The following is a 576,716-nucleotide window of genomic DNA, read 5'->3' on the forward strand; positions in this document are numbered from 1 at the left end:
CTCCCAACTCTGGACCCAACACAGGAGGTTCCACCAGAGGGGAAGGTCTCTGAGCTGTTCCCCGACCCACATGGTGGATCAGCAGAAACTGCGGGGATTGTTCTTACTCTTTTTTTCCCATGCTGGCCAGTGATGAGGTTATCTGAGTGAATGGCAGATTTGAGCCACAAAAGTGGCCAAACTGAGGGCTACTGTGAATCTCTGAGGCGAGCAAAATCCACCAATAAGCGCAGGACCCACCAAGGTAGAGGAGGAACTTTATCACACCATCTACCTGTTTATATGTAAATCTAGTGTTGTCTCATTCACAACAATTTTCCTAGTACCAGACTGAACTGAATGTTGATGAAGGATTGTGAGAACTTCAGGAAAAAAAACAAATAGAAAAAGAAAAATGGGGGAGGGGGTGTAGGAGAAGAACGTTATCTTGAAGTAGACTTCAAAGGTTTGCTCTACATATTTGGGAGGCAAAAAAGATACCCTGACATCCCTCACCTAAGAAGTAAATGGAAAGAGAATTTCCTTCATGAAAGTGGGATTTCAGTCAGGCTTGGTTGAAAATGCTGCAGAGAACTTTGTGTGAGACAAACTTCTTTAGACAAGAGAGTAACTTGTTAGTTAAGTTTAGTCTCCAGAAAGCATGTTATGATTTTGTTTTATATGTAATCATGTGTTTCCAATATTCTTACTCACTATCATGTGAATTTCTATTCTTTGAAATTCAAAACTTATTCTTGTTTTGATCATACATATATCTAAGTGCAGTTGTATTAAGCAATTGATGCTCCTGAGTTGAAACTTACAAGCTGGTGTATACTGTTGCTCTGGGAATAGAAGTCCTGGTATATCTGTGAGTGTCCACTGGATAAGAAGCTGGACAGTGCAGGGAATGCTCCAAGAATTTGTGGGTTGGTGTATGCCTATTGTACAGAGAGAGAGAGGAGCCTGCGGAGGCCTGGAAGGTAGTGCTTGTGCTGTCAGAGGCTCTTGGTTTCAGGAAGCTAATCCACAGAAGGCAGAGACAAGACTGCTTCATGCTCTGCACAGATGGTGAGGTGCCTCACAATCCTGGGTACTCCTGGAGAGCATCACTGATGGGAGAGAGGGATGCTACAGAGGAATGTAGCATAATATACCTAATTATGTAACATTGTCCCACTGGTGAGATTTTTTTTTCCTAACCTCAACTGGCGATGAAGCTTACAGGGTTGAGTGCCCTTGCATTTTACCTGCAGATGCATATGGATGTCATACTTAAACATCTAATCCTTTCTTGAATCTTGCCTCAGTAACAGCCTGAAACAGGAAACTTCACAGGTTAATTTTTCTGTGTGCTAAGAAAATAGTTTGATTTTAAGGTTTGCTTCCTTTTTATTTCACCAAATGTTTCCTTGTTCTTGTACATTATTATGGATAAGGACAAAACCTTCCCTGTAACATTCATTTTGCAGTCACTTGTCTTACCTCTTCTCTTATCTCTTATCTCTCCTAGCTATGTAGTTCTAGACTAACAAAAAGGGGCATCTAAAGTTAGGTTCTTAAATCCATATTTAGGCACCTACAGTTGGTCTGGTTTATGGGATATGCTATAGAGGGAGACAAGGAGGCAACCAAGGAAAGAACCCTGTGGGATGCACTTTTAAAGGGGAAGAGTAGTGGAAGATTGACCAAATGATACATGAAGATTGAGGGACAGGAGAACCATTAGAAGGTGCAGTCATGAAGACCAGAGAATGCTAGGATTTCAAGAAGTAGGGAGTGCTTGATGGTGTCAAAGGCTCAGAGGTCAAGAAGGATGAGGATGGTGTAGAAGTCATGGGATTTGGTCAGAAGTTGTCATCTGAGGCTTTGGTGAGAGGATATTTAATGAATGCCACTAAGCCTAGTACGTATTATTTGGACAACTCGCCATTAACCTTTTCCCATGCTGAGGCCTGGCCACTTAGTCCTATCTTATCCTCATAAAAGGTATTAATAGACAGTTATCAGGCGAGAACAAGAGGAAAAGTGGCTAAAAATATACGGTGAATCATGGAAAATTCCAACTCTTAAAACTCACAATGTATTCCTATTGCCATAGCAACTACATTTGGTAAAGACAGAGAGATTAGTGCAGGCTAAGTTATTCTGGAAGTACTACTAGCTTCCAGTGTGGTTTCCACATGAAGACTGATGAAGAATGACTCTGAAAATTCCCATTGCCTCTTCCTCCTACTCCATGACCACTTTCTTGAAGTGAAGACCATCAGAGTCAGATTTTCAAAGTTATTTCAGTGCCTAGGGCTAAAGATGCATATTAGTAGGGTTTTCAAAAGCACCTGTCTGCATCTTTAGGCACTGAAATAGGTTTGAAAATCTTGCCTCAGTCTTCATTTTCCAATAAATAAAATATAATTCCATCCAGTGTGAGAATGAATATTACTCACAGTAAGTTCATTTTGCCATAGTCCTTCTTCTCCATCCCATGGAAAATTCCAAGCAATCAGTGTTATAACATCGTCTACTAAGGAGACAAAAATAACCCAACAGTATAATGCAGAGGACAGCAGGGCAGAATCCACCCTCTTGCCTTTCAGTAAATTTTAAAGCCAACAACTTCCAACCCTGATAAAAATGTCCATAAAATGAGAGGGGAGGGTGTGGAAAGGAAGAAATCCCAGTGAGTAACAGTCCCTTTCTCAGACTGAATGGGATTGGATTTCACTTATCTGGAGATCAGGGCTTAGGTTCTTGTATTCAGGTATGTGTAATTTATTCTTCCTCTTTTACCATCCACAAGAAAAATGTTGAGGAAAATATCAGAAAGCCAGTGTATATAGCAAGCAGTCCCATCAGATACGAAAAACTTAACTAAGAGGCAGTTTGCAAAATATTAGGAGCTAAGTTTGCCTTTGCCATTTATGTCCGCTTGGTAAAGTGTAATGTAAGTGTAAGACACATGATGTAGTGGTATTTCAGTTTTTCAGTGCGATTCCCTCAGACTTCTCAGCCCAGGAGGTGGAAATACCTCACTAGAGTGGCCTCTCTCTGGCAGAGGTAGAGTCTTGCAAGCCAAGTTGTACATGCCTTTAGCTAATGACTGATAGGGTAGCAAGAGCTATACCCTACTTCAGTCTTGGAAAAAGACAAACAAGCACTTTGTTCTTCTAAAGGGCTGCATATGATGGAAGTAAAACTTAGTGTCTCTCTTTACATCCACAGAATGTATTCTCTTCTTAAAAGGAGAGGCAGGATTAGGTTAGAGGACCAGGATGACCACTGGCTCACTCATGTGGAAGTCCAAAATGACTTAAGGAGGAGCTCCTAATGCCAGGGTTAAATTGGAGTTAAACTATTGAGCTTACTTCTTCAATGGGCTGAGCCTGGGGTTTAGCAATTACTTTCATAGTCAACAGATGAAGAGAAAAAGCTTTCATGCTTGTCCCCACACACACTGGAACACAGAAAGCAGATATCACTGAGAGATAATAGCTTTTATGCTGAGGTGAAAAAATGGTACCACAAAAATAGAGCTGCAGACAGGTGCAGGGCTAGACCTAGACTTAGCACTTCTGAGACATAGCCCTGGTCTACACTAGGCGTTGAGGTTGAATTTAGCAGCGTTAAATCAATGTAACCCTGCACCCGTCCACATGACGAAGCCCTTTTTTTCGACTTAAAGGGCTCTTAAAATCGATTTCCTTACTCCACCCCCGACAAGGGGATTAGTGCTGAAATTGGTTTTGCTGGGTCGAATTTGGGGTACTGTGGATGCAATTAGATGATATTGGCCTCCGGGAGCTATCCCAGAGTGCTCCATTATGAACGCTCTGGACAGCACTCTCAACTCAGATGCACTGACCAGGTAGATAGGAAAAGGCCTGCGAACTTTTGAATTTCAATTTCCTGTTTGGCCAGTGTGGCAAGCTGCAGGTGACCATGCAGAGCTCATCAGCAGAGGTGACCATGATGGAGTCCCAGAATCGCAAAAGAGCTCCAGCATGGACCGAACGGGAGGTACAGGATCTGATCGCTGTATGGGGAGAGGAATCCGTGCTATTAGAACTACATTCCAGTTTTTGAAATGCCAAAACATTTGTGAAAATCTCCCAGGGCATGAAGGACAGAGACCATAACAGGGACCTGAAGCAGTGCCGTGTGAAACTTAAGGAGCTGAGGCACGCCTACCAGAAAACCAGAGAGGCCAACGGCCACTCCAGGTCAAGGCCCCAAACATGCTGCTTCTCTGATGAGCTGCATGCCATTTTAGGGGGTTCAGCCACCACTACCCCAGCCGTGTTGTTTGACTCCTTCAGTGGAGATGGAGGCAACACGGAAGCAGGTTTTGGGGACAAGGAAGACGATGATGATAAGGTTATAGATAGCTCACAGCAAACAAGCGGAGAAACCGGTTTTCCCGACAGCAAGGAACTGTTTCTCACCCTGGACCTGGAGCCAGTACCCCCCGAACCCACGCAAGGCTGCCTCCCGGACCCACCAGGTGGAGAAGGGACCTCTGGTGAGTGTACCTTTTAAAATACTATGCAAGGTTTAAAAGCCAGCATGTTTAATGATTAATTTGCTCTGGCATTCATGGCTCTCCTGGATGTACTCCCAAAGCCTTTGCAAAAGGTTTCTAGGGAGGGCAGCCTTATTCCATCCACCATGGTAGGACACTTTACCACTCCAGGCCAGTAGCACGTACTCAGGAATCATTGTAGAACAAAGCATTGCAGTGTATGTTTGCTGGCGTTCAAACAACATCCGTTCTTTATCTCTCTGTATTATTCTCAGGAGAGTAACATCATTCATGATCACCTGGTTGAAACAGGGTGCTTTTCTTAAGGGGACATTCAGAGGTGCCTGTTCCTGCTGGGCTGTTTGCCTGTGGCTGAACAGAAATGTTCCCCACTGTTAGCCACATGGTGGGGGGAGGCAAAATGCGACCTTGTAATGAAAGCACATGTGCTATGTATGTAATGTTAACAGCAAGGTTTACCATGAAAGAGTGTACCTATTGTTCTATAAAATGTGTGTTTTCAAATACAACTGTCCCTTTTTTTTTCTCCACCAGCCGCATGTGTTTCAAGGATCACAGGATCTTCTCCTTCCCAGAGGGTAGCGAAGATTAGAAGGCGAAAAAAACGCACTTGCGATGAAATGTTCTCTGAGCTCATGCTGTCCTCCCACACTGACAAAGCACAGACGAATGCATGGAGGCAGACAATGTCAGAGTGCAGGAAAGCACAAAATGACCGGGAGGAGAGGTGGCGGGCTGAAGAGAGTAAGTGGCAGGCTGAAGAGAGGGCTGAAGCTGAAAGGTGGTGGCAGCGTGATGAGAGGAGGCAGGATTCAATGCTGAGGCTGCGGGAGGATCAAACTAATATGCTCCAGTGTATGGTTGAGCTGCAGGAAAGGCAGCAGGACCACAGACCACCGCTACAGCCCCTGTGTAACCAACCGCCCTCCTCCCCAACTTCCATAGCCTCCTCACCCAGATGCCCAAGAACGCAGTGGGGGGGCCTCTGGCCACCCAGCCACTCCACCCCAGAGGATTGCCCAAGTAACAGAAGGCTGGCATTCAATAAGTTTTAAACTTTTAAAGTACTGTGTGGCCTTGTCCTTCCCTCCTCCACCACCCCTCCTGGGCTACCTTGGTAATTATCCCCCTATTTGTGTGATGAATTAATAAAGAATGCATGAATGTGAAGCAACAATGACTTAATTGCCTCTGCAAGCAGTGATCAAAGGGAGGTGGGGAGGGTGGTTAGCTTACAGGGAAGTAGAGTGAACCAAGGGGCGGGGGGTTTCATCAAGAAGAAACAATCAGAACTTTCACACCATAGCCTGGCCAGTCATGAAACTGGTTTTCAAAGCTTCTCTGATGCGCACCGCACCCTCCTGTGCTCTTCTAACCGCCCTGGTGTCTGGCTGTGCGTAACCAGCAACCAGGTGATTTGCCTCAACCTCCCACCCCACCATAAATGTTTCCCCCTTACTCTCACAGATATTGTGGAGCGCACAGCAAGCACTAATAACAGTGGGAATAGGTCTAACTGAGTCAGTAAACTGCACCAGCGCACTTTTAAACATCCAAATGCACATTCAGCCACCATTCTGCACTTGCTCAGCCTGTAGCTGAACAGCTCCTGACTACTCTCCAGGCTGCCTATGTATGGCTTCATGAACCATGGCATTAAGGGGTAGGCTGGGTCCCTAAGGATAACTATAGGCATTTCAACATCCCCAATGGTTATTTTCTGGTCTGGGAAGAAAGTCCCGCCCTGCAGCTTTTGAAACAGACCAGAGTTCCTGAAGATGCGAGCATCATGTACCTTTCCCGGCCATCCCATGTTGATGTTGGTGAAATGTCCCTTGTGATCCACCTGTGCTTGCAGCACTAATTAAAAGTACCCCTTGCGGTTTATATACTCACTGGCTTGGTGCTCCGGTGCCAAGATAGGGATATGGGTTCCATCTATGGCCCCACCACAGTTAGGGAATCCCATTCCAGCAAAGCCATCCACTATGACCTGCACATTTCCCAGGGTCACTACCCTTGATATCAGCAGATCTTTGATTGCGTTGGCTACTTGCATCACAGCAGCCCCCACAGTAGATTTGCCCACTCCAAATTGATTCCCAACTGACCGGTAGCAGTCTGGTGTTGCAAGCTTCCACAGGGCTATTGCCACTCGCTTCTCAACTGTGAGGACTGCTCTCATCTTGGTATTCTTGCACCTCAGGGCAGGGGAAAGCAAGTCACAAAGTTCCATGAAAGTGCCCTTACGCATGCGAAAGTTTCTCAGCCACTGGGAATCGTCCCAGACTTGCAATGCTATGCGGTCCCACCAGTCTGTGCTTGTTTCCCAGGCCCAGAATTGGCGTTCCACTGCATGAACCTGCCCCATTAGCACCATGAGACCCACATTGCCAGGGCACGTGCTTTGAGAGAAGTCTGTGTCCACGTCCTCATCACTCTCGTAACCGTGCTGATGTAGCCTACTTGCCCGGTTTCGCTTTGCCAGGTTCTGGTGCTGCATATACTGCTGGATAATGCGTGTGGTGTTTAATGTGCTCCTAATTGCCAAAGTGATCTGAGCGGGCTCCATGCTTGCCGTGGTATGGTGTCTGCACAGAAAAAAGGCGCGGAACGATTGTCTGCTGTTGCCCTGATGGAGGGAGGGGCGACTGACGACATGGCTTAAAGGGTTGGCTTACAGGGAATTAAAATCAACAAAGTGGGTGGTTTTGCGAGAAACTGAATGGCCCCCTCAAAGATAGAACTCAAAACCTCAAGGATAGAACTCAAAACTGGGTTTAGCAGGCCGTTGATTTCACAGAGGGAGGAGAAAATGAATACAAAACAAATCTGGTCTATTTCTTGTTTTGAGCCACTTCATCTATCTTTATACATCTTGCTGACAGCAGACTGTGCAGTACAACTGCTAGCCATTGTCACCTCCTGGGTGCTCGGCAGAAGACGGTGCAGTATGACTGCTGGCCATCATCTTCTGCTGGCTGCTGATTAAAAGACAGTGCACTGCTGGTAGGACTCAATCGCCATGAGACGAAACAAGGGAAATGACCTGGCTGAGTCACTCCCATGTTTGCCCAGGCGCCCGGTTAAAAGAGCACCCAGGACTACGTCGACGACGGCTACCACTCATACTGGACTGTCTTCTGCCAAAAGGCAATAAACTGTTGCCGTGTAGCAATGCAGTACCACGTCCGCCAGCACCCAGGAGACATACGGTGACGGTTAGCTGAGCGGCTCCATGCTTGCTATGGTATGGCATCTGCACAGGTAACTCAAGAAAAAAGGCACAAAACGATTGTCTGCCCTTGCTTTTACGGAGGGAGGGAGGGAACGGGGGCCTGACGATCAGTACCCAGAACCACCCGCAACAATGTTTTCGTCCCATTAGGCACTGGGATTTCTACTCAGAATTCAAATGGGCGGTGGAGACTGCGGGAACTGTGGGATAGCTAAAGCTAAGGAAGTCGACAGTTGCCTCAGTACTGTGGATACAGTCCGCTGACTACATGCACTTAGAGCATTTGTGTGGGGACACACACGCTCGACTGTATAAAAACGCTTTCTACAAAACCAACTTCTATAAATTTGATAGTTTCTATAATTTCGTAGTGTAGACATACCCATAGGGTGTTTGGACTTAAAGCCCTTAAAGCACACTGAGGCCACCATCCAATTCTCCACACAAACCTGTCTTGGGCGATAGAGTCTTGTATTCCTGATTCTACATCATATCTTCCTTCCAAGAGGCATGGGCAAATCCTAAACTTCTCAGTGCCTTGACTTCCCATCTACAAAATGGGGTAATCATAGTACCTTACCTCACAGTGGTTTTGAAGCCTAATTCAATAATGTCTGAGAGAACTAAGAATTGAATTTGTATTTAATAAAACACAAAAACTGCACCAGAAATAAATCTAACATGATAGAATACCAGAATGGAATCAAATCTATTGCAGTAAGACAGAGAGCCAGAGCCATTATCCCTCTGGTGAACACAACCCTGAAACAAAACTGTAGGGTCAACTGAAGGATTCTTCCTGCCAATGGGAGTCTGCACATCTGGTGTAGGATCTAGAGGCTGCTCTCATAGATTCTTTTGACATCAGGAACTTGTGTGGTGTCACCAGACAGGTGCATAACCTTATCTTTATATTACCACATAGGCAGAGAGAGGCTGTAAGGATGAGGAGTCTGATTTTCAGAGGTGTTCACATCTCTCACTGATTTCAGATTCCAGGAGTTTTGGGTATTCATCACTTTTGAAAATTAGGCCCAAGACGTATGACAAGTGGGTCCCATTAATAAGACAGAAAATCTTGGAGAATGAAGGTGATATTGCAGAGTTTAAGTGATCTCCCCATGCTATCTTATTAGATTGCCACTGTGGAAACTCCCTCAGAAATGGAGACAGCAACCTAGAGATTAAAGATTCCAGCAGTTCTCAATGGGAAGTGGATTCAAATACGAACTCTCTCAAAGAAAAATTATTTCCATCTCTTCTATTTGGTAGTCACCCACTAATTTTGCAGGATGCAGATATGTCAGGCAAAATGCACAACCCAGCAATCCCTCCTACAGTAAGCAATGTAGGGGCAGTCTAGGTACAGCAGATGCTGGTTTTTCATTAAACTAAACTTAACCCTTCACTTGAAAGGCATTTGTGGCTTTCCGATGAACCTCAAGCAAGGGGCAGTACTCTTGCACTAGTACTCTTGCTCTATCCCAAGAGTAGACTCAGGGGGCTGATTGTGACTCAGGGTCACAATCTGCCTCTTGGTTTCCCTTTGCTTTGGGGAGAAAGTAGCCTGTGCAAGTCTCTACCTGGCACAGCATACTTCCTCTGGTGCACTATGGGAGAATAGCCAAGATTCCAGTTATTCCCCACCCATTGAGCTGGGGTGGACGGAAAGATCTACATCTGCAGAGACTATGCATCCCTCAGTACTGCTACACCCAGTGTGGGTAGCCTGTGCAGGGGAATAAAGGGATACCCTTTTACTGCACTGCATGACTGCACAACAGGGCTACAATCTGGCACCAAATTAAATATGCCTTCCTAAATTACAAGTAAAGCCCCTTAAAGACCTTCATCACTATGCCTACAAGACATTTAGTTCTGCATGGTCTGTACAGGCACACTAAGGGCATGGCTACACTTGCAGATGTAGAGTGCTTTGAGTTAAACCTGCCTTCAGAGAGCACAGTAGGGAAAGTGCTGCAGTCTGTCCACATTGACAGGAACAAATGCACTGGCGTGGCCACATTTGCGACACTTGCAGTGGCATTGGGAGCGGTGCATTATGGGTGGCTATCCCACAGAGCACCTCTTCCCATTCTGGCACTATGGCTTGTGGGAAGGGGGCAGGGGATGCGGGGCATTCTGGGTCCTGTACCAATGCCCCTGATGCATCGGTTCGCATCCCAGCAATCCCTGTGCTTCTGTCCACATTTGGCATCATCTTTCAACATTTTTTGTACTGCGCACTCTGTCTTCCCTTTCAGTCTGTGGGAATGGAGCCCAAACTTCTGAGGAGTATGCTGACAAGTCTCGCCAGCATGTCACATTTGGCAGTCGAGTTATTTCTTATGATCCAAAGTGACAGTGAGGGCTCCGACGATGATATCGACTCGAGTAACACATATGACACGAGTTTGCTTGTGGCATTCACGGATATTCTCACCACCATGGAACGCCACTTTTGGGCTCGGGAAACAAGCACTGAGTGGTGGGATCACATCATCACACAAGTCTGGGATGATGAGCAGTGGCTGCAGAACTTTCGGATGAGAAAAGCCACTTTCATGGGACTGTGTGAGGAGCTCACCCTCACCATACAGCGCAAGGACACGAGGTTGAGACGGTGGAGAAGCAGATGGCTATTGCAATCTGGAAGCTGGCAACTCCAGACAGCTACTGATCAGTTGCTAACCAGTATGGAGTGGGGAAGTCAACCGTTGGAATCGTATTGATGCAAGTTTGCAGGGCCATTAATCGCATCCTGCTTAGAAGAACCGTGACTCCGGGTAACATGCATGACATTGTGGATGGCTTTGCACAAATGGGTTTCCCTAACTGCGGAGGGGTGATAGATGGCACACATATTCCAATTCTGGCACCAGCCCACCTAGCCTCTGAGTACATTAATCGGAAGGGGTATTTCTCTATGGGTCTCCAGATGTTTGTGGATCACTGTGGGAGTTTCATTGACATTAACGGAGGCTGGACCGGAAAGGTGCATGTGCAGGTGAACACTGGCCTATTCAGGAAGCTGCAAGCTGGGACTTTTTTCCCAGACCAGAAGATCACCATAGGGGAAGTCGAAATGCCCATTGTGATCCTCGGACCCCGCTTATCCTTTAATGCCATGGCTCATGAAACCCTACACAGGGAGCCTTGACAGCAGCAAGGAACAGTTCAACAACAGACTGAGCCCATGCAGAATGACTGTGGAGTGTGCTTTTGGCCATTTAAAGGGCTGCTGGCGCTCTCTGTACAGGAAGCTGGACCTGGCCGATGACAGCATCCCCACGGTTATATCCACGTGCTGTACCTTCCATAACATTTGTGAAGGGAAGGGTGAACGATTCACTCAGGCATGGAACTCGGAGGTTCAGCACCTGGAGGCTGAATTTGAACAGCCAGAGAGCAGGGCTATTAGAGGGGTGCAGCGTGGGGCTGCAAGGATTAGGGATGCCCTGAGGGAGCAATTTGAGGCTGAAAGCCACCAGTAATGTCTGGTGCCCTGCACAGGAGTGAAGTGCAGTGGTTCCAATGTTAGCAGGAATCTATGTTTGCTACTGACTTGCAGTGACTGTTTCTTTCCTGTGCTAAGGTATCTTTTACTTTATGCAATAATAAAGAATGTTTTCAAAGCCAAAAAATCCATTTATTGAAAAGAAAATTCATTTATTGAAGAGAAACACAACTGCTTGGGAAAAAGAAAGGGCAAGGGGGTGGAGTGGGGAACGGTACAATCACAGATTTGCATATGTCCTGTTATCATACTCAGCCTTCCTGTCTGGAGTGCAGTGCAATGAGTGCTGCACTTCAGGATGGCTATACTGCATGGTGATGGGGGTTGAGTGCAGTGGGTAAGGGTCGTAGTTTTCAGGGCTGGGTGGTGAAGCTACAGGTGTTGGACAGAGCCAGTGACGGTAAGAATCCGGATGTTGGGGAAAGTGGGTTGGAGGTGACATTGGGGCACAAGGGAAAGAGTTTTGGGACAAGGGCTGCAGGTGGGAGTTGGGCACGGTAGTGCTCCGCCTGCATGGCTACGAGTGCCTGGATCGAGTCCACTTGGAGCTCCATTATGCTTATCAGCCGATCCGTGCTTTGCTGCCGGAGCACTGTGCTTTTGTGCCACCGCTCCTCATTCTGCTGGCGGATCTTCCTTTCACTGTCCCTGCACTTTTTGATTTTCATTACTTGAATGCTGCATTACTTCATGCAACATGTCTTCCTTGCTTCTACGTGGCCTCTTTCTGATTCTTTGGAGTCTTTCAGACTGTGATAACATGGACGGCTGAGATCTCAAGGTTGCATCTGACAGGCAAAATGCAACGCTTAACAGAGGCAGCATTGTTCACACCAGACAGAGCAATGATTCCCTCATACTTAAGGGCAAGCACAGTTTACACAATAGCATAATTTGCCCATCCCAAAGCGAGCACACATAACCCACGGGAGTCCCAAAATGGTGAGTAAGCACAGAGTCAAGCATGACTGATTGTTTCACAGCTGTACTGTCCTCTGGGTTTCTGTGCCTTGGGAAGAGCCAACAGTGGCAGTGGGCCCCTATACTGAACACTGTCCCCACATTTTCCACAGGAGTTCATCCTGGAAGATATCTCGCTGCTGAGGGTGACCTGGGAAGCAGGGGAGGGTCTTCTACTGCAATGTGGATTCCGCCCTGGCCCATATGCAGCTTGCCTGTGTGCAGCAACCTCACGGCACAGTGGCGTGGACAAGTTAGCCTTACTGGGATGAGGACAAGAGTGGCTTTCCTGAAAAACCTGCGCAAGCGCATTGCCCAAGTTCTGGATGAGACCTTTGAAGAGATCACTGAGGCCGATTACCACAACGTGAGAGAACACATCAACGCCCTATTCCACATCTAGGCATGCATGAAGCCCTAACCCTTCTTGTCCCAAGAGCCCGCACCGAATTACTTCCTTCCCAAAATAAAAGCCACTTACCGGGAATCTCCTCTGGTGTTTGTCCTTCCCCAAGCACAGGCCGCCGTGACCGGCTACCTTCCTCCTGGCTTGAGAACAGCTCCTGGTTGCATGCATCTAGGGATTCCGGGGTGTCTTCCTCCACCTCAGCACCCCCGCTCCCGCTTTGCTGCTCCTCCTCCTCCTCCCGCCTTGTTGAACTGGGTTCTGAAGTGTCCATGGTGGTACTTGGAGTGGAGGTGGGGTTGGCCCCAAGTATCGCGTCCAGCTCTTTGTAGAAATGGCAGGTCGCAGGGGAAGCTCCAGAGCGGCTGTTTGCCTCTTGGGCTTTGCGGTAGGCATTCTGCAGCTCCTTCACTTTAATCCTGCACTGCAGTGCATCCTGGTCATGGCCCCTTTCCATCACGTCCCTCGATATCTGCCCAAAGGTATTGTAATTCCTTTCGCTGGAGCGCAGGTGGGACTGGACAGCTTCCTCCCACCAAAGACTGATGAGGTCCAGCACCTCACCATTGCTCCATACTGGGGGTTGTCTGGTGCGTTGAGTCATAGTCACCTGGAAAGATTCACTGAGAGCACTCCACGCCTGGCTGGGCAAACAGGAAGGGGCTGGGCAAACAGGAAGGGGATTTTTAAAATTCCCAGACAATTTAAAGGGCAGGTCTGATGGTTGGTCACCTGAGGGCAGGGCACTAGAGTTCAAAGTGATGACCAGAGTGGCTAGAACAGGCATTGTGGGACACTTCTGGAGGCTGATGAGAGTGCACTAACCAAGCAGGGCATCCACACTGGCGCTGCAGCGCTCCAGCGGGTGCGCACAAAACGTTATTCCACTTGCCAAGGTGGAGTAACAGCAGCGCTGTAGCCATGGAGGCAGAGCACTCTACGTGCCTTGCCAGTGTGGATGGGTAGTGAGCTAGTGTGCCCGGAGCTCCTTTAATGCACTGTAACTCGCAAGTGTAGCCAAGCCCTTAGTTGTAAAACAAAAGAAAGTTTTTTCAAGAGAGTGACTGAGTAGTTAGGTTTGCCATCCTTCCTAGATTTCCTGGGGTTGTTCCAATACTGATGGGGAAACCACAAGAAAAGTAATTTCTTGAAACTACTATTTTAAGTTTATTAACATCACCAAAATTATGTTTCATGAACATGGTGAAGTATAGACACAAAGCTTTATCTAGCTGGAAAAATTAAAAATGATGTAACAACGCTACCAGAAAGTTGCTTGAAATGGAAGAACTGGAGATGTGAGAGTAGGTCAGTCACTTCAAAATTTGCATTTGGGTCAGATTTCAATATGGCATAATTTAGGAGCCACTAAAATAAACCCTAAGTATTAGTGACTATTCTTGATTTTTTTCTAAAAAGGTAATAATCCAAGAGCTGGTTCAGGGATCTTTTACCTGGAGGGCCCTTTTTGCAAAAGAGAGAATGAAAACATCAAGCATGTTATATGCTGTGGTGATTTACCACTGTTGTGGCATGAAAACATTCCAGGTGTGTCTACACTGCAATTAGACACCCATGGCTGGCCCATGCCAGCTGACTTGGGATCACGGGGCTCGGGCTAAAATGCTGCTTAATTGTGGTGTAGACATTAGGGCTTGGGCTGCAGCCTGAGCTCTGAAACCTTCCCACCTCTCACTAAAAAAGACAGTCTCAGATTATTATAAATTAATGGACTTTCTCTTTCTTTACCATGGTGCTGGGTTTTCAATGGATCTTCACAGAACTAGTAATGTATTCCTTCTACTGACCATTACATGAAGTGCAATCATTACATCTTGAGTCATTATTAATGTTGGGCCAATGAGACTTCTAATGTGATTAATTGCTTGAAGTGCTGACATTTCATGGACAGAACCCAGGGGAGAGCTTTTCGTCACAATAATTGCATCTGGTAAATTGTAACCTGCCGAGGACCTTGAAAGTTTGGATGTTAGAAATAATTCACTCGGCCTTATTCCATTAGACTCATTTGGAAGCTCATTTAACTGGCCAAAAAATTAGCATAAAAATCTATCTGAAGTGACAGGTAAGGAAAGGGAATTCCAAATGAAGCGGTATAGCAAGGTGGAGTGGCCTTCCTCTGAGGCTGACAGGAGAGACCATCCCTGCCCCCTGGTGGGCGGGGCCAGGCCTGGCACCTCATCCACTGGAAGCAGAGGGGTGGAACAGGAAGTATAAGAGGTGGGGCCTCCAGTTTAGTTGAAGGAGAGTCAGATGCTTCTGCCTTGCTGCTGGCTCCTGAACCAGGGACTGAGCTGTACCAACCCCTCACTCTGGAGGAATATGCTGAGGAGCTGCTAGAACTGCCAGTGGCAGAGTACACCGAGGGCCTGTGAGTGATGAAGCTCTACAAACAGGTAGAGGGAGGAAGTAGACCAGGGAAACCAGACATTAGTCTGATTGTGCTGCTGAAATCATGGTCAGCATGTTTTGGCAGGATCCCTACTGACCCACTGATGGGTTTCCTTACCATTGTTAGGGCCCTGGGCTGGAACCCGGTGGAGTAGGGTGGGCCTAGGTTCCCTTTCCCCTTGCTGCTAACCCCACCTCTGGGGTGACAGCCAACTCACCTTAGAGCGGATGGCCTGTGTTTAGATGCTGTCTGTCCCAGCTAGAGGGCTGGCTACAGATTGCTATTGCTCTGTCCCACCCCAAGGGTTGAGCCTGGCTGTACTTGCTGTCTGCCCCAGCCGGAGGGCTGGGCTGAAGACTGCCAATTGCCCTGTCCTGAGGGGCTAGGGGCCTAGACTCTCTACTGACTTACTGTGCCTATCACCTGTTGATCAGCTCTCTGCCATTAAGTGGTGTAGTGAGGCAGAGTGGCCTCCCTCTGATGCTGACAGGGAAGTTCCACTCAAAGCCATTATGCTGGGAAATAGGTGTCAATTTCTTTCTCCTTATCTGTCCCTAAATGCTGAGAGAACTGTGAGCCATGGCAGGATTCTAATTTTGCTAAGAGACATAGCACAAGGTGAATCATCCAACAGAGCCTAATCTTTGCCTTCAGAAACTAGATTTCAGAGTAGCAGCCGTGTTAGTCTGTATTCGCAAAAAGAAAAGGAGTACTCGTGGCACCTTAGAGACTAACAAATTTGAGCATAAGCTTTCGTGAGCTACAAGTCACTTCAGCGGATGCATTCAGTGGAATATTGGCTCTGTACTGTCTGGTTTCAGAGTAGCAGCCGTGTTAGTCTGTATTCGCAAAAAGAAAAGGAGGACTTGTGGCACCTTAGAGACTAACAAATTTATTTGAGCCTAAGCTTTTGTGAGCTACAGCTCACTTCATAGGATGCACGAAAGCTTAGGCTCAAATAAATTTGTTAGTCTCTAAGGTGCCACAAGTCCTCCTTTTCTTTTTGCGAATACAGACTAACACGGCTGCTACTCTGAAACCAGACAGTACAGAGCCAATATTCCACTGAATGCATCCGCTGAAGTGACTTGTAGCTCACGAAAGCTTATGCTCTAATTTGTTAGTCTCTAAGGTGCCACAAGTACTTCTTTTCTTCTTTCAGAAACTAGGTCTTTGTTCTAGAATGCACCTGATTCACAGATTGGAGGAGAGACTGCAAAACAATTCTCCAATTCTGCTCAGATGTTATAGGAGTTGCTTCAGGTTTTGGAGGTGTTAGGAAAAGGGAGGTACTCCTGCTCTGATTGTAATGCCAGCTAACATCTGTATTTCAGGTTATCATTTTAGTACTCGCATTTCTAAACTGCATTTTCTATTAAATCAAATAGGTGGGGTCAGTGTATTACAAATTATTCTAATTTCAATTTTACCTGAAAGACAAATGTCTGATTAAAACATATCTTTTGTTAAATTCCCCATGTTTAATTTAAAACAATTTCTCAACAATGTTTTACGTCTTTGGACATAAGTATACATTTTCCCTTTTGCAGTGTTTGTCTCGTTTTTAATACAGTTCATGTTACTAAAAGATTGGTACAATTTTGAAAGACTAATCTGTCAATTCTTTGGAGTTCTGAAGTCTGGTGGACAAGTTTAAAACATTTCTTAATTTAAATTACATTTTACACATACAGAGTCTGTGACGTGAAATGTTTTAATTCTGTGCTGTTTAAGGTTTATTTTCCATTGTTCATACTGCAACAAACACCAGGAGAGAAACATGTTTGGGAAAAGAAAAGGTGAAATAAATTAATCATATTACAAGCATTAGTAATATCAGGCATAGTTTTAAGTGTTCATAAAAGATAGAAAATGTTTAGATTAGATAAAAAAAAGTCATGATTTATTAACAACAAAAGACAATATTGTATTTTTGACAATACTTCCATACTCCAAGGAATATTGTTTTGCAAAGTTTAATTATGTTCCTTTCATGTCAATATTGACCATCAAATGCACTGTAGCTAAAATTAAAACTCTTACAGCATACCTTCTTTCCTTTTCAGATAGCACATGGAGGGTGTCATTGATTTTATGACAAGTTTCATAGTAGCAGCCGTGTTAGTCTGTATTCACAAAAAGAAAAGGAGTACTTGTGGCACCTTAGAGACTAACAAATTTGTTAGTCTTACAGTGTGTATGATAAAACCCATTGTTTCATGTTCTCTGTGTGTGTATATAAATCTCCCCACTGTATTTTCCACCAAATGCATCCGATGAAGTGAGCTGTAGCTCACGAAAGCTTATGCTCCAATAAATTTGTTAGTCTCTAAGGTGCCACCGGTACTTCTTTTTTTTTAATTGATTTTATGGATCACTTAATGAAGCCTAAAGACCTCTCAGAAGGGAACCAGTGTATGCTGGGTTTTAAAAGCCCAGAAATTTAAGACCTACAATAGTCTTTCCTCAGACTTGGTTGTTCAGGCCACAGTGCTATCCTGTGGGGCAGAGAACCATACAAAATGAGCAAGAGAAGGTTTCTTGCATCTTTAAACCAGAGGATAGGTATTTTACTATGTAAACATGAATTTTAAAACTGGGGTTGAATTATCTGAATCTCAGTGTCCTATGATGCTGTCATTTCTCACTGTAATTAACTAAATAGATACAGAATTATTAATGCCCTATGATGCAACTGGTCTCAATCAAACAGTTAGGAGGAACAACGTCCACTATCCCCCTTTAGTTTGGGCAAACGTAACTTCCCGTACCTGGAGATGGACTGCTATTGTAAATTTATCAATGCAAACAAAGACGATAAATCAGATTTTCATTGAGTTAGAGAGTGCAATCAGGTTTTGCATCTTTAAATACATTGGCTTAAAAAAATACCTTTAGTTAAACCAGACTTATGTTATAATACCTCACAGGCCTCATCTGGGCATTGAGCAGTTTACCTCAATCATTTTCCTGATTGGCATGCTCTGGGTTGATTCCAATACAGTTTTGGACTAAGATGATATTTTGTTTAGGAGCAAAGCAGTAACAGATTTCATCACTTGTTCTGACCAAAAGGAAGCAAAAGATCAGTGACTGGAATAATGTCTACTTTTTCTCTATCTTCTTCTTTGGGGGAATTGAAGGGTTTTCCCTCCTATTATATGCCCCATGTTATGAGTTTATTAAAGCTCCAATGTCTTATTAAAATTATCTAGGGAGTATTTGATTTCTTGGAGAGAAGTGACCCTTGGAGACAGTCAACAACAGCAGTATAACGCCAAGGGAATATAGTTGCAGACAAAGCCTCAGGAAATGCTCAAACATACTCAACAGGTTTCCCTTGAGACATACAGTCAGTGACAGTCATGCTAGCATTTTTCTTGGCCCATTTAATTTGTGAATTTTTTTTTTAATTTTTTGAATGACGCTTTAAACTGAAGAAGTGAATGATCACAGCAAGGTACACTGTGTAGTGCACACTAGGCAGTATGCAAACATCTCCCACCCAGTTTTGCAAATGCCTTAGTCCTGACCTGCAGCTGCTCTACTATTCGAGCCCTGGACCTCCACACAGCTCTGATAATACACCTGAATCCTAAAATGATCATATTTTCAAAATAAAAATCCATATCCTGCCAGCACTTCAACATAGATTGGCGAGAAGACATTAACAAAAGGTTCGTCTATACTGGGGGGGGGGGAACTAAACAAACAAACATGGCAGCAAGTCTGAGAGCCTGGGTCAATTGACTCAAGCTCGCGCTATGAGGCTACAAATAACAGTGTAGATGTTTCTGTCTGGGCTATGGCCCAGGCTCTGAAACCCAGTGAAGGAGACAGGTCTCAGAGCTTGGGCTCCAGTCTGAGTGGGAACATCTACACTGCTATTTTTAGCTCGTAGGACGAGCCTGAGTCAATTGACCCAGGCATTCAGACTTGCTGCTGCAGGGTTTATTTATTTTTGCAGTGTAGACATACCATAAGACACTCCCAGGAGATTAGATTTAAAAGTCTTGTAACTATTTTATTGGGGTATGGAAATGATATTGTAACTAACTATCTCTCCTGTTAATCACCAAATGGTTAGGCCTTGTATTTCTGAAGAGGAGACATGAGCTAAACAAAGAAATTAGATGTAAGGTTCTTACTATTCATAATTGGCCCGACTGAAAACCGGACTCAGATTAAAGAATTTTGGGGCCCTGTGCACTATGGAAATTGCCTCCTTTCCCAAAGTGTCTCTGTCCCAAATATATGCTACCCCACACAGACCCCAGAATGCCCCCCTTACCCCACAAATACCCCAATAACCCTCCATCAGCTCCACTGATCCTGACATCCACCGCATATCTCTCAACAGCTGCAACACACATCCTGTTTACTGCAGCCCCCAGCATCTCAGTCCCATTTGTTATAGCTTACATGTTGGCCCCCAACATCTCCCACTTACCCTATAGCCCAACAACTTGCCCCCAGGACCTTCCTGACTACTCACCAGCACTCTCCCAGCTTAGTGGTCTGCTCCTGTCCCAGGCAAGAGCAGCTCCTTTGGATCCTGGCTGCCCAGCTCTACTCACTCCCGTCATTCACCCTGTTCTCATACTGCCCTGTGCCACTCCGTTTTGGGCTGGCCATCTCTCCACCATGACAGAAGGGTGCCCAGGCCAAATTTGAGTGAGTGGTGTTGTGACCTAGGACACAAGGTTGCAGTGCCACTCAGTTTTTTTTTTTTCTCCAGTGGTTGGAAGTCCCCTGAAATGGGGGCCCCTGTGCAAGTGCACCAAGTGCATACTGGTCAATCCAGGACTGCTCAAGACAGGTCCTTAAATGTCTTCTTCTGAATAACTGATCTAAATATTTTCTTTGATTGCTTAGCTCAATTATAAACTGTTAGGTTATCAATAATGTACCAAACTAGAACCCAACTGCCTTTAAACTAATTCTTTTGCTCAATTATAAACAGTTTAAAGTATTTATGAGATACTAAAATGGGCTTACAATAAATTTGGGAAACCATATACTTTGGTCTGAATTTACCAAATGAAGAATGCCTCTGGAGGTGACCCACTCTGAAAGGTGTAATCTCTGCTAAAAGCTCTCCATGGAGAGACATACAGCAGAGATTGTAACTGAAGTAGCTAGTATATTACTTGTGTTCTGTCATTTGTGATCTTATTTTGCTCAATGTTTCTTTTCCTTTAATAACAAAATAGCCATGGTTAATAATTGTGATTATTTTGTTTAGTTTTCTCAAGGTGTCCCCTAAGGTATATAAAAGAACCATTGCGATTAAAACAGGAAAAGTCAGACCCCTGAGTTGGGAGTAAGAGAAACAATTAGTAAGAGCTGATCTAATGTTTCTTGTTTCTTTTGAACTAAATATTTTTAAAATAAAATTACTTGGCATCCAACAATTTAAATGACCTTTTTCTATGCCACACATCATACCTATAGTTAAATTCAGTCCAGCTTCTCTTGTGTAGACAAGTCCACCCTCTTTCCTGGCTCTCTCCTTCTCCTCATGTTACCAGATTCTTCTCCTCTTCCCAACCTCTCGTCACACACACTTCCCACACACTTATCCCTTTTCTCCACCCCCCGTTTCTCTTTACTCCATGGTTAGGGCCCAACCAAATTCATGGTCTATTTTGGTCAATTTCACGGTCATAGGATTTTAAAAATCATAAATTTCATGATTTCAGCTATTTAAATCTGAAATTTCACGGTGTTGTAATTGTAGGGGTCTTGACCCAAAAAGGAGTGGTGGGGGAGGTGTAGGGGGGATTGCAGTACGGCTACCTTTACTTCTGCACTACTGATGGCAGCGGTGCTGCCTTCAGAGCTGGAGAGTGGTGGCTGCTGACCTGGAGCCCAGCTCTGAAGGCAGAGCCACGGCCAGCTCCAGTGCAGAAGTAAAGAGTGACATGGTATGGTATTGCTACCCTTACTTCTACGCTGTTGCTGGCAGGGCGCTACCTTCAGAGCTGGGCACCTGGCCAACAGCTGCCGCTCTCCAACTGCCCAGTTCTGAAGGCAGCACAGAAAGGGTGGCAATACCGCAAGCACTCTAAAATAACTTTGTGACCCCCCCCCCCCCCGCAACTCCCTTTTAGGTCAGGACCCTCAATTTGAGAAATGATGGTATCCTGTGTGAAATCTGTAGATTATATGGAAAAAGCACACAAAAGACCAGATTTCACGGTCCATGACACATTCTTTTTTCATGTCTGTGAATTTGGTAGGGCCCTACACATGGTACTTCCCAGTCCATTAAATTAGGGGAGGGGACTTGTGTTGGAATGTAGGAGGGGAAAATGCTGCTGCACCAAACAGGAGCTAGATTGGGGGTGGAGGGAAAGGAAGAGAATGGTATGGTACAGGAAGCCTTAGGTGAGCAGGAGCAACAGCAGGGTGGCACACTTTAGGCAAAGGTGGAGACACCTTTTCATGTTTATCTTCCCCCACGTACAGCAGGCAAAGCCGGGAAGTATGCCGCCAGAGAGGAAGGAAGTTGTAAAAAATAAGAGAAGAGAAGGCTACCAACTGTACCAAATTCTGTAGGGTGTGTCTGAAGTGACCATTCACACACTCCCCAGAATACAGGACATTCTGGTACTTGCGGGAATGGTGTTATACCCCCTCGCCCCAGTGTGCAAGGTCATGCCATATGACGAATGCCATTTTGAACAGCATGGTGCCCACCCATGCCAGCGTGACTTCATGTGCACCGTGGGTGCACCGTGCTGGTGGGGACAGAGCAGCATGCCCTTCAAAATGCCATCCCTCATCCATGATACTGGACAAAATCATCACTGGCTTAAAATCGGCTGAATGGCCTCTCTGGAATGGCCTGTCTGTAACATTGAATGTGGATACCTGTTCCACAGAGACAAAGCTAAGAGGCCACTTTTTTCAGATAATGATTTGTGATCTAACAGTTTTTTAACACCAAGACTCCAGAAGTGAAAGGCTAGGAGACAAATGTCACTAGATGCTTCTGTCCCCTACAGAACAGCTATTCACATAGAAAGATAATGAATGGAAGACTGACTACAGTTCAGAATTACTTCTAAACCAGCATTAAAATGTCACAATTTCATTGTTCTCCTATTCACCTCAGGGTTCTCTCTCTCATCCCAGCAGTTGGTAGGTTTAGGATATTTGTTTTTTCACCTCAGCAATAAATTTAACACCACCATTACCGGAGGATAATGTTTTGTGCATTTCATAAAGCTTTTGTATTTTCAGCTTCATATGCCAAGAGCACAAATGCATATGTTGTGCTTTAATTTATTCTCTTAATTATCTGAGGCTTCAAAAAAGCTGTCTGGTCATCCTTCAGCAGTAATAAGTCTGCAAGTTTGAGCACTTCCTTTGAGAAAGCTGGAAAGGCCAAACTAATATCAGATAAGTACAGAAGACCAAGAACTGGGTGAGAAATTTTCATGACACTTCCATACTCTTGTGTTCTGACAGGTGACCTACCAGTTTCTAGTGAAATCCAACATCACAGTTGGTACTAATTAGCCCTATTGCTGACAAACCCTACAGAGGCCAGGGACTTAATGGACCCCAGAGACCAAACTCCCATCTTGATCCTCTAGGTGGCCTCTGCAGACTAGTGGAAAGGTGCATTGGCAAGGGTTGGAGTAGGGGAAGCTTGCCCTGGCACCTATTGTGCTGTACATAAAGAACTATAGTCACATGGGCTGTGAAGCTGTAGTCTTTGATCAGCACCAATTTCACTTTAAATGGAACAATCCCCAAAATATTTGGTATTAACTTTTTAGTTACAAATTCAAATGAGGCAGCATTATCTGTTGGTCTGAACCTGAGACTCATGTTTCTAGTTTTAGGCCAATTATGCTGGGACCTTGATTTTTTTTTATTGATTTCTGAACCTCTATTTTCCTATCAATAGGAGAGTAGGGAAGATTAATTAGGTAATACTTGAAAGCCCTGGGGCCCTATCAGTCAATTTGCCTTCACCAGCTAAACTGCCCTGTCCGGTTTCTCCTTCTTATGCAAGCTTTTGTCTGGCTTCTTTCCAGTTATATAAAACACTCCTCCTCTCACAGCATCTTTCTTGTAGCCCAGCCTAGAGGTCCTCAGAGGACCCTTTCCCAGCTGGTCTTTTAGCTCCCTAGGGGTTTGTCTACACAGCAAAAGCTGTGCACAAACTAGCCAGCTGGAGCTAGTGTGAGTTCAGCGAGCTCAGGTAACAAAAGCAGTGGAGATAGTGCAGCAAAGGCTTAAGAATCAGCTAGCAAGCCAAGTACGTACCAATGGGCCATGCCAGGATTGTACTAACTGTGCTGAATCATAGACTTTAAGGTCAGAAGGGACCATTATGATCATCTAGTCTGACCCCCTGCACAACACAGGCCACAGAATCTCACCCACCCACTCCTGTAACAAACCCCTAACTTATGTCTGAGCTACCGAAGTCCTCAAATCATGGTTTAAAGACTCAAGGTGCAGAGATTCCTCCAACAAGTGACCCGTGACCCGTGCTGCAGAGGAAGGCGAAAACTCCCCAGGGCCTCTGCCAATCTGCCCTGGAGGAAAATTCCTTCCCAACCCCAAATATGGCGATCAGCTGAACCCTGAGCATGTGGGCAAGACTCACCAGCCAGACACCCAGGAAAGAATTCTCTGTAGTAACTCAGATCGGGACGGCAAGTTTGTAGAAATTTTGCTGGTGCCCAGAACGCCCAGAATCCACCCTCCTGCCCCCCCCAAGCTCCGTCCCCCGGAAACTCTGCCCCCACCTGCCTAAGGCTCTAGGAGGGAGTTTGGGTTGGGGGAAGAGGGCTGGAATGCAGGCCCTGGGCTGGGGCAGGGGATGGGGGTGAGAGGGACAGGCTCTGGGATGGAATTTGGGTGTAGCCTCTGGGCTGGAGCAAGGGATGGGAGTGCAGGAGGGGATGCAGGCTCTGGGAGGGAGTTTGGGGCTGGGGCTGGGGGTGTAGGAGAGGGTGAGGTGTGCAGGTTCTGGGAGGGAGTTTGGGGGAAGGCTCTGGGAGGGAGTATGGAGGGCTGGGGTGCAGACTCTGAGAGGGATTTTGGGCGCTGGATGCAGGCTCTGGGGGTGGAGGTGCTGGAGGGGGTGAGGTTTACAGGCTCTGGGAGGGAGTTTGGGTATGGAAGGGGATGTGGAGGGAGGGGGTGCAGTCTCTGGAACAGAGTTTGGTGTAGGCTCTGGGCTGGGGCAAGGGATGGAGTGCGGGGTGCAGGATCTGGGAGGGAGTTTGGGTGCTGGGTGCAGGCTCTGGTAGGGGGTGGGGGTGCAGGAGGGGGTGAAGGGTGTAGGCTCTGGGACAGAGTTTGGGTGCAGACTCTGGAAGGGAGTTTCGGGATGGGAGGGGATGCGGGCTCTGGGAAGGTGGTTGGGGGCAGGAGTTGGTGTGTGGGGAAAGGGAGTGCGTGCAGCACTTACCTGGGGCTCCTAGGCAGGGTAGGCTGGGGGGCCTCTGCGCGCTGCTACCCCCAGGCACTGCCCCACAGCTTCCTATTGGCCACAGGGGTGCTTGGGGTGGGAGCAGCACGCATAGACGTAGACACAGACCCTTCCCCTCCACCCAGTGGCTGCAGGGAGGGGCCGGCAGCCACATGTAGTTCACAGGCAGGAAACTGCTCAGCTCCACTGCGCTGCCCTGTCGGTGGTGGGTGGGGGCCCCAGGCCATTTTAAATCGCCTGTGGGATGCAAGGGGGGAGTGCCTGGGGGCGGAAGGCGGGGCCGAGGGAGAGACCTGGCCTCAAACATTGCTGGAGCCGGGCCCCAGGCCAGGAATATTCCTGGTGCCCAGGCAGCACGGGCCCATAGAACTCGCCACCCGTGACTCAGATCCCATCCCATCACAGGCCATTGGGCATATCTACTGCTAGTAGTCGAAGATCAATTAATTGCCAAAATTAGGCTATCCCATCATATCATCCCCTCCACAAACTTATCAAGCTTTGTCTTGAAGCCAGATATGTCGTTTGTCCCTACCGCTTCCCTTGGAAGGCTGTTCCAGAACTTCGCTCCTCTGATGGTTAGAAACCTTTGTCTAATTTCAAGTCTAAACTTCCTGATGGCCAGTTTATATCCATAAGTTCTTGTGTCCCCATTGGTATTGAGCTTAAATAATTCTTCTCCCTCCATGGTATTTATTCCTCTGATATATTTATAGATAGCAATCATATCTCCTCTCAGCCTTCTTTTAGTTAGGCTAAACAAGTGAAGCTCATTGAGTCTCCTTTCATAAGACAGGTTTTCCATTCCTCGGATCATCCTAGTAGCTATGGTGTTCTATCTTCACTGCTATTGCTAGTTGTGCTAGACATCTCATCCTGATCCCTTGAGTCTACCTCTCCACATGGAGCCATAGACCTTTTAGATGCTGTGACTGGTCAGATGACAATCACCTGTCAGCCTATTGTCAAAGGGGAAAACTTCAGTTTGGCCATATGATCCTTTTTGGGACCTACAAGTCCCAGAATGCCTTTTCTTAGAAGGACTGAGTCTTGGAAAAAGACTGGCTGATGCCTAGCCATACCTACCTGTAAAGGGGACAGACAGACTGCCCTTTTACACTTGCAAATATCCTTTATCCTAAAAGTGGAACACTCAGCCTAACAGTAACAAAGACAGACACTGACACAGCTTTGGCCCTAATACCTGATGGAAAATGTGTGTGAGGGAGAGCTTAAAGCTCCATGAAAGCGGGATGTGTGGCTATTGTGCGGCTATTCTGTGGCTATTGTGCACCTGCTCCATGCCAGAAATTGTGGACAAGTGGAAATTATCTGCTAGCTGAATAGCTGAGGGCTGTACAAGATGAGAACCAAAATTGTATAGGGCAAAGCAGTGACTTTCCTGAAAGTAACAAAAGAACCCCTTGATCAGGCAAAGGCTAAAATGATAGTGCTTAAGTCCACCCTCCAGAATGTTATTCACCACCTAATGTCATCACCCATGTGGAGGATTGTACACCCCTGGTTTGTTGCTAGAATTCAGCAGGAGGGATTCAGTTCTCCCAGTTACTGCAAGAGTAACAGCAGCACAGGACATGTGGAGGAAAGGGGACAGGTTGGGTTTCTTCACCTGTCAATCTCTAAAACCTGGACTTAGCTCCAGAAGCTCATACATTCCATTCCAGGGGCAGCTACATGAGGTCCTTCCTTAGCCCTGGCCTAATCAAAGGGTTTCTTTGTCACTTTATGGAAACACACTACTTTGTCCTACAAGATTTTGGTTCCCACCTCCTGGGCATGGGGCCTGCACACTTAGGAGGAAGTGATTCTTGTTTGTAAAATTAATTGAGATACAGTCTTATATACATGTAAGATATTAAATCCCAGACAAAAACTAAATTAATATGGAGTTAATGTTGAGAGTTCATGTCAGTTGCTTAAAGGTAACAAACATTACAGGGATATTGCAATTATTCCAAAATCAGGAATCACAAACCCAAGAAATTCAGAGTTAAGGTTACACTTAAATCCAAACATGTTAAAGTAAGAAATCCACAGATAAGCAACCCGAACAATCTTACTGCTGCCCTGTAGTGATGCCATGGCAATCATTGAATGATCCATCCTGTCATCCACTCCCAGCTTCTGGCAATCAGAGGCTAGTGAGACCCAGAGCATGTTGTTGCATCCCTGACCATTTTGGCTAATAGCCATTGATGGACCTTTTTCTATGAACTTATCTAATTCTTTTTTGAACTACATTATATTTTTGGCTTTCACAACATCTCCTGGCAATCAGTTCCAGAGGTTGACTTGTGGAAGAAGTACTTCCTTTTTGTTTGGTTTAAACATGCTGCCTATTAATTTCATTGGGTAACCCTGTGTTTTTTTGTGTTATGTGAAGGGTAAATAGCACTTCCTTACTCACTTTCTCCATACAATTGATGATTTTATAGACCTCTATCATATCCCCCCTCAACTGTCTCTTTTCCAAGCTGAAAAGTCCCACTCTCTTTAATCTCTCCCCTTTGGAAGCTGTTCTGTACCCTTAATAATTTTATTGCCCTTCTCCATACTTTTTTCAATTCTAATATACCTTTTTTGAGATGGGGCAAACAATGCACGCAGTATGCAAGGTGTGGGCATACTATAGATTATATAGTGGCATTATGATAGTTATTGTCTTATTTTCTATGTCTTTTCTAACAATTCCTGACATTGTTAGCAGAGCTGTAACTAGGCATTTTAGCGCCCTAGGCAAGCAAGCATATTTGCACCCCCTACCAGGTTTTTTAGATGATATGAGTTAGGTTATTATAATGATAATGCATTTATTTTTGTGTATCAGTACAGTCCGTAGACAATAAAAGCTACTGTAGGCTTCCTTTAGGTGCCCATTAATTTTCACACAATCCTTTAACATCCCCATAGTATCCTCCTATATAAACTTTTAAGTAAACTCATTAATAAGTACCGAGGAAAAAAAAAGGAACTGAAAATCATCGTAACATAAATATGGAGACTGCAATGACTTAATAGCATGAAACATTCAGAAAGACATAGAATTGCATTTCTGTTTATATAAAAAAAGTGATACTGGTGGTTTTCCTCACCCCACAGTGAGACTGTGGCTAGAATAAACCACCATCTCTCTCAATGACACATGGGAGAATAAAAGGGACTCAAGAGAACACAAAGAATGAATTTACCACAGAGATAGATTATCTAGCAATTGAATTACCACCATAGCATCTGCCTCTGTATAAGCAGAAGCCACCCTTTCTCTCTCCTTTAGAGGGAGACAGCCATTTTGGGCTGTGGCGGGCAGGGGGAGTTGTAAGATTTCTATTTTTTACCTTTTGCATTGTGATGTTTTTCTAAGAAGAGTGATTATTGTTTACTTCCTGGTACAATATTATGGTTGGCTTTTACCTAATTATTTCTCCTGCTGAATCCTGCCAAGCAAATTGTGATTAAGGATTATAGCCAGTGGCAGATTAGCCCAGGGGCCCCGGCCAATTGGGGTTCCCAGTGCCCCAACCTGCTCTGCTTGCCTGGTGCTCCTGCTGGGGAGCAAGGTCAGGGCACAGGGGCTTGTCCTGCTCTCCCTGTCCACCCGGCACTCCTGCCAGGGAGCGGGTTTGGGGTGCAGGAATGCCGGGAGAGTGTGTGTGGCGGGGGGAGGGTGGGACTGCTGGCAGAAGGGGTGGGAGGGGCCCCCACTTGCTCTGACCCAGGGCCCCCCAAACCCATAATTTGCCTCTGATTATAACAGCATGGCTTGTTTGTATAAGGCCAGTGTGGAAAGTATCATTCAACTGGGGAAGCTATGTTGAGACAGCTGATAGGAGATATGACATATCCTGCACCTTGGCAGGGGGTTAGACAAGATGATCCTTGACGTCCCTTCTAACCCTGTGGTTCTATGACTTTTTTGACTTCTGGCCAGGTGAGGCCTCACACACCTAAGTATGGAGACAGAAGAAAGTATATGGCTGTGTGATTGTGAAATCAGACTGTGTGCTTCAGTGTGAGACAATGCCAATGCCCTAGTTATAGTGGCTAGATGGGCATATCACTGAGATGATGGATGGCCCTAGTCTCATAGAGAAGGGTGTCAGGAACAGACTAGCTGGATCACAGCCCAGAATGCTACAAGCACAGGTCAAAGTGGACATACTTCTTCACCAGTGTGTATCTCACCAGCAGCCCCAATCCCAGTCTGAACCCAGTGCAGATTTCTGTATTGGTCTCTTCACCTGTACAGTAAATGGCCTGTATTTGTATCTGTCTGGGCACAACTGAAAATTGTCCCTAGCCCAAAATTAGAGGCCTTTTAAAAGAAAAGGCAAAGTGTGTTCAGCATCCTGGGCCAGTCTGCCCTGACAGTATCAATTCCCTGATGTGTGAGTGCACCTTACTGGCCAGTTAATGGAGCATTATAACAATGGCTCCGAAGGAGGCTCATTATTCTCTTCTTTTAATAACAATTGAATCAGGCTGGGTGCAGCAACAAGTAAGGGTAGGTAACAATACCAGGAAAACACAGTTAAAGGAGGGAGGGTATGTTTTATCCTTACTGAGTGTTGACTAAAAAGGCATGTTTTACTTTTGCAGTGTTTACTTTCTGTAGCTATGTCTACACTGCATTTTTGATGGTCAGGGGTGTGGGAAAAAAACACATCCCTGACCAACAAAAGTTTTACCAATGAAAAGCACCGGTGTGAACAGTGCTTTCTCATGCTGACAAAGCTACTGCTGTTCATTGGGGGTGGTTTTATTTTGCTGGCAGGAGAGCTTTCTCCTGCCAGCAAAGAGCAGCTACATGGGAGACCTTACAGTGGCACAGCTGTGTCTCTGTTTGACATGCACTACTTAGTTTCTATGGTTGCTTCCCCAGATGTAAATCACAAGCAGCCCAGGATATCTTCATTTTTCTTGTCTGAACATTTTTCTTCCTCCTAAGCATGGAAACCCCCGCTCACCTTATTTTTGCAAACAGGGCAGGTGGCTCAACCTACTGGTATCTGTTATCCCCTAAGCCTCTCCTTTTGGCGGGTCTTTGCCCTCTGCCAACATCTGGCAGCATCTCACCCCTGGGCTGAACCCCAACTCCTACCTCCTGCCTCCAATTTTGCTTCTCAGTCCCTCCCCTGCTCCTGCCTCCAGCTGTTTGACCCATCCCCATGCAGTCAGTTTCCATGCCCTGCTCAGACACTGCCCATTCCTGATTTGTTCCCTTTGTCCCCCTTTAACTTTTTCAATCCCCAGCGAAGACAGCAGCTTCAGTAGATGTTACTGAGCAATGAGCATGCTCAATAGGAGCCAAGTAGCATTCAGCGCCTTGCCCACCTACTGCCTTTGCAGGGTTCTAGTGCTGGGGAGCCTGCTTTGGCTGGGATCACTAGGCCTGCGATCCTGTGGGGGGGCCCCAAGAACCCTGGGCTCTAGCTAGATGCTGCTGGGCCCAATCCTGAGGGAAGGAGAGGGGGCTCACACCGCCCCATTTTTGCGCTTCTAGTGGCTCTGCACCTTGGGCCATTGTCCTGCCCTAGTTACACCCTTGTCTGTTCGGTTTTTTTGACTGCCTCTGGACATTGAGTGGATGTTTTCAGAGAACTATCCAATATTTACTCCAAGATCTCTTTTTTGAGTGATAAGAGCTAATTTAGATTCCATCCTTTTGTATGTATCGTTGGGATTATGTTTTCCAACGTGCATTACTTTGCATTTGTCATCACTGAATTTCAAATGCAATGTTGTTCAGTTCTGTGAGATCCCTTTGTAACTCTTCACAGTCTGCTTTGGACTTAACTATTGTGACGGGGCAAGGCCAGATAGCTATAGAAAAGTAGTCTTATTGGGATCCGGGAAGTGGGCGGGCAAAGCCCGTCCACTGCTAAAGGATCCCCCGCAGCCTAAAAGGGGAATCCACAGGACCTAGATACCCAAAAAATTCCGGGGGACAACTAATAAAATAACAGGGACAGGAGTGTGGTCAAAGGGTCAAACAAAGGGAACCGGACGTGGACACCGAGCAGAGAACCCCGGACAGCGCCCACTGCTCCTCAAAGGCGTCAAGGGAGTCAGAGGACGCCGCCCAGAGGAACTCTGCCCAGATACGTGAACGGACCGAGGATCGGAAATAGGCCCCACAGTCACAGGAGACTCCATTGGCCAACCTCCTCACTCTGGTTTTGTAGATGGCCATTTTAGCTAGGGCCAGGAGGAGGTTGACCAGGAGATCCTGTGACTTTGTGGGGCCACGGATAGGGAGTGCATAAATGAGAAGATGAGGGGAGAAGTGCAACCAAAAACGTAATAAAATATTGGTGAGGAGCCGGAATAGGGGCTGCAGCCTGGCACACTCCAGGTATATATGTGCCAGGGTATCCCTCACGCCGCAAAAGGGGCAGGTGTCTGGGATTGAAGTAAACTGCGCCAAGTACACGCCCGTGCTCACGGCTCCGTGAAGGAGCCGCCAACGGACATCCCCAGCGGGCCTTAGGACTAAGATGGAATATAGGCTGGCCCACCGGGGCTCCTCACCCTCCAAAGGTGGCAGGAGGTCCCGCCATTTTGTATCAGGGCGGGACACGAGGGTGCGGGCGTGAAGGATGTGCAGCACGAGCGTGTAGAGATGTTTTCTTAGCGCGGTTTGAAAGCAGACCGGCTGCATCTCGTGAAGCCGGCTTCTAGTGAACGGGTCGGTTGGGTCCACGGGGCAGGGGTCCAATTAAAAGGTCCGGCGGGCCTGGGGTAACGGGTGGGCGGGGCGTACCCTTGTGCAGGACCCGGTCGAGATGAACCCGAGCAGCGGGCAGCAAAGCGGCCTTCACCTCCTGAACTATGCGTCGGGGAGTACAAGATCTGGAAAGCCCCATGTGCTGAGCGAGCGTCAGGGGATCCAGCCAGTCTCCCCGGACATAGTCCAGGAGGTCTCCAACTCTTGTGACCTCTGCCAGGATCAACCTCTGGCGCACCGAGCGGGACTGCGCAACATGCACACGGAGCTGGGGGTTGTGTAGCAGGGCCTCCATGAGGAGATCTGCCCCCTCGGTGGCCGCCACGGACCTGGTCGTTGTAAAGAGTTTCCAGGTCCGGAGGAGGTCCTGGTAGAAGACCGGCAGCCCAGAGAGGTCTCGCGGAAGACCTCTCGGATGGAGATAAAGGAGCTGCCGGTCGTATCGGATCCCTCGGAAGCGACGCAGGAAGGCGTGCGCCAGTATGCTCCACGCCGGACTACCTGCACCATAAAGGAGCCTCTGCAGGGTCTGGAGGCGGAAGACATGGACCTGAGTAAGCAGACATTTTAGGCCCTGCCCTCCCTCCTCTAGAGGTAGATGGAGAACCCCGGCAAGGACCCAGTGCAGTCCTGACCAAAAGAACTCCGGAATCGATGTCCGCAGGTTGGCCAGGAGACCCGGGGTTGGGACCAGGGTGTTGAGCCGGTACCAAAGAATGGACAGGACTAGTTGATTAAGCACTAACGCTCTCCCTCGAAGGGAGAGGCACCGGAGTAGTCCTGTCCATTTCCGGAGCCGCTCTATCATCCCGCCCTCTAAATTCTGCCAGTTCTCCGGCGGAGAGGGATGCGTGGCAGAAAGGTAAACGCCCAGATAGAGCAGCGGACCCGTGCTCCACCGGATGGCTTGAAGCGCGGGTGGGCGGGGGCTCGCCTGCCGCCAGTCCCCTACCACCAAGCCAGAGCTCTTGACCCAGTTGACCCGCGCAGAGGAGGCTGCTGAATAGATGGCCTGGCAAGCCTCCACTCGCACCAAGTTGCCCGGGTCCTGGACCATGAGGAGCACGTCATCAGCGTACGCCGACAGGACCAGCCGCAGCTCCGGCTCCCTCAGCACCAACCCTGTCAACCTTCTTCGGAGGAGACAGAGGAAGGGCTCGATCGCCAGAGCGTACAGCTGGCCTGAGAGGGGGCACCCCTGCCGTACTCCTCGCCCGAAGTTGACCGGTTCGGTCAGGGTCCAGTTGAGCCTTACCAGACACTCTGCGGAAGCGTACAGCACCCGGAGAAAGTTCACAAACCTGGGTCCGAAGCCAAACGCCTGCAGAATGCTCAGGAGATACCCGTGATCCATCCTGTCGAACGCCTTCTCCTGATCTAAGGACAAGCGGGCGAACGACAGACCATCCCTACACCCAAGTTCCAATAGGTCCCGGACCAGATATAGGTTGTCGAAGATGCTGCGGCCCGGGACGGTGTAGGTCTGGTCTGGGTGGACCACGTCCGCCAGCACGGACCCTAGCCTCAGGGAGATGGCTTTTGCCATGATTTTGTAGTCCGTGCTGAGGAGCGAGACGGGACGCCAATTTCGTAAATCGCGGAGGTCCCCCTTCTTCGGCAATAAGGCGAGCACGGCTCGCCTGCACGAAAGAGGGAGGACCCCTCTCTGCAAAGACTCGGCCCAGACAGTGACTAGGTCTGGGCCCAGGATGTCCCAGAACACGCGGTAGAACTCCACGGTCAGCCCGTCCATGCCCGGAGATTTATTGGTGGGCGTGCGACGGAGGGCTTCCGAGAACTCGGCCAGAGTGAGAGGCAGCTCTAGCCGGTCTCGGTCACCCACGCTGACCGTCGGGAGCTCCTCCCACAGCACTCTGCAAGCGTTAGGATCGGTCGGCTCCGGGAAGAATAGGCTTGCGAAGAAGGCTCTCGCCCTCTCGCACATCTCCACCGGATCCGTGAGGGGGGTGCCATCTTCTGCCAGTAGGCAGATGATATGTTTCTTAGCCCCCCTCTTTTTTTCCAGGGCGTAGAAGAAGCGGGAGCCGCAATCCATCTCCCGAAGGAGACGGATGCGGGATCGAACAAAGGCACCCCGGGCCCGATGGTCCTCGAGGGTCCGGAGCTCCTCCCGCTTCTCCCGGCACGCTCCGCAGAGGGGTGGATCCTCGGGGCTGGCAGCCAGACACCTCTCCAGCTCTAAGACCTCCCGTTCCAACTGCTCTATCGCTGCATCCCTCCGTCGGCTGGTGCCCCGGGTGTAGTCACGGCAGAAGAGCCGGGCGTGCACCTTCACTACGTCCCACCACCGCCGTGCCGAGGGAAAGGCACGCCGCTGCCCTCGCCAGGCCAGCCAGAACTCCCGGAAGGACGCCACGAAGCCCGCATCCTCCAGCAAGCTCTTGTTAAAATGCCAATAGGCCGGCCCCAGCCTCTCCGCGCAGAGGGAGGCTGTCACGGTGGCTATGTGATGGTCAGAAAATGGGTCCGGCCGGATGTTGGAGGAGTGGGCTCGTGTAAGATGAAAGCGTGATAAATAAATGCGGTCCAACCGGGAGTGGCGCGACCGATGGGCCTCCACCCGGACAAAGGTGAACGTGGAAGTGTCATCCGGGTGGTGGTCGCGCCAGACGTCCACCAGGGAGTGGTGTTCGACTATCTCCTGGAGGACGGCGACGGCGGCCGGGCTCCGCTCGGTTCCCGAGCGGTCCCGTTCCTCAAGGGTGATGTTAAAGTCCCCTCCCAGGACCAGGCACTCCTGAGGATCCAAGGCGCCGAGGAAGGCGGATGCCTGCTGATAGAATTGCAGCCGCTCCGGGCTCGCTGCTGGGGCATAGATGTTGACGAGGTTGACTACGAGCCCCTCCATGTGGACGTGGAGGTGCAGCAGGCGACCCGGCACAGCCTCGGCGACCCCCAGCACCTCGGGCCGTAGTTCGGGGGAGAACAGGGTCGCCACTCCACCCGTATGAACTGTGAGGTGGCTAAAGTAGACCCTGTCCCCCCAATCCAGCCGCCAGCTGTCTTCGGCGGTCGGATCCGTATGGGTCTCCTGCAGGAAAACCACAGAGTACCTCCCCTCTCGAAGGAAGGAGAGCACCTGGGACCTGCGGAGACCCATCTTACAGCCACGGGTGTTCAATGTTGCGATGGTAAAGGGTGCCATGAAGAGGGCTGGGGGGGATCCTCGCCGGCAGGGATGCTCGTGGCTCCCGGCGGGCCGCGCAGCAGTCCGTGACCCACCCCGTAGGGGAGTAAGGAGTCACGGAAGTGGCGGACCCGCTGGTAGGCCACGGCGCCCTGTCTCCTGGTCCTTTTCCCCTCCCCCATGAGGGCCCTTGCGGCCCGGAGGATTTGATTAAAGTCCCCCCATCGCTGGAGGGCAAGCTGGACTTTGTTGCGGGAGCCACGGACGTCTTCTAGGAACTCCCGCAACTCCTCTCGCAGCGCATGGGGGGCTGGGGTTATGGTCTGGTTGGTTCCCGATGGGGCCCTTGGTACAGCCCCCTGGCCCAGCGAGATGGGCAGACAGGGTGCGGACCCCCGACGGGGCTCTTGATGGGTTGACCTGAATGCTGGGGCGATAGGGGGCGGCGGAGGGAGGATAGCAGCCCCTGGTGGGTCGGGACAGGCAAACAGAAAGGCCATTCCCTGGGAGTCATCTGTTGGAAAGGGGGAGGAGTCTGTCCCAGGGGCAATAATATCTCGGGAGGTGGGCGGGAGAAGGGCAGGGGCAGGGGTAGAGGTGAGAATCTGGATCGGGAGAGGGCTCTCACCGATGCCGGGCGCAAGCTCTCTGGTGGATTTGGCAGCCACGGCATCAGGAGGTGGACTTTCTTCTGTAGGGTCCTCTCCCGGAAAGGAGGTCGAATGCTCCTCACCAGCGAGGGATGCCCCTGGTGGCTCAGGTTCCAGCCGCGTGGCACAGGCCGTCGCCTCAACTGGCTCGGCGGCTCTCAGCGGGGTGCCCTCTGCAGCCGGGTTGATGGAGGAGTCCAGGGGCTCCTCGGAGGTGGGAGCAGAAGCAACAGTTAGGGGGAGGGAACATGGGGAAAGGGGGGCTGGAATGAAGTCGCCCAGATCGAGGCCCGCTGGCATAGGATCGTCCTCCCCCTGGGTGACCGGGGTCAGACCCAGGGCCTCGATCTCCTCATATATAGAGGGGAAATTGTTTTCCGCTACCCCGGGATTCTCCCCGCCGGCACCTGACGCGACGGTTGCTTCGGGGCACACTGGGGTTTCAGATGGTGCCTCGGGGGTCTTGGAGGGGAGGGACTCCCGTGGACGGGAGATGCCGCCTTCCAGTGCTGCCACGTCTTCCCCAGCCGGCTCTGGTGGATGGAACACACCCGTGGGTAGAGCGGAAGGCTCGGCATCGGTGCCCCCCTTTCTGGTCTTCCGGGGGGCCTCCGCATCAGATGGGAGGAGCGGAGCTCGAGCCTTCCGCTTGCCCCGCTTCCCCTGGACTAGGGCCCAGCCCTCCATGGCATCATGCGGGAGCTGGCTAGCAGGGCTTGTATCAGAGGGCAGAGGCGATGGCTCAGGGACTCGAGGGGGTAACGGTGGGGCAGCACAAGGGAGGGAAGATTCCCCTTGGGGCGGGCCCTCTCCCATGCTTGGTGGTGTCCCTGCCGCACCCTCCTCCACAGACCCCGCCAGATTGCAAACAGCGGGGGCGGGGTTCTCCCGCTCGTTTGGGCATAGTGGGGGAGGTGCCCCTTGGGCCCGAGCGGGAGCAATGGTGGACTGGGAAGGAGGAGGGGCGGTTTCGGGCGCCGGGCAGCCAGGGGCGTTGGCGATGACGGGGCCGGTGCCCTGCCGGGGCTCGGGGATCCTGGATGGCCCTTCTTCCCGGGCCAGGGGGCAGTCCCTCCGGACGTGCCCCATCGCCCAGCAGAGGTAGCACCGGCCTCCCCCGTGGAATAATGCACCCTGTAAGGGGTCCCCTGGTAGGGGACTAGGAAGGACCCCTCGAGTGCCTCTCCGTCGCGCGCCGCCGGCGGCAGTTGAAGCTGCACTTGCCGGCGGAACGAGAGGACGTGACGGAGGGCGGGGTCTTTGCAGCCCAACGGGAGAGGGCTGATGACAGAGATGGGCTTTCCCAAGGTAGAAAGGGCGGGTAACAGGGCGGCATTGGGGAGAAAGGGAGGGACGGAGGTCAGGACCAGGCGGACGCTCAGGTCTTCTAGCGGCTCTAAAGGGACGAACACGCCCCCCACCGCCAGGCCCTTCTCCACCGCCTCCTGGGCGGCGGCCTCCGATGCTAAGAAGAAGACGACCTTGCCATACATTTTGGAGGCCGCCACAATGGCCGTGGGCCCCACCACCCTCGCCAACGCCTGCACATAGGTTTCCACGTGGGGTGAGGCGGGCACCAGGAGGCAACGGACGCCGTGCTTCCTGGTCATTGTGGGAAAGGGGCCCCGGCCGCTATAGATGGTAGCGGAGGCGGTGGGCTGGAGAAATGACGTAGCGGCAGGCGAAGGGGCTGCCGCCACCTGGGCGTATGCTCTGGGGGCCTGGGGAGGGACACCTGCAGAGCTCGTGGAGGGAACAGCGGGGAGGGGCGCCCCAGCTGGGGATGGGGCCGGGGCATTGGGGGCAGCCCCTGCCATGGAGGGCCTGGTCTTTTTATCGGGGCCCTTCCCCTTCTTCTTCCCCTGGCCCTTCCCGCCGGCTGGGGGGACTCCCCCCAAATCTGAGGGGGTGAGAGACGTGGCAGCAGTGGAGGTCACCCTGGTGCCCGTCGCTGCTGGTGCCCCAGCGGGCGCGATGGCAGATGGTTTGGCAGCGGAGGTAGAAGCTTGGGGGGGTGACAGAGGGGCAGGCGGGGGCGGGGGAGCTCGGGCTACTGGAGAGGTCTCACCCGTCTCATCCCCCGCCATCATGAGCAAGGAGGAAAGGGGGGACACCAAAAGGAGGAGGGGAGAGGGGAAGCAGGTCGACCACTCCTCCCCGCTAGGCTGCAGGCAGGGGAGGAAGGCGCCAAAAGGAATGGGCTGGACGGGGGGCAATCAGGGGTTAGGGCTCAGTCACCGACACAAGGTGGAAATTCCGGCTCCTCTTGGTGCACTACGGAGGGGGGGGATTCAACAACATTGAGGGTGCAGTGAAGAGGGTTGCAACTAAAAAGGGGAATTGCATAAGCGCATGGGAGGGGGCATGGGCACACGGAGCGAGGGGCTAAGCGGTCTGGGGGTAGAACAGGAAAACCAAGGGGCTAGCTTCAGAGGCTGGGGCGGGGCAAACAAACAAAGGCTGCAGAAGGAAATGGGCGGGGCAGGCAAACAAACTGAAGCTAGTAAGGGGGGCTGGAGCAAAAGAGGAGGCAAAGCAAGTGGCAAATGGGGCAGGTAGTAAAGGGCAAAGCTGGGGGGTAGGCAGTCCGGGGGGGGGCACATGTGCCCATGTGCACTTGCACAAGTCTTTTTTTTTTAGCTGGCTGCTGCTTCTGGCCCAAAGGGTGGAAATAGGGCATGGCAAGCCAAGCAAGCAGCTGAGTCCAGAGGCAGGAGCTGAGGCCGATGGTATACAGCCAGTGGGGGTGGTGGAGGGGGCAGCGGTGGTGGTAATAGTGGTGGGGGTTGAGGGGGACACACAGATGGATCGGGGGGCAGCTCCACGCCACACCCCCCGTGTCCCTACAAACACAGTCAAAACCCCCACCACAAGATCACAGTTTGAAAATTACTCAGTCTTAGGGCCCCCTCCACGGTGGTCTGCAAAGTCTCTAGGTGCTGCCCCACTGGCAGATGATCCTCTTCTCCTCCTCGGGCGTCAGCAGCTCCAGGCAGCGGCCTCTGCAGCAGCAGCAGCTCCAGGAACTCCAGGTGGTCGTCCAGGCAGGCAGAATGGACCCCTCTCAGGTGGTGGTGGTGGTGGTATCCACAACAGCAGTGGCTGGGGTCCCTCACTCCTCCTCTCTGAGGAGTGGGCTAGCAGCCCCCTCCCCACCCCAGGGCTGCAGTTGGAGCAGTAGCAGTACCCAAGAGTGGGGGGTCCAGCATCCAAGTAGCAGAGAATGGGGGGTGTCTGTCCCAGCCAGGGGAGCAGTTGGAGCAGCAGGGAGAGCTTAGGGCCTAGCAGCAGCAGGAGTAGCAGCTTCCCACCTCCCTCCAAGCTAGAAGGTTATGGAAGAGCAGTCTTATTGGGATCCGGGAAGTGGGCGGGCGAAGCCCGTCCACTGCTAAAGGATCCCCACCAGCCTAAAAGGGGGATCCACAGGACCTAGATGCCCAAAAAATTCCAGGGGACAACTAATAAAATAATAGGGACAGGAGTGCGGTCAAAGGGTCAAAAGAAGGGAACCGGACGGGGACACCGAGCAGAGAACCCCGGACAGAGCCCACTGCTCCTCAAAGGCGTCAAGGGAGTCAGAGGACGCCGCCCAGAGGATCTCTGCCCGGATACGTGAACGGACCGAGGATCGGAAATAGGCCCTACAGTCACAGGAGACTCCGTCGGCCAACCTCCTCACTCTGGTTTTGTAGATGGCCATTTTAGCTAGGGCCAGGAGGAGGTTGACCAGGAGATCCCGTGACTTTGTGGGGCCACGGATAGGGAGTGCATAAATGAGAAGGTGAGGGGAGAAGTGCAACCAAAAACGTAATAAGATATTGGTGAGGAGCCGGAATAGGGGCTGCAGCCTGGCACACTCCAAGTAGACATGTGCCAGGGTATCCCTCACGCCGCAAAAGGGGCAGGTGTCTGGGATTGTGGTGAACCGCGCCAAGTACACGCCCGTGCTCACGGCTCCGTGAAGGAGCCGCCAACTGACATCCCCGGCGGGCTTTGGGACTAAGATGGAATATAGGCTGGCCCACCGGGGCTCTTCACCCTCCAAAGGTGGCAGGAGGTCCCGCCATTTTGTATCGGGGCGGGACACGAGGGTGCGGGCGTGAAGGGTGTGAAGCACGAGTGTGTAGAGATGTTTTCTTGGCGCGGTTTGAAAACAGATCGGCTGCATCTCGTGCAGCCGGCTTCTAGTGAAGGGGTGAAGGGATCGGTTGGGTCCACGGGGCAGGGGTCCAATTAATAGGTCCGGCGGGCCTGGGGTAGTGGATGGGCGGGGCGTGCCCTCGTGCAGGACCCGGTCGAGATAAACCCGAGCAGCGGGCGGCAAAGCGGCCTTCACCTCCTGAAGTATGCGTCGGGGAGTGCAAGGTCTGGAAAGCCCCATGCGCTGAGCGAAGGTTAGGGGATCCAGCCAGTCTCCCCGGTCATAGTCCAGGAGGTCTCTGACTCTTGTGACCTCTGCCAGGACCAACCTCTGGCGCACCGAGCGGGACTCCGCCACCTGCAAACGGAGCTGGGGGTTGTGTAGCAGGGGCTCCGTGAGGAGATCTGCCCTCTCGGTGGCCGCCACGGACCTGCTTGTTGTAAAGAGTTTCCAGGTCCGGAGGAGGTCCTGGTAGAAGACCGGCAGCCCGGAGAGGTCTCGCGGAAGACCTCTCGGATGAAGATAAAGGAGCTGCCGGTCGTATCGGAGCCCTCGGAAGCGGCGCAGGAAGGCGTGCGCCAGTATGCTCCACGCCGGACTACCTGCACCATAAAGGAGCCTCTGCAGGGTCTGGAGGCGGAAGACATGGACCTGAGTAAGCAGACATTTGAGGCCCTGCCCTCCCTCCTCCATAGGTAGATGGAGAACCCCTGCAGGGACCCAGTGCAGTCCTGACCAAAAGAACTCCAGAATCGATGTCCGCAGGTTGGTCAGGAAAGCCGGGGCCGGGACCAGGGTGTTGAGCCGGTACCAAAGCATGGACAGGACTAGTTGATTAAGCACTAACGCTCTGCCTCGAAGGGAGAGGCACCAGAGTAGTCCTGTCCATTTCCGGAGCCGCTCTATCACCCCGCCCTCTAAATTCTGCCAGTTCTCCGGCGGAGAGGGATGCGTGGCAGAAAGGTAAACGCCCAGATAGAGCAGCGGACCCGTGCTCCACCGGATGGCTTGAAGCGCGGGTGGGCGGGGGCTCGCCTGCCGCCAGTCCCCTACCACCAAGCCAGAGCTCTTGACCCAGTTGACCCGCGCAGAGGAGGCTGCTGAATAGATGGCCTGGCAAGCCTCCACTCGCACCAAGTTGCCCGGGTCCTGGACCATGAGGAGCACGTCATCAGCGTACGCCGACAGGACTAGCCGCAGCTCCGGCTCCCTCAGCACCAACCCTGTCAACCTCCTTCGGAGGAGACAGAGGAAGGGCTCGATCGCCAGAGCGTTTAGCTGGCCTGAGAGGGGGCACCCCTGCCGTACTCCTCGCCCGAAGTTGACCGGTTCGGTCAGGGTCCAGTTGAGCCTTACCAGACACTCTGCGGAAGCGTACAGCACCCGGAGAAAGTTCACAAACCTGGGTCCGAAGCCAAACGCCTGCAGAGTGCTCGGGAGATACCCGTGATCCATCCTGTCGAACGCCTTCTCCTGATCTAAGGACAAGCGGGCGAACGACAGACCATCCCTACACCCAAGTTCCAATAGGTCCCGGACCAGATATAGGTTGTCGAAGATGCTGCGGCCCGGGACGGTGTAGGTCTGGTCTGGGTGGACCACGTCCGCCAGCACGGACCCTAGCCTCAGGGAGATGGCTTTTGCCACGATTTTGTAGTCCGTGCTGAGGAGCGAGACGGGACGCCAATTTCGTAAATCGCGGAGGTCCCCCTTCTTCGGCAATAAGGCGAGCACGGCTCGCCTGCACGAAAGAGGGAGGACCCCGCTCTGCAAAGACTCGGCCCAGACGGTGACTAGGTCTGGGCCCAGGATGTCCCAGAACACGCGGTAGAACTCCACGGTCAGCCCGTCCATGCCCGGAGATTTATTGGTGGGCGTGCGACGGAGGGCTTCCGAGAACTCGGCCAGAGTGAGAGGCAGCTCTAGCCGGTCTCGGTCGCCCACGCTGACCGTCGGGAGCTCCTCCCACAGCACTCTGCAAGCGTTAGGATCGGTCGGCTCCGGGGAGAATAGGCTTGCGTAGAAGGCTCTCGCCCTCTCGCACATCTCCACTGGATCCGTGAGGGGGGTGCCATCTTCTGCCAGTAGGCAGATGATATGTTTCTTAGCCCCCCTCTTTTTTTCCAGGGCGTAGAAGAAGCGGGAGCCGCAATCCATCTCCCGAAGGAGACGGATGCGGGATCGAACAAAGGCACCCCGGGCCCGATGGTCCTCGAGGGTCCGGAGCTCCTCCCGCTTCTCCCGGCACGCTCCGCAGAGGGGTGGATCCTCGGGGCTGGCGGCCAGACACCTCTGCAGCTCTAAGACCTCCCATTCCAACTGCTCTATCGCTGCATCCCTCCGTTGGCTGGTGCCCCGGGTGTAGTCACGGCAGAAGAGCGGGGCGCGCACCTTCCCTACGTCCCACCACCGCCGTGCCGAGGGAAAGGCACGCCGCTGCCCTCGCCAGGGCAGCCAGAACTCCCGGAAAGACGCCACGAAGCCCGCATCCTCCAGCAAGCTGTTGTTAAAATGCCAATAGGCCGGCCCCGGCCTCTCCGCGCAGAGGGAGGCTGTCACGGTGGCTATGTGATGGTCAGAAAATGGGGCCGGCCGGATGCTGGAGGAGTGGGCGCGTGAAAGATGAAAGCGTGATAAATAAATGCGGTCCAACCGGGAGTGGCGCGACCGATGGGCCTCCACCCGGACAAAGGTGAATGTGGAAGTGTCATCCAGGTGGTGGTCGCGCCAGACGTCCACCAGGGAGTGATGTTCGACTATCTCCTGGAGGACGGCGACGGCGGCCGGGCTCTGCTCGGTCCCCGAGCGGTCCCGTTCCTCAAGGGTGATGTTAAAGTCCCCTCCCAGGACCAGGCACTCCTGAGGATCCAAGGTGCCGAGGAAGGTGGATGTCTGCTGATAGAATTGCAGCCGCTCCGGGCTCGCTGCTGGGGCATACATGTTGATGAGGTTGACTACGAGCCCCTCCATGCGGACCCGGAGGTGCAGCAGGCGACCCGGCACAGCCTCGGCGACCCCCAGCACCTCGGGCCGTAGGTCGGGGGAGAACAGGGTCACCACTCCACCCGTATGAACTGTGAGGTGGCTAAAGTAGACCCTGTCCCCCCAATCCAGCCGCCAGCTGTCATCGGCGGTCGGATCCGTATGGGTCTCCTGCAGGAAAACCACAGAGTACCTCCCCTCCCGAAGGAAGGAGAGCACCTGGGACCTGCGGAGACCCATCCTACAGCCGCGGGTGTTCAATGTTGCGATGGTAAAGGGTGCCATGAGGAGGCCTGGGGGGGATCCTCGCCGGCAGGGATGCTCGTGGCTCCCGGCGGGCCGCGCAGCAGTCCGTGACCCACCCCGTAGGTGAGTAAGGAATCACGGAAGTGGCGGACCCGCTGGTAGGCCGCGGCGCCCTGTCTCCCGGTCCTTTTCCCCTCCCCCATGAGGGCCCTTGCGGCCCGGAGGATTTGATTAAAGTCCCCCCATCGCTGGAGGGCAAGCTGGACTTTGTTGCGGGAGCCACGGAGGTCTTCTAGGAACTCCCGCAACTCCTCTCGCAGCGCATGGGGGGCTGGGGTTATGGTCTGGTTGGTCCCCGATGGGGCCCTTGGTACAGCCCCCTGTCCCAGCGAGACGGGCAGACAGGGTGCGGACCCCCGACGGGGCTCCTGATGGGTTGACCTGAATGCTGGGGCGATAGGGGGCGGCGGAGGGAGGATAGCAGCCCCTGGTGGGTCGGGACGGGCAAACACAAAGGCCATTCCCTGGGAGTCATCTGTTGGAAAGGGGAGGGAGACAGTCCCAGGGGTGGCAATAATATCTCGGGAGGTGGGCGGGAGAAGGGCAGGGGCAGGGGTAGAGGTGAGAGTCTGGGTCGGGAGAGGGCTCTCACTGATGCCGGGCGCAAGCTCTCTGGTGGATTTGGCAGCCACGGCATCAGGAGGTGGACTTTCTTCTGTAGGGTCCTCTCCCGGAAAGGAGGTCGAATGCTCCTCACCAGCGAGGGATGCCCCTGGTGGCTCAGGTTCCAGCTGCGTGGCACTGGCCGTCGCCGCAACTGGCTCGGCGGCGCTCAGCGGGGTGCCCTCTGCAGCCGGGTTTATGGAGGAGTCCAGGGGCTCCTCGGAGGTGGGAGCAGAAGCAACGGTTAGGGGGAGGGAGTATGGGGAAAGGGGGGCTGGAATGAAGTCGCCCAGATCGAGGCCCGCTGGCATAGGATCGTCCTCCCCCTGGGTGACCGGGGTCAGACCGAGGGCCTCGATCTCCTCATATATAGAGGGGAAATTGTTTTCCGCTACCCCGGGATTCTCCCCGCCGGCACCTGACGCGACGGTTACTTCGGGGCACACTGGGGTTTCAGATGGTGCCTCGGGGGTGTTGGAGGGGAGGGACTCCCGTGGAGGGGAGATACCGCCTTCCAGTGCTGCCACGTCTTCCCCAGCCGGCTCTGGTGGGTGGAACACACCCGTGGGTAGAGCGGAAGGCTCGGCATCGGTGGCCCCCTTCCTGGTCTTCCGGGGGGCCTCCGCGTCACATGGGAGGAGCGGAGCTCGAGCCTTCCGCTTGCCCCACTTCCCCTTGACTAGGGCCCAGCCCTCCATGGCATCATCCGGGGGCTGGCTAGCAGGGGTTGTGTCAGGGGGCAGAGGCGATGGCTCAGGGACTCGAGGGGGTAACGGTGGGGCAGCACAAGGGAGGGAAGATTCCCCTTGGGGCGGGCCCTCTCCCATGCTTGGCGGTGCCCCTGCCGCACTCTCCTCCACAGGCCCCGCCAGATTGAAAGCATTGGGGGCGGGGTTCTCCCACTCTTCTGGGCATAGTTGGGGAGGTGCCCCTTGGGCCCGAGCGGGAGCAATGGTGGACTGGGAAGGAGGAGGGGCGGTTTCAGGTGCCGGGCAGCCAGGGGCGTTGGCGATGACGGGGCCGGTGCCCTGCCGAGACTCGGGGGTCCTGGATGCCCCTTCTTCCCGGGCCAGGGGGCAGTCCCTCCGGACGTGCCCCATCGCCCGGCAGAGGTAGCACCGGGCCTCCCCCGTGGAATAATGCACCCTGTAATGGGTCCCCTGGTAGGGGACTAGGAAGGACCCCTCGAGTGCCTCTCCGTCGCACGCCGCCGGCGGCAGTTGAAGCTGCACTTGCCGGCGGAAGGAGAGGACGTGACGGAGGGCGGGGTCTTTGCACCCCAACGGGAGAGGGCTGATGGCAGAGATGGGCTTCCCCAAGTTAGAAAGGGTGGGTAACAGGGCGGCATTGGGGAGAAATGGAGGGACGGAGGTCAGGACCAGGCGGACGCCCAGGTCCTCTAGCGGCTCTAAAGGGACGAACACGCCCCCCACCACCAGGCCCTTCTCCACCGCCTCCTGGGCGGCGGCCTCCGATGCTAGGAAGAAGACGACCTTGCCATACATTTTGGAGGCCGCCACAATGGCCGTGGGCCCCACCACCCTCGCCAATGCCCGCACATAGGTCTCCACGTGGGGTGAGGCGGGCACCAGGAGGCAACGGACGCCGTGCTTCCTGGTCATGGTGGGAAAGGGGCCCCGGCCGCTATAGATGGTAGCGGAGGCGGTGGGCTGGAGAAATGACGTAGCGGCAGGCGAAGGGGCTGCTGCCACCTGGGCGTATGGTCTGGGGGCCAGGGGAGGGTCACCTGCAGAGCTGGTGGAGGGAACAGCGGGGAGGGGCGCCCCAGCTGGAGATGGGGCCGGGGCATCGGGGACAGCCCCTGCCATGGAGGGCCTGGTCTTTTTAGCGGGGCCCTTCCCCTTCTTCTTCCCCTGGCCCTTCCCGCCGGCTGGGGGGACTCCCCCCAAATCTGAGGGGGGGAGAGATGTGGCAGCAGTGGAGGTCACCCCGGTGCCCGTCGCTGCTGGTGCCCCAGCGGGGGCGATGGCAGATGGTTTGGCAGCGGAGGTAGAAGCTTGAGGGGGTGACGGAGGGGTAGGTGGGGGAGGGGGAGCTTGGGCTGCTGGAGAGGTCTCACCCGTCTCATCCCCCGCCATCATGAACAAGGAGGAAAGGGGGACACCAAAAGGAGGAGGGGAGAGGGGAAGCAGGTCGACCACTCCTCCCCGCTAGGCTGCAGGCAGGGGAGGAGGGCGCCAAAAGGGGTGGGCTGGACTGGGGGCAATCAGGGGTTAGGGGTCAGTCACCGACACAAGGTGGAAATTCCGGCTCCTCTTGGTGCATTACGGGGGGGGGGATTCAACAACATTGAGGGTGCAGTGAAGAGGGTTGCAACTAAAAAGGGGAATTGCACAAGCGCATGGGAGGGGGCATGGGCACACGGAGCGAGGGGCTAAGCGGTCTGGGGGTAGAACAGGGAAACCAAGGGGCTAACTTCAGAGGCTGGGGCGGGGCAAACAAACAAAGGCTGCAGAAGGAAATGGGCGGGGCAGGCAAACAAACTGAAGCTAGTAAGGGGGGCTGGAGCAAAAGAGGAGGCAAAGCAAGTGGCAAATGGGGCAGGTAGTAAAGGGCAAAGCTAGGGGTTAGGCAGTCCCGGGGGGCACATGTGCCCATGTGCACTTGCACAAGTCTTTTTTTTTAGCTGGCTGCTGCTTCTGGCCCAAAGGGTGGAAATAGGGCGTGGCAAGCCAAGCAAGCAGCTGAGTCCAGAGGCAGGAGCTGAGGCCGATGGTATACAGCCAGTGGGGGTGGTGGAGGGGGCAGCGGTGGTGGTAATAGTGGTGGGGGTTGAGGGGGACACACAGATGGATCGGGGGGCAGCTCCACGCCACACCCCCCGTGTCCCTACAAACACAGTCAAAACCCCCACCACAAGATCACAGTTTGAAAATTACTCAGTCTTAGGGCCCCCTCCACGGTGGTCTGCAAAGTCTCTAGGTGCTGCCCCACTGGCAGATGATCCTCTTCTTCTCCTCCTCGGGCTTCAGCAGCTCCAGGCAGCGGCCTCTGCAGCAGCAGCAGCTCCAGGAACTCCAGGTGGTCGTCCAGGCAGGCAGAATGGACCCCTCTCAGGTGGTGGAGGTGGTGGTATCCACAACAGCAGTGGCTGGGGTCCCTCACTCCTCCTCTCTGAGGAGTGGGCTAGCAGCCCCCTCCCCACCCCAGGGCTGCAGTTGGAGCAGTAGCAGTACCCAAGAGTGGGGGGTCCAGCAGCCAAGTAGCAGAGAATGGGGGGTGTCTGTCCCAGCCAGGGGAGCAGTTGGAGCAGCAGGGAGAGCTTAGGGCCTAGCAGCAGCAGGAGTAGCAGTTTCCCACCTCCCTCCAAGCTAGAAGGCTATGGAAGAGCAGTGGGAGGGAGAGAGAGGTTAGCTCCAGGCTAAACAAATCCCTGGTACCAGGATCAGTGAAACGGCAGCTGCTCCAGGTCAATTAAGACACCTGGGGCCAATTAAGAACTTTCCAGAAGGCAGGGAGAAGGCTGATTGGGACACCTGAAGCCAGTCAGGGGCTGGCTGAAACTAGTTAAAAGCCTCCCAGTTAATCAGGTGGGTGTACATGTCAGGAGCTGTGGGAAGAAGTTGTGTGGTTGGAGAGGCTGAGTAGTACACAACATATCAGGCATAAGGAAGGAGGCCCTGAGGTAAGGGTGAAGTGGAGCTTGAGGAAGTGAGGGCTGCTGTGGGGGAAGTAGCCCAGGGAATTGTACATGTCCTGTTTCTAAAAGGTCAGCTACCATAGCTGACACTATTAGGGTCCCTGGGCTGGAGCCTGGAGTAGAGGGTAGGCCCGGACTTCCCCCCTCTTTGCCCCTGATTAATCACTGAGACTAGGAGACAACAGAGACTGTGCAAGGAAGGATAACTTCTCCTCACCTCCCTTGCTGGCTTATGATGAAAATGGCTCAGTAGACTGTGACCCTTGTCTCTAGAGAGAGAAGGGTTATGTGGAGGGTCACAGTGAGCCTCTGTGGCTAGCAAAATCTGCCAGGAAATGTGGGACCCACAGAGGCAAGGACAGAGCTTTGTCACACTATCTTGAGTTATTTTGTATTGTCTGCATATTTTACCATCTCACTGTTTACCCCTTTTTCCAGATCATTATATCTTTATATCAGGAAAAGGTTTTATTAAATGGGAAAAGGTGATTGTTTTTTTTTCCTTCCCCATTCTGAACAGATGAGCCAGAATGAATGAGCATCTTCTATAAAGCTGAAAGTCACTATTAAAGGAAATAACACTCATTGTTCTTAAGGATTCCTGTGGAGCAAGGGCAGTGCTTTTTCACAGGGAGAGGAAACATGACCCAGTGTAATGAGAGAGAAAAAGATAGCAATGAGGGCAACTTCAATGAAATTGACATAGAAAAGGTGAACATGTGGAGCTCCCATCTAGGAGTGGGAAATGCACAATTGAGAGACAGAGGATAACCTCAGTCCTACAAGATGTAGAGAATCTGATGTGTATGTTGCTGTGCGTGAACCCCAGCAATATGGGGATCTGGTTCAAGTAAATTTGCTGCTGTGAATTACTGTCCACCCCAAGTCTCCCAGGGGGCTAGTATAAAAGCACACGATACGCTGTGTGAGTGTGCACCACATTCCCACTCTATATATTACATTATATTATAAAATATATGCAATATTATATATAATAAACATCTTGCTCTATATATTAATTTTTTGCCCTCTCTTACCCTCACACAGCAATGTGGGGATCTGGTAGTTTATATATATATATATATATATATATATAGACAATTGTTTCCTTTAAAAATTAAACATTTTATTTTAAAGAGAAAAATCATTAAAATTATTAATACCTTAGGTAACCCTGTAAATGAAAATAATCTAATTTAATTTTCACTATTGTGTTCAGTTTTAGCATTTCACTCATTTTGAAGCATTGTACACTGAAAATAGACTCTAACAAATTTATTTGAGCATAAGCTTTTGTGAGCTACAGCTCACTGAATGCATCCAATGAAGTGAGCTGTAGCTCACGAAAGCTTATGCTCAAACAAATTTGTTAGTAGCAGCCATGTTAGTTTGCCACATGTACTCCTTTTCTTTTTGTGGATACAGACTAACACGGCTGCTACTCTGAAACCTGAAAATAGACTAGTAGTGCAGTAAGTTTCACTTTTCTGTTCTTAGACGCTAGCACAAACCTGCAAACACAGGGTATTACAAGGGTTGTAAACACAGCAGAAAGTGTTCAAATAATTTTATATATGTATGTATTCATATTCTCAGTAGAATTAAAAAAATTCCCATTGCTACTTCCTATTGGACCTGGGTTCTATAAATTCTTGGTTTTACAAAACTTGAAATTTACATCACTCTCTACCTAAACATGTCCTTTTAAAATATTAATTAGCCAAAAGCTAATGTCAACTGCTTGTGGCTGGCTAGTTCCCATTTCTGATGTGTGAAAATAAAGGCAAGGTTTTAAGATAGATTTGTCATGCTGTCTGGAGTTGCTCAAGACTGCGAGTGCCGACCTCAGGGCAGACTGTCAAAAACAGGGCAGACACCACAAACTGGTGGTATGTTCTATAATTACATTTAACCAATCCAGTAACTAATATGAACTCCTGGATCAGTCCAGTCTTACCATGGAGTTACCGACAGTTCACTTAGGCTCTTCTGTCTTGCCCCTCAAGCAAGCTGGACTCAGTGATAAATGGTCACTTACACAAACATTCACAAAATATTCCACTGAATGCATCCGCTGAAGTGAGTTGTAGCTCACGAAAGCTTATGCTCAAATTTGTTAGTCTCTAAGGTGCCACAAGTACTCCTTTTCTTTTTGTGGATACAGATTAACACGACTGCTACTCTGAAACCTGACAAAATATTCAGGTTGCTTCCATTCCCAAGAGACCAGTCACTTCCCTTAGATCAGTTTGTATATTAGATCTCACCAGAGACAACATCTGTAGCCAATTCTGTAATAAACTATCTAAAGGTTTATTAACTAGGAAAATGAAAGTTATTTACAGTGCTTAATTTGTAATGAAAAAGGTGCTGTGGCTCAAGCAATTAGGTGCTGGGGCTCAAACATTTTTTTTTTTAAACTTTCATAACTGACACGGCAAGCCCAGAGGTGCCAGGACTCAGCTCTGGCAAGCCCTAACACAAATTAAGCACTGGTTATTTACAGGCTAACACAAGCAAACATATCACGCAAATGAGTTGTAGTGATCGGCCAATTCAACATGTCTTTTGGGGCAAACCCAGGGTTAACTCTGAGGGATCTCTCGCTTCAGTTTAGAGCCTCTGGCTGAGTGAGAATGCAAACAGCAAAAAGAAGATCATTTTTCCTTGTGAGGCATTTTTATCTTCTTCCCTCAGAAACCTAGCTGATAGGCAAAAAAGAAAAGGAGTACTTGTGGCACCTTAGAGACTAACAAATTTATTTGAGCATAAGCTTTCGTGAGCTACAGATCACTTCATCAGATGCATTTGTAGTCTCTAAGGTGCCACAAGTACTCTTTCTTTTTTGCGAATACAGACTAACATGGCTGCTACTCTGAAAGTTAGCTGATAGGAACTGTTTCCAGGGAGGTCCTTTCATCATAGAGGGTGGGGAGGAGGAATGTACGCAAGTCTTTGACCCTTGATCTCCCATGATGGCTCATTTGTGTTTAATGAACAGGATTTAACATCATCTTATTATAGGTCATCATTTGCATTACACAAGGCTTTTTCCCTGGTTGATGAGTTGGTCACAAAGGTTTACAATGCAAATGATTGCTATCACTTTTAACATAGGGTATAGTTGAGTGAGAACAATACATGTAACATCCTACAATCATTTTAATAAATACTAAACACATTCGTATCAACTTAACATCCAATATTTATTTTGATCATGCTAATATACAGGTAAGCAAGACTGGTTTCCAGCTATGCATTTTTAAGTGTTCAGTGAGGCCTGGGGCCTTGCCATGAGTTGGCATCTGGTCTGCCATCACCACACTAAGTGTATTTTAAAACTCCCTCTGACCTCATGTACACATCTTGGTTGCTTATGCAATGAGTATCTGTGTAAGAAGCCTTCACTCACTTTGCCTGCTGTTAATCCAAGTTTATATATCCATTCAGAGTTTTGTGCCTCAGTCCAGCTTCCCGTTATCTACATCTTCAGTCCGCTTGCAAAAAACTTAGCTGGGAGACCTGCTTATAAAGCAACATTGTTTTTTAGTAGAGGGCTCAGACAGCCTAGCAGACCTAGTGACAGCAACATGTGAGAGTTTCAGGCTATTATAAAAATTGCATCTCAAATATCTGTGTGTACAAATGCTGCCTTGACGTTATGGAAACAGAAAAGTCCGTGAAGCAGAGCCCTAGCTGGTCTAAAATTAATTATGTCAGCTGCTGCCTAGAACTGTATCTCAGGGCTACTGGCAGCTCTCTGCATGTTGCTAAGGAAAAGGAATGGAGAGAGCCACAGGTAAAAGGAGAAGGTAACACTAGAAATGTGTTGTGGTTTTTTTTTTTTTTCCTCCTGCTTCATTAGTTCTGCGCAGTTTCTCATCTCCTTCCTTCTTGCCCTGCAGCTGGCCTTGACCTTTCTGCAACTCAGACCAACTCACAGGTCCCTACAATCTGGATAAAAAGAAAAGGAGTACTTGTGGCACCTTAGAGACTAACAAATTTATTTGAGCATAAGCTTTCGTGGGCTAAAACCCACTTCTTCAGATGAATTACTGTAATCACTCAATTACAGACCTAAGTCACAATACTACAACAAAAAAAACTTCAAAAACAGACTCCAATGAGAAACTGCTGAATTGGAATTAATTTGCAAACTGGACACTATTAAATTAGGCTAGAATAAAGACTGGGAGTGGATGGGTCATTACACAAAGTAAAATTATCTTCCCCATGCTTATTTTTTCCCTTCTGTTACTCACACCTTCTTGTCAACTGTTGGAAGTGGGCCATCCTGATTATCACTACCAAATTTTTTTTTCTCCTGCTGTTAATAGCTCACCTTAACTGATCACTCTCGTTATAGTGGGTATGGCAACACCCATTTTTTCATGGGGTGTGTGGGTGTGTGTATATATATATATATACACACATACACACAATCTTCCTATTGTATTTTCTACTTGTAACGATGCTGGTTCTGGCAGGACCCAACTGAGAGTGCCAATTCAGGACAAATTGCTTCAAGAAGGGCAGTTACAGCCCAATGCTGGGGTTTTTCCACCTCTAAGGCAAACCAAACCAGCCAAACAGAGCAGACTTTGGTCTCACCCCACTGGGTAACCACAAGTCACATAAGCAATTCCCTTAGGCACTCCAGTTTTCCAGTATCTCCACCAATGCCACTCGTTATGGGGACGAATGGTTATGAAAACCAATATCCCAGGACAAGAAAAAAGGTTCTCTCGATCCCCAAGGACCAAGCCCCAGATCCAGGACAATATACAAATCAGATCTTACCCACAAATCACACTGTTGCCAATCCTTTAGAATCTAAAATCTAAAGGAAAAGGAGTACCCGTGGCACCTTAGAGACTAACAAATTTATTAGAGCATAAGCTTTCGTGAGCTACAGCTCACTTCATTGGATGCATTCCGATGAAGTGAGCTGTAGCTCACGAAAGCTTATGCTCTAATAAATTTGTTAGTCTCTAAGGTGCCACGGGTACTCCTTTTCTTTTTGCGAATACAGACTAACACGGCTGCTACTCTGAAACCTAAAATCTAAAGGTTTATTCATAAAAGGAAAAAGATATAGATGAGAGCTAGAATTGGTTAAATGGAATCAATTACATACAGTAATGGCAAAGTTCTTGGTTCAGGCTTGCAGCAGTGATAGAATAAATTGCAGGTTCAAATCAAGTCTCTGGAGAACATCCACAGCTGGGATGGGTCTTTCAGTCCTTGGTTCAAAGCTTCAATGTAGCAAAGTTCCTCCAGAGGTATGAAGCAGGATTGAAGACCAGATGGAGGAGCTGCAGCAGCTTTTAATAGTCTCTTGCCATGTGGTCTTTGTGTGTTCCAAAGACAAGCCGTCCATGGCCTGGAAAAACCTCAGAGTTCTGTCCATAGGCATGTCCCTGCATAACTTGCTGAGTCACAAGGCGTGTCTGCCTTCTCTCAATGGGTCAGTTGTATACCTAGCTGATGGTCCTTAATGGACCATCAAGCAGGCTAGGCAGAGCTGACACCAACTTGTCTGAGGCATCACCCAAAAGCATAGCATAAGTTTGAAATACAGACAGTACAGAATACAGAAAGAAAAGGAGTACTTGTGGCACCTCTCCGGTCACTCGATTACAGACCTGAGGGTGGCTATCCTTCAACAAAAAAACTTCAAAAACAGACTCCAATGAGAGACTGCTGAATTGGAATTAATTTGCAAACTGGATACAATTAACTTAGGCTTGAATAGAGACTGGGAATGGATGAGTCATTACACAAAGTAAAACTATTTCCCCATGTTATTTCTCCTCCCCACCCCACCCCCCACTGTTCCTCAGATATTCTTGTTAACTGCTGGAAATAGCCTACCTTGCTTGTCACCATGAAAGGTTTTCCTCCTTTCCCCGCCCTGCTGCTGGTGATGGCTTATCTTAAGTGATCACTCTCCTTACAGTGTGTATGATAAAACCCATTGTTTTATGTTCTCTGTGTGTGTGTATATCAATCTCCCCTCTGTATTTTCCACCAAATGCATCCAATGAAGTGAGCTGTAGCTCACGAAAGCTTATGCTCAAATAAATTTGTTAGTCTCTAAGGTGCCACAAGTACTCCTTTTCTTTTAGCGAATATAGACTAACACGGCTGCTACTCTGAAACCAGACAGTACAGAGCCAATATTCATAACTTCAACTATAAAAATGATACACATATACAGATAGCATAATCATAACCAGCAAACCATAACCTTGCCTTAGACACCTCATTTGATCCCTTTTATATAAGATTTGGTGCCACTACAGGACCTTGGTTGCAACAATGATCTATACGGTCCCAGGTTATGTCAATAACGTCATGCCTCTGCATGCATCTGATGCATGCATCTGATGAAATGGGTTTTAGCCCACGAAAGCTTATGCTCAAATAAATTTGTTAGTCTCTAAGGTGCCACAAGTACTGCTTGTTCTTTTTGCTGATACAAACTAACACGGCTACTACTCTGAAAGCTATAATCTGGATAGCAGCTAAACATTCTGAATCATCTCCATTATATTACAACAATGCTATTTGCCAAAGGATCCAGAGAGCAAAGCTGAGTTTCACAATAAGCGGAAGTGGCTGTCGGGATGAGCGACAACTGAAAAATAATGTTAATGAATTTTGTTTTTATATGGAAATAGAATTGTCTTAGGGGACAGACTTAGCCTACTGCCAATCTCATGAACACAGACAATGATGGGTGCTTCAAAGCTCTCTCTCAAATTTTTTAATACAATTTGCTCTTCTCTCCACTGGGGATGGGGGGAAATTCTCACTTTTTGGGGAAGGGGGTACTATAAATTTTTACTCCTGGGGGAATTCTGTACCCCAAAAAATTAAAAATTATGTGCACAATATTTTAAAATTTTGCAAAATCCTGCATATTTTAATTGTGAAAATAACACAATATAATCCGATTAGTTTAAATTATTCTGGTAATTTATTTCAAAATACCTGTCAGCAAGTATGTCTGTAACAACATAGACACAAAAAAGATTTCCCCAGGAGTAGAGAGTTAAAGAAATCTCTACAACAAACCAATTCCTGTTTCTCTGTAACGCTTTCGTTGGGCACCTCATTCTGATGATACACATCAGCTGGGCATATCTGGGATGAAAACTCTGTCCCTCAGGTCTTTTAGTTGATGCTCATTTTTTTGCCCTGCCTTTGTAGGGTTATCATATAGAGGATGAAATGGAGGATATTGCCGGGTGGAAGGGGAGTTGTAGGGAGGGACAGTTGGGGGATGCTGGTGGAGTGAGTGTACTGGGCGAGGATATTTGGGGATGCTTGAGGGGGCGGTACAGAGGCCCTCCGGCCCAGACACCTGCTACCCCTCCTCTGCAGAGCCCAGCCATTGGGTGCCTCTGGCCCAGATACCTATACCTCCTCCCTCCCCAAGCCCTGTTGCAGGGCCAGATACCTGGACCCCCTCACTCCCCGAGCCCAGGGAGAAAGGGAGAAAGAGCGTGATGCAGGTCAGACTGGGCTTGTATGGAGTTTCCTGTGGTGATTTCAGTGTTGGACTCTCAGGGCTGACAGTGTGCAGGGCCTCCATCCCTGCCAGACTCGGCTGGGTCCTCCGTTCACTGCAGGGGCACGGCCCACACGCCACCTCCTTCCTTCAGGGAATGCCAGCAACCCACCCCCTCTCTCCAGCAGTGTCCTCTATTTTCGATCTGGGAGCCAGGCTCTGCCAGGTCCAACTGCCCTTAGTGGGGGCCAGCAGCTCTGCAACACCAATTCTGCAGGAAAAAATTAAATTCTGTGCAGAACATTAATTCTGCACAAGTTCTGCATAGTGTAGTGCAGAATTCCCGCAGGAGTATGTAAATGTAAATCTGTGCTTATCTGATATATCTTATGGGATGAGAAATGTGTACTGTGAGTGCACTGGAGAGCTGGGTGGTTTGTACAGAACTGGGATCCATTTAGTTGTAATTCTCCACATTCTAGCATGAAATGGAGATATTGTAGAAGTGCTATGAGGGCCTCAAATTTCCCGTTAAGGAAATTGCTGGAAAATAATATTGGCTAGCACTGGGAAAACAGACATAAAGAGCAGTTTAAAACATTGTTCACTAATCTATCCATTTTAAAATACTGTGAGTTACTTGAGTCAGGTGTATTGTCAATAGGTGCATCTTCCAGAGAAGTAGGTCAAGTCTTATGCAAGAAGGGCAAGCAATTGCATAGAAGGCAGAAAGAAATGATGGCAAGCTTGAAGAGGAGATATTACCAGCTGAGTTTTAGTTTTGTTTATCTTCGGTTCAACAACCCTATACACCATTTATACAAGACAGAAAGTTCTACATGTAGAAATTAGTACTAGTTTATTTTTAAAAACCTTGGTCTTCAGCAGCAAACTAGAATCTAATATATGACGTTGAAGGTGCAGAGATATTACTTCTGTGTAGAATATAAAAGGAGTAAAGACATGGATATCTTGAACAGGGTGATAAACAGATCAATACCACATGAAAGTGTTATTGATGAGTACAGAATTCATGTGGTGAGGCATATTTCTATTATTACTTCATAATTAGGAGAATTTTAAACTGAAAAATGGAGACAACTTTTAGTATAAACTGTTTTAAAAGGACGGCCCAAAGAAAGTGGAGATTTAGACCCCAAACTGAGACCAGATCAGTCATTTAAGGAAGAAGTTAGTGAGGAGGACATCTTGCTAAGAGAAGCAAGACTGACTGACTGTTCCAACAGCACTGAGAAAATAAATGACAGGTTTCAGAGTAGCAGCCATGTTAGTCTGTATTCGCAAAAAGAAAAGGAGTACTTGTGGCACCTTAGAGACTAACAAATTTATTTGAGCATAAGCTTTCATAGCTTATTTATGCTCAAATAAATTTGTTAGTCTCTAAGGTGCCAAAAGTACTCCTTTTCTTTTTGAGAAAATAAATGATCATTAACATATAGATCAGTCAGCTAGGAATTGAAAATGTTAGCAAATGAGAAGAGGTATTTTATTTCATTTGGGAGGCTATTCAGAAAAGATATAGGACAATTTAGTGTGATGCATATAATTGCTTCTGAAGAGAACAAACAACAGCTGATGTATAATACTGAAATCCCACAGAAATCATACTAGAGCTTAGGAGGGAACTTAACAGTTTGAGACAGTTACGGGGAAAAAAGTTTGGTTATTGTTCTCCATTTACATGAGGTAAACATGGGCATTAGATGCCCATAAAGGTAGTAAAATGACAGCTCCCTGGTGAGGTATATTTGGCTTGTAGCCGGGATTTGTAAAAGAAGAGAAGTTTACCTTCAGGATAGCACAGTTGTACAACTCTTAATAGCTTTTTCACAAGCTTGCATAGAAAAAGCCTACGAGGTTTCAAACAATGAATACAGACCCCAATCTTTTTTGTAATGTACTTTCAGCATGTCTGCAGGGGAGAATCTAAGACTGAGAACTTGTTTGATTGAGTGGGGACATTCTGCAGGATAGCTGCACAGTCATTGTCCGCAGCAAAGCTCACAAGTCCCTTCCACTTCTAAAGCACCGTAGAGGTTGGGGAGGACATCTTGGTGAATAACTTCACAACATATCTTGCTGGTGTGCCCTTAGCCTTTTTGAAAAATACTGTTCTCTGGCCTCTAGTTACCCAGTTCAGAGTAATGTTGCATGGAGAGTCAGGACAACCTAAAGGGAATGAAGAGGCCATTATTATCCAGTTTGCCCCCAGATGCTGCCCCCCAACCTCTCCGACACCATGTAAGTACCACCAAGGCACAGCCTGAACTGTGAACCCAAACTGTGAACATAATTCCCAACCCTCACCCAACAGCCCCCAAGACAACTGCAAACATGAACAGCATACTGTCCACCCAAAATTCCCAGTCTAGCCACCAACACACACCACTTGCCATTTCTGAGGTCTCCCCAAGACTGGGAAGAAGCTCATGGAGAGGAAATCAAATACATACATACAAAAAAAAAAAAGCTATAATTGCTGGAGCTGGAGGTTGTTTGGAGTCAGAGAGGGAAAAAGACAGGCAGTTATCCAGAGCGTCAAAGTGGACAGAGACAGCACTGCAGAGAAAGACAGGGACATGCAGAGGCAACTCCTGGAGAAAATACAGAAGCAGAATGCTCTGCTGGAGTGTATGCTGCTAGCAGGCCCACAGACAAGCCAGTGTCTTCAACCAGGACCCAGTCATGTTCTACTGCCCCTGGAATGATATAGGGTATTGCAAACACCAGCATATATTCCCTGCTGTACCCCTGTCATAAATATAAAGGAAAGGGTAACCACTTTCCTGTATACAGTGCTATGAAATCCCTCCTGGCCAGAGGCAAAACCTTTTCACCTGTAAAGGATTAAGAAGCTAAGGTAACCTCGCTGGCACCTGACCCAAAATGACCAATGAGGGGACAAGATTCTTTCAAATCTGGGGGGTGGGGGGAAAGGCTTTTGTTTGTCTGTCTGTGTGATACCTTTGCCGGGAACAGATCAAGGATGCAAGCCTTCCAACTCCTGTAAAGTTAGTAGTAATCTAGCTAGAAAATGCATTAGATTTTTTTATTTTTTGGCTTGTGATATTCGCTGTGCTGGAGGGAATGTGTATTCCTGTTTTTGTGTCTTTTTGTAACTTAAGGTTTGCCTAGAGGGATTCTCTATGTTTTGAATCTGATTACCTGTAAAGTATTTACCATCCTGATTTTACAGAGGTGATTCTTTTACCTTTTCTTTAAATAAAATTCTTCTTTTAAGAACCTGATTGATTTTTTCATTGTTCTTAAGATCCAAGGGTTTGGGTCTGTGTTCACCTGTACCAATTGGTGAGGATATTATTATCAAGCCTTCCCCAGGAAAGGGGGTGTAGGGCTGGGGGGGGATATTTTTGGGGAAGACGTCTCCAAGTGGGCTCTTTCCCTGTTCTTTGTTTAAAACGCTTGGTGATGGCAGCATATAGTTCAAGGACAAGGCAAAGTTTGTACCTTGGGGAAGCTTTTAAACTAAGCTGGTAAGAATAAACGTAGGGGGTCTTTCATGCAGGTCCCCACATCTGTACTCTAGAGTTCAGAGTGGGGAAGGAACCTTGACAACCCCTACAGCCATGCTCCCAGATGCCATTTCCCTCCCCAGCCTCAGCTCATCCAGGATCCCAGCTTTTTCCACCCATCAAATGCCCCTGACAGCATTGAGCCCCAACACTCAGGGCCAGAAGGCAAAAGAACAAGAGCAAGATGTACACTCACCAGTGAATTGGAGTCCCCTCCTCGAAATAGTTATATACTGCTCTCCACTGCACTGTTTCATTTTAAAGCCGTTTTATTATAAATTAGAAATACTGTACATTCATAAAGTATCTGCAATGCACGATACATAAAAAAACCTAATTTTTGCATGGAGCGGCAGCGAACCAGCGGAGCAGCGGGGACAGCAGAGCAGCTCACAGCAGGAGTTTGCCTGGGACTGGTAAGTATCCGAGTGTGTGTGTTTGCTTGCTGAGGAAGTATCCGAGCGTGTGTTTGCTGGGAGGGAGCCTGAGTGAGTGTCTGATTGGCTGCTAGCCTGCAGGGGGCGGGCATTAGGGTGTCTGTGTGTTTGCGTCAGGGAAGCCTGGCTGTTTAAAAATAGCCAGAGCCTCGCGAACCAGCTGAGCGGCAGCGGAGCAGCGGGGACAGCAGAGCAGCTCACAGCAGGAGTTTGCCTGGGAGTTCGCCTGGAGTGAGCCCAGTGAGGCTTACATCTTGCCAACGTCTCTGAGGAAGCTCATAGTAGGTAGGTGATATGGAAGGGGGGGATTCAGCTGTTGTGACCTGCACTGGATGTGCCATGTTTGTCTTTCTTCCACAGGACAGAAGCGACTTTGTCTGTACAAAGTGCAAGCTGGTCTCCATATTGGAAGAGAAGATTGAAGGTCTGGAGCAACAGGTAACGACCCTGCGTTGTATACGAGAGACTGAGGATTTTCTGGACCAAACTCAGGATAGCCTTCTAGGGGCACAAAGCTCTAAAGATGTAGAGCAGGTTGCACAGAGGAGCCAAGAGGCCAGTGAAGAAGCTTGGCAACATGTGACCTCCAGAAGAGGTAAGCGGAATGTCCGGGTTCCAGTAACACAGACACAGGTAACTAACCGCTTTCATGTTCTCTCCACAGGTACCAATGCGGAGAGTGGACCAGATGATATGTCTGGGGGGAGAAAGCGGAAGGAGACTCCGCTGGTTGGGAGGCATGAGATGCGATGTCCTGAGGTTGGGGGTTCCACGACCACCACTCCCAAGAGGAGAAGGCGGGTGGTGGTGGTCGGGGACTCTCTCCTCCGGGGGACTGAGTCATCTATCTGCCGCCCTGACCGGGAAAACCGAGAAGTCTGCTGCTTGCCAGGGGCTAAGATTCGTGATGTGACGGAGAGACTGCCGAGACTCATCAAGCCCTCGGATCGCTACCCCTTCCTGCTTCTCCACGTGGGCACCAATGATACTGCCAAGAATGACCTTGAGCGGATCACTGCGGACTACGTGGCTCTGGGAAGAAGGATAAAGGAGTTGGAGGCGCAAGTGGTGTTCTCGTCCATCCTCCCCGTGGAAGGAAAAGGCCTGGGTAGGGACCGTCGAATCGTGGAGGTCAACGAATGGCTACGCAGGTGGTGTCGGAGAGAAGGCTTTGGATTCTTTGACCATGGGATGGTGTTCCATGAAGGAGGAGTGCTGGGCAGAGACGGGCTCCATCTTACGAAGAGAGGGAAGAACATCTTTGCCAGCAGGCTGGCTAACCTAGTGAGGAGGGCTTTAAACTAGGTTCACCGGGGGAAGGAGACCAAAGCCCTGAGGTAAGTGGGAAAGCGGGATACCGGGAGGAAGCACAGGCAGGAAGGTCTGTGAGGGGAGGGCTCCTGCCTCATACTGGGAATGAGGGGCGATCAACAGGTTATCTCAAGTGCTTATATACAAATGCACAAAGCCTTGGAAACAAGCAGGGAGAACTGGAGGTCCTGGTGATGTCAAGGAATTATGACGTGATTGGAATAACAGAGACTTGGTGGGATAACTCACATGACTGGAGTACAGTCATGGATGGTTATAAACTCTTCAGGAAGGACAGGCAGGGCAGAAAAGGTGGGGGGAGTAGCACTGTATGTAAGGGAGCAGTATGACTGCTCAGAGCTCCGGTACGAAACTGTGGAAAAACCTGAGTGTCTCTGGATTAAGTTTAGAAGTGTGTGCAACAAGAGTGATGTCATGGTGGGAGTCTGCTATAGACCACCGGACCAGGGGGATGAGGTGGATGAGGCTTTCTTCCGGCAACTCACGGAAGCTACTAGATCGCATGCCCTGATTCTCATGGGTGACTTTAATTTTCCTGATATCTGCTGGGAGAGCAATACAGCGGTGCATAGACAATCCAGGAAGTTTTTGGAAAGCGTAGGGGACAATTTCCTGGTGCAAGTGCTAGGGGAGCCAACTAGGGGGAGCGCTTTTCTTGACCTGCTGCTCACAAACCGGGTAGAATTAGTGGGGGAAGCAAAAGTGGATGGGAATCTGGGAGGCAGTGACCATGAGTTGGTTGAGTTCAGGATCCTGACGCAGGGAAGAAAGGTAAGCAGCAGGATACGGACCCTGGACTTCAGGAAAGCAGACTTTGACTCCCTCAGGGAACAGATGGCCAGGATCCCCTGGGGGACTAACATGAAAGGGAAGGGAGTCCAGGAGAGCTGGCTGTATTTCAAGGAATCCCTGTTGAGGTTACAGGGACAAACCATCCCGATGAGTCGAAAGAATAGTAAATATGGCAGGCGACCAGCTTGGCTTAATGGTGAAATCCTAGCGGATCTTAAACATAAAAAAGAAGCTTACAAGAAGTGGAAGGTTGGACATATGACCAGGGAAGAGTATAAAAATATTGCTCGGGCATGTAGGAAAGATATCAGGAGGGCCAAATCGCACCTGGAGCTGCAGCTAGCAAGAGATGTCAAGAGTAACAAGAAGGGTTTCTTCAGGTATGTTGGCAACAAGAAGAAAGCCAAGGAAAGTGTGGGCCCCTTACTGAATGAGGGAGGCAAGCTAGTGACAGAGGATGTGGAAAAAGCTAATGTACTCAATGCTTTTTTTGCCTCTGTTTTCACTAACAAGGTCAGCTCCCAGACTGCTGTGCTGGGCAACACAAAATGGGGAAGAGATGGCCAGCCCTCTGTAGAGATAGAGGTGGTTAGGGACTATTTAGAAAAGCTGGACGTGCACAAGTCCATGGGGCCGGACGAATTGCATCCGAGAGTGCTGAAGGAATTGGCGGCTGTGATTGCAGAGCCCTTGGCCATTATCTTTGAAAACTCGTGGCGAACGGGGGAAGTCCCGGATGACTGGAAAAAGGCTAATGTAGTGCCCATCTTTAAAAAAGGGAAGAAGGAGGATCCTGGGAACTACAGACCGGTCAGCCTCACCTCAGTCCCTGGAAAAATCATGGAGCAGGTCCTCAAAGAATCAATCCTGAAGCACTTAGAGGAGAGGAAAGTGATCAGGAACAGTCAGCATGGATTCACCAAGGGAAGGTCATGCCTGACTAATCTAATCGCCTTTTATGATGAGATTACTGGTTCTGTGGATGAAGGGAAAGCAGTGGATGTATTGTTTCTTGACTTTAGCAAAGCTTTTGACACGGTCTCCCACAGCATTCTTGTCAGCAAGTTAAGGAAGTATGGGCTGGATGAATGCACTATAAGGTGGGTAGAAAGCTGGCTAGATTGTCGGGCTCAACGGGTAGTGATCAATGGCTCCATGTCTAGTTGGCAGCCGGTGTCAAGTGGAGTGCCCCAGGGGTCGGTCCTGGGGCCCGTTTTGTTCAATATCTTCATAAATGATCTGGAGGATGGTGTGGATTGCACTCTCAGCAAATTTGCGGATGATACTAAACTGGGAGGAGTGGTAGATATGCTGGAGGGGAGGGATAGGATACAGAAGGACCTAGACAAATTGGAGGATTGGGCCAAAAGAAATCTAATGAGGTTCAATAAGGATAAATGCAGGGTCCTGCACTTAGGATGGAAGAATCCAATGCACCGCTACAGACTAGGGACCGAATGGCTCGGCAGCAGTTCTGCGGAAAAGGACCTAGGGGTGACAGTGGACGAGAAGCTGGATATGAGTCAGCAGTGTGCCCTTGTTGCCAAGAAGGCCAATGGCATTTTGGGTTGTATAAGTAGGGGCATAGCGAGCAGATCGAGGGACGTGATCGTTCCCCTCTATTCGACACTGGTGAGGCCTCATCTGGAGTACTGTGTCCAGTTTTGGGCCCCACACTACAGGAAGGATGTGGATAAATTGGAAAGAGTACAACGAAGGGCAACAAAAATGATTAGGGGTCTAGAGCACATGACTTATGAGGAGAGGCTGAGGGAGCTGGGATTGTTTAGTCTGCAGAAGAGAAGAATGAGGGGGGATTTGATAGCTGCTTTCAACTACCTGAAAGGGGGTTTCAAAGAGGATGGCTCTAGACTGTTCTCAATGGTAGCAGATGACAGAACGAGGAGTAATGGTCTCAAGTTGCAATGGGGGAGGTTTAGATTGGATATTAGGAAAACTTTTTCACTAAGAGGGTGGTGAACACTGGAATGCGTTACCTAGGGAGGTGGTAGAATCTCCTTCCTTAGAGGTTTTTAAGGTCAGGCTTGACAAAGCCCTGGCTGGGATGATTTAACTGGGACTTGGTCCTGCTTTGAGCAGGGGGTTGGACTAGATGACCTTCTGGGGTCCCTTCCAACCCTGATATTCTATGATTCTATGATTCTATGATTCATGTCATGGGTTTTTAAAAGAGCAAAAAAGCAGACACATAAAATGAGTGCCACGCCGTGCCACGTCTCGTGCCTATAATAGACACTGCAATGCTCACAGTCCATAAGCAGTTAGAGTCTGTTCCTTGCGATTCCTCACTGATTCTCTGAGCTACTTCTGACCTTTGCCTACTTGAAGGCATCTATTGTGGAGCTGCGCTCTTCTGTCCTCACCCTCTGTGGAATTTTGTCTTCACAAAAAGCTGTTTCCAGTCTGTTGCTAAGGAGCATTCTCTAGATGTCTGGAGCTGCTTGAAACCCCTTCATCTTTGCTACCCTCTCCCTTCGGTTCCAGTCCTAGGGTCTGAACTCCCAGCTGCAGCTCAGTTCTCCCTGGGCATAAGCATTAATGGGTAAAAAGCACTTCTTCAGATGCCCAAATAAATCTGCTTATGTCCAAATAAATCTGTTAGTCTTTATGGTGCCACCAGACTCCTTGTTGTTTTTGTGGATACAGACTAACACAGCTACCCCCTGATACTCAGTTCTCCCAGGTGGCCCTACACTCCACCCAGTCTGGTTCTCCCTATCTAAATCAATCCTTAATTAGCGGTCTGTCCTCTAAGTACCACAGACTCACATTAATCCTTTATTTGCCAGTGCAGGGCATAAACCTCCATAAACTGCTTTTTACATAGTAATAAATGACTTCTGACATAATGGGTTTACTGACATAATGGGTATTTAGAAGGAAGGATAAATTTCCATCTTCAAACAGAGAAAATTTTTTGTTGGCTAGTTTGTAGATCTCCTAATTGAAGATGAATTTGTCTTTATTTACTGCCTGGTGTAAAATACAGTTTTGCAGAAGTAAACAGATGTGGATGGAATTAAATTTCCTATGGCCTGTTGGGACAATTGAGGATATTAATTTTTAGCTGATGGCAAAAACTCATTAAGAGGAGTTCAGTTGAATTTTGAGAAGTCTTGTTGCTACTGAATTCTGAAAGGTTTCTGAGCTATGAATGGAAAATGAGGAAAGCTAATTAAGTTTTTGACTGTGTTTAAAGTCCAATAATATTCTGAAAAGTCTGCATCCGTGTAACACGCTGCTGTAACCACTGTGTTACCTCTCTGCCTCAGCAAGAGTGAGCTTTGGCGGAGATGGGACTATGTGTCAGCTCCCTGCCACGCCTGTTTGTCTTCCTCACCAGCAAACTCCTCCAGACTATACCAGTCTTAATTTACCTAGCAGGCATCAGCAGTGAACTCCAGCCCCTGAGATCCTCAGAAATGTCTCTCTGCAATGCATAGTTCTTATCATTGTATATTCACAGAAGATAGTAAGTTTGTTGCTCCTTTAAAGAGTTGATACACTGCAGCTCATTAATTTAACTGGTGTTTGACAAACACTCTTATCTCAATCACAGCACTGAAGTGATTTATAGAAAAAGTAACACAAGTTTATCAAAGAAAAAGTCATAGGTTTTAGTGATACCAGGGTACAAAGAGTAAGGATAGAAATGGTTACAAACAAAAGTAAAATTTTGCTTCTAAGATGAAAACTTAACTTCAGCAAATTACTATCTTTGCCTAAGCATGTTTCTCATCTATATTCCAGAGACTTCAATCCTCTGATTTGAAGGAGCCACTTTTCTTAGATCTACAAGAGCCCTGGTCTCTTGTATCTGCCCAGTAATGGATAACTATGGAGTTATCGCCCCTTCCTTTTATTGTCCAGAAAACCTTTGAAATGTAAGCCCAGACAAAGTTTCTGTCGTAGACGCTATGCTGTCTTCTCCATCACTTGATAACTTTGTTAACCTTAGAAGTAAATTTACCTTCATTGTCTCTGCCTGATGACCCAGCTGGTTGAATAAGCAAATACACATTCCTTTGTCTAGGACAGTTTGTGATTATCCATTGCTTGCCAAACACAAACACAATTTTAGTGCATATTTTTATCTCATTGCACACACCCCATATGTACACCATACAATGGTTTTCAGGACCAGCCAGTTACCTGTTTATATAGGATATTTTACATGACACCTTTTAGATACAGATTATGACAACTGTGTGTGGTCAGAATGTCAGGCCTGACAAGAGTTGCTGACACAGAGTAGCGAACCACCCATGGTCTGTGTCACAATCTGAAAACATACTGTTGAAAATTTCAGAGTAGCAGCCGTGTTAGTCTGTATTCGCAAAAAGAAAAGGAGTACTTGTGGCACCTTAGACTAACAAATTTATTTGAGCATAAATTTTCGTGAGCTACAGCTCACTTCATCGGATGCATTTGGTGGAAAATACAGAGGGGAGATTGATATACACACACAGAGAACATGAAACAATGGGTTTTATCATACACACTGTAAGGAGAGTGATCACTTAAGATGAGCCATCACCAGCAGCGGGGGGGGGGAGGGGGGAAAGGAGGAAAACCTATTTCCAGCAGTTAACAAGAATATCTGAGGAACAGTGGGGGGTGGGGTGGGGTGGGAGAAATAACATGGGGAAATAGTTTTACTTTGTGTAATGACTCATCCATTCCCAGTCTCTATTCAAGCCTAAGTTAATTGTATCCAGTTTGCAAATTAATTCCAATTCAGCAGTCTCTCGTTGGAGTCTGTTTTTGAAGTTTTTTTGTTGAAGGATAGCCACCCTCAGGTCTGTAATCGAGCGACCGGAGAGATTGAAGTGTTGTCCGAGTGGTTTTTGAATGTTATAATTCTTGACGTCTGATTTGTGTCCATTTATTCTTTTATGTAGAGACTGTCCAGTTTGACCAATGTACATGGCAGAGGGGCATTGCTGGCACATGATGGCATATATCACATTGGTAGATGCACAGGTGAACGAGCCTCTGATAGTGTGGCTGATGTGATTAGGCCCTATGATGGTGTCCCCTGAATAGATATGTGGACAGAGTTGGCAACGGGCTTTGTTGCAAGGATAGGTTCCTGGGTTAGTGGTTCTGTTGTGTGGTGTGTGGTTGCTGGTGAGTATTTGCTTCAGATTGGGGGGCTGTCTGTAAGCAAGGACTGGCCTGTCTCCCAAGATCTGTGAGAGTGATGGGTCGTCCTTCAAGATAGGTTGTAGATCCTTGATGATGCATTGGAGTGGTTTTAGTTGGGGGCTGAAGGTGATGGCTAGTGGCGTTCTGTTGTTTTCTTTGTTGGGCCTGTCCTGGAGTAGCTGACTTCTGGGTACGCTTCTGGCTCTGTCAATCTGTTTCTTCACTTCAGCAGGTGGGTATTGTAGTTGTAAGAATGCATGATAGAGATCTTGTAGGTGTTTGTCTCTGTCTGAGAGGTTGGAGCAAATGCGGTTATATCATAGAGCTTGGCTGTAGACAATGGATCGTGTGGTATGATCTGGATGAAAGCTAGAGGCATGTAGGTAGGAATAGCGGTCAGTAGGTTTCCGATATAGGGTGGTGTTTATGTGACCATCGTGTATTAGCACCGTAGTGTCCAGGAAGTGGATCTCTTGTGTGGACTGGTCCAGGCTGAGGTTGATGGTGGGATGGAAATTGTTGAAATCATGGTGGAATTCCTCAAGGGCTTCTTTTCAATGGGTCCAGATGATGAAGATGTCATCAATGTAGTGCAAGTAGAGTAGGGGCATTAGGAGACGAGAGCTGAGGAAGAGTTGTTCTAAGTCAGCCATAAAAATGTTGGCATACTGTGGGGCCATGCGGGTACCCATCACAGTGCCGCTGATTTGAAGGTATACATTGTCCCCAAATGTGAAATAGTTATGGGTGAGGACAAAGTTCAGCCACCAGGTTAGCTGTGACATTATCGGGGATACTGTTCCTGACAGCTTGGAGTCCATCTTTGTGTGGAATGTTGAAAGCTGTTGAAAATGAGCTTCAAGATTGTTGAGATGAGTCAAGACCAACAATTTTACATCTTCATATACTAATTCATTTTCTCTAGGAATCCACTCATGCTTAAAAATACTTCTACACTACCACTTTCACACGAGTTTCTCGGAGGATATTTTTTTCTTCTTGAATGCCGTATGTTTTTTCTGAAATCACAATATATTTATTTTAGACGTTGAAGAAATTTTCAAATTATTTAGTTTTATCAAATAGTCTGCCAAGTGCCAAAATAGTCAACCATTATGCACTTTAAAAAGTGTTCATTTAATTGATTGTCACCATTTAGAAGTTTATTTATATTTCACCATTTATACTTCAGCTAAATGAAGGGATACATAACCCTGTGACAACCTGTTGCTGTTTTGTATGAAATAGAACAGAATCATGGTTCAGTGAGATTTCCTGTATTGAATAAATGAGAAATTCCTGATATATCAGGAGCATATTATATCATCCTTTGCATGATTCCTGAATTAGGTATGTTGGCTACCTCTCCTCTCTCTAGAATTCAAAAAAATATTGAAATATTAGGATCATCACCTATATGAATGGGTACCTAATTTCTGAGATTCCTAAATGTAAGAGGAGAAACTGTAGTCTGTACTGCAGAATCCCTGCAATAATCTGTAGAAGCAACTGCTAAAGTGCCTACTATATAACTACATGAAATGCCATATTAAACAACAATGGCACGTTTTTCTTGCCAAAAGATAATTTTTCACTCCAAGGACATCATTGAAAAAAAGCTGACTAGAAATATTAGTTAAGCTTCTATAGCCCCTTTTTGAAGGAATGAGCAGAGGAGCAAATGTAGGAGGTGAAATAACATTCATAGTGGATATCTTTCAGCTGCTTCTCCTACAATATATTTCAAAAATCTAAGGAATTCTCTAGTGGGAGCTACATACCATGCAGTCAGCCTTTTCACGACACTGAAAAAGGCAATGCCACTGCTACTATAAACTTTACTGATTTTCTTATGGCTGTTCCTCTCTGCGATCGGCTATTTCCCCTTTACTAAGCTACTGGGATGATGATTTAAACAGTTTGAGAGTCACCTATCATTACTTATAAACTGCTTTACAAACAATTGATTCTTCAAGTCTAATTGCACAATGCAAGCTGGGAAACTTGAGGCAAAGGCCACTGCCCAAAATACTTATTGTTTACATACTTTTAAGTTACTGTTCATGTTTCCCTCCCCACTCACAATTGGTTGTCCAAGGTCAGTGATGTCTCAAAAACCACAGGTGCATTTAGGTGAGTTCACGCCTGCCCCTGAAGTAGAGGGGTCGTGGTTGAGTGACGCCTTCATCTCTGCTGGTCACTGTCTGTGATAGTATTCAACAGCAGTTATCATTCAAACCATGGGTACACAGGCTAGCTTCCTGGTGCCTTCTCCAAACTTTTCCCTCCTGCAGCCTATTCTCATTTCCTCTAGTTCCATGCACATCGCTACAATAACATTTTGTTGTGTAGATGAGGCTTAGGGGAGAGCTCTGTTGCTATGGTCCCTGCTCCTGCTCTTGTGCTGTAGGCAGGACCCAGGGGGCCTGGCCAGCCACCTCCAGGTCCATAAGCCCGCCGCCTTGCTGCTGCGGCCTCCAGCTGCCGCCAACTGGGACACCACCGCCATGGCCTCCTCTCTTCCTCTGTGCCACAGGAGGTGAGTCACCTCTGGTCGAAGTCAGTCACCCAGTGAATGGCCTCTGCCACCACCTCCCCCTCCCCAGCTTTGCCCCCTCCTTTGGCTGTCCTAGTCTGTCCCCTGCCCCTCACTCACTGCCTGGCTCTCCTGCCATGTGCTAGCGGAGCTTAGTGCTTGCCCCACTTGTCCTGAGCCAGGTTTTGGAGTCTGAACTGGGTGAGGGAGACCTTGCCTAGTCAGTGTTGGCTGTTGACTTTGGAAAGAAAGAGGCACATGTGTCATTATTCTCTCCCCCTTCTTCCCCCCGCTCCCGGCTTTGCCCTGATTAAACCCTGTTGCAAACATTTGAGTATTTTCCTTTCCAGGCCTCAGGAGGAAAATCTTTCACTGTTCCTGCCTCTTTTGGGGTGTGCCGTGTTTAATTTGTGCCAACAGTGCATCTCTTTCATTATGAATGAAGCAATGCCCCACTTCCCTCCCTCTGAAACGAGTTGGGCTTGTTTTGGGCTTATTTTGAAAGGTAGTGCTGCTTTTTTTTTTTTCCCCATGTGTGACTTGGCAACAGATAGATGGGAACCTATAGGAGTGGTGGATGAAGAGAGTTCAGCAAGGCTAGATTACAGGAGCATCAGTACTATAGTTATTTTAAGTATTTTTCTTGTTTAAATATTTTTTTGTTATTTAAAACTTGCTCTGGTTATCACTAAAATACCAGAAAGCAGAGTGGAGTTGGAGAAGCTTGTGCTATAGAATGGCTTCTGAAGACAGTGCTGGGTTTACAATGGTGGCAGTGGTGCCATGGAGCCAGGCCCATGCTCAGAAGGGGCCCCGGCCTGCTTCGCTTTCTGGCTATCCCCTGCCCACCACTTGCTTGTCTCGGCCTGCAGGGCGCTCTGCATTTGTGGGTTGGGGACTCTGGCCATAGGGAGTCAGGGAGTGGGGCGGGGGGGGGGCAGTGTTGCAGAGGTGCTGAATTTTTGATTTCCCCATGGGTGCTTGACCCCAGGTCTGTCCCAAGCCCTGCCCCCACTCCACCCTTTCCCCCCCATGCCCTACCACCCACCTCTTCCTGCCCCATTCAGCACCTTCCCCAGAGTGCCTCTGCCTCTTCCTGCCCCTGCCCCTCCTCCTCCCCCTCATGCCTCCTGCCCGCTGCTGAACAGCTGATCAGCGGCGGGCCAGAGGCGCTGGGGACGAGGGGGAGGATCTGATCGGTGGGGTTGCCGGTGAGCATGCACTATTTTTTTTTTCTGTGTGTGCTCCAGCCCTGGAGCACCCACGGAATCAGCACCTATGGGGTGTTGGGCAGGGAAGGGGGCTGTGGGGCATGGCATGGGCCTGCCCATGAGGGGAAGGGAGATGCTGGCAGCACAGGGCTGGGTGGGCCTCTGTGCATCTGGCAACTGCCAGTTTGTAAATAGTGCCCTCGCACTGGGCTGGGCAGAGCGGAGCCACTCCTGCCATGCCGTGCCCCATTGCCCCTGGCTGGCCCCTTGCTCTGGGGACTGACCTCCCTGCGCCATGCTCCATTGCTCCTATGGGGGTGCACAAATATATTTGGCGCCAGGCCCACAAAATGTTAATCTGGCCCTACCTGAAGAGAGAAAACTTGTGTAATGTTCTAATACATAAATTCAGACATTTTCTCAGTGTACTGAATTTCAGCAGCCTCACCCTTGCAGCCTGGTCCTGCAGACTGTGAGAGGGGCTTCAGCTTTCCATTCTTTACTGAAACTTTCATAAGAAAGGTTTCAGAGTTGTAGCCATGTTAGTCTGTATTCACAAAAAGAAAAAAAAAGAGTACTTGTGTGCACCTTGTTGCATCCAATGAAGTGAGCTGTAGCTCACGAAAGCTTATGCTCAAATAAACATGTTAGTCTCTAAGGTGCCACAAATACTCCTTTTCTTTTCATAAGAAAGAGACAGACACCATTAAGGTGAGCGATCTGATCTGTCTCTCAGTTTAGGTGATGATGCCAGAATAATGGCCTCATAACTACATCATTTACTTCATTACTGTAACAATGCAGAGCCAAAAAAGACAGGGCTTTCTGTTAGGTTTACATGGTTTGAACTTTATGTATCTTTTCTATTGCATGGTAGAGTTCAATTTGCAAAATGTTGTTGTGGTTTTCCATTAGGTAGTAAAATTAGATTTCATTAGTAATTCTGCCAGTTGCCAAACCAAACTACAAACTAGATGATACAAACATGGCAAAGATTTAATATTTTTAGTAGTGGAAAGGAGGAGCAGATGTAGTATGTATGGATGTTTGGTGCCTGCTGTAACATCAGTTGTTTGATCTCACTGGAGATTCTGTTGATGGGTATCCTCATCACAAAACCACCACATCTAGCACAAATTAGCCCCTTTGTTAGAAATCGCTGCGCAAACTCTAAGGAATTTGATGCTGGAAGACCAGATGCCAGCTCATGCCAAGGCCCTTAGGTCTCACTGAACACTGACAAATGAATAGCTGGAGACTAGTCTGGCTCACCTATGTTAGTACTGTTAAAATAGATTTATAGAGATGTGTTCAGTGTTTGGATTTTATGAAATGCTTGTGAGTTGCTGCATGCATTAATCTCACTTATAATATCTGTATCTCATATTATAAGGTAAAATTTAAGTGTTTACTTTGTAACTATCAAAGTGTTTGCTATGACACTGGAAACCACCATAGTCAGGAGAGGAGCATTACCAACTGTAAGATACTAATTTAAAAATGTTTTTAAAGCTAATGTTAAATTATATAATAAACAGGTTAAGGAAAGATTGTCTATACATCTGGGCATAGTGCTTAGATTATCCACAGTATAAAGTTTGTTTTAAAAGTCATAAGATACATATAGTGCATAATCAACAATAACCCAAATTAAGGTGAATAAATTTAAGAATACCATTTAGATATTAGAATCCGAATACTCGGGTACATCACTCATGAAAAGTTCTACAGAGAGTTGGTTGTAGAAAGCAAATATAGGAATGAGTGTAGATTGTCCCTCAGTAATTGAGCTTTTAGGGTAGGTTCTTCATTTAGAAAATACAATCCACCAGGGAAGTATTTCTGTTACTTTCCTGACTGCATTTCTCTTCGGCATGCCAATTCATCCCTCCTGATATTGCTGATGACCAGTGATGTGTTCTATGTAGATGGCCCTTGACATCTGATGCATCTGACACCATGAGTTGCTGCATCAACTACTACAAAAGGTGTCATTTCCTGCCCATCAAAAGAAGGCCTATAGATACCAAATTGCACATTGTGGAACATCAATTGCACATTGTGGAACATGGACAAAAGATCACGTTGATTGCTCTCCCCACATCCGTGAAGAGGGGACATGCACAAAGCCTCATTCCATCACTGTTTGAACTGTGGGAGAAGGGAATAAAAATCCTTGACCAGAAGGATTTGTATCTATGCTGCTTGGATTTTGGAGAGGGCAATATTTTTCAGCATAAGCAAGAGATAACACGTACTGCTTAGCTTGTGTTAGCCCTAAAAGACATATAGAGCTTGCACATTGTAGCCACTTCTATTTCTTTTTGGAACCTAAGACTGTAACTCAGCAGTGTGTCTGTTTATCTGTTTTAATCTTGCAAAAGCCCATTTCTTTTTCCTAGTTAATAAACCTTTAGTTAATTTAATATAAGATTGGCTACAAGCATTTTCTTTGAGACAATGGTCTAAGGTACAATTGTCCTGGGGTAAGTGACTGGTCCTGTGGGATTGGGAGTAACCCGAATATTGTTGTGATTTTTGGGTTAAAGTACCATCTATCACAAAGGCAGACTTGCCTAGGTGGCAAGATAGTTGAGTCCAAGGGGACTGTCTGTGACTACGTTAAGGCTGTTATAGTACTTGAGGAGTTCACTCTTGATACTTGATTCGTGAAATCTAATTATAGAACACACAACCAGTTTGGGGTTTGTGTCCTGGTTTGTAACAGTCTGCCCTGAAGTTGGCACTCTTGTTCATGAGCTACTACAAACAGCTTAACAGAATTAATATGTTTTGAAGCATGAAATACCTTTATGATGGGGTGGACCAGGCCCTTTGATGGCCCCTATCTCATTCTGCCCCAGAAAAGGAGCAGTGAAAGTGAGTTCTCCAGGCCTGCCTAGAAAGGCTGCAGGGAAGCAGCCAATCAGAGTCCAGCAGGCTCAGTTAGAAGAAGCTGCAGGGCCAGAACAGACCAATTGCTGGCAGGAACCAGAGGAGCAAGGCAGGTGCTCCTTGCTGGAGCTCAAGGGAGAACCAGAAGATGGGTTCTGGCGACATTGGCATTCCACGAGGAAGAACTTCAGCCCTGAGGTAAGGGTGAAGAGAAAGGGGCTATGTGGGAAATGGCCCAAGGAATAACAGTAGCAATGATTAAAGGAGCAGCATGTGGCTGTTATTTGTAGGGTCCCTGGGTTTGGACCTGGAATAGTGGATGGATTTGGGTCCTCCCACTGGAAGAGTGGCCAAAGCCACGAGCAGGGGACAAGTTTCATTTAGAACAGGGATGGGCAAACTTTTTGGCCTGAAGTGGGTGGGGAAATTTCATGCAGGGCCATGAACGTAGGGCAGGGGTGCAGGAGGGGTTCGGAGTGCAGGCTCCAGCCTGATGTCACTTACCTGGAGCAGCTCCAGGATGGCAGCAGCATGCAGCAGGGCCAACACAGGCTCCCCGCCTGCTCTAGCCTGGCCCCACGCTGTGCTGTTCCCAGAAGTGGCTGGCACCACGGCTCTGAGGCCCCTGGTGGAGGGGGGGGAGAAGAGGGCTCCTCTTCCCCATTCCCAACCAATGGGAGCTGCGGGGGGCGGTGCTTGCAAGCGAGGGCAGCGCACAGAGCCCTCTGCCTCCCCCTCCCCCAGGGCCCGCAGGGACCTGATGTCTGTCACTTCTGGGAGCGGTGTGGGGCCCGCAGTGCCTCAGGGGTGGCAATCCCACGGGCCAGATCCAAAGCCCTGATGGGCCAGATCCTGCCCGCAGTTTGCACACCCCTGATTTAGAAGCCTAAGCACAAATCTAGACTTTAAAGGCAAAGAGCCCCCAAAGAGAAAGCCCTGGGAGCACTGCTCGGTGACAGGGCAGAAATACTGACTTAAAGTTAGCCCAGAAGGGGCTGAGGACAGAGCACAGAGACAGGGCTAAAGACACTACCCACCAAGGGCACTGTGATAGGCCCTGTTGGACCTTTGATAACTAGCCCAGAGACAGGGCTGAGGACACTACTAAAGGGTACAGGGAGAGGCTCTGTTGGACCTTTTTACCCAGGAAGGGGTTTATGCGTTCATGCATATTGAGTGTGTGTCACTTGGTTGGAGGGCTAAGCCACTGAAGACCCACTTGATGAGGGTAACTACCGACAGGGGCAATTTGAGCAGAGAAAGGGAGAGTGCAGGTTCACACCCACCTGACAGGAAGCACTCATGAGAGGTGAGTGTCCCTCTTCACAACCTTATAACTGTAGAGCTGATTGTGCCAGTTAAGGAGGGGTAAGGAGCTTCTGTGTAAGAGGGAAGCTTACATTTCCATTGCTTCTGCTGTACCTTCACTAGGGTATAAATAGAGGGCCTGACTGTCAGTTATTTTCATTCCTGCACTTATGGCAAATATTGAGGGGAGGAGATGAGAAGTGTGGGCAAAGATGGATTTTAGTTGCGTTTGTGCCTCTCTGTTCTGAGGTCATGCAGGGGGCTGCCTGGCCCTAGCTGTAAGTTAGAATGGCATTGAGGCTATTCTAACTTGGTATGCTTTCTGTGGTACCCATGCAGTAGAGAATAGCCATAGTGCAGTGCATGCTGGCCATATCCCTGATCTGTCTCTAGTGCTGGGAGCAGGGCTGGTGAAGAATTCATATGCTGGGTCTGCAGTGGAAATGGTGGCCCTATGCAGATGAAGCATTCTTGTGGGGTGCACTTCTGCCTCTTTATGCTGCCAAAGTGGTCCCAGTGTAAATGAGACTTGTCCCCAGCAAGTGCAGATCTCCAGGCAGTCAATTCACATCTTTCACTAGCACTACATTCATTTTAAGAAGTCTTTAAAATAAAGATATGAAAATGTTTAGAGAGGCAGTGTGGTCTAATGGATTAAGCACATCTGAGAGACAGGAGCCAGGGACTTGTAATCCATTGACTAGCTTTGTGTCTCTTATTTCCAGTTAAGTGAGAAGTCTTTTTTGCAGTATTTTGGTACTACATTATTAGTCAATGATATGTTTTAGTTTCTAACAGAATTAATATATTCATATATTCATAGATACTAAGGTCAGAAGGGACCAGTATGATCATCTAGTCTGACCTCCTGCACAATGCAGGCCACAGAGTCTCACACACCCACTCCCGCGATAAACCTCTCACCTATGTCACAGCTATTGAAATCCTCAAATCGTGGTTTAAAGACTTCAAGGAGCAGAGAATCCTCCAGCAAGTGACCCGTGCCCCATGCTACAGAGGAAGGTGAAAAACCTCTTCCAATCTGCCCTTGAGGAAAATTCCTTCCTGAACCCAAATATGGCAATCAACTAAACCCTGAGCATATGGGCAAGATTCACCAGCCAGATACTACAGAAAATTCTTTCCTGGGTAACTCAGATCCTACCCCATCTAACATCCCATCACAACCTGAAGTCATAATAAAATATCTAACAATTAAATGTCTGATTTTTCAAATTTTAGACATACACAATTGCTTGCCGAATTTACACACACATTTATTACCAGTACTACTCATTATATGTACACATTAACCTGGTCATTTGCATTTAATATTATCTAGCTTAGTGTACAGTCTCAGTCATTGTAAGAACAACTTGTGTACATACTGTATAGTCACTGCAAGAAAGCATCAGTAAATCACCCCTGTGCTCTAGGCTGAGACTTTTTTACTATAACTGATAACCTCCATGCCACCCTCTATGCATGGAATTCTCTCCCTCCCCAGTCCAGCAAAATTACTTTATCTCAATTCAGTTTCCTCCTGAAGACTCAATTTCATGACCCCAAAAGCATCAAAATAATGTTGCTCATTTTTGACCTGAGCGGTATTGTATTAATTTAGATGGAATATAACCTGACTACTCAAAAACAGAGGCCCAGCACCCAGTCTTATCAGCCACTGTGAGACCAGGCCAGCATTAGGCCATTTAAGGCATTGCTTTTAGCTACCTCTTTTTGGTCACAGGCTTACAGCAGTGTTGTAAAAATATGCAATCTTGGCTGGCTAAGCCAGATCTTATTAGACAGAAGGAAAAAGGAGAGAATAGGAAAATGAAGGAATAAGGTGGGGAAGGAAAAGGACACATGGGAATAGGGGAGAGAGACAAAGTCTCACATCCCAGATGGCATTCAGGATTCGGACAGAATTGGAAAGGTGTCATCTGTTTCCTTCTCTCTGGCCTAGTCTAGTCAGGATCTCTCTTGGGATCAGGATGAAGAAGGTTCAAGGTCCCAGGAGATGGTTGGGGTGATACCCATGATGGTGAAGCTTGCTCCAGTAGCCAGGCTTTCTTGAATGACCCATGTAGGGAGTGATAAATGAAATAGCCCATCTGCTCATTATTTGGTCTATCAATTAGGCCTAATATCCAACACACCAATTTTGGTTCATTAATTTGGAGGAGATGGTATGATGGGATAACGTGATTTTGGTAATTAATTGATCTTTAAATATTCATGGTAAATAGGCCTAATGGCCTGTGATGGGATATTAGATGGGTGGGATCTGAGTTACCCAGGAAAGAATTTTCTGTAGTATCTGGCTAGTAAATCTTGCCCATATGCTCAGGGTTTAGCTGATCGCCATATTGGGGGTTGGGAAGGAATTTTCCTTCAGGGCAGATTGGAAGAGGCCCTGGAGGTTTTTCGCCTCTCTCTGTAGCATGAGGCACGGGTCACTTGCTGGAGGATTCTCTGCTCCTTGAAGTCTTTAAACCATGATTTGAGGACTTCAATAGCTCAGACATAGGGGAGGTTTTTCATAGGAGTGGGTGGGTGAGATTCTGTGGCCTGCGTTGTGCAGGAGGTCAGACTAGATGATCATAATGGTCCCTTCTGACCTTAGTATCTATGAATCTATCTATGAATTTCTGATCCCACATTTTCTTGTTTACAACCATGATCTTAGCACAGTCCTTGAGTTATATTAGTAGTCCTTTTAGTTTGAACTAACTCAGTCTTTCTGCCTCTGTTGTACCTCTTTCCATCACCATTTTTATTATAGGTTAGTATGTCATTTTATGACCTTTCAAGTACTTTTTACAGTTGAGCTCACAATTAGGCACAGATGTGATGGGGTCCCCCACACAAGGCTGAAGGGGATCGGGGGCAATTAACAGCCTAGGCTACACCGGAAGAGGAGCCAGGCCTAATTAGACACAAGGCTCAACTGGACAGGAACAGGTGGAGCCTGTGTAAAGATCAGGAGCTGAGATTAGAAGGGTATGGCAAAGAGAAATTGCAGTAATTCTAAGGGGGAAAGAAGGTAAAGTGGGAAGTAGCCCAGGGATACAGCAGTAAGGTTCAGGATTGCTCAGATCTTGACTGCTTGTTGTAGGTCCCTGGGCTGGAAGTCAGTGTAGGGCAGACTTGGGTTTCCCTACCAGCCGCTATGGAAGTGGCACTGTTAAGGGTTTGTGAAAGAGGAAGAACTGCCTGGGCCAGTGGGTCCTGAGACACTTTGATACCCTGGAAAGGGAAGACTGCACTGACTTGGCTGGAGGGTAAAGCCACAAAGTGGGAGCAGTTGAGGCCCCGAGAGAGTGATAGAGTGAAACTACTGAAAGGGATGTTGGCCTGGCAGAGCTAATCCCCACAGATCACCAAAAGGAGGCACTCCAGTGGTGCATAGGGCACTGTCGGACAAGGCCCAATAATTACAACAGTGGCTAGGAAAAATTTGGGGCTCTGTTACTTTCTTTTTCTGTCTCATGAAAATAAACCCTCGGAGGTCAGCAAAGAAAGGGAAAATGTTTCTTCCACTGACACCCATACACACACTGTAGAGAGAAGGTGGGTGAGGTAATATCGTTTATTGGACTAGCTTGTTTCTTTCACCAATAGAAGCTGGTCCAATAAAAGATGTTACCTCACCCACCTTCTAATATCCTGAGTCCAACATGTCTACACCACTGCAAATCCACATACATACTAGGTTTCAGAGTAACAGCCATGTTAGTCTGTATTCGCAAAAAAGAAAAGGAGTACTTGTGGCACCTTAGAGACTAACAAATTTATTTGAGCATAAGCTTTCCTGAGCTACAGCTCGCTTCATCGGATGCATTCAGTGGAAAATACAGTGGGGAGATTTATATACACACACACACAGAGAACATGAAACAATGGGTTTTGTCATACACACTGGAAGGAGAGTGATCACTTAAGATGAGCTATTACCAGCAGGAAGGGGAGGGGGAGGAGAAAAACCTTTTGTGGTGAAAAAGTAAAACTATTTCCCCATGTTATTTCTCCCCCCAACCCATCCCCCACTCTTCCTCAGACATTCTTGTTAACTGCTGGAAATGGCCCACCTTGATTATCACCACAAAAGGTTTTCCTCCTTCCCCCGCTCCTTCCTGCTGGTAATAGCTCATTTTAAGTGATCACTCTCCTTCCAGTGTGTATGACAAAACCCATTGTTTCATGTTCTCTGTGTGTGTGTGTGTGTATATAAATTTCCCCACTGTATTTTCCACCGAATGCATCCGATGAAGTGAGCTGTAGCTCACGAAAGCTTATGCTCAAATAAATTTGTTAGTCACTAAGGTGCCACAAGTACTCCTTTTCTTTTTTACACATACTAGAACAAATCTGATTTGTTCCATCAGAGGGCAGTGGTGTACTGTAAACAACGCACATCCTTCCCATGCATTAGTCACCCATGCACCTTTTCTAGCTTCTTGCTTTCACACAGAGCTTGTAAGTAAGGTGACTTATGTTGTGAGTATTTCTCTCATCACCCTTGTGCTCTCCTTTTTATGGATAATTTAAAATTAGGGGCTCATTAAGGTTGAGCCAGGTTCCTCTACAAATATGGGTGACTGACTTAAGGTCACAAAATTTCTTGCTTAATTCTTAATTTTTTAATGCTTACTTTCATATAAGCAGGGTAGAACAGCAGCAATAAGAGTGCAAGCTTCACCCTGCAGTACTTGGCTAATTCTCATCTTCCTGATATCAGGAGTTAACTCTTCACCTTTCTACACAAAAATATGGCAGCACTTCCAGGAATATTATAAAGATCTTCTTCACTGGCAAATGATTTACTGTCACCTGTCATATCTGCATGTCATATGACTAGTGACCACTGAAAATAACCATCCTCATGCATATGAAATAGTAAGAAAAGCACATCTTCGATCACTGGATATTAAAAAAAACCTGAGTTAACTTGCATGCTGTGTGGTCTCACCCTAAGAAGGTTTTCTGTATAGCAGACAAGGTGGCTTCATGTTCTGATCATGTCTCCTCTTTCTCTCATTCACTTTCTCAACATTAAAGAATCAGAAGATCCTAAATTTATACAGTCTAGCAAAGGCTACAGAGTGAGAGGGAATAGTCCAAAAGTATTTGCAAAGAAAGCATAAAATTCCTTCATATACATCCTCTCCAATTCCACAACAGATTCACACTCCTTGCCTTCAAGACTCTAAACACTGCTGCCTATATATCTCTCTGCATGCTCTTTCTCCCAGTCCTCTCTAACTGTTCCCTTTTTGTTTCTCCCACATTGAGTTGTGTGCCATGTTTCACACTCCCCCCCCCCGTGCTTACAATAGCTTTCCACTTTGCGTGTATCAAGTACCCTCCCTATGGTCCTTAAAACCCACAACTTTCATTAGGGCTTCCAGTGTTGATACCCTTTCCCCCAACTGCATCTTCATTTATTCCTGAGCTGAAACTGTTTTCCAATGAATCATACCTGAACTACACTAAGGAGAAGAGATAATGTCTTTTTTGTTTGTAAAACATCATGTTCACTTACATGCTTGAGTGTTAAAGAATAATAAGTGAAAGTGAGTTATTAAGAGTAACTAAATTTGAAAGGACAACAAGCAGTAGCCTGAAGCTAAAGAAGGAAACACATAAGATACCCTTAGAGAAAATTCTTAACAGATGCATAGAAGCTGTAGCTAACATTTTGGTCTTCTGAAGAACATAGTACCAAGTGTTCTATGGGGTTTTTATATAATGAGAAACTGAGTGAAATTGTTCTTGGAGCAGTTTGCCAGTGACGCATACTGATGGTGACCATCTTGCTGAGGTGTGTTGGTAAATTTAGTGCCACAACTGCTCCAAATTATGGAAACATTTTACCACATAATTGTTTGGTCTAGAGCCAGAAAAACAGCAAAATGTCTATTGCCATTCTCTGTGCTACAGAGGCTCAACTTTTTATGATTTGTGGGTTTCTGTTAAAGGAACACCAGATTAAAAACTCTACTTCGTTCTGAATGTTTTTACCAATTGTTACAAGTAACACTTAAGATCACTATAAAGGAGATATCTTAAACCAAAAATATATTCTTTTTTGAGTTAGTTTCCTCTTGCTTTTGATTGCATTTTGTGTATAATCGTTATAGTTTGCCCTGTATGCGCCGTTCCCCTTTTGCTTGTGTAGGGTACCCTATCACAGGGTAGAGAAACATGATTCCCACCCCCTTTTTTTTTTAAATAAAGTGTTAAAACCACACATCTGACAAGGAGGTTGAGGACTGTCTGAAATTACAGGTTTCAGAGTAGCAGCCGTGTTAGTCTGTATTCGCAAAAAGAAAAGGAGTACTTGTGGCACCTTAGAGACTAACAAATTTATTAGAGCATAAGCTTTCGTGAGCTACAGCTCACTTCATCGGATGCATTTGGTGGAAAAAACAGAGGAGAGATTTATATACACACACACACAGAGAACATGAAACAATGGGTTTATCATACACACTGTAAGGAGAGTGATCACTTAAGATAAGCCATCACCAACAGCAGGGGGGGGAAGGAGGAAAACCTTTCATGGTGACAAGCAGGTAGGCTAATTCCAGCAGTTAACAAGAATATCAGAGGAACAGTGGGGGGTGGGGTGGGAGGGAGAAATACCATGGGGAAATAGTTTTACTTTGTGTAATGACTCATCCATTCCCAGTCTCTATTCAAGCCTAAGTTAATTGTATCCAGTTTGCAAATTAATTCCAATTCAGCAGTCTCTCGTTGGAGTCTGTTTTTGAAGCTTTTTTGTTGAAGGATAGCCACTCTCAGGTCTGTGATCGAGTGACCAGAGAGATTGAAGTGTTCTCCAACTGGTTTTTGAATGTTATAATTCTTGACGTCTGATTTGTGTCCATTCAGTCTTTTACGTAGAGACTGTCCAGTTTGGCCAATGTACATGGCAGAGGGGCATTGCTGGCACATGATGGCATATATCACATTGGTAGATGCGCAGGTGAACGAGCCTCTGATAGTGTGGCTGATGTGATTAGGTCCTATGATGGTATCCCCTGAATAGATATGTGGACAGAGTTGGCAACGGGCTTTGTTGCAAGGATAGGTTCCTGGGTTAGTGGTTCTGTTGTGTGGTGTGTGGTTGCTGGTGAGTATTTGCTTCAGATTGGGGGGCTATCTGTAAGCAAGGACTGGTCTGTCTCCCAAGATCTGAGAGAGCGATGGCTCGTCCTTCAGGATAGGTTGTAGATCCTTGATGATGCGCTGGAGAGGTTTTAGTTGGGGGCTGAAGGTGATGGCTAGTGGCGTTCTGTTGTTTTCTTTGTTGGGCCTGTCCTGTAGTAGGTGACTTCTGGGTACTCTTCTGGCTCTGTCAATCTGTTTCTTCACTTCAGCAGGTGGGTACTGTAGTTGTAGGAATGCATGATAGAGATCTTGTAGGTGTTTGTCTTTGTCTGAGGGGTTGGAGCAAATGCGGTTATATCGTAGTGCTTGGCTGTAGACAATGGATCGAGTGGTATGATCTGGATGAAAGCTAGAGGCATGTAGGTAGGAATAGCGGTCAGTAGGTTTCCGATATAGGGTGGTGTTTATGTGACCATCGCTTATTAGCACCGTAGTGTCCAGGAAGTGGATCTCTTGTGTGGACTGGTCCAGGCTGAGGTTGATGGTGGGATGGAAATTGTTGAAATCATGGTGGAATTCCTCAAGAGCTTCTTTTCCATGGGTCCAGATGATGAAGATGTCATCAATGTAGCGCAAGTAGAGTAGGGGCATTAGGGAACGAGAGCTGAGGAAGCGTTGTTCTAAGTCAGCCATAAAAATGTTGGCATACTGTGGGGCCATGCGGGTACCCATCACAGTGCCGCTGATTTGAAGGTATATCTACCAGCTATCTACCAGCTATCTTCGAGACACCACCGATTTCCTGAGGAAACTACAGTCCATTGGTGATCTTCCTAAAAACACCATCCTAGCCACTATGGATGTAGAAGCCCTCTACACCAACATTCCACACAAAGATGGACTACAAGCTGTCAGAAACAGTATCCCCGATACTGTCATGGCTAACCTGGTGGCAGAACTTTGTGACTTTGTCCTCACCCATAACTATTTCACATTTGGTGACAATGTATACCTTCAAATCAGCGGCACTGCGATGGGTACCCGCATGGCCCCACAGTATGCCAACATTTTTATGGCTGACTTAGAACAACGCTTCCTCAGCTCTCGTCCCCTAATGCCCCTACTCTACTTGCGCTACATTGATGACATCTTCATCATCTGGACCCATGGAAAAGAAGCTCTTGAGGAATTCCACCATGATTTCAACAATTTCCATCCCACCATCAACCTCAGCCTGGACCAGTCCACACAAGAGATCCACTTCCTGGACATTACGGTGCTAATAAGCGATGGTCACATAAACACCACCCTATATCAGAAACCTACTGACCGCTATTCCTACCTACATGCCTCTAGCTTTCATCCAGATCATACCGCTCGATCCATTGTCTACAGCCAAGCGCTACGATATAACCGCATTTGCTCCAACCCCTCAGATAGAGACAAACACCTACAAGATCTCTATCATGCATTCCTACAACTACAATACCCACCTGCTGAAGTGAAGAAACAGATTGACAGAGCCAGAAGAGTACCCAGAAGTCACCTACTACAGGACAGGCCCAACAAAGAAAACAACAGAATGCCACTAGCCATCACCTTCAGCCCCCAACTAAAACCTCTCCAACGCATCATCAAGGATCTACAACCTATCCTGAAGGACGAGCCATCGCTCTCTCAGATCTTGGGAGACAGACCAGTCCTTGCTTACAGACAGCCCCCCAATCTGAAGCAAATACTCACCAGCAACCACACACCACACAACAGAACCACTAACCCAGGAACCTATCCTTGCAACAAAGCCCGTTGCCAACTCTGTCCACATATCTATTCAGGGGATACCATCATAGGGCCTAATCACATCAGCCACACTATCAGAGGCTCGTTCACCTGCGCATCTACCAATGTGATATATGCCATCATGTGCCAGCAATGCCCCTCTGCCATGTACATTGGCCAAACTGGACAGTCTCTACGTAAAAGAATGAATGGACACAAATCAGACGTCAAGAATTATAACATTCAAAACCAGTTGGAGAACACTTCTATCTCTCTGGTCACTCGATCACAGACCTAAGAGTGGCTATACTTCAACAAAAAAGCTTCAAAAACAGACTCCAACGAGAGACTGCTGAATTGGAATTAATTTGCAAACTGGATACAATTAACTTAGGCTTGAATAGAGACTGGGAATGGATGAGTCATTACACAAAGTAAAACTATTTCCCCATGGTATTTCTCCCTCCCACCCCACCCCCCACTGTTCCTCTGATATTCTTGTTAACTGCTGGAATTAGCCTACCTGCTTGTCACCATGAAAGGTTTTCCTCCTTCCCCCCCCTGCTGTTGGTGATGGCTTATCTTAAGTGATCACTCTCCTTACAGTGTGTATGATAAACCCATTGTTTCATGTTCTCTGTGTGTGTGTGTATATAAATCTCTCCTCTGTTTTTTTCCACCAAATGCATCCGATGAAGTGAGCTGTAGCTCACGAAAGCTTATGCTCTAATAAATTTGTTAGTCTCTAAGGTGCCACAAGTACTCCTTTTCTTTTTCTGAAATTACATTGAACTTACAACATGAAATCATGTTGACAGTTCCCTTTAAGGGCATTCAGAATTGAAATACTCAGTAGAGAGGAGACTATGGTTTTGGCTTTTGGTCGGTTTTTGATCTTGCAAAATGAAAAGCATGCAGTGGTTTGGAGCTTGGTCCTTTCATATCAGACCCCTCAAAGTTTGGTAGGTTATTTTAAATGAATGGTTTGGTTTTGGCCTCTCTTCATTTATGTTTTCCATAATACTCTACTGCAGTTTCACTGGGAGAAAGGTGTGTGTATATAAGAACAGAATTTATTTAAGATGGAAAAACTGACATTAAAACAATGTTAAAGTTGCAAAGTCAAGCACTCAAAAGATAAAAATGCCAGATTAAGGGTGAAAAAAACCCCTTTCTGACTGTCCCTCCAACCACGATCCACACCCCACCCAGCAGTCCTCAGGCTGCTCCAATAGACTGATTTTCCAGTGGTTACCCCAATACTACCTGCTGTCCCTAATTCCTCCTAAGCCCTTCTGATTTTAAGTTGTGTGTGGAAGAGGCTCCTGCCTCCCCAACACTTGGCTCTTGTGTGTGTGTGGCAACCCTACAGGGGAAAATAGGTCAATGTCAAGAAGCGTCATGGAGTTGCACGAAACTTGACACTTATGGACGTGCAGGACAAAACAACTGAAACAAACTGCAGATGTGAACAGGAGTAAACAGACACTATATATTGTAGATATTGTGGTCTTCTTTCTGGGAAGGTCCAGGGAATTGGGCTGGGAATTATAGGATAGATACAAAAATCCAGACTCTTCAATGCTTGCTGAGAATGCTGTGTGCAGGTAGACACAGTACACTCAAGTTCATGGAGCAGGATGGTTGTTGTGGATGTACTACATATTGTAGGTAAAGCTTACATTTTGCACATCTTTTTTTTCTTGCATTCAGATGGAATGTTCCATGCTTGGTTATAGGCTTGTGTTCCTGTGGTGGGGTGGCTGCTCCACACAGGCAGAAGAAGGGTTAAAGCAGCCTTGGGGAGGCTGTGCAGCACCCAGCCAATTAGAGGGCTTATTGAGCCAGCCAATAGGGTGAAGGTTCAGTGGAGCAGCCAATCAGGGCCAGGTTGGCCTATATAAGAAGGGCTGCTGAGCAGAACAGAGGTAGTCTCTCCCTGGAGACTAAGGGAGGAGGACTGGCTGCTCTGTAGGAGGGTTGAAAGGGACCACACCATGGACAGAGCAGTGTTGGGTGGGGTCACGGGAGCAAGAGGGAGCTCCAGCTGCCTGATGGCTGCCAGACTGAGGCCCTGATTCAAGGGCAGAGAAGGTGCTAGGGCTGTAGGGAAACAGATGGTGGAATAGGAGGAGGGGCAGTACATGGCTGCTGACTATAGGGTCCGTGGGCTGGGACCCAGAACAGTGAGTGGGCCTAGGTCCCCTGCTTTGGCTCCCCCCTCCAGCTTGAGGGGAGTGGCCAGTGCATAGATTGTAGTTTGCTAAGGAGGCAAGTGGCTGGACTGAGGACTGTCTGGTCCCCTGGAATGGGGGAGAGAACAATGTAGGGCACAGGTGGAGAGCTGTATCCAGAAGAGGATGCTGCGGTCTGGAAAATAATGTGGGTCCTATAGATGGAGATGAGAGTGACGATGGGTGAGACACCATTAGATGAGGGCGCTCTGGTGAAGTGAGAGCTAATTCCCAGGATGGCCAGCAGGAGGCACTACAGTGATGAGTCCCACTGCATTGCAGTCCTACAAAGCAGCAAAGAGGCTGATGTAAAGAATGATTATTTGGTAGTCAGCCAAGCTACTGAATCAGCATATTGGGAAGTGTGCTACATTGCACATGCTAGAAAGGAGAATGGATAATGCTTTAAAGCACTAAACTATACCATTAAATGATTTATCAGGGTGTATTTCCTGCAGGCACAGCAGTGCAGGAAAGCAGACCATATTTGCAGGATCAGAGTTATCGGACCTATGAATTTCTGCACAGTCACAACAGGTGAGGATGGAGTTTAGAAGGAATAGCGTCTTCTTGCTTGTAGAGAGCATTACAATTCACCTCCAATCAGCAGGTGGAGGCCAAGTATTTCCACAAAGCTCGGCTTTGAAGTTTGTACCTTTTGGGGGTTCTCACAATTTGAAAAACCTTCTTTGTAGTGAACATTAACATACGCATTTCAGAGCAATGCAAAACAGAAAGCACTCTGCCAGGGCACTTGTGGAGTGCCAGGGCTTTCTGAGAAATCTGTGCGGTCTGTTAAATACACATGTTTTCTGCTTTGCTCCCCACAATTAATCAACAGTTACCTGCAGGGCTCAGTATTTCAATGATGTGCCTGTGGCTGACCAAATGTATAAAATATTTGGCTAGTCATTGGGCCAGAGACAGAATGAAAATGATTCTATAGCCTGGTGATTAGGACTCTCACCTGGGAAGGGGGCCACTTGGGTTCCATTCTCTGTTCCAGTGACTATTTCATGTGTATATAAAGTAAAAGCTTCAACAGGAGAGAGTGAGAGGCACTCATCCCAGAATACCCTACTAGGTAGGGCATCCTCTTGGTAGTAGGAAGACCTACATGCAAATTCCTGCTCTAGAACTGGGATTTGAACCAGATTTCCCACCCCCTCAGTAAACACCCTAACCATTAGGCAACAATGGGAGCACCACTTCCTGCACTGTTTTGTGAATCTAGCTCTTCATTTCCTTTGCTTTTGTTGTAAAAGATTCACAGTATCCCAAACAAAACTTTTTTTCCCCTTTTTCAAGACTGCTGGAGAGCCAAAACAATCTGTTATTCACACAGCTCTATTAATAACTTATCTCTATCTGTTTCTCCATCTGTATTATGGGGATAACGATACCTTATTAGGTTACTGTGGACTATTTTTTTCTTTGAGGATCCTGAGAACCACAAGAAAGTTACTAAAGAATGCAAAGTACTAATACTTATTATTACATGAGTTAGTGTAGCAGTTCAACAGTCTGTCAGGCCTCCAGCTATAGCCCATACCTGATGCTTCAGAAGAAAATGAAATCTAGAGTGTTATAAATGGAGATGGAGAAGGGTAAGAAATATCTTTGCTTGTCTTAACTAAGATGTAGCCGTCTTTTGAGCTGGAAGCCTTATAGCTAATGGATGATCTTGTTGCCTTGCCTTTATGTTGATACCCACTGAGGAGCCTTCATTTTGGGTACTCTTTAGACCTTATCTGTTTCACATAGGATAAATAATGTCTTGCATTTATTTTTAGCTTTGGTTTGAAACACAATGGTCCCTTCTGGCCTTGGAATCTATGAATCTGAGCCATTTCCTTTCCCTGAACCCCCTTCCCCTCCCACCCCCAAGGAGAGAGGCACCTGGCCTTCTTAACTAAAATATTTATGAGGAGGAAAGCTCCCTTGATGGGAAAGATTGTTTTCTTGTAACACTGAAAGAGGGAAGGTTTGAAGGGATAACACTTGTGCCTCTTTGCTTCTTGCAGAAGGAGCACGTGGCTATAAGGGATGCTGTCACAGGTAACGGGAGCTGAGAGGATTCTTGCGTTTTAAGGATTGGGTGGGTTAAGAGTATTCAGGCACATACAGCTGGACTGAACAAAGTACTATGGAATATACAGAGCTTGAATTAGCTCTGGTTTGTGCTGGCTTCTGGTGCAGTAAGCTGTAGGGAGGGCTCACAGAGGCAGAAAGTCCATCCAGAAGGGGTGTGCATTTGTGCCAGGCTGGGCAGCCAGCTGGGAGATGTGGTGATTCAGTGCACCCTTTTAACAGCCTCCACTGTCTGGGCTTCTTTGGAGTTCCCCATGGGGAGGTAGCAATGGCACAAACACAACTAGTGAAAGGGAATAGTACCTGCTGTGTGGTATGCTGATGATTAGCCTCCAGAGCAAGGGACCTGATGATCTCTCACCTCTGTGATTTAATACTAGATTTGACTCTGACGATGGTACTGGGGATTTAACCTTCCCCATTCCTGCTGAAGGCCCCAGTGCTGCTGTTTGGCCCTTCTACAAAGCATGGATATAGGTCCTGGCAAAAGAATAGTCTGGGACTTGGGAAGGAGGAGGAGAAGGCCACAGCTATAGTCATTAAGGAAAATGATGAATACTTACATACCCTTTTGCTACTGAAAACTGGAGGAGTTTCAGATCATTAACACAAGAGCTCACAGGGATGGAGAGACTAAGGCTTGTCTACACTATCACGTGAGGTCAATCTAACATACGCAACTTCTGCTACGTGAATAGTGTAGCTGAAGTCAGCGTACTTAGATCTACTTGCCACAGTGTCTTCACTGAGGTAAGTCAACAGCTGACATTCTTCCATTGACTCAGCTTGCACTTCTCGTTCTGGTGGAGTACCGGAGTTGACGGGAGAGTGCTCAGCAGTCAACTTGTCATGTCTATACTAGATGCGATAAATCGAACCCCGCTGGACTGATTGCTGCCCGCCGATCTGGTGGGTAGTGTAGACAAGCCCAAAGCGGTAAATATATCTAGGGTGTCTATAAAATTAACAAGAGGGAATATGATAATAGTCTACAGATACTTCAGGGATGTAAATACCAAACATGGAATAGAGCTATATCTAGGATGGTATCAGGGAGCAACTGGATGAAGCTCAGGATACCTTTCCTGATCAATAAGATCTATTATGTTGTAGGATAGACTCCCAAAAGAAGTGGTAGCCCCTATATGTGGGACTTCTAATGCTATAGTAGACTGGACAAATCACTAGAAAATGTACAACGGAACAATCCAGCACTGTCAGGAAGATGGACTGCATCACTTAATTGCTCTTTTCTCATTCCCCAAAATTGCAAACTACTAATCTGGAGGCAGACTGTTAAACAAACCACAGTTACATGCTTGTGTAGTTATTCAGTTTGCCTATACAATCATGGTAAATGTGTATGCAAATTAGCTCCTCAATTGTGTCTAGCTTATCTCCAAAAATATAGCCTCTTCTTGCACATAGTAGGCTCTATCATTGCTATGGAAACTAATTTAAGGCTGGAAAGAAGACTGGTCTGCTGGGGTACCAATCCTAAAATGTTTGACTTGCCTTAGATGACACTCTTTATAAAAAGGATCATTTATCTGCAATGTGCCTCAACCCCAAACTCTGCTATTCTGTACAGCCTTTACCTCACTATCCTTCTAGTCTTGTGACTTTTCGTCATTCCATGTATTGAAATTTGAAACAAGTGTTTGAAAACCAACCTAGTACAAAAACAACTAATTGACCTGACATTCTGGGCTTCCTGTGTGTTTCACTCAAGTTATGCTTTTAAATAATTAATCAAGAGAAAGATAATATAAATGTAAAATATTAATCATGCTTTCCTGCAGAGTTAAGTTGGAAGGTTTTGTGGAAGTTGCAGATCTGTTCCATTCACTTCTCAGAGATGAGGTAGACTTTGATCATATTATGTGGCATACATATAACGATCTCAACATAACTACAAAGAGTTCACAATTTTCCATCTTGTAATATGCCAGTATGTCTTGTCCACTGTAATGTATTATAACATTCTATTTGTAATGATGCCTTTTGACTAGGTCATCTGCAGGGACTGAACCTGAAACATACTAATCTAAAAACATAAGCATCTTTCACTTAAGCTAAAAGGCAATTCCGTGATCTTGGAGGCAGTAACCGACTTGTAAATCTCTAATATGATTCAGCCCCAATGGCTCATAGTGATAAACTTCAGCAAACATTTCCCCACTTTCCAGTGTTAATCTCTGGCTTCTAGAGACTGCATTTACTAGGGGAGGGAGTGGGGAATCTCTTAATATATTTTCCCATTTTAAAAAAGCTCTATCCAAGAAAGACAGCCTTGGCACCTGTCAAACAAATCTATATGAAGAGTACTTTGCTAGAATGTTTGTAGTTTGTGCCTGAGAAATATGGAGTCTGCCATATTATAGTATAGCCAAGTGTTCAACTTCAGTGACTTGAAACAGAAGTTGGAGGTTTAAGACCATTTTTAGGGAAACATTTATATCTTCCTTCTGGGAAACTCTTTGAAAATACCTGCTATCAGTGCAGTCTAGCCCAAAGTAGCTAAAATGGTCCTCTTTAGAAGTATTTTTGTGAACCTCAGGAATAAGTTCTCTGGCAGGAATGATAAGAAGTGTCTAGTGAGAAGATGAACTCTATCACTTGAAAGTAGATTACCCAACCCTCCCTGCCATTTGGCTGTATAATTCTGACAAGGGCATTTTGAATGCTCCTGCTCTGCCACATTACGTATAATGAAATCTATAGTTAGAAGATAGTCATCAACTTAAAAATCACAATTCTTACTGGGAAAATTTTACTTACTTTGTTACAGCTAACCCCAAAGTTTCTTAGAACTGGAAAAAAAGCTAGAGAACTTTAAAAACTTTTCTCCGTTTATTCAGTTAGTATACTCAGAGAAACTGACTGTACATAAAATGCATAATTTGTTTGCTGCTTTTCCTGTCTCATGCACCTGCTAGCTCTTCTTCAAGACCTTCAAGAGTGTGGATACAACAGGAGGGCTGGTGCTGATTCTGAGTTTGGGGCCAGAAAGATGTCTAACTTTCTCCTGCATGCCCCTCCCGCCCTCCCCCTTTCTCATGCAAGGTCTCTCAAAGCTCAGTTCTCTCAATTTTTCAGCATCTATATGACGTCGTCGGAGAGCTAATGAGACAGCATGGGCTGAAATATTTGCGTTATACAGATGACACCCAGTTCTAGATTGCATTTACATTAACTGAATACAATAATATCAACAAGCTTTCTGATTAGTTTTCTGAGATCAGCACCTAGAAAAAGAGTAGTAAGCTGTATTCAGATAAGACTGAACTGAAGTTAGTGGAAAGAAGCACCTTGCTGCAACTTTCCTCCTTCATAACGATCAGACTATCAGTTATGGACCAGTTATGGACACAGCTATGGGTTACTCTTATTTTGCACTGTTCATCCCAGTAGCTACAGCAATGAAAAATGCTGACCATCATCTGAGGCTGGCCAGGAGATTGCACCTGATCCTATCTAATGCAGAGCTGGCCACAGTGATTCATGCATTTGTAGGATCTAGTCTGGACTATTGCAACTCTTCATGTACAAGAATGAATCTCCAATCCTGAAAAAGCTCCGACAAGCTCAGAATGCAGCAGCCCTACTCAGCAACACTGTTTACTTAGAACACATCACCCTGTTCTCTGCATTGACTTCCCCAAAGAAAAGAGAGTCCAGTGGGACTGGCCCTGGCCACCTGAGATTGGCTGTCTTTCTCTGTGACCACAACCTCCCATGCCAGCTGCATTTCACTGGAATGATGCTGTTGTTCACCAGTGTGGGAAGCTTGTGATTGTGGAAGACAGCCATTTCACAGAAGCGTCACCAAGACCATGGAGCTTGTTGCCAGAAGAAATAATAGCCATTAACCTCATACATTAGGCTCTTAATGTAAAACCCACCTCTTCGCCCAAGCTTTCCCACAATAGTATCCTTGTTATCACAGCTTAATTCATTTAAACAAAGTAAATCCTCATAAGCCTGTTCCTTGATAGCAGGGAAGGAAGAGAGAACCTTCCATTTCTTCAAATATGAGAGGTGCTCATACTAGAGTGAGGGCCATACAATTACCTGGATGGATGGATAATATAGCCAGCTCTCCCAAAGGAACACAACAATCCACATCCTCTGCTATCTCTGACTGGGATCTCCCAGCTGACTATTTTCACTTGACATTGGAACAGCAGGGTAAGATCAATAAAATGCAATAAGGAGAAAGTGCACCCTTTTGCTAGGGATGAGTTGAACATGGGCAGATTGTCACCTGATCTTATTTGACCTTAGTTGAGATGGGAGTAACGTCTCCCTGCTCACGTCGACCGTGATCATGGGAAACTGAGTAGAGCTATTCGCCTGTTACGGCCCACTGCAAGCAAATGTCAGAGAGGAATCCTGGCTCTGTTACCCCTACTCACTGGCCAGGTGCTCAGGAAAGAGTAAGCTGCTCCATGAAAAAGTCTGAACAACTTTCTCCCTCTGTGATTGGGTATACCAGGCCTTTGTGGCCCCTGGCTGAAGGCCTCGCTGCTCTTCTGCACCTCAACCCCAATAAATAGTTTTCTGAGAGGAAAAGAGCAGAAAGTATTAGTCCTGAGCCAATGAAGAACTGGAGAGAGAGACTGATAGTCTGCAGCAGGTGCAGGGAGCTGAAGAAAATGGTGGCACTGTTCCTGGACACTAGGGGTGCTCAAAGAAGTGATTGCAACCCACCATACTATCAGATGTGAGATGCAAGACCCCCCCAGTGTCAAGGGGGGTTAATGACTCGGAGCGATGCTCATGCCCAGCTTGAGCATGAGATGTCAGATGGAGCAGAAGCAACAACTCCAGGAGTGCCTTGGCAGGGAACCAGGTGTGACCATATTCACACCCTACACACTACTGTATATTTGTACAAAGATTACTATCTTGTGAGATATCGTTTGAAAACTAATAACATGCTGGTCAATAATATCATGCTGAAAAGTCTGTAGCAACATTATATGTAAAGTTAGGAATTCCCCTTCTATGATGTTAGTAGCACACGTTCAAACCCATGTAGCCCCAGTTAAACAGGAGTGACTAAGCAGGTCTACCTGAAACAAAGGCATGTATGTTTACCTCAATTTACATATAAGAGGTAAACAAGGTCCTTGAGACAGCAAGAGAGACAAAGCAAACCTTCTTTTCAGAATACACAAGGAAAGAGAGAGAGCATTGGGGCACCTTCCCCGCATGGCCCCCCCCCCAAGACTCCATGTTGCCATTGAAATGGAAATCTTGGTGACACCTGATCACCAAGCTTATGTCCCCACAAGAAAGTGGGGTAAGGATTTGAGCACCCCAGAAGATGGTGGTGTAATGGCCTGGATTCACCACCCTGTGAAGGACTTAATATCAACAGCCACCAATATTCAAGGCTGTGTCAACTGTAGTAGCTGCAGTGATGGCAGTAGCCAACAACCCAACAAACCCAACCACTAATAGACTGGTGACAATTAGAAGATAAGGTAGCTGTAGCTGATAAGGTCAAGGAGGAAGTTATGGCACAAGTCAATGTTCTAGTGGGCCGAAAGGCAGTAGCCTTCCAGGAGCTAGTGGAAATATGCTTTCCAAGGGGCTGGACCATGGCTCAAGCCATAAAGTGAGAGCAAGAGTTTACCTTCCACCTTTATCGTCAATCAGGTTATGAACATCAGTGCTACTGGTTACAGATGGAGCTGAGAGCTTTGTGAAAAAGTCCTTCAACCGTCCCAGGTTATCAAGACCCAAGATAAGAATTGAATTACTAGAAAGTGAGAAGTAACCCTCAAGAGGGAATTGAGGTCCAGGGAATGTCAGGCATAACACAAACAGGCTGAGGCAGTACCTCAAAACCTTGGAAAGGGAAGCCACCAGGCTGGGCGGGGAGGGAGGTATGCCCAAGAAGGAACTGAAGTGTAAGAGGAAGAGCTGATGCTCATCTCAGAGACGAGCATTGCAAGGCCCCAATCAAAGTGTCACTGAAAGGAAGACTAGCCTAGAAGCAAAGGAGAACAACAAAAATGATTCTCCAACAGGTAACGTACGCATCATGTGATGTGTGTTGAAGAGGCTCGAAATGGGCTTTTATAAGCATTCTACTGAAGGCCATCAGGGAAAATAGATGTGATAGGATTTCTAATTATTACTAAAGAGGGAGATGGATTGGATGAAAAATGACCTTGTGACTGAAGGTTGTGCATGCAAGTGTATCCTGGAAGGCTATTCCCAAAGAGACAGAGAAGCAGCCTTGCACAGATTTACCATTGGCAAGAGCACAGTGCTGGAAGCCCCACTATTCAGCTGCACCCCGCCCCAGGAAATAATTCTCTGAGGGGAAAAGAGGAGCCAATGTTAGACCTCCAGGCTTGCCTAGAGAGGCATCCCAGGAGCAGCCATTTTGAGAACCATTGAGATCTGGCCCTCCAGTAGCTAGAAGGGCTGAGGACCAGCAACATCCAATTATGACTCAGCAGGTCAAAATAAAAGGAGCTGCCTGCTGCCAGCAAGACAGTTCCTGGCTGGAGCCATTGGAGTGAGGAAGGATGCACCCTAGACCGCAACCGAAGCAGCAAGAAGCCATTTTATTTATATCTGGCCCTGAAGGGCCACAAACTTGTGTTTTGACTTTATTCCTCAAAAGGGGATTGAACTGTGTGACCTAGCCAGAGGGGTGAGCCACAGAAGACCCCAGAGGCTGACAGATAGCGTATAGGGAGTACAGGGTGCAGAAGAAAATGGCAGCACTGTGCCTGTTCACTGGGGGTCCTCAAAGAAGTGAGTGCCATCTACCAAATCCTCCCAGATCAGGAAAGGCATCATGACTGAATCACTGTTGGTTCTCTGGTCTACTCCTGGGCTAGGCAGTGCCCCTTACTCAGGGTAGGCTGATACTCCATTTTGGGCTAGATCATAACACTATCCCAAATTTGAAGATTACCTAAAAGTAGCAGAGATCACTGCTGTTCATTGGCTTTGTAACTGGACCTAAATGTCAGAAATACAGTAGGTGTTTTTTAATGAAGTTGACTTTTGTCGTAACAGCTTGATTTATGCCAAGGGAAGTACATGAAGAATGCCTTATTTTAAGAACAACTGGCTTACAGTTGCAGTGAAGGGTTGAAACCTGAGCACTTGCTTGAATGAGCCAGCTCCTCAATCTGCTGCCCAGCCTGTCTTTCTACCCATCCACCCCATTCCAATAGCCGTCATCCATAAAAATGTAAATGTTCAAAAGTGGAATGGGGAGCAGGGCATGTGAGGGTGGGCTTAAAGTTGCCCCATTTGATAATATAATGGTGTGGATTGTGGGTGATGCAGATTGTATATGTGGTGGCATGTGGGTGGACTATAGATAGATAGATAGATTTTGCTAAGTGTGGGTGTGATTATAGGTACTTACTGTATGTATTTGAGTGCAGGTACAACTTAAGCCCTACTCCTGCTGCCATTGAAATCAGTGGTAAAACTCTCACTGACTTAATACTGCAGGATCAAAGCAATTGTGACCCCTTCCTGCACGTCCTGAGTGTCATCAGTGTATTTGCACACTTATTAGATATATCAATATTCTCTAATTTTTTTTACACCATAGACCATGTGAGTTTGAGACATTAAGCAGCCCCAGTTATCTTCCCCACTGTAATATACTACATTTCACATGGGGTCCAGGAAGGAGCATAAGAGAAGTGTAAGGAAACACTAATAAATATTACTAGTATAACAGACAGTACAGGCTCCAGCTAGTGTTATAGACTAGCCTGGTACAGGGCTGATGTTGTCTGAATCCCACTTGTCTGCCAAGACTCCTTAATTCTAGTACCTTTTAATAACTGCTCCTGCATCAGCATTATATATACATTTGGTCCTTAGATACCAACTCCCACAGAAGTTTTTCAATTAGAGCCTATTTTCATCAAAATAACTTGGTCATTTTTCTTTCAAAGATAATTGGCTGCATGTAGGCTGCAAAATGTCACATTACCATACAAAGCCCCTTTAGTAAGGAGCCATTGAGTCTTCTTGGAAACACATTCAGTTTAGAAACAATTCTTGTGTTTTAGCTGTCTTCTGTATTTAATAACATTTTAAACTTTCTTTGGAGGGTGTGAAAGTGCTTTGCCAGCATTCAGGTATTTAGCCTAACAACTGCCCTAGCACATAAGTTTATTATCTCCACTTTGCAGTTAGGGAAACTTGAGCTACAGATAACTTGACTTCTCCGAAGTCATACAGCCAATCTGTGGCAGAGCTCGGGAAACAACCTTCCTCTAAAGTTTGTGATTAGTTCAAAAGACCATCCTTCCACCACTAATTTCTCATCCTTTTTCTTGAAAGGAGGAACATGGAAATAGAATATCTCTTCCTTTCAAGTTCACTTGTTTCTGCCCTTTAGACATTACTTGATGCTAGAATCTTTTTTGTCACATCATAACGATCACCACAACTGACATTGTTGCCATCATATATGATTATAGAGCAGGAAGCAGATGAACTGCTGAACAAGATATACTAGTTTAATGAAAATCGGAACAGTGATAAAGAAGAAGGGAGCAAATAATATAAGGGAATATCTGAGACAGAGAGGCAGAACTGCTTCTAGAAAAGGAGTACTTATGGCACCTTAGAGACTAACAAATTTATTAGAGCATAAGCTTTCGTGAGCTACAGCTCACTTCATCGGATGCATCCGATGAAGTGAGCTGTAGCTCACGAAAGCTTATGCTCTAATAAATTTGTTAGTCTCTAAGGTGCCATAAGTACTCCTTTTCTTTTTGCGAATACAGACTAACACGGCTGCTACTCTGAGAACTGCTTCTGAGTCTGAAAACCTTTCAGGGTTTTCTGAGAGGCATCAGCAGTCTTGTAGTCCAAACTCTAAATTGAAATTAATCCTTCTTAACTATACACACATTAATTAGAGCTCTTATTACAAAAATGTGACACTGTCATCCACTTAAAACTAGAAAAGCCAAAACCCCAGAAAATGTAATGAAGACGACAATCCTCCCTTGACAGAGAGATGGCCTGGATGTGAGTACACGTGTAACTATTATGATATTTTGAAAATGTCCTTCAGATTTCTACTGTGGGAACCACTAAAATGCAGACATGTTCCCTGCAGTCCTACTGCTTAGGAAAATCTTAAAGAAGTCTATGATGGACATTCTGTGGCCGGGGCAAGAGTCTTTGCATGGAACCTTCATCTGATGGATGAAAGTGCATTAAATTAATAATTTGGAGCTGAACGGGAGATTAAGACCAGAATTTTCCAACTTGGATGCCTAATGTTGGTCTCTGAAATTAATATTTAGACTCCTTTGGCATCTCTGCAAATCAAGGGGTTTTTTTGTTTAGGAACCCTAATATAGATTTAAGACTAACACAAGGCACCTCGGTTTGGAAATGTTGGCCTAAAATATATTTTTTGCTTTTATGTTATTTTCTCATTTGTGTTAGTGGAGCAGTTCCTCACAGGCAGAACCATCATTGGTGACAGGTCTGGTAAACTGAGCCCTCTCGTAGGAGCAACAATTAAGTTTGGTCCAAATAACTGAAGGGACTAAATAACCTTTCATGCTACCCCTCACACCTGACTGCTTCTTTGGGGAATGTATGAAAACTATGCGTGGGGTGCTGAGACCCTGCCTGCTGCACTCAGTGAGCCTCTAAACCCTCTGCAGAAAAATCTATAATAGTTACGTTAGCATCCATTCATCTGGGTATCCCTTGTCCCTGCAAGGGCCTCTAAAGAGGTGTTAAAAGAATTGAGATTCCAGGTATATGCATGACATACCAGAGTAATATGTCATAAAGTGAATGTCCTGCAGCAATCCAAGGGGGCAGCCTTCTCAAAATGTGTTGGTGTAAGAACAAAAGAAACGGATTAAAAGAAATCTCTCCCTTTGTGTCAAAACCCACCAGTCTGAATGTTCATTGGGGCCAGAAGTTTTTCCCATGGTCAGTATCACTCATCTTATTCCAGTCCCTCCATAAGAACAACTTCTACCATAAGAAGGGTATCAAGTAAGACCCTATTTTTACAAGATAATTTGTTGAGTCATGCTGCGTACATATGCCTCTGCTTGGTAACGTCAGTTTTACTGTTGTGGCCGCTTTCTTTCCTAGACCATTCCACCCCACTGTCTTCTTGATTCTTTGTTATTCCATGTGTAAAATTGGCTTGTAAGCGCTCTGGTGCAACTTATCTGTACTATGAGATGTCCAGCCCATTTGGGGCACTATAGAATAACGTCAGCTCTGCTCAGCAGCCTGAAAAAGTTCACTGGGGATATAAGCCCTTCTTAGGATCCTTGTTTGTCTAGGCCCAGCACCCTGAAGTTGATTTGGATAAGAAATCCTTCCAATGAGGAATAAAATATGAAATACTTCAAACCAGAGAGCCAGATTTTTAGCCCCTGCTAGGTCCTTTCCACTGTCATAGAGGCATAAAGGGACCACCACCTCTAACTGGACAGCTGAGGATTCCTCTGACACGGGGGTATGGCATTGCATAGTAGGCTTCACACCACCTGTTCCCATCTCTGACACAGGCACATGTTGAAAGTGAGAGTGGATGGAGCTGGAGCACAATGCACTCAGCCAATCCTGGGTTGGCAGAATAGTCCTTAGGGCACCGCACAGAGATGCCCCCAGGTTAGTTTAACTTGTGCAGAGGATTGGTTTGACCCCCAGCCAGTCCCAGGATTAAAAAAAGGAGAAAGGGGTTTAGTTGCCTGTGTTTCCTATGCCCAGCTGCCCCAAGTAGGAGCTCTGCACAGCTGAGGATTCAGGCCAGTGTTTTTAATTACAAGAATTAGACACTTACTCTGCAGGGACAAAAACTGATAAAATTGCCAAGACTCTCATTCATCATACTTGAATGTAAATGGCTCCCCCTCTGGGCTCAGGAGGAAAATTTGCCACCGTGGTACATTATGGGACCTTTATATCTCTCTCTGACATGAGAACTCCTACCAGGACGGAAGACAGTTTCAAAAGTGGCTTTTGATACTGGCTACTTCAATTCTGAGATGTTTTAAAGGCTGATAAAATAAATATCACAGCTGCTACCAGACGGACAGAGACCTCTGCTTTCCATTTTTCTCTCAGAATATAGCCAAGGTACTTTCTGTAGCATTTCTGCAGTGATCTGATCCCTACTCCTGAGTTCCTCTTCTTTAGATCTGGGATAAAAGCTGAGAGAAAGGAGTTGAATTGTATTACAGTACCACATTATACTAAAGGAAAGAGGGTGGAGGAGACAGAATAAATGTTTGGTAGGAAATGGAGGAGATGATATGCGCAACATTAGTTTCTTGGCCTGACTAGACTCATTAACAAATTGTAATTACATAGGGAAAAGGTGAATATGCTCTCTAGAACTTAATGTGTATTAAATTGTTATCGAGAGGCTGCAACAGAGTTTGGGTCCTCATTACGCTAGGTGATAAAGGACAGTTTCTGTCCGGAAGAACTTAGAATACACAGAGAGAGTGGGAGAAGGGAAGTTTTAACCTCATTTTTTACCCAGATGGGGATCAATTTAAACTAATGTTAAGGTGGATGCATAAATAACAATTCTCTCCATGACTATCCCATCATCCATTTAAAGATTGCAAAGTGATTTACAAACACTAATTAATCTTTACAATGCCATTGGGAAGGAAGGAAGTAGTCTCATCCTATTTCATAGATAGGTAAACTGAGCTACAGAGATGGTATGTGACCTGTTTAAGGTCAGATTAATGGCAGAGGTGGGAACGGAATCCAGGAATCAGTAGACAACAGTATTGGTGTTAACAACTTTGACAGCTCCCACCCCTGCAGTCTAGAGGACTTTCCCTCATAGTGGGTGAACCTCCATGTCCTTGTCCTTCCACCTTTTAATCTTTCCTCATTTATAGTCCAGTCTATTTACCAGCTTTCATTGCTTTAAAATATGCCCCCAACCTTGCCCAGTCAACAGCTACATTGGCAACATCCAGGGTTCCAAGGACTGCACCCAGTGTGCATTAAAACATAGCAGATTATCACCCTGCCTTTTTTCATCATCCTCATGGCAGTTCTTGCTGCAGATACAGCATAGCCAGCTTTTGGGAAAGGCTATCAATCCTTCATCTTCTGGTTGGCCTGGCTATTTGAACTGGTGGCTATGTATGTTTCCCTGCATTCATTTCAAAGGATATAAACTCAAGAAGTTTGTGTAACAGCCTGTCTAGGATTCTTCAGCCTCCTCTCCCCTCACCTCGGTTCATTATTCTTGGCCATGGATTTAGGATCAAATGGATTTCTTTATAGGTCATGCCCTGCTAATTTGCGCATTTGTGTGTGTTCCCATTGAATTGTTTATAAGATGTCCAGTGTGAAAGCTTTCCTCTTTTCTGCCATTTCACAAATTGGCAGGCAGTATGTGTACTGACATGTCTCTTTTTTATAAAATTGAAGGTGTTTTTTTTTTAAATAAAGCAGATGGCAGTATCCTTTGTCTTGATTATAAAGCTGCAGTTTGCAGAGACTATAGTTCCAAGTGTGCAATGAATGCTTCATCCTCATCCAAGAGATGGCTCCTTAGATCACAATGGAGCATCTCTAATCTCCATCCTCTGTTCCTCTGCATTAAACATGAGGTGCTGCACACTACACTGCGCTTGTAGGCTGCCTATGGGCATGATTGTATTAGAAGAAATGAAAGCACTACTTAATATTTAATGACCTCCTAAGTGCACATTGGCAACAACCTTCATCATCCCTTATCTGTCATTAGTTCTTGTGGTGATCACTTACGATACTTTGGCAAGTCTTTTGGCTGAGCTCAAAGATTTGCACTTATAAAACCTATTCTGCCCATTATTTTAACAAGCAGTCTTTTTTTATAAATACAGAGATAAATTCATATAGAGATTTTTATAAATACAGAGATTCATATAGAAACAAAGACAATATAACCAAAACCCAGAAATGATGGCGGGGGGGATTGGTGGAGTCACGTTCCTCTCCTGATTTCTGACAAGTTTATATGCCCTGTTCTGAACCCCACTGCATACCACCAGAACCTTTAAATTGTGCCCCCCATTATCAACAGTTACATGTCATCTCTGGCAAAACCCATGCAGCAAGTCTTGTGCCAATCACTGTGGCCCAGATTTTTTTAAAAACATATTTAGGCGTCTAACTTGTTTTGACAATGTGTGGAAGATGCACTTGGGCCATCTCACTTATCAATGTGTATTTCTTGGTTTGTTCACGCTGAGCTTCACCAAACAGGTTTCAAATAAAGCGGCTATCAATCTTGTATCAATCTGTGTGTATGTGTATTTTATACATATAGTGATTTCATCAACATGGATGGACAAATCACACATGTTAGTCTAAGTGTCTTTAATCATTCAATAGCTGTGGAAGTCCATAAGGGAACCAGAGTATCCTTGCCAAAGGGTACAGCCTGGAAGTATGTGGTCTCCACCTTTCAACTGGCCGTAGCGACAATGAAGGGAGTTACAAAAGTTCCACTTATAGTTATTAGCAGCAATCTGATTACTCCATGTCTGAAGTGAGTAAGTTTTACCTAAAGATGGCATGGAAAGTCAAAACCAGAGGGCTGGACTGCTGGATGTGTTACAAGATAAGTATGAGCTATATTTGAGCTTGTTCTTGCCACATACTGCACCACCTGGAGGTGATATCAAGGTTCCTTAGGGGAACTGTCCAGCTGACATGCCTTGAGCAGAGAAGTGGCTTGGTGAATTAAACACATCTTTAAACAGGGATCGATGTGGCATGTCTTGCACCTTAAGGATCAGATTCTGCAAGGTGCCTTGATGTCAGGAGGGTTGATGTTGGACAGGACCAGCAGGTAGACCAGGTTGGTCACTCTCCTGGCACCATTTATTATACACATGAATGCCTGCTAGTCCTGTGTGAGAAGAGCTAAGCCACACCAGGGAGCAATACTCTAGTAGAGAATGGCACAAAGCAAGCCCAGCATTTCGTAATGTCTGTGCATTGGCTCCCTAGGTAGATCAAGATAGCTTGCTGATCAGGTTGTTTCCTGTCTTTATTTTCAGTGATGTCTTAGTAAGATATTCTTTGAAAGTCAAAATAAGGTCCAGTGTAACACCTATGAAGACAGGTTTTGGGTCGTGGTCCAATCTATATTCATTCAGGAAGAAGTTGAGCTGTTTGTTGTCCTTTGTGCAGTATAGATAGCAGCTGGAAACTAGGTTTAAGTCTCCATTATTTACAATAGTGGGCCATCAGTTTTATGTCAGCATTCAGGATTTCTTCTGTGACTGAAATCCTGGTCCCATACTGCCAGACAGATGTAATCTTGATAAACAAAATGCCTGGCAGTGGTGTTGGGAAGGTCATTTCTGAAGAGGTTGAAAAGTGTCAGTGCTAGAACTGAGCCCTGAGGTAGACCATTGTTTTGGTATCTCCAGGACTGGCAGACTCTCAGCAACAGATCCAGTCTTGACAACCCACTCTGACTAATGACAATTGACTAATGACTAATTGACTAATTGACTAATGACAATTTATACAGCAGGCCTATATGCCAGATTGTATCATTTGCAGCAGAGAGATCTAGGAATACTGTGCCTGTTTTCTGCCTGGCTTCAAAGCCATTCTTGAGGTAGATGGTCAATTCCAGCTCTTGATCCTGGTAATGAGATTTGGTTAGAAATCTACTTGATCTACACTCTGGATAGTATCAATGGTGGGAGCAATTCTGTGAAGGGTGAGCCTTTCAAGTAATTTGTTGCAAGTCAGTAGTCTTTCCCCAACTCTGGTAAGGCTACTACTTTTGCTCTGCACCTGATCCTAGGTATTTATTCTACTGGATGACGCGAGATAGAAAGTCTTGCTGTAAAAATCACTAGTTACTAGTCAGAGCTACAGTGACCTCAGTATAACATTTCAAGTGCAGGTGTGGAGCCTGCAATTCAGCACTGGCCTCCAGGTATTGTAGACACATTCCTTACTACTATGATACAAGACCAACCCCCTGAGAACTGTGTGATAGAGGGAGGAGATCAGTGATGGCTCTTCATTACTACAACAGTCCTTACAGTGGGCACCCAGACAACTGCAACATCTAAATCACACTTATGTCAGCAGCTTGACATATTTAAGAATAGGAAACAGCAAGAAGCATGCTGTCCTATTCTCCATAGGTCTGGCATCTTATTAAGAGACTATTATTTAGAGACGGTGAAGGACCTCATGTCTAGAGGGATGCTGGTGTAGTGTTGGTTCTGCCAAAAACCTGTTTTTTGCTGGAAAATTGAGTTTTCAACAAAACAAAGTTACTTCTAGCAAAAAACTCTTTCTGTGAAAAATGCTGACTTTTTGTTGAAAAACTGGACACCGAAAACCCAAAAATTTAGGTTAGGAAATTTGTGGTGGCTCATGGGAGTAGTACTTTTGGTTGTCTGATGTCCCCATTCTCCTCTATGGGCTGGGCTCCCAACCAGACTACATCTTCAATGATGCATTGCAGCCATGAAGACTCCAAAGATACACTGCAGATGTTCAGCAAGAGGAGAGACTATAGTGTATCATGGGAGGTGTAGTCCAACGAGGTAGACCAGCCCTTAGAGGAGAAGGGGGGCATGAGTCACCACAATGGTTTAGTACAGCATTTCCCAAACTTTTTTGGCCATGGAACACTTTTTAGCCTATCACGGAACACTTATAATATTATTTTGTTGTCGTTTGGTTTTCAAATAAAAAATTGCGTTATTTATGCTCAAATATATTTTACTTTATAAAACAAAGCAAAAATACAAATTTAAAATAACTCGAACTAACAATTTCTAACTGGAAAGCGTGTATAAAAATCAAGTGCAAGAGTCAAAATTAAATTCTAGATTCTTTCACAGAACAACTATTCACATCGTGTGGAACACCAGTGTTCCGCGGAAGACAGTTTGGGAAATACTGGTTTAGTAGAAGGTGATTTAATGTTGCACTGAGCGAAAACAAAATATTTTGTTTCAGTTCCACAAACTGAAATGAAAGATTTCAGTTTGGGAATGTTGACATGTCTAGTTTTGCTTTTAAAATTTGCCAAAAAAAAGTAAAAAATTTCCATTTCCATTGAAAATGTCAATGAAATATTTTTAAAAAATCTTCATAGAAATTTTCCACAGGGAAATGATTTGCCACCCATCTCTAGGGCTGGAAATTACTGTGGAAACTCCCCTACACACAAGCAGGGAGAAGAAAAGGTCTCCCCTCCAAAGAGTGGTTTTGCAGCACATGCAAAGAATTTGTGGAGCATGTTTGGGGGTAACAGGCAAGGCTTAAAGTGGGTCATAGAGTTGGCCAAAAAAGGAGAGGAAGAGAGAATTTAGATATGGTTTAGAGGAGAATCAGGTTCTAGTGATGCATTCCAGTCTGAAATGTGGCTCGCTGACTGATAGAAAGGGAGCACAGTGACTATCTCCACTTTAGGGTCTTTTCTGATTAGTTTCCTGCTCTTTTCAGAACAAAAAGCTACTTGCATTTAGGCCCTCATGTATGCAATGTGGGGGAGAGGAGGTTGTGCTCTGGGAGTGGGGTTTAGGTGCATCTTCTACAAAAGCAATCTGTTATTTTTTTGCTTTCTGATTTCAGAAATTTCGGGTGTGATGATCCTGTTACATGCTATCAAGGCTGAATCCCCACTCTGTCACTTGGAGTACAGAAGGTGGGGGCCTGCAAGGATTTTAAAAATTAATACTTGCCACTCCAGGCTTGTATTAAACTCCCAAGGTTACAGCTTTTCTCTGACCTTGGCTTGGTAAACCCTGCCACCACCCAAATGCAAAAAAACCTCCTTGAGCCCAGGAAGGAGCAGTTGGGAATTCCTCCCTGTTGGGTATGCTCAAGCCCGGGGGAAGAGCTGATAAAGAAAACAAAGGAAATTAGCTGTTGCTACCAGCTAACCAAAAAACATGCCCTAACTTCTTAGGACTCCAAAAATCCAATCCTGTTCTTAAAAAAGGTTAATTTTATTAAAAACAAAAAGGAAGAAAACACATCTGGAATTTAGGCTTTTGCTAGATTTTAAAAGAGCAATTCCAAAAATTAAGCACCCAAAATAGCTTTCTTGGGGGTTAGCTTAAAGGTTACAAGCAAAAAAAAGCATCTGGGGTTAGCACAGAGGAGTTCCACAAGCCAAAATACAGAAATAAATCTGATCGCGTCTATTTAAACATTTCCTGTCCAATAATTTCTTCTAGGTACGGAAGATGAATTTTTATACCTGGTTCAACTCTTACACAGCATTCCTGCTTATAGTATTGCTGCTCCATGTCTCCTTCTCCAGAGAACAACAAAGGGGACTTTTTTCCCCATTTTAAAAAGTTCTAGCCTCCCATTGGCTCTTTTGGTCAGGTGCCCACTCCTTTTCCTTTACCTGGGGCACTTTTTAACCCTTTACAGGTAAAGCAAGTAGAGAACAGCTACCAAGAAGGATTTTACAGCTAACTGGCTGGCTGAGTGTCCATCAAAGGGAACTATCGCTCCCCCTACACTTCATTTATCACATATGCCAATTAATGAGCCTTATTATACTCATAAGAACATAATAGGCAACAGGTTTAAAACAAACAAAAAGAAGTATTTCTTCACCCAACACAAAGTCAATCTATGGGCATAGTAGATCAGACCACAGGTCTATCTAGCCCAGTATCCTGTCTTCCAACAGTGGCCCAGGTGCCCCAGAGGGGTTGAACAGAACAGGTAATCATTAAAAGAAAAAGAGTACTTGTGGCACCTTAGAAACTAACAAATTTATTTGAGAATGGTCTCTAAGAATGGTCTTCTTTTTGCAGATACAGACTAACACGGCTGCTACTCTGAAACAGGTAATCATTAAGTGATCCATCCCCTGTTGCCCATTCCCAGCTTCTGGGAAACAGAGGCTAGGGACACCATTCCTGCCCATCCTGGCTAATAGCCATTGATGTATCTATCCTCCATTAATTTATCTAGTACTTTTTTGAATCCTGTTATAGTCTTGGCCTTGACAACATCCTTTGGCAAGGAGTTCCACAGACTGACTGTGTGTTGTGTGAAGAAATACTTCCTTTTTTTTGTTTTAAACCTGCTGCCTATTAATTTCATTTGGTGACCCCCAGTTCTTGTGTTATGAGAAGGAGTAAATAACACTTCCTCATTTACTTTTTCCACTGGTCATGATTTTATAGAGCTCTGTCATATCCCCCCTTAGTTATCTTTTTTCCAAGCTGAAAAGTCTGTTTTATTAATCTCTTCTCATACTGAAGCCGTTCCATACCCCTAATAATTTTTGTTGCCCTTTTCTGAACCTTTTCCAATTCCAATATATCTTTTTTGAGATGGGGCGACCACATCTGCATGCAGTATTCAAGATCTGGGTGTACCATGGATTTATAGAAAGGCAATATGATATTTTCTGTCTTATTATCTATCCCTCTTTCTTAATGATTTCCGACATTCTGTTGGTTTTTTTGACTGCCGCTGCACATTGAATGGATGTTTTAAAAGAACTATCCACAATGACTCGAAGATCTTTCTTGAGTGGTAAGAGCTAATTTAGACCCCATCATTTTATATATATAGTTGGGATTATGTTTTCCAATGTGCATTATTTTGCAAAGTAATTTCATCTGCCATTTTGTTGCCCAGTCACCCACTTTTGAGAGATCCTTTTGTAGCTCCTCACAGTCTGCCTGGGACTTAACTATCTTGAGAAGTTTTGTATCCCTTTTTCCAGATCATTTATGAATATGTTGAATAGTACTGGTCACAGTACAGCCCTCTGGGGGACACCACTATTTATCTCTCTCCATTCTGAAAACTGACCATTTATTCCTACCCTTTGTTTCCTATCTTTTAACTAGCTACCAATCCATGAGAGCACCTTCCCTCTTATCTCATGACAGCTTACTTTGTTTAAGAAACCTTGTCAAAGGCTTTCTGAAAATCTAAGTACACTGTATACCTTGTCCACATGCTTGTTGACCCCCTTAAAGAATTCTAATAGATTGGTGAGGCATCATTTCCCTTTACAAAAAACATGTTGACTCTTCCCCAACAAATTATGTTCATCTATGTGTCTGACAATTTTGTTCTTTTCTATAGTTTCAACCAGTTTGCCCAGGACTAAAGTCAGGTTTACGGCCTGTAATTGCCGGGATCACCTCTGGAGCCCTTTTTAAAAATTGACATCATATTAGCTATCCTCCAGACATTTGGTACAGAAGCTGATTTAAATGATAGGTTACAAACTACAGTTAATAGTTCTGCAATTTCACATTTGAGTTCCTTCAGAATGCTTGGGTGAAAAGCATCTGGTACTGGTGACTTATTACTGTTTAGTTTATCAATTTGTTCCAAAACCTCCTCTAATGACACCTCATCTGGGACAGTTCCTCAGATTTGTCACCTAAAAAGAATGGCTCAGGTTTGGGAATCTCCCTCACATCCTCAGTTATGATGACTGATGCAAAGAATTCATTTAGTTTCTCTTCAGTGGCCTTATCGTCTGTGAGTGGTCCTTTAGCATCTCGATCATCCAGTGGCCCCACTGGTTGTTTAGCAGGCTTCCTGCTTCTGATGTATTTAAATTTTTTTTTGCTATTACTATTTGAGTCTTTGGCTAGCTGTTCTTCAAATTCTTTTTTGGCCTTCCTAATTATATTTTTACACTTCATTTGCCAGAGTTTATGCTCCTTTCTATTTTCCTCACTAAGATTTAAATTCCACTTTTTAAAAGATGCCTTTTTGTCTCTCACTGCTTGTTTTACTATGTTGTTTAGCCACGGTGGCACTTCTTTGGTTCTCTTACTATATTTTTTAATTTGGGGTATACATTTAAGTTGAGCCTCTATTATTGTGTCTTCAAAAAGTTTCCATGCAGTTTGCAGAGATTTCACTTTGTGGGCTATATTTTTTAATTTCTGTTTAATTAACTTCCTCATTTCTGTATGGTCCCCCTTTCTGAAATTAAATGCTACAGTGTTGGGCTGCTGTGGTGTTTTCTCTGTCACACGGATGTTAAATTTAATTATATTATTATAACTGTTACCAAGCAGTCTAGCTATATTCACCTCTTGGACCAGATCCTGTGCTCCACTTAGGACTAAACCAAGAATTGCCTCTCTTCTTGTGCGTTCCAGGACTAGCTGCTCCAAGAAGCAGTCATTTAAGGTATCAAGAAACTTTATCTTTGCATTCCATCTTGAGGCGACAGGTACCCAGTCAATATGAGGATAGTTGAAATACCCTATTATTATTGATTTTTTAAATTTTCATAGCCTCTCTAATCTCCCTGCGCATTTCACAATCACTATCAACATCCTGGTCAGGTGGTCGGTAGTATATCCCTACTGCTATATTCTTATTATTAGAGCATGGAATTACTATCCATAGAGATTCTATGGTACAGTTTGGTTCATTTAAGATTTTCATCACCCAGACTCAATGAGCTTCTATACATCCAATGCCATTACCCCACACTCAGTCACTGTCAAACTCACAATTTCCTATTAGTGTCCATTCTGTAGCTGTTCTCTAGTACTAAAATCTCTGCTCTGTCCCATCAAAGGAAGAAATAACTTTAACATCTATTTATGCCAGCTGTCTGAGCCCTAAGATGTTTGTTACAAATGAATGAAATTCCATCATCACACAATGGCAGACCTCTTACTTCTTCAAGTCTAAGTTAAGCCCTTGCAAGAAAGGTCCCATGTTTGCACTGTGTGCTAGTACACCTAGGTCCAGTCTAGATTTATTATAGAAGAGATTGGGCCTAGGTCCAGTTCTGTTCAATAGCTTCATAAATGATTTAGATAATGGCATAGAGAGTACACTTATAAAGTTTGTGGATGATACCAAGCTGGGAGGGGTTGCAAGTTCTCTGGAGGATAGGATTAAAATTCAAAATGATCTGGACAAACTGGAGAAATGGTCTGAAATAAACAGTCTGAAATTCAATAAGGACGAAGGCAAAGTACTCCACTTAGGAAGAAATAGTCAATTGTACACATACAAAATGGGAAATAACTGCCTAGGAAGGAGTGCTGCGGAAAGGGATCTGTGCGTCATAGGGGATCACAAGCTAAATATGAATCAAGAGTGTAACACTGTTGCAAAAAAAGCAAACATCATTCTGGGATGCATTAGCAGGAGTGTTGTAAACCAGACAGGAGAAGTAATTCTTCCACTCTACTCTGCTCTCATAAGGCTTCATCTGAAGTATTGTGTCCAATTCTGGGCACCACAGCTCATTTCAGAAAAGATGTGGACAAATTGGAGAAAGTCCAGAGAAGAGTCACAAAAATTATTAAAGGTCTAGAAAATATGACCTCTGAGGATATGGGCTTAAATTGCAGCAATTAGGTTGGACATCAGGAAAAACTTCCTAATGGTCAGGGAAGCTAAGCTCTGGAAAAAATTGCCTAGGGAAGTTGTGGAATCTCCATCATTGGAAGTTTTTAAGGACAGGTTAGACAAACACCTGTCAGGAATAGTCAATTTATTATGTAGTCCTACCTTAAGTGCAGGGGACTGGACTAGGTGACCTTTTGAGATTCCTTCCAGTCCTACACTTCGATGATTCTATGACATGGAATAATCTCTGTCAATTTCCTGTGTGAAGGTGGTGCTGCTCTGTATTCCCAGCATGATCTTTCCTCTGGACAGGCACTCCCTGCTGCCCTAAAGAAACATATTGCAGAACTAGTGGACTTTCAAAAATTCCTGCAGTGAAAGCTGCTTTCTGCTAATGAGGACTAATAACTTCTTGTAAGGGTAATATGAGGGAGACAGGAGTGCGTGGTTTAATGTTGCACTGATCCAAAACAAAATATTTTGGATCCATTGCATATCTGTGAGAGCCACTGTCCCAACTGCCACAATTTTCTTACTGGTCTCTGTTTCAAGGATGCCATGGGATCCCTGCTCCTTTTTCTTCCCATTGCTGGGTCCCCAGTCTTTTCTCTGGTTGCAATTCACTTTCCACTGAGGGCAATACTTTCTTAAATGCCCTACTTCTCTACACATAACACATCTATCTCCTGTCCACACTTGGGCAATGACTGTCTTTGGTTTCTCCCTTGGTCTGCCTCCATCCTCCTCAAAACAAACTTTTATAGCATAGTTCATGTGCTGTAAGCCCTTTTCACTTCCCCAGCTTGCACATAGGGAGAGCATATTGTTGGTTGGGCATCAGACCTCTAGGCCCCTGAATAACCTTTTTTTTACCCAATGCCTGTGTCCACTGGATGATTCTTTTCTCAAACTCTCCAACAGACTCTGCTGTCTTCTACTGTCCCTCCATTATGAATCCGCCTCTGCAGCTCCAGTTGCACTCCCACACTTTTCATTGCTGTTCCAGGAGCTGTAGGCGGAAAGCCCAGATCTGTTTTCCTGCCTGACTGCTTCTTGCAACTGGACAGAACCTCTGATGTCTGTAACTATTCCTCCATATACCAACTTGGGAGAGTAAACATCACAATGCCGAAGAAGCTTTCTGAATATTTTGGCTCCATCTTTTCGTTTATCCCTCCTTTCTTGAAGGGGAGATCAGTAGAACCCAAACAAGCTCCCATGTCTGCTCTCTGCCTTATGATCCCTAATTGAGCTGTGTTCTCTTTTTTAAGCCCCTCCCTGTGAGCCTGTCTCCTGCTCCAGGTTTCTCAGTTTGTCTGACTTGGGCCTTCAGTAGCCCACTAACACATTCCTGCCTTGGATGGAGGTTTGTGTGCCCCATTAAACACTTTCATTTCCAGTTGGCTAAGAAACTGTCCCATCCTGACGATGATGAGCTGGCCTCAGTTATTCACACCTTTTGTTACCTCTCAGCTGGACTATGGCAATGCAGTATTTCTGGGAATGAAGTGCCTAAGAAACTAACTAGTACGGATGCTGCAGCACATCTCCTCAGTGACATGTGCTACATGTTCTCTGCTCTCTATGCTGGCTCCCCATAGAACACCAAATCAAGTTCAAAGTCTTGGTCCTTATCTTCAAGGTGCACAAAGGCCTAGGCCCAGGATAACTACAAGACCATGTAAAGTTCTGGAATGAAGAACCTGGTGAACAGTTTTACTCCTCTTGCAAATGTGACTCTCCATGAAACTCTTTGTAATGAGGTAAAGCTTATTTGTGCAGGAGACAGATCTCTTGGAGGCCAGCCTAAGGCTGTGGAATGAACTCCCCTGAGAACTGAGCACAGTCACAAACCTCATCAGCTTCTGCTCCAAGTGCCAAGTGCATTTCTGTGACCTTGCCTTCTCTAACAAACTCAGAGTAACATGTGTATTTCTGTTTAAAATATACCCAAAACAAAACACTCCACTGCACACACTTCTCCTGTGGGGAGAATGAACAAGCAATGCATGACAGATGTGTAATCACATTACTTAATGCACTACTGGAAGGTAAAGACATACTACAGTAATGAACATGGTATAAAAACCTATAAAATAGAATACCTGCAGAGGGTTATATAATTTTCATCAAAAAACACTGATGGGGGTGGGCCGCAAAGTCTAAAATGTGAGTATGGCAGGACCAGACACAGTGATGCCTCTAGTTTTCTTAAGCTTATGGCATTAAAATATTAGAACTAGAGATAGGAAAGCTATACATCTAGTCTCCAGGCACCCAATGAAGGAGTATTTTCCACAGCATTGCAGATTGTTATGCTATATAATATGAGATATAAAGCTGAGATACAGGTCTACAGTTAGATTCAATTTTCCCTGTCCCTATCACCTGCTCAAACCCATCATAAAGGAGAGATGTGACTTCTGTTCATGCATCCCAATGCCTGCAGCAAGATCAAAGTGTGCTTTAGCTGGGGAATACATTGTACTCTCATGATCTTTCTGATTCCATCTTTTTTACTTTTGATTGGTAACTCACAGTATGCGCACTCATAAATCCCTCAGCATGTAATAAAACTACTGAGATGAAGCCCTCACAGGACTTGGTTCAGATAAGACTCCAAGAGTTTGGAAGCTTTTTTAAAATCTCCTTCAGTTATCAGGCTTGTGAGAACAGCTGTTTTTTTTAACTGAGTTTTCTGGTATCTGCTCATTCTAGCTAGGATGGAGATACTACAGGAATAGCCTTTCTCCGGGTATATTAGCACTTCTGATTCTGGTTGAAAGCAAAAAGTACAAAGGCAGAGCAAAAATCAAAGCAAAGATGAAATTATTATTTATTTGTATTACAGTAGGTCTTAGAGGCTCCAAACAGATTGCAGCCTCCTTGTGTTGTGCAAATAAGCAGTAAGAATCAGTCCCTGCCTTGAAGAGCTTACAGTATAATAAACAAGACAAAGAATAGAGAAAATTGAAGTGTGATCCCCATTTTACAGATGGCAAACTGTGGCACAGAGAGATTAAGTGACTGACCCAAACTCACACAAGAAGTCTGTGGCAGAGCTGGGAGTAGAACATTGATCTCCCAAGATTCTGTCCAGTGCCTTAACCACAATATCATTCTTTCTCAGCTAAACTTTTACAAATTGCAGAAAAGAGAATGCAGATTATTCTTGTCTTATTCCATAACCATTTCTTTTGGGATAGACGGCATAATAAAATGTAGCTACTCAGATTTGCACCTGCAAAAGAATTGCAGAGGCAAAATATAAAAATATTGGAATAATTTGTGCCTGCTAAGGGGAAGCCACCCTTCTACAGATTTACTTCAAAATCAACCTGAGATGGGGTGCTAGAGAGTAGGAAAAGCTAGATAAGGTAAAAACTGGGCGAGTAGTTCAGAGCTGCAGCAACATACAACTTTATTTTCCTCTAGCACAGTTTGTACAAACAATATCCCAAAATGTTTTGAAGCTTGAACAAAATAGTAGTGGGAGAAAGAAATTAAGAAGTTTGGAAAAGAGATTTTCAGAGAAGAATTGAATTGACAATAGTTGGTGAGGCTTTTATTTATTAATATTTCAGGTTGTTTACAATAAAACATTTCAATTGGTATCATGACATATAAGTACATACTGTGACAGGGTCGGGCTAGATGGCTATAGGAGAGTAATAGAAGGCAGATATATTAGCCCCAGGCTAAGTAGGTCCCTTTTCCCTGTGTAAGGTAACAGGGAAAGTTCCAGAACAATCATAGATTCATAGATACTAAGGTCAGAAGGGACCACTCTGATCATCTAGTCCGACCTCCTGCACAGCGCAGGCCACAGAATGTCACCCACCACTCCTATGAAAAACCTCACCCATGTCTGAGCTATTGAAGTCCTCAAATCATGGTTCAAAACTTCAAGGAGCAGAGAAGCCTCCCTCCAGTCAACCATGCCCCATGCTACAGAGGAAGGCAAAAAAACCTCCAGGGCCTCTCCAATCTGCCCTGGAGGAAAACTCCCTCCCGACCCCAAACATGGCAATCAGCCAAACCCTGAGCACATGGGCAAGATTCACCAGCCAGATACCCAGGAAAGAGTTTTCTATAGTAAATCAGATCCCATCCATCTAATATCCCATCTCAGGGGATTTGGCCTATTTACCCTGAATATTTAAAGATCAATTACTTACCAAAATCCCATTATCCCATCATACCATCTCCTCCATAAACTTATCGAGTAGAATCTTAAAACCAGATAGATCTTTTGCCCCCACTGCTTCCCTTGGAAGGTTATTCCAAAACTTCACTCCTCTGATGGTTAAAAACCTTCGTCTGATTTCAAGTCTAAACTTCCTGGTGGCCAGTTTATACCCATTTGTTCTTGTGTCCACATTGGTGCTGAGCTTAAATAATTCCTCTCCCTCTCCTATATTTATCCCTCTGATATATTTATAGAGAGCAATCATATCTCCCCTCAACCTTCTTTTAGTTAGGCTAAACAAGCCAAGCTCCTTAAGTCTCCTTTCATAAGACAAGTTTTCCATTCCTCGGATCATCCTAGTAGCCCTTCTCTGTACCAGCTCCAGTTTGAATTCATCCTTTTTAAACATGGGAGACCAGAACTGCACACAGTATTCTAGGTGAGGTCTCACCAGTGCCTTGTATAACGGTACTAAAACCTCCTTATCCCTACTGGAAATGCCTCTCCTGATGCATCCCAAAACCGCATTAGCTTTTTTCACAGCCATATCACATTGGCAGCTCATAGTCATCCTATGATCAACCAATACTCCAAGGTCCTTCTCCTCTTCCGTTACTTCTAATTGATGCGTCCCCAACTTATAACTAAAATTCTTGTTATTAATCCCTAAATGCATAACCTTACACTTCTCACTATTAAATTTCATCCTATTACTATTACTCCAGTTTACAAGGTCATCCAGATCCTCCTGTATAATATCCCGATCCTTCTCCGAATTGGCAATACCTCCCAGCTTTGTATCATCTGCAAACTTTATTAGCACACTCCCACTTTTTGTGCCAAGGTCAGTAACAAAAAGATTAAATAAGATTGGTCCCAAAACCGATCCCTGAGGAACTCCACTGGTAACCTCCCTCCAACCTGACAGTTCGCCTTTCAGTAGGACCCGTTGCAGTCTCCCCTTTAACCAATTCCTTATCCACCTTCTGATGTTCATATTGATCCCCATCTTCTCCAATTTAACTAATAATTCCCCATGTGGCACGGTATCAAATGCCTTACTGAAATCTAGGTAAATTAGATCCACTGCATTTCCTTTATCTAAAAAATCTGTTACTTTTTCAAAAAAGGAGATTAGATTGGTTTGGCACGATCTACCTTTTGTAAAACCATGTTGTATTTTGTCCCATTTACCATTGACTTCAATGTCCTTAACTAATTTCTCCTTCAAAATTTTTTCCAGGACCTTGCATACTACAGATGTCAAACTAACTGGCCTGTAGTTACCCGGATCACTTTTTTTTCCTTTCTTAAAAATAGGAACTATATTAGCAATTCTCCAATCATTCGGTACTATTCCTGAGTTTACAGATTCATTAAAAATTCTTGCTAATGGGCTTGCAATTTCAGGTGCCAATTCCTTTAATATTCTTGGATGAAGATTATCTGGGCCCCCCGATTTAGTCCCATTAAGCTGTTTCAGTTTCGCTTCTACCTCTGATATGGTAATATCTACCTCTATATCCTCCTTCCCATTTGTCATGCTACCATTATCCCCAAGATCCTCTTTAGCCTTATTAAAGACTGAGGCAAAGTATTTGTTTAGATATTGGGCCATGCCTAGATTATCTTTAACCTCCGCTCCATCCTCAGTGTTAAGCGGCCCCACTTCTTCTTTCTTAGTTTTCTTCTTATTTATATGGCTATAGAACCTTTTACTATTGGTTTTAATTCCCTTTGCAAGGTAGAGTAGGAACTTTGTCACAATACCTTATTACAAAACTAACAAGATTTAACAAAGCCTGTTGTATTTTAACCCTGCATTACCCTTTCCCCTTAAAAAAGGACTTTAAACATAAATCTAACTTGATAAATGTATATTTAGCCATTCAATTTAACCTTTATAAACCTTTATTGGAGAGCTGGCTGTCTTCTGGGGATAGAGGGGGTAGGGGAAAGGCAAAGAGACGCAGAAAACAAGAATTATGGAAAATTAGAGCGGGGGAGGCGATATAATTCAATTATTGTCCGATATGAATGCCCTTCTTGATGATCTATTGTTCCTATAAGTACAAGAGTATCATGCCCATATCAAAGTATCCCAATTATTTCAGTATTTGTTACATTGTTTTTTTGTGCAAAGTATACTTTACTTTTATCTATTTTTTATGAGTTTCTGTGGCACTGTTTTCACAAAAACCATGGATTTTGGTTTATTCTTTTTTGCTATAAAGAGCAAAATTATGAACAGCTTCCTTATTCCCAGTTTAAATATTTGTAACAGATCAACTCCTAATACAAGTCTTTAAGTCCTGTTTGAGTTCTGTGTCTAGGGTTTATTTTATTTCTTTCAGCATTGATTTAAAAATATTTTTACCATCCAGCATTCCCATATCATGTGTGTGAAAGAGAGCTTGGCTGTTTTCCATTTCATACAGACATGTAGGGCAATATATGATTTTTTATATATAGAGACTGGAATTATAGAATCTGTGAACTAGACAGTATTGAACTTGTACTCTTTGGTTAGTAATGGAGCCAACATTTATTAACTGCATTATCTCAATCCATTCTTTTGCTGTTATTTCATATTTACAGTCTGCACTCCATGACTTAATAGCTTTATGTGGTTTGCCTTTTAAAAACATATTCATAAAATGATATGTTCAGTTAGACAATTTTGACTGCTGCAACTTCAAGCCCTTGTATGAAATTTTCTAGTGCAGATAGCTTTGTTGGTTCCTTTCCTTTTTTGAAAGTATTTTTTACAGCAAAGTAAATAATCTGTATAATCTCATAATCCTAAACTAATAAACTCATATAGTGCATTCTTATCTTTAAAAAATATCACTTACAAAAATGATTAGGGGTATGGAACGGCTGTCATGTGAGGAGAGATTAATAAGACTGGGACTTTTCATCTTGGGAAAGAGATGAATGGGGGCGATATGATTAAGGTCTATAAAATCATGACTGGTGTGAAGAAAGTGAATAAGGAAGTGTTATACTCCTTCACATAACACATGAACTAGAGGTCACCAAATGAAATTAATTGGCAGCAGATTTAAAACAAACAAAAGGAAGTATTTCTTCACACAATGCACAGTCAGTCTGTGGAACTCTTTGCCAGAGGATGTTGTGACGGTCAAGACTATAACAGGGTTCCAAAAAGAACTAGATAAATTCATGGAGGATAGATCCATCAATGGCTATTAGCCAGGATGGGCAGGGATGGTGTCCCTAGCCTCTGTATGGCAGAAACTGTGAATGAGCGACAGGGAGTGGATCACTTGATGATTACCAGTTCTGTTCATTCCCTCTGGGGCACCTGGCATTGGCCACTGTCGGAAGACCAGGATACTGGGCGAGATGGACCTTTGGTCTGATCCTGTTTGGCCGTTCTTTTGTTCTTATGCCTAGTTCATAATTTATTCCTCATTGGGTTAACACAGCAGTTAAAGTCGCTTACCACTATTACTTGTGAATTCTGGACTGCTGCAGTCATTCAAAACTATTATTGAAGAAGGAGGTATCCTCATTTGGGGCATAATTGTTACATATTGTAACAGGTTTATCATCTATACGCCCTGCAGTAAAATTCCTATACTTTCTGGATCTGTTTGAATCCTTCTAGATTCCCATGCTATTTGTTTACTTATTAGTATACATGCACCTCTCTTATGGGAGCTTAAAGATATTCCATATACGTGGGATACACGTTCCCTTTTATGTTTGATTCATTCTGTTTGATTTAAGATAAGTTTCCTGAAGCATTGACACTGATACCTTCTTTTTTAAAGCAGATAATATCTTTTTTCATTTTATTGGCTGGTTTAGTTCCTATCATTCCAGGAGCACCAGATTATTCCTGATTCTTTTTTACCCATTTCTCAGAATATCCAGCATTCTTTTTCACGTGCCTTTACCACCTTCTCCCATCTCTAACCCCCAGATATCTGTATCTATTATTTGTTTATCAACTCCCCTGCAGTTGTATTCAATTTTCTCCCCAATTTTAACATATAACCTTAAACCATACATTTTAAACATTCTAATTTTAATTTCCCCCCATACTTTGTACAACAGTTTATGCCATCCTTAATAATAATTACACATTTTCTTAACATTAACTCCTGTACCATTATTTGTTGAAAATTACTTAACAGTAATCCTAATAAACTTAAAAGACTCATTCTATAAATATCTGCCACTAAGATTAGTATTTTTCTTACAACACATAACAACTGTATTTTATTACATTCAAAAGTTATCCCAGTTCCCCTTCCCTTATACTTAGTGAGCCTTCAATTGATCTGTACTTAACTTGAGTCTAATCAGTTGCTACTTCTTGATCTACCACGTTTTGGTTCTAGCACTGAGGTGAAGAACTTTGGGCTTCCCCTTGTGTGTAGAAAGTGTGGGTTTGACACACCTGATATATTTTTTAGTATTGCTGAGAATATCAGTGCAAATTGAATTTTTTTCCCTATGGAGCTGCTGTGGACTTCAGCCTTTTTCCTGTGTACATCTCTAGAGTAATCTTTGAAGAAGGATACTTGGTTGTCCTCCATTCTTATTCCTTTCAACTTCTCGGCTGCATCAAGAATCAAAACTTGGTCTCTGAAGTTGTGTAGCTGTACTATGACTGGACATGGTCTAGTCAAATTTCTGTTGTAGTCAAATTTCTGTATGCTGATCTGATGTGCCCTCTCAGTCTTAATTTTAGTTGCTTTGACTGTAAGATTAAAAAACTTTGAGTCATGTTTCAAAGATTATGGGTAAAGACAGGTCTCGGGCAATAAACAAAAATTCACAGAAGCCCATGACCTGTCCCAGACTGTTACTAAAAATACTGATGGGGTGGGGTGGGGGAGCACAGAAGGCTGCCCCAGCCCTGCCGCTGCTCCTCCGGCAGGGGCTGACCACTGCTGCTCCAGCCCCCAGCTGCTGCTCCAGCCCCGGAACACCCATTTGCGCCTCTTCCTAGAGAATGAGGAGAGCTTGTCTCTCATTATTTCAGCAAGCAAAGGGTGTGAGGGAGCCAGGGCACATGTGAAAACACTGCCTTTCACTATGTATACATTATAAGTAAGGCAGATGGGCCTCTCATTCATCCCTCCAACACTACTGACTCCATACTTATGTTGGTGGGGGAGAGGCCCTCATTCTGTTCTCATCTTTGATACTGCCTTCCCCCGCCATCATAGAATCATAGACTATCAGGGTTGGAAGGGACCTCAGGAGGTCATCTAGTCCAACCCCCTGCTCAAAGCAGGACCAATCCCCAACTAAATCATCCCAGCTAGGGCTTTATCAAGCCTAACCTTAAAAACCTCTAAGGAAGGAGATTCAACCACCTCTCTAGGTATCCCATTCCAGTGCTTCACCACCCTCCTAGTGAAAAAGTTTTTCCTAACATCCAATCTAAACCTCCCCATTGCAACTTGAGACCATTACTCCTTGTTCTGTCATCTGGTACCACTGAGAACAGTTTAGATCCATCCTCTTTGGAAATCCCTTTCAAGTAGTTGAAAGCAGCTATCAAACCCCCCTCATTCTTCTCTTCTGCAGACTAAACAATCCCAGTTCCCTCAGCCTCTCATCATAAGTCATGTGCTCCAGCACCCTGATCATTTTTGTTGCCCTCTGCTGGACTCTTTCCAATTTTTCCACATCCTTCTTGTAGTGTGGGGCCCAAAACTGGACACAGTACTGCAGATGGGGCCTCACCAATGCCAAATAGAGGGGAACAATCATGTCCCTCGATCTGCTGGCAATACTCCTAATTATACAGCCCAAAATGCCATTGGCCTTCTTGGCAACAAGGGCACACTGTTGACTCATATCCAGCTTCTTGTCCACCGTAACCCTAGGTCCTGTTCTGCAGAACTGCTGCCTAGCTGCTCGGTCCCTAGTGTGTAGCAGTGCATGGGATTCTTCCGTCCTAAGTGCAGGACTCTGCACTTGTCCTTGTTAAACCTCATCAGATTTCTTTTGGCCCAATTCTCTAATTTGTCTAGGTCCCTCTGTATCCTATCCTTACCCTCCAGTGTATCTACCACTCCTCCCAGTTTAGTGTCATCTGCAAACTTGCTGAGGGAACAATCCACGCCATCTTCCAGATCATTAATGAAGATATTGAAAAAACCCGACCCCAGGACCGACCCTTGGGGCACACTGGCTGCCAACTAGACATGGAGCTATTTATCACTACTCACTAAGCCCGACGATCTAGCCAGCTTTCTGTCCACCTTATAGTCCATTCATCCAGCCCATGCTTCTTTAACTTGCTGGCAAGAATACAGTGGGAGACCGTATCAAAAGCTTTACTAAATTCAAGGAATAACACATCCACTACTTTCCCCTCATCCACAGAGCCAGTTATCTCGACTTGTTCTCACCTGCCTTCTGCTCTTCTGGGTTCCCCCAGATTGTAAGCTAGGGTATGGGGTCTAGTTGGAGTCTTTGATGCCAATGTTGCTGGTAATTAAGGAAGAGGAGAGTGGGAGCTCACTGAATCTATTTTCCTTACTCCAGCATGAGAGTCATGTGACCCCACATAGAAGGAGAATTGGTAAGGCTGGGTACAGAAAGTCAATTCCAGAGAGCAGGAGCTGCAGAGGACAAGGAAATTCATGAAAACAATAGCAAGGTCATTTGAAGGGAGAAGGGTAGTGTGAGGCCCCAGAGAAGATAAAACACTGAAATATATTTTAGGTTGAAATTAAACAAGCCCTATAATGTTACCAGAGAACTACAGGGCTCCCTTATCCTTATCGGTTAATGAAATACACTGAAATCAGGGTGGTTATATTTTTGTACATTGTTATGTATAATATAATGGTGAAGCTTTGTTTAACTAAGAGCCTCTGTGAATGCTGACTGGGGAAAGAGTTCTTGAAATATAAGTGGATTTGGAAGAAGAAGCACTCAGTTCTAATGGTTTGTATTATTATGGAATCAATTTCTTGTTAACCACATTTGGCAAAGACTACTGAAAGGTATCCAGGAGGCTAGCATGAAAAGGCTTAGCACTAATCAGCAATCACTGCAGTAGGGATTAGACATTATTCTGCCCTCAAGTTACAGATGTGTGGGTCTGTAGCAAAATCTGCTGTCTAGGAAGATGTTTGTTAATCACGAAAATGAAAACACAGCCCTACAATGCACATAGTGTCCTTTGTACTAACTTCTCTGTGCCCAGTCAGTGCAGCTGATGGGAGGAACTTGCTTTAGTCAGCGGGTCACAGTTTTACATTAGAGTTGAAAGTGGTTCAGTTATGTAGGCCCAATATGCCTGGGAAGCTCAAACATGAAGCACATATTAAGCATGCAGTAAAAACCAAACTCCCGATCCACATCTTATACCACCTGAGAATCAGGTCTACCAGCCAGATCCTAGGCCCTTCCCCTAGTGTAGCCATTTATACCAGTGCAAACTGGGTATATAATGCTATCAAATCAGAGTAGTAGTTGTGACACAGAGGCTCATAGGTGCTGCACCCACTGGCATAATGTGGTTTCCATTATATACAGGGTTTATAGTTTGGTTCAATGGCTCTCAGCACCCCAACTATAAAAATTGTTCCAGCACCCCTGAAGAGGGTCCTTGGCAAAGGGCCTCCGGCTCTTAAACCTAACAAACTCAGTGCACCCTATACGTCTTGCAGGGTATTTATCCATAAAGATTAGCATGTAAGGTATCTACAGAAAGCTTGTAACTTGTCAAGATTTGTAATCATTGCAAGATGGTATATGGCTAATATTTAAGGAATAATGTATTTATAGCGAAAGTATGCTTTATGGGCTTGGAGTCAAAGTTAGTCACCAGGGGAAAATGGGTCTATCTAAACTGCAATTACAAAATCTGCGAGGTGGGAGGGTCCCAGAGCTTGGTCTGCCGCCTGATCCCAAATGTCTACACCACAGTTAAACAGCCCCTTAGTCCAAGTCCAGTGAGCCTGAGTCAGCTGGCATAGGAAAGCCACAGGTGTCTAACTGCAGCGTAGACACACCCAGTTTGTCTCAGTGATGGCCTATTCAAATATGAGGAAGTTGTCACCCCACCCTGCTTAGCAAGTAATGTAATGCAAAGCACAGTTGTCTAGCCTAGCTCCATTTCAAGACTATCAATGGAAAACCATCAAAGGGAACTGCAAACAATTGAAACCACTTGGATGTAAAAGAGGAATATTATATCAGACAGAAGTTCTCCCTTTCTGTGAAGAAAGATAAAAGACTGATTCAGTATATGGGGGAAGTGGGGAAGACCTTCTGCATCCTTTCACAGAGGAAACATCTTGGGGAGCAGGGATGTTCTCATGAAAAATTGGATCCTGGTTTTTGTGAAGCCAGCCAGTTCTCCTACAGACTGAACTTTTAGGGGAAGATCTACTTTATTAGATAAGAAAGGTAACTATTAAATGTAGACCCAGATTTATGTTTTATGATATTGTTTTGTATTGTAACCATTTGTTTCCACCACTCTCTCTTGTGTCTATTTAACTCTCAATTCTTAAATAAACCTATTTTGTTTTATTATAAATGCTCACAAAGTGCTGTGTGATTTTACAGGTGCAATGATTTAAGGTAAACTGGGGTACCTTGCTCCTTTGGAAACAGAGGATCTGAGATTTCTGTGAATAGCCACTGTCAGGCTGGATGTCACTGGGGAACGATTCAAAAGGACTCGGGGACTAATGTGAACCTATTGTTAACCTGCAAGGCAAAGACAGGGCTGGCATAGTCCAGAGGAGAGTGCTTGGGTGACTGAACGGCTGGCGGTGTTATTGAGTTTATACCCAGTTACCACAAGCAACACTCTCTCACACTGGTGGCAGGAGGTAACAAGGTGAGTCACAGTTCTGATTGTCCCAAGAACTGTCACAGTAATGTTTTACACCCACTATGTAAATGACTACATGAGGTGCAAGGCTGGGGAGAATTAGCCCAGCCCTCAGCAAGATTCTCAGAGTGGTGAATACTTTTTAAGAGCTCAACATTTAAAAAGAAAGCCGTTTACTTTTCATCAATTTCTCTGTCACATCTGCTAGTTATACAGAAGATGGACTGGATTCAGTCCTTGTTTGCACCAGCTTCTGCCAGCTAAACCCTGGAAGTATAGCTTAGGTAGCAAAGTCTCGCATCAGAAGAGGAAGCAGCAATGGTGTAAAATGCATGGAACCTCTCCTGTCAGGGGGCTGTAGTAAGAAGTTGCAAAGCAAAAAATGCTCAATAGTCACTGAGAACGGGTAGTGGCCAGTCCAACCAAAAGCTGCACTTCAGTACGACTCCTTGGTAGCCTCTACTGGCTGGGTTCATAAAATCAGTGGGAATTAAAGCCTCCATCTTCCAGTGAAAACTCCATGGGAACTCAAGACGCAATGCAACCATTTGCTTTCCCTTGGGGTGAATCCTCACTAGGTTACAAGGGGCTTTGTTGGCACAAGGAATTCTTTCTTGAACATGGGTGACAGGAATCGTACACAGTATTCCAAATGAGGTCTTACCAGTGCCATGTACAAAGGCCCTAATAAGTCTCTATCTCTACTAGAAATGCCTCGCCTAACACATTGTAGGATTGCATTTGTTGTTTTCACTGCCACATCACCTTGGTGGCTCAGAGTCAATAAGATTGGTGCCAAGACAGATCCCTGAAATCCGCTAGTAAACTCCTTTCAGTCCGATAATTCACCTTTCAGCACAACTCATTCCTTATCCACCTTAAATGCTTGTACCCATCTCCATGTTCCCTAATTTAATGAATAATTGTTAAGACAGCTGGACAGATTTGAGTGCAGTTGCATGATGGTGTTGCTTGTGATGAAAGGGGGTAGGGCTCAACAGCCCCGTGGCTCACTGCTTGTTTATATCTTATATTTCTAATGCTCATGCTTCAGGGTTTCAGCCAGCCACCAGCAGGGATGAAGAAGGGATCTCCCTTCATAATACAAATACATAATACAAGCTGATACAAACATATAAACAAGATTATCATACTTGGCAAATTGTAACATTTTCACAGATACCTCACAGGACATATCTAATCAAATTCCTTGCAATTTTATAATATTGGTGACAACCCACCAATAAATATAAATATCCCACATATTCCAAACAGTGTCACAACACCCTTCTTGCCTATTTTATAAGTATACAATTACTCTGTCTGTATCAAAGTGTCTCAATGATTTCCATATTTCTACTGTATTGTTTTCTGGTGGAAAGTATACTATTATTGTATACTTTTTTTTGTGAATTTATCTGGCACTGTTCTCACAAAATTTGTTAAATTGTGAATTAGCTCCTTGATCTCTTGGGACAGCTTACAATACTACTGCTTTAGATTTAGTGAAGGTGTGATTCTTGGGATAAGACTTCGTCATTTCCCTAAAGCTCATTATACCGTCATGATATTTTATAATATTTTAAAATTACATTTATATTGTTATGATACATTTACAATTGTGTCCAGCTTTCATAAACCCCACAATGTGTTTTTTTCCCTTTATGAAATAATATAGCCTGGATAATTTACTTTGACTTCATTTGGTGACACCAAGAGGTTCTGTCTGTGATCAGTAAGAAGCTCTTCCAGGGATGACAGAATGGAAAAACAAAGAGGAGCCTGCCTTTGATTGTACTATTTGAGCTGCTGTTGATGCCTGCTATAACTAAGGGGAAGAGATCAAGAGATGGTTGAGCATGCATGAAAGGAAAAAGGGAGTGAGAGCAGAGCAAACATCTCGATTGACTCAGTTTCTGGTTAGAGGAAAAGGCTGTTGTCACTGCTTTGATGGAGGCAGCACTCATTCATGCAGCTGCAGATAAGTGAAAGGCAGTCCCAGGTGTTCTGTTAGGACTCTGGGAAAGAGCAAAGTTTTCCCTGAGACTCCCAGAGACTCACTGCATCTGTCAGTGGAAACTATCCCAAAAGTAGTAGGGGCCAATGATCTTGTTGGGAGCAGGATGTGAGGCCAAATGGACCAGAGAAAACAAAGAATGAGCAAAAGGTGTTTCAGGAGCTGTTACAGGAAAGCTGTGGTATGGAGGAGGCAAGACCTGCTTCTTTCTCAGTGACTTTTTGCTGATTGCAAGGAGAAGTCTACTGGACCTGCTGGTAACATGTGTCTCACCAAGCCCTGCTCACCTGTTCCACTTTACTCCACTTGGTGAATGGAGCTAATGACGTTTATTGGTCTATACGTCTTTATGTGAAATTAGTTGGTATAAATTCATTTCTAACCGACTAGTATCAAGATCACAGCTGCTAATAAAAGGTTCAGGAATGAGTGGATCAGGGAGACTGAACTCTTCTTCCTTCTGCAGAAGTGGTCCATGCAGATCAAGGTTGAAGAACAATAAGAAGACATTATGGAAGGAAGCCTCCGTGTTGGTACCCACATAGTACGTGTTCTCTTGATAAAAAGCATACTTCAGTCTGCAAAGCTGTCAAGCCATTAATTTCCACCACCATTATCTCCACCTATGTAAAATATATCACGTCTTTTGTTCAGTCTTGTGTAACAAAGACAGTGTCTGCAGAACAATGTGTACTGGTTACAGAAAAACTGTCCTCTGATACAGAGATAATGTGGAAGGCACAATGGGGGAGTGATCCTTTAGTGATCCTTGCATACCTGAAAGATAACACCCAAGTGCCAAGGTCAGTTTCTTTTTCTCTCTGTTAGGTCTTCATACCAAAGAGTCTTTATACAATTGCATCTACTTATTGATGAAATAACTTAAATCTGGAAAACCGGCAGAAGAGCAGCAAAGATATTAGCAGGTGAAAGTCACTTCTGATTTAAATTTATAAACCAATTGCCTGTCAAACTTCCTTTGGCATATTTAAACTAATCTAGTCACACAAAATCACTTTTTTATTTTTCCACCAGTCCTTCGTCTCTTCTGACTCCTTGACCTTATTTTTCCGGCTCTGCAAGGTCCTGCTGGTCAAAATGTCAGATTTGCTGAAGTCTTGGTTGTAATTATTGTTCCTGCTGGCTTATGTCTTTATACTGTTCCACCTCCATTCTTTGCCAGACGTGGAACATCTTGATCATTAGTCCATATGTGCCCATTGCATCTCTTTCTAATTGCTGTATACATCTACCACAGACACTCTCTATTAGAGGTTCCCTTTAAAAATATTCTTGAGGTAGGAGAGCTCTTTAACTTCTTGTATAGGATGAACTTTCACATGGGAACAAACGTGAAGAGACCATTTATAGAAGAAGCAGTTTAGTGTGCCTGTGTGCTCTTGCTGCTGTTACAGAATATATTTCTCCTTTCCACTGTAGTAGATGGGAGGGAATGTAATTACCCATACTGGGATTTGGCAGGGCACTGGGCCTGACACTCTTATTTTTACAAAGAGTGCAGCTATATTTCTAATAAGCAAACGTGGTCAGGACCTCAGTTTTGGGTTTCAGTTGACAGATAGCAGCCCCCAGCAGCAAGCATCCCACTATCACTGTGCTTGAGCATTGAATAAGATGGAAGAGTGCAACCAACTAAATTTTCAGTACAGTTTCCTTGGAGGATTACCCAATCCAATGTTAATTATTTTAGGAGGACTGACATGATCACTGCCAAAGCTGAGTGTTTCTTCTAGCAGTCTGTTCCCTGGAAAACAGGAGAGACAGTATTTTGTGCTGTTTCTCCTAAAATAAATAAGCAGGGCTCTCTCTTAAAATAGAGTTCTTTGTTTCTTAAGCACAACCTGTGGCTTGTGAGAAGGACTTTGGATTTGGGCTCTGCCACAGAAATAGTGAAAAAAATCATGGGTCAGACAACAGCAAGGAAATACTGTGTTAAATCTGCCACAATTTTCCCTAGAAGGGACATGAAATCTATCTTCTCCCAGCCTACCAGAACAAGAAACTGATTCTGTAATTTTAAACCATAATCAGCTTCTACATTTTACTGGTGTCTTATGAAGAAACAAATTTGATTCTTTCTGTATCAGGTAGGCTCCTATAGTTTCACTGTGGGTAACTTCTGAATAGGTCATAAGAACAGAATGTTTCAATAACCTCAGGGCAGGGGTATTTCATTGTGGCTAGTGTAACAACTGGATAAAATACAGCGAGAGTCAGCGATGTCTTGGTTCAAGCAGTCTTTTAGAAGGGGGGAAAAGGGAAGCAGTCCCTTCTTTCTGTGTTGCTGCTTGAATCTTCAGAAAGTTTGTGGATGGAATTGTGTCTAGTTGGGGGAGGGTGCTATTTTTCTCTGCCATACACGTTTTTTTTCAAGGAAAGGCCCATTTGTCATAGGCAGCAATTGACTCTTCAGCTAAGGGACTCCAGGTACATTATAAAGTAATCTTCACATCCCTCTGAGGTAGGTGATTTTATTCCCCTTTTACAGATGAGGAAATGAAGGTACAGAAAGTTTTAGGACAAATATTTTCAGAAGTTGTCTCTGTTTTTTTTTTTTTTTGGTGTCCTACTCAATGCAACTAGAGCCTGATCATCAGGGTGTTGAGCACTTCCCGCTTATTGACTTCATTTGGAGTTATGGCTGTTCAGCACCACTTAGAACCTGGCCCTAGATATCTGAAGTTAGATACCCACAATTAATGGATACCTGAAAATGTTGGCCAAGTCACTTAGGTTTAAACAACAGAGCTAGTCAATGCTAGAACCCAGGAGTCCTAACTTCCATTCTGATGCGTTAGCCACTAAACTACACTGGAGACAGATGTAGAGTTCTTCCTTTGTACAATGCTTTCATGTCAGAGAGCTTCATGTGTAACAGAAGTGTTACATATCCATGATCAAACCTGAGATGTTCTTATGAGGGTGATATATGGCTGCTGAAAATATTATGTGCCAAAAGTTAGTTACAAATCAGCATGGCTAAAAAAAGAGTGATAATATGGGTGGGACAATATTTACATTGGTCTGTTCTGGGAGTATCAAAGACTCTGATTCCCACTTATCTAGGCTCTCTTGATGTCTAGTTCTTGGGCTTGAAACACCACTTATAAACAGGGCATTTATCTGAGTTCTACTCTGCCTATCCCCAGGGGCTGCTCCAGGAACACAGAAGGGCTGCTTGATCCTGCTACTCCCCACCACTCTCCCACATTCCCCACTGCCTGGCTCCTGCTCACAGCTACAGCCCAGAAATTACCTATATGCCCATTTCATTTTGTTTCACTTTCTCCTGCTATTTTAATTGTTCTGTTATACAAGCTGTCTGCTACATTTATTATTGCTGCCACATTATCTGTCATATATCAGTGGTCTTCAAACTGGGGTGCACACACCCCAGGGGGTGCGCAAGATGATCCCAGGGGGTGCACAGCAGCAGGAGTGCTGCCGGACGGCACTCCACTGTTTTTTTCTTCGGCGACAGCTCTGCATGTCCACAGCTGGTGTTCTCCTCCAGCGGCGCGTCTGCGGCAGGTCTTCCAGTCCTGTTCCGTCGGTGGCGCGTCTGCGGCAGGTTTTTCGGTCTTTGCCCTGGGGGTGCGCGAGCCAAAAAGTTTGGAGACCACCGATAAATAATGACTCTAAACTGTTGTTTAGTCTGCCTTGGTGCTTCTTTCATTACTGAAGTTTTCTACTAATTTATTTCTCACCATGTGTCCTGTACTTTCAGAACTCTACCCTGTATCCTCTTCCTTACTTGAGTCTCTCTATACTCCATTCCTATACCAACTTCTCCTTCCTCTAACTCCACTTCTTCTTACCCCCACATGAGCCCTACTACCTTCTTTTCTCATTGTTATGGCACCAGTCTTTCTCCCACCATTGCTCATTCTCAGTGTTCTTCTTACTTCTCCATTTCTTCTGTCTCAGTCTTACTTTAGTGACCTCTCTCCCATCCTAATGCTCCTTCAGACCTTCCTTTTTCTGTTGCCTATCTACAGGCAGCCACGATTCATTCTCATTCTTCCCATCTCATGCTTCTACAATTTGTGCTCCTTCTTTAAAACTCTACAAGCCGTGATCTCTTTATCTCCTGTTACCTCATTATTCTCACAGAAATCCCCCACTCCAATTCAGCTTCTGTTAATGCTATCTCAATGATCTTCTCTCTCTTTCTCTCCACTTGACCTAAAGCTATAGCAGAGTCAAGTTCCCTTTCTCTCTCTCCTTCTCATTCACCTCCCCTCGACTCAACTGCCACACACCTTGCTTCTCCGAAGTTGCTTCCATCAAATATTTCTGCTCTCTTTTCTTTTGTGTGACCATCATTATTACTGACCAGGCTCCTCATTGTCTTATATAACTTTGAGATATGTCTTCTTTTCATCTCAAATTCTACCTTTATCCAGGGTGACTTCAACTTACACAATAGCCCACTTGAATTCTCAGCCCCTCAACTTCCTCATTTAACAGTCATCTTTTTAATTTACTCCCTCTGTCTGTTGATCTGGTCTTAACCAAGAATTGCTCTTTCAAACTCCATGGTCACTTTATTATGTCACCCTTCCTTAATAGTGCTTATTCCCCTCTCTCATCCATCTGATCACCTACTCCTTTAATGACCTTCAGTTTTTTAACCTATGATTCACTGTAGCTCTTAGGCCCTGCTGTCCCTTCTGAACACTCCCTTTTCTCTATGATCTTCATCTTTAATGCCAGCCTCTCCTCCACTATTGAATCCATTGCTTTTTGAATGAGTGAAAGCTAAAACCAAGGAAATAAGAGCAAGGAAATGACTTAAGCCCATCATAAATCTTATACTAACCATGAACCAAATAAGGACATTTTACTTACCGAGCATGAAGAACTGCAAATATTGCCACAACACAGCAACTCTGACCAATGAATTGCTTATTTTTTAAAAAAAAAACTAGCTTTTTAGTCTCAAGGCCATGTCTGCCCTAGGAAAAAATGTGTCTAACATGTTAACTTACCCCTATTTGAAATCCAAGGGTGGACCAGGCAAGTTGTAATTTTAATGTTAGCTCATCCTGTAATTCCAAACCACTTCTTGTGCCTTCTCTAGGTGCCAAAAGCCTCAGTTGCCTCCTGCTTAGCGACCAAAATCTCCCTCACTGTTTATTTTGGTTTGTCATCAAACCAGTTTATTATCTATTCCAATTTGCTAACATTTCTTTTTAATTATGTAGGATTTTTCAATAAATGATCAGAAGGAAATCAACTGAAAATCAGATCTGTATGGTGGAATTTCCCCACACCTCCCCCATTCTCCAGTCCTAGTAAATAAAAATAGTGTAGCACTCTGCCATTATCTCATTTAAAATTTGTTTCTGCTTACAGTTCAAGGCTACACTAAATTACCACTAGAGCAACAGCCCATTATGTAAATTCATTTCAGGCTTTTCCAATAGAACTAGTTGTATTTTAGTGGTCCCTGATTGCCTGTTTGCACAAAATTACAACAAAACCCCAAACAGTAAATTACAATGGAACACAACTTTTATATGTTGGGCTTACAGTAGTTGAAAGCTTAAGGTTCAATCGCATTCAATTATCATTTTATAAAAGGCCATATTTCAGATTTAAAATTTATGATTAATCTTGAAATGGCAAGATGCGATTAATTGAAAACATTTGTGCCACATATTATAATTAACATTAAGTGCAGTTGGAAGTAAGAAATTGTTTAATAACAAATTAACATTAAACAAACAACTTTGCACAGAGTTGCAAGAAGGGTTCGGAGACTGAAAATCTTTTCCCATGAGTGGGACTTTAAGAAGTGGTACTGATTGTTTGCATGATTTTTAATCATTCTTTGCTATGGTTCTCCTTCTTGATTCCCTGTCTCTTCACGCAATCAGCTGCCTGTGTTTATATCTCATCCATGCTTTCTCTGACCCAGCAATATGGGCAGGGTCATTGATTTCATTTTGCTTTGTATATCTTTTCTGGCAATGGGTACTTCTCCTTTTCTTCTTTCTGCCTTACCACACATCAACACTGATAATGTCTGACTGTGAACCATCTGGTACCCACTGGAAACCAAAATCCCTGTCTAGTTACCATGGCTACAACTATGGTCCAGACAGAGCTGCTGAGATGCTGTCCCATGTGATGTGAATAATGACACCTAACGCGTAGCCCTTAATGTTTTGTGCAACTCTGTTTGCATGCCACTTGCCTCTTTAATAGCAAATGTTTCTCAGAGTCACGCTTATACTAAGAGCTCTAATAAGATGAGATTTCCGCCAGTGGTTTACGACTAGTTCTTGGAAAGCTGTCTGGAGTAGGTGCCATATGCCTCAATCCTAGTCCTATGAGGTTGCCAAGCAAGAGCCTTACCCTCCATGCCACCACACTATAAAGGCAAATGAGGGAACTGCAGTGAGTACCCCTCTCCCTCATGACAGAGTCTACATCCACTGTCTCAGCTGGGTCAGATGACAAGCAGCAGACACTGATTGGGCATAAAGCTTCCTGTTCCTATCCCACCCTTTATCCAAGTAACTAGTTGCTAGGCCTGATGATGATGACCAGATCCCCTGAGACCAAGTTCCAGCCTTCTTGCCTGGTTCCTGCTCCTTGTTCCTCATTCCTTGACCTAATTTCACTGACTGACTCCAGCTTGACCCTTGGTGTGACTTCTGACTTTGATTCTGTCTTAATCCTTGGTATGGCTACCAGCTCCGACCCTGGCACTGACCCTTGGTGTGGGACCTGACGCTGGATTGACCCTTGATTGAGCTTTGGACTCTAAATCTGGCTTTGACCTTTGGTGTGACTTCCAACTGTGACCATGGCTCTGACCAGTTGCTCAGAGCGCCATGTTATGGGCCCTGAGAGTCTGTGAAATACAGCAGTGGAACATAGTGCTAAAAAGGAATCTTAAAGATGAGTTTTTTAACATTACATCATAAATGTGTTTATTTCGCCTGACTGTCTAGGCTAGAGTAATGGCTATCCAAGCCTCTTTTAATTGCCTGAATCTTAGAGCTGGGTCTGCACACAATCTTGCACTAATGTAATAAAATTTGTTTCCTAAAACTGATTTTGTTATTTCAGTGCAAGTCTTTCTCTGGATGCTCTTATTTCAGAATATGGTGAGGTGTGCTACCACTTAAGGGACAGCCTGGTTCTCAGGGCCAAGAAAGCATAGAAGTAATCAAGGAGTAACCTGTCTCATGCCGAGGCTATGGAAAGGAAAAGGAAGATGACTAAGAGAGAGAAGGGGTCAGAAGTTATGCTGCCTGCTGTGGGGTTGCAGGCCCCTCAGGCTCCAGGACACTAGCCTGACCTGGGCCTTGGACACTGAGGCATTGCAGTGCTCAGCATCATGATGCCTAACTTCCAGGATCTTAAAAAAATCACAGAAACAACACTGCAATCCACAAAGCCTTAGTTAGGTGCCTTGACTCCCTACATAATGAATGGGAAGAGACAGGCCCTTAAAATGTTATCTACAAAAGCCAGCACGCTAGGCTGAGCTAGCCAGTAGGAGATATAAATGGGACAGTGTGTTCTAAGTCCCTCTCCTCTCACGGAGATAGGCACCTAATTTCAGGCTGCAAGGAAGCACCTATATTTGCTTAGTGATTCATGAACAGGACTCTGTCTCCTGGAGTCAGGCCATATCTATGCTACAAACTTTGGTCAAAATGAATTACATCAGTGTAAAGCCATACAGCTAGTATATTGCTCATGCAGGTCGTACTTGGCTACTTGCACCAGCGTTGTGTGTACTCAGCAGAATGGGCTTAGCTATGGGCTGGTCTACACTGGGAAGTTACATTAGCATAGCTACATCTCCCTACCCCCAGTGTAGACAGTGCTAGGGAAGTGGATTACCTGTGTTGATGGGAGAACTACTCCCATTGGCATAAGTGGTGTTTACACTGAAATGCTACAGCATTGCAGATGTGCTGCTGTAACATTTTAAGTGTGGATGTACCCTATCTCAAGTTAACTACAGTTAAGAAATAAAAAACAAACCCCCAAATCTTTATTCTAGTCTAGACATGCCCTGACTGTTAGGATTTCTCTCTCTTTATTCATTACTTATAAGTCAGTTACCTTTGTCCTATAATCATTTAAATGATCTAAATAGTTATTGGAACAATTCACCCCATCATCCCCAGCCCTTCAATAAATCTCATTTCCCTACATAGCTATAGGGCCAAATCCCCTGGTGTAAATAAGCAAAGATCCTTTGAAGTCAATGTAGTGACACCAATTTGCCACCAGCTTAGGCTCTGGAGCATAATTCTTATAATTACTGATTAAAGTTAATAATTAGTTTAACATTTTTACAAAGGTTTTCACTTTTCTTTTAATGTGTTTTAAAATGCTGAGAAATATTATCTTCACACAGCTAAATTGTAAAAGAAAGTTTTTTGTTATAGAATCCTAATTGTGTTATAATTATTTTGGTTAGGAGTGTGATTTTTTTTTAAACTAAAATGATTATACTCTGATATAAATCCTAGTGTGGATGCAGTTGTATCAGTATAAAGGTGCCTTATACTGCTATAGCTTATTCCCCTTCCTGTACAGGAATAAGCTATACTGCTAGGAACTTTTTATATCTGTACAATTGCATCCACTGCGGGGGGTGTACAACTTTATCAGTTTAAATGGTACAACTTTTCTGTGTGGACAAACCCTTACTTGTGGGATTATAGGAGAGACGCAACAGTATGCAAAGGAAATGTGAATTTTCATGAACTTGAAAAACAAATAATGAGCTCCACTTTGCTAAGATTACAACCTCCCTAAATACCACTCACAAGGACTCTTTGAAGGAAATAGGATAAGGAGTGGGAGTGGCTTGTTTTCTGAAATACCATTTTAAAAAAATCAACATACACAAATTACTCTGTTTAAGTCACAAGGAATGTAGAACCTATACCAAGCCAAATAACTCATATCCATGTAGCACACACCCTTACAATTATTACATCATGCTTTCCTACTGTGAGCAAGAGCTTGAAGTAATAGTGACTGTGTTGCAGTCAATGTTGCAACAATCCAGGCACCAGCAAATGAGTCTTCAAACAGAATGTTAGGCTTTGGTTATTTGACTTTGCCTGATCTGCGTCACACCCTTACTGATTGGAAATGTCATTCCTTAATCAGCGTATAAATATTAACTCTTGCCTACATATGCTTACTTCTTAGATAAGATTGATGAATCACCCAGGGCAATAATACATACAGACTTTGGTCACAAACAGCAAACCAAAAGCACATTTAATAGAGAGGGAGCGCCACATCTCAAGTTTACATTCAGACCTGCCAAATATCAGACATTTTGTGTGACACATAATACTTTTGGGCAGAGGACAGCACTTTGAAGAATTTGTTGCTACAGTTCAGTTTCCCTTGGTTGCAGGAAGCTCAGGTTCAGCTTTAACCACCTGTTCTTCATCCATGAGCTGATCTTATCCAGGCACCTAAAAAAAATAAATGGGGTTTGGATGTGGTTAGTTTAAATGCTTGAGCATAAACTAATCTTTAGCATAAACTAATCTCTAGCTATCAGGAATTAAGAGGAAACTTTCTCTGGGAGCAGGCTATCCCATAAATGGCTCTTGCATCTGATAGGCAATTCCCATGTTTCCTGGAAAAAATATTTCTATGTTGCAGGAGGGAGAGCTAATCCCTTGAAGACCCGGCTCACAACTCCTGTTCCAAATCCCCTCCTTCCCACAGAGGGAATGCATAATGCTGTACACCAAGCCACCAGAATATACTTCTCTTGCCCTGGCAGCTGTGCCCTTTTCCTAAGGACATGATTGGTGAAAATATGAGTTCAGGTATGTGCCTGTACTAAGTATCAGATGTAAATAGGAGAGGGAAGTTAAGTATGCTAATAAAAGTTCCCATTCATGCTCATTATCATAAACCTGCAAAAACTATATTATTTCCTAAATTATGAAAAGGAGCAATGATGCCAAAGCTTCATCTCATCTCCTGTGCATTGTAGTCATGGAAGGTACCCTGCACCAGCACAGTTGTTGAAGTGTAAGCCTTCAGCTGTCGTGTAGGTTTAACTTTTCAGAGAGCAGACCCTGAACCATACCCAAGTGTACCCATGACTGTTGAAAAGTCACTGGCTCTCTGACTGTCACACTCCAACCTTCCCACCTGGTATTCAGCCTTTACGATGAATTGTGGAAATGGGTTCCCAGACTTTTCTATGTTGATACCCATACTAGTTTTACTGAGGATAAGGAACGGAGGCTAAACAGCAAACTCTGCACTGGCAGATTGTATACCAGTGCCCACACCCTGTGTAGCATTACCCAGCCCCAATGTAGAGATGACCCATGCCTCAGCTTCAAGGGATGGTTAAGGCGGGGGTGGGAAATAAGAGACTCTGGAATGTTCAAAAATGTTCAAAATCACAGTTTTAGAGATGTTTTCACTGAAAACCCCAGGTGATGTAGACAGAGAGATTGAACCCAGGTAAGAGATCTAAGGGGTTTTGTCTCTGCAATCACATCAGCCAATTCCCTCAGCACCCTAGGATGCATTAGATCTGGACCCATGGACTTGTGCATGTCCAGCTTTTCTAAATAGTCCTTAACCTGTTCTTTCACCACTGAGGGCTGCTCACTTCCTCTCCATACTGTGTTGCCCAGGACAGCAATCTGGGAGCTGACCTTGTCTGTGAAGACAGAGGCAAAAAAAGCATTGAGTACTTCAGCTTTTTCCATATCATTTGTCACTAGATTGCCTCCCCCATTCATTAAGGGGCCCACCCTTTCCCTGACCACCTTCTTGTTGCTAACATACCTGTAGAAACCCTTCTTGTTACCCTTCACATCCCTTGCTAGTTGCAACTCCAGTTGTGTTTTGGCCTTCCTGATTACACCCCTGCATGGGCGAGCAATATTTTTATACTCCTTTCTAGTCATCTGACCAAGTTTCCACTTCTTGTAAGCTTCCTTTTTGTGTTTAAGCTCACTGAAGATTTCATTGTTAAGCCAAGCTAGTCACCTGCCATATTTGCTATTCTTTCTGCACATCAGGATGGTTTGTTCCTGTGCCCTCAGTAAGGCTTCTTTAAAATAAAGCCAGCTTTCCTGGACTCCTTTCCCCCTCATATTAGCCTCCCATAGGATTTTGCCTATCAGTTCCCTAAGGGAATCAAAGTCTGCTTTTCTGAAGTCCAGGGTCCGTATTTTGCTACTCTTCTTTCTTCCTTTTGTGAGGATCCTGAACTCAACCATCTCATGGTTATTGCTGCCCAGGTTGCCACCCACTTCTACTTCCCCAACTAATTCTTCCCTGTTTGTAAGCAGCAGGTCAAGAGGAGAATGGCCCCTGGTTGGTTCCTCCAGTAGTTGCACCTGGATGTTGTCCCCAACATTCTCCAAAAACTTCCTGGATTCTCTGTGCACTGCTGTATTGCTCTCCCAGTAGATGTCTGGATGATTGAAGTCCCCCATTAGAACCAAGTCCAGAACCAAGTTCTGGAAACTTCAGTTAATTGTCCGAAGAAAGCCTTATCTACCTCATCCTTCTGGTCTGGTAGTCTATAGCACACGCCCACCATGACATCACCCTTATTGCTCTCGCATCTAAACTTAACCCAAAGACTCTCAACAGGCTTTTCTCCAGTTTCATACTGGAGCTCTGAGCAATCATACCGTGCTTTTACATACAGTGCAACTCCTCCACCTTTCCTCCCCTGCCTGTCCTTCCTCAACAGTTTATACCCATCCATGATAGTGCTCCTGTCATGTGAGCTACCCCAAGTCTCTGTTATTCCAGTCATTGGTTCAGTGCTGACCCATAAGGAAACCACACCCTATTGAATGGGTGGCACTCTATAGGGCATTCTAGGTTTTCCTTGAAGGTGTCCTATCAAAATACTGGCACCTGTTAGCTTGTGAGATCTGATGGAATCACAGCAGAAGGCAGTATGGCTGCAGGCTATAGATAACAAGGAAATACTAATCAGATGAAATAACAAATTACTGGAAGTATTTGTTTGATTAAATTATACCAGGTTGGTTCAAGAAATGTATGGCAGCTTTACAACTGAATACATGTTGCCTATGTCCAATGAAACCGGAAGCTGGTGCCACCATGGTATGGGTCTGAAGAAAAGGCTGAATGAGAATTGGCATGACTACTGCAAAAGCTACAGATATAAGACACAGAGCAAATGGAACTGTTAACAGTGAGAAAAAATCCCCAGGAACCCAGTGTGTGTGAGAGGTCAGTGAACTTTACAAAAAGGATGTAGCTCATCTCAGCTCTAAAAAGGAAAGGTGAAAAAAAACTCAGGACATCTGGCAAAAGGCTTCAGTACATATAACCAAAAAACCAGCACACTAACAGAGCCATAAAACTCATCTGCTCTAGCAATTGGATCACTCTCCCATGTGATTTTTTTTTGATACTTGGTTTCTCTCTTCTATTTTATGGAAACTTCAGTTTGTTCTACAAAGTATTTTTGTATTGTTCTACAGGCCAGTCAGTCTCACCTCAGCCCCTGGAAAAATCATGGAGCAGGTTCTCAAGGAATCAATTTTGAAGCACTTAGAGGAGAGGAAAGTGATCAGGAACAGTCAGTATGGATTCACCAAGGGCAAGTCATGTCTTACTAACCTAATTGCCTTCTATGACGAGACAACTGGCTCTGTGGATGAAGGGAAAGCAATGGATGTGTTATTCCTTGACTTTAGCAAAGCTTTTGATACAGTCTCCCACAGTATTCTTGCCAGCAAGTTAAAGAAGTATGGGCTGGATAAATGGACTACAAGGTGGATAAAAAGCTGGCTAGATCATTGGGCTCAACGGGTAGTGATCAATGGCTCCATGTCTAGTTGGCAGCTGGTATCAAGCGGAGTGCCCTAAGGGTCGGTCTTGGGGCTGGTTTTGTTCAATATCTTTATTAATGATTTGGAGGATGGCATGGACTGCACGCTCAGCAAGTTTGCAGATGACATTAAACTGGGAGGAGTGGTAGATATGCTGGAGGGTAGGGATAGGATACAGAGGGACCTAGACAAATTAGAGGATTGGGCCAAAAGAAATCTGATGAGGTTCAACAAGGACAAGTGCAGAGTCCTGCACTTAGGACAGAAGAATCTCATGCACTGCTACAGACTAGGGACCAAATGGCTAGGCAGCAGTTCTGCAGAAAGGGACCTACGGGTCACAGTCGACGAGAAGCTGGATATGAGTCAGCAGTGTGCCCCTGTTGCCAGGAAGGCTAATGGCATTTTGGGCTGTATAAGAAGGGGCATTGCCAGCAGATTGAGGGTCATGATTGTTCCCCTCTATTGGCAAGGCCTCATCTGGAATACTCTGTCCAGTTTTGGGCCCCATACTACAAGAAGGATGTGGAAAAATTGGAAAGAGTCCAGCAGAGGGCAACAAAAATGATTAGGGTGCTGGAGCATATGACTTATGATGAGAGGCTGAGGGAAGTGGGATTGTTTAGTCTGCAGAAGAGAAGAATGAGGGGGGTTTGATAGCTGCTTTCAACTACTTGAAAGGGGTTTCCAAAGAGGATGGATCTAAACTGTTCTCAGTGGTACCAGATGACAGAACAAGGAGTAATGGTCTCAAGTTGCAGTGGGGGAGGTTTAGGTTGGATGTTAGGAAAAACTTTTTCACTAGGAGGGTGGTGAAGCACTGGAATGCGTTATCTAGGCGGTGGTGGAAACTCCTTCCTATGAGGTTTTTAAGGTCAGGCTTGACAAAGCACTAGCTGGGATGATTTAGTTGGGGATTGGTCCTGGTTTGAGCAGGGGGTTGGACTACATGACCTCCTGACGTCTCTTCCAATCCTGATATTCTATGATTCTATGAAAGTGTGGCAAATAAAATAATTACCATTGTGCAGGTAATTGGTATAAATGTTGGAATTAGTCTTATTAACCAAGCCACATTATTTAAATGTTTTATAATAGTAGTAAGACATATGAAAAAGTGAGGGATAGGAATATGGTAGTTGCACTTTTAGAGGTCATTAAAGCCCTTCAACTTCAGTTTTGTGCCTTGGAATATACCCCAAAATATGTGGATATCTTTATAACTACATACCAGGTTTTTGTGCTATTGCTCTCCCTGAGGTGTATTATTGTCCAATATAGCTACACATTTAGTCATGTACTATTTCTGTCAAATCAACTTGTGCTAGATATAAAATTTAGCAGCTGTGGGAATGAAGTTGAAGTCCACAGAGTTTTTACAACAATCTAAAAGTGATTTTGAAAATAGATATGGATCCAAACTGGGAAACAATGGATTAGAATATAGGGTTGGGAATTAGGATTTCTAGATCAATCTTACAAGAGCTGATTGAGATGCTCAGCATGTAGTCATCTACCTGGACAAAGCACACTGCTATATCTAAGGACAGAATTTGGACCACTCCAAACCAGCATTAGCCGCTTTCTCATTTCCTTGTCTTTTCTGCAGATATGAGACTGGAGTGACTTTACAAAACAAAGTGGAATTAAAGTTTCTTATCACTTGATCACTAAATGACTACTAAAAATTTCTAGTAATAATACCTGCCCAGTCATATCAATAGAGATTTTGAAACATTTTTACATATTTTTAAATATTGATTTGAAATGTTTGTCCTTGTGGAACTTAAATATTCTGATGAAGAATGTTTTAATGCAAGCCATCTGAGGTAGGAAAATTTTCAGTGATTTTTTTTACGTTCAACATGCCAGCCCTACCATTTCAGTAGCAGAGGTTTCAAAAGGCATCCTTCTCTGTATTGATGTTTGGACAGTGAGTTCAGCTGGATGCAGAGAGCATGGGGGGCAGAGAAAAGTACTGGCAGGTAAAGAAATGACCAATGTCTTCAGTTTGGATTGGAACTTAGATTGGTACAATGTTCCTAGGTCTACAAGGTGTTCTGCCAGTTTAATGAGAGCAAAGCTCATTTCTTCCAAGAAATGCTGCTGGGCAGCTTTTAGATTTAGTAGCTACCTCCAGTAAACCACCCTTTTCTCCCTTTCCTGTGCCTCTTAATTTCTTTTTTCTCTTCTGTGTTACACAAGGTATTATATAACCCTGTAACTATACTACTACTCATTATTTAATTCCATAATTGTATCATTACAACTTTAAAGAGATGTAGTATACTAGTATGAAAGACACTATATAAAATTAATATTATTATGACAGAGTTGGAGTCATCCTGGTTGGGGCCAGAGTGGATTAGGACGATATGCACTTAGGCAGTGTCTTTAGGGGAGCATTTGTCTGTTCAAAACCTGCTGCATAAATTTACCTACCCTCAACCCTAAAGGTTGCCATCTTGCCAATAAAATACCTCAGGAGGCTATGGCCTTGACATGAGTTACATATCAGTAAATTGGCATAAAGTGGCATAGTTTAGACTCTGAAAAGGCAAAAAGGGAAGTTTGAAGCAGAAAACAAACAAAACAAGCCATCAGCAGAAGACTGTAGAAAGGTATAAAATATAGCTACAACTCCACTCCTTGATCTCTCACCATGTCTGCAGCAATATACACCATCTTACTGTCATGGAACTTATATTACCATATCATCTCTGAATTTGGCTCATAGGACATACCGGCTAAACTGCAGTATATTAGCTCTGCTATGGATACCATTACCAGGTAAATTAATTTAAGCACAGTTAGTGGTAATGCAAGTATCATTTTTGTTTGCATTATCTAACATGGGTTCAGATAGATTGTATTTGGCCCCTGGTGTGTTCAGGTGTGCCGGGGAAGGAGAAGAGTGCAGAAAGACTCACCGCCATCTGGAATCCCCTGTGCAAGAGCTGATCATAGATACAGTCTCTCTGCACCCTGTTATTGCCTTTGATAAGTCATCCTAAGGGGAGGGGGGCATACAGTGGCTAGCAGAGTGATCATGCAGGGGAACATACACTGCATCCCCTGAACAGATGGCGAAGGGAATACGCTACTTCTGGGTTCCTGGGCACTCTGGAAGGCACTGTACAATATCTCCCTGATCCATAATGCTTCCAATTGCTCCTGCTGGTGCAGAGCAATTCCATCCCACCTCCAATGCAGGGATATGACTAAAAGCCACAAAAGAGCTCATAAGATCTAGTGCTATTATTCATGCAGATATTTAATTAATGTTCATAGGAGTTCTGTTAATGGATTGGCTGCAGGATCAGGCTCTCTCATTTTGAGATCCCTTGAGACAGGAATACTCATTTTCCTGTTTGTGCAGGCTCTCAGCATGCTGCTAGCACGCCATAAATAACAATAACTTAACAAAGCTTTATATATTTTTCCTGGAGAGAGTGCTGGTTCCATGAGGATTCTGGGTATCAGGACAGAAACCATGAAACAGCCCTTGTATTCGATGGGGAGCCAATGCACAGAGTGGAGAACCAGAGTAAAGAGTTCACAACAATCTGTGTTGCTAAGCAGACGGTCTGATGTATTTTGAACCAATTGGAGCTTTTTCTCTGCCTGACTGATAAGAGCGGAACAAAATTCTGAGCAGCTACTGATGAAAGAGGGTGATTTACTTTAATAATTATCTAGGCAGATAGCCGCAGTGAGGGCTCCCACTCTGCCTCTTCCTAGGGACAGGAATAGGGATAGCATATGGTTCCGATACCTGAATCAGGGATCCAAAATGTAGAAAGACCAGCTGCTGACCTGGCTGCAGGATAGGGGCCTACTCTGTTTTATGATGTTAGAAGTGAGGGCAGTGTTCCTTTTCTGTGGGGTGCCTGATTTTTGTAGGGAGATTAACTTTAAGATGTGTAGCAGTTCTGATGCTACTACCTTGATGGTCACATCCTTTCCTTTGTGCTAGAAGGAGCGCCCCATCATCTCAGGCATTGGCACCCTGACAGCAGGATTGTCTGGCTATGTAGACTCCCTCCTCAGGCCCTTCGTTACCAGCACTCCCAGGTATCTTCGAGACACCACCGATTTCCTGAGGAAACTACAGTCCATTGGTGATCTTCCTAAAAACACCATCCTAGCCACTATGGATGTAGAAGCCCTCTACACCAACATTCCACACAAAGATGGACTACAAGCCGTCAGGAACAGTATCCCCGATACTGTCACGGCTAACCTGGTGGCAGAACTTTGTGACTTTGTCCTGACCCATAACTATTTCACATTTGGTGACAATGTATACCTTCAAATCAGCGGCACTGCGATGGGTACCCGCATGGCCCCACAGTATGCCAACATTTTTATGGCTGACTTAGAACAACGCTTCCTCAGCTCTCGTTCCCTAATGCCCCTACTCTACTTGCGCTACATTGATGACATCTTCATCATCTGGACCCATGGAAAAGAAGCTCTTGAGGAATTCCACCATGATTTCAACAATTTCCATCCCACCATCAACCTCAGCCTGGACCAGTCCACACAAGAGATCCACTTCCTGGACACTACGGTGCTAATAAGCGATGGTCACATAAACACCACCCTATATCGGAAACCTACTGACCGCTATTCCTACCTACATGCCTCTAGCTTTCATCCAGATCATACCACTCGATCCATTGTCTACGGCCAAGCGCTACGATATAACCGCATTTGCTCCAACCCCTCAGACAGAGACAAACACCTACAAGATCTCTATCATGCATTCCTACAACTACAGTACCCACCTGCTGAAGTGAAGAAACAGATTGACAGAGCCAGAAGAGTACCCAGAAGTCACCTACTACAGGACAGGCCCAACAAAGAAAACAACAGAACGCCACTAGCCATCACCTTCAGCCCCCAACTAAAACCCCTCCAACGCATCATCAAGGATCTACAACCTATCCTGAAGGACGAGCCATCGCTCTCTCAGATCTTGGGAGACAGACCAGTCCTTGCTTACAGACAGCCCCCCAATCTGAAGCAAATACTCACCAGCAACCACACACCACACAACAGAACCACTAACCCAGGAACCTATCCTTGCAACAAAGCCCGTTGCCAACTCTGTCCACATATCTATTCAGGGGATACCATCATAGGGCCTAATCACATCAGCCACACTATCAGAGGCTCGTTCACCTGCGCATCTACCAATGTGATATATGCCATCATGTGCCAGCAATGCCCCTCTGCCATGTACATTGGCCAAACTGGACAGTCTCTACGTAAAAGAATGAATGGACACAAATCAGACGTCAAGAATTATAACATTCAAAAACCAGTTGGAGAACACTTCAGTCTCTCTGGTCACTCAATCACAGACCTAAGAGTGGCTATACTTCAACAAAAAAGCTTCAAAAACAGACTCCAACGAGAGACTGCTGAATTGGAATTAATTTGCAAACTGGATACAATTAACTTAGGCTTGAATAGAGACTGGGAATGGATGAGTCATTACACAAAGTAAAACTATTTCCCCATGGTATTTCTCCCTCCCACCCCACCCCCCACTGTTCCTCTGATATTCTTGTTAACTGCTGGAATTAGCCTACCTGCTTGTCACCATGAAAGGTTTTCCTCCTTCCCCCCCCTGCTGTTGGTGATGGCTTATCTTAAGTGATCACTCTCCTTACAGTGTGTATGATAAACCCATTGTTTCATGTTCTCTGTGTGTGTGTATATAAATCTCTCCTCTGTTTTTTCCACCAAATGCATCCGATGAAGTGAGCTGTAGCTCACGAAAGCTTATGCTCTAATAAATTTGTTAGTCTCTAAGGTGCCACAAGTACTCCTTTTCTTTTTGCGAATACAGACTAACACGGCTGCTACTCTGAAACCGAGGAATTAATTGAAATTGAAGTACCTGCATGGAACTTTTAAAGCTTTTGTCCAGGATATAGTATCTGGTTTTTCTTGTTCCTTTGTGGGAAGTTGATCTTTTTCTTTGTGCAGCTGTTAATGAAAGGAAGAACAGGTCATACAAGTTTCACTTAGGACAGTCTTCTACTGAAACATGTGATTGTGGGATGGACTGAGAAGAAAATTAATTCCTGATCACTTTGAGCATATCCACATGGTCTAATCACACTCCATCAAGCAGCCAATTTTGTACTAGTCAATTTTTGACTTGCCTTGGTTTGTTGGATTTTGTTCCAATATTGTGCCAAATATTGATAAATACAATAACAACTACTAATAGCTTGAGAGAGATTTTAGAGCTGTTCTGGCTGTTTTTGAAGCAATAGTAATTAGTTATACAGAAACAAGATACAAAATAACTGAGTTTAATAAAAGAGTAATGAAATTGCATGTGCTGGACTTTGGTTTGTTTCCAAAAAACTTTATATCCAAAACTCTCCAGCACGATATCATGTGAAAACATCTTCATCCAGTGAAACAGAAAACAATAGTACAAACTGTCATTAGCAGATTATCTTTGAAAGGTATGATCAAGTATGACCTGTGAAGGCAATGTAAGGGAAGAGGGCACTCAGGGGCTGTTATATGTATAACTGAGAATAGGTGAATTGTCCACCCAAACTATGGATAAAGTGGTCTTTCCCATATTATTGCTTTATATTGTAAAATAGATAATTTTGTTCTCACTTGTAAATTTGTTTTCTCAATAGGAAAGCCATTGGTCAGGAAAGGACTACTGGGATGACCACACTTGTGCGCACACATGGAGGCAGCTCACTGTGAGAGTTTTCCTGACACAGCCTCTTTTTTGAGTCTCCTTTCTCTGTCTGGGCAGATTTTTAAAATAACAGGAAATGTCCAGGTTTTTTGCAGAGCAGAGAACTGCAGCTCAGAAAGAGTCCCAATTGGTCTGTTTCCTGAGTGGTCCCTCCCCTGCATCTACAGTTGATTGGTCCATTCTCCTGCAAGCCACAGCTGCCAGATCCCACCCACTCAGGCCCTGGCTCTTAACCCGGTGGTGGTGGTGGATCCAGCAGAGAGGCGCTGATTAACGGCTGTCGCTGCGTCCTGGGCTTGTGCCAGCTGTTCTTGCACTGTGACAGAGAGTGACACTGCCCTCCACCTCCAGGGAGTACCCCTGCTGTATGTACTTCTCCATCACCCCCAACTGTATCCCCCCAGCTCTGCCTCCTGTCCCCTCCATGTCCTCTTTTTGGGAGCCTGAAATATGGTAACTCTAGGTGAGGGGTTTTGGTGCCCAACTGCAATATAAACCTAAGAACTGCCTTATAAGTAGATAAAGTCAAACACTTAAAGTCCTCAAACAATTAATAAATATATTTACAAAAAATGGGAAAAATCCAATATGGGTTTCCTGTTATGAGAAGACAAATATATAGGTAAGAATAATATTGTCTATTCTTACACACAATTCTTTAACCTTGGAATGGACTTTTGGGAATTAACAAGCAGTCCAAACCCAGAGGGGAAAACACAAGAAGCCAAGCTTTTACACATAGATTCTAAATAAGTGAGATGATTTTCAGAAGTACTGAACTTCCAACAGCTCTCATGGTGTGTGCATGTATTTTGTGACAAAACTCTGTCCTTGCCTCTGTGGGTCCCGCGTTTCCTGGTAGATTTCGCTAGCCTCAAAGGCTCACTGTGACCCTCCACGTTAACCCTTCTTTCTCTAGAGACAAGGGTCACAGTCTACCGAGCCATTTTCATCATAAGTCAGCGAGGGAGGTGAGGAGAAGTTATCCTTCCTTGCACAGTCTCTGTTGTCTCCCAGTCTCAGTGATTAATCAGGGGGCAAAGGTGGGGGAGGGGGAGCCTGGGCCCACACTCTACTCCGGGCTCCAGCCCAGGGACCCTAATAGTATCAGCTATGGTAGCTGACCTTTTAGAAGCATGACGTACAATTCCCTGGGCTACTTCCCCCACAGCAGCCCTCATTTCCTCAAGCTCCATTTCACCTTTACCTCAGGGCCTCCTTCCTTGTGCCTGATATGGTGTGTACTACTCAGCCTCTCCAACCGCGCAACTTCTTCCCACAGCTCCTGACATGCACTCCCACCTGAGTGACTGGGAGGCTTTTAACTAGTTTCAGCCAGCCCCTGATTGGCTTCAAGTGTCCCAATCAACCTAGCCTTCTCCCTGCCTTCTGGAAAGTTCTTAATTGGCCCCAAGTGTCTTAATTGACCTGGAGCAGCTTCCATTTTACTTATCCTGGTACCAGAGATTTGTTTAGCCTGGAGCTAACCTCTCTCTCTCCCACGACTCTCCCATAGCCTTCTAGCTTGGAGGGAGGTGGGAAGCTGCTACTCCTGCTGCTAGGCCCTAAGCTCTCCCTGCTGCTCCAGCTGCTCCCCTGGCTGGGCCAGACACCATGCCCCCGTTCTCTGCTATCTGTTTGCTGGACCCCACACTCTTGAGTGCTGCTACTGCTGCAACTGCAGCCCCGAGGCGGGGGGTGGGGGCTGCTAGCCCACTCCCCAGAGAGGAGGAGTGAGGGACCCCAGCCACTGCTGTTGTGGACACCACCACCTGAGAGGGGTCCTTTCTGCCTGCCTGGACCACCACCTGGAGTTCCTGGAGCTGCTGCTGCTGCAGAGGCCGCTGCCTGGAGCTGCTGAAGCCCGAGGAGGAGAAGAAGAGGATCATCTACCAGTGGGGAGCACCTAGAGACTCTGCAGACCACCGTGGTGGGGTCCCTAAGACTGAGTAATTTTCAAACTGTGCTCTTGTGGTGGGGGTCCTGACTGTGTTTGTAGAGACACAGGGGGTGTGGTGTGGAGCTGCCCCCTGATCCATCTGTGTGTCCCCCCAACCCCCACCACTACTACCACCACCGCTGCCCCCTCCACCACCCCCACTGGCTGTATACCATCTGCCTCAGCTCCTGCCTCTGGACTCAGCTGCTTGCTTGGCTTGCCACGCCCTATTTCCACCCTTTGGGCCAGAAGCAGCAGCCAGCCTAAACAGACATTGTGCAAGCGCACGTGGGTGCACGTGCCCCCCCCCGGACTGCCCACCCCCAGCTTTGTCCTTGCAACTTCCCCATTTGCTACTTGCAGCTTTGCCCCTCCCCTTTTGCCCCAGCCCCTGCTCACTACCTTCAGTTTGTTTGCCTGCTCCACCCATTTCCTCCTGCAGCCTTTGTTTGTTTGCCCTGCCCCAGCCTCTGAGGCTAGCCCGTTGGTTTCCCTGCCCTACCTCCAGCCTGCTTAGCCCCTTGCTCCGTGTGCCCATGTCCCCTCCCATGCGCTTGTGCAACTCCCCATTTTAGTTTGAACCCTCTTCACTGCACCCCCAATGTTGTTGTATCCCCCCCCCCCCCCCAGTGCACCAAGAGGAGCCAGAATTCCACCCTGTGTCGGTGACTGAACCCTAACCCCTGATTGCCCCCCGTCCAACCCACCCCTTTTGGCGCCCTCCTCCCCTGCCTCCAGCCTAGCGGGGAAGAGTGGTCGACCTGCTTCCCCTTTCCCCTCCTCCTTCTGGTGTCTCTCCTTCCCTCCCTGCTCATGATGGAGGGGGATGAGACGGGTGGGGCTCCTCCAGCAGCCCCAACTACCCTCTCCCACCTGCCCCTCTGTCACTGCCCCTAGCCTCTACCTCTGCCACCAAACCATCTGCCACCGCCCCCGCTGGGGCACCAGCAGTGACGGGCACCGGGGTGACCTCTACTGCTGCCACGTCTCTCACCCCCTCAGATTTGGGGGGAGTCCCCCCAGCTGGTGGGAAGGGCCAGGGGAAGAAGAAGGGGAAAGGCCCCACTAAAAAGACCAGGCCCTCCATGGCAGGGGCTGCCCCCAATGCCCCGGCCCCATCTCCAGCTGGGGCGCCCCTCCCCGCTGTTCCCTCCACCAGCTCTATGGGTGTCCTTCCCCCGGCCCCCAGAGCGTACGCCCAGGTGGCAGCAGCCCCCCCGCCTGCCGCTACGTCATCTCTCCAGCCCACCGCCCCCGCTACCATCTATAGCGGCTGGGGCCCCTTTCCCACAATGACCAGGAAGCACGGCGTCCGTTGCCTCCTGGTGCCCGCCTCACCCCATGTGGAGACCTATGTGCGGGCGTTGGCGAGGGTGGTGGGGCCCACGGCCATTGTGGCGGCCTCCAAAATGTATGGCAAGGTCGTCTTCTTCTTAACATCGGAGGCCGCTGCCCAGGAGGCGGTGGAGAAGGGCCTGGTGGTGGGGGAAGTTTTTGTCCCCTTGGAGCCGCTAGAGGACCTGGGCGTCTGCCTGGTCCTGACCTCTGTCCCTCCCTTTCTTCCCAATGCCGCCCTGTTACCCACCCTCTCTACCCTGGGGAAGCCCATCTCTGTCATCAGCCCTCTCCCGTTGGGCTGCAAAGACCCTGCCCTCCGTCACGTCCTCTCGTTCCGCCGGCAAGTGCAGCTTCAACTGCCGCCGGCGGCGCGTGACGGAGAGGCGCTGGAGGGTTCGTTCCTAGCCCCCACCAGGGGGCCTGTTACCGGGTGCATTATTCCACGGGGGAGGCCCAGTGCTACCTCTGCCAGGCGATGGGGCACGTCTGGAGGGACTGCTCCCTGGCCCGGCAAGGAGAGCCCTGGCAGGGCACCGGCCCCATCATCGCCGGCACCCCTGGTTGCCTGGTGCCCGAAACCACCCCTCCTCCTTCCCAGTCCACCATTGCTTCCGCTCGGGCCCAAGGGGCACCTCCCCAACTATGCCCAGATGAGCGGGAGAGCCCCGCCCCCGCTGCTTGCAATCTGGCGGGGCCTGTGGAAGAGGGTGCGGCAGAGACATGGCAATGGCAATCTTCCATCCCTTGTGCTGCCCCACCGTTACCCCCTCGAGTCCCTGAGCCATCGCTTCTGCCCCCTGACACAACGCCTGCTAGCCAGCCCCCAGATGATGCCATGGAGGGCTGGGCCCTAGTCCAGGGGAAGCGGGGCAAGCGGAAGGCTCGAGCTCCGCTCCTCCCATCTGATGCGGAGGCCCCCCGGAAGACCAGGAAGGGGGGCACCGATGCTGAGCCTTCCGCTTTACCCACGGGTGTGTTCCATCCACCAGAGCCGGCTGGGGAAGACGTGGCAGCACTGGAAGGTGGTATCTCCCCTCCACGGGAGTCCCTCTCCTCCAAGGCCCCTGAGGCTCCATCTGAAACCTCAGTGTGCCCCGAGGCAACAGTCGCGTCAGGTGGCAGCGGGGAGAATCCTGGGGTGGCGGAAACTGATCTCCCATCAATATATGAGGAGATCGAGGCCCTGGGTCTGACCCCGGTCACCCAGGGGGAGGACGACCCTATGCCAGCGGGCCTCGATATAGGCGACTTCACTCCAGCCCCCCTTTCCCCATGCTCCCTCCCCCTAACCGTTGCTTCCGCTCCCACCTCCAAGGGGCCCCTGGACTCCTCCATCAACCCGGCTGCAGATGGCACCCCACTGAGGGCTGCCGAACCTGTTGAGGCGACGGCCAATGCCACGTGGCCGGGACCTGAGCCACCAGGGGCACCCGTCGTTGATGAGGAGCATTCAACTTCCTTCCCGGGAGAGGGCCCTACAGGACAGAGTTCATCCCCTGATGCCGTGGCTGCCAAATCCACCATAGAGCCTGCGCCCGGCATCACTGAGAGCCCTCTCCCCACCCAAAATCTCACCTCTAAACTTGGCCCTGCCCCTGTCCCTATCCCGTCCAAATCCCGAGATGTTATTGCCGCCCCTGGGGCTGTCTCCTTCCTCTTGCCAACAGATGACCCCCAGGGAGCGGCCTTTGTGTTTACCCGTCCCGACATACCAGGGGCTGCTGTCTTCCCTCCGCCATCCCCTATGACCCCAGCATTTAAGCCAACTTATCAGGAGCCCCGTCGGGGGTCCGCACCCTGTCTGCCCGTCTCGGTGGGCCATGGGGCTGTAGCAAGAGCCCCATCTGGGAGTAACCAGACTGTAACCCCAGCACCCCATGCGCTGTGAGAGGAGTTGCGGGAGTTTCTAGAAGACATCCGTGGCTCCAGCAACAAAGGACAGCTTGCCCTCCAGCGATGGGGGGATTTTAATCAAATCCTCCGGGCCGCAAGGGCCCTCTTGGGGGAGGGTAAAAGGACCGGGAGGCAGGGCGCCGCGGCCTACCAGCAGGTCCACCTCTTCTGTGACTCCTTACTCACCTATGGGGTGGGTCACGGACTGCTGCGCGGCCCATCAGGAGCCGCGAGCGTCCTTGCCGGCGAGCATCTCCCCCAGCCATCCTCATGGCACCCTTTACCATCGCAACATTGAACACCTGTGGCTGTAGGATGGGTGTCCGCAGGTCCCAGGTGCTCTCCTTCCTTCAGGAGGGGAGGTACTCTGTGGTTTTCCTGCAGGAGACCCATACGGATCCGACTGCCGAAGACAGCTGGCGGCTGGACTGGGGGGACAGGATCTACTTTAGCCACCTCACAGTTCGTACGGCTGGGGGTCGCCGAGGCTGTGCCGAGCTGCCTGCTGCACCTCCGGGTCCGCATGGAGGGGCTCGTAGTCAACCTCGTCAACATCTATGCCCCAGCAGCGAGCCCGGAGCGGCTACAATTCTATCAGCAGGCGTCCGCCTTCCTCGGCACCTTGAATCCTCATGAGTGCCTGGTCCTGGGAGGGGACTTTAACATCACCCTCGAGGAGCGGGATCGCTCGGGGACTGAGCAGAGCCCGGCCGCCGTCGCCGTCCTCCAGGAGATAGTCGAACACCACTCCCTGGTGGACGTCTGGCGCGACCACCACCCGGATGACACTTCCATGTTCACCTTTGTCCGGGTGGAGGCCCATCGGTCGCACCACCCCGATTGGACCGCATTTATTTATCACGCTTTCATCTTTCACGAGCCCACTCCTCCAGCATCTGGCCGGCCCCTTTTTCTGACCATCATATAGCCACCATGACAGCCTCCCTCTGCGCGGAGAGGCCGGGGTCGGCCTATTGGCATTTTAACAACAGCTTGCTGGAGGATGCGGGCTTCGTGGCGTCCTTCTGGGAGTTCTGGCTGGCCTGGTGAGGGCAGCGGCATGCCTTTCCCTCGGCGCGGCGGTGGTGGGACCTAGGGAAGGTGCACGCCCGGCTCTTCTGCCGTGACTACACCCGGGGCGCCAGCCGACGGAGGATGCGGCGATAGAGCAATTGGAATGGGAGGTCTGAGAGCTGGAGAGGTGTCTGGCCGCCAGCCCCGAGGATCCACCCCTCTGTGGAGCGTGCCGGGAGAAGCAAGAGGAGCTCCGGACCCTCGAGGACCATCGAGCCCGGGGTGCCTGTGTTCAATCCCGCATCCGTCTCCTTCGGGAGATGGATCGCAGCTCCCGCTTCTTCTACGCCCTGGAGAAAAAGAGGGGGGTTAAAAAACATGTCATCTGCCTACTGGCAGAAGATGGCACCCCCCTCACAGATCCGGTGGAGATGTGCAGGAAGGTGAGAGCCTTCTACGCAAGCCTTTTCTCCCCAGATCCGACCGATCCTAACGCTTGCAGAGTGCTGTGGGAGGAGCTCCCTACGGTCAGCGTGGGCGACCGAGACCAGCTAGAGCTGCCTCTCACTCTGGCCGAGTTCTCGGAAGTCCTCCGTCACATGCCCACCAATAAGTCTCCGGGCATGGATGGGCTGATCGTGGAGTTCTACCACGTGTTCTGGGACGTCTTGGGCCCAGACCTAGTCACCGTCTGGGCTGAGTCTTTGCAGAGCGGGGTCCTCCCTCTTTCGTGCAGGCGAGCCGTGCTCGCCTTATTGCCGAAGAAGGGGGACCTCCGCGATTTACGAAATTGGCGTCCCGTCTCGCTCCTCAGCATGGACTACAAAGTCGTGGCAAAAGCCATCTCGCTGCAGCTAGGGTCCGTGCTGGCGGACATGGTCCACCCAGACCAGACCTACACTGTCCCAGGCCGCAGCATCTTCGACAACCTATATCTGGTCCGGGACCTATTGGAACTTGGGTGTAGGGATGGTCTGTCGTTCTCCCTCCTATCCTTAGATCAGGAGAAGGCATTTGACAGGGTGGATCACGGGTATCTCCTGAGCACTCTGCAAGCGTTTGGCTTCGGACCCAGGTTTGTGAACTTTCTCCGGGTGCTGTACGCTTCCGCAGAGTGTTTGGTCAGGCTCAACTGGACCCTGACCGAACCGGTCAGCTTCGGGCGAGGAGTACGGCAGGGGTGCCCCCTCTCGGGCCAGCTGTACGCTCTGGCGATCGAGCCCTTCCTCTGTCTCCTCCGAAGGAGGTTGACAGGGTAGGTGCTGTGGGAGCCGGAGCTGCGGCTGGTCCTGTCGATGTATGCTGATGACGTGCTCCTCGTGGTCCAGGACCCGGGCGACTTGGCGCGGGTGGAGGCTTGCCAGGCCATCTATTCGGCAGCCTCCTCCGCGCAGGTCAACTGGGTCAAGAGCTCTGGCTTGGTGGTAGGGGACTGGCAGCAGGCGAGCTCCCTCCCACCCGCGCTTCAGGGCATCCGGTGGAGCACGGGTCTGCTGCTCTATCTGGGCGTTTACCTTTCTGCCACGCATCCCTCTCCGCCGGAGAACTGGCAGAATTTAGAGGGCAGGGTGATAGAGCGGCTCCGGAAATGGACAGGACTACTCCGGTGCCTCTCCCTTCGAGGGAGAGCGCTGGTGCTTAATCAACTAGTCCTGTCCATGCTCTGGTACCGGCTCAACACCCTGGTCCCGGCCCCGGGTTTCCTGGCCAACCTGCGGACATCGATTCTGAAGTTCTTTTGGTCAGGACTGCACTGGGTCCCTGCAGGGGTTCTCCATCTACCTCTGGAGGAGGGAGGGAAGGGCCTAAAATGTCTGCTCACTCAGGTCCATGTCTTCCGCCTCCAGACCCTGCAGAGGCTCCTTTATGATGCAGGTAGTTCGGCGTGGAGCATACTGGTGCACGCCTTCCTGCGCCGCTTCCGAGGGCTCCGATACGACCGGCAGCTCCTTTATCTTCATCCGAGAGGTCTTCCGTGAGACCTCTCCGGGCTGCCGGTCTTCTACCAGGACCTCCTCCGGACCTGGAAACTCTTTACAACAACCAGATCCGTGGCGGCCACCAAGGGGGCAGATCTCCTCGCGGAGCCCCTGCTACACAACCCCCAGCTTCATGTGCAGGTGGCAGAGTCCCGCTCGGTGTGCCAGAGGTTGATCCTGGCAGAGGTCACAAGAGTCGGAGACCTCCTGGACTATGACCGGGGAGACTGGCTGTATTCCCTGACGCTCGCTCAGCGCATGGGGCTTTCCAGATCTTGTACTCCCCGGTGCATACTTCAGGAGGTGAAGGCCGCTTTGCCGCCCGCTGCTCGGGTTCATCTTGACCAGGTCCTGCACGAGGGCACGCCCCGCCCACCCGTTACCCCAGGCCCGCCGGACCTTTTAATTGGACCCCTGCCCGTGGACCCAATCAACCCCTTCACCCCTTCACTAGAAGCCGGCTGCACGAGATGCAGCCGGTCTGCTTTCAAACCGCGCCAGGAAAACATCTCTACACGCTCGTGCTCCACACCCTTCACGCCCGCACCCTCGTGTCCCGCCCCGATACAAAATGGCAGGACCTCCTGCCACCTTTGTAGGGTGAGGAGCCCCGGTGGGCTAGCCTATATTCCACCTTAGTCCCAAGGCCCGCCGGGGATGTCAGTTGGCGGCTCCTTCACGGAGCCGTGAGCACGGGCGTGTACTTGGCGCGGTTCACTTCAATCCCAGACACCTGCCCCTTTTGCGGCATGAGGGATACCCTGGCACATGTATACCTGGAGTGTGCCAGGCTGCAGCCCCTATTCCGGCTCCTCACCAATATTTTATTACGTTTTTGGTTGCACTTCTCCTCTCACCTTCTCATTTATGCACTCCCTATCCATGGCCCCACAAAGTCACGGGATCTCCTGGTCAACCTCCTCCTGGCCCTAGCTAAAATGGCCATGTACAAAACCAGAGTGAGGAGGTTGGCCGATGGAGTATCCTGTGACTGTGGGGCCTATTTCCAATCCTCGGTCCATTCACATACCCGGGCAGAGTTCCTCTGGGCGGCGTCCTCTGACTCCCTTGACGCCTTTGAGGAGCAGTGGGCGCTGTCCGGGGTTCTCTCTTCGGTGTCCCTGTCCGGTTCCCTTTGTTTGACCCTTTGACCGCACTCCTGTCCCTGTTATTTTATTAGTTGTCTCCCGGAATTTTTTGGGTATCTAGGTCCTGTGGATCCCCCTTTTAGGCTGGGGGGGATCCTTTAGCGGTGGACGGGCTTTGCCCGCCCACTTCCCGGATTCCAGGAAGACTACTCTTCCATAGACATCTGGCCTTGCCCCGTCAGAATATATAAACATAAATTATGTTAAAAGAACATTATTAAAGCGGAAAAGTCAAGCACTCAGAAGTTAGGAAATGGCAACATTAAGGTTGCCATCTTAATTCAGCCCTCTTATGTGTATGGATGATGAGATACTTTAATTACATGATGACACACTATTTTTCCTTCCCCAGCCAGTTTCTCCCTAGATCCTAATCTCAATCTGCCCCCACCCCAACTCCCAGTTCCTTCCCACTCCAGTCCCAGGGTATGTCTACACTATGAAATTAGGTCAATTTTATAGAAGTCGATTTTTAGAAATTGATTTTATACAGTCAGTTGCGTATGTCCACACTAAGCGCATTAAGTCAGTGGAGTGCATCCTCACTAGCGCGGCTAGCATCGACTTACAGAGCAGTGCACTGTGGGTAGCTATCCCAGAGTTCCTGCAGTTTCCGCCACCAATTGGAATTCTGGGTTAAGCTCCCAATTCCTGATGGGGCAAAAACATTGTTGCGGGTGGTTTTGGCTACATGTCGTCAGTCGCCCCTCCCTCCGTGAAAGCAATGGCAGACAATCATTTTGTACCTTTTTTCTGTGCAGATGCCATACCACGGCAAGCATGGAGCCTGCTCAGCTCAGCTTGCTGTCACTGCTGCTGTTGTGTCCTGGGTGCTGCTGTCAGCAAATGGTGCAGTACAACTGCTAACCATCATCATCTACTGCTTCCGCTGCAACTCTGCTCTCCTGGTGCCATGAATCCACCTCACAGGTCCTCTCATTATTCTGTATAAATATCTATTCTCGTGGCATCCACTGCTTCTGCTGCAACTCTGCTCTCCTGCTGTCCTGCAGACGCCATACCATGGCAAGCATGGAGCTCTCTCAGCTCACCGCTGCTGTTGTGAGCATTGTAAACACCTTGCGCGTTATCCTGAAGTATATGCAAAACCGGGCTAAGAGACGCCAGCACAAGGACGATTTTGATGAGGACATGGACACAGACATTCCTGAAAGCCTGGGCTGTGGCAACTGGGACATCATGGTGGCAATGGGGCTGGTTGATACAGTGGAATGCCAATTCTGTACCCAGCAAACAAGCACAGAGTGGTGGGACTGCATAGTCTTGCAGGAATGGGATGATTCACAGTGGCTGTGAAACTTTTGCATCTGTAAGGCCACTTTCCTGTAACTCTGAGTTGCTTTTCCCTGCCCTGAAATGCAGGAATACCAAGATGCGAGCTGCCCTGACAGTTGAGAAGCGATAGCCCTGTGGAAGCTTGCTACATCTGACTGCTACTGCAGTCGGGAATCAATTTGGAGTGGGCAAATCTACAGTGGGAGCTGCTGTGATCTAAGTAGCTAATGCAATCATTGACGTTTCGTTATCAAGGGTAGTGACTCTGGGAAGTGTGCAAGTCATAGTGGATGGCTTTGCTGCAATGAGTTTCCCTAACTGTGATGGGGTGATAGACGGAACGCATATCCCTATCTTGGCACCGGATCACCTTGCCAACCAGTACGCAAACCACAAGGGGTACTTCTCAATGGTGCTGCAAGCACTAGTGGATCACAAGGTATGTTTCACCGATATCAGTGTGGGATGGCCAGGAAAGGTGCATGACGCTCGCATCTTTAGGAACTCCGGGCTGTTTGAGCTGCTGCAAGAAGGGACTTACTTCCTAGACCAGAAAATTACCATTGGGGATGTTGAAATGCCTATAGTTATCCTTGGGGATCCAGCCTACCCCTTGCTACTATGGCTTATGAAGCCATACACAGGCAGCCTGGACAGTAGTAAGGAGCAGTTCAACTATAGGTTGAGCAAGTGCAGAATGGTGGTAGAATGTGCCTTTGGATGTTTAAAAGCTCACTGGCACTGTTTGCTGACTAGGTCAGACCTCAGCGCAATCAACATTCCCATTGTTATTGCTGCTTGCTGTGTGCTCCATAATATCTGTGAGAGTAAGGGGGAGATGTTTCTGGCAGGGTGGGAGGTTGAGGCAAATCGCCTGGCATCCGATTTTAAGCAGCCAGACACCAGGGCGATTAGAAGAGCACAGCAAGGCACGCTGTGCATCAGAGAGGCTTTGAAAAACAGTCTCATGACTGGCCAGGCTTCGGTATGACAGTTGTGTGTATTTCTCCTTGATGCAAACCCACCCACTTTGTTGATTTTAATTTCCTGTAAGCCAACTACCTTCCCCGCTTTGAAATAAAGTAACTATTGTTTTGAAACCATGCATTCTTTCTTTATTAATTAAAAAAAAGGGAGATAACTGACAAGGTAGCCCGGCTGGGGTGGGGTGGGGGAGGAGAGAAGGACAAGGCCACATTGCTTATTGTAGCCACACTATAAATCAAACTGTTTGAATGACAGCCTTCTATTGCTTGGGCCATCCTTTGGAATGGAGTGGCTAGGTGCCCAGAGCCTCCCCCCAGCCTCGTGTTCTTGGGCATCTGGGTGGTGAGGAGGATATGGAACTTGGGGAGGGTGTCAGGCTGTTGTACAATGGATGCAGCGGGGGGTCTGTGCTCTTGTTGGCTTTCCTGCAGCTGCACCAACACTTCATCATGTCTCTTTGCTCCACCAGTAGCTTTAGCATCACCTCCTGCCTCCGCTTTTCGCTCTCCTGCCTCTGCTCTTCGTGCTCACTTAATGCTTTCCTAGCCTCTAACACTAAATGCCTCCATGCATTCAGCTGTGCCCTATTAGTGCAGGAGGACTGCATGAGCAGTTTTTTTTGCCTTCTAATCTGCAATAACCTCAGGGACGGAGATGATAGGGGAACCTAGAAACATTTGCACCTGGGGGGCGATAAAAAGGGAGAATAAAATTTAAGATGATATATTTCAGAGAACAAAAGGGAGACTCTTTCTCAGTGAATCAAGCAATTCACAGCAGACAGCACTTGTGCTTTAGGTACAAGATGGCATTTTGTCTTTTATATTGAACGCCTGCCGGTATGGTGACACATCACACATGGCTGGGTAACAGAATTCAGTTTCCATGCAGCCATAGTAAGGCAAAGGGTATGCGGAGTTGGCTTCTTACGCATAACATGTGGGAATGGTTTCAAACTGCAGCACCATCCTTTCCCATAGCAAGCAATGGGTTGGGTTTCACATTTAAAAGGATGGGCTGCGGTTTTCGGTTGGATGTGCAGCACACACCTCCCCCCAACCCACTGCGTGGCTATTCTCTGTGATGATCCCTTTTAGCCAAGCGCAAACAGCCCAGCATGAACGGAGTCCTTTTACTGTTGCCTTACAAAAATTCCCCTATTTCAACCAGGTGACCATGAATGATATCACTCTTCTGAGGCTAACACAGAAAGTTATAGACCGAATGTTGCTTGAATGTGACCAAAACCCAGGACCATTTGCTGCCATGCTTTGTGCTGCAATGATTCCAGACTACTTGCTACTGGCTTGGCGTGGTAAAGTGTCCTACCGTGGAGAATGAAATAAGGCAGCCCTCCCCAGAAACCTTCTGCAAAGGCTTTCAGAGTACCTCCAGGAGAGCTTCATGGAGATGTCCTTGGAGGATTGCCGCTCCATCCCCAGACATGTGAACAGACTTTTCCAGTAGCTGTACTAGCAACGAATGCATCTCAATTCTTCAGGGAAAATCAAACATTAAACACTATTGCTTTTAAACCCTGTACTGTAATTACAAATGTGCACTCACCAGAGGTGCCTTCTCCAGCTTCAGGGTTGGGGATCCCGCCTGGGGAAGGTATTGGTTCCAGGGTAATGGTTGTTGGGGAGAATGGATTCACCACTTTCCTGCTGCGCATTCTCCTCCTCCTCCTCTTCCTCATCCACAAAATCCTCCTCCCTGTTGCGTGAGACTCCCCCCTTGCAGGTGTTCACTGACAGTGGTGTGGTAGTGGTCGGGTCCCTCCCTAGAATGCCATGCAGCGGATCATAGAAGCAGCATGTATGGGGCTCTAACCCGGAGCGACTGTTTGCCTCCTTTGTCTTTTGGTAGGCTTGCCTGAGCTCCTTGGCTTTCACGCTGCACTGCTGTGTGTCCCTGTTGTAGCCTCTCTCCAACATGCCCTTGAGATTTTGGTAAATATATGTGCATTTCTTCTTTTTGATCAGAGTTTTGCCTGCACAGATGCTTCTCCTCATACAGCAATCAGATCCAGTGTCTCCCTTTTGGTCCATGCTGGAGCTCGTTTGTGATTCTGTGGGGACTGCATGGTCACCTGTGCTGATGAGGTCACCACGCTGACTGAACAGGAAATGACATTAAAAAGTTCCTGGGACTTTTCCTGTGTATCTGGCTAGTGCATCGGAGTTCAAAGTGCTGTCCAGAGTGGTCACAATGGTGCACTCTGGGATAGCACCGACAATTTGCGTCCGCACTACCACAAATTCGACCCAGCAAAGTCGATTTTAGCACTACCCCCCGCGCCAGGAAGGAGTACAGAAGTCGATTTTAAGAGCCCTTTAAGTTGTTGGAACAGGGTTGGTTGTGTGGACACATTCATTTTAAAATTGACCTAACGCGGCTAAATTTGACCTAACCCCGTAGTGTAGACCAGGCCCCAGTCTTTCTCTCCACTTCCCCAAATCCTCGTCCCAATCTACTCCCTCTGCCTCCAGAGCTACCTCATTGTATTCAAATCAGGTAGTTTCCACCTCCATGCTGCCTCACTTCAGTTCTCAGTTCTGCAGCTGAGCCCTCAGCAGCCCAGAGCTGTAATTACAGGGAAAGTCCTGCTCATCCTTGGGCTGGAATATGTCCAGTGTGGATGGAACCATTGGGAATTTAGCTGTGAAGCGCCAAAAAGTCTCTACTGATTATGTGCAAACTGCTACTTTTCCCACCCAAAAGCTTATAACTTTTAAAATACAAAGGTAGGCAGATTTTCACAGGACCAGCAAAAGACACATCTGACACACAAGCTAGCCCCTACCAAATTTCCAGTCCCTGTTCCAAAACATGGTGGCATTAGAGTTTCTCAAAGGAAACATAATTTTTGAACATGGACAAAACATATGTTTTCCCTACTCTTGTTCTCAGAAATGGTTGGACCATTGTGGCTGACATTTTCTAGAATAATTCAGGCCCATCAAGACACCAAGGATGGTAAATTTCAGTCCAAATGGTTAAAGTTTGGCAGAGTTACAAACAACCAAAAATAGAGTCTTATGCTGGGAAGTGTTAGGCAACTTTAATAATGGACAGTGCTACCAGTCCCACCTATAATAATTTCATATTGACTAACTGGCTACTTTTAATCTTATAAAACCATTACTGTCTATAAAGGATGGTCTGTGTATTTTTATGATGTCTGTATATTTTGTTAGAATTATTTTATTTATATGGCTATATTATATGTAACTGGATTTTCTTAAAATTATTTTTTTAAATTTATATTGAAGCGCCAGACATTTACATTTTCAAGTATACCAATTCAAACTTATGGAACAGACCATTTCTGCTCAGTTGAAGTTCACAGGAAAGGTGGTTTGGTAGTGGAGTTTTCTCTGCTTCATTCACTCAGAAAAGAGACCACCAAACAGCTGTATCTTGCATTTAAATACAGACAGCTCATATGTATGGAGTATCCATGAGATAATTTATTCGACAACCTGTCCACCTAATTTTAATAATAATTTTGTACCACCCTCTTCCTTGACCCACAGATCTCTTCTTACTATAAAACCATTGCATAGTAAGGCACAAAACTCCATGACACAACAAAAAGTGGTCAAAACTCAAATGAAAAACACTGCAAGAGTGGAAGTGCCAAGAGAGAACAGGTCTACACATATTTATAAAGACACTTTACTAAAATGTTTTGGATACAGATAACATTTCTTGTGCAATATTTGTTATTTTTTGTCCTGCTTTGAACTGGAAACTGCAAGTGCTTTGATAAACGGGACAGAAAAGTTTGTTTAGTTTCACAGCAGCTCTTTTAAGTGCTTCTGTATCCTCTGCTGAAGTGATATTTTATATCTTGTATGAGCAGTACTCCTCAGTGAATCACAAAAGATTATCTATTTTTTCCCAGAGGTGGAAGCTCAAGTAATTTCTTTGCTTATACTGATGCAGATGTACCAAAAAGCATTTCTAAAGAGCGGTTTAAAACAACTTCAGAAATGCACCAGAAAAACATAAAATGCATGTTTTGCTGATCCATTGCACTCTTTGCTGTACATACATGTGGATATTATTTTAAATGTTTTTAAAAAAATTTCTGTGATGTTACTAATTTATGTTTAAATTAATTTGGTTGATTGGGATTTATTGATTTCTAACAGGTTTGAGATCAGGTCTTAAATCAGTGGAAATTTTATTGCAAATTCTAATGCTTTAAAAAGGACATATAGAAATAATCTTTGAAAGGCTCTTTAAAGTTTCTAAAGGATTCTTTAGAATTTTAAAAACTTATTTTACAGATGCTGAATAATTGACATTTTAACAATCACTTTAAAAACATGCAAAACAAAAAAGCTTCGTATAACACTGAGGGTTTCTTTTATTTCCCCAATTGTGTCATTGACAGTATTCCTATATGAAAGTTAAGTGGCTATGAATGAAAATGTTTTACCTAACAGCCCCCCAAGAGATTAGTATCTATCTTTAATATTTTTTTCTGTGTGCTAAGAGGTCTGGATTTCTGGAATGGGAAGACAAATAAGTGAGGGCAGATCTTTGGATTTCTTTCCCAGTCTTTGTTTCCACAATTGTATACAGTCTTTATTTAAAATGGATAAAGACATCAAAAACAGCACAGATTCTGCACTTTCAGAACTCTTGGACAGACACAACTTTTTTGCATGCTTCTTAAATCACACCAAATCCAGATGTGAGGTCCTGTTTTCACCCTGCCTTTCTCCAGCCCTGTAGGGGAGATTAGGACTCAAGATTTGGAGAAAGGGGGCCAAATTCTGCATTCTTACTTTTCTGCAGCCAGCCTAGGAAAAGTCATAGTTGCTCCTCCATAATTCTGGGCCTTTTCTCAGGGCTCCTTTAAATTATGCTAGTTTATAGTGGTCCTCTAGGGGCTGCTACCCCAGAACGTAACAGGTAGAGTGCAATGAGCTCTGGCCCACCCCCAACATACTGCACATCACAAAAGCCAGGTGGGTACTGGATTAGTGCTGTTATGACAGCAACAGAACTCCTCTATAGCAGTATTTTGCAAGGTACATTTACAGTCCTGCCAACTTCAAATGTTGAAGAATCATCTGTCAGGCCCCCCAGAATCAGGAGATTTAAAAAAAGAACGCCAAATGTATTATTTTTATTTGCTTTCTGACTTGTGAACTGTGCAGATTCGTGGTTTTCAAGCTTATCTTCACAACCATGAGGGCTTGAATGAAAGCTGACATTCTGGTGTAGTGACTTGACTCCAGGGGCTTGAGCTTTAAGTAAAACATCAAATATTGTGAACCTTGCAATGAAATTTGAGAATTGGCTGTACTGCATTTAAGACCCTTTTTTGATTCTGTTCTAGTACAAAGGGGCCACAAGATAAAGGTGAATCAGAGCCAGCAAACTTTGGGGGGAAGAAAAAATTGTTCGCTGGCATAAGTTTCAATGGGAAATAATTTTATTTTGTGAAGGGCTACTAGGGGCTTCTGGTGTGTCTCTGTGTGGTTTTGAACTTTGTCCCAAATCCTATCAATCACTAGCCTACCTTGTCTCTCTAATGTCCTGGGATAGACACGGCTACAACAACACTGCTTACAGAGATTCTACGCAGGAGTGATTGGATTTCACATCATGGAATTTCTGTTTATTCAAGACACAGATAGTGAAAAAGGATGAGTGTATAGTAAATGAAGTTGTTACAGGACACCAACTCATTTGCTTCAAGAGCTGAAAAGTGTGAAGGAGAAGGCTGTGGGAAGAGAGAGAATGGTTTTGTAGTTATGGTACTGAACTGAATTCTATTCCTGGCTTCACTACACACTTCCTATGTGACACAGAGCAAGTAATTTAAAACAGAATTTTCAGAGGAGTCCACTAATTGTGTGCGCTGCCTCCTCATTTTCAGGAGGTCCAGGTTGAGAAACATAGGGCCTATTTTTGCCAGAAGTGCTCAGCACCTGTAGCTTCAAGTGACTTCCAAGGGAGGACTATTTGTGCTGAATGCATTGCCATGATAGTGGGATGTATCCACATGGAACTCAATCACTTGAGCTTGCACCAACTGAAGCATATCCTTAAAAGTTCCTGACACCTATGGATTACTTCCCAGTTGAGGAGTTCTTGGGGTGATAAGGGAGCCTCTACACTTAGTAACAGGTTTCAGAGTGGTAGCCGTGTTAGTCTGTATCAGCAAGAAAACCTGAGGAGTACTTGTAGTACCTTGGAGACAAGTAGTCCTCGTTTTTCTACACTTAGTAATTGCTTTTCATAGTAAAAGGTACTTATTTGTGGTCCTTTTATGCTGGTTTAGGAAACTTGCCTCTGGATTCACACAGCTGCTGCCTTTAAGCATTTGTAAAAGGGCAGTTATAGCTACACAAGTGTGAAAGTGTGGATCCTCCATTTTCTCTCTTTCCTCTGTCACTCGCCTGGTTTTCACCCTCTCTGGTACTAAACCAACCAGGTAAGAACAGAAACCACTAGCACAGCTTGCCAAGCAGCTGGCAGAGCTATTTCACATGGCCAGTCCTGAAGTGCAGGTAAAAATATACCAAAGGCACAAATGGATCACAACATGAAAACAGGAGTATTGAATTGCTAGAGCACAAACTGTAGCACTTTGGCCAAAGTACTTACATCATATTTTATCTGCCATCCCATGTCCAGCAACATCTACAATGCATGCAAAGCCAGTTCCAGTGCTGTATGGTTTTCTTTAAGGCAGTATGCTTGAAGGCATGAAAACCAGCAGTAGTATCATTATGGCATTAAGCAAATATTTGCGATTCATTTAATTTCACACAGTATGTACAATTGTATGGCCCACAGGCATCCTAATACAATATTCTGTTTATTTCAGCCCTGACTTTTCTTCAGTTTGTCACCACTTTGTTTGAGAAAGTCATATTAAAGATATTTGAATGCTCTGACATGTACCTTGGTGGCTGGAAAGGTATATCTATCCTTATAATAGATAACAATGTTTCACCGCTTCAAGTTCAGCCAGAGGGACCATATAGGAAAATAAAGTTGCTGCATCTCTCTCCAGCTTTCAGATAACTCTCTGGAACAATTTTTGTCTTTCCCTTTTGGGAATCTTACTCAAGGTGAGATCATCTGAGGCTAGAGCTGCCTGAAGCTAAGGGCTATTATTACATTTGTCCTTTGAAATGTTTGGAACCCACAATTCCCTGGATCACCTGAACGTTACCTTGTATTCCCCTATCTATTTGCTTATATCTACTTTTTTACTTTCTTCATATATTTTGATTATACGTTCTTTTGTGGCAGGGATTGTTTTGTTATGTTGTGTACGGTGTCTAAAACTACGGGGGGGCCTCAATCCTTGTCTAAGGCGTGCAGGTTTTACTGCAATACAAATCTTTACTAACCATAAGGGTAAGGGAGTAGTAGCAGCAGCTCAATACCGGAGAGCCACTGGCGCTCTGCTTACCATATCAGTGTCTGAGCCAGTCTGCAATAACACCATGTTGGAGTGCAAAACTAGGGAAAAATGGATACTTTATCATTCGACATTCCTAGGCCTCAGTAGAAGGTTGCTATAGATACTGATTTTATCTTTTTTCTCCCTTTGATATTGGGTCAGCAGCTGTACCGAAAAGGCCACTGGTCTTTGCCCGCATTACCAAACAATTGCCTCAATGTTTCAAGTCAGAAGTAAAAGACCAAGGATTACATTTTGCAAGACTGATGGGTGCATCAGAGAGCATTCACTAATACAAAGAGAAAAGGCTATGGCTGACGCTGGAGATGCATGACATATGAACGTAATAGTTGCCTTACTGGGTCAGACCATGGTCCATCTTACCCAGTATCCTGTCTCTGACGGTGGGGCGTACCAGATCTTGAGAGGGAATATAAAGAGCAGGGCAATTATGGAATGATCCACCCCAGTTTTCCGCTCCTGGCTTCTGATAGCTGGAGATTTAGGGTTGCTCCCAGCATGGGGTTGCATCCCTGACCATCTTGGCTAATAGCAATTGATGGGCCTGTCTACCAGGAACTTATCCAATTCTTTTTTGAAACCAGTTATACTTTTGGCAATCACAACATCCCATGGCAATGAGTTCCACATGTTAACTGTGCATTGTGTGAAAAAGTACCTCCTCTTGTTTGTATTCAATTGTTGCCTATTAATTTCATTGGACCTGCTTTTTGTATTGCGTGAAAGCATAAATAACACTTTTCTTGCACTATTCATAATTTTATAGACTTTTATCATATCCCCCCTTAGTCATTTCTTTTTTTAACTCGAACAGCCCTAATCTTTTCAGTCTCTTCTCCTATGGAAGTCAGTAACCTTGATCATCTTTGTTTTCCTTCTCTGAACCTTCTCCAGTTCCACTATATCATTTTTGAGATGGGGTGACTAGAACTGGAGATAGTATTCAAGGAAATGGGCACATCATGGATTTATATAGTGGCATTATGATATTTTCTATCGTTTTCCTAGTAGTTTCTACTGTACTGTTAGCCTTTTTGACAGGCACTGTGCATTGAGCAAAAGTTTTCAGAGTGCTACCCATGATGACCCCACAATCTCTTTTTTGAGTGATAACTAATCTATCTAATAAGTAGCTAATTTAGACCTTGTCATTGTATGTGTATAATTGGGATTATTTTTTCCAATGTGCATTACTTTGCATTTATCAATGCTGAATTTCATCTGCCATTTTGTTGCCCAGTCAACCAGTTTTGTGAGATCCCTCTGTAACTTGTCATAGTCTGCTTTGGACTTAACTATTTTGAGTAATTTTGTATTGTCTGCAACTTTCACTTCACTATTTACTGCCTTTTCCAGATCATTAATGAATATGTTGAACAGTACAAGTTCTAGTACAGATTCTTGGGGAACCCTACTGTTCACCTCTCTCCATTGTGAAAACTGAACAGTTATTCCTACCCTTTGTCTCCTATCTTTCAACCAGTTACTGATCCATGAGAGGACCTTCCCTCTTACCCCATAGTTACTTAGTTTCCTTAGAAGCCTTAGGTGCAGGACCTTATCAAATGCTTTCTGAAACTCCAAGTAGAATATATCCACTGGATCACTCTTATCCCCATGCTTGTTGACTCCTTCAAATAATTCTAATAGACTGGGGGAGACGGGATTTCCCTTTACAAAAGCTGTGTTGACTCTTACCCAACAATTGTGTTTATCTACGTGTCTGATAATTCTGTTCTTTACTACAGTTTTTACCAATTTGCCCAATACTGAAGTCAGTCTCAAGGGCCTGTAATTGCTAGGATCTCCTCTGGAGCCCTTTTTAAAATTTGGCATTACATTATCTACTTTCCAGTTGTCTGATACAGTGGCTGATTTCAGTGATAAATTCATAATAAGTTAGTTAGGACAAGGCATCTATGGAGAGATACATGAAACAGGAGATTGACCTGCACTAGGTGCTTAGAGTCTTACTATTCTGGAACAACATGGAGCTATACAATAGGCTTACAGACAGTATATGTCCCTTGCTAATCCCTGCTCTTGCCCAGTATCCTGCATTACAAAATACAGAAACTGAGTCATACTGGAATTCCCTCTTCATATACACTTCCTCCCTGTTTCTGCCATTTAATCTCCACCAGGAAAAAGTGAATATATGCATTATGTATTGCAGAATACTTTGAAAAAGTGATGTGTATATCTTTCAATAAGTTTTGATGTGGGAATATTTATCAAATTTTGGATTTATTTTATTAAAGTGCATTCTACTGCCATGCTGCATTTGCTCAGGGTGTAACTGAATGTTCATCTACCTCTATCTGCCTTTCCAAATTTCCATTTTGTGGCCAGCAAAGCAGCGTATGCAGGGTCTACCAGTCTAGCAGCTCAAACAAGCATTTCTCTGATGTCTGTGCACCACTCCTAATGCTTTCCAGCACTTATTATGAAGGCCCAGAAAATCATTTACCATCACTGGAGAGTTGCCTTGCATTTTTAAAACTCCATTATGGACATCTCTTAACAGGCAACTTCTCTTACCAGGATATGAATGTTCTAACTGGTCTTGCTGTTGTAAAAACGGCAGCACCTACTGACCCGTGAGAACATCCATTGGAGAACTATGTAAGTTTACAGCATATGGGGGTGTGTGACCCTTCTTCTCACACTGCCTATTGTTGGGGCTACAGATTTTTGTGGTGATGGAAAAGTTACAGATACCATGATTTCTCTGTGACTTTTTGTCTCTGTCCATGATTTTAATAAAGCATTTGGGTGGCGGGCAGAGCCTGGGAGGGGTGCTGAAGGGGGAAGCTGAAGACCAAGCCCACCCCACAACAGAAGCTCCTGTCCTGTGGGGCTGGGCCTGGCTCCCTGCTCCAGGAGTTGTGACCTAGTGTATGGGATCATAGAGCCTCTCAGGTTTGGCCTCGTTGTCCCTCCATCATGACAGGGTGGTGGCCAGGCCAAATTTGAGTGAGTGGTGTTGTGATATGGCAAAGAGCTGCTGCTGCCCAGTGTGACATGTTCACTCTCAACCTCTGGGCCCAGCCTCGGGGGACATAGAAGCCACTGCTTCCCAGGGTGAGCATGGGGCGGTCTTGCTCTCAACCTCCAGGCTCAGCCCCAGGGGACTCAGGAGCTCCTGCTGCCCAAGGTCAGTGCAATGTGGGCTCAATCTCCAGCCCCTCTCCCAGGGCCTCCCACTGCTGCGGGCAGGACCTGGCCCCCCACATAACCCCATGACTTTACACAGTTTCCCTCTAAATCTGTGACTTTGACTAAATTTACTCTGCTTCATGATTTTTGTTTAAAAATGCCATAAGTCTGTAGCCCAATCTACTGTAGTAAGAATGTACTGCTCCAAGAAGCAGTAATGAGAACTCTAGAATATATTTCTTGAGGGCACTGCACCTCCATTAATGCACATAGCATGAGGGTGGATGTAGGAAAAAACAAGGAGGTCTTTAAACTGGTGCAACATGACATTATCAAGCAGTGGTGTAGCAATGGGTGTAAAATAATGAGTTGCTATACTGCTCGATCAACTTCTCTAGTGCAGATAAGGCCTTTGTTCAATTTTATTGGGGATGAAGGAGAAGGAAGGAGAGTGCAGAATTGATAACTTCCCCAATGAATCCAACTGTTAAGACCTCTGAGCAAGCTGACAGCTGAATACATGCTAGAAATTCGACTTCTTCTACAATGATTTGTGCACTGTGGGAAGACTATTTGAACCAACTGTGTTACCATACTAGTGTAATGTGTCCATGCAATTATTTAATTGATCAAGGGAACACCAACTGTAGTTTACCTTTACTTTAATCTGAGTAATATGCGACTGTCACAAAAAATTGACAATAAGAACCTGCCACAGTTTGTTAGACCAATGGTCAATCTAGCCCATTATCCAATAGTATCTGGAACCAGAGCTTCAGGGGGACTGTACAGAACAGGGTAGTTGGAGCGGTCCACCTGTCTTCCCCCTCCTGCTTCTGGCAGTCAGAGGTTTAGGGTTGTCCCAAACAGGGGGTTGCATCCGTGACTATTTTGGCTAATAGCCAGATTAATGTATCTAGTTCTTTTTGAATACAGTTATATTTTTGACCAGGACATCATCCCATGGCAATGAGTTCCACGAGTTAATTATGCATTGTGCAAAGAAGTATTTCCTTGTGTTTGTATTCAGCCTGCTGTTTCTTAATGTCATCAGGAAACCCCTGGTTTTTGTATTGTGTGAAAGGATAAATTACACTTCTCTATTAGCTTTTTTCACACCATTCATGATATTATAAACCTCTATCATATCCCCCAGAGCTGACTATCAAATCTGTGAATGAACAGCATGTCCCATCAACTGAAGGGAAAATTAGTTGTTTTTGTTCCAGATAGAATCCCAGAAAGTAATTTTTTTGTCATTCTGATCCCTCTAACGCTCAATTTCTATTGTAGAAACTAATCCAGGATCCTAACTTTCCAATAAAGAGGTAATTGCAAGCGACTGGTGGGCCAGAAACTGTTGCTGAACGTGCAACTAAGGTTATTTTGGGGAAGGGAGAGAACACATCCACCTCCTGCCGGCAAACTAAACCTATCTGAAAAAAAAAAAATGCAGGTTTCCCCGGAGATACATTCCAAAGAATAGGTGATGGACTGCCCTTGCCCGCACTGCTCCTGCTGCCTGGGACGGCGCTAGGGTGGCCAACCGTCCAGGGACTGTCCTGAACCCTCAAGGACTGAGATGAATCTTTAATTAAAGATTCTATCGCGTGAGGAAAGCTTCAGGAACAGGGCCAAGCAGAAGTGACAACCCTACCGGCACCAGGCACACACCTTCCCCGCCTCCCTCTTGCTCTACCGGGCTCCCGTCAAAACCGCAGCACCTGGGAGCTCTGCGGGCCGTGCGAAACGACTCAGCCTCGCCCTCGGGCCTGTGTCCGCGACAGTCACCTCCCAGCGGCAGGGGGCCCCGCCCGGCAGGCTGAGGCCGCTACCAGACCCGCGCTCAGCGGGCTCTGCTCCGGCAGCTGCCCCCCTCCGCCCTGTCCGCGGGGCGAGAGCCCTGGCGCGCGGCGCGGGGGAGAAGGGGAGAGGCCCGGAGTGCCGGTGCCCAGTCAAGCCGTGCCCAAGGCACAGCCGCGCGGGGGTCCAGCCCGTCTCCGTCGGGCAGCCTCGGCCGCGCTGTAGGAGCCAGCGCCGAGCAGCATCGCTCCGCCAAGCACGGCTCGCGGAGCCTGGGCCAGTCGCAAGAGCGTCATGGATGGCGCATGCGCACTGGCAGCGGGTAGTGCCGTCTGCCCCGCTTACGCGAATCCCTCCCCTACCCTAGAAGCGCCGTTCGCCAATTGAGCGCTCCCAGGCTGCCGGGCTCCGGTGCGCGCACCCGCTCAGCACTCTTACTCCCCGGGGCGCGCTCCCGCTCCGCGCTGTGTTTCTCGCGCCCGCTCGCTCAGTCAGTCGGAGGCTCCGTTAAGCGACCGCAGGTTCCTGTTTCCGTATTTTTTTTTACCCCCCCCCCCCCCCCCCCCCCCGCATCCGCGCGCCAACACGTCCTCCAAGCCGGCACCCGCAGCAGGAGGGGAGGCGGCGGGCGGTGCTGCTGCTACTCGGGTAAGAGGTTGCGGGGGTCCGGGTGTGGAGCCGATTCGGGGCTGCTCCAGCTGCCGCTCCCCATCCCTCCCCGGGCCTGGGCTGCGGAGGCTCGAACGCTGCTCAGCGACTGCCGCCGGTGGGGGAAGGGGAGAGCGCCCCCCCCCCTCCCCCGCCGGGTGCCAGGCTCCCCGCGTGGTGCCGCGGGCCGGGGCCTGAGCCGCTCGGGAGTAGGGGGCTGCTGAACCCCTGTGTGTGTGTGTGTGTGTGTGTGCGTGCGCGTGGGCGGGGCCGGGGCCGCTGGCCAGACCCCGGGGAGCCGCGTGCGAGTCCCGAGCTCCCGCAGCCCAGCAGCGAGTCGCAGGGAGAGCGCGGAGCGGGGTGCGCGGGCGGAGGCGGCGCTCCGGGGGCCGGGCTGCCGCGGGGCTCGGGGCGGGGAGCGCTGCTCTTGTCCTGCGAGCTGCTGCCGCCGCCGCCGTCGGCAAACTTCACTCACCCGGCGGATGCCCCGGCCCGACAGTCAGTCTTTGCAGGATGAAATGAGGAGCAGAAAATGCTGGTGGTGGGAGTGGATCTCCGATGAGCCCCCTTCACGGGAAGGGCCCCGGGGAGCCCAGAGGAGTGACTGCCCCACGAATCCGCTCCGAAGTCGGTTACTGCCGGGCGCTTGCCCACACGAGGATCTTTAACCATCTTCCACCTCGTATTAATTTACAGGAGTTTGAATTGTAGTGTAGACAAGGCACTGGTGCTTGTTCCTAGGCATGTTTAATTCTAGGGATGCTACCGCCAGTTGTTTGTTTATGGCAGCACCCGCTGTGTGCTAGTTGCTTTCCAAACACTCAGAAAGGATGGGCCTTTTTTAAAAAAATAAAACCATAATGTAAGGACAGACCAGTAAACAGAGGTTAGGGGAAAGGGGACAAGGGCAGTCATATTACCTACAATTTATTACACCAGTCATCTTACTTGTTGCCTTGTGCTCTCTGTTTGTTTGTTTATATCACCTTTGTTGTCTCATTATTTAGATAACATATAGCACTTGAGTGCAGAGGGCCAGACTTATGCTATATGTTGTAGGATTGAGCCTTAGACTGTAAGCTCCTTGAGACAGAGACTGAATTTGGGTTTGTCTGCACTATGGAGATTATACTGACACATAACTATGTCAGTATAGCATTATAGTGTTGACACAATTTACACTGACAGAGGGATTTTTCTATCGTTGTAGGAACATCACCACCCTAAACAACGTGAGCTATGTCAAGCACTCTTCTGTTAATATAGTACGTCAACATTGGGAATTATATTGGCATAACTATATCAGGGATATGGTTTTTTTTACACCCCCAACTGACTATGCCTATATAACTCTCATGTGTAGACCAAGCCATACAAGAGTGGGGCCATGGTTTGCCCATGCTACCCTGTTGGTGCTACTCCAATACAGATATTATATAATAATACATTATGTCTGGGAACATACGTGTGTTCTGCTTATATTAGAATTTACAATCATGTTTAGTTGGCATGTTATAGTAGTATTTTTAATAATTTTCTATCAATTTCTAGCATTGTCTAACGGTCAAGGGGATACTTCAAAATGGCCATTTAGAAGTGAGGTAGTTCTTGGGTTTCACAATATTATCAGGTCAATTTTTTGAAAATCATCCTTATCTTAAGTAATGAAAAACTCAAAGTTGTAAACTGTATGGGCAACTATAAAGGCAGTTGATATTTGCTGGTTCCCTGTGTGGCCACTAAAAACAGATTTTACAGTAATTTTTTTACATGTATTAAAGTTCACAATCAACAATATTTATATTGATCACTACAATTTGAATGACAGACTTTTATTTTTAATAATCTGTATTTGCTTGGATGCTGCAGCTGTACAAACTTGTACACTGCCAAAGTTGTATGAGCGCTTGCCTAAAATAATTTAAAGATGAAATCATTCTGCATTGTGCAGCAAAGCAGTGTTTTGCTAAGTTCCGCCCCCCCGCAATAGACAAAACAAACCAACCAGTTTTTCCATGTGTAAAGTGTAATTAGTTATTCATATTTCTGAGCAAGCTGTTCAATAAAGAGGATAAAGTAAGAAGCAGACACTGGAATGCTGAATTGCACAAGTTCAGTATCTCAGATGTAGACAACTGGAGATGTGTATCTGACAACTGAAGAATGTAAAAAGAAAAGGAGTACTTGTGGCACCTGAGAGACTAACAAATTTATTAGAGCATAAGCTTTCATGAGCTACAGCTCACAAAAGCTTATGCTCTAATAAATTTGTTAGTCTCTCAGGTGCCACAAGTACTCCTTTTCTTTTTGCGAATACAGACTAACACGGCTGCTACTCTGAAACCTGAAGAATGTAGGTGGTCTTAAAGTTGTAACTGCTTTTTCTCTTGTTGCTTGATTTGTTTAGAATCTTGTCTGAGTAAATTAGCTAAGCAACTGAAAGGAAACTCTATGACTACAAGAACAAGGTATTACTACAAGGTGTAAAACATCTTTATACTTTCTCAAGAACAAATGGATTAATTAATAAAATCAGAAAGGATACTAAGATCCATAGGGTTTTACTAGTTTCTGTAATCTAATTTTAATTGTTTATGATCACTGTATTAAGGTGCAAACAGAGATTAGTTTGAGTGTATAATGGAATTTTGTTGAAGATAGTAAATACCCATCTGATTAAGAAAAGTTTTCATCTGTTCAGACCTATTGTAGCGGTATACATGAGTGCCCTGCTTACCCATTGTGTTTTAGATTGAATGAATTTCAAAGTTTTGTTTGTGGATTTTGGCTATTCATTTTGTGATCAGTCTTTTCAGCATAATTTCAGGGATTCAGTGATATCTTCTGAAAGAAAGAGTTGAATTTGAGTACTTAAATCTTTTGTATAGTCAGAGTTTAAAATAAAAAGTAATTACAATATTGTTAGGCTGGTCTGGAGGGGGAGCTAGTGTCAAAGCAAAATATAACTTAATTTATGCTAGAATCGTTCAAAAGCCTGCAGATCTATTTCCAGTTTGACCATGGGATATACCAATACCATAAAGAAAAAAAATGTAGATTTATGGTAGACCATTCAAAAAACTGCAGATCTTTCCAGTTTCATCACAGGATGGACCAATAATACAATAAAGAAATATAGATAATGCATATTATAGCTGAATGTTTATAATGTATCTATACTAATGTATACTATGCATCATATAAAAAAAAGTGATGCATCTGCATTATATGTAGCCAAACCGGACAGTCTCTACGCAAAAGAATAAATGGATACAAATCTGACATCAGGAATCATAACATTCAAAAACTGGTAGGAGAACACTTCAGCCTCTCTGGCCATTCAGTAGAAGATTTAAGGGTGGGAATTTTGCAACAGAAAAGCTTCAAAAACAGACTCCAACCAGAAACTGCTGAGCTTAAATTAATATGCAAACAAGATACCATTAACTTGGGTTTGAACAGAGACTGGGCGTGGCTGGGTCATTACACATATTGAATCTATTTCCTTAAGTTAAGTATCCTCACACCTTCTTGTCAACTGTCTAAATGGGCCATCTTGATTATCACTACAAAAGTTTGTTTTTCTCTTGCTGATAATAGCTCATCTTAACTAATTAGCCTCTCTCACAGTTTGTATGGCAACTTCCAACTTATCTGTGTGTGTGTGTGTGTGTGTGTGTGTGTGTGTGTGTGTGTGTGTGTGTATATAAATATAATCTTACTATATGTTCCATTCTATGCATCTGATGAAGTGGACTGTAGCCCATGAAAGCTTATACTCTAATAAATTTGTTAGTCTCTAAGGTGCCACAAGTACTCCTGTTCTATATGCATTATATACACGTACATACTGTATGTGCTTGTGCGCAAACACACACACAAACTCATCTACTAACAGAACATGAAGATTACAAAGTCAAGCACTCACAGGTTACAAAATGCCAGAGTTAAGATTGGCTGTACAGCCTTAATTCAGACCTCTTGTGCATATGCACTATGATACAATCTTTAGTTACATGACCACGTACTGTTTTTCCACAGGACCCCTGCCTCATTCAGTGCACAGGATAAATCTGCTCTGTGGATAAATCAAAGTTGAGTAGGAAAGTAAGCTCTTGTCTTGTAGGATCCCGTCTTCATTTGTTGCACAATTTGGAACACGTATAACAAATGAGGCAAGGGTTTGTAAGAAGAGGAAAAAATGGTGTCTCATGGTTAAAGCAGATGAATGTTGACCTGGAGAATTGGATTCTATCCCTTCCTTTGCTACAGAGTTTCAGTGTAATGCTAAGCAAGTCACTTAAACTAGACTTTTTACAGGTGGTTACTAATTGTGTTTCTCTCATTTTCTGGGTGCCTGACTTGAGATCCTGGAGTCTGACTTGCAGAAGTGCTGACCAGTCACAGCTGCAGTTGAAGTCAATGGAAACTGTGCTTCGAACATGTATTGTGCTAAATCTTAAAAAATCAGATTGGGAACCCAAATTTAGTGGATACTTTTGATCTTGGTCTCTTTGTGCCTCAGTTCCTCAGCTGTAAAAAGGGGATAATAATAGCCCTTCACTTCAAAGGGGTGTTGTGAAAATGAATTCATTAATGTTCATGAAACACTCAGATACTGTAATGATAAGCATCATAGAAAAGCCCATGAGGAATCTGATAAATTTGTTTTTAGGGCAGGGTTTGAATAGTATGCGATAAAGAAGGTATGGAGTCACACACAGAACAGTGAGGAAAAAACAAAAGATCAAATAGTTAAGCAAGCACCATTCATCCTATGCACTGAATGGGATAGGGTTGTGTGGATAAAATGTTGTGTGATGTAGTTAACTGTTTCACAATGCATATGCACTAGGGGGTTGAATTAAAGTTTCACAGGCAATATTAATTTTCTGGTGTTTCCTAACTTGATCTTGTAACCTTAAAAATGTTTGTATTATCTAATTTCCTAGTTTTTTAAAGAAACAAATTGAAAAAACAAGAATTTCATTATTTGGTGGCATATAGACACCAACACGAGTCATCAGCAGGGTTGGAACCTTTAGATCAACCACATAGACCTCTGCCACTTGTGCTAATGGAATAAATGACAGCAATATTAGCCTGTCATCTATTTGGACTAGTGCCAAAGGGGGATGAGACATGCCAGTAGGTTTAACAGTTGTTTGCTGACAGCAGAGGAATGGTGAGATGCAAGAATCTTGGGTCCCATTCAAAGTTATGGAGAGGAGTGTGTTCTAGTGCAGTGGTTCTCAAACTGGGGCCGTCGCTTGTTCAGGGAAAGACCCTGGCAGGCCGGTCCACTTTGTTTACCTGCTTCGTCCGCAGGTTAGCTGGATCGTGGCTCTCACTGACCGCAGTTCACCGCTCCAGGCCACTGGGGGATGCAGGAAGGGCGGCCAGCACATCCCTCAGCCCGTGCCGCTTCCCACAGCCCCCATTGGCCTGGAGCAGCGAACTGCGGCCAGTGGGAGACGTGATCAACCGAACCTGCGGACATGGCAGGTAAACCAGCCCGGCCTGCCAAGGCCTTTTCCTGAACAAGTGGCGGCCCTAGTTTGAGAACCACTGTTCTAGTGAACATAGTTTTCTGTTTGTTTCCCCCCTCCAAACTGTGACCCCTTCTGAGCTATCCCTTATGTTCTCTCCTTCCTGTCTCTTCCCCACTTTGGCTACTCATCCCAATCCTATTCTTCTCACCTAACCAGTCCCAGTCTCTGCTCCTCAGGTTTTCATCTCAGCCTGTCTCCTTGACCAGGGAGTTCTAGTCTAGCCTCTTCAGACACCCAGTCCCAGTGTCCCGCTCCAATCCCAGTCTCCTTGCCTAGCTAGTTCCAGTTCCCTCCCTCCTGGGCTTTCATCCAGTCTGTTTCGCTCCTGAATCCTGGTTGCCAGTTGCCCATTCCCTTTGGATCCCAGTGCCAATCTTTCTCCCAGGCTCTTTGACCAATCTCATTGTCCTGTACCCTCCCCCCAGCTCCTTGTCCCAATCTCTTCACCCAGCCAGCCCCGGTTCTCCCCCGACACCACAACTCATCATCATGTCACTGGTTCTCAGCCAATTCTCTTTGCCCAGCTAGTCCTAGTTCCCCTCCCCCATTCCACTTACTGACTCCCAGTCTTTTCCCTACACCATTTCCTTTTCTGGCTCCTAGACCCTGGCCCCCCCCCCAGTCCTAGTTTCCTACTTCTATTTCTTCCCCTCTCCCCCCTTAGCAGATATGTTTCGTCCCCACTGTGTTCATATTAGACAGCTTCCTCCTCTACGCTTCATTGAGGGCAATACACAGGAGAGAGGTGGCTCTGCTTTCATTTCAGCTGCCTGCACCAGGACCCAGCACAGCCTGCAGCCTCCCAGAGCTGAAATTGCAGGGGAAGTCCTACTCAGTCCCCTGCAGTCCAGCGCTGGAGCAAGCTCAGTGCAGATGGATTCAAGGAATTTATCTGCTAAAATTATATAGTCTCTATTGTGCAAATTGTGATTTATTTATTTATTTATTTTCCAAAAGCCAAATTCGGGCAGATTTTCACAGGAATGGCAAAAATCACATCCTTGATACATAGGCCGCCACTCCTTTGACAAATTTCAGGTCCCTGATCCAATGCATTGGGGTGCTAGAGCTGCTCAAGGAAAAGGTTGCCATTTTTTTTCAGCCTGGGCAAAACAATGCATTTTTCCCTAGCCTTGTTCTTGAAAACATCTGAACTGTGTTTGCTGATTTTTTCCAAAACAGTTCAGCCCTGGGTGTACACTTGGAATGGAAAACTTCAGCCTGAATGGCTGAAGTTCGGCAAAGTTATATTCAACTGAAAACTGTTTTATAATAAGGAGTGTCTGCTAACCTTAATAATAAGTGGTGCTTCCAGTCTCGCTTTATAATTAAGGATAAGATTATGTCACGGAATTCACAGATTCTGTGACTTTCGGAGACCTCTGTGACATTTTCAGCTTCAGCTCCAGGGTGGCAGGGCTGGAGTTCTCAGCAGGTATGGGGGACTCAGAACTCTCAACCAGTATGTGGGGGAGGGACAATGTACATGTACATTGGCCAAACTACATTGGCCAAACTGGACAGTCTCTACGTAAAAGAACGAATGGACACAAATCAGACGTCAAGAATTATAACATTCAAAAACCAGTTGGAGAACACTTCAATCTCTCTGGTCACTCGATTACAGACCTAAGAGTGGCTATCCTTCAACAAAAAAGCTTCAAAAACAGACTCCAATGAGAGACTGCTGAATTGGAATTAATTTGCAAACTGGATACAATTAACTTAGGCTTGAATAGAGACTGGGAATGGATGAGTCATTACACAAAGTAAAACTATTTCCCCATGGTATTTCTCCCTCCCACCCCACCCCCCACTGTTCCTCTGATATTCTTGTTAACTGCTGGAATTAGCCTACCTTGCTTGTCACCATGAAAGGTTTTCCTCCTTTCCCCCCCCCCCCCCCCGCTGCTGGTGATGGCTTATTTTAAGTGATCACTCTCCTTACAGTGTGTATGATAAACCCATCGTTTCTTGTTCTCTGTGTGTGTATATAAATCTCTCCTCTGTTTTTTCCACCAAATGCATCCGATGAAGTGAGCTTATGCTCTAATAAATTTGTTAGTCTCTAAGGTGCCACAAGTACTGCTTTTCATTTTTCTTTACAGTATAAGAGCTTGCTAGAGGTTCAAAATGTTTCTTGAAATGTCTCTCAAAATTCCAGTCACGTTTTCCTAGTTCATCTGAAATGAAGTTCTCAAATTTAAGCTCTAGTTGAACTGTTAAAATTCTTCTCTAATTTATAATCCTACACAGCCTAAGTGGGAATCTGGGGACAGATTTAGGAGTAGAGTTCCATCCTTGAAAATATTAGTGGTATAACTGTACTGATGAATGGCTGAATAAATCTACCTTGATTAAGGAAGATGGAATCATTTTAGTTATGGAGCTTTTCGTTCCATGGAGGCTAAACTAGCTCTTAATAGGAAGGTGGTTGTGAAGGTCAGATTGAGGCACATTGAAGGGACAGTGTGGAGAAACAGGCAAAGTAACTGCCAATATGTATCCATTTTGGGGCTAAACACAGGATGGCAGTCTCCAGGGCTTTCAGTCTGGCTCTTTTTAATCAACATTACATCAATTTGGACTAGCCCATTTACATCTTTTTTTTTTTTTCTTTATATGTGGTCTTTCATTCTAATGTCCTGATAGTTGTACACTGATTAAAAAAGGTATTAGTCTCTCACCATTAAGTAGGACAGAAATGACTAATTTGTAAAGAGCCCCACGTAAAAGAAGCATCAGATTATATACCCAGCAAAATAGACAGAAGACAAACAAATATTTATATATTTAGTTACCTTTTGATACCCATAGTACATTTACCTGCAAAAAACCCCAGCACCATGTCCAGTTATTTTCAATATTAACATTTGATAGATATGCCCTGTCTGTGAAATGTATAATCAGAGATTTCACTCAATTTAATAGAATCACTAGAAACATCATGTCATAGGTGTTGTAATGATGCTCACTCTGTAATATGGTAACACTGTATTAAATAAATCTGGTGACTATGGTACATCTACACAGCAATTAAACACTTGTGACTGGCCTGGGTCAACTGACTTGGGCTGGGGCTGCAGGGCTGTAAAACTGCTATGTAGATGCTTGGGCTGGATTTTGTCTGAGAACCTGAGCGCCAGCCCAAGCTTGAATGCCCAAACGTTGCAATTAAACAGCAGTATCACTTGAGTCAGCTGACATGAGCCAGCTGCTGGTGTTTAATTGTAGTGTAGACACACAATAGATTCCTGTATGTCTCTCTAAACAAAAGCTTATTGTTGTAATGATTGTTTTGTTTCTGATTTTTACATGGCAAGGATTAATAAACCTGTTAATACTTTCTTAATTAAATAGTTAAAAGCATCAGAGGAAAAAGAGAGTAAGCAGAGATTGCCTAATAGCTAGTCAAGGTGAAGGATAAGTGAGCAAGCATAATTGTTTAAGGAAAAACCTTCATATGCTCAGAGCCAACTAACAGTGGATTCTCCTTAATCTCAGCACTTATTTAGTCCTTTTATAATAGTGACAATGACTCAAAGGGTATGTCTACACTACGAAATTAGGTCGAATTTGTAGACGTTAGTTTTGTAGAAAGCGTTTTTATACAGTCAATTGTGTGTCCCCCCCACACAAATGCTCTAAGTGTATGGAGTCAGCGGAATGTGTTCACAGTACCAAGGCAACCGTCAACTTCCGGAATGTTGCACTGTGGGTAGGTATCCCACAGTTCCCACAGTCACCGCCCCCATTTGAATTCTGGGTAGAAATCCCAGTGCCTGATGGCGCTAAAACATTGTCGTGGGTGGTTCTGGGTACATATCGTCAGGCCCCCCTTCCCTCCCTCTTTCCATGAAAGCAAGGGCAGACAGTCGTTTTGCGCCTTTTTTCTTGAGTTACCTGTGCAGACGCTATACCACGGCAAGCATGGAGCCCGCTTAGCTAATCATCACCGTATGTCTCCTGGGTGTGGCAGACGCGGTACTGCATTGCTACACAGCAGCAGTTTATTGCCTTTTGGCAGCAGACAGTGCAGTATGACTGGTAGCTGTCGTCGACTTAGTCCTGGGTGCTCTTTTAACCGACCTTGATGAGGTCAAGGGCGCCTGGGCAAACATGGGAGCGACTCAGCCAGGTCATTTCCCTTTTAAGTTTAGTCTCATGGCGATTGAGTCCTACTGGTAGTGCACTGTCTTTTTTAATCAGCAGCCAGAAGAAGATGATGGCGATCAGTCATACTGCACCGTCTTCTGCTGAGCACCCAGGAGATGACAATGGCTAGCGGTCGTACTGCACAGTCTTTTGCCAGCAAGATGTATAAAGATAAGTGAAGTGGCTCAAAACAAGAAATAGACCAGATTTGTTTTGTATTCATTTTCTCCTCCCTCCCTCCCTCTGTGAAATCAATGGCCTGCTAAACCCAGTTTTGAGTTCTGTCCTTGAGGAGGCCATTCAGTTTCTCGCAAGGCCACCCCCTTTGTTGATTTTAATTCCCTGTAAGCCGACCCTGTACGCTGTGTTGTCAGTCACCCCTCCCTCCGTCAGGGCAACGGCAGACAATTGTTCTGCGCCTTTTTTCTGTGCAGATGCCATATCATGGCAAGCATGGAGCCCGCTCAGATCACTTTGGCAATTAGGAGCACACTAAACACCACAAGCATTATCCAGCAGTATATGCAGCACCAGAACCTGGCAAAGCGATACCGGCTGAGTAGGCGATCTCAGCGCGGTGATGAGGACATGGACACGGACTTCTCTCAAAGCACGTGCCCTGGCAATGTGGGCATCATGGTGCTAATGGGGCAGGTTCATGTGGTGGAACGCCGATTCTGGGCCCGGGAAACAAGCACAGACTGGTGGGACTGCATAGTGTTGCACGTCTGGGACGATTCCTCCTGCCCTGAGGCGCAAGAATACCAAGATGAGAGCAGCCCTCACAGTTGAGAAGCGAGCTTGCAAAGCCAGAAAGCTACCAGTCGGTCGGGAATCAATTTGGAGTGGGCAAATCTACTGTGGGGGCTGCTGTGATGCAAGTAGCCAACACGATCAAAGATCTGCTGATATCAAGGGTAGTGACCCTGGGAAATGTGCAGGTCATAGTGGATGGCTTTGTTACAATGGGATTCCTTAACTGTGGTGGGGCTGTAGACGGAACCCATATCCCTATCTTGGCACCAGAGCACCAAGCCGGCGAGTACATAAACTGCAATGGGTACTTTTCAATAGTGTGCAAGCACTGGTGGATCACAAGGGATGTTTCACCAACATCAACGTGGGATGACCGTGAAAGGTACATAACACTCGCATCTTCAGGAACTCTGATCTGTTTCAAAAGCTACAGGAAGGGACTTCCTTCCCAGACCAGAAAATAACCATTGGGGATGCTGAAATGCCTATAGTTATCCTTGGGGACCCAGCCAACCCCTTAATGAAGCCATACACAGGTAGCCTGGACAGTAGTCAGGAGCTGTTCATCTACAGGCTGAGCAAGTGCATAATGGTGGTTGAATGTGCATTTGGATGTTTAAATGCACGCGGGTGCAGTTCACTGACTCGGTTAGACCTCAGCGAAACCAATATTCCCACTGTTATTACTGCTTGCTGTGTGCTCCACAATATCTGTGAGAGTAAGGGCGAGACATTTATGGCGGTGTGGGAGGTTGAGGCAAATCGCCTGGCTGCTGGTTACGCACAGCCAGACATCAGGGCCGTTAGAAGAATGCAGGAGGGCGTGGTGCACATCAGAGTAGTTTTGAAAACCAGTTTCATGACTGGCCAGGCTACGGTGTGAAAGTTCTGTTTGTTTGTTTCTCCTTGATGAAACCCCCCGCCCCTTGGTTCACTCTACTTCCCTGTAAATTAATCACCCTCCCCTCCTCCCTTCAATCACTGCTTGCAGAGGCAATGAAGTCATTGTTGCTTCACATTCATGCATTCTTTATTAATTCATCACACAAATAGGGAGATAATTACCAAGGTAGCCTAGGAGGGGTGGTGGAGGAGGGAAGGACAGGCCACACGGCACTTTAAAAGTTTACAATTTTAAAACTTATTGAATGCCAGCCTTCTGTTGCTTGGGAAATCCTCTGGGGTGGAGTGTCTGGGTGGCCGGAGGCCCCCCCCACCGCGTTCTTGGGCATCTGGGTGAGGAGGCTATGGAACTTGGGGAGGAGGGTGGTTGGTTATACAGGGGCTGTAGTGGTGGTCTGTGGTCCTGCAGCTCAACCATACACTGGAGCATATTAGTTTGATCCTCCTGCAGCCTCAGTATTGAATCCTGCCTTCTCTCATCATGCTGCCGCCATCTTTCAGCTTCAGTCCTCTCTTCAGCCCGCCACTTACTCCCTTCAGCCTGCCACCTCTCCTCCCGGTCATTTTGTGCTTTCCTGCACTCTGACATTGTCGGCCTCCACGCATTCGTCTGTGCTCTGTCAGTGTGGGAGGATAGCATGAGCTCAGATAACATTTCATCGCGAGTGTGTTTTTTTCGACTTCTAATCTTCGCTAGCCTCTGGGAAGCAGAAGATCCTGTGATCCTTGAAACACATGCAGCTGGTGGAGGAAAAAAAAAAGGGACAGTGATATTTAAAAAGACACCTTTTATAGAACAATAGGTACACTCTCTTTCACGGTAAACCTTGCTGTTAACATTACATACATAGCGCATGTGCTTTCATTCCAAGGTCGCATTTTGCTTCCCCCCAGTGCGTGGCTAGCCCCTCCCCCCCTCCCTGTGATTGCCTGTGGCTGAACAGAAATGTTCCCCGCTGTTAAACAGCCCAGCAGGAACGGGCACCTCTGAATGTCCCCTTAAGAAAAGCACTCTATTTCAACCAGGTGACCATGAATGATATATCTCTCCTGAGGATAACACAGAGATAAAGAACGGATGTTGTTTGAACGCCAGCAAACATACACTGCAATACTTTCTTCTATAATGATTCCCAGGTACGTGCTACTGGCCTGGAGTGATAACATGTCCTACCATGGTGGGTGGAATAAGGCTGCCCTCCCCAGAAACCTTTTGCAAAGGCTTTGGGAGTATATCCAGGAGAACCGCGAATGCTTGGGCGAATTAATCATTAAACATGCTTGCTTTTAAACCATGTATAGTATTTTAAAAGGTACGCTCACCAGAGGTCCCTTCTCTGCTGGCGGGTCCGGGAGGCAGCCTTGGGTGAGTTCGGGGGTATTGGCTCCAAGTTTAGGGTGAGAAACAGTTCCTAGCTGTCGGGAAAACCGGTTTCTCCACTTGCTTGCTGTGAGCTATCTACAACCTCATCATCATCTTCCTCATCCCCAAAACCTGCTTCCGTGTTGCCTCCATCTCTATTGAAGGAGTCAAACAACATGGCTGGGGTAGTGGTGGCTGAACCCCCTAAAATGGCATGCAGCTCATCATAGAAGCGGCATGTTTTGAGCTCTGACCCGGAGCGGCCGTTTGTCTCTGTTTTTCTGGTCGGTTTGCCTCAGCTCCTTAAGTTTCACTCGGCACTGCTTTAGGTCCCTGTTATGGCCTCTGTACTTCATGACCTGGTAGATTTTGACACATGTTTTGGCATTTCAAAAACTGGAACGTAGTTCTGATAGCACGGATTCCTCTCCCCATACAGTGATCAGATCCCGTACCTCCCGTTCGGTCCATGCTGGAGCTTTTTTGCGATTCTGGGACTCCATCATGGTCACCTCTGCTGATGAGCCATGCTGGCCAAACAGGAAATTAAAATTCAAAAGTTTGCGGGCCTTTTCCTATCTACCTGGCCAGTGCATCTGAGTTGAGAGTGCTGTCCAGAGTGGTCACAATGGAGCACTCTGGGATAGCTTCCGGAGGCCAATACCGTCTAATTGTGTCCACAGTACCCCAAATTCGACCGAGGAAGGCCGATTTCAACGCTAATCCCCTTGTCGGAGGCAGAGTAAGGAAATCGATTTTAAGAGCCCTTTAAGTTGGGGAAAAAAAGGGCTTCGTCATGTGGACGAGTGCAGGGTTAAATCGATTTAACACTGCTAAATTCGACCTCAGCTCCTAGTGTAGACCAAGGCAAAGAGAGAGAGTCACAATCAGATTCTTTAGATCTGATGATTTGCTTCAGTACTGGAAACAATCAATACAGCACATGCAACCATTAGGGCTTCTGTTTTCTGTAGTGCATAAGCTATGCAAAATAGGTGTGTATAGTGGTGTGTATGTGTGGGCAATAGTCATGAAGGCCTTTTCTGGTGTGCTGAATGTTATACCTAGAGCCCTAAAAATTCATGACCATGAAAAACATATCACGGACCATGAAATCTAGTGCTCCCCCCATCCCCAATGAAATCTGGTCTTTTTTTTGTATTCTTATCCTATATTATACAGATTTAATGGGGGGGAAACCAGTGTTTCTCAAATTGGGGGTCCTGACCCAAAAGGGAGTTGGGGGGGGCAGGGGTGGTCACAGTATTGCTACCCTTACTTTTTCGCTGCCTTCAGAGCTGGGCGGGCAGAGAGTGGCAGCTGCTGACTGAGGGCCCAGCTCTGCAGGCAAAAGTGCAGAAGTAAGGGTGGCAATACCATACCATGCCATCCTTACTTCTGTGGTGGTGCTGGTGGCGGCTCGGCATTCAGAGCTGGGCTCCTGGCCAGCAGCTGCTGCTCTCTGGCCACCCAACTCTGAAGGCAGCACTATTGCCAGCAGCAGCAGAGAAGTAAGGATGGCAATATTGGGACCACCTCCACAATAACCTTGTGACCCTCCCGCCCCACCCCACAACTCCTTTTTGGGTCAGGACCCTTACAATTACAACAATGTGAAATTTCAGATTTAAATAGCTGAAATCATGAAATTTATGATTTTAAAAATCCTGTCACCATGAAATTGACCAAAATGGACCATGAATTTGGTATGACCTTAGAAATACCTTTTCAGATGTTTCTTTTTTCCTGTATTTGTTTTTCTTCTGGAGTTGAGAAGCTTCCCTGCTCATGAATGCTGAAAGATGGAAATTTTCCACCTACTGGCCAGAGATATCCGAAAGATGAAAATAGGGTCCCCAATGATGAGGGCTAGGGGCAGTGCTCTATTGAGAAGCAAACCACGAGAGCTGTTGGGAGGTGGGTGAATGCTGGAATTTTTGCCAGGGTACTCTTCTTGATCCTTGCATGAGGATTTTCTTTCATGTCGCCTCTGGTTAACAGGTGTCTGAAACTTGAAGTTGCCCCTCTGTCTAGGCTCTAGAAGGGAGGAAGAATTTTGTTTTTCTGCCTCCACAGTTTCCTGGCTACTGAGTGGAGGAAGTGTATCTCTACCCTACGCTTGTGGTTGCTACAAAAAGAGTGTGAGGTCTTTGCCAGGCCTCATCCCCTTTAGATTGTGTTTTGGTTTCTGTTTCTGTCATGAATAACTGTTGCAGCTGTTCATAGCTCTCTCGGGCAGCAGCAATGTGGAATTGACATGCAACAGAAAGCCGTAAAGCTGTTCACCAGACTCTGACTGGCAGCACTAAAGTTGACCAAACTTGTTAATTTCATTTTACTGTTGTTTGGCAAAGCAATGAAAAGAAGCAGAGACATCAGTGCTGTGTGACTATAGACTCTGAAAGAAGATACTATATTGATTTATACTTGGTTTTTGTTTGAAAGAAATTAAAAAAAAAAAAAGCTCAAGTGCTGCAGAAATTGATAGTGTAGGTGCCTCTTATTTGTCAGAGCAACAGAGTGTCTTCTTATCTGAGGTAAGTTTAAAGTGTAATTTTGAAGTTCTGTGTACACACTTTTTTTTTGTTGTTGAGTGGATGGGAGGCTATAGTATAGCAAAAAATCTGTATGGCATTAAATTTGGTGTTGATTTCATACCGGCCAAAGTATGAGTTGTTTTAATGTATTTTTACTTAAGATTTTTAGTAGCTCTGTGGGATTGTCTTCTCTGAACCTCCCTCCCCAAAATTCTTTGACTTTAGGAGGAGAAAGCAAGCTGGGATTTGACATTGTAATAATAAGTGCAGCTACTAGTAAGGTGTTTAATTTTAATTTTTTTTTAAATTTTATTTCCTTTTTTATCAAACTGATTAGAACCCAGAAAGAGAGCTCAAATGTTGCAGTTTTAAAATAATCCTTTGTAGTCTAAAGGTTATAAACCATTGGTATTATGTAAACAAAAATTAAAAGGCAAAGGAAATTCTTAGGCTCAAGCCCCTTACTTCCTTTTGGTTTTGGTTTGTTTTACCATATGTGTTCTTCGTGAGTTGTATTGTTCAGTTCTTTCTTTCATTGTTGGAGATGAAGGATTGGTAATGTTAGAATTTTTCTTTTTTTGTGAATTGGAGGGAATTGATGAGTTTCCTTTTAGCCATGGCAGGGATCAAAATTTTTTGTTCTTAGATTATTGGTCCAAGTTCCTTGTTCACACGTTGGTTCTCTCTCCTCTGGACTGTTGTAATATCCTTCTCCTGGCCTTGATAACTCCAAAGCTGCGCCTTTGCTCATTTAACCCTCCTTGTCATATTCCCCCAATTGGTTCTTTCCTCATCAAACACATGTTCCTTGCTTTTAGGAGCACTGTAGAGCTTCACCATGCCTCAATAAGAATACATTTAATTCAGCATCGGTCCAAAAAACTGAACTACTCAATCTAAGCCTAAAAATAGAAACTTACATCTAACTAACCACTACCTTAACTATAAATAAGAGTAAGATTTTGTCATGGAGGTCACTGATCCTGTGACTTTCAGAGACCTCTGTGACATTTTCCACTTCAGTCCCCTCTCCTGCAGGCAGTGGAGGACCACAGTTGTCAGCCCCTCCTCCACCATTATTTTTAGGAAAAATCAGACAGATCACAGGCCTCGGTGAATTTTTGTTGTCTGCGACCTGTCCATGTATTTTACTAAAAATAACTACTACAAAATCTTAACCTTCACTATAAACTATCTAGAATCTTAATTAGAAGACTACTCTAAGTAAAAACCCATGTATTTTGCAAGCAACGAGGGAAGAATTTGCAATATCAAGGCTGTAATTTTTCCAAAAATCCATCGTGCAAGTAGAGGAAAAAAAGCATTCCCACTTGAAAAAAAAAAAATTGCAGGAGGGATCTCACATCACCATGAAGGCTAACTAACATCTCATGAAGTGAGCTGTAGCTCACGAAAGCTTATGCTCAAATAAATTTGTTAGTCTCTAAGGTGCCACAAGTCCTCCTTAACTTTTGGACCAGGGGATACTTACTCAGGAGATAAGGATGCTATATTCCACTGGAAAAAGGGAATCTCTAACTAGCAGATCCTGAGATATCAGCTGCTAAAATCATGATGTAGCAGTTGGGAGTCAGAGAAAGAGGGAAGCAAGATAGTAATCATATTTTAAGGCTCTATACCCTGCAACCTACTATGGACAGAAATACTTTAGCAGACCAGCAAAAATATAGCTCAACATCTCCCAAGTTAAGTGGTCCCAACTTGGAATCCCATACTCTGCCACTTCTTCATTCACCTATTAGACGTTCATTCTTTTCCTGTGACTCAGTCTCTTTATGTTCTTCCTTCAGTTTTCATTTCATACAAATCAACAAGGTGTTAACTTACACTCCAATATAGTGACCCTCACATTTTTTTTTTGTCTAAATGATGACTAAAACTCAAATTGTATCTTTGGAAAACTAAAAGAAAAGCATTTAATCATTGCTGTTTTTGAACACAGAATGTATACAGTTTTTAAAAAGGTAAATGTATAATATTTTAAAACATTAAATAAGATTAATGTTAAATAATGACAGAATAAGGAGAAAGGGATGCCAAAGACAAAAACAAAAAATCAACATAACACAAAATGTGGATGAACTTTGAAAGCGTGGATCGTTCAATAGGAGATAAAAGTAGAGCAACAGAGGAGTATCAGTACCAGAGCAGAGAACATCTGTAGAAAATCAACCAAAAGAAGAGGGTTTTAAAGGAATGATTCAGAGATGGAGAACTCCAAATAGGGACAGGGAGGTTTTTCTAGGCACAGCACCAGGATGAAAAAGAAACCACAAAGGGAGTATATCAAGTTGAGAACAGTTGGCAACAGAAATGTAGACATGGTGAAGCTCTACAGTGCTCCTAAAAGCAAGGAACATGTATTTGATGAGGAAAGAACCAATTGGGGGATATGACAAGGAGGGTTAAATGAGCAAAGGCGCAGCTTTGACATTATCAAGGCCAGGAGAAGGATATTACAACAGTCCAGAGGAGGGAGAACCAACTTGTGAACAAGGAACTTGGACCAATAATCTAAGAACAAGAAATTTTGATCCCTGCCATGACTGAAAGGAAACTCATCACCATCACCTTGGAGCTTGCCTGTTCGGAGCGAGCAGTGGGTACATTGACATTAGTCTAGAATGTTCTGCTTGAGTTGTGTGTCAAGAGCTTGTTTGCTGTTACCAGTATTAAAAAAGAGGCACAAGATCTCCAGTGACTTGGTACCTCACTCAAGAAAATCCTCAGTACTGAAGCCTTCTAAAGGGAAGAGATCTTGGAAGTTATTGAAAGGAGGAACTCCCTGAAACGCTCTACAGATAAAGACAGAGTCTTTATTCCAGAACCAATGCCTGGTCTGTTGAGACCGACCCATGTAGTGTCCAGTACAGCTCTTTTGGGCTATCTCCTGGTACCTCAGGGCCAAGAGCTATTATGAGTATTAGCGAAGCTAGAGGAGTATGTAGTTGCTAGTGAGCTACTTAACTTCTTGGTCCCGGTTTCTCCAGCAGCGCAGGAAGGATTTCAGTTGATATTGGTGCCATGGGGTCCTGCCCCAGCTCCTGCAAAGCATGCAGTGCCAATTCCACCTATACTTTGCTTACCTCAGAAGCAAGAGGAAGCCAGCTATGATTTCTTTGGTGTCACCATCTCTGGGTTCTGGCTATCTGTCTCCAGAAGATTGAGAATATTTGTCATCTTCTGATTCTGAAGTTGGGTCCTGTGTGTTCCAGCCTAGACAACATGGGCTGTGGGTGAAGGCGCTGTTGGGGGAGGCTAGCCCCCAGCCCCTCCCCCTCTGCCCAAGGCCCCAGCTCTTCCCTTTCTTGCATGCCCCCCACTGGTACCCGGAGCACCCGCCCCCGTGGCCGCCAAGCCCCCCCCATGCGGTGAGTGCAGTGGGAGTACCCCCAGCGCTGGGCGGGTGGCGTGGCCGAAGTTCCCCCAGCCCCTTGTGCACACCGGCCCCAGCCTCTCTGTCACAGAAGAGTCGGAAGGGAACTGGAAGTAGGCAAGAGGGGGCCTGGGGACGGAGCATGGGTGAGGCCATGCCAGTCTGTTTGGGGAGGCACAGCCTTCCCTTGCCTATGTTACCTGCTGCCCGTGCTAGACAGGACATGCATCCTCTGTTGGAGACTTATGTCCCAGGGTTTCCACAGCAGCCTCAGCCGTGGCCATCAGACAAGAGGCAGTGGCCTTTTTGGACCCTGTGGGGTTTCCTACAGCTGTCAGATCATCCCCTCATCCATCTCAGTCTCTACTTTTGGGTGGGCATTTGGAGCATCAGTACTGGAGATACCTTCTGCTCATCGGTACTGTGACTGGTGCCAAACAGATGGAAGCCACTTCAGTGGTTCCTTTAGCAGAGTATATAGAGTAAACTCTGTTTGTGTCCTTGTGCTTCCTGTTCCTCATCACTAGATAAAGTGGTAGATGCAGTGAGCAACTCTTCCCCTCCAGATGAATATATAGCTCCCTAGGACTTGTTAAAAGAGTAGCCACAGTCCTGGATATCCAAGCAGAGGAGGTACGTGAGAGATCCCATGAGCTGGTGGATATTTTGGCTTCAGCAGGAGCCACCAACAAGGCTCTATCAATCAATGAAGCTATTATAGAGCTGGTCCTGGCATTGTGACAGATCTGTCTTCTCTCTCTCCCACAGCAAGAAGGGCAGGGAGCAGATAGTATGTCCCCTCTTAGAGATTTGAGCACCTGGACACCCATCCTCCACTGTGCTCCTTAATAGTTGGGGCAACTGAAGAGTAGGAGAGGCAGGAACACCAGGTGTTGATGCGAAAAAGAAAGGAATTGAAGCTTGACCTTTTTGGTTGACCTTTGTTTTACAGGGGGTATGCAGCTTAGGTACAAGAACATATTCTGGACATTTGCAGAGTGGCGACTTAGTCCTCAGGACACGTTTGCCACCCATTATTTTATCACCCATAAGTCCATGAATGATACCAGATTCATGCGTGCTGTTTTATAGTTACTGTTCAAACAGATTCTGAGTCCATATCCAGACCGAACTACTTGTGAGTCACCTACAGTGGAATGGACATGTGCAGTCATTTTGAAGAAGAAAAAATGGTACCTAACCTTTCTGTAACTGCTATTCTTTGAAATGTGTTGCACAGGTCTATTCCATGACCTGCCCCCCTTCCCCTCTCTGTTGAGTAAGAAGGAACTGAGGGGGGTTGGGGGCGGCTCATGTCTGCATGCAGTGGCATGTGGCAGTAGAGGGCACTTGAGGCACATTGGGCACCACTGAGGGAAAAACCTGATACTCATGCACTGGGTGTGCACTCACCTACAGTGGAATGGATATGTGCAACACATCTTGAAGACCAGCAGTTACTGAAGGGTTAGCAATGTTTTTTTTCCCCCATAAGAGTCTCTGGAAAGGAAGTCTAAGAAAAGGTTGAGATTCATCAGGTTAACTCTACTTCCTGTACAAATCTGTGACACTACCAGGTTTTCTGATGTGTGTCTCCCCTGCTTTACTTTAGTTGACCGCAACTTGTGGCTCATGGTCTTGGAGACTGCCCCTGAAAATGGAATAAATCTTGTTTTAGACTCCCTTTGATAGCGTACTGCTTTTCAGTGAATCTCTTGAAAAGGCTTTTGAGAATTCTTTAGACTTGAACAGGATCATGCTAAACCAAACTTCTTTCAGGGACTCAGGAAGAAGCTTCAGGTCCCTTTTGACTTTCTTGCTTCACTGGAACCAGAAAATGCTTCCTGAACACAGCTAAAGAGGTGATCCTTGCAGAGATGACTACTCCAGATAATGAAGCCCATACTTCAGAGGAGTACTGAGGAACTCTTTCTTCTCCTAGATTAGTAACACTTAAGAATAATCCTGGAAGAAACTTCATAGATACTGACTGCCTCTTCAGATTCTTAAAAGCAGCAAGTAGTGCTGGACAATATGGTAATACTCTTCACCTTAGGATCATTGTTCCAATTTCAGGAAATGGTAGTTTCTTTAGTTTCATGTCAAGAAAAAAATGAGGTTTTGCTCCATGCAGGATCTGTTCAAGCTAAGTCAAGTAGTGTTCAAAACCGTTTTCTTCATGGTGTTCCTGACCCTTATGATTTAAGAAAGAGCACTAGGATATTTTACTCCACCAGCCTCAAGGAGGCCTGTTCCTGCATACTGATGCTTGGAAGTGAGAGGGGACCACTGCCAATATTACTCAATGCCCTTTTGGACTGTCTTCCACATCTTGTTTTCTCAAAGCGCTGGTCAGCCTGATAACCAATCTGAAATGGGGAGAGCATTCAGATTTACCGTTATCTGGAGACTATGCTGCTGAAGGCTCCTACTATTGAGTCCAACAGGATTTTCCACGTTTTGGAGAATCAGAATACATTTCAATTATCAGACAAGCTCTTTAACATTGTCACAAGAACTAACTCACCTGGGAGCTTTTTTCCCCCCCAAGAAAACACTGATCTGATGCAACTACTGAAAGAGATTCCTAAAGATTCAAAATCTGATTGAGGACTTTGTGAGCAAAAATCAGGTATTTGTACACAACATAAACTTCTGCAACTTAGAGTAGTTAAAATAAAACCAATACTCCTGCTTCAGAAAATTTCCTCAAAATGATCACCTCCCCATCCCCCAACCAGATAGACGGAATACGACGACAAAATCACTGTGGCATATCTGAAACTTAAAGCAAAGCAAAGCAAAAAAGAAGAGGGTCCTGAACAGTGAAATGAGGTATCTTCTGTTCTGGGAATACCAAAATCTGTAAATTAAGGCTACCTATATTCAAGGTAAAAGTGACAAATGAGTAAACTTGCTAAGCTTACACGCTTCGGATAGAGGAGGGTGAGATCCAAATCAAAGTTTTTAACCAATGGGAGAGATGTCCTTCTATCTTATCACCCTCAAGATGACCTTCCCCTTAGTAAGCAATTTGGCCAGAAAAGTCACTCTGCCTGGGACGCTATCTGATAAGATATTTCTTAGGCTGGAATGTGTTCATAAAAAGAATCTGCTGTTCACTTGAATTGATCCACCTCTTTACACTTTCTGTCCTAAATCTTATCTGAGCCTTGAGGAAACCATTATGTTTGGAGATTTTTAAATTAAGCACCCCATTCTGATTGAAAGTCAGTGGGAGTTGGCTATCTCACTCTCATTCATGGCATTGAAAATGCATACTTTAGTTATGGTGAAGATTGTAAAATTCCATTTAAGTTGAACAAAACTTTGAAGGAAATCCTGTACTCTTTTGGGGGTTTTATGTGGGGGACCTAAAAAGGAGTGCAAAACTTCCAAATCTATTCTTTATAAGTGGGTATTGTCACTATTTTTCAAGCCTAAAAATGTTTAGTAAAGACTGTCTCCCCCACCAAACCTGCAGTAATTAAGGCCTCCTCAAGCAGGCACCTACCTCCTGGACAGAGCAGTACAGAGGATCTCATGATGAGATCCTCTATGCAACAAACTTGTACTTGTGTGCATTCCGTTTTCGAAGCTCTAAAAGATCTATTGGAGAGAGCCATAATGTCTAACTTGGATTAAGTGTACTCCACTCTTTCCTTGGACTCCTGCAGTAAGACTCCTGTACTAAAAACACACTGAAATTATTTTTTAACATAAGTGTTTTGGGGTGGTGTCCCCTCCCCCCCTTGCTGGAGAAAGTTTATCTCTTTCTACTTCCCAGTGGTACTGGACTAATGGAGCAATGGGTACCCATGTGAGAGGTTAGAGATAAGCAAACTAAATATTTTTAAAGATGAAGTGTTTTCCAAGTTGATACCTGTTGCTCTAGTAGACCGCACATTGGGTTTTTGTAAAACTTGTTTTAAGCCTCTGTTACTTCAAAGAACACAGGAATAACATCACTGATTTTTTTTTTTAAATGAATGGATTTGGATTTAGTGAGGGAGCAGATTTTTAGCAAAGTATTTCAGTTGTTGAAGAATAAATCCTATTTCTAGATGTCTCCTCCCTTGCAATACAAAAAATGCTCATACATAGTTATTAGTCTTTGAGAGTGCCACAGCTAACATATAAATCTGCCTGGACTCTTCAATGTGGCTGTAGTTCTTCAAGCATATCAGCAAGGCAGCCAGCACTGAGGTAGGGGGTGTATGTGTGTGTGTGTGGTGAAAATAATTATGTTGCATCTTGCGTGAGATTCTAGGCTGCTCTTAGAGTCGCAGGATAAAACTCTTAGCCCAAGGCAATGTGTGATCTAATTTGGCTTTAAGGCACCTTTGTGCCCTCTTGAATCTGACCTGCTCTATGGCCCCCGGCATAAGTTAGACAGCCCTGAGGCTAAGTTACAGTAGCCTGTCTCTGGCTGCCTGTGGGCCACAGTACAGTGGAAACTCGCACTGGTGTGTGTGCTACAGCTCTTCCCTGACTTGCCTTTTCTGCCCCTAGCATGGCACCTTATGCCAAGACTTGTGATGGGGTCCTTGAAAGGCAGCCTTACAGCTCTGTTCGAGCTCTAGCACAAATCGTCTCCTGACTAAATCTGGGACTTTTAGAGAATCTCTCTTAAACAGTCCCAACCTTTTTAGCTGGCATGAAGGAGCCAGAGGGGGTGAGGATCTCATCTCTTGTGATTACCTCTGAAATGGGGAGCAAAATGTTGAAACTCCATCAGAATGAGTAATGGAGCAGCGGATACCTACTTGGAGAAGTAAAATTAAAGATAAGGAAAATAATTTTGCCTTTCTAGCCCTGATATTTTGGATGAAATCAGACATTAAAACTGTCACTTCATGACAGTAATACTTTTTAGTAACATTTTCTGGTCTTAATGTAAGTCCCAGACCTTGGATTTTATTTTTATTTTTATTTTATTTATTTATATATTTATTTAATTTATATATAAAAGCTTAAAGCAAAGTGCTAGGTTGGAGGAGTTTTTTGTTATACTGAAAGTAATTGAAGAGATGAAACTCATCCTCTGAACTTTTAGAAAGGTTGAAAATTGGCTTTTAATCCTTCTGTAAATGTTTCCTTCAAGCCTGGGGTACTGTTTGGGTTGCTGTTCATGTAATTTTATTTTAAAGATGCACCTTGCGAAGATGCTTGAAATGCAGCTTGGCAATACTACTTTTTACGTCCTTACAGTTGGCATGGAATAAATAAGGATGCAGCCTGTACATCATAGATACATCATAGGTGAAAAGTTTTTAAAGTTTTCGAACCAGTACCTTTGTGCTTTTCTCTCAGGATGAATTGATTTAAATAGTCAATTTTAATAATGATTTAAATCAGTAGGCTGGAAACTTTGATTTAAATAATCAATTTTAATCATGTTTTGCATTTGTACATTTTAGTTACTTTTGTAATGAAAAATTGATTCTCATTGGTTGTCAACCATTAAATCATGTTGACTTGGCACTAAATAAATATACTTTCTACACCAAATTTGCAATGCCTACACAAAACTTGATAGAGCTGATGGGGAATTTTCAGTCAATGATTTTTCCATGGAAAATGTTGTTTACACAGAATTGAAGTTTTACTACAGTAGAATTGAAAAAAAAATATTTTATTTCAGGTCGTTTTGACATTAAACTGCAACTGCATAGAGTATCATGGTGCTTCATGGGAGTTGTAGTTCACATCATGTTCCCTTTCTTTTCTGTGGTCTGGGCTCCTTGACTGGACTACATGTCTGATTATACACTGTGAGCTCCCCTTTGACTGAGCCATGTAGTGCATCATGGGAGCTGTAGTCCAACCAGGGACCCCGGCCATTAGGGAAGAAACAGGACATGTGGTATACAAACTAAAATTCCTATGAGGCACCACAGCAGTGTAGGCAAATGCAGTTTAGTGTCTGTCTAACTCAAGATGAAATGTTCAGCATTTCCAAATTAAAATTTATTGTAACCTTTTGTTATGTGAAAATTTTTGATAATTTGACTTTGTCCAGTTTCAGGATGTAAACAAATTTATGAAATATTGGAACTTCCCATGGGATGAACATAAGTATGGACCTATTGGGTCAGACCAAAGGTCCATTTAGCCCAATATCCGACAGTGGCCAATGCTAGGTGCCCCAGAGGGAATGAACAGCACAGGTAATCATCAAGTGATCCATCCCCTGTTGCTCATTCCCAGCTTCTGGCAAACAGAGGCTAGGGACACCATTCCTGCCCATCCTGGGTAATAGCCATTGATGGACCTATCCTCCATGAATTTATCTAGTTCTTTTTTGAACCTGTTATGGTCATGACCTTCACAACATCCTCTGACAGGGAGTTCCACAGATTGACTGTGTGTTGTGTGAAGAAATACTTCCTTTTATTTGTTTTTAAACCTGCTGCCTATTAATTTCATTTGGTGACCCCTAGTTCTTGTGTTATGAGAAGTAGTAAACAAACACTTCCTTATTTACTTTCTTTACACTGGTCATGATTTTATAGACTTCAGTCATATCTCCCCTTAGCAGTCTCTTTTCCAAGCTGAAAAGTCCCAGTGTTATTAATCTCTCCTCATACGGAAGCCGTTCCATACCCCTAGTAATTTTTGTTGCCCTTTTCTGAACCTTTTCCAATTCCAATACATCTTTTTTGAGATGGGGGGACCACATCTCCACACAATAGTCAAGATGTTGGTGTACCATGGATTTATATAGAGGCAACATGATATTTTCTGTCCTATTATCTATCCCTTTCTTAATTATTCCCAACATTCTGTTAGCTTTTTTGACTGCTGCTGCACATTGAGTGGATGTTTTCAGAGAACTATTCACAGTGACTCCAAGATCTCTTTCTTGAGAGGTAACAGCTAATTTAGACCCCATCATTTTATATGTATAGTTGGGATTATGCTTTCCAATGTACAATACCTTGCATTTATCAACATTAAATTTCATCTGCCATTTTGTTGCCCAGTCACCCCATTTTGAGAGATCCTTTTGTAGCTCTTTGCAGTCTGCCTGGGTCTTAAGTAATTTTGTATCATCTGCAAATTTTGCCACCTCACTGTTTACCCCCTTTTTCCAGATCATTTATGAATATGTTGAATAGGACTGGTCCCAGAACAGACTCCTGGGGGGACACCACAATTTACATCTCTCCATTCTAAAAACTGACTGTTTATACCTACCCTTTGTTTCCTGTGTTTTAACTAGTTACCAATCTATGAGAGCACCTTCCCTTTTATCCCGTGGCAGTTTACGTTGTGTAAGAGCCTTTGGTGAGGGATCTTGTCAAAGGCTTTTTGAAAATCTAAGTACACTAGATCCACTGGATCCCTTGGTCCACATGCTTGTTGACCCTCTTAACGAATTCTAGTAAATTGGTGAGGCATGATTTCCCTTTACTAAAACCATGTTGACTCTTCCTCAACAAATTATTTTCATCTATACGTCTGACAATATTGTTCTTTATTATGGTTTCACCCAATTTGTCTGGTTGGGAAGAGGTGGGGCAGGGGCGGGACCTCACGGAAGGGATGGAGTGGGGGCGAGGCTAGGGCAGCAGGGGCGGTGGTCAGTGGTGTGGCCCTTGGGCCAAAGTACTAGTCCTCATGTTGCCCTCATGGTCATTTGAGTTTGAGACCCCTGCCCTATGCTGAGGCTTTATGGGACTGCATGGGTGAACTGCCTTCAGTTCCTTCTCAACTACCTTTTGCCTGAGAGAGTCTTCTGTTTGCCTGTTCTCTAATATTTAGCTTTTTCTCAGATATTTATCTTATAGTTAGTTACCCTTACAATGTTAGTTATTAAAACAATCATTCTTTGTTTTTTTTTTCTTAAAACAAATAAACCCCTTTTTGTTCATAGAAATAGTTATATAGTTAGATTTCCTCTTTTAGGGGTACATTTTTGTTAGTTTTGCTTGGGAATAATGGGCTCCCAGGGATTCTAGAGTTGCCTCTCCTGCCATGAGACTATTCCAATAAGCGATGGACATTCCCAGTGCCTCTGCTCTCTGGGTGATATTCATATCCTTGGTAAGTACTAGATCTGCACTTCCTTCTAGGGCAGATCCTGAAAAAATAGATAAAATAAATTTCAACTCCTAATGATGGAGCAAGCTTTACATCCAGCTTTGGATCCAGAAGCAGAGGACCCCCTCATATATAGACCTCCCAGTATAGCTAGTGCCCTGTCCACATGAACATCTTGGTCACTGGAGACCAGTAGAGAGAGAGGCAGTTCCCTGGCATCACGTACATCTATGATACCCAAGTCCTCATCTACATCTACCTCTAAGCAGAAGGAGGTAAGGAGTAAATCTCCAAGAAGCTCTTGGTCACTATCTCACAAGAAGGCTATTGAGACCTCAGGTTCCAAGGGAAGTTTCATGAAGGCTTGGTGTGAAGCAGGTACCACAAAGGTAAAGAGGAGTCAGTGATCCAAGGAGTCATTGATATCTAGTTTGGATGCCTGTATGCAGAATGGAAGACACAGGGTTGAAAAGACCAAGCCCATCTCTGAAGAGCCCTTGGTACCAATAAGAAAATCGGCAGTACCAAAGACCACTCACCTACAATGGTAACAAGGTGGTACCAGTGCTTGGTACCAGCTACATCGGGACTGAAACCATCCTTCAGAGGTTCCCACTCAGCCCTATCTTGAATCCCATTGGTACAGCAAGAGTTTAGGTACCCTAAGGATTTGATGATCTCTTCTGAGCTGGAGTCTCCTTTGTCAGCAAGTGCTGAGGGTTTGTCAATGTCAAGACTGACTTGGTCACTGACCCCTATAGCGCCTAGAGCAGCACACTCACCCTTGTCTACTCTGCACAAAACAGCTATCTCCACACTTGCAGTAAGGGGAAGACGACTCATCTCAAATTTCAATGCAGGGCTCTCCTACCTATTCTAGGACACATCGCTCTACTTCCTATACTGATGTGTTACAGGAGGATAGACTTTGCATGGCAGGAACACGGGTGGCTGTCCTCACCTATGCCATATGGGCCCCCTCAGTGGGCTTGCTGGAATCTGTAGGTGTTCTATTGGTTTACGTTGCGGTTTACATTGAAGTCCTTGCAATACCGGAGGGAACAGAGAAGAGCTCGTTCTCCTTAACCCCCCTTTATTACCACCACCTATACCAGAAGAAGAGACCTTTGAGGAGCAAGAAACAAGGGCTGATAAGGAGGTGACACCTTTTACTAATATTTACATCTCATTTCATGATAAAGTTGGCATGCCTCCACCGCCTTCTATGGCAGATGACTTCAGGCAGTTATAGGAACTAATGAAGCAGATTTCTGATGAGCTACAGATTCCCTTAGAGGAGGTTTAGGAGTCCCACCATAAACTGCTAGATATTTTATGCACTTTGATGTCTATGAAGGTTGCCATTCCAGTCAGTGAAGCTCTGAAACCCCTGCTACCGCACTGCCTACCTGCAAGAGGGCAGACAAAAAATATTGTTCCATCTAGGGAATCAGACTTTCTATTTTCTCACCCAGCACCAAATACACTAGTAGTGAAGACAGTTAATGAATGAGGCAGACAACATAACTCTGAGTCCATCCTGTACAATAAGGACCACAGGAGGCTCGATCTTTTTGGTCATAAATCCTGTGCTTCAGCCACACTTTAGTTCAGGATAGCAAACCATCAGGCACTCATAGCCAAATATGACTATTTAAATTATAACATTCAATTATTTTATTGATCTGCCAGAGAAGAACATTGGAATCAGTTTAAGTCCATTATACAAGAGGGTCTGCTTCGGGCCAAGATATCGCTCCAGAAATCCTTGTATGCCACAGATATTGCAGCACAGTCTGTCTCTATTGAAGTGATCATGAGAAGAGCATCCTGGCTACAGCTGTTGGGATTTCCAAGGGAGGGTCAGAGCATTGTCTAAGATCTTCCCTTTGATTGTCACAAGCTCTTTGTGGACTCAACAGATACATTTCTACACCCTTTAAAGAACTCGAGAGCCATGCTGCAATCCCTAGGGATTTACACTGCTGTAAATAAAAGGAGATTTAGTAGGTTTTGGTGGCACAAAGAGCACACAGTCTTGTATTGAACATATTGTAGGTCCTCTGAACCCTTGGCCAAGAGACCAAGATACTCAAAGAAATCTTTCAGCTACAACTACATCATCTAAACTATCCATGTCCTCCAAGCGACAGTTTTGTTGGCATGATTGAGAATCTCAATCATCCAACTGACAAGGTCTTACAGCTGCAACATCTTATCTCCTCCCTCCTTTTGGTTGCCACCTCTCCCATTTTCAGGATGTATGGGAGCATATAATGTCAGACAAATGGATTTTGGAAGCCATAACATGTGGTTACACTATCCATTTCAAATCTATTCCTCCTATCCATTTCCCCTCCCGGTACCTCTTCAGGGACCCCTTTCATGATCAATTGTTAGAGCAAGAGGTGACCTCTCTTCTATGTTTAGGAGCAGTAGAACCAGTTCCTGTGCAGTACAGGGGAAGGTGATTGTATTCAAAATATTTTTTGATTTTCAGAAAGAATGGAGGGTGGAGACCAGTTTTAGACCTCGGGTCTCTAAATAAATATGTAAAGCAACAAAAATGCAGGATGGGTGACACTTTCAGCAATAATTCCTTCATTAGAAGTAAGAGTTTGATTTGCAACTTTTGTTACACAAGACGCACATTTTCATGTCATTATTCATCCTTCACATAATATCCGTCACACAACATTCTTTGTTTTCTAATAAACAATGAGTACTGCCAATGCAGGGAGCTTCCATGTGGCCTATCTTTGGCACCGAGGATATTTTCAAAGATTCTGGCAGTACTTGTCACTCCCCTGTGTTGTTTGAGTAGAATAGTTTTCCCGTATCTAGATTGGTTACAGTCAGATTTTTATTAGGAAGTGTTAACATCAGTAAAGATTACATGTTCCTTGTTTCATAGCCTGGGCCTTCAAATCAACCTCAAAAAGTCCGTTTTGACTCTGTTACAACATCTAGATTTCATAGGAGCTTCCTTGAATTTAGTGACAGGCAGCGCGTACCTACTGTTTAGCAGGTTTCTCACACTAAAAAAAAATCTCACTGTAACAAGTTTTGTTTTTTGTTTTTTTAATGTTACAGCAATTGTTGCCAATCGAAGTTCTCCAAATCTTTTATTCTCTTTGATCCTCTGTATGTAATAGAAATCAGCCTGGATAGGAGGCTGATGAGGTGATGGTGGCAAAATTGCACAAGTAAGCTTTTAGATATGTTTGATTGTTGTCCCTTTTTATCAAGTCCTGTAGATGATTTGTGTAATTTTGGATGTACAGTATTTTACATTGGATTTCCTAGAAGAGCTTTGGTTAAATTCAGAAGCTTCAAGAAATTAGTATAACCGGGCCTGTTTCGTTTGTGATGCTGTACCTTTATGATCAGATTAAGTTTTTTCACTACCATTCCATTCTTTTTACTCTGTAAGACCTATGAAGTATGGCATATTTTTCAGAGAAAGCGGCAATTTTTTTTGCTTAGCTTGTCAGTCTGAAAATTTCCAGAGTGAGAAACGTTTCTCATGTATATAAACTAAACATTATAAAATAATTGAAAATAATTTTAATTGATATTTTTGAGCACATCACCCCCTCTTTGAGTTCCTCTCATTACTCCACATCATCTACCAAATCAGTCAAGTTTCATATCCTAACTACTGAGACCCTTCACAGTTCTTCCCCTCCTTTTTATCCACTCTTTCGTCTATTCAGGTTTCTTTCTCGTACACTTTGCCATGATGATAGCCTGCTTATCCACTTCTCCCACAGCCTTTTTTGTGCTTTCACGTTTTCTCTGAATTGATTCTGTAAGATTACTGTCCTTTCCTCCAAAGTGTGTGTGTGTGAATATGTATTAAAGTGTAGCAACACTTTTATGTGTACAGCATGTAAGTGCAACTTAACCCCTGGTTAAGGTTGCCTAACAACTCCTGTTATAATCATTCCCACCACTGTCCTGCCCAACCTGCCTGTGTTCAGTGATATATATCTTTAACTGTTTGGGCTGAAATTTTTCAGGCTTGATCAGTGTCTCAGGAATAATTTTTTTTTTTTTTTTTTTTTTTTTTTTTTGGAGAAGTTTAAAAAAAAATGGTTTAACTGCGTTTGAGAACAAAATAGGTAACTGCCAATATTCAAATTTGTTTCCATTTTTTCCCCCCAATTATTTTGAACAGCTCTGGCACCTCCATGGGTTAGAAGAAGAACTTACAATTTGGTAGAATGATAGTCCTGAGGTCAGAAAAGTACCTTTTACTGTCTTTATGCAAAATTGACTATATTTGGTCAAGTTATAAATCGAAGAAAACTGCCATTTGCACATGCGCTATTGAACTTTTTTTTTTTTTTTAAAACAATTGTGCCTTAGTTTTCTGAACATACTACAGCACTGGGCATGCAGAGCTTTCTGCTTTGTGGGTGCAAAAAGCACAGATCTGTGATACAAGTAAAATAGATGATTCTGCTTTCCCCTATACATACTTTTAGAAATGTTAGCGTGATAAGGTGGTGAGGCAATATCTTTTTTTGGACCATCTTCTGTTAGTGAGAGAGAGACAAGCTTTCCAGCTTACACAGCTTTAAATGTTGTCTTTTTATGCATTTGTGTACTTTGAATTTATGCAATTGAATAATGTTTGGCGTGGAATATAGCTTTGAAATTGTTTTTTAAAATCTTAAAATTTAAAATCTCACCCATATTATTCCCTTATCTCAGATTCTTGCTTTTTTAATGAAAAAGCGGACAGAAAATACTACAGGCATCTTTTTGAATGTCTAGCTCTTTTGAAGCTATCTGTATATGTGTATGCTTGTAGTATAATTAGTAAAAAGTAGTTTGATGCACATGTGCAGTTCTAGGATATGATTTTCAAATACTTAGTTTTATTATTTTAAGATAGTCTTCTCAATGTAAAAGGCACTAGTCATCTCTGAGGTCTGTGACAAGTTTGAGATTTTAAAAATAAGTTACTCTGGTATTAATCTAAGTGCAAATTCTCTTCCTTGGTGCCCCCCCTCCCCCCCACCAAAAGAAACAAGTATGTGAACGGTTTTTTAACCATTAACTTTTATTAATTATTCATCATCGTGTTCCTATTACGCCTCTGGCGTTTAGGGCAGTGACGAAGCTCTCCACTCCTGTCTGTTTCTGGCAAGTCTTTAAATGGTTCCCCAGCTGTGCCCCAGGTTTTTCAGCTTGGCTACTACAGCTCTTCTCCATGTTGTTTTCAGGTGGCCTTGTTTTTGCTTGCCTTTGCTTGCGCTGGTTTGAGATTGTTTTGGGACAAAAAGACGTGGAGGATTTTTCTGAGGCAGGTTGTATGTAATGAAGACAGTTTGGACATGTCATACTTTTCTCATTCCCCAGTGTTCTGCACTATAAAGTACTGTTGAAAGTATGCAGCTCTGATAAATCTTGTTTGGTTTTGTATTTTGATGATTTCTGCACTGTATTTAAGCTCCTGAAGGTGTTCCTGGCTTATTGATTTTGTTCCAGATGTCCTAGCTTGTTCCATCCTGGCTGATGGTGCTGCCCAAGTATGTGAATGTTTTTTACACTGGTCAGAACATAATCCTGTATCTGTACTGGTGATGGTGAGGCAATATTAAAGGTCATGATATCTGTCTTATTGCGGTTGATTTTCAGTCCAATTTGCTGGCTGAACGCCTTGAGTCAAGTTTTTTCTTGTATATGTTGTTGGGTGATAGGAGAGTGATACCATCTGCGAAATCCAGGTCTTCAGAGGATGAGAAGTGTGTCCATTTAATGCCTCTTGGAATGTCTTCTGTTGTATGCTGCATTACCCCAAATTATTTATTTATTTATTTATTTATTACTTAATTCAAACTGCCAGGAAGAAGTTGATTTTAAAAAGAACCTTTTGGTCTAAGAAGTTTGAGAACTCTTTAGGTAAGGTACTTGTCTCTACCTCACAAAAATGATTACCTTAGAATAGGAATCTTATAATTAAAGTGCTTCCTCAACCATAACAATAGCATTGCTAGTGCATGCTATAATTAACTAGCTTTAAGTTAGGTCCTAAGATCTGTAATTGTAAAATGCATTGAACTAATCTACAAAGTAAGCAATTTCAAATCACAATGCCAGATGCTTAAAATGTCCAGTTGTGTGGCATATAGTGCAGCAAGGAGAGCCTTCCCATTGTTTCTCATTTGATGAATACAATTTTTTAAAAAATATTTTTTCCTGAGCTAGTAGCATATAACTATGAAAAGTCTGTAGTATTCTTTCCAGTTATTTCTCACAGTATGGCTGGGATACCTAAGTTTTACAAGCCCTGGAAATAGATATACATATGAAAAGCTTTCGTTAGTTATGAATAAGGCTATATTTTTGTCATGGGTATTTTTAGTAAAAGTCATGGACAGGTCGTGGGCAGTAAACAAAAATTTACGGTCTGTGACCTGTGCTATATATCCCTAATAAAAACTTGGGCCTGGGGTCTGCAGGTGCTCTGGAGGGGGGCAGTCTGGGGGCACCTTGGGTGCTGGGACGCTCGACCTGGAACCCTTGCTGGTGCTGGGGGGTGAGGGAGGGGGAGGCGGGTGGCGGTGTATAGCCTGGGATCCTTGATGGTGCTGGGGGAGGGAGGGTTGGCGGGGCTGGCAGGCTCCCTGGCTAGCTCCATGCAGCCTCACGCAGCTCCTAGGAGGCGGGAAGGCCAGGGGGCTCTGCACGCTGCCCCCACCACAAGCACTGGCTCTGCACATCCCATTGACTGGGAACCGCTGCCAATGGGAGCTGCGAGGGCGCTGCCTACAGGCAGGGGCAGCACGCAGAGCCCCCTGGCCTCTCCGCCTAGGAGCTGCAGGGACATGCCAGCCACTTCCGGAGAGCCCCACTGAGGTAAATGCTGCTCCACACTCCCAACCCCCTGTTCCAGCCCTGACCCCCCTCCTATTCCCAATCTGCTGCTGTTGCGGGCCCAGGAGCTGGCTGAACTGCTCAGGCAGTCCCGGAGCTAACTGCACTGGCTGCTGCAGAAGTCAGGGACGTCACGGAAAGTCACGGAATCCATGACTTCTGTCACAGACACACAGCCTTAGTCATGAAGTCCAATCTTTTTTTCTGTTCACATGGGATTTGTGTGCAAGATGAGAATACATCAGTTGGTCTATATTTTTGTTTGATTATAAGGATCTACTTCTGTGTCTTTGGTGCATGGCATTGGTAGCGGCATGCAGGGTATGTGTGGCTATGTGATGCTGTGAAAAGCAGGCTGCATCCATAGTGCCCTGTGTAGCTACACTTATCCATGTAAGGCTGTTGGGGGAGTCATCAGGGAGGTAGTGGGACACTACTCTGCTCAAAATAGCAGTGTAGACAAGGGAGGCACTGCCTGGCTGTCTGGAGAGCTGTATAGGATTCATACAGTAAGGGTTCAGTCCTGTCTTTACTCTACTTGGCTAAGCAGTCCCTCACCATCTACAAGTATACCCATGCTAAAGGAGCATGCAGTGCATTTACTCTGCATACAGCCATAAAGAGTGTGCAGTGTAGATGTACCCTTAGACTGATGTACTGCTAGTAAATATTTTAATAACAAAAATAAATCTTTGGATCCTTAATAAAATTGTTTTGGTTGTGATGATCCAAAAAGATTGTTCAGTGTTTTTTTTGAAGCATAAGAATGTATGTATAATGTGTTTACTTATAAGGGTCTTTCTATACTGCTGTGTTCATTATGAGATGTTGATTTGCCTGCGGAATGCATCATGAGTGGTCTAGGTTTTATGACTGCTGTTAGGTGACTGTTCTTTCTTGACTCTCACTTTCCACTACGTGCATCTGATGTAGTGGGTATTCACCCACGAAAGCTTATGCTTCAATACGTCTGTTAGGCCTGGTCTATGCTATGAGTTTAGGTCGAATTTAGCAGCGTTAGCTCGATTTAACCCTACACCTGTCCACACGACAAAGCCCCCCCCTTTTTTTTTTACTTAAAGGACTCTTAAAATCGATTTCTCTACTCCACCCCTGACGAGGGGATTAGCACTGAAATCTACTTTGCTGGGTTGATTTTGGGGTAGAGTGGACACAATTCAACGGTATTGGCCTCCAGGAGCTATCCCAGAGTGCTCAATTGTGATCGCTCTGGAAGCGCTTTCAATTCAGATGCACTGGCCAGGTAGACAGGAAAAGTCCGTGAACTTTTGAATCTCATTTCCTGTTTGGCCAGCGTGGCGAGCTCACCTGCACAGGTCACCATGCAGAACCCATCAGCACAGGAAACCATGCAGTCCCAGAATCGTCGAAGAGCGGCAGCATGGATTGAACGGGAGGTACGGGATCTGATCGCTGTATGGGGAGAAGAATCCGTGCTGGCAGAACTCTGTTCAAAAAGACGAAATGCCAAAATATTTGAAAAAATCTTCAATGGCATGAAGGACAGAGGCTATAACAGGGACCCGCAGCAGTGCCACATGAAAATTAAGGAGCTCAGGCAAGCCTATCAAAAAGCCAGAGAGGCGAACGGCTGCTTTGGTTCAGAGCCCCAGACATGCTACTTCTATGATGAGCTGCATGCCATTCTAGGGGGTGCAGCCACCACTACCCCAACCCTGTGGTTTGACTCTGTCCAAGGAATGGGAGGCAACACGGAAGCAGGTTTTGGGGTAAGGAAGATAGCTCACAGCAAGGAAGTGGAGAAACCGGTTTCTCCAACAGCCAGGATCTGTTTAACCCCCTGGAGCTGGAGCCATTCTCCCCCGAACCCACCCAAGGCGGGCTCCCGGACCCTGAAGGCGGAGAAGGGACCTCTGGTGAGTGTACTTTTGTAAATATTATACATGGTTTAAAAGCAAGCATGTTTAATGATTAACTTTCCCTGGCATTCACAGCCAGTACAGCTACTGGAAAAGTCTGTTAACTTGTCTGGGGATGGAGCGGAAATCCTCTAGGGACATCTCCATAAAGCTCTCCTGGATGTACTCGCAAAGCCTTTGAAAAAGGTTTCTGGGAAGGGCAGCCTTTTTCAGTCCTCCATGGTAGGACACTTTACCACACCGGGCCAGTAGCATGTAGTTGGGAATCATTGCAGATCAAAGCATTGTAGCATATGGTCCCAGTGTTTGCTGACATTCAAACAACATCTGTTCTTTATTTCTTTGTGTTACCCTCAGGAGAGTGATATCATTCATGGTCACCTGGTTGAAATAGGGTACTTTTCTTAAGGGGACATTGAGAGGTGCCCGTTCCTGCTGGGCTGTTTGCCTGTGGCTGAACAGAAATTTTCCCCACTGTTAGCCACACAGTGGGGGGAAGGGTGAAGCCATCATCCCAGAGAATTGGGGGTGTGGGTGGGTGGGTGGGTAGGTTAGTTGGGTTTCTGCTGCATGTTAAGACGGAAACTGCAGCCGCTCCTTTTAAATTGCCAACCCTTTTTAAATGGCCAACCCAATGGATACTTCGTATGGGAAATGAGGGTGCTGCTGTTTGAAACCATTCCCACATGTTATGAAGGTTAAAGAAGCCAAAAGACTTTGGCTTACCATGGCTGCCTGCAAGCCGAATTCTGTTGCCCGGCCCTGCGTGAGTGATCTCTCACACCAAACCGGCATACCCTCAGTAAGAGGCAAAATGCGACCTTGAAACGAAAGCACACGTGCTATGTAATGTTAACAGCAAGGTTTACCGTGAAAGAGTGTACCCATCGTTCTATAAAATGTCTTTAACTACCACGCTCCTTTTTTTTTCCCTCCACCAGCTGCATATGTTTCTCCTTCCCAGATACTAGCCAAGATTAGAAGGCGAAAAAAACGCACTCGCGATGAAATGTTCTCTGACCTCATGCTGTTCTCCCACACTGACAGAGCACAGGAAAATACATGGAGGCAGACAATCTCAGAGTGTAGGAAAGCACAATATGACCGTGAGGAGAGGTGGCGGGCTGAAGATGGTAGGTGGTGTCAGCTTGCTGAAAGAAGGCGGGAGTAAATGCTCAGGCTGCTGGAGGATCAAGCTCATATGCTCCAGTGTATGCTTGAGCTTCAGGAAAGGCAGCAGGACCACAGACCGCCGTTACAGCCCCTGTGTAACCAACTGCCCTCCTCCCCAAGTTCCATAGCCTCGTCACCCAGACGCCCAAGAACGTGGTCGGGGGGGGCCACCGGCCACCCAGCCACTCCACCCCAGAAGATTGCCCAATTAACAGAAGGCTGGCATTCAATACGTTTTAAAGTTTTAAAGTGCTGTGTGGCCTTGTCCTTCCCTCCTCCACCACCCCACCCAGTGCTTCCTTCCCCCACCACTCCTCCCCAGCTACCTTCGCAGTTATCCCCCTATTTGTGTGATGAATAAATAAAGAATGCATGAATGTGAAGCAACAATGATTTTATTGCCTCTGCAAGCAGTGATTGAAGGCGGGAGGGGAGGGTGCTTAGCTTACAGGAAAGTAGAGTGAACCCGGGGTGGGGCGGGGGTCCATCAAGGAGAAACAAACAGAACTTTCACACCGTAGCCTGGCCAGTCATGAAACTGGTTTTCAAAGCTTCTCTGATGCGCACTGCGCCCTCCTGTACTCTTCTAACTTCCCTGGTGTCTGGTTGCGCGTAATAAGCAGCCAGGCGATTTGCCTCAACCTCCCACACCACCATAAACATCTTCCCCCTTACTCTCACAGATATTGTGGAGCGCACAGCAAGCAGCAATAACAGTGTGAATACTGGTTTCGCTGAGGTCTAACTGAGTCAGTAAACTGTGCCAGCGCGCTTTTAAACGCCCAAATGCACATTCTACCACCATTCTGCACTTGCTCAGCCTATAGTCGAATAGCTCCTGACTACAGTCCAGGCTGCCTGTGTATGGCTTCATGAGCCATGGCATTAAGGGGTAAGCTGGTCCCCAAGGATAACTATAGGCATTTCAACATCCCCAACGGTTATTTTCTTGTCTGAGAAGCAAGTCCCTTTCTGCAGCTGTTCAAACAGACCAGAGTTCCTGAAGATACTAATGCGGAGAGTGGACTAGATGATACATCTGAGGGAAGGGAAAAGAAGGAGACTCTGCCAATTGGAAGGCATGCGATGTGCTGTTCTAGGGGGTTCCACGACCACCAATCCCAAGAGAAGGAGGCGGATGGTGGTGGTAGGGGACTCTCTCCTCAGGGGGACTGAGTCATCTATCTGCCGCCCCAACCAGGAAAACTGAGAAGTCTGCTGCTTGCCAGGAGCTAGGATTCACGATGTGATGGAGAGACTGCCGAGACTCATCAAGCCCTCGGATCGCTATCCCTTCCTGCTTCTCCATGTGGGCACCAATGATACTGCCAAGAATGATCTTGAGTGGATCACTGCAGTCTACGTGGCTCTGGGAAGAAGGATAAAGGAGTTTGAGGTGCAAGTGATGTTCTCGTCCATCCTCCCAATGGAAGGAAAATGCCTGTGTAGAGACCGTCAAATCGTGGAAGTCAACGAATGGCTACGCAGGTGGTGTCGGAGAGAAGGCTTTGGATTCCTTGACCATGGAATGGTGTTCCAAAAAGGAGTGGTAGGCAGAGACGGGCTCCACCTAACGAAGAGAGGGAAGAGCATCTTCGCAAGCAGGCTGGCTAACCTAGTGAGGAGGGCTTTAAACTAGATTCACCGGGGGAAGGAGACCAAAGCCCTGAGGTAAGTGGGGAAGTGGGATATCGGGAGGAAGCACGAGCAGGAGCGCATGAGAGGGGAGGGCTCCTGCCTCATACTGAGAAAGCGGGACGATCAGCAGGTTATCTCAAGTGCCTATACACAAATGCAAGAAGCTTGGGAAACAAGCAGGGAGAACTGGAAGTCCTGGCACAGTCGAGGAATTATGATGTGATTGGAATAACAGAGATTTGGTGCGATAACTCACATGACTGGAGTACTGTCATGGATGGATATAAACTGTTCGGGAAGGACAGACAGGGCAGAAAAGGTGGGGGAGTTGCATTGTATGTAAGGGAGCAGTATGACTGCACAGAGCTCAAGTATGAACCTGCAGAAAAACCTGAGTCTCTGGATTAAGTTTAGAAGTGTGAGCAACAAGGGTGATGTCGTGGTGGGAGTCTGCTATAGACCACCAGACCAGGGGGATGAGGTGGATGGGGCTTTCTTCCGGCAACTAACGGAAGTTACTAGATCACAGGCCGTGTTTCTTATGGGAGACTTCAATCACCCTGGTATCTGCTGGGAGAGCAATATGGTGGTGCACAGACAATCCAGGAAGTTTTTGGAAAGTGTAGGGGACAATTTCGTGGTGCAAGTGCTGGAGGAACCAACTAGGGGCAGAGCTCTTCTTGACCTGCTGCTCACAAACCGGGAAGAATTAGTAGGGGAAGCAAAAGTGGATGGGAACCTGGGAGGCAGTGACCATGAGATGGTTGAGTTCAGGATCTCAACACGGGGGAGAAAGGAGAGCAGCAGAATACAGATCCTGGACTTCAGAAAAGCAGATTTTGACTCCCTCAGGGAACTGATGGGCAGGATCCCCTGGGAGAACAACATGAGGGGGAAAGGAGTCCAGGAGAGCTGGCTATATTTTAAAGAATCCTTACTGAGGTTACAGGGACAAACCATCCCGATGTGTAGAAAGAATAGTAAATATGGCAGGCAACAAGCTTGGCTTAACAGTGAAATCCTTGCTGATCTTAAACAGAAAAAGAAGCTCACAAGAAGTGGAAGATTGGACAAATGACCAGGGAGGAGTATAAAAATATTGCTCAGGCATGCAGCAGTGAAATCAGGAAGGCCAAATCACACCTGGAGGTGCAGCTAGCAAGAGATGTTAAGAGTAACAAGAAGGATTTCTTCAGGTATGTTAGCAACAAGAAGAAAGTCAAGGAAAGTGTGGGCCCCTTACTGAATGAGGGAGGCAACCTAGTGACAGAGGATGTGGAAATAGCTTATGTACTCAATTCTTTTTTTGCCTCTGTCTTCACGAACAAGGTCAGCTCCCAGACTACTGCACTGGGTAGCACAGTATGGGGAGGAGGTGACCAGCCCTCTGTGGAGAAAGAAGTGATTCGGGACTATTTAGAAAAGTGTATCTACCTCTCCTCCCAGTTTAGTGTCATCTGCAAACTTGCTGAGGGTGCAATCCACACCATCCTCCAGATTCGACTCTTGGGGCACTGCTCTTGATCCCGGCTGCCAACTAGACATGGAGCCATTGATCACTACCCGTTGAGCCCGACAATCTAGCCGCTTTCTATCCACGTTATAGTCCATTCATCCAGTTCAACATGTACTGATCAATGGCTCCATGTCTAGTTGGCAGCTGGGATTAAGTGGAGTGCCCCAAGAGTTGGTCCTTGGGCCGGTTTTGTTCAATATCTTCATAAATGGTCTGGAGGAAGGTGTGGATTGCACCCTCAGGAAGTTTGCGGATGACACTAAACTGGGAGGAGAGGTAGATACGCTGGAGGATATGGATAGGATATAGAGGGACCTAGACAAATTAGAGGATTGGGCCAAAAGAAATCTGATGAGGTTCAAGAAGGACAAGTGCAGAGTCCTGCACTTAGGATGGAAGAATCCCATGCACCGCTACAGACTAGGGACCGAATGGCTAGGCAGCAGTTCTTCAGAAAAGGACCTATGGGTTACAGAGGACGAGAAGCTGGATATGAGTCAACAGTGTACCCTTGTTGCCAAGAAGGCCAATGGCATTTTGAGATGTATAAGTGGAGGCATTGCCAGCAGATCAAGGGACGTGATTGTTCCTCTCTATTCGATATCGGTGAGGCCTCATCTGGAGTACTGTGTCCAGTTTTGGGCCCCACACTACAAGAAGGATGCAGAAAAATTGGAAAAAGTCCAGCAGAGGGCAAGAAAAATGATTAGGCGATTGGAACACATGCCTTATGAGGAGAGGCTGAGGGAACTGGGATTGTTTAGTCTGCGGAAGAGAAGAATGAGGGGCGATTTGATAGCGGCTTTCAATTACCTGAAAGGGATTTCCAAAGAGGATGGATCTAGACTGTTCTCAGTGATAACAGATGACAGAACAAGGAGTAATGGTCTCAAGTTGCAGTGGGGAGGTTTAGGTTGGATATTAGGAAAAACTTTTACACTAGGAGGATGGTGAAGCACTGGAATGCGTTACCTAGGGAGGTGGTGGAATATACTTCCTTAGAAGTTTTTAAAGTCAGGCTTGAGAAAGCCCTGGCTGGGATGATTTAGTTGGGGATTGGTCCTGGTTTGAGCAGGGGGTTGGACTAGATGACCTCTTGAGGTCCCTTCCAACCCTGATATTCTATGATTCTAAGATGCGGGCATAATGTACCTTTCCCAGCCATCCCACATTGATGTTGGTGAAACGTTCCTTGTGATCCACCAGTGCTTGCAGCTCCATTGAAAAGTACCCCTTTCGGTTTATGTACTTGTTGCCTTGGTGCTCCGGTGCCAAGATAGGGATATGGGTTCCATCTATCGCCCCACCACAGTTAGGGAATCTCATTGCAGCAAAGCCGTCCACTATGACCTGCACATTCCCCAGACTCACTACCTTTGGTATCAGCAGATCTTTGATTGCATTGGCTACTTGCATCACAGCAGCCCCCACAGTAGATTTGCCCACTTCGAATTGATTCCCGACTGACCTGGTAGCTGTCTGGCGTTGCAAGCTTCCACAGGACTATTGCCACTCGCTTCTGAACAGTGAGGGCTGCTCTCATCTTGGTATTGCGCTTCAGGGCAGGGGAAAGCAAGTCACAGAGTTCCATGAAAGTGCCCTTATGCATGCGAAAGTTTTGCAGCCACTGGGAATCGTCCCAGACCCACAACACTATGCAGTCCCACCAGTCTGTGCTTGTTTCCCGGGCCCAGAATCGGTGTTCCACGCCATGAACCTGCCCAATTGACACCATGATGTGCACATTGCAGGGGCCCATACTTTGTGAGAAGTCTAAGTCCATGTACTCATCACTCTCGTCATCCCGCTGCCATTGCCTCCTCACCTGGTTTCGCTTTTGTTGCTGGTTATGGTTCTGCATATCCTGCTGGATAATGCGCGCGGCGTTTATAGTGCTTATAATTGCCGCAGTGATCTGAATGGGCTCCATGTTCCCAGTGCTATGGCGTCTGCGCTGAAAAAAGGCGCGAAACGATTGTCTGCCGTTGCTGTGACAGAGGGAGGGGCGACTGATAACATGGCTAACAGGGTTGGCTTACAGGGAATTAAAATCAACAAAGGGGATGGCTTTATGTCAAGGAGAATAGCCCCCGCAAAGATAAAACTCAAAATCCTGGGTTTAGCAGGCCATTGATTTCACAGAGGGAGGGAGGAGGGAGAAAATGAATACAAATGAATACAAAACCAATCTGGTCTATTTCTTGTTTTGATCCACTTCATCTATCTTTTTATGTCTTAGGTTGGCAGAAGACAGTGCAGTATGACTGCTGGCCATCGTAGTCTCCTGGCTGCTCACCATAAGACGGTGCAGTACGACTGCCAGCAGGACTGAATCTCCATGAGACGAAACTTAAAAAGGGTAAAGACCTGGCTGAGTCACTCCCGTGTCTTCCCAGGCGCCCCTGACCGACCTCACTGAGGTTGGCTAAAAGAGAACTCAGGAGTATGATGACCATGGCTACCAGTCATACTGCACCGTCTGCTGCCAAAAGGCAATGAGCTGCTGCTGTGTAGCAATGCAGTACCGCGTCTGCCAGCACCCAGGAGACATACGGTGAGCTGAGCGGGCTCCATGCTTGTTGTGGTATGGCGTCTGCATGGATAACCCAGGAAAAAAGGTGTAAAACGATTGTCTGTCTGCCGTTGCTTTCACGGAGGGAGAGAAGGGGGGGCCTGACAATGTGTACCCAGAACCACCGACGACAGTATTTTTGCCCCATCAGGCATTGGGATCTCAACCCAGAATTCCAGTGGGTGGTGGAGACTGCAGGAACTTTGGGATAGCTACCCACAGTGCAACGCTCCGGAAGTTGACGGTTGCCTCGGTACTGTGGATGTACTCCCAAATTGAGTTTATTTGGGCCCTACTATGCGAGTTTGAGGCCTTTCACCTACATGAGTGATTCCAAACAGTTTGTCACCTATCTCTGTCCCTCCATTCACATCCTTCAACTATGGCCAATGTATGCTAAGCTGCATGGCTGTGTGCACTTTTCTTCTGTGGCATGCAAGATTGCATATTCCTCCTCTTCAGGCTTGGCTGAAGTTGGTCTATTGCCCAAATTGTCAGTCATTGGATAGGCTTGTTCAAGTGATCCTGGAGTACCTGCAGATGTGGACAGGATCAGTTCAGTGTTTGTGAAAGTGTTTCCTTTGCCTGTCCTCCACTGGTCAAGACCATAGTTACTGATGCCTCCACAATAGGTTGGAGAGAACATCTGAGGACATTGAAAGTTTCATGGTTTGTGGACCGCATAAGAAGCATTTGTCCATATCAATATGCTGGAGTTTCAAGCTATTTACAATGCCTGCCATGTCTTTTGGGTGCAGATCAAGAGCACAGCTGTTCATTATCCTTACTGACAATACCATTACAATACATCATGTGAACAAGCAGGGAGGAGCTCAGTCTAAAGCAATAAAGTTTTGGCGATTGTGAATCAGGGAAAACATTTTCACAGTTGCTCACTTACCAGTTGCACAGAACCATATGGCCAATCATCTCAGCAGGAACTTAGAGCCATTTTCAAGGAGTGGGGCATTCTGATGATTGATCTGTTTGCAAAGAAAGACAGCAAGAAATACAATCAGTTTTGCTCTCAAGTGGGTCTCAATCCAGGCTTATTAACCAAAGTTTTCCCTTTGAGTTGGGGATTGGCCCTGATGTATGCCTTCCCCCATAATCATGCTCCTTCCTAAGGTGTTTCTCAAATTAAAATTGGATCATGTCAAGTGCATGCTCATTGCACTGTCTTGGCTGAGACAGTGTTGGTTCTTCAACCTCCCCCAATCTGTCTATTTAGACTCCCAGATCTTTCACCCTCATTCCCAGTCTGCTGACACAACAACATGGTCAGGTATGGCCTGCACCATATCTGCGCCTAATGGCATGGATGCCACGTGGGTAGATGAACAGGAAGAACAGCATTTGCAAGCAGAGCAGTGAGTTTTACTTAATAGCAGAAAACCTTCTACTAGGTCTACCTATTTGATTAAGTGGAAGTGTTTTTCGGTTTGGTCATTGTCTAAAGGAATTCAGCCGATGTTAGCACATATTCAAGTCTTTTTGTATTGCTTGTTACATCTTAAGTCCTCAGGCCTCTCACTCAGCTCCACTTGAGGGTCCACTTGAGTGGTGATTTCAGCATTTCATCCTCCAATCCAAGAGAAAAGGTGTTGTCCACCTCCTTCCGCCTGTAAAGGAATCGATTCCCTTGTGGGCTATCAGCAGGGTGGATTTTATTGAAATCAAACTGATTTAAATCACTAGTCAGGAAGACTCGATTTAATCATGGATTTCTACATAAAAGTGCATGTTGGTGGTTATAACCTTAATACATATTCATCACAACTCAGAGATAGATGTAGGTTTCATTTTTAGAAGGTACACACTATACATTTTTAAGTGATTTATTTTGAAAACTCTTCAGATTAGTTTTACAGCTATATCAGAAAATGAATTATTGGTTATTTCATTTACCAAAGGTAATTGAAACAGATATTTATAAAGTCATTGGGAGGTGAACTATCTCCAATTCAGCAGGTTAATCATTAATATTTGGAGGATTTTCTTGCCATGCTGTACTAGGAGGAGAACATCACCAGATAGTTTAAATTTGTTTTATTTCACTAAAACAAAAACATTATGTACTCTAGATTATTTCTTCAATGGCAAACATAATATTTTAACAAAACAAGCATATGATTTTTTGAATATAGTTAAACATTCAAGTTATTTAAAATCAGGTTTGTTTTTGTTAAAATTGTTTTTAACTAAAATAGTTAAATGAAATATTTTTTTTTAAAAAAACAAAAATTAAATTGACTATGTCAGCCAGGTCAAAATGAGAAACTTAAAATTTTGGCTTCTGCAGCTAACTCAGTCATCTTCACCTTCATTTTCCTGCTTGTTCCTAATCTGGAAAAGAAAAACAAGCTTTCCTGCTTTTTCAGGTCCCAAACGATTTCTCAATTTGGGATGAATTAGTCCAAAGGAAGAAAATATTCTTTCTATGTCGGCAGAAGAAGCTACTGTTGTAAAAGTGAGATTATCATTTCAACCATCTCTGAATCCAAGTCTTAAGTGACTTCCACCAGTTCCTGGTGGGACTTTCTTTAAAATATCATCAGCAAACATATATTTCTTGAATGGTTCACCCTTAGCTCTGAAGTTTATTATAATTGGCATTATGGAGGGATGATTGCTAGATGTCCATGTCATCGCCAACCCCTCTTCTTCAGCAGTTAAGGTTTGACACTGGTACCGAGACTATTTGCAAGAAAATGAGCTGCAGATAGTGCTTGTCCCATTTGTTTTTTTTTTTAATGCTTGTAATTTAACTCTGTCATTGCATATTTCTCTCTTTTAATATCTCACTCGGTTCCTTTCAAATTTCAACAGTGTCAGCAAGAAAACAGCTATTTCCCTGCATTTTGTTTAAAGCTACAGAAATAAGCTTCAGCATACTCAGCATGTGTTCAACATTTCTCTTAAGCCCAATACTGAGAACTTTGGCTGTGACAGTGCCATCTCTTTTTTCCCGATTTTGTTCACAAACTCATGAGTTCCATCGCACGTCTTGTGGGAGAGTTAGCTTGATTCCTCCCACTTTTCTCAGAGCAGCTTCTGCAAAGAGGTTGTTACAGAAGTATTTTGCAATTTCAAGAACATTAGCCTTTATTTCTGAAACACTGAAGTCTTTGGCTAGGAGGTACATCAAATGAGCACTACAACTGTATTGCTTGGGGCTCTCGTCACTCTCTTCTAAATTTCTTCTCATCTTGGATACATTTGCAGCATTGTCTGTGACCAAGCTGCGTACTAGACATTTTGAAATTTTTTTTCAGTTTATCGCTTTTACTGCTGCTACTTGTAAGTATTCTGCTGTGTGTGTGCATTTCCTGATGTATCAATTGTTTCTGTAAGGAAGACATTCCCTTCTTCTGTTGTCACACAGGCACATGTAACAGGATCATTGTGGACATTGCTCCACCCATCAAGATTCATCTTAACAATTTCACCCTCTAGACCTTTTGCACGCTGCTCAGTTTCTCTTTCATACACTTTATCAAGCAATTTGCCTTTGACATCTGCTCTGTTGGGTGGACTGTATCCTGGTCTTAATGACTGAACCATGTTAATGAAGTGTGGGTTCTCAATCATATGGAAAGAAGAGTTTGTTGCATAAACAAACCAGGCAATTTTTTCATCAATTACCTCTTTTTGTAATATGCTGGTTCTTATCACAAACTTATCTATGGTTGTTTCTGGATGATGGAAATTTTTTTTTCTTTTTGTTACAGGTGATATACTGTAGCTATGTGACCTACGGGATGTGACTGAAACACTATAATTGGCAGTTAGCTCTGAAACTATAGAAAATGATGGTGATCTTGAAGGTAGATAGTCTTCAGAATCCTGTATGTTGAGGATGGATTCTCCTAAACAAAATGTCAATACAGTTGTTTAATTATTATTACCATACTGCTCATTTAGTGTTACTCATTGCATTCACTGACACTCTGTACTACTTTAAAGGTGAAATTGTAAAAGGAAGATCTGCCTATTTCAGCTTTTTATTTTTTATCACAACTGCATCTAAAATGATAGTACTGTAGAGTAACAACTATATTTTTTGCTCAAATATGAGAATTCAAGAATAGTCCAGAAGGAAGACAGGCAGTCCTTAAGAAAGAAGTATGAAATACAAAAGTTTACCAACCTGAAGCTCCTGCATGTTCAGACATGTTCCTTTCATCATCTTCAGCACAGCTTCCTCCTGAGAAGGAACACTTCTCATGATGTTGTTTCATTCAGGCAACCAGGCTTTGTATTTCTTTGTTGCACTGTTTGCATTTTGCAGGCATGACCTGTCTTACCCACAGGTAGAGGAACTTGATTAAAATGTTCCAAAACTGGGTCTCTTTTACGGCCTGCTGCCATTATAGGTTTTCCCTTTTAGTGAGAGAATGGTATGGTACATCTCAAATCAATGAGGACTGCACGCAGAAAGACCTTGAGACTTCTGGAATATGCTGCTCAAACAGTTTCACTTTTGTTTCTACTGCTCGTCCCTCCCTTCTCACATTTATCTCCAGACTTCTTCTCCTTGTCCAGATCTATTCCACCCCCAACAATCTTCTATTCATTGAACTTTCTGAAACTTTGCACTTTTAGAGAGAGGTAAGGGATTGACTTTGTGTACACAAATTTGCAGAGGGACAATAGGTTTGAGGACTGTTATTTCTCACCTCTATATATTATTTATTTATTTTATTTATTTAAAAACATTTTTGCTGTTCTCTCCGGAGACACACATCCACAGTTTGAGAACTGCAAAACTAAGCATCTCTGATGGGATGGTATCTTCTAGATTGAGCACTGAGTTCCATTGGGTAGATAGAAAGATTAACCTAAATAATGTATACAGAAGCCCCTGGAACCCCATAAGATTGGTTCCATAATCCATGAACTATTGGAACTCATTTACAAAACTTTTCTTAAACATTACATGAATATATTGTCATACTATAGCATTTGAATGTATAATCCCTATTCCATGATGAGATATCTTTGAGCTATAATATATCTTAATTAAAACTATATTTAGATTTCTCTTTTCCTCAAAAAGCATTTTATCAAAAAATCTGATTTAAATAAGTGTATGTGTGCCTCATTAGCTCACTTCTACTGGGTTTAAAAGAGGGCATCTGGACCCAGTGAGAGAAAGAGAGACGAGTGAGTTAGGGCTGCCTGAGTACGGATTGGAGGAGTAAGCAATGGAGCAGGTGAGAGCTACTTGGAAATGACTGTAGACAGAGAAAGTTCTGCAGAGACTCCTGGGAAGAAGGAGAAATTGGTTAGGAAGCCAGCAGAAGTGCTAGTTTTTGTACCTTCTTGAACTAAAGAACCTGTGCTGAAAGGTGGAAAAGGGCTGAGATGATGGATGGGACTGTGTTTTAGGCAGAAGAGTCATGGGACTGGTCATAAGAATGACTCTACTGGGTCAGACCAATGGTCCATCTAGCCCAGTATCCTGTCTTCTGACAGTTGCCAATGCCAGGTGCTTCAGAGGGAATGAACAGAACAGGCAATCACAGAGTGATCCACCCTGTCTTCCACTCCCAGTCTAAGGGAAAGAGAGGCTGGGAACGCTCAGAGCATGGTGTTGCATCCCTGCCCACCCTGGCTGATAGCCACTGATGAACCTATCCTCCAAGGACTTATCTAGTTCTTTTTTGAACCCTATTATAGTTTTGGCCTTCACAATATCCCCTGGCAAAGAGTTCTACCGGCTGACTGTGTGTTGTATGAAGAAGTACTTCCTTTTGTTTTTTTTAAACCTGCTGCCTATTAATTTTTCATTGGGTGACCCCTAGTTCTTGTGTTATGAGAAGGAGTAAATAACATTTCCTTGATCACTTTCTCCACACCAGTCAAGATTTTATAGATCTCTATCATATCACCACTTAGTTGTCTCTTTTCCAAGCTGAAAAGTCATCTTTTTAACCTCTCCTCATATGGAAGCTGTTCTATATCCCTACTCATTTTTGTTGCCCTTCTCTGTACCTTTTCCAATTTTAATGCATCTTTTTTGAGATGGGGTGACTACATCTTCATGCAATATTCAAGATGTGGGCATACCATGGATTTATATAGAGGCATTGTAATATCTATCCCTTTCTTAATGGTTCCAAACATTGTTAGCTTTTTTTGACTGATGTTGCACATTGAACAGATGTTTTCAGTTCAGTCACTCTCAGGGGGCTGGCCTGGAGAGTTGGGTCCTAGAACAAGGGCAGAAAGGAATTGGGAATGGAGTGCTGGTGGATTCCTCGGTGAGGAGCTTGGAAAGTTGCTGTAGAATTCTCTGTTTTATTGTGGGAATTGAGAGAAGAGTCTTTACTATGAGGGCTCTGTAGATTATTGTAGGTGTACCTGAATAAATTATGTCCAGAGGTGGGATTTCAAATGGACACTGGGAGAGACTGTTATCTTTATTGCTGGACTGAGGGGAAACTGGGGGAGGCACACCTGTCATGTTGCGGCTTGCTGTTGGGGATGTGCCAAGTGGGCCCCCTTCTAACAGGTGCCTTGTGCATTTCTTACCTTAAGACGTTTGGATTGTTTTTTTGAGTATGACTTAAACTCAAACCTGGATTTTTAATGATTGATTTACAGTCGACTCTGAACACGCGAGTTTTAGGTGCCTAGAAAATCTCTGATTCACAAAGCCTGGATTTGAAGCCTAGGCTCCTAATACAATGAACGGGGTGAGATAGGCTTCTCAGAATGGGATTCACAAAAGCCAGCATGCTAGGTGGAGAGCTGCCGAAGTTAACCAATGCAAGGTACCAAGCTGAGGGGGGTGTACTAAGCTCTGCCTCTCACTGAGCTAGGTGCCCAAGTCTGGGTTGCAAGGAGTCTCCTTTCTCTGTTTGGGATCTCAGCTGCAAACCCTCTCTTGGATTTAGGTGCCTTGTGCTGTTTTACCAAGAAGCTGGGGGTGGAGGGAGGAGGGGAACCTCCCTCATTACTTTTAGCCCAGTGGTTAAGTTACTAACCATGGCTCTCCCACAATACAGGTGAGTACCTTAACCCCTGCAACATAGGATATTCTGATGTGGCGCTCCCTCAGTCTCTCCTGTTGAAATTGTTCCACTGTGGATAAATAATGAAATAATCATGAGGCCAGAGTCAGAGCAAGCATCAGAATGACTCTTTAGTTGCAAGATCATGTGTCCATTCCCTCTGCTCTAATTACTTTTTAAATTATTTATCCAGAATGGAACATTTTCAACAGTAGAGGCTGTGACGGAGCCCCATATCAGAATATCCCATTGCCCAGTGGCTCAGGTACTCAACTGAGGGGAGTAGATCCCTGTTCAAATCCCCCACTTTTTTTTTTGAGAATTCACTTATATATAGCCTGATCCAGTAGTCAGGGTCTGAGCATACTTACTGGATTGGGCCCTGCAGATGATTTAAGCCGCAGTCTGTCTATTTTTCCCTGGTTCATGAATCAATGTGGGGTTTAGGTGCTGGATGCTGGTGGGGGGCTGCAGTGCACATGCCCAGAGCCAGAAAGAAAGATACCAGAGAACTTTTACTGCAAAAAAAACATTGGCACCAAGCAAGGTTAGACTCCTATAGCATTCAGCAGCAGCTGAGCAGGGGTTTTGTGAATCTTAGTGGGGCCTGGTTCTGTGATTTAGGTGCCTAAAGTAGCAATTAGGCACCTAAGATCTTTTGTGAATCTAGCCCAAAGTGCATAGAGAGGGTCATCCTATCTCTTTATTACCATTCTAAAGAGAGAAACTTGATGACTGTATTATTGCATAATGTTTCTCTAAACAAAAGTGTTAAATTCATTTCTGTAATGGTTCATACTATATTTGTGGTACTTGTAATGATCTATAAAATTGCTCAGTTTTCCTAAATAACTGTTTTTAAAGGAGAAACTAAAAACTGCCAATATTTTGATGTATGCTTATATTCAGCTTTCTCTGACTGTATTGTTCAGTGTGTTCTGTAAGGATGCCTTTTTGTACATTATTCTGTATTTAGAAAAGCACTTCATAGCACCCCTAGTGTCTTCACAGTTATGCTTTTTGGATTTTCATCTTCAATCATGTCAAGGCAAAACTGTTGACTATGCAACCCATAGCCTCGAATGAACCTTGTCCTGGACAACTCCTTTGCTAATTTTCAGGTTTGACTAATTTTAATACTGCGAAAAAGGAATTTGTAATGAAAGTGTGACACAATTTTAAATATACCAGTGGAAGCTGTATTGGTAAAATTGCTGATGAAGGGCTCTGTACTTGGCTTACAGTAAGTTAATAAGTAACAATTGCACATTGGCAGAATTTTGTTGAGAGATCATTATTGATAAAACAAATATTTGAACAGATACATACACATCTAAATTGCTTGACTATTCGCACACTAAAAATCTCATCTGTAACTCACTGTGGTTACATCAATTGTTTGAATGTAAACCACTTATAATCTTATGGATGCTACTTTCATCAACAGTGCTGATTAAAATGGACAGTTTTTTGGCTGGTTTGCCTGCCATGTAGAGTCCTCCAATATGCATTCCAGAAAGGATAACATTAATAGCTGGGGCAGAAAATATTTTGTTTGTGGACCCCTAAATGCCGCAGGGCAATACAATTTCCTGCTTCCCTTTGCTGATTCTTTCTCTGTCCCTTCTGAGAACTTTTGATCACTCTGTGTAACATTTTTCTGTCCATCCTTTCCCCTAATAATTTATCAGGTTCCTTAAAAGTTGTTGCTGATGTTTTTGTTTTGTTTTTTGACTCCACAAACTAGAATGGACTGGACTAGCTTAATATTAGGTCAAAACAAATCTCTATTTACTCAGAAATTGAAGAGATACTGATCTGCATCTCGCACAACTCATGACAGTCATGCTGCCTGGGTGTCAGCTTTTCCTGACCTCATTGTTCAAGAACTTCCTCTCACTATCTTCCCTCTTCCCCCCAAGGTTGCTGCAGTGAAACAGAAGCCCTAAAAAACAAAAACCAGATACCTCCTGAAAGTGATTCCTTGAAGCACCACTAAGGCTCCCATAAATTGAAATGAAAACCACTAGGACTGAAAGTCAGCCTGCTAAAGTCTACACTGGTATGTACACAGACATTGAAGTTCATCGGGCAGTCCTAAACTCGAAGGTAGCCAAAGCCTTTCTGCTTCTGGACAGATTTAAATCATTTTGAATCTCATCTCCAGTCTCTGAGTGAGCCTGCATGCTTCAGCCAGTGCATGTGTCTGACTTCTGGGCCATATGGCCTTCTGTATTATATAACATGTCTGGCTTAACTTCATCCTGTTCTCTTCAAAGCAATGTCAATGGTAAAGACCACTCTCTAATCCAATCAGGATGAAAGGAACATTCCAGTATCTGCTATTCACATACAGCCTCTTCCCCCTCCCCCAATCCTTGTATATTTGTGCAGGTGCACAAATCTTGAGATTGGGGTTCAGAGGAATCCCATTCACCACCTCCTTCAACAATACTGCTGATGGACACCGCCACTGAAGGGTGGGATACTCATCTGGGTCACTTGGAAACTTGGGGTTTGTTGATTCCACAGGAATCCTCTCTTCTAAAATGCGCTACAGTCCTATAACCTACAGATTCAAGGGCATCTTTTAGTAGATCCTGATGGACAAAGTCACTGACATATATTATATTTGCAGGAATGGTGGAGCTGGGTCAACCCCTCTGCACCAAGAAGGCATTAGGTTCTGAACATGGTGCATACAACATCAGGTGAAATCTCTGATTTTCACGTAACTGCTGAGAACAACCTACTAGTCTGTCTATGAGCAGTTAGTACAGAGTTCACCATGAAATGGTCCTTAAGGGATTTCATCCTCCCATTTCTGTTTCTTAGGTGGAGATCCCCTCATGTAGACCTTTTTGCAGCCAGTAAAAACAGTAAGTGCAAATTATCTTTGCTCCAAGGAAGACAATCTAAGTACAACTTAAATATTTGTTCTTCCTACAATGATTTGGGAACCTGTTAAATGCATTTCTCCTGAATCCTCATATACAGGTTGATTTGGAAAATCGGGAAAGAGACACAGTGATCGTTATGGCTCCATTTTGGGTGAGACATTGCTGATTTTCTGATTTGCTAGACCTGGTATTTGCTAGTCCCTTTTCCTTACTTGTTCTAGATCTCCTGTTGTGAAACAAAGACCGGATTCTTCACACCAGCCCTGAAGTCTAGATCCACAAAGGGACTTACTTAGGCACTGCAGTGCCTAACTTTTAGACGCATTGCCATCCATAACCATGAGTTAGGCACCAAAGTTCTGTATGCAATGCATGGAGAGAGTGGTGCCTAAGAAAGGGATCCACAGATACCAGTATGTTGAGTGGGGAGCTGCAAAGTCCCTAATTCTGAGGAGGAGAAAGGTGCCTGGGATTCATACATGCGAACCCTCTACTGCAGTGAAGTACCTTAGCTATTTTTTCTGCAATAATACTGGAGGAAGAGGTGATGCCCCTTGTTTAGGGTATTGAAAACTGTATTAAAATTAGAAATTATCACTTTAATTTGTAAGGCATTTCCTGATACTGCTGGCAGGCTCGGAAACTCTGTAGGGAAGAATGTGATCTCATCTTCAGCAGTCTGCAAACAGCCAGCCTAGAACAAGGTGAGTTGAGTTGTGCCACTCTGCCTTAAGAAGCAGCCTGCTTTGTGTGTCGTTCTTTTTGTTCTTGTCTGTTAGGATTCTGGATTCTAACAAATAGTCATGTTACATTGCATCCTTCTAGAACAAGCATTTTATGTTTTTATGCAACTTCTCTCCAACTTGTCTTTAAAAAGTAAAAATAAAATGGCTGCATATGGCAACATGGACAGTGTCCAAGTTAATGAAAAAGAGGAAGATTTTGCAACATATACTCAGACTGGAGTAGTATTTTTATGCAAATGCTATAGAAGATACTGATGATGGACTGTTTTCCTAACATTGGTGGGGAAAAAACATTTAAGTGCTTACAGACTTATGCTTTCCACAAGAATCTGGTGAGCTGACATATAAGGACATAATACAGATTCTAAAGAAACTTGTGCCGTCCACATTTTTTTAACAGAATGATGTGAGCTTCTAAGAAACTAAAGAAAAGGAGAAAGTACCTGAATTTTTGGGAAGCCTGAAAAAACTGTCCATTTGTTGTTTTGGTAACTTTCTAAAAGAGGCGCTCAGTGATCAAATTGTTCTTGGTATAAAACACCCAGAATTAAGAGAGGCTGAGTGTTGTGTATAAAAAAGGAACTGTTGCTAGAACAGGGGTGGGCAAACTACTGCCCAAGGGCCGCATCCGGCCCTTCAGATGTTTTAATCCGGCCCTTCAGATGTTTTAATCCGGCCCTTGAGCTCCCACTGGGTAGTGGGGTCCGGGGCTTGCCCTGCTCCAGCCACGGAGCAGGGTCGGGCTTGCCCCGCTCTGTGCGTGCTGTAGCTCCACGTGGCTCCCAGAAGCGAGGGCATGCCTCTGCCCCAAGCACTGCCACCACAGCTCCCATTGGCCTCAGTTCCCAGCCAATGGGAGCTGTGGGGGTGGTGCCTGAGGACGGGGTAGTGTGCAGAGCTGCCTGATTGCGACGCCGCATAGGAGCCAGAGGGGGGACATGCCACTGCTTCCAGAAGCTGCTTGAGGTAAGAGCTGCCCAGAGCCTGCACCCCTGACCCCCGCCCATGCCCCAACCTTCTGTCTCAGCCCAGATCCTCCTCCCACCCTCTGAACCCCTTGGTGGCAGCCCAGAGCACCCTCCTGAACTCCCAATCCCTGATACCCAGTTCCACCCCAGAGTCTGCACCTCCAGCCGGAGCTCTCACCCTTCCCCTGCCCCAGCCTGGAGCCCCTTCCCACACCCTGAACTCCTCATTTCTGGCCCCACCCAAGAGCCCGCACCCCCAGCCGGAGCTCTCATCCTCATCCGCTCCCGCACCCCAACCCCCTATTATGTGAGCACTCATGGCCTGCCAAACAATTTCCATACCCAGATGTGGCCCTCGGGCCAAAAAGTTTGCCCACCCCTGTGCTAGAAGGAGCTATAGAGACTGCTTTGTTTGAATCCACAAAGACACACAACTCAAAAATTTGAAAATAGACTGGATCCATTGTGCCATGCTTGGAAGAATGGCTTCAGCAGGTGGTGGAAAAGATGACAACACAGTTTGGCATCGATCACAGGCTTGCAGCAAAATGGAGGAAGCCTTGTTTCTGCTGTTTAGGGACATCACACCAGCAGGAGCAGTGTTTCTTTAATAAGCTGCAATGTAAGAAGTGTAGTAAAAGGGGACATGCCACCTGCGCTTGCCACAGTGCACCTCTGCATACCAAAGGGTATGCTGAAAGGAAGCCTTGCCTACAAGTATGAATCACTGAACTAGTTTTGTGACTGTGGAGGAGTCAGGCTTGGAAGCAGTTTTCCCCAGGATGAAAAGATGTGTGAGATGTCATTTCACGGAACTGAACAGACATCCTGTCCCTTATATTATGTTAATGTAAAGGTAAATGATATGATATTGAAAATTGAAATAGGAGCAACAAAGTCCATGATTTCTGAAATGGTGTACAAAATATTTCCTGGGGCAAGATTAAGACAATCCAATGTGCTTTTAAAGAATTACAATAAAGGGCAGAGAGGAATATTAGGTAGTCCCCCGTCACTGTAACTTAAAGGTATTTATTCACTATTAGTTAACTGTAACTAAAGAAAATGTCCCACTCACTTCTCCTCTGACTGATGGGCAGAAACAGCTAGACAAGCTTAACTTGGATTGAATTGTTGTATACCACGTGCTAGACAGAATGGAGGAATAGAAAGAAAAATACAAGACTCTATTTTAATACAAATTTATTTGAGCATAAGCTTTAGTGAGCTACAGCTTACTTCATCGGATGCATTTGGTGGAAAATACAGTGGGGAGATTGATATACACACACAGAGAACATGAAACAATGGGTTTCATCATAAACATTGTAAGGAGAGTGATCACTTAAGATGAGCTATTACCAGCAGGAAGGGGGGGGGGAAGGAGGAAAACCCTTTTATGCCAACATTTTTATGGCTGACTTAGAACAATGCTTCCTCAGCTAGCGTCCTCTAATGCCCCTGCTGTACTTGCGCTACATTGATGACACCATCATCATCTGGACCCATGGAAAAGAAGCCATTGAGGAATTCCACCATGATTTCAACAATTTCCATCCCACCATCAACCTCAGCCTGGACCAGTCCACACAAGAGATCCACTTCCTGGACACTACGGTGCTAATAAGCAATGGTCACATAAACACCACCCTATACCGGAAACCTACTGACCGCTATTCCTACCTACATGCCTCTAGCTTTCATCCAGATCACATCACATGAACCATTGTCTACAGCCAAGCTCTACGATATAACCGCATTTGCTCCAGCCCCTCAGACAGAGACAAACACCTACAAGATCTCTATCATGCATTCCTAGAACTACAATGCCCACCTGCTGAAGTGAAGAAACAGATTGACAGAGCCAGAAGAGTACCCAGAAGTCACCTACTCCAGGACAGGCCCGACAAAGAAAATAACAGAACGCCACTAGCCATCACCTTCAGCCCCCAACTAAAACCTCTCCAACGCATCATCAAGGATCTACAATCTATCCTGAAGGACGACCCATCACTCTCACGGATCTTGGGAGACAGGCCAGTCCTTGCTTACAGACAGCCCCCCAACCTGAAGCAAATACTCACCAGCAACCACACACCACACAACGGAACCACTAACCCAGGAACCTATCCTTGCAACAAAGCCTGTTGCCAACTCCGTCCACATATCTATTCAAGGGACCCCATCATAGGGCCTAATCACGTCAGCTACACTATCAGAGGCTCGTTCACCTGCGCATCTACCAATGTGATATATGCCTTCATGTGCCAGCAGTTCCCCTCTGCCATGTACATTGGTCAAACTGGACAGTCTCTACATAAAAGAATAAATGGACGCAAATCAGACGTCAAGAATTATAACATTCAAAAACCAGTCGGAGAACACTTCAATCTCTCTGGTCACTCGATTACAGACCTGAGGGTGGCTATCCTTCAACAAAAAAGCTTCAAAAACAGACTCCAACGAGAGACTGCTGAATTGGAATTAATTTGCAAACTGGATACAATTAACTTAGGCTTGAATAGAGACTGGGAGTGGATGGGTCATTACATAAAGTAAAACTATTTCCCCATGTTATTTCTCCCCCCACCCCATCCCCCACTGTTCCTCAGATGATCTTGTTAACTGCTGGAAATGGCCCACCTTGATTATCACCACAAAAGGTTTCCCCCCCCATTCCTGCTGGTAATAGCTCATCTTAAGTGATCATTCTCCTTACAGTGTGTATGATAAAACCCATTGTTTCATGTTCTTTCTGTGTGTGTGTGTGTGTGTGTGTGTGTGTGTGTGTGTGTATAAATCTCCCCACTATATTTTCCACTGAATGCATCCGATGAAGTGAGCTGTAGCTCACGAAAGCTTATGCTCAAATAAATTTGTTAGTCTCTAAGGTGCCACAAGTACTCCTTTTCTTTTTTGCGAATACAGACTAACACGGCTGCTACTCTGAAACCTATTTTAATACATATATGGGTTTGGTAAAAGACATTACAGCGAGGCTCGTTGTGTTTGTTTGAAAAGGCCATTCCTAAAGGCTAGACCTGTGCCATGTGCTCTGCAAGTCTGTAGAAAAGCAACTGAAGGAATTGCAAAAGCAGGGCGTAATTTCACCCATGGATTTTAGTGACTGGGTTGCACTAGTTGTGTGTATCCCAAAGGCTGATGTTAACATAAGAATTTGTTGGCACTGTAAAGTCACCATAAACTCCTGTCTGGAAGTGAACTGATATCCAGTTCTTAAACCACAAGATTTATTTGCAAAACTGGCAGAAGGAATGAAGTTTACCAAACTGGACTTGTCCTATGATATTGGTGCAAATGGCACTGGAGCCAGATTTAAAAAAAAATTGTTCTGACGGAACACGCAAAAGGGACTGGTTAGTTTTGCAAAATTACCATATGGGGTAGCCAGTATATCTGTTCTGTTTAAAGGAATAATAGATCCAGCACAACAGGGCAAGGACAGAGAAATATATAAAACCTAGAGGAGATTCTAAAGAAATTGCAAAAATATATACTTTAAATTTACAAAGATAAGCCTTCCCCCAGGCTTTTCTGGTCAGAGACGACCAAGACATGAGCTTCCTTGAAGCAATAAAGGCACATATCCCCTCTAACTGTAGCATCTGCCCATCTTTTCCTAGCTGAGTCTGTCATGCCCATGAGTATAGACTTAGAAGATTCCTCATGGACCAAACAACTAGGCCCCAGACCAATCCTGGCCCATCAGATTCTCCGTTCTGTTGGAAAGAAGCACGGAAAAGCACCTATTTGAGCACAATGGTGTCTGGTTTAGGTATGATTGAAGCAGAGCTAAGGACTCTTCCAAACAAAGGCATGAGGAAGGTAAGAGCAAACACTCACAAGAAACATGAGAAATCCCCCTCCAAGTCCTCATCCAAGAAGAGTTCCTATTCTCTGACTGCTAAGTGGGTGGGGCTCCAGGCCCTGATGAAGAAGTGTCGGGAGCTAACCAGGAACACAGTACCAGTTTCCCAGCAGTGAAAGGCAATAACTCCGTGAAACCCACCCTAGACAAAGGAGTGGGACTACTCCCAGTACCAGTAAGGCAGTGTATGCTTCCTAAGCAATTGGTACCCGTGTGGAATAAGGAGGAGTCATCGGTATTGAAGACCATGGCAAAGCCGGTACTGCCATGCATGTTCTGTGTCAACTGGTAAGGAGGGGTATGATTCACCCTCTCTCTGTGCAGAGGCTGTCAAGCTTTGCCATTGGTCATACACAGTCATCGCAGCAGCTTACCTTCCAGGAGTTCAGATTGTGACTGTGAACACTCAGTAGGAACTTCTCACAAGACCACAACTGGGAGAAAGATTTAATCATACTTTACCACATATTCCTGCATTGAGGCACCCCTCAAGTAGACCTGTTTGCCATGGTGACAAACAACAAATGTACCCAGTTCTGCTCCACAGGCAGGCTGGGTCACCGATCCTTGGGGGATACCTTTCACCTTCAGTGGTTGTTGGATACTGTACGCAGTGGCGGGTTAGCCAATGGGGCCCTGGCCAATTGGGGCTCCCCTGGAAAAATGGGCACCCCTGTGCCCTGACCCACTCCGCCTGCCCATCTGGCATTCTTTCCAGAGAGTGGGGTTGGGGTGTGGGGGCTTGCAGAAGCGCCAGGCGGCTGGGGCAAGGGAAGCCCCTGTGGTGTACTCCTGCTCCCCGGCGGGACTGCTGGGGCTGGCAATGGACAAGGGCGACTGCAGGCAGAAGGGATGGGGAGGGGCCTCCACTTGCTCTGGCCCACGGCCCCACAAACCCCTAATCCATCTCTGACTGTATAGGTTCCCCCTGACTCCTCAAATATCCAAAGTTCTACTCAAAAAAGGACAAAGCCAGAGGAGTTGTTATAATTCTTACTTGGCACAGAGAAACATAGTTCCATATGGGATATACTGACCTTTCACTCACTGATCGCTCTCCAGGCCTCTCCTCATCTCCTCTCCCAGGAAGGCAGGAAGATCCTTCATCCCAATATCTCAGTTCTTCGCCTTAAATATGTCTGGTTGATGGTTCACAGGATTAGAAAATACTGGTTCAGAGGAACTAAAAAGAATGCTATTACACCACAGAAAACAACGTATGCTTACTTACAAAAATGGACAAGCTTTGCTTGCTGATGTGATCTCAAACATTTCACCAACAACCTCATGGCTGTCTGATGTACTGGATTACATCCTAGAAGTACAAAACTCGGGGCAGTTGTTGAGCTCCATTAGAGTCCACCTGGTAGCCATCATGGCTTTCTGTTCTCAAATAGTGTGGCAAAGGGCCAACATTATTTTGGTGGGTCCCACGCTTTTCCTTGGCATGGTGGGTCAGGGTGCTGCCGCGGCCCCTGTTCTTGGGCTTCGCTAATTCACTGGAGGGGGGGGAGAGGGGAGTGGGCAAGGGACCCAGGTCCACCCCCCATCTCCGGTCCCAGCGCTTCCAGCTTCATAGGCCTCTTTCCCTTTGGCAGGATTTCTCTTGGTCCTCTTTACTGGGGGAGTTCCTCTGCCCTGCTTGAGCAGGGTCTCTCTTCCCCTGATACTCTGATTCTCTGGTCAACACCAATATGCCTCCAAACTACAGTCAGTTCTCCTTCCCTCCACCTGTTTGACTGAAGCAGGGGTTTTTATTAGGTCTCAGATGAGCCCTTAATTGGCTCCAGGTGCTCTAATTAACCTGTAGTAACTCTCCTTAGTCCACAGGGAATAAGGCTCTGATTATCCTGGGGCTTCTATACCTCCCATCTAGCACTCTCCTGCTGCCCTCTGGTCCTGCTATGTCACAAAGGTTATTCCGTATTTGCCCACACAACAATGAGGTTCTTCAAGGGGCTCTGAAATCTTTCCACTAGTCAGATGTTGTTGTCCTTTGGTTTGGGATCTCACTCTGGTTCTTAAATGCCTTACAAGATCACGGTCTAAACTGTTGGCTACCTGCTCACTTGTCCATTTATCAACGAAAACTGTTTCTGGTAACGATCATGTTGGCTTGTCAAGTTGGGTAAATAGTAGCTCTTATGGCAATCCCCCTTTCAGAGTATTTTTCAAAGACAAGGTCACAAACATACCCCCGGGTTTTACCAAAATATCTTCTGAGTTCCATATTAACTAACCCATTCACCTCCAGATCTTTCCACCCTAAACCTCACCTAGGCAAATAAAAGGCACTGTTACATACACTTGATGTCAGGATAGCCATGGCCTTCTAGCTTGACAGGATAAACCTTTCAGACAGACTTTCCAATTATTTGTCTTGATTACAGACAGGTCAAAAGGACCTGCAATCTCTAAACAAAAGCTTTCCAAGTGGATATCCAACTGCATTAGTTGTTGCTACCAATCTTGTAATCTCGAAGAACCCTCGAACATATGAATTCACTCTACCAGGTCTATTTCCACCTCTAAGGCCTTTCTCAGAAATCTTCCCATCACTGAAATATGTAGAGGTGCAACTTGACACTCTATACATGTATGTTTGCTGAGCTCTTTGCAATAACTCATGACTCTGCTTCTGATGCTGCATTTGTCTCGGCTATACTTTCCTCAATATTGGACTTCTCTGAAGCCCCTTCTCCCTAAGGGAAACTGCTCAGTAGGACCTACAGAGTCGATAGGGACACTACTCGAAGAAAAAAAATGGTTACCCTATGCAGTAACTGTGGTGCTTTGAGATGTGTTCCCCTATGGATGCTGTATCACTTGACCTCCTTTCCCTCTGCTTTGGAGTTCTCTGCTGTGGAGCTTTGCAGTAGAGAAGGAATTGAGAGCGGTTTGCCTGGGCAGTGCTATAGAGCAACAGCAAAGAACATGAGACTGAGTAACAGGCAGGGGCGTGCTGAACGGACATTGCTATGTGAGCGAGGCCAAACAGCAAAAATTAAGATGTTTTATACACCAATGTGAGGAGCCTAGGTAACAAAATGGAGGAACTAGAGCTACTGGTGCAGGAAATGAAACCAGATATTCTAGGGATAACAGAAACATGGTGGAATAGTAGTCATGACTGGACTACAGGTATTGAAGGGTATGTGCTGTTTAGGAAAGACAGAAACAAAGGTAAAGGGGGTGGAGTAGCATTGTATATCAATGATGAGGTAGAATGTAAAGAAATGAGAAGCGATGCAATGGATAAGACAGAGTCCGTCTGGGCAAAAATTACATTGGGGAAGAAAACTAGTAAAGCCTCTCCTACGATAGTGCTTGGGGTGTGCTATAGACCTCCAGGATCTAATTTGAATATGGATTAATGGATATGGACCTTTTTAATGTCTTTAATAAAGTAAATATTAATGGAAACTGCGTGATCATGGGAGACTTTAACTTCCCAGATATAGACTGGAGGACCTGTGCTAGTAATAATAATAGGGCTCAGATTTTCCTAGATGCGATAGCTGATGGATTCCTTCATCAAGTAGTTGCTGAACCAACTAGAGGGGATGCCATTTTAGATTTAATTTTGGTGAGTAGCGAGGACCTCATAGAAGAAATGGTTGTAGGGGACAATCTTGGCTCAAGTGATCATGAGCTAATTCAGTTCAAACTAAATGGAAGGATTAACAAAAATAAATCTGCAACTAGGGTTTTTGATTTCAAAAGGGCTGACTTTCAAAAATTAAGGAAATTAGTTAGGGAAGTGGATTGGACTGAAGAACTTATGGATCTAAAGGCAGAGGAGGCCTGGGATTACTTTAAATCAAAGCTGCAGAAGCTATCAGAAGCCTGTATCCCAAGAAAGGGGAAAAAATTCATAGGAAGGAGTTGTAGACCAAGCTGGATGAGCAAGCATCTTAGAGAGGTGATTAAGAAGAAGCAGAAAGCATACAGGGAGTGGAAGATGGGAGGGATCAGCAAGGAAAGCTACCTAATTGAGGTCAGAACATGTAGGGATAAAGTGAGACAGGCTAAAAGTCGAGTAGAGTTGGACCTTGCAAAGGGAATTAAAACCAATAGTAAAAGGTTCTATAGCCATATAAATAAGAAGAAAACTAAGAAAGAAGAAGTGGGGCCGCTTAACACTGAGGATGGAGTAGAGGTTAAAGATAATCTAGGCATGGCCCAATATCTAAACAAATACTTTGCCTCAGTCTTTAATAAGGCTAAAGAGGATCTTAGGGAAAATGGTAGCATGACAAATGAGAATGAGGATATGGAGGTAGATATTACCATATCTGAGGTAGAAGCAAAACTGAAACAGCTTAATGGGACTAAATCGGGGGGCCCAGATAATCTTCATCCAAGAATATTAAAGGAATTGGCACCTGAAATTGCAAGCCCATTAGCAAGAATTTTTAATGAATCTGTAAACTCAGGAGTAGTACCGAATGATTGGAGAATTGCTAATATAGTTCCTATTTTTAAGAAAGGAAAAAAAAGTGATCCAGGTCACTACAGGCCAGTTAGTTTGACATCTGTAGTATGCAAGGTCCTGGAAAAAATTTTGAAGGAGAAATTAGTTAAGGACATGGAAGTCAATGGTGAATGGGACAAAATACAAGATGGTTTTACAAAAGGTAGATCGTGCCAAACCAACTAATCTCCTTTTTTGAAAAGGTAACAGATTTTTTAGATAAAGGAAATTCAGTGGATCTAATTTACCTAGATTTCAATAAGGCATTTGATACCGTGCCACATGGGGAATTATTAGTTAAATTGGAGAAGATGGGGTCAATATGAACATCAAAAGGTTGGGGACGCATTAATTAGAAGTAACGGAAGAGGAGAAGGACCTTGGAGTATTGGTTGATCATAGGATGACTATGAGCTGCCAATGTGATGTGGCTGTGAAAAAAGCTAATGCGATTTTGGGATGCATCAGGAGAGGCATTTCCAGTAGGGATAAGGAGGTTTTAGTACCATTATAGAAGGCACTGGTGAGACCTCACCTAGAATACTGTGTGCAGTTCTGGTCTCCCATGTTTAAAAAGGATGAATTCAAACTGGAGCTGGTACAGAGAAGGGCTACTAGGATGATCCGAGGAATGGAAAACTTGTCTTATGAAAGGAGACTTAAGGAGCTTGGCTTGTTTAGCCTAACTAAAAGAAGGTTGAGGGGAGATAGGATTGCTTTCTATAAATATATCAGAGGGATAAATACAGGAGAGGGAGAGGAATTATTTAAGCTCAGCACCAATGTGGACACAGGAACAAATGGGTATAAACTTGCCACCAGGAAGTTTAGACTTGAAATCAGACGAAGGTTTCTAACCATCGGAGGAGTGAAGTTTTGAAATAGCCTTCCAAGGGAAGCAGTGGGGGCAAAAGATCTATCTGGTTTTAAGATCCTACTTGATAAGTTTATGGAGGAGATGGTATGATGGGATAATGGGATTTTGATAAGTAATTGATCTTTAAATATTCAGGGTAAATAGGCCTAACGGCCTAATATCCCTATTAGATGGGATATTAGATGGGTGGGATCTGAGTTACCCAGAAAAGAATTTTCTGTAGTATGTGGCTGGTGTATCTTGCCCATATGCTCAGGGCTCAGCTGATCGCCATATTTGGGGTCGGGAAGGAATTTTCCTCCAGGGCAGATTGGAGAGGCCCTGGAGGTTTTTCGCCTTCCTCTGTAGCATGGGGCATGGTTGACTTGAGAGAGGCTTCTCTGCTCCTTGAAGTCTTTAAACCATGATTTAAGGACTTCAATAGCTCAGACATGGGTGAGGTTTTTCATAGGAGTGGGTGGGTGAGATTCTGTGGCCTGCGCTGTGCAGGAGGTTGGACTAGATGATCGAAATGGTCCCTTCTGACCTTAGTATCTATGAATCAAGGGCTCAGGGGATGCAAGGTATCTAAAGTGAAGCACCCATAGGGACACTCATCTCAAAGAACCATGCTTACTAATGTATCCGATGAAGTGAGCTGTAGCTCACGAAAGCTTATGCTCAAATAAATTTGTTAGTCTCTAAGGTGCCACAAGTACTCCTTTTCTTTTTGCACAGAGTGAATAACCATTTTTTTTTTTGTAAGCATAGTGGAAAGAGTTTTGAAGGAGAAACTCTTCTGTAAGAGCATTCATAGAACTTTGTTAATGAAATATCAAATTCATCTTGATCTCTTACTTCACCATCCAACAATGACCACAGCAACACAGCCATTTAGAGTTCAGAGAGAAATCTGCTTATATTTATGAATGTAATTTTAATTGGGGGAGAAAGGGGAGTTAGTGACGGATTATGAGGCAAATTCACAGATAACTCTCATGGGTATTATTGAGAGTTAAGAATGTAAGTACCCATATGCTTGGAGATAAGTCTTCTGAGTCTCTGTTTTTTTAAGCTAGTCTTCTCTAATCTATTCTTTATATTTTTGCATGAGTGTTAAATATTACTGAACATTTGGGTAAATGTATGGCTATGCTTGCTGACAATTGATTTATAAGCACATTAACTGATTATATGGTTCACTTTCACGGCTTACTACAAGAAATTTAATTCTGAGTCTCAATGAACGTAGAACATTTTCTCTGTATAGTATGTTAGTAAGATATCTCTGTTTAATGGGCATAAAAATGCTGTGGTTTAAAGGATTTGATAAGCTATAAGGGAGTGTATTTCACCAGTGACTTTTCCAAATCCCATTACTTAAAATGAAAGTAGGTTGGAAACCGATTCTTCATTAGAGAAAAGAAATTTGTTTTTATTCTTGTATTGAATTTATATGACTGACACATCTGCCTAAATGTGGACACTAACGTTTTGCTGAAATATTTTAAGGTGGATAACATGTTTTTATGTTACATGTGATTTTTTTTTTTTAAATAAAAGCTTTTTCTGGATAGTGAAATAGATTATAGCATTGTGGAAAAATTGAAAATAATGTTTGATCATGGTCTGTGTTTTCAGTGCATTATCTTTCTTTCATGTTACTTGTTTTAAAGTGTGACCCTTGTTATCAAGACTGCATTATTTTTGAATCACATTTTAATAATGTTAGATCTGATTATGGTGTTCATGAAACAAAATCACTTCTTTGGTTTTAAGAAAATCATACAGGATAGATGCAGGGAGGATTAATTAAAATCACTGATTTTAAATCATTTAAATCAGCCACCAGGAAATCTTGATTTAAATAATTTATTTTAATCTTGTTTTGCCTTTGTACTTTTTAGTTATTTTCGTAAGGAAAGGTTGATTCTCGTTGATTGGTAATCATTAAAACATGCTGGTTTGCAACTAAATATAGTGTTTACGTTCGATTTCATACTTTTGGTAACTTGGAAGATATGCTGTTGTTATACAGATTTATTTAAGTAATTATGTAGCTTAACATACATTTATTCAGATTCTTATTTTTGACATTTTTATTGTGTTATAAAATGGTGAATGATGCATTTTTTTTATTTATTTACCGGAGAATTAATATTTTTACTTATGATTTTTGTCAGGCTGCATTTGGATGGTAATTAAAATTCAATTAAAAATGTACAAAACCAGCATTTTATTTTTTTATTAGTTAAAAGTGCCTTAAATTTGAGGAATATATAAGAAAAAAAAGTTAATCAAAACACATTTTGCATTTAATATTATCTAATTTATTAAACCAAGGAAATATTATCTGTAGTTGGTGAATTTAACTGATTGTTTCTGGTTACCATGTCCTTTAATTTAATATTTGGAAACATATGCAAGCTGTAAGTTGTTGATCTTTTTATACTTTTATTGCTTATTTTGTTTTTATATAAACATTAAAAATAATTAAAAAATTAAATGTAGATTATCTCATCCTCTCATACCTAGGTTTTTATTTATAGATGAAAGAGGAAAAGAAGCTTTTGTGCTTTCTCAACTCCTAATTGGTTTAACTTAGAATGAACTACGCACTGAACTGAACCTGCAGAAGAGAGTACTGCTTACAAAAGCTGGTTTATCACTTCAACAGTGTGGTTTCAGGTGCTTAGCCAGTGACTTTCTCCAGTTTAATAGTTTGACTTTCTTTAAAATTCTGGCAGAAAACGTACTGCTTGTATATTTTTTTATTTGATTTTATTAGATTAGGGTAAGTTTAGGCCTTAGAATAGGTTGTCATAATTTCAAATTTAATTTTAAATGAGTTTTTTTTTTAAAAAAAGTATTTATTTAGGGTGAGGGTTAAGATACAAGCCAGAAAAGGAAAGAACAGATTAAAGAAATTTTGATAAGTTAAATGTGTTCAGGTTGGCAGGGCATGATGAAATTCATCATAGGGTACTTAAGGAACCAGCTGAAGCAATCTCTGAACTGTTAGCAGTTATCTTTGAGAACTCATGGAGGACAGGTGATGCCCCAGATGACTGGAGAAGGGCAAACATAGTACTTTATATTTAAAAAGGGGGGGGGAGAACAAGGGGAACAAAAAGGGAATGATAGACCAGTAGGCCTAATTTAGACACCTGGCAAGATACTCAAACAAATTATTAAACAATCCATTGGTAGGCATCTATAGGATAATAGGATCATAAGGAATGTCAAGGATTTGCAAAGAACAAATAATGCCAAACCAAACTAATTGCCTTCCTTGACAGGGTTATGGGCTTGGTGTGTAGGGATTTTAGTAAGGCTTTTGGCACAGTCCCACATGACATTCTCTTACGCAAACTAGAGAAATGTGGTCCAGATGAAATTGCTATAAGGTAGGTGCACAACTGATTGAAAGATTGGTACAAAAGAATAGGTATCAATGGTTCATTGTCAAACTAGGAGGGTGTAACGGTACAATCTGGACTTTGACTCCTGTTTTTTCTCTATGCCTGTAAATCTTCCATTCACTCTTTAGGGCTAGGAACCCTTATAATTGTTCCCTGCACAATCCCACAGAACTGTCTGCACTTGTGGCTTTTCCTGCTGTATGTGCTCCTTCACTTAGAATGACATTTTACTAACTGTCTGTAATGTAATCAGTTTGGGGTAGGGCAGTGGTGCAGAGTCCTAGAAGAACTTTCTGATGACCACAAGCCCAGTCACAGAGCTCTGGGTCTGTCCAAGAACTTCATGTCCTTAAGCTCAAAGCAGCTTGTAAAGAAGCTCCAGCAGTAAGTTTGACTCTTATAGTTTTATTACAATAAAGTTCTCTTCATGTTCTCAAATTAGTGTTTCTGAACTTGTATGTTGCTTTCAAATCTCTTACCTTGAGAGTGCAACATCTAGGACTCCACAGGTAGTCGCATGAGTTGTTTCTGTTAATCTCCTATGCCCAGGAAAGTCTCTTAACATCCCCCTTCCTCCTTAGCGAGCTCCTTTTTTCCGTTTTTTTAAAAAAAACAAAGAAACAAAACTGTTTCCCCTTAGCTCAGTTTTGAGTGGTGAATCTGAATTCATTTTAACAGCAAAATATTAATAAATCAGTTATTTTTCCCTCTCCTGGCCTGGCCCGTCTATTACTGGAATGGCCTAGTTTATCTTGATTAGCACTTACCAACAGTACTCTGGGTTATGCAACAGAATGGTCTAGCATACCACTACCCTATTAGTGTCTGTCACGGGGCACATCACTCACTGCTGGACTGTCACCTCCTCCTAGTACACTGGGAATTAGCTCTAGGCCAATGCCCCATTGTGTCTGCTGTTTGCACCTCATAATTCCATCTGCCTGCAGCTTCTCCTGCAGCCTCAGGAACCACAGCGTCCTCTTCATGGCTCGGCCCTCTGGCAGTGTCACTCCCAAATTTTTCCCCCCTTCCAGGGGAGGTTTAGCCCTCAATAGCCCTAGGCAGTCCTCTCACTCACTGCCTCAGTGCCACTCGCCCAGTGGCTGGTAGGGGAACCTGGGTCCACCCTCTACTCTGGGTTCCAACCAGGGACCCTTAGCTCAGCAGTCTGGGCCCTTCTCTCTCTGTCCTGACTGCTCTATCCCTGGGCTGCTTCTTACTACTGGTTCTCCTTTTCTTCCTAGGCCTACCAGTTCCTAAAAGCTTCCTCCCTTTTCCCAGGGAATGACTGCAGTCTCCACTTCACTCCTCCCTTTTTCTTGGGGTATTTGCCTTTTCCCAGCAACTCCTTCTGCTTTCATCTCCTTGGCTATATAGGCCCTGCCTATTCCTTTCCAGCTGAGCCTCCTTAATCAGCTGTCTAATGGGTTAATTGACTTACCTGGCCTGCATTAGACCCTGCAGGGTGAGTGTGGGTTAGTCACCCCATCACATTGTCATTCATTCAGTACCTTGACTGTAATCCAGTAGTAAAGATCAGGACTGGGGGGAAGAAATAGGGATGTTTGTCTTTCCCCCTCCCCCATATGGCACAGTATGATAGTTTGTGAAACCAGGCTGATCAATGTTCAGTGCAATTTGAAGTAAGAAATGAGACCTAGCCTCCGGCTCCTGCCCATCTCTTCTGGTCTTTCTTTTATGCTAGGTGAAAGACAGTTCCTTATACTTATGTTCTGAGTTGGCAGCCATTTTGTAGAAATAACTGACTTACCCTTAACTCCAAAAGCTTGAGATAATTATACCATAAAAGGATGCGAAGATCAGAAATAGAAAGTTTGGGAGCAGCGCCCACTGGCCCTGACTCGGGACAGGGAAAAAATCAGTGGAAATAACTTGAATAATCCACTTTCAGAAATCTCCTCCTTGTAAGATATGTGGGTCTGGGGCTTGAATCCAAGCTATACTTCTTAAATGGAGAATCCAAGGTGTAGGTGATCTAACCAAACAGGAAAAAATGTTTAAATATTGTGATGGCAAGACCAGATGGCTATGGAAGAGTAGTGGGAGATAGATATATTAGCTCCAGGCTAAACAAATCCCTGGTACCAGGTTAAGTGAAATGGCAGCTGCTCCAGGTCAATTAAGACACCTGGGGCCAATTAAGAACTTTCCAGAAGGCAGGGAGAAGGCTAGGTTGATTGGGACACCTGAAGCCAATCGGGGGCTGGCTGAAACTAGTTAAAAGCCTCCCAGTCGGTCAGGTGGGTGTGCATGTCAGGAGCTGTGGGAAGAAGTTGCGCGGTTGGAGAGGCTGAGTAGTACACACCATACCAGGCACAAGGAAGGAGGCCCTGAGGTAAGGGTGAAGTGGAGCTTGAGGAAGTGAGGGCTGCTGTGGGGGAAGTAGCCCAGGGAATTGTACATGTCCTGTTTCTGAAAGGTCAGCTACCATAGCTGATACTATTAGGGTCCCTGGGCTGGAGCCTGGAGTAGAGGGTGGGCCCGGGCTCTCCCCCCCCACCTTTGCCCCCTGATTAATCACTGAGACTGGGAGACAACAGAGACTGTGCAAGGAAGGATAACTTCTCCTCACCTCCCTCACTGACTTATGATGAAAATGGCTCGGTAGACTGTGACCCTCGTCTCTAGAGAAAGAAGGGTTACGTGGAGGGTCACAATGAGCCTCAGGCTAGCGAAATCCGCAGGAAACGCGGGACCCACAGAGGCAAGGACAGAGCTTTGTCGCAATATGTTTCTTGTCTGTTCTTTCCTTTATATCTAATATCACTTGATTTTTGGCATCTCAAACATATAAGGTGACTTTGTCTGTTCAGGATTTCTTAAGACAATAAAATAAACACTTTTCTTTCTCCTTCTGCACTACTCCCACTCTAGGCAGGTGGATTCCAGATATTATTCTACTTTTCCGATTTCACCAGTATATCCTCTGTGCCATTGAACTTTAAATTAAAAAATTCGAGGGCAGAGTTTGAAAAATATACTCGCCTGGGGTGAACTGGAAAGAAAAATTTAATCTGATGGAAGAGACAGACAGAATTGAAGAAAAGTACTGAGTAAAGAAAGACAGCTGAACAAAAACTATGATGATTTTTGTATTGTATTACTTTATAGCAAGTTAGGGAGAAAAACATTAAAAAAAAAACCTCTTGCCTTTTGTTTGCTAAGAAAGTATCAGGAGCTGTGATTCTGTGGGATAGTTTGGGTGTGAATTGACATAGTCAGGAATGGCAAGTGGGCAGAGGGGGCCCGTTGTTCCTATCTACAGTGAAGGAACTATTTTGCTTTGAGTTTTGCTTTTGTTGATTCTGGTCTTATCAATATTTTATATATTCTTGTTTTTCATATGAATTAACTGGGGCACACACAAAGTATATGAGGTGTGGTGGTTTATAAGGTTTGATGCACACATCGGTATTCTAACAATCAGTAACTTAGCCCACTAAATCCAGAATAAACTTTTTTCAAGCAAAGAAAGAGGGAGACTAGGAAAACACTCCCTCCACCCCGCCAAACAAATAAATGAACAAAAAAGGGCAAGATGTAGTAAGTTTTAAAATTTATTATTTTACAGAAAACAATGCCAATGTTATAAAAACACGATTTATGTGAGAAGGTTTTCTTTGTATATCTTCTGGTCTAAGGCATTCTGATAGCATGGTGATGAAGGCAGTATTAAGGAGGATTTCCATAGTTAAGGTTGAATTCTATTTGCACTTAAAGCAAGGGTTCAACCACTGATTTTTATCACTATATAAATAACAGTGCATCTATCCCAGATTTTCAGCATATAATTTCACAGAGAAGCTTGAATTTTCTGATGGCTTTCCAGTAAAATCTGTTTAGTAAATTTCAAAGTTTAAATAGTGTCCCTGTGGGTGCTCCACTTCAGGTGCACATGTACCCTTGAGCCTTTGATTGGAGATTTTTGATAGCAGTGCCCATTAGCCCATACGTGCTCTATACATTCTTGTGCCCTGTACCGAGGCTGGGTAGAGCTGCACAGATGAACCGCCCTCAGTTCCTTCTCAACCGCCTTTGGCCCGAGACAGAGCATTGAGCATGCCTGCTTCGACTGAGTGCCTTATTGTTATTAGATAGATAGATAGTATATAGCTGTAGGTAGTTCCTTTTGGGATTCTTATCTTTTCTCTTTTACGTGTTCCTGTTTGCCAGGTCATTTTGGACTTTTATTTTCTGGGATCACTAGACTTTAAATGACAGGTTTCAGAGTAGCAGCTGTGTTAGTCTGTATCCGCAAAAATAACAGGAGTACTTGTGGCACCTTAGAGATTAACAAATTTATTAGAGCATAAGAGTAAGAAGATTTTTTATACATGTATAATATCAACTTCCACCGTGTGTGTGTGTGTGTAAAAATCTTCTTACTATATGTTCCATTCTATGCATCCGATGAAGTGGGCTGTAGTCCACAAAAGCTTATGCTCTAATAAATTTGTTAGTCTCTAAGGGGCCACAAGTACTCCTGTTCTTTTTGCAGGCTTTAAATGTTGTCTTTCCTGATGGGATGCTATCCCGGTTAGTAATGGACATTCTTGGTGTCTGAAGTGTTTGTGGGATACTCATATTCCCACAAATTGTGAGATCTACACTTCATTCAAAAGCAGATCTTGTAAGAACAGGGAGATAAAGTTCAGGTTCCTCACAATGGAGCAAGCCTTAAAACCACCTTCAGACCAGAACTCTTGAGATACCTCCTGTATACAGTGCTCTGGCATCCTCAGGATCCCTGTCACTAAGATCTTCAAAGGATAACACTTCTGATACCCCATCTACTTTAGAATTTTGGTCACTGAAAGCTGAAAGGAGAAGGCAGCTGCTATCCTAGGTCCCAGTCACCAAAAGCTTCCAGGGTCATGGTGCCTGTGTCTATGTTAGAGGTACTGAGAGTCTCGCACTCTGAGTCAATGGGTAATGACAAGAGGGACAGAAATGTTAGATCTTTTTCAAAGAAGTCTTGGTCACTGGAGACCTGTGGCCGCAAGAGGAGTCCTGTTGAGGTGCCAAGTGTTTCCAGTACTGTAAAGATGCCGAAGGCTGCTTCTAAGGGTCATGCCTCTACCGAATACCTCCTCTGCTTCTGGTGGTCATGTCTATGCAAGCAGGAGATAAGTGTTATCAGACTCTTTTGGTACCCTTGGTACCTACTTTGGCACCCAGGACTGTTACATCTGACTGTCTGTGCATGCTCATTCTTTGATGCAGACTAGTCAGGCACCTACCTTGATACTTATACCAATCTTCAGCATTCCTCTGGTACCACAGGAGTTCAGATACTGGAGACCTCTTAGTTTCTAGTGAGCTAGAGTCTCCATCATTTACTGGGACTCTGCACCTCTTGGTACCAAGATCTTTTGGGTCACCAACTACTAATTTTTAATTGAGACTCTACTTCTCTGACTTCCGCCATCCAGGGAGAGCAGTTATCATGTCCATTATATTAATATGTGCAAGAGTACTCTGATTCTGACTCTCAGCTCTTTGTTCTAGTGTATCCTGTTTGTTCGAGGAGACATTCCTCTTCTCCACATACAGAGAGAAGGGAGGATAAACTACCTCCATCTTCGACCAGCTGGGATGACCAACAGTGGCTACCTTCTCCTATGCCTCAGTGGACTTATTAGGGTCCATAGGCCCTATATCACCAATAATTTTTAAGGGCCCCAAGTCTGTCTTGCAGGGAGCATAGACAGTCTTGTTCTCCCATGCCTCTCTCCTTCCTCAGCAACCAGAACCAATAAAGGATATTTTGAAGAGAAAGAGGGAAGGGCTGACATGCAGGTAACATCTCACACGAATATTTTCTCATCTCTAGAAGAGGCTGCAGTGCCCTCACCACCTTCCTTCATGGATTGCTTTCAGCAGTTCTAAGAGGTGAATTGCAGATATGCTTCAGATTCCTCTTAAGGAAGTACAGGACTGCCATCATAAATTCCTGGACTTCTTACATGCCTCAGTGTCAACATGTGTAGCACTTTGGTTTAATGAGGCTCTTCTAGAGCTAGCCAAGGTGATCTGGGAAGCTCCTGGCACAACATCCCCTACATGCAAGTATGCCCATAAAAATGTGTCCCAGCCAAGGATTTGGAATTTTTATTCTTACATTCAGCACTGAATTCCTTGGTTGTGGATGCAGTTAATGAATGCAGAAGGCAGCACAACAAGGCCCAGAAGTGTCTTAATCATTTCAGTCACAAAAGCTATTGGTCTGCAACATTACAGTTCAGGATAACAAATCATTAGGTGTCCATGTCAAAATATGATTACCTCAATTGTACCAAATTTAACACCTTTATTGAATATTTGCTGCAGGAGCACTGTGAACCAATTTAAGGCCATCATATATGAAGGTCAGTTCTTGGCAAAGACTTCTTTACAGATATCCTTAGATGCGGCTGATACTACAGACCAGTCCATATCCACCATGATTATGATGTAATGAGCATCTTGCTTCCAGCTGTCTGTCTTCCCTATGGAGGTAAAATCTACTATAAAGGACCTTCTTTTTGATTGTCACAAGTTATTTTTGGACTCTGTGTACAATGTCCTTCACAAGTTAAAGGATTTGATGACAACACTTAGATTCCTTGGGATCTATACACCTATGAATAAAAGAAAATTTAGCAAGTCTCAAATATCACAGAGATCTCCCCTAGCACACTTCTCTACTTTCTGTAGACCACCTGAACTTCCAGCCAAGAGACCAAGATATTCCAAAAAGAGGCTAGCTACTGCCACAGATGCTTCATTTCAGCTATCCACATAATCCCAGCACCACTTGATCCACAGGGATTTACTCTAGCACTGTACCATCCTTTTGCTCGCCTCCTTTTGATACTACCTACCCAATTCCAACCTGCCTGGGAGACCATAACATCCAACAGGTGGATTTTGGAGGTCATAATGTCCGGTTACTCCATCCATTTCATTTCCATCCCACCTCTCTGGCCTATCCCTTTTTAGGAAACCATCTCATGATCAGTTGGTGAGAGAGAAGGTCACCTGAGTTCTATGCTTAGAAACTACAGAAGCAATTCCAGTTCAGCACATTGGGAAAGGATTTTATTCTGTGTACTTTCTGGTTTCCAAAAAGAACGGGGGATGGAGGCCAGTATTAGATCTCAGATATTTGAACAACTATGTGAAACAACAGAAATTCAGGAAGGTGACCCTTGCAGCAGTAATTCCTTTCCTATATTCAGGGGATTGGTTTGTGACTCTTGACCTTTAAGATGCCAATTTTCATGTCATGATTCATCCCCCTCACAAGAGGTTTCTTTGCTTCAGAGTCAACCACAACCTATACAGCATATTCCCTTTCAGCCTCTCCTCAGCCTCAAGAGTATTCTCAAAGATCATGGTGGTCTTAGTCGCCCACCCACATCATCTGAAGATATGTCTGTGACTGGTTAGACTCCTCCTTCTGGGATGCCACCTGAAGTACTGGGGTTTCACTGAGCCTTTCCTGCTCCACCAGCCTGGATTCCCTCTCCCTGTTTAGCTGAATTAGACTCTCCAGCCTCTTGCAGCCCACGCGTGCGCGCACACACACACTGCCATATTCAGCTGCAGAGACAGATTGAAGTCAGCTCTCTGTGAGAGGATTCACTCCTTTCATGGACTAAACCGGAAATAATACAGTCTTGCTCAATATAGAAAGATCTGCACAGCACAAACTCATAAAAATTCGCCCTTTCCCTCAATGTGAAGAGAGATGCACAACTTCTTGTCCCCCCAGTTAGAAATTGCACAAACTGAGTTTAATAAAAACCAAAACAAATCTATTAACTACAAAGGCAGATTTTAAGTGATTATAAGAGATAGCAAACAGAACAAAGCAAATAATACAAAACACGCAGATTAACTTAATACACTAAAGAAAATGGCGACAAATAGTAATTTCTCACCCTAAATGTTGTTTCATGCAGGATGCAAAGATTCTTGAAAGCCTGAAGCTTCAGGTATTATTATTCACAGGCTATACACCTCGGCTCTTCTCCCCTCCCCCCCCAGTTCAGTTCTTGTTTCCAGGTGTTTCCCAGTGTTTCTTTGGGTGGGGAGGCAGAGGAGAACGATGATGTCACTCCCCTGTCTTATATAGCTTTTGTATATGGTGGGAACCCTTTGTCTTCCAGTGGAAAAACATTGGCATTCCAAGGTGGGGTCCAGTAACAGGTGACTCAATCACGTGTCTCTACAGCCATTTCTCACAGGCTGTTTGGAATGTACACAGGAAGACTAAGCTCTTTCACAGTCCATTGTCTTGGCTGATGGGCCATCAGCCCTGTCTGGCTCTTCAGTTGTTGTACCTGAAGGGCTAGTTGTGGGTGTCACCCAAGTAGTACATTTGAAATACGGATAATACGGATGGTCAATATTTCTAGCTTCAGATACAAAAATGATACATGCATACAAATTGGATAAACACATTCAGTAGATCATAATCTTTTCAATGATACCTCTTATGACCCCTGTTGCATAAAACATATCTTAGTCATGCCATATTCATATCATAACAAATTTCTGTGAGGAATATGGGGTGTAACGTCACAACATCTTCCTGTCTTCTACATCTTCCCTAACTCAATGATTAGTTGCCTAGATGTTGATCTTATCAAGAGGCATTGTCAGCAGTACAAACAAAAGGATTGCCACTCCACAGTTTAGGCCTCCAATACAATCTTGAGAAGTCCACTTTGATGACAGTACAGCGAATGAAGTTCATAGGAGTGGAGTTCTCTGGATGTGGTGACAGCTAGGGCTTACCTATCTATGGGCAGATTTTTCCACCTAAAGACTTTCATCTCAAGGATTCAGCTCAGTCTTCAAGCCTCAGCAAGAAATTCTCGCTAGCTATTGGGGACATGGCAGTTTGTGTTTTTGGTAACTCAGCATACCAGGTTACATCTCTGATGCCTCTAGAATGGCTCAGGACAGTCTATATACTGAACAAGCACTATCTGGACAAACAGGTGACTGCTTTCTGCAATCAGTCATCTGATGGAAGGACCCAGAGATCTGTGTAGGAGTCTCATTTATTCAAGATCTACCTTCCATCACCATAACATCAGATGCATTTCTCTTGGGATGGGAGGTGCATCTGGGGTGTCTCACAATCCTGAGCAAATTATCATCCCATTAGTGACTTCTTCACATCAGTCTTCTAAAGTAAAGTACAGACAGTAATGCTTGAATTGACTTCCTCTGATCAGAGCCAAATTGAACAAGATGATGACAAACAATGTGACCTACATGTTTTACATCAGTCACCAGGGCAGGGTATGTTCCCCCTCACTTTGTGTCGAAACAATAAAACTCTGGAATTGGTGGATAGCCAACGAGGTCATCTCAGCTTCTTATCTCCCTGATATACAGAATACCACAGTTGATGACCTCAGAAGGTAGTTCTTCAAAATGACAAATGGGAGCTGGACTCACAAGTACTCAACAGCATATTCATATTCCTAACTTGGAGGTGGACCTCTTTGCAACGATTGCCAACAAAAAATGCAAGAAATTGTGTTCTAGAGGGGTTTAGATCCTCAGTCACTAGGCAAAGGGACTCTTTTATGCATACCCACCAACAATATTGGGGTCTTGAGTTTTATCTGCTGCTGAGACTTCCAGTCAGTCACCATCTGTTGTCTCAGGATGCTGGTTGGTTACTGCATTTTGGATTGCAAGTTCTGCAACTTCAGAACTGGCTCCTTCATGATTCTTGGGGATAGAGACTTCCTGTTCAACAAAGGTGAAGTAGGGAATGTTAAATAATAGTTATCATAGAATCATAGAATATCAGGGTTGGAAGGGACCTTAGGAGGTCATCTAGTCCAACCCCCTGCTCAAAGCAGGACCAATCCCCAACTAAATCATCCTAGCCAGGGCTTTGTCAAGCATGACATTAAAAACCTCAAAGGAAAGGAGATTCCACCACCTCCCTAGGTAACACATTCCAGTGCTTCACACCCTCCTTCTGAAAAAGTTTTTCCTAATATCCAACCTAAACCTCCCCCACTGCAACTTGAGACCATTACTCCTTGTTCTGTCATCTGGTACCACTGAGAACAGTTTAGATCCATCCTCTTTGGAACCTTTCCCTTTTCTTTCAGGTAGTTGAAAGCAGCTATAAAATCGCCCCTCATTCTTCTCTTCCGCAGACTAAACAATCCCAGTACCCTCAGCATCTCCTCATAAATCATGTGTTCCAGTCCCCTAATCATTTTTCTTGCCCTCCACTGGACACTTGCCAATTTTTCCACATCCTCCTTGTAGTGTGGGGCTCAAAACAGGACATAGTATTCCAGATGAGGCCTCACCAATTTTGAATAGAGGGGAATGATCACGTCCCTTGATCTGCTGGCAATGCCACTACTTATACAGCCCAAAATGCCGTAAGCCTTCTTGGCAACAAGGGCACAATGTTCACTCTTATCTAGCTTCTCGTCCACTGTAACCCCTAGGTCCTTTTCTGCAGAACTGCTGCCTAGTCATTTGGTCCCTAATCTGTAGCAGTGCCTGGGATTCTTCCATCTTAAGTGCAGAATTCTGCACTTGTCCTTGTTGAACCTCATCGGATTTATTTTGGCCCAGTCTTCTAATTTGTCTAGATCCTTCTGTATCCTATCCCTACCCTGCAGCATCTCTACCACTCCACCCAATTTAGTGTCATCTGAAAACTTACTGAGGGTGCAGTCCATGCCATCCTCCAGATCATTAATGAAGATATTGAACAAAACTGGCCTGAGGACCGACCCTTGGGGACTCCGCTTGATACCAGCTGCCAACTAGACATGGAACCATTGATCACTACCTGTAGAGCCCGACGATCTAGCCAGCTTTCTGTCCACCTTATAGTCCATTCATTCAGCCCATACTTCTTTAACTTACTGGCAAGAATACTGTGGGAGACCGTATCAAAAGTTTTGCTAAAGTCAAGGGGTAACATGTCCACTTCTTTCCCCTCATCCACAGAGCCAGTTATCTTGTCATAGAAGATAATTAGATTAGTCAGGCCCTTGGTGAATCCATGCTGACTGTTCCCGATCCCTTTCCTCTCCTGTCAGTGCTTCAGAATTGATTGCTTGAGGACTTGCTCCATGATTTTTCCAAGGATTGGGTGAGGCTGACTTGCCTGTAGTTCCCCGGATCTTCCTCCTTCTCTTTTTTGTTAAAGACGGGCACTACGTTAACCTTTTTCCAGTCTTTTGGGACCTTCCCCGATCACCATGAGTTTTCAAAGATCATGGCCAATGGCTCTGCAATCGTATCTGCCAACTCCTTTAGCACTCTCGGATGCAGCACATCTGGCCCCATGGACTTGTGCTCGTCCAGCTTTTCTAAATAGTTCCGAACCACTTTTCTCCCCATGTTGTGCTGCCCAGTTCAGTAGTCTGGGAGCTGACTCTGTTCGTGAAGACAGAGGCAAAAAAAGCATTGAGTACATTAGCTTTTTCCACATCCTCTGTCACTAGGTTGCCTCCCTCATTCAGTAAGGGGCCCACACTTTCCTTGACTTTCTTCTTGTTGCTAACATACCTGAAGAAACCCTTCTTGTTACTCTTAACATCTTTTGCTAACTGGAACTCCAAGTGTGATTTGGCCTCCCTGATTTCACTCCTGCATGCCTGAGCAATATTTTTGTACTCCTCCCTGGTAATTGTCCAATCTTCCACTACTTGTAAGCTTCTTTTTTGTGTTTAAGATCAGCAAGGATTTCACTGTTAAGCCAAGTTGGTCGCCTGCCATTTTTACTATTCTCTCTACACATAGGGATGCTTTGTCCCTGTAACCTCAATAAGGATTCTTTAAAATATAGCCAGCTCTCCAGGACTCCTTTTCCCCCTCATGTTATTCTCCCAGGGGATCTGCCCATCAGTGAGTTACATGTAGTAGAGCACCAAAAAGAACATAACTTGATGAAGGAGAGATTACCCACCCTGTGCAGTAATTGGAATTCTTCGAGATGTAAGTCCCTATGGGTGCTTAGCTCCCATCCGCCTTTCCCTCTGCATCAGAGTTTCCTCTGTGGGACTTTGCAGTAGAGAAGGAACTGAGGATGGTTTGTCTGCACAACCCTTTATAGTCTGGGTAAAATCTGGCAAAAATCTTTGCTCAAAGGTGCAGCGGCACGTGCGCACCTGAAGTGGAACACCCATAGAGGGACACATCTTGAAGAACTCCATTTTCTGCACAAGAAGAGTAACCTCTCCCTTTGATCAGTTACTAATTGGTCTTTTAAAAACATTCACATTTTGATTCTCATCATGTTTTAGGTCTCTGTAATGTGAGAATTGCAGATTGTAAAAAGTCAAATTTGTACATAATGAGATTTTTGGGATCTCCCTGGGTTATGTAATGTTTTAAACAAAAAAAGATGTTTTAACATTAATTCTTATGCACAATGTTTAGCCAGTGGAGAATATAGTTTACATTGATGACTTCTGTTCTTCAGTGTGGTACGTGAAAGCCTTTTTGAACAGTTTAGGAAAGGAGTACAACACTGTCTTTTGGCATATGCCTCAAGTAATATTTTCAGGATTGAGGCTGGTGAAAGAGAAATGACTAATCTGTGTTCTGAATTAATTTGTTTTATGCTTGACAGTGTGCCTTTAACCTATGATTTAGAACAAAAAAACAAAATACACCCTGAGGAAATCACAAGCTTTTGATTATGATTTTAGTGTGTACTGTGAAAATCAGTTTTGACATATTGCTATTTTATCTAGCAATTGTTTCTGTTTGTTGCAGGTACAGTTTCTCATCACATTATTGCAAGTCTAACTCATTTGTGGTACACATTTTTAAAAGTCTGAACTATGTCGTAATGACACACAAAATGTTTTTGTCAGATTTTTGTAAAAACATTTGTTTTCAATTCAGTATTTGTTTTTAAGAGTTAGATATTATTTAACCTAAATACCCCAAAACAGAAGGTAACTTGCTCCAGTATTTGTTTCCCTGGTTGGCAGTATGGCATTGTTTTACTCTAGCACCAGGACTCTAACTTTTACCAAGGTCTCTCTTGTATGGTTTTGGTAACGTTAAAGATTCTGTTTAAACCAAATCAATTATATATCACCTTTTAAAAAATAAAATTGAAACTAGAGTGGGATATGCCTTCAAATAATGCTGCGATGTGTCATGACCTCCCCATTGCACAAAAAGAAGTGTCTGTACTACTAGGCTGCCTGGTAAGAAACAGGATAAGTTTTTCTTTCTTTTGTATTTTTGTAGTTTTTGAAGGTTAAGTGACAGGATAAACACTAAAACTTTGTTTATAAGTTAATGGGATAATTGGGTTCCTGATTTGAAATATTTGGTTTCTCTCTTGAGTCACCCATAAATATCTAGGCAAGATTAGTTCAGACATTTATCTTAAAATTAGATAACTAACTTGAATTCCATTCATGACTCTCTGGATTTTTCAGACAAGACCTTAAGAAACTGAACATAAATATTAAGAAAGTTTGTAAAGAGGCCATGTGGAAAATACAAATTACTATACACAGGTCTCTCTTGTTTCCAAAGGAAAGCAAAAATATTCTGTTAAATGTTTAATTCATTTAGCTGACAAAATTATAGTATGTGTAAGCGAGAGAAGATGCTTTATTTAAAAAGTTGTAAGTCCATAAATATATCCTGGACTGTTATGACAATGAAGTTAATGTTAATATACAAGAATAAAAAAAACATTCTGCTCGCCTCTTCTGTCTGCCCCACTTTCTTTCTCTTTGGGGAGTGTCTCATCTCTCCTTCGCCCTCTTATCCCCCCACTGTCTTAGAGGATTCTCTCCATTAGATTTCTGTTTACCAGCAGAGGTTGGAAGTAGTTGTTACCCTGAGCCTGGTCCTTCAGAATTTGGCAGCAACAGGAAGTGGGTGGGAATAGGAGGCTGGGAAGTGCAAAAGTACTTATTGGAGAAATGGAGTAATAGATAGTAAAGATTGACATCAGTGGCAGATTAAGGGGAGCGGTCTGCCAGTCTGATGCTGGGATGCTTGGTAAGGTAGAAGGAGCTCACTCCTTCATGGCAATACAGAGGAGGCAGGAGGAGGGAACTGAAGTCTGGTGGTGGTGTGGTGGGGAAGGGGTTCAGCTACCTGTGCCCAGCCAGACATGAGCTCCTTCCTCAGCTCCTCCTGCTCTGGGTCCTTCTCAGGCCCTCTGAGCTATAGTAGAGAGGCAGCTGCAGGATGGATATCTTTATAAATTGCTGAGGCAGCTGCAGGCTGAAAGAAAGGGTAATAGAGGAGGGATCCGGCTTTTGGGCAATATGTTTGACACCTTGCTTTACATCTTATCACTGGATGGTCTTGCATGGCATTGAAAATCATCTTACATTGATGAGACAAGGTGGGAGAGGAAGGGCTCTGTGTAACTCATCAGCTTGTCTCTCTCACCAACAGAAGTTGGTCCAATAAAAGATATTACCTCATCCACTTTGTCTCTCTAATATCCTGGGACTGACATGACTACGACAACACTGCATACATCTTACACTGATGACTTTCACGTTTACCTCTGCACTCTGAACTTGTCTCCCTTTTTCCAATATGGGTTGCAGCCTTTCTTTCAGACATCTCTTCATGGATGACCAGACATTAACTTATACTTAACATGGCCAAAACTGAGTTTTGATCTTTTCCTCACAAGCTCTCCCAGGTTTCTGAATCACTGCCTCAATCACATCATCATCATCTTTCCGGTCACTCAGGCCCATAATGTGAGTATCTTTGATATAGCCCTCTGGCCTTTACTACTGCAACATTGACCACACCACAAAAATTCCTTGAAATTGCTTCTGCTAAGATCATTTTGGCTCGTTCTTACCAATCATATGTTGTTTTCATCCCTCTACTAGCTCTGTCTTCTCCACCATATCAAACACAAGCTTCTTTGCTTTACTTTCAAGATTTATGAGCTCTATGTGGCTGCTCTAATTATTGTGTTGACAACTGCTCTCTTTGCTTTTGCCAGCAATGTGTGTCTTTACCACCTGTTAGTCTACTCTCAAAAATATTTTTGCACTTTCTTCCATACCATCCCTTATGTATACAGGGAAGAACTCCCTGTCCATTATCCATTTTAAAACACCATTGTGCTCTCTGTCAGATCACCTTAAGATTCACATGTTCTCTTTTGTCTACAGAACACTATTATCCAGCAACAGTTGCTAACTGAGACTATTATTTATTGTGCAAAAACACCCTATTTTTACTATGAACTTGTACTTAGAAACAGTCCTTTTGCAAATACAAGATCATACATTGAGGAACAAAGAATGCAATCCATACTTACAAGGCAAGGACTGTACCTTGGAAACTGTGACTCTGAAAAGGATTTGGGGATCACTGTTGATAACAAAGTGAAGATGAGATCCCAGTGCACGATGCCATGGCAAAAAGGACTAACATGATCCTTGGATGTAGACGCAGGGGAACACTTAGCAGAAGTAGGGAACTGTTACCTCTGTATACCACGTTGGTGAGCTGCATCACTTCTGGCCTTAAAAATCTATGAACCTTTAAATTGGAAGTACTCAAATTTCTTATTTAGATTGGTTCATGTTGTTATTGTCACATCTACCTACATATATGGAAAACTCCAAAAATGTCAAGTCATCAGGTTTTTTTTAAAGAGCATAAAACTTATGTAATCCATGACTGTGATAGCCATGAAATAGTCCCAATTAGTATATACAAGTATTACTTTGTAATGTCTTTGTAGGAAAAAGAATTATGAAACTGTCAATTTCTTTTGACCTTTTCTGTTAGAAAGCTTAACTCATTTTTAATTCTTGGTACATTAGTGCTGACATTCATCGACAACTAGACTTCTGAAGACTAATGATAATCATAGGGCAAAGCAGTTGCTATACTAGAGGAATTTATTGTACTTTCACTTTGTACTTTGTGCAGTGAAAGTGACAGAACAACTATGGCAAAATGCTATAATGGATGTATTGTATGCTGAAGCGTGAAGGTAAATGCTGTGGAAGAAGTAGACAGTCTGCTTCTCTGCCTGCTAGTGATGGTGCTGGTGATGTAATGGCGTTGATATTGGGGTGTAGATGAAGGTAGATAGCTACAGCAATAAGCATTCCCATTTGACCCAGTGAGCTACAGGTTAGAGGAAGTGAAGGAACTGAACACTTATCACCAGGCTTTGTTGCTTCTCTTTAGATTTCTAATTACAGGTTAATCGTTCTCACAAAGTTATGTGTTTTCTGAAGATAACTGAGGTGGTGAACTTTCTACCTTTGCAAACAATTGAAATATGTGGTGAGAGGTCAGTTCCTACTTCACACAGATGATGCTTCTTCTACTAATAGTCTTATAAAGATTTACGTGGTATAGTTGAGCACTTAAGATGAAAAAATATGTAATTTATTACACTAAAGAAACTATGGGCCTGGCTTTCAGAGATCCTGAGCATCTACAGCTCATTTTCACTTCAGTTGGAGTTGTTGGTGCTTCTGAAAATCAGGCCCTTAGTGGAAATGTTTTCATAGGTTGTATATTCAAGCTATTACTGTTTTGTTTCAGGTCACTGTCTTTGTAAAATCCAAGGAGAGAAGCAGATACACATGATCCAGCTTCAAGTAGAAAAAAATCTTCGTTACCTTCCATAGAAGAAAAAAGACATAGGTTGGTACCATAATTGAGATCTACTTTCATTATACTCTTACATATTCTGATTTTAAATATTAAACCTTTGGCAGTGTTTTGTCAACTGTATAAAATTACTATGTTTGATCATGCGTGTTCTCTTCATAATTTTGAATAACAAGCTTTTGAGGATTATTCATTCAGATATCGGCTGCAAATTGAAATACAGTGGGTCTGATTCTCTACTGTTTTCCTACACCTAGTGTAATCATTTACACATCTGCAAATAGAGTGCAAGGAGAGTATAAAACACTACCAAAATACTCATTGCTGTATTTTACACTCACTTTTTACAAGTTTAAGTGACTGCATAAGGTGCAAGTCAGTGGAGAATTGTCTTGAGTTCAGGATGTCTAAAAATATTGTTACCCTTTTTGACTGAAGTGGCTGGCCAGATTTGGGGTGTTGTGGGTAGAAGTGACTGAAGAATAATTGATTTTTCCATTTGATGGCAGCTGTTTCAATCACCTCTTTACATTCATCCTGAATGTAAAATGGTAGTTATGGCAAACTCATAACAATAAGGTTCAACCCAACACACAACAAAGTGTTCACTTTAATCTGAGCCCTGGTCTACAATACAAGTTTAGGTCTAATTTAGCAGCATTAGGTCGATTTAACTCTGCACCCATCCACACTACCAACCCTGTTTTGTCGACTTAAAGGGCTCTTAAAATCAATTTCCTCCCTGGCGAGGGGTTTAGCGCTAAAATCGACCTCGCTGGGTTGAATTTGGGGTAGTGTGGATGCAATTCGACTGTATTGGCCTCTGGGAGCTATCCCAGAGTGCTCCATTGTGATTGCTCTGGACAGCACTCTCAACTCAGATGCACTGGCCAAGTAGACAGGAAAAGCCCCGGGAACTTTTGCATTTCATTTCCTGTTTGGCCAGCTTGGTGAGCTGATCAGCACAGGTGACCATGCAGAGCTCATCAGCAGAGGTGACCATGGAGTCCCAGAATCGCAAAAGAGCTCCAGCATGGACCGAATGGGAGGTACTAGATCTGATTGCTGTATGGGGAGAAGAATCCATGCAGGCAGAACTCCGTTCCAAAAAACGCCAATATATTTGCCAAAATCTCCAACGGCATGATGGACAGAGGCTACAACAGGGACACACAGTAGAGCCATGTGAAAGTTAAGGAGCTGAGGCAAGCCTACCAAAAAACAAAGGATGCAAACGGTCACTCCGGATGAGAGCCCAATGCATGCTGCTTCTATGATGAGCTGCATGCAATTCTAGGGGGGACCCCTACCACTACCCCACCACTGTCTGTGGACACCTGTAAGGGGGGATTCTCACGCAACAGGAATGAGGATTTTGTGGATGAGGAAGATGAGGAGGAGGTTGAGGATAGCGCACAGCAGGCAAGCAGAAAATCCTTTCTCCCCGACAGCCAGGAACTGTTCATCGTCCTGGAGCCAATACATTCCCAACCCTCCCAAGGCGGGCTTCCGGACCATGAAGCTGGAGAAGGCACCTCTGGTGAGTGTACCCTTGTAAATATAATACAGGGTTTAAAAGCAAGCGTGTTTAATGATTAATTTGCCGTGAAGACTTGGGATGCATTTGCGGCCAGTATAGCTACTGGAGAAGTCTCTTAATGTGTCTGGAGATGGAGTGGAAATCCTCCAGGGACATCTCCATGAAGCTCTCTTGGAGGTACTCTAAAAGCTTTTGCCACGCGGTGGGGAGAGGCCGTTCATGCTGAGCTGTTCGTGTTTGGCTGAGAGGGATCTTCCCTGATACTAGCCACATGCAGTCCTCCCGCACTGAAAGAGCTCAGCAGAATGTGTGGAGGCAAACAATGGCAAAGTTCAGGAAAGCGTTAAATGAATGCGATGGGAGGAGCATGCTGAGAGGAGGCAGGATGCAATGCTGAGCCTAATGGGGGAGCAAACTGACATGCCCAGGCATCTGGTGGAGCTGCAGGAAAGGCAGCAGGAGCACAGACTGCTGCTGCAGCCCCTATATAACTGCTTGCCCTCCTCTCCAAGTTCCATATCCTCCTCATCCAGATGCCCAAGAATGTGGGGTGGGGGAGGCTACGGGCACCCAGCCACTCCATCCCAGAGGATTGTGCAAGCAACAGAAGGCTGGCATTCAATAAGTTTTGAACTGTAGTGTGGCCTTGTCCTTCCCTCTTCCCCTAATCCACCACCCCTTCCGGGCTACCTTGCGAGTTTTCCCCCTATTTGTGTGCTGAATTAATAAAGAATGCATGATTTTGACACAATAATGACTTTATTGCCTCTGAAAGCAGTGATCAAAGGGGGAAGGTTGGTTGGCTTATAGGGAAGTAGAGTGAACCAAGGGGGTGGGTTTTCGTCAAGGAGAAACAAACAGAACTGTCACACCATAGTCTGGTCAGTCATGAAACTGGTTTTCAAAGCTTTTCTGATGTGCAGAGCTCCCAACTGTAGTCTTCTAATCGCCCTGGCGTCTGGCTGCACGTAATCGGCCACCAGGCAATTTGCCTCAACCTCCCACCTTGTCATAAACATCTCCCACTTACTCTCTCAGATATTGTGGAGCACACAGTAAGCAGCAATAACAATGGGAATATTGGTTTCGCTAAGGTCTAATCGAGTCAGTAAACTGTGCCAGCGAGCTTTTAAATGTCTAAATGCACATTCTACCACCATTCTGCACTTGCTCAGCCTATAGTTGAACTGCTCCTTACTACTGTCCAGGGTGCCTGTGTATGGCTTTATGATCCATGGCATTAAGGGTAGGCTGGATCCCCAAGGATAACTATAGGCATTTCAACATCCCCAACAGTAATTTTCTGCTCTGGGAAGTAAGTTCCTTTCTGCAGCTGTTCAAACAGACCAGAGTTCCTGAAGATGCGAGCGTCATGCACTTTTCCCAGCCATCCCATGTTGATGTCGGTGAAATGTCCCTTGTAATCCAACAGTGCTTGCAATATCATTGAAAAGTACCCCTTGCAATTTATGCACTGGTTGCCAAGGTGGTCCGGTCCCAAGATAGGGATATACGTTCCATCTGTTGCCCCACCATGGATGAGGAACCCCATTGCAGCAAAGCCATCCACTATGACCTGCACATTTCCCAGAGTCACTACCCTTGATAGCAGCAGCTCAGTGATTGTGTTGTCTACTTGGATCACAGCAGCCCCCACAGTAGATTTATCCACTCCAAATTGACTTCGACTGATTGGTAGGTGTCTGGCGTTGCAGGCTTCCAGAGGGCTATCACCACTCGCTTATGAACTGTGAGGGCTGCTCTCATCTTGGTATTCTTGCGCTTCAGGGCAGGGGAAAGCAAGTCACAAAGTTCCATGACAGTGCCCTTACGCACGCGAAAGTTTTGTGGCCACTGGGAATCATCCCATACCTGCAACACTATGGGGTCCCACCAGTCTGCGCTTGTTTTCCAGGCCTAAAATAGGCGTTACACAGCATGAACCTGCCCCATTACCACCATGATGTCCAAATTGCCAGGGCCTGTGTTTTGAGAGAAGTTTGTCCATGTCCTCATCACTATCGTGATCGCGCTGTCATCTCCTCCTCGCCTGCTTTTGCAGGTTCTGCACGTACTGCAAGATAATGCATGAGGTGTTTACAATTCACAACATCAGTGGTGAGCTGAGCGGGCTCCATGCTTGCCGTGGTATGGCGTCTGCAGGAGAGCAGAGTTGCAGCGGAAAAGGTGGCTGACGACAGATGCCATGAGAATAGATATTTATACAGAACGACGAGAAGACCTGTGAGGTGGATTCATGGCACCAGGAGAGCAGAGTTGCAGCGGAAGCGGTGGATGATGATGGTTACCAGGCCTACTGCACTGTCTGCTGGCAGCAGTATGGTGCCTGCACAGAAAAAAGGCGCGAAACAATTGTCTGCCATTGCTTTCACGGAGGGAGGGGCGACTGACGACAGGTACCCAAAACCACCCATGACAATGTTTTTGCCCCATCAGGCATTGTGAGCTCAACCCAGAATTCCAGTGGTTAACGGAAACTGCAGGAACTGTGGGATAGCTACTCACCATGCAATGCTATGAAAGTTGATGCTAGCTACAGTACTGTGGACGCACTCCGCTGACTTAGTGTGGACACACACAATCGACTGTATAAAATAGCTTCCTAAAAATCGACTTGTATAAATTTAACCTAATTTCATAGTATAGACATATCCAGAGTATGAGGATTTTAAAAAATATGTTTATCATTTCACCACTGATGCTCTTTACTAAATTTCACTCTCTGGTTCTCATGTTACCATACTGTTGGGATGTTTGGATTTCAGACAGTGCAGAGGAATGTGTAAATCCAAACTACAAAGTGTTTTCATTACAATTATAAAAGAAGTTTCTATTAGTAGACTTTTTGTTTGTAACAAAAACTACATTAAACAAACCTAAATTTTCAGCCCAAAGTACTATGATTGTGTCCTTTAATCTTTGTTCTGAGGGATTTCAAATACATGGTTTGTTATTACTGAAATTTTAACCAGAGGGGTACATTTTTCCCTCATTTGTTTGACCTGAATATTTTCAAAATGATTTGGGGTTCATTTCCCTCCCTACCCCTTTTCATAATATGACCAGAAAATGGGCTAACCAGTAATGAATGAAAATGCAGTGTTACTTTTCAGTCTGTCTTATTATGTGCTTAGTTAATTTTACTAAATGACAAAAATACTGAGTTTGAGATAATTTACACAGATGCAGACAAATGCATGATGAAAAGTGAATCCTTGTCACCCCTCCAAAGTGATCTGATTTCATATAAGAGAGGGAAGCAGAATGTTGTTGCGAGTAGATTGAAGACTCATAGTTTGTACCAAGTACAAATACAGATATATAGTACAGGCGGTATGTTGTTCATCTTTGAGGACAATTTGGTACCAGTCCTGCAACTGACTCTCTGAGAGGCTCTTGTGCTTACATGGAGTCAATTGAAGGATCAGGGTCTATATTAAGGGAGAGAGTAGGGGAAATAATTCCTTTGAACACTGAAGGACTAAGTTGTCTTACATATAGTGGATGAAATGTTTGTCTCACTGCTAATCATCTGAGCACATAGACTTTAAAGTTAAAAGGGACCGTCGTGATCATCTAGTCTGATCTCCTGCATGTTGCAGTCCATAGAACCTTACCCGCATACTTATGTGATAGACCCCTCACCTCTGGCTGAGTTATTGAAGTCCTCAAATCATGGTTTAAAGCAGGGGTGGGCAAACTTTTTTTGGCCCAAGGGCCACATTGGGGTGCAAAACTGTATGGAGGGGCAGATAGGGAAAGCTGTGTCTCCCCAAATGGCCTGGCTCCTGCCCCCTATCGACCCCCTCCCATTTCTCACCCCTGACTGCCCCCCTCAGAACCCCCGACTCATCCAACTCCCCCTGCTCCTTGTCCCCTGACTGCCCCTTCCCGGGACCCCACCCCCATCCAACTGCCCCCTGTTCCCCGTCCCCTGACCGTCCCAGAACCTCTGTCCCATCCAACCGCTCCCTGTTTCCTGACTGCCCCCGGGACCCCCTACCCCTTATTCAACCCCTTGGCCCCCTTACCATGCCACTCAAAGCAGCATGTCTGGCTGCTCCACCGCCCAACCTGAGCCAGACACGCTGCAGCACTGCCCTGCATGAGCGCGCAGCCCCGCTGCCCGTGTGGCATTGTGGCTCTGGGGGAGGGGGGACAGTGGGGGAGGGGCTGGGGACTAGCCTCCCAGGCCAGGAGCTCAGGGGCCGGGCAGGACAGTCTCACTGGCCGGATGTGGCTCATGGGTCGTAGTTTGCCCACTTCTGGCTTAAAGACTTCAAGTTACAAAGAATTCACCATTTACACTAGTTTAAACCATGCCCCATGCTACTGAGAAAGGCGAATAGTGATCAGTGAGTCCCTGAGGATGTGGGCAAGACCCACCAGGCAGATAACTGGGAAAGAATTCTCTGTAGTAACTCAGAGCCCTCCCTATCTAGTGTCCCATCTCCAGCAGTTGGGGATTTTTGGTACTTTCTCATGTAGAGTGAGTGTACATGTATATGTACATACTTGTCCCAGTGCTTGTTATCTGAGCACATCCTGTTGTTTAATCTATCATACAGAATCAATTTGTTTCAAAAGTGCTGCTTCCCTGCTTTCTAGGTGGGAGGCAGGATTATTAATGATGGTTTGTGGCTTCAAAAGCAAAGTGTGAATAGTGGCATAAGCCTGTGTGAAGGTCACATTGGAATATGTACATTTTGTTTGTGATGTACATTGTATATGGAACTGCACATCTGCTGAGATGCAGTTCACAAGCTGACATTCACAGCTGTTTGAACAGAAATAATAAGAAACATTCATATAATGTTATAAATGGTTGAAATATATTAGAATTTTAGTGTTTCTACAGTACTTAATTTATAATGGAAATATATAAATGTAAATACACTTCTCTGTTTCAGTATCTATTTATCCAGAGTCAATTATTCATCTTCAAGTGTCCATTCCATTTCAGATGTGTGCACACCAGTGCACTGAAGCTGGAGTTCTTTTTCTCATAGCAGTACCTTTTGGGACAGTGTGGCACACCCACCCCTGTGCATTCATGGTGCTAGTCAGGGGTATGAAAAGTGGTGCCGCACTGACCCCCCCCCCCAGTTCCTTCTCACTGACCATGGTTGGTACTGGGAGCATATGTGTGCTTTTCACACTCTTTCCCATTCTGTCTTTAGAGAATCTTTTCCTAACTTTGGGTGGAGAGAACGGGAGAGAAGACATTATTCTCTGTCTCTGGTACCTTGCAAACAGCATCAGAAGTCTAACATTTGAACCTCTTGTAACCAGAAGAAACCCTCCTCATCTTTGAGGGCTAGGTCTCACACTAGAAGACCAGCATAGAGATTGGAGCTCCTGCTACGCACTTCCTGGTACTCCATTCTAGCATTATAGTGTTGTTGACACCTCATGTGGTACCATTGAGACATTGCTGGTATCTTCTATGATGTCAACTTCCTCTACGATACATCTTACTCTGTTGGTACCAATAACACCTGAAACATACAGTGCAGCAGGGATCTCTTTGGTAGTGATAGCTGTGAATGAAAAGGTGAGACAGGGCGATCTAAATCTACTGCCAGCGACAAAGATAGAAAAAATTGGATTTGTTTTGGAGAAAGGTTATTTGTTACCAGGATTGCAGTTTAGAATTCCAAATCATCATGCTCTCGTAGTTCGTTATGATTGTTGAAATGTATAGACAAGTTGCTAGATGATTCTAAGGAGAAGTACACAGCACTTGTGAGTGGAAAGCTGCTGGGAAGCAAGATTGTCCTTATAGGCTGGTTTAGATGAATCATAGAATCATAGAATCATAGAATATCAGGGTTGGAAGGGACCCCAGAAGGTCATCTAGTCCAACCCCCTGCTCAAAGCAGGACCAAGTCCCAGTTAAATCATCCCAGCCAGGGCTTTGTCAAGCCTGACCTTAAAAACCTCTAAGGAAGGAGATTCTACCACCTCCCTAGGTAACGCATTCCAGTGTTTCACCACCCTCTTAGTGAAAAAGTTTTTCCTAATATCCAATCTAAACCTCCCCCATTGCAACTTGAGACCATTACTCCTCGTTCTGTCATCTGCTACCATTGAGAACAGTCTAGAGCCATCCTCTTTGAAACCCCCTTTCAGGTAGTTGAAAGCAGCTATCAAATCCCCCCTCATTCTTCTCTTCTGCAGACTAAACAATCCCAGCTCCCTCAGCCTCTCCTCATAAGTCATGTGCTCTAGACCCCTAATCATTTTCGTTGCCCTTCGTTGTACTCTTTCCAATTTATCCACATCCTTCCTGTAGTGTGGGGCCCAAAACTGGACACAGTACTCCAGATGAGGCCTCACCAGTGTCGAATAGAGGGGAACGATCACGTCCCTCGATCTGCTCGCTATGCCCCTACTTATACATCCCAAAATGCCATTGGCCTTCTTGGCAACAAGGGCACACTGCTGACTCATATCCAGCTTCTCGTCCACTGTCACCCCTAGGTCCTTTTCCGCAGAACTGCTGCCGAGCCATTCGGTCCCTAGTCTGTAGCGGTGCATTGGATTCTTCCATCCTAAGTGCAGGACCCTGCACTTATCCTTATTGAACCTCATTAGATTTCTTTTGGCCCAATCTTCCAATTTGTCTAGGTCCTTCTGTATCCTATCCCTCCCCTCCAGCGTATCTACCACTCCTCCCAGTTTAGTATCATCCGCAAATTTGCTGAGAGTGCAATCCACACCATCCTCCAGATCATTTATGAAGATATTGAACAAAACGGGCCCCAGGACCGACCCCTGGGGCACTCCACTTGACACCGGCTGCCAACTAGACATGGAGCCATTGATCACTACCCGTTGAGCCCGACAATCTAGCCAGCTTTCTACCCACCTTATAGTGCATTCATCCAGCCCATACTTCCTTAACTTGCTGACAAGAATGCTGTGGGAGACCGTGTCAAAAGCTTTGCTAAAGTCAAGAAACAATACATCCACTGCTTTCCCTTCATCCACAGAACCAGTAATCTCATCATAAAAGGCGATTAGATTAGTCAGGCATGACCTTCCCTTGGTGAATCCATGCTGACTGTTCCTGATCACTTTCCTCTCCTCTAAGTGCTTCAGGATTGATTCTTTGAGGACCTGCTCCATGATTTTTCCAGGGACTGAGGTGAGGCTGACTGGCCTGTAGTTCCCAGGATCCTCCTTCTTCCCTTTTTTAAAGATGGGCACTACATTAGCCTTTTTCCAGTCATCCGGGACTTCCCCCGTTCGCCACGAGTTTTCAAAGATAATGGCCAAGGGCTCTGCAATCACAGCCGCCAATTCCTTCAGCACTCTCGGATGCAATTCGTCCGGCCCCATGGACTTGTGCACGTCCAGCTTTTCTAAATAGTCCCTAACCACCTCTATCTCTACAGAGGGCTGGCCATCTCTTCCCCATTTTGTGTTGCCCAGCACAGCAGTCTGGGAGCTGACCTTGTTAGTGAAAACAGAGGCAAAAAAAGCATTGAGTACATTAGCTTTTTCCACATCCTCTGTCACTAGCTTGCCTCCCTCATTCAGTAAGGGGCCCACACTTTCCTTGGCTTTCTTCTTGTTGCCAACATACCTGAAGAAACCCTTCTTGTTACTCTTGACATCTCTTGCTAGCTGCAGCTCCAGGTGCGATTTGGCCCTCCTGATATCTTTCCTACATGCCCGAGCAATATTTTTATACTCTTCCCTGGTCATATGTCCAACCTTCCACTTCTTGTAAGCTTCTTTTTTATGTTTAAGATCCGCTAGGATTTCACCATTAAGCCAAGCTGGTCGCCTGCCATATTTACTATTCTTTCGACTCATCGGGATGGTTTGTCCCTGTAACCTCAACAGGGATTCCTTGAAATACAGCCAGCTCTCCTGGACTCCCTTCCCTTTCATGTTAGTCCCCCAGGGGATCCTGGCCATCTGTTCCCTGAGGGAGTCAAAGTCTGCTTTCCTGAAGTCCAGGGTCCGTATCCTGCTGCTTACCTTTCTTCCCTGCGTCAGGATCCTGAACTCAACCAACTCATGGTCACTGCCTCCCAGATTCCCATCCACTTTTGCTTTCCCCACTAATTCTACCCGGTTTGTGAGCAGCAGGTCAAGAAAAGCGCTCCCCCTAGTTGGCTCCCCTAGCACTTGCACCAGGAAATTGTCCCCTACGCTTTCCAAAAACTTCCTGGATTGTCTATGCACCGCTGTATTGCTCTCCCAGCAGATATCAGGAAAATTAAAGTCACCCATGAGAATCAGGGCATGCGATCTAGTAGCTTCCGTGAGTTGCCGGAAGAAAGCCTCATCCACCTCATCCCCCTGGTCCGGTGGTCTATAGCAGACTCCCACCATGACATCACTCTTGTTGCACACACTTCTAAACTTAATCCAGAGACACTCAGGTTTTTCCACAGTTTCGTACCGGAGCTCTGAGCAGTCATACTGCTCCCTTACATACAGTGCTACTCCCCCACCTTTTCTGCCCTGCCTGTCCTTCCTGAACAGTTTATAACCATCCATGACTGTACTCCAGTCATGTGAGTTATCCCACCAAGTCTCTGTTATTCCAATCACGTCATAATTCCTTGACATCACCAGGACCTCCAGTTCTCCCTGCTTGTTTCCAAGGCTTTGTGCATTTGTATATAAGCACTTGAGATAACCTGTTGATCGCCCCTCATTCCCAGTATGAGGCAGGAGCCCTCCCCTCTCAGACATTCCTGCCTGTGCTTCCTCCCGGTATCCCGCTTTCCCACTTACCTCAGGGCTTTGGTCTCCTTCCCCCGGTGAACCTAGTTTAAAGCCCTCCTCACTAGATTAGCCAGCCTGCTGGCAAAGATGTTCTTCCCTCTGTTCGTAACTTGGAGCCCGTCTCTGCCCAGCACTCCTCCTTCATGGAACACCATCCCATGGTCAAAGAATCCAAAGCCTTCTCTCCGACACCACCTGCGTAGCCATTCGTTGACCTCCACGATTCGACGGTCCCTACCCAGGCCTTTTCCTTCCACGGGGAGGATGGACGAGAACACCACTTGCGCCTCCAACTCCTTTATCCTTCTTCCCAGAGCCACGTAGTCCGCAGTGATCCGCTCAAGGTCATTCTTGGCAGTATCATTGGTGCCCACGTGGAGAAGCAGGAAGGGGTAGCGATCCGAGGGCTTGATGAGTCTCGGCAGTCTCTCCGTCACATCACGAATCTTAGCCCCTGGCAAGCAGCAGACTTCTCGGTTTTCCCGGTCAGGGCGGCAGATAGATGACTCAGTCCCCCGGAGGAGAGAGTCCCCGACCACCACCACCCGCCTTCTCCTCTTGGGAGTGGTGGTCGTGGAACCCCCAACCTCAGGACATCGCATCTCATGCCTCCCAACCAGCGGAGTCTCCTTCCGCTTTCTCCCCCCAGACCTATCATCTGGTCCACTCTCCGCAATGGTACCTGTGGAGAGAACATGAAAGCGGTTAGTTACCTGTGTCTGTGTTACTGGAACCCGGACATTCCGCTTACCTCTTCTGGAGGTCACATGTTGCCAAGCTTCTTCACTGGCCTCTTGGTTCCTCTGTGCAACCTGCTCTATATCTTTAGAGCTTTGTGCCCCTAGAAGGCTATCCTGAGTTTGGTCCAGAAAATCCTCAGTCTCTCGTATACAACGCAGGGTCGTTACCTGTTGCTCCAGACCTTCAATCTTCTCTTCCAATATGGAGACCAGCTTGCACTTTGTACAGACAAAGTCGCTTCTGTCCTGTGGAAGAAAGACAAACATGGCACATCCAGTGCAGGTCACAACAGCTGAACCCCCCCCTTCCATATCACCTACCTACTATGAGCTTCCTCAGAGACGTTGGCAAGATGTAAGCCTCACTGGGCTCACTCCAGGCGAACTCCCAGGCAAACTCCTGCTGTGAGCTGCTCTGCTGTCCCCGCTGCTCAGCTGGTTCGCTGCCGCTCAGCGGGTTCGCGAGGCTCTGGCTATTTTTAAACAGCCAGGCTTCCCTGACGCAAACACACAGACACCCTAATGCCCGCCCCCTGCAGGCTAGCAGCCAATCGGACACTCACTCAGGCTCTCTCCCTGCCCTCCCAGCAAACACACGCTCGGATACTTCCTCAGCAAGCAAACACACACACTCGGATACTTACCAGTCCCAGGCAAACTCCTGCTGTGAGCTGCTCTGCTGTCCCCGCTGCTCAGCTGGTTCGCTGCCGCTCAGCGGGTTCGCGAGGCTCTGGCTATTTTTAAACAGCCAGGCTTCCCTGACGCAAACACACAGACACCCTAATGCCCGCCCCCTGCAGGCTAGCAGCCAATCGGACACTCACTCAGGCTCTCTCCCTGCCCTCCCAGCAAACACACGCTCGGATACTTCCTCAGCAAGCAAACACACACACTCGGATACTTACCAGTCCCAGGCAAACTCCTGCTGTGAGCTGCTCTGCTGTCCCCGCTGCTCCGCTGGTTCGCTGCCGCTCAGCTGGTTCGCGAGGCTCTGGCTATTTTTAAACAGCCAGGCTTCCCTGACGCAAACACACAGACACCCTAATGCCCGCCCCCTGCAGGCTAGCAGCCAATCAGACACTCACTCAGGCTCTCTCCCTGCCCTCCCAGCAAACACACGCTCGGATACTTCCTCAGCAAGCAAGATGAGGTGCATTCAGCAGTTCAGGTAAGGGTAATGGCAGTCAGTATGTGTTGTGCTTCTTGGCTGCAGTTGTAATGCTTCAAGAGTGTGAATGCCAACCTCAGGACAGGCTGTTAGGAACCAGGGCACAAACCCCAACTTGGTTGTGAATTCTATACTTAGATTTCAGCAACCAATTATTAAGTGTGTAAATGCCTTGGATTCTATAACTGGCTAAACAAGGAGTTACAGATACTCTCCTTGGATACGCCGATCTGCTTCTCCACCCAGGTGAGCATACCTTTGTGATAGATGGTCCCTTACACCAAGAACCATGGCAATATTCAGGTTACTTCCAGTCCCAAAGGACCAGTCGCTAACCCCAGGTCAATTGTACCTTAGATCTCACACCAAAGACAATGCTTGTAGCCTATCCTATAATAAACTATATGAAAATTTATTAAATAGGAAAAGGAAACGAGTTATTGACAAGGTTAAAGCAGGTAAACATATATATACACACAAATGAACTACAATCTTAAATTTCAAAAGATAATAGGACTTGTATAGTAAGCAAGCTCTATATGTCCTTTAGGAGTAACTCATGCTAAGCAGATGGGGATCTCTTGCTTATGCCTAGAAAACTTTTTACCCCCCAGAGTCCAAGCAGCACAGAGATGACCAGTTCCTTCTTGTTAGGATTTTTTTTTTAATCCCTTTCCTGCCTTGTGCTCTGAGTTGTAAGCTCAGCTGATGGGAGGAATCCACTTGCATGATTCACATCATCTTCATGAGTGGTGGGGAGAGCGGAACAACAATCTTCTGCCCTCTTCGACGTCCCACAATAGTTCGTCTGGTGTCAGTGGACTTTTGCTGTTGAGAAGGACATAATACCTTCTGATGAAGATGAGCACTTCACACTAATTTATGTCTCTCTCCTGTCTGGTGATTAACAGTCACATGGGCTCGCAATACAACCACCCAAATATTACCTTACAACATGAGATACAGAGGTTATAAGTGAGATTAATGCAAACAGCAGCTCACAAACCTTCAGCAGTCTAAATACTAAACTCATTCTTATAATTCTAATACCTATTTTAACGATACTAACACACAGTGAGCCAGACTGATTCCAGCTATGTATTTGTTAGTGTTCAAATGAGACCTGGGGACTTGGGCATGAGCTGGTACTTGGTCTGCCAGCATCACAGCAATCATCTGCCATTCTGGCTAAATCCAACAAACAATTGAATATTTTCCCTTTGAAGACGTAAACTTATTCCCTGAGAAAACAGATAAAGCCTTGCATTCTGCTAAAGATTCTAGGGCAATCTTTAAATCACTAGGCATTTACTCTCCAGCCCTTGAGAGAAAGCATTTCCATCCTTAGGTCCACTAGGGACGTACTATTTGCCAAGGTAGCTGAACTAATCTCTAGGATGCACCATAAGAATCAGAGACCACCACCTCCTCCTCCTTCCTGCCTCCAGCTACCTCTAACAAATCAGTAACATCTAAGCAGGCTATTTGTCTCCATTGCTGAGAAGATGAGAAGACAACTGGTCTCCTCATAGAGGATCTCTTCCTGCATTCATCAGTGCTATGATATCATTAAAGTTCCTTCCCCTTAATGCATTTTAGCGCACTCTATAAGGGCACAAGCAGTGTTGTCTACTTTAAGTCATGTAGCCATCAATGACATTTTCAGGGCTGCAACTTGGTCATCTGTTCACACTTTCACCACGCATTATGCTGCGGGGGTAGAAGAACGGACATAAGGAGGAAGGGCAGTGTGGATACCAGTCTAACAGGTCATACTGCCTGTAGAATGTCCGTGCCTAATCAGGTAAAGAATGTGAGCAAGGCCAAACAGCAAAATTTAAGATGTTTGTACATCAGTGAGAGGAGCCTAGGTAACAAAATGGAGGAACTAGAGCTACTGGTGCAGGAAGTGAAACCAGATATTCTAGGGATAACAGAAACATGGTGGAATAGTAGTCATGACTGGACTACAGGTATTGAAGGGTTATATGCTGTTTAGGAAAGACAGAAATAAAGGCAAAGGTGGTGGAGTAGCATTGTATATCAATGATGAGGTAGAATGTAAAGAAATAAGAAGCGATGGAATGGATAAGACAGTCTGTCTGGGCAAAAATCGCATGGGGGAAGAAAACTACTAGAGCCTCCCCTGTGATGGTGCTTGGGGTGTGCTATAGACCGCCGGGATCTAATTTGGTTATGGATAGAACCCTCTTTAATGTTTTCAATAAAATAAATACTAATGGAAACTACGTGATCATGGGAGACTTTAACTTCCCAGATATAGACTGGAGGACTTGTGCTAGTAATAATAGGGCTCAGATTTTCCTAGATGCGATAGCTGATGGATTCCTTCATCAAGTAGTTGCTGAACTGACTAGAGGGGATGCCATTTTAGATTTAATTTGGTGAGTAGCGAGGACCTCATAGAAGAAATGGTTGTAGGGGACAACCTTGCTTCAAGTGATCATGCGCTAATTCAGTTCAAACTGAACGGAAGGATAAAGAAAAATTAATCTGCGACTAGGGTTTTTGATTTCAAAAGGGCTGACTTTCAAAAATTAAGGAAATTAGTTAGGGAAGTGGATTGGACTGAAGAACTTATGGATCTAAAGGCAGAGGAGGCCTGGGATTGCTTTAAATCAAAACTGCAGAAGCTTTTGGAAGCTTGTATCCCAAGAAAGGAGAAAAAATTCATAGGCAGGGGTTGTAGACCAAGTTGGATGAGCAAGCATCCCAGAGAGGTGATTTAAGAAAAAGCAGAAAGCATACAGGGGAGAGGAAGATGGGAGGGATCAGCAAGGAAAGCTACCTAATTGAGGTCAGAACATGTAGGGATAAAGTGAGACAGGCTAAAAGTCAAGTAGTGTTGGACCTTGCAAAGTGATTAAAATCAACAGTAAAAGGTTCTATAGCCATATAAATAAGAGGAAAACAAAGAAAGAAAAAGTGGGACTGCTAAAAACTGAGGTTGGAGTGGAGATTAAGGATAATCTAGGCATGGCCCAATATCTAAACAAATACTTTGCCTCAATCTTTAATGAGGCTAATGAGGATTTTAGGGATAATGGTAGCATGACAAATGAGAATGAGGATATGGAGGTAGATATTACCATATCTGAGGTAGAAGCGAAACTCGAACAGCTTAATGGGACTAAATCGGGGGGCCCAGATAATCTTCATCCAAGAATATTAAAGGAATTGGCACATGAAGTTGCAAGCCCATTAGCAAGAATTTTTAATGAATCTGTAAACTCATGAATGAATCTGGACAGTATGACTGGAGAATTGCTAACAGTTCCTATTTTTAAGAAAGGAAAAAAAATGATCCGGGTAACTACAGGCCAGTTAGTTTGACATCTGCAGTATGCAAGGTCTTGGAAAAAATTTTGAAGGAGAAAGTAGGTAAGGACATTGAGATTAAATGGGACAAAATACAACATGGTTTTACAAAAGGTAGATCGTGCCAAACCAACCTGATCTCCTTTGAGAAAGTAACAGATTTTTTTAGACAAAGGAAACACAGTGGATCTAATTTACCTAGATTTCAGTAAGGTGTCTGATACGGTGCCACATGGGGAATTATTAGTTAAATTGAAAAAGATGGGGATCAATATGAAAATTGAAAGGTGGATAAGGAATTGGTTAAAGAGGAGACTACAGCAGGTCATACTGAAAGGCGAACTGTCGGGCTGGAGGGAGGTTACCAGTGGAGTTCCTCAGGGATTGGTTTTGGGACCAATCTTATTTAAACTTTTTATTACTGACCTCTGCACAAAAAGTGGGAGTGTGCTAATAAAGTTTGCAGATGATACAAAGCTGGGAGGTATTGCCAATTTAGAGAAGGCCTGGGATATCATACATGAGGATCTGGATGACCTTGTAAACTGGAGTAATAATAATAGGATGAAATTTAATAGTGAGAAGTGTAAGGTCATGCATTTAGGGATTAATAACAAGAATTTTAGTTATAAACTGGGGACGCATCAATTAGAAGTAACGGAGGTGGAGAAGGACGTTGGAGTATTGGTTGACCACAGGACAACTATGAGCCGCCAATGTGATATGGCCATGAAAAAAGCTAATGCAGTCTTGGGATGCATCGGCGAGGTATTTCCAGTAGAGATAAGGAGGTGTTAGTACTGTTATACAAGGCACTAGTGAGACCACATCTGGAATACTGTGTGCAGTTCTGGTCTCCCATGTTTAAGAAGGATGAATTCAAACTGGAACAGGTACAAAGAAGGGCTGTTAGGATGATCTGAGGAATGGAAAACCTGTCCTATGAAAGGAGACTCAAGGAGCCTGGCTTGTTTAGCCTAACCAAAAGAAGGCTGAGGGGAGATATGATCGCTCTCTATAAATATATCAGAGGGATAAATACCAGAGAGGGAGAGGAATTATTTAAGCTCAGTACCAATGTGGACACAAGAACAAATGGGTATAAACTGGCCATCAGGAAGTTTAGACTTGAAATTAGATGAAGGTTTCTAGCCATCAGAGGAGTGAAGTTCTGGAACAGCCTTCCAAGAGAAGCAGTGGGGGCAAAAGGCCTATCTGGCTTCAAGATTAAACTCGATAAGTTTATGGAGGAGACGATTTGATGGGATAACATGATTTTGGCAATTAATTGATCTTTGACTATTCATGGTAAATAGGCCCAATGGCCTGTGATGGAATGTTAGATGGGGTGGGATTTGAGTTACTACAGAGAATTCTTTCCCGGGTATCTGGCTGGTGAATCTTGCCCACATGCTCAGGTTTCAGCTGATGCCATATTTGGGGTCGGGAAGGAATTTTCCTCCAGGGCAGATTGGAAGAGCCCTGGGGGGTTTTTACCTTCCTCTGCAGCATGGGGCACGGATCACTTGCTGGAGGATTCTCTGTACCTTGAAGTCTTTAAACCATGATTTGAGGACTTCAATAGCTCAGACATAGGTGAGACGTTTATTGCAGGAGTGGGTGGGTGAGATTCGGTGGCCTGCATTATGCAGGAGGTCAGACTAAATGATCATAATGGTCCCTTCTGACCTTAATATCTATGAGTCTATCAAGAGATTATGCTAGATTTGGAAGAGTGGCATTGGAGTTCTTGTTCAGGTAGACTCTGAAGCCCTCCTCTGTCTGAAACTGCTTATGAGTCACCTGAAGTGGAATGAATGCAAGCACTCAGAGAAGAGAAGATGGTTACATACCTGTTCGGTAACTCTTTGGTTTTTTTTTTGAGATATGTTGCATGTGTCCATTTCATAACTCACTCTCCTCCTGTGCATTGGAGTCAAAGATAACATATGTTTCTGGTGTGAAGGAACCGAGGGGGGTCGGGGCAGCTCTACCCTTTATACCCTTGGCTAGCAGCACGGGTCTGTGGAGGGTGCATGTGCTGCCTTGACACATTCCACTATGGGAAAAAGATCTCTGGCATTGGTTCACTGGCACGCATGCACCTGAAGTGGAATGGTCATGTGTAACACATCTCAAAGAACATCAGTTACCAACCAAACTGGAATGTAACTGTTTTTTTTTCTTCTTGCAAATTTCATTAGAAGTATGATTTAGTCATTTTGTGCTGTCTTGTCTTCTGAACAGCCTGCTTTTAAAGATCCTTAATTAAGATTGTCTTAGTAGTTTGCTACTTCTCCTACTAAAAACCTAGAGAAACTTTCCCAGCAAAAGAGCATAATGATGAAAGGTACTGCAGACACAAAAACAATTACTAGGGAATGATTTTTTGATCAATATGCTATGAAGAGCTTCAAATTATTAGTGCTTGTGTCTTTCAGTTGTTTCCTGCAGGCCCAAAAACTTAGCTGTAGTAAGGTGCCTTAATTATAGAAGTATATTGAATATTTTATTCTATCACTAAAACAACTTACACATCACTTTTATTATACAAAGTGCTTAGAGCTATGTGTTGTCCCCAATCTCTCTGTTCTTATAGTAGCATCTACAATTGTGATCATATTAGGCTGCTACTTTACCTCTATAGTTCACTGTTTCTCTAAATATAAGCAGCAGTCCCACAGAGTGAGGGAACATTTTAAAAAATACCCCTCAATTCTAACCATTAAAAACTATAGGGAGGGTTCCATGTACTCTGTAGCCCAATGGGAAATTCTGCATTAAGCACCCCTAAATTCTTTGGCAAGAAATCCTAAATTGTATGGCAGTGTTAATTTATTATATCTCCATAAAATTCTTTTTTCTTCTATCCTTCCTGTGCCCAAACACACACATGGTTATGGCTCATTGTTGAAAATACTCATTGATATATAGTTCTTTAATGATGATTTTTAGCAGTGATTATTTTTGATGGATATCTTTTTTGGTTTTATTCTTCTAACAGTCTGGCTTTATGACCTGCATAAGTTAACGATGTTGTGTGGCTGGTTTGGCTTGGAATCATCTTCTTCCTGCCCTTTGTGTACCAGAGAAGGAAGGGAAGCATGTCGTCAGTTTCAGCAGTTCCTCTCAGCTCCACAGGCCTTGGCTGCTACTCTAGGCTCCTTGCAGCCTAGTTGCCCAGTTTGCCTTTCTAGTTCCCCTTCTCCCTGGCTGAAACTGAACTCTAGCTCTGGCTTTCTGACCTCTCCTGTCTGGTACTTTAAACAATGAAGGGAGTATACACTGTAATCGAATTCCCCTGTAGTAGGGAAAGGTACAGAAGAGGCAAGAGGAGACAGCTGCAGGCAGGTTCCAGCAAGGGAAGGAGATGGAAAACAAAAAGTTGGGTGCCTCCCTGCAGCAAAATAATGAACTCTGCAGGAAAAAATGCTGAGTTCTGTGGAATCTTGAAATAAAATGCCAAAGTCCATGGCCAAGCAGTTATGCTGAGTCCATGAGTCTCTGAGTGAGATGACAGGGACTGTGTGCACCTTTGAGAGCCATTGTTTCAGGTTCCTTAACGACTCAGGGCTTGTCTACACACAAGTTGCTCTGCTTTAACTAAAGGTGTAGTGTTTCTCTGACTTACTTAAACTCACCCTTCCTACAAGCATTGATTTAAATTCAGTTAATATTTTTGAGGATAGGTTTGCAATGAAAAAGGATAGGAACTTAACTTTTTAAATGAAAGCTGGGATTCAGGAGCATGATTTTGCATGAGCCTGATGAAGAAGAATTTCCCCATCTGACAAAAATTCTCCCTCAGAATACCAATGGTTTGAGATGTGCTTAATAATCCTTCTTCCAGGAGGGAGCTTTTGGCCTGTATGGAGTCCAGAACTTTCCTGATGAAAGAGGTTCTCTGCAAGGGAATTAACAGACCGTCTAAGGTCTGGAACAAGACTGGAGTTTTTGCATTGAGTCTTTTAAGTTTTTATAAGATGCTGCCTGAACCAGCCAGTCATACAAGCTGAAAAAAACAGATACTTTGTAATCTCAAATAACTAAATGTTTGGTAAAACTTTGGGTGCTGTGAAGAGCCTGAAAGGGGGTAATACCTTGTGTTGGTAATGGTCATATCCCGAACAAAAGCATAGCAACTTGCTTTACGACTGTCTGATGTTGATACGGAAATAAGCATCTTTCAGACTGAGAGCCTCAAACCAGTTTTTCAGAGAGAGTGAAGGGATATAGAGGGCCAGAGTTATCGTTTTTGAAATTTTAACCTCTTTGTTTAATTGAGCATTTGTGGTCTATAATGTCCTTTAAAATGAGGAAGTACCTTGAATAGAATGTTCTCCCTTGGAAATTTTCTAATACTTCTGTAACCTTTGGGTGAGCCATAGTTTACTTCATTTCCCTTCTCCAGAGCCTTACAAAACCCATCTCTCACAGAAGAGCAACTTTGAAACCCACAATTCAGTCTCTAAAGACTTTCAACAAGGATTGCACAGGGTCTAAGTCCCCAGTATAACAAAAACCCTAACTGGCTTCAAGACTGAACTTGATAAGTTTATGGAAGGGATGGTATGATGGGACTGTCTACAATGGAAGCATGTAGCCCATTGGTGACTACCAGTAGCAAAAATCCCCAATGGCTGGAGATGGGGAAGACTCTGAGTTACTACAGAAAATTCTTTCCCAGTTATCTCCCTGATGGGCCTTGCCCACATGCTCAGGGTCTCACTGATAATCATATTTGGGGTTGGGAAGGAATTTTCCCCTCGGTCAGATTGGCAGAGAACCGGGGAGGTTTTAGTCTTCCTCTGTAGCATGGGACACAGGGTCACTTGCAAGTTTAAACTGGTGTAAATAGTGAATTCTCTGTAACTTGAAGTCTTTAAACCATATTTGAGGACTTCAGTAACTCAGCCAGAGGTTAGGGGTCTCTTGCATGAGTGGGTGGGTAAGGGTCTGTGGCCTACAATGTGCAGGAGGTCAGCCAAGATGATCACGATGGTCCCTTCTGACCTTAAAGTCTGTGAATATAACTTAATTCTTAAGTACCAACTTTATGAAGTCTTATGATAAAGAAACATTATTATTTTATTTATTAATAATGACTACAATTTAATTTTTAGAACATAACATGGCTACTTTATATTCCACATACACTATCTTCATAGTTATGCATAAGTATAAATAAAGAAGACAAATTAAATCTAAACAGGTCAGTCCCCACAGAAACCTGCTGCAAAACATTTCAGAGTTAGGGAAAACAGCCTGCTTTCTGCTCCTGTGGCTCAGCTTCTCCCAAGCCACACAGGGCATATGGCCTTTTGTAAAGCAGCTGCCCTTACTACTGGCCCTCATGGAGTCTGACGCCAGCAAGAGGGAACCTATTGAGCATACCCAAAACTATCACATCCAATTCCAGAAACTTCTGGATGTGGAGCGCTAACTGTGCATGTACCTAGCAACAATGAACCAGACACAACTCATTCCTATCTGCTCCCTATATATCTCTTAAAGAGAGATCTCCATATTAGGCACGTGGGTTATACTTCTATAGCACCCAACTTCAGCTTGGAATCGGGCCCTGCTTTTGCTAGCCTTTTCTTGGGAGGCAGTATTGAGAGGAAGTGGAACGTGCAGTCCTACTTGAGGACTTCTGTGAAGTTAGTGGAGCTGTGCTGATATACGTCTGCTGACTTATATCTGTCTCATAGCCTCTGATATCAGACCTGTTAATTTTTTCTGTATTTCAATTTAAATATGAATGCTCCAGACAACTAATATAACTACTTTTGAAAATATCTAGCTAAAAGGTCAATTCAGCTTTAAACTCCTTATGGTGCAGAAACATAGTATTGAATAGTTTGTATTGTCATTATGCACTAATTGATTCACAATGCCCATGACTTGATATGTTAATAATTTTTGTAGTTACCTTTTGCCTTAATAGAGCTTTTAAATAAGACATTTGCCTTATGAATATTTTATGCATTGCCCATAAATTAAATCCTTCTCTAATCATCTGCTCTACAAGTTCTGTACATTTGTGATTTTTAATGTGTCCTCATAGGTTTTTGTTATGTGATCAGCTTTCTTCTAAGGTTTCTATATACTCTTGCATCTTTTCTTCTGTATTTTGGCATTACCACGTCTGTTATACAAAGACCAAAACTGTATTCTAGCTTTAGTGGCCTGAGACTTCTAAAACTTTGTAACCCATTGGTAAGGATATGATTTTGTCTTGGAGGTCATGGATTCTGTGATTTCAATGGACCTCTGTTGTTTCTTTGGCTTCAGCCCGCACTGCAACAGTGGGACTGGAGCAGCTGTCTACCCCTGCCACAGGAGGAGCAGCAGGGTTGGAGCAGCGGCTGGTGGTCAGTGGCCAGGGCTGGAGCAGGACCTGAAGCAGCAGTGGGGCTGGGTCAGCCCCCTGGGCTGGAGCAGCGGCAGTTAGCCCCTGCTGCAGTAACAGCAGCAGAGTTTGAGCAGTGGCTGGTGGTCAGCCTGTGGTAGGGCTCAGACTGTCAGTTTTGGGTATTTTTAGTAAAAGTCATGAACAGGTTGTGGGTTTCTGTGAATTTTGTTTGTTGTTGTCTGTGACCTGTCTGTGACTTTTACTAAAAATACCTTTGACAAAATCTTAACCTTACCCACTGGCTTTAAAAGTATTGACTAAAATTTCCATAGAATATACAGTGAAGAATTTTGTAAGATGTTTGAGGGAGTCCCACACTGTATACTTTAGAAAAATAAGTCCACTACAACTTTTACTTATGAACCATGGGATAGGGTAACTCAGGATCAGTAATAGGTAGGTCAATGAATCTGTAACAGAACATTGTGATAAAATCTGTTGAGTTTAAATGTGTGGTTAATCACATTTTTTCATGTACTTTTCATAACAAACTTGCTTATTCTCCCTGCTTGGGAAGGTGAAGTATGCAATACTGGGAGGTCAAGCTACGTGTTTACACCCTTTCAGGGGGGATCTTTTCACTCAGTTTTCTCCCCTGTCCCATTTTAAAGATGTGGATCATGCCACACGTGGCTCAGTATGTACTATCAGTACCCACCAAGTACCACCTTGGTCTCAGGAAGAAAGACAATTTGGAATTTAACCAAGAGAGATTGCATGTTCATCTTTTCCTGTACAGATATTGATGTTACTCTGAGGACCAGCCTTGTTTAATCATTTAGAGGCTTAGATACCTTGAAACTTGTCCAGCTGAGAAGAATCGTGACTTCTTCTGGAATAGTGGGACAGTAGCTAGTTTTAATTTATGGTTTGGACTACACTACCAAGAGGATGTATGGTACTTAAACTTCATGTAACTCTTTGACAGCTGAAATGCTTTTGCTGACAGTTGCTAGACACACAGACTTTAAGATAGGACATAGTGTTCCTAGGAGGTTCCCCTTCTTATGAAAGAACAAATGAAAGGTATTACTGTAAGCACCAAATCTGTTGGGGACCACAGGCAACTGGATGCACAGGGCCATCAACAATCTGCAACAGTCCTGCTATAAAAGTAATCTTTGCTTTGGACGCATCACAAGAGTTCTCTTGGAGACAAATCAATAGTAATACTTGCCAGTTTTAGAGCACTTTGCATGTTCAAAATGCTGTGCAAATATTAACAAATTAATGCTCATAGCACGCCAGTGAAATAGGTACAGTATTATCTCCATTATTAAAGATGGGTAAACTGGAGCATTGAGGTGAAATGAGTTGTCTCAATCACTCCATACAGCAAGTCAGTGGCAGAGCTAGGATTAGAACCCAGAACTTCCTGATTCCCAACCATAAAATGAGTCTAACAGATTGCATTGTTTCCCATGAATAGTGAAGTCTGCCTCCAGGTGGATCAACTTCTGGAACACCAGCCTTCTGAACAGTTTCATTTCTCTGAGTATACCAAATCCAGATGTGGAAGTGATGAAAAGGGAGTGATAAGTAGGACCTGTCTTGTCAATGGCAGTAGACAACAAATAATTGTATCGATTCACTAACTAGAAAGAAATCTAAATAAAATTAAGAGCAGAGTTGCTCTTGTGTGGTAGATACGAGATCTTGCTTAATGATTGTCCTTGTGCATTTTAAGAAGCTATTTCAAATCCCACAAGATGTGTTTGCACACCATTGACTTAGCTAAAAATGTGAATACCTCTGTGGTTGAGAGAAAGTATATCTAGTTAAATTTAACATTTCAGAGTCCTTCGTAAAATATGTAGTTAATCAATATAGTAACATCTTTCACTTGTATTATTGAGTTAAAAACAGGCAAAAAGAGGAAGGTGTTAGAAAAATAACTTACTTAAAATTTATATGACCTGTCTTGTGTGGTACAGGGAAAGTTAGTTCCTCTTTTAGTTTGAATATTTGCTTTAGAAAATGTTTTTTGTTTAAAGGGAATACTTTTGCCTAATTGATCCCCAATGGCAAAAATATGTCAAGAAAATTTGCTTATATGATAAAGAACTTTGTTCTAATGAATTTTTTTTTTTAAAAAAAGAGCTAGTCAGTTATCATTCATATAATCATTTGTGCTATAGTAGCAAGTTTATGAGTTAATGGTAATTATATTGTAATTTCAAGAGAAATTTTGATTAATGTACTGATCTTATCACTTGACATTTGTGATTCAGTTATAAGTAGAATTAAAAAAAAAAACTAAAATACCATTAAAGCCATGACAGAAGATATCAAAACTCATGAAATTCAGACATCAGACTAACACTTCTTCCTTACAGTGTTTCATGCCATTGTTTAGAGGAGGAGGCTGGAGAGGGGAGAAGACACTAGCTTATTAATTCAGGACAGCTTCAGCTTTAATTTTGAGCTTGCTGTGTTTTCAGGTTTGGTTTATTTCACCTTAATATTGTTTAGATATTTTGTGTATTTAATTTCCATGCTTTCTAAATGAAAAGTAAAAACTCTTTTCTTTAAAAAAGAAAGAGTACTTGGTGGCACCTTAGAGACTAACAAATTATTTGAGCATAAGCTTTCGTGAGCTACAGCTCAGTTCATTTTTATTTTATTTATTTATTTTATATATTTATTCACTTCAAATTTATTTATGCTCAAATAAATTTAGTCTCTAAGGTGCCACAAGTACTCCTTTTCTTTTTTTGCGAATACAGACTAACATGGCTGCTACTCTGAAACTCTTTTCTTTGAAGATATAACATATATTGTATGGAGATTGAATAACTGAAGGGATTTTTATAGGTTAGGCAAGTGTATGTTGTGGCACAATGAGCCCAAATATCACAGCAAGCCCCCTACATTTTATGGTACTATTAATTTATTCTATTGTTTGTGAAATACTCTTCAATCTCATCCTTCAGGCTCCACAAACACATACAACTGTGGTTTAAATTTAATATGGGAATTGATGTAAAAAAAAGTCAGTGATTACTTTAATAGGGAATACTTTCAATGTTCTCTGTAACCCATTCCTTCCCCCTATGTTTTCCCTGTCTCTCGACCTTGGCAATAATGACATTGTCCCTTTCTCTCATCCTACTCTCACCAATTTTCTCCATTCTGTGCATGTCCCTGGACTTTGGACACCATGCCATTGTCCAGGCAGCTCAGCTCAAAATCTCCTTCCTTCCACATGCACTGAGGAAGGTGGGGAGATTGTAGGCATCCTCACTGGCTCATTTCTAATGATCTTGGGTGCTGTGTGATTCTGCCTACACATTTGGCTTCTCTTAACTTCCTGGTGTAAGTGTGACTCAAATTTCCTCAAGGCTGCCAAGTGTTTCACATCTTGTATAGCTGTTACACATTTGACACCCTGAATCCTAATGCATCCATCCGAGCTTTGGCCAAGCTGAAGTTGCATCTTCCGTCAGCTGCTCTGGCTGCAGCTGAAAAGGCAGCCAGTGTCTTCTTTCCACTGCTTCCCATGCTGGATCCCAGCCATTAAGGAGCAGTGAGAGGCAAGAGGTGGTAGAAGTCACAGAGGGAAGTGTCAGCTACAGCACAAAGTGAGGGGCCCAATATTGGCCCAGGCTGCCTCATCTTTTCCCCTGCAGCCAGCTGCAACAGCCACCTCCCAAGCAAACACCCTCCCAGCTCCCTAGCATCCAGCCAATTGCTGCTAACACCTAGCTACCCCTGCCACCATCAACAGCCACTGGCCACATGAGACACCCATTTCTAACAGCTATGCTCTTGAGTACTCTCTGCCCTGCTCCAGCAGCCCCAGGCAACCTACAAACATTCACCCACTGCAATTCCAGACATCTCCACTACTTCTAGCTGCCTCGGTATTCTCAGGCACTTCAGCACACACCGGCTCAGCTGTTGCCTCAGATTTCCACTTACATTTTCTAGGTTATTTCTGCAACCATAAGGGGCCAGAAACATCATTTTTTTTTTAAAAAAAAGAGCTTCTGGATTACAGTTCTGTATAAGTGTTGAATTCCATGTCTTTTGAACCACAGGTAACATGGAGTCCTGGCTGTGGGATACAGAGACTCTTACATTGCCAGGATTACTAACTAAAATTTGTCCCAGGCCAATACTGACTGAAAGTTATTACACTTACGTGGCAGTTAGCATGCTATATGAAATCAGTTGTTTTAAATCTAGTTTAAGATGATAGCAGTAGACATAAAAAAAATCCACATCCATGACTAGTTGGTGTCTGGCCTTGGTCTGGCAGTGATGGTTAAAGATTAAACAGGTACTGTGACAGTCTCATTCACAACCCTTTTACAAACTATATGATAAATTTGTACAAAGTATGCGTTGAGGTATCATTTGAAAACTCATAATTTGCTGATCATTATTGTATTGGTAAAATATGTGTGGCAACGTTGTATGTAAAGTTATAAGATTCTATTGTATAACATCACTTAGTTATGTTCCAAGTTCAGTAAAGCAGGCATAAACCAGTTCCTCAGAGACAAAAGGCAAACTGACATTTCAGCCAGGTGTCAAGAAAATCAAATGGACCCAGTTAAGCAGCCATTCTTTAGCAGGAAAAAGGGTGTGAAGGAGAAATCTATATTTTGGCAAAAAAACAGCTGAAAGTTCCCATCCCTACAGACTTGCTGTCTCCTGAACCTCAGCTGGAGATGATTTTCAAAGAAAAGTATAAAGAGTGGAGAAATAATCTCTCCCTTCATCTCTACTCATGGCATTAACTACACTTGAAGGACAAAGGAAGCATCATTAGACTGGGGAAAGATCCTGTCTGAAAAGAGATCAGCCAGTAAGATTGTGCAGCAGGTGGTGAGTGCGACTTTTTGCTTTGAATTCTCTTAGCTTGTTAAGTTAGGTGTTGTGTTTTACTTAGGAGAGAGTCCTTCTCCAGTCATCTGGAATAACATAGTGCCATCTTTTAAAAAAGGGGGAAAGGAGGAGCTGGAAAACTATAGACACTCAGCCTGACTTTGATACCTGGGAAGCTACTAGAGCAATATATTAAACATTCAGTTTGCGAATACTTGGAAGATTAAGGGGTAATCACTAAGAGCCAGCCTGGATTTACTGAGAACAAATTGTGCCAAACTAGCTTGATTTCTTTCTTTGATAGAGTAACTGATTTGATGGGTGGAGGGAATGCGGTGGCCATAATATACCTGGACTTCAGCAAGGCTTTTGACATAAATCCCACATAACATTCTGATAAGTAAGCTGGAGAAATGCAAGCTCGACAGAACTATTATTAAGTGGATACATAATTGGCTAAACAACTGTGAATGAAGATTAACTATTAATGGAATTATGTTGGATTGGAGGGAGGTCTCAGGTGAGGTTCCACGGGGTTCTGTTCTGGATCTGGTTGTTTAACATCTTCATTAATGACCTAGGTGTAGATATAGAGAGCATATTGATCAAGTCTGCAGATGAGACAACTAGACGGGAGGATAGAGCTAAAATTCAGAGGGATCTTGAAAAATTGGAGAACTGGGGCATAGACAAGAAAATGAAATTCAACAAATAATGCAAGGTGCTACACTTAGGAAAGAAAAACCAAGTGCACAAATAAAAAATGGAGGGAACTGGCTTGGCAGCAGCATTGCTAAGAGGATCTGGAAATTGTGGTGTATCATAGCCTCAATATGAACCAGCTATTGAAATAAAAGCAAATGCAATTTTAGATTGCATTAACAGAGGCATAGCATGCAAGTCATGGGAAGTGATACTACCACTCTACTCGTGCTGGTTAGGCCTCAGCTAGAGTACTGTGTACACTTTTGGTCACCAATGTATAGGAAGGATGTAGAGAACTGAAAAGGATCTAGAGGCCAAGCAACAAAGATGATCAAAGGGATGGAATGCAGCCATATGAGCAAAGGGAGAAAGGAACTGGGTATGTTTAGTTTGGAAAAGAGGAGATTAAGAGAGGATAGATAGCAGTCTTCAGATACTTGAAAGATTGCCATAAAAAAGATGGAGAAAAGTTGTTCTCTTTTGCCACAGAGGGCAGGACATAAGGCAATGGATTCCCACTACAACATAGCAAACTTAGATTAAATCTCAGGAAAACTTCCTAACTGTAAGAACAATAGGACAGTGGAACAGACTGCTACTGGAGGCTTTCAAAAGGAGGCTGGTCAGCCATCAGTTTTGGATGGTTTAGACCCTACAAATCCTACATCTTGACAGGAGGTTACACTAGATTACTGCAGTCTTCTAACCCTATGATTGTATGATCTTTGTACCCAATTCTGACTTTTATGCCTCATTACTTGTAATGATTTAAAAGCTGTCTTTCTGTAGTTAATACATTTGTTTTATTGTTTTAACTAAACTAGTGTGCTTGGATTTAAGTGTTTGGGAAAGATCATTTGAGATAACAGGATTTGTCCATATCATTTTCTATTAACAAAATGATGGACTTGTGTTGTCCAGGAGAGGGCTGAACACTACAAGATGCACGTTTCTGGGGGAAAGTCTGGGACTGGGAATTTGCTGGTCTTGCTCTAAAGAGCGATTCAAGGGTGGCTGGCTGTAACACTATTGCAGTATAATTGGGAGTAATTTACATGCTGGAGGCTGCGTGTGAGCAGGGCAGAAGTGGTTGCTCTTTGGCAATGTAGAAGGCACCTCAGGTTGGAGAACTGAGGGGACACAGGTGTTCAAACATCCAGATTGTACCCTGGGTTATGTCACAGGTACCAGTTCTCAAGTTCCCTCTACTGTGTAGAATTGGTCCTTCCAGATTAGGATAGAGGCATGTTCGTGAGGCAGTGTATTACTACTACCACTTAAATTATCTTTGTATGTGTATTCTTCATTTTTAAGATTAAAAAAATGTTTTTAGGTTCAATTTAGTCTTTAATGCTCCTTGTGGCTTGGATTCTGTCTTGAGCTAAGCTTTAAGGCCCCTTTACATAGCCAGAGTGGTGTAAAAGTGCCTTATTGCCAATGAGAAATCTACATCTGCTTATAAAGATATGGCTCACATACTTGGAAAATGTGTCCATGCCTGACATGCATTTTGTTGATTTCAGATACTGTAAAACTTGGGAAAACTGGGGACGTAGTAGAAGCTTTATCTTTGTATTTTGTTGCTTAGTATGTTTGCTAGACCCTAACGTTAGTTAAACATGTTTTTGTTGGTGCGGTTATGATACTCTATACTCAGCTCTGGAATACTAGTATTGACCTTGGTACTGGATCATATGCCTTTGCCTTGCTGCCAGGCTTGTTGCTGAAGAATTTTGGGTTAGTGCCATAGTTGACACCCTGGGGAATTTGGTACTAGAACAAAAGGCATTGAATGGGCTCTCATGGCCATTCCAATCTCAAATCAGAGGGAATCTGTTTAGAGTCTCATGGGTAATGTGGTTACTCTCCTGAGGTCTCTTCCAACCCTAATATTCTATGATTCTATTTACTACCTCAACAGAGGGTAGCTTGGTCTACCGTCTTGTGTATCCATCTGTGGGAATGGCACATTTAGAATCAGGTGACTCATTGCTTGTTCACTTGAGAAGGGTGAAAAAGATGTAATCAACAACCTCAGTTGCACAAGTCTTGAGTAATTAACTACCGAAACAGCTTACTAAAGGTTGTGGTAGATTCTCCACCGCTGACTGACAATTTTTAAAACAAGATTGGATGTTTTTCTAAAAATATGGTCTAGGAATCATTTTGGGGAAATTTTATGGCCTGTGTTATACAGGGGGTCAGACTAGATGATCACAGTGGTCCCTTCTGGTCTTGTAATCTATGGATCTATGAATCATAGCTGGGACCCCCACCATCTCCTGGGATCTCTGGCCTTCGTCATCCTGATCCTGAGAGATGTCCTGACCAGACTGAGCCAGAGAGAGGGAGACAGATGACATGGCACCTTCACCAGTTCCATCTGAATCCCAAACATCACCTGTTTCAGAGTAGCAGCCGTAGCTCAAAAAAGCTTATGCTCAAATAAATTTGTTAGTCTCTAAGGTGCCACAAGTACTCCTCTTCTTTTTGCAAACATCACCTGGGTTGTGAGACTGTCTTCCTTCCTCCCACACCCCACATGTCCTTTTCCTTCTCTATTTTATATCTTCTCCTTCTTCTCTCTCTCTTTTTTCCTTCTGTCTAATAAGTGTCTGGCTTAGCCAGCCAAGATTGTATATTTTGCAACACTGCTCTAAGCCTGTGACCAGAGAGGCAACTAAAGCATCTAAGTTTTTTGAAGCTGGTGCAAATTAGCTCTCCAAGTGGCTATTAAGACCATGTGTTGGGCCTGTGTTTTTCCACCAGTGAGGTTGCAAGTGAAATTCAGCACCACAGACAGAAGCTGCATTTTCTATCTTTGCTGTTTGTTTTCTCTCCCCTTTTGTATGTGTTTATCTTGTTTTGTGTTCTTAGGAAATGGGATCGGACTTAAACAGCAACAATAACAACAGCTCCAGCTCATCTCTACTAACTTCTTCTGTTTTCTCCAAAAGGACAGTTTTTGCCATCTTTAATACAATCTAAGAGACTGTCAAACAGGGGATTTTTTCCTTCTGAAACCTGTCTCCCACTGAAGGGAGTGAGGGATGTTGTTAAAATGAAAACCTTATTTAATATTTACATTTCAAATACTTTAACTGTTTTTTCTTCTTTTTCTGTGTCCTTTAATAAAATGTTAAGAAGAATTTGATGATGTGTTTCTCATGGTACTAAGCAGGCTAAGATTTCTGTATACCAATCCCTGAACATTGTTTGAGTGTTTAATGTTCTTTGATGATTGGATTATGTTAACACCTTTGACTATTCAGGCCCATATGTTCCATGCAAATAAATACATCTACCAAAGACTTTAGAATAGCTCAGAGTAGATATCGGTAGTTTTCACCCAGGTGTGTTTCTGACTGATATCTGTCTCATTTTTAATAGCTAAAAGTAGGGCTATCAATTAGTCACAGTTAACTCATGCGATTAATTAAAAAATTAATCATGATTAATTAGTAGAACATCAATTGAAATGTATTAAATATTTTTGAATGTTTTTCTACATTTTCATATATATTGATTTCAATAACACAGAATACAAAGTGTACAGTGCTCACTTTATATTTTTGATTACAAATATTTGCACTATAAAATGACAAAAGAAATACTTTTCAGTTCACCTTATACAAGTATTGTACTGCAGTCTTTTTATTGTGAAAGTGTAACTTGCAAATACAGATTTTTTTTCTTGTTACATAACTGCACTCAAAAACAAAACAATCTAAAACTTTAGAGGCTACAAGTCCACCCAGTCCTACTTGTTCAGCCAATCGCTAAGACAAACAAGTTGGTTTACATTTATGGAAGATAATGCTGCCCACTTCTTATTCACAATGTCACCTGAAAGTGAGAACAGGCGTTCACATGGAACTTTTGTAGCTGGCATTGCAAGGTATTTACATGCTAGATACACTAAACATTCATATGCTCCTTCATGCTTCGGACACCATTTCAGAGGACGTGCTTCCATGCTGATGATGATCATTTTAAAAAAAAAAGTGTTAAATTTGTGACTGACTGAACTCATTGGGGGAGAATTGTATGTCTCCTGTCCTGTTTTACCCACATTCTGCCATATATTTCATGTTACAGCAGTCTCGGATGATGACCCAGCACATGTGTTTATTTTAAGAACACTTTCACAGTAGATTTGACAAAATGCAAAGAAGATACCAATGTGAGATTTCTAAAAATAGCTGCAGCACTCTACTCAAGGTTTAAGAATCTGAAGTGCCTTCCAAAATCTGAGATGGATGAGGTGTGGAGCATGCTTTCAGGAGTCTTAAAAGAGCAACACTGATGTGGAAACTCGAACCATCAAAAAAGAAAATCAACTTTTCTGCTGGTGACATCTGACTCAGATGATGAAAACGAACATGCGTCGGTCCATACTGCTTTGGATTGTTATTGAGCAGAACCTGTCATCAGCATGGAAGCATGTCCTTTGGAATGGTGGTTGAAGCATGAAGGGACATAGGAATCTTCAGCAAATCTGGCACGTAAATATCTTGCAATGCCGGCTACAACAGTGCCATGAAAATGCCTGTTCTCACTTTCAGGTGATGTAAACAAGAAGTGGGAAGCATTATCTCCTGCAAATGTAAACAAACTTGTTTGTCTGAGCGACTGGCTCACTAAGAAATAGGAGTGAGTGGACTCGTAGGTTCTAAAGTTTTACATAGTTTTATTTTTGAATGCAATTATTTTTTGTCCATAATTCTAAAATTGTAAGTTCAACTTTCATGATAAAGAGATTGCAATACAGTACTTGTAATGGCGGAATTGAAAAATACTATTTCTTTTGTTTTTTACATTGCAAATATTTATAATAAATATAAAGTGAGCACTAAAAGAAAAGGAGTACTTGTGGTACCGTAGAGACTAACAAATTTATTTGGGCACTGTACACTTTGTTGTAATTGAAATCAATATATTTGAAAATGTAGAAAACATTGAAAAATAAATGTTCTATTATTGTTTAACAGTGGGATTAATCATGATTAATTTTTTAATCGCTTGACAGCCATAGTTAAAAGGCATTACTGAGACATTGAAAACAGAAGTGCAGACTGCTTTATCTGCTTGTTCCAGTGCTTCATAAAATGACTCTTCTGTGTTCCTCATGAGACAGTGTGTTGCCTCTGTAACACTGATCAGTGCTTACATGGCTGATAGGAAAAACTAAATTTATTTCTAGCCTAGAATCTCTGGCAGGGGTTCTCAAACTTGTTTATAGGGTGGATCACATATTTAATAATTGTTCTCTCTGGACCTCTTCTTTCCTTTTCATTTCAATGGAATCACTTCCCATTTCATTCACAATTGCATGACATTCCTGTTGCAACTATAGCAGTTGTTTTAATGTAAAAATGTTAAAATATATTGAAAAATACATTTTCCACCTCTTTTATGGAATATATTGTAGAAATTCTATACATCTTTCCTTTTTCTTTTTTAATAGCATATCTAAAATATAAACAAGGATGGCATTATTCTCATATCAAAATTTATAAAGGCATATAATAGGCGTGAGTCTTATTTATTTTTAAATAATTGTTTCCCATTTCCTTCTGAACTAGTCCAAGTTCAATGTTGTTTATCTGTCCTTTAATTCAATTTAGTAGTTGTAAATAAGGAGAAACCAAAATAATGTAACTGGCAATCTCTCTCTGTGAATTACCAGCATGTGGTTGGTGAACCACTAATTATCTAAGGATCACAGTTTGGGAGTTTTTTGGCCTATGGCACAGTCTTTTCTGTATCTTTGCAACAGAGTATTTTGTAGTAATATTACAGCGTTTACACAACCAGGTTGGGATTGATTTAAATCAGTGATTTAAATAGTCTAAATTACTGATTTAAATCAGCAATCAGGAAACCTTGATTTAAATAATTGATTTTAGTCTTATTTGTATTTGTACATTTTTAGTTATCTTTTCTAAAGAAAGATTGATTCTCATTGGTTAGTAATGATTAAAACATTTTGATTTGCAACTAAATATAGCCTTTACACTAAATTTGGTACTTTTTTTTACTGTCCAGGAAGATACTGTGTTCATACATATTTATTTAAGCAATCATATAGTTTAGTATACATTTATTCAGAGTCTTAATTTTTACAATTTTTTATGTTAGAAAATGGCAAATGATGGTTTTCTTATTTACTAGATTGTTTTTACTTGTGATTTGTGTAAAACTGCATTTGGATGGAAATTTGAGCATTTTTAATTGAATTCCAACACAGCATTTTAAAATTATCTATTAGTTGAATAAAACTACCTTAAATGTGCTGAATACATACGAAAAAATTAACTATGAAACAATGTTTTGCATTTAAAACTAAATGATTATTTAGAGAAAGGAAATATTACCTGTGGTTAATTTAAGTGATTGTCCCAATGTCATTCAAGTTTTTAGAAGTAGTGGATCTCACCTTCTCACACCTAGTTATTATTGATAGGTTGAAAGAGGAAAACAAGCTTTCCTGCTTTTTCTGCTCCCAATCAGTTGCTCAACTTTGAATGAGAACCAGTCATTGAATTGAACTGATGAATAAACTGAAATGAAGAAAATATTCTCTCTGCACCTATAGAAGAGATTACTGCTGTCAAAAGCTGATATAGCACTTCAGCATACTCTGCTTCCAGGTTCCTAGTCTATGACTTCCACCAGTTCAGTGGTGTGACTTTCTGTAAAACTTTGGCAGTACATATGTACTCCTTGAATATTATTTTTTTAATTTTAATTTAAGTAGTTTAAATAGATTACAGTAAGATTACAGAAAAGAAAAATCCAATTTAAATAAAAAAACTTTTTTCTAAATATTGATTGTTTTCCACCCTGTACACAACTTTAGACCCATCGCTATGTGACTGACAACTTATTCTTTCTGCGAGTAAACTTATGACATTTCAGTTTTATGCTTTAAAGATGGATAAACAAGCATGCAAATCTTTTTGTAGAGCCAGGAGAAATACACTAAAAGAGAGGGCTTGGAGCAACATGTGTTATTTATCGAAAGAGAACTAGAATTGACAACATTCAGTTCTCTGATTGTCTGAATTATGGTTTTTTGGTCTAGAAGGAGGTTGTTGATGTTTGCTTTGGCATTGACGAGAAATTTATTGAAATTTTGTGTTTCAGTACATTTATCTCACCACCTTTAATATTTATTCAGTTTTCTTGCATTTTGTTTTTTCCCTGATCTTTATATTCCTTTAATCTTGTATATTCAAGGGTGTGTGTCTGTGTAATTGGATAAAAATATTTAAAGGAAATAATGGTGGTTTTTTTATAAGGAAGCCTTATATTAATTTATATATTGAGTATTCTGGTACTTATTTTATCAGAGATATGATTAAGAATCACTATTCCATAATGTCTTTTCTGTTCATTCTTCTTACTAAAAGTTATGATTTTTTAACTTTAATCAGAGGGTTAAAATGTCAAAATAATAATTTGGTAAAAAGACTTTACTTTGGATTTGTGTAAAATATTAATATTTTATACATGTTCATAACATCTTTCATCTAAGGATTTGAAAGTGCATAGTAAAAATTTATGAATTAAGCATTGGACATCACAGTGAAGTAAGTAGACAAGTATTAAATTCTTTGCTTGTGGAAAACTAAGGCATAGAAACATTATGACTTGCCCAAGTTACTCAGTGAATCAGTGCAGAGTATGAACTACTTTCGACGTTCAGCCATTCTGTGACCACTAGACTATGTTGTCCCTGTTGTAAATATGATAGTAAATGAAATTATGATGTAAAGAAGTGTGTGTTTTAAAACTGTTGTCTGAGGTAAGCTACTTTTTAAGATGTCAAATCAATCTCAAAAATCCATCAGTAGATGAAGCAAAAGCAGAATTTAAGGCATCTTAAGGGCAGAAATCAGATACTCTTTCAGCTGTATTGCATAACAGAAAATTTACAGGAAAATGTGTTTATAGAAAGTTCAGGGACTATGGCCCCAATTCAGGATAATGCATAATCATTTCCTTATGTCCCATTGGAGTTTATTGGGACATAAGCGTGCATTTAACATTAAGCATGTGCTTAAGTATTTTCCTCGAATAGGGCCTAAGAGCTGTGGGATTCAGAGTATTTAGAATTACAAACAGACTAGATAACCTACAATACTATTTGCAGCCTCTTCTTTAACTGACCTGCAAATGATTGCTGCCTACTGTTAAAAATGGGCGACTTTTATAGAAGCAATCCATCACATCTTCAAGCAGTTTTGATCTATGAGTGGAAAGTAGACCAAACTTGGGAAAACAGTGGATTCAGAGCATTCAAGATTATATTTTAAGAGAATTGTATATAGTCTCAAGTAATTATCAGCTGTATATTATATGTCCTGTAGACCTCCTTCAAAAACATGTTCTTATTTCTATAGCTATGAGTTGCAGTGGCTACTGGAAAGCCCATTCATTACAATAACTATAGTTGAGCTAGCCAAAAGTTATGGTGGTTATTCATTGTACTGTTGTATGCAGTGTCTCAATATTTGGGTTTTGGAGCACACTGGAGGTCCTAATTTTGTCCTAATTTTTAAGGAGATGCGGAGGAGTGGCTCAGTGTGTTCCAATGGTTCGGCCAATGCACATCTGGCTGATCATTTTTCTGTTTAGAACCTCTTATCTGGAAGGATAGAAGCTGTTCTATGGGGATTTGAGAATGGTGGGATTAAAATGGAGACACGAATGAGGGATGGATAAGGGGGATAATGCAGAGTTTTTTGTGATCCAAAGCAGTAGTGTTACTGGCATTACAAGCCCTCTGTGCGGATGCACCCATTAGATGTGTACATTAAAAAATGGATATTTTAATTTACTAAACTTGTTTGATTTTTGGTAGTTTAATATTGACAGAATTTCATATATATAAATATGTGTTCCCAGTCAAGAGCATCTTTTATTTTTTTGGGATCACCTTAGAGTTGTTTGAGATGTTAAAATTTATTAATGAAGCTATTCTCAGATTTCATCTTTCTAGTATATTTGTAACAAATATTGGAGAACTAATAGGTCAAAAAGATTATATTGACAATACATAAGTCCTTTCTGTAATTTGGTGCCATTTTGGCAATATGCAAGTTGAACAAAAACTAGTAGAGTTGAAGACAGTGGATATATCATTTTTAACTTCAACAATATGCCATATTGTATTTTTGCAGTTGCATTTGGGGATGTGGCAGGTGCTTGTGGTACTACAGAATAAAATGCTGTCATTGAAATTATGACTAATTTGTTTGTTTGGCTTTTTTTTGAGCAGTTAATTTCACTGACTGCTGGATCAGAGGAAACAGTTATTTCCCTAGAAGCCCATCATGCAACTGTTTCTCCTTCCTACTGTCATGGAGAAGGTAAGTTGTTTTTCAGAGTTATTGATTACTGTTCATATCTGACACTTGGAGATTAAAATTGAATGAGTTGGGATTCTTCAAGTGTTTTTTCATATATAGATAGATATAGATATTCCATAGTTGGTAAGTGCTTGCCCAGTGCCTCAAGATAGAGATTTTAATTAGCAATACCTGTTAGGGCAGCGCTTGAACCCTGCATGTCATTGTGCTTCCAACTGAGGGCAAAAAGGGTGAGGCCACCACAGCTACCCTCAGTTCCTTCTCACTGCCCATGTCTACGAGTCAAAGCTCTCCTCTTTTAGCACGCTTGCCTTCCATTGTCCTTGTAAATACATTTTAAATAGTCAGTTATTTAGTTAGCAGTAGTTTAAGTTTTTAGTTAAGCATTTCTTGTGTAGTTTCAGTTTTTTTTCTTTTGGGAGCAATATATTTTCCCCCGGGAAGTACTTGGTATCAGTTCGCTCACGATGATAAACCATAACTCCTGGGGATTCAAAAATTGCCCATCTTGTAAAGCGGTCATGCTGCCGACTGATGGTCATATAAGATGTTTGATCTGCCTGACGGAAGCACACATCCCTGATAAGTATGACACTTGCAGACCATTTTAGAGCTGCAAAATAAATTCACCTATTTAAGAGAACTCAGCAAGAAAGTCTTGCTTGAGGATGTTTCTCCTTGAACAATCAGTGCACCCAGCCTCTGACCCAGGCTTCCCAGCCATATAAGAACATAACATAAGAACAACCATAGTAAGTGAGACCAGTGGTCCAACTAGCTCAGAAGCCAGTCTTCTGACAGTGGCCTATGCTAGGTGCTTCAGAGGGAATGAACAGGACAGGCAATCATTGAATGATCAGAGACTAAAAAGGATGAGAGATCATCTGAGTGCTTCTGCAGTTTCATCTTCCTGGATGGTTGAAGCAGCTACCAAAACTTCTGTCTTGACAAAACCCTCTGGAGTCAGAAGTAAGAAGGAATGTAATTGCCACAAGGAGAAAATACGCAACTCACCTTCTCCAAGTTTGGCATCTAAACCTTATAAAACTACCAGACTTTCAGACATAAAGGTAGCTCAAGACTTTAAAGTTGTTCTCAGAACACCCTTTCTGATAGTGAAGTTACTGAACACAATGTGGACATGGACTTATCTCTGATCTCTTCTGGTACCGTACTGGTGAACATAAGGTCCTCTGTACTGAGATTGCATGATTAACTCTCCACAGCACTGGCTACTCTGATACTGATACAATCAGTACTTATCACACCAGTACTGTTAGTGAAGCACCACTGTCTGTTTTTGTATCTGTGGTTCTGGTACTGACCCTATCAAGATTGCATGTAGTGATACTCGCTACCCTCATGCCTGTATCCTTGGTACTGATATTGTCAGCTCTTTTGGCACCAAAGCTATATGTTGTTACAAAGGCCTTACCGTTTTTTGGGAATCAGACTCTCCATTTTTTGCTTCTGTGAAGCACCTGCCTTTATTATTTACCTGGACATTGACCCCAGTACCGATGACCATATTGGTACCAGGTAGAGCACGTCCAATTCATATTCCCATTACTCCAGAGGCCTCCCTTTCATGAGGACTATTTTTACCACATCTCCTTCAGAAGAAAGGGAAGAGTCTTCTTTGTGAGATTTGTTTTATCTGGACTTTCTGGACCTTATTCCCCTGGCAAACTTCTGAATCAGATTCATGTTATTATAGAAGGTGCTGACTTGGGAACCTACACCCATGGTACCCATTGGCTTGACCTCCTGTGCCTTATACCTACAGCCATACTTGGAATTTCTGTGCACCTTGGGGATAGTGGCACCAATTTGGGAAGGTTTGGAGAGGGCAAATGCCCCCAAGAGGTTTTTGCTCTTGCTTAAAGTTCCATAGTCTGTGGAACTGGGGGAACCATGACCTGACCACTTTAAAGTAGTGTTCCTGTACTAGATCAGTATGGTTGCTGTCGAAGTGGTCCAGGGCACTGCTCAAGCTGTGTTCTTGCAATGCTACTCAAATTTTGTTTGGCTGTCCCTCCGTTGTTGCAGGGAGTCTGTTCTTGTACAGTGGAGCTCAGACAGTCCACTGAGAACTCAATTCCTGGTAGCACTGGTTAATGCACTGTGTGGGTAAGTGGAGGACTCTCCAGACCGGGGTCCCTGCAGGAGGAGTGGAACGAGTGGAAACCAGAATAGGGTCCCTGCCGGGGGGATGGTGAGGACTGAAGTTTGCCCCCCACTCCCTCAAGGGAATACCTTCATTAGCGCTACTGCTTGGGGACCTGCTTTATATAGGAGACCTATTTCAGCTACCCATCCTAGACCTGATCCCCATCCTCTGAATCATCCAGAAAAGATCCAAGACCAAGAGATTTCTCCAACTGATTAGGACTTGCAGGAGACAGATGAGTCCATACCAGTATACATCTTGTCATCCCCAGATGAAGCAGTGGCCCCAGAACTGTTGTCAACCACTTATGATGACTACAGGGTTTTTCAGGTGCAAGACCCTTCATTTTTGATGTATACCAAAAAAGGGTAATTCATAATTAATTTGGTTCTTACCAATTTCCACCAGAATTTTGGACCACTCAGGTACCTGAAAATACTCATTTTATTAAAAAAAATCCAATGCGTAACATTAAGTAGATTTGTTTGTGTTAATGGTTAGTTAATCTAAGTGTATATTTTGAGGCTGTCTGTTAAAGTAAGGCAATATAGTGTTGAGTCCTAAATGAAGAAGTGCTGAAGGTTAGCAAGCTGCCATCTCCTCCTTCCAGAGCACGGAGCCGGGCCAGAAGTACTCCTACTTTTCTTTATTTGTTGATTTGTTTTAACTGTCCTTCTGTTTACCCAGAAAACTGAAATTAATTTTTTGCACCAATTTTCACCTATTTAATTTTTGCAGCCAAATGAGAGTTTTCTTTTTGGGCAGCATGACACCACTTGTCTTTCCTCCAATTCCTGTTATTCTGGACTACCTGCTATCCATAAAGAACTCTGAGTTAACCCATCATCTCTATCGGTTATATTTCACATCAATATCAGCTCACATCACCCCATTGAGAGTCTCAACATATTTTCCCACCCTACAATTGGTAGATTCTTAAAGGCCTCATTCATCTGTTCCGCATTCTGGGAAACCTCTCCATCCTGGGGCCTTAACATAGTGTTATCTGGGTTAATAGGTCCTCCCTTTGAGACCCTAGCAACGTGCTCGTGTACCATTTTTTATGAACATGGCCTTAGCAGCTAGAAGGTTTTGAATCAGATAATTCATCTGCTGGTTTTCTTTCCCAAGCCTCACTCCAACCAAGGAAAAAGCAAATTGCACACCCTGGATACAGTTAGGGTTGTGTCATTATATCTAGACAGGACAAAAATATTCAGGAGCTCCCCTAGGGTATATGCAGTATTTGCAGATAGAATATCTACCCTAAAACTATCTAAATAGTTAACTAATTGTATTAAATCATGCTATGAGTTAGATTAGAACCATGAGTGCCTGTTGGAGCCTGCTCAGGAGGGTTTTGCTGCTTCCTGGAGAATCATATCAGATTCTGAAATTTGAGGGTGGCTACATGGGGATCAGTACATGCTTTTATACAATACTATTCCCTAGTCAAGACATCAAGATCTGATGTCCCCCATTGGCAGAACTATCCTGTAATTATTATTTCAATAGACTATGAACACTGACCTGCTTGCAAGTCACCAGACATGGAATCCATGTGGACAATCACTCGAAGAAAGAATGGTTACTAACCCTAGAGTAACTATGGCTCTTTGAGATGTGTTCTCTATATGTAATCCACAACCCTCCCTCCTTGCCTGCTGTTATTGAGTTCTATACCACCTGGATTCTGTATTGGTAAAGAAGTTTGAGGGATGATTGTGCCTGCTCTGTCCTTTTTGCCTTTCGGGGAGCAAGGCACAGATGTGGCTCCGATGGACAGTGCTGGCCAAAAGAATCCAGTATGGGACACATGCGCACCAAAAGTGCAATATGTGCAGATAGCACATCTAGAAGAATCACAGTTACTGAAGAGTAAATAGCTGTTCTTTTTCAAACAAGCACAGTTAAAGGAAAGCAATTTTCCTCCTCTTTCTCAAGGAATAGAATAGTGTAGCCAAATTAAATGTTATGTATATTTTTTCATATGTTTCCTTTAACACTGAATGTTACTCTCTTAAAAAAGCCGTTACAAACATTGGTGTAGCTTTTGGTTTAATGATGTATATGAATAGCGTCCACCGAATACTTTGAAAAATGTCCTGTACAGGGAAACTACATTATTTGCCTTTTTTTAAAAAACCTTGTGATTTAGTGAATTGGTATGAGTGTAAAATCTTTTCCAGGCCTGCTACTACTCCCTTACAAATGCCAGCTTTCTTTTCTATGTTGTTTACCTTCTGCTCACCACAATGGACAATTCAAAGTGTTTCTATTAAAATGCTGTACATGGTTTGACCCTAACCTATTAAAAAATCACATCACTTTCTGTGCACTATCACAACAGCTGAGAACAGTTGATGTATCCTTGCTGTACTCAGTCTCTAGATCAGAACATCTGAGGCTCAGGGCAAGAAGTTCTTTATAGAGTACCCTTAATTCTGAAATTCAGTTTTCATGTTGGTCTGCCAGAGTCCCCCAGATTTGTTGACCTCTAGGACATAGTATAAAAGCAATATAGCACCTGCTTGAGAGCAGAAGAACTCTTTAGGAAATAATTGACATTAATTTTTGTACATTTGAATTAACCTCCTCCCCAACAAAAAAAACAACCTTAGAGATGCATGTTGTGGGTGCATTTGTAGAAACGTAAAAATTAGTAAAGTATCTAAGACCTCATGCTGATCCTGCAAGTAAAAGGTTTTGGTCATGGAGAGGAGGGTAGAGAATAACTATTGTTGGACACTGGACACGGGAAGTCTAGCAGTGCTAAACTATTGCTGAATATAGCCTGAAGAATTGAGTAAATGTCTGTTACTCCTCTCCTATGCGAATTTGTGGTTAAATGGAAACAGTTATTTGCTCACTTTTTCTCTCCATGGTGAGCCTTGGAACACTTGGTGAAGATATGTGGTCCTGCTTTGTTTAGTCTCGCCATTCTTGCCCTTCCATCTCTTCTCCTCTCACTGCTTGCACACTACACACAGCTGCTTTGGGCCCTTTCATTCCTGAATAAGGTGTGGGCACAGCAGCAAAATGAGGGCAGACACATGTATGGTGTTAAGTTGAGAAGGACCAAGAGGGATTTTCTGCTAGTTCCGATGTACCCTTCAGTGCTGCCCCAATCTCAGATGAAGGCTCTTCTGCCAGTACCAACTCAACCACCAATACAAAACCGCCACTGGTACCAACACTTCTGCCCCCCTCCCTAGAAACAGGGAAAAAATATCTTGAACGCCAAGATCTCCATCCAAGATTCCATTACCTTTCTGTTTGAACCTCCCTCTCCTGAAGTGTATCCTAAGGAAGAGACCCCAGATACCAGTTGACAACTGATCCAACAACCTTCATAGCAGGAGCACCTTGGGGCCCCTCTCCTTTCCTTAATGTTGCCTGTAAGGCATCTTATTGGGCCTTCTGTAATCCCTGAGTCCTGTACGGAGGCCTATTCTATAAGGTACCCTTATGTAAGAGGATCCAACAAGGGGGGCAGGCACTGGTACCTCAGACCCCCCCTCCTCAAAAAGACCCCTTAGAAGAACAAGAACTGAGAGTGGAGGAGGGCCTGCTATCTACGTCCTCTTCCTTACCCTACAAGGCAGTTATGTTCCTTCCCTCCTCCTGTGAGGATGAATTGAATTTCTTCCAAGAACTCATGAAGAAGGTAGTTGAATCCTTATAGATCTCCTTGGAAGTGGTTGAGGATGACTGGATGTGGAAGCTGTGGTATGTACATGATCCTGGAGGGGGGAACCGGTAAGAGTTTTTTCTGCATGAAATGCCGTCTGATAGAGCTGATGGAGGAAAAGATCCGAGGTTTGGAGATGCAGGTGGAAAGTCTGGTTGAGTTTAGGAAGGGGTTTGAGCAGATGATGGAGCAAAGATATGAGGTATCTGAAGGGAAAAGCTCAGACTCACGGATGGAAGCAGGGCTGGGGAATTTTGAGGGGAGACTGGGTGAGGAAAGTGGTCAGTGGAAACATGTGACTAAAAGAACCAGGCAGAGGAAAAGACGGGCTAGTGAAGGAGAAATAGAGCTTAGGAATAGGTTTGCAGAGTTGGAAAATGAAGAAGGGGCTCAACAGGTACTTGTTGAAGGTGGAAGGGTAAGGAAGAAGAGAAGAGAGGCTAGTCCTATAGGAAAAGCGGAAGAGTCAAAGGAGACTACACCAAATATGAGCCCCAGGAGGATACAGGATGGGTTGAAGAAGATTATAAGGGAAAATAGGAATGGAAAGAACTTGCAGCCAGAGGGAACAGGGGAGAGACTGGAGAATAGCACCGTCACCAGGAAAAGGCAGGTCTATGTGATTGGGGACTCTTTATTGAGAAGAATAGACAGGCCTGTAACTAGAGCTGATCCTGAGAATAGAAGGGTGTGCTGTCTTCCAGGTGCTAAGATATGGGATGTAGACCTGAGGTTGAAAAGGATCCTAAAGGGAGCGGGAAAGAATCCCCTAATTATCCTTCATGTGGGAACAAATGATACAGCTAGATTCTCGCTGGAAAGTATTAAGGGAGACTATGCTAGGCTGGGGAAGACGCTTAAGGAAATTGAGGCTCAGGTGATCTTTAGCGGGATCCTTCCTGTTCCTAGAGAAGGGCAACAAAGGTGTGACAAGATTATGACTGTCAACGGATGGCTTAGGCAGTGGTGCTATAAGGAGGGCTTTGGGATGTATGGCCACTGGGAGGCATTCACGGACAGAGGACAGTTCTCTCGGAATGGACTTCATCTGAGTAGGGAAGGAAATAGACTTCTAGGATGGAGGCTGGCACAACTGATAAAGAGAGCTTTAAACTAGGAATGAGGGGGAGATGGTTGGGAGATGTCCAGGAAATCTCCACGCCAGATTTTAGCACTGAGAGGGAAGAAGACGAAGTAAGAAAGGATACGGCCATGGGTAGGAGAATGTATATAAGGAGCGAGGGCGGTGTGGATACTAGTCTAATAGGTTATACTGGCTGTAGAATGACTGTGCCTAATAGGGTACAAAATGTGAGCAAGGCCAAACAGCAAAAATTAAGATGTTTGTACACCAATGCGAGGAGCCTAGGTAACAAAATGGAGGAACTAGAGCTACTGGTGCAGGAAGTGAAACCAGATATTCTAGGGATAACAGAAACATGGTGGAATAGTAGTCATGACTGGACTACAGGTATTGAAGGGTATGTGCTCTTTAGGAAAGACAGAAACAAAGGTAAAGGGGGTGGAGTAGCATTGTATATCAATGATGAGGTAGAATGTAAAGAAATAAGAAGCGATGCAATGGATAAGACAGAGTCCGTCTGGGCAAAAATTACATTGGGGAAGAAAACTAGTAAAGCTTCTCCTACGATAGTGCTTGGGGTATGCTATAGACCTCAGGGATCTAATTTGGATATGGATAGAGCCCTTTTTAATGTCTTTAATAAAGTAAATACTAATGGAAACTGCATGATCATGGGAGAGTTTAACTTCCCAGATATAGACTGGAGGACCAGTGCTAGTAATAATAATAGAGCTCAGATTTTCCTAGATGCGATAGCTGATGGATTCCTTCATCAAGTAGTTGCTGAACCGACTAGAGGGGATGCCATTTTAGATTTAATTTTGGTGAGTAGCGAGGACCTCATAGAAGAAATGGTTGTAGGGGACAATCTTGGCTCAAGTGATCATGAGCTAATTCAGTTCAAACTAAATGGAAGGATTAACAAAAATAAATCTGCAACTAGGGTTTTTGATTTCAAAAGGGCTGATTTTCAAAAATTAAGGAAATTAGTTAGGGAAGTGGATTGGACTGAAGAACTTATGGATCTAAAGGCAGAGGAGGCCTGGGATTACTTTAAATCAAAACTGCAGAAGCTATCAGAAGCCTGTATCCCAAGAAAGGGGAAAAAATTCATAGGCAGGAGTTGTAGACCAAGCTGGATGAGCAAGCATCTTGGAGAGATGATTAAGAAGAAGCAGAAAGCATACAGGGAGTGGAAGATGGGAGGGATCAGCAAGGAAAGCTACCTAATTGAGGTCAGAACATGTAGGGATAAAGTGAGACAGGCTAAAAGTCAAGTAGTGTTGGACCTTGCAAAGGGAATTAAAACCAATAGTAAAAGGTTCTATAGCCATATAAATAAGAAGAAAACTAAGAAAGAAGAAGTGGGGCCGCTTAACACTGAGGATGGAGTGGAGGTTAAAGATAATCTAGGCATGGCCCAATATCTAAACAAATACTTTGCCTCAGTCTTTAATAAGGCTAAAGAGGATCTTAGGGATAATGGTAGCATGACAAATGGGAATGAGGATATAGAGGTAGATATTACCATATCTGAGGTAGAAGCAAAATTGACACAGCTTAATGGGACTAAATCGGGGGGCCCAGATAATCTTCATCCAAGAATATTAAAGGAATTGGCACCTGAAATTGCAAGCCCATTAGCAAGAATTTTTAATGAATCTGTAAACTCAGGAGTAGTACCGAATGATTGGAGAATTGCTAATATAGTTCCTATTTTTAAGAAAGGAAAAAAAAGTGATCCGGGTAACTACAGGCCAGTTAGTTTGACATCTGTAGTATGCAAGGTCCTGGAAAAAATTTTGAAGGAGAAATTAGTTAAGGACATTGAAGTCAATGGTGAATGGGACAAAATACAAGATGGTTTTACAAAAGGTAGATCGTGCCAAACCAACTAATCTCCTTTTTTGAAAAGGTAACAGATTTTTTAGATAAAGGAAATTCAGTGGATCTAATTTACCTAGATTTCAGTAAGGCATTTGATACCGTGCCACATGGGGAATTATTAGTTAAATTGGAGAAGATGGGGATCAATATGAACATCAAAAGGTGGATAAGGAATTGGTTAAAGGGGAGACTGCAACGGGTCCTACTGAAAGGCGAACTGTCAGGTTGGAGGGAGGTTACCAGTGAAGTTCCTCAGGGATTGGTTTTGGGACCAATCTTATTTAATCTTTTTATTACTGACCTTGGCACAAAAAGTGGGAGTGTGCTAATAAAATTTGCAGATGATGCAAAGCTGGGAGGTATTGCCAATTCGGAGAAGGATCGGGATATTATACAGGAGGATCTGTATGACCTTGTAAACTGGAGTAATAGTAATAGGATGAAATTTAATAGTGAGAAGTGTAAGGTTATGCATTTAGGGATTAATAACAAGAATTTTAGTTATAAGTTGGGGACGCATCAATTAGAAGTAACGGAAGAGGAGAAGGACCTTGGAGTATTGGTTGATCATAGGATGACTATGAGCTGCCAATGTGATATGGCTGTGAAAAAAGCTAATGCAGTTTTGGGATGCATCAGAAGAGGCATTTCCAGTAGGGATAAGGAGGTTTTAGTACCATTATACAAGGCACTGGTGAGACCTCACCTAGAATACTGTGTGCAGTTCTGGTCTCCCATGTTTAAAAAGGATGAATTCAAACTGGAGCTGGTACAGAGAAGGGCTACTAGGATGATCCGAGGAATGGAAAACTTGTCTTATGAAAGGAGACTTAAGGAGCTTGGCTTGTTTAGCCTAACTAAAAGAAGGTTGAGGGGAGATATGATTGCTCTCTTTAAATATATCAGAGGGATAAATACAGGAGAGGGAGAGGAATTATTTAAGCTCAGCACCAATGTGGACACAAGAACAAATGGGTATAAACTTGCCACCAGGAAGTTTAGACTTGAAATCAGACCAAGGTTTCTAACCATCAGAGGAGTGAAGTTTTGGAATAACCTTCCAAGGGAAGCAGTGGGGGCAAAAGATCTATCTGGTTTTAAGATCCTACTTGATAAGTTTATGGAGGAGATGGTATGATGGGATAATGGGATTTTGGTAAGTAATTGATCTTTAAATATTCAGGGTAAATAGGCCAAATCCCCTGAGATGGGATATTAAATGGATGGGATCTGAGTTACCCAGGAAAGAATTTTCTGTAGTATGTGGCTGGTGAATCTTGCCCATATGCTCAGGGTTTAGCTGATTGCCATATTTGGGGTTGGGAAGGAATTTTCCTCCAGGGCAGATTGGAGAGGCCCTGGAGTTTTTTCGCCTTCCTCTGTAGCATGGGGCATGGTTGACTTGAGGGAGGCTTCTCTGCTCCTTGAAGTCTTTAAACCATGATTTAAGGACTTCAATAGCTCAGACATGGGTGAGGTTTTTCATAGGAGTGGGTGGGTGAGATTCTGTGGCCTGTGCTGTGCAGGAGGTCGGACTAGATGATCAGAATGGTCCCTTCTGACCTTAGTATCTATGAATCTATGGTTCAGGAACCATAATATGCTTTGGTAGATAACCTACACACTTCTCCCCACAGCAAGGTAACCTTACCTATAAATGACCTCCTGCGCTCACTAGTCCAAGCAATATGGAAAACATGGGCCATTATCCTGCCTACTTGCAAGAGGCTGACAAAAAGCAAGATCCCAATCCTTGTGTGCAGAGGCAATAAAACTTTGGAACCCACCAAATAAACATCTTAATGACATATCTGATAGGTCTGAACAACGTTATACAGATATGCTGAGCAGACATTTCTGTCAGGATCAAAAATGGGAAATGTGGTTTTATGCTAGTGAAGATTTTTCTCACCTGGGGCTTCCCAGAGATTGACCTCTTTGGGGCACCGTCAAACACAAAATGCTGATGATTTTTGTTTGAGGAGGAAAACCAGTTGAAACTCTTCTTGGGAGAGGCCTTCCTAAATTTTTTACTTCAAATTCTGCTGTATGCCTATCCTCCGATGCTGTTGCTCCTCAACATACTAAAGCAAGAAAAATTGGTAATTATCCTCATAGAACCAGCATGGTTGAGGCATATATGGTTCCTGGATCTGATTACCTTGTGTCTGAATCCACCTCTGTCTCCCTTTGACAGTAGACCTATTGGCCCAAGAATCGGGCACAATAATTCACCCCAATCTTTCCTTGCTGTATCTCAAGGCTTGGCTTCTTGACATCTCTCGGGTGTAGAAAAGGATTGTTCTTTTGAAGTACAGAATATGCTGTTGAATAATCATAAACCTTCCATGAGAAAGTCTTACCTGCAAAAGTGGAAGAGATTTCATTGCTGGAACATCCAGTTGGCAGTTTCTCCCTCTGAGTCACACATCACCCCCATACTTGAAAACATGCTGAATTAAACTCTGGGCTTGTCTCTGAGCTCTATCAAAGTCCAACTGGCTGACATTACTGCCTTTCACCTATCAGTTGAAGGGCTTTCAATATTCATGCACCCTTCAGTATTCACTTCAAGGTTCATTAAGCCAACCTTCCTCACATCAGAGAGCCTACTCCACCTGGGACCTTAATCTAGTTCTCAATGTATTGAGGAACCATCCTTTAAGTCCATGGGAAGCTGTTCTGTTCTCCATCACTTGGCCAGAAGGGTAGGGGAATTTGGGAGACTTTTGACAGATCTACCCTACATGTGTAACCGGGTGTGTAACCGGGACAAGAAGATTCTATGTCCCCAACATCATTTCCTGTCCAAGATCTCCTTGGACTTGCATGTCAATCAGGACATTCAATTGCTAGTGTTTTTCCCCAAAACCTCTCACGTCAAGACACTATTTTTCACACTCAGGACATGAGAAGAGCTGTTGCATTCTACCTCAAAAGGACCATGCTCTTCAGAGCCTATCCTAGACTCTCTCTCTTGCAGACAAGATGAAGGGAGCCCCTCTTTCCACTCAGACTATGAAAGTGTGTGTGTATTTTGACATGTTATGAAGCTTCTGGAGTGCATCCCCAGCAAAGGTGGCTTCCCATTCCACTAGGGTAGCTCTATTGCTCTGCTTAAAAACATGCACATATCAGACCTGTATAAAGCTGCCACCTAGTTGTCTGTGTACACTTTTTCCTAATTGAGATGCAGCCTTTGGTATGGCTGTTCTAAAATCAGTATTAGAACCATCTCCTCAGCACTCACCTCTGTAGTTGGGACACTGCTTGGGAATCACTTAAAGTGGAGCTTCCATAGGGACAGCTACCTAAAGGAGAGATTACTTATTTGTGCAGTAACTAGAGATCTTCAGGATGTTTTATCCCTATGGGTGCTTCACTACCCTGTCTCCTTCCCCTCTTCTTTGGAGTCCTTACCTTGGCTGGGTTTCAGAGCTGAGAAGGAACTGGAGTGGTGATGGGTCTGTCTTCTCCATAGGCCCTCTTATTGATTAGAGCATGAGGATATATAGGGCTAAAGCGTTGACCCAGCAGATACTCTACCAAAAATCTTGGATTGAAAGTGCTTGGATGTGCAAAGTGGAGCTCCTACATGGATAAAACATCTCAAAGTCCAGTTATAATGCATGTAAGTAACCTCTCCATTTCACAGCATTTGAAATATATAGAAAGGATGCATATAAAATAGCAAACTGAAGGAAAATGTATACAATAGTCTCATGCATTTCAGTTGTTCTGTTTATGTTAAAGGAAGGAATCTTTGACATTATTATTGTATTACAGTAGGATCTAGAGCCTCCAGCCGAGATAGGGGCTTCATTGAGTGAGGCATTGTACAAAAACAATAAGAGACAGTTCTTGCTCTGAAGAGCTTATCAAAATAGAAAAGACCTGGTGAAACTCAAAAAAGAATCATACAAAAAATGAGGTCAAATTTCAAACGATGAATATAAAAAAAACCCCAAGCATATGGGGACAAAATTGGAAAGGCCATGCCACAAAAAAAGATTAAACTAGCTAGGGATATAAAGAGTAACAAGAAAGCATTTTACAAATATATGAGAAGCAGGAGGAAGACCAAGGACAGGATAGGTCCATTACTTCAGTGGGGAGTGAAAAACAATAACAGAAAACACAGCAATGACTGACGAGTAAAATGCCTTTTTTTGTTTTAGTTTTCACCAAAAAACTTAGCAGTGATTGGGTGAAAACATAATGAACATCAAAACGAAAAGGAGGACTTATGGCACCTTAGAGACTAACAAATTTATTTGAGCATAAGCTTTCGTGAGCTACAGCTCACTTCATCACTTCACTACACTTCAGCTGTAGCTCATGAAAGCTTATGCTCAAATAAATTTGTTAGTCTCTAAGGTGCCACAAGTCCTCCTTTTCTTTTTGCGGATACAGATAACACGGCTGCTACTCTGAAACCTGTCATAAAGAACATCAGTGTAACAGGGTCAGGATCTGACTCGTAGACTATGTTTATATTACAGCCTATGTCGGCAAAGTGTATCAATATTCCACTCCCTGAGTAACATAAGTTACACTGACACAAGCGTTTGTGTGCACAGTGCTATGTCAGCTGGAGAACTTCTCCTGCTGACAAAGCTTATGTTGCTCGTGGAGATGCGTTTTTATGCTGACAGGAGAGCTCTCTCTCATCAGCATAGAGAGTCTTCACCAGGCACACTGCAGTGACACTGCTCTACTGGGATGGGTGTGCTGCTGAAGTGCTGTACATATAGACGTGGCCTAAAAGAGGCAAAGAAAAAGCTAAGAATTATTTAGACAAGTTAGACGTCATTAGGGCCTGATGAAATACATCCTAGAATACTTCAGGAACTGGCTGAAGAGATCTCTGAGCCATTAGCAATTATCTTTGAGAACTTGCGGAGGACAGGCAAGATCCCAGAGGACTGGAAAAAGGCAAGTATAGTACCTATCATAAAAAGGGCAATAAGGACAAGCCATGAAATTTATAGACCAGTCAGTTTAACTTCGGTACCCAGAAAGATAGTGGAGCAAATAATAAATACATTTGTAAGCACTAAGAAGAAAATGAAGTGGTAAGTAACAGTCAGTGTGCATTTGTAAAGAACAAATCACGTCAAATCAACCTAATATCCTCCTTTGACAGGGTAATGAACCTTGTGGGTAGCGGGAAGCAGTACATGTGTTATATCTCAACTTTAGTAAGGCTTTTGATGCCGTCTCCCATGACCTTCTCATAAACACACTAGTGAAATATAGCCTAGACAAATCTACTGTGAGGTGGATGTAGAACTGGTTGGAAAACTGTACTCAGAGAGTAGTTATCAATGATTCAAAGTCAAGCTGGAAGGGCATATTGAGTGGGTTCCTTCAGGGATTTGTCCTGGGGCCCATTCTTTTCAATATCTTCATATATGTTTGGATAATGGCATATAGAGAGCACTTATAAAGTTTGCGGACGATACCAAGCTGGGAGGAATTGCAAGTGATGTGGAGGACAAGATTAGAATTCAAAATGATGTTGACAAACTGGAGAAATGTTCTGAAATAGGATGAAATTCAATAAGGACAAATGTAAAGTATTACACTTAGGAAGGTATAGTCAGCTGCACAAATTCAAAATGGAAAATGATTGCCTTGAAGGAGTACACACAAAAGAATCTGGGAGTTATAGTGGATCAGAAATGAAATATGAGTGAACAATGTAATACTGCTGCACAAAAAAGAAAAGTGAACATCATTCTTGAATGCATTAGCATGAGTGTTGTAACCAAGACACAAGAAGTAAGTCTTCCGCTCTACTCAGCACTGATAAGGTCTCAGTTGGAGTATTGTGTCCAGTTTTGGGCACCACACTTTGAGAAAGATATGGACAAATTGGAGAAAGTCAAGAGGAGAGCAACTAAAATAATTAAAAGGTCTAGAAAACATCACCTATGAAGAAAGATTGAAAAAACTGGGTTTGTTAGTCTGGAGGGGTGAAGACTGAGGGGGAGCATAACCATCTTCAAGTATGTAAAAAGTTGCTCCCCTTAACCACTGAGGACAGAACAAGAATTACGGGCATAAATTGTGGCAAGGGAGATTTAAGTTAGACATTAGGGAAAAACTTCCTAACTGTAAGGATAGTTAAGCACTGAAAAAAATTGCCTAGGGAGGTTGTGGAATCTCGGTCATTGGAAGTTTTTAAGAACAGGTTAGACAAACACCTGTCAGGGATGGTCTAGATAATAGTATGCAGGGGACAGGACTAGATAATCTATCAAGGTCCCTTCCAGTCCTACATTTCTATGAGTGAGAGAGAGAGAGGAAATATTAACCTCATTTAACAGAGGGGGCACTGAGGCATAGAGAGAGCTGGGATTTCACCAAGTCAAAGCCAAACTTTCAAGCACTTAGCATGCACAAGTGGGTCTGAATTTTTCAAAGAGCCCTGCTCCCATTTAGGCATGTAAAATAAGGACCAGATTTTCAAAAGTGGTCAGCATGCAGCAGCTCCACTGTGACATTTATGGGAAGATATTCAAAAGAGCCCAGCACACAACATGCTGAACTTCTCTGAAAATTTGTCCCCATTTGTGAGTGCTGAGCACTTTTTAAACTCTGACCTTAAGTGGCTTGCCCAAGGTATCCTAGGAAGTCCATGGTATAACTGCGTAATTGAATCTATCTCTTCTCAGTCCCAGTCCAGTTCCTTCACAGCAAAACCATCGTGCCTCTCTCATGAATAGATCTTTTGATGAAATAATGTTTTGGGGATTTTGTCGATGTTACAGTAGTTTCAGGATCCACACTTTACATTTTTGACAATTTAGAAAAGCCATTATTTTACTTGACTAGGCAGCTGCGGAGACCTGGCACTATGAGCACTATGGCCTCAAACACAGGCATCCGTGTTGCAGAGGATCTGGGAGTTTTGGGGGATCACAACCTCAACATGAGTCAACAATGCAATGCTGTTGCAAAAAAAGCAAATGCAATTTTAGGTTGCATTTACAGAGGCCTAGCATGCAAGTCATCAGAGGTGATAGTACCATTCTACTCAAAACTGGTGAGGCCTCAGCTGGAGTACGGTATTCAATTTTGGTCACCAGTGTATCAAAAGGATCCAGAGGTCGAGTGACCAAGATGATAAAAGGGATGGAATGCAAGCCATATGAGCAAAAGCTGAAGGAACTGGGTATGTTTAGTTTGTAAAAAAGGACATGAGGGGGGATGACGACATGATAATGGTCTTCAAATACTTGAAAGGCTGCCATAGAAAAGATGAGAAAAGTTAGGGTTGTGAACCCTCCAGGATTGGATGGGAGTCTCCAGGAATGAAAGATGAATCTTTAATTAAAGATTATGTTGTGTGATGAGACTTCCAGGAATATGTCCAACCAAAATTGGCAACCCTAAGAAAAGTTGTCTCTCTTGCCGCAAACGGAACAGGACAAGAGGCAATGTCTTGAAACTGCAGCATAGCAGATTTAGCAGCTTCATAATTGTAAGAACAGTAGGACAATGGAACAGATGCCTTGGGAGGTTGTGGAAGCTCCTGCACTAGAGGTTTTCAAAAGGAGGCTGGATAGCCATCTGTTCTTGATGGTTTAGACCCAACAAAACCTGCATCTTGACAGGGGGTTAGACTAGAAGACCCTTGTGGTGCCTTCTTACCCTGTGGTTCTGTGATTCTACCTGATGCCAGTCCAAGTTGTTTATAAAGTCCTCACCCTGTTTGTAGGACACCAGAGGTTCTCCAAAAAAGACAAACAAAAAAGAGGTCCTTTTCTCTGTCTTCCCCTTGCGAGACATGAGACTTACTGTAAAAGAAAATAAAGGCAAAGGTTGCTTTTCTCTTAGGAAGTCTTTCTGGGGTAAGTCTTTTAGGGCTTGGCTTAGCAGCTGCTCTATAGTATTTAATTAGGGTCTACCTCCAGGGCCTCCTCTTCAGGGCACCCTGCTTGACAGCTGGTCCATGCAGTTTCCAGGATGGTTAGTCCTGTGACGGTCTTCATTATGGCTGAGGTGTGGCAGTTGTCTTGTTCACTGACCCTTCCTGTGGCAGGTGATCCTGTTGCCATTCCCCTTTTTAAGCTCCACTCCTCCAGGCAGAGTAAGCCTTTAAGGTGAGCTTTCTTAGGGCTGAATGAGCCCAGAAGAGCTTGTTAGTCTGTCCTCCACCAGGGTGAGGGTGTGCCCCATCACACCCTCAGCCAGTTGACTCTTCATATTGGCTCTATTGGGGACCATAGGATCCCCACATGAGACATCCTGGATCCATCCAGGAATCCCACCATACCTCCCTCACGCAACACCTACTGACTCCATCGGAGTGATTGAACTGTATCCACAGGTACCGATGGATGTTTCATCATCCTCATCTGGTCTTAACAAGAAGACTGATGTGTCTCTACACTCATTGAAAGTCTTTAGACCAACTCTCTGCTCTCTCAGCATTTAAATCTCGGTTCCAAAAACACCATAAACAGGTGTACAAGCCAAGACTGCCTCCCCAACCATTCTACTGCCATTCATCATTCGAGCCACCATGCAAATGTCAGAGCATACAAAGGCCTAAATATACAGCTGCCTTTACCACAACTACAACCATCCAGGAGATTTTTCCTGGGATGATCCAGAACTGCCTACCCCTATTGATGACATCATCTACTACTACCTCAATCTTTGTTGTCTGCCCCACCCTTTTTGCCCATAATTGGAGGACAATCACAACAGACAAGTGGGTACTATTAATCATCCACTGTGGCTATTCTATAAAATTCTCAGCCTCTCTTCAGGAACTGCTCTAATGGGGAGATTTTGTCAGGTGGCAGATTCTCTCCTCCAACAAGGGTTCATAGAAGAAGTACCAAATCAGTACAAAAGGAAAGAGTTCCAATCTCCATATTTCATAGTCCCCAAGAAAAATAGAGGATGGAGACTCATTCTTGACTTTCAGCAATTAAATGTTTTTATTTGCAAATCAAAATTCTGAATGGTAATGTTGGCATCAAGGATCTCCCCCCTACAGGAGGTTAATTTGGTTCATGGCTCTTGACATGCAAGATGCTTATATTCTTGTGGACAGTCATCTGTCCCACAGAAGGGTCCTCAGGTTTATGGTAGAACAATAACACTATCTGTTCAAAGTACTCCCATTCAGCCTAGCTACAGCACCCAGGGTCTTCACGTAGGTCTTCTCAGTAGTGAGGGCCCAGATGAGATTTCAGGCCCATACTATTTTTCCGAATCTTGACGACTGGCTCCTAATGGGTGGTTCCAGTCAGAAGGTCCAGTCAGTGACTCTGTCCTTGCTTCATCTTCTGGCAGCTTTGGAGGCCAGGGTGCAAATTAGACTCCTAGAGCTGAGAGCACACGGTCCAGTTTTCAATGCATTTCTCTCACCTATTCAATCCGCCTGTGTCCACATAATGTCAGGCAGCATAATGACTGTGTGACCTAGTGTGCTCAGGGCAGCCCTCACTGGAAATGCCAAGGTCCGGGTAGGCTGCAAAAGGGAGAGCAGATACTCCCAAGACTAGTGGGTGACACTAATTAAACTCCCCAACCAGTCCCTCTGAAACACATCCACAGCTTGGATAGGTCATTGAGTCTTTTTGTTCTGAGCTTCATTGGTAGAAAGGTTACTCCAGAGATAAGAAGCAAGAATGAAAATAAAAAGCAGAAGATGCAGCTGCCTTTCGTAGTCTTTTGCTATGCAGCTTGATTTCCTTTGTTCCAAACCCAAGCTGCCCAGCACATGGCCTGGAAGCCTTAGAGTTCTGTCCATAGGCATGCCCCTGCATGCCTTGCTGAGTCAAAAGGCCTTCTCTCAGTGGGTCAGTTGTATAGCTGATGGTCCTTAAAGGGCCATCAAGCAGGCTAGGCAATGCTAATGCCAAACTGTCTGGGAGTGTCACCCGGAAGCATACTGCAAGTTTTGAAATATAGACGTACATACATATCTATAACCCATAATACAAAGGTGATACAAACATATAAACAAGATTATCATATTTGGCAAATTATAACATTTGGCTTAAACAGCTACTTAGGGATCGTCCCAGTGTGAGAGAATTCTTTGGTGATGTACAGCTGGGATAGCCACCTTCTACATCCTGCCTCTTGACTCCTGGAATAAGGTGTATGTTGGTGGTAAGGACGGAATGCTACTTTGCTTTTGTATTCTCAGATGGCATACAAAAGCCCTGAGTCCATAGTTAGGTGGCAGAGTTCAGAGCAGCCTCATTAAGAACTGGGCCAGTGTAGAACCAGCACCAGGATCAGAGAATTGCAAATAAAGCTATCCCCTGTGTATACTGGGCAAAGATGGGAACCTGGAAATGTCTTTTCTCATGCAGTGTGATATACCTGTAGCCACAATTTATAGTGTGTGTTCAATGTGTATGTTTATTTTGGGCTATGCTTCAATTATAGGTGAAGAGAGAATAAAAGAAAAATGTATCATATACAGTATATGATCTCTTTATGGATCACTGAACATAGCCCATATTAACAGCACAAACAGATCAGTACAGTAATATATGTAAGTGTCAAAAAAGAAATAGGAGAGGAAATCATGATACTTTCTCTACCTGTTTTTAAAAGTGCTAACAACATTGTTTTAAATGTTGATCATTAATTAAAAATGCTTTAATGCCAGTCTTGAACATTAACAGGAGAGGAAAAAGAAGACTTGGTAAGTTTTTATTGAAAAAGAACAAAGAGTCTGATGTCAGTAACAATTAAGTATTAGAATTATTAATAATCTATACATGGTGTTACCCTTTTGGTCTGAGTGATTAGCCAAAGTTCAGGACTTGCAGGTTGCTTCCATTAGGAAGAGAAATTAGTGATGCAGTTACATACTTTGATGCAATCCTGAAAGTTTGCAAAGAATGTACTTAAAGTCCCATTTCCCTGAACACACCATGAATCAAACAGGAGGCAGTTTCTTTGCTCACAGGTCCAAGCCTTTCTAGTCAGCACACTGCCCATAAAGCTCTCTCTTGGCTTTGTCTTAGGGCTACATTATCAGTGCTTCTCTTGCAGGCTGTTCATGGCTCATTGTCTCCACAGACACACACAGCTCCACAAAATAATGCCAACCCTCATTTGCATTCCGCCCCCAGGAAAACCCTTCCTCTCACTTAGCGCATCTTCTGACAGGCCTATGTTTCAGACGGTGACTCCAATTGTTTTCAGAGTAGCAGCCGTGTTAGTCTGTATTCGCAAAAAGAAAAGGAGTACTTGTGGCACCTTAGAGACTAACAAATTTATTAGAGCATAAGCTTTCGTGAGTGAGCTGTAGCTCACGAAAGCTTATGCTCTAATAAATTTGTTAGTCTCTAAGGTGCCACAAGTACTCCTTTTCTTTTTTCCAATTGTTTTGGCTATCTTACTCCAGAAAAGAGCTTAGCGAGTTCTTGCCTCTATCCTGAATGAAGGGCAGCTATCACACTTACCAGCTTCAACCAGGTTTCGCTCAACTTTCATCATAACAATAAACACAAAAAAGGAAACAAGCTTTATATATTGGATAGTTTAGGATTGGTATTGGGATTACGGAAACCGTTTGTTTTAAATCAGGGATTTTAAATTAGCCCAGAGTGGCAACAATATGTCAATTTCTGATGAGTCATGTGATTTTAGAATCTGGTTAAAATGTTTACAACATGATCACCACCACAACAATTAATAATAGTATTGCTTTTTTGTTGGTATTCTTTGCAGAGGCTAAAGATATGGAGACTGAACTATCCTCTTTCCCCACGACGGTGTTTCTCTTTTGTGCAGAGGTGATGCACGTTGGTTAGGAAGTACAGAAACAAATTGCGCTTTTGCTGTCCATGCTTTTATCTGTTCAGTGGATAAACAGATAACTTCAGTTTGTCATCTTTCACCAGCACTAAATTACTATTATTTTTGTTTTAAGGAAAGAACATTGATAATCAGGAAATAGCATAACTTTCATAAAATGTAGACAAATCCAAAAGTTTGTTTGTTTGGAGTAGTACCAGCTTGCAACCATACCATCTTGGCTGTAATCCTATCAGATCTTACCCAGTGGATCAAGTCTGATTAGGTCTTTAGCTGGGTGGGAGATCTCCAAGTACTACAGGAAATTACGATGGTAGAAGAACTTCATTAAAATATTCCCAAACTGGATCTCTCTTATGGCCTGCTGCTATTATAGGTTTTCCCTTCTAGTGAGAGAATGGTATGGTCAATCTCAAAACAATGAAGGCTACGCTCAGAAAGACCTCAAGATTTCTGGAATATGCTGCTCAAACAGTTTCACTTCTGTTTCTACTGCCTGTCCCTCCGTTCTCGCATTTATCTCCAGCCTTCTTTTCCCTTTCCAGAGGTATTCTGCCCCCCACAATCTTCTATTCATAGAATGTTTTGAAACTTTGCACTTTTAGAGAGAGGTAAGGGATTGACTCTTTGTACACAAATTTGCAGAGGGACAATAGGGTTGAGGTCTGTTATTTCTCACCTCTATATATTATTTATTTATTTATTTATTTATTTAAAAACATTTTTGCTGTTAACAAGCACGTTATCTCTGGAGATACAAATACACAGTTTGAGAACTGCAAAACTAAACATCTCTGATGGTATCTTCTAGACTGAGCACTGAGACCCATTGGGTAGATAGAGAGATTAATCTAAATAATGTATACAGAAGCCCTTGGAACCCCGTAAGATTGATTCCATAATCCATGAACTATTGGAACTCATTTACAAAATTGTTCTTAAACATTACATGAATATATTGTCTTTATAGTATAGAATTAGAATTTATAATCCCTATTCCATGATGAGATATCTTTGAGCTATAATGTATCTTAATTAAAAGTATATTTAGATAGGTTTTTTCCTCAAAAAGCATTTTATCAAAAAAAATCTAATTTAAATTAAAAAAAATCCAATTTTTTTATTTTTATTTTTTTAAATCATTGTTTTCTATCCACCCTGGTTTATTGCTTTAATGTAGAGTAGCTTTCAGTTTGAGGTATGTGGTTTTCTTGGTGGTACATCCAAGCAGATCCTGAATGGTGTTTTAGCATAATTTTTATGTAAATGTTTTGTCTTCTCTTTAATACTGTCTAAATTAAGTTTGTGCCACTAACTACTTTTTTTGTTCTCCACATGTAGCAGTAAGTAAATGATGATTTGGCCTTCCTTTCCTGAAATATTAGTTAACACTCAATGGATGCATTATAGTATAGGCAGTGTATTTCTTATGAATTATAATAGCAGATATTTTTCAGTATTTTTCTGCTTCATTAAATGTTACTGCATATTCTATGCTGATTTTTTTAACAGATCTTAATACATTCAAGATCAAGTTAAACCTGAAAATGATGGCTTAAATATAGATAAAGTTTGTTTTCAATTAAAAATTTGCCTTTAATGATATTCTATCCATTATTTTCTAGTACAACTATTTTGAACCTAAAAACTGTTTTCTTAATTTTTCTCATTAGTTTAAAAACATTTTGTAATAACCAAAATAATTTACAAGGATGGACAGGAAATCTTCATAAGTGTCTTTATCTTCATTGATATATGAAATATCATGTGCTACCAAACCTGTCGCAGGTCTCTTGTGTCTCCAATAAAAAGCTCCAGGGAAGATTTCACAGTTGGCTACTGAGTCAATCTGAGTTTTCAAAGGATTTATGCAACTAGGTTCTTGGGCATTTTCTGCAGCTTGGTTATGTTAAGTGTTTTTATTCATAGGTTGGGAGATGTGAAGTTTTGGCAGCTGGGTAGCAGATTGGACATTTGTCCTCTTTTGTTTGTTTGTTTTTTGTTAAAGCCCAGAAAGGTTTCTGCTGTTGAAAAGGGATTTGGAAATGTTCCTCACTAGGAAAGGAGGAGACTTTGGCAGCTACGGAGGAGGGGATATGTTAGGTCAGTCATTTGTCAGGTGAAAATAAAATTGTGGAGTGTCATATACATTGTTTTTTCCTTTATATGTTGAAAGGGAGAAGGAGATGAAGGTATGTAGTCTGTCATTACACCTAGTTAATGAGATGTGTGTGTATCTAGGTATCTTAAGTAAGGTTTACTTCACTGGACATTCCCTTGTTTTTCAAAGATTGCATTAGGTGGTTTTACACTTAAGCAACCCTGATGTAAACCTATAAATGCTTTGCTGAGCTTTCTTTTCAATAGAGGCCATACTGTGCAGAGGGAAGACAGGGACTGGGTAGGCAGTGGGGCGGTGAGAGAGTAAAGTTTCCTGTTAATATGAGATGGTTTGTAGTTGTAGGTGTGGAGAATGATTGAGCAGCTTATGGAGCGGTGTGTGTGTGTGTGTATATTTAGAGAGAGAGAGAGAGAGAGAGAGAGAGAGAGAGAGAGACATAAAAACACATTAACTTATTGATACAAACGTCTATGAATATTTTATGGGTCCCTATTGTCTGGCCTATCTTGATATAATAGTCGTTGAAGTTTTTCATGCTTTCAATGGCTGGCTCAAACATACAGATAATATTCATAAAGGTAAATGTAATAGTCTCAAGATATGCCTGTGTTCGTCATATCTTTCACAGTCAGCATTTACTCCTTGAATCAGTGTTGCTACACAGACCTCATTTTGAGAGACCCATTGTATTACATGAATAGCAGTTGCAATTTGGAGATGTAATGGACACAAAAGAAATGGCAATTTCTTCTTTGAAGTTGTCTTTGCTTTACCACTTGTGGATACAGCAGTCCTGGTGTGGAGCTGCAGAACTGGCTTGATAATAGAGCTGGTAGGAAACGAAAATTTTCATTCCAAATTGGAATGAAAAGCCAAAATTTTCTGTGAAATGAAAACTCTGAAATAAAAGGGTTTTTTTGGAACATTTTTAACATTTTGTTTTGATAATGTCAAAATATTATTATTGAACATAGCATATCAAATATAATAGAATTACTATTTTAATATAAAATTTAAAATGAAATCAAAGCAATACAGTAGAAATGGAACATTTTTATCTTCTCACAATACTTTGACTTAATAAAAATGGGATAAAAATCTGAAATGATTTTCAGTCAGCTCTGTTGAATATCCATTGGTGTGGTGTTCGAATAGCTCCATATGAAGATGATGTCACTGCCCTACTCTCTATAAGGAAATGCGCCTCCCACCCAACTGCCTCAGTATTTTTGTTGCAGCAGAGATCTAATGGAACTTGGCTCTAAGGTCTTCAAGCTAGTTAATTTAATTCTAGTTTATTCTTCTGGTAGTTGTTAATGGTTTAGTTAGTATAGGTTAGCTTCAAATAGATTATTGCCTTACTTGTGCTTTTGCTATTATCCTAAAAACAAATAGATATACTATTTTCAGAGTAGCAGCCATGTTAGTCTGTATTCACAAAAAGAAAAGGAGTACTTGTGGCACCTTAGAGACTAACAAATTTATTTGAGCAGCAATCTCTCTGGTCACTCGATTACAGACCTAAGAGTGGCTATCCTTCAACAAAAAAGCTTGAAAAACAGACTCCAACGAGAGACTGCTGAATTGGACTTAATTTGCAAACTGGATACAATTAATTTAGGCTTGACTAGAGACTGGGAATGGATGAGTCATTACACAAAGTAAAACTATTTCCCCATGTTATTTCTCCCCTCCACCCCACCCCCCACTTTTCCTCAGATATTCTTGTTAACTGCTGGAAATAGCCTACCTTGCTTGTCACCATGAAAGGTTTTCCTCCTTTCTCCCCCCCGCTGCTGGTGATGGCTTATCTTAAGTTTCAGAGTAGCAGCCGTGTTAGTCTGTATTCGCAAAAAGAAAAGGAGTACTTGTGGCACCTTAGAGACTAACAAATTTATTAGAGCATAAGCTTTCGTGAGCTACAGCTCACTTCATCGGATGCATTTGGTGGAAAAAACAGAGGAGAGATTTATATACACACACACAGAGAACATGAAACAATGGGTTTATCATACACACTGTAAGGAGAGTGATCACTTAAGATAAGCCATCACCAACAGCAGGGGGGGGAAAGGAGGAAAACCTTTCATGGTGACAAGCAGGTAGGCTAATTCCAGCAGTTAACAAGAATATCAGAGGAACAGTGGGGGGTGGGGTGGGAGGGAGAAATACCATGGGGAAATAGTTTTACTTTGTGTAATGACTCATCCATTCCCAGTCTCTATTCAAGCCTAAGTTAATTGTATCCAGTTTGCAAATTAATTCCAATTCAGCAGTCTCTCGTTGGAGTCTGTTTTTGAAGCTTTTTTGTTGAAGTATAGCCACTCTTAGGTCTGTGATCGAGTGACCAGAGAGATTGAAGTGTTCTCCAACTGGTTTTTGAATGTTATAATTCTTGACGTCTGATTTGTGTCCATTCATTCTTTTACGTAGAGACTGTCCAGTTTGGCCAATGTACATGGCAGAGGGGCATTGCTGGCACATGATGGCATATATCACGTTGGTAGATGCGCAGGTGAACGAGCCTCTGATAGTGTGGCTGATGTGATTAGGCCCTATGATGGTATCCCCTGAATAGATATGTGGACAGAGTTGGCAACGGGCTTTGTTGCAAGGATAGGTTCCTGGGTTAGTGGTTCTGTTGTGTGGTTGCTGGTGAGTATTTGCTTCAGATTGGGGGGCTGTCTGTAAGCAAGGACTGGTCTGTCTCCCAAGATCTGAGAGAGCGATGGCTCATCCTTCAGGATAGGTTGTAGATCCTTGATGATGCGTTGGAGGGGTTTTAGTTGGGGGCTGAAGGTGATGGCTAGTGGCGTTCTGTTGTTTTCTTTGTTGGGCCTGTCCTGTAGTAGGTGACTTCTGGGTACTCTTCTGGCTCTGTCAATCTGTTTCTTCACTTCAGCAGGTGGGTACTGTAGTTGTAGGAATGCATGATAGAGATCTTGTAGGTGTTTGTCTCTGTCTGAGGGGTTGGAGCAAATGCGGTTATATCGTAGCGCTTGGCTGTAGACAATGGATCGAGTGGTATGATCTGGATGAAAGCTAGAGGCATGTAGGTAGGAATAGCGGTCAGTAGGTTTCCGATATAGGGTGGTGGTTATGTGACCATCGCTTATTAGCACCGTAGTGTCCAGGAAGTGGATCTCTTGTGTGGACTGGTCCAGGCTGAGGTTGATGGTGGGATGGAAATTGTTGAAATCATGGTGGAATTCCTCAAGAGCTTCTTTTCCATGGGTCCAGATGATGAAGATGTCATCAATGTAGCGCAAGTAGAGTAGGGGCATTAGGGAACGAGAGCTGAGGAAGCGTTGTTCTAAGTCAGCCATAAAAATGTTGGCATACTGTGGGGCCATGCGGGTACCCATCGCAGTGCCGCTGATTTGAAGGTATACATTGTCACCAAATGTGAAATAGTTATGGGTCAGGACAAAGTCACAAAGTTCTGCCACCAGGTTAGCCGTGACAGTATCGGGGATACTGTTCCTGACGGCTTGTAGTCCATCTTTGTGTGGAATGTTGGTGTAGAGGGCTTCTACATCCATAGTGGCTAGGATGGTGTTTTTAGGAAGATCACCAATGGACTGTAGTTTCCTCAGGAAATAGGTGGTGTCTCGAAGATAGCTGGGAGTGCTGGTAACGAAGGGCCTGAGGAGGGAGTCTACATAGCCAGACAATCCTGCTGTCAGGGTGCCAATGCCTGAGATGATGGGGCGTCCAGGATTTCCAGGTTTATGGATCTTGGGTAGCAGATAGAATACCCCAGGTCCTGGCTCCAGGGGTGTGTCTGTGCGGATTTGTTCTTGTGCTTTTTCAGGGAGTTTCTTGAGCAAATGCTGTAGTTTCTTTTGGTAACTCTCAGTGGGATCAGAGGGTAATGGCTTGTAGAAAGTGGTGTTGGAGAGCTGCCTAGTAGCCTCTTGTTCATACTCTGACCTATTCATGATGACGACAGCACCTCCTTTGTCAGCCTTTTTGATTATGATGTCAGAGTTGTTTCTGAGGCTGTGGATGGCACTGTGTTCTGCATGGCTGAGGTTATGGGGTAAGCGATGCTGCTTTTCCACAATTTCAGCTCGTGCACGTCGGCGGAAGCAGTCTATGTAGAAATCCAGGCTGCTGTTTCGACCTTCAGAAGGAGTCCACCTAGAATCCTTCTTTTTGTAGTGTTGGCAGGAAGGTCTCTGTGGGTTAATATGTTGGTCAGAGGTGTGTTGGAAATATTCCTTGAGTCTGAGACGTCGAAAATAGGATTCTAGGTCACCACAGAACTGTATCATGTTCGTGGGGGTGGAGGGGCAAAAGGAGAGGCCCCGAGATAGGACAGATTCTTCCGCTGGGCTAAGAGTATAGTTGGATAGATTAACAATATTGCTGGGTGGGTTACGGGAACCATTGTTGTGGCCCCTTGTGGCATATAAAACACCTACAAGATCTCTATCATGCATTCCTACAACTACAGTACCCACCTGCTGAAGTGAAGAAACAGATTGACAGAGCCAGAAGAGTACCCAGAAGTCACCTACTACAGGACAGGCCCAACAAAGAAAACAACAGAACGCCACTAGCCATCACCTTCAGCCCCCAACTAAAACCCCTCCAACGCATCATCAAGGATCTACAACCTATCCTGAAGGACGAGCCATCGCTCTCTCAGATCTTGGGAGACAGACCAGTCCTTGCTTACAGACAGCCCCCCAATCTGAAGCAAATACTCACCAGCAACCACACAACAGAACCACTAACCCAGGAACCTATCCTTGCAACAAAGCCCGTTGCCAACTCTGTCCACATATCTATTCAGGGGATACCATCATAGGGCCTAATCACATCAGCCACACTATCAGAGGCTCGTTCACCTGCGCATCTACCAACGTGATATATGCCATCATGTGCCAGCAATGCCCCTCTGCCATGTACATTGGCCAAACTGGACAGTCTCTACGTAAAAGAATGAATGGACACAAATCAGACGTCAAGAATTATAACATTCAAAAACCAGTTGGAGAACACTTCAATCTCTCTGGTCACTCGATCACAGACCTAAGAGTGGCTATACTTCAACAAAAAAGCTTCAAAAACAGACTCCAACGAGAGACTGCTGAATTGGAATTAATTTGCAAACTGGATACAATTAACTTAGGCTTGAATAGAGACTGGGAATGGATGAGTCATTACACAAAGTAAAACTATTTCCCCATGGTATTTCTCCCTCCCACCCCACCCCCCACTGTTCCTCTGATATTCTTGTTAACTGCTGGAATTAGCCTACCTGCTTGTCACCATGAAAGGTTTTCCTCCTTTCCCCCCCCTGCTGTTGGTGATGGCTTATCTTAAGTGATCACTCTCCTTACAGTGTGTATGATAAACCCATTGTTTCATGTTCTCTGTGTGTGTGTATATAAATCTCTCCTCTGTTTTTTCCACCAAATGCATCCGATGAAGTGAGCTGTAGCTCACGAAAGCTTATGCTCAAATAAATTTGTTAGTCTCTAAGGTGCCACAAGTACTCCTTTTCTTTTGGCTTATCTTAAGTGATCACTCTCCTTACAGTGTGTATGATAAAACCCATTGTTTCATATTCTCTGTGTGTGTATATCAATCTCCCCTCTGTATTTTCCACCAAATGCATCCGATGAAGTGAGCTGTAGCTCACGAAAGCTTATGCTCAAATAAATTTGTTAGTCTCTAAGGTGCCACAAGTACTCCTTTTCTTTTTGCGAATACAGACTAACACGGCTGCTACTCTGAAACCTGTCATTATGCAAGGCACTGAATTTAGCCGTATAGAGTGGAAATCTGTCAACTTCTTGAAAAAACTCATGCAGATACAGACAGATATCATCTTCCTCTCCAAATGCAAACAGATGGACATCATACCAAAAGGACTGAAGGTAAAAAAATCCATTACAATCTACATACCATACAGACTATGCTGACAGCTTGCGCCACACACTCTCAAAGAAACTACGGAACCACCTGATCAACATCCTCTACAGCAAACAGGGAAAGATTAAGAATGAGCTCTCAAAACTGGATACTCTCATAAAGAACCAACCTTCCACACAAACTTCCTCGTGGCTGGACTTTACAAAAACTAGGCAAGCCATTTACAACACACACTTTGCTTCTCTACAAAAGAAAAAGGACACTAAGCTATCTAAACTACTACATGCCACAAGGGGCCACAACAGTGGTTCCCATAACCCACCCAGCAATATTGTTAATCTATCCAACTATACTCTTAACCCAGCAGAAGAATCTGTCCTATCTCGGGGCCTCTCCTTTTGCCCCTCTACCCCCATGAACATGATACAGTTCTGTGGTGACCTAGAATCCTATTTTCGACATCTCCGACTCAAGGAATATTTCCAACACACTTCTGACCAACATATTAACCCACAGAGACCTTTCTACCACCACTACAAAAAGGAGGATTCTGGGTGGACTCCTCCAGAAGGTCAAAACAGCAGACTGGACTTCTGCATAGAGTGCTTCCGCCGATGTGCACGAGCTGAAATTGTGGAAAAGCAGCATCACTTGCCCCATAACCTCAGCCATGCAGGACACAATGCCATCCACAGCCTCAGAAACAACTCTGACATCATAATCAAAAAGGCTGACAAAGGAGGTGCTGTCATCATCATGAATAGGTTGGAGTATGAACAAGAGGCTACTAGGCAGCTCTCCAACACCACTTTCTACAAGCCATTACCCTCTGAGAGTTAGCAAAAGAAACTACAGCATTTGCTCAAGAAACTCCCTGAAAAAGCACAAAAACAAATCTGCACAGACACACCCCTAGAACCCCGACCTGGGGTATTCTATCTGCTACCCAAGATCCATAAACCTGGAAATCCTGGACACCCCATCATCTCAGGCATTGGCACCCTGACAGCAGGATTGTCTGGCTATGTAGACTCCCTCCTCAGGCCCTACGTTACTAGCACTCCCAGCTATCTTCGAGACACCACTGACTTCCTGAGGAAACTACAATCCATTGGTGATCTTCCTAAAAACACCATCCTAACCACTATGGATATAGAAGCCCTCTACACCAACATTCCACACAAAGATGGACTACAAGCCATCAGGAACAGTATCCCCGATAATGTCACGGCTAACCTGGTGGCTGAACTTTGTGACTTTGTCCTCACCCATAACTATTTCGCATTTGGGGACAATGTATACCTTCAAATCAGTGGCACTGTGATGGGTACCCGCATGGCCCCACAGTATGCCAACATTTTTATGGCTGACTTAGAACAATGCTTCCTCAGCTCTAGTCTCCTAATGCCCCTACTCTATTTGCGCTACATTGATGACATCTTCATCATCTGGACCCATGGAAAAGACAACCTTGAGGAATTCCACCATGATTTCAACAATTTCCATCCCACCATCAACCTCAGCCTGGACCAGTCCACACACGAGATCCACTTCCTGGACACTACGGTGCTAATAAGCGATGGTCACATAACCACCACCCTATATCAGAAACCTACTGACCGCTATTCCTACCTACATGCCTCTAGCTTTCATCCGTTGTCTACAGCCAAGCTCTACGATATAACGGCATTTGCTCCAACCCCTCAGACAGAGACAAACACCTACAAGATCTCTATCATGCATTCCTACAACTACAATACCTACCTGCTGAAGTGAAGAAACAGATTGACAGAGCCAGAAGCGTACCCAGAAGTCAGCTACTCCAGAACAGGCCCAACAAAGAAAATAACAGAACGCCAGTAGCCATCACCTTCAGCCCCCAACTAAAACCTTTCCAATGCATCATTAAGGATCTACAACCTATCCTGAAGGACAACCCATCACTCTCACAGATCTTGGGAGACAGGCCAGTCCTTGCTTACAGACAGGCCCCCAACTTGAAGCAAATACTCACCAGCAACCACACACCACACAACGGAACCACTAACCCAGGAACCTATCCTTGCAACAAAGCTCGTTGCCAACTCTGTCCAAATATCTATTCAAGGGACCCCATCATAGGGCCTAATCACATTAGCCACACTATCAGAGGCTCGTTCACCTGCGCATCTACCAATGTGATATATGCCATCATGTGTCAGCAATGCCCCTCTGCCATGTACATTGGTCAAACTGGACAGTCTCTACGTAAAAGAATAAATGGATACAAATCAGACGTCAAGAATTATAACATTCAAAAACCAGTTGGAGAACACTTCAGTCTCTCCGGTCACTCGATTACAGACCTGAGGGTGGCTATCCTTCAACAAAAAAGCTTCAAAAACAGACTCCAACGAGAGACTGCTGAATTGGAATTAATTTGCAAACTGGATACAATTAACTTAGGCTTGACTAGAGACTGGGAATGGATGAGTCATTACGCAAAGTAAAACTATTTCCCCATGTTATTTCTCCCCCCCATGCCACCCCCCATTGTTCCTTAGATGTTCTTGTTAACTGCTGGAAATAGCCTACCTTGCTTGTCACCATGAAAGGTTTTCCTCCTCCCATCCTCCCCCTCCCCTGCTGCTGGTGATGGCTTATCTTAAGTGATCACTCTCCTTACAGTGTGTATGATAAAACCCATTGTTTCATGTTCTCTGTGTGTGTATATCAATCTCCCCTCTGTATTTTCCACCAAATGCATCCGATGAAGTGAGCTGTAGCTCACGAAAGCTTATGCTCTAATAAATTTGTTAGTCTCTAAGGTGCCACAAGTACTCCTTTTCTCTTTTCTTTTTAGATATACTGGTGTACAGCTTAAATATTTTTGGTCAACATAGCTATTTATAGATTTTTATCTCATGCTTTTTAGCTGTTGTATATAAACTATTTATTAAAATGAGCATTCTCTTTATTCATGGAATTGTCTAAACCATATGGCAATAGGGCATTACAGTTTCTGTAAAGCTTGCTAATTATACCACCTGAAAATGTAGCAAGCTTTTTCTGTTTAAAAAAAAAACAAAAACAAAAAAACACAAATTACCAGTGATATTTCTTGTTTCCATACTGCCATGAAATAATTTGGTTTTTATTTCAGAATTTTGAATGGATTTTATGTGTATGGAAACAAAGATTTTAGAACTTGGTTTAATAAACTTTCTCATTAAAATTAAGATAATATGGTCAATGTTCTTGTAGAAATATTGTATCATTAACTGTTCACTCTCATGCACTCCAGTAACTAGGTGATAGGCATAGCATGAAATCCTGACTCCATTAAAGTCAACAGCAAAACTCCTATTGATTTCAGTGGGGCAAAGATTTCACCATAGGTGTTTCAGGTATTTGGAAGCATTTGGTTTTTATAAATACCAAGAATGGATAATATTAGGGCTGTCTAAGGGCATGGCTACGCTTGCAGATATAGAGCGCTTTGAGTTAAACCAGCCTTCGCATTGCGCAGTAGGGAAAGTGCTGCAGTCTGTCCACGCTGACAGCTTCAAGTGCACTGGCACGGCCACATTTGCAGCACTTGCAGCGGCATTGGGAGCAGTGCATTATGGACATCTATCCCAGGATGCAAGTGGCTGCAACGTGCTTTTCAAATGGTGGGGGGGGTGGAGTGTGACAGGGTGTGTATACGTGAGAGGAGAGTATGTCAGCGTGCTGTCTTGTGAGTTCAGACAGCAGCAGACCCCCATCACCCCCCGCCTCACTCTCTCTCACACAGCATTCCACACTAGTGGTTGCTTTGTTCCGGAGCAGATAAGCAGCCAGCTATCAGAAATGGAGCTTTCAAAGGGCATTTCCGCATTCTTACAGCTGATTCCAAACTATGACAAGACTGACTACTTGACTTTAGGGGATTATGGGACTTTCGGAGGCTGATCAAAGCGCAGTAAAGCAACATCTCGTTCACACTGGCTCTGTGGTGCTCCAGCAAGGGTGCAGCAAATGTTTTTCCACTCGCTGAGGTGGAATATCAGCAGCGCTGTAGCCATGGAGTCAGAGTGCTCTACATGCCTTGCCAGTGTGGACGGGTAGTGAGCTACTGTGCCCAAGCTCCTTTATTGCGCTCTTACTCGCAAGTGTAGCCAAGCCCTAAGGCATGGCTACAGTTACTGGGCATCGACACTGTTGTGATCAATGTGGCGGGGGTCACAGCTAGTGAAGACCTGCTAAATTGACAGCAGAATGCTCCACTGGAACGAGAAGATTAAGATATGTCGATGGGAGAGTGTTGAAGTTGGAAGGAAGGAAGTTGCAGGACATCGCAGGAAGTTGGCCTAAGCTATGTAGACTCCAGCTACATTATTGACGTAGGTGGAGTAGCATAACTTAAGTCAACTTACCATGGTAGTGTAGACATGCCTAAGGGATGTAACTAGAAGTAATAGTGAAGTACTTTAAATGTCAACATTGTTAATTGTCATCGTTGGCATCAGTTAGTACCTGCCGAAATGAATGGGGCAATTCACACCTCAAAGTTATTGTTTCAGGTGCACTGCAAACTCAGGCAGACATTGCTTCATCGATTACACTCAGGTCATATTCTGAAAGTTTTCTTTGCAACTGTAATAGCTTACAGATTAATTTCTTAAAAAATGAAGACTCAGGAGAAGAATTAATAGGTCTGTCTGCACCCAAACCCCCAGCTAGTACTTTGTGCTCCCCCAGGGGTGAACACCCCATGCTTGGGGAAATGTTGCTGTATTCAAAGGGCAGTTAGGCTCCCAACCTGCATATCTAAAAGTTCAAGGATTTTTAATTGCACAAGCTTTGGTAAAACTACGGTTAAGGGTTTCCCAGCATTTCCTGTTTGCTCATTTGGTATTACATCAGACATCTTTCTTACAATCTTGAGTTCTCATAAGCTTTAATAGGTTTGCAACCTTCCATGGTTGGGAGATCTTCAAGGAGAATAGAGGATGTTGCAGGAAACATGAATCTGGTCCCCAGAATCATGATTGGCTTAAAAAGAATGAGTTTAAAAAAATACATTTAGAATTTTTTATTTGCTTTCTGGTTTTTAACCTTCTGCATTTAGCTTTTCTCCACAACCATGAGAGCTAGAAACTTCCTTTCAAAAAAAATGCAAGGCTGAGATCCTCGTATAATAAAATGACTTTGAGAGCTGGAACTGTATGAAAAATACCAACTATCACAACACACTTGACAGTATCGCTATTGTTGATAATACAGAAGAAGTGGTGTGCAGGGAGGTATTCAGTAGGGGCACTCTTTCCTTTTAGTCAGTAGAAAATCAAAATAATAGAATTATAGAAATTTAGGGCTGGATGGTGTACAAAGTTGGTTGAGAATGGTAGTGTTTTGAAATCAGAATTTTACTATTTACTATTTTACTATTTATGCGGGTAAAACAGTACAGGAGACATACAATTCTCCCCCCGTGGAGTTAAGTCACAAATTTAATTAACACTTTTTTTTAACTAGCATCATCAGCATGGAAGCATATCCTCTGGAATGATGGCCGAAGCAAGAAGGGGCATATGAATGTTTAGCATATCTGGCATGTAAATACCTTGGTACCCCGGCTACAAAAGTGCCATGCGAATGTTCTCACTTTCAGGTGATACTGTACATAAGAAGCAGTCAGCAGTATCTCCCGTAAATGTAAACAAACTTGTTTGTCTTAGCAGTTGGTTAAACAAGAAGTAGGACTGAGTGGACTTGTAGTCTCTAAAGTTTTACATTGTTTTGTTTTAGAGTGCAGTTATGTAACAACAATAAATCTACATTTGTAAGCTACACTTTCACAATAAAGAGTTTGCACTACAATACTTGTATGAGGGGAATTGAAAAAAACTATTTCTTTTGTTTATCATTTTTACAGTTCAAATATTTGTAATAAAAATAATATAAAGTGAGCACTCTACACTTTGTATTATGTGTTGTAATAGAAATCAGTATATTTGAAAATGTCGAAAAACACCCAAAAATATTTTAATAGATTTAAATTGGTATTGGATTGTCTAACAGTGTGATTAATCGACAGCCCTAGTTTATACAGGTAACTATAGTAAAATAAAGGATGCTCATTTCTGGCATACAGTGATGTTACAATACTGTTAAGAATAAACATATTGTATCACAAAAATACTGTGAAGATGCTTACAGCTATGATGAGAATAAAAACGCAGTCTCTAAGAGCATTTTGAAAGAAACAGTTCCCAAACAGAGAAGATTCCTGGTTGACTTAATATATGGATCTCATAATCAGACACGGCCGATTTAATTCAGAACTTATGAAAATAGTTCTTATCCACTGACTTTTTCATCTGTGTCATCTGTTATTGCATAATTGGTTCTTTATATTGTTTTAAATTGTAAGGACCTTGAATGTATCCTTGTGTGGATATGATACTCTCCATTTTGCAGGAGATACCACTGAGGCGTCAGTTAAAAAAAAAAATTCTCATCACTCAGCTTTTCTCAGTGTGAGTTCCTTAAGTTTCACATTGCATCTTGCCTTGTAGCAGTAATAATTCATTTCTTGTCTCTGACATCAGAGTCTTTAAAGATTAGCTTTTTCCCCTGGGTTTCTGACTGTAGTCTTTTTTTTTCCTCTGTGATCATAAAGCAAATTCCACAGTAAATTGGATAATTTTCATCATCTAATGAAAGCGCCTCAGGGGTCCATTTTCCCAATATATTTTTAATTGTACGCTAATCAAATTCATTTGTGTAACATTTTGAATTAGTGCATATATTCTGTTGTGAGATCATAAAATGAAAATCTGTCTTGCAATGGACGTTTACAGCGGAGGTAAGGAGGCAAAGTTTCAGTCCCAACTGAAACCTTAAAAGCTTGCTGTCAAGTCAAATTTAGACCAAAATTTCTTTATAGAAAGAGAATTCTTACCAAACCAAAAAGCAATATAAATGTTTTAATTGAAATAAAAAAATTACAGTTGAAGCAGTTTTTTTTAAACTAATAAATGTTCCCCTGTGGAATTATGGTAGTACATAAACACCTGAAGTAAACTTGGCTTGAAATTGACTGGCATCATATCTATTTCCAAATTCAAAAGAAAAATAAACTAGGTTTTAAAATTCAGTTTGAAAAATCTAAAGTGGTATTAGCAACACAGTAAGGATTTTTTTCTTAAAGGCATTAAAATCTCAGTGTCCTCTCATTTCCACAATTAGCTGTAAATACAGAAAACTACCTTTCCTGGTCAAGACTTTTTTTTCTAATCCAGTTTTATTTCATAGAGTTGTAGTTTTAGTATTAGCATTGCTTATTTGTGACTGTGTTTTCAAAACATAGTTTTAAACTTTTTTTCTGCATTTAGAGCAGTTTTTTTTCTCACTGTGTGCACTGTGGCATGGTGACAGGAATTATGACAAACCTGAAAGACGTGCTTATTTTCTTGTCTGGCTAAGCAAGGGTTATTTGTGCAGCAAGTTGTCATTGTGTCAATTCCTTCATGCCCCAGGCTCAGAAAGAGCAAACTCTAGGACTTGTTTTTAAAGAAATCACTGAAAGCCAACTCCTTAGATTCATCTGAGGTAACTAAATCCTCTGGAGGCAAAATGAAGGAGTCAGTGATGGGAATAGCACCATTCTCTGTATCTGCTGCAAGGGATCTATCAGAGACTGTTGATGCCATGGTTTCAGCACTAGCTGGTTCATGCCACCTCCACTTAAGTTAGCTAGGGCTTTGAAATTGTTGCTAACAACATTATTAGCTTTTCAGTGCCTGATGTGGTTCTGGTTCTAACGGTTTGATAAACCCCTTCTTCTAACTTGGATGTCGTACCTCCATCAGAAATAGAGGTGCAGTCAAGTCAACGTTTCTAGTAGGCCTGAGTTCCGCATTTCTGTGCCCTCAAGCATAAAGGCAAGAACCATCAGATCTTCAAGACATTTTCTGTGCCAATGACCCATTCCTCTTTTAGCTAGAAAAAGTAGTCATGGACACATAGATCCAGGAAACGCAGAGGGACTTCAGAGCTGTCAATTGTGGCTTCCCCAATGTTAAGAAGAAACTCATCTGCAACCCTGTCTTGCCCTCAAGTCTCTCCTAAGCAGACAGGGACACTACTTCTTCCCTGGTGCCAATGTTGTTGCAAGCTCTTCTGGTGCAACTGATTCCTTGGACTCAATTTGACTGTCCTCAGGAGGAAAGAAATCTTATTGTGCCAGGGCTGCTGATTAGAGCTCTTTTTCATATCTGGCCCCAGGGGAAGTCTTCCTTGGTTCTAGGGGCTGTTCCAGTTGACCTTTTTGTCTTCCGGCTTTGAGACTTACCTGGACAGTTCCTAGATCAGTAAATATAAGTTCTGGTCCCCCTCTGGTCCTTCTAGGAACTTTCCCCATCAAACTCATTAGGCTCCTTGGGTGAATTTAATCCAGCCCACTTAACCTGGTCCTTATAATACCTGGACGAGGTGGATTTATTGACAGTCTTCTATGCCATCTGCTTCTATATGGTGCCCAGGGTCTTCATCAAATACTTTGCCCAGATGGCTACTTATCTATGGTCTGAGCTAATTCTTAAATGCATGAATTTAGATGACCATCTGATTGAAGCATGCTTTTGTCAGGCTTTGAAAAACTTGATCAAAAGTACTTGTAATTCATTTCAAACTCTGGACCTCCTGTTATATTGGGGAAAAAAGTCTTCTGGTATCCATTCAGATTATTTATTTCACTAGCACTATATCAAACTCAGTTCATGACTTTTTCTCCCTCCCACCCCCCGAGGAGAGTTTTTTGAATGTGTCTCAAGACCTATTTACCTTAAATGAAAACCTTTGTCAGACAATGAGGTTCTTCCTCCATCTGATAGGCCGCATGGCATCCTCACCATATGTGACATTTTATGTCCACCTTTGGATGAGGTCTTCCACCTTTGTCTAGCTCAGAACTTTATTCCTAATGTTGATGATATGTCTGCTTACCTGACACAGATCCTTGAGTTTCTAGAGTGATGGGAATTGATGATCACTTGCTCAGAGACAAGGTCTTCACTCCTCTGTCACCCTCAGCTGTAATTATCACAGAAGACTCCAAACTGGGCTAGGGATCCCTCACAGTGCATGGTCACTGGAGCATAGGGGAGGAGAAATTGCTTATAAATGATTTGGAGCTGTAATATGTTAGCTGAGACCTCAAATAATTTCTCTCAAATCAGAGGCAGTGTGGTTCAAATTTTTACAGACAGCACTAAAGCCATGTTTCTTTTAGACAGGCAAGTAGAAGCCCCCAAGCCTTTCTGCTGGGACACAATAACTCTCTGGGACCAGTACATAGCTCATGATTTTTATCCTATTGTCCTCGATTTGGCCAGCAAGGAGAAAATTCATGTAGACAAACTGAATTGTATTCTTCAGGATCAGTATGAGTGGCCACTGAATCCACTGGTTTGCAACTAGTATCAATTTAAAATGTCTGAAATTGTGCTCCAGTGCATGAATGGACAAACTTTCTTTCATGGATGCTTTCTTCTTGAGTTGGAGCAGTATTCTGTGCTATGTGCATTTTCTCCTGTTCCTCTGAGTAACTTGAGGTGGAGGTGATGTGGGGTAGAAAAAGCAGCACAAGGCCAGATAATAATTTTGATTGTGTAAGTGTGGGTCAGGCAGTAGCGGTGGATGGTTCTCCAGAGTTTTCTTGGGAGCCTCCCTTTCATTGTTGGAGCAACAATATAGCAGCATGAACCCATAACACATCCAGATTCTGACTATGACATAATGAAACAGTAAAGCGGGAAAAAAACTTAGTAAAAATCCCAAAAGAGTAGTTTATAGCTGTTCAGCAGAGGACAAGGAAAAAGTAAGAGTCTTACGGACATTTTACCCAAGATGGCTTAAGGCCAAAATTTTCCAAAATAGGAACCTAAACGTAGTCTCCTAAATCCACATTTTGCCACCTATGTATGTGACCTGATATCTCAAAAGTGCTCAGCACCCATTTGTTCCTGCTGAAGTCAACTTTTGTAAATCAGGAGGTAACTTTGAGTTCTTATTTTTAAAAATCTTGGCCTAACTTTCTGATTAAACTTAATCTAATGTCTTAGCCTTCTCTCCCAGACGGAATGGAAAAGATGAGGACTTGTTTAAAACAAAATATTTGCCAACGAAGTTAAGGCCTTTTTCCTTTATTCTTTTTAGGAAAAGGTGATGAAAGAGATACAAGAGGAACCAGAATGCAAACAGTCCTGGCCGAAATTTTTGGTAAAAGCCAGAGACTTCAATGAAACAAAGTAGTTTTGTAGTTTATTTTCATAGAAGAATATCAGGGTTGGAAGGGACCTCAGAAGGTCATCTATTCCAACCCCGTGCTCAAAGCAGGACCAATCCCCAATTTTTGCCCCAGATCCCTAAATGGTCTCCTCAAGGATTGAACTCACAACCCTAAGTTTAGCAGGCTAATGCTCAAACCGCTGAGCTATCATTTTGTTTGGGTCAACAGCAGCATAGACCTTGTGTTACTTCCCATTTTCTGTTCCAGGCAGAATGGCCACCAGTTGCAGGATTGTATTGCTCTCTGGCTGTTTTGGAGAGTTTTTCACATTATTCTGAAAAGACCCATTCAGAACCTTCAGAAGGCAAAAATGTGGGGTTGAGGGACTACCTCTGTGCTTTCTGTAGCAACGCTTTGATAGAAACTGCTAACTATGTGTTCTGTGCTCAATGTGTATGGCTCCCAGTCACATATGCAGGTGGAGTAGTGGCAAATCACGCTGCATATGCACAGGATCCTGCTCTGCTGACCATATAACTTGCAAACCTGTGTGAGAGGAAGAAGAGCTCACTTGCTACAGCGGAGGCCCTCCCTGAAGGAGCAGAGGAATGGAGGAGGGTGGAGTCAGAAGAAGAAATTATGGTTTTCAGCCCTTTCAGTCCATATCCTTGATCTTAGAAGCCATTAACTGTGTTAACATGTTTTTTCATGGAGGCTCAAGTTTTTCAAGGTTCCTTTTGCTCCTCTATAAAGAAAAATCTGCCCAGGTTTCTTTAGAAACTTGCTTGACAGTTCAAAGAGATGTATTTGTTTCAGCTCTGGAAACTCGGGCAATCAAGCTCCAACTGGTACTTCCTTAGACTTCTTTGCTCTTTTTTGTTTGGCAGCCAGCTTTCTGTGGGGTCTGTCTACCCTGCAAACAAATAAACAAAAAATAACCCAATCCTCTCCCCGCTCCCGTATTCTTAACTTTGGTTAGCTAACCATGTTAGCTAACTCGAGTGAAGACGCAGCAGCTCAGCTTTTATCTCTAGTTAGCAGCTTGAGTTCAACCCCAGCCTGCCCTATAGACTTGAACTCAAGCTGCTGACTCAAGTTCAAAGACAAGTTTCTGTATCTTCATTGCTGTTTTAATCTGATTTAGCTAAAGTGTTGTATAATGTGAATTAAGAACACAACTTTTTGTGCAGTGTACACGTGCCCCCAGAGTACCCTTCTGAGGAGGAGAATTAAGTGTTGTCATACTCAGAGGCTGAAGCACAGCAGCAGACTCAGTCTTCATAGTCGGTCCCTGCTCTACGATTGCCTCTTATTTGCTATTGAGAAGTCAACTCCTACCTCCTATTGGCCCATAATGCCAGCCTCCATCACCCACTTATTACATTTTCAAACAAATACCTTTGTGCTTTCCCCTATGATGTTCGTCATGCTTGGAAGGAGTTCCCCATAAACAATCACAAAGTTACCTCCTACTCCTTCTTTAAAGCCCTTCTGAAAACTCACTCTTGCCATGTTGCCTGCAAAAAAAAAATATTGACAGTGGTTAGGCTCCTGGTGCGTTGAGACCATTGCCTAGCATGCTGACCAATATTGTCTCATTATTTCCTTGTATTTTGTCTGTCCTTGTACTCTGTTGTCTCTTGTCCCCCATACGATGGAGGATAAGGATAGGGTCTGGAGACCTAGACAAATTGGAGGTTGGGCCAAAAGAAATCTGATGAGGTTCAACAAGGACAAGTGCAGAGTTCTGCACTTAGGAAGGAAGAATCCCATGCACAGCTACAGGCTGGGACCGACTGGCTAAGCAGCAGTTCTGCAGAAAAGGACGTGGGGATTACAGCAGAGAGGAGGCTGGATATGAGTCAGCAGTGTGCTCTCGTTGCCAAGAAGGCCAATGGCATATTGGGCTGTATTAGTAGGAGCATTGCCAGCAGATCGAGGGAAGTGATTTTTTCCCCTCTATTCAGCACTGGTGAGGCCGCAGTTGAAGTATTGTGTCCAGTTTTGGTCCCCCCACTACAGAAGGGATGTGGACAAATGGGAGAGAGTCCAGCGGAGGGCAACAGAAATGATTAGGGGGTTGGGGCACAGGACTTATGAGGAGATGCTGAGGGAACTGGGGTTATTTAGTCTGCAGAAGAGAAGAGTGAGGGGGGATTTGATGGCTGCCTTCAATTACCTGAATGGGGGTTCCAAACAAGGTGGAAATAGGCTATTCTCAATGGTGGCAGATGACAGAACAAGAAGCAATGGTCTCAAGTTGCTGTGGGGGAGGTTTCTAGGTTGGATATTAGGAAACACTATTTCACAAGGAGGGTGGTGAAACAGTTGAGTGGGTTACTTAGGGAGGTGGTGGAACCTCCTTCCTTAGAGGTTTTTAAGGACCGGCTTGACAAAGCCTTGGCTGGGATGATTTAGTTGGTGTTGGTCCTGCTTTGAGCAGGGGATTGGATTAGATGACCTCCTGAGGTCTCTTCCAACCCTAATATTCTGTAATTCTATACTTGGATTGTGAACTGCTTGGGGGGGTAGGGAACCATCTTTTTGTTCTGGGTTTGTACAGAGCCTAGCACAATTGGGTCGTGATCCATGACTAGTGCTCCTAGGCACTAGAGTAATAAAAATAATTATTACACTATTATAGGACTGCTTTAGGAATGTCTTTTCAGCTATGAGGTTTGAAGGACCAGAACAGAAACTGAACCCTATTGATTCACTCTTCCTAAGGAGGAACAACTAAAAGCTTATGGAAGCAGCCTATGTCTCCCCAGATGCAATTTGCTTTTTGCCATGACAGAACAAAATATACGTATATAAAGCTGCCTTAGAAATGTTTAGAAAATTATGGGCTCCTAATGCGCGATTCTGAAATTGTCTTGTTCAAGGAAAGCTGATCTGCACATTGATTTGTCTCACCAAAGACCCTTAGATAGAAATGCTGAGAGGGTTACTAGAAACCTTTTTCTCTTAAGTGTTACTCAGTTGTTAACGACTAACTATTAATCCTGTGTGTCCAGATCTGCCATCTGCTGGTTGTCTGAAATGTAGTAAGATGAAGGTTTTGAGCCACACTCTCAAAAAAGGGGAGAAAACTCTGTCAGGTTATGGTGGCGGTTAGTAATTTTCAGGTTAATTTGAATTTCATGGATCTGGAAGCCAATGCTGTTCACATATTCTTTGTTGCTGGATGAGTATGTAGGTTATTGCATGGTAGAAAAAACATTCCTTTCAACTTAGCATGGTGACTTTTCCCTTGAAGTTGGTAGAGCCACAAAGAGACCATCATTGAAGGAAGGTGAAAAAAGAGATTAGAGAAATATTTGAGTGTTTTAGTTTAGATGGCAGATTTACAGACTTGAAAGGAGGGCAAAAGAAAATTCCCAACTGCATAGGAAATACTGATTTCCTGACAATCTGCACAAATTTTCAGTTGCAGACAAGAAAGAAAGAGTAAGATGTGGGGTTAGATGATTGCGTGCCTTTCTTACCAATTAGTACTTTAAAATATCAGTTCTGGATATAGTGAGATAAAGGAAATTGTTAGAACCAGGAGGTGATGTGTTTTGCTAAGCAGAAAATTAACTGAGAGATTTTTTAAAAGGTCACTTTGGATAAAATTGTTTTGGTCTTTTTATGTCAAATGTAGTACTTAATTTGGTTTTAACAGCTGTATATGTAACTCGTATATATAACTTATATATAAATAAACATGAGTTTTAACAAGTTGAACTGGCTTCATAAACTTGGTTTTGTTTGGAGATACGTGGGTATGCATCATTGCATATGTTTTAGCCTTACATGAAGTACTTACGTATTCTTCACACTATTCAAAAACTTAGTTGATTTTCTTTTTTTCTTTCCATTTGGAACCAGGTGTGGTTTCCTTCTGTGCTTAACTATAGGGTGTTAATTTATTTGAAGTCCCTCCCCACACTTTGAAAGTTCAGTGTTTCTTTGTAGGAAACATTTATGAATAGTATTGGAAGGTCTAATAATGAAGCTGGATTGTGTTGCAGTTTAAATGAGAAATAAAGCTTTGTAGTTTAATTTTACATTTCCATACTTGAAGCCACTGCAGGTTGACCTGTTATGCTCATACAAAGCACATGAGATATTTTATAGGGGAGAAGGCAACATGCTACATTTATTGAGAATACAGACCTAGTTAAGGATAGGTTTCAGAGTAGCGGCTGTGTTAGTCTGTATTCGCAAAAAACAGGGAAAGATTAAGAATGAGCTCTCAAAACTGGATACTCTCATAAAGAACCAACCTTCCACACAAACTTCCTCGTGGCCGGACTTTACAAAAACTAGGCAAGCCATTTACAACACACACTTTGCTTCTCTACAAAAGAAAAAGGACACTAAGCTATCTAAACTACTACATGCCACAAGGGGCCACAACAGTGGTTCCCATAACCCACCCAGCAATATTGTTAATCTATCCAACTATACTCTTAACCCAGCAGAAGAATCTGTCCTATCTCGGGGCCTCTCCTTTTACCCCTCCACCCCCACGAACATGATACAGTTCTGTGGTGACCTAGAATCCTATTTTCGACATCTCCGACTCAAGGAATATTTCCAACACACCTCTGACCAACATATTAACCCACAGAGACCTTCCTACCACCACTACAAAAAGGAGGATTCTGGGTGGACTCCTCCTGAAGGTCGAAACAGCAGACTGGACTTCTGCATAGAGTGCTTCCGCCGATGTGCACGAGCTGAAATTGTGGAAAAGCAGCATCACCTGCCCCATAACCTCAGCCATGCAGGACACAATGCCATCCACAGCCTCAGAAACAACTCTGACATCATAATCAAAAAGGCTGACAAAGGAGGTGCTGTCGTCATCATGAATAGGTTGGAGTATGAACAAGAGGCTTCTAGGCAGCTCTCCAACACCACTTTCTACAAGCCATTACCCTCAGATTCCACTGAGAGTTAGCAAAAGAAACTACAGCATTTGCTCAAGAAACTCCCTGAAAAAGCACAAGAACAAATCTGCACAGACACACCCCTAAAACCCCGACCTGGGGTATTCTATCTGCTACCTAAGATCCATAAACCTGGAAATCCTGGACGCCCCATCATCTCAGGCATTGGCACCCTGACAGCAGGATTGTCTGGCTATGTAGACTCCCTTCTCAGGCCCTACGTTACCAGCACTCTCAGCTATCTTCGAGAAACCACTGACTTCCTGAGGAAACTACAATCCATTGGTGATCTTCCTAAAAACACCATCCTAACCACTATGGATATAGAAGCCCTCTACACCAACATTCCACACACAGATGGACTACAAGCCGTCAGGAACAGTATGCCCGATAATGTCACGGCTAATCTGGTGGCTGAACTTTGTGACTTTGTCCTCACCCATAACTATTTCGCACTTGGGGACAATGTATACCTTCAAATCAGTGGCACTGTGATGGGTACCCGCATGGCCCCACAGTATGCCAACATTTTTATGGCTGACTTAGAACAACGCTTCCTCAGCTCTCGTCTCCTAATGCCACTACTCTACTTGCGCTACATTGATGACATCTTCTTCATCTGGACCCATGGAAAAGACAACCTTGAGGAATTCCACCATGATTTCAACAATTTCCATCCCACCATCAACCTCAGCCTGGACCAATCCACACAAGAGATCCACTTCCTGGACACTACGGTGCTAATAAGCGATGGTCACATAACCACCACCCTATATCAGAAACCTACTGACCGCTATTCCTACCTACATGCCTCTAGCTTTCATCCAGATCATACCACATGATCCGTTGTCTACAGCCAAGCTCTACGATATAACAGCATTTGCTCCAACCCCTCAGACAGAGACAAACGCCTACAAGATCTCTATCATGCATTCCTATAACTACAGTACCCACCTGCTGAAGTGAAGAAACAGATTGACAGAGCCAGAAGAGTACCCAGAAGTCACCTACTACAGGACAGGCCCAACAAAGAAAATAACAGAACGCCACTAGCCATCACCTTCAGCCCCCAACTAAAACCTCTCCAACGCATCATCAAGGATCTACAACCTATCCTGAAGGACGACCCATCACTCTCACAGATCTTGGGAGACAGGCCAGTCCTTGCTTACAGACAGCCCCCCAATCTGAAGCAAATACCACCAGCAACCACACACCACACAACAGAACCACTAACCCAGGAACCTATCCTTGCAACAAAGCCCATTGCCAACTCTGTCCACAGATCTATTCAGGGGACCCCATCATAGGGCCTAATCACATCAGCCACACTATCAGAGGCTCGTTCACCTGCACATCTACCAATGTGATATATGCCTTCATGTGCCAGCAATGCCCCTCTGCCATGTACATTGGTCAAACTGGACAGTCTCTACGTAAAAGAATAAATGGATACAAATCAGACGTCAAGAATTATAACATTCAAAAACCAGTTGGAGAAACTTCAGTCTCTTGATTACAGACCTGAAGGTGGCTATCCTTCAACAAAAAAACTTCAAAAACAGACTCCAACGAGAGACTGCTGAATTGGAATTAATTTGCAAACTGGATACAATTAACTTAGGCTTGACTAGAGACTGGGAATGGATGAGTCATTACACAAAGTAAAACTATTTCCCCATGTTATTTCTCCCCCCCCCATCCCACCCCCCATTGTTCCTTAGATGTTCTTGTTAACTGCTGGAAATAGCCTACCTTGCTTGTCACCATGAAAGGTTTTCCTCCTTTCCCCACACCTGCTGCTGGTGATGGCTTATCTTGATCACTTGATCACTCTCCTTACAGTGTGTATGATAAAACCCATTGTTTCATGTTCTCTGTGTGTGTATATCAGTCTCCCCTCTGTATTTTCCACCAAATGCATCCGATGAAGTGAGCTGTAGCTCACGAAAGCTTATGCTCTTAGAAATTTGTTAGTCTCTAAGGTGCCACAAGTACTCCTTTTCTAGTTAAGGATGAATGCATATGGAGGATAGTTATTTTATAAATTATTGCTTATAGACTTTGGAGTGCTTGTAAGCTGCTTAATTACTGTTATAGATGCTGCTTGGCCAATCTACATGTCAGTAGTGGAGTCTATTATAAAAATGGCAATCCACCTACTGTGTACTAAGGCAAGTACAATAATGATAGCTAGTAGTGAGAGCTCATAAAATGAGAAAGGATAGAGGATGAAAAAATAGTATAATTGAATAATAGCTATGCTTACGTTTCCATTTGAGATAATACAAATTTACTGCAGAATGCCTATTCTGATTTATTGATAAACCAATGACTTAATCTTTTGTAGTGTTTGAAATGGTATTGGACAAATTAGTGAGCATTATTATTTGGAAGAGCTGATGATGCTTCGTGTTATTTTAGTTCTGGAGCTGATTGTTTTATCACATGGCATATTTCTAATAAACACGGTTGATTTACTGTGAAAACTTGAGAGGTTTTCTTTCCTTAGTTGATGAAGGGGTAGAAATGTTATCTGCCAGTTTTCTTGCATGTACATTTACTTTAATTATAGTCCAATATATTCCATTATTTATAAGTCATGTTACTTAATTACACTTGTTTTATTCTTTCTACAGAATATAAAACGAAGAAGCACATGATACTAAAGCTTTCTACATACAACATTATAAGGATCTCTCTAAAAGAATTGCTGTAGGACTAACTGATTATAATTTGTCTTAAGCATAATGTGGTGAAACAGAGGAACAGAAGTTGTCCATCTTTGTGGAGACTAAGGATTTACAATGTTTATTTTGTGAGCTAAAACAGTTTTGCAGTGAACTGAGCATCTGAAAATGCGGCCATGGACTGGTTCCTGGCGTTGGATTATGCTCATCCTCTTTGCCTGGGGGACCTTGCTATTTTATATAGGCGGACACTTGGTACGAGACAATGAACACCCAGATCACTCTAGCCGTGAACTATCCAAGATACTTGCAAAGCTTGAACGTTTAAAACAGCAAAATGAAGACTTAAGGCGGATGGCAGAGTCTCTCAGGTAGGTTTAAAAAAAATTATTCAGAAAACCTGTGTGATGTCTCAAAGATTTTTTGAAGTTTTTTTTATCCTATTGTTTATACACATTTGCAAGATTAAAACGGATTTCGTACAAGCATTTTTCCCAGTTATTCTTCTATGCAAATGGTGGATGGTTTATTGTGAGTAAATGTTCAAAAAAATTAATTGTATGACGGTTACTATATATGCTGATGATGTATGACAGGATCGAGACAAATTTAATATATCTTAATGCAGACTTTTCCCCAGAAAGACATTTTATAGACTATATATACATGTGGAGCCAGCAGCAACAAGGGCCGGGTTCAGTATCTTGGGGTTCCTTTTCAACAATACAATACAAAACTGGCTCAAGCGCCCAACCAGTGACCTGGGACAATTACACACCACCCCCTGGGCACCTCTAAGAGGCAGTACTTCACCTTTCGCAAGCACAGAGTCTGAGTGTAGCAAACACTTTTAATAAAAGAAGGGAATTAACTTAGCATTAATTTTGGAAAATACCACAACTAAGGTTCATAAACACAAACCATGAGCAAAAGACCCACCCCCAAGTAAGTTTTCTTTTCCCCTCAGGGTCTTAAGTCCAGCAACCTTTAACGTGCCCATCCCTTCTCTGTACCCGACTCACAGTTGCTGTCCTTGGCCAGTGCAGCCCCAGAGTTCAGAGGTTCATCCACAGAGTTCACCTCCCATCCTGTGTGGAAGGCGGAGTGAGCAGGCACCTTAGACACTGCACTGCTCAGGCACTCGCTCATTGCCCCAACAGCCGATTGCCACGCCTCTGCAGGGGTCTGCTCTGGCCCTCTCCACCAGCTTCTCTGCTGGCTGCATGCCTCGCCTCTCCACCAGCTTCTCTGCTGACTACATGCCTGGCCTTTCCGCCAGCTGCCCTGCTGGCCGGTTGCCGTGCCTCTCTCCTGCTTGCCAAGATGTCTTCAGGCCCCCCACATACACTTAACACAGCTCTCAGGTTTTAATTTTGGTAAAGGGAAATCATGCCCCACCAATCTACTAGAATTCTTTAAGGGGGTCAACAAGCATGTGGACCAAGGGGATCCAGTGGATATAGTGTACTTAGATTTTCAGAAAGCCTTTGACAAGTTCCCTCACCAAAGGCTCTTATGCAGAGTAAGCTGCCACAGGATCAGAGGGAAGGTGCTCTCATCGATTGGTAACTGGTTAAAAGACAGGAAACAAAGCGCAGGTATAAATGGTCAATTTTCAGAATGGAGAGAGGTAAATAGCGGTATCCCCCAGGGGTCTGTTCTGGGACCAGTCCTATTCAACATATTCATAAATGATCTGGAAAAAGGGGGAAACAATGAGGTGGCAAAATTTGCAGATGATACAAAATTACTAAAGATAGTTAAGACCCAGGCAGACTGCGAAGAGTTAAAAAAGGATCTCTGAAAACTGGGTGACTGGGCAACAAAATGGCAGATGAAATTTAATGTTGATAAATGCAAAGTAATGCCCATTAAAACACATAATTCCGACTATACATATAAAATGAGGGGATCTACATTAGCTGTTACCACTCAAGAAAAAGATCTTGGAGTCATTGTGGATAGTTCTCTGAAAACATCCACTCAATGTGCAGTGGCAGTCAAAAAAGCAAATAGAATGCTGGGAATAATTAAGAAAGGGATAGATAATAGTACAGAAAATATCATGTTGCCTCTATATAAATACATGGTACACCCACATCTTGAATATTGTTTGCAGATGTGGTCACCCCATCTCAAAAAAGATATATTGGAATTGGAAAAGGTTCAGAAAAGGGCAACAAAAATGATTAGGGGTGTGGAATGGCTTTCGAATGAGGAGAGATTAATAAGACTGAGACTTTTCATCTTGGAAAAGATACTGCTAAGGGGAGATATGTTTGAGGTCTATAAAATCATGACTGGTATAGAGAAAGTGTATAAGGAAGTGTTGTTTACTACTTCTCATAAAACAAGAGCTAGGGGTCACCAAATGAAATTAATAGGCAGCAGGTTTAAAACAAATAAAAGGAAGTATTTCTTCACAGAGTCAACCTGTGGAACTCCTTGCCAGAGGATGTTTTGAAGATCATGACCATAACAGGGTTCCAAAAAGAACTAGATAAATTTAATGGAGGATAGATCCATCAATGGCTATTAGCCAGGCTGGACAGGAATGGTGTTCCTAGCCTCTGTTTGCCAGAACCTGGGAATGAGCGATAGATCACTTGATGATTACCGGTTCTGTTCATTCCCTCTGGGGCACCTGGCATGGGCCACTCTTGGAAGACAGGATAGTGGGCTAGATGGACCTTTGGTCTGACCCAGTAGGGCCGTTCTTATGTTCTCAGTGATTTCAGCTCTCAGTGATATCAGCTGTTAATGGGGGAACCTCACTGCTGGTGCACACCGGGCAAGGCTCTCGCAATAGAAACACTGTCCCAAAGTAGGTCAAATACTTAGACCTAGGTATCACTGATTTCAGCTCTGCAGCATGTAACAAGACTCTCAAATGAGTCTAAATTAGCTCTTTTATTACACCATGGAGAGAGGAAGGGTCTAATGGTGTCTAGGACCATTAAACCAGGCCCACACCACCAGATACACTGGGCTTTGTAACCCATGCCCCTTGCCTAGCGAGTGCTGTTCAGTTGAGGGTGAGTCCCTCCATTGCGGTATGCCAGGTACAGTTCTGCTGCCATCTGTTCACACAAGGCTAACAACCCTTTATTACTCCTGCCCCAATAACAAGGAGCCTGGGGATCCAACTCCAGTCACAAGTGATCATTTGGGCAAGCAGTCCCATCATGGGGGGCCGGGTTGGTGTGTCCATGCAAACGAGATCAGCTTCTTAAATCTTTTTCCACAGCTAACCACTAGATGTCAGGGGAGAGCTCATCCAGACTCTCCTTACATCTATACAGTACAAAATTAACTTATTTTAAAATGTAGAATGTTAACTATGTTATAAAAAAGATGTCTTCTATTAAAGATATTTTCCTAAGCATTTGGATTGCTTATAATTGACATTGACAAGATGTACTATATTGAAGAAATGTTAGTGTTCACATTTTAGAAAAGTAGCAGAATTAATTTGTAATTTTATTAATCTGTGAACAAATTATGCATAGCATATAAAGTACAGAGAATCCAATACGTTGGTCATCTTTATGATTGAATGGAACTGTGTGTGCAACATGCTGTCAGCTTTAAAGAAATGAAGTGATATTCCTACCCTGAAGCCCTGTTTAACCCATGGACATTTTTCAATAATGTCCAGCTGTTACTACCATGTGGAGCAGAAAACTAGTGGAGAGTAACTGCTGGCTACCACCATTTTAAACATTATGTCATTTAGAGCTGCTTCAAGTAAATCGAATTGTTATGGCGATGACAGTAACACCAGCCAATAACTTGTCTACACTAGACACCCAGCATTGCTAACCTTGATAGAGCTGAACTGTGGGTGGGAAACTTTTACTTTGTTGCTAAGTTTAAAGAAATACTTTTAAATAGTGCAAAATATCCTCTTTAGAATTAAACTGATATTTGTGCACACCTCTTCACCTTCCTGGGCACAGACAGACCCTATTAAGAGATTATACAAGCATTGAGGGAGAAATTCCAGTACTTGGAAGATGAGTGGTTAGAGTGAAACGGAGGATTTCCCTGCCTCTGGTGAAGTTCTTCCCCCTCACTGAAAACTGCTAAACTGGTGCTATATAGGATGACTTATTATTGAATCACAAAGAATTATGAGTTGTAGCCTTTCATCTTTCAAATCCTGCAGATTGTACCAAACAGCATTTGTCATTTCACAATATTTTCCAAAGGAAAGATAACCTCTTTTCACTCCTACAAAGGCATTATCCTCCTGACAATTACATTTCACAGTTACTTTAAATTGGATGATCTGCAGTCATCTGTAAATTGTCTATTAAATGATTTGTAATATTTTTCTAAACTCAGTTAATGTATGCTAGTAAATAAATAGACTAAATATTTTAGTATATTTTTGTTCACATAATATTGACATACATTAGGAGTATCTTCCCATTTTAGAGAAAAAGGAAAGACATTTTCGTCAACCACATTTTAAATATTGTCTAAACAAGCTTAATAAAATAGGACTTTCTATTAGTCCTATCTTACAATGTATATATTATAGTAAAGCGCAGTGCCAGAATGAAAATCTGAGAAGAAATAATAATAATAGATTTTATGGCCAAAAAGGATCAATATATCAATCTAGTCTGAACTCCTGCATAGCACAAGCCATAGAATTTTACTCAGTAATTCCTGCAATGGAGAGAGTTATTCATCCCTATTATATAAGTGAATAACTCTTGAGCCCAATAATTTGTGCTTTAACCAGAGTTTTTATTTTAGAAAGACGTATAATCTTGATGCAAAGACTCCAACTGATGATGAAATTATCACTGACCTTGGTAAATCTTCTTTTGATTAACTGCACTCACTTAAGAAGTTATTTCCAATTTGAATTTTTTAACTTCAACTTCTATCCATTGGATCTTGTTATTGCTGCTAGATTAAAGGGCCTCCTTATGTCCAATATCTTCTTCCTATGTAGGTATTTATAGACTAATCATGTAACTGTAATTGCTTATACACCAGTGCTAGTTGCCTTGGAATAAACAAGAATAACAGGAATTGCTCTTTATGAGCATAAATTTTGACCTAGTTGGTATTACTGAAACCTGGTGGGGAGATTTGCATGACTGGGACTCTCAAGAGTTGCGACCTAACAATGATGTCATCTGCACCTGTTTCCAAATTCCCCTTTGATTACTGCCTAGCTTACTTTGTCTATAAATAGAGGGCTATCAAAATGGACAAGTGTATACTAGATATCGTGCACTTTGGCTACACTATCAAATTTCTTTCTCCACCTTTTCCAAAACCACTACCTCGGCTCCTCTTCCAGGATCACTCTTAAGAGGAAATCTGCTGACAGGAAGTGGACTCTCTCCTTGTGTTAGGAGCAAGTTCCACTAAGCATCAAGGAAAACAGTTTTACTACAACTATTTAATAGTTCCTAGGAGAAAGGGAAGATGGAGGTTCATTCTTGACCTATGACAGCTAAATATTTTTATTCATTAAAATTTTGCATGGGAAGAGTATCTTCCAATACAGACTGGCTAACCTAGTGAGACCAGTTTTAAACTAGGTTTGACTAGGGCAGGAGATAAAAGCCTACAGGTAATTCCAAAACCTGGAGACCTGGGTGAAGAGTCAGAATCTGGGGAAAACCTGGGCAATCACAGCAGGGTGAAGGAGAGAGGAGGCAAAATAGAGGAGAAATCTAATTACTATCTTAGGTATCTGTATACTAAGAAGTATGGGAATAAACTAGGAAGAACTAGAAATACTAGTGAATAATCAATTATGACATAACTGGCATCATAGAAACGTGGTGGGATAATTCATTTAACTGGAATATTGGTATAGAAGGATAAAGCTTATTCAGGAAGGACAGGCAGGGGAAAAAAGAAGAATGTGATGCCTTTATAGCAAAAATGTGTACTCTTGCACTGAGGTTGAGATAAAAGTGTAAGCTGTTGAAAGTCTCCAAGTAAGGACAAAAGGGGTAAAAAACAAGGGTAATGTCATGGTAAATGTCTGCTATAGATCACCTAACCAGAAAGAAGAGGCAGATGACTTTTTAAAAAAAAAAAAAACAAGGAATAAAATCCCCATCCAAAACATGGTACTTGCTGGTGATGGGGGACTTTAACTACCCAAATATTTGTTGGAAAGTAATACAGGAAAGCACAGATTATCCAACAAGCTCTTGGAATGCATTGGAGACAATTTTTTATTACAGAAGTGGAAAAGGTGACTAGGGGAGAGGCTATTCTAAATTTCATTCTGATTGAGAATTTGAAGTGGAAGGCATCTTGGGTGAAAGTGACCATGAAATGATAGAGTTTATGATCTTAAAGAATGGTAGGAGGGAAAACAACAGAATAAAGACAATGGACTTCAAGAAGGCAGACTTGAGCAAACCAGAGAATTGGTAGGTAAGATTCTGTGGGAAGCAAGTCTAAGGAAAAAAGAGTGCAGGAGAATTGGCTGTTTATTAAAGGGACATAAGGGGCACAAGAGCAAACTATCTCAGCGTAAATGAGGTAGGATCTGAGGCTAAAATAGCAAAAGAACAAGTTAACGATTACTTAGACAAGTTGGAAATCTTCAAGTCATCAGGGCCTGATTAAATACTTCCTAGAATACTTAAGGAACTGGCTGAAGAGATCTCTGAGCCATTAGTGATTATCTTTGAGAATTCATAAAGGACAGGCAAGATCCCAGAGGAAAAGGACAAATATAGTGCCTATCTATAAATAGGGGAATAAAAACAAGCCAGGGAATTATAAACCAGTCAGCTTAATTTCGCTATCCTTAAAGATAGCCCATCCAGCCCATATAGGACAAACGTTAGGACTGGTCCACTGCCTAACCCAGCTAAAGTGATTTCAGCTGTGCTGGTGCTGGGTAGGTGTCACCTCTGCATTGTCTCTCTCCACAGATTTGCCTCTATGCCATCTCTTGTCACACTGTTGCAGTGCCATCCCTACTCTGGATCTGGTCCAGAGGCTGTGCCATCTAACCCAGTTATAGTAATTATAGCTCTGGTGGTGCCGAATAGGGGGTCTTTAACAGAGTTCACTCAGTTCTGTCATGGTGCTCTGTAACTTCAGCAAAGATCCAGCTGTGGAGGGGGTTCAGTGGCATATAGAACCCTTCAGCAGAGTGCTTGTCACCAGAGATTCACTCCTTGCCACATGATAGAAAACCCTTGTGTCCAAACTCCATTCCTCAGTCATGCAAAATTGAAGATTTGATTTTTGGTGTCTCATCACGCCGAGCACACTAAAGGCAGTTTTTTGTTGCCTTTTTGTCACATAATAAGGATAGAAACATTTCATTTACCTCTATACCCAAAACTTAAATGAAGTTTAATTAAAACAAGTAGAATATTCATGCTGAGAACATAATTAATACGCAAATGAAGTCCATCTTATTGTGTTTATTCCTATGCTTCACCAATAGATGGCAGCAGAAAGCTCCTTCCTTCTACAGCTTCAGACCACAGGCTTATATTTACTTCCAGATAGTTCATAAAAATATTGAATAGTGTTGTGCTAGAACCAATCCCTATGGGGCCCAATTACAAACACCCCCATTCAATTATAATTCCCTGTTAAATACTTCTTTCTGTGATCTGCTAATTAGCTAGTTCTTAATCCATTTAATTCATGCTTTATTGAGGGTGTGTAGGGTAAATTTTTAACCAAAATTTTGTGCAGTACTAAGTCAAATGCCTTACAAAATTCAAAATATATTAAACCTATGTGGTTATCTCTTTCACCAGACTTGTAACCTTATCAAAAATAAAATCAGATTTGTTTGGCAAGATGTTTTCCATGAAAATTAGCATTAATTATAGGATTGCCAACCCTCCTGTCCTGAAGTCTCCAGGACTTAAAGATTAGTCTTTAATTAAAGATTATGGCATGTGATGAAACCTCCAGAAATATGTCCAACCAAAATTGGCAACCCTAATTAATTACATTCCCATCCTTTAATTTTGTGTTGATTGAATCCTGTCAGTTTTTCCATTATTTTGGCCTGGACTGACATCAGGTTAACTGGTCTATAATTACCTGGATCATCTTGTTTGCCCTTTTTGAATATTGGCAGAACTTTAGCACTTTTCCAGTCTTCTCGACTTTCTAAATCGAGAAGACTTAGATTCTAAGATTTGTTAAAAATTAACATCAGTAAGCCAGAGATTTCAGCCATTTCTTTTAGGACTCGTGGATGTAAGTTATCTGAACCTACTGATTTTTAAATGTTTATTTCTGTTAGATGTTGTTTAGCATTTTCCTTACTCATGGACTGGAAAGTAGCTCATCATCCTCAGGTGATATTAGTATATCATCTTTTTTCTTATGAAAGACAGGACAAATATTTATCGAACACTTCTGTATTTTCTTCATTATTACTAATTTTACTATCTCCATCTAGTAATGGGACTATACTATTGTTAGTTCTTATGTTCTTGATATACTTAAAAAGCTCCTTCTTGTGTCCTTGGCCCTGCTAGCCGTGGATTTTTTCCATGATGTCTTTACTTACTCTTTCCAATTTTATATATTCAATAAATTTGAATGTGTTGATTTCTGTCTACTTCCCGTTTTTCCATTCGTTATGTATTATAGTTGTCCTTTTTAGTGATTGTAAAATTGTGACTTTTTAGCCATCTAATAAAGACTTGAACACCTCAATTTTCATTCAGATTTTCTCTCTAAATTTTTCCTCCCTATCAATTTCAGTTAGTTTTCCTCAGCTTTGGGAAAGTTAGCCCTTTTGAAGCACCAAGTATGTACATTACTGGTTTGGACTCCCTCTGTTTGCCCATAATGGGGCCATGATAACTGGTCCCTCAGCACCACCAGCTTCCAGTCTGGTAATCAGTTAATACAATCTAAGCCTTCTCCCCAGGCTTGATTGCTTGTAGGTTTCCCAATTCAGGGCTGCTCACTGCACACTCCAGGTCTTTTCTGCTTCAGATCCAATATCCCTGTGTCAAAACAGCTCTGCTCTGAGGTTCTATTTCTGCCCTTTTTGTTCCCTCAAGCATTGATACCGATGGCAGGTTTTGTGGGGCAGGATTGACAGTTGACATTTCTAGAACTGACCATTTATCTCTTCCTGACCTGGACAAGTCTGTAGTTTGTCTTCCTCATCAATGTCAATCAGATATTTATATTACTTAAAATTGTATTACTTAATTGTATATTTTGAGAGCTAATCATAGCATGTGCTTAGACTATCTAATATGACTTCAAATATTTGTATAATTAGGTCAGATAACCAATCTGTTGTTAGAACGTCTTTTGAAGAAAAGGCATATAGACTAGAGTTGGAAAGAAGTCCATAATTCTGAAGCTGTTATTTTTTTTTTAGATTAAAGACACTAATTTTGAAGGCAACTACCTAACCTATTGACATTTTTCCTAATGCTTCTGAGAGTATTATACATTTAGGAAAAGTATCCTAAAATGTTGAATTATTTTCTGAGTGTAGGAAGGGAAAGTGGGATTGAAAGAATCAGAAGTACTGTAGTTATATTTCCTTTGGTCCTTTCAACAGTATTATGTGTGGGGGAAATAAACATTAGCCATAGAATCATAGAACCACAGAATATCAGGGTTGGAAGGGACCTCAGGAGGTCATCTAGTCCAACTCCCTGCTCAAAGCAATCCCCAACTAAATCATCCCAGCCTGGGCTTTGTCAAGCCTGACCTTAAAAACTTCTAAGGAAGGAGATTCCACCACCTAGGTAACACATTCCAGTGCTTCACCACCATCTTAGTGAAAAAGTTTTTCCTAATATCTAACCTAAATTTCCCCCACTGCAACTTGAGACCATTACTCCTTGTTCTGTCATTTGCTACCTCTGAGAACAGTCTAGATCCATCCTCTTTGGAACCCCCTTTCAGGTAGTTGAAAGCAGCTATCAAATCCCCCCTCATTCTTCTCTTCCGCAGACTAAACAATCCCAGTTCTCTCAGCCTCTCTTCATAAGTCATGTGTTCCAATCCCCTAATCATTTTTGTTGCCCTCCACTGGACATTTTCCAATTTTTCCACATCCTTCTTGTAATGTGGGGCCCAAAACTGGACAAGGTACTCCAAATGAGGCCTCACCAATGTCGAAGAGAGGGGAACAATCACGTCCCTTGATCTGCTGGCAATGCCCCCAATTATACATCCCAAAATGCCATTGGCCTTCTTGGCAACAAGGGCACACTGTTGACTCATATCCAGCTTCTCGTCCACTGAAACCCCTAGGTCCTTTTCTGCAGAACTGCTGCCTAGCAATTCGGTCCCTAGTGTGTAGCAGTGCATGGGATTCTTCTGTCCTAAGCGCAGGACTCTGCACTTGTCCTTGTTGAACCTCATCAGATTTCTTTTGGCCCAATCATCTAATTTGTCTAGGTCCTTCTGTATCCTATCCCTCCCCTCCAGCATATCTACCTTTCCTCCCAGTTTAGTGTCATCTGCAAACTTGCTGAGGGTGCAATCCACGCCATCCTCCAGATCATTAATGAAGATATTGAACAAAACTGGTCCGAGGACCGACCCTTGGGGCTCTCCACTTGATACCATATGCCAACTAGACATGGAGCCATTGATCACTACCCGTTGAGCCCAACAATCTAGCCAGCTTTCTATCCATCTTATAGTCCATTCTATCCACCTTATAGTCCATTCATCCAGCCCATGCTTTTTTTTTTGTGGGCAAGAATATTATGGGAGACCATGTCAAAAGCTTTGCTAAAGTCAAGGAACAACATGTCCACGGCTTTTCCCTCATCCACAGAACCAGTTATCTTGTCATAGAAGGCAATTAGATTAGTCAGGCATGACTTGCCCTTGGTGAATCCATGCTGGCTGTTCCTGATCCCTTTCCTCGCCTCTAAGTGCTTCAGAATTGATTCCTTGAGGATCTACTCCATGATTTTTCCAGGGACTGAGGTGAGGCTGACTGGCCTGTAGTTCCCAGGATCCTCCTCCTTCCCTTTTTTAAAGATGGACGCTACATTAGCCTTTTTCCAGTTGTCTGGGACCTCCTTTGATCGCCATGAGTTTTCATAGATCATGGCCAATGGCTCTGCAATCACATCCACCAAATCCTTTAGCACTCTCAGATGCAGCGCATCCGGCCCCATGGACTTGTGCTCATCCAGCTTTTCTAAATAGTCCCAAACCACTTCTTTCTCCAAAGAGGGCTGGTTACCTCCTCTCCATGCTGTGCTGCCCAGTTCAGTAGTCTGGGAGCTGACCTTGTTCATGAAGACAGAGGCAAAAAAAGAATTGAGTACATTAGTTTTTTCCATATCCTCGGTCACTAGGTTGCTCCCTCATTCAGTAAGGGGCGCACACTTTCCTTGACTTTCTTCTTGTTGCTAACATACCTGAAGAAACCCTTCTTGTTACTCTTAACATCTTTTGCTAACTGGAACTCCAAGTGTGATTTGGCCTCCTTGATTTCACTCCTGCATGCCTGAGCAATATTTTTGTACTCCTCCCTGGTAATTGTCCAATCTTCCACTACTTGTAAGCTTCTTTTTTGTGTTTAAGATCAGCAAGGATTTCACTGTTAAGCCAAGTTGGTCACCTGCCACTTTTACTATTCTCTCTACACATTGGGATGCTTTGTCCCTGTAACCTCAATAAGGATTCTTTAAAATATAGCCAGCTCTCCAGGACTCCTTTTCCCCCTCATGTTATTCTCCCAGGGGATCTGCCCATCAGTTCCCTGAGGGAGTCAAAATCTGCTTTTCTGAAGTCCATGGTCTGTATTCTGCTGCTCTCCTTTCTTCCCTGTGTCAGGATCCTGAACTCGACCATCTCATGGTCACTGACTCCCAGGTTCCCATCCACTTTTGCTTCCCCTTCTAATTCTTCCCTGTTTGTGAGCAGCAGGTCAAGAAGAGCTCTGCCCCTAGTTGGTTCCTCCAGCACTTGCACCAGGAAATTGTCCCCTACACTTTCCAAAAACTTCCTGGATTGTCTGTGCACTGCTGTATTGCTCTCCCAGCAGATTTCAGAGTGATTGCAGTCTCCCATGAGAACCAGGGCCTGCGATCTAGTAACTTCTGTTAGTTGCCGGAAGAAAGCTTCATCCACCTCACCCCCCTGGTCCGTTGGTCTGTAGCAGACTCCCACCACCACATCACCCTTGTTGCTCACACTTCTAAACTTAATCCAGAGATGCTCAGGTTTTTCTGCAGTTTCATACTTGAGCTCTGCGCAGTCATACTGCTCTCTTACATACAATGCAACTCCTCCACCTTTTCTGCCCTGCCTGTCCTTCCTGAACAGTTTATATCCATCCATGACAGTACTCCAGTCATGCGAGTTATCCCACCAAGTCTCTGTTGTTCCAGTCACATCATAATTCCTTGACTGTGCCACGACTTCCAGTTCTCCCTGCTTGTTTCCCAGGCTTGCATTTGTGTATAGGCACTTGAGATAACTTGCTGATTGTCCTGCTTTCTTAGTATGAGCAGGAGCCCTCCCCTCTCGCGCTCTCCTGTTCTTGCTTCCTCCCAGTATCCCACTTCCCCACATACCTCAGGGCTTTGGTCTCCTTCCCCTGGTGAACCTAGTTTCAAGCCCTCCTCACTAGGTTAGTCAGCCTGCTTGCGAAGACGCTCTTCCCTCTCTTCGTTAGGTGGAGCCCATCTCTGCTTAGCACTCCTCCTTCTTGGAACACCATCCCATGGTCAAAGAATCCAAACCCTTCTCTCCAACACCACCTGTGTAGCCATTTGTTGACTTCCACGATTCGACGATCTCTACCCATGCCTTTTCCTTCCACAGGGAGAATGGACGAGAACGCCACTTGCACCTCAGACTCCTTTATCCTTCTTCCCAGAGCCATGTAGTCTGCAGTGATTTGCTCAAAGTCATTCTTGGCAGTATCATTGGTGCCCACGTGGAGAAGCAGGAAGGGGTAGAGATCCGAGGGCTTGATGAGTCTCGGCAGTTTCTCCGCCACATCGTGAATCCTAGCTCCTGGCAAGCAGCAGACTTCTCGGTTTTTCCAGTCAGGGCGGCAGATAGATGACTCAGTCCCCCTGAGGAGAGAGTCCCCGACCACCATACTGAAGGAGCAGTATTCTTTCTCCATGTATGAGCTCTTAAATATAGCTTCTCTATCTGATATTGGTCAAAGCTAGAATTCACTACTTTGATCCATTGATTGCCACTGAAATATATCAATGGTAATTATAAACATATAAAAATATTTTTTCTTCCCTCTTGCAAACTATTAGACCTTAATTTATGGGGTGTTAGTCTTGTGATGGATGGCTAGCCATGATGATAGTATTGCCCTTTCCTATCAGTAACGCATAGCATTTAAAATTACACAAGAATAACATTTTCCTTTATTTGTTTGTTTGCTTCTCAATACAATACCTTGATATACCTAAACTGTTTCCATTTCACTGTGCTAAAATAGATTATAATCTTGCAAGTACTCTGAGAACACTATCTATATTCTTCTTTATCCGCCCGCAATCTTAGATGCACAGAATATCCATCAGTTTCCGCCACTTATTTTGGTCTTTTGTTAGTCTGTTTAGGCTTCTGAATGTCATGTTGGTGGATTTGGTTTCTTTCTCTTTGTGAAATGTTTCTCTTGGTCGCCTTTATTTCCTTTTTTCAGATGGTATCCATATTATCACTTGATGTGGAAGTCATGTTAGTATCATCTTTAAAGCATATCCTAAATATCTATCATCATATTCTTACCATGTTTGATGCTATAGGTTGTTTTGCTCTCCTTAGAATTTCTGATGTTGCAAGAAATTCTGAAGTGAACGCTGAAGATCTTTTGCAGGAATTTACTTTGGAATGAGTTCTTCTTATCCGTTTCAGTTGTAGATTTCCATGACTCTGCTCCATCAAAAGGAGACACACGATGCTGGTGTTAAAAAATTATATATTTGTGTAAATGTCAGTAATGTTACTTTTCAGGTTGATGAAAGTGGTTTGCTATATGTTGCTTGACATCTAGCATGGTGTAACGATCATTGCACATTTCACTCCCTAGATAGGTAAAATGACTTACTTCTAGTGTTTCTCCGTCTACTCTGATAGTTGCTTTTGGGATATTGATAGCTATATATATATATATGTCACCCCCTTATTGATGAACAATAAGTTTTGTTTTGCTTTGTTTGCGAAAAGCTGGGTCTTTTCATCCATTAAGCCATGTATTGAACTAAGCAGGACAATGTCAGCAGGAAAAATAAGGTAAACCAATTGTTCATTTGTTCATAAAATCCCTCAGTTGCCTTCTGTGGCCTTCTTCTATCCAGATTAGTAGCACAAAAATTTGGCAAAACCTTTCTGTAGCTATCAGAGCAGATTCCCACTTCTATTTAATCCCTTCAAGTCCCCTGCAGGAGATTCTTAGGATTCCCAGTCAGCACAGGTTGGTTCAGCTGGCTCCTGTGTCTCCCTCCTGCAACCCTTAATTCGGGGGGGAGGGAGGGTCAGGAGATATGTGCCCAGAGCTTGCTGTGCTCTGGCTATCCCCAACCAACATAAGGATCTCTGAAGACCACGCTCATCTGTCTCAAGTTAGAGCTGCCTCCACATTGCTCTTATTTACATTAAAGTATCTGCCATGGACTAGTGTAGAATTGATTAGTGGAACTGAAGAATGAGTTAGGTTTAAGAAGGGACTTAATTTGATGTGGCATCTGAGTAATTTGACTCTTTGTGGGAAGAAAAGGATAAGTTTAAGATTTATTTACTGTCTGGGAATGAATGCACAATTGTGGTCCTATATGTAAAAGTGTGAGAGATGTCACTCTTGTGGCAACCAGTAGCAGGACTCTAATGATGCATGAGCTTCTTATCAGGGTATGAAAGGCGATTGCAGTGAATTTATTTACCCTCAAGGAAAACCTTACTATTCCAACTTCTGGAATACTCTGCCTGATATGAGAGTTAGGAAACTGATTAGCATATTAGGGATATGGGATTCTGGACACTGTATTTGCTAACAATAGACCTCAACTTGTTTCTGAAGAATTCAGAATTTTTTCTCATCATTGGTAGTTTGACCATCCCATGAAGCAATGGGAATGTGGAGTCACCGGTGAAAACATCAGAGACTACTATAAAAAATGGTATCCTTACCATTACTGGTGCACAAGAATGTGATGTCACAGGGGTGCCTGTGTATTCCAGTACAGCTTCTGATGATGATGAAATGTCAAACCAAAATGCTGCTCCTGCTGAGGAGAAATCTACTGCAGCCTGAAGTAGTGGGATACTGCAGAATTTAGATGGTTTCTGTCACATTTAAGAGCCCTTTGTGTCTGAGCGTAATCCCTTGGGGTGACAGGTCTTTTGCTTTCATCTTTCTCAGGGTAGAATCACATGATTCTCTTGCTCTCCAGGATGCAGCAGAAAGTTTACCAGTCAGTGTGCCTGACTGGATTCATCTGCCCTGCAAGACTTCCCTTTGACAGCTGTGCCCAGTGCATGAATACAATCACACAAAACAGACTATTGTGTGTGGGATGGAAAATTTATTATTTTTAATTTGTTTAAAAAACAGGAAGGCTGTAGTCTGAGTAGAACCGGAGAAAGAGAGTCAGACGTCAGGAGGCATCTAATTTAGCGGGGCACCAGATGCTGAAAAAAGGAAACCAGGACAGGGCTACTAACGCACTAGTTATTTTTTCCTATGACTCTGCCTACCTGCTGCATCCATTAATACCAATGAAAAAGCAGAGAAATGGAACCAGATAAACTTACTTGACTTACTTAACAGCCCCCACTGCTCTGCTGTGGCCCAGTAAGATGCATTCACATTTAATATATATTTTTATAACTTTCAGTTTTTCTTTATTCTTGAGACCAGATGTGGGGCATTTTCAAAACTATAGTGGGGAAGAGGGAAAAAAAGGTCATTATTCCTGAAGAATGCAGGAGGCATAGCTCGGTCAACCAGTTAAATATAACAAATATCTAAGAAGCCATAAATGTGACATGTGCTTTCAGAATCTCACATCTTTCTCTAAATAGAATAAGTAATATTCAAAACAATTGTCCTTGAATACATTGTTTATATTTTTATGATAATTGATGCTGATCTTTAACTAAAATAAGTAGTAGCCATGAGTTGGTGGATTCAGGATCTATAGTCGAAAGAGATTGTTTTAATGTGCCTGGAACCATCGATTAAACAAAAAATACCTCCCAATTTCAGAGATATCTAAAGTAGAATTAGGGAGAGAAGACTATTGTTATACAAAATAACACCTGGGTCTAGACATTATTTATTTTAGATCACGGTGATCAATAACTACTATTCCTAAAAACCCAATAAATGCTGTATCTTCACAGTAAAAAATGATGTATTTTTACACTAAGATAGCTAACTCATGTTTGCTAACTGGATATAAAATCCTAGAGGATACAAGGAACAGTTGTTTTTACCTTGGTGTAGCTCATCAAGGTCAGCTATACCTGGGGTTTGTACAATGAGGTAAAACCTAGGGCTGTCGATTAATTGCAGTTAACTCATGCGATTTAACTCTCAAATATTAATCGCGATTAATCGCAGTTTTAATGACACTGTTAAATAATAGTAGAAGATGAATTGAAATTTATTATATTTTTGGATGTTTTTCTACTTTTTCAAATATATAGATTTCAGTTACAACACAGAATACAAATTGTACAGTGCTTACTTTATTATTTTTATTACAAATATTTGCACTGTAAAAATGACAAACAAAAGAAATGTTTTTCAATTCACTTCATAAAAGTACTGTAGTGTAATCTCTTTATCGTGCAAGTGCAATTTAGAATTGTAAATTTTTTTGTTACATAACTGCACTCAAAAACAAAACAATGTAAAACTTCAGAGCCTACAAGTGCATTCAATCTTACTTCTTGTTCAGCCAATTGCTAAGACAAACAAGTTTGTTTACATTTAAGTGAGATAATGTTGCCAGCTTCTTATTCACAATGTCACCTAAAAGTCAGAACAGGTGTTCACATGGCACTTTTGTAGCCGGCATTGCAAGGTATTTACATGCCAGATATGATAAACATTCGTATGCCCCTTCATGCTTTTGCCACCATTCTGGAGGACATGTTTCCATGCAGATGATGCTTGTTAAAAAAAAAATGTGTTAATTAAATTTGTGACTGAACTCCTTGGGGGAGAATTGTGTGTCCCCCTGCTCTGTTTTACCTGCATTATGCCATATATTTCATGTTATTGCAGTCTCGGATGATGACCCAGCATATGTTCATTTTAAAAACATTTTCACTGCAGATTTGATAAAACACAAAGAAGGTACCAATGTGAGATTTCTAAAGATAGCTACAGCACTCAACCCAAGATTTAAGAATTGGAAGTGCTGTCCAAAATCTGAGATGGACGAGATGCAGAGAATGCTTTCAGAAGTCTTAAAAGAAAAACACTCCAATGAGGAAACTACAGAACCTGAACCACCAAAAAAGAAAATAAACTTTCTGCGGGTGACATCTGACTCAGATGATGAAAATGAACATGCGTTGGTCTGCACTGCTTTGATAGTAATTGAGCAGAACTGGTCATCAGTAGGACCCTACCAAATTCTGCTATTTAAATCTGAAATTTCACGGTGTTGTAGTTGTAGGGGTCCTGAAAGGTTATATAAGGTGGGGGGGTTGCAGTACTGCTATCCTTACTTCTACGCTGCTGCTGATGGCAGCACTGCCTTCAGAGCTGGGCGGCCAGAGAGTTGTGGCTGCAGTAGCGCAGATGTAAGAATGGCTTGGTATGGTATTCCTTCTGCGCTGCTGGCTTCAGAGCTGCACCCTCTTTCTGCAACCACCACTCTCCAGCCCCTAGCTCTGAAGGCAGCAGTACAGAAGTAAGGATCCTATTGCTGGCAGGCACTGCCTTCAGAGCTGTGCGCCTGGCCAATAGCTGCGGGCTGCCCAGCTCTGAAGGTAGCAATGCAAAAGTATGGGTGGCAATACCAAAACCCCCCTAAAATAACCTTGTGTGCCCCCAACAGTCCCTTTTGCTTCAGGGCCCCCAGTTTGAGAAACTATGGTGTCCCCGGTGAAGTCTGTATAGTATAAGGTAAAAGCACACAAAAGATTTCACAGGGGGAAGACCAGATTTCACGGTCTGTGATGCGTTTTTTTGGTCGTGAATTTGGTAGGGCCCTAGTCATCAACATGGATGCATGTCCTCTGGAATGGTGGTTGAAGCATGTAGGGACATGTGAATCTTTTGTGCATCTGGCACACAAATATCTTGCAACGCCAATTACAACAATGCCATGTGAATGCCTGTTCTCACTTTCAGGTGACACTGTAAACAAGAAGTGTGCAGCATTATCTCTTGCAAATGTAAACAAACTTGTTTGTCTGAGCGATTGGCTGAAGAAGAAGTAGGACTGAGTGGACTTGTAGGCTCTCAAGTTTTACATTGCTTTATTTTTGAATGCAGTTTTTTTGTACATAAGTCTACATTTGTAAGTTCAACTTTCATGATAGAGATTGGACTACAGTTATTGTAATGGTGGAATTGAAAAATACTATTTTGTTTTTTGCAAATATTTGTAATAAAATAATATAAAGTGAACACTGTACACTTTGTATTCTGTGTTGTAATTGAAATCAATATATTTGAAAATGTAGAAAATATCCAAAATATTTAAATAAATGGTATTCTGTTATTGTTTAACAGCATGATTAATTGTGATTAATTTTTTTAATCACTTGACAGCCCTAGTAAAAACCACTGTTTCTTGTCTTCATGATGATTTTACACTAAAAGCGCCAACTGGAATTAGCTGTCTCCATGTAAAAAAAACATCTGTTTTTGCAGTGAAGACCTAGCATGAGTTTCAATGTTGTCTTCACAGGAAATTTATACCCGTTTAAGCTAATGTATAAATTGAAACCATTATACTTATAGTGGTATAACTCCCCATGAGGACACTTGTATTCAGGTATGAGTAGTTTCTTTCAGTTTAGCTTAGGTTGCTTTTGCAAGAGGTTTAAGCTAAACCACACACACACACACACACACACACACACCACCCTTATTTCACATCAGTGTGTCCACAAGGAGAGTTACAGTAGTGTGACGGTATCCACAGTGGTGAGGCATAGCTCCACCACGTGTCCTTAGCATGAGGAGTTCTTGGTTGTCCCTGCTATGGACCAGCTTCCTGAAACCACCAGTTTCTAGCAACACAATCACCTTCTAAGTCTCAGCTGGCCTTCTTTTAACAGGTAGCGATAGGCACTCATTAACCCCTGAGTCCTCGGAGCATTCCCTGTAGTGTCCAATCTCTTATCCACTGGACACTCACAGAATTACCAGGCCTGCTATTCCAAAGGAACAGTACACACCAGCTTGTAAGATTCAACTCAGGATCACCAATTTGTTTAACACAATGGCACTAATAATGAAAATGAAAATAAAAATAACTATTAAAGAACAGAGATTTAAGTAATAGTGAGTATGAATATTGGAAACAAATGGTTACATACAAAACAGTCATTAGTAACGAGTGTGGAAGTAGATAAAGGCAATTTGGATCCAGGCCTCTATATTGAGCAGGAGTCAGGCTAACTCTAGCTTTAATAACCTGAGATTTGTAGAAGCGGGGATAGTGCGAAGGAGTGGAAAGCTGTCAAAGAGGCTGTTGTGACCTTGTATTAGATAAGACTAGAATGCCGACTATAAGAGAAATGGTAAGAAAAATAAGAGATCATGAAGGAATATGTATAAACAAACTGCAGTTTTTGCTTATATTGTCTGAGAGTGGAGCTGCCTGCAATATTGTCTGTAATAAAGGTATAAATACTTGCTCTCATTGTTTATCTTGGAGAGACCTGCCTAGGTGGGGGAAACCCTGTGTCCTAGTGCACTCCCTCCCACTGTGCAATTGCTTGAGATTATAAAGCGTATCTGACTTGCTGCACCCAACCTGAGAGTGAGAACTACGTTTTTCTCCGACAATTTGGGGGCTCGTCCTCGATGGCAATGCCTGCAGAGACAACGGCAGCTTCTGCAGACCGTTCCCCTTTGAACCCCATGGCATCACAATAGAGGTAAGAGACCTTTTGAAATCTCTATTGGGGTATCGGAGGAGGACAGCCCGTGAGGCCATCAGTCCCTTTTGGGCTTATTTCAGAGTAGCAGCTGTGTTAGTCTGCATTCGCAAAAAGAAAAGGAGTATTTGTGGCCCCTTAGAGACTAACAAATTTATTTGAGCATAAGCTTTCGTGAGCTCACGAAAGCTTATGCTCAAATAAATTTGTTAGTCTCTAAGGTGCCAAAAGTACTCCTTTTCTTTTTGGGCTTATGCTATCTGAACTTATTGACTACGCAGCAAGATCAGATACAGAGCAGTGCTGGGGACCTGTTTTGCTGCCCCCAAAAAGGTTAATGTACCAATACTGAGGGGTTGTCCCCTGGGCTTGCGTTAGAGACAGCCCCGGTCATGAGCCTTTTGGCTTCGCAGGGTGCTCTGGGTGTCTTCCAGCAACCCTCATTCACACTGATACACACACACCAAGGCCTCTATTTCTGCGTACCATGATGAATCTTCACCTTATGTCCAAACTTGTACAATCTTTCTCTTAGGACAGGTTTCAGAGTAGCAGCCGTGTTAGTCTGTATTCTCAAAAAGAAAAGGAGTACTTGTGGCACCTTAGAGACTAACAAATTTATTAGAGCATAAGCTTTCGTGAGCTACAGCTCACTTCATCGGATGCATTTGGTGGAAAAAACAGAGTAGAGATTTATATACACACACACAGAGAACATGAAACAATGGGTTTATCATACACACTGTAAGGAGAGTGATCACTTAAGATAAGCCATCACCAACAGCAGGGGGGGGAAGGAGGAAAACCTTTCATGGTGACAAGCAGGTAGGCTAATTCCAGCAGTTAACAAGAATATCAGAGGAACAGTGGGGGGTGGGGTGGGAGGGAGAAATACCATGGGGAAATAGTTTTACTTTGTGTAATGACTCATCCATTCCCAGTCTCTATTCAAGCCTAAGTTAATTGTATCCAGTTTGCAAATTAATTCCAATTCAGCAGTCTCTCGTTGGAGTCTGTTTTTGAAGCTTTTTTGTTGAAGTATAGCCACTCTTAGGTCTGTGATCGAGTGACCAGAGAGATTGAAGTGTTCTCCAACTGGTTTTTGAATGTTATAATTCTTGACGTCTGATTTGTGTCCATTCATTCTTTTACGTAGAGACTGTCCAGTTTGGCCAATGTACATGGCAGAGGGGCATTGCTGGCACATGATGGCATATATCACATTGGTAGATGCGCAGGTGAAGGAGCCTCTGATAGTGTGGCTGATGTGATTAGGCCCTATGATGGTATCCCCTGAATAGATATGTGGACAGAGTTGGCAACGGGCTTTGTTGCAAGGATAGGTTCCTGGGTTAGTGGTTCTGTTGTGTGGTGTGTGGTTGCTGGTGAGTATTTGCTTCAGATTGGGGGGCTGTCTGTAAGCAAGGACTGGTCTATCTCCCAAGATCTGAGAGAGCGATGGCTCGTCCTTCAGGATAGGTTGTAGATCCTTGATGATGCGTTGGAGGGGTTTTAGTTGGGGGCTGAAGGTGATGGCTAGTGGCGTTCTGTTGTTTTCTTTGTTGGGCCTGTCCTGTAGTAGGTGACTTCTGGGTACTCTTCTGGCTCTGTCAATCTGTTTCTTCACTTCAGCAGGTGGGTACTGTAGTTGTAGGAATGCATGATAGAGATCTTGTAGGTGTTTGTCTCTGTCTGAGGGGTTGGAGCAAATGCGGTTATATCGTAGCGCTTGGCTGTAGACAATGGATCGAGTGGTATGATCTGGATGAAAGCTAGAGGCATGTAGGTAGGAATAGCGGTCAGTAGGTTTCCGATATAGGGTGGTGTTTATGTGACCATCGCTTATTAGCACCGTAGTGTCCAGGAAGTGGATCTCTTGTGTGGACTGGTCCAGGCTGAGGTTGATGGTGGGATGGAAATTGTTGAAATCATGGTGGAATTCCTCAAGAGCTTCTTTTCCATGGGTCCAGATGATGAAGATGTCATCAATGTAGCGCAAGTAGAGTAGGGGCATTAGGGAACGAGAGCTGAGGAAGCGTTGTTCTAAGTCAGCCATAAAAATGTTGGCATACTGTGGTGCCATGCGGGTACCCATCGCAGTGCCGCTGATTTGAAGGTATACATTGTCACCAAATGTGAAATAGTTATGGGTCAGGACAAAGTCACAAAGTTCTGCCACCAGGTTAGCCGTGACAGTATCGGGGATACTGTTCCTGACGGCTTGTAGTCCATCTTTGTGTGGAATATTGGTGTAGAGGGCTTCTACATCCATAGTGGCTAGGATGGTGTTTTTAGGAAGATCACCAATGGACTGTAGTTTCCTCAGGAAATCGGTGGTGTCTCGAAGATAGCTGGGAGTGCTGGTAACGAAGGGCCTGAGGAGGGAGTCTACATAGCCAGACAATCCTGCTGTCAGGGTGCCAATGCCTGAGATGATGGGGCGTCCAGGATTTCCAGGTTTATGGATCTTGGGTAGCAGATAGAATACCCCAGGTCCTGGCTCCAGGGGTGTGTCTGTGCGGATTTGTTCTTGTGCTTTTTCAGGGAGTTTCTTGAGCAAATGCTGTAGTTTCTTTTGGTAACTCTCAGTGGGATCAGAGGGTAATGGCTTGTAGAAAGTGGTGTTGGAGAGCTGCCTAGTAGCCTCTTGTTCATACTCTGACCTATTCATGATGACGACAGCACCTCCTTTGTCAGCCTTTTTGATTATGATGTCAGAGTTGTTTCTGAGGCTGTGGATGGCACTGTGTTCTGCATGGCTGAGGTTATGGGGTAAGCGATGCTGCTTTTCCACAATTTCAGCTCGTGCACGTCGGCGGAAGCAGTCTATGTAGAAATCCAGGCTGCTGTTTCGACCTTCAGGAGGAGTCCACCTAGAATCCTTCTTTTTGTAGTGTTGGCAGGAAGGTCTCTGTGGGTTAATATGTTGGTCAGAGGTGTGTTGGAAATATTCCTTGAGTCTGAGTCATCATGAATAGGTCAGAGTATGAACAAGAGGCTACTAGGCAGCTCTCCAACACCACTTTCTACAAGCCATTACCCTCTGATCCCAGTGAGAGTTACCAAAAGAAACTACAGCATTTGCTCAAGAAACTCCCTGAAAAAGCACAAGAACAAATCCGCACAGACACACCCCTGGAGCCAGGACCTGGGGTATTCTATCTGCTACCCAAGATCCATAAACCTGGAAATCCTGGACGCCCCATCATCTCAGGCATTGGCACCCTGACAGCAGGATTGTCTGGCTATGTAGACTCCCTCCTCAGGCCCTTCGTTACCAGCACTCCCAGCTATCTTCGAGACACCACCGATTTCCTGAGGAAACTACAGTCCATTGGTGATCTTCCTAAAAACACCATCCTAGCCACTATGGATGTAGAAGCCCTCTACACCAATATTCCACACAAAGATGGACTACAAGCCGTCAGGAACAGTATCCCCGATACTGTCACAGCTAACCTGGTGGCAGAACTTTGTGACTTTGTCCTGACCCATAACTATTTCACATTTGGTGACAATGTATACCTTCAAATCAGCGGCACTGCGATGGGTACCCGCATGGCCCCACAGTATGCCAACATTTTTATGGCTGACTTAGAACAACGCTTCCTCAGCTCTCGTTCCCTAATGCCCCTACTCTACTTGCGCTACATTGATGACATCTTCATCATCTGGACCCATGGAAAAGAAGCTCTTGAGGAATTCCACCATGATTTCAACAATTTCCATCCCACCATCAACCTCAGCCTGGACCAGTCCACACAAGAGATCCACTTCCTGGACACTACGGTGCTAATAAGCGATGGTCACATAAACACCACCCTATATCGGAAACCTACTGACCGCTATTCCTACCTACATGCCTCTAGCTTTCATCCAGATCATACCACTCGATCCATTGTCTACAGCCAAGCGCTACGATATAACCGCATTTGCTCCAACCCCTCAGACAGAGACAAACACCTACAAGATCTCTATCATGCATTCCTACAACTACAGTACCCACCTGCTGAAGTGAAGAAACAGATTGACAGAGCCAGAAGAGTACCCAGAAGTCACCTACTACAGGACAGGCCCAACAAAGAAAACAACAGAACGCCACTAGCCATCACCTTCAGCCCCCAACTAAAACCCCTCCAACGCATCATCAAGGATCTACAACCTATCCTGAAGGACGAGCCATCGCTCTCTCAGATCTTGGGAGATAGACCAGTCCTTGCTTACAGACAGCCCCCCAATCTGAAGCAAATACTCACCAGCAACCACACACCACACAACAGAACCACTAACCCAGGAACCTATCCTTGCAACAAAGCCCGTTGCCAACTCTGTCCACATATCTATTCAGGGGATACCATCATAGGGCCTAATCACATCAGCCACACTATCAGAGGCTCCTTCACCTGCGCATCTACCAATGTGATATATGCCATCATGTGCCAGCAATGCCCCTCTGCCATGTACATTGGCCAAACTGGACAGTCTCTACGTAAAAGAATGAATGGACACAAATCAGACGTCAAGAATTATAACATTCAAAAACCAGTTGGAGAACACTTCAATCTCTCTGGTCACTCGATCACAGACCTAAGAGTGGCTATACTTCAACAAAAAAGCTTCAAAAACAGACTCCAACGAGAGACTGCTGAATTGGAATTAATTTGCAAACTGGATACAATTAACTTAGGCTTGAATAGAGACTGGGAATGGATGAGTCATTACACAAAGTAAAACTATTTCCCCATGGTATTTCTCCCTCCCACCCCACCCCCCACTGTTCCTCTGATATTCTTGTTAACTGCTGGAATTAGCCTACCTGCTTGTCACCATGAAAGGTTTTCCTCCTTCCCCCCCCTGCTGTTGGTGATGGCTTATCTTAAGTGATCACTCTCCTTACAGTGTGTATGATAAACCCATTGTTTCATGTTCTCTGTGTGTGTGTATATAAATCTCTACTCTGTTTTTTCCACCAAATGCATCCGATGAAGTGAGCTGTAGCTCACGAAAGCTTATGCTCTAATAAATTTGTTAGTCTCTAAGGTGCCACAAGTACTCCTTTTCTCTTAGGACAGTTACTCTCCTGTCTAAAGAAGATTTTCTCACCCAAAGCGCTCTCCAGTCTGGTTGAGAGCCCTCTTTCATGAAGAAAACATGCTGTCCATTTACCGCCTAAGTGAAGGATGACAGGGTATTTTGTGTCCCTCAAATGTAATGCAGCAAATCTTTGATCACCTTAGAGACTAACAAATTTATTAGAGCATAAGCTTTCGTGAGCTACAGCTCACTTCATCACGAAAGCTTATGCTCTAATAAATTTGTTAGTCTCTAAGGTGCCACAAGTACTCCTTTTCTTTTTGCGAATACAGACTAACAGGGCTGCTACTCTGAAACAAATCTTTGATGTGCACCTCAAGCTAGGATTTTCTCCCCCACCCTTGCATCTTCCTATTACTTTTCTTTTGGAAGTTTTTACAATTCTTCATTAGCATTCAGATTAGACTGATGAGACGAGACCATTGTGAACCATACAATACTTAGTTTACATGTAAACAACCAGATAGATTAACATTTCTTGTCTGACAGAAAAACCTGTTTTTCACCTTTGCTGGTGACTAGACCCAAACCTAAAGAACATAATGTGCAGCGTATGTACATAACTCCTTGTATAACATTCATACATGAATTCACAATCATATTGATGACTAGTGTGGCACCATTTTTATTTTGAGATGTCACATGACATTCTTTGCTGAACTAGAATGTATATGCCAGACTGAGGAGACCCCTGTAACCGCTATGGACCCCTTTGCAAGGTAGCATTATGGGATTCTTGGGTCACAACTTGTATAACTATATCTTTTTAACTATACATTATAACTAGTAAAACTTACTTGTGTAGTCAAGCCCTTAGGAGGATTGTGAATTTGTGGGAGGACGGTTCCTGGGATTGTAGATGATTCTGTATTGTATCCAGCTGTGCCATTCACGATAGTGAGGGGTGGGGAAGGTGACATGATTACATTTGCCTAGTTGCCACACTTTTTGTTGTTGTTGGAATGCCCCTTTTTGATGGATTGATAAGCTGGCATTCTGTAGAACATCTGTGTCTCCTTGTACTATGCCTAGCACAGTTGCCATTAAAAAAACATTTTCAATTCATATTTTTCTTCTGTCATTTTCCGTCACTGTCCTCTTTGTTCCTTCTCAGTTTTCTTTTTCTATGCTCTGTGTGTGTGTGTGTGTGTGTGTGTGTGTGTGTGTGTGTGTGTGTGTGTGTGTGTGTGTGTGAAAGAGAGAGAGGAGACTTTATTTTTATATTTTGCATCCCCTTCTTATTCTCCAGTTCACTGGTTGAATGCTAAAGCAATAGTATAGTGTAGTCATTCAGAAGTACATTGTAGCCTAAAAGATAATACACACTAACAGAATGTACAAAACAGTATTTCTATAGGTTTGAGTAGCAGCCGTGTTAATCTGTATTCGCAAAAAGAAAAGGAGTACTTGTGGCACCTTAGAGACTAACAAATTTATTAGAGCATAAGCTTTCGTGAGCTACAGCTCACTTCATCGGATGCATTTGGTGGAAAAAACAGAGGAGAGATTTATATACACACACAGAGAACATGAAACAATGGGTTTATCATACACACTGTAAGGAGAGTGATCACTTAAGATAAGCCATCACCAGCGGGGTGGGGGGGAAGGAGGAAAACCTTTCATGGTGACAAGCAAGGTGGGCTAATTCCAGCAGTTAACAAGAATATCAGAGGAACAGTGGGGGGTGGGGTGGGGGGGAGAAAGTATTTCTATAGCCATTTTGATTTTCTGAACTTAGGTTCTGTAAGGTTCCTGGATAATATTATGCAGAATCATTGTAGCTTATCTTGGTGATTTTGGTAGTGTCATATCGATATAATTTAATTTATTTCATACATCTGTTAAGGTCTGAAGGTAATTTGGTTACCATGGGGTGAAAGGTAAGTTCTTGTCAAGGAGCTTTGAAAGTATTTAAAAGCTAGGAAGCAAAGTGTAGATATCAGAAGCTAATTGTCAATATGAAAAGATACTGAGTGGGGTCCCCCAGGGATTGGTGGTGATTGGAATGAGAAAGTATACATTTGGATACTGAAGAAAACTGGGGCTTAGTGCTGGTAGTTATTCCTATATTTAGATTACCTAACGTTTTCCATTATAAAGGGTTCTTCTGACCTTTTCTTTGAGAAACCTCGCCACTTCTATTATTTGCAGAAAGCCTTTGATATTCAGAAGGGAGAAACCTCTGAGGCTATAGCAGTAACATTTCTTTGTCCTGTGAAATTCTATGCAAATTTAGCTGAGTTGTAAAAGCAGCAGCCACTGCACTGGGAATGCTGGAAACTGCCACAGCAGCGGTAAGTGGGGTGGGGAGGGAGAAAGGAGAGTGATGAGAGCCAGGGTGGGCTTTCCCCTAACAAACCCCCACATCATTCTCTCCGGATGCGGCACGAGACCCCAGCATACAGTCTCCTCCCCCCCATCCTAGTGCACCAAGTGGGACAGAAGCTTCCTCATCTACCAGTGAGGTGAGGGGAGAGAAAGTCAAGGCAGGTTTGCTTCTATCCCTCCTTTCCTTCCCCTCCCCATCCCAGCACCTGGCACCAGTTATTTATTTACCCCTCTGAAGGCACCACATGGGGCAAGAGTTCTCCATTGTGTTGAGTGGAGAAATGAGAGAGAGCTGAATCAGATCCCCCTGACCACTCCTTGCACCCAGTACACAGTGCCAGCAACTTTTCCTATCACTCTGGGAAAACAGTCTTCCCCTGCTGCCAATGCAGTGGACAGGGCCGGCTCTACAGTTTTTGCCGCCCCAAGCAGTGAAAAAAACTGCCGGGCAGAACAGAGAAGCTGCTGCCGAATTGCCGCCGCAGTCGTAGGAACTGTCGCCCCTTTCTAACTGCAGCCCCAAGCACCTGCTTGGAACGCTGGTGCCTGGAGCTGGCCCTGGGAGTGGAGTTTCTCCTGGAGCTGAAGTGTAAAAGTCTCTACTGTAGTGCTGAAGGTGCAGGGTTCAAAGCCTGCTGATGATTCATGATAGGAAGTTTGTAGAAGTTGTACATAATAAAATTTGATTTTTACCTTTGTCTTTTAAAGAGCCCTAGGAAATTACATACAAAACAACTACATTAAACATAATTTAGGTAATAAAGCCAAGAACTCAAAAGTTAAGAAATGCAAGGCTTATAGTTGCCCAGGTAACCTTAATTTGGCCCCATTGTGCATATGCATTGGCATCTTTAATTACATGATCACATATGATTTTTTTCCATGGGAACACTGCCTCATTTAGTGTGCAGGTAGAATGCATAATGGCTAAATTAAGGTTGCATAGACAACCATAAATAGCATTTCCTAACTTTACAACTTAAATAACTCTTCTAATGTAGCTTCTTGTATATAATTTATAATAGAGATCAATCAAGAATGGTTCATACTTTTGTAAAAATTTGCTTGGTAGTGTTGGCAAGGTTGTCTTTAAGTTCATTTATCAATTGTGCTTATGTAGTAGCACAAGTTAAAACAATCCTCTCTTTTTCATAGTTTTCTAACATTTGTTTTCATGTAGTTCTGAAACTGATGTGTCATCATCTTCATCTTTCCAGTTTGCTGGTTCTTTGTCCCCTTTGGGAATTGTTTGCACTCTTGCGTATGGCATTTCTTCTTATGATTTATAATAGGTTCATGCAGCTTTATGCACTTGCTTCACTTCATTGCCTTTGGAAGCATCTGAGTGAAAAGTTACTGTGTTTTTTCTTCTGTCAATATGGTGCTCAATAAAGACTGTGAGTCTCTAAAATGCTACAAGAGCATATTAGCCTGGCAGAAGATGAATACAAAAGGCATTTTATTCTGTCTATCAGAAACTATGCACACAATTAATCTCATTATCTGTAACATTTGGGATAGATATACAGTTTTACATGTTTATAGATAACATTGATATGGACAAATCTGGTTTTATCTGTAAAGTGACCCAGATAATCCCCATACTACAAAATATCCGCAAAACTGACTTCCTTATAAATTTGAATACTTACTGTTCTATTTCCAGGAAGAATTCAGTAGAATTGAATGAACACTTGCCAGATCACGACCACTTATTATTATTGGTGTAAGTTTCATAGACCCTTTTTGAAGGTAAACATGAAAGAAGTTGAGTGAGAAATCAAAATTTTATGTAACACTACATCATTATTAGGCTGCAGAGATTATAGTATTCCTTGAACTGTGTTTGAATCAGTAAAGAGGATCATGCATGACTTGAGAATGGCAAGTAAGTCTGCCACTGTGTTATCTAGAAGACTAAATAATGGGAGAATGGAAGGAGAAAAGCTTGCATGACTACTTTTCTGTAATTTCTAGTTTTCTTAAGAGTGAATGAGTACTTCCCAATCTCCCTGCCTCCTATCCTGTCCCCGAGTTCCCTTTTGCAATATATTGTTGTGTTGACACTTATAGTTTTTTTTGTGTTCTCTTTTGCTGTACTGTGGTACAGTTGCTATCAAATTTGCATTGTACGAGGAACCCACGCTGAAATCTGAGCTGTTGCACCTTATTACACTGTTGCAGGCAGCTCCACCCTCTACCTGATTTCTAGACTTTTGGCAGAATCCTTCCTATCAGCAGCACCTACTTTCTTAGCCTCAGTTATCTGCTTCTTCAAGGTGAATGCTCAAAAGCTTGTTTCTTCACCAGCAGAAGTTGATCCAATAAAACACATTACCTCACCCATCTTGACCCTCTAATATCCTGGAATTAGCATGGCTACAACAACACTGAAACCTTCATGGTGAGACAGGTTCCTGCAGCTCTGGCCAGTGACAGTAGGATTGAAGGAGCAAACAATGCATTGCATGGACTATGGAGTGACGACAATCCTTTCTGTGGCAAGAAAGCTCTGAGGTGGGTGGGTGCTTCCAAGAGAGGAAGAGCCTCCCCAGCTCACTTGCTTATGGAGGACTCTGAGAAAGTGTCTTGAAAGGCTCTGTCAGTTCTGGAGGCTTGGGGGTGGAGTTCAGAAGTCAGTGGAGCTGCTTAATTGCCTGGGACTTTTTTTAAAACAAACATACATCAAGGAGAGTGAACTTGTTCTCTCCCAGAAATAGGTCCGCTTGAATTGTCTTCAACTTACCCTAGAATTAAGAAGGCCTTGCTTTCAGTAGCTCACATTGGGAAATCAGATGACTATCTGATCAAACAGATCCTCCAGATGCTTTGTGTCATGTAACCCTTCATAGATTTGGTTGGTAGGCTAGGAAGCACATTTGATCCTGCTTCTCCTCCTCCTAGCTCAGTGAACCCCACATGAAAGTCCTACAGGCTAAGAGTATCCCAACTTCAGTACTCCAGGACTTCCTAATATGATGGAAGCATCTTCATGATCTTTCCATAGGGGTGCTTTTCCTGGATCCTCAGGGATCAGTAATCATCACAGATGCAAATGTAAGGAATTGCCTCCACATCAGTAATATGAGCTTTGCCATTCATGTTTCAAGTGCATCTTATGGTGTATCTAAGCTCTTATTGGACTTTTTCCTTCCTTCCTTTTATATTGTCACTATAACAAATTATATTTGCACCAAGTATAACAAACTGTCTAGATATTGGGCCTAAAGTTTTTGATAGAAATACTCCAGCACCACTTTTATCCTTATTGTAAAATAGTCTTATCTATTTGATGATTATCCAAAATGCAATTTTTATAATGGAAGATAGCTGTAGGTAGTATGATCATAATGATTATTTTACATTACTTGATGACATATGCTTCTATGCAGCATCTTTCTGAAATATTTAGTCACTTATATTCTGGCAAAGTTTGAATATACACAGTAGACTTTTTCTTTTGGAGAAACTTGCCTTATGGAGGAAGTATATAGTGCATGTAGGACTGTAAGTCAGGGGACCTGTGTTGTATTCTGGGTTCTATCACTGACGTGCTTAGTGATCTTGGGCAAGTCGTTTAACCTTTATGTGCCTCAGTTCACCATTTATACAATGGGAATAATACAACTCTTTTATAAAGCCTTGAGAGCTACTGATGGAAAAATGCTGTAAAAGTACTATGTTTTTATTTACTATGTAACAAAGCATTTAGTTGGCTGCAGTCATATTATGCATCTGTATTCTAATCAATGAGCCATAGTGTCTTTAATCCAGTTGATGTTGTTGCTGGAACAGCAGTATCTTTTAAGAAAAATATCTGTGACAAAAACTAAGACGGAATTGAAGAAGCAGACTATTGAACCATTTAAATTATGGGTTCTTGGGAATGCACATCAACATACAATACTTTTATTTGCGGTGATCATCAGATTTTCAACTGTCAATCCAAATAGATTTAATAAATTCAAATAAGTCACTAGTAGATAGTGGTCTTATAATAAAACATTAAAAGAATTTGTACTTGGAAACAGTATTTCCTGCTTCTAATTTTTTTCCTATTTAGAGACAGGACATTGAGCAGAACAATTGAAGAACAATAGACATCTAGAGTGGTCTGAGATGTTGGTCAAGTGAATGTCACCATTTATACCAGAGAATTTTTATCAAACCTTAACAGATTGCCTGGTTTTGAAGCATTGTTTAAAACATCTGTTGAAGCTTCTAACATCTGTTACCAGATTTTGGTGAAGAACTGACAGCCATCTTACTGGTCCTACTGGCTGCCAGTCCCTGACTACTGTATAAGCATGTTTTTAAGATTATTCTTTTGATCATTGAGGAAAATTACTGTCTCAGAAGAGTCTATTCATCATGGGGAAAATCATTGGGTGAGTGGGTACAGTAGAAGACTGAAAAGCTTCAAAGCAGGAAAAATGTTTTTGGAAGCTGACAAGTTAAAATTAAGCTTCAAAACTGTGTCCCATCCCCTGAGTGATGCATTGTCAATTTTCATTTGAAGACAATAAAACATTATCTTGCTTTGCACTTCCTCATCATATATGCTTTGCTTCATCCTCTCTACCACCTATTGTATTCTGTTAAGAGGATAAGGTGAGAGAGAAAAGGGTGCATGTCTTAAGGTTATTTATTATGCTCTTACTTGGTAACATCAACATTTTAGAAAAATTTTCTGTACTGTAAGTGAACAATTTCTAAAAGCATTTGATGCTATCCCAAATTTTTGGAAGTACAATGTTTTTTGGGTGCATTTTTTTGAAAATTTTTTAGCTGTTGAATCAAATTTTAAAAAACATCAGAAATTGAAGGTCAAGTTAGTAATCACTTATATTTATATTTCAGGCTCACTGAGATATTGACTAAATCTTCCTTTCCCATATGGCTTAAAAATCTTTATACCTTGTTTTTAATCCTGCAAGATTAAAAAACATTTAATTTTTATATGCATTTAACAACAAACTACAGTCTTCAGGACATTTCTATCTATTGTAAAGTGTTCCAGCATGTCCATGGTACATGTTTATAGACCACTTAGCTTGTTTAATTATTTACCAATTAGTTTTGATCTTTTGCTGTATCATCAGAAGAAAATAAAAATTAACTTCAACTTTATCCTGTAGTCCAAATCAAGACATTTGTAAAGTTTGAAAAGTTTTATATATGTTGTTGTTCATTATTTAATCTTTGCACCTTTCTACACTTTCTAGTTCCTGCCAGAAATGAAAGTACCAAAACTCCAAGAGGCTTTTCTCATGATATTTTCAAGTCAGTTTTGCAACTCAAAAGTTTTATTTGGAGAAGCATCTGATCACTGAATAGCAGTTCTCTTAATTCCTTATTGTAGAAGATCATTTCAATGTTATGGTTCCCTCAACTGATAACTTGTTATTAGCAGGGAAACAAGTTGGGGAGAACAAAGGGAGACTGGAGGAACTAAGTGACAAATAAAAGGAAGAACAGAGAAGCAATGAGAGGAGAGCAATATACAAGAAAGCTACAGAGAAAATATTTTTTACTGAAATCAATTAAAGTTGAACCATGGAAGATGTATATGTAGTTTAGAAAGGTATTGTGAAGAGTGGGGTTATCTAATCTTTCCAATCTCTCTTTGATGTTGATTTTCCTTCCTCCATTTTGTCTCCAAATGTTTTTCTTTCTCTTCTGTTCTGTCACATTTTTCCCCCCTGAATGGGTTGTATTCCCTCATATCGTCTCATGTTTTTTTCCATTAAGCCAAACATGTTAGTTCCTTGATTTTTATTTGGGGTGGGTTTACTTAGGATAGGGAAGGGAAGTGGGTGAGAGGGACAGAGTGAGGAGAAAGAGGGTAAGAGAAGCAGATGGGGAGTGAAGCTGAGGTGAAGAGACTGGGAGGAAGGAGAGGGTTGGAATGAACAACTAGTCACCGAAGGGCAGAGAAAGTCCAGTCAAAATTGTACATTTGCTGAAAGTCCAGAGGATCAACGGTCCCTGCTTTGGCTGCATCTGCCCCTACTGGCTGGAGTCTGTGGCTGGCTCCTCTCTACATTTTCTTTCAAGTACACATGGCAGGTGAGGGGAGGCACCAGTGTGTTTGTGGATGTGTTTAGTTTCCACAGTTCTGGGTTCAGAGAGATTCCGGGGGTGGGTGTAGGGGTAAAGGTGGCCCCAACTTGGTCCCATTTTACTTCCTCCCTTCCAGTTCAGCAGTTCCTGTTTTGGCTGGTTCTGTGCCTATTTTCTGAGTCTGTGGCTGGCTTTACCCTTCAGTTTTGGTTTGAAGTAAGTTTGTCTCTAAAACATTTGTACAGTAGATGTCATTTGCACTATTAACAGTAATGCCTGGATTTGCTACTTTTTGATGTTTCAAATCTTGCGATAGAGATTCTAAAGGGTTATCTGAATGATGTCCAAAAGGCAATTATTTGTATTCTTGTACAGTCAGTTGACTTCTGTGAAATATTGCATCCTGGTTCATTTTAGACTGTTGTTACTACTACTACTACTACTACTACTACTACTAAATAAGATGGCTATGAATCTTCCCTTCCAGTAAGCAAAAACAGGAAAAAACCAAAACTTTGATTATCTCTTTTCACTTATATAAAAGCTATCTTGTACAGTGCTGACCACACAGTCAGCACTTAAATTATAAATCGTAATAATTTAGCAATATACATCGGGTGCTGTAATAATATTTATGGGGAATGGAGAATCCTGATGCTCATTGGACTCCATTCTTCAGGGGCTCAGTGCTTCAAGTGACTTGAGTTCCCTGGTGCCTATTTGGGATTTTACCTTCTGTGCCACTAGAGATTTGAACCTGGCAACATGGGTGGTTCACACCTCAGTGCCTTGGAAATTTGGCACCTTGATGGCTCCAAACCTCAGCATTCTGGAACATCCAGAGGTCAGTGCTTTGTCACCTTAGATTCTCTGGTGCCTCTGAACAGAACAGAGCAGTATCTGGGATTTTCTGAGCCTAAATGCCAGTGGTGATTGGTGAGTTGAGCAGCAAAGCACCTTGGTTGCTTCAAAAAACTCTGCACCAAGTGTCTCAAGTGCAGATTAAAGTCCTCTCACTCTTAGGGTTGATCCACCACCAGTGGTAATTGATATTCCTGTGCCTTTGACATGTCAAAGAGCTGGGTGCGCTGTTGCCAGTGGAGATCAGAGCTGAAGCATCTCAGGGGCTCAGAGCACTGATATCTGTGGAGTTCTGCATTTTGGCTGCTCAGGACTCCAATATCTGTAGAGCTCGGCAGCTCAGTAACTCGCTGTCTTGGTGTTACAGCTCCTTAAAAGTTCAAATACTCTGGTGCCTCTGCAGATCTCACTGTGATGTCTCAGGAGCTCAGTACCCTGCACCCCAGCATCTTTAAAGTTTGGTGTTTTGGATATTGGTGCCTCACATCAAGGCACCTCAGCATAGAATTATAGAAATATAGAGCAGGAAGGGACCTTAAGAGCTCGTCTAGTTTAAATCCCTATACTGAGGCAGGACCATGTATACCTTCCCTAGACTATCCCTGACAGATGTTTGTCTAACCTGTTCTTGAAAATCTGCAATGATGGAGATTCCACAACCACCCTTGATAATTATCAGGGCTGTAATTGTATAGGCAGCCTGGCCTGGGGTTAGTGTCAGGGCCAAGGGTCCAGGAGCCAAATGCCAGGAATCAGGCCATGTTGGAACACCAGGAGATCAGACTTGAGAGACAAACCAGAGGGCAGGGATCAAGAGTCAGTTACCAAGAGTCAGGATACTAGGGGGTCAGGGATCAGATGACAGGAACAGGTAACAAGCAGACCGGTGGGGCAGAGCACATTTGTACAGACAACTTTGTTTCCTCCTCTGTCTTAAATAGGGGCTGTGGCCCAAGCAGGAGCCTTGGAGCTCTCAATGAGAGCACAGGCCCCAGTTCATGGACCCTGGTCCCAGCTGCTGTTCGTGAGCAGGAGGTGGAGGATTGGAATATGATGACTCCCAGTGCCCCCACAAACCCACATTCAAGACCCATGGGGCCTGACAGTAATGTATTCCGGTGCTTAGCTATCCTTATAGCTAGAGAGTTTTTTCCTAATATCTAACCTTAATCTCTGTCTGTTTATAGATTAAGCCCATTGCCTCTTGTTTTACCTTCAGTGGACATGGAGAACAATTAATCACCATCCTTTTTATAACAACTCTTAACATATGAAGACTGTTATCAAGTCCCCCCATCCGTCTTCTTTGCTCAAAACCAAACATGCCCAGTTTTTTTAACCAAACATGCCCTTTCCTTCTAGGCTGGATTTTCAAAACCCTTTTACAATGTTTGTTGCTCTCTTCTGGACTCTTCCTAATTTGTCCACATCTTTCTTAAAGTGTGGTGCCCAAAACAGAGCATGGTACTCCACTTGAGGCCTTTACACTGCTGAGCAGAGTAAAACAATTGCCTCCCATGTCTTAGATACGACTCCTGTTAGTACATCCCAGAATAATATCCTTTTTCTCAACTGTATCACATTGTTCGTTCATACTCAACTTTTGATTCACTATAATCCCCCAGATCCTTTTCATCAGTACTTCTGCCTAGCCAGTTATTTCCTATTTTGTATTTGTGCATCTAATTTTTTCTTCCTAAGTGTAAAGCTTTGCACTTGTCTTTACCAAATTTTATCTTTTTGATTTCAGACTAATCCTGTAATTTATCAATGTCCTTTTGAGTTCTAGTCCTGTCCTCCAAAGTGTTTGCAACTCTTTCCAGCTTGATGTCATCTGCAGATTTTATAAAAAATAATCTCCACCCCATTATCCAAGTCATTAATGAAAATATTGAATGGTACTGGACGCCGGATTTACCCGGCTGGACTCAGCCACGTACACCCTTCCAGTTTGACAGCAAACCACTGACAACTGTTCTTTAAGTACAAATTTTCAACCAGTTGTGCACCCACTTTATAGTAGTTTTATGTTTGAGCTCTAGAAAGTGTCAGTACTTTGGTTCAGGCCTCTTCAGTTGCAGGTGAACTAACAGAAATCCATTATTTTCTCTCTCAATTCATAAGGTTCTGTTTCTGTAATCACCTTTTCAGATGTGTGTGGCAGGGGCCAGTGTATCAAAGTTTGTCAGCTGCGTTCTGATGAAGAATATTCTCATTTCAGTCTTTAAGTCACTTAGCTAAGTTCTGTTATTGGTGCTTCAAAGTCCCGATGGTGCCTTCTATAGGGAATAAATGCTAATATCCTCAATGCCAAATAGAGGAGTTTTGTAATGTGGTACAAGCAGGGCACCATATATAATTTTTCATGCTCCTCTTGAAGACTGACTGTCTCCTTTTTTTGGCTGTCTCTACACCTCTGAGTTCCAGAAGCTGGGACTGGATGACTCAAAACTGTTCTGTTCACTCCCTCTGATTTTTCTGGCAACTGCCACTGTTGGAAGACAGGATACTGGGCTAGATGGTCTGATCCTGTATGCCTGTTCTTAGATTCTTAATCTGAATCCAGCTCCAGGACTAATTGGACTCCATCTGCCTGCAACTTTCTGATTTATCAGTAATTTCTGAAACATTTGGTCAGTATTCCTTATAGGCCTTGTTGTGATAATTGGGTCTAGAAATGTTACCTCAACTGTGAGAAGTGAGTGAAAGCTTATAGAATGTTCCAGTCAATGATAAATGTGGGAAAAGGTACAAAAGGGAGACAGACTAAATTAGTCCAACAAAAAGGCCTACTAATTTAACTCAAAGATGGGGTAAAGATCAAGAAAAGTGTGGGACTGGAAATCAATCAACAATTTGGTATGTCAGAAATTAGGTCTAATTGGTGGACAAAACATAGAGGGGGTGGGCTGTTCCTCCCATCATGCCTTTTGGGGTTCTTAAAATAAGACTTTTGAGGGGAAATTAGCTGAGACAAAGCTATACTTCTCCTTTCCTCTACCCGTCTAATAAAAATCTGGCTTAGCTGGCCTACGCTGTATATTTTGCAACACTGCTGTCAGCCTGTGGCAAGAGAGGCAACTATAAAAGCAAAAAGAAAAAGAGTACTTGTGGCACCTTAGAGACTAACAAATTTATTTGAGCATAAGCTTTCGTGAGCTACAGCTCACTTCATCGGATGCAACAATGCGAATACAGACTAACATGACTGCTACTCTGAAAACTGTAAAAGCTGTACCCTAAATAACCATATGGAGGCACAAGTATGCAAGGTCTTGAAATGATTAAGGTGATCAAGTGCCATGCCTTTGTTTTTTCAGCTGTAAGATTGCAAGTAAGAGTCAACACCAGAGACAGAAGCTGCATTTTCTATCTCTGCTGTTCTTTTCTCTCCCCTTTTCTGTGTGTTTGTCCTGTTTTGTTTTCCAAGAAACAGGATCAGACTTTAACAGCAGCAACAATAACAGCTGCAGTCCATCTGAACTAACTTTTTCTCTTTTTCCCAAAAAGGACAGTTGTTTCCATGTAATAGATTGTCAGAATAGGGGTTGGGGGTGGGAGGGTTCCTTCTAAAATCTGTCTCCATCTAATGTTAAAGTGAAAGCCTGGCTTATTACATTACATTTCAAATGCTTTAGCTGTTTTTCCTTCTTTTTTTTGTATCTTTTATGAAAGCTTTAAAAGATTTTTAATGGTGTTTACTATGGTACTAAGCAGGCTGAGGTCTCTTTATACAAAACCCCAAACCTTGTTTCCAACTGTTTAATGTTGGACAGTTACATAGTCATGTTAATATCCTTGGCAAATATATTCCATATAAATTAATACAACAGCCCCTCTTTGTTTAGGACAAGGAAGCAACTCCTCTCAAATATATGTTAAGACTCACTGTGTTATGGGATCTCCATGGAGTTCTTAATGACCTCCAAAAAACCCTTCCTGAATTTTTCAAGCCTGGTTAGTGCAAGTGAGTTTTTCAGGATGGCTTATTTCTGAGCTATCAAAAGTATGCAACTCTTTGAGTTTATTTTAGACTTACTTAGTGCTTCTTTTTACTTTGAGACTACCTTTTCAAGCATAAAATTATTAGTTAGAATTTTCAAATATCTTCCAATGGCCATTAAAGGCACCCATGTTTGCAGGGGATATGATTAGGGGGTGGAGGGGAAGGAGGCTGGGATAATGTTGTACTAGTTATTCATAGAGTCATATGATTCATAGATTTTAAGATCTGAAGGGATATGACATCATCTACTCTGACCTCTATAACACAGGCCATAGAATTTCATTCAGTTCCCTTGCATTTAGCCCAATAATATGTTTCACTAAAGAATATTTTTATGAAAGGCACCTGTCTTGATTTGAAGACATCATGAGTTGGCGAATCCACCAGTTCCCTGGGTAGTTTGTTCCAATATGATCATTATTAAAAATTCCTAATGTGAACTCTGTCTTTAACTTTTGGCCATTGGTTCTTATGCCTTTTTCCAGCAGACAGAAGAGTCTTTTAAGTCATCTCTCAATCTTAGTTTTGATAAGCTAAATAGATTGAGCTCTTTAAGTCTCTCACTATCAGCATTTTCTCTAGTACTCAAATCATTTTTCGTCTCTCTTTTCTGCACTTCTCCAATTTTTCAACATCCTTTTAAAAATATGGACACACAAGAATTAGACACAATATTCCTGTATTGGTCTTGTCAATACCATTTATAGAGGTAAAATCCCTTTCCCACTTCTATTTATACATCCAAGGATTTCATTAGCCCTTTTCGCCACTGTATTGCACTGGGAGCTCATGTTGAGTTACTTGTCCACTGTGAGCCCAAAATCCTTTTCAGAGTCACTGGTTTCCCAGATACAGTCCCAGATTCTATGGGTACTGACTTCATTCTTTGTTCTTAGATGTACAACTTTGCATTTGGTTGATTAAAATGCATTTTATTTGATGGGCCCAGCTTACCAAGTGTCCCAAATGGCTCTGTATGACTGCCCAGTCGTCATCACTTTTTATAACTTTGCCAACCTTTGTGTCATCCACAGTTTTTTACCAGTAGTGTTTACTTCCACATTACCGATGACAAAAATATTGAATAGCATTGAGCCAGAACTGATCCCTACAGAACTCAACAAGTAACACCCTATTCATTCATGACTCTCAACAGTCAACCTGTGGAACTCTTTGCCAAAGGATGTTGTGATGGCCAAGACTATAACAGGGTTTAAAAAAGAACTAGATAAGTTCATGGAGGATAGAATATTAGAATATCAGGGTTGGAAGGGACCTCAGGAGGTCATCTAGTCCAACCCCCTGCTCAAAGCAGGACCAATCCCCAACTAAATCTTCTAAGCCAGGGCTTTGTTAAGCCTGACCTTAAAAACCTCTAAGGAAGGAGATTCCACCCTCCCCCCAGGTAACCTGTTCCTTCACCACCCTCCTATTAGTTTTTCCTAATATCCAACCTAAACCTCCCGCTCTGCAACTTGAGACCATTGCTCCTTATTCTGTCATCTGGTACCACTGAGAACAGTCTAGATCCATCCTCTTTGGAACCCCCTTTCAGGTAGTTGAAAACAGCTGTCAAATCCCCCCTTATAGGTCCATCACTGGCTATTATCAGGATGGGCAGGGATGGTGTTCCTAGCCTCTGTTTGCCAGAAGCTGGGAATGGGGGACAGGGGATGGATCACTTGATGACTAACAGTTCTGTTCATTCCCTCTGAAGCACCTGGCATTGGCCACTGTTGGAAGAAAGGATACTGGGCTAGATGGACCTTTGGTCTGACCCAGTATGGCCGTTCTTATGATTCCCCATTGAGAGCTACTTTTTTGATATGTTAGATAGCTAGTTGTTGTCTGTTTAATGTGTGCTTTATTGATATTATATATCGTATTTTTAATCAGAATATGGTGTGATACTAAATCAAGTTCTCTACAAAAATCTAAAAACATAGTTATCATTATCCACCAAATTTATCATATCAAAAATCAGGTTTTATATGAGGTATTTTCCATGAAAACATGTTGACAGGCATTAATTGTATTCCCATTATTTGACTAAATGATGTGTCAGTTTTTCCATTGTTTTCCCTAAGGTTGATGTCAGAGTAACTCGCCTATAATATCCAAGTCATCCTGCTAACCCTTCTTGAATGTCAGTATGGCAATAGCACTTTTCCAGTCTTCTGGAATTTCCCCAGTATAACAAGATATATTAAAAATTAACATCAGTGGGCAGGAGGGCTCCTCAGCCCACTCTTTTCAGACTCTTGGATTCAATTTAACTGGGCCTGTTCATCTTAAAATGAAGGTAAAGATATTGGGTAAATTTCTGGCCCCACTGACTTTAGGGGGGTTAGGATTTCACCCAGTATCTCTGCCATTTCCTTCAATTGTTTCTCCCAGTCACCAACATTTTGTCTTTTCACTTTCAGTTAGCTAACAGTTCCAAATTCCGGTCTCTGCTATATGCTGATACAGCCTATCAACTGTACCATCCAAATCTAAAGAGAGAGAGATACAGGGTCAGATCATCCTCTGTGTAACTGGCAAGCCAGGGACTCTTCTGTTGGGTGTATAAATATGAGAGGTTGAGATATGTAGAAAATTATCTTTTAATGGGATGCCATCAGATTTCAACCAAAGGTGATGCAAAATGCTATAAATGTAATTTAATTGTTCAATATTTTATATTAAAATTAATAATAGTAATCCCATTATGATTAAGTATAGGGAAATCACTGCTTACTTTTTTCAGCAAGAGGTTCTTTAATCAAATGATTTTTAATTCAAGCCAGCAGTCCTGAAACAAAGATCTTTGATTTTTAACAATTTGTATTCATTTGCCACAGACATTTTAAATTATGCAACATTTTAAATTATTTAGATCAAATAAATGTAGGCAAAGGATTGTAGGAACACAGGAAACACAGCATAGTGTCTGTGAGATGATGCATCAGATCAATAGAAAAAATATGCAAACTTCAGTGTAATAGCCACAAAATGGTTTGCAGTATATACAGACAAAAATGGACAACTAGAATTTTCTACAAAGTATATGTTATGGTCAAGGCACATAATGTATCTAATTCACAAATGAATGCATTGTCTAAGACAGTTTGCAAGTTACTTGAAACACATATAGGACAGTCAAGTTATCTCACAGGTTCCACACACCTGAAATTCAGTAGCTAGATCAGAAAAAGATGAGTTTTTTTGTACTAGTTCAGAGGAAACTTTAATTGCTTGTTGTTCCTATAATCTGTAAAACATTCCGTTTGTGTCTTGTAGAACCTGTGTTCCTTTTAGGTAAAATTAATCTCAAGAATCTGTTTCTTACCCTGGAATAGGAACATATTTAAGAAAGGGAGGGAAAAGGGTAAAATAAAATCAAACCTATTACAAACATCAGTAATACTAGACATAACTCGTGTAGCTCAAAACATTTGTTAATAAAGGACAGAAAGGTTTCTAATTTGAGGGACAGACCTGTGCATACCTTAAACCACTTCAGGCTGATGCTGCAATAGAACCGGTTTCAGAATCAATTACCTTCAAACAGCCCCATTGTGGCTCTCCCCTCAACTGCTCAGCACTTATTAAGCACCAGTGAGGACTTAACTTGTAGAGCTTTGATGCATATCAAAGGCTCCTTTGATACAAAGATATTTTTAAAGAGAAACCAAGCAAATTAGTATAATTTCAAAATATTTTTGTTCTATTATATCCCTATAGGTGGCTCCAGTCTGAAGTTGGGTGTGGCATTGGGCTTTCACAGAGAGCAAGTGTGTGTAAAATGGGGTGGGGGGAGTTTTTCAGTAGTTATGATAATCATCACTGTTACCTTTACTGGTTCAGCATATAATCCTAAAAACTAAGGGCTAGATCTTCAGCTGGTGTAAAGCAGTATAGATCCAGTTAAATCAATAGCCCTGTGCTGATTTACATCAGCTGAGGATGAAGCCCCCAATATTTGTTTGCAGGTCACCTTTAATATTTCCCTTCTGGTTTTAGTTACCTGAGGTTTGTCTGTCCTCTTTCTAAGGTTGATCTTGTAGAAGAGTCAAGTTAGTTTGTGTTCTTTATGCTTATTTGCTACTGCCAGTTGTCCTCTTACCTCAGTAACCAGGTATTGTTTCCTTCCCATAATAAAAACCATTGAATTAAAGGAAAGTATCAAAGAAAAACAAATCCTAATGTTGGTGAAGTCAGTTAGTAGACCTTCCAACTCCATGCAAGTAGCTGAGAAAGAGCCAAATAAAAAGAATCAACAGATTCAATAGGTTGCTTTTAGGAATTTTTCACATTTCTTTGTAGAGAGAATTTCATTGTAACCTGTTAAAATATCTAGAGGCTGAGAGAAAATTAGTGCCATTGGCACTTAAACTTTTTTTTCTTAGGGAAGTCTGATGTGCAAAAATAAATAAATCAAATTGGTTAACATCAGTATTTTGTTTTAAAGTGAGATTATACAACCTGGAGTATTCTACTCTGCTGTAAAATTTTCTTTAAAGACAGATGAACTTGGAATAGTTTATTCAGAATTTACTTTTGTTCTAGGATTTTTGAGGGAATCCTATGCATCTCTGAGATCTCTTTATGGTTCATAGGGATTGCTGTCATACTTTAAAAAAAAACACAAACAAAAAAACCCCTTATATCTTAGGCAAAAACTTTATTTGTCTCTGTTATTTGTCGGTTTCTTTTCCTTCAGTGAAACTTGGGCTCCAGTGTTAATACCTATTACTGTATGTAGAAGTCTTGGACCTATTGTATATGTCATACCAGTGCTCCTCAGCTAAACTTGATGTCACTATGATTACATTTTCTGTTTGGTTCCCTGTGCTGACATCCATCTGTGTCACCTGGAGATTATATGAAAATGTTTTTTTAATAAAATGGATGTTTTAAACAAAATACTTTTTTTCTGCTTGCATGGTCGTTTGCATGTGCAATTTTACCACTAAACAAGGCACAAAATATCAAGTAAACATAATTGTGGGGAATCTCTGAAAGTTGTTAGATGTTTAAGATCTGACTGAAATATTTTCAGTTGCCATGGTTTCATATTGGAAAAAATGGTTTCTGCTTACTTTGAGCTGGCAGGAAACAGCATATGCAAAATTGTTCATTGTTTTGTACTAGAAAAAACCCCCGCATGGTACGTCAAGGATATGTCAAGAGGTTTGTGGCTTATTTATTTTTTAATTTGTCCTTTTAGTTTATTATATTATCTTACTGATAAAGATAAAAAAACAAATAGGCGAGAAGATATACTGTACTGGAGCTATATTGACATGTTTATCTGTTGTTAAGGCTGTGTCATAGTTTAGGAGATAACCTCTAAAATTAGCAGCCTAAGGTAGATGTCAAAGTTTGGTTTGGACTGTAACATTATCTAGAAAATTTCAAGCAAGCGGAACTGTTCAAGAAAATGTATATAAAAACATAGTTAACATCTAGTATTTATAATACAAATTATCTGCTGGAGCTTGTAATAGTGTTACCAGGCATATATGGAAGCTGTTTGGTGCAAAGACATCTCACTGGTGAGCTGCCACTGTGTCTCGTATGCAGTTCACCATATGTATCTGTGGATACTGATGGGTTGGCTGTGCAGGTTGAGGAAAGGAATCTCTTCCTAATTTTGAGAAATGGGGGGAAAAGCAATTCCAAGCTTGATGAGGTAACAGATTCAGAGGAGACAAAACTGCAAGAAGGAAATGGTTATAAAATCTTTTCTCTACTGCTTTGAATATGTATTATAACCCTCATTCCTTGCTCATGCTCTCGTGTGGATGCTTGCTCTCTCTTTTTTAAAGTTTCTCTTGTCTAGTTGGACCCTTTCCCTCAACTCCTTATCCTCAGAAGCCTCACTGCCCTTTTCAGCAGTAATTGCAGTCTAATAGCGAATTTAAATTCACTTTCTTTTGTAAAAATCTAAATTTGGAGTATTAAATAGCTCTTAGCTTAGCTTTTACTGTAGAAAGGTGACTTTAATAGATGTAAAGTATAGCTGAAATGGCAGCGTAGTGGTCTTTGGTAGGGGACAGTTTAAAACTCTCATTTCCCTCATACCACCCCTGACTCTTTCCCCATCCTCCCTGTCATGGGATTACTGTTCCCTTTAAGGGGAGTCAAGGCCTGTGATGAGCTAGTTTAAGTAGCTCATCTAGACAGCTAATTGAGTAATGAGCACCTGGGTCTGATAAAAGGCCATCAGGACTCAGGCCCGCTGTACACTACAGAGTTTGGTTGAAGGAAGCAGCCTTATGTTGACATGTTAATGTATGTGTCTACACTATCAGGTCCTTTACGTCGACCTAAGTCACCCCTGATGTTGACTTCTTTAATCCACCTCTGCGAGAGGTGTAGCGCTTCGTTCGATTTTCATGGCCTGACTGTGAAGTAATGCAGATGCAGTGTTGTTTAATTCGACTTAATTGACCTCCAGGTGGTGTCCCACAATTCTCATCTGTGACTGCTCTGGAGATCATTCTCAACTCTGCAGCCAGGTACACAGGAAAAAGCCCCTCCCCCCCGCTAAAGCCCTGGGAACTTTTGAATTTCCATTTCCTGTTTGATCAGCATTGGGAGAGTGCCAGCTTGAACACAACTAATCATGGAGACTACATGCCCCAAACGTGCTCCAGCCTGGTCTGCACAGGTGGTCATGGATCTCATCGCTGTGTGAGGAGAAGAGTCTTAAAGGCAGAGCTCTAATCCAGCAGAAGAAACGCTGACATCTATGAAAATATCGCTCGTGGAATGGGGGAGAAGAGCTACACGATGGACACACAGCCAAGAACTTCGCCAAGTGTACTAAAAGGCAAGGGAGGCGAACAGTAGTTCTGGTGCTGAATCCTACACATACCAGTTCTACAACAAGCTGCATGCGATTCTCGGGGGTGACCCTACCAGCACCCCCACAAGCAATATGGACACTTCACAGGTGTGTGAGTCTAGGGACAACAAGGAGGATTATACGGTGGATGAGAAAGAGGAAGAGGAGGAGGAGGATAATGGGAGATAGGCGAGCAGTAGATCCATTCTCCCCAAGAGCCAGGAAATATTTTTAACCCTGGAGCCCTGTGGGTCACTGGACATCACCGTGGCAGACCGTGATGCCAGGGAAGGCACCTCTGGTGAGCATACAGTTAAAATGAAAGTCCAGTTAAACTTTAGCGGGCGCACACATTCGATGGTATTGCATGCTTACCGTGAAGAAAAAGCGAGGTGCTGTGGTTCTCTGCTTACAAGAGGGTGGCCCCTGGAAAAATAATGTTTATGTGGACTGGGATAGCCCGGGAATCCTCCGTGGATATATCTAGGAAACTTTCATCGAGGTACTCTGCAATCCTTTGCAAAAGGTTTCTGGGCAGGGCAGTCTTATTTCTTCCACTATGGTAGGACACTTTCCCACGCAACTCCTGAATTAATTCTGCTGGCATCATTGCAGTACACAACATAAGGACTGGGTCTATACCCAGATGCTTGCAGCATCTCCTTCATTTCTGTCTCTGTTACCCTCAGGGTTGCCTAAGGGGAAATGGGGCAAGTTCTCATTAAAAGTGCTCTGACACAGGGAAAAAAAGGTCAAACACGCACCTACCCCTACATTCCGGATTGCCAAACCATGCGGTCATTAATGTGCCTTTACTGTGCTCGGCATAGGTTGGCAAATAGTTTAAAGTGGCTGACAGGGGACTTGGGTCCCATATGAGAGATTCCGCAGTTTGGGAGTGAAAATGTTCCTCCCCTGCCCCATTCGTAAACAGCTTCCTGTGGTGCTATGGGGAAGGGCCATTGTTTGACTAGCTACCTGTGCTCCCGACAGGAGCCTGTCATAAACTTCATTAAAAGTGAGGTCACCCATGACCCGGGGGGGAAGGGGGCGGGGGGCTACTCACCATGGCTGGAACAGCAAAATGGCACAGTGAATGGTTATGGATTCTTGTTATGTTATGGCTTGCACCTAGTGTAATAAAGGTTTTTGGTTTTTTGGTTTGTTTGGTTTTTTTTAATGAAAACTGACTTGCTATGGAAACATATTATTCGTGTACAATGGCTCCTTTATCTTTTTCCCCTGAGTGACAGCTGGAAATGTGTCCTTCGGCGGGTCATCAACACCTGAAAGAAGACTTTCAGTGATTAGAAGGAGGAGAAAGAGAATGTGGGAGGACGTGTTCACCAAGATAATGAACGCCTCCAGGACAACTGACGCAGAGCTGAGAGCGTGGAGGTTTTCACTGTCCAAGAAGATAGACGTGGATATGGAGAGCAGGAAAGCTTCCAATGAGCAAGAATGTGCGACGCAGGATGAGATGTTTTGGATTATGAAGGACCAAGCAGACATGTTGAGGTGTCTGGTTGAAATGCAGGAACAGAAGCACGAGGGAATAGTCCCTCTTCAGACCCTGATGGACGGTCAGCCAGAATCGCCTGGCACAAAATCATCCTCCCTCAAGCGTTCCCTGAGGCATGGGCCAAAAGTTAATTATCCCTTTCACTTAACTTGGGTGGAGGGGGGCAGGGTACAAGGAACAGAAGGCACCCATTCACAGACCTTTGATGGTCTGGAATGTGATTGTTACACAGCTGAAAATGTTTCTCCCGTTCTAACTTTACAACTCCTTTCCCCCAAAGTTACCTTTTCTTTCTCTTCTCCCTCTTTACTATGTTGTACTATGTACAAATAAAATAAATGGGCTTGGGTGGGGGGTTGGCTTTATAGGGACAGTGATGCCAGTTAGGTGAAGGTTTCGGAAAGCACAATGCAGACAAGCAGCTCACAATACTGTGACTCATTATTGAAATGGCTTTTCAAAGCCTCGCGGATACACTGCACCCCTTGCTTATTATTGCCCTGGTGTCTGGCTGCTCAAAATGGCTGCCATGTAATCTGTCTCGACTGCCCACCCCTGTGGAAAATTTTCCCTCTTTTTTTCACAGACATTATGGAGCACACAGCAGGCAGCTGTAACCATGGGGATGATCTCACTAAGGTCCAACCTTGTTAGTAGACTTCTCCAGCACCTTTTCAATGACCAAAGGCACTTCAACCACCATTCTGCACTTGCTGAGCCTATAGTTAACCGTTCCTTACTGCTGTCCAGACGGAGGGTATATGGCTTCATGAACCATGGGAGCAAGGGATAGGCTGGATCCATCAGGATAACTGTAGGCATCTCAACATCATCAATATTAATTTTGTGGTCTGGAAAGAAAGTCCTGGATTTCAGCTTTTTGAACAGAACTGAGTTCCTAAAGATGCACACGTCATGCACCTTTCCCAACCATACTATGATGATGTCAGTGAAATGCCCCCTGTGATCCACCAATACTTGTAACACCATTTAAAAGTATCCCTTTCGGTTTATGTAGTCTTTGGCAAGGTGCTCTGGTGCCAAGATGGGGATATCTGTGCTATCTATCGCCCCACTGCAATTGGGGCATTGGGGCATTGTGGCAAAACAATCCACTATATCCTGCACATTTCCCAGACTCACTACCCTTCGTAGCAGAAGTTGATTAATGGCCCTGCACTCTTGGAGCAGCTCTCACGGTTGATTTACCCACTCCAAATTGATTCCCCACTGGCCGATAACTGTCTGGCATTGCAAGCTTCCAAATAGCGATCACCACTTGCTTCTCCACTGTCAGTGCAGCTCTCATTTTTGTGTTGCTGAACTGCAGGACAGGGAAAGCTCTGCACAAAGTTCCTGGAAGGTGGCCTTCCGCATTTGAAAGTTCTGCAGCCACTGCTTGTCTTCCCATACCTGCAAAACCATGCGGTCTCACCAGTCAGTGCTTGTTTCACAGGACCAGAAACAGCGCTTGACAGACTGCAGCTGCTCTGTGACTGCCATCAGCAACTATGAACTCTTTTTTTCAATGGCTTGCAGCAGGGCTATTTGCAGGACATTGCTATGTTCCATGCGGCGGCCCCTACTTTGGCTCTGGAAATACTGCAGGAGAAGGTGCAAGGTGTTTGAGGTGCTAACAGCAAGAGAGCAAGCTGAGCAGGCTCCATGCTTCTGGGGTTATGGCGTATGGGCAGCGATTTCAAGATGCAAAAACCACTGGGTTGTTTGCTGTTGATGTGAAGGAGGGAACGCAGTGCATGGTGGGATGCCAACGCAATGTTCGTATTCTCTCCTGCAACAACGTTTTGGTCCCATGAGGCATTGTGGCAAGTTGCACTTTGGGATAGCTACCTATGGTGCATTGCTTTGTGCATCGATGCAGGTGCTGCTAGTGAGGACGTACTCCATCAAGACAATCGGTGTAGTGTGGCCACACACAATTGATTTCATTAATTTGGGGGCTCGAGGTTGAATTAGATAAGTTTGACTTAATTTTGTAGTGTAGACAAGCCATCAGTTAGAGGCACATGGTCAGAGAAAGAGAGAAGCTCTCCAAAGGGAGATTCGCTCCCAGAATTGAGAACCACACACACCAAGGAGGAGGGCTTTGCAATTCCTCAAACCAAGGGGAAAGATTTTATTTCAAGTTTATTTTGAATTTCATTAAAGTAGAACACCAGCATGGAATTGAATCTTGCATCTGTTTGGATTTAAGGGACCCTGAGAGAAGGGAAACTAAGGCAGGAAGTGCATGTAGTGCCCCATAGCTCAGCAGGAGGTGCCACAGGGCAGGCATGCCCCACAACACTTCCCAAAACTCCTCCGTCCTCAAAGGGTATGTTAAATATATTATAGTGGCCTGGCAGCACCACTATAAACAGAAGTCATGACACAACACTAACTCTAAAGGTAGACCTTTCTAAATCCTCTAAAATCAGCATGCTTAGTTGGATTCCTTTTAAATGTAGCGTGCCTCAGGAGGGTGCAGACTAGAGTTAGTGATTCAAATTTGGAGCTAAGTAGAGATATAACCCCCCCCCCCCCAGCCATTTTTTCAAAAAGCGTCTAGGTCTGGTTTTTTTGTGTTTTGCGCAGAGCTAGAGATCAAACTGTTGATGTGATGCAGGTCAAAATGGTCTTAATCTGTCGAGTTTACCCAGGATAGCGCACTGCACCCACTAAATCTTTGAGGAACCCAAAGTGAGAATGGTATTTAAGAAAATGTTCATTTTTACAGTGTGCATGTGCCAATAGAGAAAAACAGCTAAAAGGGTTTCCATTCCTGCCATTTTATATGCTTTAAAGCTTGACTCTTGTAAGTGATCTAAAATCCAAATGGTTACTTGGCTTGCTTCGAAATTTGGTGTGCCTCATGGGAGTTTGGGGTAGCATTAGTGATCCAAATTTGGGATCATTTGACTAAGGAGTTCCTAAATTACAGAACCCCAAAAACCTTTGTTCATGCCTGCCTTATACTGTTAAACTTTGAGATACAAATGACTGGATGAATCACAGACGTCTTTGAGAACTGGCTCCTCAATTAACATAATTTAAGGATAAATTAATCACAAGCCTCCACCTAAAACAAAGTAATTTTGTAGTGAGTGGCTGGAACCTGCTACAATTTGAGTCATGGGTGACAAATTTATTTTGGGGAGAACATAATCCAAGTCTTTGGGGGGAAAATTATATGTGAATACTTCCTGAGCAGGGAGGAGTTTTCATGGATGGAGGAGTGAGGGTATAAGGGGAAAGGAATTTGAGGCTGCAGTGAGGGGACGGGGGTCATGGGGAAGAGGTGGTAGGTGAGGGGAGAGAGGTTGAAGGCTCAGGTGAGGGAGGTGTGGGAGCTTGGGGGTAGAGGGGTGGGACACTGGGAAGGAGGACGGGGTGATTGGCAGTGGGACGGGAGGAGATTAGGGGAAGGGGCACATTTCAGCCCCACGTCTTCCCTTGTCTGTGCACGTGCCCAGGTCTGGGGGGGGGGCTCTTGCCCCTTTTGGAGGTCTGAACCCACTCGGTGCTCCCCTCATATAAGTTGGCATATGGGAAGTTGTGGCACTCTGCGGGTGTCTGAACACCTCTCGCTGCTATATGTTCTAGGATCTGGGGGCTCATGCCTATCAATAGGAGTTGAATCCCCCACACCCTGTTATTGTGAGCTGGGCTCTTAGGTGGGTGTTGCCCTTTTGGGAGGGTCTGAGGCCCCCCACCAACCCCCCATGTGAGCCGAGATCTAGGAAAGTCCTACCCCTTTGGGTGGGGAATTAAGATCAGGCATACTTTATGTATATCACAAGCTGTAAAGCACTCACAAGGGGGATCACAACACCCACTGAGGTAAATGGAGCAATTCACATGTCCCAACTGTTTCAGGTTGTATTCATCTCCATGAAATGTTCTCATCTGAACATCACATTGAGATGAATGGGCCACTTCACACCTTTGAGAGATTCCAATGCTGCAGATGGATGCGTAGAGGAGTGCTTTCCCTCTCTTTCCTATTTAAAGGATGATGCTTATAAAAGCTCTAAAATATGCATGCTTGCACAGATTTTATTGAAATTTGCTTTACGTCACTGGAGTGGTGGGTAGAGTTAGTGACCCGAATTTAGACTCATTTAAGTCAGGGGTTCTGGAGATATATGACATGAAAAAATAGCCATTGCCCAAAAGGTTTCTAGATGGCTTTCTTCCTCCCCCCCACCCCCCAGAGTTAGAGATCAGACTATTGCTATGATATTGGTCAAAATGATCCCAGTTGGTCAGTTTTTACCCAAGGTAGTACATGGCAGCCACTGAATCTTTCACCAAACTGTGAATGTCATTTAAGAACTCGTTCACTTCTTTGCTTGCGTAGATGTGCAGTTTGGAAGGATTACAGTCCACAGGTCCCAGTAAAGAAAAAAAATAGCGGGAGGGTTCCTATGCAGCCACCGTATCCCTTCAACTGTCCAGTTAAGCAATGTGTTGATGCTATTGCCCCGGGTGAATACCCTGCCATTTCTACGCCAAACCTTGGTACATATGTACAATAAAGAAAGATTTAATAACTAATATTTCTGTTATTCCAACAGCATCTTGAGAAGTTTTTGCAAGGGTTTTTTGTACTAAAGAAATATTTATTGAATATGTTTTATGAATTTCAGAGCAAGAGCTCTGCATAGCCTTTTTCTGGAACATTGATGTTGCTATATATTGCTTTATCCAATATAATGAATGCATACTTTTGATAATGGCTTGTCTAGAGCTAATTTATTTTTTAATTAAAGTTTAGATCCAATATTTTGTTGAAATCACCCTCTAAGATTATAGATTCAGTATTCATACTGATTTGGCCCTACTTGATTTTATGCCAACTATTGATCCATTAGAGGTAACTGTGGAGTTAGTTGATGTTTGCAATGAAGAAGATGTATTTTGGTGTTCTGTATGCAGTCAGCCTTCCTATTGTGAGACACTGACATTTTGGGGTTCAACCCAGATCAGTAAGGAGTTGTCATCACCTGCCCTGTAATCCTAGTGCTGCTGTGGTTCACAGCCCAGATACCAATATCCAGCAGATAAGCATACAGTTCCCTGAATGTCTGTGTACTGTGCAGCTCTGGTTCAGCACTCTGACCCCAACAACCTGCCCTATCCTGGTCTCCACCAGCTTTGGTTACTACTTGCAAAGTGACCCCACTCCTACTCCAGAATTTCCCCAAAACTGGTTGCCCTGAAGTGTCCAGTCCTATCCTGGAGCACTCAGACAAATACTAAGGTTTGTTGCACCTTTGAAGAGACAAAAGCACTGTTTATTACTTCAGCTAGAGTTAACAATACTTTTAAATAAAACAGAGCACTGGTTTGGTTTACATTAAAAATTAACAAAAAGAAAAGGAGTACTTGTGGCACCTTAGAGACTAACAAATTTATTAGAGCATAAGCTTTCGTGAGCTACAGCTCACTTCATCACGAAAGCTTATGCTCTAATAAATTTGTTAGTCTCTAAGGTGCCACAAGTACTCCTTTTCTTTTTGCGAATACAGACTAACACGGCTGCTATTCTGAAACCTGTCATTAAAAATTAAGTTCATTAACAAAAAGAGAGGTTTTAAGTGAGTTCAAGTACAAGGGATAAAGACCAAAATGGTTACAAGCAAATAAAACTAAAATATGCTTTCTAGTGACTAAGACTTAAAAAGCTACAGTCTTGGTTAAATAAAGATTCCTTACCAGTCTTTCTTCTTTCCAACTATGGCTGATTTCTCTGAGTCAGGTCCTTCCACAGAAGTATGATGTCCTGGTTTCCCTTGTCTCCCTAGGTGAAAGATGCCTACATGGCTCTATGGATCCCCTTATATCTCAGAGTCATTAACACTGCTTCAAGCTGTTCTTCCCTTCCTGTGTGTTTCCCACCCCTCTGCTGATTTGTATGTAAATAGGGCTTCTATTCTATTGATTCCACAATGCTGCCTTTGGGGCTAGGGAAAAATCTGTTTCTCCCTGTGTTTGGTCACAGACTTCAAAGCATAATATTAGTGAGTATCCATAATTCATCATGAAGTGTTAATGCATACACTTCACAATTATATTAATCACCAGTGTGTTACAGGCTTTCATAAAATACATTACTTGATACACTTTTATAATACAGTAGAATTTTATGCAATCAGTTGATTCAATTGTTTATCATTTGAGGTTCAGACTCCTGCAGGAGGCTATCCTCTCCACTCGCTAGGTTCACGGCTTTGTTTACTTTTTATGTAACTGCATCTTCATTGTCTCTGCCTGATGACCAGGCTGGTCAGACAGACATGCACATTCCTTTGTCTAAGGCAGATTGGGCTTATGCATTTCTTTCCAAACATATTTTAAGAACGTAATTCTTAAAACTCTTTTTGAACCTATTCCATATGTATATCATGCAAGAATATTAATGATGATTAGTGAGTCATTAGTTTTCCAAGGATATATTAGATGTCACCTTTTGGGTATATATCATGACAACAGTGTGTTAAGAGTAGTGATTATGTCAGGCCTGACAGGAGTTGCTGTCACAAAGTGGTGAACCACCATTGGCCTCTGTGTCACAGAGACTGACAGAAATCTCAGGGGACTAGAGGTTTGACTCCTGAGGGTAGTTCTACATTGGACAGTGCTATCGAAGCTCAAGACTTGCTGTCTTACACCACTGTCTTCAGACTACCAATACCATTTCCTCCATATTCCAGCAAGTGCCTTTTTTCCCATGATTGGCAACGTAGCTCTTGTTGCCTTATCACTTCAGTTCTACATTATTATTCTGTACCCATCTCCTGCATGAAGGCAGGGAAGAGGAAGTTTTAAGAGTCACTGTAAAGATAGTTGAGGACAAAAAATTACTATAAAGATAACATCTTAACAGGCCAGACAGTGGGTGTTGGCTGCAGAGTATACTTTCCCAGAATAATCTCAGGTTTCAGAGTAGCAGCCATATTAGTCTGTATTCACAAAAAGAAAAGGAGTACTTGTGGCACCTTAGAGACTAACAAATTTATTTGAGCATAAGCTTTCGTGAGCTACAGATCAGATTCACGGATCCGATGACGTGAGCTGTAGCTCACGAAAGCTTATGCTCCAATAAATTTGTTAGTCTCTAAGGTGCCACAAGTACTCCTTTTCTTTTTCCAGAATAATCTGAAACTGTAGTTGCTGAAGAACGACAGATCATCAGAAATAAAGGTTTTATCGTGGAAAAGCATGCCTAACCTCAAGTCATTGAGTTGAGGGATTACATTTCATTTGTCCTCCCTGCATTGTCTCCCAAGACTAACCTAATAGCAACCTCTAAAGTTTGTTCTTGATACAGATTTCTGCCCAGAAACCACCACTTGTTACCTTAGCTGCTATGAGATCTTGAGTTATCCTAATACAATTGTGATGGTTAGAGTATCTTGTGTTACACTGAAATTTTCCTTTTAGTTAATGAACTGTAATCCTGTTTGTGTAAATTATTGCTGACCCGGGAATAAGTTTCTGTTGGAGTTTTGTTGGTTCTATATGTGTTATAATACCGGAAGTGTTATCAGTAACTATTTTTAGTGAAATAAGCAAATATTACATAATTTATAAACCTAATTATTGCTTTCATTTTCTTCCCTGTGCTCTAGGATACCGGATGGTCCCATTGATCAGGGACCAGCTGCAGGAAGGGTACATGCTTTAGAAGAGCAGCTTTTAAAGGCCAAAGAGCAGATAGAAAACTATAAGAAACGAACTGGAGATGGTTGGTAGAGAGATGTTTTCCTTTTGTTCTTAAACTCTTATATACCATATCACAAATGTTTCAATTTTGTCATGTACCACTTCACTGGAAATGCTGATATGTTTATACTTTTTAATAGCAGGCATGGGGAAAGATCATGAAATATTGAGAAGAAGGATTGAAAATGGAGCCAAGGAACTTTGGTTTTTTCTTCAGAGTGAATTGAAGAAGTTGAAAAATTTGGAAGGAAGTGAACTCCAAAGACATGTTGATGAATTTCTATCTGATCTGGGTCACCAGGAAAGGTACCAGTGCTAGTTGCTACTACATTTTTATTTTTTTAAAGACTAGAAACTGATTAAGGTACTGGGACATTAATGAGATTCCTTGCAAAGGGGGGAATTGCTACTGTCTGGATTAGAATATCATGACTGGGATATTAGCAGCAAATTATATTTGTATGTTAGGGGTCATTGAGTAAACCTTCTGTGTTGTCCATTAAGTCTTAAACATAAGATGGAAACTCTGCTTTAATATTTTTATATATATTTTTAATCTATCAGTGAGAAACCTATCATAGTTTATTATGGCTTTCTACTCATAGTTACTTTTCTCTTTCTTTCTTTCTATGACAACTAACAAAACATTTAATTTGAGGTACCTTTTTTCAATATTTTAGAATGAAATGAATGATATTGTTCATCAGCATACAGTATAACTGGAATTACATTAAGACGGGAAGATGTCCTGGTAATTTTAGGACTTATCGCCATTTAAGAAAAAGCTATTTCTTCTCCTAATTAAAGGTTAACAGAACATTTAAGATAAAAATGTACCTTTCCTTTAATTGTATTGCCATCATAGTGCTGTACAGAAAAACCTGAATTGTGTTTGCAGTTGAAGCTGATTCTAAGCCTTTCCCATTACTAAAAGTTTCTTTCATCTGAAATTTCTTTCATGTGAAATGAGAACGTTTTAGTGCTTGTTTGTTCATGCAGAACAAAATGAATCCAAAAATCATTATAAATACAGTGAAAACTGTCCTTAGGCCTATTATATTTAAAAGCTTATGTTCCCAGTAGGATTCTGGTCGCAATTCCTGTCTCTTTAGTGAACAATAAAAGAAAAATTGTTTTGTTAACACAACTTACCACTGTGAACCCCTATCCCCCCCTTTCTTTAAACTAAACTAAGAGATCCTCACATGTTAACATCAATAGCAGTGTTAAAAGGAGTTCTGAAAAATTATCTGGTTTTACAGGAATACCTAGTAAGAATCTTCTTTTCTTTGGCATTCATTTTACCATCATGATTATGCTGAATTTTTCAAATAAAAATAGTATGAATTTCAAGTATTCAGAGAGCAGAAAGAGACATGGTCTGCTAATTTTTTAATTTGATCCTTCAGACCCAGCATGTTTATAAATACATACAGTTTAAGGCAAGGGACCATTAGATCAACTAGTCTTACCTTCTGTGTCTTGTGGGACATTAAATTTTGCCAAATTATCCCCGCATTGAGCCCATTAAATTGTATTTGACTAAAGCATAACCTGTGTTTGGCTAAAAGGCATCCAGTCTTATACTGAAGACATCAAGAAATGAAGAATCCACCCCTTCCCTTGCTTGTTTGTTCAAATGGTTAATCTCTCCCTCATTTTAAAAAAAAATTGAGCCTTATTTCTAATTTATATTTGTCTGGCTTCAGTTTCCGGCCATTGGGTCTTGTTAGGTCTTTTTCTGACAGATTAAAAAGTCCTTCATAACCAGTATTTTCTTCCTGGGAAGGTACTTATATACTAATCAAGTCACCTCTCAACCTTCTTTTTCCTAAATTAAGCAGATTGAGCTCTTTAGGTCTCTCACTTCAAAATCATTTGAGTGCTGGAGCAAATGCTTTATAGTTCTTTTCTGCACCCAAGCTGGACAATACAGTATTCCAGTAACAGTTTCACCAATGCCGTATATAGAGGTAGATCTCTATTCCTACTCACTACTTCTCTATTTATACATTCCAAGGACCACATTATGCCTTTTTGCCACAGCATCACACGGGGAGCTCATGTTGAGTTGCTCATTCGCTACGACTCCAAGATGCTTTTCAAGTCACTGCTTTCCAGGATGCAATTCCCCCATTCTTCTTGTATGGCCTGCATTCCTTCTTCCTAGATGTATAACTTTGAATTTAGCTATACTGAAGTGTGTTTTGTGTGTATGGGCTCAGTTTACCAGCAGTCCAGATTGTTCTGTGTGACTGCCAGGTCCTCATTGTTGTTTACCCCTCAACCAGTCTGTGTCATCTGCAAATTTTATCAGCAGTGATTTTATAGTTATTTCCAGATCTTTAATAAAAAGGTTAAATAATGTTGGGACTAGTACCATCCCTGCAGAACCCCACTAGAAAACCCCCAATTAATGATGATTCCCCATTAATAACTACTTTATGATATCTGTCAGTTGGCCTGCCCTTAAACAATTAAACGTGTGCTTTGAGGTTGTTTAGCACTAACTTTTTAATAGAATGTTATGTGCTGCTAAGGAAAATGCCTTACACATGTTCAAGTGTATTACATTTGTGCAGTGTAAGCATCCACATGAACTAGCTTCACGAGTAATTACCCAGGGATCTAGGTGGGTATAGCCCACACTGAAGTTTGCCCTGCTGCAGCTTCACTGTTCCATGAACCAAGTTAGCATGATTAAAGGTAACTGCAGTCATGCCTCGTGATTGTAAATTATACAGATTAGAAAGACTAACTATATTTTTATTGAGCATTTCTGGTGAAATTATAGAAACCAAAAGAGAAGCCTGAGTTTCCAGAACCTTAATAAAAATTGTAACAGCTTGGCATATCTATTTTAATACATACTGGTGTTCAGCACTTGCACACATTTTCTTGTTTCTTCCATGCCACTAATTTATTCAGCAGTTTCTCATGTTTCTATTACAAATGCCATTTGAAGGAGGATGGTCTCTGGCTTCGAGCCACAATCTTGTGGTATAACAGTGTTCAACGCAGATGACCATATGCAGCATGTACTGTGCCTGGAAGCCTCCTATGACATTCACGGATTTGAAATTTGTCTGATGTCATCCAGTACACTCAAGAAACATGGGGAATGCCTCTAAGTTATTGTTTAGGCTCTCCAAGAAGACTCCCAGATGTCTGATACAAGGTTGCCTCATGGTGAGTTGAAGGAGAAATCCTCAAATCCAAGGCTAAGTCTTCTGAACACTGCTGGGAATCTCTACAGGTGATACTCACAGAAGTGCTGATTCAGAACATTCCATCAGAGGTGCAGCAGGTCAGCTAGGTCTCCAAAGTGCCCATCCAATTACCCCAAAGTGCAGAGCACTGATGGGAAGGTTTCCTCTCAGGGGTCACCACTAAAATCAGTGGTGCTGGGATCTGCTTTTTCTGATGTGGTCAAGCTTTTGTAAAAGACACCCAGACAGAAAGCAAGGAATTCCAGGAAATTCATAGAATCATAGAAGATTAGGGTTAGAAGAGACCTCAGGAGGTCATCTAGTCCAACCGCTTGCTCAGAGCAGGACCAACCTTAAATAAATCATCCCAGCCAGGGCTTTGTCAAGCCAGGCCTTAAAAACCTCTAAGGATGGAGGTTCTATCACCTCCCTATGTAACCCATTCCAGTGCTTCACCACTCTCCTAGTGAAATAGTATTTCCTAATATCCAACCTAGACCTCCCTCACTGCAACTTGAGACCATTGCTCCTTGTTCTGTCATCTGCCACTACTGAGAACAGCCTAGCTCCATCCTCTTTGGAACTCCACTTCTGGTAGTTGAAGGCTGCTATCAAATCCCTCCTCACTCTTCTCTTCTGCAGACTAAATAAAACCCAGTTCTCCTCATAAGTCATGTGCCCCAGCCCCCTAATCATTTTCATTGACCTCCACTGGACTCTCTCCAATTCATCCACATCCTTTCTGTAGTGGGGGACCAGAAACAGGACGCAGTACTCCAGATGTGGCTTCACCAGTGCTGAATAGAGGGGAATAATCACTTCCCTTGATCTGCTGGCATGCTCCTACTAATGAAGGCCATTATGCCTTTAGCCTTCTTGGCAACAAGGGCACACTGTTGACTCATATCCAGCTTCTTGTCCACTGTAATCCCCAGGTCCTTTTCTGCAGAACTGCCTCTTAGCTAGTCGGTCCCCAGCCTGTAGCAGTGAATGGGATTCCTCTGTCCTAAGTACAGGACTCTGCACTTGTTGAACCTCATCAGATTTTTTTTTTTGGCCCAATCCTCCAATTTGTCTAAGTCCCTCCCTATTCCTACCATCCAGCGTATCTACCTCTCCCCTCAGTTTAGTGTCATCTGCGAACTTGCTGATCTATCCCATCATGTAGATCATTAATGAAGATGTTGAACAAAACTGGTCCCAGGACAGACCCCTGGGGCACTCCACTTGCTACCGGCTGCCAGCTAGACATTGAGCCATTGATCCCTATGCATTGAGCCTGACAATCTAGCCAGCTTTCTATCCACCTTATAGTCCATTCATCCAATCCATACATCTTTAACTTGCTGGCAAGAATACTGTGGAAGACCATATCAAAAGCTTTGCTAAAGTCAAAATACATCATGTCCACCATTTTCTCCATATCCACAGAGCCAGTTATCTCATCATAGAAGGCAATTAGGTTGGTCAGGCATGACTTGCCATTGGTGAATCCATGTTGACTGTTCCTGATCCCCTTCCTCTCCTCCAGGTGCTTCAAAAGGGATTCCTTGAAGACCTGCTCCTTGATTTTTCCAGGGACTGAGGTGAGGCTGACCAGTTTGTAGCTCCCCAGATTCTCCTTCTTCCTTTTTTTAAAGATGGCATTATATTTGCCTTTTTCTAATCATCTGGGACCTCCCGTGATCGCCATGAGTTTTCAGAGGTGATTGCAGACCCCTGGCCATTATATCAGCCAACTCCCTCAGCACCCTCGGATGCATTAGATCTGGACCCGTGGATTTGTGCATGTCCAGTTTTTCTAAATAGTCCTTAACCTGTTCTTTCACCACTGAGGGCTGCTCACCTCTTCCCCATACTGTGCTGTCCAGTGCAGCAGTCTGGGAGCTGACCTTGTTTGCGAAGATCGAGGCAAAAAAAGCATTGAGTACTTCAGCTTTTTCCACATCATCTGTCACTAGGTTGCCTGCACCATTCAGTAAGGATCCCACACTTTCCCTGACCACCTTCTTGTTGCTAACATACTTGTAGAAACCCTTCTTGTTACCCTTCACAACACTTGCTAGCTGCAACTCCAGTTGTGCTTTAGCCTTCCTGCATGCTCGAGCAATATTTTTATACTCCTCCCTAGTCATCTGACCAAGTTTCCACTTCTTGTAAGCTTCCTTTTTGTGTTTAAGCTCACCGAAGATTTCTCTGTTAAGCCAAGCTGATCGCCTGCCATATTTGCTATTCTTTCTGCACATCAGGATGGTTTGATCCTGCACCTTCAATAAGGCTTCTTTAAAATACAGTCAGCTCTCCTGGACTCCTTTCCTCCTCAAATTAGCCTCCCAAGGGATCCTGCCCAACAGTTCCCTGAGGGAGTCAGTCTGCTTTTCTGAAGTCCAGGGTCCATTTCCTTTCTTCCTTTTGCTAGGATCCTGAGCTCGACCATCTCATGGTCACTACTGCCCAGGTTACCACCCACTTCTGTTTCTCCTATCAATTCGTCCCTGTTGGTGAGCAGCAGGTCAAGAGGAGCACGGTCCCTAGTTGGTTCCTTCAGCACTGTACCAGGAAGTTGTCCCCAACAGTCTCTAAAAGCTTCCTGGATTGTCTGTGCACTGCTGTATTGCTCTCCAAGCAGATGTCAGGGTGATTGAAATCCCCCATGAGAACCAGGGCCTGTGATCAGGAAACATCTGTTAGTTGTCTGAAGACAGCGTCATCTACCTCATCCTCCTGGTCTGATGGTCTATAGCAGATGCCCAACATGACATCACCCTTGTTGCTCTAGTCTCTAAACTTAACCCAAAGACTCTTAACAGGCTTTTCTCCAGTTTCGTACTGGAGCTCTGAGCAATCATACTGCTCCCTTACATACAGTGCAACTCCTTCACATTTTCTCCCCCGCCGGTCCTTCCTGAACAGTTTATACCCATCCATGAAAGTGCTCCAGTCCGTTACTCCAAGTCTCTGTTATTCCAATCACATCCTTGACTGTGCCAAGACAAAATGAGTCCTACGTTAGGCCTGTCTTTTAGATGCAAATAAGCAGGGAGATGCTCAGGGATCTGCTCTCTTGTGTTCCACTGTGAAGCAGCCACAAAGATGTTTTGGGGATGGCTTTGTGCTCCAGATTGATAGTAGTGAGAGCTTTCTGCTCGTTGGAGTGCTGTTTTCACCAAGCCAGATCCCCTAGCCCTAGATGAAGGGAACATGTCATGACTCCATCATTTTTGCAGAGAAGCTTATATTTTAAGGAGTCCGAAGCATACTAACCCCGGTACAGTGACTGGACTTTATCAGCACCAACCTGATGCAGTACAAGCGAGAGCGCTCCTCTCACTACCCACATTCATCACCCTGGGACACACATCTCCCTAATATGCTGGGGAGCTCACCTATAGAACAACAAGGTTCAGGACAAATGGTCTTCCACAGAAATGACCTTCCATATCATTCTTTTGGGGCTAGGAGCTGTCAGGAGTGCCTATGCACAAGCTCTGACTTTCATCAAAAACAACACACAAAGGATATGATGGACTTAATGTGACCTGTATGTTTTGTCAAAACTGCCAAAGAGCTGCCAGATCTCCCTCCCTCTGCAAGACAGCATTCAAACTTTGGAATTGATGCACCCATCACAATGAGCTCATCTCAGCTGTCTGTCTACAAGAGATACAGAATGGGATAACGAACTGTCTCAGCTGAAATTTTCTCACGACAATGAGTGTATACTGAATTCACAGGTGCTTCAAGATATAGCCACCCTTTGGGGAAACATTCATTGGCAGTTGCCCTCATCTTCCCAGAGGACAGGGCCCACTTGTAGGTCTTTTCCCAGTTTCCTAACCTATCCAAGATTCTGTTGAAAATTCAATGAAACAAAGCGAGAGTTATTGTGATTGCCCCTCTTGACTATGACAGGTCTGGCTTCCTTACCTTACGCAGATGGCAATATGCCCTCCTGTTCCTCTGACATCAGCCCATTCCTCACCCACTCTCTCAAAACAATGGGCTGACCCTTCACCCCAATCCATGTATCCTCCGCCTCTAGGCTTGGATCTTTCTTTTTTCCAAGGCTAAGAAGCAGAATGCTCTGACAAGCTGAAACACATGTTGCAACACAACCACAAGTTGACCACTCCACATACCTATCTTCAAAATGGAAACAACTCCAAGTTTGTACCATTTCAAATGGACAGACCCAACCTCATCTTTACTCTCTCTGATTTTGCACTACATTTTAAACTTTCACTCAGCTCCCTTAAGGTACATCTCATGGCGAAAATGGCTTCCCACTTGGAGTTTGCTCAACCACTAATGCGTAGACTCCTTTAAGGGCATTGGGACTCTCTTCCCCCATGTGACACCACCCGCTCCAGCCTGGGACTTTAATCTAGTTCTCAGGGCTTGGACTAGACCTCCCTCCAAATCCAGGGCAACTTGTTATCTCTTACACCTGTCCATGACGACAGCATTTCTAATTGCCATCATCTCAGCTAGGCACATAGGAGAAATAGCGGCCCTGATGGCACACCCATCATTCACGGCCTTTGTCTTTTTAAAAAAAACAAAAAAAAAAACCAAAAACAAAAAACAAACAAAAAAACCCTCTAAGGCCGTATCCCAAGTTTCTCCCTACTTTTTCTGCACTTTCCATATGAATCAACAGATCCATCTCCCTGTTTTTTCCCAAAACCACATTGTGACAACTGGGAGACAATTGTGCATATGCTAGATATTAGAAGGACATTAGCATTCTACTTGGACAGGACTAAGGACTTCAGGAAATCCCCTAAACTCTTCCTTTCATTCACAGGTTTCAGAGTAGTAGCTGTGTTAGTCTGTATTCGCAAAAAGAAAAGGAGTACTTGTGGCACCTTAGAGAGTAATACATTTATTTGCGCATAAGCTTTTGTGAGGTACAGCTCACTTCATCGGATGCATCCACAGAAAGATCCAAAAGCTCTGTGATATCTCTTCAAAGACTATCCAAATGGGTTTCTAGTTGCATTAATCACTTAGCAAGGACACGACTTGCTTCCGTCCATACACACTCCATGAAATCAGTTCCTACCCCAATCACATTCCATAGGGATACCCCTATCTCCCCAATCTATAGAGCAATGACTGGGGCCTCTGTCCATAGTTTTGCAGAACATTATGCGATCATTGAAGATTTGGCCGTTGACACCATCTTCAACTCCACAGTACTCTCTGTAGTAAAAGATTCCTCTCTGAAGTCCCAGCCTCCAGTGGTGGGTACTGCTCTGGAGTCACCTAAAATGGAGCACCCATAGGGACACTACTCGAAGAAGAAGAGGAAGTTACTAACCTTGTGCAGTAACAATGGTTCTTTGAGATGTGTGTCCCTATGGGTGCTCCACAACCCGCCCTCCTCCCCTCTACTTCGGAGTTCTCTATAGGGCTCTGTGGAGGAAGAAGGAAGTGAGGGGAGTTCGCCCGTCCCGTGCTAAATAGCCTTGAGGCAGACCACAAAGGAGGGAGAGCACATGCACGGGCTCAACGGGACCCTGCTACCAAAAATCTCCGATTAGAGGTGTAGGGGCACACAGACACCTAAAGTGGAGCACCCATAGGGACACACATCTAGAAGAACCATCGTTACTGCACAAGGTGAGTAACTTCCTCTTTCAGTCCAACTGGTTAAAATTAGCTAAATCTTGGAATGATTAATGAGACCATGTGCTGTGCCTGTAATTTTCTAGCAGTTAATTTGAAAGTAATAGGGACAGAAGCTGCTTAAAAATCTTGTCTCTCTGTTTTCTGTTAGTTTTGTCCTAAAAGGAAACAGGATTTGACTGAACCCAGAAGTGACCACCTTAAACTGGCATTTTCTTTCTCCCAGCAAGGACCATCTTGAATGCCATGTAAGAGACTGTCAGGCAGGAGATTTTCCCATAAAAAGACTTTTCAAATGCTTTAATTATTTCTTCTTTTTTTGTATATTTAATAAAGGGTTAAGGGTTTTTTTTAAAAAATTGAGGTTGTTACAATGGGAGTATGCCAAAAAAATAAATTAATGCAAAACCTTAAATACTGTTAACTGTTTAGTATTGTGACAGTAAACAAGGATTTTAGAATACCTTAATTTCTACTGGGTCCCAGATTCCTATTCCCCAGCAATACAACAGCATCCTTCATGCCAATGGTACCTGTTCAGACCTTGAAGGATTTTTCTGCTATCTCAGTGCTCTAGGCCTTGCCTTTCCTTAAACTATTCCATCCTATTGAATGGGGTAGGCTGAAGAGCAGGATGAAGACAAGTTTAGACAGAGAAGAAGCTGATGACTCTTCTGATGCCAAATCTGTGTTGTATATCAACAGTTTGACAGTGGTGCTGATGTGGATGATCCTACATACCCCCAGTATTTGCAGAAGTTAGCTAACTCAACTGGTTTGCATTAAAACAGGTTCAGAAATCTGCAAGAGCTACAATAGAGAGGTACCTGTACCATAACCCTCATCTTCTAGAATTACCATGCTCTTACATCGCATGTTGGATCAGCTGATGAAGAATGTGTGGAAGACCCCTCACACAGCTCCCCTCAGTCTGCTGTAGGTGCAAATATAAAGTATTTACAGTCTCAGCTTGTTCCATGTTGGCCATAATGGTGTGTTGCATTGTGGTTCCAAACTTACACCAGGGTATATAGATCAGTTTTATGATAGTCAAAAATAACAATAAATTAATGCAGCCAGTTAATAAAACACACGCTAATGAAGACATCTAAAATTAAAGTCAGAGTAAATGATCTGTACCCCTTCTGAAAGATTAATTTGACTCTTAATAGACATCTGTCAGCAACTACTGTTTCTGAATGGCTTTCTGGTCACATGGCCACTTGTTCTAAAAAAAAAAAAAATTTTTTTTTCCAGTGGGCTCTTCAGCAGCTGATGTTGATCACTACCTGGAGTCTATGCTTGTTGCCCCTGGGGTGAAATCTTGGCCACCTGAAATCAACTGGAGTTTTGTCATTGACTTCAATGAGGCCAGAATTTTCCCCCCAGTATTTTTTTAATCAGTGTTTTGGTAGACTTGTAAAAGGTCCTGTGTACCCCATGACATTCTGATCCAAAGTTCTGCAGTAGCATTCTCAGATTCTGCCACACTTTCATCTGGCAGGATAACCATTCTGTGGTGTTTTCATTTAATTTTTTCAAAGTTTTTCTATTAAAGAAATACGAAATTTAATCATAGAAGTGGGAATCCCCTTACCATGTTACTTGTTTATATTCATCAAGATTACTTTACATTGTTACATTTTTTGACTTATCCCACTGAGACCATTGTTTGTTTCAGGCTTTCTGCTGATTCAAGACTGTACTACATTGGTTGTCACTCTTCATGTTTTCTTCACAACCATCAGAGCTGGACTTGTAATTCTTTCTTTAAAATGAAAGCTTAGATTCTGTAAAATAAACTATGTGATGAAGGGTAGATTCTGTGGCAATGGATGACATATTGCTGTGAGCTTGTGTTGCTTCTGCAAATGTATTATTTTGTCAGTGCATGAATACCTCTCAATAGATACCTGGATGTTCTCAAGAAATAGAGAGCAAGCATTCTCCTTGGATTTGATGAGTGTCTTTTGTGTCTTCTATCTCAGTGGTTCTCAAAGCCAGTCCACTGCTTGTTCAGGGAAAGCCCTGGCGCTCTAGACCGGTTTGTTTACCTGCCGCGTCCGCAGGTTTGACCATTCGCGGCTCCCACTGGCCGAGGTTCACTGCTCCAGGCCAATGGGGGCTGCAGGAAGTGTCACGGGCCAAGGGCCCCCCGAACTCTCCTGTCCTCTATCCAGCCCCCACTGCCCCCTTACCGCACTGTCTGGAGCACCGGTGGCTGGCGGCGCGACAGTCACACCACCCGGCTCTAGCCAGCCACGCCACCATGCAGCACAGAGCACCTGGTCAGTCCAGGCTCTGCAGCTGCGCTGCCCCAGAAGCTCACAGCCCCGTTGCCCAGAGCATTGTGCCGGTGGCGCAGTGAGCTGAGGCTGCGGTGGAGGGGGAACAGCAGGGGAGGGGCCGAGGGCTAGCCTCCTGGGCCAGGAACTAAGGGGCCAGACAGGAGGGTTCCGTGGGCCAGAAGTGGCCCGCAGGCTGTAGTTTGCCCACCTCTGAACTAGACTATATGAACCTATGGTGTGGTCCAGTATGACAGTTTTTACAGTCCAGTCAATCCACAACAAAGGTTTCAGCTGTGAAGCATTTAAAGACCTTGAATATGCACACTCTTGAGTCCAAAGTTTTGTTGAATACAAAGCTCAATAAAAGTTCTGTCAGTCCAATTGGCTCTGATCAGACAAAGCAAAAAAGAAAGGTCTGTTGCTGTAAATATTCACTGTGGTCTAACTTGGGTCAAAAGAAACACTCCACATAATGGATTGGAGAGTGGGGCGACATCAAAGATGTCATTGAAGTCAAGTCAGGCTGGCTCAGGGCTGCTTAAATTCTGTATATATCAGCTGTAGTAGAAAAGGATGTTCATGATTTGATTCCTTGGATAACAGCCATGTGAAAATTGTAATTTCATGCACTGAGCAGAAATCATGAAATTAGCTCTGCACTGTGATTTTTCCAGTATTCTAGACATTAAAATGAAATGAAGAAGAGACCAGGGTCATGTAATTTTGTTGTGTTCCTTCCATCCATCATTTTACATTGGATTTGTGGTGGCGCATTAAAGCGGGAGAAGGCGGTGCAGTAGCCATCACTGCTTGGAACATGAGCAGCTGCAGCCTCATCAGGAAAGCAGAACTGGGCATTCTCATGAGCCAGTCTCATGCTCAGTGCATCTCATAGCGCACAGCAGCTGCATGTCAGAGCAGTTCAGGGGATGTCTGCAGTCACTTGTATGCAAAGAAATGTAACCTTTTGCTGACAGCATTCCATGCATAATCTGTGAATTTCAATACTTTACCTGTGATTCTGCCATGAATTAAAAAAAAAAAAATCACAGGGCCTTAGTGAAAGCATTTTAGTCAGATCTGAGTCCTGTTTTGAGTATATTTCTAGGTGCCTTACACCCACAAATTATGGTTCATTCCTTCATGGCGGGGGCTCTTCCTTATCTCCTCCTTCTTCCAAGTGGCTTATTCTTCTTTATTTATTATTGTCTCTTGGTCCTCTGAGGCATAAGTCACTCTTGAAGCAGAACTGCCTCATAGCCAGTCGGTCCGCAGCCTATAGCAGTGCATGGGATTCTTCCATCCTAAGTATAGGATTCTGCACTTGTCCTTGTTGAACCTCATCAGATTTCTTTTGGCCCAATCCTCCAATTTGTCTAGGTCCCTCTGCACTCTATCCCTACTCTCCAGCATATCTACCTCTCCCCCCAGCGTAGCGTCATCCATGAACTTGCTGAGGGTGCAATCCATCCCATTATCCAGATCATTAATGAAGATGTTGAGCAAAACTGGTCCCAGGACAGACCCCTGGGGCACTCCACTTGCTACCAGCTGCCAACTAGACATCGAGTCATTGATCACTACCCATTAAGCCTGACGATCTAGACAACTTTGTCCACCATATAGTCCATTTATTCATCCAATCCATACTACTTTAATTTGCTGGCAAGAATACTGTGGGAGACCATATCAAAAGCTTTGCTAAAGTCAAGATACATCACGTCCTCCGCTTTCCCCATATCCACAGAGCCAGTTATCTCGTCATAGAAGGCAATCAGCAGGAGGGTACATGGTGCCAGTGTAGACTTACATGCTGAGCCTACTCCCCACTTCGTCAACAAGGCTGCTTATAGGGAGTAGCCTCAGCCAAGGAGCTCCAGTGCCATAGAGTACTGCAAGGTAGAATCTCTTATACTACCCTTACCCTGAGAGGGCATTACCAGGGATCCTAGGAGAATAAGCATGTTCCCTGGCCCTCACCCTTTTTGTATCCCCACTGGTTCCCTCCATCCCCCCACCCCTGTTATGTTTCCTCCCTCTGCTCCAGTATTCCTATGTGTGGTTCATCAAGACTCTCGGCCAATAAATCACAGCCCCTCAAGTCTAAATAAACTGGGTATCATCCCAAATGGTTAAATTTTGTCAAAGTTACAAGCATAATCAGAAGTTTTAAACAGCAGTAACTATAGGCATTGCTCCTTTCTCTGCCTGTAATGTTGGATTATTAGTTAGGTTATTAAATATAAAGTTATAGTATTGCAGAGTAGACAAGATAATGTTGTTATGAGTAACATAATATTTTTCATTTACTGACTCTTTGCATAATTTGGGTATTGAGTGAATAGGAATCTAAACCCCACCCTACTATGAATACTGGATTTTGCCAAGAGAGCCCCCTTCCACTTGTTGTCTACCTCTGATTGCTTCCTCTCTCCAAGCCCCTCCCCTCAAAACATTTTGGATACCATAAAAGGCCTGTGGTATGTGGTTGTGGCTATCTTTGATGTGCTGCTGTTCTACCCAAATTCCCTCCTGTTGGTCAGGATGCCTAATCGCATCCCCCAGTATATTGCCATTTTCCTGCTCTCTTCTGCTGGCCAGAATTTTCTTACCACCCTCCCTGGACCTTCAGTTGTGACTATCCACTAGATACTAATACAGAAGTCATCATTTAATATCTGACAGATCCTAAAAAATGATCTCCATATTCTGTAGTCTAAATTTGTGATATTAATGTAGATTTTTTTGCATTTAATGCTTATACATTTTAAATATAACTGCTTCATACAGAGAGATACAAAAGTATGCCCATGTGCATTGATATGAAAGCTTTTTCTGAACTATTGTGACTTAAATCCAGATTTACATCATGCTCACATCTCATGTCACTCTTCCTATGCTGTTACTTATCTTTTCCATAATATTATTTTTTAATTATAAACAAAGAGATGCTTCTTTATCCGAAATTTTTTAATAATATTCTACCGTTGGTTTGCAGGTGTACTAATAAGGACTATGGGAACACAGTCGAATCTCTGAACCATGACATTTACAATGTTACATTTATATAAAGACTGTAAGCTGATCTCTGATGGCATAGCAACATCACATTGTCAGAGAAGCTACATTAGGAGTCACCCTCTGATTGTCTCTTTTCCTGGGCCAATGAATTTCAGATCTATCCTGGAACTAATGCTTTTGGGGCTTTTCTTCAGTGAAAAATTTTGATTAGTGGGCTTAAGAGTTTTTCCACCCCACAGCCATTTAATACTGCAGTTACATATGGATAAGAGAAATATGGTAAATGGAGGACACAGAATCAGATAATGTGTACACACCCATCCTGGGCTGCTGTTTGTGTTGGGAGATGCATGCAGAGAGAGGTAATCTGCACTGATGCCGTGGTATACCAACAGTCAAATTAATTTAGTGTTGTGTAGTGCATATGTACCTGTCCCCTCTTAGTTTAATTACATATTCTGTCCACTAAAAATGTTTAAGCAGATCAGTGTAATCAGAAGGCCTATTTAATTTCTCTTTGTGGCTTTGCCTAGCCCTCTAATTTAGTATTAAGGTAGCTATCTAATATTGCTTGCCTTTTATAGGTCGATAATGACAGATCTGTACTACCTCAGTCAAACAGATGGAGCAGGTGATTGGCGAGAAAAAGAAGCCAAAGATCTGACAGAGCTGGTACAGAGGAGAATAATATATCTTCAGGTAAGAGGGGTAGAATAAAAGTGCTTAAATCAAGAGGAAAAATTAAAAATGGAATTTGTTGAAAAAATATTTTAGCCCACTAAAATATGCCAATGTAGTAAAAACATTCACGTAATTTAAGTGAATGTATAGGTGCAAATTCTGTAGACAGCAATATGAGAGGATTTATGTTGTACATATGTAATAAATCATTTGTATTTATGTGTAAAGTGAGCCAGTATTTTCACAAACAAAAGGACAATAACAGAAAAGGGTTTAACTGTTGTTTTAATTGTAATTGTGCAATAATATAATCTTCTGACATATATTTTGGGGGTGGGTATTTTTTGTGCTGGATCCATGATTGCCAGTAGACTATAACTTTGCCTTTTCATTCAGACTCCATAAGTCTGCAAAAGCTAACAATAGCTTGTGTTTTGGTATATTACAAGAAGTGGCTATATCTTTTGGGAGTTATCCTATAGACACGTTCCTCAATTCATCAGTGGTGTCTCTGAAGTGAGAGAGAAGATACTTTACATAAATAATGTAATTATCCATTATCAATTACAGTGTCACTCACTGAACCATAAACAGCTGGTGTGCAGAACCATCATTCTCACTTAAAATTGTAATAGCTTTTCTCTAAGCTTATTTAATTTCCACATGTTCATTAAAATTTCTCCCAAAAAGATATTATCTTTAAATTCTGATCTGATCATGTTCTAGGTCCCCTTCCGCTGACTCTAACACCTTTTACCACCTACTTTAGTTCTTCCTGAGTTCCTTAATCTCTTAATTTTCAGTGTTTTGTTTTAAAGCCCCTGTACATCCTATAGAACTTATATAAATCTCTAGTATTTTTAATATATCAAATTATACTCCTATATTTCTTTACTATTTCTGTAATAATTGCTCTTTCCCCCATTGTTGTTGTACTCTGAAGAAACTTTCTTCTTAGTATCCTTGAAAAAACTAATTGGACACTCACACTAGATATGTTGTAACTACTTTAAGCAGAGAATATGTTAGCTATTTGTGTTTAACATACTTGATATATCTCATTCTGTATGTCAATAAATACCACACGTATGCTGATGGCTCACAGATCTACATCTGCACTCCTGACCTGTCGTCGTCTTTGCAAACTAAAATCACAGCTTGTCTTTCCGACATCTCCTTGTGGATGTCCAATCATCAGCTTATTCTCCATGTGACTAGAGAACTCTTTATTTCTCCCTCCCGCCCCGTCCTTCCATCTTCCCCTTTTCTTAGTCATTATAAGCAGCACCACCATCTTTTCTGTCACTTAAGCCCATAGCTTGGATGTTACCTTCAACATAATTCTCTCTAGATCTTAACATCAAAGCTGTGCCTAAATCCTGCTGCTTCACTTCTCTCTGCATAGCATCTTTAAGATCTGGCCTTTCCTCTCCAAAGCTAAACCATTTGTCCAGACCCTTACCATCTCACATCTTGACATTTGTCTCACTATGACAAATGCATTTTGTTTCACTTATGTCCATTCAAAACTATGCTATAAAGATCATGTTTCTGGCTTATCTCTTTGACCACATCACCCCTTTCTTTGGTTCCTTCCTCTGGTTCCCCCTGCTCCACTCCATCAAATACAAACTACTAATCTTTGCTTTTATGTCCCTTAAGAGTTTTACATAATGATATTGTGAAAACTTAATCACTACTTGGTTTTATAAAATGAAACGAAACAAGACTGGGCAGGAAGAAATTTTGGCTGGTTTACATGTATTGCCATTGTCTAACATAATTTTTGTATAACTTAAAGTAGCAGAAAAATGTTTCAGCTGCTCTGCCTCTGATTTTTAGTAGCTAAAACTATTTTATGGTAGGGATAATATTTTAGATCTGGTGAATATTTCCTAGTGGAATATATACAAAACAACTGGAGATAACACCATGGGATCTACTGTTCCTCCCTTATTGATTTAGATTTGCAGCAAATGAAACTCTAGGTGATTTATTAAAATGTCTTAATGTCATTGTTAACTTAAAAATAATATGTTGTTTAAAAAAGAATTCTTATATTACTCATAATACTGCACAATATTCTAGTGAAAGAATTTTTTAAATCCAATATATTTGCTCTTTACTTTATATATATTTATATCAGTTTGGGGAAGAACATCAATGAAGTCAGCTTTACTTTTTTTTTATAGTCTATTTCACTTTCAAGTTCTTAGTGCTGTAGTGATTCAGACAATACAATGAAATGTTTGTTTTAAAGCAATTGTTTTTGATAGAAATGTTTCACAATTTTAACATTCCAATCTGTCTTAAATTTCATAATAGTATTTTATGAAAAGGTAATGGTTAGGCCAAGTTTACGTTGACAGTGTCTCTTTAATGTTTGTCACGTATAACCATCCACGTGGAATGATGAGCTGTCTTCATTCTTTCATAGTTCCTCAGGTAGAAACAGTTAGAAAGCGTGAGTGTAAATGCTTGATATGTTCTTATAAACACGCCTCTTCACAAAACACAGACACAATGACCATGCTGCTTGTTTGCCATTTTTGAAAGTTGATGAGAAAGTTTTCCATTCCTGGTCTACTTTATTCCTTCTGGTATTAAAGCCTCAACAGAGTCAGCAAATTACCAGGAGAGAAGTCCTGAGGAGATTTCTGCCTTATCCACAATATCATTCGGAAATTCAATCAGGGATTTTATGTATATACTTCCTTTAAATGGACTGTCAAGACTACATGTAATTCACTATGGATTTCTTTGTTCTGTTTCACTACTATAGATTTCAGTAATCATATAATAGTGTCTGAAAATCTTTATATTTAGTGAATTCAAATTTTTGTGACTATACATGTAACCTGGCCTTTTCTGCTCTGATAGTCTTAATTCTCTTAATATCTTTTACCATATCCCTTTTTTAGTATTTTACAATATATGTTTAATGTGCTCCTCAACTATTGTTGAATTAATTTCACAATATTGGATTAGTGAATAGACACCCTCTCCAAAAACACCTTAAAAGATGTTTAGGCATGGGAATGGGGCTCAGCATGTTAAAAAGACAGTCTTTTAGGCAAAGTAAAAAGGCTACCTAAAAATAAAACAAATGAGCAAAAGAGAAAATAGCAGCTGGAAAGCATGTTTTTAAATGATGTTTTTGAGGGATATTGGAATTAGATGACATACGTTTCTATACTTACTTTTTTACAAGGGAAAATGTAGTGAACATATGAAAATTGAATAAGCTTAGAGAAAGTCTACTACAATATTAAATCAAGTGTTGGCTCTGCTCCATCAGTTCTTTTGTAGTTCACTATCTAAACATCTAATCTATAAGGGTAAAAGCCTCCTTCAAGATGAACCCAGCTGATACCTACATGGGAAGTCTCCAACGGTAAGTCAGGACTAGTTTACCATTAGGGGATTGTAGACCAAAGGAAATAGTTTGCAGCCCCTCTGCATTCATGAGGTGATTGTGCTCAAGGTGAAATCCCTTCCTAGAGGAGGGTAGGGTGACTGCCAGAGCACTCAGCTGTACTACATTGGAGCAAGATCAGGCTCCCTGTTCTACTGCATCGCATACATACTCAGGTGGTCCGCAAGACTGAGTCTGCTGGCTGGAGGAGTAGCAGCTCTGAGCTCCTTTTCCTCCCTAACCTTCCTACCAAGGAGCAAAGAGAAGCCTGTGTGGGAAGGAGGGCTGACCAGGAGGAGCTGAAAGTTTTCAGATAGAGAAGGGGTGAGGTGGAAGGGAGCTCTTGGGCTGACAATTTATTCACCAGAGTGGAGTGGGAAGAATGGAGCAGGAACAGGTCAGCAATACATTTAGAAGACGGGGTCCTGCATTAAAGGAGAAAGTGACCATCATTAACCGGGGAATGGGGGAAGAGCTGGCCTGTATTGACTGTGGGTAAGTGGGTGGGGCATCAGCATTAATTTTGTGTGGGAAGCAAGGACCTGGCACAGATTGTATAGTGTGCATGACATGTATTGTATTGGGTGGGGGGAGGGCTGTATGAATTAAATTAGGGGCAGCCTGTGATGAGAACTCCCCTCCTTCTGGCACTCTATGAGAAGCGTGGGCAAGGACTACCTCCTTCAAGGTTCCTAGCAGCCTGGGCGAGGACCTGGTCCTAAATGTGGAGCACTTGTGTTTTGTTGTACATCAAGCCGTAAGCAAGAAATTACGTTTTAGAAGTATAAAAGCTGTTTATAAGACTGTTTTCTCACTGTGTGAATCAAATAAGCCAGTTTTGCCATCTGTAACCAGCTACCCTCTCACTCCACACCAGTTAAACTGTTACAGATGGCAAAGCTAGCTTATTTGATTCACACAATGAAAAAAATCTTTAAAAACGTGTTTTATAATTAAAAGCAGTGTAATTTGTTGCCTATGGTACAATGAGCTACAGAGCACAGGTGTTCTAGGTTCTGATAAGTTGTCACATTTTGATGGCTTGTGTCACACACATTAGACGGTTGAGAGGTTTGCCAGTGGCACTTTTGACAACTTCCCCCACTGACTTTTTGAGTGCACTGGACAAGACCCAAAAGAAGAGGAGTTCCTGGTCAATTGTACTGTGTTTCCCATGTCCCTTCCAGATGGACTTTCCACAGCTGGGGACCAGTAAACATGGTTCTTCTGACAGTGACTTGAACCGTATGTTTGTATATTTCTGACTGATTCTAATCAACTATGTCTCAAACACTATTTGCGCTTTATTTGGTCCAACTTGACTTGAGGTCGGATATAGAGCTGCCACTCACTATAGTGTTGTGCTACTAACCTGATCTCACACCATAAACTAAATACTTTGGGGCTGTTCTTTATATTGCCAAAACAGAATGTAGTGGTTTGTGACATTATTGTGAAAAAAAAAAAATCCTGCTGGCTTCTACATAGAGTACACTTATCCTGTGCATTAGGGAGTTCAGTCATTCACCAGCAGCAAGGAAAGGGAATAAAATGAGAGTAAAAATATTTGCGATGTATTATGGAGGATTCAATATCATTGAGAATTTTGTTTTATGTTTAGAATTTCCTAACTAGACAAATGGGTTATAAAATGCTACCTATTCCTATGAAAACATGAGCATTTGTCAGGAGAGTAACATAAGTAATACTCTGATGCCTGGTAAAGTTTTAATTTATCTCCAAACTCATTTCAGTTGTCACATGAGCTTTTGCAGACGAGGGCTAGCACTTTTTAACACTTTGCAGAGTTTACTCATATTTTTTATGTTTTAATTGTATTTATTACAAAACTGGATTTTCAAGGGGGAAGGGAAATTTTACTGTATTTTGAAATTTTCATTCCCCTTCTCCCCCCCACCCAAAAGAAAAAAAAAAGGTAAGTAGATCTGTCTCTAACTCCAGCAACATTCTGCAAGCCATCTCTTAACCAGGAACGGGTAAGAAAGCTGTAAGTAAAAGAACCAGAGGAATACATGGTTCCAATCTATCCTAAATACACTGAATCAATTAATATAATAAACCTTCAAAGAAAGAGAAGGAAATGGTGGGGGGCAGGGTGAAAGTGTAATTCTCAGAAAATAAACAAAAAGAAGAAAAGACTGTACGTAGGAAAAAGAAAAGGGAACCAACTAAAATTAAAGGAGCAAGAAAGAACCAATGACTTTGGTAATCTGTAATTACTTACATTAATGACTTCTGTTACTCTGTTTAATAGCAGTTGGCAGACAACCTACCTGCTTTGTTGGTTGGCTATTTTTACATAATTCAAGTTAATAATTTATTACATGAGCTTGCTGGAGTTGAGAATGCCATGTGATTGATGTTTTTCAGCGTACCTCAGAGAAAAAGTAAATATAAACTAAAACTCATTAACGACAGCATTTGTTATGGCGTTATACAACTGTAATTTGTTTGACGTATTCTGTTGATATAGTTACTCAAGCAGTTTATAAACAGATGCAAACCCCAATAATAAGTGGAAACTTTTTGTCCTTTTTTAGCAAAGTCGCTTATTGTATACTTTATTATTTTTAGGTTTTTGAAGCTTGAGCTGTGTAGTCAGTCCCCTTCCCATTAAAGGGAAAACCACAATGCCTTGAGCAATGTTATTTTGATAATATAAATTGTATACATTGTGCCAAATATTCGGCCCAAGCTTAAGTGTACATATTTGTCATTGACTTCATTGAGAGCGTACCTACTTATTTTTCCAAGGGCTGAATCTGATCCAAAGAGCATAACATCAGTTAAAACAGAAAAATTAATATGTGTAAGAAAAAATTATCTGTGTGTTTCTGTGTATATGTAAGTATATATTTTTATATATTTTTATTTGTGATGTGCGAAGAGAAAATGAATGTGTATAAAACTTTATGGATGGATAAATTTAGAAACGGATGAAAAGAAGGTTGATCAAACAATAGAGGAAGTAGCAATCTACAGTACATTTTGATAGCAATTTTACTAAATTATTTGAACATATCAATGGTTACACCCTTGCCTTTGAAATCTACAATGTAAACTGTTTGCAAGCTGTAAGTTGACTTAAAGCTTACCCCCTTGATACTGTAATGATCCATGCCTATGTACTTAAATTTTGAGGAGATAACTGCCTTCAAATTCTGGATTTCATTTTCAGAAACAGAAGGAAGAAAAAATATTTTTACTTGGTAAACTAAGGAGCAGCAAATACTGGGACTGATTCTGGAGTGACTCAGTTGGAATAAATGGAGTTACCATGCTGTGAAATCTGTGTGAGAAAGAAGAGAATCAGGCCCACTATTTTACTGGTGCATGAACAGAGCCCTCAACCCACCAGTAAAGTGATAGTCATGCACGTATATGTGTTTACTACTGTTTGTTCAATCACAGTTTGGGAATTACAGGTTTCAGAGTAGCAGCCGTGTTAGTCTGTATTCGCAAAAAGAAAAGGAGTACCGGTGGCACCTTAGAGACTAACAAATTTATTAGAGCATAAGCTTTCGTGCATCCGATGAAGTGAGCTGTAGCTCACGAAAGCTTATGCTCTAATAAATTTGTTAGTCTCTAAGGTGCCACCGGTACTCCTTTTCAGTTTGGGAATTAGTAACTATATATCTAACATACAGGTTGTAAAAGTTATTAAACAAATTAAGTTAATCATATCCTTTTTAACTACACTGCATAGCTTTGAGGTCTAACAGAGCTAGTATAAAATGCTCTTTTGAAAACATAAACATTAATATACTTAAAGGACAATTTAAAACTGTTGGTTCTGAATAAACTCTGTGAGAATTCTTATGAGCAGAAAGAAATACACACTCTTAAGGCATTCATCCCAATTTTAAGAATGCTTTAAAAAAAGATTTTGGAAGAAATCAGCATAAAATCAACAACTAATCTGTTATGTGAAGGATAGTAAATTGACAAAAATATACAAAAAAATTATAAATAGAAATTTTTAAATGTATGTAAATCCATTTAAATTTACAAGAAAAATAGAATGTGGTCGCATTCTAAATGTAAAGATTTGAAGGCAGAAAGAGATATTTCCCTTTCGTCTACTGTGCTAAGAAGAGATATTTGTACAAATTAATGCCTCCTGAAATTATGAATCAAGTCATTAGGCAGCCACAAAATGTGAGTTAAAATGTGTTTTTAATATCTAAGAATTTATAATCCTTGGTATGTACAGCCTTATCTAAGGGTCACCAGAGAGCTTCTCTCCCAAAGTCTTTAAATGCTGCATTAACTCTTTGGCATGCTCCTTTTCCTTCACGTAACCATTAGGCAGAGAAAACAATGAAGTAGGTGAAGAGCAAGCAAAAGAGAAGCTATTTTGGCACCCTGGGACAGGCTCAGTCTCCCTGCAACGCTTCAGATGGCCAGGACATAGCAGGTATGGAGTCTCAGCCTGTGCCCAACTGCTGGAACAACTGTCAAATTTGGGTTGTCTGGACAAAGCAACCTCATAAAGATAAGTTATCTGTACCAGGTCCCTTAAATGGTTAGCTTCAAACAATCTGCCCTTCCTAAAATTATTTTGGGCCAAACTGCCAAAATTGCAAAAGGTCAAATTTGAATGGATTGTTTTGGGAAAAATTAGCAGGAAAGCCAAACAAAATACATTGAAATACTCTTAAGAAATAGAAGTCTGAGGACTTCAGCTGTAGAGACATATAATTCTGAATAGTTCTCAGGAGGGATGGTGATATTTATCTTCCTCTCAGCAAAGGGCTTATCTATTTCCAAGTGTGGTTAGGGAAAAATCCATTATAGACTGTTGGATAGGAAGGGGGGAAAGATATGGTTGTATTTATGCACAGAGTTACTGCCCTCTTGCAGTTAAACAACCCAAAATAACTTCTCATATTAAATATTTCATATAAAAATTATATTTATGGAAAAAAGGTGTCTGGGAATATGTAATTAACAATGGATACAGGAAAGAACAAAACTCTGACAGAAAAAGATTTTATCCAGACTTTATAAACCCAAAAAGTGTTTAATATTCTATAATTTTAAACATGCTTGCATTCCTTATTTAATGGCAGTTAAATTCAGTAGTTGTATCAGAAACTATTACATACTATAAATAGCCTTTAATGTAGATGATGTAGGATATAATGTCTTAAAAGTACAGAAAATTGTTTTAAAATGATCTTGTCAAGCTTTCGGTGCATAATGTTTTTGCGCAGAGTTGGACTATTTCAATAACTGGATTTTATGTTTATCAAGAATATAATCCAGATTAAAATGTTGACTTTTACCACTTTGTTTAGCCATGTAGTATGTTCTATACTTGGTTTGTAGTAAACTAGTTTGTAAAATAGTCTATTAATAAAGTGTTTGTTTTACTCTCTAGGCAGACTGAATTTTTCTTTTTAAATAATTAATGCATGTTGATTGAAATAGTGCTAACAAAGCTAGAGAAGAGCCAGAGGAAATCAAGAAAGAGCATTCTTACACAGAACTATTTTGGGTGTGAGCTTTGACACCAAATGTTATCATATTCTGACACCCTTAGAAATGAAAGCATAATTTAATATCGTAAAGGTGTTTTATTTTACATTGGAGTAGTGAAGTATATGTGATCGTTGTTAATGTTAACCGCTGAGAATGCACAAACAATTTTCATTCAGCTGGTGCTTGCTCCTTCATTTTAATGTGGGATGTACTATACTGGCATGACTTGTGTGTGATTTATGACACTTGTCACTTATTAACTCAGAGAAATATGCCTTTGTGTACATCTTGTCTTCAACTGTACTTCTTCATCCTTACTTACAGAACCCCAAGGATTGCAGCAAAGCCAAGAAACTTGTGTGTAATATCAACAAAGGCTGTGGCTATGGCTGTCAACTTCATCATGTTGTCTATTGCTTCATGATTGCATATGGAACACAACGAACACTCATTTTGGAGTCTCAGAATTGGCGCTATGCTACTGGTGGCTGGGAGACTGTCTTTAGACCTGTAAGTGAGACGTGCACAGACAGATCAGGCACTACCACTGGACACTGGTCAGGTAAGACTCAATGATCAATTCTCAAATAATTTTCCTTTCGCGTTTTGTTGTATCTACGTTACAGGACTATATCATAACCTGTTTCTTGAGTGTTAAGTATTGAGTAATAACTAACTATGATTGCAATTTTATGGATCATCATTTTCCCCTTCATTTATGTATTGTAATAGATACTAGTATCCTCTCTAAGAGGATCCTGTTACATCAGCAGGGAGTTTTTATGCAAAACCAGTTCCAAATCCAGACCAAAATCCTTGAACAGTATAACAAGTTACATTGGGTGGCAGATTAGGATCTCATTTTTTTTGAGGGAATAGCGATCGTAGTAAAGAGAGGCAAGTGCTAAAGTATATAATCATACTGAAGGAAGTATGAAATATACTGAAGGAATATCATACTGAAGGAATATCAGGAAGAAATCTTACTGACGGAATATTGTACTGAAGAAAGTGTGAAATATAAATACAAAAAAAGGCGTATAATACGTATTCAAAACAATAATAAAACATAAATTCTTACTATGAATCAAATAGACTAGTAAAACAGTAATTGGTGTCCATGTAGCAAGATAATATGTGTATTTTTATTATTTAGGGTAGGAAATTAATTCATTATTTTATTGAATCAAATGCTTACAGAAGGAACATGGGGATTTTTTCCACTGGACAGTAATAGATAGTCTCACACGTATATACAGAAAACGGAGAGGGTGGAATCACTTTTTCTAGTGAAACCTCACTGTCAACACCTGGCTGAGCTATGAACATAACTGTACAGGAAAACTCCAAAATCAAATTAGCTTGCATTTTGAACATTTCCCAAAATATTTGTATAAATGTACAATCTCATCACATTAGTATGAAGGAGCCTATTGCAGATGATTGGAAGTATGTCAGCCTTTTCCTCAAAGTCTAGGCTGAATATTGGCAGGAATTTTAATATCCAATTCCCTGTTGTTTGCGTATCTTTTATGTGAATGATTGTTTCCTAAAGTATTCAATATATTTTAGATAATCTTTCTCTATTGTTAGATATATTAAATATTGTTTCTTCAGAGTCGATTATTTGATATTTAAGCACTGTTGTCTTGTAAATGCATGAGAGTTTGGAAATATTGGAATAAATGCATGAGAAAGACAGTTTGGAATCTGGCCCTCTGTGTCTTTAACATAGCTGATAATTCTGATATAATCAACTAGATTAATCTAGTGAGATCCGAAAAGTCTCACTTGCTATACAAAGATATGTGGTTTCCAGAGGAAACAGTGGATTATTACAAAAGGGAGACAAAGGGAATGGAGGGTATTAAATAGTTTTGGAAATTATTGTCCATATAATCATTGTGAGGTGAGTAAATAGGTTAATTACTGAGTGCGTAAAGAGTGGATAAACCTAGACTATGGAAGAAGGGAAATATATTCAGATGCTATATCTGGGATTTGTAGTTGTTCCGTAGAGATCTAATGTTTTGGGGGGCAATTTCTCTGCCAGTCAGCAGATGGGACCCAGCTGTGCTGCGTACTAGAGCATTAAATTTGGAAGGCCAAACTACCTTTGAATTTTTTACCTGTCCAAATATATTTTTATATATGATTCTGGAGTTTTGTTAAATAGAATTGGAAAAGATACTAGAAGCACTTAAAGGTAGATAATATGGATTCATATTAATGGTGTTTAACTGAGAAAATGACAGGTTTAAGATATTCCAGTTAGACACATGTTTATTAAAATGAATAGCAAAAGGGGCATCATTTAATTTAAATAGCTCCAAATAATTGTTGTCGTTGCTTCAGTACTTTAGGAGGTTTCAGAGTAGCAGCTGTGTTAGTCTGTATCTGCGAAAAGGAGTACTTATGGCACCTTAGAGACTAACAAATTTATTTGAGCATAAGCTTTCATGAGCTACAAATTTGTTACAGACAAATTGGTTAGTCTCCACAAGTGCTCCTTTTCTTTTTACTTTGGAGGGAATACCATAAAGATAAACACAAAAAGTAAGGTGTCATCTGCATATAATGCTATCCATAGATCAGTACACCTAACTTTTATTCAGGTAATATGGTTGCTGGACCAGAGATTCCATGGTAAGAATAAACAGTAAGAAATAAAAACAGTCCTGCATTGTACCACATCTCAGGCCAAAGCTTTAGGTTCATTAGCATTAATAAAGAACTTGGCTGTTGATATGGTATGTTAGTCATATCCAAGTAAAATGTTTTGGTCCATTTACCATTTGCTTAAGGGCAGAAAAGAAGAATTGATATTTTTATCATCTATTTTAGAGTAGCTCTAGAGACCCACAAAAGGATTTTGGCCTGACCATAATGGTCACTGTTGTTGAATTTCATTCACATATCTTTTCAAAAGGATAATGATATATTATATTAGCTGGGGTGATAAATATAATTATTTTGACTACATTTCAGGCTTATCTGGATATGTTGATGGATCAGGGACCTCTCTCTGAGCTAATATCCATTTTGCTTCTAAAAATACTGGTTAACAACAGAATTCAGAACAGAAGTATTGAAATAAATGTATCTTCTTATTGTTGCCAAGATTCCAGATTTTCTCAAGATGATGTCTTTGTCAAGAAGTTCAGTAATTTCACCATTATAGGACTTGATTGACATCTTTCTGTGAAACAGCAGGAACTTGCACTGCCTCAAATGAAGGCTTCAAATCCAGTTAGGACCTTTACAAGATTTTCTCATGCACAGCCAACCCATTTTTCTTGCATAAACTTTTGGGTGAACTACATACACCAACGCTCATAGAGGCAGCTCACTGGTGAGAAGTTTGTGTACACAACTATTCCCCGTGTATAAATTTATGAACTGCATCACAAAGCCAGTGTTCTGACAGAAGCAGCTCACAGTATCTCTTTTCTCATGTTCATAGGAAAAGTCTTTGGATCCTGCATTTGCAGGTATTCATTTCCTGTTTATTCATTCTCTCTTTCTCTCCTGTCAGGCTCCTGACCCACAAATCTTGGTCGGGAAATGGTCTGAAAGCAGGCAAGTATGGCTAGTTCTGTCTGCCAGTACTTGTCTCCTCTGGCACTGGGCCACTAGTTTTTTCCAGACAAACAGATTTTCTGTTATGAGAACACTATTTACAGGCATGAATAAACTGTCTGTTCTACAAGTGTTCCAGGTCACTGCCCCCATGCACACTGATAATGTGCTTATTAGTTTTTCTTAATTTTTTTCTAAATTGATTCTATTATAGGCAGAGTTCCTAAGTCACAAGACATCCTTAGTAGTCTGTGATAACGTGGTATGCAGGGTTTTCAGAACCCAAAGCAGTGGTAATTTTACTGTTTTTCTCCAGGTGGTGTCAGGAATAAATTAATGGGGGCACAGCTCATCCATCTGATAAATAGTTGGCACAAGTAAAAGTGGTTTTACCTAAAACTACTTTTTCAAAAGGGATCAGCAGCCAGGTTTCTGAGGGGCTCTGCCTTCCATCTGACTGCTGGGGAACTTAGCTGACAAATCCTTGCCCAAAGAAAGCTTCCTTGGACTGCTCCAAAGCAAATTCTTTCACCTAATTTTTATAGCTAACCTCAAACAAAGCACATAACCTATAGTGACTCCTAGCAGGTCACCATAGTAATCCCTAGTGGGTCACCAATTCTTTTAATTTCAGCAAAATAGTTGTTGTTTTGTATTATTATTAAGACATTTCTCGTCATAACAATATGTTATGGGCACTTAAAACTAAAATCGCTATTTACTTACTTTTCCCCCTACTTATAATTTATTAACTTTTGGTTCCATTATCCCATTGTGATTAGCAAACTGCAAGCATGTTGTGTGGCCTTAACTCTCAAGGCATAATATTTTCCTATCTATGTGATTGGTTTTCACTGCAGGTAGCTGAACATACAAAATTGCTGAGTGCAGTACTGTCAAATTCTGGGGTACATGCAAGAATGTCAATTCTTGGGTAACACATTCATCTCCACAACATCAATACAAACTTCACTGTGAGAGGTATGAATTGAGTGTTCAGTGACTATTTGATTTACTGTAGGCATTTTTTGAGAGATCTGCTATTTTTCCACAGTTGAAACAGTATTGCCTGTTGAATTTTGACTAGTAACCTTTGAAAATTTTGCAGGTAATTGCCCTGGTTGGTAATTAAGTTGGTTAGCAGGCTCTGATCTGGAGAATTTGCCTGTGCAGAAGTTCAGCACAAGGCCTACGTCAAGCCAGGCATAAATAGGATTTAAGTGGGGCATTCTGTATTCTGTACAGGAATAAATTTGACATGGATGTCATTGCTCCTACTGTTCCTTCCATGGAAAAGGTTTTCAAAATGTTTTTCTGCCTCCAAGCTACCTATCATTTTGGTGACTTTGAATGAGGTTTAAATGTATCTTTTTATTTTGCCAGAGCGAGAGACAAAGAAAAGAAAGGAGAAATTAAAAACAAAACCAAAAAAACCTGCACTGTACAAAAGAGCAGAAAGCAGCACCTATTTTTGCAAAAAAAAAAAAAAAAAAAGTCACAAATTTGTAGATTAGGAAGTTAGTCTGTGTCTCCTGTGGACAATATAGAAAAGTTTTTAATCTGTGTTCCCCATATTTTAAATGCCTGAGCAATAACATCAGCTTGATAATCAGCAATCTGTGAAAACTCAGGCAAGGAGAGGTGAAACATGGCAATTGCCATATTGGAGAAGGTCCATGGTAAACCAAGTTCAGTATTCTATCACCAGCAGTGACCAGTACTGGTTGCTTGAGAGGAAGATTTAAGAAATCACATAATAGACAGTCATGAGATTTAAAAAAAATGTTTGCAATTATAACTCTGGATATTATTTAAACCCATATAAATGTCTAATCCTTTCTGAATCCTGCTAAGCCCTTGTCTTCTGTAATATCCTATGGCAATGAGTTCCACAGGCTTAATTGTGCATTGTGTGAAAACATTCTCTTTTATGAGTTTTGAACTTTCCACCTCTTTAATCTATTGAGTGTCCCATGGTTCTTGTGTCATGAAACAGGGTGTTTTAGCTTCTCAATATCATTCCCTGTTTTGTGGGGTTTTTTATCATATCTCCTCTTATTTATGTACCATGTAGGGTAAAGAGTCCCAGTCTTTCCAAGGTAGGAGGGGAGGAAAGGGAATAGAAGAGGAGGGAAGGTGGAAAGTGAGGGAGGCAGAAGCCAGATACTGAGTTGGTGGCCCTTATGGGATTGTTAATATATCCAAGTTCTTCTTCAAGTGCTTGTCCATAACTGTTACCCATCCACCCACAAATCTGACCTGAAAATGCCCTTTTGCATTAGCTAGTTGGTTTCTCTAGAAAGCAGACTGCAAGATCCATTGGCAGCTTTAGCCACCTTGGGAGACAACTCAGCAAATATCCAGGGAGCTGCTTCAACTAGGGGAGACAAGTAAAACACCAAGTTTCTGCTGCATCAGTGCCACAAAAATGATGGCTTGTTGATTTGAATTTGTAGTTTAGGCTCAAAAGGTTTTTTGAGGTTTTGAGTTGTGTGTTTGGGAGTCCAATCTCCCTGCTTTCTACACTTAGCTAGCTATTGCCTAACCTCTCACTCTCCTTTCTTTTATCTGAATTTTGACTGAAATTCATTCAGTCCACGTAGGAATTGATCGAATGCTAGTGAAGTCCATAGAAAAATCCTCTTTGACTTCACTGAGCTTTGGATCAGGCCTCTGTGCAGTTGGGGAAGTGAAATCTGTGCCCATTTGGATTGAGTTTGTAGTGCCAATCCTGCCATAGCTGCTAACAAATATTTACATGGTATGTTATAGTCACATAATCTATGTAAATGTAAGTATCATAAGAGTTTTCAGGACCAGAACTTTGGAAGATAATTTCCACAGGAATTGGTGGGTTAATTGTTTTACCTTAAATCTTTTTCAAGATGTAGAAAAACCTCACTTGTTAATGTTAGTTGTTTTTGTAGCAGTCAGAAATGTGTTAGTGTATTACAGCTACATAAGAAGATTCCTTCCCCTAAAAGCTTGCAATCTAAACAGACAACATTGAGTTAATAGACACATAAAGTGGGTGAAGAAAAAGATGAAGCACAAGACTATATTTAAAAAAAAACTTTTTGTTTGCATTTTTTTAGTATATGAAATCTTGGGCAGTAATAGTGTGATTTATACATAAACTGAGTATGGATTTGTACTTTCTTTCTAATTCTTAAGCATAGTCTTAGTGATTTGATTTTTGGAATAAATTATGCCATTTATAATATTTTTATTTTAGCCTAGGAAATATGTATGTGCCGCATATTTGACCTGTTGTGTTCAATAAGAAAAGGGACTTTCAGTTAACAGAAAAAAACTCCAAATGTTTTAGGAAACCTTGTCTTTTCAATTCTCTAATGACATACCCTGTTCCAGCTAAAACGTTTACAAAAACCAGATAGGAAGCATTTGGATAAGAGGATTGCTTCTAAAAGCTCCAGTTTAAAGCTACCAGTGTTGAAATGACATATGTTTAATAGATATTTAGATTTACAAAGAGAATGTCTTCCTTAGAACAAATGACATCTTGTGCACAATCACTCTGAAATATGTAAAAAAAATTCCCAAAAACATGTTTAGGTCATGATCGCTCGCAGGTACCTTTTTGAATATTCAGATATTATACCCAGTACCTATTAGTTAAAGCAGATACTGGGTATTCTTATCTACCAGCTCCTCTTTCCATTAATTAATAGGAGATTATTTAGCTTTTAAGGAGTTTTCTAAATATAGATAGATACAAAAGAATGATCACAGCTGGAAATGTGTTTATGCTCACTATGTACATAGAATGTGCATATACAGTATAAAATTATGTAGAGCTACATTATAACTATTTTATTACCTAGTACATGCAGGGTTAGTACCATGGCCTTTTACTAATGTTGCCGATACTCAGCACTCACATTATGCTAGAACACTCAAAAATACCATCCCATCTCTTTTTTAGGAGCCAAAACAAAACTGGACTTCTGCCAGTCCCAGCCCAGGTGGCTCCTTTCTTTCCCCAGTTGTAGAGAGTCCACCAAACTGGCCAGTGCCAAGCTCAGGTGGGAGGTGCTCAGCAGTGGGTCAGCCTGTAGGGAGCTGGGATACTTCTGCCAGGACCAGGCAGGGGAGCACAGGGGCTGGAGCCTCTGGGAACAATGGGTAAAGGAGCTGCCCAACAGTGCCGCCGCACCTTGGAGAGCAGGCGTAAGGCACAGGTGACGGGAGGCAGGAATGGGATGGGCTCTGCAAGGTGTTACCCCAAGCTCTCTTTCGCCTCTCCCAACTCCCTCTCTGTCTTCCTCCCTGCTCCCCTCTGCCCCTTCCAGGGGTCTCCCAGTGCCCTGATTCCAGCACTTTTTTTTTTTTTTTTTTTTTTTTTTAGGATTCCACCATTGCCAGTAGTTCCTGTTATTAGGTGGTGCTGGACAAATGTATTAGTTCAATTATATGATGGGGTTGCTTGTGATGGAAGGGGGCAGGGCTCAGCAGCCTTGGGGCTCATTCCCATTTTATGTCTTTTGTTCCTAAAATCTCATGCTTCAGGTTTTCAGCCAGTCACCAGCAAGGAGCAAAAAAGAGACTTCGCCACCCCAGTATTCTGGGTTTTTTTTAATCTCCTTCCTTTGAAGTTTCAGAGGTGGCCACAGCTGGAGATGGGATATTGGAAGGGAGGGCCAGGGCTCTGAGCTGGTCCCAAGCATTCTCTCTCTCAGATACTGTGGATGGCTGTTTCTTGTTCACATGCTCAGGGTCTAACTGATAGCCATACTTGGGGTTGGGAAGGAATTTTCACCAGGTCAGGTTGGCAGTGACTTTGCCAGGGGGTTGCCTTCTTCTGCAGTGTGTGGATGGGGGTCCCTTGCCAGAATTATCTGTCTATATCTCACGTAATCATTTCCCTGCCATTGCACAGGCCTTGGATACTGGTACACCTCGGTCCCTCCTACTTTCTGCCTGTGGCATATACTGAGTCCCTTACTCCTTTTCTTTTTTATGGGCTGTAATATCTATATGTATCTTGCCATTTATCCAGGGCTGCTCACATCAGCTTGAGTTTGAGTTTCATCAAACTACCAGTTTGAATTTCAAGGTTATGGGCATGCAACACATCCATCCATGAAAGACCAACCTTCTAGGACGGCCTATGGCAAACTCTTAGATTTTAGACTACATTCTATTCTAATCTTGTGAGATGGCAAGAACACTGAGGAAGATTATAACAGATGCTTGTGTGTTACACTGTTTCCAATTTTGGCTTTAATATGAATCTTCAGTGGGTGCTTAATTACCAGTAAATTTGAAGGATGACTTCACTGGATTGCCAAAAATTTGTGTTCTCATTTTATGCTACTCCAAATTTCTGTATTGTAGTTGAATTTTTCTGCTTATCCATCTCCTTTTTTCAAGTAAAGATTGCATAAGACTTAAATTTAGAATCATGGAGAAAAGTAGTATGACTGTATGCAAACACACACACACATCCTCTATTTTGCGGGGGAGGGGGATTACATTTTGAAAAATTTTGAAAATTGCATAAAATTGTATAAATTGTATTCTTCTAGCCATTTGTATTTTTCATACAGTGTTCTATAGGACCATATTGTTTATAATTTACAGTAAATAACAGAATTATAGTTTTATTAAATTGTGCTTCTTCCAATCAGTACAAATACTGTTTAAAATTGCACATTTATCTTCGTGCTAATGAATTGGACTGTTCAACAAGAATTGAACACCTTTAATTAATTTAGATTAACAATCATTTTAATATTTCTAAAGCCTATTGTGACTGATACTATTTAGATAGTAACCTATTGTAAGAAGAATTAAGAAGTTTATATGTGAATTAAGAGGATTTTGGTTTCTAAAACACAATACTCGCAGTCTTTTTTCTATTTGTGTATACTATCCATGTGTGCATATTTCAGCAAAACTAATTAGCGTGTTTCTAGAATTAAGGGAAATAGAGTGAATTCTAATAAACTGTTTGACATTAATCTATTATTTACAATAAATTAACTACATCTGTCATTGTTCTGACTTGTGCAATGAAACTTGGGATATTTCCCTTAGCATCTATTCTATGAATTAAAATTGTTCTTATGAACTTGACATGATATGCCTGCAAGTGGAACTGGGTTTTTCTAGCTCAGATATGTCATAAGAATAGAAATTATATTGTGCATTTGTGCCAAATACAGTAGTTACCTTATGCCCAATTACAATTTTAATTTTTCTATTCTTCCTTTATTTCTCAAACTTCCTTTTACTATCATTCTACATACAATTTCTCTAAACAGGTGGGAAAGAAAAGACTTCCTTATGTAAATCGTTTTTCATTTTAAAATCACACATTATATACAGATATATTGTTAAAAGGTGACTGTCCATGACAGGATAATTCATAGCTATACTGGGTAGTTGTTTATTATATTGATATAAAGAGTCAAATATTTGCAAATAATCTATGTAGAGATTGTACTACTAAAGAGATACTATTAACTTTGTTTTAGGCCCAAAATATCTATTTGGGCCCAGATAACATAAGCACTAATGCGTGTGCATAACTTTAAATGCATCAGTAGTCCTGTCAGAAATAGTCTGGGACATTGTGCATTCATATTGTTAACTAATAGACTATAATGCTACATTATCAATATAACCTACTAGAAAGGCTCAGCCATTACACAATTTTCCTGAGTGACTTACGATGCACAGACCCTCTTGGAGGATCTACCTTTTGATGGGTAAGGTCTTTTTAGTTCCCCCACTGACAGCTGGGAGAAAATGAGAGAGACAAGGCTAGATTACCTATTGCAGAAAAAAAAAACCCAGATATTCTCATACTTCCAATTCCAAAGGCAGAATCCATCTTTGTGCCAAGGCTGAAGTTTGTGTCAAAGATTAAACCTCCTAAAACTTCTTATCAGGTAGCAGAAATGTTCTGTCATTCCATTTCAGAGGATTTTCAACATCAGAGCAGTCTTGGATTCTGTGTAAGCCCTCAACTCAGAGGAAAGACTGTTGGAAACTATGTCACGCCATTCAAAGTTTAAGAAACAGCTTGTGTCAGCCAGTGATATTTTACCTCAAGCTGATAAGCCCTCATGGCTTTGGCAATTTATGTGACTCCTTGTGCCTGGTTGAGGATACCTCTCAATTGCACACCAAATGTGGATGTCCCTGTTAGATATTAGAAAAGTTTTTAACTATAAGGGTAATTTAAGTTCTGGCATAGGCTTTCAAGGGAGGTTGTGGAATCCCCATTATTGGAGATTTTTCAGAATAGATTAGACAGACACCTGTCAGGGATGGCCTAGATCTACTTGGCCCTGCCTCAGCTCAGGGAGTTGGTCTTGATGACTTCTCAGGGTCTCTTTCAGCCCTACATTTCTGTGATTCTTTTAACTGTGCCTCCAAATATGCTCCAGTGACTTCACTGGTTGGAAATCTGACTGAATGTCCTGAAAATGCTGCTGTTCTCTTCTCTTTATTTTGAGCAGCAGTAATTAAGTCAGATGCCTTAAACAAAGGCTTGGAAATTCACTGGCAAAATCTGCCTATTTGGCAGATGGAACATCTCGGAGTTGCAGCTCCATATTAGTGTACTAGAGATGTGTGCTATAAAATGGCTTCTGGATATTTCTTCCCACATTTCTGAGATCAAGTATTCTGGGTCATTACAAACAACATTAATGCAGTGTTCTATGTCAACAACCAGAGAGGAGTCCACTCGAGATCACTTTGCAAAAAGACAATCATGTGACATTGGTGTATAAACAATATGATCTATCCTGTTCTTTGTCGAGAGGAGAAAGAGAACACCTTGGCAGAATGGTGGAACTGCATGACTGAAGATCAACATAAATGGTTTCTCAAACAATCAATAGTAAATTGGATGTTCTAGGAGTGGGGCCATCATCAAGTTAACAATCAACTCAAATACACAGTGCCCAGGATTCGGTTGTTGTTAAATCTATCACAGATGCACTTCTTTTGGATAGGATCAAAGGTCTGTCCTATACCTGATTCTTCAATTATATGAGTTTTCTGCTTTTTCAGATAAGTTATAACCAATGTCATCTTGTTGTGAGCAAGTCTGGTGCTCACAAGACTGATGGAAGCACTTTTTGAACAACTATCAAGGAATGCTCATTAATCTACATTTTGCTTTAAAAGAAGAAATCTGTCTGATAGCCTTAACATCTGTGAAGAGAGTGATTGAATTTAAGGCTTTCGTAGCTGACCCACCCTTTGTAGCTTTTCTGAAAGACAAAGCTGTCTTTTGTCCCAATCCCAAATTCCTTTCCAAAGTAGTCTCAAAATTTTGCCTAGATTAGATTGTTAGTCTCACCTCCTTACCTAATCACTTGTCTTTCTATCTGAGCCAATTAAGGCAATTCAGGGCCCTTCCCATGTGATGGCAACCACCATTTCCCCCACCCCCTTTGAGTTGTGGTGGCAATGGCAGTGGCATGGGGATTCCCCTCCCTTCCAGAGCAGCAGGAGTGGTGACGGGGGGATTCTCAGCTTTATAGAGAGACTGAGGTAGCAACAAATGAACACCCCATTATTTCCCCAGCAGCCAGTGTGTATCTGGTTGGTTGGATAGGCTGGGTCTGCTGCACTTTTCTCTTCCTGCAACACACAGCGTCCTCTGCTGGGATAGTGATGATAGGAAGCCCACAGAGCATTGGGTCTTGAAATTAAGAACCCATTAAGATGAAGATATCTGTTCACTTTTCTCAGAGTCAATGTTTCATACTGTCTGTAGTCTCAGGCAGATATCCCTACATTGGTTATGGTCGGGTGACATTTTTGAATTTTTCTTTACAACCTTTGTGGCCAGAAACTTGCTTTTTAAAAAATGAAAGCATAACTTGTGATGTAATCATGTCACTTCAGGAGCATGGGATCTAGCACAGGTCTACAGGGCCTAAGCCTTAATCCTTCCCTGTTTTCTCTCTCACCCTGCCCTTGAAAAGATAGAAGACAGAAAAGTAGAAAGGAAACAGTGTATGGAGGGAGAGAATGGTGGTATGAACATCTAAGAGTGAAAAATGGACAGCAAAATCCACAAAAATACATGGGAAAAGCAAATAAAAGGACAGAAAAAGGAGGATGAGATATAGTGCACAAAAACAGGTGAGAACTGACATCCATACCAGTGTGGTGGTATAAGAGGAAATGGAGAGAGACATTGGCACATTATGAGTGAAAAGGGTAGGTTCCAAGCCACAGTGGTTGGAGTTCAGTAAAATCACTTGAAAAAACAGTTACACAAAACAAAGTTTTCAGAAGTTTTATTGGAAGACTGACTTTACAGTTAAAATGAAAACTAACTAGCTCCCTTTCATATGTATAATCCAAGATGGAAGATTTTGGACTCTATAGATATAGCAGATTAGTTTCTACTTTTGTTACTGCCAGTCAGTCAACAAGAAATCAGAATAAATCAACAATATAAACTTAATTCATACAAACCAGTTCTGTAGATTTCACTGCAAGAAATCAGCAAAATTGCATTTTACATGGATAGTATACATTTCCTGGAAATAACAAGTCATTCCTGACAAAGTGGTTAGAATTATTCAAGCACAGAATTCAATTAAAGATTTTGTATTAATCCACTAAAGCTCTTAAACGTAGTTACTATAATTAATTAGGCAATCTCGCTTTACAGTTACTGTATGAGGTTTAATGTTTCTCTTTCTCACACCCACTATCCTCACTGTCCTTTGTGTCAGTTTCCAAAAAAAAAAAAAAAAAAAAAGGTGTCAGGCTCTAGCTTCTGGTTTTTTATCTTTATTAGAAATTGGATTTTATTACTTACATCAGTTAATGCGAGTGTTGATGAAACGTAGTCTTAAGAGCAGGCACTTGGTAGATGCTAGTGTGTGAAATACCTTGGAAAAGTGGGTGAATAGGTGGTCTGAGATGTAGGGTTTTCTGGCTTCTTTATTCCCTTCCATCTGAGGTTGATTGACTTTTAAGGTTTGGCTACAGGTTTCGTAATCTAGGTTTGGTGCATGAAGACCTTCTATGAAAGTAAACATAAAGATCTCTTTTGGAAAGCAATAACTCAGAAAAGGACTTAATGGTCATGGTGGATAACTAGCTGGACATGATCTCCCGGAAGAAAATGGTGGCCAAGACAGCAAATGTGATCCTTAAATTTATAAATGGGAGAATATCAAACAAAAGTATGGGAGCGATATTACCACAGGATAGAGCATTAGTGAGACTGGAATACTGTGTCCAGATCTGGTGTCCACACATTAAAAAACTGGAAAGGGTTTGCTAAAAAGCTACCAAAATGATTTGCGGTCTGGAAAGCTTGTCTTACAGTGAGAGACTAAAGAAGCTCAATCCACATAGTTTAACACAGAGAGGGTTAAGAGGTGACTTGATCACATTCTGTCTACGGGAGGAAGATATTTCTGATAGTAGATGGCTCTTTAATTGAGCAGACAAAGGCATAACAAGATCCAATGGCTGGAAGCTGAAGCCATACAAATTTCAATAAAATCCATTTTTTATAGTGGAGGTAATTAATCATTGGAACACATAGGGATGTGGTGCATTGTCCATCACTTGAAGTCCTTTAATTAAGATTGGATGTCTTCCTAAAAAATCTGTGATGCTTTGAGGAATATGTCCATGTCAGTTTGAGTTCCTTCTTGTTTTGTGAAATATTATTTTTGGTTGTAACAATCACTGTGAATTTGATCATCCATTTGGTAACAGGGACATGACTGTGAACAGACTATACCTGGAAAGATGTATCAGAAGTGTCAAAGGGCTATCAGGAATTGAATAGCTCTGCCCTGGTAGAACAGTTGGATTGCTGCTGGCAGAACTATTGATTTTTAATGACTATTTGCCCAGCAATCCCACATGGGATTGGAAGCATGGAAAATACCCAGAGGATGGAGAGGAGGAGAAAATGTGTTAGACAGCTTTTGAAAAGAGACATGCTCTTTGAACAAGGAGAGGCAGTTCATCACGAAAAACAGAAGATACAGCTGGAGAATTGGCTTTGCCTGTCCCTATGGACACAGGCTAACATTAGGGACTATCAGGAGTGCTGAGGACTCTGACGGATAGATTGCATGCAGGGGTTTATTTTTTTTTGCATAAATCTATAACTCTCTTGTGTTAACAGTCTTGTGTGTGTGTTTAACAAGTTCCTGTGTTTTTTACTTTACTTAACACATATCCCTGAAGAGTTAAACTATAAAACAGAGTGCCATTGACGGTGGATCTCTAGGGACAGCGTGCATAAGGAACTGGGCAGCGTGGGAGGTTCAGTACTGGTCTTCAAGTCTAGGGGAGTTGGACTGTGGAGTGTCACATCCCAAGGAAAAGTTCCAGAGAGGGAGTCTGTCTCTATGCCCTAGAGACCTGGAGCTAAAGGCAATTTCTGGGCTCTGCCTAGACCCAGTTGACTTGTATGCATGTGGGATCTAAAGGCTGGGTCTGGTTATAATATCCTGGTGACCATCCACTGGGGGACTCAGCCAGGGCTGTAACAATATGCTGTAGCACAACCAGATGTTATGAACTAGATGCAGGAATCTCTGGTGAAATTTTTTGGTCTGTGATATGCGGGAGGTCAGAATAGATGATCATAATGTTCTCTGAAGCCTTAGAATTTGTGAATCTTACAGTCTAGCAGGCAGAAAGAAGCCTACATGATGGTCAACTATCTGTTTACTTGGTCTGGTCATTGGGTTCTACTTGGGATTCCAAGAATTCCAGATTCTTACAGGAATTTTTGAAATTCATTGCTAACTTTGTGCAAATTAGCATATTCACTGCTTTTACATGCACTCACGTTGATGCATGATGACTAGTTAGTAGTAGCTGTTTCTTATTGAAACGAGCTAGAAAGAGAGACTGCAAGTTCTATCTTACAGTTATAAAACTTTTTTCTGGCTAACACTTTCACATTTTTTGTCTTTTGAAGTTTAATGTTTAAAACATTTCTTTTCTGAATATTCATTAAAATAATTTTGAAATTAATAGATTAAGATATTTACGTTTGTGTGGGTTTTACTGGTGTTCATTTTGACATGAGTCATGAGAAACACAAACTGTTGCCTACACATCTTTTATTTACTATTTATGCTGTTGGATTCTAGCAATGTGTACAATAAGCTAAGTATCCTATGTTCTAAACATTTTTGTCAAAAATAGATGTCTTTGAAGACCAGGAAAATACCTTTCACATGCCTCTAAATATCTTACCTATAACTTTTGCTCATAAGATGTCTACCAAAGAAAAAAACTAATTCTTGGATTAACACGACAAGTTAAATTCACCCTTGTTTATCTAATTGATCTTACAAATGAGGAAGGGGGTTTTGTAGCTATGAACTTGCATTCTTGAGGCTACTCTTCTTTCACTCATAAAAATATCAAGGCAATTCAAAGTACACTAGCCCAGGACAGAGAAGATCACAGAGGCTGGAAAAGAACTCTGCACGGTGATAAAATCTGAATTCTTAAAAGTTAGGTAATTGTGATATTTTGGGAATCTATTTTGAATCTAGGTCATCAAGTTAAAGACATAACTCTTAGAGAATAGGGAGGGCAAGTGGTAAAAATGAAACTCAGGCACATTTAGAACAAAGACATTTTACTGAGAAAACAATAAATGTTTACTGTGGTCTACCAGGGAGGGGTAATGAAGCAAAGAATTGAGAGTATTCCAAAAGCAATTACATTCTTTTCTGGCAGAAATCATATGTTGTAAGAGATAAGATTTGGTAGAGCAAATGGCTTTTTTTTTCCATTCTGAATATTTCTTATGCTAATGTTATTACCAGCAACCCAGATCTTTTTTTCTACTTTACTGTACGCAGTGCTTTACAGGGACTTATAGGAGAGAGTATTTGGTGCCTCTCCTCATGGTATATAGGTACCTTAAAAAAGCTAAGTTTGATACATTCAGTGCCTTGCATAATGACAGGTTTCAGAGTATCAGCCATGCTAGTTGTATTCGCAAAAAGAAAAGGAGTACTTGTGGCACCTTTGGTTTTCCACCAAATGCATCCGATGAAGTGAGCTGTAGCTCACGAAAACTTATGCTCAAATAAATTTGTTAGTCTCTAAGGTGCCACAAGTACTCCTTTTCTTTTTGATACATTCAGGAACTTATTAAGAGAGAACAAGCACCATGCTTCCTTGCAGCTTTAACAGTCATTTAGAAGACAGATTTAATCAGTTGTGAAGACATGGGCATAGAGATGCAAGCTGTACTTCTTTCTAAAAGAAGCCAAGTTCATGCTTAATCTTATTTCTGTGGGGAGCAAGTTCTAGAAATGGATGATCCCTACCAAACCAAACTTAAAACAGCACTAGATACTTCAGTGACCTTTGAAAATAATTGTTTTTTAAGCTCATGGTGGTGAGCTCAGTGCCTCCACTTCCTTAAATATACAAATTGGTTGATTAAATTTGATAGTAAAATTTGTTTTTAACTATATTGTTAAAAGCACTACTTATGTGTTTAAACAAATGCCTAGCACCATCCCCCAGATCCATCTATATATTTTGCTCTTATGTTTGGGCTTTTTTGATACCATCAGAAAATGTATTTTGTTACACAGTTGCAAGTTGTGTGTGCAATATCCCATTTCCCGTCCAGTTTTGGTCCCCCCACTACAGAAGGGATGTGAACAAATTGGAGAGAGTCCAATGGAGGGCAACAAAAATGATCAGGGAACTGGGGCATATGACTTTTGAGGAGAGGCTGAGGGAACTGGGGTTATTTAGTCTGCAGAAGAGAAGAGTGAGGGAGGATTTGATAGTAGCCTTCAACTTCCAGAAGTGGGGTTCCAAAGAGGATGGAGCTAGTCTGTTCTCAGTCGTCGCAGATGACAGAACAAGAAGCAATGGTCTCAATTTGCAGTGGGGGTGGTCTAGTTTGGATATTAGGAAACACTGTTTCACTAGGAGGGTGGTGAAGCACTGGAATGGGTTACCTAGGGAGGTGGTGGAATCTCCATCCTTAGAGGCTTTTAAGGTCAGGCTTGACAAAGCCTTGGCTGGGATGATTTAGTTAGGGTTGGTCCTGCTTTGAGCAGGGGATTGGACTAGATGACCTCCTGAGGTCTCTTCCAATCCTAATATTCTATGATTTCACGCACACAGCTGAACACCTTGTTCATAATCTTAAAATGATGCCATCAAGTTCCAATCTAGTCAGTGTTTAAAAATAATTAAAAGCAATTTTAGGCACTACAGCTGGTTCTGAGTCCCCCTAGTCATGCTACGTGCCCCTGATTTCCTGCATGTTTCTGGGTGTAAAAGATAGAATTTTATACTAATGTTTCAGTAAGAACAGATCCTCACATTTGGATCTCAAAATGCTTGCTCAATTTAGCTGGTAATTCTCCATAACAAATTAGTTGGCAGGATTAGTTAGCTGCCAATAAGGATCAGTTTTAGCTGTGACAAGGTTTGTTGTAGCAGTCAAGTTACTTTGCAAGTTAGTAAAAATGATATAATCTCATATTTATTTAACCTGTTTCATTCAAAAGAACATGTGACAGTGTGCATGTGTGCTCTGTCTGTGTGGACTGAGAAGTTGTTGGACACCTTCAATGGGCAGAAAGGAAGAAGCTAGTCCTGAAATACTAGTTGAGCTGCCAGACCCAAGAGACAAGTTAGCCACTGTGGTATGTTAGGCTGCTGGCTGGTAGAGCTAAATGGGGGAAGTAATAAAATGGGAAGCAGAAGCTTCCAAACTGTGGAGGTAGGAGGGGAGACAGAAGTGTTACTAAGGCATAAAGAGGAGTTGCTGTCTAGTCTCCTCCTACCACACACGCCTCTTGAATCCTGGGTAGGCAAAAGGAGTAACTGGATAATTAGCTGCCTGTGTTGAACTGAGGAAGATTATCTTCCTGCGCAGAGATTATAACTACTGTTTTGTGTCCGCCAGCTGGATCCTTGGCTAAAGGAAACTGCCTTGTGTTTTTGTTTCATTTGAACCTGTGACCAAAGAAAGCTGCCCAGTGACTGTTTTATTTCCTTTGGCTGAGATTGACATGTTTTCTCCCCTCCTTTTTGAGACCTGACTTCTCTGACTCGGACAGAAATTGTCAACATTGTGTAATAGTGTGTGGTGAAGACAGTTTTCAGTTTTAGCTTAGGATACCAGGAAATTTGTTATAGGATATTTTAACTCTCCTTCATTAAATTTTCTGCTAGTTCACATTGTAGGAATCATTTGCCTGCCTCATGCCCCATAGAACTAAAGATAATACAAGAATTAATCAGCTTAATTTGTAGCAGAGAGGGTTTAGGTTAGATATTAGGAAATACTTTCTAAGTACACGGATAGTTAAATACTGGAATAGGTTACCAAGGGTGGGTTTGGAATCCCAAATCATTAGAGGTTTTTAAGAACAGGTTACACAAACGCCTGTCAAGGATGATCAGGTATGCATGGTCCTACCTCACTGTGGTGGGATTGGGCTAGATGTTCTTTCAAGCCCTACATTTCTATGATTAACAGTAAAAGCAGAAGGAAGAAGTGCACATATTTCTTCCAAAACATTCTGGAACCATGGATATGAAAGACCATATCTTCTAACTTTTGTTCAACTTGTCTTGCTATCAACCATTGCAGTAAGGTGATGAGATATCCCGATTTTATAGGGACAGTCCCAATTTTTTGGTCTTTTTCTTATATAGGCTCCTATTACCCCTCACCCCCTGTCCCAATCTTTCATATTTGCTGACTGGTCACCCTACATTGTAGGGATGGAACCAGCTCCCTATTATCTCCTTCAGCTTTTAAAATTGGTTCAGGACTTTTGAATGTGTTCCTCCCAGATACCAGTTAGAAAAAAGCAGAGGAAATACCAGTTTTGGCTTGTCAGCAATTATTTTCAATACAAAATACTTCCTTTTGGGCTGGTAGCAGCCCCAAAGGTGTTCTCCAAATGTTTTGCAGTGGTGGCTACACATATTCACTGACATTAATTTGTAATGAGATGATCTATTGTGATATAGTTCATGTCCTCAAGACAAACTGTGCTGCCTTTTTTAACTCTGTAGAGTTGAAGATAAATGTGAAGAGATCAGTTGAAATTGATTCTCTGTTGTTATTTATAGGAGCTTGTCTAGGTGCCTGGAAGAACCTGATTTATGTGCCTCAGAACTGGTTTTTGGATCTTGAGAAGGCATTTCAAGATTCAGGGTCTTGACTTCAGCTTGGGCAGATTTTACTCTTGCAAGTTGAGACGAATGGTCTTGTGTACTTCTGTAATGCCTTTCATGAAGCTTCACATGCATCCTCATATTGGTGTCAAAAGTGTTTTATTATAATGGCTAGTACAATGATGCCGTGATACTGATTAGGGGCCTAATGGTGATATCACAATATACATTCTTAATAACATTATTCTCTTCAAATCTAAGTCAATTATCTTCAGAGTCCTGTGATTCACAACCTTGACCTGATCCTGTTTCTCATTCAATAGGTCTGGTGCTGTCTCTTGTGGTGATCCCTTTCAAACAATGTGCTGAAAGAAGTCTTTTTTTTTTTTTTCTTCTCCAATTCCCTCTCTGACCACAGGGACACAGTTGCTTCCTATTTAAATTTAATTGTTCAGCTGGGTCTATTAGTCACATACAGCCTCTGGAAATTAAGAGAAAAAGTTATATACAAACCACTTGGTTTTCCAAGCTGTAAGACTTTCACTCACAATATTCCTCCCTTTGATCAGTGGGAGGAGTACGTATTCCTGCTGATAATATTGTTCCAATATGTTATGTGACTCATGGAGGGGGGGTTGTTCCACCTATTATGTTAAGAAGCAGCAGATCTTCAGATCTAGGTGACTGATAGCGTTGTAGCTAGATGGAGTGTAGCTAGCTGACAGTCTGAGTTGCAGATGAGCAGCCCAGCTGTTATGAATGATCAGATGAACTGTAGAAGGGTGTGATTCATATTTTTAAAATATCTTTATGTAAAGTAAGTGAATTAAACTGAAAATTCACAATTGGAAATGTAGGTGAGGTAGGTATTGTGCCAGGAGTATTATGAATGGATAGGTATAGGATGAACATTAAGAGGTCAGAATTAGAGTTAAATTCCATCTATTCTAGGGAAAATGTACATAGGAGAGTAATGGGAATACATAAACAAAAAATGAAATAAAAGAACAGTTTACTGTTAGGGAAAACATTTGTGCTTCATTGAATTCCAGGCCTCAATATGGCTGGCTGTTTTCACTTCTCTTTGGACAAAGGAGGTAGCTTTTCCAGGATTACAAAGTGTATGCACCACTTATGTGCTTTTAACATCTTTATGTCCAGCAGGAAATTATTTTTTTACCTCAGGATACTTGCATTCTTTCCTTACTATAAACTCCCTCCCACCCCTTATTTCTATAAATCTTTTTTTCTTAGTGCCACTGATATGTTATCTTGTGAATAAAATTGTAGTCTCAGGTTAACTGCTGTGACCTTTCATTGTTCATGAGTAAGGCATTAGAGGCTGTCTTTTTTAATACAGAAAAAGAAAAGGAGTACTTGTGGCACCTTAGAGACTAACAAATTTATTAGAGCATAAGCTTTCGTGAGCTACAGCTCACTTCATCGGATGCATTTGGTGGAAAAAACAGAGGGGAGATTCCATTTCCACCAAATGCATCCGATGAAGTGAGCTGTAGCTCACGAAAGCTTATGCTCTAATAAATTTGTTAGTCTCTAAGGTGCCACAAGTACTCCTTTTCTTTTTGCGAATACAGACTAACACGGCTGCTACTCTGAAACCTTTTTTAATACAGATGTGCTTGCATTCTCACTTTTAAACTTCAGGTACATTACACTTTAGAGTTAAGAAAGAATAATCATATTAAAAATGGAATACAAATAGAGGTAGTTTTATGAGTCAGTAGGAATAAACTAGAAGTAGTTTTGAACTGAGGTATTAAAATGGAAATGGGTGGCAACATTTTTTGTGACAATAAAAGTAAATCATTACAAAGTAGCAATGGCACCTCACTCTCTACTGACAATAAATCTGTGGTGAATAGACTGGAGGGAACGTATAGACCCAGTGGTCCTTTAAAGACCAAAGATATGTAGATTATTGACCTAAATCTTAAACTACATGACATTTCTAGGGCCAAGTTGCCTTTATTCTCTTTTATGTCAGTGATGTGCCTGCTATTAAAATATAGCTGACCAATAAAAATGGAAGATGTTAGTGGATTACTGGGAAAAGAAGGAACTCCTATGTTCCATTGCTTTGTTTCAAAATGGAAGACACTTTGATAATGGATAAATGAAATGACTGAGAAAAGGGAAATGAACTAATTCTTTTACAATTTGGCTCCATTTTTGGAACTACAAAAATATAACACAAAAATTACTTCCAACCCAGATAGATATAATTTCTTTCAGGATGCCAAGCAATTAAAAAAATAATTGCGATTAATTGCGCGATTAAAAAAATTAATTGCGCGATGAATCGCACTGTTAAACAAAAATAGAATACTATTTATATAAATATTTTTGGATGTTTTCTACATTTTCAAATACATTGATTTCAACTACAACACAGAATACAAAGTGTACAGTAATCACTTTATTTTTATTACAAATATTTGCACTGTAAAAATAAAAGAAATAGTATTTTTCAATTCACTTAATAATACAAGTACTGTAGTGCAATCTCTTTGTCTTGCAAGTTGAACTTACAGATGTAGAATTATGTACAAAAAATAACTGCATTCCAAAATAAAACAATGTAAACCTTAAGAGCCTACAAGTCCACTCAATCCTACTCAGATAATGCTGCCCGCTTCTTATTTACAATGTCACCTGAAAGTGAGAACAGGTGTTTGTATGGCACTCTTGTAACCGGCGTTGCAAGATATTTACGTGCCAGATGCACTAAAGACTCTTCATGCTTCAACCACCATTCCAGAGGACATGCATCCATGATGATGGGTTCTGCTTGATAACGATCCAAAGCAGTGCAGACCAACACATGTTCATTTTCATCACTTGAATCAGACACCACCAGCAGAAGATAGATTTTCTTTTTTGGTGGTTCAGGTTCTGTAGTTTCCGCATTGGAGTGTTGCTCTTTTAAGACTTCTGAAAGCATGTGCCACATCCCATCCCAATCAGATTTTGGAAGGCACTTCAGATTCTTGAATCTTGGGTTGAGTGTGTAGCTACCTTTAGAAATCTTACATTGGTACCGTCTGTCAAAGCTGCAGTGAAAGTGTTCTTAAAATGAACAACATGCTGGGTCATCATCTGAGACTGCTATAGCATGAAATATATGGTGGAATGTGGATGAACACAGAGCAGGAGACATATAATTCTCCGCCAAGGAATTCAGTCACAAATTTAATTAATGCATTATTTTTTTAACGAGCATCATCAGCATGGCACCATGTCTTCTGGAATGTTGGCCAAAGCATGAAGGGGCATACGAATGTTTAGCATATCTGGCACATAAATACCTGCAATGCCAGCTACAAAAGTGCCATGCGAACGTCTGTTTTCACTTTCAGGTGACGTTGTAAATAAGAAGCGGGCAGCATTATCTCCTGTTAATGTAAACAAACGTATTTGTCTTGGCAATTGGCTGAACAAGAAGTAGGACTGAGTGGACTTATAGGCTCTAATGTTTTACATAAGCTCTAAAACAAAACAATGTAACAAAAAAATCTACATTTGTAAGTTGCACTTTCATGATAAAGAGGTTGCACTATGGTACTTGTATGAGTGAATTGAAAAATATGATTCTTTTGTTTATCATTTTTACAGTGCAAATATTTGTAATAAAAATATTGAGTACTGTACACTTTGTATCCTCTGTTGTAATTGAAATCAATATATTTGAATATGTAGAAAAACCTCCACAATATGTAATAAATTTCAATTGGTATTCTATCGTTTAACAGTGCGATTAAAACTGATTAATTGCAATTAATTTTTTTAATCACGATTACTTTTTTGAGTTAATCGTGTGAGTTAATTACTATTCATTGACAGCCCCAATTTTTATATTATTTGTCTTATAGTAGCTCATTGAGGCCCCATTGTGTCATGTGTTGTAAAGACAAATAGTGTAATAAAAGATAGTTTCTGCCCTGAAAAGTTTAAGGCTTAATTTAAGAAAAGACAAAACAAGCTGGAATAACAAAACAAGGGAACAGGAAGGATGAGGGTGACAATGTTCGACACATAAGGTTATATAGATTAGCTATGTAGACAGTGAGATAGTTTAAAGTCATTTAACCTTTTTGTTTGTTGAGTTTTAAAATATAATAGACAAAAATATTAATGATACAAGTAATTCCAGCTGGTCACCTGCCTAACCATTTATTAATTTGCATTTTATTGGAGGCATCATTGTAGAAATGACTCTTGAGGAGCATCTTGAATGAAGACAAGTAAAAATATAAGAATGGCCATACTGGGTCAGACAAGGATCCATCTAGCCCGTATGCTGTCTTTCGACAGTGGGCAGCACCAGATGCTTCAGAGGGCATGAAAAGAACAGGGCAATTTATCAAGTGATCCATCCCCTATGCAGTCAGAAGTTTAGGGACACCCAGAGCATGGGGTCATGTCCCTGACCATCTTGGCTAATAGCTATTGATGGACCTATCCTCCATGAACTTATCTAATTCTTTTTTGAACCCAGTTGTAGTTTTGGGCTTCACAACATCTCCTGGCAATGAGTTCTATAGATTGACTCTGCATTATGTGAAGAAGTACTTTCTTATGTTTGTTTTAAACTTACTGCCTATTGATGTCATTGGGTGACCCCTAGTTCTTGTATTATGTGAAGGGGTAAATAACACTTTCTTATTTACTTATTCCACAGCCTTCATGATTTTATAGACTTTTATCATATTTCCCCTCAATCTTCTCTTTTTTAAACTAAACAGTCCCAGTTTTTTTAATCTCTCCTCATCTGGAAGCCATTCTATTCCCCCAATCATTTTTGTTGTCTTTCTCTGTACTTTTTTAGTTCTAATATATCTTTTTTGAGATAAGGCAACCAGAACTGCAAGCAGTATTCAAGGTGTGGGCATACCATGTATTTATACAGTGGCATTGTGATATTTTCTGTCTTATTATCTATTCCTTTCCTAATGGTGCCTAATGTTCTGTTAGGCATACTATTAGCCTTACAGTTTAGTTCAAAGAGACCATGTTCGATGCATATGGAATCGCATAGAAGAAAGAGTGAAGACACTTGAGGAGGATGTGGACAACAAACAAATGATTGTGACCAGTATAGTTGATGGGGCTGTAGGGCCACACAATAAGATACAAGAGCTGAGAAAAAGGATGGAACAGAATTGTAAAGGCCGTGAGGATGAGGACAAGAAAGAAACCTGAATATGTACAATAGGAAGCTACAAGAAGGACTCCAAAATGAAGGGTTTCAGAGTAGCAGCCGTGTTAGTATGTATTTGCAAAAAGAAAAGGAGTACTTGTGGCACCTTAGAGACTAACAAATTTATTAGAGCATAAGCTTTCGTGAGCTACAGCTCACTTCATGAAGTGAGCTGTAGCTCACGAAAGCTTATGCTCTAATAAATTTTAGTCTCTAAGGTGCCACAAGTACTCCTTTTCCTTTTTCCAAAATGAAGGTAAAACATGGTCAGAAAACAGGCCAGGAAGATGATCTTAGCAAGAACATTTTAAAAATGGTGGAGTCTCAGTATTCAAGTGATGTAGTCCTATCCTTTTCTATACAGTTTTAAATCCATTGTAACTGTATTGGCTGTGTGTATCTTCTACTACGTATTCGCTGTCTCTGTTTAGATAGGTATGTTTATTCTCTACCACGGTAAATTTTGTACCACTTTTAAAAATAAAAAGAAATAAAATGAAAACCAAAATTCACTGAGAAGCCAGGTATAAAAAGATGCTTGTGTGTGTGTGTGTGTAAAAATTTTTCACTTTATCTGAAAGGACTACAATACAGCAATCAGATTGTTTTCCTTGTTTCTGTTCTGTTTCCTAGATACCTAGGTGATAAGAATGTTAGAAATAGAATAGACAGAAAAGAAAAGGCAGAGATGTGTTTCCCTCGTTACAGGTACCTTTTATGAGAACAAAATTTATTTTCAGAAAAAAGTTATATATGCAAAGTGCATTAATTGCTACTCATTTCTCTCAGCAAGTATGTTAAGTGTTATGTTTCTACCTGAGTTAAAATCAATTAACTATATAGTTTAATTATGTATATTTCATAAAGAGAATGCTGTCATAATCACAGGAAGTGCAACTTTCTTGTAGCTAGCTTGGTTTTGTCATCGTTTTTATGCAGAAGCATGTTTGCCTTTGGGCTTTTGGTTTTATTGTATTAAAATTTTAAATATATTCTTATCACCCCCCCAGCACAAAGCTCACAATGCCACCTGAAATCTAGCATGTTGACACCTGGACTGAATCCATTTGTATTTTAATAAGTTCAGCATGAAATAAATTTCTGTGCCCTATCAGGCTGTAATGAAATGTGAAGTCTGCATTATTGCAGTAGAAACAGATCAAGCTATTTATATAGGCCTAAGTGGACGACTGACACCCTTTTAATAGATATGAGGAATTATGTTGAAGCCATTCTTGATAAAGGATTAGCATTTTAAAGATTATTTTTGAATGTTAGTGATAAACTGGGGAAGAGCCAGGTGGTAGGAAGAAGACTTGTTTAGCTTTTCTTATAAAGTGTTCTATAGATTGGTCACACTTTTTAAAAATGTTTTCCATACTGAAAGAGTCTACCAGTGTTATAGAAATTCTCTGTGTATTTAAAATGGGCAATACCACTGAAACCAGTCATCTCTCTCAAAATGGAAAAAGACTTTTAAGTGCAGCCACTCTAAGTAAAGTTACCAATGGCATACAAAGGAAAATATATGTTCATTGCCTTGATGGATGAATGTGTGTGTATAACATTAAAAGGAAAAAAAAAAAAAAAACCAAAATCTGAAATAGGTCATTACTGGTTTGACTACTCATTTTCTCTCAAATCATCCATTTTCTTCTGAACCATCAAGTACATAAGGCAGTGTGATGTACTGTACCTCAGCATATCGCCCTGTAACCTTCATATTAATCATTGGTATATGATTAATGGTTGTGATATTTCATACAAAGCTTGCCTTGCCAAGGTGGTGTATGAAATGTCATGATCTGCTGAAACTCATTGTTCTGTCAAAATATGTGTATAATTGTATATGGAATAATGATATTCTGCTATATGGTTGATACTGAAATATGTTCTGTGTCCGGGAGACATCCACAGCTAGACACCCAGTGGTAACAAAGGGCGCGGTGTTAAGCGGCCATCACGAGCCATTAACCGGCAGGGGAATTGTAAACAAGAGATTTACAATTCTGTAGGAGACAGTTGTGCAAACACCACATAATGAGGATTGCTCAGCTCTATGACTCAGTTGTGCAAGCACCACACAATGGGGATCGCTCAACTCTGTCTCAGCAAGACTCACCAGGAAATGTCTGGGCCATTATTTTCCCTGGGACATGAATTGATAGTATAAAATAAGGGACAGTAGCATCATGAGACCATCTTTCTCCTTCCCTGCCTGTGCTGAAGGCAACAAGAATGCTGAGGAGACAAAGCCTTTGAACTGAGGAGACTGGTCCCAGGCTGATAAGGAAATTCAGCCTGTGTATTAAGAACTATAACTTGCTTGTAACATCTATTAGGGTGAGAAAAGCTGTTTGATTCAAATCTTGCTTAGTTTTAAAATTTAGGATTTAGAATGCATGTTTACTTTTTATTTTCTTAGGTCACTATCTCTAATCTTTATACCTACCAGTTATAATCACTTTAAATATATCTTTCTATAGTTAATAAACTTACTTAAATATGTTTCAGAGTAGCAGCCGTGTTAGTCTGTATTCGCAAAAAAGAAAAGGAGTACTTGTGGCACCTTAGAGACTAAGTGAGCTGTAGCTCACGAAAGCTTATGCTCAAATAAATGTTAGTCTCTAAGGTGCCAACGAGTCCTCCTTTTTTATTTAAATATTTAATCCTTACCAGTGAGTTTATCTAAAGTGCTTGGGGAATTTGCACTGATTACAAAGGCTGGTGCATGTCTGCTATCCTTTGACAAAATGGCGAATTAATTAATGAGCATACATTGTTCAAGAGAAGGTCTGAGCAGTGTAAGATGGTACATTTCTGGGGTGCAAGGCTAGGGGGATTTGCTGGTGTCTCCCTCTGTATAGTTCATTAGTGGCTTGGAGAGCATTCATGCAACCTAGGTGGGTATGCTTCTTCATGCTGGTGGCTGAGTGATAACAGTGCCTGGAGTGGTTTGGTGCTTGTCACTGGCAAAGCATTGTGAGAGAGAGTCCAGGCTAGAGGGTTAAGAGGGCACTGCAGTCCAATAGTTCCAGGTTGTACATCGGGCCTCCCCGTCACAGGCAGAAATTAAATGTCACCAATCATCCATACCCTGTATTCATTTTTCCATGACTTTTATGATCAGATGTAATAATGTCACATCAGCCATTATTGTGCTTCAGTGTCTCTCTCCAGGTTGGCATTTCCATCTCTTGCACTGGTGTCACCAAAGAAATGCTTATTCTTGGCCATTCTTAAAATAAGTCCAAAATATGTCCATCTCTTCTTCATACTACTTCTATTCTGTTAGGTAGTTGTGCCCATTCTAGATCCACTTCATTACATATTCTGTCAGTCTGTTTTTCTTTGAATATTCTACAGAGACACCTGCACAGAATGCTGTTCAGTTTGTACTTGATGGTCTTTTTATTTTCTTAGAACTCTTCTCCATGTAGAAGGGCACTTAAGATATTGATTCAAAAGATCTTATATTTGATGGTTTTGCTAATCTCACTAGGCTTTTATACTGTATTAAGTTTTTTTAAATACAGTACTTGTTTCACCTGCTTTGTAATTTACATCAAACATGTAATCATCAGTATTGTGAATGATGCTACCCAGAGAAGTAAATGTATTAAGTTTTCAAGACTTCACCTTCCAAGTCAATACAATAATCAGTAAGTAAATTAATTTTCATAACCTCCATTTTTGATTTATTGATAATAAGACCTGTTTGCTTGGCAGAATTTGCAAGGTTGTTGGTCTTTTGCAGCATATCGTCAAGTGACAAGTGTTGTTTGAGAAGTCTTTCTCCAAACTTGCCTTCTCTCCATGCAATGCTTGTTTCCATACTTGACAGTCTGTCACATAACAAAGTTGATAGCAACTCCAAACAAGATGGGTGACAAGATATAACCTTGCCTGACAAATACTAACTAAAATATTGTTGAATAAACTAGATTTACCAAATTGTAAATTTAGACCCAGATTGTGTTTGCTCTGCCCATAGTTGTAGGTAATCCAAAGATTATATAACTTAATCCATTTCGCCAACAAACCTAAGAGAATATAGTTTTATGTATGAGTGCTGAAAAGGCATTTGATAGAAAACTCTAAATATTTACCTCTTATATTTCAGAGTTTAAATAGACCTAGCCATGGGAAAAGCTTTATTAATTGTGTTCACATATCCATTCAGGCTAAAGGTCCAAAATCTGGAGGTTTTATCCACATGACTTAGTATCCTAAATTGCATAACTGAGGGATGTGCAGGATCTGTTGCTTCTATGAAGCCAGGGAGATATAAACCAGTGTAAGGGAGGCAGGATGGGGAGAAGGTGGTGCCATAGTTCCAACACTTCTCTGTAATGGCCTAGATAATTGACCAGCTGTTGAGAAAGGATTAAGCTGCAAAGCAAGCCCAAACTCTTCCTAACTTTGAATCAAGATTTAAGAGTCCCCCAAAACCTTTGACAGCCAAAGAGGTGGGACCATCCTTGCTAATGATGAAGAAGGAAGAGACTGGACACTGTCTATACCAGTGGAGGCCAGTGCACAGAGGAAAGGAATTGTCAGCACCAAAACCACTGTCAATTCAAAGCCAGCACTGTCAGGACCGCCAGTGGACAGAAGCTCAGTCCACTCTCCTGCAACAGGGGCTAGATACACCATCCCAGAGGACCTTACTATTTATGTAGACCCAGAATCACCAATGTTGTTGGATCTGGTCCTAACCAGGGAAGTCCCTACACCATCGTTATACCACTCTCTGGTACTGTCGATCATCCGAGGCATACTGAGACCATTGTACTGACAGCACTGCCTCATTTTCCTCCAATGAGTATGAAACAACAGGAGAGCTTCATCAGCCTTATCAAGGTGGAAAGTCAGCCTCAACAGGAGGTCTAAGATCTCATCAGCACCTTCCCACTCTCACAGGAAGGACTGTGACTCAGGACTAATGGCACCCTTCTCTGTGACAACCACCTCATTACTGATTTCTCAACACTTTTCGTGCCAGCAACTTGACCTCCCACCCTTTACCCTCATCCCTTTACGTATGTTCTTTAAATGATTTTATATACATATGGCCCAAGTGTTGTGTTCATATCTGACCCCATCAGCTACACAGCACATAAACTTCATTATAAGTTGACTAACAAATTAAAATGATTCTAAATCCATTTTTAAAAGCTGCACATTGTACCAGATTTATTCAGGATCCATCAGTTTTTGTGTAGATAATGTTTGTTTATAAATATATTGGTCAACAATAAAAAATAGATTGTCATTAACAGTTCAGTCAGAGCCCAATTTCAAAGACTTCCTAATAAAACATTTCTGAAGAGAAACCCAACAAAAATACATTGACAATTCAGAAGGTAGAAACTAACTCTGTGTAAGATTTCACCCAATTAGCCATTTAATTTTAGAGAAAAACAGGAATTTATAGCCTATTGTAAACTGATTTTAGAACTCAGTCCTAATTATGAAGTCACTATCGGGTGCAACCATAATAATAATAGTTTCAAAATCATTAAGAGCAATTGTGGGACACTTTTTTTGCATGAAGCAAAGAAAACAAAAGCTTATTTTTGTTTCTTCTAAGCTATTTGGTACTTATGAAGTTGCATAGCTCACAAAGATAATGAATAATTTCCACTAGTCATTTTTTTGTTGTCTGGTCTCTAAAGAGATATATCAGAATATTATTGAGGTCAGTAAACCATGAACCAGTTGTCTTTGCAATACATGTGCAGTTGTCAGCAAGATTGTAAAGTGTCTTGAGAGAATTCAGCACAATCACTTTTACTGTGTGATATGCTAATTCTTAACAACATTCTTAACACTGTGCTGTGTTCATGTGATTGAATTTAGAGCTCTTCACTCTGTTGAGTTAAGACTTCAAACAGGGAATAATAGATTTTTTTGGTTGTTACTTATGTAGAGCTGTAATGAGATTCATATGGAAGGTGACAGCTGCTCATTCAGCTCACAGAAGGCCTTATCAGATGGAATATATTTTGGTTGTATTCTAACAAAAAAAAAAGAACTAAATCAAAACCCAGATTCATGCAATATTAGTGTTCTTTTTATGGAAATCCAAAGCAGCATACTATACTGTTAAGAAAACTTCCAGCAAAAGTACTCCAAGGTGCTGTACTTACAAATATTGATGAAGGACATAAATTCACACTTTATAGAGGTCAAGCACAAGAGTTTATTATGTACAACGCTGATGTAGTGTCACCTTGCTTATTAGGCTCAGAGACACTGTCAATTAATTGATTACAATGGAATATATGGATTTTTTATGGGCGGGGGAAAGTGACTGGGTAGGCAGCCCCACTTCCCCGGATAGGTCTAGCAGCAAGACATGATAGCACAATAGCCAATGGTCAAAGGTTACATAATGTTTTCACCCATGGTCTCAAGTTAACAAATTAACATTTAACATTTAATTAGTACTTTAATAAATGTATTAGTATAAAATATATATGTTAAATTTAATGTGGGGTCCATAAGAATGAAGTAGTTCCTTTGATTGTTTAACAGATACGTATTTAGGGGTAAAAGCAAAAAAAAACAGTGAAAGTATATGGCAATAGAGATTGTTTGTTTGTTTTTCAAGTTGCTTATTTGTGTTTTAAGGCAGGCATTGGTCCCTGGGAAAGGGTGGTGGGAGGAAGCCATATCTTATACTGACATGCTTGAACCTTTCATAAACGCAGGTTGGATGTGTGGGAAGAACATCTCCCTACAGAAGAAACTATTACAACAGAAACAGGGCTTCTTTGTTGTATTTGCAACTTTGAATAAGACACAGTTATTGCCTCAAACATTCGGCATTTTGCTGACCAGGCATATTTTAGCAAAAGCGAGGTTATTTTTGATTATTTTGCTTTCTCTTAGCTAATCACTATTTTCTAGGCCTCTAACCTCTAAACTCTGGACTTTGCGCCTGTACACAAATCCATATACCAGGTTATTACATTAGCAATGGATTTTAACCCTTCCATTGAGAAAGTGAATAGAGTGCTCAAACAGACTTTTCAATTAGCACTCAATTAGCTATGTTCATTGTTACTTGAAAAAGAGTTTAAATTTTGCCATGCAAATTAGCGAGTGCTCAGCTAACTGAAGAACTGAACTGAGTAGAGCTCTCAACCAGTGGTCAACTGGCAGGAAGTGAAACAGTATGGCTAAATGACAATATTCAAGAGGTTATTTGAGCCAAATTGATATCCTTCGTCCTTAAACGAAGTCAGTAGAAAAGGGCATAAACTGCAGCTTACTATACATAAGAATTAAATGAAGAGGACTAAAATGGAATTTGAAAAGCCAGTAGCCAAAGAGAATAAAAACAAACAACAAGAAAGTTCTCTAAGTATACTAGAATAAATTCTTTGAGAGGATCAGTAAGACCTCTGGGCTACCAGTGAATAAAGTAAGCAGTTAGGGAAAATAAGGGCATTGCAGAGTAGCAAAATCATATTTTACTTAAGTACCAGCTAAGTTGGTTGAAACAATAATTTAAAGATAGCATTATAAAACACAAAAAGAAAAGGAGTACTTGTGGCATCTTAGAGACTAACAAATTTATTTGAGCATAAGCTTTCTCTTATGCTCAAATAGATGCATCCGATGAAGTGAGCGGTAGCTCACGAAAGCTTATGCTCAAATAAATTTTTAGTCTCTAAGGTGCCACAAGTACTCCTTTTCTTTTTGTGAATACAGACTAACACGGCTGCTACTCTGAAACCTGTCATTATAAAACACATAGCTAATCATAATATGATATAAAGTGACCAGAATTTCTTCTGAAAATGAAAACTATGCCTCACTAATCCCTTATAATGATTTGGACAAATCACCAAAATAGTGAAAAAAGGAGAGTCAGTTGACATAATATACATGGATTCTCAAAGCTTTTAAGAAAGTCCCTTACAAGAGGAAACCAAGCAGTCATGTGGTAAGAGACAAAGTTCTGTCATGGATTAGAAGCTGGCTAGGATACAGAAAACAAATAAGAATAAATTAACAATTTTCATCATGGCAAAAAGTTGACATAGGCACCACATGGTTTTGTACTAGGACTGTTTTTTAAAATTTGTTTGTTAATGCTGTAGAGAAGGAGATAAGTAGTGAGGTAGCAAAATTTCAAATGACACAAAATTATTTAGGTTAACCCAGACTGTAAGGAACTTCAAATACGTAACAAAGCTAGATAAATGAGCAATGAAATGGCCGATGAAACAATATTTTTAAATACAAAATAATGTACACCGAAAGGAAAAATTTGACCTATGCATATAACTAACTGTTTTTCTAAATTAACTGTAACAACTCAGGAGGAAGACAATGCACTATGGACAAGACCTCTGCTCAATCTGAAGCAACAGTCAAAAAAGTAAAATGTTGACATCCGTAAAGAATGGAATCAAAAATAATACTGAAACTGTTCAAAAGCCTTTATGTAAATGGTAAATCCTCACCTGCAATACTGTGTTCGGTATTGTATCTCAAAAAGTATAGTAGATATATAGAGGACTTAGGGACAGATGGTAAGAATGATTAGAAGCTTGATAAAACTTTCATATGAAGAGAGATGAAAAGATTTTGACTTTTTAAATTAGAGATCAGATAAATAAGAGGTGACGTGATAAAGCTGTACAAAATAATGAGTGGTACAAAGAAGGTAAATTGGGAGCTCCTACTTTACTTTCCTAAGAATACAGGAACAAGGGGAAAGTTAATGAAACTGAATGTCATAAATTTTTAAACTATAAAAGGAAAACTTTTTTTTACACAACACTCAGTTTAGTCTGTGGAACTCATTGCCACAAAATATAATTGGAACCAAGAGGTTAAACAATTAAAAAAGGATTGAATACTTATTTTGCTAATGAGAATATCCATTAATATATTTGATAGGCTTATATGCAAAAATGTTAAGTTTGGAAGGGATATAAATTCTCCTGCCTTATTCTTTAAGACAACTCCAGAAGAAGATGTTAGAAATAAACTTCCAAATTGGAAGATTACTCCATAATTGCCCAATTTGTGTTTCTCCAGTAATATGTATGTACTTCTTATGTATGTAGCCGCTATCAGAGACAGGAAGCTGGAATTGATGTGGTCTGATCTTGTATGGCAATTCTTGTTCCTATCTGCTGTCAGTGCAGTCAAATGTTCTATAGTTCCAACAGTGGAACCCAAACCATGTTTTCTCTTATCTTGACCCTCTGCTTGGAGTAAGTCCTCATGCTCAGAGCACTATATTCATGTTTAGGGTTAAAAGTTTCAGTTCATGGCTCTTTGTGAAAAGACTGTATGGTGTGGCAATGGAGAGCCACTTAGTCATTTTGGCTCTGATCCAGCTATGCCCTTGAACCACCTGAGTAGTCCAGCTGAGTTCAGTGAGACTACTAATGCACTTAAAGTTAAGCATGTGCTAAATGCCTTACTGAATTAATGTTGGCCTGTGTGACATCGTTTTTAAATGTTCCATTCCTGGGTCTTCGGGCAACTTCTGCCTGATTTGCTTGTTATAGATAAACCATCCATGGCCTTTATCAAGAATAATGGAGCTTATGCTATCCAACTTTTAGGACAGTATACAATATTTTTCATTGAATTTTTTGCCAACACTATTGGCTACAGTGCAAGAGTCACTTATCAAAATCCCTTCAACATTGATCTCTTAGAATGGATTCCCACCACTTGACACTGAACTGCCTTCTGGCGTATTATGCTATAATCTGAACTGTTTCATCTATTTCTGAATTGGATCATAAACTCCTCTGGGCAGAGTCAGTCTATCCCACTTTTTATACATAACCAAACATATTGACAGTGCTTTTTTTAATGTCCAAATTGCAATCAAAGTATCAAAACATCATGGGTTATTTCCAGTGCCTATTCTGTGGAGTTTTGTTGCTTTTCCTAATAGTCTAATAAGTAATGAACCTGTAGGATTTCTATTACAGATGTTCCCCTCCATATTAAGATGTGATATATTCAGTATTGAGTAAATATTTATGAAAGTACACTGTTGTTGAAATGGTCATTTAGCCAATCTAAGTTTTACTTAATAGTTGCCATCTATTAGGACAGGAAATCATTGCTTCAGCTTTTTTCATGGTTTTCCTTACACAGATTCAAAAATCTGATTTTTTCATATATTTCTTTTTAATATAATGCGGGTCTTTTCCAGAGAGTTGCTGAGCAACTGTTACTTCCATTGATGCCAATGGCAAATTCAGATACTAAACACGTATCAGAATCATGCACTCACAAGGCATTACAGATTGCAAATAAAGATTTCTTCTCTGTGGCATTTTCTTTCTTCCTGGTTTTAGCTGATCTCCTTAGTTGCTAACACATTGATTTGCAAGCTTCTTTAAAGATTAGTTTGGTTGCTTTAACATATTGTGATACTGTAAATTTTTAACAATGCAATTTGTCTGTTTTGTTTTTCTTTCAAATACAAATAATTCATTAGTCAAATTCCCTGCTGGTGTAAATGGATACAACTCCATTGACTTCAGTTGGAGTTACACCAATTTATATCAGCAAACAATTTGGCTCAATCTTTTCAAAAGACTCTGGCTGCCCATTGGCTTGGCTGAGTTGCGAATTCTCTACTGTAGGATCCATCTTGGGACTCTTGCTCTCCACACAATTCAGGACCAGTGGCATTCTGAGCAGATTTAACTCTACATGGCACCGGAAGAACCTATTGATAATTTCTAAGCACAGCATAGTGTAAGTATTGTATACAGAAAATTAGCTGGGGGCTACATTGGAAATTGGCTGCTCCGATAGAAGCGATGAATGAAAATCCAATTCACTTTAATATATCCTGGATCCCTGCATTGGGGAAGGTGGTCATTGCTGGTGGGGTCAGTGACAGAAACTCAGGATATGATATTTGAATCCGATTCAATCAACTAAAATAAAATCACACTTTACTTAGAATTTTCATTAAAGTTATTGAAACCAATCCATTGAAAACGAACAAGAGATCAGTTCCAGATTTGTAACAAAAATTGCCTATTGGACATTACTTCATATACCATTGGTTTTCTTCTGAGCAGTGCCAGAGAGCCAGTTTCCAATCTCTTGTTCTCAATGGCAAAAGGAGGTGGGATTGACAGCACCATCTTTGGAAGATTGAGTAATATTGACAGCTCCAATACTCAGTCCTCAGCCGGAAAGATGGTTTGCCGCATTATGATCTCTTGAGGATGGAAGGGATCTTTAGGACTCCAAGTTGGATACTGAGGATCTCCTAAGAAAAGTACTGCCTAGCATAAGTTTTGACTGTTACTCCTGGGGAAAATCTGTGCCACTGCGGCGCAGCAGAAAAATGCCCCCTCCCCGCAGATTCCTGTTGCTCCTTGCAGAAAATGGTTTCTCTGGGGAAGCAAAGAGAAGCTGCACTGGTGCTCATTCACCCCTCCCGGCAGCTCAGACATTCTCTTCAGGCAGCCAGGGGAGAGGTAAATCACTTGTGGGAGGGGGGTCCGGGAGTGCCCCAGGGCACCCAGGGACATTAGTCCCAACTAGGGAGAAGGGAGGAGGATTGAGATGGAGTTCTTCCTCTCCCTCCCCCTTCCCGGCACAGAGCCACCAGGGCTGGGTCAGGTCAACCCCCAGAAACTTCTCCTGGCTGCAGGATTCTCTGTGGGAGGGGGGGAGTAGGTGGGAGATGGTCCGGGGGTGGGGGGTGAGGCTCGGTGAAAGGGGGAATCAAGGGGGGGTTGGATGCACGGTCCTGGTGATGCGGTCAGGGGAAGCAACTCCCCTCCCTGCACTCGGAACACCCTCCCAAAGTCCCCCACTCACATCAGGAACCCCCCCCACACCCAGAACCCACTCCACTAATCCCCCTGAACCCCCTTTCCCCCTTTGAATCTCAACCCCTGCATCAGGAGCCTCCCAGACCCCTACCCTACTGAGCTCCAACTAACTGCACCCGGACCCTCCAGTCCTCCCCACTGAGCCCTAACCACCTTCACCTGGACTTCCCTGCAGAGTCCCGTTCCCCCTGCACCCAGAACCCCACACTGAGCCCCTGTGCATCCAGATTCCCCCACCCCCCAGGCCTCCCATAAGCTGCCCGTATCTAGATTGTGCCACACAGAACTGTGGTACTCTTGAGGGAATTCTTCACCTAAAATTTTAAAATTCTGCAAAGGTCTGCATATTTTATTTATCAGAATAACACAAATACAATAACAATATAATCCCACCATTTTCAATTATTTGCCAACATGTATTTTGAAATAAATTACCAAAATAATTGAAAATGCTGTGATTATACTCTGTTATTTTGATGAATAAAATATGCAGAATTTTGCAGAATTTTAAAATATTGTGTGCAGAATTTTTAATTTTGGGCACAGAATTCCCTCAGGAGGATAGTATGTAATATAAAAAAAATCTGAGTATTTGACTCAGCTGTAAAATTTCTGCACAGGGTTTGTGGTATATTCAAAGGGCTAAATTTAATCTCTACTATAATAGTGTAAGAACTTGGCCTTGAAATTCATAATTGTAGAACAATTAAACATTAGGAAATTAATCCTACATCTGCCTACACAGTGTATACAGGTGGGGTAGATGGATGTTGAGACTTTTTCCATTCCAGCTTGGGGGAGGGTCACAGATAACTAACCATATGGTGCATATGACCCTAAATCCTGCCACCAGTTTCACACACAACAAAAATATTTATCCGTCCCCTTTGCACACCAACTTTGTACCATCGTGGAAAGGAAAAGAAAAAAGGTTTGGTGTAGAACTACGGAGTTGTGGTCATGGGTGGGTTTTCTTGTTCCCAGCCCATGGGTCACAATTTTGATGTATTGTGACCATTTTAGATATAAACACTACTGTACCCTTGCAGGCAATACTATAAATCACACTTGAAGCATCTGGTGATGAGTGGGATGGGCAATAGAACTGTCACCTGCTCTAATGCCTATCTGTTCCTCACACAGAGGCGTATCTTCTCCTTCATTACACCATTTTGTTTTGCTGAGTCTATCTGCCAAATTATTTTTTTAAAAATTGAATAAAAACCAACAGCTAGTCTCTCTTTCATCACCCACAATGATGGAAGAGACAAATTTAAAGTAGAATATTATCAATGGGATACCACTATTGCACATTCCTCCATTTTATTTTTCTTCAAGTTGTTCTGATGATTTCACAGGGAAATGTTTCAGGCAAAGAGTTATGATTCTGAATTAGTTGGCTTATGTATCTTGCTTAACCTTAGAAAAACCTAAAATGACATAACACATTTTGAAAACTGACTCCTGAAATAATAATGACCTCATGTATTTAATTTTAGTTTTGCAGTTGGTTATGTGCATTGTCTCTTGCAAAAAAGCACTGCTCAAGTGAGAATTTACAATTGGGTTGTCTTGCATACATTACTCACTCTATATCAGGAAAATAATTTATATTCTGGTATGTTACATTTTAGACTAACACATGTGAAGTGATAACTGGATTTGTCCAATGTTCCATACAGCATTCTAAGTTTTTTAAAAAAAAATATTCAAGGATACCATTTGCACAGGATTCCCTATCTTGGAACTTGTGCTTCCAGGAGCTAGGAAATCATGTGCATTCTAGCTTAACAAGAATGTGGAGGGTGCTGTGAAGGTGATGGAATTCATTTTACTGAGCCTATCATCTTGCCAACAATTTCCCCTTTGGTCGTTATAAGTAGATTAAACCTTGAGAAAGTCTATCCAGCTTCTTGTTTCACTTCCCACCAACTCAATAGGTGTTTCTGTAACTAAAATTAACATGTCTAAGGTTATGTCTTGTACACTTGTACACTTCCCTGGGTACTTGTCTGTGTACTGCTAGCACATGTATCCCATACCTGTGACAAGTGTCCACATTGCTGAGCTGGACATCGGTACAGGCTGTACACAGGCACATATCTGTGTCCATACAGCCCTTTTCAGTATGTGACATTTAGCATTACCATTTCAGGGGTGGTATCACAGAGTCCTGTGTGTCATAGGAGATCCTCTGGCAATCACCTCGCTGCATGTTGCTGGTACTATACAGCACATTCACGTATTTTGCAACTGCAGCTCCCACTTATCTCTCCATTCTGCCAAACAACACTGGAGACATGCAACAAGTATATGATGTTGTGGGTCTGCTATTGCTCGCTGGACAAATGTTCATTCAGTACATTACTGGATACAGGATGGAATTGGTCCAGAAAACTTTGAGATGGTGAAGGTGGCTGACCCAGAGATGGAATGAAAATCCACTGTAGTCCCAAGGAACAGATGGGTCAAGTGCTGAGATTGCAATGGTATGCCCATGAGTGGACCATCGCTTCTGGTCACAGAGAACCAGTATAATGGGACCACATAATCTTGGTAACCTGGGATTATGACTAATGGGTGTAGAACTTCAGATTGAGGAAGCAGACCTTCATCACAATGTGTGAGGAGCTTGCATTAACCCTCCAGCACCAGACCACTCCCATTTCAGAAATCCAGACCCATGTTATGAATTTGTTTCTTTTTGTTTGGCTGAAGAATACTCCTTGGGCCTACCCAGAAGCCCACCTTCTAAATATTGAAAAATAAAACCCAAATGAGAAATTAAACTCTCTGGAGTGGGAATGATTTATTCCAGGCCCCCACCACCAGAGAGGGAAATGCTGAGCCCCCTGATGCGAGGGAGATGCCTAGCCACAATATATACATTGAACATAAAGCTAAAATGGTTTGTAACAGGAAGAAATTGGGAGGGGAGAGGTCAAATTCCTTGGGAAGTGAGTAGATGTGAATGATTGTGGACACATTTTGTATCCCTTCCTCTTCCTCTCTTATCTCTGAACTGCTGCTTCTGCACTACCACTGGAATGGGTTCCCTGACGGCATCTTTGTCTGAAGAGTCATTTCTGACCTCTCAGAGAAGACTGATTGGAAATGTTATAGAGAGAGCTCAGTACTAGTGGTGATGGAATGTGAGAGGGGTATTGCACTCATCTCTTGGTACACTAGAAAGCCATAGTCTGAAAACTATAGTGTGTTTCCAGGTGCAATTCACTGCTCTGCAGAATGCCTGTATAAAAGCTGCACTCTTTTTAAAATGCACTTCAGCATTGTTTTGAAGACAACACTCTTTTGTTAGTCTCCTAACCTCAATAGAGATTGAAGCATGAGGTTTCATAGCCTTTTTAAAACTTTTAAAAAAAATTTACTTTTATAATGACAGTGAGTTTCGCGGTCTAATTTTGTGTTATGAGAAAAAGTATGTCTTTCGATCAGTTTTCCATTTGCCACCTTTCAATTTTATTTAATGTCACCTTGTTCTTGTATTTTGAGATCCACTTGCTTAATGTTATTCAAAATTCAATATTTTGTATATTTTATAATAGTGAACTGTTATTGATCTTTTCTCTAAAGTAAACTTATCAGTCTTTCTTCATATAAGAGCTCATTTCTGAATCCCATTTACTTCTGTGAAATCCTCTTAGGGATGGGGTGACCAGTACTGAATACAGTGTTCCAGATGAGAGTGAAACACTGATTTACAGTGACATCGAATGGCATAAGGTATACGAGTATAAGCCCAGTTATAGTGTTATAACTGCATCTATACTAGGACAATTTTGCTAGTTTAGCTAAACCAGTATAACTGTACTGGCAGAACCGTCCTATTGTAGCAGGCCATAAGTGTTTTATTGTTCTATTTTCAATTATCAGTTCAATAACTTTATCAGATAGAAGTTAAAATGTAGTTCTATACAGTATAAGACTCATATCCGAAGAAGATACATGTTCATCTCTAAAAGTCATGAGTAATAATTATTTGCAGCTACATAATTTGTAGGCTTTTTTCCAGAAAACATTAATTGAAAATAACCTCACCTTAACCAACCAGCTCCTGATTAAAGTTCTGCATCTCATAGAGGTTATTGCTGTTATTCCTGAACCTTGACTGCCAGCTTTGATGTACTCTACAGTACCAGTGAAAAAATTCTTGCAGCTTGCCTTTTAATCATGTAGTAAATGTCATGTTCATGGGCTTTGTTTTACAAGTGTACTGAAATGAATTTTGCATACACATAGAACAGTTGCAACCAAGGGAATTTTCTAATTGTCCCTTTTACTGAATAAGACACAGATTCATTATTCTTACTTACACCAAATAGATTTTGTCAGCCCATTAGCCGTCTTGTTAGTTGACAACTATTCTCTGATCATTTTAACTTCCAAACCTTCATAGAATACTTTATTCTTAGTACCGAAAAAGTATTTTTACCATGCTTGTTTCTGATGGCTTAAACTGAAAATATACTTATCCTGTGAGCTACTCATAAAGCATTCTTTCTGTAGTGGTCCAGTGGTCAGCTTTCACTGTGCTGCACTGGAATCCATTGCAGACGATGACAGCATCTTTTATGAGTTGATCAGCCCACTAGAAATGCATATCTAAATCTTTCATTGTTTAAAAATTAAAATGTATAGTACTGTATTCCGATGCTTCTAATTGTTTGCTCATGGTTGTTTTTGTTCAGCTCTGGGAACATCAGAAATATGGACACTTTTTTTCTTTTTTGAAAGTTTAATCTAAGAGAATATTTAATGGAATTAGTTTTGTCCTAATAGTGGTGCCCCAGATCTAAAATATCTCTGGTTTTCCACTGGCATTTAGCTGTCAGTGGTGCAACCCAATGTGTACAAACCAATTCTGTTATAATTAATATTTAAAAGAAGGCAAATTCATGCATGTATATACAATGTGCATTTGATTGTCTCTCTCTCTCCTACCCCGTTGGTATGCTACTCATCAAAAATTGTAAGCTCTTCAGGGTAAGGGCTGTGTCTTCCTCTGTACAGCAACTAGCTCAACAGAGCTACAATCATGACTGGGGCTTCTGGGTTCGACTGTAATATAAACATTAAAAATAGTATATGGAAAATTTTGATAAGTGACATACATTGAGAGCTGTCCCCATATTGAAACACCACAGGAATTTGTGGTTGCATTTTTCTGTCATCCAGTTTCTGCTGTGTGAAATAATGTTTTTGATTTATTTTTAAAAACTCAACTTCATTCTGATCATTCAGAATTGCAAGGACTGTCCAATAGTTTCCCCATGTTATACCCCCCCCCACTGTTCCTCAGAAGTTCTTGTCAATTGCTGGAAATCGCCCACCTTGATTATCACTACAAAAGGTTTTCTCCTCCACCCCCCTCCCCTGCTCTCCTGCTGGTAATAGCTCATCTTAAGTGATCACTCTCCTTACAGTGTGTATGGTAACACCCCCATTGTTTCATGTTCTCTGTGTATATAAATCTCCCCACTGTATTTTCCACTGAATGCATCCGATGAAGTGAGCTGTAGCTCACGAAAGCTTATGCTCAAATAAATTTGTTAGTCTCTAAGGTGCCACAAGTACTCCTTTTCTCTTTACTAATTACCCTATTCTCTTGTGTGTGGCTGCCCAGGCATCCACCTCAGAGGGAACTATCCACAGACCACTTGAATGGAGCTCGCTGACCACTCGTGGTCCACGGACCACAGTTTGAGAACCTCTGGTCTATTGTATATATAATCCGCCTAATAACAATGGAGACATTCTGGTGGCATAGGTTGTTAGAAGCACAAAAAATGGCATAATATCAATCCATTATAAATAATAGAAATGGGGTTCATTAGCCTTATTGTTAACAAGTTGAAAATGCTGTTCTGGTAATCCATCTGGAATGTTACATATTCTCGTATATCTCATATTTAGATTGTTATTGAACTGAAACACTTGGTTCATCCTATTTGTATTCTGGTACAGGTGAGGCAAATGATAAGAATGTTCAGGTGGTGGAACTTCCCATCGTTGACAGCCTACACCCACGACCACCTTATTTGCCATTGGCTGTCCCAGAAGACCTGGCTGATAGACTAATTCGTGTCCATGGAGATCCTGCGGTGTGGTGGGTCTCACAGTTTGTCAAATATTTGATTCGCCCACAACCATGGCTAGAAAAGGAAATCGAAGAAGCAACAAGGAAACTTGGTTTCAAACATCCAGTTATTGGGTAGGAATATTACTTTGGTGTTTGCCAAGAAATTGTACATCATAAATGTTTATTGCACATCATAAATGTTAGCTATAAATAAATTTCCAAAATATGATAGATACAAAACCAGACTCCACATATTTAGAAATCTTATCAATCATTTTACACTGTATTACAGTTGCTTACTTCTATGTTGTTAGGTGCACAGCTGAGCATCAGTTCTCTCCTAACCTCTTCAATGCCTCTGGTGATCACATCTCATACAAATAGAATTTAAAGATAATATCTCCAATTCTCTGGTCTGGTTTATTAATATACAAATTATATGGCAATAATTTACAATAAAATCTATATTCCTATAATCTTCCCATCTATATATCTACTTAGGTGTCCAAAGCCCTTCTGCTAGGCCTGCAAATACTTTTTTCCTTTCTTTTTATCAGGGTTCACAACATTTCTTCTACCCCTTGACTACAGATGTCCTTTACAACCTTCTCAATAGGTTCTGAATAGTTGTCTTTGCTCCTCTTGGCTCTAGGGGTCCTCACCAGTTGAAGGCAAACCCTGGCCTGCTCATTGGCTTCTGGCCCAATGTCCACTCAAGCTCCTTCCCTGGGCCATTTCCAAGAGAGACCTAAAAACCACACCTGTTTTCCTTCAAGTCTTCCAGTAGAGAGACTCCATGTCTTTCTCCCACTGATACCATAGCTTGACTTTTATAACCTGCTTCATCTCCGAGGAGGCTTTGGTTTCAGCAGACTTCTTGGAGACTAGAAGTACCAGAATGTCTGCTCTCAAAGGGTTATGGCCTTGTAACAGGTGTGATAGGCTGCACCTGACCTTAAAGGACAAGCATGCTCTATTACACCTATGCTAAAAGCTGAAATTTCTCCTTGCCCCTGCATTGCTCCTTCTAGATTTTCCCATCAGACTGGACATGCAGACTGCATAGCCAGCTGCCAGAAAATCTGTAAATATATGATATTTTAAAATATTGAACAAGAAGAGAAAATATTGTCTGTGTGGAGTAACCTAACTAGTCCATATGAGGGCAATGAATGTACCTTTTCATGCCCACCTCTTGGTTTTAATCTCCTTGAATTCCTGAATAGTATATGAAGCCGTTTATTTGTCATGGGACAGATCACTTGTTTGGAATATAATGTCGATAGATTTTTAATGGAAGTATCTGACAAATCCTAAAAGGTGTTACAATTGATGCAGTTCTGATGAGGACAAATAATGTTCCATTTAAAACCCAAAAGAGAAATGCTTGGAGCACTATACAGAAAATTGGAATTACTTGGCAGTGTTTTGATTTAGTAAAAGGAAGGAGGGAACAAGCATATCTTAAAACTGCACTTCCTTTTCAGACCAGAGAAAATGTAATACTGTTAGTCCTGACAGCTCATACATAGTTTTCCTGAAGAAATTTAAATTGTACACTGTGGCAACTAAATAAAACCTGCTAGGTGTATGTAGAAAAGATCAAAGGAAGGTCAGCCTCAGCCTACTCAGTAGTAGAGACTTGGAGAGGTTTGCAGAACTGTAGCTCTAAGATTCCACTGTGACAGATGTGGAGCATATTAGCATTTTGCCTCCAAAAATAATAATTATATTCTGTTTTCAAGGGCAGGATGGTAGTTACTTCCCATTGTGTTACATAACAAATCTAGTATGTCCTGTGGTTCCTGGCATATTTCAGACTTTGCAATTAGTATTTCACATTTGGTGAATATTTGTCTGTAGACACTATATTGATTTTTTAATCCTTTTTCATTTTATTTAGTGGTTCATTTTAAGGCTCATCGGAATACCATAATGGGACAAAAATGTTTATTCTAAGATAAAGTCTAAATTTCAATTGCCAAACTGTCTATCATAAAAAGTATAAAACATTTACAAGTTGAATCCCAAGTTTCTGCCTTTCTTTCCTCAGTGTTCACGTCCGAAGGACAGACAAAGTGGGAACAGAGGCAGCCTTTCATCCCATTGAGGAGTACATGGTACAGGTTGAAGAACGTTTCCAGCTTCTCGCCCGCAGAATGCATATAGACAAAAAACGGGTTTATCTGGCTACCGATGACCCTTCGCTACTACAAGAGGCAAAATCTAAGTAAGATTAGTTATATTTGCATTATATAGATGTTCAGTGGAAGTGTTCGTGTCAGTTGGAAAGAGTTCTACAATTCCAGACCTTTGTGGGTACAATTCTTAATGTAGGTATTTCAACATAGTATCTGTGGTTTAATTTATACAGTTGAGATTACAATTCAACTTTCACTATAGCCCTTCTTGTAATTTGATGATCATTTTCTCAGAAATTTTTTGGTTGTGGCTGAATATTTCCATGTTTGGCCTCAGCTTATCGGTAAAACTTTGTAAATTGAGCATAATCTCTTCGGCCACTTAAAAATAATTTATATTTTTAGTATTGTAAAGCAGAAAAAGAGGAAAATATTTAAAAATAAATACAATCTTGAGCATGTTATGCTTTTTTTAAACTTTCAACTTCCGTTGCATTGCATAAACACTCTCTCTCTTTTTCAATTTTAATTTCCCCAGCACATCTGGAGATTTTCCAGAGCACTTCACTGTTGTTTTCTTACTCCCACTACATTAAATTAAAACATTTTTTTTTGCCATGTAATGGCTGTAGTTTACGTTTTGCAAAAACATCAGCATTAGTAACTTCTAAATCCATTAAACCACTCTGTTCCAACACACTGAAGCTTGAATTAGTCCCTCAACTGTGCTGTAGTTTCAGTCTCATCCAAGGTCAATGGTCTCTGAAGGAAGATAACATTTTAAAAAGTATCCCCTCCCCAAAAAGCAAATAAAACCCTCTGTTTCTGAATGCAGTGTGAGATGTATAATGAAGCTTAAATGAACTACTAGAAACTGATAACTATGAGTGGGGAAGAAATAATGCGTACAGATAATCCAATATGAAGAAAGCTCTGAGATGCTAGTTTTAATTATTTTGCTTAATTTCTTCAGAAAGATAGAGACCCTAAGGAATCCAGTATTATATTCAGATGCTTTTAACTAGTCAGAATATGACCTAGATTGAATTGAAGAGTTGACAGAATACTATAAAATGATTCGAAATCAAATTCATGAAATGGAGGTTGCCCAGATTCGGGAACATCTAAAAACCTGGGGTTCCTGAACAAATGGAGACAGGAAAAAATGAGAGGTTCTCCTCTGAATAGACTTATGTAATTACAAGGGACTAGAAGATTCCACTGTGTGCAGTGAAGCTCATGTTAACATGAAATTTAAATAGATTTTAAGTATGAAATGCGATCTTTCTGTTTTAAGTCACAATCCTCTGTGGTACACAGAGTTTACTGCGGTGGGGTTGAACGCTGTAGGATTTCTGGGAACATTTACAGAAATTCACAAGTGTTCCTTTGAAAATCAACAAGTTATTTGGAATCTCTTCCACTTGAACCCACCTTCTTAAAAAGTGTTGATCCTGCTGTGAAAGAGTAAATGGCTTCTGAATCTCTGAAGTATGTGGCAGGTTACTTATGCTGACAAAAGTGAGCTGGCTCTGTAGAGAGAGAGAGAATCTAGAATATGGCCTAAGCAGTACTAAAGTAAGAACCCTGGGGAGAAGACTTGAGCTGAACTTTTATTATTAGTTTTGTTTGTAAACTAAAGCAAAATCCCAGGTAATGAGGTGAGGTTTTGACTCTACATGGTATGTAGACTTTGTTCTAGAATAGGTTGAGGAAAGTCACCTGGTCTTAGTGCTCCTAGTGACAAGAACTTGCAATGGGGTGTGTCAATGTCATCATGTTATCCCCATAATATCATAGTAACAGATCACACAGAATGTATGTTCAACTGCAGGATATTCAACTTTACACATTCCTTTTGCAAGATGCCCTTGTTATGCTGTATAAGAAGGGATTGATAATGACAGTTATCTGGATTCTGAAAGTGATTTTGTGAGATTTGGCTTTTTATAAGTTCCACAAAAGTGTGGTGATGTACTATATATCTCAAAAAAGTTCCAATTACAGAGAAATTGTATTCTTTTTTTTTCTGACAAATAAAATTGAAAATTATTGCTCTTGCTGTTTTTACACTTTTTCTGTATAAAAGCATGCTGACAAGCTAAACTCACATTAGCAAAACAAATAAAATATATTTTAAACAGTAATAGTATTATCTAGGGCTGTCAAGCGATTAAAAAAATTAAACGCGATTAATTGCGGGATTAATCGCACTGTGAATAATAGAATGCCATTTATTTAAATATTTTTGATGTTTTCTACATTTTCAAATATATTGATTTCAATTGCAACACAAACTACAAAGTGTACAGTGCTCACTTTATATTTATTTTTGATTACTAGTATTTGCACTGTAAAAAAACTAAAGAAATAGTATTTTTCAATTCACCTAATATAAGTACTGTAGTGCAATCTCTTTATCATGAAAGTTGAACTTATAAATGTAGAATTATGTACAAACAACCCTGCATTCAAAAATAAAACAATGTACAATTTTAGAGCCTGCAAATTCACTCAGTCCTCCTCCTTGTTCAGCCTATCGCTCAGACAAACAAGTTTGTTTACATTTGCAGGAGATAATGCTGCCCACTTCTTGTTTACAGTGTCACCTGAAAGTGAGAACAGGCGTTTGCCTGGCACTGTTGTAGCCAGCGTTGCAAGATATTTACATGCCAGATGCACTGAGGATTTGTATATCCCTTCATGCTTCAACCACCATTCCAGGGGACATGCGTCCATACCGATGACGGGTTCTGCTCAATAACAATCCAAAGCAGTGCGTACCAACGCATGTTCATTTTCATTATCTGAGTCAGATGCCACCAGCAGAAAGTTGATTTCTTTTTCGGTGGTTCGGGTTCTGTAGTTTCCACATTGGAGTGTTGCTTTTTTAAGACTTCTGAAAGCATGCTCCACACCTCATCCCTCTGAGATTTTGGAAGGCACTTCAGATTCTTAAGCCTTTGGTCGAGTGCTGTAGCTATCTTTAGAAATCTCACATTGGTATCTTCTTTGCGTTTATCAGATCTTCAGTGAAAGTATTCTTAAAATGAACAACATGTGCTGGGTCATCATCTGAGACTGCTATAACATGAAATATATGGCAGTATGCGGGTAAAACAGCAGGGGACATACAATTCTCCCCCAAGGAGTTCAGTCACAGATTTAATCAACACATTTTTTAATGAGCATCATCAGCAGAGAAGCATGTCCTCTGGAATGTGAGACCTCACCTGGAATACTGTGTGCAGTTCTGGTCTCCCATGTTTAAAAAGGATAAATTCAAACTGGAGCAGGTACAGAGAAGGGCTACTAGGATGATCCGAGGAATGGAAAACTTGTCTTATGAAAGGCTAAACAAGCCAAGCTCCTTAAGTCTCCTAACTAAAAGAAGGTTGAGGGGAGATATGATTGCTCTCTATAAATATATCAGAGGGATAAATACAGGAGAGGGAGAGGAATTATTTAAGCTCAGCACCAATGTGGACACAGGAACAAATGGGTATAAACTGGCCACCAGAAAGTTTAGACTTGAAATTAGACGAAGGTTTCTAACCATCAGAGGAGTGAAGTTTTGGAATAGCCTTCCAAGGGAAGCAGTGGGGGCAAAAGATCTATCTGGCTTTAAGATTCTACTCGATAAGTTTATGGAGGAGATGGTATGATGGGATAATGTGATTTTGGTAATTAATTGATCTTTAAATATTCAGGGTAAATAGGCCTAATCCCCTGAGATGGGATATTAGATGGACGGGATCTGAATTATCCAGGAAAGAATTTTCTGTAGTATCTGGCTGGTGAATCTTGTCCATATGCTCAGGGTTTAGCTGATTGCCATATTTGGGGTCGGGAAGGAATTTTTCTCCGGGGCAGATTGGAAGAGGCCCTGGAGGTTTTTTGCCTTCCTCTGTAGCATGGGGCATGGGTCACTTGAGGGAGGATTCTCTGCTTCTTGAAGTCTTTAAACCACGATTTGAGGACTTCAATAGCTCAGACATAGGTGAGGTTTTTCATAAGAGTGGGTGGGTGAGATTCTGTGGCCTGCGTTGTGCAGGAGGTCAGACTAGATGATCAGAATGGTCCCTTCTGACCTTAGTATCTATGAATCTGTGGAATAGTGGCCCAAGCATGAAAGGGCAGACAAATGTTTAGCATATCTGGCATGTAAATACCTTACAATGCTGGCTACGAAAGTGCCATGCAAATGCCTGTTCTCACTTTCTGGTGGCATTGTAAATAAGAAGAAGGAAGCATTATTTCCTCTAAATGTAAACAAACTTGTTTGGCTTAACGATTGGCTGAACAAGAAGTAGGAACGACTGGACTTGTAGGCCCTGAAGTTTTACATTGGTTCTTTTTTTTTTTTTGCGACCTAACTGCACTCAAAAACAAATCTCTATTTGTAAGTTGCAGTTTCATAGTAAAGTGATTGCACTACAATACTAGTATGAGGTGAATTGAAAAATACTATTTCTTTTGTTTATCATTTTTACTCTGCAAATATTTATAATAAAAAACAATATACACTTTGATTTCAGTTATAACACAGAATACAATATATATGAAATGTAGAAAAACATCCAAAATATTTAATAAATTTCTATTGGTATTCTATTAACAGTATGATTAATCATGATTAATTTTTTAAATCACAATTAATATTTTTAGTTAATCGTGTGAGTTAACTGCAATTAATCGACAGCCCTAGTATTATCATCTACTGTATTTTGAGCAGTAGTGCAACATTGGCAGAAGCTGTTGGACACAATGGGGAAGACAAGAAGAAAAATATTGCTAGTTACAGCTCCTCTCTCTCTGACTCTCTGACATAGATATGACCCCTATATCCTGTCATACATGGCCCTGTCTATTTCTCTTCAGGAGCAGCAGCAGCATCTTCTCAAAATTGAGAATTTCTTCCTTTTCTCATCTAACCTCTGTTTCCACATTCTATGTATAATCAAGTCTACCTTTAAAACTGAGTCATTAACTCTGTAGTGTTTTCCATGAATATATTCATTTTTATGTTGAAACAAATGTTTCCTTCAAGACACAAAATTCTAATTAAATCTCCCCCAAAGCTAGGTGCTTCAAACAACGTATTTAAGAGCAAATAAAACTCTTGTTTTGTGCAATACCAGCTGTTGACATTAGACAAAGGATTTTCCCAGTCTCAATGGCCACAGCTAGTTAATTTCAGTGAGAAAAGCCTCCTTGTGTATGACCTGTTTCACCTTTGAAGAAAATTGCTCCAGTATTTCTTACGTTGTGAGGGTTTAAATTGGGCATATTCCCACCAAATAGGGCTTGATATTTAAGTGGCCCCTGATATATAAAACAAAGTGTGTTTGAAGATTCTAACTTCAGTCATTGTCCAAGCACTTGGAGCTAATCTCTCTTACTCTGAGCTATGCTTAGCACAGGAGAAGGGAAGGTACTAAGAAAGCCAGTTATAGCACTTTGATTCTGGATCAGTAGCTGCTCTGGCCTAGTGTTAGGGGCTGCTCTAAATTATGAACTCTTGATACTCTAGGTACCATTAATTCATATGACTAGACTGTTAACTATATGATTGAATGACTCACTAATTACTCCATTAGTATCATACTTAACACATTACCCTGTAATTACTATAAAGTTATACATTTTTGATAAATGCACCTAATTAAAAAAATCCAATAATTGGCAGGTTAAATCCAATAATTGGCAGGGGCATGCTTCATAATTACACTGTAACTATAGTTGAATAGTGCTGTAATTTAAATCACTTTGTTATAAAGTAAAATTGATTTTTTTCAGTTTCTGCTCATTTGTTTATTTGACAGACCCTATCGCCAGTAATTGATTTCCATATGGAATGCTCAAATTAAAAGCTTCCAAGAAAAAATGGTAGTAAATATGGCTAAAAGTATACTAAAATCAAAACACAGTTCCATACTATCTATCTATCTTAGGGTTTCATCCTGGTGCCCATTCGTGTAGTATCTGAGTGCGTTCCACATAAAATCAGTAGACATAACAAAGTACCTAATAGACCACATGGAGTCTCTGGCCCTTCTCCCTTTACAGGGTCAAAACTCTGCTTGGTGAAGGGTTTTTTTGGTGGTGGTGGGGAGCAGGGGGGAAGAAGGCCTTGCCAGGTGGTAAACGGGAGGACAGAGCGCTAAAATCCGAGAGTGGTAAAAAAGGCAATGGTAAATTCTCTGTAAAAGAGAATTGTGACTTAAAACTGCTTGCTCTTACAATTAGGTTGGTGCTTCCAGTTTGTAAAATTTTAATTTTAAGGCTTTGATACTAATTGTAGATTATATTTTTTCTAGATATCCAAATTATGAATTTATCAGTGATAACTCCATATCTTGGTCAGCTGGACTTCATAATCGATACACTGAAAACTCACTGCGGGGTGTTATTCTGGATATCCACTTTCTGTCTCAGGCAGACTTCCTGGTCTGTACGTTTTCATCACAGGTAAACTGCAATGTAAAACCTAAATATACATTACATCAGTCAATTCTTTTAAAAGTCTGAGTTGTTGCTACTTAATTAAGCATACTTAATGCTAGCTAGTGCATCTATAGTACCATGTTCTCAGTGTTTTGTAGTGAAAATTTCATGAAAGAATTAAAAGATTCCATATAATATTATCTGCATATTGAACTATTTGCTAGCACTGGTTGATTACACCTCCTCCACTGAAGTCAGCCATTGTAGTTGTTTAATGCACTTGGCTTAGTCAGGGCATTTAAAAGAAGCAGAAGGTAATTAGGCTTGTATAATACTCTGATTTTGCATACAGTCAGCAGATAACCCAAATCTATCCTTTTCTGCACTTCAGTGCACTGATATTGAGAGGTTTAAACATCTCAGTGTTTGGCCTCAGTTGATTACTTCATAGGATTCAGAGGAGGGGAAAGGAAGAAATGAAATTCCTCTTCAGGGTCAGTTACATTTCCACAAGGCCAGAAGCAGTACAGTAAATTTACATTGTATCCATTGTAATCCACTCAAATTTGTTGTGCAAATAATTACATGCTATAGGTTTGTTTTCTTGAGTAGCTTTACGAAGCAGTTCAGTCCAGTGGGAATATGAATGATACAATAGTTATTGTGGTATTTTCTGTTCTATTACATGTAAATATAATTTAATGGATCATGATAAATTCTTAAGGATTTTAAAACACAAATAGTATAGTAAAAGCAGTGTTTTCTCACTGGCATGATGCTCCATCTGATCCAAAAGACATCAGTTCAGGCAGATGGATATCTGTGAAAAAGCTAAAAGGTGTGATTAAAATCAGACAAAGATCCTACTGCTGTCACTTATGCTCTTAAATGGCAGTACTGATCAGAGAGAATTCAGTTGTGGATATTGGCAGCATAGGCCAACATGATTGTGTTATTACATTGATACACAGGCATAATACTAATGAGTGCTGAAATCACTTTAGGAGCCGAGTATCCTGCACAACTTCAAAATACAGATTACCTTCTGCACCCTAACAATAATTAAACATACAATAACCACATATCAATATAAATACTAATATAAAAATAAATTAACTCTGACAGAAATAATGAAATCGAGGTAACAATTTATCAGAGCCAGCAGACAATAACTAAATACAGAAAAGCCTCTCATCCGCAAATTATACCCCATACCTCTCCCAAATTATGCCCTCATACCTCTCCCAAAATCCAGTCAAACAAATGTTTTTTTCATCCTATTCTGAAAGTTGTCAAATTCAGGCTATTTCAGACCAAGGCAGAAGGAACTCACAGCAGCGCGCTCTCTTTTATAAAAAGGGTGATCCAGCTTGAGTGTCTCCACTGACTACAGCTGTGGCAGTATGTCTTGGAGGGAGAGGCAATCCTCAGTTAGGTGGGTCCTAGGTCCTTCTGAGCATTGTAGGTCATGACAAACATCTTAAATGCTACACAGAGGTCCACAGGTAAACAATGCAAATCTCAGTGCCATGTGCTCCCTGCTAAATGCTCCACTCAGTAAGCATTCTGTAATATGTAAATATTATGCTGGTACAGAATATTTCTATTAAACAATAGCCATAAAATAGGTTGTTTTCCAAAATGAATGAACAGATATAATTTAACAGATAGAGATGGATAGATGAGTTGCACATAATATAAAAAGCTGTGGAATGGAATTCAAAGCTTCCCATTATATATATGCACTTCAACTGTTGTGTATTTAACATTTCCTTAGGGATGGAAAGGTTTGCTTCTGCTACTAAGGTGGCATAACTGACAAAATGGTATGGCCATTTATTTCAATATTTGTTTAAATGGCAGTTTTATACTGCAGCAAATGTGTCAAATTTCACTGTCAAGAATGAGATTTTGCATGATGATCCTGCAAGAAGACATTATCAGTCTTTTTCAGCAAATTGATTCTTCCAGTCTACACTGTAGGGCTACTGATTTTACAATTGCTAGCATGCTGGAAATATCAAAAACATTTAATTCATTTATAAAGGGAGCAGACTTTCATATAAAATGGTTGAGCATCTGCTCTAGATGCTGATACTTGAGAGTAATGGTTGGTAAATGTGTGAACTGAGGACCACGTTGCTGTTCTACAAATTTAAATGATTGCCACTCTGCTGAAGGAAGCTACTAAGGTAGCTTGGGCTCTGGTAGAAGGAGCAATCACCCTACTTGGTAGTTGTAATTTATCGATGATGTAAGAAATCTTGATACATGATCTATTTGGATAATATCTTAGGGGAGATTGATCTACATTTTGATGCATTCCCATATGCTATGAAGAATCTAGGAGATTTTCTGAATGATCTTTTTGTACTAAGATAGTACAACAGAGCTCTTCTGACATCTAGAGTATATAACTTTGCCTTGTCTGGGGATGAGCAAGGCCTGGAAATAAATATAGGTATGTGTGTATTTGACTAATATGAAAGAGCAAGACAATTTTAGGGATAAATCTAGGGTGAGGTTGTATAGTTACCCTATCTGCATGGAATATTGTATATGGTGGGTTAGACATGAGCGCCTAGATCTCACTCACTTCATGCACAGAAATGATTGCCACCAGAAATGCCACTTTGCTTGATAAATGATGGAGGGAGCAAGATGTCAGAGGCTAAGAATGAGAGCTCCATAAATGAAGGAGGGACTTAAGACCCAAGAAAATTGTATTTGTATTATTGGTGGATACATGTGCAATAAGCCCATAAGAAATCTTTTGATTTCTCATCAGTTGTATGAGAAAACACCAAAGAACCTTGAATTGGAGGATAAAAGGCTGCCAGGTGAACTTTGATCGAGTTCAGTGAAAATCTTGAGTGTTTTAGCAATAGAAGATAGTCCAGGATTAATGGAGTAGATGCCCAAAGAGGATCAGATTGTTTTGACTGCATTCATAGGAAAAAACATTTCCAAATACACTTTCCTAGTCTGGACTTCATTGGAACATTGAATAATGTTAACCAGAGTGTCTCCTGGCTGTGAGGTGAAGACACATTTGGTCCAGCTGGAATCTGTTTCCAGAGTCTAGAGTGATTAAGTCCAGTAGAAACGGGAGAGCTATGAACTGATGACTGCAGAGATACCAAAACTGACAAGGCCATGCTGGGGCCACAAGGATCATCGGAGTCCTGTCCTGCTTCACTTTACTTAGAACCCTGAGAATTAAAGGAAAAACAGAAAATGCATTGCCCAGGTGATGAGAGTAGGAGATTAGAAATTCATCTGCTAGAACACCCTTACTCTGACTCCCTCAAGAGGAAAACGGAGGGTGTTTTTTGAGATCTGTTTTCAGAGATCTGTTTTTGGAAATCCCCATGTTTGGAAGATGTTTCAGCACTGACTCCTTTAGAGACCATTTGTGAGTGGATCAGCTTTTCCTGCTTCATTAATCTGCCAGAGCATTTTATTCCCCTGGGAGATGTATCACTATGAGATCTATGCAATGATTGATGCTTCATTCCCAGAGCAGAACGGCTTCTTGACAAAGGAGTCTTATTTTGCTCCTCCCCAGATGTGGAGTTGTCAAAATCTGCACAACTTGGTTTCTCAACAGTGATAGGAATGATTTTCAAGTGAAGCAAATCACTCTGAGCTTCAACACATTTATATGAGCTGATCGATCTGCAAAGTTCGATAGGTCATGCATCTGGAATTGACCCAGATGCACACTGCAACAGCTTGTGGATCCATCTGGTGACTAATGTCTGGATGGGAGATATATCTACAAACATTGTCTGTCTCTAACCACCAGCAGAGGGACAAGAGATTCTACTGAGGGATCGTGACTTGCCAGTTTATGCTGTAAGTGATTGGATGATAACTGGTCTGATCCAAGAATTAAGAGGTCTCAGCCTCAATCTGGCAAAAGGCATCACTTGGAGTCAAGGAGAGTTGAAGTTGGCATCACCTGGAGTCTAGGAGTCTAGGGTTGGTAGGGCAATAGATGAGATTTCTTTAGGTTAATTTTCAGTCCTAAATCTGAGAACTGGCACAAAATCAATCTCACTGAGTTTGGAGACCTGCTGGACTGATTACCCTTGGATTAACTAATCATCAAGGTATGGATACACATAAATACCTTGCTGATGTAAATGAGCAGTTACCATTGATAGGCTTTCATAAAATCCCAAAGTGCAGCTGAGAGATCTGCAAGACCCAGGGGTCTGATGTTATTTTGGTCAAGGCATTCCTGAAAAAAGAGAGGCAGGAAGGGGGGTGGGGGGAAAGGAAGGTATACAGATTCACATAGATTGGTTCAGTATCCTTGACCAAAGCATCAAATTTGTTGTTTATATGAGTGGAATAGTTGAGAAGCCAATGAAGAAATCGCTTTCCACTTTAAGGACCTTTGTCCCTTCCTACACTGATTTGGTTGTACAAGGGCATAGATGATTGAGAGCTCTGTTGAGAGCTATACTGAGGTTTATACTGTTTTATTTTAAAATTGAAAGTATGAGTTCCCAAAGATCTAAGCATGGTCTGAGACTCTTTTAAAAAGTGCAGTGTGTAATCCATTTTTTGATTAAATAGCTCTTGTCTATCAAACAATACATCCTGTACCACATTCTGTACTTCTGTAGGGAATCCTGAGGAAGATAATCTGGGGTCTTTCCTCATGGTCATTAATCTAGCAGCAGCCATTGATCTAGCCCCTGGGTCTGCAGAGTGTAAAGTAGCTTGAAGACAGGTTCTGATGGTGAGATGATCCTCTGACCAAATTGATTTAAACTCCACTTAAGTCAGGAGGTACCTTGTTAGAAAATAACTCTTCTTTGTCCCACTGAATATAATTATATTTGGTCACCATGGCTAAGTAGTTTGTGATTCTAACTTTAAGCCAAGCCATAGCATGTACTTTCCACCCAAAGAGACTTACTTTTTTTATCTTTATCTCAAGGGACAGATGTGTACACTTGTTTGGATTGTTCATTCACTGCAGTGACAACAAGATGAAGGGGGGTGATGGATGTGAATAGAAATAATTCAAATTCCTAAGGGGAGGACCTGATACTTTCACTCAATTCTTTCTGAAGTTGCTGAAATAAATGCTGGAGTATCCCACAACAACTTAGTGGGGTTCAAGAATTCCTCTCAGTTAGATTCCAAGTCAGGTCCTGGAATAGAGTCAGCATTGGTGGTGCTGATGGATGGCACCTGTCCTGTCCATAGAGAATGTCCATGCCTACACTCCTGGGACTGTCTGCGGCTTTTGATATCACTGAATACCACTGATATGTATACCCCACAAAGCTTAATTTTCTTTCCTATCTTTAACTTCTGCATGAACCATTGGGGAGGTTTGTGAGATACAATGTTCTACATGCTTGTAGCATGCAAATGACACCTAGTTCTGTCTCCTTTACCTCGTATAAAAATATGTCGCGGAGATGGAACAGTGGTATGCTGACTCTGTTCCAGGACCTGACTTGAAACCTAACTGAGAGTGGTCCATGATATTGACAGTGGATAAGTAAAGCCTTTGATTAATGTTTTGTTTGAGTAAAAGCTCTAAATCCTGTGGGAGAGGGGAAAACTGATTTCCAAGATTTTCTGTGTAGAGAGATGACACATTTTACTTGTTGCTTTATTTCAAAGTATTGTTACAAGAAAAAAAAAGACAAACCTAAACTGTGATTATTTATAAATCCTTGATTTTTTTCAGCTTTCATCTCTTTATTGAAAAGTGCAAAGTTTTCATTTTCTTTTTTCCCCAAATGTGATGTTAAGAATTCTGACAACAGAGTTACGTGATATTTGTTAGCAAGCATACAGTATTTTTCAAATATGCCATTTAAAGAACTTGGGAGTTTAAGCTGGAAATTCCAGTGCTTGAACTTCTTTTGTGTGCAATGTAGCTGTGGGGTATATATTGTTGACTGTTGTGTTGAGTTAGAGACATACTGCACTCATGGCTTCTTTTCTGTTTTCTTTTCCAAGGTTTGTCGAGTTGCCTATGAAATCATGCAGACTTTGCATCCAGATGCTTCAGCATATTTCCACTCTTTGGATGATATCTACTATTTTGGAGGACAGAATGCGCACAACCAGATTGCCATTTATGCCCACCATCCACGAACTGCTGATGAAATCCCCATGGAACCTGAAGATATAATTGGTGTGGCTGGAAACCACTGGGATGGTTACTCTAAAGGCATCAATAGGAAATTAGGGAGAACAGGCCTATACCCATCTTATAAAGTAAAGGAGAAAATCGAGACAGTCAAGTACCCTACATACCCAGAGGCTGACAAATAGAACAAAAGGAGGGTTGTCACTCACTCTCAATTCTAATCGGTTTGAACCAACCAACATACAGAAGGCTTATATGAGATTTGAATTCGCATTTTAACATGTAGTTAAAATGAAAGCCTTCAGCATTCAGACTGAATAAGAAGCTTGGAGCAAATGGACAGGCCATTATTTGAACTTCGTGTTGAACTTTTTTTTTTGTTATATGCACTCTCACACATGCGCGTGCATACATCCTCCCAGGAAAACTGTTATTTTATACTATTTGTCTCTTTCAAGATTTGTCCCTGTCATTAGTCATGCGTGAGCTTTGTGCTCGCCTCTTTGCCATTAATTGACTATAATATTCAGACTTATGACACTGCCATATTGTGTAATTTGAGTGACATGAACATATTTTGTATGTGCGGAATTTACAACATGGTGCCTATATTTGAAAGATCTGTGACCGTTTCAGAAGAGCCATGCTCAGTTCCACTGATAGGCAAGAGTTTATCTTTAACTGGTCTTGTCACGAGTGGCGAACTTGCTCCAATCAACAGATTCAAAAATCAGACTAGATCTTTTTTCTTTACAAGATTCTTTTAAAAGAAACGATTCCATTGATTAGTTCACCTCATCAATAATAAAGGATACATCCAAACAATAAAATATTCACTGTCTGTTAGGAACTTTTGTAAACAATGCCATGAACAGATTCTTTAGTACTGTATGTTTCTGGACATTGTCTTTGATAACAAAAAATAAATTTAAAAAACGAGTAGCTGGAGTTTTATATATTTTTAAATATTCATTGCTCAGTTGAATAACTGCCAGTGGGTCACTGTTTCTCAGGGACTTCTACGGAGAATGGATTTCAGTGCTTCAGAATTTCTTGTCGATATCTTTTTCTCCAAGTCTCCAACTTTCCATCTTCTTTATTTCTCTTCTGAAATATAAAGTTCTGTTAGGGTATTATAAACATTTAATTTATTATTTTGGCATTGAATGCAATCACTTTGGAATGTAAGTAAAATATAACACATTGTTTATAGTACTTGTCAGCAAATATATCATTTCAAAAGGTTAGGCTCCTCTGTATCTACTCATAGCCAGACTTCCCTTTTGCTCTAGTGTGTTTGAGAGAAATCCTAAAGCTAATGGGCTTGTGACTAAGCTGGCCTATTCCCATTCAACAGTTCTTTATTTGGAGCTACAGAATTAACTCTGTTAGGCAGTTTCCTAGCTGATTTTGAGAGTCTCCCCACTAATTTAGCAAAATTTCTGGCCTGGTTTTTCACATGCATAGTCTGAGGCTAGAGGAGAAGTTTTTTTCTTAAGTTTGATGGAGATGAACAAAGCTATTTGGAATTACAAGACTTGGGGGAAAAAATTAGTTTTTAAAATTTTTCAGAAATAACTCATTTGTCTTTTGATCTCAAAGTGAAAATTAGTGAATAGCTATAGTTTTAATTTTTTTTGGAATCCCTATGTTTTCAGTTATTTCTCAATAAATATTGTAATTTCTATACAATATTTTTAGATTTTGTAAAATAACTGTATACTGCTATAGATTTTCTAAGCTCTTTGCTTACAAATGCAGACTTTATAAGCTTCCTACTCATCACTTGGAGATTAGTGCAGAAATAATGTTCACAAATGAATTAAAATATGAAGATTCCTGAGGAGTGAGGTAAGTCAAATAAAAATATCGGCCAAAGGACTGAGACCGGCCCACAGGCAACAGCAAAGCTCCTGATGTAGCAACCAAAGAACCAGAACCAGTGCTGTTGTGGGAGAAATAATAGCCAGTTTGGCAATTGTAGAGCAAACTGTAAGACTGAAAGAAAAAGTGTGGCAAGATGCATGTGTTTCCCCACTTCTTTTAAAGGCCTGAGGAATAATGAGTGAAATGATTTTGATAAAGATATGTTTAAAATATTATAAAATATAAACTATTATCAATAAAATATTTATTTGTAGATATTAACTAAATATTAACTAAATGGCCTACTCTTCCCATTGGTCATTTGATCTTCTGGTGCTTACAGTGCAGTCCTTCTGTAGCACTGTCCTGGAGAAAAGACCCCAGCTATTCCACTCTGATATGCTGCCTGTCATACGTTTTCCAGAGATCTATTTCCTTCAAGAGAACCAATTAATAAGTTCCCCAGATAAAACAGCCAAAACTCAATTTATTTTAGATTAAACAAAATAAATACTACAGACTTGAGACACAGTTGCATAAAGCCCTTTTACACTACCACAGTGGTAAAGAGCCCAGGGGTAAATGAGAATCAGGCCCTGTAGTAAATATTGTAGCTTATGGAATAAAGAGAAAACAGAAAATAAAAAGACTGTATCTATTAAACTCCTGAAAGGAACTAGAATGGAGCATCGCATGAAGGTACTAGTGATTAGTTAAGTTACGTTATAATTATAAATTTTACTTGGTCTGATAAAGTCTCAGTTTTGCAGAAGTCCATTTTGTTTCTCTGTACCAGAGCTCCAAGTTTGACATATTCCTATAAAGACAGAATCATTGGCATAAATCCCCAGCCTAGTTATAGTTCATGTACTCTTTGATATAAACAAGTGTTTTAATTCCTCTCCTTTTAATTTATTTTAATATATAACAGTATAATTTTCTTCTTTCCTATTATACATATAATATGCCTATTATTAGAACTGGGCAAAGTTTTTTGGTCAAAACTTTTTTCACCCAAAAAATGGAGATTCAGATCAACCAAAACATTTTGTGAATTTGTCAATTTTGTGAAATTGTTTCATTAAGGGAAAAAACAATTTTGAAAAAAATCAAAACATTTTGTTGCTATATTTTCAAAATGAAATGTTTCAGTTTTTTATTTGAAACAACTTTTTGCTTCAAAATTTATTTCAATTTTATTTAAGATTTTCAAAAAAATTTAAAGCTCAATTGAAACCAAATGTTTTGTTCAACATAAAATGATTTTTTTTTAATTTTTTTCAGAATGGTCAGCAAAACAAAAAAATCAGTTATTCACTCAGTTCTACTTATTACATCTTCTGTAATAATTTATTTTCCATTGTACCTAGTTTTAGTTATTTCTTTTTAAGGGACTCTTCCCTTGGTTTCTCTCCAGCTAGGCTAACAAACTTTTCGCATATTTTTCCGTTAAGTAGCCTTATGTATTGCCAAAGACTGCAGCCCTGAGGCTTCTGTAAGGTATATAGGGAACTGAACTGCCCCTTCACCCTCAGCTATCCTAGTTCCATTGACAGCTAATACCCAGAACTGTATTGCACAGGATTCCCCAAGGCTTTTCTGCCAACACACTCACCTCCTCCCTAGTGAATTGTTAGGCATGGATTTGGTCATATGGGAAGATATTTCCCTCTCCAGGAGAAAACCCTAGATTGCCAGACAAATTTTGTCTTTCTATTTCAATTTCTCAGAAAAAGAAACCTAAGCTTTCTTCTTTGAGGAAAGTTACTCCGTGGTGGTCAGGAAGTTCCCTCCCATGTTAAAACTTGTTCTAGTTTTCTTTGGACTCCTGGGTTCTTTTCCATTTTCTCTCATCGTTATCTTCTCAATTTCCTCCAGCATCCACCTCTTCCCACGATGGTGGTCAGCCTTCCCATTGTCTCAGAACAAAAGTGTTTTTTTAAACTTGAAATAGCTGAACCAGTTTATAAAACCTCAGAAAATGAAAATGGAATCCTTTAGATTCACTCTACTTGCTGAGGGACAGGGAGTTTTACTGGCATCAAGTGGACTTGTGAATGCCAGTCTACACAATTCATTTTCAATGCAGCTCTTTTCCATTTGGCTTAACACTTTCCCCAAGTGTATTCATAGAAGTAAATATTACCCATATCAGTAATCTTCCCACAAGAGAATCTGGTGTAATTCCTTATTTGGATGACTGTTTTTTGGTCAGGAAACTTTTGGGACCAGCAGTAGTATTGGAGAGAACCAGCTTTGTTCAATTTACTTGTTTTCATATTGAACAAAAATAAATATAATTAAAAGAAACACACCAATAGAGTACAGATTACTTCAGATGACAGTCTGTAAGGAACTCACCCCAAAGCCCATGCAGCACAGAGAGAATGGTCTCTTCAGGGAAAGAAAAATCCACAAAAATGCCCAAAGTGCAAGCAGCTGGATTGTCCTTCATAGTATTCTGAAGGCTAATCTGGTTGAAGCATGTCGTCTTAAAGTCTGATGACACTGCAGTAATTGAACCATCAGAGTAGCATAAAATTTCCAAGCCTGCTAAGGAACTTGCCTCTTCTGTTTGCTTAGAATGAGATGATCCCCCTCTTGGTAAAGGCCTACTTTGCCATCTTAACAGCACAACTAAGCGGCTCCAAAATTGGGTCCCTAAAGACTGAGGTCTTCCAACAGAACTTACTGCTCCCTTTTGGCAGCAGGTACCCAAACCCAACAATGTTGAGCTGGGACATGTTTGCTATTCCATGGAATTTTCCCTTAGGTTATACCTTTCCTTCCTTCATGTTACAGCTGCTTTCCACTAGAGTCCTCTAATAATAATAATTGCCCTAGACTGGCTGAGACAGGCTTGATCTGCAGACCTGCTGATGCTCTCCCAAAGGGTAAAAATCCCTCTACCTGTATACCAAGATGTTCTTTAGCATGGTGCAGAAATGCTATTAGGCCCAGGTGCCCAAAGTTGCTACAGGAGCTCCAGAAGGAGGCAGGCATCATCTATAGGGCTGCCCAGACCACATTGCACCTACAAAAACAGTACTTTTTCTATTCTTGATCAGTTATGGATGTTGGTGTTTTTTCCCACCTGTTGCACGCCCAGGGCTTTTTGTTTTTGTTTTAATTTGGTTTTAAGGTTTTGTTTTGTTTTTATTGGGTTGTTTTTCCAGCCAAAATCCCAGCTATTTTAGATATCCTCCAGGAAATGTACAGGAACTAACCCCTTGCTCCTATCAGGCCTTCTTGCTTGCTGCTTGGGCCATCAGCGCCTTTACACCCACCTGTTCAAGCCAGCTACCAACCAGACTTAGTCCTCCAGAGGCCTAGAAGGGCCAGGAGGAGACACTGATCAATCGGGATCCTGCAGGCTAGTTAATAAGGCTTGCCTGCTACTTCTTGGGGGCAGGGCTCTGTGAGATTGGGTCAGAGAAGGAGCTGCTCAGGGCTAGTCCAGAATGTCAGGGCCTTGCCCTTAAGTGCTGCAATTAAGCACATTCCCTTAGGGTTTTGTTTGTTTATTTACAGATTCAGGCAGCCAAATTCTGAGTTAATTTCTATTTAACTGTGTAAAGACTGGTACTGGCCACCCTGCTCCAAGCAGGCAGCCAAAACTTGTGGCTGAAGGCAAGGAGTGCCTTCCATACCATGATGCAGAGCAGCCCCACCTGTGACATACAGTAGATGGAATTAATAAATCTTTACACTGTGGGTTTGGGATTCCTGAATATAGGAGTTTTTGCTTGAAAGGCTTTTGTTTATGTAACAGATGCTGTTTTTCCGCCACTTTAGCTGTAAAACGGGCACAAACATATTAAGATACAGGGGAACAAGTCTGAAGCATAATTTTATTTTGAAGTATTTTTCTTTATTTCCCTTAGGTTAATATTCTACCTAGCTATACATCTGGTATTTATACTGCACCCTTTGCCATGGTAGGTGGCTGTCAACAAAATTATAAAAAGCAGTTGGTCTCAGGAGCTCTGTCCCCTCATGTTATGCCTGAGAACTTTGATAGTTTGTTTTTGTTTTTAAAACTAAACTTTGGAATATGTGACACGTATTTTGAGTGAAGTGGTGCCAGGCCTTTCTATTAAGGTTGTGGGGAAGGCTTTTGAGAACAGATAAGTGGCTCACTCAGCTCTGAAAGCAGCATTCTAGTGCAGGGGGCCAAAACCTGAAGAAGTCCTGTTCTGTGAACTCATCTGTTGTGGTAAGTGAAGCAGTGCCTGATGTCACCAGGAGTCAGCTGTTTGAGGGCTTTGAATGCCAAAACCAGGAAATGGATAGATTACTGGTCAGGGAGCCAGTGTGTGGAGCTTTGGAGGGATATACAGTTGTCACCTCTGTTTCTTAATAGACACCGTGTTGACTTAGCTAGAGCTTACTCAAAGCCTCCACTTTCATTCTCAAGCATAGCTCCTTGCAACAGTCTATCCTGGAGGTAGCAAATATATAGATCACTATGGTCATTTCCACATCTAGTAGGAAGAGGTGAACTAAAGATGGAGAGCCATATCTCTGCCACTGTCATTATTTGGGTATCTAAGAGTAATAGAGTTGATTATGGCCCAAGATTGTGTATTCACCTAGACAGAGGACAAATGCCCTCAAATGATGCTTGACATTATAGATATGGCTAATTCTTCAAAATGTTTTCCTCTTCCTATCAACATTGCCCAGATTTGTTTCAACCAGCTGCACTTTATCCAGGAGCTTCTCTTATGACAGGTGCTGAGAGATGGTGTTCTCTATATTTGAGATGAAAAACATTTAGAGCTGGGCTTTGTCAGCTTGTGGCTGGTGTTGGAAACCATTGTGTATCATGATCTACCACATTCTGCTACACCCACCTCTCTCTTTCTTCATTCTGCCAGTGACACCAACTTCACTTCCCACTTCACCTCCTTGCCTCACTCCTCTATCTATGCATTATTCCAAACTGTTCTTTGTGCTCTGAATGTCTTTCCCAAACCACCGCTCTTCATTCAAATCTCTCTAAAAATAGGACTGCATATACATTTAAATTATCCATCAGTTTTTCCCCCCGGTACATTCTTTATTCTGCATGTCTCTCTTGTAAATTGTAAGGTGCTTGGTGCAGGGGATTATCTTTATTTTGTATATTGTACTTCTCTGAGCACACTGTCCACATTAAACAAACCCTAATTAGAGGAAATAATAAAATCATTCTTAGGCAACTGAAGAAACTCTAGTAGACGGTGGAACAAGCTTAGTGGGTAATTTAGGCCTCTGTCCAGACTTAGAGATACAAGGAGATATCTAAATTCTCTTGTAAATAATAAATGCTTGGAAGATTACTCTGAGACATGCACAGGGTTAGAATTTTTTTCTGAATTTTTCCAGTTTTGGTTAGCTAGCTCAACTGAACAGCAGCTTCTTGCTAAGAAACCAGTTGAAATCAGTTTCTGCTGAACTGGGCAGACGCCTGATTGCACAGAGCAAACGTAGGTAATCATGGACACAGGAAAAATTAATAGGAGACTTTCCATCTCATGAGTTGGCCAATGAACCTGATTCAAATTTGAATGCATTGTGAAGAAAGCTTGAAAAAGTTCACAGGTATCCAGATGAAGACGGGTAGGGGGAAGAAAGTGTTTCTGTGCACATTTTCCAGACAGCAGCAATATGTGAGTAAAACCCTGGGCTTCATAGTGGCGGTTGGACTGTAACTGGTTCTGATTTGAAATACTTTGGCAGTTTGAGTAGTTGGTACAGATGATGAGTTGATTTTTATATAAACTGGTACAGTTACATGGAAAGGTTGGGAGCGACTGTCATAATTTGCATAAGATAATATTTTGGCATGTCATATAAATTCTGTAAACGGATCTTTTATAATTCAATGAACGGGCCATCACTTTCTGTCTTGCATCTTTCAGAGTGATCAGTGTAATGATACATAAAATCACAATTCATTTTAAATGGGAACCATTTATTAAAGAAAACAGCTATAACTACAGACAAACAGACTTTCATATAGCTTGAGTTTTGGCTTTGTCTCTCTTGTTTACCAAGGACCACATCCTGTCTTGTGAGGACTCAGGGCCTGCAGCAGAAGCAGCTCCTGGACACTCTGATGAGGGGAGATGGCCTATAGTAGGCTGCCTGATTTACTGGTTGGAAGAGTTAGAAGACCAGCTCTGAAGCCCAGCCGCAGCAGTGCAGTGGCTGCTCAAAGCATTCACCTATGGCTGTGATAGTTCTGTCTGCTTATTCCAGCCCTGATCCTGCCTCACTTTACTCCAGGTAACTTGGTACTGACCTTTGGCTCCAATTTCTGACTTTTGACTTCAGCTCTGACCCTTAGCTCTGGCATTTGGGCTCTGTCCCTGGGCTCTGATTCCTGGCTACCAACCCTCGCTCTAATCATGAGGCCTGACTCCTGCTCCAGGGGCTAGCTGTTTGCCCATGTCCTGGTCACTGGCACGCTGAAATTTTATGCAGCACACAGAGTAATCCAGTGATTGAATGGTATAATGCAAACATACATATTACAATAAGAGGATGTTTTAGATGGACAGCTGAGTCCCTCCCCTCAGCCAATCAGATTGTTTGGAGGGGAAGCTCCAAAAAGCCCAAAACAGGAATGGAGAAGAAGCCTCTCTCCTGTGAGAGGATCTCTGAGGAAGGATGCCTTAGCCCTCTAGACTTAAGAATTTTGTTTTGGGAAAGAGTTTAATTCTCCTAGTGTGTGTTCCAGAAGAGAATGTTGGGCATATGTTTCATAATTATTATTTGGTTGTTAGAGTACTTGTTAATTTTTTTGTCTTACTGTTATTTAAGGCTGTGATTCTTAATGTTCTCACTGACTCGCTGTCAGTACAAGTCTTTTACTTTTTCCGACTGGGAGTAAAGATCCTTGTATGTTTGAAGAGGGTGAATGTCCTCCCTTGGGTGAACCCACCATGTGTCTGACGTCCACATAGCCTTAATAACTGGAAAATCCACAGCATTTCCTCCAGAGTGTATTAGGCCTTTCTCCTGCCTACTAATGCTAACCAATATCAATGCACCACTGGTAACATGGGATCATGATCAGGACTATCTGGGGCAAGAGGTAGTCAATGCAAATCTGAGACCCATATTTCACTATAATTTCACACCTGTTGGCTGTTGCTCATTTGTAAAATACAACACTCACTCACATTATCTATAATGTAAACTGTATGCTTATTTGTTTGTCTCTCAGTCCAGCAGTGCTTACACATTTACAATGATTATGTACTAAAATAAACCTGATACATAAGCTTCCTTTTCAACTGCTGTAAAAACAAACCCATAATACAGTAGGCAATGTGTGGCTGAGATGCTTTCTTTATAAATGTTGTGATGTCTGACTGAGCAGAAACAATTTTCATGGGGCGCACTCCAGAGAATTACAGTGCAGTGATACTAAACGTTTAGGTTATAACTGAAAACTCTGTCCAAATTACATTTGTAAAGTGGCCATATATAATTTGAATGAGAGCCTGAGTGTAGCATTTTTGTTTCTTCATCTGAAATAACTGTTTAGCCAAAAATCTCAAACCCACTTGCATTTGAATTTCACATGTCAGACTATTGCTCTATGAAAGTCTCTAGCTAAAGAAAAGGCCTAATGATGAGCGGGGAGCTTGGGATGTATTGTTCACTTGTGTAGATATACACACATGTATTTTAATTACAGCAGTATTCTGATTTCTGATTAAAAAAAACAAAAAAACAAAAAACAAAGCTACAAGCCATGATGACTAGATCAGGCTTTGAGGCTACAACACTGTCACAGCCACATTTTATTTTGATTAGGTTACATTTGAGATCTGCCTCACAAAATAGGAAACATAAGAAATGCTTCCAACTAGAAAAGGAACAGAAGGTGTGCAAGCACAGCTCCTGGTCAGAGAAGCATGATTTGTCAATAATTAGGTTCTGAGCATACACTGTTAACTCTCTTTTAACACCAGCTGCTCGTTGTCAGCTTTCCTCAATGGCTAATAAGAACAGGCATTGCATAGTTAAAGAGGTCATGAACTGAACTGGATCTATCCAGAATAGCTCTTCAGTGAAGAGTGAAGATCTTCTAACAGCCGTGAAAGCTTCAGATTGATGTCTCATGGAACAGAAAGGAAAGGAGTACTTGTGGCACCTTAGAGACTAACAAATTTATTTGAGCATAAGCTTTCGTGAGTTACAGCTCACTTCATCGGATGCATTTGGTGGGAAAAAAAAAGTTTTTTTTTGTTTTGTTTTTTTCCACCAAATGCATCCGATGAAGTGAGCTGTAGCTCACGAAAGCTTATGCTCTAATAAATTTGTTAGTCTCTAAGGTGCCACAAGTACTCCTTTTCTTTTTGCGAATACAGACTAACACGGCTGCTACTCTGAAACCTGTCATGGAACAGAGAATCCTATGTGTTTACTAGTATGTTTATACAGGAAGTGAGGAATCGCCTTATATTTAGTTCTTGTAACTAGCTCAATTGGTAACTCTCAGACCTTTCATTTTCTCTATGTGGAAGAAATTTTCATCAGATCATCACTAACTGGAAACTATCTTTCTAGCCCTTAATAAGGGTTTGCCATTCACTTCAGCAACCAAAGCTGCTCACCTGCCCCACTTTCCCTCTTCCTAAATTGCTTTTTTCAGGGTTGCTGCTATACCGTAATCAGTTTACAAGGAAGTTAACAGAAGTAAAGAAGTGGTTGAGATAAGTGTATATTCAGCAAAGGAAGAACAAGGAGAGAGGATATTTTTCGTGGACTTTTAAAAGTAACAAAAATGACATTTCTGGTCTTAATCTACTTTTAAATTTGAATGAATTTTGCATGGATAGTTGCTTCTCTGTATTGAACGCTGTGTTTTTTCTATTAATACAGAAGCTGGGTCAGTGGGGATATTTTCTAAAAGTCACAAATAAATAAGTAAAGCTTAGGAACATCACTTATTAATTAAGGGCCTAATCATGAAAATTGTTGATTACCTTCTATTCCCTTGCATGTCAGTGTGAATGGCAGATGCTCAGCACCAGTTATGATCAGAGTCTAAATCCTTGACCACTCTAACTTTGCCGTACCTCTCATGTCTGTAGCTTTACTGCATTATGCTTTGATCCTGTCAGAGACACACCAAGTAGAGTTTGATCAACTTATTACTGGGTGACTTGCCACCAGGGAACACCAACATGCTGCAGAAAGAAGGACGAGCAATTTAATAGACATTCTTTTTTTCCTCTCTGTCAATACAGAAATGATGCCCTTTCATGGTGTTAGGGAGTGCTGTGCTACTGGAAATGCTGACTTTCAGATAAGACATTACATTGAGTTCCAGTCAGTAGTTTAGTCTAACTGCTGTGATGTCTGCAGGTGGTATTGAGACAGTAGACTGGACTTTCCCAATTTTCAGCAACTCTACTACAGTGGCTGGACAGCATGGGCACCCTGTATGTTAACTAAATTTAAACCAGTATCTTTGTGAGGTCTGGAAGCAGCAGCTTTACCAGGTACGGATAAAATGGAGCCTCTGCCTTAGTCAGCTTGGTGAGAGCTGTGCTAAGCATGGTTCAGATAGAAATCTTTCTTTGCAAATTGTACAGCCATTTCAGATACATAAATGCAGTTGACTAGAGAAGACTGAAAAAAATTTGCTCTGTAACTGGTACTAATACTTGTGGTATGTGTATATGTGGCCTTGAAATTATGGTAGGGCAGAGCCCTGATAGTTAAATCGGAGGGCCTCAAGGGAAGAGCCCTGATATCTCATGATGAAAGATCAGATTCCATTAATGCGTTGTCTTCCCTCTTCTTGCTTTGGCAGCTGATATCCAGTCCTGTGTATAATGAAGACTTGGGATCCCTGAACTTCACAGCCATTAGCAACCAACAATGCTGGTTTTACCAAGTGGTCTAAAATAAAAATATAACCTTCAGTAGATTATTTTGGGTAAAAATGGGGATAAAAAGACAGGAGGTTAGAGAACAGACCCAGTCAAATGCAAAAAAAACTGCTGTCCTTGCTTTTATTTTTAAAAAGTTGGGGGGGGGGCGGGAAATGAGCACAGCACAGCATTCCATGACTGAAACTCAGTGTTGCTGAAATAAATTGTGAACCCACAATGAATAAAAGTAGCTAAAATAAATTGTGAACATGACATGAAAAATGTATAACTTCTACATTTACTGAGCTGTTCAGGCCAGCAGAGGGGCTTTCTAATACTGCACTACTGCACTTTAGTCCCTTTATTGCATTTATAAGACTTTGTATATAACACTTTTTAACACTTCATACTGATGCTCCAGTGAATTCAGTTTTGTCCCCTGCCCTCCTAGTGTTGTTTATTAATTCATCACCTATCACTTATTCATGCAGTGATTCTCTTCTTATTTCTCCATTCTTCAGGAGCCATGTTGGTCTCTGGGAAATGAAAGCAATGAGGCTGAAGTGACTAGGGAAATGAGCCCAAGTTGGGCATGTTCCTTGTGGGCAGAGTCTAGGAGTGTTTGATCTAAATTTACTCACTGGAAGTGGGAGAACACAGGCAAGTGCCCAGTGACCAAACTGGCAGCTTGGGCTGTTGTGGAGCAGAGTGTGTGGAATGTTCAGAAGCCAAGAAACCCAGGTCAGACATCGCAGTGATAAGCACAGTATAAAGACATACATTCTCTCGGTGTTTCTCCACTCTCTTCTTCTGTTCCAACACTGATAGTTTCAACCTCTCCGGGAGAGGAAGGAAACATGATCTGTAAAGGTCATGTGTTTATATACTGGCAATAAAAGCAGAACACAAACTGCAGAAATCACTATCAAACCAGTATTCTGTCCAGTTGCAATCATGGGGAGGCCATGCAAATGTGCATCATATCTTAGGAGTCTAAATAGATTCTCGCAATTTCTAAACATCCTTCAAATCTAGAGGCTTCTTCCTTCTTGTGGCTTTACATTGTTTTGTGTATATGTGTGAATAGACAGCAAGATTCTCTGCTGCAACTGAGATCTGCTCAGTGTAGTAAAGGGAGCCAGTTACAGCTTCCTGATTCTCTTCCTGGCTTCACCCTGTCCTGGTTTAGCTTAGAGCAACCTCGGGTCTGCTTCTCAACTTTCAGATGTGCTATTCAAAATGTGTAACAAATAACTGAATTAAGGGATACCTGTGCTTTGTTGCATGTCATGTCATAATTGACAAATTTTAATAGATTTTAAGGTTTTTAATTAATAATTGAGGGATTCTGATGATTTTTTATTTTTATCTTTTACATTTATTCTACTTCTAATTTAATTTTAATAGTTGACAAGTGCTAATGTTTATTTTTAACGCCTGGTTTACACTACAAACTTAGGTCAACATAAGCCGTGTTAAGTCAATCTAATAACGTGTGTCTACACTACCGAGTCCCTTCCGCTGACCTAAGTGGCCTCTAAGGTTAATTTCTATACTCCACCTCTGTGAGAGGCGTAGCGCTTGATTCAACAGCCATGGGTTGACATGGGGATAGTGTGTAGACACTGCATTGTGTAATTCGAATGAATTGGCCTCCAGGAGGTGTCCCACAGAGCTCCGCTGTGACCGCTCTAGAGAACACTTTCAGCTCCACTGCATGTCAGCCACGTACACAGGAAACAGCCGCCCCCCTGTTAAAGCCCTGGGTACGTTTGAATTTTCATTTCCTGTTTGATCAGCGTGGAGAACTCGCCACTGCAGCTGATCATGGAGACTCAAGGCCGCAAATGCACTCCAGCATGGAGCACACAGGAGGTGGTGGATCTTATTGCTGTGTGGGGAGAAGATTGTGCAGGCAGAGCTCTGATCCAGCAGAAGAAATGCTGACATCTATGCCAATATTGCACAGGGTATGGGGGAGAAGGGCTACACCAGGGACACGCAGCAGTGCCATGTAAAAAATAAAGGGAGCTTTGGCAAGTCTAGCAGAAGACAAGGGAGGTGAACAGTCATTCTGGTTCTGCCCCACAGACGTGCCGCTTTTATTAGGAGCTGCATGTGATTCTTGGCGGTGACCCCACCACTACCCCAAAACACTCCATAGATACCTCCCATGAGTCCTGGGTGACCTCAAGCAACAATGAGGAGGACATTGTTGATGAGGAAGAGGAGAATGTGAGGTGGGCAAGCGGAGGATCCATTCTCCCCAATAGCTAAGAACTGTTTTTAACCCTGGAGCCCATCCCTTCACAGGACCAGGTGGTGGCAGAGCATGTTACCGGGGAAGGCACCTCTGGTGAGTACACATTTCCAATCAAACTGTAGGGGTTTCATGCTATTATGTTTTTATGTTTAATCTGAAAAAAAAAGTAGGTGTAATGGGTATTGGTGGCCACTCCAGCTATGCAGAGGGTGCTCTCTGAAAAAGACTGTTTATGTGCACAGGAGTGGCCCGGGAATCCTCCATGGCGATCTCTAGGAAGCTTTCATGGAGGTACTCTGCAATCCTTCGCAGAAGGTTTCTGGGGAGGGCTGCCTTATTTCATCCACCACAATAGGACTCTTTCCCATGCCACTCCAGTATTAGTCTGCTGGCCTCATTGCAGCACAAGGACCAGGTCTGTACCCAGATGCTTACAGCATCTGCTCCCTTGCCACCTCTGTTACTCTCAGGAAAATGATATTGCATAAGGTCACCTAGGGGAAACAGGGAAAGTTTTCAACGCTAGCCCTTAAACTGCAAACAATTCAACAAATAATCTGCCCCGCATTTGGTGAAATCTGGGGTTGCACAACCAGGCTTTCCAAATGTTCCATGGTTGTGGTTGGAAGGGATCACCGTGTATGGCAAGCAGTATTGGAAAAATGGGGGTGTGTTAGTGGCTTCCTGTTTATCTCCCTTCCCCCCACGCAACCTGGTGCTGCTTTTGTGAAAAGAAAACTATTTGGGGGCCTTTACACTGGTGCCTGTCCTCAAGCACCCTCCTGGTTGTTAGAGGAAAGGGGGCTTTTCTCAAGTTCCAACCTGCAATCCCAAGGATGGTAAATCCCCATAAAAGCAGCAGCTCAAGACCTCTTACCCATGGCTTCTGGCCTTACTCACCATGGCTGGAGCAGCAAACCGAGTCTTGCGATAGCCAGTGGTTTTGATTACATTGTGGCTTGCAGTGAAGTGTATTGAGAGGTGTTTTTTTAATAAAAAAAGAATTAACCTTGCACCAGAAAAAATGTATGCACTATCAATGCTACCCTTGTGCTAACCTAGTAAGCAAACAATACCAGTGACCTTTTAAATATCCAAAGGCACATTTCATCACCATTTTTCACTTGCTCAGCCTATGGTTGAACCGGTCCTTACTGCTGTCCAGGCTGCCTGTGTATGGCTTCATGAGCCATGGGAACAAGGGGTAGGCTGGGTCTCCCAGGATCATGATTGGCATTTCAACATCACCAGTGGTTATTTTGCAATCTGGAAAGAAAGTCCTTACTTGCAGATTTCTGAACAGACCTGTGTTCCTAAAGATGTGTGCATCATGCACTTTCTTAACTATCCCACGTTGATGTCGGTGAAATGCCCCCTATGATCCACCAGCACTTGCGACACCATTGAGAAGTACTCCTTTTGGTTTATGTACTCTTTGGCAAGGTGGTATGATGCCAAGATAGGGATATGCATTCTGTCTATAGCCCCTCCACAGTTAGGGAATCCCATTGTGGCAAAACCATCCACTATGTTTTGCACGTTGTCCAGTCACTATCCTTCTTAGCAGAAGTCTGTTCGTTGCCCTGCAAACTTGGATCACAACAGCTTCCACAGTAGATTTACCCACTCCAAACTGATGCCCCACTGACCAGTAGCAGTCTGGCATTGCAAGCTTCCATAGAGCTATCACCCCTCACTTCTCCACTGTCAGAGTAGCTCTCATTTTAGTATTGCTGTGCTTCAGGGCTGGGGAAAGCTCTTCACACAGTTCCTGGAAAGTGGTCTTACACATTCAAAAGTTCTGCAGCCACTGTTCGTCATCCCATTGCCGCATAATGATGCAGTCCCACCAGTCAGTGCTTGTTTCCTGGGCCCAGAAATGCCACTCATTCGTGTCAAGGTGATGTGTGACTTTTACCAGCAACTGCGAATTGCTCCACTCTATGTCTTCCAGCAGGGCTGCTTGCATGGCATCACATTGTTCGGCATGGTGGCTCCTGTATTGGCAATGTAAATACTGCAGGATAAGGTGCGTGGTGTTTGTAATGCTCACAACAACAGTGTACAGCTGAGCGGGATCTATGCTTATGGTGCCATGGCGTCCATGTGGGTAACAGAGGCTTACACCAAAAAGGCTTGGTTTGTTTGCCATAGATTTCAGTTATGGAGGGAGAGAGGGAGGGAGGTAAGTGCATCATGAGAGGCTAATGCCATGTTCCCATAACCACCCACTCCAATATTTTGGTCCCATAAGGTATTGCAAGCCCAACCCAAAATTCTACTCGGCTATGTGCACTGTGGGATAGCTATCCACAGTGCAGTGTTCTGTGCATTGATGTAAGGCCTGCTAGTGAGGATGCACGCCGCCTACACAATGAGTGTAGGGTGGACACGCAAGATTGACTTGCTTAAATCAGAGGCTTGATGTTAACTTACATGAAGTCAACTTAACTTTATAGCATAGACACGGCCTAAGTAATTTTTTTAATTGAACAGTTTTTAATTTTTTAAGTAACAATTTCCTGAATGTTCATCACCTTGAAGGAGAAATATTGGACCATTTGAGGGACAAAAACATTAAAGGTTATTAAAATGCAGAGAATAGAGGTCCGTTTGCTAGAAGGGTCTTCCCTGCCCATTCCTCCTATTTTCTGAGGGAGCATGTATAATAATGAAAATGATAGAAAGGACTAACCTGTTTTTTCCTCTCCTGGAGGTACTCAATGAAATTAAAAAGTAACACATTTACTTGGGAAATCAGAGTAATCAGTACTGACTGAATTGTAAATCTCAGTCCCCACAAATGGTGATGAGAACCCAAGAACACAAAATGGAAGGAGTACTTTGAAATGTCTGTATGCTGACTTTAGCAAAAGTAGACAAGCCAAAAAGAAATGGAAGAAAAAGATTTGTCACACAATATTTTCACTCTGAAATAGGAAGCTGTGGAGGAGAAGGGATAGAGGCCTTAGAATCATAGAAATATAGGGCTGGAAAGGAACTTGAAGGGTCATCAAGTCCTGTCCTCTGCTCTGAGCCAAGACCAAGTAAACCTAGACCATGCCTGACAGATGTTAGCCCAACCTGTTCTTAAAAACCTCCAGTAATGGGGATTCCACATCCTTCTTTGGTAACCTCTTCCAGAATGCTACAGCTCACTTCATCGGATGCATTTGGTGGAAAAAGCCACATTTACTTGGGAAATCAGAGTAATCAGTACTGACTGAATTGTAAATCTCAGTCCCCACAAATGGTGATGAGAACCCAAGAACACAAAATGGAAGGAGTACTTTGAAATGTCTGTATGCTGACTTTAGCAAAAGTAGACAAGCCAAAAAGAAATGGAAGAAAAAGATTTGTCACACAATATTTTCACTCTGAAATAGGAAGCTGTGGAGGAGAAGGGATAGAGGCCTTAGAATCATAGAAATATAGGGCTGGAAAGGAACTTGAAGGGTCATCAAGTCCTGTCCTCTGCTCTGAGCCAAGACCAAGTGGTGGCTTTTTCCACCAAATGCATCTGATGAAGTGAGCTGTAGCTCACGAAAGCTTATGCTCTAATAAATTTGTTAGTCTCTAAGGTGCCACGGGTACTCCTTTTCTTTTTGCGAATACAGACTAACACGGCTGCTACTCTGAAACTCTTCCAGAATGTAACTCCCCTTATATTTAGAAAGTTTTTCCTAATATTTAACTTAAATGTCCCTTGCTGCAGATTAAGCCCATTACTTATTGTCCTACAGTCAGTGGACATGGAGAACAATTGGTCACCGTCCTCTTGACAACACACACACACACACACACACACACACACACACACACACACACACTACACAATATAGTACTTTCCTCTTCCACTTCAGGATTTCAAAGTGCTTTTCAAACATTAATGAATATAATCTGCCAGAACCCTTTTGTGAGGTAGGTAAGTATCCCCATTGGACAGTCCCAGCTCGAGCCTCAAGACTTCATCTCCTACTCTTGTACATTTCCATGGTGATAAGGCATATTAATACAGGATAGTCCTCAAAGTCTGAATAGTCTTTTTGTATGAAAAAAAGTAATTTAATATTAATCACCATGGTTAAAATCTTGGTCAATAGTAAGGCTCCCACTCATTGCAGAGGGGTGAGGATTTCACTCCAGGTGTTCACTCTGAATGGAGCAGCAAAGGAAAACTTTTCAAGGGTTCTTCTAGTGAGAATGATGAGATTTTTTCAGATGGGTACCTTAGCACAGGTGACAGGAACACTCACCAGGGGTCTCTCTGGAATGAAATGATGGGGAATCTTCCATCATGAGCTCCTCACTCCCTATCTATTTGGCATACCATAGAATCTCAATGTAACTAGAGACCATGGGATGGGCCAGGCCCTTATTGTGTGTGTGTGTGTTTGCTGAACTACTGAACAGGAATGACTCTTGTCATTCTCTATACACAGGACAAACCAAGCAATGATGGAAATGGTCATTTTCAGCTCTAGGCCAGCTCTAAACCTGATGATGAAAAGTGGAAGGGAATGTCTGGTGGATTGGTTGATATGAAGGGGAGAAAGCTTTTTCTCTCTTTCTGACATGAATTCCTCAGGGTTCCAATCTCTACAATTCAGCTTTATGCAATTATTCTGCTTTGATTTTTGGAATCACCTGATCTCCTGTATTAACTGCATAAGAAACATCTCTTCTGAACATGCCAGTTTACTCCAAAGACTAGTGATTTTGTTTTTCAATTACTATATCTTTGAAAAATGTAAAGCAGCTGTAGTGGCCTTAAAACAGAGCTTAGGTTGTTCTGTGCATATCAGGAATGATCCTTTTCCATCTGCAATACTGTAACTGTGAAAGTTCAATGGATTATGGAAGAACAGTGATGTAATAAACACCACCAATTACCTGTGCCTGATGCATCTTCACTGCTCCCTGCTACATTGGCAGTCAGTTTCTTCCAAAGTCCATTGAAAATTGTGCTTTGGTAGGAGAAAAAATAAAAAGAGGCCTGTCAATTGCATTAGGGTGGATTTGAGAACACCAGTTCGGATGGATATGCCTCACAAAGTGCTAGTGTCAGACTGTCTCTGAGCCCTGGTCTACACTAGGCATTGAGGTCGAATTTAGCACCATTAAATCGATGTAACCCTGCACCCATCCACATGACGAAGCCCTTTTTTCGACTTAAAAGGCTCTTAAAATTGATTTCCTTACTCGACCCCTGACAAGGGGATTAGCGCTGAAATCGGTTTTGCTGGGTCAAATTTGGGGTACTGTGGATGCAATTACATGGTATTGGTCTCCGGGAGCTATCCCAGAGTGCTCCATTGTGACCACTCTGGACAGCACTCTCAACTCAGATGCACTGACCAGGTAGACAGGAAAAGGCCCGCAAACTTTTGAATTTCAATTTCCTCTTTGGCCAGTGTGGCAAGCTGCAGGTGACCATGCAGAGCTCATCAGCAGAGGTGATCATGATGGAGTCCCAGAATCACAAAAGAGCTCCAGCATGGACCGAACGGGAGGTACGGGATCTGATCGCTGTATGGGGAGAGGAATCCGTGCTATCAGAACTACGTTCCAATTTTTGAAATGCCAAAACATTTGTGAAAATCTTCCAGGGCATGAAGGACAGAGACCATAACAGCGACACAAAGCAGTGCCGTGTGAAACTTAAGGAGCTGAGGCAAGCCTACCAGAAAACCAGAGAGGCGAACAGCCGCTCCGGGTCAGAGCCCCAAACATGCCGCTTCTCTGATGAGCTGCATGCCATTTTAGGGGGTTCAGCCACCACTACCCCAGCCGTGTTGTTTGACTCCTTCAATGGAGATGGAGGCAACACGGAAGCAGGTTTTGGGGACGAGGAAGACGATGAGGAGGAGGCTGTAGATAGCTCACAGCAAACAAGTGGAGAAACCAGTTTTCCCGACAGTCAGGAACCGTTTCTCTCCCTGGACTGGAGCCAGTACCCCCCGAACCCACCCAAGGCTGCCTCCTGGACCCACCAGGTGGAGAAGGGACCTTTAGTGAGTGTACCTTTTAAAAATACTATAAAAAGGTTTAAAAGCCAGCATGCTTAATGATTAATTTGCCCTGGCATTCATGGCTCTCCTGGATGTACTCCCAAAGCCTTTGCAAAAGGTTTCTGGGGAGGGCAGTCTTATTCCATCCACCATGGTAGGACACTTTACCACTCCAGGCCAGTAGCACGTACTCGGGAATCATTGTAGAACAAAGCATTGCAGTGTATGTTTGCTGGCGTTCAAACAACATCCGTTCTTTATCTCTCTGTGTTATCCTCAGGAGAGTGGTGATATTCATGGTCACCTGGTTGAAATAGGGTGCTTTTCTTAAGGGGACATTCAGAGATGCCATTCCTGCTGGGCTGTTTGCCTATGGCTGAACAGAAATGTTCCCTGCTGTTAGCCACGCGGGGAGGGGGAAGGCAAAATGCGACCTTGTAACGAAAGCACATGTGCTATGTATATAATGTTAACAGCAAGGTTTACCATGAAAGAGAGTGTACCCATTGTTCTATAAAAATGTGTCTTTTTAAATACCACTGTCCCTTTTTTTTCTCCACCAGCTGCATGCGTTTCAAGGATCACAGGATCTCTCCTTCCCAGAGGCTAGCGAAGATTAGAAGGCAAAAAAAAACGCACTCGTGATGAAATGTTCTCTGAGCTCATGCTGTCCTCCCACACTGACAGAGCACAGATGAATGCATGGAGGCAGACAATGTCAGAGTGCAGGAAAGCATAAAATGACCGGGAGGAGAGGTGGCGGGCTGAAGAGAGTAAGTGGCAGGCTGAAGAGAGGGCTGAAGCTGAAAGGTGGCAGCAGCGTGATGAGAGGAGGCAGGATGCAGTGCTGAGGCTTCTGGAAGATCAAACTAATATGCTCCAGCGTATGGTTGAGCTGCAGGAAAGGCAACAGGAACACAGACCGCTGTTACAGCCCCTGTGTAACCAACTGCCCTCCTCCCCAAGTTCCATAGCCTCCTCACCCAGATGCCCAAGAACGTGGTGGGGGGGCCTCCGGCCACGCAGCCACTCCACCCCAGAGGATTGCCCAAGTAACAGAAGGCTGGCATTCAATAAGTTTTAAACTTTTAAAGTGCTGTGTGGCCTTGTCCTTCCCTCCTCCACCACCCCTCTTGGGCTACCTTGTCAGTTATCCCCCTATTTGTGTGATGAATTAATAAAGAATGCATGAATGTGAAGCAACAATGACTTTATTGCCTCTGCAAGCAGTGATTGAAGGGAGGTGGGGAGGGTGGTTAGCTTACAGGGAAGTAGAGTGAACCAAGGGGTGGGGGATTTCATCAAGGAGAAACAAACAGAACTTTCACACCATAGCCTGGCCAGTCATGAAACTGGTTTTCAAAGCTTCTCTGATGCGCACCACATCCTCCTGTGCTCTTCTAACCGCCCTGGTGTCTGGCTGTACGTAACCAGCAGCCAGACGATTTGCCTCAACCTCCCACCCCACCATAAACGTTTCCCCCTTACTCTCACAGATATTGTGGAGCGCACAGCAAGCAGTAATAACAGTGGGAATATTGATTTTGCTGAGGTCTAACCGAGTCAGTAAACTGCACCAGCGTGCTTTTAAATGTCCAAATGCACATTCTACCACCATTCTGTACTTGCTCAGCCTGTAGCTGAACAGCTCCTGACTACTCTCCAGGCTGCCTATATATGGCTTCATGAGCCATGGCATTAAGGGGTAGGCTGGGTCCCCAAGGATAACTATAGGCATTTCAACATCCCCAATGGTTATTTTCTGGTCTGGGAAGAAACTCCCTTCCTGCAGCTTTTGAAACAGACCAGAGTTCCTGAAGATGTGAGCATCATGTACCTTTCCCGGCCATCCCACGTTGATGTTGGTGAAACGTCCCTTGTGATCCACCAGTGCTTGCAGCACTATTGAAAAGTACCCGTTGCAGTTTATGTACTCGCCGGCTTGGTGCTCCGGTGCCAAGATAGGGATATGGGTTCCGTCTATGGCCCCACCACAGTTAGGGAATTCCATTGCTGCAAAGCCATCCACTATGACCTGCACATTTCCCTGACAAGGTCACTACCCTTGATATCAGCAGATCTTTGATTGCGTTGGCTACTGGCATCACAGTAGGTTTGCCCACTCCAAATTTATTCTCAACTGACCGGTAGCTGTCTGGCATTGCAAGCTTCCACAGGGCTATTGCCATTCGCTTCTCAACTGTGAGGGCTGCTCTCATCTTGGTATTCTTGCGCCTCAGGGCAGGGGAAAGCAAGTCCCAAAGTTCCATGAAAGTGCCCTTATGCATGTGAAAGTTTTGCAGCCACTGGGAATCGTCCCAGACCTGCAACACTATGTGGTCCCACCAGTCTGTGCTTGTTTCCCGAGCCCAGAATCGGTGTTCCATCGCATGAACCTGCCCCATTAGCACCATGATGCCCACATTGGCTGGGCCCATGCTTTGAGAGAAGCCTGTGTCCATGTACTCATCACTCTCATCACCGTGCTGATGTTGCCTACTCGTCTGGTTTCGCTTTGCCAGGTTCTGGTGCTGCGTATACTACTGGATCATGTGTGTGGTGTTTAATGTGCTCCTAATTGCCAAAGTGATCTGAGCAGGCTCTATGCTTGCCGTGGTATGGCGTCTGCACAGAAAAAAGGCGCGGAACGATTGTCTGCTGTTGCCCTGACGGAGGGAGGGTCGACTGATGACATGGCTTACAGGGTTGGCTTACAGGGAATTAAAATCAACAAAGGGGGTGGCTTTGCGAGAAACTGAATGGCCACCTCAAGGATAGAACTCAAAACCTCAAGGAAAGAACTCAAAACTGGGTTTAGCAGGCCATTGATTTCATAGAGGGAGGGAGGAGAAATGAATACAAAACAAATCTGGTCTATTTCTTGTTTTGAGCCACTTCATCTATCTTTATACATCATGCTGGCAGCAGACTGTGCAGTACGACCGCTAGCCATTGTCACCTCCTGGGTGCTCGGCAGAAGACGGTGCAGTATGACTACTGGCCACCGTCTTCTGCTGGCTACAAATTAAAAGACAGTGCACTGCTGGTAGGATTCAATCACCATGAAACAAAACAAGGGAAATGACCTGGCTGAGTCACTCCCATGTTTGCCCAGGTTCCCGGTTAAAAGAGCACCCAGGACTACGTCGATGACGGCTGCCAGTCATACTGCACTGTCTGCTGCCAAAAGGCAATAAACTGCTGCTGTGTAGCAATGCAGTACCATGTCCGCCAGCACCCAGGAGACATACGGTGACGGATAGCTGAGCGGGCTCCATGCTTGCCATGGTATGGCGTCTGCACAGGTAACTCAAGAAAAAAGGTGCAAAACAATTGTCTGCCCTTGCTTTTACAGAGGGAGGGAGGGAACGGGGGCCTGACGATATATACCCATAACCACCCGCAACAATGTTTTAGCCCCATCAGGTACTGGGATTTCTACCCAGAATTCAAATGGGCGGTGGAGACTGCGGGAACAGTGAGATAGCGACCCACAGTGCAAAGCTCCGAAGTCGACTGTTGCCTCGGTACTGTGGACACAGTCCACCGACTACATGCACTTAGAGCATTTGTGTGGGGACACACACACTCAACTGTATAAAAACGCTTTCTACAAAACCGACTTCTATAAATTCGACCTAATTTCATAGTGTAGACATACCCTGAGCCTTTCATGTCTAATGCACTGAACATCTCTTGTGCATGTAGCTCTTTTTTCCTTTTGCTGTCTTTTTTCTTAATATTTAAAGTTAAAAGTTTGTAGCTGTCACAATACTTTATAAAACAATAAGTGATTAATCCTGATATTATAATGTACTTAAACACCTGATGTGGGGCTTGGTGATGATTGATTAACCACGGTTTGTCTCCCTCTCTCCTTTTGCTCATACTCTTGCTTGTTTTGTCTCTCCCTGCCCCAATTTAATTCAAATGGGATGTGGAATTGGGTAACTGGAAAGGTGCATATTTGTCCATGTCCATTAGCTCTTTCTTAAAAGGCACCATTTGTAGGACTGTATTTCTTATTGTGCCTTGGAAGTGTTTTTGATGTTGAGCTAAAGCAGGAGGATATTGAGAAGCAAACAGAGATTCTTGAAATTTCCAATTGTCTTTCAAAAGGCATTTCAGAAAAAATGACCTTGATTTATAGGTTTTTTTTTAATTCTTAACTGTTTGCAGTTTCCTCCCATCATCCCACTATTGCTGCTGCACTTTTAGATTTTTAAGAACCTGGAAACTAACAATTGATTCCTAAGTAGCACTTTCCTTTCTGATTTGACTCTTTCCCCTTCATATTCAAATGAGCTAAAACCAACAAAACTTTTGTGTTTGCTTCCTTCTGTGTGCAGGAACTCTGGAAATAAAGGGCCATGCCATCAGCTGGTGTAAGTGGGTATGGCTTCACTGAATAAATTACAGTAGGTGAGGAACTGGCCCAGAATATATTTGTAAACAGCCCCTATAGTGCCAACATAGAGGCTTACAATATAGTTGCAATCTCCAACACTCACAAGTTGAGAAATGTTTAAAGTTACATTTGCTTCCTTGTATGTCCTGTACAATTTATAGTGTGTATCAAAGGTTTATGTTTAACTAGTGAAAAAGTGAATACCTGACTTCCGATTGCTGGATCTTCCATTGTTAATATTACACTATCACTACTTAGTTTTTTAAGCAGAAAAAAGAAAAAGTTAAGGGAAAACATCTGGATGTAATCGGCTTGCAATTTCTTTGTACCACAGCTATTTGTCTTGCCCTGCTTTAAGACCTTTGAATCAACAAGGGTGCATCTAATCAGCTGTGCATATAACTAGCTGCACTCCATCTGTTTTGTTGTATACTTAAAGAGGAAAGAAAAATTTCTATGGGACATTCTCATAGCGTAATTTTCAAACAGTCATATTCTGAAATCAAAATAAGCAAAGGTACTAGCCCTTAGTGAATGCAGCTATTCTACATCCAGGTCAAATCTAGAGTTTCAAACGTCAGCCTTTTTTGTTGTATGGATGTATACCACTTGTCTATGGATAAAAGTAGGTTATCCATCAATGTGCTTCCTACCCTATCAGATCTTGATTTGAGCATAGTCATTCATACTTTTGTAACCTCTAGCACTGATTCTAGAAATTCATTATATGTAGGAACGAAGCAGCTGACAATGAAAAATCTCTAGCTGATTCAGAATGCAGCAGCACACCTACTCAATAACACAGACCTCTGAGACACATCACTCCAGTGCGCCACTCTTTGCATTTGCTCCCTGTGGGATACAGAATCAAATTCTAGGTTTTGATTCCAGTATTAAAAGCCCTCAATGAAATTAGCTCAGACCAGTTGAGGATTTTCCTCCTTTATGTGACTGACCTTCCATAACAGTTATATTCCGCTGGCACAATGGAGCTGTCAGCCACAAAGGTGAGACTCATGGGTGGTTTGGACAGAACTTTCTTGGCAGATGGCCCAAGAGTGTGAAACTCTCCGTCAGGACACATCAGAATGACTGCATACCTCACCATCTACAGAGCAAAATGCAAAAGTCGCTTATTTGAGTCAACATCCCCACAGTAAAAACAAAATAAATGAAAAATACGATCTGGGAGGAGGAAGGGAGATAAATTTAAAATACCTCATCCTGGGGGAAAAATATGTTTAAACTTGTAGGGAGTTCAGATACTATGGAGATGAGTTTGGTGTAAAAATGATACAAATATCAATAACTACTGATCTGTGTATCTTCTTGTGGCTGGTCAGTGGCCTATGTTAAATAACTTTAATTGGTCTCATCCTCGTGGACAAGTGTGCAGATTACTAGAATCATCATCAATCTTATTGTCCCTTGCTGGCAGTCTCTGCAGAGAAAGCAAGGACTGAGTGGACCATGGAACTAGAGGTCAAGGTTGAGGCATATCAGTGGGGCAGTGTTTTGTATGGCTACTATCTATGTACTATTTGTACATAACAATGACCATAGTGGGACAGACCAAAGGTCCATCTAGCCCAGTGCCCTGTCTTCCAACAGTGACCAAAGCCAGGTGCCCCAGAGGGAATGAACAGAACAGGTAATCAAGTGATCCATTCCCTTTTGCTTATTCCCAGTTTCCAGCAAACAGAGGCTAGGGACACCATCCCTGCCCATCCTGGCTAATAGCCATTGATGGACCTATCCTCCCTGAATTTATCTAGTTCTTTTTTGAACCCTGTTATAGTCTTGGCCTGCACAACATCCTCTCTGGCAAGGAGTTCCACAGGGTGACTGTGCGTTGTGTGAAAAAAATACTTCCTTTTCTTTGTTTTAAACCTGCTGCCTATTAACCTGTAATATAATATACCTGTTCCATTAATTAGAGGGCTTTAGTTTTCAGGGCTCTCAGCCTGGCACTTTACATCAGCAAGATCTTCACCCCCAAACAGTTCTTTAAAATAGTAATTTCTGTATCAGAAACACTCCATGTTTCTCCTGGGTACTGCCATCTACCACAGATCCACACCAAGGGGAGCGAAAGAGGGTTCTTTGTAATTTGAATCTCTACCAGAATGAGTGATATAGATGCTTCCATATCTCCTCTGTGTGGAGAGATGCACCCAGCAACTTTATTTAAATGGAATGAGTTGCTATTTCAAATGGAATCCACCATTCTAATCATTGCTTAGCACCCACTGGATTAACAGAAACTCCCTGAGTAGCAATATAAAAAATGCTGCTAATTCTTTCATGCAAGTTAAACCCATCCCCACTATCAGCTATCTGCTTGTCTATTTGTGGAATAACCACTCTCTCAATCCCTTTAATTAGAGTTGGATTTAGGAGTTTATGGACTTCCAGCTGTCTCTGCAGATGCATAATGCTTCATAGATCTCATGTGCAAATCTGCACAAGCTCCTGGACTGATCCTGTTAGGAATGCAACAGGAAAGTGGTTTGTTACTTAAACGGAACAGTCAAAGTTAAAAAATCCCCAAATTAGCCTCTTAAAGCTCTCAGAGTCCTTTGCTTATTGGCCTCCTAATAATTTCCAGACCTCTACCTGATATAGAAGGTTAGACAATGAAAATCTGCCCTATAGAGGGCCACTGGCTGATGTCACTTCTGGGTCTCTGGACAAGTGCAGCAGTCCCACACAACTTCTGGCTACCGCTGCTAGAGTCAGACTGCATGCAGTTGCTCCAGATGGATTCTGCTGCTGCTCTGTGTATGCGTGAGAGAAGAAATCAATATTTACAATATCCTTATATGGCAGAAGTTATACTTTGTTAAATCATCGAGATCTTGTAGTAGGAATTTGGTACTTAGTTTTGTCAGAGCTGCTTTTTATGGAATTTTGAAAGCTTGTGCTGGGCAGAATTATGGTTTTGAAAATAGAAGATAACACTTGTCCATGCAGGCTGCTTGGAGCTTGCAAAAAGCCATTTTGGGAAAGGGATGCAGATGTAAGAAATTTTCAGAATTTTGCAGAATTTTCACAGCAGATGAAGATTGTACTGATACCCAGGGGCAGGTGTCGCCATAGCAATCTGCTTTTTGACCACCAGGAAACAGTACCTCATAGTGAAGGAGTCAAAGATACAGCTGGCATGGAGACACTTCTTCTCTTAAGCACAGCAGGAGGACTGGGTGGCATAGTATCCTCTTATTGTAATGTAATAGACAGCCCTAATGGTCATGGGAAAATCTGGAAGCCTGTCACTCAGGAGGAGCCAAGGCTCAGTGTGATTACAGGTGCCCAGTGCATGCCTTTGGACTCAGAGGAGAGGGTATCTTCAAAAAAAGAATATTCAAATGAACCAGGCATGCAGTTCCACATATTTCCAGCAATCAGCATATCATTAGCTGAAAATCTCATCTATCAACCAGCATTTCCAATGGCAATCACTCATTAGCATATACTAATAATGTCTGTGTTCACAGGAAAGTGAAGATATAAGGACATTTGTAAAGATGGGCTCAGGACCCTAAATGAGACGTAAATTGGCTAATGCACCAATTATACTTGCTGGCTGTTAATTAGTTACTATGTTGAAAAGGTACACCAGGCAATCATAGTATTTGCTACCCTGTGTGATTAATGTATCATGGTATCTCCTGTTCTAAGTATAAGAACAGGTTTCTGCAGTGCTGAACATTTTAATAGGATCCACTGTAAAATGCTATATAAATGCTAAGTTGTCAGCCTGTTCCTGCCCATCTATTTGTATCAGCTGTTTGTGGTTCCAATGTGGAGTGAAGGCCCCTTCCATGCTACTCTTGGTCATCTATTCATGATACCAACCGCAGCCAAAAATCGGGAAAAAGTACCTTCGCTACTGTTCCTATCCATCCACTGATATCAGCCATTAGTAGCTCACAGTGAAACGAGGACTCTTCAGAATCACCTCTGCTATTGTGTTGAAGCATTTGACTAGCGCAGCACCACAGTTTAGCAGTGTGTGCTTCTCAGGGTCTTAGTCAGCCCTTCTCGAAGATCTCACCAATGAGGTTTCTGATTACTTGACTCATAATTGCTTTAATGACTGGTAGCCACTGTCTGTCTGTCTCTTAAGTATTTCATAGATTCAGAGATACTAAGGTCAGAAGGGAGCATTATGATCATCTAGCCTGACCTCCTGCACAATGCAGGCCACAGAATCTCACCCACCCATTCCTGCGATAAACCTCTCACCTATGTCTGAGCTGATGAAGTCCTCAAATCATGGTTTAAAGACTTCAAGGAGCAGAGAATCCTCCAGCAAGTGACCCGTGCCCCATGCTACAGAGGAAGGCAAAAAACCTCCAGGGCCTCTTTCAATCTGCCCTGGAGGAAAATTCCTTCCTGACCCCAAATATGGCGATCAGCTGAACCCTGAGCACATGGGCAAGATTCACCAGCCAGATATCCAGGAAAGAATTCTCTGTAGTAACTCAGATCCCATCCCATCACAGGCCGTTGGGCCTATTTACCATGAATATTTAAAGATCAATTAATTGCCAAAATCATGTTATCCCATCATTTGTATGGTGCTTATCACAATGGTATAAATATATGGTTCCTCGCTTCAGAAAAATGTATGTACCTGATTTTGGTCAAACAACTTTTCAATAGGAAGATTTCAGAGCAGGTAGCTGATGATTAAATAGGATCTGTCTACTGGATAGGAGTATTTAGGTAGACAGCGTAGGGGACTGAAAATGACACACATAGCCGTTTACTTCAATTCCCCACTTTGAATCTGGCTCTAGTTGACTGTGACTTAAAGACATTACACTGATGGCTGCTTGGTGCCCAAAATGGAGTGATTTTAAGAGAATCATAGTCTGGTTCCTGCTAGACAAGCATCCACATCACAAAAACCACCTCCCATAATTGGTACTGTGGCAAATTGCTGGCACGATTATGATGGATCCTGCTCTTCCTCTTCTTGTGAGGAGGGGTAGGGTGTTTCAGGGCACAGTTTCCTGCCCCTGAACTAGGGTACCTACTGTCCCACTAGTAACCCAGAGAAGGGTAGCGGAGATGGAGGAATCCGGGCCTGCCCTCTACTCCGGGTCCCAGCCCAGGGGCCCTAGGGATAGTGGCAAACCACTTGAACTAGTACTTCCTTCCCCTGGGCTACTTCTCTCTCCTGCTCTTCAGCTTGTGGGCCTCCTGCCCTCTCTCTGCACAAGCCAGGTGTCTCTTAGCCTAGGATCTTGGTCTTCTAGCCAGCCACAGCACTTCTCCAAACTCTCCTCTACTTCAACTCCTCCAAACTGCACTCTGCTCCAACTCCAAACCATTCTGCTCCAACTCCTTCATACTGCTCTCTGCTACAATTTCAAATCACTCTGCTCCAACTCCTTCCCCTGGCCAATTGAAGCAGTGTTTTTTATCAGGTGACTGGCTTCAGGTTCTCTAATTGGCTTCGGATGCTTTTAATTAATCTATAGAAACCTTTCTTCCCTCTACAGAGAATAAGGCTTCTCCTCATCCTGGGACGTGCATATCTCTCCTATATCACTCTCCTGCTGCCTTCTGGCCATGCTGTATTACAGTACTAATTGCTATCAGCAGTCTCAGCAGAGTCTCCCAGGGCTAAATGGAGCTGAAATTTCCTTCTCACTTCAAGATCCCTCCCTGCATCTCCACCAGGAATATGTTAGCACATCCTTGATTTAGAACAGGAAAATATCCTGTTTGCAGTTTCCCTTATGTCTAGATACATGGGACGTGTGCTGGAGCAATTACTGCTCTGTTTGGAATTCCGTTCAGTTCCTAATGTCTTTTTCTATCTGCCATTTTGGCTATCCATTGTATTTCAGTGTGGGGTACAAACTCTTGAGTGAGTCATCCCTTTGAGGAGTTCTGTTTTATGATTCTAGTCCTCAGGCTCTCTTTTTTCTTTTCTTTTCTTTTCTTTTCTTTTCTTTTCTTTTTCTTTCAGAGGGTGAGGGAAGTTCATGCTACATGTATTGCCCTATATTGGTGTGAAGAAGTGGATGATATCTGTATTAATTGTCCACTCCCATTCCAGTGCCCTTGTCAGATCCATAAAGGAGTATTACTGTGGTGGCTGATGTTCACAGTTCAGCTTCTCAGTATTCCTCAGATATGAATGGGAGACCAATGGGGCAGAGGAAGAGAAAGGATTCATCCGCTCTGAGATCTGCACTCCCTTCACCTGAAAAGAGGGGTGAAAAAGAAGATGATGTGTCTTTCTTCAGATCCATCTTTCCCTCTTCCTCCTAAGAAGCCTACAGATCACCAGACTGATCCTTCTCACCTTTTATGTCTCTACATCCTCTGGTGCTGATCTGGTGAGATCCATAGCAATCTGAGGTCATATCCTCAGTTAGAAGAGGCTAGAGGAAGAATTTAAAGACCTGAGCCATCCAGATTTGTGCCAGGTAAGTCTGAATTTTCTCAGTGTTCTGGACAGTTTGTGCCTCCTCGTATGTATATGTGCCCAGATCCCAACTGTTGGGGAGATTGGCAGTCCTGGGCTCCCTGGCTTTATTGGGCTCTATCCCAGGAGATTTTAAATCATCCACCTTATGGATGGAAAAGTGATGTTCCAACTGATAAGGATCTGGTAGCTGAGGAATCTTCAGATCTGAATCCACTGGAACTGTCTGCAGATGCCTGATACTTTGTCTGATGAGGAGACAGCTTGTCTTTTTGAACAAGATCAAGTGGATACAGATTTTGATCCTGATGGGTCACCTGATGAACATATATGTGTGGCTTCTGCGTGATCTCCTTCTGAGGATGCTTTGCAGTTCCATGACCTAGTGGATTGTGTGGCATCTACTTTGAACACAGAAAGTGATTTACGTTTTGGGTCTGATGGATCTTATGGTAGCCACTACTTAAGTTAATTCATTTGAATGCCTCCGAATGAGTCAGTGCAATGTTGGATGGCCCAATTAATTCATTTGAATGCCTCCTAATGAGTCAGTGCAATGTTGGATGGCCCAATTTACAGACTGAATAGGGACAGTCTTCAAAAGTTAGTCATCATGACTTAGGAAAGCCTAAATTCATTGATGTGGTGGACAGTCAGATCAAATGTTCTCAGAGGTGTTTTGTTGAATCCCCCTTCAGCATCTGTCATGATAACCTCCGCTGCATCCAACAGAGGATAGGGAGTTCGTCTGGATTTGTTCACAGTTCAAGCCATTGGGCCTCTCAAGGAAAGAATCTGCCTATAAACATTGTAGAATTAAGATCCATTTGTATGGCTCTCAGATCTTTCCTTCTTCACATAATGGGGAAGATTATTCAGGTACTAATGGCCAATACAATAGCCATGTTTTACATCCACACACAGAAAGATGCCCATTCTTCCTTGCTGTGTGCTGAGGCAGTCAATCTATGGGACTGGTGTATTTTTCACAATGTCTATCCGGTGGCCCGGCATTTAGTAGGAGAGAGCAATATGGCAGATCAGCTCAGCAGAGACAGTTCTCAAATGCAAGAGTGGTCTCTGAAGGATCAAGTAGTACAATTTTCTCCAGCTGAGGTGAGCCTGATATAGACCTTTTTGTAACCAGGTTCAACAAAAAATGTCACCTCTCCTGTTCAAGAGCAGGAAGGGAGATACATCAGGACAAGGACAGAGTGATCCTGATAGCCCCAGCTTGGCCGAGCTTCAGCTGTCAGATGGAGTCTGCAAGGGTCTTCCTTTATCTCCAGACCTGTTGCAGCTGCAGTAGCATGGCAGGATCCTTCATCTGGATCCTCAGCCTCTTCATCCTGGTGGCCTGGGCTATCAGACTTCGAGTAATGTAGAACAATCTTGTTCCTCATTGGGTCAGAATGCATCACTTCATTCTAGAAAGCAGTCTAATATCAATACTCAATATGGACTAGATTTGTTTATTGGATGTGGTGAAAATTTGATTTACCAGCTTCAACTTTATTCCCGGTGTTTTGGAATATCTGATGTATTTAAATTCTCAGGAGTTATCTAATTCCTCTTTAAGAGCTTATTTGGCAGGTATCTTAGCTTATCATGTCTTGATTGATCATTATTTGTGCATGATATAGTTAAAAGATTTATGAAGGGGTTATCTAGTACGTACTGCCCCCCTCCCCCACCCCAAGAGATCCGGTTCCAGTGTCAGATCTTAATTTGGCCTTATCTCTGCTTATGAAGCCAATTTCTGAAATCTTGGCAGAGTGCTCTTCATTTTATCTGTCTGTTAAGACTGTAAAAAGAAAAGGAGTACTTGTGGCACCTTAGAGACTAACAAATTTATTTGAGCATAAACTTTTGTGAGCTACAGCTTATGCTCAAATAAATGTGTTAGTCTCTAAGGTGCCATAAGTACTCCTTTTCTTTTTGCGAATACAGACTAACACGGCTGCTACTCTGAAACGTGTTAAGACTGTGTTTATTATGGCTATAATGTCAGCCAAAAGGGTAAGTGCATTGTATGCTTTGATGGCAGACTGACCATTTACTATTTTTCATAAAGATAAGGTGTTTCTTAGTCCTGATACCAGGTCTTTACCAAAAATAGTATCAGAGTTTGACATTAGTCAGTTAATTCATCAGTATTTTTTCCAAATAGCATGCTAATAATGGGGAATCTGCATTACATACTTTAGTTGATAAAAGGGTTTTAGCATATTTAAATAGAACCAAAGATTTCTGGAAGTCATCTAGGTTATGTGTTTCTTATGCTAGGCATCATACAAGTTATAGTTAGGGCTCCATGTTTGTCATGGAGGTTGTGGAAGTCACGGATTCCATGACTTTTGCAGAGGCCAGTGTGGCTGACCCTATGGCAACCCAAGCAGCTGGCTCCAGGGACAGCCACACCAGGCTGCTGGAGCGGCTCTGCAGTCAGTTGCCCTGGAGCCAGCCGCACCGGCCACTGCTGGAGCGGTCCTGGGGCCAGCCACACCAGCTGCTGCTCAGGCGGTCCCCAGGTAGCTGCCCCAGGCCTAGCTGAGCACCGGCCCCCCCAGCAGTGGCACACCAGAGCACCCCCCAGCAGCAGCAGCTCCCCTGGTCCCTCCTAGCAGCGCCACCTCCCCCCCCAAGATTTAGTCAGGGGTATTTATAATATAAGTCATGGACAGGTCATGGGCCGTGAATTTTTGTTTGTTTCCCCCGTCCATGAGTTTTACTAAAAATACCCATGACTAAATTGTAGGCTTAGTTACAGTGCATCTTCTCACACTATTTCTAGTTGGGTTAAACAATGATCCTTGAATGCTACAAGTTAGTACCAGTCTCTCCGCCTACTGTTGTGAGATCTCATTCCACTAGGATATGGTGCCAGCATTTTTTGCTGGTCTTAAACATGTTTCTATTGGGGAAATCTGTAAGGCTGCTACTTGGAAGTCAATCCATATGTTTACTAAACATTATGCTTTGGATTTGGCTTTGAGAGTGGAGCTTGATTTGGTAAAGAAAAAATGAAAATTACTTGTAACCGGCATTCTTCAAGATGACTCTGCATATTCACACTCCCTGCCCTCCTCCCCCTCTTTCTCAGAGTCTTATTCTCATACCTCTGGGTCAGCAGTGGAAGGAACTGAGGCAGTGGAGTGCAATGCCCCCTCATATAGCCCTGCCCTCAGAATGTTCAGAGGTGCTGCAGTTGGGGGATGTATGTGTGCTCTAATGGGCCCTATTTGGAGAGGGTTCTACCACTGTGCTGCACGGATCGGCACATTACTGATAAGTGGACACATTCAGAATCATCTCAAAGAACTCCAGTTACAAGTAACTTACTTTCATATCCTCTGGATACGACTTATCTCCAAGCAATTGTCCATTTTCTCCTCTTGAATCCCAAGTGAGATGGATTCTGCCAGTATGTTTGGGGGCAGAGAGTTCCTACTTGATTGCCTGCTGAGGATAAAAGAATCTATAGCTACTGAATCTACACATAATGCTTTTTCATTTCAGGAATGGCCCTGATATTGGTATAGTCTAGCAAAATACCAACAATCTTGAATTCAAAGCTTTCAGAATAATGCTGAAGTTATTCAATAGATGGGTGGCTCCATGGTGAGGGTATTTGTTTGCATGCACTAGTTAGTTCAGATTCTCTCAGTTCAGCGAAGGGGAGCTCATCTAATATAACTCTTTTCTACCAAGCCCCCCCAAATGGAAGGCTTCACTGATTGGATAAATCTTTTGTAGTGTCCGATCACCAGGTAGCTTACATGACACTTAGGTGTACAAAGAAGACAAGAGAAATGATGCAATGGCTTCTGTTTTTTCCTGCATAGATTCTTTTATTTCCATTGTTGATGAAACTACATTAAAGGATAATTTACATAATCTACAAAATCTTGGGAGTCCTTTGCTGACCTCCCAAGTGTTTGTGCTGGCTTGTTAGCATCATGGTAAGATTCAGTTTGAGACTCTGATGTGATTGGCCTCTCAGGGCTGATCTTTGTTGTGCGTTTCTGGCAGTCTTTGAAGTCATGGTGGCAGCATGGAATTACTGTTCATGTTTTTGATGATTTCCTGGAAACAGGTTTTTATTTCCATTCCACTGGTGCTTCCTCTCAGACAGAACCTGCCTCATCTCTGTCCCTTCACAATGTCTCAACACTGTGTTAGAGCTGTAATCTCGGCAGCTCCTGCCCTCTGGAACAGCATCCCTGTGCTTCCTTCTGCTTCGCTGACTCTCCATCTCAATTCACATCTCTTCAGAAAAGGTCTTTTCTCCTTTTCCCTGGCTTCTGAATTTCTTTCTCATAGCTATTACTACTCTGGGCCAATATATTTAACTCTGTAAAGCATTCGGGGATTCAGCTTCTTTAGAAAGTATAGTTTCTCTCCTTTATCTGTGGGGTTGGGCAGGAAGAGGCATGGTGGAGGGAAGTGGGACCTGCCTGAATGTGGGGGTGGGTGGAAGATAGGAGAACTTTCTTCTCCCTCCACAAAGTCTGGCAGGATAGTTGATGAGTGAGGAGGAATGGGGTCTGGTGTGATGAGTGGGTGTTTCTCATGCAAACATGGTAGATGGTGCTGTAAAGAGAGGTTTTTCTTTAACTGTTGGTCCCTATATGTATTCCACATTTACACCATGCACCTGAATTTGAAGATTTCCAGCAAGTAGTTTTCACTGGTCTGCACATGTGCAGCTGTTCTCCTTGTGCTCTGAACTGAGGGTATAAGGGATGGTGCAAATTGACATCCCTTCAGTTTCTCCTTACCACTGCTTGTCCTGAATTGAATTCTCTCTGTCTGTGAATTTCTCTGTGCTTCTTTCCCTTAACAAACTTGTAAATATATTATAACTAGTTTTTACTATTTTAGCGTAGTTAAAGCTTTAGTATTAGCATAGTTAGTATCATTTAGTTTTCTCCTTGTCTCGGGGAATTTCTCTCTGTGGACAAAAACTATGCCCAGAGTACCAGAGTTTAAGAACTGTCTTCTGCCCCCATTCCTTATCCATGAGTGAAGAGTACAGTGCTGCCCCTATTGTCTAGGGGAGGCACATATCTCAGCTAAGTTCAGCATTTGCCATTCATTTCCCCCATGATCCCATGAGGCTCATGAGCTCTGGCTGAGAAAACATCTGACGGTGAAGGTTATGAGACATCAATATGATCTGGGATAGGGAGACCGTACACCAGCCTCAACTGATGAGCAGCACCCCTCCAATCATGAGCTCAGGAGTGGAAGCTACTTTGAGGAAATGGTAATGTTTCCCTCCTCAGCCTTTAGGAATGAACATTCAGTCATCAGTACCAGTGGTGCCACTGGTGGAACGGGAACTGATTACATCCTCAGAGAAATGGGAGGCTCCAGACAATTCCTCATCCCTGTGTAGGGGAAAGTGAGTTCAGACAGAGACTCAAGAAGATCTGGACCCTGTCCTCCACCCAGATATGACTACCCCAGGGACCAATTGTATCTGATGCCATGGGGTCCCCTCAAATGGTTGACCCTTCATCTTGACCCTATTGGATCCCTACAGTAAATGTCTGGATCTGTTCATGAGTCCCAATGCACCTTTCCCATGTGACGCATACCAGCTCTGTTGGAGTATGAGAAAGAGAAGATTGAGCTGGACCTCCAGGTACCAGCAGTGCCAACAGGTGTTTCATCTTCCCCAGCAGATGAGGCTATTGGCCCATCTTTGCGATCCCTGTCTGATGATTACAGGCAACATCAGGAGCTTCTGCAAAGATTGTCAACGACCTCCAGATTCCATTAGAGGAGGTCCAGGATACCCAGTTGGCAACTCTGTTCTTGCTCCATCTTCTGCTTTGGGAATCTGTATAAACAAAGAAAAGTCCATTTTGACTCCCACAAGGACTATAGACTTTATAGGAGTGACCCTAGATTTGATCTCAGCAAGGACTACCTCCCTAAGAAAAGATTTCAGACCATGTACATTCTGACAAGACAAGTCACTTTCAATCCATGAACTACTGTCAGGGTCTTCCTTCCCCTACTAGGCCATAGAGCATCATATACTTATGCAACATGATTCACCAGACTTCACCTATATTGCCTGCAAACCTGGCTCCAGTCCACTTACTCACCAGACAGAGACCACATAAATACCAGAGTGACAATTCCCACCAGGGTCATTGCTTCTCTCAACTGGTGGACAAAGCGTACATGGGAGTTCCTTTCATCATTCCCACACCTGATGCAACCATTGTCACAGATGTATTCCTTATTGGATGCGGAGTCTCTGTAGACACCAAACCACACAAGGCACTTGATTTCTCATGAGATCAGAATTCATATGGAGTGGAACTGACAGCTGTCCATATAGCCTGCAATACTTTTCTCCCACTTATTCAATCCCCCCATGTCCAAATCAGTCAGACATGACCACTGCCTTTTACATAAACAAATAGGGTGGGGCAAAATCCCTTCCTCTTTGTATGGAACTTGTGCATCAGAAACCACATAATGGTCTCAGCTACATACCTACCAGGTGCACAGAATTCTCTAACGGCCAATCTCAGTGGGCACTTCTCCACAGACCATGAGTGGGAGATGCACAGTTCTGTCCTGAATAAGATCTTCATTCAGTGGGGAACACTGGGATCTGTTCGCATCCTCCAAATGAACAAGAGATTCACCTTTTACTGCTCCAATGCAGCTTTGCATCACCGCTCCAGGGGTGATGCCCTTCTGTTATCCTGGACTGACCAGCTCAGATATGCCTTTCCTCCCATCCCTCTGCTACCACGAATTCTGCAGGAGATTTGATACAACAAAGTTTGAGTCATTTTCATAGCATTCAACTATTCCAGACAATTCTGGTTTCTGGATCTTCTGTGAATGTCAACCTGTCCCCACATCAGTATCTGACCCTCCCCAGATCTACTGACTTAGCAGAATGGCAAGATCAGACATCGCAACCCAGGCCCACTTCACCTCATGGCGTCGTATTGATGGGCATCAGATCTAGAACATTCCTGCTTGGAGGCTGTTCAGTCTGTTATCAATCAAAGTAGGAAGGACTTTACCAGAAAATGTTATCTGACTAAATGGAGGCTGTGGCACTGGCAGGCCGGTGGCAGCTCTTGCCAAGGCTGCAGGTTTTAGTTAAAATCAGACAAAATCATAGCTGGAAAACAGACCAGTTCATGTATGTGTTAGTGTTGCTCAAAATAGGTATTAGTCTTATTAGAATGTGTTTAGTATTTAGACTCTATACAATTTTTATAAGTTGCTTCATGCATTCATCTTATTTGTAACATCTGTATTCCATGCTATAAGGAAATATGTAAGTTTTGCTTTGTGACTTTGAAAACGTTCGCTCTAAACTTGTGAGCTCAGATGGGAAGAGTGTGTCCCTTCACCCGTCTAAGTAAGCTCATCCTATGGATTTGGAGCTGAAAGAAGGAAATAAAACAGACAAAGGAAAAGTTTTCATCTCTTTGCTGTTTGAACTCTCACAGGACCAGAGACACTAAACTGAATCCAGCAATCCCCGGGGGTTACCTCTTGGGTCTGATTTGAAAGACACTTTGAATTGACAGACCACTATAACTCTGTCACTCTTGAGATTTAGATTGCCACACATTTGTGTATAGGTTTGCTTGCTTTAACTTGTAAATAACTCTCATGTCTTTTTCCTAATTAATAAACCTTTGGATGGTTTATTACAAGACTGGATACAGGCATGGTCTTTGATGTAAGATCTAGGGTACCTATTGATCTGGGGTACTGACTGGTTTCTTGGAGGCAACCTGAATATTTTGTTATATATATTTGTATAAATGACCATTTACACTCAGTCCAACTTGCCTGGGTGGCAAGATAGACTAGAGTGTCCATGGTAAGACTGTTAGTGATCCAGGAGTTTAGATTTGTTGCTGGCTTGGTGAAATCTAATTATAGAAAATATCACCAGTTTGTGGTGTCTCCCCTGTTTTTGACAGTCTGCCCTGAGGTAGGCACTCACAGTTGTGAGCAACTCCTGGCGGTGTAAAAAAGGCATTTCTGCATCAGTAATCAGTCATCTCCAGAATCTACAGATTTTAGATTACCTCTGTCCTTGAGAGCTTCAGGGCTTTACACTGATTCCTTGTGGGTCCATCTAGCAGTGATCAGTGCCATCCATGCTCCAATAGAGGGACACTCCATTTTTACTCATCCAACAATAATTAGATTCCTGATGGGTCTAGTTAGGATATTCCCATTGGGGATGAAATCTTCACCACAAGGGGACTTCAATCTCATACTGTCAGTACTTACCTGGCCAACATTTGAAACACTGGCCACATGTTCTATGTTCCACCTTTCCATAAAAGTTTCCATTTTCATTGCCATTGCATTGGCCAGAAAGGTAAGTGAACTGGGAATACTTTGGCTGATTTGCCATACAGTATTTTTCATAAGGAAAAGGTTTCCATTCACCTTCACCCAAAATTCATTCCAAAAGTAATTTCTGAGTTTCACATCAATCAGTCTATCCACTTACCAGTTTTCTTCCCAAAAATCTCATGCTTCCAATGAGGAGAGGATGTCAGACTCTTTGGACATCAGACAAACTCTTGTGTTCTACCTGCATGGGACAAAACCAATTAGACAATCACCGAGACTATAATGGAACAGTCCAAAGGACAAACATTTATCTGCTCAAATACTCTGTACATGAATCTATGGCTGCGTCATGGTGTGTTACCAGCTGGTGCATATTCCTCTCCCGGATGGGGTGAGAGCCCATTTCTTAGTGGAAGGCGCAAGTCACCTCAACAGCATCTCTTTGACAGGTACCTACACTAGAAATCTTTAGAGCAGCTACCTGGAGCTCCAGACACACATTCATGAAGCATTATGCATTAGCTGAAATCTCCTATGCAGATTCAGCTGTTGTGATTGCAGTACTACAAGCATCTATACCAACTGCATCCTCCCTCCCCACTCCTGTTTAAATACTGCTTGTTGTTCACCCATGCATGGAATACACACAAAGATCAGCACTCAAAGATGAAGTAGAGGTTACTTACCTGTAACTGGAGGTTCTTTGAGATGTGTGGTCCCTATCCGTATTCCACTACCCACCCTCTTTCCCCTCTGCTTTGGATCTTGTCTGATTCATAGTAAGATACAGAAGAGCATTGGTCCACAGTGCCCCTTATTCCCTCGGTTTGGAGCACAAGGAACACAACTATGCATGTGTGGATCAACAGACACTACTTCCTAGAAATCTCCAAACTCAGGCACATGGTGCACATGTGTACCCATGTGTGGAATACAGATATGTACCACACATCTCAAAGAACCTCTAGTTATAGGTAAGTAACCTCCATTTTTCTTACCACTCATGGCTAGACTAGATTTTTTTCTCTAAATCAGTTCAGTTCCTGCTGCTTGGCTCTGTTTCCCTCTTACCAGCTCTTAGCATTCGGAGCTTTGCACAATCACATACAAGTGGGACAATCTGCATGAAAAAGTAAGAGTGTTTTTAATTAAGAAATTATTTAGAGCTTTGCGGAAGGTGGTACAGCCACTTGTTATGCAGCAGCACATCCTATCAGCAGGCACCCTAACCATATTCCGCAAATGATCGTTCTATTCTTTCCTTGGCAGGCGATCTCAGAGCTACATGTGTTCAGAGCATCTGGTCCTGGTGCTTTGGGGACTGCAACAAGGTAAAGATTGCTGTTTCTAATTGCTAGCATATCAGGAGGTGCAATGGAAGAATTCCTCCAGCCCCAACTTCCTCTTACTCATACACTACTTCTGAACTGCATCAACATGCAATTAGTTAGTGTCTGCACAGCACAGGAGCCTTCCAAAAGGCTCGGCTCTGCCTTTAAGTATGTTCTTGCTGGGGTTATCGCTGCTGCTGTCTGGAGAACGTTCCAATAGACATCCATAGGATAATTCTTCTGTTTTGGTTCGGATTATTACATCCCTACAGCACCTTTCATCCAAAGAAACCCCAAAGTACTTTACAAACTACACACACGCACACACACACACACACACACACACACACACACACACACACACACACACACCACTTTACCCACCTCTAAAATACAGCTACTCAAGTGGATAACAGCTCATATCAACGCTACATAAGTTTAGACAAGAAGTAAAGAAGAAAACTAAATCCAATTAAAAATACAGAATATAGCTACCTAAATTGGAATTTAGCCTGGAAATTAGGGCTAATTCCTCTAGTCTTGACAAAATGCCAGTGGATCTCTAGTGACCATCAATTTTAATCTCATCTGTGTAAACTTTGTGGCGAGAAGAGTAGGGACCTCACTATTGATACCGGTTGATGACTAGGGGGACAAACAGCCCAGAGCTGCTTGAGAACTCCAGGTGGGCAGGGGCTCCATAGGGGAGGGTGTCAGCACCTGTTAGTGAGCAAGAGGAAATGACTGATGGCCCAGGCCTCATTTGTTTTTCTGTTATGTGACAATTTGGGGGCATTCTGCATAAAATACATTATGAATACACTACAAACTTACATTCTGAGTTTGGGAGCAATAAAATGCTGCTATTTGTGTTGGGAAATGCAAGGACAAGAGAACTGCACCAGACGTGCCTGGGGTGAAGCATCACCCTGACCAAGGTTTCAGTCATGTACAATTGGGTAAGGGAGCCTGGACAGGGATAAAGGAAGGTGGGGGAAGGGCTCCTACCGTCTGCTGGAAGTGCCTCTCTGATGGTAAGGGTCCTGTTGAGGTCTATATACCACTGATTCCTCTCTAAAGACTCAGCACAGAGGTAACTTCAAGGTAGTGGATGGCTTTGAAGCAGCAGATGGAGCTGAGCTGAGGCAGCTGCAGGGCGGTGGACGGAGCTGAGCTGAGGGTTCTCTGGGGTAGCTGAGGTGGCTCCAGCGTGGTGGATGGAGCTGGGGTTGCTCCAGGGTAGTGGACAAAGCTGAGCTGAGGTGGCTTTGGGATGGTGGATGGCACTGAGAAGGCTTAAGGTGAAGCCACTGGGAGCAGCAGCCTACTTTAGAGACTCCAATATGGGCTTCTCTATTCAGCAATTTAAGTTAAAATCACTTCTGCAGGGTCAGGTGGTAAAGCCCGGGAGCAGCCCAGGCAGCACTTCCCTGAGGGGCTGGCCACTGTCCTGCCAGAATCCTTGGACTCCTCCAATCCTGGACAACAAACTGACTGAGAAAGCTGGGGAGGAGGGAAGTGGGTAGAATGTGTTAGGCACTCCCCACTGCAAGAGGAGGAGTGAGGTTGGGATTATTGCTAATACACTGTGTGTGGTGGGAGTCTTGTGATTGCCAACTCTTGTGATTTTATTGGGAGTCTCGCAATATTTGATATTTTTGTTAGAGCCCTTGCTGCTGGAATCAGGTTATTTCCTAAGACTCAGATTTCATTTAAAAAGAATAAGTTTGCAACCCTTGTGACTGCAGAGAAAAGCCTGAAAACATGAATCTTAAATGTCCCACCACAAGAAGACAAATTAAAAACCATCTACATTTATTATTTTTTACAATCTCATTATTTTAAAACCAATCTCATGATCTTTTGGGGTTTGACTCATGATATTTGAATGCTTGGGGTTTACAATACTGGGTCAGTTTGATACAGGATTCAAGAATGGGGAACATAGTAGACAAGATTATTTGTCTCCCCACACATGACTGGAATAGATTATTAAGTGGACCCTACCACAGTCCAGTAAATATTAAAAATGTGTACAGTGCATGGTGCTCGCTGGTTTCAGTAATGGACAATAATGGGAAAGAGAAATAATTTGTAAGAAGCTGGTGCTGTCTCTTTAAATGTGTTTGCCATTTTTACAGTGCTGACAGTCATATGCACGGTTGGTTTAGCATTTTAATTTTAATTCTCAGCATTGATTGTTGTGTTTCCCATCCTGGCTTTTCCAAAAGCCATTAAACTGCATTGCAAAATCCACAGGCCTAGCAATTTATTCTTGGACCAAACACTAGCGTAAGGCTGTTCAATTGGGCTTGAGTCTCAGAATGCACCTGCTGCCAGCCATTTGCCAAGGTTCTGAATGAGAGAAAAAGATGTAATAGAGACAGAAACTAAGAGGAAGAGAGACTTTTTCATTGAGTCCAGAGAACTAAGGCTAGGGTTGAAGTATTCCTTGCTAGTGTCTCTGAAGAATGCATTGGTAGGATGTTCTGAACTGTACTTATTTATGAAATCCTGTGTGTTCTTTGCAATTTCAGGGCTCCTTCTGTGCCAGTAGGAATTTTGCCTATTCTGTGAGATATTAATACAAGGGTTACCATCTGCCTGCTTCTGCGCTAAGGCGAAGTTTCTTTTTTTTACATGAAAGTGGGTCTGCGGCTAGTGTGTGCTTTTTAAGCTCTGCATTAAAGAAAGAGAGAAATCCTGCATACAAGTTAATAATTATCCCCAGGGCTTTGTCCAGTTAGCATCCCGTAAGAACCATCAGACTTTGCACTTCCCAACCAACTAGCAGAAATTTATAGAATTTGAGAGTTGACAGCCCCAATTCCTCGCCATGCACAGAGCTCTGTGAATGTGCTGAGATGTGTGTTTTCCGGGGAATATATTACCCTCAGGAGATGAACAATTGTCAGAAAAGTTGCATGTTGATTCTCAACTAGGACTGATTCATGTGTGGAATCTTCTCTGCATCACTGGGGCACATGTCGTTGCTTCCTGCCTTCAGACAGCTGTCATTAGCTAAACACTGTCTGGGTACAATCCAATCCAAAAACAACCACCCCAGTAAAGATGCTTTAGGTGGACACTAACGGGATGTTTTCAGAGTGGGGTGCTGGGATTTAGCTGGACAAATCTAGCCTTGGACACCGACTAGAGACCCATACCCCATTAGGCAATATATTGAAAAGTGATGGTATTTTGATGTATTTATCTGACATCACAGGAGCAATGGAGTGTCATCTAGCACTAATAGCTTTAGCGTGATGACACTTTGATATTGTAACATCATGAGATCACAAGGATTGCACTGAATTTCCTATAGGTCAGCTGCATCTGTGGAATGTTTAAACTATGGCGGAAACTTTGAATAATCTGGTACCTACAGAACCTAGAAAGAGCTTCCTTTCCCTGACATTTAGTTCCCAATCGGCTCCATTCTCTGAATATTTTTGCCATAAAAGTAATTTAAATGGTTAGAAATAATATGCAGATGTGAACTGTGTGTGAAACTGTTTACCAAGCTAACTAATTTCCACATTTTATATAACTTTACTACTTGGCAAGAATGAATCAAAACGTTTTACTTTCAAACTCAAAACAAGACAAGGCAGAAGTGTTTGGATGTAAAATATAAAACAAATAATTCCATCCCTCTTCATCTCCCTCCCCATTCCAATAATACCCCTTGTACTTATCCAGCACCTTTCAACCCTAGACCGTATTATTTTATTAGTAGTATTACTGTAGCAGCTAGGAACCCTAGTCCTGGACCAGGACCCAATTTGTGGGGAGATTGACCCATTCCCCTATTGTGCTAGGTACGGTACAAACACAGAACAAAAAGACAGCTCCTGCCCCAAAGAGTTTGCAATTTAAATATAAGACGGGACAACAGGGGAGTACAAGGAAACAAGGAGACAAAATGAAACCAGTCTAACTGTTAAGTTTTTGTAGGCATCATGGCAAAGGAGCTAGTTTTGCAGATATTTCTGGGGAGCTTCTTCTAACCATGAGTGGCAACATGGGAGAAAGCACAGAGGTGCTTGTTGGAAAATTTAACAAGTGGGTGGTGGAAGCTGGCATCATGGGCCTATTTAAGGTGGGAGTCAATATCTCACTAGTGAATGAGAGATGATAGGTAGGGTGGGGATAGGCTGTGAAAGGGCTTGAAAGTAAAGACAAATAGTTATGTTAGATGTGTTAGAGGAGGAGAACCCAGTGGAAGGATGCAAAGGGAGAGGTGACATGGTCAAAATGACAGCTAGGCAAATGATTTTTGCAACAACATTCTGAATAGCTATAAGCGGAGCAAGATTGCATTTGTCTAGGCCAGAGAAAAGGATATTTCAATAACTGAGAAGATGAGAGCCTGGACAAGGGTCTTAGCTGTGTGCATGGATAGGAAAGGCTGTATTTTAGAGATGTTATGCAGAAAAAATTTTCAAGCTTTAGACATAGCATGAATGTAAAGACCTAGAGAGAGGTCTGAGTTGAAGATGACACCAAGGTTATGGGCCTGAGTGGCAGACAGGTTGGTGGTGTTGTCCAGAGTAATTGCACGAGCAGGGGCATGTTGCGGGGAGGGTTTGGGGGAAAGATTCAGAGTTCTGTTTTAGCCATGTTGAGCTTGAGCTGATGGCTACACATCCACAAGGAGATATCAGAGAGGATAAGATAGTAATTTGGACAGAATGAAACAGGGCTGGAGTAGAGAGCTAGATCTGTGAATTGACCTCCCAGAGATGGTAGTTGAATTTGTGTTTGCAGATGAGATTATCCAGAGACAAACTATAAAGGAGAAGATAAGGGGACCAAGGACAGAGCACTGTGGAACCTCCACAAAAAGGCAAAGGGGTGATGTGGAGGAGACTCCAAAGGACAAGCTGAAGGAGAAATTAGAGAGAGAGGAGGATAACCAGGTGTCTCAAAATCTTGTTCTCCCTTAGCTTCCAAACAAAAGAGCACGGTTGATGGTGGCTGACAGGTCAAGAAGAATGAGGACAGAATGCTGGTTTTGAGCTTTGGCCAGGAAAAGGTAATTACAGACTTTGGCAAGAGCATTTTCAGTTGAGTGCAAGAGACAGATGCTGAAATGGAGAGGATCTAGATGGAATGGAGGAGAGAAACTCCAGACAGTAATTGTAAACAGTGCATTCAGCAAGCTTAATGGGGGAAGGTCACATCATATTTTCACAGTGCTTTACAGTTATTAGTTAATTAAGCCATACAAAAGCCCCGTGACTCATAATTAGTTGTCACAATGGAAAGGTCCACATTAGAGGTCTTTGTGTGGTAACTATAGGAAAATGTTTACTTCACTGGTGCCCATTATAGCTAAGTAACCCTTAGTGGCCCAAGTCTCTGGTGTGAAATATCTGCCTTGAAATTTCTAGATTGTGTAGTACCACTGATTCAAATCCTGGAAGAGATTACTTAGTCCTTCATTTTTCTGAAGTAGATAAAGAGAACTCCATGAGTTTCCAGCTTATCTTTCAGATGAAACTTTAAAATTGGATGTGCTGTCTGCCCTGAATAGGCACTAAAAATCCCCTGGCACTTATTGCAACTGTGGGAGTTAGCCCTGGTACCCTTGACCAAAATTTCTTATCCCCTCCCACTATTGTGCAGTGTGCTGGCATCAGAGTAATCCCTGGGTGTCACAGAGCTGGCATAGTAATTGTGTGGCATCCCCACTCCTGGTCCTCAGCATAAGCAGCATGGGCAAAGTGCCTTTGCACTCCCTGGCTTCCAGAGTTAGCTTTGAGGCCATAGGCAGCCAGGATAAACTCACAGCAGCCCTAAAGTCCGACCTCATTAATTCCCCATTCACCAGCTCAGGATTCTTTCATGTATATGCATATACATTCTAGAGCTTTGTCCAAACTAGTTTTATGGTGATGATTAGTGGTTGGGTCCTTTGACACCTTTAGTGGGGTAGTGATGTCAATTAGAAAAGAGCAACTTTATTACTGGTAAACTGAGCATGTTTGATGTAGAGTCATTGAGATGCAGTAAACATGCAACCCCACCAGGCTATTTTTAGAGTCACTTTTCAGAGTAAAGCAAACCTTTCTTATCTTTCTTCCTGGGTTATAATTTATTTTTAAATTCTGCAGCTGTTTTGTCTGAAAGCTGGAAGATACTTCACAAAATGAAATTATTGTACTTTTATGTTGTCAGACTTAAGATGCACAGAGGCTCAGTAGTTAAATAGTAGGGGTTACTTTAGGTGAATGTTGACTATGGTATATTGGGAGAGCCAATGCTCAATCACTTGGATAGAGCAAACATTGGAGGCACAGGACAAAAGTTGGGGATGTGTATATTTCTTTGAGAATTAGCTTGCATTGCATAAACTCAATCTTTCTTGCTATTTTTTCTGTATAAGAACTCTGTCTAGGCAAGACTTCAGTGTGCCACAAACTGCTTTTCAGATGAATGTGTATTGACCCATTTTGTGAATTTTACAAATAAATTGTACACCACTTCCCATCCTTCTCTAAAACTGTCTTTAACTATTATAGAAAATGTTAATATTTCAACAGATATTTAACTTCTGAACATTGTCATGAAACAACTACACAACCCCTCTGAGGACTTGTCTGTGGCTTCCAAAGAAATAGTCTCAGGCAGGAACTCTATTATTGTGGTTTTTTGTTTACTGTGTATTCAGGCAAATGTAGCTAGTTCAAATAACAAGCATATCTGTAGAACTAACAGCCCACCAAGTCTCTGACTACAACTCAATGTCTCACAAAAGACACTTTCAGTTAGAAGGTCAGGGACTGATTCAATACCATCTGAAACCCAATTGAAATATCCTCAGTGATTCGCAAGAAGCTGAATTAGGCTCTTTGTGCCCGCACAAATCCACTAAATGCTGAGGGCCCAGTTTTCTCTTCCAGGCCAAGACTAGCTCAGCATAGGAATAATGGGGTTGGGGAGCAAAATTGTCATTTCCTACCTTTGCATCTCCCAGATTTTGTGGCCAGCGGGGAACTACAGTTGTCCCTAGCATGGGTTAAAGCAGCTGAGGATTCTTCTGGTACAAAGGGTGAGCCTAGGATGGGTGGAGCATGGATGGTGCTGAGCTCCAGAAATCCCCAGCTAGTGTAAAGGCTTCTATGAGGCTACTGCAAGTCACCATTACTGGAGGTTACTCTAAGTTGTGCCATTCTGGTGTTTGGTCTGCTGTGGAAATGGTTGGAAAGGTAGTGTGAAACGAGCTTTCTCTCCCCTGGGCCCCCCAAGCCACTCCCAGTGTGCTAAGTGCAGCTCTGGCGCATCTGAGGATTGAGATTGTAGTCTTTGACGTTTGATTGCCTGTATCAGTTTTTAGCAAGATGGCTACCACCAGCTGGTAGCACCAAATACTAATGATAATTAAAAACTTTATTTTCAGATCCATTTTACAATTTCTTCATGCTGAAGAAGAGACTGAAGCAATAAATGTACCAAGAAAAACAATTTTTCCCTAACACATGCAACTTTAGAATAGAAGTGTCTTAGTGACACAGTCTAATTCAAGATCTGCCATGACACAATTTCATGCAAATTCCTGTGAGACCTTTGCTCAAATCTGTGCCCTACCCACTGCTAGTACAGTTTATACAAATTTATTGTTTATAATTTATTTTTAATTTGTGTGTGTGCATGCTCAGCAAAAGGCATTAGACTGAAGCCCTCGTTTTGGTTCACAACTGGAGGAGGAGCAAAGAGAGCTTCCTCATACTTGCATGCTAATAAGTATGTTACTCTAGACTGGCCACCTCTAGAGTGAGAAAGGAACTAAGTCTCAGCAGCCCATTCTGCTCTTGGCTTCTCTGCTGAGATTGTCCTAAAGGAGCTGTTAGTGCCAGCTGTGCTGGTGGCGGTTGGGATGTGGCCAACTAGACTGAAATTATCAAACTCATTTCATTTCAACCACCTAAGAGCCAACAGAAGACCATTATCTTAGGTCACTGCACATCTTCAGAACAGAGACATGAGGCTTACTCCAGAGCTATGGAGTTTCTTCTGGATTTGAATGTGGATTGTGTCTTCCTTCCTTCAGAGCTTTCAGGCTTCTTCTTCAAACTGAAATCAGCCACTATGGTGCTTCTAACAGAGTTCTGTGGCTCTGAGCTCTGCTGCACAAAACTTGAAGCTAATAAATCCTGGTCTCCTAGCTCCTGTGTGGGAGGGAAGAATTTTGGATAGCCCAGAGCCCAGTAACAAACCTAGGCCATTGCCTGCAGCTGGAATACCAACTGTTATGCTCATTGCTAGGGTCCAACCAAATTCACGGTCCATTTTGGTAAATTTCACATTCAGAGCATTTTTAAAATCCTGAATTTCACGGTTCAGATATTTAAATCTTAAATTTCATGGTGGTGTAGCTGTGCGGGTCCTGACGCAAAAGAGGGTCATGGGGTGGGCAAGGCTATTGTAGGAGAATTGTGATGTTGCTGTCCTTACTTCTGCATTGCCTTCAGAGCTGGGTGGCAGGAGAGTGGCGGCTGCTGGCCAAGAACCCAGGTCTGAAAGCAGTGCTGATGCCAGCAGGAGCGGAGAAGTAAGGGTGGCAATACGCAGCCGCTGCTCTCTGGCCACTCAGCTCGCAGACCCCTCTACAAGAGCCAGATTTCATGGTCCATGATGTGTTTTTTATGGCTGTGAATTTGGTAGGGCCCTACTCATTGCTTAAGGCAGCTAGAAAGGCCATTTCTGAAGCCTTAGCACAACTAACAGACCAGGGGGAAAGAGGGCAAGTGAGTGACCACAGGGAGTAAACATGACCCTGTGCCCTCCTGACTTGAGCTTTTTGCTGGAGAATGTGGTTTTGCAAGATGGAAAGTCTGACAATAGTTAACTATGGCTATGTGAAATACAACTGGTTAACTGATGGAAAATTCCCTGTCTGACAGGCTGGAAAACTCCACACTTTACTTAGCTTCTGCGCCACAGTATTTTTTTTTTGATAAAAAAAAACTATGTAATACTAACAAATTGGGTATAAAAACAGGAAGAAATCTGAGCTCAGTTGACACTTGAACTTCCATCTCAAGTTCCCCTGCAGATGGAAGGCTGGCCACTGAATGTCTACAGAAATCCACTGAAGACCTCCTCAAGACCTTGGGTAAATATTAATCTGGGGTTAATTTGGAGTTCTGTACTAACCTGTTATGGACATGTGTAAGTGCTGGATACTAAATAAAGTGAGTGAAAGCACTTTTGTTTGCCTGCTTGCATCAACTGTTGGTCAGACGGCCATGTCCCTATTGATCTATTTCCTGCCATCACCTTGTCACCCAAGAGTTTTGGGTTCAGCAAAGCCTCAGGTAACACCTGTGCCATCAATCTTCTCTGCTTTTGCCTTTCCAGCTAGCGCTGCTCAATGGTGATTGAATTTTAGCCAGTAGGTCTGGGTCAACAAGTTCAGACAAAATAAAAACTGGTCCAAATCTTCACCAAAATGGTAATCAATTTTTTTGTATGGGTGAACTGTTGAGGAGATGTTCAAAATGCTCAGGTAACTTCATTTTGTCCTATTACTTTTCATTTTTGTCTTCCCTCTTCTCGTTTGGCATCTAGATGAGACATAGTACCCAATAACATGAGAGAACCTGTTCATGGGGTATTTCTGGCCAGGCTAGAAATAGGAAGGGGCAGAGATTATGCATGTTCTCATGAGGTATCCGTTCAGCCCAATTTTGCAAACCTCAAAAGTCTAGCTAAGGTTGAGCAAAGAATCCAGACTTTTAGTGCTTAACCAAACCTCTGAACCTTTTAAGATTTGTCAGCAACTTATAATAGTTCTCACTCAGTTATTGACTTGCATTTTTATGTTTTTTAATTCTGGTGATTCAATTGAAATTTCACAATTAACATAACAATGTTTATTTGTAAACTAACCTTTCATCAACAAAACCCCCCAGAGCTTCTCGTTTAGCTTGTTGGCTGACATGCTTCTTGTCCCAAGGGGAACCTTCCCTGGCTGATCATGCTGTGCTGTGACACTGACAGCTTTTTGCCGCAGGGAATCTGGAACTCTGGGGCCCCATTTTCCCCAGGTGAAGAGCTAACAATGTATCACTTTAGTTGTTTTTGGGGACAAACGAAGTAATTCAAACAAAAATGAGATGACTATAGTAGATTAACTTTGCTCGCTACCCGCTACACCATCTGTAGAATGCGGCAGATAATACTTAGATACCACAGAGGGGCATTGTGAGGCTTCAGGAATTAATATTTATAAAGGGCCAGATTATCCATTGCTCTTTACCTTGGTAGTCATTTATACCCGTGAAAAGTGGAGCTAAAATTCTACTGCTCTAGTTTAATGGCATTTTACACCCACTCTGTATCAGTATAAATTCTACAGGGCAATAAAGAAACACAAAACTATTGATCTTTGAGTGAAGGCATTTGTAATGGCCATTTTTGTAGGTTCCCTTCTCAGATATTTATGTCAATAGCTTTACTGGTTTCATGTTTTTGCCACTTCTGCTACAGCCCTGTGTATCCTAGTTTTACTGAAAATGAGGCACAGAGGAGTTCAGAAACTTGTGGGAGGCCCCATGAGCAATTGGCAGAACTCATAACTGCTGACTTTTAGTTTGTCTGCACATGAATACATTTCCTTCATTTATGGCAGGAGTCTCTGGAAGCTGAAACACCAATAATGTTTGTCTTCTGGAGATCTTCCAGGATGCCCCTCTTTGATAAGTCTCTAGAAACACCACATCATTGTGACCCTCTGTTTTGTTCCCTGAAGTCCAGTAAGAAAAATATGCCTTCTTAATTAACCACGACAACAACTGAATAACTAAAATAAAATAACAGCAAAGTAATTCAAGTTAGAACGATGAGGATCTTTTTTGCAAGCTTCATCTAATCTGTTCCTAGGTTCAGTCTCCAGCCTAGCTATAGCTGCAACTGACTGCTGATGAGCAAAGCTTTAGAACTCTGCTGCACCATATGTTCCAGATGACAAAAGGTGCAGTAATCATATGTTATTGCCATGCTTCTCAAAGCTCCATAAACCACCTCTTCTTTCAGTCAGACAAGGTGACTGGATAGGGCCTTGGGAACACTCCCAACTTCTTAAAGCAAGAAAGAGTGTGTTCTCCCACAAACACCTATCCAGCAGCAGAGTGCACAGAGCAAATCAAAGATGTCAGTAGTTCAGCAGAGAGAGAAAAATAAGTTCATTGTTGTGTAGTATCTGGAATTTCCATTGGTTGAAGGGAAGAGATTGGAGTTTTGTTTCTATTAAGATCGAATGATGTTAGTAAGGTTGTGAAAAGAAGAATTTCTATTCTTTTGTCCTCCTGTTCATCCCCAACATTTTGCTTTGTATGCAGAACTGGCCAGAAAAATACTAATCAGACGATTCCTTTACTGCATATTCTTATTATGAGCCTGTCACTAGGAGCCTAACTTCTCAAGCCTTTTCCTGATTAATCATATTCTTCTCATCAGCTGTTTCCATTGTATGATATCAGATAATGATCCTCATCCTTAGAAGAAAAGGTTTCCCAATAATTAGAAACTGACACTATTGGGAACTCCAGACAGGGTGTTAAGGTGATAACATAAGTTAAGGTGATGGGAAACTATTCAGGTAACAATTTATTGTTATCTCTAGGAGACTACAGCTTTCAAAGCCTTCATACTTTGACTCAAAGCAAAAAAGAAGCGGGGGGGGGGGAAGAGGGAAGGGAAGGGAAGAAGGAGCCTGAACAGAAATTATGAGTGCACATAAAGTGAATCTCCCACCTGTTTGAGTATATACTGTGATTATGCATCTGCTATTATGTGAAAAGAAATGTTTTCTTCTGACCATCTGTTCCATGTTTGCTCATATAGAGCATCCTGTTACTGTAGCCATCTGAATCATAAAATCATATTCAGTAGGGCTGAACAAGACCTAGCCCCCATCCAACCATTAGGAGCTACTGAAAGATTTGTTCCCTACAGTGTGCTCTCCAGTGTTTTGTCAATCTAGTTTTCAATAACTCAAGTGACAGGATTTCTACTGCTTCGTTTGAGAGATTTGCCACAGTTCGATACTTCTGGCCATGGGACTGTGTCATTTTTTTATTATCGTTCAAAATGAACAACCTTGAAAATAGTCTATTAATCTCCAGATATCCTCTATTATGAAAAGTAAAATAGGTGCCTGAGGGTGAACCATGTGATTCAGGAGTGGAATAGCTAAAACATGCTTCCTCACCTTGTCTGCCAGATAGATGTTCTGTTGTCTAGGTTCAAATGCTTATTTTATATCTTAACATTGATATTTAGTCTCTGCAGGATTAAGAATATAAGAATGGCCCTACTGGGTCAGACCAAAGGTCCATCTAGCTTAGTATCTTTTCTTCTGACAGTGCCACACTGGGGCCAGTGCCAGGTGTCCCAGAGGGAATGAACAGCACAGGTAGTCATCAAGTGATCCATCCCCTGTTGCTCATTCCCAGCTTCTGGCAAACAGAGGCTAGGGACACCATTCCTGCCCAACCTGGGCAAAAAAGTCCCAGTCTTATCAATCTCTCCTCACACAGAAGCCGTTCCATACCCCTAATCATTTTTGCCCCTTTCTGAACCTTTTCCAATCTTTTTTGAGCTGGGGCAACCACATCAGCACACAGTATTCAAGATGTGGGCATACCATGGATTTATATAGAGGCAACATGATATTTTCTGTCCTATTATCTATCCCTTTCTTAATTATTCCCAGCATTAGGTTTGATTTTTTGACTGCTGCTGCAAATTAAGTAGACGTTTTCAGAGAACTATCCACAATGACTCCAAGATCTCTTTCTTGAGAGGTAACAACTAATTTAGACCCCATCATTTTATATGTATAGTTGGGATTATGCTGTCCAATGTGCATTACTTTGCATTTATCAACATTAAATTTCATCTGCCATTTTGTTGCCCAGTCACCCAGTTTTGAGAGATCCTTTTGTAGCTCTTTGCAGTCTGTGGGGCAGCACATTTCAAGGAGTGGCATTCCAGCCTTTTTTTTTCTGCTTGGGCAGTTGCACTCTCGGAGCTCGGGGCAGCAAATTTTTTTCTTGGGGTGGCAAAAACCTAGAGCTGCCCCTGCCTGGGTCTTATCTTTAGTAATTTTGTATCATCTGCAAATGTTGCCACCTCATTGTTTACCCCTTTTTCCAGATCATTTATGAGTATGTTGAATAAGACTGGTTCCAGAACAGACCCATGGGGGGCACCACTATTTACCTCTCTCCATTCTGAAAACTGACCATTTATACCTACCCTTTGTTTCCTATCTTTTAACCAGTTACCAATCCATGAGAGCACCTTCCCTCTTATCCCATGGCAGCTTACTTTGTTTCCCTATTTTCTCGGACTGCTGTGATATGGAGATATAAATAGTTGCTATTGACATCTGGGCTTCCCTAATTGGCATGTTATTAATATATTAGGTTAGTGATAGGTTGGTGATCTATCAACGAGGACAGGAATTTGGTGCAAAACATTCTCCGAAAGTAGAATTGTTTAGGACTTTAACATAGTATGGTAACCCATAATTCACCCCACCACAATAAATCTGCTCCACGCTTTATCACCTGATAGGGAAGCAGCATACTCTACTGCTTCACACATGGAACTGAAATTCAGGATTGCTGAGTTTTAGGCTCTGCTTTTCGACTGATCATCTGGGAGCATGTGTGATTTTGTGGACAATTGAATGATAGAAAAGGGAGGTGTCACTGATTTATAAAAATCTATAGAATCTTAATTTCAATTGTGTTACCCTCTGCAGGTGGGGACTTGCTGCCCCTCCAGGTCTTCTGGTTGGTGGAAATTTTGAAAATACAGTTTTGTCGGAAATGGGTCAAGTTGAGTGTCATGTGAAAGCCTTTTCTCCCATTAACACAATGGTACCACACATGACAAACCTACAACAATTATGTAGTGTGACAAAGCTCTGTCCTTGCCTCTGTGGGCCCTGTATTTCCTGGCGGATTTCGCTAGCCTCAGAGGCTCACTGTGACCCTCCACGTTAACCCTTCTTTCTCTAGAGACAAGGGTCACAGTCTACTGAGGCATTTTCATCATAAGCCAGCAAAGGAGGTGAGGAGAAGTTATCCTTCCTTGCCCAGTGTCTGTTGTCTCCCAGTCTCTCAGTGATTAAACAGGGGGCAAAGGTTGGTGGGGGGAGCCCAGGCCCACCCTCTACTCCGGGCTCCAGCCCAGGGACCCTAATAGTATCAGCTATGGTAACTGACCTTTTAGAAACATGACATGTACAATTCCCTGGGCTACTTCCCCCACAGCAGCCCTCACTTCCTCAAGCTCCACTTCACCCTTACCTCAGGGCCTCCTTCCTTGTGCCTGATATGGTGTGTACTACTCAGCCTCTCCTACAGCACAACTTCTTCCCACAGCTCCTGACGTGCACACCCACCTGCCTAACTGGAGGTTTTTAACTAGTTTCAGTCAGCCCCTGATTGGCTTCAGCTGTCCCAATCAACATAGCATTCTCCCTGCCTTCTGGAAAGTTCTTAATTGGCCCTAGGTGTCTTAATTGACCTGGAGCAGCTTCCATTTCACTTAACCTGGTACCAGGGATTTGTTTAGCCTGTTGCTAATATATCTATCTCCCACTACTTTTCTATAGCCATCTGGCCTTGCCCCGTCACAGTAGATATATATTTGAGTAAATATTTTTGAAAACTTTTTTCAAAATTATACTTTGACATAGGGTTGCCAAGCATGCAGCCCTCACAAAGTTAAATTGTGGCTCTTGACTGACAGTACTGTGGTATCAGTGAATTCTCAGAACATGATACCTGATTAATTTTTTAATGGTATACATTACTATCAATGCAAGGAGTGCTTCAGGTTGATTTGCCATCGATGAGAAAGAAGAAATGGTTCAGTGATATTGATTCACTTTTGTTCATTATGCCAAAGGAGTTATAAGGGGCACTGATTAAGACATCAGCATCCAATCAGAAATTACTGGAATCCATCCATAAATGGTATGCACATCATAACATAATTTAGTACAATCCCAATGTTATTTATTAAAAAAAACTTGTTTTACTTTGGTCTTGATCATTTTTAGGCATCAATGGGGCGATGAAAAGTACAAACCAGTAGCTTCTAATGACCTATTGCACACAATGGAGAGCTGCAATATCACTGACTGGATCAAGCAATTTGATGAGGTTGAATTGGTGACAAACCAATGGGATGGTATGCTGATTCATGAAGATGCGTGAGTTTTTGCTGCTCTTTAATCAATCTGTTCGGATGGCTAATTGGAATTTGCACTTCACAGCACTGGAAGACTTTGTGAAATACTTTTTTGCTTTAGATTTAACCAACTATTCTGCAATGATTGCCTGGTACGTCACTGAAATCAGCAGTGTAGAAAAGTCTGACCCTAACATATGGGAAGAATTTTGAAAAGGAAACTGAGTTGTTAAAAGGTCACCAGTTCCATTTTGTGTATTTGTTTTGGACAAAGCCCTGGAACACAAAAACAGTGCAATAAAGTCATTGGGGGGTTAGTGGGCATAACACGGCATCCCAATGCTCTTTCCTGGCAACCCCAGAATTTTATTGAATTTTGAACAAAACATTAAGCATGGCTAGGATGACTTCCCCAGAAGTAACCAACACCACTTAGACTCATTGGGAGCTCTTAAAATTCCAAGAGGGGACAATTTTAAAGCTACAAGATGAGCTTGCTCACACTGGCAACCTATTTGCGTATGACAGACCATAGCTCATTAATATCATGGCTAAAGCAGTCTTCAGTGAGGAGATAGGTAAATATATCAGTCAAATGGATACTTTGGGTCATGACTTGCATGAACCCTTCAAAGTCCAAAGAATTATCCAAGGCTCTGTCAATCTGTGGGCTCTAATCAAGAATAGATTACATTTGTGCTCAAATGCAAAGAAGAAAGTCAGAGTGAAGGTGCCAAGGATTATTACAGAGCTAACTACCTACAAATCATTGTTAGCTCGTCTCCTGGTCATGTCCATATCTGAGCATCATGGTCATCTATGTGAGACTTTGGGAAAGTATGAGTTCTCCATGGTACCACGATGGATGTTCGAATGCATTGGAACAATGCATATGTGCCAGGCAAAAAGCAAATGAATGCATATTTGCATGGTTATCTTAGCCAGCATTCACATCATCAGAACCATATGCCAGCAGAGGCTTTTCAGCATATCGATTATAGATGATATGGCTGAGATAACAGTTTCTGGTTTGTCGAGAGCTTGTAACACCGGCCAAGATTTGACTGTACACTTCATTACAAGGCTACAGAGAAAATACTTCACCTATGATGAAGTCCACCTCATGTCTGACAGATATGCCGAGGAATCAATTACAAATATTACCAGAAAGAAGAGACTCCATGGTATTGCACCTGTCCAATACAAAAATCAATGACTCCATGAACATCTCCAATGTCATAATGAAAAAGCTACTGTCTCATATTCTCACAAAGGATGAGATAACCAAATGTTTTTCAGTAAAAATGCTCCAGCAAAGCACTGCTTGAAGAATTTCATTCTTGCATGGCAAAATGAAGTGGCTGCTCGCACTTTCTGTTGAGTTTCTTTATAGTTCCTATGAGGAGACTGACACTAAAATTATCTTGTATGCCATCAATGCCACAGAGATAGGTGCTATTAAACTCCAGATTTTTGCACAAGACAAAGGGCCAGTCCACGTGACTATGAGGAAATGCACTGCATTCTGTAGTAGGTGGAATTTGCTAAGGGCTAAAGGTTTCATACACAGGTATATTACATTGTTGTAGTCCAGATGGGAGATGACAGTAATGTACAATTAAGGGCAGATAATCACACCAGAATAGAGAGTCTTCTAGCTAACTGAAGATGGTAGAAAATATTACTAGCAGATGATGCCATCCAAGAGTTTAACATTAGCAAGGAATCCAGGAGCATTCCTAAGCTATGGGCTGAATTTGACCAGTTGTGGGTGTATGCTTTCAACCAAAGGAGAGTTTGCAACTGCAACTACAATGCAATGCAAAGTCCCTTTCTTCTGCTCAGCATGATAGGCTCCTTCTTGACCAGGTTCTGTTAACCAGCTGTTGTTGTTCCATGTAATTCCATGTGTTCATCCAAACACTAGACCATCCTGGTGCTAGTGGTATGTTCATATGTGATGAAGGATAAGTAGAGCTGCGTGACTTGCATATTGGTGGCACTTTAAGTAACTGAGGAGGCATGTGGACCTCTCAAAATTAGATTCCAGAGTCTATGCCAAACTGGTGGTACAAAATTTGCTACTCACCCAAAAACATTATCAGGATATTCCTGGTGTGCTGTGTGCTGAACAACATGGGCACCTCTGCCTCATATAAACATGAGCGATTCCACCCAGTATGACACATTGTGTGCAAGTTTTCTTATATAAACAGATGCTCACACCGGTAAAGTACTTTGAGATCTGTAGATGAAAAGTGACATCAGCATAAAGTATTATTATTACATTATTTAATGTGGTAGAACAGCAATAGGCAACAGTGTAAAAATATTTTATGTGTAGTCATCCAGAATTGTTTAATTTTAGTTATGTACTTCCACCAAGTAAGGAACATAAATTAGAGCTATTTCCTCATATTGAATCAAAGCAGTGTTTGTCTTTCAGTTTTTGCCTATGCAATTCCAGCTGTGCCAGGGGATCATGTCTCATGATATAACACCAATACAAATTTCAAACTGCACTGAAAGCCCCCACAAGGAGCAGAAAAATTCTCCCCGACTTCCATACTCTGAAAAGGACTCTGGATGGCTTTTACATTTCTGATATGGAGCAATGCACTGGATTGGCTTTGGTCAGGCTGTATGACAAGAAGCAACTCATTATGATGCATGGGCTTTGTCAGAGATTCAAGAAAGACTGTGTTGTTTAAAATTGGATATCAATCATATGTATTGAAATACCTGCTCTGCCTATTACAGGCCATCCGGTAACCAGTATACATGCACCAGACAGCAACCAGATCTGACTTAAGGAGGTTCAGCCCTCCTCTCTACTTTTTTAATGGAATAAAATTCAGGTATTCATTGAATTTTGGAACTTGCAGTATACTCAAATTATGCCAAGGTTGAGAGACAAGAAATATTGTCTAATGGTGAGTGTTCGGGACTAGGAGCCGGGGTGCCGGCAGTTCTATTCCCCCCTCTATAACTGACTCACTGCATAACCTTATGCAAGTAACTCAGTCTCTCTGTGACCCTATTTGCCTCACAGTGGATTTGTGAGGCTTCACTAATAAGTGTTTATAAAGTGCTTCCTGAACATTTCAGACAGCTCTCCCACACACCTCTTGACCATGAGATCATTTAGTGTGACCTCCAGTATTTCAGAGGCCGCTAAATGCCACCCACTACCAAACCAACAACCAGAATAAGACCAACATATTACAGCCCTCAGAAGAATAAACTATTACGTGCCACAGACAGGGAATAGGACGGGCCGAGTGATACCAATGCCCAAGCCTCCTTCAACTGTTGGGGATTAATTTAGTGAGAAATAACCAGATAATCCCAACAAGTTAACCATACCACATGCTGCAGAGGAAAACAAACAAATAAAAATATCTAAGGTCCCTGCTAATCTGACTTGAGGGAAAATTCCTTTCATATCCTGAATGTGGCAATCAGTTAAATCTTGAGCATGTGTGCAAGACCCACCAGCCAGGCACCTGAGAAGAGAATTGTTAATAACTGCAGCACACCGGCCCACTCTGACTAGCATCCTATCTCCAGCCATGGCCATTTCTGATGCTTCAAAAGAAGGAGATGGAAAAAAAAAACATCAGGGAAAGCAAATGTTCCTGAGCTCTGCTGACACCTTCTTATAGAGGTTTTCAAGAGAAAATGGAATCGCACAGGGAGGCAATAGGGATGCCTGCATTGATGTGAGAAGCTAGATGGAATATTTCAACCTTATCAAAATGCTTCATTTTTATTTTTTTCAAAACAAAATTTTGTCAGGATTTACACATTCCCACAGAACATTTAAATTTTTGATAAATCAATATTTTCTGACAAAAATGTTCTTTCAGAAAATTTTTGAACAGTTCTTCTTGGGACACAAAGGTCGATTAAAATTCTCCATTAAACATGCCCTTGAGGACACAACAAGTTCTAATGATTCTTTCATGCTCTCTGGTTTTTGGGACACACTCTGCCTACTTCACGAGTTAGGCCCTGGGATGTCACAGGAGCACCCAACCATTCACAGGGCAGCTTTATCTACACCACTGCCACTTTCTTCAAGAGGGATAGCTGCTTCATGGGATGTGATTTCTTCCAAAAGGTACTTTTCTTTATCTTCTATTCTTTTCTTTCTCAGCCACTTCCATCACCCTAGCTGTAATTCTTCTCCTCACTGTATAATTTTTCCCTCTCTCTCCTTCCTTCCCGTTTACCTTTCCTGTCTCTTCTGTTTCCTTCCTCCCCTCTATTTTTTCTCCCCTAACTGCCCTGTGTATGCTTTCTCAGCACAGAAGAAAGAAAAGCATGTAGGTTTGCTTGTTTTATTTGCCATTTCCCTTTAGGAGTTTCTGGAAATGAACTATTAAAGGACCATTTCAGTTTCAGGAACGATCTCAGTGGTGATAATAGAATTTATAATCCCAAATGAATTTTCCAGATATAACATGAAAATTACAGAGTTTTAAAATGTGTATGCATTTGTTAATGTCTGCAAGCAGCTGCTGCAGGATCCTGACTTGTACACTGTCTGTGTGACTCTGTATTCTGCTGAGCTGTTTGCTGAGTGGCAGATTACAAACATTTCCTCTTGCAAGGACAGCAGCTGGAAAACAGTCATGTAGGTGATACTGGACACTTCCAGCTTAATGTTCCATCACAGAGAGAGTAAGTGGTTGGAGATTAGTGTGCAGGCAGCAAATCTCTGTTAGTAATGACAACATGATCACAAGGTTGGAAAATTATTATTTATTATTCTATAACATCATGTGTGTTCACAGAGCTTTACCGACAAGCAAAAGAAGACAAATTCTGTGATCTGAAAGATATACATTGTAGGGGACCAGCACACTGACTTGGGCAATCAAGTCCAGGCCACACAAACTTTGCTCAAATGAGGCTGCACTGGTACTTGTTAGTGAAGAGTTGATCCGTTTAAATTGCCTACTATGAGAACAGTGTCCCAGCAACTCAATCTGTGCTGCTTGTGTACATTAGAATCCAGAGTAAAAAAGACAGGAGAAAAACCTAGTCTTCTAAGCCCTCATTTTACATTCCAGTTTCTCATTACTCCAATTTTCCTCTTGCCTTTTAGATTTTTTTTCCAGATTATTTGCGTTCCCAGTGTTGTTTTAGTAAATATCACACGAGCTGTGACTTACTGCCTCTTGTCTATCTTTACATGGCTTATTCATGTCAAACTTTAGGAATTTGCGAAGTGTGTACCTAAGAATGCACTGTGCATTCTACAGCAAGCAACATTTGCAATGCTCAGTGCTGGAAACCAGCAGAAAGGTTGAAAGAGCTACTGGGCCCTTCTAATACCATCTTAAGTGTTTGGGTGAGAATGGCGAACAGTTCTGAAAGGAGCCCCGCTGAACTGGTAGCTTTTCTGCTGGAGCTTGATATTGCCTATTTTAAGGGTTGGGGTTTTTTTTACTCTCTCTGTGGAAAAGTGCACTTCTGGGTGGGATGCAGTTCCAGAACACACACAATCACAGAGAGCCCTATTCCAGAGTCAGGATGGCCTTGGTACTAGAGCAGAGGACTAAGAGTCAAGAAATCTAAGTGCTATTTCTGACTCTGCTACAATCACCCTTTGTGACCTTGGGCAAATCACTTTACCCTCTCTTTGCTTGAGTTTCCCTGCCTGTATAATGGGGGTAGTAATACCTACTTCCCAGGGACGATGTGAGGCTTAATTCATTCATGGTTGCACAGCACTTTGCAATCCTTGGATAGAAGGTGCTATAGGGATGCAAGATAGTAATTCCTTAGCCTTTAAAAAAAAGAAATTAAAGGCAAAAATGCATGAGGCTTCATTGTTGATGAACAAAACCAAGGTGGTGGTAATGTTCAGTTGTTACCAAACTGGTCAGGCTTTGAGCCAGTGAGGTAGAATTAAAAAGGTTCCATATCCTACTTCCAATGCCCTGGACCAGCTATTCTTCTTCTTGTTGTCTTTTCAGGGAAGGTTGAGTAGAAACTTGTGTTGAGTGCTCTATTAGTATTGCCAGTGAAGATGGTATCTAAGCAATGAATCTTTTAGACTCTAGATGTATAAAACTCTTTGCATCTTATTTGCAGCAAAAAACATCCAGTAAACCTGAATAATCCAGGGGATTTTCCAGCCTATGTCTGACAAAAATCAGCACAAGCCCGTTGGAGCATTTTTGTGGCTGAAATTAATCATCTTCACGTTTAAAAAAACAACAACCGTCAACCACAATAAAACAAATACCAAACCTAAAAATTCCACTGGCCTTCCAGCATGTGCTGGAGGATGAATAGTATAGAATAGCTCACTGGTCTTAAGGCTTTACAGCCAGCTCAGTAACTGCTATGACTAGTGTGCGCCAAATGCGGGGGGGTTTGCCGAAGTTGCTTAGATTTTGTTGCACTTGATGTAGGGGGATTAGGAGCCAGAAAAATATTGTTTGGTGGTGGCAAGTGAAGTAAAGTGCAACTTCACCAGTGCTGAGCAGGGTTATTGCTTTGGGATGATGGTTGGAGCTTGCAAGCAACTGTGAGAAGAGACAAATTTTATGATGTGAAAGAAGTGGTAGGGGATTTAAGTAGCTGAAAGTGATGAGGAGGTTGGGGAGGTAGTAGGAGAAGTTACTTAACAAGGGGGAAGCAGAATATAGGGGGAAGTTTAAACAGCTGGGAAGGTGGTTAGGTTGTTTGGCAAGTGCAGGGAGGTAGAAATGAGAAGGTAAGCATTTGACAAGGAAGATGATTGGGTGCTTGCAAGGAAGCTACAGATGAGATAAGTATTTTCATCCACAGTATTTCAGAGACATTTACAGAGGGAGATTTTGAACACCTGGATCATGTGATGGGAAGGGATTTGTTTAAGGGATCACCTGAAATCCAGTTAAAACAAATAAAACTCTAGGCAATGCAAAATTGACAAAATAGTAGAGAGGTATTAAAGGCTGTTCCTCCTATTTCCAGTAGGTCTGAGAAGAAGAATTAGGTATAGAGTAAATGGCCAATACTCCCATTAACGAGGTAGCCTTCTGTCATGATTACAGGCTAGCTGCACCTCTATCTCCTTTTGGGTCCCTCTGAGTGCACGCCATCAGGTGTCAGGCCTCATGCTTGTATATCTCCTGGGGTGGAATTAGGAATTCTCACACTTTGAAATTTGGCCTTCGGCTACACTACCCTGTGTATCCACCCTGCAGGTCTAACTGAGTGCAGGCACTTGCAATTCTTCCCTCTGGGAGTCTGTGACCAGTAGTGAATAGAGTGACAAAAGAATGAGGAGTCTTGTGGCACCTTAAAGACTAACAAATTTATTAGAGCATAAGCTTTTGTGGGCTATGATCCACTTCTTCAGATGTACGGAGTGAAAATTACAGTAGGCAGGCATAAATATACAGCACAAGAAAAGATGGGAGTTGCCTTACCAAGTGGGGGGTCAATGATTCAATCAGGGTGGATGTGTCCCATTCCCAACAGTTGACAAGAAGGTGTGAATGTCAACAGAGTAAAAATTACTTTTTGTAGTGCTAAGATTGAGTTTGCCATATCAAGAATTCCTATGTGAATGGTGCAGTTGTAGGTTCTGGGTCAAAGCCTGTTCCTACCTCATTCCAGTGAGATGCTCCCTTACCACAATATTGCTACTTTTTAATTAATTAAAAATATTTGGAAGAAGAACATACCTGCTGAGATGGAATTCCTTGGTGAGGGTCTTTGATCTTAATTTGTGCACAGGGTGTTATTTATTTTTCCACCCAGGGAGACAGATTTTCTGCAGTCACCATTGAAGTGAGCATTGGTGATTTCATTACTCTGCATTTATCCACATCATAAAGTTTGGCAGTTTCTATTCAGTAGAGGATTGATTAGCACTTCAATAGCAGGGAGTGTTGCAGGTCAGGACTGAAGTGTACTAGCAGACGCACACAGGTTCCAAGGCCAGAAGGGACCATTGTGATCATCTAGTCTTGTCAGTATTACACAGGCCATGGAACTTCTCCCCCTAGATTCCTAGAGCAGAGCTTTTAGAAAGATATTCCATCTTAAAAAATTGCCAATGATGGAGAATCAACCATGAACCTTGGTAAATTGTTCCACTGGTTAATTACCCTCACTGTTAAAAACTTATGTCTTATTTCCAATCTGCATTTGTCTAGCTTCAAATTCCAGCCATTGGATCATTTATACTCCATGTACTTAATAAACTGTAATCAAATAACCCCTTAACCTTCTGTTCATTAATCTAAATAGATGTAGCTCTGTGAGTCTATCACTATCAGGCATGTTTTCTAATCCTTTAAATCATTCTCGTTGCTCTTCTCTGAAACCTCTTTGATTTATCAACATCGTTCTTGAATTGTGAACACCAGAACTTGACCAGAGTATTCTAGCAGTGATCACAGCAGTGCCAAATACAGAGGTAAACTAACCTCTCGACTTTTACTTGAGATTCTCCTCTTTATGCATCCAGGAATGGGATTAGCCTTTTGGCCACAGTGTTACACTGAAAGTTCCTGTTCAGCTGCTTATCCACCAGGACCCCTCAAATCATTTTCAGATTCACAGCTTCTCAGGATAGAATCCCCCATTCTTTAAGTGCCGCTTACGATCTTTTAATCATTGCCCAGTGTGCTGGCCATGTGTGGCCCTGGCTATGCCAACGCCACCCTGCCATGCCCTTTTGGGTTGCGGAGTGCCTCTTTTTGCACTAACCCAAGTTCCCTGACATTCAGGGAGTGCATGCCCCCTGTGTGGGAATAGAAGACACAGAAAGGAGCACTCTATGCATTTTCTTTTTGCACATCCACCCAGGGACATCTAGATACTAGCTCTTAATTTCTATCACATTAGTCACTAGAGAAATTACTTTTAAAAATAAAATAACTTAAAAGTACCAATAAAAATGGGGTTAATTTTATACACAAAGATTAATTAAATGCATTTCCAGTCATTCAGCCTTTTTCAGGAAGTTCTGCTGTGCGTTTATGAGCTAGGCTGACCATTCTTTTTTAAAATCATACATTTATTTAAGGAGACAAGAATTACCTGACTGGATCAGTCCCAAGGTCCATCTAGTCCAGTATCCTGTTTCTGACAGTGGCCAGAACCAGATGCTTCAGAGGAAGGTGCAAGAAATCCTGCACAAAGCAAGTATGGAAGAGTGTTTTTCTAACCCCAATTACTTAGTCCTTGTTTACATTGGGTTTTGGGGGGTAGTGTAGTTGCACTGATATAGCTGCATTGGAGTGAGCTCCTAGCTGAAATGTTCTGCCCTGGTGTAAAAAGTGACTGGCACCAGTGTATCAGCCAACAAAGAGGTAGATTGGAGGCAAGGTCATGGCATCTACCCTTATGCTGCACAAGGGTCGCATTCTGCTCTATTTTAACCATCTAGCCCTTAGAACTAGCCCAGTTTGACAAAAAGCTCTATTTGGAAAATATTCCAGTGAACTGGGGTGTGTGTGTGCGCGCACGCACTCCTGAACTCCACTAGTTCATTCTGTCATTATCCCTATATAGCTGACAGAGACTTTCCTTTAGCTCAACGAGGAAGGGCCTATACCTTTCATGCAAGAGGATCTGAGTTATATCCCTGCTCCCCTGGTGGCATCCCAAGTGGCTGTGGTATATAGCACAGGACAGCTGTGAAGTGCTAGGTGGCCAGTGATTTGATGTGGTCTGTTAGTTTTTGTTAAATGTCTCTTTTCATCGATCTGCTTTACCTGCTTTAATTACTGAGATGGCCACAACTGTGATTTCCATTTTTTGGAAGAATAAGCTTGTAACTTTATAAATTATTCATTTACAACTATAAGATTAAAGTCAAATAGGAGACACTATGAACAACAGGAAAACCAGTAGCAAATGCAATGAAACCTGTACTGGAGTCCCTCCTTATTAGGCAACCTTCTATCCTAACAACTGCTCCAAAATATCGCCAAATGTATTCAGTACATTACGAGAAAACCATTGCCATTAAACAGCAGATTTTACTGATCCATTAAGTAGTAACTTTAAGACACATTTTGAGTAGAGTAGGAACTTTATAAATATGAAATGGTTATATTAGTGTTCTACACAACCATTCGTTTTTTCACATCTAAATCTTGTTGAGTAAAATCATTCCTCAAAATCAAGCTCCTTCCTTTAGTTTTTTGTGGCTGGCATAAGTCACATATTAATAATTCAGTGATTTATTTAAATACAAAATACATTTTAAAGTAACATTGCAAAGAAAAGATACTTTTCTTTTATGCTTTAATAACTACTCCTGGATGAGGAGAAGAGAGACAAGCTCAAAAAGTTTGGCCAAGTTTCAGATAAGCATTTAAATTTTGGGATGATGACTCAGAGTTCTGAGATTGGAAACTCTCATCATTAATGCTCAACTCAAATGCAAAAAATCTTTGTTAATGTGGAGTTATGGTCACTGCCACACAATAATGCATGGTTCCTGAATGTGAGAATATCATTCCCAAAACTCAACCACTTGAAAACCACTAAATTTAGAGTTAAGATGCCACACAAGAGCATTAACACTACAATAAAATGCAAAACACAAACTTTAGACAGCTGGGAAATGGAGAAAGAAAGTGATTCTTAAGACAACCATACAGTCTTTACTCTGCCTCTAAAAGAGATACTCAGTACTTCACAGTACCTTACCCATCCTTAAAAAAACAAAAACAAATCAGGCCTCCCATTCATACAGCCAAAGGACCCTGACCATAGTTTGTTTACTGGGGTTTAGGAATAGGAATGAGTTGAGCCATGAACATACCTGTCCTGCTCTTGGGTCAGCCGTGCATGGGCATATGTGGTGGGGAGGGTCTTTTAACTCCCACTCTTTTTCTTAACCCCAAGCAGAGCTGTATGGAGCAGAAGGTCTGTTTTGTAAAGGACTAAGAGATTTCAAAATATGGCTGAATCCCAAATCAGAACAATCCCCCCAAATTTCAAAATTCTCCACAAAGAAAAATTCCCAAAATTTTTCATTTCAGGTAAATCTAAATGTTTTGTTTTGATTTAGACTTCTTAAATTTTGTATTGTATTATTATACAAAATAAACAACAACCTAAACAACAACCAAAACAAAGTCAATTTAGAATAAAAAATCAGAATGTTTTGTTCTGAAAATGTCAAAAATGTGACTTTTCAACATTGTCTGAACTTTTTTTTTCTGTTTTTCTTCCAAAATGAAATTGCAGTGAAATCAGTATGATTCTGTGAAACATTTTTGACATTGACAGAACCACATTTTCCAATGGAATATGATTCTGTTGAAATTTCTCCAAGCAGTTTTAACTGCAAGCTCATCCGCCTTCTCTAGAAGCTACTTTCCAGAGAGGTTCAGTTAAGGTTATTGCATTGTTGACCTTAGTTAAGTTGAATCTTCGTTACGTTCGTGCATTTCATATTTTACTGTAATTTCACTTCTGTGGGGAGAGGAGGCAGTGTACATTGTTAATTTCCTGGTGCAGGAGGAACACTGACAAGAAGGGTGGAAGCAGAAAGTGTAGCAAAAACTGGTAGTTACTAGAAATCCAGCAATAATTCTTGGAAGGCGGTGGATGAACAGGGCCTGCCTGACAGGCTTTGCATGTGTAGATCACATTGATAACCTACCCTTATGTTTATGGCTCTCTTGTTTTTTAATTGTTCCAGTTGGATATGGTTATGTGAGAAAATCTTTGTGCAAACATTTTTTGCCGGTTATGGCTTGGTTAAATATTATAGTTCACTGTTTTGCCTTTACAAACGAGATAGGACAGCACTTGGATTGGAAGAAGCCAGTATTTAGCCCTAAATTAATGAATCATAATGTCTTAAAATCTCAGTGTGGGTTAATGTTAGGTTGGCACTTGTTAGAGCCGCTGCTATTAATGATGTATGGCCTTTGGTGAGGCAAACTCTCAAGCAAGAGATGTCAGTTCCCTAATGGAATAGGTCTATTCAACAAATATATCTGAGGACTGATCAGCAAGCTAGCAGAAGCAGACTGTGTCTTAGAGAGGCAGGGCAAAGGGAGGTCATAAGATCATCCCTTACTCCTTGGATCCATGGTCACTGCAGAGGGATGATATTCAACTTTTGCAAGGCCAGCATACAGCTTGATGGTTTTATGTCCAGCTGTCATTCGACCACCATTAATGATTTCCACTAATTATAGGAGGAGGGTTGTTGTGATGTTGCTCTGAGAACTGAAGAAGGGAAATGAAAATTCAGATGGTTTAAGGGAATCTGTCTCAAGCTCCCATAAAGGCAACATTGAAAAACCGTTTGTTGACCACAGGTTAATGATAATATTTTAGTGTCTTAAATTTATATGTTTCAGAGTAACAGCCGTGTTAGTCTGTATTCGCAAAAAGAAAAGGAGTACTTGTGGCACCTTAGAGACTAACAAATTTGTTTGAGCATAAGCTTTCGTGAGCTACAGCTCACTTCATTCCACTGCATGCATCCGATGAAGTGAGCTGTAGCTCATGAAAGCTTATGCGCAAATAAATTTGTTAGTCTCTAAGGTGCCACAAGTACTCCTTAAATTTATATGTCATTCATCCTAAAATCCTTTTAAAAATGATGTATACTGGACTCACTACACACTCACAAATGGAGCCACCACTGCCAAGCGTCACCACAGCTGTTTAACAAAATTAGAACAGGAAATTAAGGAGAATTCACTATACAAATGAAAACATAGCGGGATTTAAGGGAGAAAATATAACAACATTTGGCTAAGCCACTGGGTTAACAGCTGTAGTGTTGAGAAAAATGACATGAAAATCTGAACGTTTATAACATTGGGTTCTGGGAAATTTCAGAGTGTTCGGTGGTTTCTGTCCTGGGGAGATGCAGGGACGTTTTGGAAGCAGGGTTGAGCAGTAGTGTAAGGTACAGCAAGTTCTGACCTACCCCTCCACTCTTGCTCCTGATGTGATCCATGTGCCCTACTAGTTCCCAGGCCACACACCAGTAGCTGAAAGTTAGTCATGTCATGCTGGCACATCAGATCAGATTGTGGTTAGGGTTAAACAATACAGAGTTAGAAGCATGCTAGGGCAAGGAAATAGGGCTAATGGCTTTGCATGGCAGGTGGGGAGCAGGAAGCTCTAGGGCTCCTGGAGTGGGATAAAGCTTCTATCAGCATTAATGGGAATGTGGGGTTGGCTAAAGATGGACAAGCTACAATGATCACACTGAAATTGCTCAGAAGCTTACCACAGATATTGGAATAATCACTCCCATATTAGCACCATGACACCTATCCTTACATGACAGGGTCTCATTTTGTGAGAGAGGGGAAGGAGGTTGGGTTCCTGTTTGCAGCAGGGAATTGGAGAGACTGAGCTGTGACTCTGCTCCCCAGAACACCGAGAATACATGTTTGCGTTCAGCATTGTATTGTTGTATGTGTTAAAAATACTAGTGGTCAGTGTCTTATCTGATGGATGGCATCTCAAGCAGCACAGCTCTCCTTAGCAGTGAGCTGGTTTCTTGGTTCAGCCCTGATCCAGGGAATGACAGCAGGCACACATTCATTAAACCAGAGAACCATGACTTTACTCCTGGAAGAGAGGGCAGGTAGATTACTTCCCACTGCTGGTATTGCGGTTATGTTCACAGTTTCCATCGCTCCAGAAGGCAGGAAGAACAGACGTAGCCCCTAACTTCCAAGCCAGAGGTTCTCCCCATATGAGAGGAAGTGCATCCTTTGGAAGCTATCTGTGTGTGCCAAAACATCACTTGCCCCCCCCAGCCTGCATAGTGACTCTGTCCACAGTATTCATCAGAATCTTTGTGGTGGCTTTGGTTCTCTGCACAGTAACTGGTTGACCACATGTTTTTTCTGCCTTCATCAGTCCCAACTGTGCAGCAGGTTTCAGATTTCTTCTAAAATGAAAGGTGAAGAAAAAGCCTCCTGTCTGTCCACAGTGATCTTTTCTGAACCAAATACCCTGCAAATTCACAATGCCCAAGAGGTAATATACTGAATACCCTGCTGGGTGTTGTCCCTATTAAACTTCAGAGACAGTTGGATGTTCCTTGCAAATTATTTTATTGTGCTGCTATAATCACAGGGCAAAGTAGCCAAGTCCTACCAAGTTTAAGAAAGATGACGTTTGTGACCTATAACAAGTATGACTGCTAGTATCAGCTCAGAATGCCCAGATTCTATTAGAAAACAGCATTTTGGCAGGTTTCAGAGTAGCAGCCATGTTAGTCTGTATTCACAAAAAGAAAAAAGGCGTACTTGTGGCACCTTAGAGACTAACACATTTATTTGAGCATAAGCTTTTGTGAGCTACAGCTCACTTCATCGGATGCATTTGGTGGAAAATCTGTCAACTTCATGAAAAAACCCCCACAGACACCATCCCCCTCTCCAAATGCAAACAGATGGACACCACACCAAAGGGACTGAAGGCAAAAAATCCACCACAATCCACACACCACACAGAAAGAAAAGGAGTACTTGTGGCACCTTAGAGACTAACAAATTTATTAGAGCATAAGCTTTCGTGAGCTACAGCTCACTTCATCGGATGCATTTGATGGAAAATACCTTACAAGCTGTCAGCATAGTCTGTGTGGTATTTAGACTGCAATGGACTTTCCACCCTCAGTCCCCCCGGCATGATGTCCACCTGCTCGCACCCAGAGAGGAAGACTATGTCCGTCTGCATCCGCACGAGTCCTTTCATGAAGCCGACAGATCTCCACTCTATACGGCCAAATTCAGTGCCTTGCATAATGACAGGTTTCAGAGTAGCAGCCGTGTTAGTCTGCATTCGAAAAAAGGAGTACTTGTGGCACCTTAGAGACTAACAAATGTATTTGAGCATAAGCTTTCGTGAGCTACAGCTCACTTCATCGGATGCATTTGATGGAAAATACCTTACAAGCTGTCAGCATAGTCTGTGTGGTATGTAGACTGCAATGGACTTTCCACCCTCAGTCCCCCCCGGCACGATGTCCACCTGCCCGCACCCAGAGAGGAAGACGATGTCCGTCTGCATCCGCACGAGTCCTTTCATGAAGCCAACAGATCTCCACTCTATACGGCCAAATTCAGTGCCTTGCATAATGACAGGTTTCAGAGTAGCAGCCGTGTTAGTCTGTATTCGCAAAAAGAAAAAAGGAGTACTTGTAAGGTATTTACAGAAACCAAATGCCAGGTGGGTCCAAAATTCAGATATTGAATCTGAATTGAGTTCTGAAAGATGAGAATCCAGTGTGGGAATGAGTAAGAAACTAACAATAGTTTCTTCTGAGCTGGGAGTTTGAAAGCAAAGAGACAGGGAAGAAAGGCAAGTACAGCCAAAGATACTTAAATACTATCAGACAACTATTTAAATCAGGGAAGTTAAAAATTCCCTTTAATTCTGTTTCTTTAAGTGTTATTTCCCTACTGGGGAGTTCCCTAGAGTTTGTGTTATAACTGAAAGGAGAAAGAAGGATGCCTGGAATTAATTGGATTAAGTATTTTATTTACCATTAAATCCTTTGCAAACAGAAAATAGCCTTTGAGCATTTCTAGTTTTTCATGAGAGATAAACGGAACCTGGACAAACACAGTATTAAACCCTTTAAGAATAACATTTTCCAAATGGCTCATATTTTAGTTCACTGCTAAATGTTGGTCCCTCAAACAGAGGATAAATTTGAAACTTTTTTACTCATTAAAAAAAAGTCTCCCAAAACATATATATTTGTGTTTAACTAAGAATTATATACATTTTTTGAAAATTACTTATGTATTTTAAATGAATGGAAAACATTCATCTGGAAGGATGATGGAGTAAGCACCGAAGCAGTTCAGTTACTGTGTGGCATGCTACATACCCATAGGATCCCTAACCCTAGGTCGGGCAGTCATACCCATAGGAACTGTAACCCTAGGGCAGGGAGTCCTACTCCTAAGAACTCTAACCCTAACTCTATGTGCTCTACCCATAGAACCCTAATCCTATGGCTGGGAGCCCTACCCATAGGAACCCTAACTAGATTGGCCTATCCATAGGAAACCTAACCTTAGGGCAGGGAGCCCTCCGTAAAGGAACCCTAACTGTAGGGCTGGGAGCCTGACCTATGGGAACCCTAACCCTAGGGAGGGCAGCTCTACCCATAGGAATGCTAACCCTAACTCCAAGTGGCCAACCCATAGGAATCTTAATCCTAGTGCAGGAAACCCTACCCATTTGAGCACTAACCCTAGGGTGGGGACTCCTACCCATAGGATGCCTATACCTACCGTGGGGAACCATACCCATAGTAATCCTTCCCTAACTCTAAGTTCTCTACCCACTGGAATCCTCACCCTAGGATGGAGAGACCTATGCATAGGAAACTTTACCTTAGGGTGGGGAGCCCTATTCCTAGGAACTGTAACACTGGGTGGGCAGCCTTATCCATAGGAACCATGATTCTAGAGCGGGCAGCCCCCATCTATGGGAACCCTGACCCCAAGGTGGGCTTGCCTACCCATGGGAACCCTGAAACTCCAAGTGGCCTATCCATTTGATCCCTGACTCAAACTCCAAGTTGGTTACCCATGGGAACACTACCCCTAGGGTGGGGAGCCTACCCATAGGAACTATGACTCTAGCTCCAAGAACCCAACCTATGGGAATGAAGTCCTAGGACTTGGACCTCTAGTCATAGAAACCCTAACTCTATGGCTCATAGCTGTACCCATAGGAATCCTAACCCTAGCTTCAAGTGTCCTACTCATAGGAACCTGAAGCCTAGGGTGGGAATTCTAATTCATAGAAATCTAATCCTAGGGTGGAGAAGTCTTAACATAGGAACCCTAACCCTAGCTCCAACTATGCTACCCATAGGAGCCCTAGCCCTAGGGTTTGGAGTCCTACCCATAGAAACCGTAACCTTATATCTGGAAGCCCTACCTACAGGAACTCTATTGTTAGGGCAGAGAACATTATCCATAGGATACCTAACCCTAACACCAAGTACTCTAATCATAGGAATCCTAACCATAGTGCTGGGAGACCTACCCATAAGAATCGCAACCCCAGCTCCAAGTACCATAATCATAGGAACCCTAATCCTAGGGCAGGGAGCTCTACCCATAGGAATCCTAATCCTACCTCCAAGTACCCTACATATAGGAAGCCTAACCCTTGAGCATGGAACCCTATCCATAGGAACCAGGAGCTCTTGTTGCCTGAGTCCTGGCAACAGAGACCTGATTAATTCTGCAAAGGAGAGACTGGTGACTGATGTTGAAGATCATAATCTTTATTTGCAGTTCTTTAATGTACCCATGGGGAAAAAGGGTACTGCGGGGAGACTTGATTGAGGGAGAGAGATGCGTAGTATCCTAAGGCACAGAACTTAGCTGCCCATGATTGGGCCCTGGATTTGAGCCCAGTGGGGAGTGTGGGCCTGGCCTCCCTTACCAACTCCAAAAGATAGGACAATAATGAGAGTCTTTACCTCAGTGCACACTCCAGCTGGAGTTCAAGGGCCCAGACCTGGAGTCCCTGAACAAAGCTGAAAGCCCTGAAGTCTTTGTGGGCACTGAAAGACTTCTTTGTGATCAGAATTTCTTTTGATATACCCCAAAATAGGTGGATTGAAATGGGTGATCCAGCTGCGGGGAGGAGGGGGGTGCTGAGCCACAAAAGAAGGAACAGATCTAACAAGACAGGACTATAACTGAAAAGGGGAGACATCAGGAAGGGTGACAACCTACTGCATCCCTGCCTGACCATTAAGCAGTACTGGTGGTGACTGTTCCCCTTTACAGGGTGGTAATGAATTTTTGACTGCAGAAGTCACCCCAGGTTCATGGCAGTCTTGTTTGTTCCTTCCATGCCCAAAAAAGGTGTAATCAATGCATCTCACATACAGTGTCTGTGTCAGCTACTCTGGTTTCAAAGAGAGTAGCTATGTCAATGTCAAGCTTCTGCAGCTCTTTGGTCAACAATGGTAGATTTCCTAGGACTAAAACATCCGTCTTGGTGGTACTGACTAGGCACAAATGCTTGGCAACCAAGACATTTGGAAGCAGCACAATTTCAGGAGATGCTGGCCAGCAGAGCTGAGTTGCAGTGCCAACCTCCTGACGTTTTCTTCACAATGATTTGGTTCAGGGTTTTCTCCCCTAGCCTTTGTTCATCCAAGAACTAGTGGGAAACAATTAACAATTCAAAAATATTAAGAAAAGACAGCATTGCAAGTGCCATAAATACAGTAAATAAATTAGTAAATATGAAATTTACCTGTTGTGTAGAAAGCCAGCACAAAGCCCTCTGCCCCATGTGGGTTGGACTTTGAGTAAATCAGTCATACAGAGTGAAAATCTGTGCTGGTATGTATGGAAGCTTTGGGGCAGGCTGGAGAGGGGCCACGATATCTACAACTCTTTGGATCCAGAGATCCAAAACCTTTGCCCCAGGCAGTGTTTTTCAAAGCATCAGGTACGATCCAAGGGGCAAAGGGGAGAAAAGGAAGATCTAGCCAGGGGACAGTGTGAACAGGCAATTATTCTCCAGAGCCTGAACTTTCATCTAAAAAAAATAATCTTCAGTTCTCACTGTGAAAAGTGAGAATAAACACACATCCATTCTGGTCTGGTAGCATCGTATACTCTCTTTGCACAGATGTCACAAGGTGCCAGACAATGAAGAATCAGGCCCATTATGTTTCCCAGACCCTCAGTTGCACGGGTGCTGCATCTGACAACCTTGTGAAGAGCAGGTCGCACAAGAATGATTTATGTCCTTCTTACAGCTCCCTGACTCTAGGGCTGACCGAAGGAGGACTTAGCCTCCACTCCATTTTACAGCAGCCTTGGTGCTGTTCCAAGGTTCACATATTGGCAACAGCTATCCAAGAGCCATTGAAGCTGCTAGGGATCATTAGAGGACAGCCATGTCCCTTTTCTCTCCACACTCCCCCTTCCCACAAACCGGAGCTCAGATTAGGGTGGGGGTAGAGCTGACTTCCTTTTTGCATCAATGGAGCATCACAAAACAACCAGGGAAACTCTAGCCCACAGGGCCTAATTCTCCACTTCCTAATACTGATTTTACTTTGGTAACTCCAGTGAAGTGGTATAATACTTGTGAGGCCTGAAATATCATCTCTGTGCGACTCCATATCTGCCACTGGGCAATACCTACTTTTGTTCTGCTGTCCTCGGTCAGTTTATGTTTTACTCTTAAAACAATCATCAGTCGCTGAGCTATTTGATTTTCTTTTAGTTTATCTCCTCTACTTTTTTCATAGTAAACTGTCTCACATCATTCTAGAGCAGCAGGGCTCTGCTTTAGGTGTAAATGATTTCCTCAACTCAAGAGAGAATGTGGAGTTTGGGTCTGGAAAGTACAAAGGTTTTCATGTCACCTTTAAAAAACATTGATCAGAAAGCAGAACAGTATAATCTAAAAACAGGCTGCAGAAGGAAATGTGTATCTCACAGGAGATCATTTAAAACAAAAGCAATATGCATTTAAATTGCAGGGAAATCTCCTCCAGGCAGCGTGGAAAGATAAATCTACAAATACCAGCAGATCAATATCCCCCTTCCAAAAAGCAATACAATGAAAAAATGCAGTGAGTGCCTTGATGAGAGAGAGAGAAAGAAAATAGCCAATCTGCACAATTCAAAATCAAGGGGCCAGATTAAGACCTTAGGTGCAGAGGGTGAAAACTGCTCACCCTGCTCCTGCAGTGGTAGGTGTGCTAGTACCTTTGGAAAACTGGACTTTAAGGAAGAAAAGAAAACCTGCCTTTTGCAACCCCTTTGTGACCTGCCAACCTCTATATCTGTTTCTCATGCTTAGTCACATTAGCTTCTCTCTGCTTCCTCATTGCCACAATCCTCCAATTCAAGGCCAGGAGACAGCACCAGCTGTGGGTGTTCCCCAGTCTTACTAGCACTCTGCAATTAACTAATAGGAAGACTACCAGAGGAGTGCTAGCTCATTCCAGCTGCATAAAATAGCAAGTGTTTCTGAGGCTTGTTGTTTCTTCACAGTTTTTAGGTAGCCTGAGTAGCTACTGAACATGGGTAATTATATATATGTTTGTTTTTAATCACAGCTTCTTTTCAAAGCCAGCTCTGTTTATCCCCTTTAATCCGTTGAATGCCTTGAGGTACTTTGCTCCCTGGCAAGGTGCAAAGGGTGATGGGCAAGCCCTCTGGTGTACTGGAGCAGAGAGTGCACTTTCCTTGAATCCTCTCCCCTCCTGGGGATTAAGGGCGAGAGTCACCAATGTACTTTAGTTGCTTTGTGCAGCTGCAGTGATGCAAAACAGCCATAATCCTGTTGTAAATGGCTAGTTTATAGCTGCTTTCATTGCAGGAGAGGCACAAAGTAGTTGAAGTGTCTGTGCTATCGATGTTAACTTTTAAGTTTGTAAATTCCATAATGGGAGGAAGAGGCTAATGGAATTTCTCTGGCTAGGTCACTGGTGAACTTTCATCTCACATTGTATTGAATTGTCCTGACCCTAAATCCACACGCTCAACTGCAGAGGAAACTATTTATGAAGCAGCTTCATCTAGCTCTTGAAAGAGGGATTTATATTCTGTACAAGGGAGAAAAAAGTAAGAAATAAGGAGTGCAATCCTGGACCCACTGAAGTCATTGGGAGTTTTCACACTAACATCAGTGGGGCCAGAGTTAAACCCCAGATCTGTGGGTTGTGTTTTTAAATGCACAATTTCTGCTCAGACTTGTCATTGCTGCTCTTTTCTTTATTGCAAAATAAGAACAAGAGGAGCTGTTTGTAGCTTTATACTATACTGTTTATACTATATTCTTCACTAAGGACCTGATCTAGCTCTGTTGAAATTAGTGGGAGACTTGCTGAAGGCATTAATGATTGTTGGATCAGACTCTCAGTATGTTATGCATGTCTCTGTTGCTCTAGATTACCATCAAATGAAACCTTGCCAGTGCAATTTTTGTTCAGGTTTCCAGAGTCTAATGATCAGTGATTATTGGTAGTGTGATGTCCTGGTATTTTTCAACTTCACATGTAAAAATGCTATAAATTGTGTTACTACTTGATTGTTTCTAGTTATATTTTCCCCCTTTTTTGTTGTTGGTTTAATATCAAAGTTTTTTTAACAACTTATAATGCATAATTTTGTTTAAATGCTAAATAAATACAGAAAAACATTGCCACAAGTTATTCCCACAAGTCTTTGGTCCTGTTCTAGGCAATACACCTAACTTCGTGACCTTCCTGCCAATTAATAGTTTCTTTGCTGTGCCCCACACTATCATGCACTATTTCCTCCTTAGTCTTGTTACATCTGTTTGCGCTGACTTAGGCTATGTCTACGCTACCGAGGTAAGTCAACCTACGCTACGCAACTCCAGCTAAGTGAATAATGTATCTGGAGTCAATGTACCTTAGGTCGAGTTACCATGGGGTCTACACTGCAGGGAGAAACTCTCCCGTCGACTTACCTTGCTCTTCTTTTCGGGGCTGGAGTACAGGGGTCAACAGGAGAGCAATCTGCTGTCGATTTGGCAGGTCTTCACTAGACAGAGCATCGATCCCAGCTGTAGTGTAGATGTAGCCTAAGTCAGCGCAAACAGATGCAACAAGACTAAGGAGGAAATAGTGCATGATAGGCAGTGTAGACCCGTGTTAACTCGACCTAAGATATGTCCTCTCCAGATACTTTATTCATGTAGCTGGAGTTGCGTAGTGTAGGTCGACTTACAGAGATAGTGTAGACATAGCCTAAGGTTCACTCCAGCTGGTGCACAGGTACAAGGAATGATTCTCACTCAAGATGGCTGGAAAAGATTATATGGGTTTGTTTAAAGCAACAGGGAGGGTCACTAGAAAGCTCAATCATGTCCCAGTATATTTATTGTGAGGTATGGAACCACTTGGTTACATTTTGGGGGGACCACTATTTGCACAAATGATCTGTCATTTTCCAGATAGTGTAATGGTTAGTGATTCTATCTCAAAACCACACACATTTATGAACCATGAAATTACATAGCAGCTCATTTCCTATTGATAAACATGAAGTCACATGTAACAGTACATCATCTACCATTGTCGTTTGAAGAGTAACAAAGTTTTTCACTTCTACAGCATCTTCCTTGAAAATTAGCCTCTCAGAATGCCCCTCCTGGATAAATGTGATCCCCATTTTACAAATGAGGATACTGAGGTACAGAAAAGCCAAACAACTAACCACAGGTTATGCAACAAGTCTTTGGCAGAATTGGAACCAGAATGCAGCTCTCCTGACTGCCTGTACGGTCTAGCACAAGACGATGTCATTTCTAGGTATCTTTTGAATAACTCGTTGGGACAGACTGAGACATTTTCACACTGTCTCTGATAGTCTGATTTTCAGTCAGCGTGCCAGGAATCTTTCCCCCCCCCCCAAAAACCCCCCAAAAACTTTACACTGAATACTATAGTGAATTTTAGGAGCAATCATTTTACTTTGTTTTATTTTTGTAGACCAACACCTCTGGCACTTTCAAAGTGGACCTAGGCCAAGATTTCCAGTTCCCCCATGGGTCCCTAAAGATAGGTTTCTAAATCTGCTTCAGCAGCAGCTACTGAGTGCTTAGCACTTTAGAAAATCAGGCTACTTCCATATCTGCCTACATATGTATTTAAGAACCGACAGTTAGGTTCTTATTTTTAAAAATCTTGGACCTAATGATTTCAGTCCCTGCAACTTGAGCACTCATGTGGAATTACTCATAAAGGCTGAAGACAGGATCTTTTAGTGTATGTATCTGTTTGTGGATAAAGGGTGTTTTTTCCCCCTGAACTCTGGATAATGTCTGTCATTTATTAGGTAATCAGTTAGTGAGTTCCTGAATGTGCAGGACATTGCCTTATGATCAAAATGAGCTTATTTAACAAATGTTGCAGAAAAGCTGACCACCAGGAATGATATTCAATTAATAAACAGTCTTCCCTGGTCTTTCTTGAGTGTTCAATTTCTGTACCCATTATATGCTTACATTGTTATCACTGTTTTATTATCAAGGTACCTTATCAGAGAATTATTCAAGTTGCAGATGGAAAAGCGCTACCCAGGAGTAGGTCACATCAATTCCATTCCTGGAGTTCAGTGCAGGATTTTTCCCTCTAATGTATTCTCCAGGGTTTGGCCAATCTAATATTAAAGAATCAAATGATGGGGATTTTAGTGCTTCCCTCAGGAGATTATTCTACAGCTGAATAGATATCACTGTTAGGATGTTTTGCCTGATATTCAACTTAAATTCTCCTTTTCTTAATTTCATCTGTATTAATATACTTATTACAAATCCTGACAAAAGTCATTGGAGAACCTGTAGTATTTTTATATACATCTGACAGTTGCTGAAGGTCTGAAACAAACTGACTAAAACATGCTATGTTCCCTTTCTAGATCTGGGTGAATTGTTCACAGCAAACAATTTATTTGACAAATGTCGATGCATTTTCTTGTTTGTTACCTGAAATATTTGACAATCTGTATCTGCCTATGGACTAATCACAAACTATTTGCTGTCGCTACTGCTTTAAGCATTCCCTGTATGCAGCTGCTTCTTTTCTTTGTGTGACTGGAGTCCTAAGTTGGTTATTCTTTATTTTATTCATACTGTTGTATGTCCAAAAGATGCTGTGCACTCTTGCAGTTACAAGGGGAGGCACAGTACCAGCCCTGAAGTGCTTACACTCTAAGGTGAAGTAGTCAATAGGCGGACGGCTTTTGAATGGACCCCAAAATCTTCTAATTTACTTATTATTATTATTTTATTTCCTCTGGAGTCTGGACCTTGACCAAGAGATTTGGATTTTGCCAAAAAATAATTGATTACCTCTACTCTATGGTATTGTCTTTATTATAACAGTTAACTCAAGTTATGCCACTTAAGCTAGCCGATGGTCCAGCCACCTTGAGCTTAAATTGCCACTTACCTCGACCTAGAGATTTTTGTGTGTGGATGGGATTTGGGCTAGGGGAAAACTTTGAGCTATATCTTAAGTTAACACTATAGTGAAGACAAGCCCTAAATAGATATATCCCATGAAACTATTTTTGTTCCCTGATTGGATGACTCCAACCCATAACAGTTTTTCAAGATAGCAGTTACATAGCACAAGTGTATGTGATGTCTCTTTTCCCCCCAAACATACCTGTGAACAAAAATTCACTTGTAGAAATGCTTTCAGAATCAAATGAAAAGGAGGCACAAATATCATTACAGTGATTTCACATCCTTTATTCAATGAATATTGCAAAATTCACTTGGGTCTAGCTCTGTCCAAGTATATAACCAGTGTGTGAATGTACAATCTCCTATGGGAAAAGTGGAAGGGGAATAAAAGGAATTAAGAATACTTAATCAGCTGGTAACAGAGAATGCAGTAGCAGTTACAAAATGGCCACCAGAAGGATGCAGCTGCTAGTGTCTGCCAAGTGTAAAAAGTCAGATTCAGAGAAACATGCTGGGAACAAAGTCGACATCCAGTCCCGTAACAAAGGTGCCCAAATGGAGCTTTGCAGTGAATTAGCTCCTTAATTGGTAAATTGGGAAGCACTGAGAAGCAGTGTTCTTAAAGTGTTCCTCTCCCTCCATATAGTTTCTGTATTTCCTTGTGTGTACAGAGCCATCACTGAATGAAACAAAACTGCACTTAGCTTTTATGTCACCTTGTTTTTAATTTACTGCTATTAGCTGAACCTGTGTTTCCCCAAGTGCTGAACCGAATACACCTTTTATTTGTCTTTCTCCATTTAGTGATCAAACAAACCTGTGTTGGCAGTTGCAAGTGTCAGTGCTAGAAGCACAGTGTCACCAATTTGTTCCAGGCAGTCACTGGCTGTTCAGCTGATCTCTGGAAATGGTCCCAATAAGTTTACAGTGAATTAACGAGCAGACGCAGTCCATGGACAAGAATGGAAGCTGCATATCTGTAAAGCTGCTTATGAACTGTTGTGAGGTAAAAAGCATGAACAGAAGCAACAGTCTTCATGGCAACTGACATCAGTGTGAGATCTAGTTGAGATCTCTGGACACAGATAGGCAAAGTATGGATTTAAAAATAGTTTTGAGAATCTATATCTTCAGTCTGATGCACTTCTGAGCATCTGAACAAAGTGTGTACATAAGAAAGGAGTCTAGGCCTTGGCCCTTTAAAAGTTGTTCTTTAAAAGCCTATTGTGGAGAAGAGGGGAGAGAAAGATCAATAAACATGTGCTGAAGGGGGAAAAAAGCTACATCAAAAGCTTGCAGAATCCCCAAAACTACAATGCCCTGCCAAGACAGCTCTCTGAGCATCAGCTGTGGCCCCCCAGCAAAATAAAGGCCACAAGGGAGGCCAGATTATCCTCCAACCACATAATCCTAGAGCCAGGAAGCAGATGAAAAATGCTGAATGTTTGTGTGAAAAAATGTAGAAACTCAGATGAATCAGTAGTAGGCAGGAATGATAAGGTACAGAACTTTCTATATGATAATACATCACGCACAAAACTATGTTAAAAGTCTTAAGGTTGCAAATTTATGCACTCAAAATGTAGGAAATGCCTGAGTTAAGGTTGTCTGTGCAACATTTATTTGGCATCTTTATGCATATCTATTATGATACAGTCTTTAACTACAGGTTTCAGAGTAGCAGCCGTGTTGGTCTGTATTGGCAAAAAGAAAAGGAGTACTTGTGGCACCTTAGAGACTAACAAATTTATTTGAGCATAAGCTTTCGTGAGCTACAGCTCACTTCATCGGATGCATCTGATGAAGTGAGCTGTAGCTCACGAAAGCTTATGCTCAAATAAATTTGTTAGTCTCTAAGGTGCCACAAGTACTCCTAGTCTTTAACTACATGATCACATTTTTTCCACAGCACCCTACCTCTGTCAGGCCACAGAATGGAGGGTGCTCACTTAATAAGTAGTGTAGTAGGGTTGGCCACCTCCTGTGTGCCCGCTCATGACTTATAGTCATGCGACAGGCAGCTGCCTCACTTACCCCTCTTGGGCTGTTCAGTACAATAAAAACCAACAACAATACACTTTTGTCCATTCCCATCCCTTCTCAGGTTGAGTTTTTATTAGATGAACAAACATTCAAAATAAAGATTTCAAGTCCATCCACAAGTCCATGCAGAACAAAGATTTCTCTTCCTCCTCCCAGACCTGGGGTCTTTCCTGCTTTGGCGGACAATTCCCAAACCCTACCTGGCTGCAGTCTCAGTCCTTACTTCCTACAAGAACTTGCTCACCCATAGCAGTCTCTGAACATTCCCCCTTCATTAAAGCCTCCTGCTGCTCTTTATAGGCAAACAACCTGTTCTCTCTCCCAGATTCTGTAATAGGAGTTGGCTAGTTATTCAATAGTTTGTTTTCTCCCCATTGTACAGCTATTCCTTTTTTATTGCACACCATGCAAACCCAGCTCGGAAGGCAAAATATTAATTTTCTCAAGGGCTTTTTTGTGGTACTCCATCACTATAGTGTGAGTGCTTCACAAGCATTAATTTATCTTCACATAATCCATGTGATATGAGGGAGGAGTATTATCACCATTTTACAGATGGAGAGTTGAGTGCACTATGAGGACAAGAAACACCTTTCCTCATAGGGCAAAAGACCTATTCCTCAAAGGCAAAATAGAATCAACTGGGTTTCAGAGGCTCTGAGGGAGAGTACGATGTGCTCAGTGGAATGGAAGACTCTACCGGTGGACCAGCACAGCATTATAACTGTGGGGGATGGCTGGATAGAGGCAACACGTAACTCTTGATAGTGAGCAGGCACAATTTAAAGGTTCTGAGGGGGCACGTGACCACCCCACAGAGGCTTTCAAACTGGGGGAAATGCTCCCCTAGAGGGAGTATGGAGGAATGTTCTGGTGTGTGTGTGTGAGAGAGAGAGAGGTACCAGGTGGCTTGAGCCAGCCCCATGTGGTGGGGATCAGTTGGGCCAGCCTGGCAGGGTTTAAAAAGGGAGAACCACCTCCAGCTCCTGACTCACCTCAGCAGCCACTCAGCCTGTCTAGATTGGAGGGACACAACCAAAAAATCTGGGGGCACGTGTGCCCCCTCCACATTGCCTCTGCTGGAATACCAGTGGCAGAAGTCACAGACTGAATATGACAAAGAATTTGTATCATGGCTATGCAGGAAGTGAAGAAAAGTTTTTGTTTTTTGCCTCTGCCATAGCATCCCTTAAGTCTCCCTGACATTAGAACTGTTCTGACTGGTGAACAAGCCAGTAAATTCAGACTGTCAGCACTCAACAGCAGAGATAAGTGTTTTTCTCTCAGATTACTTTTCAAGCATAACCAGGTCTACTGGTGCCAAATACCAATTTTTACACTGTCTCTATTCTTCTTTAGAACAAGAAGATTGAGTATGTTGTGGTGAATCAACTTCAGTAATGCATGGAGTATCATGTTTCCTTGATCATCTTCGCTCTGGTTTTATGCCTAAGTACCGTATGGAGACTGCACTAGTCTTGTTTATGAGCAATTTCTGGAAATAGGTGAAGATCATTGGATCTGATTCTCTGCTGCCTTTCACACTGTACAGCCATTTACACCTGTGTAAAGCATGTGTAAAGTGGGAACAAAATGTTACCACATCAAAATTCTTCACCCATGTCAGTGATAGCATTTTACTCTCAATCTGCATTCACTATACACCTATGTAAAGGACTACACAGGATGCAAGTCAGTGGAGAAAGAGACTGCAAGTATTCCTGCTGAGTCTTTTAGGTCGCTCAGCTGTTTCTCATGCCATTGACCGCATAAGAAGAAAATACTCACTCTCAGCTATGTCCATGCCTAAGTAAAATAAGCATGTGGATGAAGAGTAACTGATTGAAGCTGAACCTGGGCAAACTGGAGTTAATGATGGTGAGATGTGGTACACTTTATAGAAAAAATGGCTAGCACCATAATGTCAACAATGGGTAAGGGATTGAGCCCTCAGATCTTCAAGATAATGGTCAACTTTGAAGCCCTCCTGAATTCCTCACCAATCTTGGATACCAATATCCACCAAATAGTCTCCACCTACAGCTGTCCAAGAAACTGTATTATCGTTCAACAAATACATATTTGGCTATACTCTTCCATTTTGTTGTGATCTCCTAAACTAGATTATTGCATTTCTATGTAGCTGGGAATGAACATTTAAAGCCCCCAAAGAATTCAGACAGATCCAAAATGCACCAACCAACCAACCAACCAACCAACCAAGGAACACTGGCAGAAGGGAACACATCACCCCCATGTTTCAGAAACTATGTTGACTCCCCAGCGACCATTCATTCAAGGTTATGAGCCTGATCTTTAAAGCTGTTCATGGGCTAGGACTGAGTTACCTGGGGGACCACCTTGTATCTGTGACCAAGATACAGCTTGTCAGCTACACTCCTCAGAAATGATGATTCTACAACAAGAATAAGCCCCCAGAGATCTGGAAACAGCTTTGTTGACAGCTGGCTCATGGTTGTGGAACTCTCTCTTCCTGAGATCAGAATGACCCTAAATCTCACCACTCTGAAATCTATATCTATCTCGGCACACTAGTTTTCCTTAGCAATAATATAATAAAAAACTTTGCCAATAGCTAATACAAATTACTCCTCACAACCATGAGATGGACCTGGAGAAGAAAACTACATGACAAGAACCACTTGCTTATTTTTTGTAAGTTCTCAGCTAGGTTGGTGATAAGTGAGGTATATAACTATTATGGATAGACAGATAGATTGACCATAGGATGTTGCTCACTCAAGCACAGCGTAACAACAATAGAGGGAGCTGCTCTTGATAGTTTTTTTTCTTTGTTTTTTTTTGGTAAACTTTGCACATGTTTGTGTATTTAGGTTCTATATTGTGCTCATCACTTAGCAAGATAGTTGCATTTTTTATTAAAATAAATCCAGTTGTTACCTTCTGGTGACCATTCAGCCATCTGTGTAAAGTGATTAGATGACTTTAGCCCAGTGGACAGGTGCCCATGTTGCAAAAAAACTATCACAGTAGTTAATTAATTCGTCCTGCAGGTATAGTGAACAGTGGCCAAGGACTGAACTGACCACGGAAACTGAACTTCCCTTTCACCCATCCGGGTCCAGGCTGAGGCACACTGCGTTGGCTGTTGGGTGGGGCACAAGTGGATCTTGCACTATTTTGGGTATAAATAGAGGACTCAGCCCATCATCTCTCCCCAGCACTACATTCAGGGAGGTTTAAGAAATGGAAATTACAGTCTAAACTCGTGTGCTTGCACAAGGCTGAAGGGAATAATATCAAGATAAAGAGAAGGCATTTAAGAGCAAAGAATGAAAAAGAGCCTCTTCAGATTGGGAAAGATTTCAGTCCCTGGCCTAACATACAGTTAATGGATTTCACTGCAGATAAATGGCCCTAATTTGTAGCTGTACTGGGTCTGCATTGCACTGCACTGGCTGCAAAAAATGGTCCTAAAGTTACATAGTCAGCCACAAGAGAATCACTTCAAAGAAAGAGCATTTGGCACAGAACTAGTATAAGCTCCCTCACCGCCTCCCATCCCTACAACCAATGTAGAGATGTGGCTAAGGAAAAGAGGGCACAGCCAGTGTTTCCCAGTTCCCCAGTGATTCCGTAGATGCTGTAATGGCCCCTGGAGGCCAGTGGCAGCTGACCTATATTAGAGCAGTCCTCAGGCTGTTTTACCTCACAATAGGGGATTTAGGATTAAGGATCACTGAATGGCACACAATTCAGCTCAGGCTCATGAGAGCGCAAAGGTGGCTAAAACCACCTTTGCATGCCCCCCACTTCTGAATTCCATTGTATGCTCCTCAGCCACAGCTAAGGGTCAGGGCCAAATATATAGACTAGTGTGGTTTGAAGAAACACTTACAAGGGAAAACAGGTATTTCAACAGCCAACATGCTGAGTAGGATAAAGCCTAGGAGCTACTGTAAATGAAAAGCCTTAGACCCGTTCATTCTGCTTTGGGAGGAAGGGAAAAATCCAGCCTTCTGGACACATTTTAAACATTTCAAGATTGTATAGTTCAAACAAGCATCCAGAAGTTCAGGATCCAGTAGTCCTTATTCAAGCAAAACTCCCATTGAAGTCAATGAGATTTTTGATTGGGAAAAGTCTGCAGTATCAGGTCCCAGATACTTATCCCTAACTTGTCCAAACTTTTTGTATCTTTTGAGTTTGTAAAATTATGCTGGAAATCACATGAGCAAAGCTTTTTGGGAGAGAGTGGGAGAATTCTCAATATTTCCTGCTGTGTATTGTATTGGAAATACCATGAAAAAACCCTTCTCACAGGATACAGTATTATGACACTTCTTCTAGTCCCAGCTGACCTCAGGAAGCCCTGACATACTAGCAACAATGAAAAATAAGAGCTGAATAAAAAAGTAGCCAGATTTTTTTAAAATCTTAAAAAAGGTTCTGATTTGGTTTTGGGCTTTTTGGCTGATTGGTTGGTTAGGGGAGGACTTTGAGGTAGGCTCCAGAGGTATTAATGGAGGGAGTATTCTATTACTGAGACATTTGCAGCCCAGCTATTCCCTGTGTGATATAAACTCTGGCGTGTTTTATAAAATTGAAAAGGGGCAAAGCAAGAGAATCCAGAAGAAATGTTATTGGAGTCTTGATGCTCCAGACTGATGGAAACAAGCTGCCGGGCTATCTGAAAAGATGATACCTAAGTGAGTTGGGAAGAAGTGAAGCTACCTGGGTGGGTTCCTGAAGGCACTGAAGCCTGGGGTAGAACTGCAAGAGAGCTGTTTAGTTACTCTTTCGGAGGCAACTCCAGTCCTGTATGAGGATGGCTGCCAGACTCCCTTGCAAGGAGGCAAAACTTTAGATATGGGGGAGCCAAGATAAGTTAGCAACTGATATGAGGGTCATGTTGCCTGGTGAATTATGATTAAATAGCACTGGCTGAAAATTGGAATTTCCATCTCGTGAGGAATTCAAATATTTCATCTTTTGATCCCAAATTGAAATGAAAATGTGCAATAGCAAAGGTTTGGCATTGAAATGTATCTGCCTGAGATACTGAGCTACTTCATGGAAATTGTAATTTGGGTTCAGGTGCCTCACTCTTCTGTTCTCCTCTATAGGAAGGGCTCCTTAGCTGGAGTGTAGTTCTTATGATGCGTTGTGATTATGGAACTTCCATGTTCTACTGCAATGAGTCATCCAAAGGGAAGAATGGGATGCAATCCACTGAAGGGGCAGGAGGCACCTGAACTACACGGCCTATTAGGCACCGGGGCAGCTCAGACAGGTTAATGTTGAACTGACCCAAAGTGAAACATTTTGTTTTGGTTCAACAAACTAAAATGTTTTGATTCAGGCCAACCTGACCCAAAAATGCAGAATTTTGTTTAGCATTTCCTGATGGAAAAACTAATATTTTCCTGCAGCAAATTTCATTTTGCAAAAACTGCATTTTCCATTAAAAAAAACAACCAGCCCAGCTTTATTATTAAATATTTATATTCTGGTAACACTTAAAGGACTGAGGTGGGGGCTCTATTGTGCTCAGGTCTCTATAAACACAGAACAGAGAAAATCCGTGCCCTGAAGAGTTTTACAATTGTGACAGGGTCAGGCTGGATGACTACAGGAGAGTAATAGAAGGCAGATATATTAGCCCCAGGTTAAGTAAGTCCCTTTTCTCTGGGTAAGGTAACGGAAGGTTCCAGAACAATCAGGAAACTTCTGGAGACAATTAAGACAGACAGGCTGATTAGAAGACCTGCAGCCAATCAAGAAGCTGCTAGAATCAATTAAGGCAGGCTAATCAGGGCACCTGGGTTTAAAAAGGAGCTCACTTCAGTTTGTGGTGTGCGTGTAAGGAGCTGGGAGCAAGAGGCGTTAGGAGCTGAGAGTGAGAATGCGGACTGTTGGAGGACTGAGGAGTACAAGCATTATCAGACACCAGGAGGAAGGTCCTATGGTGAGGATAAAGAAGGTGTTGAGGCCATGGGGAAGTAGCACAGGGAGTTGTAGCTGTCGCACAGCTGTTCCAGGAGGCACTCTAGACAGCTGCATTCCACAGGGCCTTGGGCTGGAACCCGGAGTAGAGGGTGTACCTAGGTTCCCCCCAAACCTCCCAACTCCTGGTCAGATACAGGAGGAGTTGACCTGGACTGTGGGTTCATGAAAACGGCCAAGCTGAAGGCTGCCGTGAAGCTCCAAGGCGAGTAAATCCGGCAATAAGCGCAAGACCCACCAAGGTAGAGGAGGAACTTTGTCACACAATCTAAAGACACAAACAGATGAAGAATAGGAGCTACGGATACAACAGACAAGCAAAGGAATCTGATGGAGATTTGGCATTGCTTTGCTGAATAATCTGGACAAATTTTAGATAAAGCTTTGAACTTCTGCACCTAAACCATCTGAGCATTGTTCATCCCTATCAGAAATGTCATGACATGAAACACAAAGCCAGTCTCAGCGCTTCTGCTTCCCTAAATAAAATCAAATTCTGGTGTCACATGTGAGGTGCTGTGCTAGTTCAAAGAGTCTGTACCTGGGGGGTGCAGGTTAGGATGCCCCATGTCGTTGGTTGTGTTCAGTGCCCCAAAAGGCTGTGCCTGTAGCTGACGTGTGATCTTCATCTGAGTAACTTAAAGAAAGCTGAAGGGCAGCAGAGAGGAGTGAACAGAGTTACTATTCTGGTGCCATAATGTACTGGCCTTATTCAGACCCATGAATTGTAATACTGCTTAGGAGGCTGAAACTGTAACTGTTTCATTTTGATGTAGCTGAGTAGATTGGGGAAGACATCTGCTTTGGAAATGCATTTGGCAAAACAAATAACATTTACACGACTGCTTCTGCAAATATCGCTGTGACATTTACTGATTTTAAAACCCTGTATCCTTAACTAACCCCTTATGACAACGGAGCTATTGGCTCTTTTAAAGAGATAGTTCATACCTTTCTCCCTTGGAGCAGCAATTTTATTATTATTATTTATTAATACACTGCTATAGCTGTGCATGGCATTTTGCAGACAATTAAAAAATATAGGTCACCTTCCAGAGGAGCTAACGATCTAAATCCCTGATCCTACATTAAGCTCAACATGGGCAGCATTTGCACCTGTGCACAGCCACATTTAAATCAGTGGGAGTTTCTGTGGTCTCAGGGTTTGAATGCACAGAGCTCATTGCAAAATCAGGGCTTAAATTAGACATAACACTGCATGGCATGACAAGAACAATAACAAAACCCAAATGGGGAGAGTGTTTAGGCTGGCAAGGAATATGGCATCTGAGTATGAGATGCTTATTGTTATATTTGCATCTTGCTAGGTTTTCTTTTTAAAAAGATCAGTAGATAAAATACTGGACAGTGGAATAATGGTCCAGGTGGAGATGGGCTCTGGAAGGCTAATGAGCTGGTGGGAGTGGGGGAAAGGAAGAGGACAGGTGTCAAGATCCGGTGTTTTGATTTCAGCACCTCCCTCATTAAATTTAGAAAAACAGGTAGATTCAGTGTTGCCAGCTTACACAATATTTGGTGAATTTCTTAAAGCCTCAGCCCTTGGCATCACATGATTATGTGAGAATCTCACCTTCCATTTAAAAAAAAGTAAGTTTCTAGTAGTGGCGTAGCTAAAGTGGAAATTTGGCTGGACTCCTGAACACTATAGCTTTGATGACCTAAGGTTTAAGTGGACAGACATGGTTAGCTCTCGTAGACACCCTGACAAGTACTATGTCTCTTTTTGCTTATGCACTGTCCTAGCCACTTCCTCTCTTCTTTATGGATACAATGCAACATTCCACACGTGGCCCAAAACACAATGTTCAGCCATTGTGAACAGTCTTAAAATGTTAGGGGCCTGATTTTAAGAAGTGAACACCTAAAATTTCACTGAAGTCAATGGGAACTCCAAGTGCTCAGCAGATATAAAAGCAGGCCTGGTGCCTACAGAGTTTTCTTTGGTGTAGATAAACTAAATGGGATAATACCAGAGTAACTTACCCAAGACGTATTTCTAGTTACAAAAAAGAATGAAAGTCAGAATCTGCATTTCAAAAGCATGTTAAAATGTGCTGCTAATACATACACAGGACTTTGAAATGAAACATACTAAAACCGTTAAATGTCAACTGCAAGAAAGCTCAGGCTCTCAAGAAGGAATATTTTGAAAAACTAAAGAAATCCAGGTTGAAATTGCTTTTTCAGAGATACCCATGCCAGAAATTAAGGATAACAATAATAAACTTGTTTAACAACTTGCTTTTAAGAAAAATGAGCTGTCTCATGTTCTCCTGATATTCCAGAGACTTCACATAACAATGAGCTTGTGAAAAGTTTCACAACTTATTGTACAGGACACTTTCCTCCTTACCTGCCAACATATACAATGTTTTTGTCTGACTAGAATGCTCATTCTTCTGGGATTATGAAGCTACATCGTTGGTTTTGTATTTTGTGTTGTAACTAGCTTTAATTTTAACACCCCCCCAACTTCCTCAAAGCAAACCCTTTCCAAATGAAATTTTTTATGTCTAGTCTTGTGCCAAAGGAAATTTTTAGGTGAAATGTGTGAGAATTAGACAAGCATTTGTTGAAGATATCAGAGTCTGAAAATGAGAGGTTTGAGCTGTTTTTTGAATTATGTTCCACTGGTTTATATATTTCATTGTTTGATTCTAGAATGGTCACATTTCTTTTATTCACTTCCTCAATTAGGACTATTTCTTCTGAGTATATTTTAAGGCTGGTGGTTAGTTAAAGCTCAATTTACAACTTCCAGACTTTCAAACGCTTGATTTTTTTACTACTATAACATTCTAATATGATTTTTTCTTAAGTAATTTACAATATTGCCAACGCCAAACACTCAAAAATCGTGAGTTAGGCCCCCAAAATCATGAGATTAAAAAAAAAGATAAATGCGGAGCGCTCTTTATTTGCCTTTTCTTTTGCTCTTTTGGGGTTCATGTTTTTTTTCACTTTTCTATGCAACCATAAAAGCTAGAAACCAGAGGTGTAGCCACCAATGGGCCTGGGTGGGCCATGACCCACCCAATTAGTACTCAATCTACCCAAAGTTCACTCGCACTTCCCTTGCTCCCATGCCTGCTTTTGTGGGAGATTGCTTCTGTCAACCTAGCTACCCTCATTGTGAGAGGTGGAGTTGCTACAGTGATGGGGGAAAAAACCCTTTCATCTCTGTAGTCTGCATCTACACTATGGGGTTGCACCAGTGTAGCTATGGTTCTGTTAGCTATGCCACTGTAGTGCCCCTCGTGTAAACATGGGCCAGTTGTCATCAAGAATTTACAGTGCCCATCCAGATATTCAAGAAAACTGACTATACCTTCCTAGCTAGTGAATCATACCACCAAGAAATGCAGCACCTGTCCAGACACTATTGCAAATTTGCTATGTTCACACCTGTAGAGTGAATACAGAAAGGCACTTCTAAAATCTATCTTAAAAAATCACTGAATAATTTATGCGCCAAAGAGCTTAACATAAACAGTGGACTCTTCATGTGAGTAACTGCAGTTTTCAGAAAATCATGCTAAAGTGGACTCAACATTCTCTGGCCCGACGTATCTACAGTAACCTTAGTATGTTTACCTATACTTAGAATAGGAGAAATTATGGTATTGCAAGCACTGCAAAGTGACCAGCATTTTAATGTTGTCAATGATAAGTGGTTTTTACAATAAGACCTGCTCAATACATTATTTAGCCCATTTGTTGATGTGCGCTGTATAATGGCTAATGCAGGAGACTGAAAGACAAGACTCCCGTGTTCCGCTTCCAACTGTGTCAATAAACTTGTGTGACTTTTTCTAAATAGTGTCACCATTCTGTGTCTCAGTTGCACCTTTCTATAAAATGTGGATGATAATACTGACCTATCACATGGGGTGTTTGTACCAAATCAGATTTGTTTGCAAAGTGCTTTAAGATCCTCTATTGGTGGGCACTACAGAGGAATATGGTGATATTAGAAGTGAGGCAAATGATCTGATGTATTTCCAGATTTTTTAAAATTTATGTTATGCAGAAAATACTGTTCTTCCCTCTCAGGAAGGGAACAAGGGAAGATCCCTCTCACTTCAACATCTTTTTTCCTAATTTCTGTTCAGTTTTGAAGTGGTTGTTTCATTCCCTCCTTCATGTCTTCCTGGACTGTACTTTCCTCAGCTTCTCAGCTGTGTTCTCCATGTTCTGGACTGCATGCCATAGTCTGTCAGTGTCTGCTTGCTCACATATATCAACCTTCAATGAGCTTCTGGTGACATTGCCACTGGGAACAAATCATCAAAACAAGATGAGAATCTGTCCTCTTGAACACACATTTCCAAGAGATATTGATATAAACAGTTCCCTGACATCCTAAATACCTCTAATTCTTTATAGTCTTTCCATCATTACTGGTTGCATGATCACCATTAGCAACAGCTATTCTGCATGAGCACTAGAGTGTGTGTAATCTTTCTGTGCTACCTTGATGTCCTCTACCTAGAAACCCCCTTTCCTCTACTGAGCCACCAAAGGATCTTTCTATGTTGTTCAACTTCAAATAAAACAAAGAAATGAAGTCTAAGTACTATGCATGTGTCACCACACTCAAGAGATGGTTCACAGCCTTCTCCCTCTATGCAAATCATGACAGTGCATCCCCACACTTACAGACTGACTTGTTTTCACCTCTTCCACACACCCTCCTCTTCCTTGCCCGCCCCCCATACACACCCATGTCATTCAATTGCCTTAGGTATTTCTAAAAGTTCAGATTTTTCATCTGTTTCTCATTTATTTGGCTAGTTTGGTGACCTATGTAAAAGAAGTTGATGATCTCAGTACAGTTACCATTGGGCAGATGTCCATATAATGAATATCAGTGAAGGTCGATTTAATGAGTTCTTTTAGAAGACAGGCCAAGGACTGAATGGACTGTGAAGAGTGAACAACTTTCTCATCCCAGCGAGGCTTGAGCCACACTGACAAAGCAGAGTAGAGGTAGCTTGTACCACAGGTATCTGTGTCCTACCAGGGGTAAATAAAAGGCTATCAAACTATCACTTTCTATCAACATAAAACAAAAAGGAAGTGGGCCCAGGCAGGTATAGTTTGTACTGCACTGAGTCTTTGGCTTTCATATGAAGCCAACAATAATGCATCTTCTGCCATAGTGGGGAGTATCTGAGGCACATCACAGTGTGGCAATGCACCTTCCCTTAATGCTACTTGCATTTGTGCATGGTGGTGTCAGCCATCGTAGGTTTATACCATCATTCTACCACCTATCTTGGACCAGCCAGACATCAGAGTGGTCTCCAGTGGAAGTTCTAACCTGCAGTCTGTGGTTAGAGCCCTCTATGTACAAGGGAGTCAGTAAAAAAGGGAAGAGAGGGGAGGAAGCTCCCAGAGTGGCCTCTAGTAGTTGGGAAGAGGAACTGAAGGAGAAACCTTGCTCACCGTCTGCAGCCCTGCTAATGAATGGAATTTCAGCTTGGATAACAGATGATGACAGCAGGGACAACTGTGTGACTGCAGCTCCATATGAGCAAGACTTGTCAGGTATGTGGGATTATATGATTTACTCCTGTAGATCATACTGCAGGCCTAGGTCACTTTCATCCATTCTCCTTCACCAATCCTTTTTCCATCTTCAGTGGTTACCAGTCCTCTGACCTAGGCCACCTTCTTTGCCTTCCTCCTCTGTTGACCATCCCTTGTTGCCACATCATGGCCCCAGCACCTCAGAGTCAAGGGTTGTGGTTGGTTAGAGCTACACATAAGGTAGCACATAAGGCAAAGAGTACATTAGAGGGGACTCTTATACTAGTTCTCACCTATCCTCCAGTGATGGAAACAATATTTTTCAGTACTTTTAATATCACCATTTCTGTCTTAGGTTGGATGCTATATATTTCTTTTTTCTTATGTAATTGAAAGGTTTCTTAAGTCAGTTAAGTTCAAAGCAATCTGCAAAGCATTACAAAGGAATCTCATAAAACTGGATGACTGGCCAAAGAAATGGCCGATGACATTCCACATTGATAAATGCAAAGTAATGCACATTGTAAAACATAATCCCAATTATATATACAAAATAATGGGGTCTAAATTAGCTGTTACCACTCAAGAAAGACAATACTAGGACCCATTAGGAAAGGAATATATAATAAGAGAAAATATCATAATGCCAATATATGAAGCCATGGTACACCCACACCTGGAATACTGCATGCAGTTCTGGTTGCCCCATCTCAAAAAGAAGATATATTAGAATTGGAAAAAGTACAGAGAAGGGCAACAAAAATGGTGAAGGGTATGAAACAGCTTCCATATGAGGAGAGATTAAGCAAACTGGGACTCTTCAGCTTGGAAAAGAGACAACTAAAGGGGGATATGATAGCGCTCTATAAAATCATGACTGATGTGGAGAAAGTGAATAAGGAAGTGTTATTTACCCCTTCACATAACATAAGAACCAGAGATACCCCCAATGAAATTAATAGGCAGCAGATTTAAAACAAACAAAAGAAAGTACTTTTTCACACAATGCACAGTCAACCTGTGGAATTCATTGCAATGAGACATTGCGAAGGCCAGAAGTATAACTGGGTTTAAAAAAGAATTAGATAAGTTCATGAAGGATAGGTCCATGAATGGCTATCAGTCAAGATGGTCAGGGACACAAACCCATGCTCTGGGTATCCCTAAGCCTCTGACTGTTAGAAGCTGGGAATGGGCGACAGGGGATAGATAACTTGATAATGACCTGTTCTGTTCATTCCCTCTGAAGCACCTGGCATTGGCCACTGTCAGAAGACAGGATACTGGTCTAGATGAACCTTTGGTCTGACCCAGTATGGCCCTTCTTATCTTCTTATGTTGGAAAATTGGAGAGGGTACAAAAAAGGGCCACAAAAATAATGTGAGGGCTGGAGAAAATGGCTTATAATAAGAAATTTAAACAGCTCAATCTGCTGGATCTTTGTAAGCTTTGGGTGTCTGTGTGAGGTGAACATATTAACTCGTTCCTGGTGGCTGAGTTACAATTACAGGAGCAGTAGATGTCTGGACAGGTGGAACCTGTGTTAGGACTTTTGAAAATCTGAGTTGAGTGGCTAGGACTTCGTCACATCCCCTTCCCACTCCTTTGTTGCCTCATGTTAGTGAATGCTGAGACATTTTGTGGCCACGTACACAACTTTTTGTAAAAATGCCATAAGTGTACAGAGAAGCTGAAAAGACCTTTTTAGTTGCGTAAACTGCCAGTTTTCCCCAGAGCACAATTCTGAAAATTATGGCCTGTTTGACTCATTCAAAGTTAGAGAAGTCTATGCCAAGCTGGGAATAAAATCCAGGAGTCCTCATTCCTAGACCTGTGCGTTAAACACTGTACCAACCTTCTTCTCCACAAGTTTGCTAATGCTAAGAGCATGCGGTTTTATTTCTACTACCATCTATGACTTTTTTTCTTTCTATTTTTAAATTGCAGCTAAGACCATCATGTATCCGGTAACCTTGCTAAACAGGACTGGCTGCCCCCTGACAAACAGGTACTTGCATAACTGAAAATCCTGCTCCAGGTTCCTAATTGGCTGCAGAATTAAGTTGTCTTAGAAGCTGTTTATCCATTTATCATTAAAAATAGGCCCAGCCAGCATGTTGTTTTGCATACAAGGAAGCCTGGCTCTTCACTTATGATTTGTAATCCCCCTGCTTATTCCAGGTTGAAAAGTGCACTGGGTCTATGTCAAAACTGGGGATAAATGGACAATAATAGTTACAGGCTTTGCACAAATGCTCCTTGTTAGTTGCTTATATCTTTGGATGTCCTCCAGATGCAGGGAGTGAAGGGTGACAGTGTATTTGGAGAGAGCACCGAGAGAAAGGCTGATGGAAGTATATATGAGCAGTGGGGATGTATGGGGGAGATTAGTAGAGGGATTACCTATGAGTTTCTCCCTTTAACCCAATAGGAAACTTTAAGATGTAGGACTGTTTTTGCTGTGGTAGGACTTTCCAGAAGGAGGCAGAAGGCAGCATATCAGGATGGGAACTATGTGATTGGGTTCCCTAGGCTCCAGGTCTAGCTCCCTCGGTGTTGTGTACAATAAATTAAACTTGTGTAATAAATCCAGTTGTTACAGTGTGCATCATTTCAAACATTCCCTAGTGCATGTAGCATTAAAACACTCCTGTCCCACTTCAAGGTGCTGACAGCCGTTTCCTCTGCAGCTCTGGCCAAGATGACCCATGTGGCCACCAGTAGCTTGAAATGTGTTTTCTCTCTCATCACTGATAGAAGTCAGAGTAGTTGTAACTTTTATTTTATCTTTTTAGTGGAGGAATAACCTATACCATTAGCTCCCCAGCCTATGTCAATCCAATAAAAGCAATTAGTTTCCCTACAGCAGATAGCCTGCTCAATATTTGGCAGCTGCCTTAGAGCATATCCTTGGAGCAGATGGCTGCTAGTCTGCCAAACAAGATATAAATTAGATTTCCAGATGACTGAATGATGGTGACAGCAAAGCTACCATTCATCTTAACTCCTTCTCTATTACACATCCGGTTAGTCCCTAATGGCACAAGTCCTAGCAGTGAGTGCAAATGACCTGGGCAGAAGAGGGGAAGGAGGAGTGACAATGCTGTGAGAAGGAGGTATGTGTTGATAAAAACATTTTGCTCTTTGTAAACATTTGGCTTATGATGATTGCTGAATCTGTTTTCTACTTGAGTGAATTGCCAGGGATGAGGTAGTATGAAGGAAATTAGTCCAATAGATCAATGGTCTATCTAGCCTGATAATCCTGACTCTGACAATGTCCATTGCTAAATGCATCAGAGTAAGGCATAGATCCCATAATGCTTGTCAATAATTGTGCATTTTATATCATGGGGGAAGATTTATTCCTGTTTTGGTTAATGACCAGTTTTGCTCCAATGCCAGCAGAATTGTGTGTGTTTGTAGGGAAGGACAGATTATGGAACTATTCCCTGGCTGGTCAAGGGGGGCTGAGGAGCAGCCTAATAATTAGTTCTCTTCTATAAATCAATTTCTGCATTTCAAAAAGACATTTGAATGTGGTTGTTTCTAACCTGTCAAACATGGAGTGTTCATTGACAGCTAAGCACATGGGCTGGGCAAAGTGGTTTGGCTTCATTTCAGCCCCACTCAAAACATCATCGGTTTGAGAGTTCACCTTGAACTCAAACGCTGATGGGTTCAAGTTCGGTTTAGAAGTGAGTATACTTTTTTGAAAAAAAGTGTTGGTGGAAGGAAAAAAAAAGAAAAATCCAATGAAAAAATAAAGTGATCTATAAGCACAGATGGGAAGGGAGGACAGAAACAATAGAAAAATAAATCCAGTGACAGTGAGACAAATTGGACTCTGAGTTAAAGTCATGTTTTTCCATTGACGTTCATGGGTTTGTATCAGTGAAGTTAAGAGAATCTTTTTGCCCAATATGGAAACAAGGGCCCAGAGCCACAGCTGGTATGAACAGGTGCATCTCGACTGAAGTCAATGAAACTATGCTGATTTACACCAGCTGAGAATGTGACCCTAGAACATTCACTTGTGCCAGCCTAGCTTTATGGCGAATTCCTTTATTTCATGTTCACATCACTGGCTTCTCTTTAGCTAGAAAAATATGTTCTTCCTTAAAAATGGATTTAAATTACAAGAAAGAAAGGTTGGTAAACTCATACTAGTTTAGTGAACCCATTTGTTTGACAGGTCTGCCTCTCCCAAAGGTTCACCCATTCCTACTAGGTGTATCTATAAATATAAAGCTGCAAACGCAGCTGTGTTCGAGTTACTGGGTGGCAAAAAAGTTTTAAAAGCTTAAAAATGGCTTGTTCATCTCCATCGCCCATTAAAAAACATTCCCTTGCAAGTTGTTCTCTTGTCTAAGACTTACCATGAGAAATTTCAAGCCAAGAAGAGTGTTTAGAAGAAAGTTAGGAGTGATGGGGCTTAAAAATGTGGTTCTACTCTGAAAAGTGACTAAAATGGCATGGAGGGTTCCATGTTCACTGTTTCTCAATGGCTTCCAAATCAAATGTGCTTAGTTATAAGTAAAATGATGGGGTTTCCCCCTAAATGCCTCTTCTGAAAACCAAGTTCTTTCATTCATGTGCATTATTGCCAGTCATAAAGATTTATCAGCCCAGATGAAACCCATTGGCCTAGGGAAAAAGGTGTCTTATGTAGCATGTGTTAGCTAACATATGTTGATTAAGGATATGTCTACACTGCGGTTATGGGGTGTGATTCCAACTTGTGCAGACATACCCAAACTAGCTTTAATCCACCTAGGTCAGCAGTGAAGCTCTGGTAGCACGTGTGAGGAATTACCCAGGGTGCTGGGTGGGCTTGTACAGCCTGTTCTGAAGCGTGCGCTGCCACAGCTTCACTGCTCTGGTTCCCAAACTAGCTTTAATTTCTACACAAGCCGCAATCACACCCCATGACTGCAGTGTACCCTAGCATGTTAAAATCCTAACGTAGACAAAGCAATTTATCATTTTCACATGTTAACTGCTTGAGGTAAACCCTCGGATCCATAGGGTTAAACCCTACCAGATATTATGTGTTAAAATAGAAATACCATCCACACTAAGATTTTTACAGGAGTTCACTAACATATGTTGAAAACCATCTTTGTTCCTAGTGTAGGCAAGGCCAGTGATGCCTTTATAACCCCATTTCCTCTAGTGGGGTTCCACAGAATAAACTTTTATAGTGGTGATGTACAAAAAAGAATAGACTCAGCTCACTCCTCTTAGCTGTGCTGGTGTAGCATTGCTAACAGGAGTAAAAAACAATAAAAGCCTGTTTGTTCCATTTAAGTAAGCAGCCATGGCTATGAATTTGTAAAGAGAGCAGCTATCTGTGTATGTGCCCTCCATCTTTGTAAACCTAAGCACCTTACAAACGTTAATGGATTTATGTTTACAACAAATTTGTCAGATATGGAAATATTATTTCCATTTTTCAGATGAGAAATTGAGGTACAAGGAGAGAAGAGACTTCCTAAGGTCACATATGAAGTCTGTATCAGAGTTAGGAACTGTACTCAGACTTCTAGAGTCCCAGCCAGTGCTTTAGATAATTAAGAAAACTTAATTTTACCATTTTTTATAGCACCTTTTATCCTAAAAGACCTTAAAGTTTTTCACAAGCAATGTACTACATATACATCACCAAAGAAATGCAGCCATCTCTGGGGCTTCAGAGCAGCTGCCAGGCACCAGGGCACACTACAGGGGGGATAGAAGCTTTTGGACAAAGACACCGAACTAGACTGCTTCTCTTAGGCTCTTTAATATCTTCACAAGAACTTGTTTTTCACTGTTTCATTTGAAAGACATTCCCCACCACCACCACAGCAAACTGCAGGGGACTCAATTTACCCATCTTGGAAGTGTGCGGAGTTAAAGTCTGTCAAAGATGTGAAGCTATGGTTCTAGGAACTTGCGCATTTAAAATGAAAAACTTAGACCAGTTTGGGGACTGATTCAAAGCCCTAGGTATTTGTATTCCATCCTGGATTATATGAGTACCAGAACCATTTCATTTATGTCTACACTGGAGTAAAGAAGTAAAGAAGGAGTAAATTCCAGCTTGAGGAGACATACCCATGCTAATTTGATTAAAGGTAGTGGAGGCATATCTCCTCATGCTGTAATTTACACCTTCTAGCTTTAATGTAGTCATATTTTACGTCTACCGCAGACCAGAGTTGCTGCCCAATGCTGTGTAGGAATCTATAATATAAAGTTGCCAGTGACTGGCTGGCACAGGTTTTGTCACATATTTTTGTCACACTCTTCATTGCCATGAACCTCAATGTCAGTCATCAAGTGGTCCTAATCTTGTATTTCTTTGAAACACAGCTCGGGGAGAAGCAGCAGCAGTGAGATCTTGAGCAGAGATGGGTTGGATGCTGGGGTCAGTCTTAGGTGTTTTCATGACTCATAAATCAGAGTTGTATTGTTCATCTAACGCTTGAGTTCTCTTATCCCCCAGAGCAGATTCTTCATGTCACTGCTCAACTTATCTCCTATTTCCCCCCCAGAACTTTTATTCATTAACACCCTTATTAGAATCTTCCCTGATGGGCTGATTTCAATCAACATATTAATGTCTACTTCAGTCATTTCCCTGCCTACTTTAATTTCTCCCCTACTCTAATGGATTACTACCTCCCTCTCCTCTCTTTCTCCCTCTTTTTGCTGGTGTAGGCCTTTCAGAGGAGGTTTTGCAACTTAATAAGGTCAGATGGAGTTCTGTTGATCATGTTAATATTGTTTTCTTTCCCTAGTGAATTGCAATCTCTTCCCTGAACTAGCAGAGAGAACAAGAATCTTCATGTTTTGGATTAAAGTAAAAATAGCCCAGTAGCTCAAAGGAAGGAACTATCATTTATATCTATTTACAAGTGTTATGTTTATGTTGTTTTGATAGGGCGCAAGAGAAAGGACAGATCTCAAGGACACCACAGCAGAAGTTTATCCTCAAAATCAAAGTATAAATGGAATAAAGGTGTTTATTATCTAACATTTTTATAGTACTTTCATCCTCAGAGATGCCAAATCACTTTACCAATGCTGTATATTAGCGACAGAAAATTTAAAAAAACAGTTAAGACTGTCAATAGATAACAGTTAAATTAAAACATCAAAATGTTATTGTTATAAAAGAAGACAAATCTTTGAAATCCTGATGTAAGGTTACAAACAAGTGTTTGAAAGTCAGGAAACTAAAAACCAAGATTCCATAAATAAGTGTACCTCTGATCATCTATGCCTGTCCTCCACCTACTTATCTTCTGGCGCAATTAGGGCGACCAGACAGGAAATGTGAAAAATCGGGATGGGCGGGAGGAGTAATAAGAGCCTATATAAGAAAAAGACCCAAAAATCAGGACTTTCCATGTAAAATCGCGACATCTGGTCACCCTAGGTGCAATATAAGGTGTATCAGGAAATTCCAGTAAGTGTACATTTTGGAGGGTTAATAATATAGATAGAACTTCCTGACTAATAATATAATTGTGCCTAGAGACAGTATTAATTCTGACTTGTATATGAAGGGATAACAGGAGAAAGACTGATGTTAGTATCATGGTTCCCAAGATAACTGCACCTCTGACCCCTTTCTGACTTCCTTGAGGGCACCCCAAACAAGTTTCAGCCTCTCCCTGTCATCTCTGTCAGGACAGGCAGGGCCGGCCCACAACATTTTGGCACCTGAGATGGAGAGCTCAAATGATGCCCCCATGCCCCCTCACTTGGGCCAAAACTTTGAAAGGTCTCAATTCTGCCTTCTTCCTGTTCTCCTCCTCTAATGATACTGCTCTGCTACCTACCCCAATAAAGGAGAACTAACAACTTAAAATGCCTTGTTCAAAAATTTTAAGAAGCACTTAACTTTCAAATGCCTGAACAGCAAATGTAACTTTTCTTGTCTGAACAGTAAACACTGGCATTTTTAATCTGTTTGAATAATCAAAGTGGTGCTTCACGTGCCTTCTTAGTTGCAAAGATATGAACTGCTTCCTGAAGGTCCACAGTCTGTGCCATCTTATGCTTACTTCTAACCCAGGATTGGGCAGCCCTCTGGTTTGAGGTAGACTTAGAGTATGCCTACACTAGAGTTAGAGGTGTAAATTACAGTGTGAAGTCCCTCTGCCAATTTCTGTGCACTTTTCAGAACATTTTGAAATCCCTCATCTGACCGGTAAGACTGTAGGTATGACTTTGCTTTCTCTAGTTTTTCCATTGCTCCAGATATATCAAGGTCAGCACCTTGGCATCTCTTGCTTACAACATTTATTTCAAACAGTATGTCATGCCACAACACTAAGCCACACAGAAATTTAAAGTTATGTATGTTTCTGGTAATTCCATTTCCCTCTCCCACTGTTCTCCCACGAACAGTTCCTGTCATAGCATTATCCTCCATAATGGCAACTATGGCATCTATCTTCCCAGTTTGGTGTTTGATAGGCTTTATTGCCTCCACTTGACTTTCCCATTGTGTGGCACTCAGTGGTTTCTGTGTCAGAGAGGATGTTCCCAGATGTTGCTTCAAAATTTGCCATCGATGAGTTGATGCAGAGAAAAATACATAGATGCTTTGAATTACATTAAATTCAGCAGCCTCACTAGAAGCTGATGCTGCATCACTGACCACCAAGTTCAAAGAATGAGAACTGCATGGGACAAAAAAAGCTTGACTGTTTAACTCTCTGATCTGTGTCTGCGCTCCTCTGTTCTTTCCTCTCATGTTGGCACCATTATCGTAGCACTGACCTCTCATGTCAGCTATCGCAATCCCGTATCTTCCAGTTTATTAAGAAACACATTTGTCAGACTAGCTCCTGTAGTATCATCAATGCCAATAAATTCTAGAAAATGTTCTCTGACAGTCACCATTGCAGGGACATTAGCATTAGGTTCTCTTGTTGTTACAAAACACACCATTAAAGTCATTTGTTCCATATGGCTGATGTCAGGTGTGCAGTCCAGAATAACAGAATAATATCTTGCTGACTTCAGATCTGCCACAATCTGCTGTTTGACTTTTGTTGCCAGTAACTGTGTGATCTCATTTTGAATTGTTTTTCCAAGGTAGTGGTGTATGTACTTTTCTTGGGTGGTGACTCTTCTTAGATGCTCCTGGAGTACACCATCAAACTCACCCATCAGCTCCACAATTTTAAGGGAGTTTCTATTGTTTGGCACATACAGCTAATCTGAAGTGCCACACAGTGTTAGGTTTTGGGTAGCAAGCATTCTCACAATGGCAATGAGCCTTTTCAGAACATTTTGCCAGTAAAGAGACTCTGATGCAATCTTCTCTTGATGCTGATCGTCTATGGTGCCCTTTAACTTTAGTCTCATCTCAAACTCTTTCCAACTATGGAATGCTCTCTGGTGATTTGCTGCCTTCTCATGGCATGCCAGATTTCTAGCCAGATTTTTCCAGTCCTTTGTTCCTGTAGAACCCAATATGGCTGGATCATTAGACTGGAAGAGTTTGCAACAAAAACAGTATGCAGCATTCTGGGTTTTTGAGTACATAAGCCATGGTCTCTCCACTTTGTCACCATTGGGGATTTCATGCCAGTAATGTGTTGGATGGACACTTCTATTTTCATTGTCTTTGGGGAACATGAAGTTTTTCACTTGCTGTGGCTCATGCAGTACAAGGAAGTCCCTCAGGCTACTGCTCAAGTGGGTCCACAGTCCTGGATCATCTAGACTTAAGGAACTAAACTCAGCAGCAGCTGTTTCTTGTGCCTCCACCACACTCTTCTCTGATCTACACTTCTTCAGGAATGTGCGTGGTTACATCCATTTGAGATGGAGATATGGATGCTGCAGTAGCTGCCAGGTAACTAACTGGAAGATCAGGCATCTTCTCACCACTCACATCCTCACTGAGGCTGGAAGGCTCACCATGAATATTTGTGTCTATATATCTCAGGAGAGCACCTTCCTGCTTAGATAGAAAAGCTTCCTTTGCTTTCTTTCTTTTTCTGAATGCTGCCCCAAAGGGGCGTTTTCTTCTTTCACTCATGACTGCTGTTCTGTGCCCGCTATAGTGGCTCTCAACACTCAGTTGAAGGGGACACATAAGCAGGCTGATAGCAGGGCCTGAGTGAGGGAAGATATCCATGTCTTAAGGGCCTAACTGGCTCCTACTACTTCAGTTGACTGCCTGTTCTCCTCAAGTGGGCTCAGGGAAGCAGCAGGAAATAGGAAGCTCCCTGAGAAGCTGGTGTTAATCAGTCCAGGCTCCTAGGGGTGCAAGAGAGGTACATAAGAGGCTCCTCCTCCTCTCTCTCTCTCTGCAGCTCCTGCTGCTTTCTGTTATTTCTTCTCACCTTTTCTCCTGGCTGCCTGTTATGTCTCTTGTGCCTTCCTTCCTCCAGCACAGCACTCCACCATCTCCGTGCATCTAGAGCAGAGAGAATCCATATGCACCAGCAGCAGACACAATTTTCTACACTCCGAGTCCTAGTGGCACCTGCCCCCTGAGTCTAACACCTGGTAAGGCCAGCCCTGAGGACAGGAATCAATGTTCCTCTCCCTCCAGACTGGGGATTTAGACTACAATTCCTCTTGCAATTCACTGTGATCACCTTAGTAAGTCTGAGTTTAGTACAGCCCCTGTTGTCCTGCTATTTCCCAGGAGGTATGACAGGGCTGACTAGTGAGCAGCCAGCCTTCATAAAATGAAGTATTTATTTAGAACAAAAGCGTTACAGAGAAAACATATCTTGAAAAACAACAAACAGCTAATATGCATGCCTGTCTTACCAGGAGTCACCCATCTTCCACATGGAGACCCTGGCAGGTTTAAATCCTTTCATTACAGTAGCGCTTAAAGGCCCCAATCTCATGTTAGATGTTGCTGTTGCCCTTATTCTAAAATGAAAGTAATTCAGAAAAAAAAACCCTCCCTATCTGAGATCAGCCTAAGGAGACTTCATTACTTGAAGGCTTGTGAGTCTTGCAAAAGAAATCAGCTCAGGATTTTCCCATAAAAAATGTGCAGAAAATAAAGCCTTCCCGCCCTATGTCAGGTTAGTTAGGAACTCTGACACTAGAACAACTCCAGCTTTGTAGGTATTCCTTGTTCTAATGCAAGCATTTACATTGTAAAATGAAATGCCCTTACTTTCCCTGGGTGTATTTAACTAACCACTAAGAGTTTTTTTACAGTAGTTGAATATAATTTTTGTCATGTCCACATTCTCATCTGTATCTAGGAATCTTAATTGAAATTATGAAGCTTCCAGAATGCACTAGTCTGCACTCTGGCTGGGGGGAGAAGCAGACTCTCAAGTCATAGGGCTCCAAGGGAATAGATAGTGTTTAACCACTTCTAATTGCACAGGATCACTGCCTTGCAGCTTTTATCTGAGATTGTCACTCTTCAAAGTTAAATCTAAATACAAAAAAACCAAAACAAAACAAACAAAAAAAACCCCAAACCCACACTCTACTTAGAGTTTCATGCACTCTGAGTATTTGGCTTTGAATACTAACTATCTAATCATTACAAGCAAGCAGCTTTTATTATAAATGATTGATTAATCACTAATCTAACTAATCATTACAAGCAAGCAGCTTTTATTATAAATGGTCATTTATATTCAATGCCCAAATCTCAGGAATTTGTATTTTCAGAAAGAAAAGGAGTACTTGTGGCACCTTAGAGACTAACAAATTTATTAGAGCATAAGCTTTCGTGAGCTACAGCTCACTTCATCGGATGCATTTGGTGGAAAAAACAGAGGAGAGATTTATATACACACACACAGAGAACATGAAACAATGGGTTTATCATACACACTGTAAGGAGAGTGATCACTTAAGATAAGCCATCACCCACAGCAGGGGGGGGAAAGGAGGAAAACCTTCCATGGTGACAAGCAGGTAGGCTAATTCCAGCAGTTAACAAGAATATCAGAGGAACAGTGGGGGGTGGGGTGGGGGGGAGAAATACCATGGGGAAATAGTTTTACTTTGTGTAATGACTCATCCATTCCCAGTCTCTATTCAAGCCTAAGTTAATTGTATCCAGTTTGCAAATTAATTCCAATTCAGCAGTCTCTCGTTGGAGTCTGTTTTTGAAGCTTTTTTGTTGAAGTATAGCCACTCTTAGGTCTGTGATCGAGTGACCAGAGAGATTGAAGTGTTCTCCAACTGGTTTTTGAATGTTATAATTCTTGACGTCTGATTTGTGTCCATTCATTCTTTTACGTAGAGACTGTCCAGTTTGGCCAATGTACATGGCAGAGGGGCATTGCTGGCACATGATGGCATATATCACATTGGTAGATGCGCAGGTGAACAAGCCTCTGACAGTGTGGCTGATGTGATTAGGCCCTATGATGGTATCCCCTGAATAGATATGTGGACAGAGTTGGCAACGGGCTTTGTTGCAAGGATAGGTTCCTGGGTTAGTGGTTCTGTTGTGTGGTGTGTGGTTGCTGGTGAGTATTTGCTTCAGATTGGGGGGCTGTCTGTAAGCAAGGACTGGTCTATCTCCCAAGATCTGAGAGAGCGATGGCTCGTCCTTCAGGATAGGTTGTAGATCCTTGATGATGCATTGGAGAGGTTTTAGTTGGGGGCTGAAGGTGATGGCTAGTGGCGTTCTGTTGTTTTCTTTGTTGGGCCTGTCCTGTAGTAGGTGACTTCTGGGTACTCTTCTGGCTCTGTCAATCTGTTTCTTCACTTCAGCAGGTGGGTATTGTAGTTGTAGGAATGCATGATAGAGATCTTGTAGGTGTTTGTCTCTGTCTGAGGGGTTGGAGCAAATGCGGTTATATCGTAGCGCTTGGCTGTAGACAATGGATCGAGTGGTATGATCTGGATGAAAGCTAGAGGCATGTAGGTAGGAATAGCGGTCAGTAGGTTTCTGATATAGGGTGGTGTTTATGTGACCATCGCTTATTACCACCGTAGTGTCCAGGAAGTGGATCTCTTGTGTGGACTGGTCCAGGCTGAGGTTGATGGTGGGATGGAAATTGTTGAAATCATGGTGGAATTCCTCAAGAGCTTCTTTTCCATGGGTCCAGATGATGAAGATGTCATCAATGTAGCGCAAGTAGAGTAGGGGCATTAGGGGACGAGAGCTGAGGAAGCGTTGTTCTAAGTCAGCCATAAAAATGTTGGCATACTGTGGGGCCATGCGGGTACCCATCGCAATGCCGCTGATTTGAAGGTATACATTGTCACCAAATGTGAAATAGTTATGGGTCAGGACAAAGTCACAAAGTTCTGCCACCAGGTTAGCCGTGACAGTATCGGGGATACTGTTCCTGACGGCTTGTAGTCCATCTTTGTGTGGAATGT

At 42.7% G+C, this 576,716-nt stretch overlaps 1 protein-coding gene and 1 long non-coding RNA gene across 8 annotated transcripts; one reads left to right on the forward strand and one right to left on the reverse strand.

The window, feature by feature from the left end:
• Nucleotides 1–167,076: 167,076 nt before the first annotated feature.
• On the forward strand, nucleotides 167,077–470,980 carry FUT8 (fucosyltransferase 8). 7 transcript variants are annotated; one of them, XM_043516317.1, is made up of 15 exons: nucleotides 167,124–167,419; nucleotides 219,671–219,714; nucleotides 219,833–219,886; nucleotides 220,370–220,439; nucleotides 250,675–250,776; nucleotides 287,539–287,629; nucleotides 334,112–334,533; nucleotides 388,579–388,694; nucleotides 388,813–388,978; nucleotides 403,406–403,520; nucleotides 412,747–412,984; nucleotides 455,212–455,458; nucleotides 457,380–457,556; nucleotides 463,788–463,938; nucleotides 469,909–470,980. In XM_043516317.1, the coding sequence occupies exons 7-15, from the start codon at nucleotides 334,331–334,333 to the stop codon at nucleotides 470,224–470,226; spliced, it is 1,731 nt and encodes a 576-aa protein (XP_043372252.1). In that variant the 5' UTR covers nucleotides 167,124–167,419; nucleotides 219,671–219,714; nucleotides 219,833–219,886; nucleotides 220,370–220,439; nucleotides 250,675–250,776; nucleotides 287,539–287,629; nucleotides 334,112–334,330; the 3' UTR covers nucleotides 470,227–470,980. The 7 variants fall into 7 exon arrangements, with proteins under 7 accessions (XP_038263172.1, XP_043372254.1, XP_043372252.1 ...); XM_043516316.1 differs by lacking the exons at nucleotides 219,833–219,886; nucleotides 220,370–220,439; XM_038407244.2 differs by lacking the exons at nucleotides 219,671–219,714; nucleotides 219,833–219,886; nucleotides 220,370–220,439 and having other exon boundaries at nucleotides 167,077–167,292.
• On the reverse strand, nucleotides 420,869–437,180 carry LOC122460572. Its single transcript, XR_006281971.1, has 3 exons — nucleotides 437,170–437,180; nucleotides 435,519–435,520; nucleotides 420,869–420,954 (listed from the first exon to the last, which is right to left on the reverse strand). It is a non-coding gene; the product is annotated as an uncharacterized LOC122460572 (long non-coding RNA).
• Nucleotides 470,981–576,716: the final 105,736 nt, after the last annotated feature.

Source organism: Dermochelys coriacea, chromosome 6 (genome assembly GCF_009764565.3).
Source record: "Dermochelys coriacea isolate rDerCor1 chromosome 6, rDerCor1.pri.v4, whole genome shotgun sequence".
NCBI classification, from domain to species: domain Eukaryota; kingdom Metazoa; phylum Chordata; order Testudines; family Dermochelyidae; genus Dermochelys; species Dermochelys coriacea.

Excerpts from the sequence above, each read along its gene's own strand:
- FUT8 (XM_038407244.2), top strand. The coding sequence starts at position 334,331 with ATGCGGCCATGGACTGGTTCCTGGCGTTGGATTATGCTCATCCTCTTT. Across the intron at positions 403,521-412,746 it reads GGAGAATAATATATCTTCAG|AACCCCAAGGATTGCAGCAA; the intron begins GTAAGAGGGGTA and ends CCTTACTTACAG. Across the intron at positions 455,459-457,379 it reads TTCAAACATCCAGTTATTGG|TGTTCACGTCCGAAGGACAG; the intron begins GTAGGAATATTA and ends TTCTTTCCTCAG.